The sequence below is a fragment of the Podarcis raffonei genome, chromosome 16 (genome assembly GCF_027172205.1).
Source record: "Podarcis raffonei isolate rPodRaf1 chromosome 16, rPodRaf1.pri, whole genome shotgun sequence".
In the NCBI taxonomy this organism is placed as follows: domain Eukaryota; kingdom Metazoa; phylum Chordata; class Lepidosauria; order Squamata; family Lacertidae; genus Podarcis; species Podarcis raffonei.
The window spans coordinates 26,775,968-27,233,682 of NC_070617.1; the positions used below are offsets into that span (position 1 = coordinate 26,775,968).

Below are 457,715 nucleotides of genomic sequence, written 5' to 3' on the forward strand. Positions count from 1 at the left end.
AATAAAACATAATAAAAGTAAAAACAACAAGCCAATCCCCCCAACACATTTTAAAAGGGCATAAGATACAGAAGCCCAGTCCCTAATTTCTGACAAGTGGATATGAAGGGCCATATGTTTAGAGTGGCAACAATTCCACTGCATGCTTAAAAATGCCCCAATGCAGCCTGGCTGTGAAAGGAGTTGTAGTCCACAACATATTGAGGGGGCCCAGTTGAGGAAGGCTTCCCAAAATTTTGGAAGCAAAGCTTTATTGGTTTAAAATGTTGAGTTACCATAAAAGGTCTGAGTCTGAAGCTCTCGGAACTGCATTTGGGCTGACTTGGGGAAAGGGCTGTAACTCTGTCATGGAGCACCTGCTCTGCACGTTTGTTGTTGTTTAGTCGTGTCCGATTCTTCGTGACCCCATGGACCAGAGCACGCCAGGCACTCCTGTCTACCACTGCCTCCTGCAGTTTGGTCAAACTCATGCTAGTAGCTTCGAGAACACTATTCAACCATCTCGTCCTCTGTCGTACCCTTCTCCTTGTGCCCTCCATCTTTCCCAACATCAGGGTCTTTTCCAGGGAGTCTTCTCTTCTCATGAGGTGGCCAAAGTATTGGAGCCTCAGCTTCAGGATTTGTCCTTCCAGTGAGCACTCAGGGCTGATTTCCTTCAGAATGGATAGGTTTGATCTTGCAGTCCATGGGACTCTCAAGAGTCTCCTCCAGCACCATAATTCAAAAGCATTGATTCTCGATTCTCAAAAGCATCCAGCTCTCACTTCCATACATCACTACTGGGAAAACCATGGCTTTGACTATACAGACCTTTGTCGGCAAGGTGATGTCTCTGCTTTTTAAGATGCTGTCTAGGTTTGCCATCGCCTTTCTCCCAAGGAGCAGGCGTCTTTTAATTTCATGAGTGATGCTGTCTAGGTTTGTCATGGTCCCACATCCAATCTGCAGACAGGGCTGGGAGAGAACCCATCTGAAACTTGGGTGATCTGCTGCCAGTCAGTGTAGACAATACCGAGGTAAATGGACCAAATATAAAGCAGCTTCCTGTGTTCCTAAGACTATGCTGTTGCTCAATAAATAGGAAACCTGCTTTTCATTTTCCATCTCTTTGGCCTGAGCAGAGCAGGAATCAGGAGTGGAATGTTAATTTCCTAGGAGAAAAACACTCGTCTTTAATGAAGGAAAAGCAAAACCTTCAGCAGAGGTTATTGATTGGTGTTAAATCTTTTACAACTGCTTGTTAGCTAAAATAAGTCAATGCTATCTCACCCTATTTTGAGGTTATTAAAGAAAATCTCAAGTAGTAACATAATTTTTGGGGGGTGAGGGGGATCCCTTTGCCACAACCAGAAAGGTTTTCATTGTTGTCTAAAGACAGAAAGGCAGGTATGTCTGGGACTTATGGTACTATGGATAGTCATGGGACATACCCAGGTTTTGGCCAGAGTTCATTGCACATGGAGCCAAATCATGTTCTTGATTTTAATGCTTCTGAATTCCACTCAGTGGCAAAGAAACTGTTCAGAGAGTCATGTTGCTGGTACGTAAGGATGAATGAATGCCCATAACTTTTTTCATTAGTTTGATGAGCACCCTAGGCAGGCAGTTAAAAATCCCTCCCAGAATGGGTGGGGTTATGTTTGCACCATTCCCCTGGGCATTAATGCACAGTCTTTTGAGTTCTGGTCAATGTCTGCAAGAGAAGCACAAGCACATATCAGCAGCTGGTCCTGAAGATCCTTCCTGGCCCCTAGAAGTAGAGGCAAAGTGGAATTGAGAGGGTTGGGGTCATTGGGTTAGAGTTCTGTGAAGATTGCCAAAGGAGGGAGTCAGGCTGTGCCCTGGCCAAAGGCTTGGCGGAACAGCTCTGTCTTGCAGGCCCTGTGGAAAGATGTCAAGTCCCGCAGGGCCCTAATCTCTTGTGGCAGAGCATTCCACCAGATCAGAGCCACAGCCGAAAAAGCTCTGGCTCTGGTTGAGGCCAGCCTAACCTCTCTGTGGCCTGGGACCTCCAGGATGTTTTTGTTTGAAGATCGTAAGTTCCTCTGTGGGACATACCAGGAGAGACGGTCCCGTAGGTACGAGGGTCCTAGGCCGTATAGGGCTTTAAAGGTTAAAACCAGCACCTTAAACCTGATCCTGTACTCCACCGGGAGCCAGTGCAGCTGGTATAGCACCGGGTGAATGTGATCTCGCAGCGGGTGAATGTGATTCTAGAGTTTTCATAGACCCCAGTCATGAGCATCTGACATAGATTGTGGTTTTGTTGGTGTGACCAAAAAATACTACCAGGCTAGTAACTACCCTGCTGGACTACGGAGGTTCTGGTGGGCGAGGAGTAGAAAGAACCTCTTGACTCTGCAGCCAAACACCTCATTCTAACAGTGCTCTTGCTTATGTGCTCAGCAGGTTCCCACAGGCTTCCAGTTGCCTCCCGGTGCTAATCAAAATTCATCCCTTAAGTTTTGCCCATTAATTTATGTATTAAACTTGTTTGGTATGTGAAGCATGTAATATATTCTTCTGGATGTTACTGAACCAGCTGTAGAGAAAACCAGCCTTCAGGGTGTGCTGCAAATGAGCAAGTATTCCCAAACACAATTGCTTAGAGAACAACAACAACAATTATGGAAATTACAGAGGGCAGGAAGAGGACATTTGTTTCAAAACCAAACAGGGCCGCACAATGATTAATTCTTCAGCCGGGCCAAGGGATATGTTAATTCCTCCTGGCAAAGATGCATGACGATCCTTCCCTCTTGATGCCTTACAAACCTTGTTTGTTAGCTCTTCCTCATCCTCCCTTTCCCTGTTTCCATCTCCACCCCCCCTCCACACCAGTCCCTATTTACTTTAGAGTATATTTTCCCCTTGACTTTCATGGAGCATCTCCATGGCAACACCATGATGTCATTGCACTAGCAACTGTTGCCTTGGAGACAGCATGACGTGGTTGCACTGAGGAGTGTTGCTAGGGTTACGGAGCCAGCTTGCTGAGGAAGTAATGATATCCAACCCGTGTCCGGAGATGTTCCTGTTCCACCGGGGGGGGGGGAGAGATGCACACAACAGAAATAAATCATTTGATGTGGGAGGGACCTGTCAAAAAAATTTAATTGCCTATTCTGTCTCCTTTAGACTGCTCACGCTATGTGTAGAAAAAGACTGGCTGTTCTAAAGCAGCAGCCATCCGCAGTGTTAGATAGCAGATTCTGTTTGAGATGAGATGGTTCCTTATGGTGGTGGCTTTCAAACCACCTTTCTTTGCCTAGTTTTTTCCATCAAGGATGAATCTCAAACTGGATTGTGTACATCTCTATTGGTGATAAATTAGGTGCCAGCTGGACATTCTACATGGAACATTGTACACTCTGCTCCATGTTACAGAGGCCTGGCTGGTCTCAGCTGGAAGCTGGGCATTGAGTGTCGCTGGTCCCATGCTATGGAACACTCTTGCAGCAGAGATGCAGCAGACATCCTCACTTTTAACTTTCAGGTGCCTCAAAGGCTATTTTAAAAGTCAACAGGCCTTTGCAGCAGTTTAATTTTTACTTTTGATTAGCCAATCACTTTAATGATTAACTGTATTTAATTGTTTTATAAAAGTGGTGCTTTATGTTTTAACATGGTACACTGCCCTGATATTATAGGATATGGTGGTACAAAATTATTTTTATTTAAGCAGCTTGGTGTCCTCCTGAACCCAAAATATTTACATCTTGCAATTCCCCAGTGACTCTGCTGGAGGCAGTAAACCCTTGCAGATGGAAGGTGCTCTTGCCTGTGGAGTTTCTAAAAGAAGCAACAAAGCGGTTTGCAATCTTAAGATCTTTCCCTGTGAAAGCATATCACTGCCTTGTCTTTGCTGGGGAGAGGGTGAGCTGCCGGCCAGTTTAATGCAACCTCTCTGTTTAAATCTTCCTTTTTCTTGCTTTAAACACTTCTAAACAATGCCAGGTAACATGTCATCATTCACCATGTCTTAAGAACTCCCAAAGAGCTTGGAGATAGGTGAAGCTGAAGAGTGTGGCCATTCTGTCCCGAACAGCGTTCTTGCTGTGGCCCAGATGCCACTTCTGCCAAGCCCACACAAACATGCCCTCTCCCACTTGTGATTCTCACCAGCTGGTATACCAGCTGCCTCTGAGGCAGAGGTAGAAAGTAGCCACTGTGGTTAGTAGCCAATGGCTAGTAGCCATTGATGAAGGTAAAGGGACCCCTGACCATTAGGTCCAGTCGTGGCCGACTCTGGGATTGCGGCGCTCATCTCGCTTTATTGGCTGAAGGAGCCGGCGTACAGTTTCCGGGTCATGTGGCCAGCATGACTAAGCCGCTTCTGGCAACCAGAGCAGCACACAGAAATGCTGTTTACCTTCCTGCTGGAGTGGTACCTATTTATCTACTTGTACTTTAACGTGCTTTCGAACTGCTAGGTTGGCAGGAGCAGGGACTGAGCAAAGGGAGCTCAGCCCATTGCGGGTATTCGAACTGCCGACCTTCTGATCGGCAAGTCCTAGGCTCTGTGGTTTAACCCACAGCGCCACCCGCATCCCGGGTAGCCAATGATAGCTAAGAGCAATTGTGCTGGATCAGGTCAGTGGCCCATCTAGTCCAGTATCCTGTTCTTACAGTGGCCAACCAGATGCACCCTCTCCTCCTGTGGCTTCCAGCAATCGGTACTGCCTCTGACCCGATGCCTTTCTCCCAATTGAAGTGCAGAGACATTCGCAGGGAAACCAAAATGCTTGTTTACAAAGCTATTGTCCTACCAACCTTACTGTATGCTTGTGAAACATGGACCACTTATAAACACCATTTCCTCCTCGAAAGATTCCATCAACGGTGTCTTCAAAAAATGTTACACATCACTTGGGAAGACAGGCGAACTAATACCAGTGTACTGGAAGAAGCAAAGATCACCAGTGCTGAAGCAATGATTCTTCAACATCAACTTCGTTGGTCTGGTCATGTTGTGCGGATGCCTGATTATCGTCTTCCAAAGCAACTACTCTATTCCAAACTTAAAAATGGAAAGCGTAATGCTGGTGGTCAACAAAAGAGGTTTAAAGACTGTCTCAAGGCAAATTTTTAAAAATGTAATATAAACACCAACAATTGGGAAACACTTGCCTGCGAGCACTCCAATTGGAGAACAGCCTTTACCAAAGGTGTCATGGGCTTTGAAGACACCCAAACGCAGGACGCAAGGGAGAAACGTGCTAAGAGGAAGGCACACTTGGCAAATCTACACCATGGTCAACTCCACCCAGAAACCAATGTCTCCATTGTGGAAGGATGTGTGGATCCAGAACTGGCCTCCACAGTCACTTACGGACTCATTGTTAAAATCGTGTTTATGGAAGACATTCTTACTCGGCTACGAGTGATCGCCAAAGAAGAAGAAGAAAGGTATATTGTGTACACAGCTTCAGCTCATTATTAGGACAAAGGTGAAAATAGCTAGAGGTGGAGAGTCTACTGCTGTGGTAGACACCTCTCCACATTTGGTTCCATAAACTCATCTCCAGTGCCCTCTACCGTAAAAAATCATTATTCAGAATAGTTGTTTGCACAACCTGCTAAGAAAGATAACACAATAAAATTCAGCAAAGGGTATTGCATGACAATTATTTTTACACATTCTTATTAATGAAAACGTAAGAGTGAAGAACTTATCTCTATCACTATTTACGAAACATGCACAAACCTTCACCTACCACAAATGTGCATCAACTAATTTATAAGAAAATCAATAGCTATTACTAATAATTGGCTATCTTGTGACAACTCAGAATTGTTAATTCAAACAGATATGACCAAAGGAAATAACTTTGAAAGAGATAAGAGCAATAAAACTATAAATAAAAGCAAGGAAGGTGGTTTTGCTCTAGGCTGTAGCCTGGTCAATTAAAAAAGAGCGATCCAACACTCTCGGAGGGCTCCGGTCTACTGATTGCTGTATAAGCTAGGATGGGGGGCATAAGAGGTTCAGCAGGGCCACAAGGGTGGTCTGAGATGCACCCGGGGGAATGCTTGGATGCAAGCAGGTGTGTGCATATTTATTTAAATAAATCTCCCAGTTACTTTGGTTACGGTATTTATTTTTTAATTTTTACAAACAGCAATAATGTTGTGGGTGGCTTCATATCTGTGGACTTGGAACTCATACCATTAAACTGATCAAAGTACTCTCAGAGTAGCACAGAATGTCCTGGCATTCCCCTCCTTTCAAGTCAACCTCATGATCTCTTTCCAGATTGTGGCCATTGCTGAACAGGAAGGGCAAGTTTATATGGGAAGCCTCCGACTTAAGGCGGCTACCAAATTTCTCCTTTGGGAGCAACATAGAAGCTGGGAAACGGTGGTGCCGGCCACAGCATCCTTCTGGCAAAAGCCTGGAGAGTCCGGGACAGGGTGCTCCCTTGCAGTGGTGGGGAACATCTGCGGCCAGTCTCCAGATGCTACTGGACTCCAGGCACCAGCAGCCAGCATGGCTAATGTCCAGGGATGAGGACGGGAATTGCAGACTAACAGCATCTAAAGAGCCAGAGCTTAGCCCCCCTGGTTCTATGGCAACAGAAAGTGGGAGAAAGTGAGCAGGCATCATGGATTTTTAAAACAGTCCCATCCCATAGTGCAGTTATGCACATGAGAGGTTCTTCACATGCCCATACCAGGTCAACCAGGGTGACAGCCTTGTTGCTTGCTTGCTTTCCTGGCAAGGCCCCAGGGCAATAGGGTGGGCATACATCAGCATATGCAAATCTGTGTCTGTCTCTTATTGGGGAAGGTGATGAATATCTCTTCCCTTCCTATTTTTGAGTGTGGTACAAGTTTTACACTTCATCCCCCCAAAAAAACAACAAGAAAAGGAAACAGATTCGCATAAAATTGGAGATGCTTATTTCTACACACGGATGCAAATTGGGACATAATTACCATAATTTTTTTAAAAAACACACACTCTGGTGGAAAGGAGTGTGACCAGGTGAGCTGTCTGTTCAGCCCAGGGGTCAATTCAAGGCCTTTCCTTATCCTCCTGCTTTACCTTCTTAGGGTTTTCATTATCGTTCAACCTAATTTGGTCTTGAGGGCCCTTCCAGAAGAAGAGAGGACTATCCTCTGTAAAGTAGGGCACATTGTTTGTTTGTTTGTTTGTTTGTTTGTTTATGCATAGATACATACATACATACATACATGCCCTGCCCATCTGCCTGGGTTTCCTCAGCCACTCTGGGCAGCTTACAATACATATAAAAACATAGTACAGTGGTACCTCAGGTTACAGATGCTTCAGGTTACATACGCTTCAAGTTATAGACTCTGCTAACCCAGAAATAGTACCTCAGGTTAAGAACTTTGCTTCAGGATGAGAACAGAAATCGAGCAGTGGTGGCGTGGCAGCAGCAGGAGGCCCCATTAGCTAAAGTGGTACCTCAGGTTAAGAACAGTTCCAGGTTAAGAACGGACCTCCGGAACGAAATAAGTTATTAACCCGAGGTACCACTGTAAAACCTCAAACATTAAAAACCTCCCAATATGGATGCATAAACCAGCAGGTGACAAGAAAAGTGGATTTTGTGAACCCTTATGGTTGTGCTAAGAGATACAGACTTTAAGGCTGGAAGGATAAACATCCACCGTCTATTGCCTAACGGTTTGAGGGCCTCCCTGCCCTGGCTGCATTGGAAGGTATTTCCCAATACATGTCAGTCTCATGTGGATACCAATTTGAAGATCTAAATGGCTTATCTTCCCTTAAATGTTTAATTTAAGATGGGTGCGTTGATGGTTCTTGTGTCCTTAATGTGAGCTGATGGAGGGGGTTTTTTTGGCTAGGGTTTTCCCCCACCTCTTCATTTTTCCCCTTTATCTTTTTAATTCTTTTGTTAAATTCGCTACTTTTTAAAAAAGTAAATCTGCACATGACATTTCACCCCTAGAAATGGCAATTCTGCAATGATGGGGAAAGTGTCACCGGCTGTTGGAGTCACCTCACTAATGCAAAAGGCTGGCTGTCCAGATTCCTGCATGTAGATGCGGAGCAGCCTTGTGTCTGCTCACGTGTGCAGGATCCGGCACACTGAGTGTCCAAACTTCAAAAAGCGGACAGAAAGCATCCTAGGCATTCGTGTCTGATGAAGATGCATTTGAAGGCTGAAGAGGATGACTCGTCTCATGCAGGAGATGGGAGGCCTGTTTTTGTCTGCCTGCATCTGTGCTGAAATCAGGGAAACTGAGACCCAAAGGTAGTTCCTTAATGAACGGCACTGGAACAGACTTCTGGGAATTGTGGTGCTTGGCCTGCACTTCAGCCTGTTGTTTAGTCGTTTAGTCGTGTCCGACTCTTCGTGACCCCCTGGACCAGAGCACGCCAGGCACTCCTGTCTTCCACTGCCTCCCACAGTTTGGTCAAACTCATGCTGGTAGCTTCGAGAACACTGTCCAACCATCTTGTCCTCTGTCGTCCCCTTCTCCTTGTGTCCTCCATCTTTCCCATCATCAGGGTCTTTTCCAGGGAGTCTTCTCTTCTCACGAGGTGGCCAAAGTATTGGAGCCTCAGCTTCAGAATCTGTCCTTCCAGTGAGCACTCAGGGCCGATTTCCTTAAGAATGGAGAGGTTTGATCTTCTTGCAGTCCATAGGACTCTCAAGAGTCTCCTCCAGCACCATAATTCAAAAGCATCAATTCTCCGGCGATCAGCCTTCTTTATGGTCCAGCTCTCACTTCCATACATCACTACTGGGAAAACCATAGCTTTAACTATACGGACTTCAGCCTAGAGACAGACATTCCTTGCCTTTGGATGTAATTATGTCCTCTCTGCAAGGCCTTGCTAATGGCTGGGTTTCTCCTCTGAGGTTCCCAGACCGGACCAGGAAAATGGCCTCCTTAGATCAGCCTTGGCAACGGGCACAACCCCTGGAGGTATTGTGGTTAATTACTGTAGCAATTTCCAAGTACTATGACAAGATTTACTGCCACGTACAAGGACTTTCGCTTATTTGCCTCTATTACTGGCACAACCCTCCTGTTTGTTTTGCTCTGCTTTATTTATCCATTTGTGAGCTTTCTTACCCGCCCTTTGCTGAAAGGTCTCGGGGCGAGTGATAGCCGTAGAATCATCGTAGTGGAAAACAAGTAAAACAGAAACAAAGCAGTTTCTGTACAAGTATGAAAACAATTCCAAGCAGCGGCAGATCAACCAAAGCAGAGGAGGCTGGTTTTAACTGTCCAAGGCCAGGTGGGTGAAAGGAGACACATGACAAAAGCTACAGAATGAAGAAACTCAACACACCTCTTGGTGCTTCGCCAGTGGCATTGAGTGTGTGTACACCACACATTTAAAGCACATGGCTCCCCCCGCCAAGAATCCTGGGAATTGTAGTTTGTTAAAGGGACTGGGAAGTGTAGCTCTGTGATGGGGAAACTGCATTTCCCAGAATTCTTGGGTGGGAAACAGTGTGCTTTAAACATATGTTGTGTATGCAACCGTAGAGGGACTCGGGTTGGCGCTGTGGGTTAAACCACAGAGCCTAGGGCTTGCCGATCAGAAGGTCAGCGGTTTGAATCCCCGCGACAGGGTGAGCTCCCGTTGCTTGGACCCTGCTCCTGCCAACCTACCAGTTCGAAAGCACCTCAAAGTGCAAGTAAATAAATAGGTACCGCTCTGGTGGGAAGGTAAATGGTGTTTCCATGCGCTGTTCTGGTTCGCCAGAAACGGCTTAGTCATGCTGGCCATGTCATAAGAGAATCAGGGTCAGAGAGGGGAATAAAGGAAAAATGATCCTAATGATATAATCCTACCCCAAAGTCCCACAACAATAATAAACTGTGCCTTAAAGAATGCATTGTTGGGAATATGCCATCTTACTGTGTCTTTTCACGTATCATTGAATGTAATATAATGTGTGCCTTTTAATGCATCATCTTAACGTAACGTGCCTGTTGCCATTCCTGTGTACCTCTTTCTCCATGAAGCTATCCTTTTAAAATGTATTCGTGGATGTATCTTTAATGAAATTCCGTACTGTGCTGTACTTTTCTGAATGTATCCAAAATGTAGCTTTTAAAGAATGTAACAATCTAAATATTTCAAAATGTATATACTTGACTCAATATTGTATCCAAAAGGCTGCCAAAACTCAATCCACCACACTGCCTCCTACTGGGTCTGCAAACCATACCATGAATACACACAGATATGAGCTCAAAATAAAGCAGTCTTATTTGTATGCAAACATCAGGCTATCACACCTGAATTGATAGCAATGCAGAATAGGATTTCACATTAACATTTAAGTCATTTCCTGGACATCTTCTCAAACATCCAACCTCACATCTGCATGCTGATTATCAGCAGTTGTGGAGGTTTTCCTGTAGATAAAGGAAAAGCCATTTTAAGCAGATCCAAAATTACGTAAATAACACGAAGATCGACACATACCACCTGAGCCCTTCAGCAAATTGACACCTCCAGAAAGTCTTTCAATATCCTGCTTACTTTATGTTAATCCACTCTTCACACCCCTCATATCGCTTCCCCCACCTGAATGAAAATCGAAAGGTATAAAAATCAAGGCAGTCCTTTTGTTCAGGGTCTCTGACTCCGTGTCATTACGTGAGCGGGGACCCTGTTGCAACAGTTTTTTTGTGTTGTTGGTTTTTTTCTGTTCTTTCAATAAAGATCAGGCTTTGCTTTTTCCAAATTTTGGTGTGGTCTCTGTCTTTTCCCGACCGGTACAGAGCCTTCATTTGCGCTCCTTCCAAGGTCCTGGTCCTCCTTCTGAGGCAGGGGCCCCTTGGGGGGGCAATTAAATATTTATTTCAGCCACATGACCTGGAAGTTGTCTGAGGCCTATAGAGCGAGATGAGCGCGCAACCCCAGAGTCGGCCACGACTGGACCTGATGGTCAGGGGTCCCTTTACCAATGCAACCGTAGTTTTCTTTTGAAAACACTCAAGAAGATTCTGCCCTTGAGATTCCAAGAATGAGCTACTCTCTCCCCTGTCAGAAGCAGCACGCACCTGAACCAGCTGTTGGAACCCACAGAGCACTGCTGTTTAGCTCAGGTCCTGTTTGCAGGCATCTTTGGGGGGCATCTTATTGGCCACTGTGAGAAGGGGATGCTGGACCAGATGGGCCATTGCCCTAATGTAGCAGGGCATTTACTACAATCTCAGATTGGATTTTTGGAGGAGAGGGCTATTGAAGGCTACTAGTCATGATGGCTAGGCTCTGGCTCTGCAGTTGGAGGTAACATGCTTCTGAATATACAGTTGCTGGAAGCCACAGGAGGCGAGAGGGCTCTTGCATTTTAATTCCTGCTCTCTGGTTTCCCACAGACATCTGGCTGGCCAAAGAGGATGCTAGACTAGATGGGCCATTTTGGCTTGATTCAGCAGCCAGACTCTCATGTTCTTCATATCTTTCATTCTTTCAGACCTAATGCAGCACTAAATCCTATTTCTGTGGCCTCCTGCCCCACTGTTGCCCTCCTGTCCTCCTCTTAGATAAATAAGGCAATGCCAACAGCAGAGGAGACAAAACTTTCCTAAGCCACCAAGAGAACTGCGGATCAAAGCACCAACTGATCCTTCCTAGACTGCCAAGTGCAGAGAGGAGTGGATGTGGGAAAGACAGGCTGTCTTTCTGCTGTGATAAGGATCCCTGAGTCGGAAGCAGCGCAACAAGCCCCCTCCCTCACTTCCCAGTTACTTATTGAGCCCAGTCTCAAGAGGGCACCAAGGCTGCCGACTGTTCCCTGGCTGGGCTCTTGTGCAAATAAAATTCTTTGGCTCCTGGGCTTAGCTCTAAACCAAGATTAGTTTGAATATTTACCTGGCAAGACCTCTTTGGCACGTCTCTCAGATACTGATTAGCAACATCCAACTTGTGGCTGCCCTGGGATCCGAAAGAGGATTTAAAAAGACGAACGTACAAGCAACTTTACAGGGTGAGTGTGATGGAAAGGTTTGCAGTGCTTGGCACCAAGGCTGCCCAGCCTCCATCCTGCCCCAGCGTGGGCCATGTCTTGTGATCTTACCTGCCCCCCACCCATATTTTATTCAAGCTGGCACCCCCACTTGGCAGTGACTGGGCCCTGCTTTCCTTTTCTCTTCACCTGGGCTGAAAATTGAGATTTTGTTTATTTAATCAACTGATTTATAGACTACTTAATTAAAAAAAAATATCTCTGAGTGGTTTGCAAAGTAAAAACTAAAATCAACACTAGAATGCAAAACAACAACAACAACAACAGTAATAATAATATCTAGACTAGAATGCAAAGAAAATTGGACAAGGGGCAGTCAATAAGACTGTTTGGCACTGCTGAGCTGTGTCTCCTTCTACAAGAAGGGCCAAGGCTCTGTGGTGCAGAGCAGCTGCTTGGCCCTTAAAAGGTCTCAGGTTCAGTCTCCATCGGCATTTGCCTATAGTGCTAGGAAATAAAGGTAAAGGGACTCCTGACCATTAGGTCCAGTTGCGGACGACCCTGGGGTTGCGGCGCTCATCTTGTTTTATTGGCTGAGGAAGCCAGCATACAGTTTCTGGTTCATGTGGCCAGAATGACTAAGCCGCTTCTGGTGGACCAGAGCAGCACACGGAAACGCTGTTTATCTTCCCGCTGGAGCAGTACCTATTTATCTACTTGCACTTTGACGTGCTTTCAAACTGCTAGGTTGGCAGGAGTTGGCTGGGAAATAACCTTGTCTAAAATCCTGGAGGGATGCTGCCAGGTAGTGCCAACAATATTTTTTACATAATATATGGGGCCTGACAATTGGCCAACGTAGATGGATTCTCTGTGCCTTCACATCTGCAAAAAGAGTGGTATTGATACATTGGAAGAACAAAAATATGCCCCCCCCTTCGATCAATGGATAGATGATAGATGACATGACAATTCTTGCAACCTATGAACGGATTGTTTTCAGATGAAGATTATGCATGGACAAATTTAACGATATTTGAAACATATTTATAGGGACACATGAATCAACATATACTTCAGGGAAACAATAAGTTTATCCATCTGCATATATACAATATAATTTTGTAACCTTAATTATATTTTATCGTTATTTTATTGGTGTTTTCCTCTGCTTTTTAAAAATTAATGTATCCTTTTTCTTTTTCCTTTTCTATTCTTTTTTTCTTATTTACTGGTACTTTAACTCACTACTGTATAATAATCTCAATAAAATATAAATAAATGAATAAACAAACTGAGCTAGCTGGGCCAATGGAAAGGAACTGCCAATCAGTGCAGACAATACTGAGTTATATGGATTTAGTGGTGCAAATATAAGGCAGCTTCCTATGTTCCCAGTAATGTGTGTGTGTGTGTGTGTGTGTGTGTGTGTGTGTGTGTGTGTGTGTATAAGTGTAACTGGCATCCAGATGCACGATGCCATTGAAAGCCTTCTCCTCCAAGACTCAAGTGTTGTTCAATATGGATTACCAGCCCATTTGGATTTCCTAATTCAGGTATGAAAAAAATGTCCCGACTTGGCCCTGGTTGCAAGGAGCTGCTACCTGCAGCAGGTGCTTCTGGTGTCAAGTCAGGGTCGCTTGAGCTACTAATTAATCTCAGATGGGCTTTTTCCTTTGGGTTCCACACTCCCCATTCTCCCCATTCGCCAGCCAGGTTAGAGTCCACTCCAGAGAGAGCTATCTCGCGAAACGTTTATCTGAGCAATTGCACCAAAGACGGTTCCAGGCACATGCGTGGCCTGCGTGAACATCAGGGATGCTCCTTCACCTCCCCGGTCCCATGTTTCCTCTCCAGACTTGGTGCTGCCTTTCCCCATCTCTGTGAGGGGTCTGGGGAGGACCCTAGTTCTCATTGCACTTCAGATATTTTGTAGAGGGTATATGCCCCAGGTGGGAGACAGTGTTCGGCTGGTCCAGGGTCAGGGCCATGCACACACACGCTCTGTGCCAGTCACTTAAAATTACTTGTTAGGAAGGAACATAGGAAGGTGTATTTACGCTAAATCAGATGACTGCCTGGGTAGCTCAGGTGTTCGAGGATGGTGCTGATAATGCAAAGGTTGCAGGTTTGATCCCTGTATGGGGCAGGCACATATTCCTCCATTGCACTAGATGATTCTCAGGGTCTCTTCCAACTCCACAATTCTATGATTTCTATGACTGGTCAATCTAGCTCAGTACTGTCCACACGGACTGGCAGCAGCTCTCCAGGGTTTCAGGCAGGGGAAATTTCCAGCTCTAACAGGAGATGCTGTCAGGGATCAAACCTGCATGCAAAGCAGGCACACTGTCGCCAAACTGCAGCTGGAAACACGGGAAACTTTGTTACACTGAGTTGGCCTCCTGGTCCATTTAGCTCACCATTATCTACACCAACCTGGTGCCCTCCAGATGTTTTGGGCTATAGGTAATGGTAAAGGGTCCCCTGACCATTAGGTCCAGTATTGGCCAAGGGAGCCAGCGTACAGCTTCCGGGTCATGTGGCCAGCATGACTAAGCCGCTTCTGGCGAACCAGAGCAGCGCATGGAAACGCCGTTTACCTTCCCGCCGGAGTGGTACCTATTTGTCTACTTGCACTTTGACGTGCTTTCGAACTGCTAGGTTGGCAGGAGCAGGGACCGAGCAACAGGAGCTCACCCCGTCGTGGGGATTCGAACCGCTGACCTTCTGATTGGCAAGTCCTAGGCTCTGTGGTTTAACCCACAGCGCCACCCGCATCTCTGTTTTTGGCTATGGCTCCCATCAAATACAGCTAGCGAGTTTGGTGGTCAGTGATTATGTGATTCTTAATCCAAAACATTTGGAGGACATGAGCTGGTGGAAGACTGGTCCTCAGATTCCGTCCCAACCCCAATCCGTATTTATTTCTATGTCACCACTTGCTGCCTGTACCAGTGGACAGAGTGGGCTGTTTCAGGGTTGCCTTTCATTGTCTGGAACTGCCCCAGGTTTGGGGCAGCTCATGTAGCAGCGGCGTCATGCCCAGCCCTGAGCTGGAACTAGGCCCTGCAGTCCTCAGAGGATGAACCAAACATCCCAGAAGCCAAAGACCTGGAGGATAGGGCAAATTCATGGAGATGAGGGCTGTCAATGGCTATGAGCCATGATGGCTATGCTCTGCCAGCAATGCTTCTGAATCCCAGTTGCTGGAAACCACGGAAAAGGGGAAATGATCTTGTGCTTGAGTCCTGCTTGCGAGTTTCCTGCAGGCATCCAGTTGGCCACTGTGAGAACAGGATGCTGGACTGGAGAGCCATTGGCCTGATCCAGCAGGCTCTCCTTGTGTTCTTACATGTGTACTGTTATAAGAATTTTAGGTCATATATATTTATATATGTTCATAAATGTACCAATGTCTGGAGCAGCACAGGAAGACCTTCCTGAAACCATTTTGACTCCCAAACTGACCAAATGTTTTCTCTGCAAGGAGGGAGGGGGTGGGGGAACTTTCCCATTGTCTCAGGAAGTGGGTGATCACTATTCCAGAGGAATAGGCAGACTACCAGGAGAGGCAATCATATAAGGCATTATCAGAAAACCTGCCAGACAGAAAAAACAACAACACTCAAATTTCTGTTGTAGACCGCCTTTTCTGTGATGTAGGTATGATGTTTGTGGAGGGTGGTCTTGGTTTACACCCCTGCTGTGATGTATGTATGATGTATGGAGGGCTGGTCTTGAGCTCCAGGGCAGGGAATTTAAAATGTCTATATAAGGGCAGGCACACCGTTGTTTTAGGTCCTCCTCCTTTCCTGCGTGTGAGGGGAGCACCCTGTTGCAATAGATCAATAAAGATCAGGCTTACTAGCTGCTTTGCTTCTCAATATTCTCTGGTTGGCCTCTGTTATTTTCTCCTACCAGTAGGGAACCCGCGTAAGGACTCTATATGGGCTCTTGGATACCCCATAAGGGAAGAAGGGCAGATTTTGTTTACAACAGTATGTGGCCTTGTGCAAACGAGTATCCATGAGGAACTATTTGCAACCCTTCCGCTTCAGCAGAATCCATCCAAGTTCTGCTGTGCGCTGCTCCAGCAGCAAAGAAAACAACTTTTGGTAAGGCTTTTCTGGCCCTGAGGGAGGATGACTAAAGATGATTGCTGGACCAGGAAGCTCACCAGCTGGAGCCCTGAGCTCCGCATTGCTCTGGCACCATGCAATAAGAACTTATAAAGTGAAGCGATGAATGGGTTGCCAAGGTATCGCATGAGCCATTAGGCTTCAGGAGCAGGAACTATCGTCCAGGCATGTAAACATCTAATTTCTCCAGGTGGAGAGAAACGCGTGGCAGAGAGTAAATCGACGAAGGAGCCTCAGGTTGTATCAAACAGCAACATCCTTTTATGGCACCCACAAGGCAACACGCAGGTTCTCCTCTTCATGCTGTGCTTTCATTGTGGTTGTCTAAGCTGCCTCACAGGCTTGTTGTGGGGGTAAAATGAAGGGGAGGGCAGCCATATACAGTATTTTTTGCTCTATAAGATTCACTTTTTCCCTCCTAAAAAGTAAGGGGAAATGTGTGTGCGTCTTCTGGAGCGAATGCAGGCTGCACAGCTATCCCAGAAGCCAGAACAGCAAGAGGGATTGCTGCTTTCACTGCGCAGCGATCCCTCTTGCTGTTCTGGCTTCTGAGATTCAGAATTTTTTTTTTTCTTGTTTTCCTCCTCCAAAAATTAGGTGCATCTTATGGTCTGGTGCATCTTATAGACCGAAAAATACGGTATGCTGTTTTGAGCTTCCCGGAGCACAGACAAGGGATGCAAACGTAGTAAATTAAAATACTTTCCCTGCAATCTCTTATCAATTGTTCAAAATGGGCCTGAAATGGCCGTCCGAGCACTACTTGGAACCCTGGAGAGCTGCTGCCAGTTATTGTGTACAATACAATCTAGATGAGCCTGTGGTCTGACTCAGCAGAAAGCAGCTTAATATGCAAATCACTGCTTCCTGCAAACCCTTGAAGCTCCCTTGGCGGACGGTTGCATTTCAGACGCTGCTGCTTTGAAGACGCTGACTCTCTTTCCCAGGAGCTGCTTCCTCTTTCGTAAGAGGTGCTGGGAACAAGTTCGTCCACACCGTGAATAAATGCACCGCCTAGTTTAATACCCAGATCTTTTGTTATTATAATCCCTTGGTTTGCAAAAGCGATTTCATGTTGGTGACCTCACCTGAATTCTTGAAAGGCTTTGTGGTTCGCCAGCCTTGGGGAACTCCTTCCGCAACGGGCAACTCCTTTAATCAGAGGGGCATGACTCCCTTTTTACTCATGCATTTCCAGAGCAGCCACAATACCTGAAGCTTACTTTCTCCAGAAATGTTGTTGTTGTTTAGTCATTTAGTCATGTCCGACTTTTCGTGACCCCCTGGACCAGACCACGCCAGGCACTCCTGTCTTCCACTGCCTCCTGCAGTTTGGTCAAACTCACGCTGGTAGCTTCGAGAACACTATCCAACCATCTCGCCCTCTGCCGTCCCCTTCTCCTTGTGCCCTCCATCTTTCCCAACATCAGGGTCTTTTCCAGGGAGTCTTCTCTTCTCATGAGGTGGCCAAAGTATTGGAGCCTCAGCTTCAGGATCTGTCCTTCCAGTGAGCACTCAGGGCTGATTTCCTTAAGAATGGATAGGTTTGATCTTCTTGCAGTCCATGGGACTCTCAAGAGTCTCCTCCAGCACTATAATTCAGAAGCATCAATTCTTCGGCGATCAGCCTTCTTTATGGTCCAGCTCTCACTTCCACACATCACTACTGGGAAAACCATAGCTTTAACTATACGAACCTTTGTTGGCAAGGTGATGTCTCTGCTTTTTAAGATGCTGTCTAGGTTTGTCATTGCTTTTCTCCCAAGAAGCAGGCGTCTTTTAATTTCCTGGCTGCTGTCACCATCTGCAGTGATCATGGAGCCCAAGAACACTGCCCAGCTTAACTCTCAGCTACAGAGTCCTTCAACAGAGGATCCCCGGATGTTGCTGAAGTGCCAGCTCCCATCACCCCTGACCATTGAGTGACCTGGCTTGGAGTTGTAGTCTAAAAACACCTGGGAATGCAAGGTTGAATAAGACTGCTGTAAGGGAACCTCACCCCACTGTTGCCCTGGCTCTCTATTTTGCTGGGGGAAAAGGCTGCTGTCAGTCTGGAAGAGGTGGTCGAACACTGGCATGTCCCCCCCCCCCAATGCACAGGGGCACAGTGTGGGTGATGTTAGGAACTTTATGAGTGCCCCCATAATGTACCTGGAAAGGTGTAGATTGGCTTAGAAGCACAAGAGCAGGAAAGGCTATCTTTTTAAAGTCAGTTGGCACCCTCCATCCAAGCCACCTTAATGCAGGTCTTACATTGGGAGAGTCAGTGTTGCTGCCATTTATTAAATTTATTGGTCACTTTTTCTTACCAATGGCAACTCAAAGCAACTCGCAACCAAATAGATACAACTCACAGGGATACATTAAAACGAAACCCCCCAAAAGACATTAGTGTAATGCTTAGAGCACTGGACTAGGGCCTCGGAGACCAAGGCTTGAATCCTCACTCAGCCATGAAGCTCACTGGGTAACCTTGAGGCCCAGTCACTGCCTCTCAGTCTACCTCACAAGGCTGTTGTGGAGATTAAATGAGGAGTGGGGAGAACCACTTTGACCTCATTGGAGTAAAAGGTTGTAAATAAATGCAACAGATTCCAAACTCCCTTGGGAGGTTGTGGACTGTTCTTCCTCTTTTTAAGCAGCGGTTGCATGGTCATCTATCATGGATGATTTAGTTGAAAGGCACGTATTCCAGGGGTTGGCAAATAGCCCTCAAGGTCTCTTCCAGCTCTACAATTTCTCGATTCTATGAAAATGGGCATTCCTCACTGCCCTGTGTTCAGATTCCTCTCTGGGCATGTTCCTGATGCTTTGCTGGCCACGTGCTGGAGGTGCTGAGCCGCAGAACGTCCTCTGTGGCCTGGAGTTGAGCCGTTCCCTAGAAAGAGGTCGGTGCACGTGACCTTCTTATGCAGCAGCAATCACAAGACGTGGCGTGAGCAATTAAAGCAGCCCCGCTAATCGGGAAACAGAAAGCCCTGTGGGTGAAAGTATAATATCATTAGGCAGTAATCCAACTCACCGTTCGGAAACGACCGAGAGATAAGTGTCAATTGGTCCTTGGATGATTGCAGCTCTGATGTGGATTAATAAGCCAAGCTGTTGCAGGGCTCTGTAGTTAAGTTACAGGTCTTCTGGTGCGGTTTCTCTTGGACAGAGTAAAAAAAAAATGGACAAAAACTCTTAAAGGGAGCATGGAGGGAGTCTGCTGCAATTCGTAACTCCCCCCTCCTCCATTTCCGGCAGGGCTCCTGTGCCTTTAAGAGCTCTGTGGGATGCAGCAACAGATCTTGACCAGCTGCAGCGGTTAAAGGCCTGGACAGGTGCCGGCCCTGCTATGAGGCAAAGGGAAGAAGTTGCCTCAGGTGGAAGAAGTTGATGAGGGGCAAAGAGGACAGAGCCGTGTGTGCTGGAGAGCTGCCACGCATCACTGTCACCAATAACAGGGTAGATGGGCCAGTGTTCTGTCTCATAAGAACATAAGAAGAGCCTCCTGGATCAGGCCAATTGCCCTTCTAGTCCAGCCTGCTATTCTCTCTGTGGCCATCCAGATGCCCCAGTGGGAAGCCCACGAGCAGGATTCAAGCACAAGAGCTCCCAGCAATTGGTATTCAGGAGGATTAGTGTCTATAACTGTGGAGAAGGAACATAGCCATGGTGGCTAGTAGCCATCGATAGCCCTTCCCCCCATGAATTTGTCCAATCCTCTTTTAAAAAAAAATTATTAAGAATTTCAACATAACAAAATATCAGAACATATCATATTCATTATTTTCCCCCTTTTTTCCCACCTCCCCATCAAACCTTCACCCCCAAAGACTTCCCTCAGCTCCTCTCTCTGATTTCTCAACACATATTATTCTCTGCATATTATAAAATTGTATAAATCCTTATTTATACAATGCTGTATTTATATAATGCTGTATTACTTTTACTGTTGTTAGTTGCTCTGAGCCCGGCTTCAGCTGGAGAGGGTGGGATATTATTATTATTATTATTATTATTATTATTATGACAGTGATACCTCAGGTTACATACGCTTCAGGTTACAGACTCCGCTAACCCAGAAATAGTGCTTCAGGTTAAGAACTTTGCTTCAGTGAATCAGGAAATTGAATAGAAAATTAAACAAATGAGACAAAGGACTTTTGAATCGGCTAATAAATGTGGGAAATTATTAGCTTGGCAAATGAAAAAAAGACAAAAGCTTAACACTATCACCAATCTGGAAGTGGAAGGAAAGAACATTCAGAATCCAGTAGAAATTAGAAAATGTTTCCAGAGGTACTTCGAACAGTTATATACACAAGGGCCACAGAAAGAGTTTGATATAGACCAATTCTTAAAAACAAATGGATTACAAAAAATCTCTCAAGAAAACAATATAATGTTGAACTACAAAATTACAGAACAGGAGGTAGAAGGTGCCATCCAGAATATGCAGTTGGGTAAATCTCCAGGGTTTAACCTCAAAATACTACAGAACTTTGAAGGAATGGACAATTAAACCACTAAAGGAGGTTTGTAATTAAATTTTGGAGGGGGGAAAAGTGCCAGAGTCGTGGAAAGAAGCATATATTACACTTATACCGAAAACTGAGTCTGAGAAGACACAACTTAAGAACTACCGCCCCATATCCCTGCTCAATGTGGATTACAAAATATTTGCTGACATTTTGGCCAAAAGATTAAAAAAAGTATTAGTGGAAGAGATTCACAAAGACCAGGCTGGCTTTCTCCCAGGCAGACACTTGTCTGATAATACGAGGAATATAATCAACATTTTGGAGAAGTTGCAAGTGGATATTAACACTAAAGCAGTTTTAATTTTTGTGGATGCGGAGAAAGCCTTTGATAATATTTCTTGGAGTTTCATGAAGAAAAAACTTCAGGGGATGGGGGTTGGTCAAGGGTTTGAAAATGGTATAAGTGCAATTTATTCAGAACAAAAGGCCAAATTAATAGTCAACAATGTGGTGACAGAGGAATTTAAGATAGAGAAAGGGACACGACAAGGCTGCCCAATTTCCCCATTACTCTTCATTTCGGTCCTGGAGGTTTTACTAAATATGATCAGAAGGGACAGTCTGATTAAAGGTATAAAGGTCGGAGCTAAACAATATAAATTGAAAGCTTTTGCAGATGATTTAGTATTGACATTACAGGAGCCAGAATCTAGTACAAAAAGAGTACTAGAAATGATTCAAGAATTTGGTCATGTGGCAGGGTTTAAGTTGAACAAGTCAAAAACTAAAGTTCTTGAGAAAAATTTAACACCAATTGAGAAAGAGAGGTTTCAGAATGAGACAGGTTTAACATTGGTTAAGAAAGTGAAATACCTGGGGATTAATATGACAGCTAAAAATGGGAATTTATTTAAAGACAACTATGAAAAATGTTGGTCAGAAGTGAAAAAGGACCTAGAAATATGGTCAAATTTGAAGCTTTCCTTGTTGGGGCGAATTGCCGCTATAAAGATGAATGTATTGCCAAGAATGTTATTTTTGTTTCAATCACTACAAATTTTGGACAAAATGGACTGTTTCAAGAAGTGGCAGAGAGACATTTCTAGATTTGTCAGGCAGGGCAAGAAGCCCAGAATAAAATTTAAAATACTAACTGATGCAAAGGAAAGAGGTGGATTTGCCCTGCCAGACCTTAAACTTTATTATGAATCAGCAGCATTCTGCTGGTTGAAAGAATGGCTGCTTCTTGAGAACACAGACATTTTGGATTTAGAAGGTTTTAATAATGTTTTTGGGTGGCATGCATACTTGTGGTACGACAAGGTTAAAGCACATAAAGTATTTAAAAACCATATTGTCAGGAAAGCATTGTTTAATGTCTGGTCAAGGTATAAAGACTTATTGGAGAACAAAACCCCAAGGTGGTTGTCACCGATGGAAGCAAAGGCTCAGAAAAAGCTCAATATGGAGGCCAAGTGGCCGAAATATTGGGAAATTTTGGAGCAAGAAGGAGACAAATTGAAACTGCAGAGTTTTGAGAAATTAAAAGATAAAGTGCGAGACTGGCTTCACTATTATCAAATAAGAGAGGCTTATAATCTGGACAAAAAAATTGGCTTCCAGGTGGAAAAATCAAAGTTGGAAACAGAATTGTTAGATCCCAAAACTAAGACACTTTCAAGAATGTATAACTTGCTGTTAAAATGGAACACTCAGGACGAGACTGTTAAATCAGCTATGATTAAATGGGCACAGGATCTTGGACATAACATTATGTTTGCTGACTGGGAACAGTTGTGGACCACAGGTATGAAGTTTACGGCATGTAATGCCTTAAGAGAGAATATTATGAAAATGATTTACAGGTGGTACATGACACCAGTCAAGCTTGCAAAAATTTACCATTTGCCCGATAATAAATGTTGGAAATGTAAAGAAAACGAAGGTACATTCTTTCACCTTTGGTGGACGTGCCCAAAGATTAAGGCTTTCTGGGAGATGATCTATAATGAAATGAAAAAGGTATTTAAGTATACCTTCCTGAAGAAACCAGAGGCCTTCCTCCTGGGCATAGTTGGCCAATTGGTGCCAAAGAAGGATAGAACTTTTTTTATGTATGCAACAACAGCAGCAAGAATATTGATCGCGAAGTATTGGAAGACGCAAGATCTACCCACTTTGGAAGAATGGCAGATGAAGGTGATGGACTACATGGAACTGGCAGAAATGACCGGCAGAATCCGGGACCAGGGAGAAGAGTCGGTGGAAGAAGATTGGAAGAAATTTAAAGATTACTTGCAGAAATACTGTAAAATTAATGAATGTTAAAATGATGTTGGATTGAAAATAAGCGGTATTGGTAATAAGTTTAATAAGAATATGTAAATATGGATTGATAATGGATGAAAATACATAGTTATAATAGGTTAAGATATTGAGTAAAGATAAATGAAAGTGGGTAAGGATTTGCTGAAATGATTTTCTAAACGGGGATACAAAAAGGGGAGGTGTGGGGAGGTCAAGAAAATAAGGAAATGAGTTTAAATATCTCGAAAAATGGATTTATCTTTAAACTTTATCTCTTTTTAGTTATTAGTTTTTTCTTTGTACTTTGTATCTTTTTTCTTTTTCTTTTTTATGTGTGCTTTTTAGTTTGCTAATTTCTGCTTCAACTCTTTTTATTTTGTAAACTTATGTTTTCTGTAAACTTTATTTTGTAAACTTATGTTTTTGGTAAAATCTTAATAAATATTTCATTTTAAAAAAAACTTTGCTTCAGAATGAGAACAGAAATTGTGCTCCGGCGGCGCGGCAGCAGGAGGCCCCATTAGCTAAAGTGGTGCTTCAGGTTAAGAACAGTTTCAGGTTAAGAACAGACCTCCGGAACAAATTAAGTACTTAACCTGAGGTACCACTGTATTATTATCTGTCTACCATGTTATCAATCAATAAATTTGTGTATGTTTATTCAAAACCTGCCAAGGAGTCCAATTCATTTTGTTGTCTTTTTAAATAATTTGTAAAAAGTTCCCATTCTTCTTTGAAATCACAGTTGTCCTTTGTCCATCTAGGCTGGTGGCCAGCACAGCCTCCTGCGGATGCAAGCTTCATAGTTTATCTATGTGCTTTGTGAAGAAGTACTTTCTTTTATTTGCTTCCAACATTCAGCCTTTTTAGATGCTCACAAGTTTTAGAGTTAGGAGGGCAAAAAAACTTCTCTCTCATCACTTTTCTCCATGCCATGCAGAATTGTGCAATCTCTTATTCTGTCGCTTCTTACCCCCTCTTTCTCCAAACTAAAAAGTCCCAAACGCTGCGACTCTTCCTCATAAGCAAGTCTCAATATCCCTTTGATCATTTTGGTTGCCCTTTTCTGAACTTTTTCCAACTCTAAAAGGTAAAGGTAAAGGGACCCCTGACCATTAGGTCCAGTTGTGACCGACTCTGGGGTTGCGCACTCATCTCGCTCTATAGGCCGAGGGAGCCGGCGTTTGTCCGCAGACAACTTCTGGGTCATGTGGCCAGCATGACTAAGCCGCTTCTGGCGAACCAGAGCAGTGCACGGAAATGCCATTTACCTTCCCTCTGGAGCGGTACCTATTTATCTACTTGGCACTTTGACGTGCTTTCGAACTGCTAGGTTGACAGGAGCTGAGACCGAGCATCAGGAGCTCACCCCGTCGCGGGGATTTGAACTGCTGACCTTCTGATCGGCAAGTCCTAGGCTCTGTGGTTTAACCCACAGCGCCAGCTGTGTCCCTTTCCAACTCTACAATCTCCTTTTTGAGGGGAGGCGACCAGAACTGCACACAGTATTCCGTATGCAGTCGCTTGTTAGAAAGACAGCAGGAAATGCAGAAAAAACCCAGTGCTGACTTGGGAACCAAGTCAAGAACTGTTAATCTGCTTGGAAGGAAACGTTTCACAGCAGTTGGCCATCGGACTCACTCTTCACCCCATTGTTTGGGCTCTTCCAAATAATGCCTTGGTTTGGTGGACGGCTATAAGTTTTTGCTGCACTTTTGCATTATTCTCCCTCCCCTGAAATAAATTTAAAGTCTAGAATAGTTTAGGTGCGAACCAGGCAGAAACTGTCTTGTAAATCCCATGCCATATACACTCACTAGTCCTTTGGACTTGATACAGTTCGAATGTTGTAATCAGATTCCATTTGCACGACCTTCTAGCATGGCTGCTATTATTATTTATACTGGTGTAACCTTTTGCATTTGACCCCACCCCCTTCAGGTATGCAGAGTCCCTGATTCACTTGTCCTTAATTTGCTTACTCATATATCCATCAAGGCCAGCTCTCTCTCACACATGCACTCACCCTGCTAGCCCATGACGAAGAAACTGAAAACAGCAAAATAATAATAACAGATTAAAGCAAGCCAGCCCATTAATGCAGTCTCACTATTGCCAAGGAAGAGCTTTGTTCGTGTCCTGAGATCTTCAGCTCAATCTTCCATCTCTCCAGACTTAGATCCATAGTTTTATGTGGGTGGCCCTCTTCCGATGGACAGGAGTATTTTACCTGTATTTCAATGTTGGGGTATAGAGGTGTTTCCCCCTCCCATTTCCATGTAAGGTAAACCGCCCTGGGAATTTCTCTTGAGAGGTGGTTGCAGACAATTCTGTGATAACTAAATAGCAAGCCAGTAAGTTTACTCTCTTCCTCTGTTTGAAAACTAGTTCCTTAGCAACGAGCCACTTCCCGACTCTCCGTCATGGATGTGAAGTATGAGGAAAACCTCAGCAAATTGGTTCACAGCTGTCGCAGAAACACCCAGCCAGGTTTAACTTGGGGATTAAGCAGTTTGAAGTAAGAGCATGTTCTTCAGAAAGTTGTCTGCTATGGGGGGGGGGGAGTGCCCTTGCAGGTTCAAAGGGAGGCTTGCACTTCCTTGAATGGTGTGGGAGAGTGGCACATTTGCCAGGGCAAATTACACTATGGAAATCTCAATGGGCCCCATCCATGGGGCTTTATGTAGTTACTCTGACATCCTCTGCTCTATTAGTTGTGATTCCTGCAATGAAGAGGGTTGGACTTCATGACTCTCTGGGTCCCTTGCAGCTCTACAATTCTGCGATTCATTCGCTGATTTATTTAGACAATTTATATACCGTGGTACATGTATGGAAGTGAGAGCTGGACCATAAAGAAGGCTGATTGCCGAAGAATTGATGCTTTTGAATTATGGTGCTGGAGGAGACTCTTGAGAGTCCCATGGACTGCAAGAAGATCAAACCTCTCCATTCTGAAGGAAATCAGCCCTGAGTGCTCACTGGAAGGACAGATCCTGAAGCTGAGACTCCAATACTTTGGCCACCTCATGAGAAGAGAAGACTCCCTGGAAAAGACCCTGATGTTGGGAAAGATTGAGGCCACAAGGAGAAGGGGACGACAGAGGACGAGATGGTTGGATAGTGTTCTCGAAGCTATCAACATGAGTTTGACCAAACTGCGGGAGGCAGTGGAAGACAGGAGTGCCTAGTGTGCTCTGGTCCATGGGGTCATGAAGAGTCGGACATGACTAAACGACTAAACAACAAGAACACCTGTCAGGAGTTCAGCCTACACTCAAGTATACACCTGACTGGCATGTTCTCTCCTTCCTGGTTGATCATTCAGGAGCTTCAAAAGCTTTCTTCAGCCCGAACATCACAGCAACCGATGCCAACCGACACCGCAACACTTAGGAATCCGCAGTCTTCGCAGCTTGCATAACAGACCTCAGCAACTCAGCATTTTGGCTAATCTACTTTATTTACATATAAACACAGACAGAGCACTGCAACATGGCTCCCTCTCTCTCTAGCATCAGGCAGCAAAGAGAAAAAGACAAAGGACAATAGTCCCACTTCACGGAACATAGTAACACAAACATCCTATCTCTGTCACTTCCCACTCTGTGGAGTCAAAACATATACCGTCATGTGAAAGATAACAATCCTATGACTGCAATCATGGGGCAGGAATTCTAACGGTACCTTGGTTCTCAAACTTAATCCATTCCAGGAATCTGTTCGACTCCCAAAACCATTTGAAAACCAAGGTGTGGTTTCCAATTGGCTGCTGGAGCTTCGTGCACTCAGTTGGAAGCCGCGGAAACTGTGTCAGACATTCGGCTTCCAAAAAACACTTACTTCTGGGTTTGCAGCATTCAGGAGCCGATTTGTTTGACAACTAAGTTGTTTGGGAACCAAGGTACCACTGTACTGCTTAACTATGTGTTTGGGGGAAGGGCTCTAAGTGTCTTACAAATAACATAAATGATTACCAGTGAACAGCATTGTGGGGAGTGATATAAATAGAAAGGAATGTAAGCTCTTTTTATATGCAATAACAGCAGCAAGAATATTACCAGCCCAAAAATGGAAGCAAGAAGAATTACTGACGATTGAAGAATGGAGAATGAAGTTAATGGACTATGCAGAATTAGATAAACTAACAGGAAGGATTCGAAACTGGCGGGACCGGAAATTCACGGAAGACTGGAGTAAATTTACGGACTACTTGAAAAGTATTTGTGAAGATCAGACAACGTTTGTAGGGTTGCAAGAAGTTTTGTGAGGAGTATTATTGGAAGTATTGCAAAATTGGAAAAGGGGAAGGATGATTTGTTAAGAGATGTAAAGGCAATATAAAGTTAAGAAATGCATAAGAAGTGGTTAAAACGGTGGATCATCAGAGGTGCTGATGGAAGTCTAAAAAGATTGTATAAGTGATAAGTTTTGTGGTACATTTTATAATTTATATGTTAAAATCAATTTAAAAAAAAGATTACCAGTGAAAATCAGACAATAGAAAATACATTACATATTTTAAAGCCCATCTGTTAAAAATGACACAGTCTGCTGCTGAATGGGACAGAGTCCTCTTGAGTGTCAGAAAAGTCTGGCGCCAACAAGCAGGTGCTTAAAACACCCAACTGCTGGCACTTCCGGATGCACCCAATTCCTGGAATATTTTGGTTCCTACAATCATTACCAACTGTTGGTCAAGGTGGAAAGCTGCCTGAACAGAATCGTTAACCATCCCAGGAGATCATTACATACAGTATCTGACACAACTAAAAAACAACCACCCCAAATACACACACAGAGAGATAAAACATATGAATCTCCCATTCATTCGAATGGGGCTGGTAGTCCAGTGTGTGTCCCGTGTTAATTAGTAATAGTCACTACAATTATCTGCAAACTGCAAACTATTTTCCCGGAATCTGTTCCCAGTAAGCCACTCATCCTATCCCAGTCTTCCCCAATGGCCTGGGTATGCCTGGGTCTGTGCACACACTATACTAGGGTTCCCAAACTGTGGTCCGTGAACCTCATTCAGGTGTTCTGCAGTATGTCTGTAAAAATACAATTAAAAATCATAAATCTATCACAGTGCATTTTAACTATAGCAACAGGCAGAAGGAAAAAAACACATTAAGTGGTCTGCCAAGACCCTCAAGTGATCCATGGGGGAAGAGGAATGTTTGGGGGAATGTTGCCCTAGACTTTGAAAGCACATCCAAAGCATGTTCTTTCCCTCAAAGAATTATGGGAACTGTAGTTTGTTAACTGTTGCTTGGAATGGTGACTCTGTGAGGGGGGATAATTTTATCTTCCTTAGGCGTCTCTGATAGGACGGTATCCAGCTGAGAGTAATAATTTTCTTTAATGTCTTCATCAGCATCCAGTGTTGGCGCATAATAGTAGCCTGTTGGTTTTTGGTGAGTTTTATTCAAAGGGTTGAGAGCCACTCATTAATGCAGGTAGGGACTTCTGACAGGAGCTTCACAATATCGTTTTTGATAGTGAAGCCTACCCCATGTATCCAAAGTTCTTGTTCAGATAGACCTTTCCAGAAGAATGTGTAGCCTCCTTTTTCTTCCTTCAGTTGTCCCTTGCCTGCTCTTCGAGTCTCTTGAAGCACTGCAATATCAATATTAAAACGTCGCAGCTCTCTTGCAATGATGGCCGTTCTGCGTTCAGGATGCTCGTTATCTGTGTTATCTGACAAAGTCCGTATATTCCATGTTCCAAAGTTCAATTGTCTTTTATGACCGCTGGGTGGTGACCCCACTGGGCGCGGTAACCCAATCAGGGAAAAGGGGGCCCTCCCCCTTTTCAGGATGAGCAGAGTGGATCCTAAAAAGGGCTGCTCAGTCATGGATACAGCTGCTGATCTGCTCAACTGCCTTGTTCCTTGAGTCAGAATGACTGAATCTGTATCCACCACCTATGTGCCAGTTCATGACTAGGGGCTTCCAGATTTCATGGTCCTGCCCCCGTTATCATTTGCCGATCACCATGGGACTTTAGGGGTTTGGGTTTGGGATGGGTTTTTGGAAGACGCCTGTGTGTGAACTAGTTTTATGTGTGTAGATCAGTGCATGCTGACCAACGCACATTCTTTGCAGTATGGCTCTGTTCTGATGGCATGAGCAGTCACGACGACTGGTAGATTCTTATCTGCTGCAGCCTTCATCCGCCTTCACAGCAGTTGTAACATACCACTTGTTACCATCCACCTGTTCTGCCGTTGAGGACTTCTTGGATCATCAGAGCCAGTGTGGTGTAGTGATTAAGAGCACAGGCTCGTAATCTGGTGAACTGGGTTCGTGTCTCCGCTCCTCCACATGCAGCTGCTGGGTGACCTTGGGCTAGTCACACTTCTCTGAAGTCTCTCAGCCCCACTCACCTCACAGAGTGTTTGTTGTGGGGGAGGAAGGGAAAGGAGAATGTTAGCCGCTTTGAGACTCCTTAGGGTAGTGATAAAGCAGGATATCAAATCCAAACTCCTCCTCCTCCTCCTCCTCTTCTTCTTCATTCTTTGTCTAGCTCCTTCCCTTTGACTTTACCTGCTGGGAGTACGAGATTCCCAACAGCTTCGCTCACAAGGGTAATAGGAAGCCTACTTACCACGACAAGCCTACTTACCACGACAAGGTGATGATCCAGCAAGTGAGATTTCTGAATAGCAGTTGCTGGTAACCATAGGAAGCAGAGAGGGCTCTTGTGCTCAGGCTTCTGCTTGCAGGCTCCCTATTGGGATATCACACACACACACACACACACACACTTTATTGTTGTTGTTTTTAACATATCATTTCCAACAATCATTTAACATAACTTCTTACCTTATACAATATTTTAGACTTCCGTCATCAACTTCTAAACATTTTCCGTTCTCTATCACTTGTTCTGCATTTCTTAATTTCTTTATTACTTTTAACTGTCTTTAACTAATAATTCTTATCATAGTCTTTCATGCAATGTTTCAAATAGTCCTCCTTACAGAACTTTTTGCAATCCTACTAGCGTAATCTGTTTATTACAGTTGCTTTTCAAATAGTTCAAATATTTACTCCATAGTCCATTAATTTCATTTGCCATTCTTCTTTTGTGGGTAATTCTTCTTGCTTCCATTTTTGTGCCAATAATATTCTTGCTGCCACCATTGCATATAAAAACAACTTACAATCCTGTCTATCAATATCATCCCCTACAATGCTAAGTAAAAATGCTTCTGGTTTTTTAATAAATGTATATTTCAACATCTTTTCCATCTCATTATATATCATTTCCCAGATGTTTTTCACTTTTTTACATTCCCACCACATATGATAAAAAGTTCCTTCCTTTTCTTTACATTTCCAACATTTATTACCGGTACTTGTTTTATACATTTTAGCTAGTTTCACAGGGGTAATATACCACCTATACATCATTTTCATCACATTTTCATTCAAAGCATTGCATGCTGTAAATTTTAGTCCTTCTTTCCACAGTTTTCCCCAGCCTTTTAATAGTATGTTATAACCAAATCTTTGGCCCATTGTATCCTAACCGACTTTACCTCTTCGTCTTTAAAATTCCATTCAAGCAGCAATTTATATATTTTAGACAAAATTTTGTAATCATTATTCAATAATTCTATTTCAAATTTTGATTTATTATCATCAAATCCTTTTACTTTCAAATCCTGTTTAAACATTTCATTGACTTGGCTATAGTGCAGTCAGTCATTCACATATCCTTTAACCTCTTCATAAGGTTTAATTTTCCATTTACTTCCTTCCTTTTGTATTAATTTTTCATATGTAACCCAATTTTACTCATATTTATGTTTTTCACACTTATTGCTTCTAATGGAGACACCCACCGTGGTGTTTTACGTTCTAATAGGTTTTTATACCTTTCCCATATTTCAAATAGAGATCTTTGGAATATATGGTTACCAAATCCTTTATGGACTTTTGTCTTGTTATACCATCAATATGCGTGCCAACCAAATCTATTATCATAACCCTCCAAATCCAACAAATCTGTATTTTCTAACAACATCCATTCCTTTAACCAACAGAGGCAAGACGCTTCATAGATTTCAAGTCTGGCAGGGCGAAGCCCCCTCTTTCTTTAACATCTGTTAACAACTTGTGTTGAATTCTTGGTCTCTTCCCCTGCCAGATGAAACCATCTTCTGCCATTCTTTAAAAATTGCTGCCCCCTTGATTATTGGAATTGATTTAAATAAAAATAACATCTTTGGTAGCACATTCAGTTTAATAACAGCAATCCTTCCCCAAAATGATACTTTCATCCTTCCCCATACTTCCAGTTCTCTTTTAATTCCCTTCCACACTGGAGTATAATTATTCTGAAAAAGATCTGTATTCTTTGACTTTAACCATATTCCTAAACATGGACCACTTCTATACCATTCTGTTGCTACAACATATCCACCAAGTCTTGTTTCATATTTCAAACTATCATTTGAGTTTTCTTTTTGTTCAATTTAAAACCTGCTACGTGTCCGAATTGTTCAATCTCATCTAGTACTTCCTTGGCACTGGTTAGTGGTTCTTCTATTGTTAATACCAAGTAATCCGCAAAGGCTTTATGTTCCTTCCGACCAATTGAAATCCCTTTTATTTTTTCATTTCCCCTTATTGTCCATAGGAAGATTTCCAGTACCGATATGAATAGTAATGGTGATAATGGACACCCTTGTCTTGTACCTTTCGTAATTTCAATATTTTCTGTCATTATGTTATTTACTATCAATTTTGCTTTTTGATAAGAACATATCGCTTTTATTCCTTTTATAAATGATTGTCTGATGTCCATTAGTTCCAAATTCTTTATCATAAATTCCCAAGATATATTATCCCCTATTGGGGTATCTGGTTGGCCCCTGTGAGAACAGGATCCTGGACTAGATGGGCCAATGTCAGGGCTCTTCTTATGACCCCATTCTCTCCTAGTCAGCTCTCTGAATGGGTGGTGTGTGCACCTTGCAGTTATCACTGGCACCTGTTGCCCCTCATGGCATATACAGGGGACTTAAAGCACCCCATGATGCCCAGCTTGCCGCTACTGACCCTGCAGCTATTGGCTGGGTGTATTTTGTTTTTGTTTTTTTAATAACTTTTTTATTCAAAATTGAAACAAAACATATTATCGAGAAACATACCATCCTTATTCCCACCATTTTTCCTCCCTCCCCCCTCCCCCCACAGAACCCACCCACTCCCCGACTTCCCTCAGTTCCAGTCTTTGGTTTCTCCAATAATGCTGTTTTCTGCATGTGACACAGTTGTATAGATCCTCAAACCATTTAGCTGATTATTATCAATAAAAAGTTTGTGAATGTTTATTCAAAACCAGCCAAGGAGTCCAGTTCGCTTTGTTGTGTCTTCAAATACTTTGTAAAGGGTTCCCATTCATCTTTAAAGTCACAGTTATCCTTGTCCTGTAGCTTGTATGTCAGTTTTGCCAGTTCTGCATAGTCCATCAATTTGTTTGTTCTGTCCATTAACTTTAGACATAATCTTTTTTAAAAGTATGTTTATTAGCAATTTCAATATAAAAACTTATCAAAACATATCATATTCATTATTTCCCCCCCCCAAAAAACCTCCCTCCCCTCCCCCAGAGACTTCCCTCAGCTCCTCTCTCTGATTTCTCAACACATATTATTCTCTGCATACTGTAAAATTGTCTATATCCTTATATTCTCTTTCTACTATGTTAGTGTTATGGAAAAATCTATGTGTGAGGCTGCTCAGTCACCCAGCTTGTCGGGCAGAGCCCGCGGGTCCCTGTGGAATAAAGAAGGAGTCCAGCCACCAACCAGAGCAAATTGCTGAAGACCTGAGTTTACTGTGTTACCGGAAAAATCCGAGGGCTCCCTTGGACAAAACAAAGACACCAACCAGGATAACTTAGAGCAAAACAGCAGCCTGTAGGCTTGGACTTTATTGAACTGTTGCAACAGGGTGTTCCCCTCACTTGCAGGAGAGAGGAAAGACCCAGAAAGATGGTGTGCAAGACATTATAAAAACTTTTGAAATTCCCATCCTCTAGGTCAAGCCCACCCCCAGAAACATCATGCATACATTACAGAAAGGAGGGGTTGAGGGAGGAGTTGTGGTGGTAACCTGAGTGTCCTGTCACCTGGCTGGTTCCTCCTTTCCCCCTCCCCATGAGTCACTTCCAGGAGACAAAGGGGAGTTGGCAGTTTCCTGCCCCCAGAGGGAAGATCTGATCATTGTCCTTTGTTTCAGTCCATGCTGAATCCACTCCCATATGCAAGTTCTTTGTGATCTTGATGGTCTTCTGCTTAGGACCATCAGGGTTGGCATAGCAACTGGCCAGGGCTCCTGTGGATGTGCTGGGATGGTGAAGGGATTATGGCTGACCAGAACCAAGCCACCACCCTATGATAGTCCTTGTCATATGGAGTAAAATAAAAATGGAACAGTGCAAATCTGATGTATGGTTGATTTTTCTATGAATTTATAACAGAAGTGTGGCGTATGTACTGTGTGAGTGTAATTGTGTGTGAAGTTTGTACAAACTGAATGATTGGGGTGGGGGGTTCCTGCTACAACTGCGCAACAGGTTCAAAAGGAGATTGAACCCAGAGGATGGGGTGACAAGGACTTTTAAAACTTTCCCACCATATCCCAGAATACAGTTCATACAGCATCATTGATACATCATTGCTACATCACTGGCATATCACAAAAGGGGAGGGTTACACATGATTAGCATAGACAGATGTGTCAGGGCAACACACAAGTATAAGATTAGCATAGACAAATATGTCTTAAGTACCCACCACCCAAAAGTACAATAGAAGTTCCTTTGCATGTCTGGAGCCTGAGGCGAGTCAGGTGATGAGATTTGGCTTCCCTTGGCTAACAATGAGCCCAGCAATTGTCACCTCTGTGAACTTCCTGGAGTCCTTTTTCAAGGGGAAAATAGCTTTGGAATGGAGGAAACTGGCAAAGGAGTTAGTTTTATATTATTTTTAAAGCTAGGTAACTTCCCTGAGGGGACGCGGGTGGCGCTGTGGATAAAAGCCTCAGCGCCTAGGGCTTGCCGATCGAAAGGTCGGCGGTTCGAATCCCCGCGGTGGGGTGCGCTCCCGCTGCTCGGTCCCAGTGCCTGCCAACCTAGCAGTTCGAAAGCACCCCCGGGTGCAAGTAGATAAATAGGGACCGCTTACCAGCGGGAAGGTAAACGGCGTTTCCGTGTGTGGCTCTGGCTTGCCAGAGCAGCGATGTCACGCTGGCCACGTGACCCGGAAGTGTCTCCGGACAGCGCTGGCCCCCGGCCTCTTGAGTGAGATGGGCGCACAACTCCAGAGTCTGTCAAGACTGGCCCGTACGGGCAGGGGTACCTTTACCTTTTAACTTCCCTGAGCTGTCAAGCTGAAAGGGTACATTCAGCCACAATATTTGTAACATTAAACAACTTTAAAGATGTGCCCCCCGTAATTTCCGCAACAGTTAGCAAACAATAAATTTGTGTATGTTTATTCAAAACCTGCCAAAGAGTCCAATTCATTTTGGTTTTTTTGTTTAAGTAATTTGTAAAAAGTTCCCATTCTTCTTTAAAGTCACAGTTGTCCTTATCTCGCAGATTGTATGTCAGTTTGGCCAGTTCTGCATGGTTCATCAATTTCTCTTGCCACTGTTCTTTTGTCGGGGTTTCCTCATTCTTCCATCCTTGTACAATCAAGACTCTTGAGACTTTAGATATAATCTTACACATTCAGTATTCAAACATATTACTTAACATAACCTCTCCACTGAGCAGTTGATATAACAAGGTCTTGATTTGGGTCATTAACACAGTTAAAGAAAGGGGTCCACGTTTCTTGGAAGGTATCTCTTTTCATTATGCCTTTAATTGCCCTCCTGTTGTCTGCTGAGATGCTCAGACAGTGCAGTATCCCATGTATTTTTTTTAAAAGATATTTATTGAGTTTTTCCACCTTTATACATTAAAAAATCCAAAAGGAAAAAACAAAAAAGTTAAAAACACATAAAGTTTACAATCCTTATTTTCAATAACATATTTCCCTGACTTCCCCACACCTCCCCTTCTTATATTCCAATTCAAATTGTTAATTCAACAAGTTCTTGTCCCCAATTTTTGACCTTTTTATATTTAATTCATTTTTTAAAAAAACCAATTTTAACTTATAAACATCAGTATTTAAACATCAGTGCTCATTCTTAAAACTTTTTTCTAAAGTCGACCCAAATTCCCTTCCACGAATTCCCCAATTTTCATACTAATAACAAAACAAAATAAAAAACAGATTATTATTCTGCACCCTTTGGATTCCCCAACCCCCCCCTTTCCCGGTTTCAATCCCCAACAAATGTCCATCAGTCTTAGTCTACTATCAGCCTGGAGACCTCACGTCCGAGGCTCTTAATTCTCTCTCAATTCCTCTCTGCCGGTTTTTTTGGTAGTCCTTAATATTAAACACCAGATCTCGGAGAAGCTCTGTCCCGATAGGGTCCATATTTCTTCCAGCCAGACCTCCATACTTAAAAGTGGAGCTTGAATCTTGTTTCTTACTCCTTTTAAGTCCAAATGTCCCAAAAGCTCCAACTTCCACCTTAATCAAATTTGTAATCCATAGGTCTTCAGATCTCCACATAAGGAGATCTCTCCATTCTTCAATCTTCAATTCAAAACAGATTTTCATCATCCAGTACTTATTTTCCTTTGTAGCCATCATGTCAGGCCTCTGGCTCTCCTTCGTCATCTGCAACATTACATCTCCTCCTTCCTTTTCCTCAGAAACAACATATATCTCTTTCTCCACACTCTCAAATCTTTCAAGTTTCTCTTCTTGTCCAGCTGCATGGACTTCATGAGTCAAGTCCTTATCAAATTCAATGGATTTGTTTACAGTTAAGTCCAGAGTTGCAACATCTGTAGCCAAAACATCAATTTGGCCTTGTAACTTTCCCAAGAGAAGAAACACTCTGTCCAATTTAGCTTGAATTTTTCCTCCTTCAGCCATTCTTGTAATGTCCCAAAATCCCCTCTAGAGGGATTTTGGTTACTTTATCTTCCTTCCAGTTCAAATCCAAAAATCAAGTTAGTTTGTATCAGTTCTTCCTTGTTTTCAACAAAATGTAACCAAATTGTAGCAAATATATCCAGCAGAGATAGCAGAAACAAAGTTCTCTTTTTCCTTCTTGACAGCTAATTTGACAGCTGTGAAACTCTTCTATATCTCCTCAACAGGCTCTCTCGCGGATCACTCCCGGGTCCGGGGGGGGGTGGGGGTGGCACTTCAGCTCTCAAAATTAGCTCTTATCCTCCAGTGAAATTACTTATACTGCCAAATCGTGAAATTAATGTCTTTTACCCAATAAAGAAGAAGAAATTCTCTCGACCTTAGTTAGCTAGTCCTTGCTTTAGATTATTTATAAGACGGGGAGACGGACTTCCTGTTTGCGCCTTCCCCGATCGTGCCTAATTCAAAAAAAATTTTTTCTTTACAAATCCAATTTCCGTATTACTCACGGGTTGTTACTTTTAGAGTCCAATTGTTCACAAGAAGAAGTCAGCGCTCTCCGACCATGGCATGCGGCTTCACTCCGCAGGAGAAGCAGTCGACTCTCAGCACCGCGCCGCTCACCCCGTCCCCCGTTCCGAAGCCTTTAAAAAGGCTCCTTCGCAGGTTGGGGGGCCGCAAATGGTGCCTGCCGAGTCACCAAGTTCACAGGCTTCAGCGCCTGTGATTTCTGAGGGTCCCCGTGTCGCCGCAGCGGCGGAGCTGATTCCCTCCGGAGCTCGGAGGGAATCCGCCATTAGCCGATGGCGCTAACCCGGAAGTCTGTATCCCATGTATTATTTCCCCATACTTTTAGGGGTGTATTTCAGACTGGTTCTTCTGTGGTTGAGCTATCGCTAATTGTGCTGCGGTCAGTAAGAAGCCTACTAGTTCTCTGTGGTGCAAGGTGGAGCCCAAGTCTATGTCTAAAGATAGTAGGGCTGAGGCAGGATTTGGAGAAAGAAGCTGGTTTGTAATTGTGGATATCATGGAGATTGCTTTCCACAGCCTTTCAACATAAAGGGGAAAAGGGAGGGATTAATCTTTGCCAGCTCAACTGGCATCCAGTGAAGAAGGCCTCCTATAAGCAAGCAGAGACGGTTTAAAGGGGAGATGGTGACCCAGATACCCTCCTGTTATGTACTGAAGTTCTCACCCTGGGCCAGCAGGGGGATACTGTAGATAGTTTTCACTCAGGTCCACATATGCAAATAAGGGATTGAAAGTGACGTTCAGTGATTGGATAGTTACAGAAAGTGGTTACTGTTGCGTTGTAGTGGAGCTCTATATAAGCAGGCTGGCTGAACCCTTCAGTTCAGTTCTGTTCTGGCCTGTGAATAAACAATAGCTGCTTGAAGAATCGCTGTGTTGTCTGATATGTTCACCCACAACTTAACACCTCCCATTAGGGATCTTTGTTTTGGTGGCCTATTTCTGATTCCCATACAATTCGGGGGCCTCCAACAGCCCCAGCTTCCTCATCTAATAGATAGCTTTATATTAGGGAAGCAGTGCTCTTCAGGTCATATGCTGGCCTGTTGCACAAGCATTCAAACAAGCTAAGTGTGTGTAGTAGGCCCTCTCTCCTGTGTTCCAAATGAAGCACAAAAGAATGAGTCTTTTAATTTACTTTGTATTTCCTCTTTGGAAATTGCTTTCCCTCTGGGAAGCAGGTCAAAAACAGTGTAAATTCGCATGGCTTCCCAGGCCTTGAATTGTTGATACTTGTCTGTGCGTCTGAAAGCTGGGTGATCCAGGATAGGGACCAATGGCAAAGGGTCAAGGCCAGTGTTTCACTCCATGTTCTCCCCACCAACAGTACTGATCTTGTCAATGGATTGTCTATTTTCCTTACCTGCTTCGAGGGTAAACGTTGGCCTCTCATTGAAAACATGTGGAAGGGACAATCTCAAGTTGGACCCAACGGTCCTCTGTTCTTCCCCTGACCAACAGGATCAAAGATTTGATGTGGAAAGCCGCATAATATACTGTAACATTAAGTTAGGCATTCAGGCATGCTTGTTACTGGTGCAGATCACCAAAATGTTTGTGAGGGGCAGAGAGGGGAGTTTTATGTAGCTAATGGACTCCCATGCCCTCCAACGTTTCTCCAATGAAAATAGGGACATCCCATTCCACAATGATAATTTTACTATTTATACCCAACACATCTTACTGGGTTGCCCCAGCTGCTCTGGGCAGCTTCCAACATATACAATATAAACATAATAAAACATTAAATGTTTAAAAAAACTTCCCTGTACAGGATTGCCTTCAGATGGCTCGGGGGTTGGATAACTCCATACTCTCCAACATTTCTCCTTTTTTAAAATAGATTTTTTATTAGTTTTTAACATACCATTTTCAACTAATTAAACATACTTTTACATCTTATACAATTTTTTGGACTTCCATCAATCACGTCTGAAAACTTTCCAATCTATTCACTTAATATACATTTCTTACTTTCACTATGACCTTTAAATTTCCTAACTAAAATCTCTCTCCTTTCTCTATTTTGCAATATTTCATATATTTCTCCTTACAAAACTTCCTGTAGTCCTACTAACATACGGTAATTTGTTGATTACAGTTGCTCTTCAAATAATTGCCCTCCAACATTTCTCCAGTGAAAATAGGGCATTCCTAACATACCCTCCAATATCTATCTAATGAAAATAGGGACATGCTAAGGAAAAGCGGGACGTTCCGGGATCAAATCAGAAACTGGGACGACTTCTCTAAATCAGGGATGTCCCTGGAAAATAGAGAGGAGAGTCTGGCCTCCTCTATCCAAGTTCCAAACCAGCTGCTCTCTGCATCCATAGCAGTGGCAAAGAGGCACCCCCCCCGGGGGGGGGATGGCTTGGCAGCATCCTGTCCATGCACAGCTGTCACTTCCTGTTCTCTGACCAACTGCCTCTAACTGTCACCCCAAACACCCAGAGCTTCCAGCTGCTCCCTGTTTGGCTGTCTATCTCTCTTGGAGGGCAGAATCACAGCATCTTGGAAACATTCTTCCCACTCTCAGGCCTTGGGGGTCCTCCAGTTGCTTCCTGTGAGGTGACAACAGATTGAGCCATCGGTGGCCAATTTAGCCAGCGAGACTCTGCAGGCTCCAAGTCTGTGAGCCTTAATCACGATTTTAAAAGGAAGTGTCAACTTGAAAGATCAGCAGGTCAGTAAATCCTTCCACACCAAATGTTAGTTTTGTGGTAGGAGTGGAAAGCTTTGGTTTTGTGGATTTGTCCAGAGAGGTAAAACAATTTTAATCTGACCCTTCAAAGAGATAAAGGAATCTTAATGTCAGGAATGTGTTGGTACCTAGACCGTATTGTAATGGTATTTGTTGACCAATGGCCAGGAAAACCCAGGCCAGACTGCACTTGTATCTTTAACAGCAGCTTCTCAAAAAACAAAACAAAACAAAGCAGAAAAAACACCCCAATGACTGCAGCAATCTGCAGCTAAGGAGATGTGAAAATAAACATTCTCATCCAATGTTGTCTGCATGTCCAGCTGAGGCTCCAATACTTTGGCCACCTCATGAGAAGAGAAAACTCCCTGGAAGAGACCCTGATGTTGGGAAAGATGGAGGGCACAAGGAGAATGGGACGACAGAGGACGAGATGGTTGGACAGTGTTCTCGAAGCTACCAGCATGAGTTTGACCGAACTGCGGGAGACAGTAGAAGACAGGAGTGGGCGCGCTCTGGTCCATGGGGTCACGAAGAGTTGGAGACAACTAAACAACAACAGGGTTGCCAACTGTTTTTCTCTGACCATGCTCTTGTGCCTTTGGCAGCTGTACCATTAAGCCAGCAGAAGACATTCTGTCAGGCATGGAGTTATATTCAGTGGTGGGAGAAGCTTCACTGGCTTGATCTTTCCCTGATCTGCAGCCTTTTAAAGGCACTGGAGCACTGTCAAGAAAAAAAGTGGCAACCCTTGTTCCAGTGGAAGACTATTGGATGTAAACAAAAAAACCAAACCCCCTGTCTTTTGGGTGGTGTGGATGAACAAAATGAATGGGGCTGGCATTTTGAAGCAAAGCATCAAACAGTGCCCCTCCCAGCCCAGCCCCAAATCAAGGTGCCACAGTACCAAGGGTCAGTCTAGTTATTTTGCCATCTGAGAAAATTATTCCATGAGGGCCCCTCCCACTCCCTGGCAGTAAAAATGCAGTAATAAAAAATTCAGTTAATGCAATAATTATGCATTAAGTGACTGGTGATTCGCTTCCTACCCCAAATCAGCTGTCTGAGGGGGCTTTCACACCTCCCTAAGGGTAGGGCCGGGATGTGGGTGGCGCTGTGGGTTCAACCACAGAGCCTAGGACTTGCTGATCAGAAGGTAGGCAGTTCAAATCCCAGTGACGGGGTGAGTTTCCGTTGCTCAATCCCTGCTCCTGCCAACCTAGCAGTTCAAAAGCACGTCAAAGTGCAAGTAGATAAATAGGTACCGCTCCGGCGGGAAGGGAAACGGTGTTTCCGTGAGCTGCTCTGGTTCGCCAGAAGCGGCTTAGTCATGCTGGCCACATGACCCGGAAGCTGTACGCCGGCTCCCTCGGCCAATAAAGCGAGATGAGCGCCGCAACCCCAGAGTTGGTCACAACTGGACCTAATGGACAGGGGTCCCTTTACCCTTTACCTTTAAGGGTAGGGCCAACCCTACCAACACACCATACATTTAAAGCGAATCCCGGGAACTGTAGTTTGCAAAGTGTGCTGGGAAATGTAGTTCTGCGGGGAATTCCTTGGGGAAAGCTGGGCGCTTTAAAACAAGGTTCTTGTGCAGAGTGCATACCACAAGCAAACACTTCTTCTCAAAGCACCATCCTGCGCATATTTACTCTGACGTAAGGGTGCGCTTATTGCTCAGGTGTTTGGGATTACAGTCTTGGTGAAGTGGGGGGAATTTTTCTGCATTTGGCATTCTGTTGTTAATCCAGCTGCTTCCCTGTTCAGCTGCCAGCTCAAATGTACCCTGGCCAAGGTAAGCAGTCTTTGGTAAGAACATCCAAAAGAATGGGGAAAACTTTTCCTCAAAACTAGCAGGGAGGAGAAAAAGCCTGTGCAATAGTAGCTAGACACGTTTTCTTTCCAATTCATAAATCTCCACAACAAAGTCACCTCCCTGGCAGGTGAGTCATTGAAGGATTTATTTCCGTAACTCTTTTTATTAAGAAAAACAACCACCACAGTTCTCCTCACCCCTTTCAATTTCACATTTCTGGAAAGTGTCTCCTTTAAAACAGACATAATCTATTAGATACGTCACAACCATTTCAATTCGTTTGCATGTGGGCTTCGTGTACAAGACCTGCTTAAAACACATCAAGGCTGTTGTTTTTCTCAGTTCGGATTCAAGCTGGTTTGGGGAGTAAATGCATCAACGCACAGAATTTCTGAAGAAGCAACAGATTTGGATTAGTGCGGATCATGCCCTGTTTACTCTGCTTCTCAAACCAGCAGTGGGAGAACTCTGGATGCAGAGTGGATGAGAGTGTGGACACAGCAGCACCATGGCTTTTTTAATGGATTATTTCCTAGGAATTGTTTCAAAGCCCCCTGCAGAGCCATAGACCTTTGACTCTCCCCCCCTCCTCCTGCCATGTGTTGCATCTAAGATGTGGCTCCCATGATCCCTTGCAAGGGCCGCAGAGGATTCTGGGGCGCAACTCTTGGGTCTTCCTTCCCATTTAAGACTTTTCATGCCGCCACAAATCATGGGAGCATTTGTGTATCTATCTTGCATATTCACCACCACACATTTTTGTGGTTTATTGGCAAACTTTACCCCTCTCCTATCTCAGACTTTTGAGAAGAATCAGTTTGGGGGTTTTGTCTGGAGTTTAAGGAACAGGGCGGGGCAAAATGGGGACGTCAAAAGTTTTTCCAAGTTGGCGAAGGACATGCTAAGTCAGACAATTGGTCCATCTAGTTCAGCATTGTCTGCACTGATGGGCAGAATTTAGGGTTTCTGGTAGGGAGTCTCTCCTTGTCTTACCTGGAGAGGCCATTGGGGATTGAACCTGCGACCTTCTGCACGCCAAGCAGATGCTTAGCCATTGAGCTAAGGCCCTTGGCAATACTGAGCCACACAATTGGTCCATCTAACTCAGCGTTGTCTATGCTAACTGGCAGGCAGCATCTGTCCAGGGTCCAGGCAGGGAGTTTTCCCCCAGCCCTACCTGGAGTGTCAGGGATTGACCTTGGCACCTTCTGCATGCCAAGCAGATGCTCTGACTCCTTCCCACCTTGTAAATGTTGCACTCTGTGGCTCTCTCCATCTCCTTAGAGGAATCAATTAACATGTCTTCCTCTTCTTTTTTCCTGCTTCCCTTGGGTGGTGCCAGGGTCTAGTCTCTCCTCCAGCTGGGAGCCATGAAGACTGACGACACATCGCAGCAGGAATGCCACTTCTAACTTCCTGGGGTGTCCCCGAATCTCACAGCCCTCCTTCTCCCCCTCTCCCAAATTCTGGGCGATTAGTGGGCGCTTCTGCACCAGGGTCGGACCAGCCAGTCTGGAAGAACCACTTCAGGCTGGGCTCTGGGTTCCTTGAGCAGGGCTGGAGTCAAACCCCTCCTTCTTCCGCTGCCTCCTGCCAAACCACCTGCTCCAGGGCTACAAAAGCCTTAAGCACCTCTTGCTGCAGGACCCAGGAAGACAGGGCTTGCTCCTGGCAGCCTTTAGAGAGGAGAGAAGCAGCCACCCTTGGTGATCATGCCAGGACGGAGCCACGCCTGTTAGGAGGACTTCAGGCATCCCAAGGAGAGACAGAGAGGGAGCAGAGATCTCAGTTACACATTAGACATCGTGGAAGCCCAGGGAGACCCACGCAAGCTTATCATTAACTTGGCGGCGCTGCCAGGCGATATAAAGCCAAGAGCAAGAGAAGGGCAAGAGGCACCCAAAGCGGCAGGATGGCAACCACACCAACAACCGCGGCCATGACCACGGCAGCCCCAGAGGAGGGGCTGGCCATCAACAACCCTGCAGACATCTCTGTCATTGTCCTTTACTTCTTGATAGTGCTGGCGGTGGGAGTATGGGTAGGTCTCGTTGACTTTTCTCGCGTGCGTTTTATTTGGTCATCCGACCTCTTGCTTAAGAGACCGCAGAGGAAGGAGAGCCCACAACCTTCTGAATTTCTACTGCATTTGCAATTATATGCCACCTTTTCCTCCAAGGAGCTCAAGAGGGTGTCCCACGGCTCTCCCCCTCCTCATTTTGTCCTCACAACAACCCTGTGAGGGAGGTTAGGCCGAGAGGCAGTGTGCGGCCCTCAAAGTCGGCTTCATGGCTAAGTGGGGATTCGAACCCTGGTCTCCCAGGTCCTGGTCTGACACTCTAACCACGACGCCACACAGGTGTAGTGCCACCAGCATCATTGCTGGACACCAGGAATCTCTGGGGCAGAAAGTGGAAGGTGGCAAGAAATTGCTTTTTTGTTTTGTTTTTTGGAGGGGTGGATTTGACATGTAAAATTAAAGGTGCTTCAAGGCTGCCACCTTGCATTCCTGGCAGGTGATTCCGGAAGGGTGTTTATTATGGAGTGGGTCTACATCATGGGTAGGCATACTAAGGCCCCGTGGCCGGATCCGGCCCAATCACCTTCTCAATCCGGCCAGTGGACGGTCCGGGAATCAGTGTGTTTCTTCATGAGTAGAATGTGTCCTTTTATTTAAAATGCATCTCTGGGTTATTTGTGGGGCCTGCCCGGTGTTTTTACATGAGTAGAATGTGTCCTTTTATTTAAAATGCATCTCTGGGTTATTTGTGGGGCCTGCCCGGTGTTTTTACATGAGTAGAATGTGTCCTTTTATTTAAAATGCATCTCTGGGTTATTTGTGGGGCCTGCCCGGTGTTTTTACATGAGTAGAATGTGTCCTTTTATTTAAAATGCATCTCTGGGTTATTTGTGGGGCCTGCCCGGTGTTTTTACATGAGTAGAATGTGTCCTTTTATTTAAAATGCATCTCTGGGTTATTTGTGGGGCCTGCCCGGTGTTTTTACATGAGTAGAATGTGTCCTTTTATTTAAAATGCACCTCTGGGTTATTTGTGGGGCATAGGAATTCATTCATTATTTGTTTTCAAAATATAGTCCGGGCCCCCACAAGGTCTGAGGGACAGCCCCCTGCTGAAAAAGTTTGCTGACCCCTGGTCTACATCGACCTCAGAATACCAGCCTGTGTTTCACATCTATTTAATCCAGATTTTCCTTTACTGGAGCAAACCTGATAAGTTAAAAAAAACAAGTCTCTGCTTGGTGTGTGTATGAAATCTCCTCTCCCTGCTTGTAGGGTTCACCCCTTCCTCACAGGGCAAGAGGTCAGGGTTGCCCGAGGCGGGGATGAAGGAAAGGGAGCCACCAGAAAGTGGCTCAGGGCCAAAATGTCTGAGAGAGGCCTCAGGAAAGAGCAGGGAGGCTGAGATGGGAGCCTGAGGACAGCGATAGGAACAGATGCAGGCAAGGGAGGCTGCTCAGAAGCGGCAATGCCAGCCGCTGGAGGCCACGGAGAGGAGAGGGCTCCTGTTCTCAGGCCCTGCTTTTGGGCTTTCCAGAGACACTTGTTTATTGCGTTTAAATCCCACCTTCTTCTCCAAGGAGCAGTAGGTGGCATGTATGATTCTTCCCCCATTCAGTCCCCTGGTTGGCAGGTTAGACTGAGAGGCTGTGACCGGCCCCCAAGGTCAGTGAGCCTCATGGCTGAATGGGAAGATTTGAACTCTCGTTTCCCAGCTCCTAGTCTGACGCTCTAACCACTACACCACACTGCCTCCCACATTGGCATCTGGCTGGCCACTGTGAGAACAGGATGCTGGCCTGACCCAGCAGCCTTTTCTTATTCCCAGATGGGGCACTGCCCCACTAGCCTCCTCCTGTCCTTAGCCAGCCCCCTCCCAGAACTGCCTTCCTCCTTCCTTACACCCAGGCTACAGCCTGTCAGTTTCCTCCTCTTCCTCAGCCTCAGTCTCAGAGTTGCCCTTTGTAGAGGAGGGAGGAGGAGGAGGAATCCTAGAATTGTAGAGTTGGAAGGGTCCCCGAGGGTCATCTAGTCCAACCCCCTGCAATGCAGGAAGCCCAACACGCAGTCCGCCACCCAGTTTGAAACCATACCGGACTCAGCTTAACTTTGCAAATGTGCTAGCAGTTTTATTGCTGCACCCTTCAGCTTAGGAAGAGAATGGGGCAAGACAAGAAGGAGCTGGCTTTGGCTTCTGCTGCCAGTCTCCTGTGCCCTAGCAGTCCAAAGGGATACACCAGCCGCCACTCGATAGAGCGATGTTGTTTGAGGTGATGGAAGAGAGCAGCCTGGCCTGGCCAGAGCTCCCAGGAAGGCTGTGGGTGCGCAACGTTTTTAAACTTTCTGGCCATTTGGAATCTGCACCCGAGGGAGAAGCAGCAAGTGTGATCTGTCCCAAGGTTCTGCACAAAGAGGTCCCCTGATACCTTTGCTGCCCTCCAGAGACTGCAGCATGCAGTGGTAGCTCCCTGGCAGTGCCTGCGCTTGGGCTTGGGTAGCTCAGCTGAACCCATTCAAAGTTTTCCCTAGCCAGGGCAAATGGAAGCATGTCTGCAGCCTAGGTTTCAGCGCTTCAGGGTGGCTGAGAGGTGTCACGGCCAAGGTGGGGGGAAAGGTGACTTGATGAGCTTTTTTATGGCAGCAGAAAGAGCGACAAAAAGGGGAACAGCTTGATTTTTGCCACAAAGGGTGCTGCTGCTGACTCCTTATTGCAGGCTCCTTATCCCCAATGCTTGCGGCTGTTGTAGCAGAGATGCAACAGGCACTCTGCACATGTTCAGCGGCGACACTCACCTTGATTATTTATTCATGGTGTGTGTGGATGACAAATGGAAGCTATTGCCACAGGCTTAAACAGAACAGATGTATAACTTTGCAATCAATTAATGTATTTGAACAGCCGCTCCCTCTCCCCAGAGAGCTGTAGTTCAGGGAGAACGATGAGCAGAGAGTTGACATCACCTTCCCAGACTAAAATTATCAGGATTCTTTGCTGGTGGTATTAAACTGATACTCATTTGTAATGTTGATGAATGGTGTATAGCAAGCTTTCAAGGACTGGGCAAATTCCCTTTTTTTTGGCAGGGGATGGGAGGACCAGTTCCTGACTGTTATTTGCAGTGGAGGGCCATTATTTCCCCGAGGATATTCCTCCTTTTATCCTCACAACATCCTGTGAAGTAGGTTAGGCTGAGAGGCAGGGCCAGGCCCAAAGCCACACTCAGTGAGCTTTCACAGCCAAGAGGGGATTTGAACCCTGTTCTCTCCCTGGTCTTAGTGCAGCACTTTAACTGCACTGCCTCTCAAAGTAGGGTTGCCAACTCTTTTCCTGCCTCTGCTCTTGTGCCTGGCAGAAGGTTTTACCACTTTTCTCCTTGCCCGACACACAGAAAATCTTCCATTCTTATGATTTGCAAATTAATAATAATATCACACCCTTGCACTGAGAAAGTCCCAGAGCAGCTGTGTAGTAATGCACCAGGTGGTGCCTTTCCTGGGCTGTAGAGAAATGAAAAGAGCTTCACCTGTGAAATGTCTGTCTGATGCGCAACCCTTAAAGTTTCAGAAGCAGAACCAGTGGAAGGAGGTGCAGGAGCCAAGCCGACTTGACCTGGGTGGGGCAGGTCAGGGTGTCTGATTCTGGCAGAGTGTGGCAATGACTCCCAGGGTGCTTGCACTGCCTGAACTCCTTCAGAGCTGTGCAGAAGTCCAGAAGGCCCTCGAAGAGCCCAGGACTCCCCTCTCTGAAGCAGCCTTCTCCAGTTCAGATGTTTTGGACTACAATTCCCATCAGCCTTAGCATCCCACGGCTATCCAGGCTGGGGCTGATGGGAGTTGTTTTTCAAAGCATCTGGGCAAGGCTGCTCTTAAGGAAGACGGGCAGGTGTCAGGAGGGATGGGCTAAGAGCATGAGGAGGGTTTTGAATACAAAACCACTGAGAAAATTGCAAGGCAAGACTGTGCTTGCTGGCTTGATTTTGTCTGAGGTCAAAGAGAGTCTCATTGTACCAGGAAGCTAGGATGCCTGTTCCCTTGCCCTGGCTGCCCCCACGCCACACTTAACATCTAACTAGTTATGCAGATGCCAGTGTGAGAGTAGGTTTCTTACATTCCAAAGCAGGAACAGGCAGAACATGCGGGTCAAGTTATATATATATATATCACCAGGAAATACGGAGTGCTAGAAAATCCCATTGCTCTTGCAAGGGGAATGGCTTGCCTTTTCTCTCTCTTCCAGAAACCATGAGGTCTAGAGGCATGCTTGCTCTTTTTAAAATGAAGAGAAAGTGAGGCTCTCCACAGGAGGTAGCTGCTTCTGAGGTGGAAAGCCACATTTCAGAACTCAGATCCAGCTGTTGCACAGGCTAGTGATTTATTTGGGTGTGTACTGCATTGTGTTTGCTGGTTTCTAGGACACGTGTGGTGCTGTGGTCTAAACCACTGAGCCTCTTGGGCCTGCTGATCAGAAGGTCGGCGGTTCAAACCCCCAAGACGGGGTGAGTTTCTGCGCACTCTAGCTTTTGTCACTGTGTTCCGTTGTGCCAGAAGTGGTTTAGTCCTGCTGGCCACAGGACCCGGAAAACTGTCTGTGGACAAACGCCAGCTCCCTCAGCCTGAAAGTGAGAGGAGCGTAACAACCCCATAGTTGCCTTTGAATGGACTTAACCATCCAGGGGTCCTTTACCTTTTTACCTTGCTGGTTTCTGTGGACACACAACGGCCGTGCCACAATTGTATGAGCAGCAGCAGCAGCAGCAGCAGCAGCAGCAGCAGCAGCAGCAAAAAAAGTCTTTCTGCTTGGTTGCTTTCTCTTTCCGGGAGGTGAACACTGATTCTCGTCTGCCATTTGCAGTGCAGAATGAGAGATGGGCTCAAGGCATGCTACGGGCCTGCCCAGGTGGGGCAGGGCACCCTATGCCAAAGAGCCACAGTGAGCACCAGGCTAGGTAGACCAGTTGCTCAGAATCTGTTGAAGGCATTTTCCCATGTGCATGGGCAAATGCCAACAGTCTCCTGAAGAATTTTGTGAAGATGTAGATGCATAAACACACACACACACATTTGTAACGAATATTATTATTTATTGAATTATTACTAGAATGTATGCCCTGTCCTTCCAGGGCACCAAGCAGACACACTATTTAAAAGCAAAAACAGTCTGAAATGCTGAAAGCATTCTAAAAACAATTACAATTAAGAACATTTCAAAGCAGTTTCAGTTCAAATGGAACGTATTACAATTTCTCCACTTTGGGGGCACGAAGCCATGACCATCATTTACGCCGGTGTTTCCCAAACTTGGGTCTCCAGCTGCTTTTGGACTACAATTCCCATCATCCCTGACCACTGGTCCTGCTAGCTAGGGATGATGGGATTTGTAGTCCAAAAACAGCTGGAGACCCAAGTTTGGGAAACCTGGTTTAGGTGATCGTCAGTGTTCCTTGGCGGATCTCTGAGTTTTGAGACATTTCAAGGCTACCGTCCAATAAACACACCTCTGGTCTGTAGGAAGTGCCATAATGTAGATGAGATGACTTTTTTATTTTAAAAACGCTGCAAAACATGGCCTTCCAGGAGTAGCCCCTTCCCTGCCCATATGACTATGTATTGTAAGGGGTTAGGCTAGATGACCCATGGGCCTCTTCCAACGCTTCAATTCTATGACTATGCCATGCCCTATAGTGCATGGTGGGTGTAAACAGAGAGACTGCTATGCTAACCTCTGCCAGCCTGGTGGTGCCCTCCAGATTCTTTGGACCACAACTCTCACCAGTCCCAGCCAGCATGGGCAAACGGCGCTGGGTCTGAGCACACCTGTGTTGGCTGAGGGCAGCTGTAGTCCAAAGCACTTGGAGGGAGCGCCACCAGGCCCCGGTGACGATTGCCCTCTGCCCCAACCAGCGGCATTTCTGTATGACACTTGGGTTGGACAGCCATGGAGGGTGGTGCCAGGAGGAACTGCCAGTCTGGACAAGCCTCAGGTGGCACGTTGCCCACAGACGACGTTCTCATTCATTTACCCCCATCATGGTTTCATTGGGAAAGGCTTGGCGAAAGGCCTGTTTGCCACCGAAACAATGGTGAGCCTTGATTGCGCCTAATAAATCTGTGCCACGAATGAACATGAATATAATCGCTGTCAAGCTGCCTGCAGTGCTTCCGGGATGGTGCTAAATAAACAGCAGCTCAGGGATGCCAGTTTTTTTTTTTTTGTTGTTGTAGCATCAGAGGGATAACTGCATGCCAGGCTTTCTCCTTCCGGATCTGACTCCATTCCGAATCCTGCTCCCAACATTTCTGTTCCATTGTTCATGCTTTTTTCCGGGGTGGGGGATTCAGGGGTACACATACCCCTAAACATTTTGTGAATATTTGTACTTTTCTCCATGTACACTGGTACCTCGGGTTAAGAACTTAATTTGTTCCGGAGCTGCTGCTGTGTGATTTCTGTTCTTATCCTGAAGCACCTGAGGCACTATTTCTGGGTTAGTGGAGTCTGTAACCTGAAGCATCTGTAACCTGAAGCGTCTGTAACCTGAAGTACCACTGTACTGTGTTTATTTCCCCTGATTTGAACTATAAAATGGTGATTTTCTTGAGTCAAAATGAGAGTACCCCTAAATATTTTTTTAAGAAAAAAATCACTGCATGAGAGGTCTCTTGCAAGCCGTTTCTGGGATGCGTCTCATGGGCTTAACACTTGGAACTCCAGAGAGATTATGAGGATAACCTGATAGTTTCATTTCCGGCAGGCTTAAGATAGAATCAACTTTTCGCGGTGGATTTGTACCCGCTGGGTCAATACTCCAAGCAGGCCCAATTTAATCAGTGGACAAGTTAAGGTCAAGGGGTTGCAGCCAACTGATGTTACTTCAGAGTAGACCCATTGAAATTAGGGGACCTAGATCAATCACATCCATTAATTTCAACAGGCATGCCCCGAGCATGACCAATATTGGACACAGCTCATAATCGACATAAGAGCCAATGTGGTGCAAGGGTTAGAGTGTTGGACTGTGACCTGGGAAACGGGTTCGAATCCACACTCAGCCATGTTTTCTGGGCCTGTCGCTGCCTCTTTCAGCCTAGCCTATCTCACAGTGTTGCTGTGAGGACAAGATGGGGAAGAGGAGAGCCATGAGCTCTTCGGAGGAAAACATGGTCCATAAACAAAATACGGTAAGCAATGTTTAGTCAATGATTTGATGCTCACTGACGTCAATGGATTTAAATTAGAATTAGGGTTCCTTAAACTCACTGATCTGAATGTGACCACTCACTGGATATCATCCTTTGGCCAGATGTCCTTTTCAATATATTATTAATTTATTACATTTATACCTTGACCTTCCTCCAATAGAAGCCCAGGGCAGAAAACAATACATGAGAAAACAATAATAAAAAAACCACCTTAAAGCCAATTCTAGCACAGAGGTGGACTGGGAAAGATCTCCACTTAAAAGGCTCTCATTGGAAGAGGAAAGTCTTTGGCAGGCACCAAAAAGACAACAGCGGAGGTGCCTGTCTAATATTCATGGGGAAGAGAGTTCCAAAGGACAGGTGCCACCACACAAAAGGCTCCATTCCTACATTGTGCAGAAGAGACCTCCCGATAAGATGGTATCTGCAGGAGGCCCTCACCTCGATTGGATATGTAAGCGGTGAGATGCTCTTTCAGGCATCTTGGTCCCACATCCTGGGCTCTATACACCAGAACCGGCATCTTGAATTTAGTAGGTTAATGTGTTGGCGATATCCTGCCCCAGTGAGCTGCCACATTTTGCAGAATCTGCTGCTTCCAGACAACCTCAAGGAGCACATTGCTGTAATGAGCTTATCAATGCATGGGGGATAGTGGTCAGGCTCTGTTATATGGTTGGTAACTCTAACTGCATCTCCTCTTCTGTCTTCCTTAGGCCATGTATTCAACAAACCGTGGGACGGTTGGGGGTTTCTTCTTAGCAGGCCGGAGCATGGTCTGGTGGCCGGTAAGTTGTGTCTAAAGAGCCAGCTCCCCTGAAAAACAGCCCCCTCCATTTTCCACCAAGAGGACCACAGGCTGAATCTACCCTATCTGCCCTTCCCGATTTTGCAAATTGCAGACTGAAACAGAGAACCATATCCTCTGAAAGGGACGCTCCTCTGAATTTTGCAATGCGGTTCTCCAGACAAGTAAATGTGTACAAAATTGCACCTGCTTGGGTAAAGCGTGCATAGAACGGTATATGTTCACGAAAAGAACATGAAAAAAGTATATTAGGGGGACATTGCTTTGCAAAAAATATGTAGATTAGGCAAAATGTTGGCCATTAGGAGAAATTTGCGTGAAAATGCTGGTGAGTTTTCATGAGGATTTTAAAAAAGCAAACTGATAGAGAAATGTGGAGAAGAGACTGGAAAAAAACAGGAAACCAAGAGAAACTGAAATTTTGCAGTCCAAAGTAGTGTGGGGAAGGGGGAAACCAGATTGGCAAAGGTTTGCCTATGCAAAGCTTTGCTGCTGCTGGCTATTGGTGGATGGTGGAGGGGCAAGACTGTCTCTGCTCCTTTGCCCATCCTTATTGCACCAGGGCTCCTGAGGATAGACCGTGGAGGAGCAGGGCAGCGGCTGGTCTGTTGCCTGGTGGATGACTCAGTGAGGTGCCCAGTGAGGTGAAGAGAAAGAGCTTGTTCCTTCAGAAAGCAGAAGCTGTCCTTCTTACCTGATACTCCCTTGGAGGGGGAAGATCTCAGGATCAAAGTAGAAAAAGGAACAGCTCATTCTTTGCCAGTGTGAGCAGGAAAGGGGGATGAAATAAACATCTTATATATATTTTCTTCTCATTCAACTTTTGGCCAAGTCTCATCAGTCTTATTTGTTTGCTGAAAAACATGTTTATCATGTGTTTGTTTGTGTTAGTGTGTGTGTGTGTGTTGCTCTAAGTGGCTTATGTGCGGAATACGTTGGTGTAAAACAGCACCTGCAAAGCAGGCAGAGTCATACAATACAAATACAAGAGTGACACAGTTTAAAAGAAGGATGAGTGGGGGGAAATTCGGGGGGTGGAGGTGCATTCGTGGTGGCCTGTCGACACACCATTCCTATGTTAGTTTTTCTGCGGTGTCTGCTATTATTTCTGTCCAGAGGGGCCCTCTTGTACAATGGTGCAACAAGGGCTGGACAAAAAAAATAAATTGAAAGTGGGATTGCATATAAATGTCCCCGACACCGTTTTGTGCAAAAACTGCCCTGAATGCACAACGAGAAGAGGTGTCTGGAGGGGCTCAAAGGCTTCACTCTGTCCCCTGTGTGACGCTGGCTCTTTTAAAATACAGTGGTACCTCGGGTTAAGTACTTAATTCATTCTGGAGGTCCGTTCTTAACCTGAAACTGTTCTTAACCTGAAGCACCACTTTAGCTAATGGGACCTCCCGCTGCTGCCGCGCGATTTATGTTCTCATCCTGAAGCAAAGTTCTTAACTTGAGGTACTATTTCTGGGTTAGTGGAGTCTGTAACCTGAAGCATATGTAACCTGAGGTACCATTGTATAGTGTTAAGGCAGTGGTTTTCAACCACTGTGGCACCCTGGGGTGCCTTCAATGGTGGTTAGGTGTTCTGTGGGCAGCACCAGCCTCCGTCCCTCCTTCCTTCTCTTCCTCCTCTGATGCTCCCTCATGTCTCTGCCTCCAGCGGCTCACACAGCTGTTTGTTGCAGCGGACCTGGCTACAAGTTCTCCAGGCGAATGGTGCCTCTGGGGCCAGCCAGGGGTTCTTGGATGCTGGGAGCTGAGGCAGCATTGGAGTAAGTAAGCAAGCAAGCAAGCAAGCAAGGATTTCTGAGGAAAGGAGAGAGAGGAGAAGGGGCTGAGGGAACCCTCCACAAGGGAGGGTGTCCATAAAAGGGGTGAGGGGTTGCCAGCTCTGCAGGTGAAGGGTGACATAACTGGGCACCTGGGCCCCACAGGGGAGCCACAGAAAGATGTAGTTGGTCAAGGGAACCATGGACTCAAACCTCTGGGTTTGAGTGAAAACTTCTGGGTTAAGGGAAGTGTGGGAGCAAGTCTGAGAAATGGTAAAAGCTCCCCTTTTGTGCAGATGCCAGGCTATCGTGTTGTGTCTGAATGCCTCAGCCTTCTCTTCGATGGAGATATCCATTTGCTAGAAGTCCGTTCCAAGCAGAATTGCAGAGACATGGAATCCATTGTGGTTAATCATTTTCTCGGGAAAGCGTTCCTAATTACCCGGCATTAGCCTTAATCATTAATTGAAGGGAAACTGAGAGAGAGAGAGAGAAGAAGCTGCCCTTGCCCTTCCCTATCCTGGAGGCTTAAAGATGGAGAACAAGACACTTTGCGGATTAAAACGACAGGGGAACTCCCCCACTGAATGAAGCCAGACAGGACAGTGCAGGCAAAGTGTTGCAAGCCAACTTACCCTCACACGAACGCTGGCTCTTAAAATGGTGACAGCAGCTGCCTTGTAAAGAAGCAACTCTGTCTAGGTCAACCAAGGAACAATTGCCAAATGGGTGTTGGCACAAGCTCTGCTTCCATTGCTTGTCCGCTGGGTGGTGAGGCTGTGAGAGGAAATAATAATAATAATAATAATAATTTATTATTTATTATTTATACCCCACCCATCTGGCTGGGTTTCCCCAGCCACTCTGGGCGTCTTCCCACACAATATTAAAATACAGCAATGCATCAAACATTAAAAGCTTTCCTAGACAGGGCTGCCTTCAGATGTCTTCTAAAAGTCTGGTAGTTGTTCTTCTCTTTGACATCTGGTGGGAGGGTGTTCCACATGGCAGGTGCCACTACCGAGAAGGCCCTCTGCCTGCTTCCCTGTAACTTGGCTTCTCGCAGTGAGGGAACCGCCAGAAGGCCCTCGGCACTGGACCTCAGTGTCCAGGCAGAACGATGGGGGTGGAGATGCTCCTTCAGATATACTGGACCAAGGCCTGCAGGAGGCAAACTCCCAGGACCATGGGAGCTCCCGTAGTCCATTTGTATTCAGATGCAGGGCCTGCCCTGACAGACCGCTTGTGGCGCTCGAGCCACGCTGTCTCACAGTTGGGCCGGCCGCTGGCCCTGGTTGTGGTCCAAGGACCCTGGGAGGTCCTCATGTTGCTTTCCCCTGGAAGAGGGCTAGACGTTGGGTCTAATTCTGCCTCTGGGGATGTGAGGCTGAGATCCAAAGGTGGTGCAAAAGCAGCATATCTATGCATATAAATTCAGATCTAGCTGCAATCATGTTCGATGTGTTCATGTTGCTGGAATCCATGTGGGGAACTCCAGGCTCCAACCCACAAAAGTTTACGATATGTGTCATATGGAGCCGCAAGGGATTTTGCATACCCTCCAACATTTCTCCGATGAAAATAGGGACGGCCTATTCCATAATAAATAATAATAATAGTAGTAATAATTTTATTATTTATACTCTGCCCATCTGACTGGGTTCTCCCCAGCCACTCTGGGCGGATTCCAACATATATATAACCATAATAAAACATGAAACATTAAAAAAACTTCCCTATACAGGGCTGTCTTCTAAAGGTTGTGCAGTTACTTATCTCCTTGGCTCAGGGGTCACGTAACTCCATACCCTCCAATGAAAATAGGGACGTCCTAAGGAAAAGTGGGACATTTTGGGATCAAATCGGAAACCAGGACGGCTTCTGTATATCCAGGGTTGTCCCTGGAAAATGGGGGCACTAGAAGGGTCTGGTTTTGTTGCCCCATACCTAGGTGACTCCCAGCCCACCCTCCTCCCTCAGGCTAAAGGACATCTCTCCTTTCTGCTTCCAGATTGGTGCCTCTCTGTTTGCCAGCAACATTGGGAGCGGCCATTTTGTAGGCCTGGCCGGGACGGGGGCAGCCGCCGGGATCGCGATCGGGGGCTTCGAGTGGAACGTAAGTACCTTTGATTCTGTGGCTTTGGAAAATGGCAGTTACCAGTTTATTTTTGGGTCCTTCACATTTTTAACCCTTCTTGCCCGGGGATGGTTTTTTCTTTTTCTTTTAAACCTGCTGATCAAAAGTGTTGCTCTTCAGGTGGGTGGGCAAGATAATCCCATCACATTCCTGGATTCCATGTTTTTGAGCACATGCCATGCTGGCTTGGGGTGATGGGAGCTGTGATCCAACAACGCCTCAGGGGCCATGTCATCATCCCTGGTTTTTGGAGAACCCAGATCAGGCCCTGATCAGGTGTGTGTGGTGTAACTAGGCTCCCCAGTGGCAAGATGTCTCCTGATGTGTTGGCATGTGGCTCAGCATCCTGCCAAGATGCACCCAACCTCAGTGGCAAAAAGATAACGCTCCATCTGTATCACTAGAGGCCCCAGTGATCTCTGTGGCTAGAAAAGATTTCCACTGGCTTTGGCTGCTACGCCTGATGCCACCATTCCTGGACCAGGGTAGCCTGATCAGAGTGGTCCATGCATTGGAGACCTCAAGCCTTGCTTACTGTGATGCACTTTTTGTGGGGCTGATGTTGGCAATGAGGGTAGAATGTGACAGCCGAGCACCCAGAGGTGGACTTAGCACAGCGCGATTGGTTCTCCCGCACAGGGCACCGAGCCAAGAGGGCACCTCCCCATCTCCTTCCCAATGCCTAGTAAGTGTTTGCTTTGGAAGGGTCCTAAATTCCCCCACCCTCCTTCCTAAAGCCTGGTTGGTGCTTGCCCAGCTTTGGGAAGGAGACAGGAGGGTTCTAGGACCCTCTCAGAGCCTTCACACCTCCTTTCCAAAGCCCAGTGCCTCACTTAACCAGCTTTGGGAAGGTGGCACGAGATCTGGGGTGTGTGTCAAGGTGCCATATTAGCAAGGCCCACCCCTGCAAGCACCACACAGCTCATAGGAGAGAGCTACACTGGCTGCCAATTTGCTACAAAGTTCAAGATCCTTTGTTAGGACTTCATGAGCCCAAAGTACCTATGGACTGCCTGATTCCTTACTCCCCACCACAGTCACTGAGATCCTCTGAAGGGCGCCGCTGGCAGTCCCCCAATCTTCCTGAGGTTCGGGTGGCCTATACTAGGGACTGAACCTTTAATGTGGTAGGGCCTGTCCTGTGGAACTCCTTGCCACCAGAACTCATCTGGCTGGAGTCGTTTTTGTTTTCCTTCAAAGTGCATTGCTCAGACAGGACTTTGGCCCATTACCACTCAGGTTTTATGGCTATGCTGCTAATGCTTTTCCTGCAAAAACCTTGTGCACCACTTTGCTACATTTTCTGTGTAAGTGCAGTCTGTAAATACTTGGATAAACAAATGCATCAACAAAAACTTTCCATGTGTTCCAGGCTCTGGTGATGGTGGTCATTCTGGGCTGGATGTTTGTCCCCATCTACATCAAGGCCGGAGTAAGTCCACAACGGGGGCAATTTGGCTTCCTCATTCGCGGCTCCTGTGCTTGTCTTATTTTCTGCATATCACTGGGGGTGGGACGCCCAGGCTAAGGGAAGAGGGAAGGGGTTTGCAGGAGATCTGCCTGGCAGCGCCTGGTGTTCTCAGCAAAAGGAGCTCTCACTGGGCTGCTGGGTAATTATTGACAGGTCTCCTTTCGTGCGTTCATCCACACATCCCCAATTGCCACTGCTTCCTTTTCATGGGTAATGGCTTTGTGCATAGTTCCTCAGCTGGGATTTGCACCTACAGTTTCTAGGGCCCACCTTTGCCAGCTTCCATATTTACTGGGAGGCTGGGCCGGGCCTGGCCAGGCCACGTACCCCTGCCCCAGTGCTCTTCTGCTTCCTCTAGCTGCTCCAAACGCCTTTTCTTCCTCCTCCTTGCAGGTGGTGACAATGCCAGAGTACCTGCGGAAACGGTTTGGGGGGAAGCGCATTCAAATCTACCTTTCCGTCCTCTCTCTCTTCCTCTACATCTTCACTAAGATCTCAGTAAGTGGAACCATGGATCCAGCACCCTTTCCCTCACCCAGACTAACTTTTTGCCTTTCAAGCTCTGTGTGCAAGGATGGTTTTGTTGTTGCTGTTGTCCTAGTGCTTTCCCCATGGAAAACTGCATTTTACAACTGAATCAGACGCGGGTGGCGCTGTGGGTTAAATCACAGAGCCTAGGGCTTGCTGATCAGAAGGTCGGCGGTTCGAATCCCCACAACAGGGTGAGCTCTTGTTGCTCGGTCCCAGCTCCTGCCAATCTAGCAGTTCGAAAGCACGTCAAAGTGCAAGTAGATAAATAGGTACCACTCCGGCGGGAAGGTAAACGTTGTTTCCGTGCGCTGCTCTGGTTCTCCAGAAGCAGCTTAGTCATGCTGGCCACATGACCTGGAAGCTGTACGCCGGTTCCCTCAACCAATAAAGCGAGATGAGTGCCGCAACCCCAGAGTCGTCTGCGACTGGACCTAATGGTCAGGGGTCCCTTTACCTTTACCCGAGCAAACAGTCATTGTGTTTTCTATGGATTGCATTTGTTTCAATTCAGAAGTAAAATGAGGGTTTTTCCAGGGAAAATGCCAGGGGAAAAACCACACTGGGACACAAAGATTTAAAGCGCAGACCTGTGTCTGGAAAGTGTGGTGCAAAAGGAAGTCTGGGTGAGCCCTAGGCGTGAAGGGAAAACAACATATACATCATATAATGTTAAACACACCCCCGTTACTGCTTCTGGTTGCCCTATAAGCTCCCCACTGGAAGATCGGCTCTAGGGCATGTCTGACATTTTGGACTACAAATCCCACCAGTCCCTGCTATCATAGTTGCATGGGCTGGGGCTGGTGGGATCTGTAGTCCAAAAGCTTCTGGAAGGGACCAGGCTGGGACAGGCTGCTGTGAAGCCAGAAGAAATAATGGGAATCATGGGAAATAATGGACATCATGGGAAATAACATATCATGAGGTAAAAACCTGGCAGCATCTCTTCCTGCTTGCTGTATGAAGCATTATTCAGCCTGCACACAGTAAAAATCCATTTAAAGCTCATCTCCCGTCCCCCACAAGTCCTGGGAACTGTTGTTTGTGAAGGCTTCTGAGAACTGTAGCTCCAGGAGGGGCAAGCTACAGTTCCCAGGATTCTTTGGGGGGAAGCTTTATGCTTTAAATGTATGGCATGTCTGCAGCCTCAATAGGAAAGAGGGGCTTTTGGGATTTTACAGCCCACCAGACTGGAGGTCACAGGGGACCTTCCTTCAATCCTGCCCCCTCCTTTGCAGCTGCTGCCTGGTGGGGTGGGGGCAACCGCTGGCCAGTTCTTTCCCCGCAGTTGCCATGCAAGGGTACTCTTTGCCCTCATGGGCAACAGCTGAGAGATAATCATACAAATTAGCCCGAAAGGCCAGGCCTTTTGCCCTCCGTCTCCGCCAAGGCGGCAATAATCCATCTCTATCAGGGTTACTAATTAATCTGGAATGGGGCAGGGAAAAGGTCTGCAGCAACCTGCCCCCCCCCCACTTCCTTGCACTTCAGCACCAGTGGCAATCTTGGCATCCTGGGACAGAAATGAACCGCTTTCTTTTAAAGTAGAAACTCATTGCAGAACCATTACTCAAGTTCTGTTTTAGAAGTTATAATTTGTCTAACGTACAGTGTCCAAAGGATTCTATTGATTGTCCTTGCACACCTGGTACGGTAGGTCTGTCTTATTATGATTTCCACTCATACTGCAGATGGCGAAACAGAGGCTGAGAGAGGGAGAGTGACTTGCCTAAAGCCATTTTGAGAGTTCATGGAAGACATGGCCTAGGAGCAGGGAACGTCTCCCTAACCCTTGTTTTTCAGCCTCACCTCTCCTCCATCTGCAGTCGGCAGCAATCATACCAACCTACCTCGCAAGGTCGTTGTAAGGGTGCTGGGTGGTAGAATATGTGTCGACCCACAAGCAAGTCCCACTGAGTCCAATGAGGGCTTACTCCCAAGTAAAGCAGCCTGATCAGAGAGCACATGAATGTCGGAGCTGCTTGCTGGTGGCATCAACGTGACCTTGCCGGCAGCCACTGTTTCCAGTTGATTAGCACGTGGCTCTGTGGAGGTGATTCCTGCCTAAGGTGAAGTTTAGTAGTCGGAGAGAGGCGATAAAGCCTTAATGGGGGCCGTAAAAGACACTTAATGAAGATATCAGATGCAGCCGGTTGAGCTGGATCTCCAGTGGGAAAGCCTTGGGGAGCCGCCTTCTTAAAGAGCTTCAATAATGAACAGCCTGCAGGATAGTTTTTATAGTTTATGTAAGATGCGGAAGCGACAGGCATCTCTTGTGCCTAAGGGTCATAAATGATCACTTGGTTTTGAGGAGGAACTCTTTCCCAGGGAGGAAACGGATAAAGCTTTGAGGCTAGAGGCAGAAAACTGAAACATTGCCGTGTGCTTGCCATGCTGGTTAATGTGGGGCCTGGCTTTGGGTGTTTCCAGGGGTGGGTGTTCATACCATCACTGCCAGGTGGCCCCCTAAGGCCCAGATTCCTAGCTTTCATTTCTTTGTTTTGAACTGCTCACTCCTATCTGACATTTTGCAACCGAAATGATTCCTCTCTCATCACTTTGACTATGTGGCACCTCTCCTCAAATCCACACCTGACATTCTTTGATTGATAAGATAGATTTTATTAAAATGTCCCCATGCTGCTGACTTTCTCTCTGCCCCTGGATCCACCCTTTCTCTCTTCTGAGTATAAATACTCAACATCAGGGGTGGATCTTCACACGGGGGGGGGGGAGGGAGGAGACACTATAAATAAGTCAGAAATTAAATTGTTATAACAAAAGGAAAAAAAACACTATGGAAAACCACTTGGATTTTTTTCTCTCTCTCTTGCGCCAACTGGTGTTGCATGTTTATAACACATTCAAAATGCTGTTTCTTGACTAATGTAGCTGAGTCCCAGGTTATGTTGATGCTAGTAGGCAACCAGCAGGTAATAGGGATTGCAGGACTGTAGCTCATGGTAACCCACTTCCAGGTGAGGAGGATGTTCAACAAACTCTCTGTGTTTGTTGGTGAAACTCCCGGGAGCACTTGCAACCTGGCCCTGTGGGCATAGTTAAACTATGGGACTCATTCCTACAGGAGGCAGTGATGGCCACCAACTTAGATGGCTTTAAGAGAATGCGACAAATTCATGGAGGAGAGATGTTGATGGCCACTAGCCTTGATGGCTATGTTCTGGATCCTTGTGGGTGCATGGTTACCCATTACCACCACTGCTTAAAAACACTGCTCCTCCTGTTCTGTTTCAGGCAGATATATTTTCTGGTGCGATCTTCATCAAGGAAGCCATGGGGCTGAATATTTATGTGGCCATCATTATCCTGCTCACCATTACAGCCCTTTATACCATCACAGGTGAGTCTTTGGGTTCAGAGGGTCTCCCTGCTTCCCTGTCCATTAAAGATAATAAGCTGCTGAAGTTGCAAATCCCATCCCGGGTGGGATTAGTGTCTGTGTGTGTGGTTTGGGAGCTGCACGGCCAGGGAAAAAACAATGCTATCCAGGGTTGTAAAGACTGCAGAGAGAATAATTGGGTGCACTCTTCCCACCTTAGATCAAATCTATGCTGCCAGGTGCCATAAGAAAGCAGCAGAGATAGCGCAGGATAGTACGCACCCAGGAAATGATCTCTTTCAGCTTCTGCCTTCTGGAAGAAGGTATAGGGTTATAAAGACCAGGACTAGCTGCCTGAGAAACAGTTTCTACGCAAATGCAATTCTGGTTCTAAACGCAGCATAAGGGGTCTCTATAGTATAGTGTATTTTAAAATGGGGTTTTAGAGTTTTTAGGGGTTTTTGAATGTTTTATGTAGTTTTGTTGTAGTTTTATATAGTTTTTATGTAGTTTTATGTAGTTTTTATGTAGTTTTATGTAGTTTTTCAATTTCATTGTTCTACATGGGACAATGACAATAAAGACATTGTATATCGTATATCATAGGGAGAGAGAAAGGCTGCCTGTAGCCTTGAGTCACATGTGACCATCTCCCTGTGTGTCCTGAGAGAGAGAGAGAGAGAGAGAGAGAGAGAGAGAGAGGTGTATTCTCTTGCCAAAGCAAGATGAGAAAAGCTTTAGCTTTGGCAAATAGGTAAAGGCAGTGATGCTGGGGAAGGGGTCCCTCTCCCTCAGAGGAATCAGGAGATGTTCTCCTCCTCACACTGCCCTATTGCTCTTTCTATCCTTTTGGCTCTTAGGAGGACTTGCGGCCGTCATCTACACGGACACATTGCAAACTTTAATCATGCTGGTGGGGTCCATTATCCTGACCGTCTTTGGTAAGCAGACAACACAAAGGAAAGGTTGAATGTGTCACTGAAAAGTCTACAGTGGTACCTCGCAAGACGAATGCCTCGCAAGACGGAAAACTCGCAAGAAGAAAGAGTTTTCCGTTTTTCGAGGTGCTTCTCCAGACGAATTTCCCTATGGGCTTCCTTCGCAAGACGAAAGCCCATAGGGAAATCTCCGGGGACAGCGGGGAAGCGCAGCGCGTCTTCCCCACTGTCCTCGGACCTCCTCCGAAGGCTGGCGGTGGGGCGGAGAGACCTCCTCCCCCCGCCAGGCTTCGGAAGGCTGCTCCGAAGGCTGGCGGTGGGGCGGAGAGCCCTTCTCCCCGCACCAGCCTTCGGATGGCTGTTCTGAAGGCTGGCGGTGGACCGCCAGCCTTCAGAACAGATCCGGGGACAGAGGAGAAGCGCAACGCGCCTTCCCCTCTGTTCCCGGACCTGTCCTGAAGACTTGCGGTGGGAGGAGGGTTTTCCTTCCCACCACCAACATTCAGAATGCTGTTCTGAATGTTGGCGGTGGGGAGGAAAGCCCTTCTCCTCACCGCAAGCCCCGCAAGCTCCGGGAACAGAGGAGAAGCGCAGCGCGCCTTCCCCTCTGTTCCCGGACCTGTCCTGAAGGCTTGCGGTGGGGAGAAAAGCCCTTCTCCGCACCGCCAGCCCGGCAAGCGGTTTCCATAGGAACGCATTAATTGATTTTCAATGCATTCCTATGGGAAACCGTGCTTCGCAAGACAAAAAACTCGCAAGAAGAAAAAACTCGCGGAACGAATTAATTTCGTCTTGCGAGGTACCACTGTACTCAGTATTGATCCAGAGTAGATTCTGGTGTATAGTTAGCAGAGTAAAAACTTACAACACGTTGCAGGATTCCCAAAAAATAGACTAGAGGCAATTAATATTACATCCAGCAGAGCTTTACTGCTACTGGAAGGCAAATGAGCATAACGGTCACAAATCCAATACATTCAGGACTGGCACTGTCCATTAGAAATCCAGTTGCAGCAGACTTAACTTAAACTTGCAACAGCTTATAATAAGTCTAAACCTTAACACTATATACAGAACACCACACCAGAAGGGAAAAAGACAGAAAGAGAAATTGAAACCCAGGCTCATTCTGGCCTCTTATTATATAGTCAGCATGACCTTGAGAGAAGAGATAAAAGAACCAGTTTAAACCAGCCGTACTCAGCTTCTCTGAAGGAATAACCCAAACATCATGAAGCTTCTTTCACACAGAGAAGCTTCCCGAACCCTCTTGAATTTAGTAGAATAGGAAAGATCTCTACACATCAGATCAATACTTTCTGTACTAAGAAATGCAAACTGACAGAAGCATCACCTGCCAGAGCCAAACTGACAGAAGCATCACCTGCCGGAGCCACCATTATTTTGCCGTGTGCGCTTGTGAGCAGTTAAACAAACCCCTCATCAGATGCTACAAGAAATTTCAGGTGACATAGCCTGGCTGTAACTCAGATGAGTGCCCTGCCTTAAATGAAAGGAGACCATTCGGTACTCGCCTGTAAAAGGGTTTTCTCACGCGTATGGGAGCTGATGGCAGGAATGGGCATTCAGACCCCACCTGGTGGTCACAGGCAAAATTGCACTAAAAACAAATCTCTTCAAATCTCTTGTAAAGCTTCTGAATTCAGTTTGGAATTCAGTTTTCATTATGACAAGCCGAAGAAGCAGTGCTGGATTAAACCCTGTGGAGGCCCCTAGGCAGTCAAAATCTCAGGGACACCACCCCACAACTCAAATTATCTCCTTATAGGTTTCTGATTTGACCCATCAACAATTTTAATACAGCAGTTTCATTACACAATATTATTTTGATCGATTGTCACAGGGCCCCTAAAAGGTGTGGGCCCATAGGTCGGTGCCTACTCTGCCTGTTTGGTAATCTGGCACTGCGAAAGAGGACAGGACCAACAACACAAAGGTAACCCATTAAGAGGTAAGAGACTCTCTGCAGCTAGACAAACAGACATGCTCAGAAAAAGGTATATAAGCAGCATCAAAAATAAGCCATGTATACCATCAGCCCGTATATGCCTGGGAAATCCCTTTTACAGGTGAGTTCCAAACAATCTTTCCCCCAGGCATATGGAGCTGGTGGCAACACCAGGGCTTACCAAAGCTCACTGATCTACAAAAGGTGGGCTCTGAAAAACTAAACAGGTGAACACAAATAAAATCAGCCTGGAAACAAAGTAGGAAAGAAGTAGAGACCCTGAGAGAGTAACAGAAGGCACGACTTTTGGTGCAGGCAAAACACAGAAACTGAATTCCAACGGAGGGAGGGGCTTGACAGGTGATTGATTTTGCTTGCAGTTTTGCCTGTGACCACTAGGTGGAGGCTGAACATCCATTCTTGCCATCAGTTCTACATGCCGGCTGGGGAGGGAATGCAGGTTACTTATCTGTGAACTTGAGAGAGTTCATCCCTCCGCCCCTCAGCTTCCCTGTACAATCAATTCAACAAGTGAAAATTCAAGTGGAGATTTATCATCAAGCGCATACAGCACACAAACACCGCGGTCATCACGAGGACTGGCAATTTCCTTTTCTCAGTGGCAACTGAGAATCTCTCAATGCCAGATCCACTATTTCTTACCCCCTGGAAATCAGCTGCGAATGTCTGGGGGGAGGGAGACCACATGCAGCATTAAAGAAGCCCAGCCTCCCCTGAACTGGGATGTGGATGTCTCTGTGCCTGCCTGGCACACATGTGTGTGAGTGAACTGGTACCTTACAAGGACTGTCAACTTTCCCCAGCATTTGAAGAAGTCGGAGGATATGAGGAATTTGTGCACAAGTACATGAATGCGATCCCGCAGGTTGGAAATTCCAGTATCCCCGAAAAATGCTACACACCCCGTCCAGATTCGTTCCAGATATTCCGGGATCCCATCAACGGTGATTTGCCATGGCCGGGACTCATCTTTGGCCTCAGCATCCTGGGCCTCTGGTACTGGTGCACAGATCAGGTATGGTGGGTCCTCAGGTCCACTCTGAAGGGGAGGGGTGATGGTGGCGCCTAGTTCCTGCTCAGATTCTGTCTGCGGAGGATATTTCTGCAGCAACGTGTGGTCAGCTCTTCCCTCCAGCACTTCCCAGAGAAGAGGGAGACAGTATAGATTTAGAACAGCGGTTTGCAGAAGGTCACAGTTCAGAGGCTGCAGAGGGGAGAAGCTGGGAAACATTGGGGGAGGAGCAGGAAGAAGACGCACCAGGGGAGAGACAGCTGACAGACTCAGTGTCTTTGGAAAGCATTCCAGATCCCCCATCTCCCAGGACCTGGCGGGCATTGAAAGGAAGAGAACAGAAAGCTCAGGGGCAGAAAACACAGATCAGTCAGCGCAGGGATGACGTAGAGTAGGAGAGACAGAGGGGATGGGGCTTTACTCAGAGCAACGCCATTATCCAAGAGAGACTGCATTTCTACATCTCTCTCTGTGAATATTGAATAAAAGACACTGGTAAGAGCTTCTTGTCTCTCCGTTACTGGCGGACTGCTGTGAGGGAGGGGGATCGGATTCCCTGAAGCATTACATGTGTGGCGCTTGGTTTTCCATAGGCTGAGTACTGAGACATTTGATTTCAGATGCAGAGATGCTAACTAGTAGTGAACAGAACTCTTAGGTAGTGGTGTAACGTAACAAGGGGGTGTCAGAGGGGCAGTGGCCCTGGGCACGGATTTTTGAGGGGGCATGAAGTAGGCGCGCCCCCCCCACAGGTGCCCGCAGCGCAGCCCGGCCCTCCTCTTCCAGCGTCAGAGGCACCAATACTCGCAAAGAGGAGCACACTAAAGGGTGTGTTTAAAATATTCACGTCTAAGTTGCTTCCAAAGTTTCCTACTTCCCTTAGCATAGAAAGAAACCACGTGTTTGGTAAGTAGGGTTCACATGGTGGAAAAGAACAAAGCGTTTAGTAGCCCTTTCTCCCAAGGTGAGGGGCTGTGACCTAGCTAAGCCTAGCAGGACAGCTTATTCTATGGTCTTAACCCCTTCATGCATTAATTAGAGTTAAGCATGTTGATTATATGAGCCTGGATATATCCTGCAGGCTGAACTGGGAACTTCTGCAAAGCAGATGCTCTACCTCTGAGCAGAAGTCCTCCTCTGAAGTAAAAATTCACCACACAAGCAACCGATAAGCCCACGCCACCCCAAGGAGCCTGCTCTGAAGTCAAGACTAGCCTGATTGGCTGCTCACTTTCCTCTCCATTCCTCTCCGGTAGGTCATTGTCCAGCGATGCCTCTCAGGCAAGAACATGTCCCATGTCAAGGCTGGCTGCATCATGTGTGGTTACCTGAAGCTGATGCCCATGTTCCTGATTGTCATGCCAGGCATGATCAGTCGAATTTTGTACACAGGTGAGATGAGACCTCCAGCCTCGTCCTCTCGTCTCCATCCGTGGCAGAGTCCATTCAGAGTGTGGCTCTTCCATCCATCCCCTCAAAGGGTGGTACCCACTGGGAATCCTGTTCATTTCTAGAATGGCGCACGCAGGATATCTCAGCCCACCCCACCCCCCAAGTAAGGTGCCCCTGTTTTTCTCTTTCCCGCAGATACGGTGGCTTGTGTCGTTCCTGAGACGTGTCTTGCGGCATGTGGGACGCCAGTTGGCTGCTCAAACATCGCCTACCCAAGGATGGTGGTCAAGCTGATGCCGAACGGTGAGATGCTTCACTTGTGCTCTGGCTGTTAGGAGGGGGCTGGGAAGTGGTGGACTGGAGGGAAAAACCCAACAAGACAGCAAAGCACAGGTGCAGGGTGGGTAATGACACCTGCATCGTTTTGTAAGAATACATCTGCATGGCTTTGGCTGCTGGGGGTTGCGTTTCCACAGAGTCAGGGCAAACAAGACTGTCAGGGCAAGAGTGGAGAAAGTGAGGGTGATTTAGGAAAGGTGGGAGCAAGCACTGCCCACCTTCGTGACTTAACTAAGCTAGAGCAATGAGCATCCCAGCCAATAAATCAGCTGGAGAAGTGCTGTGCTGAGTGCTGGGAAAGTCAAGCAGAACCCTGGGAAGGCAAGAGCCAGAACAGATCAGAGAGGTGCTTTGTTCTCCCCCCCCCAAAAAAAATAACTTTTATTCAAAATTAAAACAAAACATATCATCCAGAAACATATCATCCTTATTTCCCCCCCATTTTTCCTCCCTCCTCCTCCCTCCCACACAAAACCCACCCACCCCCCGACTTCCCTCAGTTCCAGTCTTTGATTTCTCTAAAAATGCTGTTTTCTGCATGTTACACAGTTGTATAAATCCTCAAACTATTTAGCTGATTATTATCAATAAAAAGTTTGTGAATGTTTATTCAAAACCAGCCAAGGAGTCCAGTTCGCTTTGTTGTAACTTCAAATACTTTGTAAAGGGTCCCTTTCATCTTTAAAGTCACAGTTATCCTTGTCCCGTAGCTTGTATGTCAGTTTTGCCAGTTCTGCATAGTCCATCATTTTTTCTTGCCATGATTCTTTAGTTGGGGTTTCTTCAGTCTTCTATCCTTGTGCTACCAGAACTCTCGCGGCCGTTGTCGCATACATGAAGATGTTTTTCAGCTTTTTTGGCAGATCTTTTCCTACAATCCCTAATAAAAATGCTTCGGGTTTTTAAACAAATGTTAAATGGAACATTTTCTTCAATTCCTTGTATATCATTTCCCAAATTTTTAAAATTACCTTACAATCCCACCACATATGATAAAATGTCCCCTCCTTTTCCTTACACTTCCAACAGATATTTGAACTAGTTTTGTACATTTTCCCTAACTGCACTGGTGTTGTGTACCATCTGTAGATCAGAGAGGTGCTTTGGCAGCAGCAGCAGCAGCATATAACTGGAAAGCACCGCACTCCTTGGCTCCGCCCTCCATCCGCTAACCTCTCCAGTTACCTGCTTCTCTTCCTCTTGTGTTTCAGGATTGCGAGGCCTGATGCTGTCTGTCATGCTGGCGTCTCTGATGAGCTCCCTCACCTCTATCTTCAACAGTGCCAGCACGCTCTTCACCATGGACATCTACACTAAAATACGTCCAGAAGCGAAAGAGCAGGAGCTCATGATAGTGGGCAGGTGATGATGACAAGTAGGAATGACTATTATGTGCTCACAGCTCTTTGCAACTTGAAACTTTGCCTGGGACCTGTGAGACCACCAAGGGGAACCTCACCCAGCCTTCCACCTGACCTGGAGGTTTTGAACTACAACTCCCATGAGCCCCCTTTTCATACGACCATGCTAGCCGGGGCTGGTGGGAGTCATAGTCTGAAACAGCTGCAAGGTGCACGAAATTGGGGAAGGTTGGCCTCATCTGATGGACAGCCCAGGCCCCAGCTTCTTTACCCAGATAGTGTTCATTGGGGCTGGCTCCCTAGAAAAGTGGTGCCTGCAGCTGCAGCCTTAGTCTGGTTCCTGCCCTCTGTCTGAAGACTCACAACCTAAGGATTTAAAGGTTTTTACAGGATGCCCAGCTTCTCTTTCCATATACATAGCATCCGGTTTGACGAAGAGTTCTGGAGGACGAGTTTGCTCGCTGCTTGGTGACATTTTTGTTGACCCTCCATGCAACACTTGGGTCAGCAACCAGGGCCAGGTTCAATGTCTAACTAACAGCAGTGAATCAGCAAGAGGTTAACCATACAGGGTGCAGTACGCAAGTAGATTTGAATCTCGAATGGCCCACCTTCTCCCAAGGATCTGTCCAACAGCTGCTTGGCAGCAGAACAGACTTCATCAGCAGGTTTTTAAACAGGGATTGGATGGCTGTCTGCCAGGGATTCTTGGTCCCTTCCAACTCTACAGTTCTAGGATTCTATGACAAGGAGGCAGAAGTGGTCCAGGCACCCTTCTGTTCATTAACATATTCCAGGAGTGACAATACGGCAAATTGTTTGTTTGTTTGTTTCATTTCCATCCCACCTTTTCCTCCAAGGATCTCAGAGTGGCATATATGGTTCCCCCCAACCTCCTTTAATCCTCACAATAAGTCATACACAGTGAGCTTCATGGCTAAGCAGGGATTCAAACTCTGGTCTCTTTCAGGTCCTAGTCTGGCACTCTAACCACTATGCAGCATTGCCTCTCAACCATAGATATAGAGCGCAACTCTCTCCAACTGGCCAACAAGCTTGGCTTGCTGAGTTCGGACACAGTATTTTCTCTGCGCTTTCTGCTTCTGCCACTTGGTGGGGTGCATTCTTTTCTCCACACATTTACATTTTTTTAAAAAATGGTTTTGCCTTACTGTGGCTTTTGGTTTTTTCTCTCTCTCTATAGGACCAATAGGGCAACTTAAGATTTTTCTTTGCTATGTGACACCTGTGGTGCTGAGGTGCCCCCCTGTGGACATTTGGACTTATTGCACATGTAGCATCCTGACAGGCTGAATACCAAGTCCTTCTCTCCAACAGAGCAGCCTCAGCTGACCTGGTGCCCTCCAACTATGTTGGACTACAACTCCCATCAGCCTCAGTGTCATATGACCCTGCTGGCTCTGACTGATGGGTGTTGTAGTCCAAAACAGCTGGAGGTTATTAGGTAATAGGGAAGGTTGAGATTCGACCACTCCCTGCCTATTTAAATTAATTCCCTTTATAACAGCTTAGTTGCCACCTAGACAAAATGGAAGGAACAGATGCTAGCTGTGCCATTTAATGGATCATGCTGTTTGCTAAAATATGGGATTAGTTTCTGCATTTGAACACTCGCTTAGGGATGTGATGTGAATGAACCCAGCATTTGCTCAATGAATTACTGTAATTGCCACTACAGTGGACGCTCGGGTTGCGAACGTGATCCATGCAGGATGCACATTCGCAACCCACAGTGTTTGCAACCCACAGTGGTGCATCTGCGCACTCACAGGTTGCAATTCGGCGCTTCTGCGCATGCGTAAAGCGCGATTTAGCGCTTCTGAGCATGCACAACTGCCGAAACCCAGAAGTAACCCATTCTGGTACTTCCAGGTTTCGGTGGTCCATAACCCAAAAAAACGCAACCTGAAGTGTCTGTAACCCAAGGTATGACTGTATACTGTTTTTCATGTGCAACAATAATAAAATGGTTCACAATGTACAAATAAAAACCGACAGTCAAAACCTCACCACGCTCAGGTGTGTCCAGGACCAGTGCTGGGGGCCAAGATGGACAGGTGGGGCTTCAGCTGTCAGCAAAAGCTGGAATGAGCAGGGCAATGGGAAAGACGTTCTGTTGTGCTTTGCTCTCAACCTGAGTTGGTTGGAAAGTGGCGGATGTGATTACAGTATCGCAGAATTGTAGAGTAGGGACTCCAAGAGTCATCTAGTCCAACCCCCTGCAATGCAGGAATTACAGCTAAAAAAATCCATGACAGATGGCCATCCAACCTCTGTTTCAAAACCTCCAAAGAAAGAGAGTCCGCCACCTTCTGAGGGAGTCCATTCCACTATCAAACAGCTCTCACTGTCCAAAAGTTCTTCCTAACATTTAGCTGGAATCTCCTTTCTTGTAACTTGAATCCGTTGGTTTCCTGGAGCAGCAGGAAATAAGCTTGCTCCATATTCCATGTGAGAGCCCTTCAGCTATTTGAAGGTAGCTATCCTATCACCTCTCAGCCTCTTCTTTTCCAAGCTAAACATACCTGCCTCCCTCAACCATTCCTCATAAGGCTTGGTTTCCAGGCCCTTGATCATCTCTGTCACTCTGCTCTGCATGGGTTCCATCTTGTCGATCTCCTTCTTACACTGTGGCGCCTAGAACTGGACACAGTGTAGTAAGCCCACAACTTATGCAGGCGTTATATTCCGGAAAGAACACCTAAAGCAAAAATCGCATATAGTCAAAATGCATTGGGTTCAGTGGCGGGTGGGAATGCCAAAGTCATTTTTCCTGGAACCCCACCCCCTTAAAAAAAATTCTTTTGCCACACACGTAAAGCTTGATGCACACAAATTAAATGTGCATTAAGTTGCAGGCTTACTATACTCTTGATGGGGTCTGACCAAGGCAGAATAGAGTCTCTTGATCTGGACGCTGTGCTTTTGTTGATGTCTCACTTGGAGGGGAAGAAGTCTCTGCCTACATCTTTAGGGTTTTTGAATGCTGGCATGATAGAGAGCTGTGATTAACATCTCCCTTCTGTTTCCAGGCTGTTCATGCTAATCTTGATTGCGGTCAGCATCGCCTGGGTCCCAATAGTGCAGTCGGCTCAAAACGGGCAGCTTTTTGACTACATTCAGTCCATCACCAGCTACTTGGGGCCCCCCATCGCAGCCGTCTTTTTCCTTGCCATTTTCTTCAAGAGGGTCAATGAGCAGGTAAGCTGGGGGGAGGGGTAGCACTCCCAGCAAGGCCTGGGAAGAGCAACTGCTGGGCTTGACCTCAATTCTCTGAGCGCCTGGGCAACTGTAGGAGGGGTATGCATGCGCAAAGGGCTATTAATGGCTACTAGCCGCAATAGTGATGCTCTGCCTCCATGGTAAAGGTAAAGGGACCCCTGACCATTAGGTCCAGTCATGGCCGACTCTGGGGTTAAAAGTCAATCCTTTATTAGGCATAGCAAACCACACATGATCAAACAAACACCGTAGACAACTTGTGCAAAATACGAATTCAGCATAACAAGGTTTGTCCCAGTCAGATCTTTAACTCCAGAGAAAATCAATTTGCATAAATAATACAATATAACACTACCACATCAATTAAGAACCACTAAATCTCTTTATAATGGCCCAGTCTTTCTGCATGGACAGCACTCAAAAATTCAGCCACTATTAAAGTAATTTGATCGTTCCTGTCCGAGAGCAGGTCCTGAACCATTGGTGGCATAGAATTGAGCCTGTTAAGTTGTAAGGCCTCTAATAATTGTCTTCTGGCATAAATGTCAAAATCACAAGAAAAGAAAATATGCTCCAAAGTATCAGGTTCTTGTTTACTACATTTGCAGAGACACTCTGCTTCTGGGAGAGCTAAATATCTTCCTCTTACTATCATTGAGGGAAACATATTAAATCTGGCTAATGACTCTGGGGTTACAGCGCTCATCTCGCTTTACTGGCTGAGGGAGCTGGCGTACAGCTTCCGGGTCATGTGGCCAGCATGACTAAGCTGCTTCTGGCGAACCAGAGCAGCGCACGGAAACGCCGTTCACCTTCTTGCCGGAGCGGTACCTATTTATCTACTTGCACTGGTGTGCTTTCGAACTGCTAGGTTGGTAGGAGCAGGGACCGAGCAATGGGAGCTCACCCCGTCGTGGGGAATCGAACCGCCGACCTTCTGATCGGCAAGTCCTAGGCTCTGTGGTTTAACCCACAATGCCACCAGCGTCCCCTGCCTCCATGGTAGGAGGTAGTAAATGCCTCTGATTTCCAGTTGCTAGAAACCACAGGGGGGGGGGAGTGCTCTTGTGCTCGGATCCTGCTTGCTGGCTTCCCAGAAAAGGCATCTGACTGGCTTGCGTGAGAGCAGGATGCTGGCTCTTCTGAAGGTTCTTATGTGTAAATAGAGGCAGCTCCAAGTGGGGCAGGAAGTGAGGACCACCTGTTAAGAGGGATGGAGCACTGTGCCTAGAAGCCATTGGGCTGAGTGCTGTTGCCCATGGTGTGACTCAGACTAAAGGGAAGAGGTGCAGGGCTGGATCCAAGCACCATTTGCGGAGCTGAGCTTTTTCTGCTGCTTCCTGCCAGGGGGCCTTCTGGGGCCTGATTCTGGGGCTGCTGATTGGACTGTCTCGAATGATCACCGAGTTTGCCTATGGAACTGGCAGCTGCGCTCAGCCCAGCAACTGCCCGGATATCATCTGCAAAGTCCACTACCTCTACTTTGCCATCATCCTGTTTGTCATCTCGGTCATCATCATTTTGACTGTCTCATACCTGACCAAGCCCATTGATGACGTCCATGTAAGCCATTCTCTCCCTCTTTGCTTTGATCTTTCTCCTCACTTCTCCTCTGCCCCTTCCCACCTCCGGATGGTGCTGCAAACATGGCACGTGCGTCTTTCAAAAGGAAGAACATCTGTGGGACACAGCACTGTCTCAGAACCTGTTTTGAACACCAAGGCTTGGTTCTGCAGCATGCAAAGGGATGAAGGCAAATGCCTTTGTCCACACTCAGATTTCTTCTGCCTTAACAGCTGTTGCATGCATCCACCCTGGATCAGAAGGAGCGTGGCTACCAGACAGGCTGGACACAATGTTTTCCTTTTAGAAATGAACCACAGATGGAAAGCCAGTGAAGGATGAGGCTAGGACCAAATCTTTGCTTAGTCAGTGAAGCTCCCCAGGGAATACCTATCTCTCTCTCTCAGCCTAGCCTACCTTGCAAGGATGTTCTGAAGGTATATGAGAGAAGTGCAGGGCCCAGGCAGTAGTGGAGCTTCATGCTCTGGGGTGTGGAGAGCAGGCGGGGGCAGGGCTGGCACGTGTCCTGAGGGCAGGGCTGGCACGCATCCAGGGGGCATGGCATGCCACCTGCAGGGGCGGGGCATGCTGCCTGCAGGGGCATGGCACCCAATGCGGGTGGGTGGGCAGCCGCAATGGCACCCTATCGGGATTGCGCTGCTGGGGGCGGTGTGCTCCCCCCGCACTCCTCTTCCTCCACCAGTGGGCCCAGGCCAGTACTATGGAAATGCTGAATAATTATGTCTCATATGCTCTAGTCTATCTTTGTACAGTGGTACCTCGGGTTACATACGCTTCAGGTTACAGACTCCGCTAACCCAGAAATATTACCTCGGGTTAAGAACTTTGCTTCAGGATGAGAACAGAAATTGTGCTCCGGTGGCACGGCAGCAGCGGCCCCATTAGCTAAAGTGGTGCTTCAGGTTAAGAACAATTTCAGGTTAAGAACGGACCTCCGGAACGAATTAAGTACGTAACCTGAGGTACCACTGTATTGTGCTAGATGACCTCGGTGTCCCTTCCAGTTCTACAATTATATGAGCACAGAGTGGGGCAGAACAGTAGAAGGGCATTTCTAGACTTGCTGCCCCCCAGTTTTCTGCTTCCGAGCTGTGAGCTGCCACGGCCTCTCCAGTTACTTCCACCACATGGGACACCCTCTCTGCACCGGACCCTTTCCCTCGCCCACGATGGTCTCAGCCCCCTCTCCCCAGGTTCATCTCTGTCTCCCTGTTCTGTGCCCACGGCAGCTCTATCGCCTCTGCTGGAGCCTGCGAAACAGAAAGGAGAAACGCATCGACCTGGATGCCGAGGAGATGGAGGAAGAGCCGGCCTACGAAGAAGAAGCTTGTAAGAGCTCTCCCCTTGGTTCTTATTTCTTCCTGGCACTAAATGAGGGTCAATGGCAGGGGGGCGCTGGAGAGGAAGAATCATCGTAGCTTGGTGGCGGTGCATCCACTTTGCCCATGGAAGGTGCCAGGATCAACCCCGGGCTGCATTTCCAGAGCAGACTCCTTGGAAATAATGGACCTAAGTGGGTCATGCCCATTGATATCAATGGGCTTCCCCTGAAATGGACCTGCATTTGATACCACCCACAGTACATGCCATTGAATGGTTTAAAACAGGGGTAGGCAAACTAAGGCCCGTGGGCCGGATGCGGCCCAATCACCTTCTCAAACCAGCCCACGGACGGTCTGGGAATCAGCGTGTTTTTACATGAGTAGAATGTGCCCTTTTATTTAAAATGCACCTCTGGGTTATTTGTGGGGCCTGCCTGGTGTTTTTACATGAGTAGAATGTGTGCTTTTATTTAAAATGCATCTCTGGGTTATTTGTGGGGCATAGGAATTTGTTCATTTTTTCCCCCAAAATATAGTCCGGCCCACCACATGGTCTGATGGACAGTGGACCGGCCCCCTGCTGAAAAAGGTTGCTGACCCCTGCTTTAAAACAATAAAACCAGTTCAGGCCAGAACAGGCTTCTAAGCGGTTTACAATGCATGCAAATCAGTCATGCAAACTTTACTTACTACCCACCCTTCGTCCATGGCTCTCACCCACTTGCCACTTGAGGCAAACAGAAAATGGCGCCACCACCTCCTCCGCCTGAGGGAAGCCCCGCAGAAAAACAGAATCTGGAGAGGAGCCGGTGGCGGCAGCGGTGACAAACGCAGGAGACGGCAAGCACTGTCCTCCTTAAGGGCTGGGATGTACTGCCTCTCCCAGCTGTCCCCAGCCTGCCACCTGAGGCAACTGCCCAATGGGTGGGCCGGCCCTAAGGTGCCACTATAGTACACAATAAAAGCACCCTATAGAAAAAACCTTTCTCAGCATCTTTTACAACACTCAGACTGACCTGTATGGTGGGAGTCTGGCACTGGGCTTCTACATTTTCAGCCTTGACCTTGACCTTTTTTTTCCTCTTGCAGTCCCGGACAAGGAGCAGGGTTGTTGCAGGAAGGCCTACAACTGGTTCTGTGGCTTGGAGACCATAGCAGCTCCCAAGCTCAGCAAAGAGGAGGAGGAAGCCTTGCGGGAGAAGATGATGGACACAACAGAGGACCCCTTCTGGAGGCGGGTGGTCAACACCAACGGCATCATCCTCCTGGCCGTGGCCATCTTCTGCCACGGCTTTTTTGCATAGACTCGTGTTTTTCTTCCCCCTTTCCCTTTGAAATGAAGGTCTCCCTCCCCCCCTGAGATTGCTTTGTGAAGCCATAATTTGTAAGTTCTGCCCTTACCAGGTCTGACACTTATTTGTGCCAATCAAGTTGATTAATTGTTTAATCAATTGAGTTAATTGGTGGGTGGGCTGCTTCTCCTCTGAAAGGGGGGGAAGGAGGAGCCCCACAGCTCAGAGATAAAGAGGAAGGGGTGAGGAGAACCACATCAGCAATGCTCAGGGTCCATTTTTGGACTCTATTTTTACAAAGTGTTTTTTATATATAAAAATGCTGCTTTTCTATGTTTAAAATGTTGTGCTATCCCATAAGTGATTCCTTGTAAATAATAATGATAGTAATAAGTACAAGTCCCTAAAATAGAGGCTGAGTTTCATATTCTGTGGATCTATCTGCTTGAATCCCTTTTAGGCAGAATCTCTAAATTGCTTCCCTCCCTTGCTTTTTCCTTTCCTGTTTCTCTTTTATCATCCCCCCCCCCCATTGAATTCCCACCCCCTTCCCATGAGCTCTTTTCTCTGGTCTTGGACTGCAAGTGGCTAGACTGGATTTTTATTACCACTGCGATTTGAGCAAGCTTGAAATTATTAGAAGGGTTGATACCTCCCCCTGCCAACCCCCTGAAACTTCAGTCTTTGACTTGACATGGCCTGCCGCTCTTTGTGCATTCTCAATGTATTATAAATTGTGCAAAAATAATAATACACGACTTATTTTTTAACAAACAGCAGCTTGCATTTTGTTTGAAAAGGGATCCCATGCTAAGGGGCAGGGCAGTTGCTTATGGTGCTGTGTGGTGTAGTGGTTACAGTGTCAGACTAGGACCTGGGAGATCTCCTAGCTCAGCTAAGAAGTTCAATGGGTGGCCTTGGGGGCCAGTCACTGCCTCTCAGCCTAACCCTACCTCATGGGGTTGTTGATGGGATTAAATAAGGAAGGGGAGAACCATGTATGCCACCTTGAGCTCCTTGGAGAAAAAGGTGGGATATGAATGCAATACATATATAAAAATAAACTGGATCTCCCACAGGCTCCGTACGACATGCAAGAGTTGGTGTAGCATTTGTGCAACCATCTTGGATGCTAAGGGGAGAGAGAGGGAGATTCCTTCATTGGTGAGATCATTTGCAGGACGGGTTGCTAAGAAGAATGAAAAGAGCAAATTGCCAGTGTGGCTTATGGACCGTTCTAGACCACAGTCCTGGATTCAGCCCTGTGGCTAGTATGTTCATTGTCTGGCTGTGGGCAAGTCCCCATTTCTCAGTCTTACCCACCTCACAGAATAAAGTGCATAACCGCTCCGTGTGTCTCTGTGGAGGAAGAACAGAATGTCAGCTTGAAATGGGATGCCTTCCTTGATCAAACTGCTCTGGCTTGTGACTAGGAGCCCACAGAGCATGCTGGATGCCTGAGGGTGGCTCAGGGAGCACCAGGCTGGATTTTGCAGGACCTTGGACAGCTCCAAGCAGCCAACTTGCTCATCAGGAGCTCCACTGAAATCTTTAAATGACTCCCTGGCCCCGCCCCCTTCCTGATGAGTGATGGCACACTGGGGGAGTCTGAGGCCCCCATTGCAAAGTGGGTGGGTTCCTTGAGGGAGTCTGGGGTGTGTTGGAGTTCATTTTGGGGGCAGGGTCCTGGCTCAGACCAAGTTGGGGGGGGCCTCTGCCACTTACCCCAGTTTTCTTCCTGAACCAGCTAAGTCCTTCCCACTCCCCTCCACCCATAAAGAGATCCAGCTTCTGCTCAGGATCAGGGTCATGACTGGACTAGAGCAGGGGTAGGCAATCTAAGGCCCGGAGGCTGGATCCGGCCCAATCGCCTTCTCAGTCTGGGCCACAGACGGTCCAGGAATCAGTGTGTTTTTACATGAGTAGAATGTGTGCTTTTATTTTAAATGCATCTCTGGGTTATTTGTGGGGCATAGGAATTTGTTCATTTTATTTTTTTCAAAATATAGTCCGGCCCACCACATGGTCTGAGGGACGGTGGACCGGCCCACAGCTGAAAAAGCTTTGCTGACCCCTGAACTAGAGGTATCATGAGGCATGTTCCCTCTACACACATACTTTGCCACCCTGGGCCACTTGGGAGGGGTTTCACACCTCCAGGGAACCTGAGGCAAGTTCACAAGACACTGGAGCCTCAGCTCCACAGACCTACAGAAGAAGAGGAGTTTGGACTTGATATCCTGCCTTACACTCCCCTTAAGGAGTCTCAAAGTGGCTTACAATCTCCTTTCCCTTCCTCCCCCACAACAAACACTCTGTGAGGTGAGTGAGGCTGAGAGACTTCAGAGAAGTGTGACTAGCCCAAGGTCACCCAGCAGCTGCAGGTGGAGGAGCGGGGAAGGGAACCCAGTTCACCAGATTACGAGTCCACTGCTCTTAACCACTACACCATGCTGGCTCCCATGAATATAAGAAGAGGCTGCTGGATCACACCAAAGGGCCCACCTAGTTTAGCATCCTGTTCTCACAGTGGCCAACCAGTTGTCTGTGGGAAACAAGCAGGATTTGAACACAAGCACAGTCTCCCCTCTTGTAACTTCTGGCAATTGGTATTTGAAGCATTGCTGCCTCCCAGAGCACAGCTAGCATCAATAGTCCTCTCCTCCATGAATCTGTCTGATCCTTTTTTAAAGCCATCCAAGTTGGTGGCCATCATTGCCTCTTGTGGGAGCTTCACAATTTTAACTGTGCACTGCATGAAGAAAGACTTTATTTTATCTGTCCTGAACCTAGACTGGGCTGTTTCTGTCATTAAAACCCCCCAAACCCCTTCTCTGAGCTGGCGGAGGTTGGAATCTTGCTCTCAGCTGGTGATTAAGTCCTGGCTACATTAATTAGAGCAGTGATCGGTGCTGACTTCAAGTGATGGAGAGAGGGGAAACAGGTGATTTGTTGATGCAGGCATCTTCTGGCGTCACCCGCAGCAGAGCATCGCTCCAGACCTCCCAGCACCACGCTCCGCGACTGCGGCAAACAGGCCCCGGCTGAGTCCGGCTCATTTTTAGAAATGTCAAGGCTTAATAGCAGGGCGGAGGGGAAGTGCCAGATGGTGACAGGCTAATTGTTGGATTTGCCATATGCAGGAGACAATGCAAAGGTTCCCCTCAATATTTCCGGGTGACTAAGTTGTTTGCAGCTGAATCCTCGGCTATGTTAAGCAGAAACCCGCCAGCGATTTCTCATCGAGCTGAAACCTTTTCTCTGCCTTTGGCAAGGAGAGGTTGGAGCAGGATGGGAAGCCATCACCTAGAGGCATTCCGTCAGGAATGTTGTTGGGTCTGTTCAGGTGATGTCAGAAGCCTGTGGTGGGGCTATAGGACCTGGAACGAAAGGGGGGGGGGCACCAGAGCCACTTCTCTCTTTCTGGGACATCCTGGTGGTATGGGAGCTTGAGGTGGTGAATGTGTCAAGGTTGCAACAACAACAACAACATATTATTTATACCCCACCCATCTAGCTGGGTTTCCCCAACCACTCTGGGCAGCTTCCAACAAAACACTAAAATACAATGACCTATTAAACATTAAAAGCTTCCCTAAACAGGGCTGCCTTCAGATGTCTTCTAAAAGTCTAGTAGAAGTTCTTCTCTTTGACGTCTGGTGGGAGGGCGTTCCACAGGGCAGGCGCCACTACCAAGAAGGCCCTCTGCCTGGTTCCCTGTAACTTGGCTTCTCGCAGCGAGGGAACTGCCAGAAGGCCCTCAGCGCTGGACCTCAGTGTCCAGGCAGAACGATGGGGGTGGAGACGCTCTTTCAGGCATTCTGAGGCCACAAACGCTTGAGGGTGGGGAGTGCACACAGTCAGAAGCATTCAATGCTAGTCTTACTCCGAGTAGGCCTATTGAAGTTAATGTATGTGATTAACTTAGGTTCATTCATTTCAATGGGTCTGAGTTGGATTTAGTTGACTCAATCTGACGGTGAGAGTTGTTTGACAGTGGAACAGACTCCCTCAGAAGGTGGTGGTCTCTCCTTCATTGTAAGTTTTTAAACAGAGGTTGGATGGCCACCTGCCAGGGTTCCTGCGTTGGAGGGGGTTGGACTAGGTGACCCTTGGGGTCCCTTTCAACTCTACAACAACAACCCAGGGAAAGAGACTAAAGTAAGCGAGAACCAGAGGTGCTTCTCCCACGAGACGAGGGGAAGTGCTGGTTTCTGAGTGGTGTTTAGAGCGGAGGGCAGGCAGGCAGACCTAACACACAAGGCACAGCCCAAGGAGTGCTCTTGCACAAGCTCCACCAGAACGTGCTAGTGAACTGTGCCTTATGTTAATGTGTGTGTGTGTGTGGTCATTTGGTATTTCCGCCAGTCCTGGACAGGAACTGTTGAATGCAAAGACTCTGAAGCAGCAACTGGAGGCAGAGACCGCTCCTGGCCCCTTTCCAGAAGACACCCCTTGCTCCTGCCTTGGCACCATCACAGCCCTTGGAGTCCACATTGATCAAATTGAGGCATTGCTCCAGAGTTCATCATTGCCAGGAATGGTTCCATTTCCCCCACCTGCTGACAGAGCTTGGGGAATCTTCATCTTTTGTCTCTGCGGCTTGTTCTGTGAGAGCTAGGGAAGGGTGATGGCAGCCTCCCCCAACCTGGTGCCCTCCAGATGTTGGACAACTCCCATCATCCCTGACTGTTGGCCGCCCTGGCTACCAGGGCTGCTGGGAGCTGTAGTTCAGCAGCACTTGGAGAGCCCCAGGTTGAAGGCCTTGGGTGGTGGCTGATTTTGAAGCTGTTGCTTCTTCGTAGGGCTATGAGAGGGAAGGGGCCAGTTGGCAAGATCAAGGACTGCATTTGTGACTGCATTCAAAGGGAGGGAGTCAGGCCAGGCCAGAGACATTTTGCAGGCTATAGCGAAGAAGTGCTGGCAGCCATGACATGTACAACAGAATTGGCGAAGGAATCATATTTCAGCACTAGTGATGGGATAGCTTCCTGCATGCCATCTGAGGCTACAGACACATTTAAAAGCTCCTGACTACCCCCAAAGAAGCCTGGGAACTGTAGTTTAAGGCTTATGGGAATTGTAGTTTTCTGAGGGCTAAACTACAGCTCCCAGGATTCTTTGGGGGAAGCCATGTGCTTTAAGTGTACAATGTGCACACAGCCTCATTGGCCGGCTAATTTGGGATGGGGGCAGGATACGCTCTGCCCTTCAACAGAGGTGGCTGCCTGAGGGGCTGAGGAGGAACAGCCTGAGGACATCTGCTGCTGCTATCTCCTGACACCTGAGGCAACTGCCACCCTTTGCCTATTGGTAGGGCTGGTTCTGGGGGGGGGTGTGGAAAGAGAAGAGACGCCTCTCACCGAGCTCTTCTAGGCTTGGAGTCTTTTTTCACAATTGCCCCACAGTACACCATATTATATCCTACAAAAAACACAGCACAATTCTCCCATGGGGCTTCCACGTGCAATAAAATAACCTGTCTGCCCCTCCCAGCAGGGGCCTGACACTGGGAGAGGCCTGCTCAGCTGGAGACAGTCGACCCCTGGACTCTGTAGCCCCTACAGAGGGACAGAGGTCAGCCTCTCCCTGGTGAATTCCCTTCCGCAGTCCTGTCTTGCCTTCCTAGCTTGCTGGCCTAGCAGCTGCCACTGAGTAGCAACAGGACCCACACCTGAGGTTTGGGGGGCAGGCCTTGTTCCTGAATCTATTCTGCCTGGCTTGCTCCGCAAAGGGTCTCACTCAGCCCACAGCGGCACACATCAGCAGAGAATCTACGAAGGGCAGCCATTTCAGTGGAGGTTGCACAGGAATTGAGCCCTGTGGGTCAGATCTCTTCGTCTCCCTACTGTCCAGAATGGTGCTAAGGGCCCTGGTTTCAGAGTTTGGTCACCAGCTCTGTCTACTCCCTCAGGGAAGAGTCTTGTGGATTAGATATTGTTACGAAACTTGAGTGCATTTTGTAATTTTACAAGCTATGTGACTCCGTTGCTCAGTTGGATTTTATACATTATGGTTACCAGATTTTTTTCAATGACTCTGGGAACACTTCTTCTTCTTCTTTTTTTTTTTTGGGGGGGGAAGCTGAGTAGCAACAGGGAGTCAGTAGTGGGGATGGTGAGGCAAAAGACCCTGAGTCCAAGCACACGTGCATATTGTATAAAGGTGCAAAGCCCTTCTTTCGCACCCTGTGAAACATAAATGCGCAAAGTTTTTTGAAAACTGGGCAACGGCCACCCACCTGTGACTCCTGAGGCCCCCCCCCCGATTAGTCAAAACAAAGGGGGAAGGGGGCAGGAGATCTGTACCACCGGACGTCCCCAGTTCCCCTTTGGTAGTGGCAGCGGCAGCCTCAGCAGCCCGGAGCCAGTCTGGTAGCGCAGTTGGCTCTGGCTGGCTTCCGGAGCTGCTCACTGCCCACTGCCATGGTGCCTGCCACTTTCCCTCTTGGAAGTCCTCATATGATGTGTTGCACACAAGACACATCATATGGGGACTTCCAGCGAGGGAAAATGGCAGGCGCCACGGAAGCGAACAGCTCCTGAAGCCAGGAGGCTGCCGCTGCCACATTTCCCAGGGACAGATTTGCAAATCGGGGGACTGTCCCCGGGAACTGGGGACATCTGGTAACCCTATTATACATGGTCTTTCATGAATCGTGACTTTGCTGTTATTTTTATTGGTTATAGTTCAGTCATGATTTATTGCAATGGCTGAGAGTGAATATCTGCTTAATTATTATTTGCTGATATTTTGAGAGTTAATCTGATTTTGTGATATGGTATTCCAAATGGAGCACTGAAGATCACTTGATTTGATATATGCTGTATGTTTTCTAGTCATTATTGGGTCAGATTGCTATAGGATGTGTGATCTTTGTTGTGTATTTTGCCGTTTCTGCAGCTTGTAATCTACCTTGTGTATACCAATATGGAAAGGTGGTATACAAGTTAAAAGAGAACTGAAACAAAGCTCCTCCACTAAACCAGTCATGCTAGTGCAGCCCACGCATGATGACAAGAGGCAGGCAGACATGGAGCTGTTGAAGCAGGAACTTTATTGTCAATTGCGTTGCTCTCCAAGGTCCCCGCCAGCCCGTTCCCTACGGCTTCCACTCAATGACTTCCACCGCAATCTGTGCCGCCCTCCTCACAGCCGGGCTGGAATCGCTCAGCCTCTTCCGGAATTCGGCCACGTGGCCCAGCAATATCTTCCGGCCCTCGGGGGCCTCTGACAACATGGTCAGGGCCTTGATGGAGTAAAGGCGGACTTTGCTCCTCTCATCGTGAATCAGGGGCAGCAGCGTGTCAATGGCGTCTGCATTGATGGCTGCGTATTTCCCTGAAGGTGACAGAAGGAAGGCCCTGTGAGATGCTAAAAGGAGAAGCCCTGCAGCAGCTGCTGGGGGTGGGTGGGGGTGTTTAAAGGTGGCCCCTGTCTAGCCCAGCCTCCTGGGCTTCCCGTGTCAGCCATCCAGGTGCCTCTTCTGGGAAGCCACAAACAGGTCACAAGCGCCATTTGTACTCCTTGGCATCCTGCCTCTGAGAGTGGAGGGAAGATATACCAGAGCGGGTTGCTTGTGTGAAGGCTGAGTGGCTTTTTCTGCAGCCCTTGGCAGGTCACATGTCAAGATTACAACTAGCAATGAAATGTGTGAGTGGCTGGAATTGGCTGGACCTTTGGCTATTCAGGTGTTTCTTGCCATCTGTACAACACAGGAATGGCCTCCACCACAGCTCGGAAGCCACCAAAGCTCTAGGCAGCCAGTGTGCTAGAGGTTGCCTGGGCAGCATCTTGGATCCTGCTGCTCAGTTGTGCATCAGCCACATGAGACAACAGGATTCCCCTCAGCTGACCCGACAGCTCTACACTTGGGGAGATCAGCCTTCTCCAAGCTGGTGCTCTGGAGAGGTTGCTAGATTCCAAATCCCAGAAGCCCTAGAAGCCAGCACAGCCAATGAGACGACGGGAGGGAGAAGCAAATGGAGGACAGCAAATTGTGAGGAGGCAGGGTCTAGCTAAAGCCTTGGGATAAGGCCAAAATGTTTCCAGGGACCCCATGGCTTCCCCTCAAAGCCTGGCTACATGCCCAGCTGCACTGTCCCGGTCTTTCTCTCTTGCGCCAGTGGCCTTGCCTTCTAACTTTCTGCTTTCCACAACTCAGCTGCCCTCCCCATTTCTCCTCAAAAGGAATTGGAAATCCAGAAGGTCCAGCCTGCCAGCTGCTCCCCTGCCTTCCTCTCCTCACCTTGGGTGGTGATGGCTGAATTCATCAGCGCCCCGGCAGCGTTGGCTCGGACCTCGGCGTCTTCATCTTCCAGAAGCATGACAAGGTCTGGGAAAACATCTTCCTCAAAGACCATGTTCTTCCCTTCCAGCGGGACACTGAGGGGAGCAAAGGGTGGGGATCAGCCAAAGAAACTCTAAGCCTCTCTGTGGGTCTGAGGTGTGTGTGTGTGTGTGCACACACGCTAAGAGCTGGTTGTCCTCTGGCCAACACGGGGGACCTGAGTTGTCCCTTATGTAAGAGAACGACCTCTGTCTTGGGACATTCTGATATTTGTAAAACGTAGGGCTACAAAAACAAAAAGGCCTTGTTGACCCATAGCTTAGCGCTACGTGTGAATCCTGCCCACAGATCTGCATCAATTTGTGATTTCTTTTTTTTAAAAAAAGACATGAAAATTTGTCAGCGTTTCAGAGCATGTGTCTCCTAAGACACACAACCTGGCAAGCAATTCCCTCCAACAGACCACAAAAATCTGGAGAAATTGTGTCTTGAAGGATTTTGGATTGTGTATCATTTTGGAACGGAAATTTGTGTATGTTTTTTGCCTCTCGCATTTTATCGGTTTTGTATTTTTCTCTGTCGGCCGCCTTGAGTGCAATATGAAAAAGGTGTGATATGAATAAACATGACAATAACAATGATAACTGAAATGGGGACTGGATTTCTCCTCCTCCCCGGGTGAGTCACTGGCCCTCACCTGATGGCCATCAAGGCCTGAGCTGCCCTGCTCCTGATGTTCACCCCTGAATGGCTGAGCAGCTCCTTCAGGATGTGGACGGCTCCTGTGGCCAAGGCCTCGAAGGCCTCCACCCGCAGGCAGCCTGTCAGCGTCTCCAAGATTAGCTCCTGGATATCCTCCAGCTCCGTCTTCAGCTTGAAGACCAGCGAGGGAACCAAGCCGCTCTCCACAATCCCGGTGGCTCCTGCAGGAGGAGGGAACAGAAGGAGGATCTGTGGTGGTGCCCCAAAAGCCCATGGCCTAGCCAAGCCCTCCCAGCCATGAGGATTGCCATTGCAAAACAGGAGGCAGCCGAGGAGAGAACAGGCTGTCTGCAAGGAGCCACTGGCAAACAAGCCTCAGCTGCCTGGTGACTGTTGCTAGGAGACAAGCAGCTCCATCGAAAGTGATTCACATGTGCGGTTGGGTGATGCGGAAGTTCGGTATACGAGGAGAACAGAAGGAGCCTTCCCCAACCTGTGCCCTCCAGGTACTTTGGACTACAACATCCATCAGCCCCAGCATCATAGGGCCGCACTGGCTGGAGCTGATGGGAGTTGTGGTCCCAAGTTGTTGGTGGTGTTTCTTCAAAGCAACCTTTCCTTTCCGAGATAACTGCTTAGGTTCCTTCTCCTTCATGGGGGTATGGGGTTTCCAAGGAAACACTTCTTTAGAAAGTATAGCACAGAATCGTCACCACCATCATTGTGGGGACCACAGTGCACACAGAGGGGGTGTTAATCCGTCCCTTCCTAGATATGACCTTGACAAAATGACACACACACCCCACTGTACTGGTATCAGCCTTACCCCGTTTCCCCACAAAACGTCTTCCCTTCCAGTATTGTAGTGGCTTTGATGACGCAAAGCGACTTCTCCTACAGGCTCCACTGCAATTTCATTGATGAAAAAGTGGAGCAATTTTCCACGGTGGCTTTATGGAAGATTATCAGTCGGCATTGTACTTGCCTGAGGGATAGCCAAGCAGGTGTTGTGTGGGGCTGTGCCATGGCAACAGGTTTGGGAGCATGAAATCTCTCCTCAGAGCCAAACAACCTTGAAAGCCTCATTGGAAAGCCTCTTGATTAGCCCCACAGATCTCTCGACTGCAGCATCACATGCGGTTCCTGTGCTACCGAGCAACTTGAGGAGTAGGGGTCTCAAGAGCAACACCTTCACCACCAGCAGCTGAAATCAGGGTGTGCGTGGTCTTAGGAAGCCAGAGTCCATAAGGCCTCTCTCTTGAGAGAGCTGCTGGAAGTAACACAGGTCCCTGGCTCAACCCTTGGTCTTGATCTTGGCCTGTTGATTGACCACACTTGTGAAGCATGTCTTGGGCTGCAGCTGATTACTTGTGCTCCCTCTTGGTTGTTTGGGGCACTGCTGTACCCTCATCCCAGCTCTCCTTGGTGAGGATATGAAGTAGGAGGCTCAGACCGCCCCCAGGACTGGCATCCCAGCCCCTAAGGGCGCCTGCTGGAGTTTGACAGAGGCTGAAGGTAAGCAGAGTCCCTGTAAATTTCCTTAGGAATGTAAAATGAGCCTGATGGGTCAGGCTAATGGCCCATCCAGTCTAGCATCCTGTTCACAATGTGGCCAACTAGATGCCCCCAAAGGGAATCCCACAAGCAGGACCTGAGCATAAGAGCAACTCTCCCCTCATGTGGGAGAGTCAGCCCCATATTGCATGGGACTGTTCTTGTTTTGCACAGGGAGGTGTGTGCTCTTGGAGCCATAGTCAATCCTGCTAGAGGTCCTGTGGATGGGAGTGTCTATGACAGGCATGGGAAAACTTGGCCCTCCAGATGTTTTGGGACTACAACTCCCATGATACCTAGCTAACAGGACCAGTGGTCGGGGATGATGGGAATTGTAGTCCCAAAACATCTGGAGGGCTGAGTTTGCCTGTGCGTGGTTTATGAGGAGCCTGGGCAGAATTCAGGGAGGACCAGGGTTAGGATCTCTGAAGCCCTCTAGAATGAGGCAAGGCAGAAATGGGGAAATGACTCCAGGGCGGCCTTGGGCTGAATGGATCTAGCATCCAAGTTTGGTGGGGAAGGCGTTAAATGAACCTGTTTTTGTTTGCTTGCTTGTTTGAAACGTTCTCCTGGCTTGGAAAGGCAGGTGTTGGAGCAGAGAAAGCCAACGTGTTGCCCTCACTGGATGTTCATAGAATCATAGAATTGCAGAGATGGAAAGGACCACGAGGGTCGTCTAGTCCAATTCCCTGGAATGCAGAAATCTTTTGCCCAACGTGGGGCTTGAATCCACGACCCTGGAATTAAGAGTATTGTGCTCTACCTAGTGAGCTATTTGTCTCAACTCCTAGCAGCCCTAGCTGCCAGCCTGCCTAATGGTCAAGGATAATGGGAGTTGTAGTCCAGCAAATCTGCAGGACACCATCTGGAGGGCTACCCCTGGACTGGGATAAATAACATTTACAAGAGTAATTGGCCGGAATAAGCACCAATGTTATAACTATGACAAGAATCAAGGAAAGGAGGTCTGGTTATATTTCAAACTAAGGGAGAAAAAGTGCAGACATAATTAAAAAATGCCCTGCTCAGAGCTTCATGTACCAAAAAAAAAAAAAAAAAAAAAAAGAGTCCATGCTGGTCTTTCTATATATAACTAACCTAGTTCTGCAGTTGATTTTAAAGAGAACTAGCTGGAAGATGAATGGAACCTGACTACTGTAAAGCTTGCCATGAAAGGTGAAAAATTAGGGGGAAAGCAGGTTTTCCATTGTGTTTGTGTCTCAATATCTGCATGTGCGCGGAAAAACCAGGTTATGGTACAATCATCACTGAAATGCTCCCTCAAGCAGGGCAATTTCATTTGGAGTTTTTGAGACAACTTTGCAAGGGAATGCATCTGCATTTGGGAACAACGGCCATTTTTTCAAACTTTTTTCTTCCCCAAACCAAGACACATAGGGTATAGGGCAGCACATAAATTTAATAAATAATCATAATCATAATTTTCTACCCTGTGTGAATTTGTAACCAATGTTATATTGGATTAATGATCATCACTTCCCCAAAGAATCCAGGGAGTTGTCGTTTATCGAGGGTGCTGAGAATGTCCTGCGGAAGAATATGCCAAGGGAGAAATGACTATTTAACCCATTTAAATCTTAAAAAGCAGAGACATAACCTTGCCAACAAAGGTCCGTATAGTGAAAGCTATGGTTTTCCCAGTAGTGATGTATGGAAGTGAGAGCTGGACCATAAAGAAGGCTGATCGCCGAAGAATGGATGCTTTTGAATTATGGTGCTGGAGGAGACTCTTGAGAGTCCCATGGACTGCAAGAAGATCAAACCTATCCATTCTGAAGGAAATCAGCCCTGAGTGCTCACTGGAAGGACAGATCCTGAAGCTGAGGCTCCAATACTTTGGCCACCTCATGAGAAGAAAAGACTCCCTGGAAAAGACCCTGATGTTGGGAAAGATTGAGGGCACAAGGAGAAGGGGACGAGATGGTTGGACAGTGTTCTCGAAGCTACCAGCATGAGTTTGACCAAACTGCGGGAGGCAGTGGAAGACAGGAGTGCCTGGTGTGCTCTGGTCCAGGGGGTCATGAAGAGTCGGACACGACTAAACGACTAAACAACAACAACAAACATCTATACTGTAGGGTTGCCCCTTAAGATTTACAAAAGGCATGGATCCACCTCTAGACAACAAATGGCAAGTTGCTAGCTAAAGGGCTTCCTGTGGGTGGAGTCAGGGTTCTAATTTTGTCTTGCTCTGTTGCTTGCTCTTACAGGGTGGTAATGTGAATTGAACATGTATATGGCCCCGGGGCAATTGTAAAATTAACGTTCTGGAATCTGAGCAGTCCCAGAGTTGTAAGGCCTGAGTTCAAGCCACCTGGCACTGGAGGAATGTGTGGGTGTGCCAGTTATATGACTTCAGCTTGCAGCGGAAGGAAAAGAATGTGATGCACACCCAGTCGGAAACCATCAAAACTGAGGGCTTCAGTTGACCTAACACAGGTGGTCAGCAGTCAAGATCTCCTGTGTTCGTTTGTTTAAAAGAAGAAGAAACAAGCACTTAGCAGCTGAAGATTGGAGCAGGTAGGACTAGATGGCACCGTTTTAAGTGGCATTGGGAGTGGGATAAAGGAAGGGAACTGATTCTCCGGCACCGTTTCTAAGAGCTAACTCCCACTCACTGCTATTAGCTTTGCAGGGAAAGTGTGTGGGTGCCTGTATGGTTCCCGTGTGTCTCCCCCAAAGAACTAATAGTACCAATGGGGTGGGGGTGGGGACACACGACTTAGATTGGGGGGTGTCAATTCTCTCTTCCCCAGTGTTACTCCCTGGTCTTCGAACCAGATGAGCGGGGCTGCTGCGGGTCTGATGATGCCTAGTTTGGCCCGTAAATACTTGAGAACTGTGCTTTGGCACAATTGACTTGCCTGTTCTTGGACTGTATTCTGCCATTTGTGGCTCAGGAGGAATGGCCTTGACTGGGGCACCATTTGGATAAGGCCCTTTTCTTGGGGCGGAACCTCAGCTTGGGAACTCTCTCCCCCTGAAAGCAGGAATGGCTTCAACATTAAAAGAAAACGATGGCTGGGAATCCAAGGACTAGGAATGTGGTGGGGTGGCCACTCCAGAGCAAAGCTAGGACACCCCGATTCTCCTTTCAGCCCCTGCAGCAGTGGAAATGCGGCCGACACCAAGTACAGAAGGTGGGTTTTGCTTGAGTTTCAAATGCTCCCCAGTGTGGGAATGTGGCCGATGGGCTCCAAAGACGTCAGCTACACAAAGGTGCCTGGACGGACACGCAGGCAGGCGCATGCTAGTCTCCCCTGTGAAAACGCAATGAAGGAAAACCTTTGCGCCTGCATCTTCCGCCCGCATTGCATGCCTCCCGGTCCCTCCACTGTTATTCTTGTAGCCAAAAAAAAAATCAGCTTTCACATGAGTGGATGAACAGCATGTTGATAAACAAACACACTGACAAGGAGTGCAGGGTTTCTATCTGCTGCTCTACAAAGGAAAAGGCGTTGCCATAGAAACTGTCTTAGCGCTTTACTTCTCAGCAAATGCCCCCTCCATTCCACATATTAACCACAGCCTGGGTAGGAATGATTGTGCCGGGTCCCGTGTTTCCAGCAGTCCCTTTTAGCCACGGACCTTTCTGTCAGGTGACCCTCGGGACCTGCCTTTGTAAGGAGACGCACTTCTGGTGCACAGGCAGGTAGGGAGGGATGTCACTGTCTTTCTGCTGCTCCGGAACTCCAGAGGGCAAAGTGAAAAGGGCAGAAGGCCTGATGCTGGCAGGTGGGGAGCAAGAAACAATGTACGGCACTGGCAAATGTTCCTGCTGGGCTGAGAAGGATGGAGGAAGAGGCCAGAGAAGGGAATCGGGCAGGAGGAAAGGAAGTGGGCACAGGATCCATCTACAAGGTGCCAGGGAGACCCTGGCACAAGTCCCTGTTGGGCCAGGGTTTGCCCTTGCAATACTTTTGAGGGTATGGGTAATTTCAGCCCTGCCTCAGCATCCTTAAATTGTCATGACAAACAGGCCCTAGATGAGAAAGGGCAACGAAAAAACGAGGCATGTGAGATTGTGAGGCTGTTCGGTTTAGAACAAAAATAGTAAAGATGATAAAATGATGAATGGCAAATTGCTAAAAGAACACAGAGAGGTTGCCAGGCTAATAACCGCTTGAGATTAGTCAGAGATACATATGCCACACTTGGAAGAGGAGGCATTGTGACAAATGAACAACAACCAGATTGAGGACGAAACATCCCTAAACCTCAGCTTTGGAAGAATAAGAAGACAGTGATGCCCTGATCTTAAACAATAGTATACCTATAATGTGGACTTGGCTCGGCAGGATCACAGCCACCCCAAAATTTAGCTTCCTCTCTGGAGTATTTCATATCCACCTTCTCAGCCCATTTTATTTCAAACGCTCCAAGTTATCACATCTTTGTTATAATTTTTAAAGGGGGAAGCTCTTGATTCAAATGTATATTCATATAACAAACACATAGAATCATTGAATTGTAGAGTTGGAAGGGACCCTCAGGATCATCTAGTCCAGAAATATGCAGCTGTCACGTATGGGGAAGCACGCCGTTGCACACCGAACTAACCCAAGAAGAGCCTGGCTGCTGCTGGATCAGACTGAAAGGGGGCTGATCTACTCCACCATCCCATTTCCCATCCCGATCCCCCAGTGGGGACAGGGTGCCACAGTCCTCTTCTGCTGTTATCCAGAGCCTGGTGTCTGAAGACGTGCTGCCTCTGAACCAGGAGGCAGCTTACAGCCATGGCCTGTATCCTCAATGAATTTTTCTAACTCCCTTTCCAAGCTGTTCAGTCTTATGGACATCACCATATCTTGTGGTAGCAAATTCCATAGCTTAAATTACGTGATGACGCTCTTCTTTTGGTCTTCTGTGAATGTCCTGCCATCGGATCCCACCGGTGTTTATGTGAATTTAGGGGGGTTGTGCTCCCAAAATGCATTGTTTCACACCAACACTGAAGTGGAATTGCAATTTTAATGCCCATTCACCCACTTCAGAGAATGTGTGCGTGAACAGGGGCACCAAAAAGAAAATACGATCAATTGCCCCTCAGAGCGTAGAGCATTCCTTAAACATGGTCCAGCTGCAGAGAAGCCCCTCCAGCCCAGTCACCCTTGTGATTGTCCAGCAGGCAGAAACTTTTCCTTACTAGCTGACTACTGATGGAATGGAATCATTTTGGTGTTATGGCCTTGGGAGCTGATTTCCCAATTTTAGTGAGTATCTTGGCTGCCTTTCTATGTGGGCATTGTTGCCATTGCAGTCCCCGATGGGTGGGCTGTGGTACGATTTGCAGGAATGCTACGGGCACGTCTGCTGTTTTTCTGGCATTTTTGCATGTTGGGCATTATCCTTCCTGGATTGGTGCTCTGAAGCAACCCCAATGCACCCACCAGAATTGGCCTCATGTACGAAAAGTTTGCTTGGCCCATCTTCCATTGAAATACTTAACATGTCAATACATAAACAACTGGCAGCTGTAAAGAGTTATTCCAAAGTCATATCAGACATTATTTCCGTACTCCTAAACATTTCACTGTCGTTCCAATTACAATATGGTGCCTATGTTTCATTTATAATTAAGGCACAGTGATTGTGGCAGCCATCTTGGATTTTTAAATTTCCATTTTCTCAGCAACCCAGAGGCATAAGCTGCTGGTTTATACACCAAGACATGCATCATTTAACGCTCTATGAACCTGATTTTGCACTGTTGCCTCAACTAGGTTTCAGTTGGCTGCTCGTTTTCAACTGAGGCTTCTAAATCCTTTGGGATAAGCGTTAATAAGCCTAACATTAGCTTGTCATTAAAATTTCATCAAAGTGGTTGAAGGGTAGGGTTGCAAGAGCAAGTTTATGCTGGTAATCGGCAGCACCAGATGAGTTTTTAAGACATCACTTTTAGACAGACTCCATGGCTCAGTGGCAGAGCATGCCAACTTGGCTTCCACCTTTAGTTTTAGAGTAAAAGCAAAAGCTTCTTGTTCGTTTTTTATTATGGATTTTGTGTTCTCATTTTGTGTTCATATGTTGTGAATTTTGGATGAAGGGCAGTAAACAAATTTAATAAACAACAACAAGAAGTGTACCCCAAGAACCAGGAAGATATGGATCCAGCAGACTGAAAAAAATTCCCCTGAAACAACACCCAAAATTGGGAAAACTCTCTTGTTGCATCTTATGCCCCTTGGCCAGTACTATTCTCAGTCCAACCTACCTTACAGGACTGTTGTTAGGGGGAAATAGGGCAACCATTGCACAGGTTGAGCTGAGGGCATTGGGGGCATGGTGCCAGAATGGGCTTACTGGTTGTAGGTTAAAGAGGATCCCCAAGAAGTCATACCTCGCCAGTAAGCCATCTGGCTACAAAACTGGGTTAGTCACAGGGATTAAGGACAATCTGCAAAGGAGCCCTTTGCCCTGAGGGGCAGCTGCTGCTCTGCCCACCTTGTCCTTGAGGTCAGTCTTCGATGATGGGGCCTCTGCGGTCAGCTGCCCCAGGGAAGCCATGCTCCCAGGAAACTGCACCCCCGATCCCACCCCAGGGAAGCCAGGGAGGCCAACCGAGCCTTTGCACCCCGTCGCGGCGGGGTTGCTTGGCGCCTATGACCCGGGCGAGGTGCCCCCTGGCTGCCAGCCAAGGGGGAGGCCCGTGGAGCCGCTGGAGGGGGGGGGGGTTGGCGGCTGGGAGAAGCGTGTCGCGCTTGGGGGCCTTTGAGCGATCCGGCCCCGTCCAGCCTCGCCGGGCCCCCACGTGGCAGCCCCGCTGCCTGGGCGCGCGAGTCTTCTGCGCGCACGGCGCCGGCGCGCTCCGCCATTGGCGAGGGCGCGCGCCAATCCGGGCGTCGGCCGGCCAATCGGGGCGCGCGGAGCCTCTGCGGCGCGCCAGCCCCTCCTGCGCCCGAGGCTCCCGAGCGTGGTGTGCTGTGGCGCGCGGCTGCGGGGAGCCACCGAGCAGCCCAGCGCCCGGCCCGCCGCCCGCCCCGCCCCGCTCCTCCTGCGGCACCGGTGCTAGTAGCAGCAGCAGCAGCAGCCAGACGAAGGCGAGGCACGCATCCCGCGCCGGTGCCCGTCCCGCGGGGAGGATGGGAGCCCTGGCGCTGACGAAGCCCGGCGGCGGCGGCAACGGCAGCAGCAGCAGCAGCCGCGGAGAAGGAGGCGGCTGCCTGCCCCGCCTCTGGCGCCTGTGAAGAGGTAGGTGCTGCTTGGCCGCGCTCCCGCCGGGGAACTAGGTCAGGGCGAAGCCGCGGCGAGGGCTGCTTGGGACGGGGATCCCCCCCCCCAGAGATGCCCTTTGCGCCGGAGCCGGGGTGGGGGTGGGCTAGTCGACCGCCGGGCTCTTGGCTTCCGCGTGGCCAAAGCGACGCCAACGCCTCCCGCGAGGCTCGGCCTCCGCAGCCCGGCAGGGCGGGGAAGGGGGCGCCTTGGGCAGGAAGGCAAAACGTCGGCTGCCCGCTTTCCCGGGCAGGCTCGGCCTCGCGCAAGCGGGATGGACAGCTCCTCTCGGGCAGGCGATTTGCGGGCGGGAGGCCTTTTGCGGGAGGAAGGCGCCTGCGGTGGCACCTGAGCGGGGAAGCCTCCCAGGCGACCGGGCTGGTCCCTGCTGCTGCTCATTTTGCGCGCGTCCTCCTGCCCTGCCTGCGCCAGACAGCGCTTGACCTCCCGATTTCGCGCTGTGCCATTGAGCACCCCCCCACGCCCTCTCCACGAGGATCGTTTGCTTGGGCGACAGGGAGAGAGACATGCCTGCATCCTCCTTTTGGGCCGGGCACCAGAGGCGGGTCGCCACACGCTCCGGGGGACTGTCTGGATCGATTTTGCTGCAAAGCATGGAAGCGGATCAGGCCAGCGGGGCCCAGCGACGTGAGGGTTGTGGATTTCACATCACCGAAGCTGACACACCTTTTCCTGTTTGGGGCAGGTGGTGCTTAACTGGGCTTAGGGGTGCATGGTTCTCTCTTCTCGCCTACTGTGTGCTGGCTGGGGCTGGGGTCTGTCTCCATCCCCTCTCCAGTTGGTGCTTGTGGCTGGACGGGATTCAGACTTACTGTGGCAGGAGACTGTATGCCACTGGCATGGCTGTCACCTCATTGGGTTGGGAAATGGTCCACCGAAAAAGGAAGGAGCCCTGCCCTTGGATGGAGGACACTCTGAGAGCAGAGGCCCAGAGAGGTGGCATGGGAGGGGGGTGTGGTTCTCAGGGAAGGGCCAGCACCTGGGCTGAGTAGACAGGAAAGGATGAGAGGGGCCTTCTTGGCAAGATGGTCTCAGGTGTAGGATTCTCCTCTCCTCCTGACTTACTGCCTCAGTAAGTCTATATGCTTGCACATCTTTTTAGAGAAGCCCTCCAAAAACAAGCAAATCATTGGATAGGACATGAAGAATCTTGCAAGAGAAGACCTGGTTTTTTGTGTGTTCTGTGTTCATCTTCAAGCAGTTGACATAAGTCAAGCAATTTAAGGCTGGCCTCTAATGGTGAAGCAAACCACTCTGTCTTTTGGCCTTCCAGGAGTAGGGCATGCCTTTTAATGTAGCCATGGTACCCTCCCTTCCAAAAATCGAAAAATAATTAGTCCAGAGGTGCTTCAGGTCTGAAATAGTTGGGTCTGGTGGCACTTTTTTTTTAAGTTATGGTTACATTTATTTATTTAATACATTTCTATATTGCCTTTCATCAAAGGATCACAGGGTGGTTTACAATGTAAAAACACAAAAATACATAATGCAATGAGAAACAAAAACAATACCCCTCCTAAAAGGGTAACACACTGCAGTAATCTAACTTAGAGGTTAACAGAGCCTAGACAACAGAAGTTAGGCTATCCCTGTCCAGATAGGGATGCAGCGGGGCCACCAGCCAAAGCTGATGGAAGGCCTTTACCACAGAGGCCACCTGAGCCTCAAGTGACAGCAATGGACCCCGAAGGACCCCCAAGCTGCGTACCCGCTCCTGCAGAGGGAGTGTAACCCCATCAAGAGCAGGCAACCTCCTAGCCATCTGGTCTAGGGAACCACCTACTAACAGTGCCTCAGTTATGCATGCATTATGTTAGCTTTGATTGGCTGGCCAGGTAGAATAAATAAATAAAGCTCTAGACACAAGTACAGGATGGGACTTTGCCCTCCTCATTTCAGGAAGTGTACCAGGTGTGGGAAATATTGGTGTCAGTTGCAATTTCTTCCTCTGTGGACACAGTCCATTTATATACCAGTTAGATACACGGTTTAAAGAGTGACTGAGCTGGCATCGGGAGGTAATAATGTACCACTTACACATTCAAGTGTGTTAATCAGCAGGGCAACAATGCAGTGTCTCCTCATTTTGCCATAATCTTATTAGCCGTTTTTGACTGGCTTGCTTTCCCATATTGAAGAAGCTTCTTTGCTCCAAGGAGCTCCCGGGAAGGCAGAATTAGCGTCTTCCAGGAAACAAAGCTTGATCCAGGCAGGTTTTTGTCACCAATCTTGATATAGACAGGCTGGCAGTGCTGAACAACTTCACAGGAGGCTTTTACAGACGTCACTGGCTCACTGACAAAATCCACTGATATCACTGGTGCCGATTTCCAAGCCATAAGATAGATTTTAATATTTTCGTTCTTGTAGAATATGTGGCCTAATTTCACAGTATTGGCGGTCACAAAATCATGCGGCTTCAAGTGCAACTGGGTGTCCTCTGCTATCCACCACAGGGCAAGGGACTCCAGAAAAATAAGGGCTGATTTCCTCCTGCTGCATGTGCAGTTCGCATTCCATGCCTCAGGTAATCATTGAGAGATCCAGGTAGTTGAAAGTCAGTTTCTATAAAGCTAAATAAAATAACCTCTGTTCAAGTCCTTGGCACTCTTCTGCTGTCAGATTCATTGAGCAAAGAGGCAAACAGTACAAGCCCATACATAACTACTCAGAAGTAAGCCCCATGGAGGTCTATTGGGCTTACTCACAGGTAAGTGGGCATGGGACTGCAGCCTAAGTCTGCAATCATATGTACACTTGCCTGGGAGTAGGCCCAGTTGAATTTAACTCTGACTAAAAGTGCATTGGCTCAGACTGTAGCATTTGATTTTAAGTGGTTAAACCTTTATATTCTGGTAAAATGGAAGGTTTAAGGCTGTAAAGTGGTGGTGAAACGGGCTAAGAGGCTTCAGTCCTGCACACAGTGAGTTTGCTTTAAATTTCTCAGATTAAATCTTCCCATATAACTTTTCAACCATATATTACAATGAATATTTCAATAAAAGGGGAATGGTTTCATCCAGTTCCACAGAAACATTTCCGTAATCAGTCAACATGTCCAGATCTTTAATTGGCATGAATGCAGCTTTCCAAAGATGAGCCCGTGCACTTTTCACAGCAACCAAAAGCTTTTGTATGAACAGTTTAGTTGCCCCTTGAAATCAAGAGAGTTCAAAATGACTTGATGCTTCGAATGTTAACACTTTCCCCATTATTCTCACCACTTGGGTTGAAGAGACTTGAACAAAAGGGCAACTCCAACAACTGTTGGTATGTCATTTCCAGAATCTAAAAGTGACAGTTCAGTAAAGGATTTTGTTCAGCTTTTCAGGAGTAATATAGGAGTAAGATTACTGTTTTGTACACCGGATATATATATATATAGTGGTTAAGCAACGTACAACAGGAATTGCTTGATGCATGGTTCTCTGCTGATGTCCTTTTTGATTGACATGTTGGCTACTTAATCCATCAGTCATAGATAAATACAATTTTCTCAATTTCATATTGCAGTTACCTTATAATTGAGAAATTGTTCTAGTTTCCTGAACTCCCCCCCCCCTAAATTCTTTGTGTGAGATAACCGAATATGTGTCATCAAATGCCCTAAAGGGTCTTAATTAAATGTATTCTCTCTCATGACAATGGCCAGTGGCAGTGTTTGCAGTCTTAGCTTGTTTCTCCCCTGATCCCCTAAAATCGGTTTTAAAAGCTGCGGTGGAATGAGTTGCTTCTGCCCAAGTGACCTTTCTCTCTTGTAGAATCTCGAAAGGAATTCATATTGATTAATTTTCCAGCCCAAAGCATGCACCTGATATCTCTTGAGGGATCCATACCCAGAGTCACTGAATTTGTGCTGCCTTATAGTATTAACAGAAGGGACGCGGGTGGCGCTGTGGGTTAAACCACAGAGCCTAGGACTTGCCGATCAGAAGATTGGCGGTTCGAATCCCCACGACGGGTTGAGCTCCCATTGCTCGGTCCCTGCTCCTGCCAACCTAGCAGTTCGAAAGCACATCAAAGTACAAGTAGATAAATAGGTACCGCTCCGGCGGGAAGGTAAACGGCGTTTCCGTGCGCTGCTCTGGTTTGCCAGAAGCGGCTTAGTCCTGCTGGTCACATGACCCAGAAGCTGTCTGCGGACAAACGCCGGCTCCCTCCGCCAGTAAAGCAAGATGAGCGCCGCAACCCCAGAGTCGGCCACGACTGGACCTGATGGTCAGGGGTCCCTTTACCTTTACCTTTATAGTATTAACAGAGGCTAGCGTGCACATGATCATCCTTTTCTGCAGGGTGGATAACAGACCTAGAATATTTTCCAGCATACAAAGATTCAGCATTTTCTTCCAGTAACAGTTCGCTTTTGATTGTAGAGGCATAATGAATAACAGCAAACACGTTGGATTCAAAGTATTGTTTACTATTCCAGGCCAAAGGTTACCAACCCATTCTTGACTTGAACCATGCTGAAGATTCAGCCACCTTTCCATGAGGGAGCTGTGCTTTGCTAATCTCTCGCACCTTCACCTGGGTTTTAGTCAGCTGGGCTGGACTTCTCCATAGTAACTAGAAGGTCAAATAGCCTAAGAACTTGCCGAGGTACAACTCTGAAAGGCTATGATCAGATAAAGCCTGTGATGGCCTGTGTTGACATGGCATTGCTTAGGAACCACTGAGAAGAAATCCCTTATGGTGAAGGAGTTCAGGAGTTCAGTTTTGTGAGCACAACACATGCATTTCAGTGTTTGGATGCCCCTACTTGACCAGGCTCTCTATGTGCAGCCTGGCATCCAGCAGTGTTCTGGTCCTCCTGTGAATAAGCCTCTCCTGTGCGAAGCCTTTGTGGATCAAGTTGTTCTGGGGCTGACCTGTCAGTCTAGCAAATGGTTGTTCATTCCAGAAGTTGGAGGTTATCTCATTGGTTCCATAAAACAGCAAGTGAAGAGTGGCAGGAAGGCGGTGATTCTGCCACTGGTGATGGTGGGAAGAGAGACTTTATTCTGGAAACTGGCTATTCTTGTGCCTATCTCCTGCTTCCCTGTGGTGCAGAAGAGTCTCTAGAATCTTGGAGCTCCCAACTAGTTCTGTGGTGCGCAGAAAGTTGAACATGGTGTTGTAGGAAAGGATTGTGTCAAAGCTTCCATTCTTTCCAAATAGAAAAGACTCAGCTGAGAAGATTTTCAAAAGCAGTATAAGAGGTGATGGAGTCTGCTACTTATCACACGGGGTACAGGTGGAGGGATGCTAAATAAACTTCTTGGACTTTAGCCATTGCTCCTGAGACTAGCCCGGTAAAAATGTCACCTCTAAATGGAACAAAAAAACCTTTTGAGTCACTTGTAACCTCTTCCCAAAGACTTTCCACCTGTAATCTGGCAAGGGGTCAATTCTTGCAGAGGATCCAGAGAAGGCACTTTGTGATAGGGGGAGAAATTCAATTTCAAGGAGAACCTACCTAATTTGCACTTTCTGGAAAAAAAAATGAACCGAATTTTGCAATGCAGTTCTCCAGCTAAGCAGTTTGTTAGCAAAAATGCATACACTGGAGCGAACTGTGTTGAAAAAAATGAATGTACTGGTGAAAATAACACAAATGTATTATATTGGGAAAACTGCTTTGTAAAAATGTGTATATTAACAAGATAGTATTAAAAATGTGTATCAGGAGAAACTCGCATTAAAATACAGGTGAATTTTCGTAATTTTTCATTGAAACTATTTCCTCCCACAAACTGATTTGGAATAATGGAGAACTGAAGTTAAGATCTGAAAAATGAGAAACTGAGAGGAAGCAAAATTGACTATTCCACCCCTCCCTACTCATCACTTCAATTTCCGAGTACCAGTGTGCTCTGTTATATGGCCAAGCATAACTGAACTGATTTTTGTATCAGCTGAAGTCTGTTGCAGTGGAATGGAAGGGCACAGAGGGGCATCAGGTCAGCTTAACTGGGTGACTGATGTTTCCAGCAGAGATTAACTTGATCAGGCCACTTATTGTTCCTCACACAGCTATAGAAAACCACACATGAGGAGGAGCCTGTTGCGTTCCCCTCGCCTTCAGCAGCAGCCTGAAGAGGTGCCTGCCTTTGCAATCTTGCTGACGTGGGAGCAAGTCCAAGTTTGCAAATGAAGCTGCTGATGGCATTACAGTGATGCTACGCCAGCAAATAAGTTGCTAAGAATATTTGGGAATGGGGTGTAAGATGGGCTGTCTTTTTTAGGAGCTGCCCTCAGCATCATCTTTTTGTTTTGTTTTGTTTTTCTTACATAATTCTAGCTAAATTAGATTTGTAGGCTTTGGGAGAAGCAGTAATTGGCTGATGTGAATTGCGTGCAGCAGTGATTACCTCACCCTGATTCATAAAGCCTAATATGGGGAATAAGAGCAAGCCTTCCAGTGACATCTTGGCAACTGAGGCGGAAAATCCAAACGGTGCCCTCCTTTACAGTTCTGTTTTTAAAAAGCCGGTAATTTAAGGGTGGCCCAAATCTGCCACTTCAGGTGGCTGCCGCTCTCCATCTGAGCCAGTCGAAAGAGAGTAATCATTGCTCTGATACCATTTATAGCCGAGCTGAGCATAAGAGGGGTGATGAAGATGTACCCCTGGTTTGCTGCTCTTCCTTCCCATGAGGTACATCTAATCCTAATGAGATGGTTCGGTTTTATTCCGACTTCTTGAGAAGGAAGTTAGTTGAAATCAGAGCAGGCTTTCTTTCTGGGAAGGGAGAAACGGAGGCAAGGCATCAGTATATATAACTAATTAACAGAGCCTGCCCTCACCTCACCTCTTTCTTTCGAAGCACTGCGGAACTAGCCAGGTACTCACTTGGACATATTCCAAGAACTATGGAACTCACAACAGCTATGTGCAAAGGTTGGTTCTCTTAAAATGATCATCTCCTCTGGGTGCCTTGCAGCCTAATCCTGCATGCAATTACTTGGAGGTGCCCCACTAAATCCAGTGGGAATTACTCTTGAGTGAGTGTGGTCAGGATTGCAGACGCAGTCTGGGATACTAGCATCACTCTAGGTGTCACGTGAAACCTTCCAAACATGCGGCACAAAGATAATCTCTCCCTTTTACAGTAGGTCCCCCCCCCTCCACAGAATTAGGCCATCTTCTCTTTTCCCTGCCCCCACCCCCAAATTTAGACCAAGTAAAAGACACTTGCAAAAAAATAACCATGTTTAAGCCCACGAGCTTAAGGTTGTACTGCTGTCAGAAGTATAGGACTGGGGTGCAGCTGTAAGATTTGTCAATTCCAGCGCTCTAAATTTTCTTATTTCACCAGTCTTAAACTCAGGTCTCCACATTTCTACAGCAATTTGCATTTAAATAAAAATAAAAATCCACACGAAAGCCCAGCATTTTGTGTAATTCCCCCCCCCCCAAGCAAACACATTTTGTATGCAATTTTGGCTAACACACATTTCTGTGAGCTGCTTCCCTAATATAATTCATTTGTTTCAGATCGCGTATTGGTTTGATAGGTGTGAATTTGGTAGTTTCTCATTAAAGTGCAAACCACGATGAGCTTCTTCTGAGGTGCTGAGGCCCCTTCTCAGCACCGCAGATGCTACACTGTGCTGCAAGCCTGGGGGGCCACATGGGAGGGGGTTCATGGTCGGTTCCACCCTTTCACACTTGCTTCCCTCCCCCCCACCCCCAGTTTCTGGGAGGGTGGTGCAGGTGCCTCTCATTACCTAGCAGGTGTCAGAAAGCAATGCCCTCCATTGGCCTCCCATGCTGGTGATGCCATGGGAGGAAGGGCCCAAAATGGTGTCAGAGCAGAGGAGTCATGGCTGCTGGAGGTATGACATTCAGCACAGCCTGGGTTTTCTTACAGTTATCGACTCATGCAGCTGACCTCCCTAGTTTCAGTTTGAGACTCTATTTGCTTTTCACAGACTTATTAACTAGCTCACAACCTTATGCAGAAGCCGTGAATTCTGAAAGCTGCTAGGGAGGGCTTTAAGAAGGTGGGGGAGGAAACACGTTGAACATTTGCAGCTGCAACCGAGAGAGCATGGTCTAGGTGGGGATTCACAGTTATCAGGCAGAATTGTTGGGTGACCCATCGTCTCAGGGTTACGTGAGGTACAAAAGCGGTCCAGCACGTTGTAATGGTGGCAGTTCATACCTGCAGGCCATATTTGTAGGAATAATTGGGGGGAGAGGGAGAAGAAAGGGGGTGGTGTATTCCAGTGGTTCAGTTGTACTGGTAGACTTTTCTTCCTGTTATTTGGGACACAGAATATGGTAAGAGGTAGAGAACCCAGAGGAACCTCTGACCGTTGAAAACAGCAGCAGGAATGGCTGCTTGCAGAGTCTCGTTCATGTTGACCAAATCTCTGCAGAGTGCTGTGTGGCCATGCAGTATGGAAATGATTCACTCCAGAGCAAATCTTCTGAGAGAGAGCAAACGGGATAAAATGTACCTTGTTACAGATGAATAAATTGAGAGATGGGGAGAAATGGTGCAGAACACACCCACTTGTATGAAAACAAGGGGGAAAGATGTATGAACAGACAAGGCAAGGCAGTGTGCAAATTAGAAATGAAATGAGAAATGTTATTGCAGTTTAAAACTGGCGATCACCAGAGCCCTTGGTTTTAAAATGTCCTTCCCACGTATTGGATTGCTCCAAACAACATGGCAACCGTGTCAATCCTTACTCCCTTCCATGGATCATGTAGCAGGCTGGAAGAATTGTGGTTGACCCAGAGCCATGTAGAAGAATGCTGAGCAAATCTGAAGCAGAACAGTACCTTAATTTGTTGGGTATCATTTGGCTCAACACAAAACAAAAACAAAACTAGTTTGGGATAGTTTAAGCTTGGATCCAGTTTGTTATAGCAATTACAGCATCCATCATTTCAAGCTTCTCTAGATTCACTAGGGTTGTGTCAAAGCATGCAAGGTCTTGCAGAAGCCTGAAGCCTCACTCGGCAAAAGGAGCCCTCCAGGTCACCACCACTCCTGCCTCTAGTGTATGTTTGTATTTATTTATTTCTTAAATTTATATCCCACCCTTCCTCCCGAAGGAGCCCACTCCAGTTTACTCTACATCCAGTGCATGTCCACTACTCATTTCTGATACTGTTTGTACATAATGTTAGTCACAACTTCCCTTTATTACATATATAGCTCAAGACATGACCTAACCCCTCCCCTGACAGCATATGAATCAATATGGCTAATTTGACCCAATAACACCCCCTCATCAAACACAGAGACAAAACTCACTGCAAGCAACCAAATGCAACCAGCCATGCTCTGGGCTCTCCAATCTCTCGCTTTGCAACAATGAATGAATAAATAAATGATCTATCCACATGGCGCTGACACAAAAACTCTGCACCTACGCTATGCAAAAGAACAGAATATCATTCTCCCCCCTTCTCTCTCCCCACAACCTCACAATGTCTATGACAACAATGTCTCACACCAAATGTAACTTATAGGAAGGACTCTGTGAGTTGAAACATTATATGTACCTTTGTTATTCATGAAAATCTTTTCATAAAATAAAACAATGTTAGCCACAAGCCACATCTATCCTGGAGTTTCTTGAGAAATACAACCGTGCCTTGGGTCTCAAACACCTTGACTCCTGAACAAATCAGCTCCCGAATGATCGAAACCCGGAAGTGAGTGTTCTGGTTTTCAAACGATTTTCGGAAGCCGAGTGTCCAGCGCTCCTGCAGCCAATCGGAAGCCACACCTTGGTTTTTGAATGGTTCTGGGAGCTGAACGGACTCCTGGTACGCATTCTGTTCATGAACCAAGGTACGACTGTAGTGCGTTTTGATGTGTTTCCTCCCAAACCAGCAATTGAAAACTTAAGCCATATGAAGACACCCAATGCCCCCTCTCCACGCACTGGAGTGGACAGATAGTGGGCAACTTGGAAATATGTCTAGCTGTCCGGATGTGAACAACGATGTGCAAATGTGATTTGAAGCACAAGTGGAGAAAACTGACCTTGCTGCGTTTTAAGTCAGTCTTGTGATGGGTTCCGTTTGTACTGTGCTGGCTACAATGAGTTCTGGCTACTTGGGTGAGAATAGCATTTGGGGAATGAGTGGAGTAGGGACATCCGACCTTGCGTGCTATCATTACAAAGGAGAAGTTTATCAGACTCGATGGTTTGCTCCACCTCTTCGTCCTACTTTGAGAAGCAGGTGGTATTTTATCACAGTCTGGGTGTTAACGCTATTTTTAAGCATGAGAACAAGGCCGGCTATCCATCATCCCATGTAGGGCGCTTGCTTTGTAAGACGGTAGGCAAGGGATAGAAATTATTCACAAGCTGGCTACCCAAAGCACCAGTGAGTGAAGAACTTTCTAATGGCAGGGCTGGTCAGCAGTGGAACAGAGGCTGCTTTAGAATGTGGTGGACTCGCCATTGTTGGAGATTTCTAAGCAGACGCTGGATGCTCAGGATACTTTAGTAGTGGATGTCCTGTTCGATGCATTTTCTAGTTCTGCGATTCTTTTCATACCACTACAGCCCAAGTTAGATCGCTTAAAGGATTTCATCCATTGCAGAGGTCTTTATTCACTGATGTTTGCTTGTTACACAAAATTCTGTTGATTTTTTTTTTATCATCCTTTATGCTTTGCTAAAAGCTGGGAGAGAGGGAAATAAAACAACCCTGCTTCCTTCTCTCTCCCTTTAATCTGTCAAATGGCAATGGGTCTACCCTGATTCTCCGTTAAAAGAGAGTGGAAGGAAGGGAGTTTGACCAGGCCGACATCTCAGTTCTGTTTCTTTTAATGGTTGGTTCTTTGTTTAGATTTCCAGCTCATTTATGCACTGCCCTATTTATGTGTCTGTCTGTGGGTAGATGACTCTTTGTAAAATAAGTCTTACACTGAACTATGGCTCTCCCTAACTGGTAATGTGAGGGGGCTTGGTGCCCAGTTAAGTGGAAAAGCTAAAGAGGGCTACACAAACCTGAGCAAAGGAGCATCCAGAGAAAACCATCTTGCAGGAGATTTATAAACCAAAAGGCAGAGAGAAGGCAGAACTGTTAAGTACCTGGGAGAAGTAGAACTTAAGGACTTGCAGCCCAGAATAGGTAGGGAGATAGAAAACACCTAGCTAAATTAGATTGTGCTCAAATCCTGTTTGCGGGTTTCCCACAGGCATCCATCTGGTTGGCCACAGTGAGAACACGATGCTGGGTTAGATGACCCATTGGCCTGATCCTGCATGCCCTTATGTTATCAAACAAGTTCAATTCTCGAGACTCTTATGAATTACAATCAGGGGTCAGCAAACTTTTTCAGCAGGGGGCCAGTCCACTGTCCCTCAGACCTTGTGGGGGGCCGGACTATATTTTTTGGGGGAAAGGGGGGGGGGGCGAACGAATTCCTATGCCCCACAAATAACCCAGAGATGCATTTTAAATAAAAGCACACATTCTACTCATGTAAAAACATGCTGATTCCTGGGCTGGATTGAGCAGGCGATCTGGCCCCCAGGCCTTAGTTTGCCTACCCATGAATTACATCTTGTGGTGTTGAAGGAGCAGAGATGCTGATCACAGTTTGAAACTTTTAAATAGATAAGAATCCATGGAGAACGCATGAGGAGCCAGAAGAGTGGAGATGGGCAAATGTTGTCCCTGTCTTCAAAAGGTGCGGTAAAGAGCGGGTCTCGAAAACGACAGACCATGCCAGTTTCACAATGATGCCTGGGAAAATTCTAGTGCACGCTATTAAAATTAGCATGTACAATGATTACTAGGAGTCAGCAGGGGTCATCAAGAATAAATCATACCAAACCAATCTCACCTTTTTTATATAGCTACTATTTGATAACCAAGTGGATTGTGGAAATGCCATGGACATATTATGCCTTGATTTCAGCTAAGCAGTTGACAGAAGCCTCCTGTGATATCCTTATTAACAATATGGTAAAATGTGGGCAGGATGATACTGCCATTGGGTGGAACTACAGCTGCCTGAACAAGTACACAATATGTGCTTGTTCATGGTCAGCATCAGCCTGCAAGGGAGATCTCAAGTGGAGTGCCCCAGAGCTCTGTTCTAGCCCCTGTACTCTGCAGCATTTTTATAAATGGCTTGGATGAGGGAGTAGAGGTGATGCCTATCAGATTTGCAGGTAATCAGTGGGGACACAGGGCTTGCTGCTTTGCTACACTACCCCAGATGTTCTTTATAACCACAGCTGACAACTAGGCCTTGCCTCTCCATCTACAAAGGTGTTGGAAGCACCTCTTGCTTTCTTGGTGCGTCTGCTGAGGCAATGATGTATAGTAAACTTCATCAACCTGCTGCTGTTCCCCATGTTCCGGACGAAATACTCATCAGCATGTGCCAGCTGGGGCTGATGGGAGTTGTAGTCAAAATATGTGGAAGGCACCAGATTGATGAAGAAGACTGCTGTACAGGATGCTTAATCAGCCTGCACTCCATGTTTAATAATGCATGATTAATAAAACCCCAGTTTATTTCACCACCATTCATGGTTGGCCCCTAAACCTTTAAGTAACTAATTCACTGTTGTCGCCTGGGAACCCTCTGCTGAAGCATATACATTCAACCATCTCATATGGCCCTCAGGCTTATTTACAGTGGCCGTCTGTTGTATTCATACTCCCGTTTTTAGTGTACGGAAGTGCCATTTGGAAAAGCAAGGGATGGCAGTGGGCGAGGTGGATTTGAGAGGCTTCGAATAGAACAATCTGGCACCTTTAAAGGTGGGGGAACTAGAACATGTGGTGGGCTGGTGAGACAGCCAAGGAATTGAGTGAAAACAGAGAGAGAGAGAGAGAGAGAGAGAGAGAGAGAGAGAGAGAGAGAGAGCGCCAGCAGCCAGGCAGAAAATCTGATAATTATGAAGACAATGTTGTATGGATGTTTCCCCTGGAAGGCTTGTGGCAAGGACGCTGCCTCTTGTGCTCTCGATTCACATCAAGAGGTGCACATTGGGGATCAACTTACAATGGGAGTCAAATACAAATGAGCTCAGAATATCCAGTGGACATGCTTCAAGAAATAACTTCTAGGAATGGGGCCAGAATAGAATATGTCCCGTGATCCGAGAACGATCCGAGATAGTTCAGGAACTGCATTTAGGGAACCCTGAGATGCCATAGAAGAATGTTCTTTAACCCAGCTTCCAAGGTTGTTTAGGAGTTCCAAATACATCATAAGGAGTGGGCAGATGACTAATAACAGATGTACCATGAAAGTCCTATCCACAAGGTTTCCAGTGGTGTGTGAGTGTGTGGCTTGTACATACCCCATCCTGTCTTTGCAGTGTGTAAGATGGAACATCTCGAAAAAGCAAGTGTATCCAGTGGTACCTCGGGTTACATATGCTTCAGGTTACATACACTTCAGGTTACAGACTCCGCTAACCCAGAAATATTACCTTGGGTTAAGAACTTTGCTTCAGGATGAGAACAGAAATTGCGGGGCGGCAGCGGGAGGCCCCATTAGCTAAAGTGGTGCTTCAGGTTAAGAACAGTTTCAGGTTAAGAACAGACCTCCGGAACGAATTAAGTACTTAACCTGAGGTACCACTGTATATAGAAAGAGATGCACTGAACCTGCGTAGCCAAATCAAAGCCCATGCTTAGCCTTGACTGCTTAACTGCTTATTTACTTAGCTTCTGTCCCTCCTTTCAATCTCCAAGGCAGCTTACATAAAACAATAAAATGCAATTAAGTTGAGGCTGCTTCTGTCACCTCAGGCATAGCATTGCTCTGGGGTGGCTGTTCGCCACTCCCAAAACCCCATTTGTCATCCAGCCATTCTGCCTTTTTCTATCCCTTTCCATCTAATCTGCCAGTTTCCTGGACGCACTTCCTTCTCCCATCTCCCACAACTGCAGGTGTTCTACCACTCAGGCTGAGAGAGGAACTAGGACATCGAGCGAAACAAAAATGAGTAAGAGTGGCAAGATTTCTCCCTCTGTTGTTTCCCCCCCGCTGCCTATTGTTTCCCCTATACCACTTTCCCATCTCTGGAAGGGAAAAAAGCATGTGTACTCCCATTTCTCCCACCCAAATGGTGAGGAAGCTTCTTTGGAGAATATAATTTTGAAGCCCACACCTTAAATAAATGACAGCTCAAGAGGGTATGCAGATTCTCCCGGGACTTGTTATTCAAGAGCAGAATGGAACCCACTTTTTCTCCTATTTTTGGCTGCATTTCTAGTTATCACATTACTTGCTGCCCAGGAAATTCACAATAATGTACTACAGAAGCACTAAGAATTAATGCATTTGCAGAGTAGATAGGCTGCAAAGTGAGCAGGCTTTTGGCTGGAGCACAGAGGATGCCTCTGAAAATGGCTTCCCTGATTAGAGTGAACCTTGCTCTGGCCATAACGTGCAGAGCTATTTTTTCTAGAAGTGCGCCTGGCTTTTGAGATAATGTGTCAATAATATCAGTTTTATCAGCAAAGCAATGTTCTGTACTCCTTGAAAACCATCCCAATAAGAGCAATTGGAGTGCCTTATTCTTGTTAAAGAGCTGCAGCATGCAGAGGTTTATTTAAGAGAGGAACGTTTAGGATGCTTCTGTCCTTCATGGCTGTATAGGTGCGTTTGAAAACATGCAGGCAGTGTCTTCAAAAGGCTCCAGGGGTGGCAGGTATCATTATACTTTGCTCCTGATTTGCATAATTTCTTTTGAATACAGAATCTCAAATGGATTCACTTGATGTAGAATTTGGGTTTCATCTCTGTGCAGACTCTTCTGTGCTTATCCTCGAGTTTAGTCATGATGACCAAAGGAGGACCTAGGGGTGTGTGACTGGTGCGGTCGCACTTGGTTGGGAGCTTCTGGGGTGCTGCAACTATGACACCCAATGGAAGGTGGGGGGCACCTGATTTTGGCACTGCACAGGGTGCCACTGAGATTTGAGGTGCCAAGTGAAATGGTGCACTGGTGCCAATTTGCTTTGCGAAGATAGCTTATATTCCAGTTATAATCCATATTTGGAGATTTTCAAAGCGGTACAAGCTTTACAGTTGTTTGCTTCCTCAAGTTCCTTTTCACCTTCGCAGGAGTCCCATTTTGAATTGTTTGTGCGCTACAATGCAAGCCTGGCTCCCATGTGTGGCCTTGAGGGCACTTCATGCAGTTCCCTCCCCACAGGTGGACAGACAGCTGTGAGCCTTGTCAGAACTTCCAGAGAGAGAGAGAGAGAACATACCCCACGTAAGGCATTCTGAGAGTCTGGGAGAAAAGTCTGAAGGGAGTGAACTGATGAATAAGCCTGTGAATGGGAGCTGGTTTTGTTGTGTTTCTTTGCCCTTTCTCCCTTTTCGTTTGTGTTCTTGAAAACTTCAATTTCACTGTGGGTTTCTAGTCATAACTCATGCCTGCCTTAAAATGTTTGCTGTCCTTGCTTGCATCCATCAGGGAGATAGTGGCCTTTTCAGGAGGGGCACGCTGGTTAATAATAATAATTAATAATAATAATAATAATAATAATAATAATAATAACAACAATAATAATTTCTTCTTCTTCTTCTTCTTCTTCTTCTTCTTCTTCTTCTTCTTCTTCTTCTTCTTCTTCTTCTTCGTACCCCACTTATCTGACTGGGTTGCCCCAGCCACTTTGGGCAGTTTCCTACATATATAGAAACATAATAAGACATTACACATTAAAAGGCTTCTCTATACAGGGCTGCCTTCAGATGTCTTTTAAAGGTTATATCATTACTCATCTCCTTGACAACTGATGGGAGGGAGTTCCACAGGGCGGGCGCCACTACCAAGAAGGCCCTCTGCCTGGTTGCCTGTAGCTTCACTTCTCGCAGTGAGGGAACCGCCAAAGGCCCTCAGAGCTGGACTTCAGTGTCTGGGCTGAACAATGCGGATGGAGACACTCCTTCAGGTATCAAGGCCGTTTAGGTGAGGAAACAGTCTTCCAAGAAAGGCTTACCTGGCACCAGTTGAAGACCTTTCTCTTCACCCAGGCCTTTTTGATAACTTATGTAGTTTTAAAATCTGTGTTTCGACTTTCGGGCTATAGTGACGCCCGGCCCAACTTTAGCTGTATCTATGTTGCTTTTGATTTTATGGCTTCCATATATTATTTTGCTTATTTTATTATTTTACTGATTTAATGTAAGTTTCCTACAGAACTTTATTTAACTTCTGTCTTATTTTATTGATTTTAACTTTGTGTTATGGTGTGGCTTGCTAATGCAAATAAATAAAGTAGCTAATATTTTATCATCAAGCTATTTGTTATAGCCATGTTCGGACTTACGTGGAACATATGATATAAATTCCTTAAGTAAAAGGCACTTTGTTGTAGTCAATTTATGCCCCACCTTTCCATCAGAAGATGTCCAAGGCAGCTAACAGAACAAAAATTAAAAACCAGTATCAGTATCAAAACAGGGTTAAAGGGCACAGCATCAACAAAATAAGCAGGAGTCAAACAGATGGCAGATAAAATTAATCTGCCAAGTTTTAAACCCCCTGCAGGAACGGATGTCTTCAAAAGGGTCATGTATACCAACCCACTCAATGCTAATGAACTGCTACCAGTCTGCTGTGCGTATAACAGCTCTAGAGCAGATTCTGTACAATTTATCTATGGGATTGAAAGGATTAAGCTCCTAATTGGTGCTGTTGACAGATCAGCTTCTACAGATTAAAGGCAGTGCTCTGATCTAATCCAGTTATCTGGGCTCTGTGGCTGCCTGGACCTCACTGCCTCCTCTGCAGAAGAGGAAGAGGAGGAGTGTCTCGAGGACTGGAGGAGCAGGAGTCTATGGGGAGAGACAGGGAAGCACCATGTTTGTGGAAGGAAATGCTGGAGGGTGGCTATGGCACTTGGACCAATATGCTAATCAGCTGGCAGCAACCGTTGCCCATGCAGAAAGTGCAACGTAAATTGGAAGATCATTTTGTAATTGAGATTGGTTGGGGGGACGGGACTGCTCCAAGTACCTCCATAGAGGTGTCAGTATTTGTTGTTGTTGTTGTTTAGTCGTTTAGTCATGTCCAACTCTTCATGACCCCCTGGACCAGAGCACGCCAGGCACTCCTGTCTTCCACTGCCTCCCACAGTTTGGTCAAACTCATGCTGGTAGCTTCGAGAACACTGTCCAACCATCTTGTCCTCTGTCGTCCCCTTTTCCTTGTGCCCTCCATCTTTCGCAACATCAGGGTCTTTTCCAGGGAGTCTTCTCTTCTTATGAGGGGGCCAAAGTATTGGAGCCTCAGCTTCAGGATCTGTCCTTCCAGTGAGCACTCAGGGCTGATTTCCTTCAGAATGGATAGGTTTGTTCTTCTTGCAGTCCATGGGACTCTCAAGAGTCTCCTCCAGCACCATAATTCAAAAGCATCAATTCTTCAGCGATCAGCCTTCTTTATGGTCCAGCTCTCACTTCCATACATCACTACTGGGAAAACCATGGCTTTAACTATACGGACCTTTGTTGGCAAGGTGACGTCTCTACTTCTCAAGATGCTGTCTAGGCCTGTCATTGCCCTTCTCCCAAGAAGCAGGCGTCTTTTAATTTCGTGGCTGCTGTCACCATCTGCAGTGATCATGGAGCCCAAGAAAGTAAAATCTCTCACTGCCTCCATTTCTTCCCCTTCTATTTGCCAGGAGGTGATGGGACCAGTGGCCATAATCTTCATTTTTTTGATGTTGAGCTTCAGACCATATTTTGCGCTCTCCTCTTTCACCCTCAATAAAAGGTTCTTTAATTCCTCCTCACTTTCTGCCATCAAGGTTGTGTCATCTGCATATCTGAGGTTGTCAGTAGTTATCACTGTGTTATCAGAAGAGCCTGCTGGCTTAGGCCAATGGCCCATCCAGTCCAGCATCCTGTTCTCACAGCAGCCAACTAGATGCTTATGGGAAACCAGCAAGCAGGATTCAAGCACAGGTATGCTCTCCCCTCCTGTGGTTTCCAGCAATTCGGAAGCACTGCTGCCTCTGACTGTGGAGGCAGAACACAGTCATTGTGGCTTATAGAAGGGTTGGGCATAAGGAGGGCTGGGTTCTCCCGGTAGACCTCTGTGCGATTTGCAGTCAATTGTATAGGCTGTCTGGCTCTTTAATGATAGCAACAGCATAGCTGTTTTTCCCACCTGAATTAAGCTGCTGAAATGAAGAAGGCTGGCCAGGAGTAGACTTCTGTGTGAAAGCAGTGTGCGCTCAGTCTAGCTCTGCTATGGGAAACAAACCCCCTGGTTCAGAATGTGCTCAGAAGGCCCCCTGTTCTTTAATTTTAAATATCTCTCTCATGCACCTGGCACTGGTTGGTAGATCTTGGGGTTTTAGTAAAATGAACACACACACGTGTCAATCTGACACACCTGGAGTCTGCCAACTCCGTTTCATAGCATGCCTTCCTCCAGGGATAATGCCTGCAGACGCCTAACCAAATTAGAGTTCAGGAAGAATGTAAGAAGAGTCCTTCTGCTAGAGGAAGGAAAAAACTCAGTTCAGCTTCCTGTTTCTGATGCTGGAGGGCCAGATTTTTTTGGCGTATGGTGAACAAATGCTGGAATGGATGAGCCTTTGGTCTTACTGTCCGAAGAGCTGATCTTCAGTTCATTTTTAACTGTAACTGGGCTAAGTATTTGAGGAACCTAAAACCTATCCCCCCTCTGAAGCTTTTAATATTTATTTTTGCAGTTGCTTGCTGCAAGTTTTAGAACAAAAATGACATTGACAGTTGCTTTTTGGTTCTTAAATTGCTAATTTTAAAGTCTTGTATGGTTAACCGCTTTGGGCGACATAAAAAAAAAAAAAGCTTTTTTGACCTGGTGGACCAGAACATTGTCTCCCCCCACTTCGCAGGCAGTTCACCTGCCAATCACCTGATGTCATGAGACGGATGAATGGGCACTCCTGTCAAAATTAACCTGTGGTGTGGTGGGAAGGTTCTGTGTTGGGATTGTACTGGCAAATTGGCACCTAGCAGGATTGAACTCTCCGCTTACCAGCTGATAAGTGAAGGCTTCAGTCCTGCTCTCCACAGGGATCTGCTTTGCCAGAACATTCCCTACAGGGAACGTGCTGGTGAGGCGGTACCCAGCAGGATTGAACCCTGCCCATCAGCTGATGTCACCCAGTGATGTCAGTTGACTGACAGGTGGCCGTGGTTACAGTGGAAATGGCCTCGCGGGTCAAATTGGACCACTGGCAGATGAAGATTGACCCATGGGCTGGAGATTCCACCCTCCCCTTTATAAAAACAGAAAATAATAATGTCAAGAAGTCTTAATATGACAGAAGCAACAAAGTAGTAAAGGCTAAGGCGTCCAGGATATTGATTAAAATGTTCAAATCAGATCATATATTTTTATTTATGTATGCCATTTAGTCAGCAAAGTTTCTAAGCACCATACAATAAAATTATGTCTGTTCTGGGAGTTGCAGTCCAAAATATGTGGAGGACACCAGGTTAGAGAAGGCTGTAAAGGAATCCTGGCTTTTTTGCTCAATTTAGAAAGTTGAGACAGACTGGATGTGTTCTACTGGTTCCTGCTGGGGTTCTGACAGGGAGGGACAGCTTAACTAACTGTAGGCTGAAGTGTGTTGGGAGAAATCAGCAGGAAATGTCATAATATACGGGAAGACATGAGGAAATAGCAGAGCACTTCAGATACAAAACAGGTATGCACATGCTAATTATGAGATCACTGGAGTAGGTGATTATGAATTGCTGAAGGGCAAATCTGTCAATTTAAGTTTCTCATTTTTCTCAACTTTAAATTCAGTTCTCTACACTTCCACATCATTTTACAAAGGTTCTCACTGAAATTTATCAGCATTTTAGTGTGAACTTCTTTTAAGAGACACGTTTTTGTATGGCATTTTGCCCAATAGACACATGTTTGCAAAGCAGTTTCCCAAATATAATGCATTACTGTATGCTATTTTCACATACATTTGCATTTTTGGGCACACTTAAACCCAGCAGAGGCATTTTTGTGCAAACATTACTTGGCTGGAGAACTGCACTACAAAATTCGCAGAAGTGTGAATTTTGAAGGCTGCCTGTGTTGCAGTCCTTATATTGTTTTGGAAAGTTCCAGTTAAGTGGGTTTACCTTTAAATGTGGACTGAATAAAATTTCTCTCTCGTCCCTAATCCAGGGTAGGGGAAGAAAGCTTAAGGGAAACAAGGGTGGGTGAGGCAGGAAGAACAAGGGGCAAATGTCATGCTATGGCTTCCCTCTTGTTTGAGTTGAGGAGTGAGGATCTATTTGGGTATTTGATGAGCCCACAAAGACCCTCTAAAACAGCCTCCCTCCCTCCTGGGCTGATATGAGTTGTAGTCCACAACATCTGTAGGGCATGAGGTTTGGGAAGGCTGCTCTAAAGGCAACAGAGTTTCTGCACTCATAGAATTGTAGAGTTAGAAGGCACCCCAAGGTTCATCTGGTCCAACCCCCTGCAATACAGGAATCACAGTTAAAGAATCCCTGGCAGATGGCCATTCAAACACTGTTTAAAAATTTCCAATGAAGGAGAGCCCATTTGAAAAGCTTTGCTTTAAGATCTTGATTTAAAAATTCACTTCATGAATTGCAGAAGAAAAAGTTCAATGCCAAAAAGAGAGAAAGGAAAGCAATGGTGTGTGTGTACCTGCACATGTGCATTCAATGGGTGTTGGACTCTGAGGCAACAGGGAAGGAAATGGTGGATCTGTCTCCCTTTCCCTCTTCTTTCCTTCATTTTGGGAAAAACTAGTCAGGACAGGGCTGTGCAGGAAGAGGAGGGTTGTCTTCTTCACGAGAAGAGCTTGTAAACAGCTCATGTGGGTTTGGGTAATAAAAACATCAGGCTGGAATGACAAAGGGATTAGGTTTGCTTTTGTGCCAAGCACACAATCTCCAGGGCTCCTCAGCCTTCAGCTCGCCGTGTTTTTGCTCCATTTCAAGATTTCCTGCTTTCTATTTGGGCTGCTTGCTTGGGGGAGGATAAGATGTTCAAGTTCCCCAGTTAAAGAAGTTCATTTAATGTTTCCCCCTCTGTCCCACTGTCTTAACAGGGGGAGACTGTGGCTTCATGTACCCAAACTTGATCAGCATAAAGAATCACGTCTGAAAGGGAAGCCGAATAAATGCAGCACAAGACTGGACAGGAGTTTTCACTGCACCTGATGGCATTGCTACAGCAACTGGAAACTACGAGTGAAACTTAGAAGTGCGGCAGGAGCCAGGGCACCTCCTCCTTGCCTTTGTGCAGGAGAGCTATGCAGGAGAGGAAAAGGGGACACTGGGCAGATTTTGACCACTCTGTGGGCAAGGAAAGCTTCCCTTCCATAAGGGGAACGTGCAAATGCTTCCTCAGAAAATGGGAGTGCTAATGAGGTCTGCTGAAGCTACTGTTTGTTTGTGGTTGTCTGTTATGACTTTGCAACCTTCCTGGGACTGAAGTACTTGGTCCTGGTCAATTGGAGGGCATCACAAATTGGACAGTACTCTCACCCTGCTCCTAGAAGATACACCAGATAAAAAGAATCGCTGCAGTTATTCCTGGGAAGCAGAGAGAGAGAGAGAGTGTGTGTGTCTACAGCTATCCCCTTCTGCTAGTCTCTGCTGTACCATGGGATGTAGGCAAAGCTCTGAGGAGAAAGAGGCAGCGCGGCGGTCCCGGAGAATTGACCGCCACCTGCGCTCTGAGAGTCAGCGGCAGCGGCGCGAGATCAAGCTCTTACTCCTTGGCACCAGCAACTCTGGCAAAAGCACCATTGTCAAGCAGATGAAAATCATCCACAGCGGTGGCTTCAACTTGGAGGCCTGCAAGGAGTACAAGCCTTTGATTATCTATAACGCCATCGACTCCCTCACTCGCATCATCCGCGCCCTGGCCACTCTGAAAATCGAGTTCCACAATCCCGACCGCGCCTACGATGCGGTGCAGCTTTTTGCTCTGACGGGCCCTGCGGAAAGCAAAGGGGAGATCACGCCCGAGCTGCTTGGGGTGATGAAGAGGCTCTGGGCTGACCCCGGGGTACAGGAGTGTTTCTGTCGCTCCAACGAGTACCATCTAGAGGATAATGCTGCCTACTACTTGAATGACCTAGAAAGGATTGCTGCATTAGATTACATCCCGACGGTCGAAGACATTCTGCGCTCTCGGGACATGACCACAGGGATTGTGGAAAACAAGTTTACTTTCAAAGAGCTGACTTTTAAAATGGTGGACGTTGGCGGGCAGAGGTCTGAGCGCAAAAAATGGATCCACTGTTTTGAGGGGGTTACAGCAATAATTTTCTGTGTGGAGCTGAGTGGATATGACTTGAAGCTGTATGAAGATAACCAAACGGTAAGTCCAAATGTAGCTTTTGTCCCATTCCCCATCCCCTCCAGTCTTCATTGTTTCATTATGTGTATTTTGATACTGCTTGTGGGTTCCAGGTATGATGCTCAGTTTCTTTTCCGAGTGCTCAAGGAGAAGGTATCCTGGAAACAGCTGCTGAGCATCGTAACTGCCCTTATATTTCCTATAAGGCTTTCATATGGGCTAGCTTCTGTGACCAAAACAGAGTGGTTTTTATCATAATGGAAAAGGGTAGGGCTTACTAATGCCCTCTGTCTGAAGTTTCATTGCTGCTCTACCTTCAAAGCTCAGGAGATATGATGACCCAGATGTTGGACCACGTGACTCTCTTTTTGTAAAGAGACATCATTGTCTTGGCAGCCACTTTTAGGTTGGATGTTGTGTTCCTCTTGCAGGTACTGTTGCCGTGTAAATACAGAAAACTCTGGGTAAAGTATTCTGGAGGGATGTACGTGACACAGTTTAAAAAAGGAGTTCCAGAAAGCCTTTGAAGCTTCAAAATTAAGTTGAATTAACCTTTTTGTGCTGTTTAAAATGGCACCCGCTGGTCTGAGACTTGCTATCTGCATGGGTTTTCACAGAGAATTTTATGGTGTTCACTAAACAGCTTCTGTCCATATCATAAAAACCGACTCCCTTTGCAGTCTCTTTATGGTGCTGGTACTGGCCTCCAGTTTGCTTGAACAAACAGATACAGTAACTATGGAAATGACTGTATATGCAGAAGTGTGCGTGGATCATTGCATTCACCCTCCTTGACTTGACCTTTGTTGCCAGTTTTGTTTGTGCTTTCCAGTGTCTTTCCTCAATATATAATTTAACTAAGATGGTAACATGCATAATTGTAGATGCTTCGTTTGCAGAAGGTTCTCTGTATGGAATTCCTGGTATCCAATCAATGGCTTTGTTATGAAATGTTCTTCATGCAGAAAAAGAGCGCTCATGGTCACTGCTGATAATGTGTGTGCTCAGCAGATGAAAATTCCATATTTATGTCTGGCTTTGATGGAGAATCTCAGGGCTTATCCCGCAAGCCATTTTGCAGATCCCCAATCTCAGTGTCACAGCTGAAGTCATAATTGTGCCTCCACATTGATGTTGTTGAAGATTTGCAGAGATTGGGGTGGGTGGGTGTAGGAACATAAGAACAGTCTGCTGGATCAGGTCAAAGGCCCATCTAATCTAGCACTCTGTTCTTACAGTAGCCAACCAGATGCCCCAGTGGGGAGCCCACACGCTTGCCCCACTTGCAATTCTCAGCAACTGCTATTCAGCTGTGTATAGCCTCTGAGAATAGAGGTAGAACAAATGTCAGAGAAAATGTCTCAGGAGCCTTGCACACTCTGCTTTGCCTTCCCCTATTCATCTGAAGCACTTCAGAAAGCTTGGGAGATCTTTCCAAACCTCTGATAATGTCACCCCCTCTGGGAAATAAAAGAAGGGCTCAGTATTCCTGGCAATATTCTCCTGAAACAGATAATTCAGCTTGGTGTCCATAGGAACTGAGGAAAACCTACAGGCCTATGAATTTTGAAACAAAGCACTTTTTTATATAATTGGGGAGAGGGGGGGATGCACCCTTTTCTGTAGGATGCAATTAAGTAGTAATCTCAGGCTCTATTTATAATTGATGTGCAATTATGGAGAATGACAAGCAGCTCGAGTCGGGGGTAAGAGCTGCTTCATTGAGAGATCCTTCTGTTCTAACAAATGGTGGGAGAGAGTGAAGGATCATTTCAAATGCTGTTATAATGGTTAATGTGGTTTAGGCAGGGAAGAGATCAGGCAACAATCTTGCCTGGATTGTTTGCAGAGTTGCAAAGCAGTCCTGAAAAGTCCTGCATACCTTGATACCACTCTGGGATTGTAGATATAGAGGTCAATGCAACTTTTTCAGATCAAGGTTAAACTTTGCCCCTAGAAGCTGAGCCATCTGGGCTTGATTCATCATTCGTCCGCTGGCCTGGTGGCCTCCTGATGTTTACTTCTTGTTTCCTTTTACACTGCTTTAATTTTATTCATTTTTGGATTGGGCTGTGTCTATTTTCATTCTAGGAGCTCCGGATGAAATGTAGATTATAAATGCTTTCCCTAAATAAAATAAATATGTTTACAACTCCCATCAGCCCCAGCCAGCAAGATTGACCTAGAACATTTAGATAATCAGACATGTTTGCCAAGGAAGGCTATTGAAATGAGGCTACAGAAAGAAAATTGTTAATTCAGGAGTACCAGGAAATGTAGCTAAGTTGGCTCTTGAACAGCGAGGCGTCTGCTCTTGTTCTCATTTCAGTTCTCTCACTGCATGCCTTCTAACAATCTTTAACATGGGGGGGGGAGCCTTCTATAAATTTAAATAATTACATAATTACAGCCCTCTCATCAGAAGTAAACGGGTGAAATGTACTCCAAGAAATTGTTCTCCCCTTGTAGCATAATGTTGTAACACCCAAACCCTGAACTTTATTGAATCTTACAAGTATGATAACTTGCCAACCTTCATTGTGATCGCCCTTCCCCAACCTGGTGCCCTCCTCATGTTTTGGACTACAACTCTCATCATCCACAGCATCACAAAGCCATGCCGTCTAGGTCTGATGGGAATTGTACCCCAAAACAGCTGGTGGGCACCAGATTGGGGGAGGCTGTTGTATGTCGCTTAGATTCAGCCTCAGTCTGGCAGGTAAGAATTTTTTTGTTTTGTTTTTTGAGAAGAGGCCTGACAGTTGTCTTCTCTTCATCTCTACGGGAAACTTTGGGGAGCCAAAGTCTCAGTCCCTCAAAAGCAGCTGTAATCATCCAGGATGGAGAAGAATCCAAGTTACTTGCACAAGTGGGGGTTGTTATTGTTTCTGTTTGTTACTCTGTTATGTATTTTTGTGGTTTTATATTGTACACCTCCCTATGGTCTTCTGACGAAGGGTATTATTAGTACAGTGGTACCTCGGTTTTCAAACGTCTCCATTGACGAACATTTCGGTTTACGAACTCCGTAAAACCAGAAGTAAATGATTTGGTTTTCGAACACGCCTCAGAAGTCGAACATGCCACGCGGCTTCCGCTGAGTGCAAGATCCTGAGGCCTAGCTGTCGGCTGTTGAGTTTTCGATTTTTGAACATTTCAGAACTCGAATGGTCTTCTGGAACGGATTACGTTTGAAAACCAAGGTACCACTGTAGTAGTAGCAGTAATAGTAGTAGTAGCACTCCACCCATCTGACTGGGTTGCCCAGCCATTCTGGGCAGCTTCTGACAGATTTTAAACATTAAAAACATTTCAGTCCCGTGATGGGGCCTGAATCCAAATTGGAAGGGATGCAAATGGTCCACACCCTCCAGACTGGCCTGGAGTTGTTCAGCAACCAACCGCTCAACGACCTTGCCCAGGAATGGAAGATTTGAAGCTGGGTGATAATAGACCATAATGGCCGTGTCCGAAGATGGTTTTTTAAAGAAGAAGTTTAATAACTGCCTCTTTAAGGGGTTCAGGGAAGACTCCCTTACAGAGTGAAGCATTCACCATCCCACACAGCCCATTGTCCAACCTGCTTGGCTCGCTTTTATGAGCCAGGATGGGCAAGGGTCAAGGAGATAGGTGGTCGGTTTCGCTCATCCAAGGAGCCTGTCCACATCCTCGGAGGCAATAGGTTGAAAATGATCCCATACAACCTGACTAGACAGAGCTCTGGCACTCTCCCACCTCAGCTCTGCTACCATGGTGGAGTCTACCTCCTTCTGTATTGAAATGGAATCCATCAATCAATGCCCTTTTAGAACCAAGGGCCCCTGCCCCAAAATGTTCATAGCATACAGGGCATGAATATGTCAGTGAGTGTGCAGGCATACTTGGCAACTACTGGGTGGATGTACAGGGCTGCCATGCTGGGTTCAAGCAATGTTGGACCTGAATTAGTATTAGACATTACTGGTTTTTATTAGAAATGGTTTGCTGCTCTGCCTGCTACCATGCTCATTCCACTGTTTCTTTCGCCGTTAGGGGAAATGTGCATGGCCTGCCTGGCCAATATCTGTTTCGTTTGCTTAGATGAGCAATCCTTGCAGAGGGGCTGCTGTAAGCGTTTGAACTCCAAAAGCCCCTGACTGTTCCAGCAATCTTCTATTGTCACTGAGAATGGAAAACTTGAGATGTACGTGACCCAAAGTGTCAATGGTCATAAATGTATTGGACAGTTCAGAGCCACTGCTTCCATCAGATACAGTTTCCACTGTTGCTGTTATCCTTGGTTTGGAATCAAATCTATTTCTGTTTAAGCTTTTTCTCCTTTGCAATCAAGCCGTTTCCTGATTAGGGAGTGTTAAGTCTGCAGTCCTAAAGGTTATTTGTATTGTAGCAAGGAGTAAATGCATTTAAATTGGTGATACTTCAGAGAAAACATCTTTTGATGGGACTGCAAGCCATCATGCTGAATTTAATATTTTCATTCGGCAACTGTCTATAAAGTCATAAATATCTCCTGAGGGATATGGTAGAAGATAGAAACTAGCAATCCTACAAAGTAATATGATTCTGCAATAGAAGAGGATCAGAGCACGGTTATGGTTCAGGTAATGGAACTATTGCATGTTCAACATTTAGTGGGCATGCAAAGATATGCGCACATTAGACCAGAAGAAAGCTGGAATATGATCATTCCTGACAAAGGAATGCACAACCCCGGTCTTTTAAGCTAGATAATCTGAGGAATATTATCAAGACAAGAATTTTACACAATTGCTCGGTGTGAAGGAGCCAAGAATAAATGGAGCATTGACCACTACGAAAAATAGTACAGGTTTTTTTTACATGTGCCCTTTAAAAAAAATGAAGATACTATTGGATGTCCAAAATGAGACTAATTCGGGAGGCATGGGCTTAATTGGCACACACAAGGGGTTGTATAAAAACACAGACAAAAAAACCAAGAGTTTGTATCAAGAATGACTATGGGCACCTTTTACCCTCTTTTCTGTGCTCCAGTGAGCACTCTTGGAGTGGTTGGGAGAACTCAGCCCTAGGCAGTGAGGGTACATATCGACCTTCCCCAACCCAGTGCCCTCTAGATGTTTTGGACTACAAATCCCAACAGCCCTAGCATCATGCAGCCTTGTTTGACAGAGTGTTCTGTTTCGTGTATTGAGGAACATGTTTTGGACATGCAACAGTCTGCTTATTTTGCTTGTAGGGTTTTGGTTTTTTTAACTGATGAAACTGGCAATTTTCTAAGACAAGATTTTATGAATATTTGTTAACTTTGTCAGCAAAGGGTCTTGTGGGAGCATTGTGACATAATCTGTCATGGACTACAGCCCACTTCATCAAATGCATAGAGTGTGATCCTCTTGTGTCTGCAAAAAGAGCCTGGTCACCTTTCACAGTAACAGTGGTTGGCGATAACAGAATCATCTTGGGACTGCTGTGTAAATTTTATGCATCTGTACTGAGAAAGTAGAACAAGGTCTCTATTTAGACACAAGTGACTAGAACTGAAAATTTTCATAAATTGCAATTTCCCCTTGGATGTTCCCCTTCAAAGCTGCTTAATTCCAGGATGGCCACGTTAAGATCAGTACAGTGGTACCTCAGTTTAAGAACAGTCCTCTTTAAGAATGATTTGGTTTACGAACTCCACAAAACCAGAAATAGTGTCCCGGTTTGAGAACTTTACCTTGGTCTAAGAACGGAATCAGAATGGTGGAAGGGCACTGGCGATGGGAGGCCTCATTAGGGAAAGCGCGCCTTGGTTTAAGAATGGTTTTGGTTTAAGAACGGACTTCTGGAACAGATTAAGTTCGTAAACCGAGGTACCACTGTAACAGAGAGGCCCAGTAGGCTGAAAAGTTATCCTACTGATTCCTGAATGATTGCCATTTCTGGTGTCAGATCTGTGTACAATTATTTAACCAGGCCAGTCCCTAAGCAAAAGAATAATTTTTTAATTTGTCAATTTGGGTACAAATAAGGCAGGCTTGCACAAGTTGTGACTCAGCAAGCTAAATGCTTGATAATCTGCTTGTCCACCCCCACCCCCACTTTTTCTTTTACTGCCTGCCAGGGGAGTTGTCAAGCAACCATCTGGCTGGCCACAGGACATAGCCAGTGGGCTGCATTTGGCTCAGTAGGTCATAATGTTGTGCTGGCATTTTCTACAAAAAGAGATTCAAAGACCTCTTTTAAATGTAGGTGCCTGAAAATACATCTGATGCTTGAGTCTGGCTTTGTTAGAAAATAAAATGTTTTAAGGCTCGCTTTTGGGTGGTGAGTGGCCTTTTCTTATTGACAAATGCTGGTAAACTCTATTTGAGGAGTTGGACTCATTCCGCATAGGACAGGTGGGATGTGCTGGAACCACCTTGACTGGGGTGCTGCTCCCGTGCTCAAGGAATTTCAGCTTGCAATATTAAGCCAGAAGCTTCCTCTATTTCAGCAACCCCAGTTCTTTTCCTCCCCTGTTTCCATAACAACGTGTCTGTAATGGAGCACATAAATGCATTCTGAGGTTTTCTGCCCTTCCATCGTTAGCTTGTAAATCCTAAATTCTCACAGCAGAACCTGGGGAGTCTGTAACACAGAGGGGGTTTCTTTAATGGTAACTGTCAGTCCAGCCCAGAGCTAGGCACTGGCATTCTCAAGGCCAGGCTCTGAAGGGAAGTAACTCGTACACAGCACTATCCAAATTTCATGTGCAGCAGCCCCAGCTGGAAAGGAAAGAAGGATGGCTCTTGTGCACTCATTCTTCCATCCTTGCATTTTCCTCTGTGCCTCTGCACAATTTCTATTATTCACGTCAACAGAGTTAGCTTGAGGGGTGAACGGCTGACTCATGTGGACTTGGCTGCTTCCACAGTGAGACCCCTCTGATTCAGACAGGGGAAACCAGACACATGTTTCAGATGATGTTGGTCCTGCTTCATGTAAGTTTGAGTACAACGTGTCAGATGATGTTTACAGGCTTATCTGCTTCAATATTATTTAGAGGACAAAAGCCATCCTAGCATGTTGAGATGTGTGTTTAATTGTAGAAAGTAAGTGATTTGGGGGCAAAGGGGGTGAGCAGGCGGATCCCCATACTTGCCAAGTAAAGGGGGCATATAGCAGGTGCAGCTGGATGGGCGCTTGCTAAAGTGCTCTTTGCTATAGAGCTGTTAAACGTATGGATTATTTATGCCTTCCCCCCTCCCTTGCATCTGGCCATTCTCCTTCGTCAGGCAGCTGCAATGATTTCAATGATTTGTTTAGGTAACATATGGATGCCTGTTCTGCTAAACCAGAGGTTTTCAACCTTTTTCAGTCCACGGCTCCCTTGCCCAACTACATTCTTTCTGTGGCACCCCTGTGGGGCTCAGGAACCTAGTTGTGTCACTGCTTTCCAGCAGAGCTGGCAGCCTCTCACCCTTTTTTCAAATACCCTCCCTTGTGGAGTGTTCCCTCAGCCTCCTCTCCCCTCTCCTTTGGAGTCCTCTGGGCAGCTGCTGCTGCCACCCCTGGTCTCTGAGCTGCCCACCCTGCCCCAAAGAGAGGTGCCTCCTCACACTGCCCCATAGAGGCCTGGGACTACAGCAAGGGTTGGCGGACTGGCTGGCTGGACTCCCTCGCCTGCTTGCTGGCCTACTCCAAGGCCACCTCAGCTCCTGGCAACCAGCACCTTCTGACCATCCCCAGAGACACCATTCACCGCAGAGCTTGTAGCCAGGGCTGCTGCAAGAAACAGCTGTGCAAGCCTTTGGGAGGCAGAGATGCAATAGAGCATCAGAGGAGGGAGGGAAGGAAACAGGGACGGAGACCAGAGTTGCCTGTGGCACCCCTGACTATCATTCAAGGCACCCAGGGTGCCATGGAACACTGGTTGAAAACCACTGTGCTAAACCATCACCTCCCCCTCTCCTTCTGAAGTTCCTGGATGGTGTGTCTTAATCTCTTTAGCAGATAGGCATGGCTCCATTCTCCAAATGCCTCACTAGGGCAAGGGTCACCCAGTCTTCTAGGCCAGCCATGCCTCGCATGCACAGCAGTCAGAGCAGTGGGAGATCCCAGAAGTCCAACTGTTTTATTCCCTTCAGACTTCACGAATAAAATTTATAAGTGCAAACAACTTCTGTTAGAGTGGAATAATAGGTTTTCTTTGGTTCTGGGCAGCGGGGATGCATTCTCCTTACCCTGATCCTCAGATCCCTACCACCACAAAAATGTGTGCTGAAAATTAAGATTTGTGCTTAGGAAGGCCCTGTTTAAAGACATCTTAACTGGAGTTAAGTTTTAAGGACAGGGCAATGTAATGTTACTTGACTTTCTGCCTTTTGCATTTTATTTTTGAAAGTGACAACATTATCATCTTGACATACTGGGGGGTGGTTATACACATGTGCTTGAATGCATTGTTAAAAATAGGCCTCCTTTAAAACACACACACACCCAACTCCTCCAGTTTCCTTAAACACAGATTGAGACTTCCTATATGATGCATATGCACACATACAAAAGTTGCCTTCTTCACAGAATCAAATTGAGTTGAGCAACATTACATTTCTTTCTCGACCAATGGTTCTGATTTTGTGGGAATAGCCTACCTACTTGAAATGGATTTGCAACATTTTGGCACTGATACTGTGCTTAATCCTCTTGGAATTGTAACTGGTTTAGAAGGCATCAGCAGGGGTCCCAATTTCTGCCTCCACCGGTGCCTTGCTCTGGGGAGATGTTGTGCATAGGTCGGAATATTGTGCCACAAGTCTGTTTGGTGAAATATCTCTCAGAGAAGAAGACCACTGTTCCATGCAGTGGCCTCCTCAAAGTCTTGAACAATAATGTGAACACTATGTTACAATATTCATAGAGAGAGAAGCCTCACAATTAAATGTGCAGTATACGTTGTTTCAAAGCCTGTACTGTAGCCAAGGTGAATCCCTAAGAGATTGCTATGCTGACATAGCAGCGTCAGCAGCATACAGGTCTTGCCTTGAGCAGAGCAGCCCATGGATCCTCAATCTCAGATTCCCAGAGCAGGCATTACTAGGGATGGACCATCCTCCTGCTTCCCCAGCATTCTCTTGAGGGTCATTAGGACCAGAGCAGAGAGACACGCCCTTTCCCGCTATCCAATGAACTATCAAGGGCAATACAATTCACTCTTGCCAGAAGCCTAAACTGACCGCTTGCATAGGGCTTTTGAAATCAGGGTTTGGCCTGCATGTCATTAGCCCAAGTGCTACAGGTTGTCCACCCTGGTATAGTGCTTGCCTTAAGGGTGCAACTAATTGTTACCAAACAAAAAACCTGGAGAATAATTTCCATATCTGGTTTTCCTTTCCCAGTGGCTTCCTGTGGGTCCTGGCACCCAGACATTGGGGGCAGATTTTGTGAAAAGGAGGAGGACTTGGCATGGTGGGGGTCACTGTCTGCAGCACCCCTCTCTCTTTTCATTGGCTGATTCTGCCCCCTGAGCTAAGATTTGAGCTGCAGCCCTGCAAACATGCTTATTATGGTGCTGCAGCTAAGGAGGCCTCTTAAGGCCAAGCTGTCCTCATCTCTAGACTGCAGAGCAAGTATTACTGTGACATGGCTGCAAAAGCAGGGCATAACAGACTTATTTTTTATATATATTTTTTTTGTCCCACTTTCCTCCTAAGCTGGCTCACAACATTGATTAAGACAGTTGCAGCTAAAAACACACCATCAATAAAGATATTTTTTAAAAAAACCAGTTAAATAAGTACAGCGGTACCTCGGGTTACATACGCTTCAGGTTACAGACTCCGCTAACCCAGAAATAGTGCTTCAGGTTAAGAACTTTGCTTCAGGATGAGAACAGAAATCGTGCTCCAGTGGCGTGGCAGCAGCAGGAGGCCCCATTAGCTAAAGTGGTGCTTCAGGTTAAGAACAGTTTCAGGTTAAGAACAGACCTCCGGAATGAATTAAGTACTTAACCCAAGGTACCACTGTAACCCTATTAAAAATTAGTTAAAACCAATTTAAAGTGCAAATGTACAAAGTGCAACACCCACCCTCAGAAGGACCTGTCGCAACAGACTTTAAGTGGCCAAAGGCCTGCTAGAACAAGGAAGTCTTTGCCTGCCAGCAAAAGGAAAGCAGAGAGGGAGTCAGGCAAAGCTCCCATGGAAGGGCATTCTACAGTCTGGTAGCAGACATCAAGAAGGCCTTCTCTCATGTCCTCAGCAAATGTGCCTGTGAAGGTGGTGGGACTGAGAGTAGCGTCTCCCCAGAAGATGTCAGAGCCCAGACAGGCTCATATAGGGAGATATGGTCCTTCAGGCAGCCTGGACCCAAGCCATATAGGGCTTTGGAGGTGGAATAGGAAAAATCCTTCACCCCTGAAAAGCAGACTGGTCTCTGTGTTAGGGAATCATTTTGCCAGAAACAAGTAGAAAGTTTCTAGAAGGCTACATAGTTTTTCCTTTATATATGGGAGTGGCACTCTGAGCTTAATTATCATCAGCTGGAAGTGCAAATAAGAAGAAGACATCTGTCCGAAGAGTATTGCCTGTAAAATATTCTGAAGGACTGCTCCTGTAATTTACGACGTGTAGGAGATGAAAGACTTTTGTTTGAAAGTGTACAGTTAATTGCTGTTTATGTTAACAGTCGAAAATATATTGGCTACCGTAATGCTTGTACCCGGTCTGGGAATAAAATCTCTTGACCGAGACTTCACAGAGTTTGTGTGAGTCATCTTTAGAACAACTTCGTCATTGTCCGCTGCTTCTGCGCAAGAGACAGAAAGAAGATAAACTCTGCTAAACAGTTTTAAAGAGGTTTTACCTAACCACCAGTATCTGCGCAGTTAAAGTGTGTGGTCGGTAATCTCTAATACTCTGCTGCCTTGTATGGATGAAGGCAAGAATGCAGCTTCCACAATTAAAAGTGGAAGCAGCAGCCAGGAAATATATTATCAAATCTGCCATTAGTTCTCTGATGCAAATTAAAGAAGAAAAGGCAAGAGACCCAGTTTATTTTTAAACAAATTCAGAAAGAGTTTAATAGGGAAATATATCCCTATTACAGTAAATGTTTAAAGGATTATGTGGAGGTGAATGTGGGAGTGGGAGGGACCGCAAGAATAATAGTATACAGTGGAAAATAATTACCCACTCCATTTGCAGACAGTTTTTAATGGAGAAATATTAGGGGCTTAAGCTACAGTTTCCCCCTCAGGCCGCCATCTTGGCAAAGTAGCCCTTGCTGTGATAAACTGCAGCTGGGTTTGGTGTAATTATGACCAAAGGGGGCGAATTGCCCCCTTTCTGTACCAGCAGTCAGGAGGGGAGCTGCAGGCAATGGGAAGGGTGCCTTTGGGGGCTGCCTAGCTAAGGCTGTGCTTGTACCCAGTCTGTCTGTGGAAGATGAGGTTGCCGTATACACATGCAAACAGGTTTGCTGCTTCGAGCTGCTCTTGGCTCCTGTGGAATAAAATAAGCACATAGGGTTGGCTGGTGGGTGGGGACAGACATACCTTTTCCTCAGCTGCATTTGTTGTGCTTCCTTAAAGATGGGGACCTCATGACACTGATCTGCGTTTCTGTAACCTCCAAAATGGACTGCTGCACAGTAGTGCAGAGGAGGCTGCAGCGAGTGCAGAGGGTTGTCACTTAGAGTCTTCTAATGACTGGGGTGAAAGGTGTGAGCATGTCCAGTCCAAATAGGCTTCTGGGCTTTAAGGCCCCTTCAGGCCTACGACCCATACAAGCCTCGGGGACCTTGGAAATACTACACAAGAGGCAGCAGAACTCTTTATGTCCTCACATCCTCTGCAGCGAGTCACTGTGAGAGGGAGGGAAGGAAACACCTTCCAACCCACCTCCTTGCTTTCTGATGGGGTGGGCTTGGGGTAGGTGGTGGGGAGGAAAAGCAGGAGGCCTTTTCCAGCCTGGATTCTGATCCCTGAGGGACAAGGGTTGGTGATGGGGGCTTAGCAGCTCAACTATGCTTTTGAACAGGCATTTAACAACTGCCAAAGCTGGTTTCTGAGGTCAGGCCCAGGAGAACTTTGCTGGCATCACTACAGCTTCTCTGCTTGCTGTAGCAACTGCTCCCTCTGTGGAGTACTAGGCCTGAAAGCCTTGCCAGGTCTGTGCCAGGAGCATCTACCTCACCCCATTTGTAAAGAGCATAAAGGGCTTCCTAAGAACCTGCAGCTCTATGAAACGATCCAAGTAACATCTGTGCTCCTGCCTGTGGGGCTCTGTACCACCCACCACCCTCTTTCGCATAGTTTCAGCTCACATATGCAGAAAACTTATGAAGAATCCTCTGCCATTGGGGGACACTTGGTGTGGACACTTTGAGAGCCTTTGCGCGGAATGCCTGTCTCTGCGCCTGCTTCAGCGCTACAGTACCTGATGCACACAAACACACACACAATCTTTCCCTGTGTTTCTGAATATATTTACACCTATAATATCACCATGCTTATTTGCTATTTCCATGGAAACCTGAGTAGGAACTTCAAGTGACTGCATTCAATTACAGTGGTTAGACAAAAGTGTGTTCCCTCGTTGTCTACCGTCAGGCCATTTTCTGGCAGAGCTGATCCAAGCTAAGTGCTGTTATAATGACTGATTGACTTTTATATGTATCACCTTATTTCACTAGTTCAGGGCTGGTTACCATCTGAAAAGATAACCATGTAAGACATACAAAGTGCAATGCTCAAGCTATTAACCCTGTTCTGAAATAGTCAATATGCAAGCTTGCAGCTGGAGCCCTTCTGGCTGGCTGCTTCATCCCTCTCCACTCCAAGTTCACAGCCCCCTTTGCAGATGGGGACTAACTTCCCCAAACCATTCTTTTCTCCCGCTTTGCCTTTGCTAATTTTACCTCATCTAATATTCCGTGAATCATCTTGATTTTCCCTCTGAGCTGAATTCCTTTTTCTGCTCTAGACAGAGAAGATTTCGGGGGGGGGGTAGGGGGAGCCTGGCTGCCAGTGGTTGATGATGATGGAAAGTAGAGGAGCCCTGGACTGCTCTGTAACACCAGAGATGTAAGATGAACTCATTGTGCTTTCAGGACGTAGGGGTGGAATGCGACACTGTGACAAAATCACACAAGTGGGGGAAATAAGTATTACAAGAGGGAACTTTGCTACTGTGGCTCAGAGTCCTTCAGTTTTGAAAAGAGGCAAGTGAGAGTGAGGCTTTATTCTGTCAAAGTCTGGATTCCATTTCAGAATCACAAAAGCTGGTGATCTGGCTGGAATTTCCTCTCTTCCCTCCAGCGTGATGCTGCTTCAGAGTGTGATTCAATCACAGAGCCATTAATGAAGAGCATCATTCACAAATGGCATTAATCTGCAGGGGCATTTGCAGTGGAGAGGACATGACTCAAAGGGAGGGTGTTGGGTGTAAGGTAAGAGCTCTTGAATTAGTCCCAGGAGTAGTATGTGGGATTCTAAAGCATGAACAAGCATGACCTTGGATGCTTATCCATCTTAAAATGATTTGCTTCCTTTATCTTGTGATTTTTCCAGAACCAAGGCTACTCTGCACATGGTTTGTTTCCTCTCTTGAAGGCCTTGACGTATAAACCAGGCCAGTGTTATTCCCTGCATGGTTTTCTGCAAATTTTCTCTGTTTGTTGTATTAAAGTTCCTGGAAGATACTGTTACAAGAATTCAGCCTTGTATAAGCATTTGACTTGTTCATAACATGAATGTTCTGCATTACTCAACTCTGAATATCTTTCCATATACTAAAAGCCTCCAAGGCACATTGATCTCTCTTTGTAACTGGCATCACCTTGGGTGCCTTGTGACCTGAGGTTCTCCTAAGAAAGGCCCATCCAGATGGCAGGTTTTGGAAATCGAGCCATTGTTTGGATTGACAACAGCTTGTAGAATTTATGTACTTTCTCCCTCTAAAGGCCTTGTTAATTGTCACTGGCTTACTGTGTTGCTGTTATTATTATTGTTGTTATTACTATATCAAGTAATACCTGGAAAGGGCTAAGGAAATCCAGGCTGCCCACACCCATGCTTTTCTGGTTCAAAACAGCACTACTTGCAGATCTGCTTGTACATATATAAATTTTGAAAACTATTTCTTGTGCAATCCAGGCAAAGCTAAGCAACTTTAAATCCCATCAAGTATGTGCTTAATCCCCTCAATGAAACAAATGAGATTAGAAGTACCTAGCCTCTGCTGGATGGAGTCCAGTGGTCTTGGGCTCTGCTTTCCACAAACAGCTTTTCTATCAGGAATTAGTGCCTGAATCTGCTAGTTTCCCATTCCCGTTCCCAGCCCCCTTTCCTTCTGTAATGTCTACTAGGCTGTAAGTCTGTGGTCTTAGCTTTCTGCAGCACCTAGGATAATGTAGGTGATTTCTAAACAATAAATAAGTGGGAGGAGGTTTTTGTTCTTTTGCTCTGCTGTGCTTGGCAAGAGGAGTAAAAGTTTCCTGCGGACACAAATGTAGAAGTGACCATCTGGCACCTGATGAAATGCTTGGCCTTGAACGGTCACAAATGGTGCTTGTGCGGTGGGCTCCCTCCTCTCTGGAAATGATTACTTCGTTTTTTAGTGGAGTTCAAAGTTATGTCTCCACTAAATAGGAAACAGTGTACCATGGACAGCTCCATGCGAAATCATCCTAGCAGCACGATGGCTATAAAAAATGTATGTTGTTAAATGATGTCTTGGACTTGCTTGACATGTGATGAAGTTCTCTAAACAGAAAGCGTTTCTCCTCTGCAAGGAAGCAGCACATAAATTTGCCTATGTGGCGCCAATGAGACTGAAGGAGAAGGGTTGTAACACTGTGGCCAAGTGGATGGTTTGCGTGCAGAAGGTTGTGGGAGTGTGGATGTGCACGTGTGAACATGAGAGTTTGGAAAACTGTTTTTCCGTTTTATAACTGGTGCTGTGAAAGCCTTATGTGTTTGTTTGGTTCCTCTACCAGAACGAGAGAGAAAGAGATCTGCTGTTTCCAAGTTTAAATTAACGAGTGTTTGCAAAGCCTGGCACTCTCCTGATATTTTGGACCTCAACTCCCATCAGCCCCAGACACCACAGCCATGTTGGGTGGAGCTGATGGAAGCTTTAATCCAACAATATCTGGAAGGCAGCAGACTACTCAAGGCTGGTACAAGCTAACACTTCTTTAAAAGAAAATCCATCTTTGGAGCAGCTTGGGTGAGAAGCACCTTAAGACTATTCACTGAGGAGGCTATGGCTGTTGAGGTTCCTGCGTAATTTTGTGTGCGATTCTCTTGCTGATGCTTCTGTCCTTTCCCACAGAGTCGGATGGCTGAGAGCCTTCGTCTTTTCGACTCCATTTGCAACAACAACTGGTTTATCAACACCTCCCTCATCCTCTTCTTGAATAAGAAGGATCTGCTGGCCGAAAAAATCCGCCGCATCCCTCTGACAGTCTGTTTTCCAGAGTACAAAGGCCAAAACACTTACGAGGAGGCAGCTGTCTACATCCAGCGTCAGTTTGAGGACTTGAATCGCAACAAGGAGACCAAGGAGATTTATTCACATTTCACTTGCGCCACTGACACCAGTAATATCCAGTTTGTGTTTGATGCGGTGACAGACGTCATCATTCAGAACAACCTCAAGTATATTGGTCTTTGCTGAGGATCTGTGCAGATGAATGTGGTTTCTTAAGGTGATGTGAAATAGGCGAGCCACAGCTGCTTGCCACAGTGGAAACAATGGCGCAGTGCTTGGAAGACCCAGTCACGGAAGGGAGAAATCTGAAGTATGTTCACAGATCCCTTCAACTGCCCACACACCTTTTTGCAAAAACAATGTTTTGGAGTGTGCAAGCCTCCCACCAAATGGCGAGGTTCTGAACTGTATGGAAGTGTTTTCACTACTATCACATCATCCACTGGCTCATTCCGTCTGTTTCATTCCCCCTCCCCCCCACGAGATAGCAAAGCTTACCATGTTCTATGTATAATGAGACAGATTGTTGTCCTTATTGTCCTAGAAACCATCATACTGTTGGAATGATGCAGAGCTGGTGAGTTGGGGAGAGGGCTGTGTTGCAACTCCCAACCCCCAAGAGGGAAGAGACCAGAGGCTAGAGAACAGGCATATCTGAGCAAAGGGTTCCTTTAACCTACAGTCTGGTACTTGACCTGTAGATCATGTACACATGGATCAAGCGTGCACAAGCACCTAACTTGCAACAAGTACAAAGTACATGCTAGATACACACATTGTCTTTGCACCATGGTTTATCATGAATAATCTCTCTGTGGAAGGAACTGATAGCGCAGAATCATCCCTGTGAGTCCCTGCCACCCTGACCAGTATAGCCCCTTCTGTTGTTCACAACGTCAACATGTGTGCAAAAAAATAAGAAATGAGTGGAAATGTTAAGTAATGACAAGGCCAAATTGTGGTCAGTGTTTCTTCTACCAGTGAGGAGTTTTATACATCAAAAGTCTTCTTTTACATCTTTTTTTGCCAAATCTTTGTGCTCTTTCACAAAAACTCTAAAAGTCGAATAAGTGGTTGAGTGTTGTTGGTTTTTTTTTTAATACAGATATATGAAGGTATACATTTTTTTTAATTATTGTTTTGTGTCTGGATTTTGAGTGTGCCAACGGACAATCCTGTTCCATTGCTCCAAGGAAATTCTGACAAGTATGGCAACATTTGCAACAGCCTTTCTAAACACAGGAGCCAATGAAACTGTGTACAATATAGCCTTTTAAGTCATTTTGTTTTGTTTTGGGAGGGGGGTGATTATTTTTTAAAAATGTGCTGTAATTATTAGGTGAACAGATGAGTGATATGAACAATACTTAAATGTCTTGATATTTAAATTTACAAAACTTAGTGGAATTTAAGGAATGGAAGTGATGCATTCCTCGGCTCCCTTTCATCCTGTATGCCAATAATACTGGATGGCATATTACTCTAGCAAATTTACAGCTAAGTTTGAATGCCTGAGAAGCTGTGTGTGAACTTACTGGATAATCTCACATGGATCCTAGGGCCAGTGCCCAGGCGGTTCCTTCTTCTCCCCCTTGTCCCTTGCAAAAGACTTCTTACAGACTTCAGTGTAAGCTAAGTGTGTAAATAAATATACATTCAAGAATCGTAAAGCACATAAATGCACACACATACACACACTTGCTCTTACACTTACACACACACACACACACACACACACACACACACACAATCTCCTTCTGCCTCCCTCCGTTCCCCAGTTGTATGAAGATTAGTGAGAATTCTCAGCCAAGGGCTCTAAGAAAAACCTAAAGAGAAAACAGTGAATGATAACAAAAATTACCGGCTGTCCACTTTTAAGAAAATAAATCTGAATGATCTTAACTGATTTATGGTGTGTGTATGTAATGTTTGTAGATCTTGTGATTCTAGATTCCACACAGCTGGGTTCTTATGTCATTTGCTGCAAGTATGCCTTCTTCTGACATTAAAAACCTGTTTAGTTCTAATTGCTTACGCGATGCGATAAAGCCAGTACAGCTACTGAATAGGAAATGGGGGACAATTCTGTTCAGAAAAAGCTGAAACAGGTGGAGGTTAAAGGGTTAATAGTTAAAGGTTAATAGTACTTTCTGGCAGAAGGGGATTCTCCTGCTGCTTAGCCCCAAGGGGCACTTCTCATGAACACCTATTGCTACAACCATCTTTAAAGGAAGAGGAACGTTTTTCAGAATTGCTGGTGCCAGTGGTAGCCAATACTTGTGAATCCTGTTGAATGTAAGGGACCAATTGCTGAGTAGAGTATCAATTTGAGGAGAGCAGCAATACGACAAAATGAGCTGTGACACTTTGGAAGAGGTGTCCTTTTACTCTGAAGTAAAAGGCCTCAGAGGTCAGTGGAAGTGCCTTTGTCTGCTCTCTTCTCCTGGAACTGCAATCTATGGATTCTTGTCATTATTTTAAAATGAAGTGCTGAGCTTGTACCTGCATGCCCCTTGATAAATTGGGGGGGGGGGGGACTGGAGCAGAAAAGAGGACAGAGAAAGAGCACTTGAAACAGGATTGTGAAATAGCCAAGTTCTGTTTCTACTAAAGGAAATTAGCAGGCAAGTTCTAGCTGAATTCATGATGTTTGTTTTCAATAAAAGGAGACTGCCAGTGGAGGTCAGCAGTGACTGCCGGGAAGGAAAAGATCAGTCCAAACCACGTCTCTAATAAGAGTAGAAGCTCTGGCACAATTTGTTATAGGAAGAAGACTTTACAGTGTTGCTCTTCAGTGGAGGCTTAGAGCAGAAGACCATGGCAGATTATCCTGGGAGGCAGCGAGGGTTCTCCCCACGCCACCCCCGGTACAAATATCAGTAGCAGATGGAGGAGAACTTGCTGATCTGCCCTGAATCCTAATGCTTTATTGTGGAATCACCTTTCATGGCGAAAGCTTCCTTCCTGAGATGTGTAAAGTAGATAGTGAATGAAGAATCTACAGAGATGGGCTATTGCTGCTTGAAGCTCATGCCAAAACGAACCATGTAGGAGAAGGGATTGATTGAAACCACTGAGGTGGGTAATGTTACATAGGACTGTATATTTGGCCTCTAAGGTTACAGCACTTTGGGGGGGGGGTATTCTTTGAGCCATGTTAAAAATCCCAGACACTCCAAAGCCAATTTTCAAGCACGCCAGGAGATAATTTAAACCATGGAATGATGTTTTAAAATGCTATGGTAGACAAACTGGGAGTGAATCCGACCTTTTTGCAACAGGGAATATCTCCTGCATCTTTGGGAGAGTTCAGCCAAGACTGGATGATGGAAACCATAGCCATGTCCAGCACACTTAATTAAGAAGGAGTTTTACTGAAGGCATCAGGAGTATGCTTAAGAGAGACGGTAGCACAGATGAAGCAGCACAGCTTCATGTAGCAATTTCTCATTTATTACATCCTTCCTTTCTGTCTCAGTTATAGGCACAAAAGGTCACTTGTGTCATAAATCAATAAAGACAATTATTCCCTCTATTTCCAAAGCTCAGTAGCAAATGCCAAAACGGCACCATGGAGCATAAGACTCTCAGGGTCATAAATTTGAGCCCCACATTGGGTGAAAGATTTCTGCATTGTAGCAGGTTGGACTAGATGATTCTCGTGGTCCCTTCCAACTCTACAATTCTGTGATTCAAGACACGCGAGGAGGCAACAGCAAGCTGGGTGGGGGTACCCCAACCAAGGTTTACAAAAAAGTGCAAAAAGAATTTTTGCAAAGCAGCTCAGTGAGGAGGACCGAACATGCTGGCTGGCTGGAAGAGTGGACAGCAGCACTCCAGACATCAACATTTTGTTGCAGAGTCCCCCTTGTTAAAAAAGAGACAGTAGAGAGTATAATAGGTATCAGCCAATCAAATATCCAGCAAGTCACAGGGCCGAAGAACATGGCAGCACATTCAAACATCTAGGCATGGCAACACAGCAAACCCCAATGTGCATTCCCACCACCAATCAAACTTCAGACAGTCTTGGGATGCACAGCAAGGCCTCATGTCGTTGGAGCTGGTCCTTTAGGTATTCCTGTCCCTACCCTGTTTAGTACAAGGCAGATAAATTCAGGACTTGTGGTTTGCATTTCATATTCTCCAGCAGTCTTATTTCAATGAATCCAATGAAAACATCTGCTTGGTGTTAATCTTGTACAATGTGCCTCCTTTTGTTAACAGGCTGCTCAGCCTCAACGTTGTTTTAAATAAACCCTTTAGCCCCTTGAAACTTAAAGCTTAACTCTGGACGCGGCTGTGCAAGGTAAGGGCTAATGCCAGTGTGACACAGGAAGTGAACAACTGGGGTGGGGGGACTGTGTATCTTTATGAACAGGAGGAGGGGAACTAACCCTCTTTGTGACATGCAGATGGCCTGCCACTTATGTGGGAGTTATGTTCTGGGGATCTCGCCTAAAGCCAAAATCACATATAGTTAAAACACATTGGGGTAAACACGCAGCGGGATCACAGAAGTCTTTTTTTCTCGTACATCCCTCCTCCTCCTGCCCTCCCCTTTTTTGCCACACGTATAAAGCTGAATGTGCACAAGTTAAATGTGCATACGTTGTGGGCTTACTGTATAAGCAAATGCTTGACTTTATACCTGGTTCCTTTTTGCATATGGGTAATCACAAAACTTCTATTGAACCATCTGCAATGCCTGGAGACAGTCAGGTTGGCACCCATAGTAGTGACCAGAAGAGGAATGACCACTGGGAGGAGCGCAGAGAGAAGAAACACAATGGTGCATCTACAGCAGCACAACCAGATGCTACCCCAGCTGCAGCAAAACATGTATCTCCTGTATTGGTCTCTACAGCCACAGCGGGCGCTGCAACCTTCCAATAGTTTGACTTCACCCGCCCCCCGCCCACAAGGTGCGCTCCCCCATTGTCTCCCAAGACATAGACGGATGCCAACAACAACTGAGAACAAAGCACCATTCTGAAAGGCACAGTCTCCTCTACTGGCCATGTCATCATCAACCACTGACATTAGCAAAGGTTTAGGAACTCCCTGCCTGGGGTCTGCACACACAACTCTGCTAATACAGTGGTACCTCGGGTTACATATGCTACATACATACACTTCAGATTACATACGCTTCAGGTTACAGACTCCGTTAACCCAGAAATATTACCTTGGGTTAAGAACTTTGCTTCAGGATGAGAACAGAAATCGTGCAGCAGCGGCACAGTGGCAGCAGGAGGCCCCATTAGCTAAAGTGGTGCTTCAGGTTAAGAACAGTTCTCCAGAAAAAATTAAGTTCTTAACCCGAGGTACCACTGTAAGCCTGAGCTTTTATTCAGTTTGGGATGTGCAAATACTTTTCCACTGCACTGGCAATCTCCTGAGAGGCGGGGGTAGTCACAAACACACACGACACAGAGCTGGTAAACACCTTTGAACACTGATACTTTTTCTGTCTTTAATTCAGGCTTGTAAATAGTCACTTGCCTGGTTGCCTGCAGCAAGAAAAAAATCTCCCCTAGGCGACAGAGTAGGTAAGCTATTGCCAGTCAGAAGAGGAAAGTGGGCTTGCTTTTATTCGGTAGCTCACTGAGTGTTCACTAGCAACAAGGAACCAGATCACATGCTGAATGAACTAGAAGTGTGAATCATTCTTTATGCAGAAGCTTAGAAGAGCAATGTGTGATGTTCTGGCACCACCAAGAGACAACTGAACTTTACTACTACATAAGATGCATTTCTTACATACTGCTGTTAGTCTACCTGGCTCTTTAGACAGTGGCAAAAGCAAGAAAGAGGCAAAAAGCCATCCCTGCTCTGAAGAACATCTGACCTATATTGAAATCCCACTGCAGGGCTGGTAGGGAATTGGGAACCATGAGAGGGAGAGAGGGAGGGAGGATGAAGTAACAAGGGATAATGTGGACAGGCAGCAATAAACAAATAAAATGGATCACAGACAATAGACAATTGGGTTTTTTTAATCTGTTACTGCATAACCTTACATAGTGTTTGTACAACAACCTTGTAAACATAAGCCAGTATTATTACCCTTATAATACAGTTGAGAGGCTAAAGCTGAGCACTTTGTCTAAAGACCACAGTGTGGACTTGATAATTCTAGCTGATCTCATCTTAAGTGACATACTACATCGGCTCAGCAAAGGCAAGGACGGTTCCTTTCACTCAAAGAATTTTAAGAGAAAGAAGCAAAGGCAAAACTGGTTTCTAACCTGAACTTCATTGCACTCTCAAAATGCTCTCCAGCACCACCAAATCACAAAACCACAGGACCATAGGGTATTTCTAAGCTACACATATGCAGAGCACTTTAAATGGCAAGGCTTTTGTCAAATTATCATGGGACAGCTGAAAATAAGACCCATGCCCCCAGACCCGCTCACAGAACCAAGATTCCCTGGAGAAAAGGAAATTGCCACTAAATGAGTTGAAGTAGCCTGTTCAATGGCTGTGGGAGGAGAAGTGACCCTCTCCTCCCAACCTTCCTTCAGACCATGGGGGGAATCTAAGGAAAGGTGGGGGGCAGCTGCCCCCCAAATCAAGTAAATAAATAAAAATAATTAACAGCTCAGTTCTGTCCCCCTAACATAAAGCCTGCTTCCCCAACATAAATCCTGGCTATGCTTCAAACATTCTCAATCCACGCCACATAGCATGTGGGCCACATACACAGACCATGGCTACAGAATAGTTAGCTCCAGTTGAGTCAAGCAAGAAAGCCAGGTCACAAGAGACAAGGGGGTTAGGTGAAATCCACATGAAATTCTAGCCTTTACTTGGTTATGAGCAGAGCAGTTCAGCAGTCAGCATTGTAAATCTTATGAAATTTAATCCACCTTACCTAGAGGCAATTCTGACACGAGTTTCAGTGCATAATGCATATTCCACCGGCAGATGTCAACAGGATCATCCAAAAGCTGTGCCAGAGCTGGAATGACTCCATTTTCTAGGAAGCCGGTCCTACATTCAGAAAATGTATTGGTAAGAAGTGGTTTGTATAAGCACAATATTAAACTCCCCTATTTGAACCTGGGAAAATATGTTGCAGAACAGAAGAAAATCCCTACTCTAAAACGCTTGCATTAAACTTCAGCAAATACCCACCTGCCAACAGAATGCGTTGCCATAATATAAAGAACCTCTGTTGTTTTCTGTCGCACGGTGCTGTCATCATCTAAAAGCAACATCTTCAAATTATCTAGAAATCCTGAAAGACACATTTTTTTATTATTTTTTTGCGCCACCCTTCAACAGACATCTAGGGCAAAGTTATAATACACTCATTAAACCACCACAATAGAAAAAAGAACATAGAAGGCAGTGGTAGAATTAAAAACAGCCACCAAGTAGCATGAAAGCAGTTGTCTCTGAAACTCATGAGAGATGACTAAATATTGATTATTTGGAGTGCCCAATGGGCAAATAATGGGACGCGGGTGGCGCTGTGGGTTAAAGCCTCAGCGCCTAGGACTTGCCGATCGAAAGGTCGGCAGTTCGAATCCCCGTGGTGGGGTGCGCTCCCGTCGTTCGGTCCCAGCGCCTGCCAACCTAGCAGTTCGAAAGCACCTTCGGGTGCAAGTAGATAAATAGGGACCGCTTACCAGTGGGAAGGTAAACGGCGTTCCATGTGCTGCGCTGGTTCGCCAGATGCAGCTTGTCACGCTGGCCACGTGACCCGGAAGTGTTTCCGGACAGCGCTGGCCCCCGGCCTCTTGAGTGAGATGGGCGCACAACCCCAGAGTCTGTCAAGACTGGCCCGTACGGGCAGGGGTACCTTTACCTTTACCTTTATGGGCAAATAATATTCACAACATGTGTATGGTTCTGTTCCTTTATTTCTGTTTTTGTTCTATTAGCAATTGTTATTTTGATCTTTGTAACAATGATGAAGATATATTAATTGAAACTGTTTAAAAAATATTTGCAACCTTTATAAGAATCATCTCCAGGTGAATGAAGTTTGGACACACAAATTTTCCTTAACCGTGTGCAAAATAAATAATGAAGTGGGTTGCCTGCTCATGTGCTCTGGAACAGTTTCCTGGGATGCCTTCTGGAATACTTTGGTATCTACTATCATTACAATGTCTTTTAGGTCCTATGATTTATGTACCATAAGCTCTCCTTTTCAGCTCAAAAGGTTTTTCAAAAGAACATTAAACATTGCTATGTGATTTCATGCTCTTTATTCAGCTCATAGTGGTGAGGAGGAATGAATGAAAGTCCCCTCAAAGTATCTGCTTTATATACATTATTTACACAATGGGCTGCACATGATTGGCTAATTCCGGAATTCTACTGTAAGCCAATCAGGTTGTGGATTCACTTCTATCTGGAGCATGATTGGGTAGTTCCTGCCAACCAATCATACTGCTGCATTGTTCTAGGACCAATCAGACTGCTGCATTCTGAATCCTATTGTTCTAGGACCAATCAGACTGCTGCCTTTTGGATCCTATTGTTCTAGGACCAATCAGACTGCTGCAGTTTGGATCCTATTCAACTCAGTACATAACATCCACCCAATCCAATGTAGCACTTCCCGCAGTGGGTGGGATCCGCCATCTGGTACTGCTAGAAACAGACTGCCTCTAAATTTGGACATCCTGTGCATTAATTGCACTTTCCATGTGTTCATCCTGAACCTACTTTTTGCAGCAGTACGGTACACATACATACTAACACAAAGGATGCAAAGACAAATAACATCTTGCTGGTATTTACCCACAGTAGGATGTCTCTGTGGGACGCAGGTGGCGCTGTGGGTAAAAGCCTCAGCGCCTAGGGCTTGCCGATCGAAAGGTCGGCGGTTCAAATCCCTGTGGCGGGGTGCGCTCCCGCTGCTCGGTCCCAGCGCCTGCCAACCTAGCAGTTCGAAAGCACCCCCGGGTGCAAGTAGATAAATAGGGACCGCTTACTGGCGGGAAGGTAAACGGCGTTTCCGTGTGCTGCGCTGGCTCGCCAGATGCAGCTTTGTCACGCTGCCCACGTGACCCGCAAGTGTTTCCGGACAGCGCTGGCCCCCGGCCTCTTGAGTGAGATGGGCGCACAACCCCAGAGTCTGTCAAGACTGGCCCGTACGGGCAGGGGTACCTTTACCTTTACCTTAGGATGTCTCTGTAGCTTTGTGATATCCTACTGGAAATGTAGGTATTCTCAACTCGGTCCCTTGTTCCATGAACTGAATTAAATAAGGGGCAGGCAAACACCCACCCTTGCAAATAACTAAATGACCCAACCCCAAACAACTGCTGCACCTTTTTCCTTTTCAAGAAAACCATTTTATAGCCTGATCTGAATGACTACTAAACCAAAGTTTGGAAAGATCCAGCGGTTTGCTGACCAACCACAGTGCACTGTGACAATGTGCTGCTAGCTTTGCGGTAGGGCAGGTGGTCCCCAGCATGTGACTGCAGAGGTCTGTCCTGCCCCCCACAGGTTCTGCCCCCTCCACATTGCTGCCTTTCACCCTTCTGAAAGTAGGCATGGGAGAAGCATTCTACCTACTGTAGCCTATAAAATAGGCTAAAGTGTGGACTTGGTTGTATGGCAATTTATCCAGTTTGCAAATGTACCCATAGACCCAAAGAGATTGGTGATCAAGCCTGTATGTTAGGGCCATTGTGTCATCCCTCCCCACTTCCACAGGAGCATGTATCATGAACTGCCCTGTGGGAGGGAAGGAGGCATATGAAGAAGCCACCCAGGCCTGCTATAGTTTGATTATCCCACCATTCTGAACTCTAATAGGGCCATTTTTATCACCCACTGCCCTGGTGCAAGGATCCTGATGGCTTTGTATATGTTGACATTATGGACTTTTTATCCCACCCCCCCCCCCAAAAGTTGAATGTTACCGGTACTTGTACTCCACCTTGGAAGGACTTGTATCCTGAAAGGTAGGATATAGATAAGAGTAAAAGGTAAAGGGACCCCTGACCATTAGGTCCAGTCGCGGACAACTCTGGGGTTGCGGCACTCATCTAGCTTTATTGGCCGAGGGAGCCAGCATACAGCTTCCGGGTTATGTGGCCAGCATGACTAAGCCGCTTCTGGTGAACCAGAGCAGCACACGGAAACGCCATTTACCATCCCGCTGGAGCGGTACCTATTGATCTACTTGCACTTTGATGTGCTTTCAAACTGCTAGGTGGGAAGGAGCAGGGACCGAACAGCAGCAGCTCACCCCATCACAGGGATCCAAACCGCCGACCTTCTACCAAATAAATAACCAACAAGGTGCAATCAGTAGAGCATGAGAATTTGGATCTCAAGGTTGTGGGTTCGAGCTCCAGAATGGGCAAAAGATTCCTGCATTGCAGGGGGTTGGACTAGATGACCCTTGCTGAGTAGTCCCTTCCAACTCTATGATTCTATAATTCTCATGTTCAGTCCACCAGGGAAGCAAAAGTGGCATCTCTTACCGAGTCTAATGGCTTCGTAGACATTCTCTGGGTCGTGCACCAGATCACACAGGGCCATCAGCGCCCGCTGCCGGGTCAGAAGGTCAGGGTCTTCCAGCTCCTCGTTCAGTTTTGGGAGACCCCTTCGGCCATAGGCAATGGGGGCTTTTGTGGGGTCGATATCAGGGGGCAGTTTGGAGGAGATACGGGGCAGGAGCGCCATCTCAAGTTCCTTCTGTACCACAGCAGCCCTAAGAAAGGAAAGGGGGGAAAGCTGCTTAGGGCAAAGGGAGGGAAAACAATTGCAGCAGTTCTATGTGTCTTTGCTTCAGTTCCAAGACACAGGCACCAACAGGACACGTGTCTTTTTTTGGAGCGGGGTGGAGGACACCTGTTGCAACTGAAAGCAAGACAGGATTTTAAAGGTAAGTATCTATCCTTCTCCCCTCCAACCCCCACCCGCGATTCAATAGGAACAAACAACAATAATTTTAACCCTGAAAGAGAAGCACGAATGAAAAACGTGGGAATTCTTGTTTAAAAATTTAAAATAATAATAATTTAACGTCGAAATGAACGACAGCAATTGGGGAAAATATATTACTTGGTGCACACACGCAAAATAGAAATGGCAGAGGGGGAACCCGATAAACCCAGTTTAGCAAAGTGGGGAGAAATGTCAGCTCCGAAAGCGGCCGATTCGCCGCCCTGCCTAGGCCTCTGGTTGCTAAGCGACCGCGACGCCCTCGCTCCCTACGTCCAGATCTGTGAATACGAAGCTACGCACGCGGGAAAAAACCCTCTACGAGGTGTTGCCGGAGTCCGACTGAGCGCAAATGTCGTAATTCCCGCAAGTGGCGGCTGGGCAGGATGTGTCGTGGTGGGGAGGCCAGGCGAGAGAGAGAGAGAGGTGGTGGCCCTCAAGTGCCAGTCTCTGCAGCCCGCGCTGCCCCTGCGGGAAACCCAGACAGCTTCCTCCCAACTGGCGTTTACCAGATTATTTGGACTACAATTCCCATCAGCCCCAGCAAGCACTGCGGTGGTCTCACCCGCCCTGTGCTCGCTGAGGCTGATGGGAGTTGTAGTCCAAAGACCTGCAGGGCGCCAGGTTGGGGAAATGCAGAAGGCTCTTAATTGGTTGCGTTGCGTTGCATCTATTGTTTCTTCCAAGGAGCTCAAGGTGGTGTACATGGTGCTCCTTGATTTGTTTCCAATGAAATACGGATGTTGCAAACATTTGTCCGGACATAAACCAGAGCCACTGTGGTGTAACAGGGTTTGGGGCGAAGACCTAGGAGAGATCAGGGTTCGAATCCCCCACTCTGCCATGAAACTCACTGGCTAACCCTGGGCGCCAGTCACCGTCTCTCAGCCTTAACCTACCTCACAGGCAAAACAAAAAATTTTTTTCCTTCCAGTAGCACCTTAAAGACCAACTAAGTTAGTTCTTGGTATGAGCTTTCGTGTGCATGCACACTTCTTCAGATACCTCACAGGGCTGTTGTGAGGATGAAATGGGAAGTTGGACAACCATGTAAACCTCCTTGAGCTCCCTGGATGAAAAGCTGGGTTATAAATGGAAGGAATAAAAACAACAATAATTTTAATAATGCTGGTGATTCAGTTCTTTTTCTTTTTCCTTTAAGAAAAGCTGTCCAGCTTTATACAAGCAGCAGGAGGCGTTGCTCAGCTGAGCATGCCAACATCTGGCATTCATTAACCAGGTTTTCTCCTTTCTTCTCAGTGGTTTTTAAGGTTTGCCATATCTCTCAGGTGGTTGGTTTCTCTGCATTTTAACTCCACCTTCTGAGAGGGAGGCGCTCTGGTTCCTATGGTGATGCGGCAGCCCCTTTCCAGACCTGGAAGCAGCTCTTGCATGGTGAGTCGTTTTTCCTCTCACTCTTTGCCAATATTGCCCCTTTTTTGTAAATGCCGAGGGGGGGCAGGGGGGAGCCCCTGGTCTGCTGGGGTGGTGGTGGTGGGGGATAGGATCAGCCCCCCACTGCCTTGATTTTGCAAATTATCCAAAGGCCAGCTTAGAGCAAGTGATTCTGCAAGCTGTTCATGGCCACCTTGCAGCTTCAGACTGGCTGAACTAGGGTGATTTCCCTCCTTACCATCCACATAAGGCTTAATTGGCTCCCCCTCCTCTTTTACCTGTTTGTAACAGAAATGCAAAACCCACATAGAGGAGATTGTACAGCAGTTTTCTCCACCATGCTCTTTCTAGAATTCACAAACAAATCGCCACACCTGGAAAAGAAAGCATGAGAGAGAGAGAGAGAGAGAGAGAGAGAGAGAGAGACTTACAGGTGCATTTTTACAGTGGCTGGCCACTTTTGGTGGTTGGTGGCACAACCACACACCCCATGCCGCCTTTGCCAACTTGGTGCCCTCCAAGTGTTTTATTTATTTGTTTATTTACACGACACCATATAAAGGTAAAAAAGGTAAAGGACCCCTGGACAGTTAAGTCCAGTCAAACTTCGTTATGGGGTACGGCACTCATCTCATTTCAGGCCGAGGGAGCTGGCGTTTGTCCACAGATTGCTTTCTGGAACTAAACCACTTCTTTTTTGGTTTTTTCTTTTATTTTAACAAAGTAATAATATTAAATAAATAAAAATAAAAATGTGCACCCCACACCCAAGACCATTCCACTGTAACTATCCAACCTCCCAAAATTTCAACACCTCTTGCCCCCAAAATTTCAACACCCCTTTCCGTTTTAACAGTACAACTTCTACAAATACCTTCCACATCTCCTTAAAATAATTTCTCCTGCATATTCCTCGTCTTACCTTAATAGCACATGTTAATTTATCATTAATTGCTATGTCCCACACCTCTTCTTCCATTTTATATTCACCTTGTCCCTTCCACTTCCTAGCTATAACAAGTCGTGCAGCTGTCAATAAATTTGTGAACAAGTCTTTCATAGCATGCGAACCTCCCACCCCATTGTAAATTGATAATAATTCTGCCTCTGGACCCAGTGATTTCTGTTATCTCCTTTAACACCCTTTGGCAAAAAATGTGTACATATTTACATCCTGACCACATGTGAACACAAGTCCCAGGACTGAACCGCTTCTGGTGCAACGGGACACCGTGACGAGTGCCAGAGTGCATGGAAACACTGGTTTGGTTGGCAGCAGCTTCAAGTGAGGCGTGTGTCCCACTGCTACCTAGAGATGCCATTGGGGATAGAACCTGGGACCTTCTGCATGCAAAGCACATGTTCTACCACTGAGCCACGAAGCCTTCCCCATATTCATAGAATCATAGAACTATAGAGCTGCAAGGGACCATGAGGGTCACCACGTCCAACCCCTTGCAATGCAGGAATCTATTGCCCAGCATGGGGCACGAACCCACGACCTTGAGATTAAGAGTCTTGTGCTCTACCAACTGAGCTATTCAGCTCCCCTCATCCACAAACCTTGGTCATGCTGGCTGGGGCTGATGGGAGTTGGGAGTCCATCAACATCTGGAGAGCCATGAATGTTCCCCAGCCCTAGTGTATGGCTTTTCTTGAGGAATGCCAAGTGAGAGCCATTAGGCCCTGACACTCGGTTCCCTCCAACATGGTGCCCTTCAGATGCTTTGGAACATGACTCCTGCAGGCTGGAGAAGACTGCTCTTCTCCTTAAGAGGTTTGCAAAACAAAGCTGTTCCGGAAAAGACTTTTGGCTGAATGCTCTTGGGTTAGTTTTGGTGTCATGCCACTATGCCCAGACTTTGTTCCTGGTGTTGGTTTCTAATCCTGATATTTTACGGCTGCTGGTGGGGTTGTTGTTTTTTAGGAATGGTGGGCATGACATAGGCTTTTAAATATTGTATGGCATTTCCTGCTTTGTTAGCCTCCTAAGTTCATTTTGGAAATCAGATGGATCATGAGTTTTAAATTAACATTATGACAGATGGGGGACTTGCATAATGACGGACAGGACCATTGCGGTTTGCTAACTGAAGTTGTTTTCCAGCTGAGCCTCTGGAGTGGCACGAGGCGGCTGGGGAGATGGCTAAAGTGAGTTAAAATATAATCCAAATGGATAAAGGCATGTTCACTGTGAAATGAGGCCCTCGCAAAGGGAGTCACCCTGTGCCTTCTTTCTGGGCTATTGTAAGCTCAGAATGCCACTCACCTCTACTATGGCAACATCCTGGCGATATCCTTTATCCATGAAAGGCCTTGCTGTTTTATTATTCAGGAAAATGCCAGGCTCACCAGCCAACAGGCTGCTAACTTCCTTAGCTTGCAATCAGACATGGAACTACTAGTCAGGGAAAACAGACACCCCCACAAGTTTTTAGTACAGTCCAGACTGGGAAATTACAGAATTGGAGAAATTCATGGAGGACGAGGCTATCCTTGGCTACCAGCCATGATGGCTCTGCTCTGCCTCAGAGGCAATAAACGTACCCAGTTCTAGGAATACCTTACAAAAAAACAACAACCAACTACTTTTGTCAGGACTGCAAAAACGCAAGCGTTAAGTGCTGGTGTTGTGTTTTGCTGTTGGCAAGTCCCCTGATATGACCCCGATATTGTTTTCTGGTGTGTATTGTCTTTTTCTTTTAAAAAAATGCTTTTAATTAAGTTTTAATTTCAAATACACCAACACCAACAAGATACACAAATATTTCAAATCTTTTAACATCTGTCTTACTTTACGCTCTGTAGAGCAGTTGACTTCCCTCCTTCCCTTCCGCAGGTTTTCTTATTCCAATCACTAATCCACAGTTCCTTAATAATAACTAAACCATGACATAAGATTTATTTCAGTCCTGCTAACGTCTTCAAATTTCTACAGTTCTAACTTATATAGACCATAAATTTACTCCATTCTTTTTGGTACTTTGTTTCCTCCTGTCTACGAATCCTATGGGTCAGTTTTGCTAATTCCGCGTACTCGACCAACTTTGTCTGCCACTCCTTCACAGTTGGTATCTCCTGTGTTTTCCATTTTTTGGCTATCAAAACTCTGGCAGCTGTCGTAGCATACATATATAATCTTTGGTCCATCTTCTTAATATCCTCTCCTATCAAACCTAGCAATAGTTCTTCAGGCTTTTTTGGGAATGTCTATTTAAGCATCTTTTTTAATTCATTATTGATCAATTCCCAAAACTCTTGCATTTTATCACATGTCCACCACATGTGGTAAAAATCACCATCCTTTTCTTTACATTTCCAACAGATTTTACTACTCGTCCTATACATTATTCCTGGTTTGACAGGTGTTAGATGCCAGCGATAGTTTTCTGGTTTGTATTGTCAGCACCCGCTGGATTTGGGCAATGAAGGCCAACTTCCTGCATGTGACGCCACCTGTGAGCAGAGACAGAACCATCTCCCACTTCCCCAAGGTAGGTAAACTGTCCTCCTGTGTCTGCTGGGTTCGTTCCCTGACAGCCTGAGGCAGTGGTTTTCAACCAGTATGCCGTGGCACCCTGACGTGCCTTGCATGGTGGTCAGGGGTGCCATGGACCACACCAGCCTCTGCCCCTCTTTCCCTCCCTCCCTCCCTCCCTCCCTCCCTCCCTCCCTCCCCTGATGCCCTCTCACGTTTCTGCCTCCCAGAGGCTTGCATGGCTGTTTTTTACAGCAGCAGCCTTGGCTACAAGCTCCCCAGGCAAATAGTGCCTTTGGGGCTGGCCGGGGGCGGGGGTGTGCCCTGTGGGGCAGTGTGAGGAAGCACCTCTTTTTTGTGGGGGGGGGGAGCTCAGAGACCAGGGGCAGCACCAGTGGCTGTCCAGTGGACTCCTAAGGAGAGGGCGAGAGGAGGCTGAGGGAACGGAAGATGTTTGAAAAGTCAGAGGGTCCGGCTCTGCAGGCAAGGGGTGATGTAACTGGGCTCCTGAGCCCCCCAGGGGTGCCGTGGAAAGAATGTAGTTGGTCAAGGGAGCCGTGAACCTGAAAAGGTTGAAACCCTCTGGCCTGAGGCATTCCCTAAAACAGAGCCTGTCATACATTTTGCCTTGGGCCTGGCAAAGCTGTCCTAGAGGACTGGCTAGGTGAAGTCCTGGCCCAGCTGATCTCATGCTCCTGCTTCCTGTGTGTCTGCAGTGGTACACACCTGAGGCCTGCCTCCAGCTCAAAGATCACTTCCACGCCCAGGTGAGGAGTGCCTGTCGGAGACAGAACACAGGCGCTGTTGGGTGAGTCGGCATCAAGGAGAAATGACGCTTTGTGCCGTAACAAGAGTTTCGGTCACAGGCAATGTTTCCTTATGTATTTTGGAATTGACCTGTAATCTTAAGAATATACGTTTTGCAATGTTTCAAAATTGCTGGGGTGTCAAATGCCTATATAACCTTAAAATCTAAAAAAATGATACCTGTTGACAATTTAGAAGGAACATTGCAGCACAAATAAGATCGCAAGAGGATGAAGAAAGGTTCACACACACGCTTATTTCAGGGATCTGGGGTATTGTCTAGTTTATTCAGATTATGGTAGAATAATTATTATTTAAGCATTTTTTGTGTTTTACTCTGCACTATTTGCATCTCATATACTGTATGTGTTCTTTGTAATGTTTTTATTGGTCCGAATAGAAGTATTAATCTGATATGGTTCTTCCATTTCAATGACACTGTGCAATGTGGAAAAAAACCAACATGTGTGTTTCAGGCTAAAAATATCAAAAGTGGTTGTGGTGGGAGACCTCTATGTTGGAAAAACAAGCCTCATCAACAGGTACAAATCTGTTTTGACATGTAGTTTTAGTGGTGTTTGTCAAAGACTGTCCAAAGTTCCAGCCTCAAAGTGCAGCCACTGACCTCAGTTTATAAGTCTTTTCTGGCTGACCAGTTTGCATCGTAGCTACCACCTGCCTGAAGCAGTGCTTGCGAAGCACTCCTTAAGGATGGTACCAAGAAGAGGAGACACCCCAGGTCACAGTTATGTGTCTCCTCCTGACCCATGCCTACGAACACAGCTGCCAGTCTCTGTTTTTGAGTTCCTCCCACTCGGAACTTGGAAAGGCTCTTAGATGCGTGTTTGACCACACAGCTTCCGCTCACATACAATGGTTACTAGGGTTTTCTCAGAGAGTTTATTTAGTACAAGAGAGCGGGCCTTTTCTGTGGTGGCTCCCCAATTGGGGATGCTCTTCCCAGAGAGGCTCACCTGGTGCCATCATTACATGTCTTTAGGCGCCAGGCAAAAACATTCCTCTTTACCCAGGCCTAGGGCTATCAAAGAATCTATGGCCTGTGAAAGTGTGGGGGAGAGGACTGTTACTATGATGACTATTTTATTATCTGGCTGATGGTATGCTTTTTATTATGTTTTTATCCTTGATGTTCTGTAATGTGTTTTTAATGTTGTTCACCACCCTGGGATCTAAGGGTGGTATATAAATTGAATAAATAATAATAGTGGAATATTTCTTAAATACTACTACTATGTGAAAACTTTTGATTTAAGGCAGAGGTAGCCAACATGTCTTCTTCCCTCGCCTTTTTTTCATTGCTCTTTCTTTCAAACATCCTCTTGTCAGCATTCCCACACCCTGATTTATTTTATTTCCTGCCCTTCACCTTAAGGTCCCAGAGCAGGTTACAGAATTAAAGCACAATATTAAAAACCATCTAAAGCAGCCAATAACAATAATAATAACAATAATAATAATAGCAACAACAATAATAACAATAAGGTGGGTACTCCCCATTTTTCCCTTGCAGGTTTTGTAAAGATGTTTTTGACCGGGATTACAAGGCAACCATTGGAGTGGATTTTGAAATTGAGCGTTTTGAGATAGCTGGAGTTCCATACAATCTTCAGATGTAAGTTGGAAATGAACACGCGGCTCACCATACGTGTGGGATGTTTTAACAGAGCCAGCCAGAATCAAAGAAACAGAGAACCATAGAGCTGGAAGGAACACAAAGGGTCATCTAGATCAACCCCCTGCAATGCAGGAATCTCAGCTAAGGCAAACATGACAGATGCCCATTCAACCTCTGTTTTAAAAACTCCAGCGAAGTTTTTAAAGTCCATTCCACTGTTGAACAGCTTTCATTCAGGGGACCAATAATGGCCGAGCAGCCATTATTCATTTTGAGAAACAGACTTTTTACTAGTTGTAAACCAAGGGGCAGGGGGATCTGTGGGGATCTTTCAGTTGTTGGCTGAGCTCCAACTCCCCCCAGCAGCCAGCAAGGCCAGTGGCCAAGATGGAAGTGTGATTAAAAGGGAAAAAGGGCATCTTCCAGATGACATTGACTCAAGCATCACAGTCTTCTTCAGCTTGTACTCCTAAGCCATTTGCTTAATCCCTGGGCTCACTTAGGCCCTCTCTCACCATGACTGATCAAACTTCCCTTATTCCACTCTTGCCCAGATGGGATACAGCCGGCCAGGAGAAGTTCAAGTGCATTGCCTCCGCCTACTACAGAGGAGCAGAAGGTGAGTCAAAAGCTTTTTGCTTCCTTGCTAGCAGGGCAAAAGCTGATTCCTGGGGGCTGGAGACATTCTCCCATTTACTCTGCCTCCAGGGCACTGCCACCGCTGGTTTGGGGAGCCGTGTAGACACGGCTTCGCCACAATCCATAGCTATCCTTTCATTTCTGATGAAATACTGCATATTGAAGCATCCCCCCCCCAAAAAAAATCTGACTTTGAGGAAGAGAACAACTCGGTTCCATTTTAAGCCAGCGCTGTGTCCCCAGCCTCTTTCCTTCTGGATGTCTGCTGAGTCAGAACTAAAACAACTCCTTTCTCCTGCCTTCTGGACCTAGAATGTCTCCTAATCCTCTTTTGGTTTCGTTGCAGTGATTATAACAGTCTTTGATTTGGCCGACATCCAGACTTTAGATCACACCAAGTAAGTCCTTGCCATTCTTTCTTGCAAAAACTTTCCTGAGGACTGGGGGGGATTAGACAGGCTTAAGCAGGGTGGGCCTGTCAGTGGGTGTGAGCAGGAAGGAGGATAGGGAGAAAACCAAAATGTGTTGGCTCTGGTTCCACTTCCTGTTCAGTCTCTCTGCCAGTCCCTTCCCACCACCACTGGCCACAGGTTTCCCACCCCGATAAATAGACAGGGTTGGTATTGAGGTTTCGCTTGCACTTGCTGAAAGAATGAGGTTCTTATTAGCTCATTGCCTTGTGACACAGAAATCGCTGCTCTTCATGTGAAATTGGTGGCACACAGTTTCCCTGTGAGTTCTCTCTCTCTCTCTCTCTCTCTCTCTCTCTCTCTCTCTCTCTCTCTCCTTCCTGCTGTCTTGTTTCTGTTTAGCCTTTGACATATTCCCTGGAGGTGTTTGTATTTCCCTGGTGCTGGCACCATTTATCCGTCCCATGGGGGCCTCCCTGCCCGGCTTCCCTCCAGGGTTTTCCATCTGCACTTGGTAAAGATGGCTAAGTTGCTCACCCCCTTTGGTGGGCCATACACGAGGCATCGCTCCAAGGGGACTGGCAGAGGAGGAGATATTATTTTTTCTCAAGAGGGAAGAACATATGGTGTGTGTTCCTCTTTCTCTGGTTTCCATTTCCTCTCCCCTCTGCCCCTTCCTCCTGTTCTCATCATGCTAATCCCCAGTTCCTCTCATTACTGCTTTCCTCCAATGGATCACTTTCTGTACTTTCATATACCACACAATCAGACCCAAGATCAGGGGTTCTGTTTCAGGATGAATGGAATCGGCCAACATGTGGCTGGTGGACAATGGAGCGTGTGTCAGTGAGTTTGCTCAGGGTGGGAGAATTGTGCAGGAGACGGGGCTGGCCTTCCCCAACTGTATCTCCTTCACATGTTTTGGACTACAACTCCCATCAGCCTCAGCCAGCACAGCCAAGGGTCTGATGGGAGTTGTAGTCCAAAGCCCGACCTAGGCTCTTGCTCACCTGTTTATGAGAGCCAGTGTGGTGTAGTGGTTAAGAGCAGCAGTCTCGTAATCTGGGGAACCGGGTTCGCGTCTCCGCTCCTCCACATGCAGCTGCTGGGTGACCTTGGGCCGGTCACACTTCTTTGAAGTCTCTCAGCCCCACTCACCTCACAGAGTGTTTGTTGTGGGGGAGGAAGGGAAAGGAGAATGTTAGCCGCTTTGAGACTCCTTCGGGAGTGATAAAGCAGGATATCAAATCCAAACTCCTCTTCTTCTTCTTATTCAAAGACCAATCCTAACATGGAGAACAATATCAGGTGGTCAGTTACGAGCAAGCAGTGCTGGCTTCCCACTTGAGAAATGCCTGATAAATCCTTATATCTAGCATGTCACTATCATAAGTTGCTTATTTATTCATCTTTTCAACTCTGAAAAGTATTAATACTGCCATGTGCAGTTGGCCCAAACTACTGCTGATGAGAGCAGAACTTTGTGGGGCTCCCCGTTCTATCAACATTGTATTTCTTCCTCTTCTAGGAGGCTTCCTGTGCACCATTCCTTTAAAACACATTTAATGCCCATTCTCCTTCTTTGCAAAATTCTGGAAATTGTAGTTTGTTTAAGGCAGTGATGGCCAAACTTGGCCCTCCAGCGGTTTTTGGACTACAACTCCCATCATCCCTAGATAACAGGACCAGTCGTCAGGGATGATCGGAATTGTAGTCCCAAAACAGCTGGAGGGCCAAGTTTGGCCATCACTGGTTTAAGAGTACTGTGAATAGTAGCCCTGTGATGGTTCCCAGGATTCTGTCTGAGTTTTGTGTGCTTTAAATGTATGGTGTGTATGCAGCCCCCATTCCCTCCAGAACTCTCCACACTGGGCTGATCCCTTGTCATTTTTCATCCTACGCAAACTGCCTGCATCATATCATTTATACCCTACCCATCTGGCTGTGTTGCCACAGCCACATCTGGGCAGCTTCCAGTACATATAAAAGCATAATAAAACATCAAACATTAAAGGCATTTACATGAAACTCAGCCATCTTGTGCATTCTAAATCCTTCAGACATTTCCTCTGTCCTCCTCCTCCTCCTTTTTCAGGCAGTGGCTGGAGGATGCATTGAGGGAGAATGAACCAGGCTCCAGCTTCATCTTTCTCGTTGGAACAAAAAAAGATTTAGTGGTAAGTGCATGGCAGCTCGCAAAATAAATGCTGCAGCTGCTCTACTCGGAACCTTGAGCAGTATTACGGAACTGCAGTTTCCATGCACAATTTATTTGTCCCGTCTGGATGGCAACTGTGTGATGATGGCTGGTTGCCGGGAGCTCAACTTGCCTAACAGCAGGGCTAGAAGAAGTTCTAGCCATCAGTAACTGCAGTGGAACTGCAACCAATAACCACAACTGGGGGAAACAGAATGTGTGGGTGCACAACAGTGACCTGTATCAGAACATCTGGCCTGCAATATGAAGCCTCCAGTTGGGAGCACTTGGGACAAGCCTGGCCGACACATGCAGGACACATAGATAAAAGGGGCCTGAAGCAGAGAGAGGGGCAATGTCCTTTGTGTGCAGAAGCTGGAGCAAGGGATCCCTGTGGTCTGTGGTTCCTTCCATAGCCAAGACCCGACAAGGATTCAGAATTCACTTTTCTTGCTGTTGAGTTGAGTTCTTCTTCTTCATCATCATCATCATCATCATCATCATAATCCTGAGCAGCCTCTAGCACAAACTCTTTCCTGGTGTCTTTTCAAACCATTTCTGCCCATCAGCTCCTTGCCCTGCTAAAGCAGGGGAAATGTGCCCCCAAAGGATTATGCACTTGTCAGTTCTGGACAGATTTCTTTGGTAAGGCAGCGGGAGGAAAATGCAGGTTTAAAACTCAGAAGACACCAGCAGCCTATCTAGGCTGACAACAGATGCTTAAAGGCAGCTTCTCCCCTTTACTGTAATAGCTGTACATGGGATGGATACAAGTTCTTTTTTATAATAAAGGTTTTTATCAATGTTAAGTCAAAAGTTAAAGTAAACAAACAAGAAAAAAAATAAAGTTATAAAACGTAGGAGAAGGACAGAATTTGTATTTTCCAATAACAGAGAGCAGATACCGTAGAAAAATTCAATCAGCAGAACACCACCATAAATGCTATTTTTTTCCTTTGGGGTTCAAATAATAATAAAAAATAATATTTTTTTTTTATTTATACCCTGCCCTCCCCGGCCACAATCAGGCTCAGGGTGGTTAACACTAATAAAATTACAATAAAACATAATAGAAAAAGAAAAAACAGTTAATTAAAATACGGGTTCAACTGTAAGGGCAGGTTCATGTGTTACATTTTCCATACACTGTGAAATAAGAATATAATAATTGCCCAGGTAGAAGGAAGCAAAATTTTCTTGTGCTGAACAGGTTCTCATCTTATGTATCCAACCACGTGTGGTCAGATGCTTTTTAGTGCCAGCAGGCAGAGCTTAAAAGGTGGCACAGTCTTCTACAGCTTCTGTTTGGCAGACTAATTCTTCAATGCATTGGTCTAATTCAGCCTTTGCCAACCTGGTGCCCTCCAGATGTTTTGGACAGCAGCTTCCATCATAGCCCACATAGCTGGACGATGCTGGGGCTGGTGGGAGTTGCCAACTGAAACATCTGGAGGGCACCTGGTTAGAGAGAGAGATGGGGGCAGGAATCCAATGTGGTTCACTTCTAAATGCAAATCTCATCTCAGTCACACTTCCTTTTTTAAAAAAATGCAGGAAAACTCAGCTTTTATCTTTAGAAATTTGCCTTTCTCTCCAAATGTTCCTATACAGTTCACCAGCCCCCAAAAGTGTATAAAAAGGCATAGTGGAAATGACTTGTAAGCATCTGTGTTTATCAAGCGAAACTGTATACAGGAAAAATGTGCCCTAAAACACTTAAGAATTTTTGCAAGGACCTGCTTTTTGGGGGGAGCAAACTAATGTGGAAATGCAGCAAACTGAATTGGGTGAGGCATTGGGGGCTGAAAAGGTGAGAGAAGTTGGGATTGACAGACTTGCCCATCCCAAGTTGGGAAAAGCTGGTCTAATCTCTTTCCAAAGCCAACTCATGGCCACATTTTGCAGAAGCAAATCCCTCTCTGTTCCTAAGAAGGAAAAACGGCTGTTAGGTAGGTCATACAGTGGTACCTCGGGTTACATACGCTTCAGGTTACAGACTCCGCTAACCCAAAAATAGTACCTCGGGTTAAGGACTTTGCTTCAGGATGAGAACAGAAATCGTGCTCGGGCGGCAGCAGGAGGCCCCATTAGCTAAAGTGGTGCTTCAGGTTAAGAACAGTTTCAGGTTAAGAACGGACCTCCAGAACGATTCAAGTACTTAACCCGAGGTACCGCTGTATTTGTGTTTTGGGGGTGAGGGGGAAGTTTACCCATCTGCAGCGCAACATAGAGATTGCTGCTCCTTGGCTGTGGTTCCTTTCTTTTTCAGTCCGACGCTGCCTGTGAGCGGACAGAACAGGACGCCATCCACCTGGCCAATGAAATGCAGGCAGAATATTGGTCCGTTTCAGCCAAGACAGGTGAGTTGAGCCTATTGAAGTGTTTGGGAGTGCCAGTGCTGCAGGGCTGACGGGCTGAGCATGCCAGCTGGTCTCCTTCAAGGAGTTAAGCTGCCAGCTTGCCCAGGGACTTACCGTATTTTGCGCTCTATAGGACGCACCTTTTCCCCTCCAAAAATTGAGGGGAAATGTGTGTGCATCCTATGGAGCAAATGCAGGCTCCTTGGCTTCAGCGAAAGCAACGCGAAGCCTCCGAAGCGCAGAGGGAGCACTCCCTCCGTGCTCCAAAGGCTTCGCGTTGCTTTCGCTGAAGCCTGGAGAGCGAGAGGCGTCGGTGCGCACCGACCCCTCTCGCTCTCCAGGCTTCAGGGATAGCTGCGCGCAGCCCCTCCAGCAGGGAGAGGCTGCACGTGGCTATGGCTTCTTTAGCCCCGTGCAGCCTCTCCCGGTAGGGAGAGGTTGTCTGGGGCTAAAGAGGAAGCCAAAACAGCTAGCGGGATCCATCCCGCTGGCTGCCTTGGCTTGTGCCTCTCTGGCAGGGTGAGGTTGCGCACATCCTGTATGCTGCTCTTTGGGGCTGGGGGGGGAATAATTTTTTTTCTTGATTTCCCCCCCTAAAAACTGGGTGCGCCCTATGGTCCGGTGCACCCTATGAAGCGAAAAATACGGTATGTGGGACAGTGTCTTTCATAGTGGTGCTCTGCTTGGGTGCAGAGTTTGATCCTTGTGAAATGCACCCTTCTGCTCTGGAACTCCACACAGGCTCATGCCAAGATGCCAAAGGTAGTCCCTTGAACACCCCCCCCCCTCAATTTTTGGGAGGGGGTGGGTAGGGATGTTGGAAGAGACATGAGCCATTTTGTTTATAGCAGCTGCCTACAGTACCACCCTGTGTTTAAAACGGGAGTGCTAACCCATGACCCTCCAGATTTTGATGAACTCCAGCTCCCATCATCCCCAGCCAGCAGTTAACTACAACTGCTGCAGTTTGAGAGCCACGGGTTAGCCATGCACACTTTAAAGCAGTGTTTCCCAAACTTGGGCCTCCAGCTGTTTTTGGACTACAACTCCCATCATCCCTAGCTAGCAAGACCAGTGGTCAGGGATGATGGGAATTGTAGTCCAAAAACAGCTGGAGACCCAAGTTTGGGAAACACTGCTTTAAATACTCGAGCCCCACTTGTTTTATGTTGCTATGGCAGTTGGCTAATGCGAATAAAGTTTATCTTATCTATCTACTCGAGCCCCTCAAAGGTTACAGCATTCCCTCTACCTCCCCACCCTCTCTTTCTCTCACCAGGGGAAAACGTCAAGGGCTTTTTTTCCCGAGTTGCTGCCTTGGCCTTTGAAAAATCGATGCTGATGGAGCTGGAGAAGAGCAACAGCCGAATGGCCCAAATTGGTGTGGGAAACCTCATCAGTAGGTTGAACTGAATTGTCTTTGTTTGATTAAAAACAAAACATTTGCAAGGGATGAGGATAGCTTTTCCTTCTGCTCAGAAAAGTCTTTGCTGACTGGTTGCTCTCCAACCATTTTGGGCTACGACTCCCATCTGCCCCAGAATCACAGGACCACTTGGAAACTTCAGCAGGCCTGAAAATGCAGAAGCAAAACGACTGACCAGGGTTCCACTTAGGACTTGCATAATCCATGTTTTAAAACTGGTTGCACTGGTTTCTGTTCTGTTCCCAGGCCCAATTCAAGTTGTTCACATTCATCTTCAAAGTATGAAATAGGTTATAGGCGGTCTTTCTGGTATCTGGCGCCCCTTTCCCTACTTCTCTGTGTTCTGTGCTGTAGCACGCACACCTTCCCTTGGGTAAGCTGATTCTGTCTTAAGTGGTATATACCGTATTTTTCGCTCTATAACACGCACCCGACCATAACACGCACGTAGTTTTTAGAGGAGGAAAATCCGTAGGCATGCCACCCGTAGGCATTCCCTCCATAACACGCACAGACATTTCCCCTTACTTTCTAGGAGGAAAAAAGTGAGTGTTATGGTGCAAAAAATACGGTAATCTTCTTATGAATAAATAATAAATATAAATGCATATAGCAGCCCCTCCCCTCCACAGTGACTAGGACTGATAGGACTTGCAGCCCCAAACCTCTGGAGGGCACCAGGTTGGGGAAGGGAGGCCAGTAGGACCCCAGCCTTCATGCCGACAAGCACAGGAAGGTTGCCTACCCATCTAAAGGTAAAGGGACCCCTGACCATTAGGTCCAGTAGTGGCTGACTCTGGGGTTGCGGCGCTCATCTCGCTTTATTGGCCAAGGGAGCCGGCGTACAGCTTCCGGGTCATGTGGCCAGCATGACTAAGCCGCTTCTGGTGAACCAGAGCAGCGGACAGAAGCGCCGTTTACCTTCCCGCTGGAGCGGTACCTATTTATCTACTTGCACTGGCGTGCTTTTGAACTGCTAGGTGGGTAGGAGCAGGGACCGAGCAACGGGATCTCACCCCGTCGTGGGGATTCGAACCGCTGACCTTCTGATCAGCAAGCCCTAGGCTCTTTGGTTTAACCCACAGCTCCACCCATGTCCCTTAGCCTACCCATCTAGCACCGTGCAAATGTTTATAAAGACTGGGATGAACACCGCTGTTGCCTGTTAACCATTTCTGGAAAGTGATGTTCCGAAAGGATTGATTTGGTCGTTTCTTTGTTCCCTTGTTGCAGAAATAGAAGGGGACTCACCGGAGACTTTGGAAGCCAACCCACAAGCCAGCCCAAGTTGTTGCTAGTAGTCAGCTGGGGGTATAACAAGTTCCTGGCCTCTTGGAGGATTCACCAAATTGCACTTCAGGAAAGCAGCTGAATATCTGAACAAGCAGCAGCAGGACGAGGAGGGGGGCAGGGAAATGGCGGTGCAGCCCCCCCTGCCCGCCAAAGCCCACTTTGCTTTGATCTGCCTTCAGGGGAATGGACAGCCTCTCTCCTCTCTTTGGAAAAATTCTATTTTCTGAGCTCACGTTATGGGAAATGATCTGCCTTTTCCAGGAGGGTGTGTTTGTTATCAGCACAATCTGTCTTTCTCTTTCTCTTTCTCTCTTTCCCTCTCCAGGAAACCCATCCTGTTCCAAACTTGCAAAGCCTGTTTCTGTGGAAACGACAGACCTTGGGAGTGGAGAGCACACGATGGACCTGCCCTATGAGAGAGACTGCAGATGTGAAGGAAGCTCAGATTTGGTGTCTCTCTGTGAATTCAGTTAGACCTGGCGCCCTCCAGGTGTTGGGGGCTAAAACTCCTTCTAGCCCAGCTAGGGAGCAAGTCAGTCTTCCCTAGATGCCTTGGACCTCTTGACTGTGGCTGGAGGGAAATGTAGTCCCAAAACAGCCTCTACCAGCAGGTGCTCCTGAGAGTTGTAGCCTTGGCAGCTTTGCATCCTTCTCAAGCTGAATTTCTCTAGTTCGTGATCACCGTGGTTAATCATAGTGCTGACTTAATCATGGTTAAGAGCAGCAGGAGGAATCTGTAGAATCTGAGGGGTGAGAAAATGAAGGAAGAGAAAGCACGTAGTCCTGTGGTCCTTCTCAGATGGTGGTTAAGGAATGAGCAGCATCATTCCATCTTAGCCAGTAGTGGGTGCTAGGTTGCCTCCCGAGTCTTCTGCATTGCTCCGAGGTGTGGAATGATCCCACTTCTCTAACTGCCTTAGATATTAGCAGCTGCAGTTGTACAAAACTGGTCTTTATTTTCATGTCAGTTGTGGAATTAAACGTACTTTCTGATGTCCTCTGAAGACTGATAACTTTGGAAGCCAGAACAATTTATGCTAAAACATCCCCCCACCCCAGGAGAAAGGGGAGAGCGGCTTAAAGCCCAGAATGTGCCTCTTGGCTAGTTTGGTGTGTGTGTTCCAGCCAGATTGGATGCTGATGGGCGAGTCCGTCATTTCTCTGCTGCTTTTAATCTTTCTGGCACCTTCCCCAGTCTCTGGGCGGGCACTGGGTGCCACGGACTTTTTGTTAGTGTAAATGTGGCATGTCTCCTCCCTGGTGGCCAGAAAACTGCTTGGCCCCCTGAATCCAATGAGAGCTGAACCTGTCAAAAGGCAAAGGCTGTGCACACATTATAGGCTTAAAAGCACAGCTAAGACGAGGTCGTCGTCCCCCCTTCCCAGTATGGATCAAAGCTAGTTTGTGGGGAAACACACCAAAGCGCAGTATTTCATCAGAAACAATAGGATAGATCTGGATTGTGGATAATTTGTGTGTACAGTGGTACGTCGGGTTACATACGCTTCAGGTTACATATGCTTCAGGTTACAGACTCCGCTAACCCAGAAATAGTACCTCGGGTTAAGAACTTTGCTTCAGGACGAGAACAGAACTCGCGAGGTGGTGGCGCGGCAGCAGCAGGAGGCCCCATTAGCCAAAGTGATGCTTCAGGCTAAGAACATTTTCAGGTTAAGAACAGACCTCCGGAACGAATTAAGTACATAACCAGAGGTACCACTGTATTCCTTTCCAAACCAGAAGTGGGAGTGAACTGAATGTGTACACAAGCTTAGATATGGTCCCTGAGGGAGGAGATTACCTCCTTTCCTATCTGAAGTGAGCTGATTGCTTTCACTCCCATAGGAAACTGTCCAGGGCAGCACTTGGGGATCACTGTGGCTCCCTGTCTCTGGCCAAAACAGGTAGAAGAGATAGGGGGAACTTTCCAGAATTCAAAGCAAGCCAAGGAAATGAACTGCCGATTTACCAACCTCTCTTCCTTCCTTCGGTGGGGAGTCAGAGCAGGGGTATCAAGAACCTTTGCCTTTGGCTCCCCCTTCTGTTCTCGGGCTCTCTCGGGGTCTGGCGTCCCCCTGGAAGCCACTCAGGTGCCCCCCGCTCCTTGCCTTTATGATGCCACCATTCACATTCCTCTGATTGCCAATGACAGTCATTGTTCCTTTTGGAACATGTAGGAGGCAGCGAGGGCTCTTTCCACCCGAGGCTGTGCTATTTCCTGCAACGTTATAACATTCAGTGCAGCTCCTCTTCCCTCAGAAATAGACTTCATATGGCGCTTCTGAGTTGCGTTTTGACTTTTGGTGGGGCGGCACACTCAGCCGAGCAGGCGGAGCAGAAAGGGGAAGGAGTCATTACGACAAGTACGAGCATCTGTGATGATGATGCACAGCTGAGTCCCAAGGACTGATGTGGGTTCTGTCCCAGCGTGCCAGCATCACGCATTTTGCAAACAAACATTACCTTTGAAAGATCAAACAAAATACAAAGGATATGTTGGGTTTGGTTCATAGGTCAACCAGGGAAGGGTCGCAGGCTTCTCCCTGCACTGCTGGCCTTGAGGCAGCTAGCCAGACACAGCTAGGAGCAGGATGAAAGGCCAGATTGACACACTTGGGTCTTCTCCAGAAAACCAATTATTCATGTCTTGATAAGATCAAGCACGGTGTGTGTGTGTGTGTGTGTGTGTGTGTGTGTGTGTGTTCGTTCCTTTTGAACTATGCATTCCTTCGCCACATACAGGATTCTCCTCTGCATCCTTCTGTTAGAGAAACAGAAGAGGATGATCGACAGAAAGGGCACAGCTCTTCATTTTAGCAACAGGACAAGAAACCACCTTGTCCTCTATTTGTGACAGGTACACGAAGGCCTGGCATTAGGGTGTGTGGCTATCACGATCAATCAGTCATTTTCACACATTCAAACACACACTAAAAAAACTTGCGTGACGTTACTGTTGACAGATAGCTTAGTCAGGATGTTCAAAGGGAAAATTCGCAAGCTCAGGCTGGATGAAAGCTGCTTCCCTCCCACCCCCTTCCATTTGCTTGTACAGTCATACCTTGGAAGTCAAACGGAATCTGTTCCGGAAGTCCGTTCCATTTCCAAAATGTTCAGAAACCAAACCGCGGCTTCTGATTGGCTGCAGGAAGCTCCTGCAGCCAATCAGAAGCCACGGAAGCCCGGGTTTCAAAAGAACATTCAAAAACCAGAACAATCACTTCTGGGTTTGCGGCGTTTGGGAGCCAAAGTGTCCCGAGTTCCAGGACGTTCGGGATCCAAGGTACGGCTGTAATTTCTTGATCCGATTCTAATTTCTCAGTGTAGCTTTTATATTTATTTGTTTTATAAGGGAAGGGTTCTGCAAGATGCACCTTCTGTTTGCTCATCTGGCAGAAGCTGTCAGGGGCACGGAAGTTGCTAGCAGCCAGGTAAATATTGGAGGACTCCTTGCTTTTGCACTGAGGCCTGCTAGCTGGCTGGCAGGCAGGCAAGTCCCTCCTCTCTTGATGCCTCCCAGAGGAAATTATTCTGAGAGGCTTAGGTGGGGGAACAAGATGCTCAGGGGCATATTATGTGAACAAATGGTGCATGTGTCCATTAGGAGGCAGATTGGGATCTACTGGGAGGTGTTTGGAGTGCTCTGCATTAGGAGGCCTGCCTTCGGAAAAGGAATGCTAAGAAAAATGCAATGCACCCTTTTGTAAAAATGGGTTACAACAGCTTTCTAGCCAAGGTATGTGTGTGAGGGAAACCAGCTACTTTTGTCCACAGGAGGGAGTGGCAAAAATGCCTGGCTGCTTGCATGGCTTCTTCAGAGTTACAGCAAGGGTTTCAGGCTCATTGTGGGAACACGAGAGGGCTTGTGTGGTGGTGAAGCTTGCTTGGGAGCTCTTGAAGACAAGCCTGCCTGCAGAGACTTTAGAATAATAGAATTGGACAGGACCATGGGGGTCATCTAGTCCAACCCCCTGCAATGCAGGAATCTTTTGTCCAATGTGGGTCTCGAACCTCGGATGACCTCAGCAAAGTGGTCCGAGTTCTTTAAAAGGGCCATTTTATTTAGAAAATAATAATATATAGGCTGCTTTGTCAGAAAACTCTGATAAGTGATGCTCATTATAAAAGATCTAGCAAAGGGGCATGGGATTTGTGCAGAAGGCTGACTCTTACATGCTTATGGTCACGCCAAGACATTTGGTCTGCTCTGCTCATTAACACGTGGGAGAAAGTTCTCCTGAGCCAGCGCCATTGAGAAGAAGCCCAATAATGGGAAGAGCAGACTGGGAGGTGGACAGATCTCAGTGGAAAGGCAGCCCCTCTGAAATGAAAGAGAGCAGTGTGAGATAGCATCAGTGTGTTTCAAGGGCTCTTGCTCAGGAGAACTGCCCAATTGTGGGAGGCAGATCTGAAGGAGTGCAAATCTCCTACCCTGTGCATCTTGAGGAAGAAGCAACCGCTTACTCTCCATCTGCCCCACAGCCAGCATGAATACGTAGCCTTAATGGTCTCTCAAGTGAAGCCCACCTGTCACGGCTGACCTCCACCTATCAGGAATCCTGAGCCCGGCTTCCTCAAGGGGGAAAGAAGTGGATAAAGCCAGCATTAACTTCTGCAGCATATGCTCCAGGCTAGATTAATGCAGAGTGTGGCCACCAGTCTACAGGGCATATAAGAGGCCTTAATGCCGAATCCCCTCCCAGCTCATTTGCTGACTCGAGGGTGATCTGCGGTGCTGAGCTCCTTTCGGAAAGCTCCTTGAGGAAAGAAGGGAATCCTACATCTCCCCACTATTTTAATTGGGTGTACATTTAAATGGGCGATACTAAGTTGTTGCTTGCTTGCTTTCTGTAATAATAATAATAAGAAGAAGAATAAAATTTATTATTTATAACCCACCCATGTGGCTGAACTTGCCCTATATGTATTTTAAATTTTAAGTGCTTCAAGACTCTGATATATAAAAATATTAACAAAAACAAATAAAACAGTTAAAACCATAATAGCATCAAAAAGCAACCGTCACAAAAAACGCCCTAAAGCATTTCCGAAGGGGTAGTTGTGCTGGTCTGGTGCAGCTAAAAGAAAGAGGCAATGGGAGGTAGGGGGAAGAGAAATTTATTATCCAGTCGAAAGATGGCAAGACAAATGCCTTCTGAAATAAAGCTGCAATCCTATATGTGTTTATTTGGAAGTTTGCCTGAGAACTGAGAACCCCCGCTTTGAACCATCTTGTGTGGCAGGGATTATTCTGTGTTAAGTGGAGGAATAATCTGAATGCTAGCAAACCATTTTCCCAAGAGCGGGTGGAAGGAAGTTGTCATAATTTGTCCTGATATGCTAGAAGCAAAAGTGGTTAAAAGGTTTGATGGATTATTGAGCAGCATTAAAAATGGAGCAGGCTTAATGCTTTGGCGTGAGCAGCAGCAACACCCTCCATCTATGGGTCCCAAAGCCCTCCCCAAACACCAGTTAATTGCCTGGCAGCTCCTACAGGCCAGCCTCCCACACAGATGGACATCATAATAACAACTCGCTTTCATTTGAAGCCTGTTTATTTTAGTCAGGAAGCCTCTCTGGGTTTCTGGGAAAGGAGGGCCACATGACTGGGGCTGAGCACATGAAAGACATCCCGCTCTCTGCAGACAATGGAATGGCTCAAGGTAGGCTGCCCAGGTGATGCTCTGCTCCACCCTTTGCCTAGGTCTCAGGAGAGGAGAAGAGAAAGGTTCTGGGTTGAGAACATATAAATAAGCAGAGTCATCCCATCCTTTGGAATAAAGGTAAAGGGACCCCTGACCATTAGGTCCAGTCATGGCCGACTCCAGGGTTGCGGCGCTCATCTCGCTTTATTGGCCGAGGGAGCCGGCGTACAGCTTCCGGGTCATGTGGCCAGCATGACTAAGCCGCTTCTGGCGAACCAGAGCAGCGCACGGAAACGCTGTTTACCTTCCCGCCAGAGCGGTACCTATTTATCTACTTGCACTTTGACGTGCTTTCGAACTGCTAGGTTGGCAGGAGCAGGGACCGAGCAACCGGAGCTCACCCCATCGCGGGGATTCGAACCGCTGACCTTCTGATCGGCAAGTCCTAGGCCCTGTGGTTTAACCCACAGCACCACCCACGTCCCATCCTTTGGAATAGCCACAGCCAAAAAGATCTCCAACTCCATATGATGGCGGGAGAGGGACTCTGACAAGCTTCTAAGCACATAAGCAGAGGCCTGGATCTTCATCAGACCCAAGGCCCTCTTCGCCAATCAGTTAAAAGAAAGTATTTCTTCCCACAGCGAACAGCTAAAACTATGAAACTGCAGGAGGCAGTGATGACCACCAACTTGGATGGCTTAAACAGAGGATTAGGCAAATTCATGGAGAGAGGGAAGGCTACGGGGGGGTGGGGGGTGCAAACTTGAATTAAATATTGGGTGGGGGCAGTTAAAATAAACCCTGTCCCAAATAATCACATAATGTGGCGCACGCACACACAACATTTGAATGGGAATCCCCCTCAACTTGGGGAAGGATGGCCCCCTCAAATATTTTATTGGAGGGGCTGAAGTGACCTCGGCTGGAGCAGTGGGCTCCTATGGGGCAGGGGTACCACCTTGTGTAAAATATTGGGGGAGGCCAGGTAAGCCCTGCCCTGCATAATCAGTCACAAGATGCATAATCAATCACACACCCCATTTGAATGGCAATGCCCATCAACTGGAGGGGAAGCTGCCCCCCTCAAATATTTTATTGGGGGCGGCGGCGAAGGGACTTCGGCCCCTAGGAGTTGGCTCCTAAGGGTGCGAGGGCTCTTGTGCTCGGATCCTGCATTTGGCTGTGAGAAAAGGATGCTGCCCTAGGCAGGTCAGCAACAAGGCTCTTCCGCTGCTCCATTCTCACAAGAGAAGCCCCCTACCCAGGAGGGGTGCCAACTTGATTTTTTTTTTAAATGGGGTGGGGCAGGTAAACCCAGCCCCGCATAATCGACCACATGACACGGTGCACGCGCACTATTTGAATGGCAATGCTCATCAACTTGGGGGTGAGGGTTGCAGCCCACCCCAAAAAAATATTTTATTGAGCGACTGAAAGCCCCTCGACCCCTTGGAGTTTGCTCCTCTGCCCCCAATAGCATTACCGGAAAGGGAAGCGTCCTCTCTCCTACCCTAAGCTGAGATCTGATCCTTTTGGCAGGCCTGGCCCAGCCAGCCGGATCCACGGCAGGCGGCGGTGGCGAGGCGCTCTGCACGTGCTCGGGGCTGTGGGCGGGGCGACGAGGCCCAGCCCGTCCCGCCCGCCCCCTCCTCCAATCCCGCCCCCTCGCGCCGCCCCGCCTGGCCTCCCGCCCCGCCCTCGCCGTCCCTGCGGCTGCCATCCCGAGCGCGAGCTGGGCCAGCCGGCGATGGGCAGCCGCGACGCGGAGCCGCCCGGAGAGCTGCAGCCCGACCCCGCCTGAGCCTGCCTGGATCAGTAGCCGCCGCCGCCGCAGGATGGGCTAAGGCTCGGGCCCTGCCGAGGCCAAGGAGGAAGCCAGCAGGCAGGCAGGCAGGCGGAGAGGAGAGGAGCCCGCCGCCCGGGCGCGTGAGGCAGGCTGCCGGCCGCGCTCGCCTCCGCCTCGACTCGCGCCTTTGTTCTTGCCCGCCCGCCCTCGCCGAGGGGGCGGCGGCGGCGGCGACGACTCCTCATGGGCAGCGCGGCCGGGGCGCCCGGGGCTGAAGCGCCGCTGCTGCCTCCGCGGACACCCTGCCTCCTCCGCCGGGGGATGAGCGCCCCCCGCCGCCTCCTCCTGCTCCGCCGCCCGGGCGCGCCGCTGCCGCCCTGACCGGCCCTCGGGCCGCCTCCGCCGCCGCGATGGTGGACCCGGTGGGCTTCGCCGAGGCGTGGCGCGCGCAGTTCGCCGACTCGGAGCCTCCCCAGATGGCGCTGCGCTCGGTGGGCGACATCGAGGCGGAGCTGGAGCGCTGCAAGGCGTCCATCCGCCGCCTGGAGCTGGAGGTGAACAAGGAGCGCTTCCGCATGATCTACCTGCAGACGCTGCTGGCCAAGGAGAAGAAGAGCTACGACCGGCAGCGCTGGGGCTTCGCCAGACCCGCCCGCGCCGGCCTCGACGACGACGACGAAGACGAGGGGACGGCCGCGGCCGACGACGGAGACGTCGGGGCGCAGACGACCGGCCAGGCCAGGCCGCCGCCAAGCGGCAAACCCCACCACCACCACCGGCCACGCCCGCCTGCCCTCCGCAAGCTCTCGGCGGCGCACAGCGACGGCTCCGAGGCGGACAGCCCGACGCAGCAGCCCGACGGCAACGGCGAGGCGGCGGAAGGGGGCTCCCCGGCCAGGGCCCGGGCAGCTCCCAGCAGCGGGAACAGCAGCAGTAGCCGCCGCCAGCGCCTTCTGAGCGTCTCCTCGGAGAAGGAGGCGGGCGCCTTCGAGCCGGTGGGCAGCCGGGAGCGCGGAGGGGGCGGCGGCGGCGGCGCGGCCAGCAACGTGGCGGCGCTGCGCTGTAACTTCGAGCGGGGGCTGAAGAAGTCGTTGACGACGGCAGCGGCGGATGGGAAGGAGCCGTTGTCCGCGCCGCCCTGCTCGTCGGACAAGCCCTTCTACGTGAACCTGGAGTACCACCACGAGAAGGGCCTGGTGAAGGTGAACGACAAGGAGGTCTCGGACCGGATCAGCTCGCTGGGCAGCCAAGCCATGCAGCTGGAGGCACGGAAGAAGCTCTTGCCGGGGCTGCGCGGCCGCTCGACCGAGGCCTGCTTCGGCGACGGCGACTACGACGACGCGGAGCTCAACGCCCGCTTCCTCAAGGACAACCTGCTGGACGGCAACGGCGCTGCCCGCTCGTCCTCTGCCTGGCAGGCCGCCCCCTCGGACTTCCAGCCCTACCAGAGCGTCTACGTCGGGGGCATGATGATGATGATGATGGCGGCGGGGGGCGAAGGCGCCGGGGAGCCCGGGGGCAAAGCCGCCCCGCCGACGCCGCTGCTGCGCGGCCACTCGGGCGCCGCCGTCGAGCCGGAGAAGCCGCTGACCTGGCCGCGCCGCTCCTACTCGCCGCGCAGCTTCGACGACATCGGCGGCGGCTACACGCCCGACTGCAGCTCCAACGAGAACCTCACGTCGAGCGAGGAGGACTTCTCGTCGGGCCAGTCCAGCCACGTCTCGCCCAGCCCCACCGCCTGCCGCCTCTATGGCCGCGACAAGAGCCGCTCGCCCTCCCAGAACTCCCAGCAGTCCTTCGACAGCAGCAGCAGCCCCCCGACGCCCCAGTCCCAGAAGCGGCACCGGCAGCAGCAGCAGGTCGTGGTCTCCGAGGCCACCATCGTGGGCGTCCGCAAGAGCGGGCAGATCTGGCCCAGCGAGGGCGACCTGCCGGCCGGCAGAGCCTCTCTGGACAGCTGCTACCACCTCGGAGAGGCAGGTGGGTGGGAATCTCCTTTTGTGTCCTTGTTCTTCTTCAAGAGGGAAGGGGTGTCTCCCTTTTCTATAGCATGCAGCAGTTTTGAAATTCGTGATAATGGTGTATGCGGGGAGTCCCTTTTGTTTTCTGATGGTTCCTTTGGAAGGGGTGGTGGTATGATTTAGCCATATAGCCGCATCTTGACTCTGTGCCTGGCTGGGTTGGGGGAGTTTCTGACCTCCCCCTTTGCACAGCTTTGTGATGCCTAGCCTGGCCCACTCAGGTGAGGTCCTCAGGTTGGGCCTTCTCCTCTGCTGCCTGCCCTTGGTTGGGTCAGGTGGTGCCATCCTGAGGCTCCTTCTCCTTCTATGGAAGCTGGGAAAACGCCATCTGGGGGCTTCACATGGTCCTTTATCTCTTGGTGGGAGGGAGGTGCCAGGATGCCCAAAGGATCCTTGGCTCTAGAATGCAGATGTTGGGGTGGCGGCAGTGGAGGAGGAGGTTGTCCAACTCAAGTGGCCCTTGGACCAGTGGATCCTGCCTCTTTAGCCTGGTTGGGGGGGTTCTGTTGTATTGCTCAGAATGACAGGAAAGCAGGGTACACCTGAGCCCCCTCCATCCTTTTGCCTCCTGATTTTGAAAGACTTCATGGACTAGCCCTGGGCTTTAATGGGCTGCTCAGGTGTCCTTGTGCTGCCTTTGAGATGTTACGGAGTGTGGCTTGGCTTGTGTGATCCACGGGTCACCTGCATGCCAAGCAGGTACTCTGCTGCTGAGCTGCTCCCTCCCCCCACTGTTAACAGGCATGTTGTGTTTTGAGTCAAGGACCAGATTCTACCTGTGATTCATTTTCTCCTGCAGTCATCACATGGTAGACATGCAGTCATCGCGTGATGGGCCTGGGTGTGTGGATGCACCTGGAAGTCATCTGGCTCAGCCTTTCCCCAACCTAGTGCCCTGCAGCTGTTTTGGACTACGGCTCCCAGCTGCCATGGCCATTGAGGGGAATTGTAGCTGCAGGGCACCCGGTTGGGAAAGGCTGATCCTAGCCCCTTGCGCTTTCATTTAGGAACCTGCCTGGGTGACCTTTCAGTGGGATGCTAGCTCATCACCTGCAAGGCTGGACATGCTACTTTCTTGGGCCTGAGACTGCTATGCTCCTCCTTGTTTAAGTGTCTTACTTTTAAGGAGTGTGTCTTCCTGGCATAAACACTGGCCAGGTGTGTATTGTGTGTCCAGGCAGATGCTGGACTTGATGAGAGCAAGGCCGCTTGGGAGCTGCATGTACCTTTCTAACAGACACTGGCTTCCCTTGTCCAGTTCTGAGATGATGGACAGTGGTTGCCGCTACTGGAACTTGCCCCTGCAGCTTGCCAGGCATTGTCAGTGGACTTCTGCTTAAAGAGCAGAGCGGGTTTAGCAAAGCTATAGCTGATTCTGTAGAACAGGTCTAGCAAAGGCCTGGGATAATAATTCATTATTGAGTTATTTCTCCTCATGCTTCCAGGAAGTGCCCTTCAGGTAGCCTACGGCCCCACAAATTCAGCCCAATACCAATTAAAAATCTACATTCGAAATCTTAACAAGTACATGGGTAATGGGGACAGCAAAGGACATGAAAGTTGGGGGGCGGGAACATTGCATGCTGACAATCATTCTAAAACAATAGGCATTTCTTTTTAATATTGATGGATGCTGGAGGTGCTGAGCTGGAAGAAGTTGTGGCCTCTGGAGTGAGGGTCCAGATTGCTATATATAGATCCTTCACCTTTGTCATTCCCAGAGTCAATATTGTAATAAGGAACAGCGCCTGACATTTGCAAACAGCTAAATTCCTGCCTGCTTGGCTGGGCTTCAAGAGGCTCTCAGAGTAGAGAGGTTTGGAAGCTCTCAAGGAGAGTTGGGATCCTTCGTCCTCCTAGTTTGGCATTTGTTAATATTTAAATGCAGGTAGAGTGTCTGAGTCTCCTTTTCCTGCCTCTCATTTATCTTCCCACCACCCCACATTATATCGGGAGGGGGATTGTTTGGGCTCTGAGCTGGCTTTGGCACATGGAAGGCGAAGGCTCCTTATCCTCAAAGTGACCTCTCCCCTCCCTCCCTCCCTCCCAGATTAGAGAGCCCTCAATTTCTTTTCTTCTCAAGACTTGTGGATCTTGTGCGAGAAGCAATGGGGGCGGGGATGGGAGAGGGAGGGGGCTCAACCACTGGTCTAATCTGAACTGCAGCCATCTGTCCTGTGATGATGCTCTTTAGATGTCTGCGAAGCCTCTCCTCCGGCTTGCAGTTTCCTGGGCAGGAACAATAGGAGGGGAGGAGAGGGTGCCCAGGCCAATGCCTCAGGGCCCTCTCTTCTCTTTCAGCTGCCTGGGCTGTCCTTGCAGAGAGGCAGGTGCCTTTTAAATGGGTATTCCCTCCTCCACACACACAAAGCTTTTGCTCTTCTAGCAGATGAAACCCTGAAACTGTGAGGCACCAGACCTGGTTCCCCAGCAAGCCCAGAATTTGTGTGTGTGCCTGCAAAGTCTCTCTATCCCACAGAAACAGCAGCGCAGTACCTTGAAGAGTAAGCCTGATGCAGAAAGAAAGGGCCCATTTCCATCATGGCATTAACCACATCCACTGTTTTATTTTGTCTATGCTTCCACTTGGTGGTGGTGGTTGTTATAGCCTACCTTTTTAGCAGACCGGGGCTGCTAAATTCAGCTTACACAAATTACAACAAGACAGATGACATACAAAAAAGGTATAAAAGATAACGATTAAGGATAATTTAGAATTACGGCAACGTTAAAAACCAATCTATTAAAATTCAGGTAATCAAAAACATGTGCTGCTCCTGGTGGTTAATAATACAGGAAAAAGACACCTTTGAAACAATTAAGGTGCAAAGCAGCTTAAATGTAAAAGGGAAGAGAAGCCAGAACTATGAAGAACAAAGTGGGTGGCCTCTCAAAATAACCTGAGCAGGAAAAGAGGCAAATCTGCCTCTGGGGTTTATTTTGACCTTTCTTTGCTTGAAGGTAGAAGGCAGCTGGTTGTGAGGGGGCAAAATGAAGTTCTGTAAGGCAAGATCTCAAAGCTGGATCTGCTACTGAGAAGGCCCCACTTTCCCTGGATCCCTAATGTAACAGCAGGACCAGCTGACATGGAAGGCAATATTCTGGACCCCGGTACGTTTAGGACTTTTACAGGGTTACAACCAGCGCTCTGAATTGTGCCCAGAATTGAAGCTGCGGTAAAGCAGGAGTGAGTTGCATACTCTCCACATCTGACTGTGATCAAGAACCTGGCTGAACCAAACTCCTTCAGAGGCAGCCTCACATCGAGTGCATTGCAGTAGTCCAGGCGACATGTAAATAAGGCCCACATTCCCACATCCTGATTGGACATCTCTGGGAATGGGTGTAGCGGGTGCATTGGCCTCATTTGTGCAAAGGTGTTCTTTGGTGCTGATGCAATCTGAGTATTTAGGCTCAGAAGATGAACCCCCAGAAAATGAACTTGGGTCTTCAAGCACAGCGCAGCCTTCATCCAATGCAGATTGAACCCTGTTCCCTATTGGCCTTTGACATGTCTGGATTAAGTTTCAATTTGTGCATTCTCCTGGCGCCATTTTGGATGGAGGGTGAAGTCTCAACGTCTTCAGGGAAACCTGGAGCTGAGATGCAACCATGTGCTCAAGTGCGCTGCCCAAAAATGCGCAGACACCAATGGGGGATATTCAAGGAGGTCTTTTCTAAAAAACCAAAAGCTTTCCCACCAACTCTTTCAGGTTCAGTGGACCGATGCTCTGTTGTAGAATGGCATTTGCCACCCCACCTTCCCCACTCAGTCGGACCCTCTCAGGCAACTTTTGTAAGCCAGGAAGGGTTAAGTGCATACGTGGCTGGGTTCCAAGATTCCTGTTCACACCTTCAGATTGCACAAACATCCTTCAGAACTGGGTGAGCAGGTGCCGAAGTGACCTGCTGCAAGGGTGCAAACCGTTTTATCTGCAGAATGCCTTGTAAACTGGTCATCGTGAGGGTTCTTCAGTATTGTCTTGCAGGAGATGTCAGAGGCCCTGGAAAAAGTTCTTCTGGACAACTCTGTCCCTCTGCAGTGGTGGCAGAGAAGCATGATCCTTTGCACCCCCTGTAATAATCCCTGAAAGGGTATAATTTCTGTGTTCCCTCAATACTTTTCTGTCCTCATGGCACCCTATTCATATTCTCAAGATTGGTTTTGCTGAGTGGGTCGCTTGAGAGCCATTTTGTCAGCTGCCCATCCAGAAAGTCGGACAGTCCCCAAGACCCATTGGAAAGTGGGAGGCACCCACCAGTCTCTTTATGGGAGCCTTCATAAAAAAGGTAAAGGACCCCTGGATGGTTAAGTGCATGCAAAGGTGACTATGGGGTGCAGCGCTCATCTCCACTTTCAAGTTGAGGAAGCCTGCGTTTGCTGCAGACAGCTTTCCAGGTCATGTGGCCAGCAGGACTAACCCGCTACTGGCACACGGAGGACCGTGACAATAGTCAGAACACATGGAAACGCTGTTTAACTTCCCGCTGCAGCAGTACCTATTTATCTACTTGCACTGGCATGCTTTTGAACTGCTAGCTGGGCAGGAGCTGAGACAGAGCAACGGGAGCTCACCCTGTTGTGGGGATTCGAACCACCAACCTTCCGATCAACAAGTCCAAGAGGCTCAGTGGTTTAGACCATAGCGCCACCTGCTCCCTAGGAACCTTCTTAATCGGTCTTCAATTTGACCCTGTAGGGGCAATAATCCTATTCCCCCTAACAGTGAGAATCTACTCCTGTGGCAGAGTTGTAGGGAACCCCCCCCATAATTGCTGGTTGGGGGTGAGCTACACAGTGGCATACATGGTTCTCACTCCACTCTTAATCCCTACAACAGCCCTGTGAGGTAGGTTAGACTGAGAGGCAGTGACTGGCTCACCCAGTGAGCTTCATGGCTGAGCGGGGATTCGAACCCAGTTCTCCCAGGTACTAGTCTGCCACCTTAGAATGCAAGGGTGGGGAGTCATTTGTTTGAAAGCCCCTGTCCATGTGCTTGGTTCTCCCTCCTTGTGTTTGGTTCTTCACTGCTTTGAAGGGTCTCCACTGCCATCCCACTGCTTGCGATTTCCTTTTCTGAGCTCTTGGGCTTGGCTGTTTGTGGGCAGGGGATGCCGCACCCCTTGAATGGTTGAAAAGGGGGAGCCAGCCCCCCTCCCGCAAGCTTTGATGATAAACCTTTGAGGAGAACTGAAGGGGGGCAGTGTTATTTTTCTCATTGTATTTTTAAAGCTGGTGTGTGCTTGCAGGGGCAGCGGCTTCAAGGTATTCAGAATGCAAATCCCTCCAGATCAAAGCTCGTCTCTGCATTTGGCTGGGGCCTCAGAATCTGCAATGTTCTCCCACTTTATTTTGTGTTATAGCGTTTCAGATGCCAAGCTGGGGGCAGTGTTAGGTGTTCTGACTGCGGGTTTTGTTATAGTGGGGGTTAGTAGCAAAGCTCCCCTCCTCCAGCTTTCCTCTTTCCCCTCCGTTAGGTCTGCGAAGAATATGGAGTAGCATAACTTCACAGAAAATATTTCACATCCTTCTCTTAAATGACACTTGGCTCTCCCCATATTTATTTACCTACTTAATTTATAGAACTGCCCCATAGCAAAAGAAGTCTAGGAAGCCAGTGTGGTGGTGTGGTTAGTGTCGGACTAGGACCTGGGAGATCAGGGTTCAGATCCCCACTCACTGGGTGACTTTGGGCCATAGCTGTCAACTTTTCCCTTTTCTTGCGTGGAATCCTGTTCAGAATAAGGGAATTTCCCTTTAAAAAAGGGGGAAAGTTGACAGCTATTCTTTGGGCAAGTCATAGCCTCTTAATCTACCTTGTAGGGTCATTGTAGAGATGAACAGAGGAGGGAGCTGTGTATTCCTTGGAGGAAAAAGGTGGGATATACTGTATTTTTTGCTCTGTAAGACTCACTTTTTCTCTCCTAAAAAGTAAGGGGACGTGTGCGTCTTATGGAGCGAATGCAGGCTGAGCAGCTATCCCAGAAGCCAGAACAGCAAGAGGGATTGCTGCTTTCACTGCGCAGCGATCCCTCTTGTTGTTCTGGCTTCTGAGATTCAGAATGTTTTTTTTCTTGTTTTCCTCCTCCAAAAACTAGGTGCGCCTTATGGTCTGGTGCGTCTTATAGAGCAAAAAATACGGTGAATGCGATAAACAAGCTCTTCTACTTCCCTACTTAGGAAAGCTGGAGGGGCCAGCCAGGTGGAGATGCCAGTCACGCAATCTCCATGCGGTCGCTGTTGGACTTGCACAATTTCTGGGCAATTTCTCACACTGCTTTAAAGTGCTATGGCAGGTGGTCATGGTCGGGATCGCTTTGCAGCCTCTTGCATATCAGGCAGTGGAGGGCCGTCACAGTTTAAGGAAGGATATTGAAAGCTGGAACATGTGCAGAGGAGGGTGACCGAGGTGCTGGAGGGTCTGGAAACCAAGCCATATGGGGAACGGTTGAGGGAGTTTGGTGTGTTTAGCCTGGAAAAGAGGAGACTGAGAGGTGATATGATTGTTGTTGTTTAGTCGTTTAGTCGCGTCCGACTCTTCGTGACCCCATGGACCAGAGCACGCCAGGCACTCCTGTCTTCCACTGCCTCCCGCAGTTTGGTCAGACTCATGTTTGTTGCTTCGAGAACACTGTCCAACCATCTCGTCCTCTGTCGTCCCCTTCTCCTTGTGCCCTTAATCTTTCCCAACATCAGGGTCTTTTCCAGGGAGTCTTCTCTTCTCATGAGGTGGCCAAAGTATTGGAGTCTCAGCTTCAGGACCTGTCCTTCCAGTGAGCACTCAGGGCTGATTTCCTTCAGAATGGATAGGTTTGATATTCTTGCAGTCCATGGGACTCTCAAGAGTCTCCTCCAGCACCATAATTCAAAAGCATCAATTCTTCGGCGACCAGCCTTCTTTATGGTCCAGCTCTCACTTCCATACATCACTACTGGGAAAACCATGGCTTTAACTATATGGATCTTTGTTGGCAAGGTTGATATGATAGCCACCTTCAAATACCTGTATGTCAGATGAAGCAGGCTTGTTTCCTGCTGCTCCAGAGGGTAGGACCGGAACCAGTGGATTCAGATAATGAGAAATGAGATTCTGGCTAAACGCTACAAAGAACTTTCTGACCGTAAGAGATTTTTGACAGTGGAACCGAGGTTGAGTGGCCACCTGTCAGGGATTCTTTAGCTGTGGTTCCTGCATTGCAGGGGGTTGGACTAGGTGACCCCCAAGTTTACAGTTTTGTGCTTCTCCACATACTGTGATTGAAGGCTGTGATGTTTCCTCCTCCCTGCGCTTCTCCACAGATGGGGGGAGAAAGTGGACTGAAGCAGCACTTATAGGGGGGCAGTTTCTGGTGCGGCTTAGTTGATTAACTAATTGTATCAGTTGTAATTGGTTTATTAACTGGTTAAATCTGCACCCATCGGCAAATGGATGAAGCCATTGTTTGAAAGAGGAACGCTCTTTGGAGAGGCAAAGAGAGAAAGGGAGGGGGCAGGGAGACCCAGCTAGATGGGTGGGGTATAAATAATAATAATAATAATAATAATAATAATAATAATAATAATAATTATTATTATTATTATTATTATTATTATTATTATTATTATTTATTTGGGCCATGGCCCAGTAGCGTGCACGGCCTTGCCTTGTGTGCCGAAGGTCCCATCGGGGCGTCTTGCCTCTTCCACCCCCACTCTCCAACCCCCTGCTTTACGTTCTGAAGAAGCCAAACCAGTTTCCCCTTGATGACAAACAGGCTGGAATTCAAACCAATTTTTCGGGCTGCCGGGTGGGTGGATTTCCAGTCCATCCGGCTTTGCTCCTTTTTCACGTGTCCCCCACACCTCCTCAGTGCGCCATTAGAATAACAGAATTGCAGAGCTGGGAGGGACTCCGAGGGTCATCCAGTCCAGCCCCCTGCGATGCAGGAATAAATAATCCCTGGCAGTCAGCCAACTGACCACTGTTCAGAAACCTCCAGTGAAGGACAGCCTGCCTCCTTCCAAGGTCGTCCGTTCTGCTGTTGAATAGCTCTGGCCCTCAGAAAGTTCTTTCTGACATTTAGTCGGGATCTCCTATCTTGCCATTTGAATCCATTGGTTCCAGAGCGGCAGAAAACAAGCTTCCTCCATGTGGCAACCCTTCAGGTAATTGTAGATGGCTTGCTCGCTTGGTCTTGCAGCTGTCTGGTGGCCACGGACTTCACTGGGTGAGACCCAAACTGTGGCTTGCTCTGTGCCAGGATGGGTAGCCACCACTGGGGCAAGAGGCGGCTGTCTGTGGCCTGGCTGGCTGGCTGTTTGTTCAGTCTATTCAGAAAAGCCAGTCCTGCGCAGAGAGAGGTCAAGAGTGGGGGAGGCCTCTTTTTTGGGGGGGAGGGGAAGCTGTGTTTTGCAGATAACCTGATGCAAGAATGAGTGTGTGCGAATGTGGAATGCTGCATAGTCTTCACAATTTGTTTATTTAATGCATTTTTACTCTGCCCTTTAGCCAAAACAAGGCTCCCAGGGCAGCTTGCGAGTCTCAGGAGGCGTCAGGGCAATCCCTGCTCTCGGGCTGAAATGTGGAGGCCGTTCTCATCATCCGCTGGCATTTGTGGAGCCCCTGGAGGGCCTCCCTCCTTTCTCTCTGCTGCCAGGGCTGGGCTCAGGGAGGGCCAAGATGTCAGGTGGGCAATAGGCAGGGCTTGTTGGAGGTACCTGGATTGCCAAGTTCTGCACCAAGCCAAGTCAGAATCTGTGACCTGGACAAATGATTGGTTTTGAATTTCAGGGGGTTGGGCTAGATGACCCTTGGGACCACTTCCAGCTCTACAGTTCTATGGTTCTATGACACTTTCAGTGATTTATCAGTTTGCCTGTGGTCCTGGTATTGCTAGCCAAAGCACTGACATGCCTCTCCCGACTGGTGGGAGTCTTGTTGAGCTCCTTGGCCATTAAAGCTAGTGATTTGCACACATGTGCTCTCTCTTTAAAAAGAAAGAAAGAAGGAAAGTTTACACCTGAGCTTTGATGGGGGACACTTTTTAAGGATAGACGCAAAGCAAGCAGAGAACTTGTGGTATGTAGTCCAGCTTTCTGTTGCTTCTCCATGGGATGCAAAAGCTAGACTCCTGTAATGCCACAGATGCCATCTTGAATACTGAGGCTTAGTCTTGGAGTACAGTGGTACCTCGGGTTACATATGCTTCAGGTTACAGACTCCGCTAACTCAGAAATAGTACCTTGGGTTAAGAACTTTGCTTCAGGATGAGAAGAGAAATCGCGTGGTGGTGGTGCGGCGGCAGTGGGAGGCCCCATTAGCTAAAGTGGTGCTTCAGGTTAAGAACAGTTTCAGGTTAAGGACGGGCCTCTGGAACGAATTAAGTACTTAACCCAAGGTACCACTGCACTGAAGAAATGTGGGTGCATGATTCTGAGCACCTGGTGAGGGCCTTTAGGTAACCCCAGGGTAAGGTAAAGGTAAAGGGACCCCTGACCATTAGGTCCAGTCATGGCCGACTTTGGGGTTGCGGCGCTTATCTCGCTTTATTGGCTGAGGGAGCCGGCGTACAGCTTCCAGGTCATGTGGCCAGCATCACTAAGCCACTTCTGGCGAACCAGAGCAGCGCACGGAAATGCCGTTTACCTTCCCGCCAGAGTGGTACCTATTTATCTACTTGCACTTTGATGTGCTTTCGAACTGCTAGGTTGGCAGGAGCAGGGACCGAGCAACGGGAGCTCCCCCCATCACGGAGATTCGAACCGCCGACCTTCTGATTAGCAAGTCCTAGGCTCTGTGGTTTAACCCACAGCTCCACCCGCGTCCCTCACCCCAGGGTAACTGCATCCAAATCCTGCATTTTTGGGATTGGGTGTCTGCATTTGCATTCCCTGGACAGGTGTGGCCAGCATTCTCTGGCATGGCTCAGCTCCCTCTTCCCTTTCACCTGGGCTGGCTCCGCAATCAAGTTTCTTTTGCTCCTCCCAGTTTGGCAGGAACCAGGCAGCTGCTGGACCCCTCGAGCCCCAGCCAAAAGGGGCTTTCCATGCCAGGCCCTGCTTTGCTCCTGATGGAACTGTTCACCCTGCCTCTTCTCCAACTGCCTTGCCTTTCCCCCTCCTGACCCTTCTCTGCTTTCAGTTTGCTTCTTTCCTGCTGGCTGCCCCTTCAGTTTCTTCGGAACCCAGTAAAGACCAGGCGGGCGAGCGGCTGATGGTCTGGGGGGGAGAGCGGAGATTGCTGACGGAGACTGGCGGATGGTGTCGCCTTTTGGAAGTGTGGCTGCCTCTTCCTCCTGCTGGCTTCCTTGCCATCTGGTGGCCAGCTCTGGGTTCTGGGATCTGGTTTCACTAATCCGCACAGAAGAGGAGACTTTTGGGATCTGCTTTCCTCCTTCCTCTTTTAGTCCTAAAAGACAATGGGGGGAAGTTAGGAGAAAGGCCATGATCAATCTCAGCAATTCGTTCCGGAGGTCCGTTCTTAACCTGAAACTGTTCTTAACCTGAAGCACCACTTTAGCTAATGGGGCCTCCCACTGCCGCCGTGCCACCACCACACGATTTCTGTTATCATCCTGAAGCAAAGTTCTTAACCCAAGGTACTATTTCTGAGTTAGCGGAGTCTGTAACCTGAAGCGTCTGTAACCCAAGGTACCACTGTATATCCTCAGAGCTCTGCAGAATCAGACCAAAACTTCACTTGAGGCTGTATCTTGTTGGGAGAGAAGGGATTTAGCTGAGCCTCCTGCTCGACGTGACACCTTCTACATATGAACAACGTTAGAAACTCAGATATATAAGCTAGGCGCCAAATGGCTCCTTAAACCAAGGTTGCAGCTGCCAAAACAGAATGTCTAGTTGTCATTTTTGGGCAAGACTAAAGTCTTTATTTTTCAAAGGACTGACAGTGATTGATTCCCAGTTAGACTTCTGGCTAGTTTAGATGACAGCCTTGAGCTAGGTTAAGAGCTTTGAGAACTTCAGAAGAAAAGTCACCTGGTTCCAAGTGGTTGAAAGCCAGGTGCAAAATGCGCCTGGCTAATTTCAAACACTGCATACGAAGTGTTTTATTTTATGCAAAGAAGCAAATTGCCTGCTGTGAGATACCACCTGAGGCCCCTGAAATGGTCCAGCCCAGGCACAGGTGAGCCTCCTTGGCCGCCATTTTGTGTGTGAAATTGCGGGAGAAACTGATTCAGTTCATGAAGCTGCTGGCCTCTTTGCTTGGCCACTGAGCCAGGATCCTTTCTGAAATGGTGTTTGCCTCCCAGTGACATGTTGGCTGCCATCAGTCCGGCTATTTGAGCAGGCAACTCTGGTTTGCCTTCGTTGGACCAAGGAGCTAAAATCTCTCTCTCTTTACCCCAATCCCTTACCATAAAGAGGAGGCCTTTGTAACCCAGCTGCTGCCTATGGGCTGCTGCTCTGCCTAGTAAGGGAAACCACTTTGCTCCCCCCTGGGGCCACTGCAATTCCAGTCTGGCAAATAACTCTTCTTTTATGACTCTTGCTGTCAGATGGGCTGTAATAGTGGCTGGTGATGGAATGGGGTCTGGCTGGTCCAGCAGGAGATGTCTCTGGCTTTTCATTTGCGCTTAACCACATCAGGTGGGGGATGTCTTCTGGGGCAATTGCCCTCTGAGCAGATGCAGTAGTGGGGGTGAAGTAGCTTTCCTTTGCCTCCATTGGTAGATGAGTCTAGACTGAGCTTGAGCCCAGTCTTCCTCATCCTGGTGCCTTCTAGGTGGTTTGGACCACAACTCCCATCAGCCCCAGCATCACATAGCTGTATTGGGCATCCTGTACTCAGACTGGCCAACCAGATGCCCCCAACGGGAAACCCCCCCCCCAGGCAGGATCCCAGCACAAGAGCCCTCTCTCTCCCTTCAGTTTCCAGCAACTAGAATCCAGAAGCATTGCTGCCTTCCAGCTGTGGAGGCAGAACATAGTCCAATGGTCAGTGGCCTCCCTTGATGGAGGCGAAAGCCCTTCATGCAGAGGCTGCATTGCTTGGGGGAATCCCTCCAGTTTTGGATTCTTTGCATCAAGCAAGAGTTGGATTGTGTGGCTTTCAGGGACCCTTCCAACTCTTGGGCAACTTGAGCAAAATTGAGTAGACTTGTCTACTTCTCAGGTTTCTGTGATGGGCCTGGGAAGCAGGATTAGAAAGAAGGCACTCTTCCATTGGCTACTAAGGACACGCAGTGCTTTTCTTTGGGCAAGGAAGGTGGGGGGGTGTTAAACGCTGTCCCCCTTCTCCATCATCATCACATTTATTTATTAAATGCAAATGGACAGCTTAGGGAAAAGGGTATTTGTTTTTAAAAATGGATGCTAATTGGAGATAAATTTGTAATGCAAGCAGCATGTAATAGGAAGAAAATGGAAATATCTGAGAAAGAGAGTAGGAAGCCAGTTTTGGGGGAAATCGTATTAAAATAGTTTTAATTTGGCACTGATGTGTTATAAATTTGGAAAATGAATAAAAAGCAATTGGCAATATATAGCCACTCATTGGAAGTGATGAGGCACACTGGGTGAGCATATTGCACGAAATTCCCAGGTAAGGTCTTTCTCAATGTTTGGTCCCCAGTTGGTGTTGGACTACAACTCCCATCATTCCTAGCCAGCATGGCCAGTGGTCAGGGATGATGGGAGTTGTAGTTCAAGAGCATCTGGGGACACAGGGTTGGTTGAGAAAAATCTGCCCTAGAGAGTCTCCTGTCTGAAATCCTGGAGAGCTGCCGCTGCCAGTCAGTGTAGTAGACAATACTGAGCTAATGGACCAGTGATCTGATCCAGTGTAAAATGGCTTCCTATGTTTCTACTAGCTGCATACAGAAAAAAATAAAATTCCAATTAAAATAGACCTGCAACTGTGCTTAAAAAAAAATTAACAGAGTACAATTTAAGCAACAGCATCAAAAGGTGTGAAATGGATTGTAAGGAGAAAATGTCTGTGTGTGTGTTTAGGGGGTGGGTGAGAAAATAATTTTCAAGAGCTATTCCTGTTATCTCTCCAACACTGACTGATAGGAGGGGCTTATCTCTCCTTTCCATGTGCCCCAGAGGAAGCTGGGATGGAAGAAGAGAATCTCCTCTCACCACCCGGACAACAGGGAATAAATCAAAACAGGATTGGGCACCAGAGAACAGTTGGCAGTTGAAAACAATGCCCCCTTCCTGCACACTGGCATCTCAAATCCCCCCTCCCCGTAATGTTTAATAAGCACGGTGGGGGCTGGACTGATCTGGGGCATCCTTTGAGCAAGCTGCTCATTTCAGCAAGCATCCCTTTTTCTTCAGCCAAAAGACCCCTCCTCTTCCATTTAAACAGGAGGTTGCAGCTCAGAGCTGCGTTTTGGAGGTGGAAAGTGCTTTTGAATGTGTTTTATGGGGTGGGGGAGAGAAACTAATGAATTTTAAAGCAATCCTGGTGTGGAGAATATTAGGAGAGGCACTTGCTTGGCTTTCCCCTCCTCCTTTTCAGGAACGCCTGGGAGGGTTGTTTTTTTTTAAATTCAAAATTATAACAAGACATATTATCCAAAAACATATCATCCTTGTTTCCCCCCCATTTTTCCTCCCTCCCCTCCACAAAACCCACCCACCCCATCCCCCGACTTCCCTCAGTTCCAGTCTTTGGTTTCTCTAAGAATGCTGTTTTCTGCATGTTACAAAGTTTTATAGATCCTCAAACTATTTAGCTGATTATTAGGGTTATCTTGTGCCCATTTAATCATAACTGATTTTACCTCTTCATCTTTCGTCTCCCATTCTAATAGTATGCTGTATGCGGCCTTTAGTAGTTTCACTCGCCTTGGAGGGTTTGATACGATCATGACTTTAATGGACATTCCTGTCTGTGTGTCTGTGTGTGTGTGTCTGTTTAGCAAGTGGGGAGGCGTCTGTCCACCTTGTCTCAGTGAAGAGAGCATGGGATGCAGTTCAGTCGAAGGGCAAATTTGCTTTCCATTGCAGTAATGAGCTAGCTCTCAGTCCTGCCCAGGGGCTGCTGGAATTAGGAGCCATGAAGGAGTGGAGGTCCTTGCTTCCAATAATGAAATTATAGTGTGCAGCAAGTCAAGCATGGGGTGGGTAACCTCGGGCCTGGGGGCCAATTGCAGCCCTCTGGACCTCTCTGTCTGTCCCTTGGGACTCTTCCCAGGCCACGCCCCCTCTCCCTAGGCCACACCCCTTGCTGCCTTGCTCCACACCCTCCTTGAGTGCCATGGCCTTAGTCTCTGTAGAAACGATTCTACCGTACAAAGGTGTTGTTGTGTAGTCGTTTAGTCGTGTCCGACTCTTCGTGACCCCATGGACCAGAGCACACCAGGCACTCCTGTCTTCCACCGTCTCCCGCAGTTTGGTCAAACTCATGCTGGTAGCTTCGAGAACACTATCCAACCATCTCATCCTCTGTCGTCCCCTTCTCCTTGTGCCCTCCATCTTTCCCAACATCAGGGTCTTTTCCAGGGAGTCTTCTCTTCTCATGAGGTGGCCAAAGTATTGGAGTCTCAGCTTCAGGATCTGTCCTTCCAGTGAGCACTCAGGGCTGATTTCCTTCAGAATGGATGCATTTGATCTTCTTGCAGTCCATGGGACTCTCAAGAGTCTTCTCCAGCACCATAATTCAAAAGCATCAATTCTTTGGCGATCAGCCTTCTTTATGGTCCAGCTCTCACTTCCATACATCACTACTGAGAAAACCATAGCTTTAACTATACGGGCCTTTGTTGGCAAGGTGATGCCTCTGCTTTTTTGCCTTTGGCCCCTCCCACCAGTGGCATGTGGCCCCCAGACGGTTGTCCAGAAGAGATTGACTGCAGGGGGTGGGGAGAGACTTGACTGTACATTTACCCAACCTGCACTGATTGAGCTGAACCGGTTGCCAGCTTGCCACTGAGCTCAGTTTAAGGTGTTATCGTTAACGCAGAAAGCTCTAAACACCTCAGGACCAGGTTACCTGAAGGAACGCTTTCCCTCCTGCCCTGTTAGATCACTATGACCTTTGGAGGGGGCTCTGCTGGCACCCCTGCAACCTGCAGAACTAGAGGGGGCATTTGTGGTGGCAGTGGCCACCTGGTTGAACAGAATGCCGCCCCCTCACCCCCCCCCCCCGGCCATCTGGCATGCACCAATGGTTTCTGCTGCCTGTTAAAAAATAAATAAATCCCTGGGCATTTGCAGACCAGGGGTTTTTAAAACTGCAATTTTGATGTTCTTGTGTTTTATTGTATTGCAGAAGCTTTGCGGTTTTTAGATCCCAAGCACGTTGTAATTTTTAAACTTCAAAATAAAATGAATACACTTGGAAGCACAATCCAGGGCTAATCTAACAGGAACACAGTCCAGTGTGGTTATTCTGCTCTGGAATCCTATACTAGGGAGTCCCATGCAGTCAAAAAGCTAGCACGTTTTAACCAGCCAGGGTTTTGATCTAGCAGCAGGTTATTATTCCCTTTTACTTATTTGGTGCGCCTGCAGAGGCAGATTTTTGTGGCCAACTGTTTACTGTGTTAACGGGGGCCATTTATTATCTGTCGCCCAGGCATGCATCAGTTCACTTAGGCCAGGGGAGAGTGTCTCTGCTAAATCAATTTGCAGCTGGTCCCTAAGGAGATCAATCTAGCACATCCCATATGGTGCCCAGGAAGACACACCAGCTCTCTGCTACACCAGGGAGCAGGAGAGAGGCATTAATGAAGGTAGTGTTAGCCCCCCACCCTGCGACACCCCCCCCTTTCGGTTGCCACCTCCCTCCTCTTAGGGTTCCACTAGCTGTTCTCTGTGGTCTTCTGGAATTACTACGAAGGATCACGCTCCTCTGGTCTAACGCTCGGTGGTTTCTTCAGTTTCTGAAGCTGTGTTTAAAGTCTCCAGATCTCATGAGAAAGGAGCTTCCTGGGTCGAAAGGTGCGTGTGGGGATAACCACCTCTGAGCATTGCCAAATGCCTCACGGGTTGGGGCTGCTCAGAGCCTCTGGGGACAAGTGCCCCATCTGTCCAAGAGACATGTTGGAAGGTGCCAACAACATTCTCTTTCAAACAGAGAGGTCTGTTTCTGGATGGGGTTGCTTCCCAAGTCAAGGCCGATGGAACAGTTAAGTGACATGGGGCTCCCCCAAGGTCACTGCAGACCCCAGTTGAAGTTGGACCGAGGGGGGGGCAGGGACTCCACTGGACAGACTTGAGAGATGCTTGTGAGTGAATCTCGATTCCTGCCTTTTAACAAATGGACTGGCAGGTGGTGACAGTCACTTATATTAACTGTGGGGACCGCTGTGCAGAGAGAGAGAATTTCGCCGCAGGACGCCAGGGAGTGCCTTGAAGAGTGAGCCCCCTCCCCCAATGAAACTCTGTGCCACAAAGCACAGTGATGAGGGGTTATGCTAATTTTTGGTGTTGTGCAGTAGAAATTAATTGGTGCCCCTTTTCCAGCCTCTAGAACAGATGGGAAGGGGAAGGCAACTTAACCCCAAGCTGGCAGCAGCTGCCTCCTTTGCTCATCCAAGCACTGGTTAACCACAGTCAGTGCTGGAAGACTTAAAATATCCCTTGACCACATGGGTGGAATCCTGGTTACGAGAGAAGCCAAGATGCCCCTGGATACATGCCCGTCTTCCATTGGCCAAACTCTTGGGGAAGATGTGCAAGGTCCTTTTCTGCCTGAGCCACAGGATGGGCTTTCAAGGTCAGGTAGAAATCCCTTTCCATGCAATTGAATCACGAGCTCCTGTGAGCTCTTGGCCCCTGAAAAGAGCTCTGTGAGTAGAAGCCAGCTCTGCAGCTCTCCAAAGCAGTCCAGGCAAGAGGATGGAGTTTGGGTTGGGGCAAAGTGGGGGATGACGCTGATGCACAGGGAGGCTGTCCTGCACAAGCCCCACAGGCACCCCAGTTTCCAGGGGGAATGGAATCGAGCAAGAAGAGTGTTTGGGGCTTCTCTGCTGCAGATCTGGAGGCTCCCTACAGGTAGAAAACTAGCTTGTCAAGGAAAAGAGGTCAGCAGCCAAGCTTTCTTCCTGCCCTGGAATGATCTCCCCCCATGTGGTACAGCCAGGGCCTTGCAGAGCCAGGCAGAGGCCCGGGCCAGGTAGATAATGTGCCCCCCCCCTTTCACCCTGGGGATAACTGAAGTCTTATAAAAAAGTAGTATATATAAATAATATGTATATAAATAATGCTGACCAAGGTCCCCTTTGGAATCGGAGGCCCGGGCCAAGTGGCCCATATGGCCCCCCCTCTGTCTGGGCCTGGGTACAGCCTGGAAGAGCTTTATTGCCCCAAAGTTTCCTAAGAACTGTTCCACATCCAGCTATCTTCCTCTTGTTTTCATATTATCTCATGTGATCCAGAACCACAAGAGTCCAGAAGCTTGATGAGCTCAATGCCATTCAGTTGGCCATTGCAAGAACAGGGAGCCTGGCAAGATGGAGCCCCGTTTGGTCTGATCCAGTGACCAAAAGGCTCTTATTGGGTGTTTTAATGATCCCTCCTTGGCTGAGGTTGAAGGCCGCTGAACAACAAATCATCCAGCTCTGTTTCCTTTAGCCCGGCCTCCCCCAACCTGGCACTCTCTGGGTGCTTTGGACTACAACTCCCATCTGCAAAGCTGCACTGCTGGGGCATCCAGTTGCTGAATGAATACCTTAGATGCTTTGTGTTAAGTTGTGGGTGAACATATCAGATGACACAGCGATTCTTCAAACAGCTCTTGTTTATTCACAGGCCAGAACAGAACTGAACTGAACTGAAGGGTTCAGCCAGCCTGCTTATATAGAGCTCCAGTACAATGTAACTGTAACAATTTTCTAAAACTATCCAATCACTGAACGTCACTTTCAATCCCTTATTTGCATAACTATCTACAGTATCCCCCTGCTGGCCCAGGGTGAGAACTTCAGTACATAACACTTTGGCAGCTCTCTCTGCCACCTTGCAAACTCGATATCATATTGCGGCCCATTCCTGTGGATAGGTTGTTTGCAGGTGCTCCCCTGGGGGACTGGGCACTAGTTCCCCCCCTCCATCTTCGCCTCTCCCTGAAGAGGTCTGGCCATGGAGGCTCAGACTTTGAAGGCTGCAGGCTCTGGAGGGAACCCCAACATTCTGTTTTCCTTTCTTTTTAAAGGACGGATTCTTGGTTAGAGTTTTGCTTGCAATGAGAGTGGCAAACCGAATGGGCTGCAAAGAGGCAGGTGTTCGTGCCATAGGAGGACCAACCTGGGTTGGGATTGCATTTTTGCCTTTTCTATGTTGGCATCACCTTCCATCTCATAAAACCCACCATGCCGCCCAGAGAGTTTTGTTGGTTCTGTACTGCTGCTTTCCAATGCAGCAGGCCGGATGGTGTATTTCGGGCAAGTGTTAAAGGGAAGGAAAACTTTCAGATCTGAAGAGTTAGCAAAGACTGTGCTGAGCATTTGGCAGAGCCTGCCTGGCAACTTTCTGCAAAAGTCTCAGCAAAAACAAGGTCTAAATTTAGCCCTGCAGCACAAGTGGCCTTTTATATTTTTCCGGCCTCGCTTGTTCACCAGCTTCTCGGCTTGTTCTGCTTTCACTTGGCTTAAAGACGGGCAGAGGCTTAAGTGGTTAGATGAAATGTTCCTCATCTAACCATCCTTGCTTGGCTGTCAGAGGGAATCCAAAAGAACTGACTGATGAGTTTAGGATGCTGCAGTGGTTCTGAATCCCAAGATCAGCGGTGCCTTGCGCAAGAGTCTTGCAACCACTTCTGGGGAGACTTTGCCCCCCCAAAATGTGTGTGTGGATGCCAAGGAGCAGCTGGCGCCATTTGTGGCTCTGTGTTTGGAGGCCTTTCCACAGCTGGGCAACATCCACCCTGCATCTGGGCATTACAGAGTGTTCTGGCACCGTCCCAGCTTCTTTCAACGTGTCTTTTAAAGAACCCAGTCCAGGAAGTGGCTTTGCTCAGACTGCAGTTTGTGTGAGGCTGAGCACAGCCTGTTCCATCTCATTCCTCCTGGTTGGAGCTTTGGACTGCAATTCGCAGTGGCAAACAAGGTGCTCTGTGCACAGCCCCATTGACTGTGGTTTTAACTAGAGTTAACATCTGGTCTGGATCAAAAGGGGTACTACTTTCTAAATGCAAAGTAACAATGCTATGTAGTTCATAAGAGAGTCCAAAGCACTTCAGACGGTCCTTTGAGGTAGGCCTCTTCACAGTGATGGGTTTGAGGCTGGGAGAGAGTTGAGAGTGCTGCTTCTTTTGTGCAAACTTTGTAATGATCTTCCCTGATTTCATAGTCTGCCTGGGGATGGGCAATCTTTAGTAATAGTAATAGTAATTTATTATTTGTACCCCGCCCATCTGGCTGGGTTTCCCCAGCCACTCTGGGCGGCTTCCAACAAAGATTAAAAATACATTAGTGTAGGGATGTGTATAGATGCCAGGAGAGGTTATATTTATTAGATTAGATATTATCCTTCCTTCCTCACATTTGTGAATTCAACAGAGTGCATCCCTTTTCAGCTTAAAAGGGAAGCTTAGGTAGGCTAGTCTTAGCCTTTTAGTTTAAGTAATCCAGAATGCTTTAAGGCAGACTGGATTCTCCTGGCATTTCCCCCTTTTCTCCCCTTAAAACAATAATCGCACAAACAGCCTTGTAAAAAATAACATTTATTCACTCAGAATACTTGTTGAGGAGTAACAGATACAGCAGCTTTGTTCAGGCAGGCTTAACATGGTAATTCAGTTAGAAAGACATGCTGAAGTCTAGCTTAAGATGGTGTCTGAGCAATGGAGCTCAGACATGCACATGTTCCCACATTTCTGGCTTGATGATGAGATGAAGAGTAAGAGTGAAGAGAAGCCAAAGAGCAAAGAGGAAGTGTCCAGCCAGGGTACAGGGGGAGTGGCTCTCAGAGTTCTCTCTAGCAAACCTACAGGAAAACTTGTGAGCTTCAGCGCCTATAATGTGCCTATCTAGCAAACATGCATTGTTGGTTTGTCTGCATCATAACTATCCCACATTTAGGGGCCCGGGGCCATGTGCCAGAGGAAGATAAATGGTAAGGTAAAGGACCCCTGGATGGTTAAATCCAGTCAAAGGCAGCTATGGAGTATGGCACTCATCTTGCTTTTCAGGCTGAGGGAGCCGGCGTTTGTCCACAGACAGCTTTCCGGATCATGTGGCTAGCAGGACTAAACCGCTTCTGGCGCAATGGAACACCGTGACGGAAACGCTGTTTACCTACCCGCCACAGCAGCACCTATTTATCTACTTGTACTGGTGTGCTTTCGAACTGCTAAGTTGGCAGGAGCTGGGACAGAGCAACGGGAGCTCACCCCATTGGGGGGATTCAAACAGCCGACCTTCCGATCAGCAAGTCCAAGAGGTTTAGACCACAGCGCCACTCTTAGTCAGAGCCAGCCACATTCTCTCTCTCTCTCTCTCTCTCTCACACACACACACACACACACAGGTTCTTCAGGGAAGGACCATCACTCAATGGTAGAGCGTCTGCCCTGCATACAGAAGGCCCCAAATTAAATCCCTGGCAGCATCTCTAGATTAAGACAGAGACCGCTTCCTTGAAACCCTGGAGAGCCGCTGCCAGCCAGTGTGGACAATACTGAGCTATATAGGCCCCAGGGCTCTGACTTGTTAGAAAGCAGCTTCCTATGTTCCTATTCCCAGACATGCATTAACAGCAACACTCATGGATAGACAGATGTGCAGGGGTGGCCTCATTCCTTGAGCTTTCCAATAAAATTATGTCCCTCTGCCACTAGCCTGCCAAGCAGCTGTCATCCCAGCCTCCCTATTTCCTCATTAAAGTGCAGATGATCACTTGGGGAGGAGGGACAGTGGTCTTCATTGGATCTGGACCGTGGAGGGGGGAGGGAGAACCTCCTCCCTGGTGCCCTTGATCTGTCCTTGATTGCTGCCCTCTTGGGACTCTTCCCTACTGCCCAGCTGGTGTCCGATTAGCAGGGCAGTGGGGAGAGGCAAAAGGGGGGCCACCAGGGGAATGGCCAAGGGCTGCATGTGGGTCACAGGTTGGCTCCTGGTCTAGCCATGATGCTAGGCTAGAAAGAACAGCCCCTTCTGGTTAAAGGATGGGGGTTGTATGTGAACATGATCAACGCCCCTTATTTCAGAGCATTAAAGGTTCACTGCATTCAGAAACCTTCTCTGCCACTTTTATTTTCAGCTTCCTGAGCATAGCTGTCAACTTTTTCCTTTTTTTAAGGGACATTCCCTTATTCCGAATAGGATTCCTCGCAAGAAAAGGGAAAAGTTGACAGCTATGTTCCTGAGTGCCTGAGGATGTTGCTTTGCCCAGTCTGTGAATGAGCGCATTCATTTTGGACTATAACTCCCATCAGCTTTAGCAGTGCTGCCTAGTGCAGATGGGACCTGTAGTCCAAAACACCCGGAGGGCACCAGGTTGGGGAAGCTTTTCCTGTTAGCCTGATGCTGGCAGACGGTGGTGTTTTTCCGTGGCCTTCAGGGAAGTTGGGCCCATTGAATGGATCAGCTGCTGATTGGCGACTTCTACAATGGGGCTGTGCAGAACAGGAAAGGCTGGATTGTTAGCAAAATGACCTTGGTTGGGTGCAAGAACCTTTTTTGTAACTTAATTTTACTTTTCAATTCCCAAAGCAGGATAAAACAACAATGCGCTGTGCATGCAAAAAGAAAAGAAAACCTTAAGGGAGTTAAAGGACTTTCTGTGCGGTAAGGAGGGTGGAATTGTAAATGTGTCCCACTCTCGCAACATGGAGAGGGCTCTTGGCTCTTAGCTTTACATTCATAACACCCTAGATTCAGCTCCCAGCACCCCCAGGTTGAGTTGTATGCTGCCAGTCAGTACAGTGGTACCTCGGGTTACATACACTTCAGGTTACATACGCTTCAGGTTACAGATTCCTCTAACCCAGAAATAGTACCTCGGGTTAAGAACTTTGCTTCAGGATGAGAACAGAAATCGTTCTCCGGTGGCAGCAGGAGGCCCCATTAGCTAAAATGGTGCTTCAGGTTAAGAACAGTTTCAGGTTAAGAACGGAGCTCCGGAATGAATTAAGTACTTAACCCGAGGTACCACTGTATAGCCAGTCAGATGAATCAATTGGTCTGACTCTGTATAAGATACCTCCCTGTATTCCTTCTTAACTTTTGTATATACCAGAATCCCATTCTAAAGGTTTTTTTAAACCCTCCTAAAAGACCAGGGAGATAGACTGACATTTATGGCACTGTGAAGAATTCCACAAGCACAGATCCAGAATGAAAAATACTTGGGCTAGATCAGTCGTTAAAGCATGAGGCTCTTAGAGTCGTGAGTTCAAGCCCGTGTTGGGCAAAAGATTCCTGCTTTAGCACGGGGTGGATGACTAGATTTACCCTGGTGGTTCGTTCCAACACTACTATTGTATGTTTTACTACTGTAGAAGTCACTGATGCATCAGAAGAGACCTACAGCAGCTGGGTCAGGCCAAAGGGAGCCCATATAGTCCAGTGGGCAACCAGGTGCCCCAAAGGGAAGCCCAGAAGCAGGACCTGAGTTGAACCAGCAGTGGTTTCCTCACTTGCGATTCCCATAACCATCATGGTAGCCATTGATAGCATTCTCATTTTCCATGCATTTAGTCTTATCCCTCTGCAGGGGCTTTACAGAGGCTCTTAGAATAGTCTGTCTTGCTGGTTGACAGATGCAGGTGGTTGCATGCAGAGCCAGTGTGGTATAGTGGTTAAGAGCGGTAGTCTCGTAATCTGGGGAACCGGGTTCGCGTCTCCGCTCCTCCACATGCAGCTGCTGGGTGACCTTGGGCCAGTGACACTTCTTTGAAGTCTCTCAGCCCCACTCACCTCACAGAGTGTTTGTTGTGGGGGAGGAAGGGAAAGGAGAATGTTAGCCGCTTTGAGACTCCTTAAAGGGAGTGAAAGGCAGGATATTAAATCCAAACTCTTCTTCTGCTGCTGGTGGTGGTCCCCTTTGGGACAGTTTCTCGCTGACACATCTGGCCACGGCTTCTCTCTGATACGACCTGAATTCTCAATAGCATCGCTCCTAAATGCCCTCGCTAGAATTGTAGAGGGTACATGGCTCCTCGCTTGGACTGAGAAGCCAAAGGCAATGAAATGGCTGACTAGATGGCGAGGAGTATAAATGGCAGAAGACTCAGGATTAATGCAAGTGAAAGTAGGGGGTGGGGAGTCCGTATTAGGCCCTCCAGGTGATGGCAGACAAAGCCTTTTCCTCTGCCAACATTGTGTCTGCCCTTTTCCCAGTGGTGAGAGATCTGTTGCATCCCAGGAGCTTCTGCTGAGCCCTCTGTAGCCTGCTGTGGCAAATTGTCAGTGCATTTTGCAGATAATTTCGCCTCCAACAGGAGGTGGATACAGCCACTGCAAAGGTTTTTAATGGAGACCTTTAAGCTTGTCAGGCCTGGGGATGGGGGGAGACTGCTTGGAGGTTGTCTCCAGATCCCTTGGCCCTTTCCTTTCCTGTCTTAGAAGAGAGCCAGGGCAACTGAGTCTCTTGATTGGAGGCAGTGGTACACCTCTGCCTATCCCCAGACTCTAGAGAAACCCACCATAGACTCTAATTTTTCATTTCATTTCACTTCACTTTTAAGTTGTATACTGCCTTTCTGTATTACTATATGCAAGGCGGTTTGCGGCAACAAAATATACAACAGAGAACACACACCTTATTATAATAATCTAATCCAGTACAAAAAGTCATAATAAAACATTCCTGTAAATGAAATGACTTATATCAAAGTAATATTCAATAATATGTTATAATAAAATAGTACACAACAAAACCAACTCTCAAAATTATTAATAATTAAACAGAAATTCATGCTTAACAATTACAATAATTAGTAAATGATGATCAATAAAAATACCTACAAGTCACAAATTGCATAAAATACCACAATACATACAAAACCTTGTAAAATGATCAATTGGAGAAACAAAAACATACAACCTATTAAACTTTTTTTTTTTAACCATCATTGTCCAGTGACAATTTTACCATTCTTGGCCAAGGTCTTGGAACATATGGGGGTTTCTCAGCTCAAAGTGATTTTGGAGGAATCTAGTTTACTCCCTGGTTTCGGGAATGAATGAGTCACAAGCAGGGAAAGTGCAACCCTGGATGTCTCAGTGGCTCTTGAGATAGTGGATTATGGGATCCTGCTGGCTCACCTTATCCTCCATCCTTTTTTAAACATTTCCACAAAGCCACCAATGGGGGAGGTTTGTTCTGAAACAGTCACGGCTCAGCTCTGCCTCCTTGTTTTCATCAGCCACTGCCAGTGAGGCAGCAGAAACCTTAAACCAGGTTCGATTTGAATGGGGGGCGAACCAACTGGAAATTAATCCAGATGAGGTGGAGGTACTGCAGAGAGCCTTTCCTTCTACTCTGGATGGAGAGGTACATCCTGTTCTGAAGGTGGCTGCCAGAGTCTTTGCAGTAGTGAGGTGGTGCGTCCATAGCACACCTATTTTTTCCCATCAGTTGCATTCACTAACAAATCACTTCTGGGCTCAATTTCAAGTACTGATCCTAAGCCATGCAGATCCTAAGTCATCATCTCAGGTACCATCAACATGCCCTCATGGGCCTATCCAACTCCTGCTGCTCTTGGTTCTCCCAGTACCTGGTAGCAGCAGACCCTTTTCCGTGGTGGCCCCCTGATTGTAGCACTCGCTCTCTGGGGAGATTAGCCAGGCCCCCTCCCTTCCTGCTTTCCAAGCGTGTTCTGAAAACCTTCCTGTTTTGATAATGGATTGTGGTGTTTTTCTCAGATGCCCGTTTTCAAGCTGCTGTTGCTCTCACGGCGTTAAGAGCTCTCTTGTTTTGAAACTGTGCTCGCACCGTGTCGGCTTTGTAGGAAACTGCTTTGTGCAGGCTTTTTAAAGCCTTGGAAATCTGGGCGTAAATAAATACCAGGGTTCTGCAGTTTCCTGCTCCACACAGCACTGCCTCCGCCCTGGCTGCGGAGCTGAGAGGCGAGAGCCAGCCTCCCCTTGCCCACGGCTGGCTGCCAGGCACTTGACCAGAGGTTTGGGGGCAAAGAGCTCAGGATCAGCCTGTCCTGGCCTTCCCTGCCTGGGGCTGCAGCCACAGCAGGGCTGGGTCTCCCGGGCTATTGCTCTCCTCCTGCTTCCGCTCCCTAGAGCTGTTTCCCCTGCAGGAGCGACCACTCATCCCTTCCCCCTCTGCAGAGCGTCATTCCAACCCATAGGCTTCCTTTCTGCTGGAGTGGTGGCTTTCTGCTTCTGCCACCTGAGCGCCAGGGCAGAATGGGCCTTTCAGCTGCAGAGGAGGACTTATGCCTTCTCTTGAATGCTGATGGAAGCAGGAAGGGCTACTAAAAGGGGAAGACTTCGACCACACCGTGTCTGCCAGCGACCGGATCTGTGCTGGGCCAGCGGGGGGAGGGGGGCGTTGCATTACAGGCGGCCAGCTGGAAGCAGCTTTGTACATTATTTATTCAGGCTGCCTCCTCTGCCCAGCCGCCCTATTAAATTCAGAGCTTGTCACCTGCAGGAGGTAGTACTTTACTACCTCCAGTTCATGGCCATGTCATCTCCCAGAGGCCGTGCCTAGGCCAAACAAACCTGTAGGAGGGACGCAAGTTAAGGTGCAAGATTTTAGTTAGTGCTGCTTGACTTTTGAAAAAGGAATCGACCGAAACTCAATTAAACCTGCTAAACACAGCGTTGAAAGTTTAGATCTGAGGTACGTGCAAGAGTTTGCGACCCTGTATTAAGCAGATTTTTAGTGGATGTCTTAATAATGTGATTTATTACTTATTTGGGGGGGAAATCTAAACTGTCCAGCCAAATATTGGGGGGGGGCGGGAATTGATGAAATGTCAAAACAAGCCATGAAAACAACAGTATTCCACTGATACTCAGAGTAGACCCATTGAAATCAATGGACCTAAATTATTGACACCCATTAATTTCAGCAGGTCTATACTTACTATCACTGTATACAACCCATCATAAATCAGAATTTGATGACAGATGAATTTTGAATACAGTGTCAGGATGGTTGGTTTTCTGCGAGGGTGATGTCTGCATTATTCCCTCCTCTGCCAATGGATTAATATCATGGGTATGTTTCTATCAGCAACATCAAACAGGATGGACCAATGTCCACTGACTGAGATGGCTTTAAAAGGAGGTTTAAGAGATTCATGGAGGAGGAGGAGGAGGAGCAGGGTGATGGAGGTCTCTCAGTAGGTCTAGCTCAGCCATCCCCAAACTAGTGCCACCCAGCTGCTTTGGACTACAGTACAGCTCCCATCAGCCCCTGCCAGCACAGCCATATGATGTCCTTCTAGTGGTGCAGCAGTAAAACTGCTAGCACACTTGCAAAGCTAAGCAGGGTCCAATATGATGGAGGGGCATGTGTTGAGATTCCTGCATTGCAAGAAGTTGGACTAGATGACCGTCAGGGTTCCCTTCCAACTCTACAATTTTATGGGTCTTTGTGGGGGCTGATGGGAGTCGTAGTCCAAAACATCTGGACAGCCCCAGACTAATGACTGCGGGCTTGCAGCAAGTTTGGTCCCTTGCCCACAGCGCCATGGGATGAGCCAGTCAAGTGAAGGTGACTGCCTGCATGTTGAGCTAAGCCTTGACCAGTTTCTTGCACTCAGGGCTCCTAAAAGTGCCTGTTGTGGGTTGCGTGCCAAATGCCAAGCTGTGCCAGGTTCATTGCGTGGTGTAGTTCATCTCAGGCTGACAAAAACAGATTTGGAGCTGTTATGGGTCAAAGGCAGATGGGAATGGACCCTGAGAGATTTCTGGTGATGGGGAGGAGGGGGAATGGAAAACTGAAAATGCTTAGAGTGAGAGGTGCAAAGGAACCACCCAAAATCTGGACCAGGTGGAAGACTGGAGCAGCTCAGCCGGGTGGGTCACGCTGTGCCCTTCTGCAAGAAGTACCTGAGGTGCTGATTTGGTGGGTTTCATTTTGCTGCTGTTTGTGCTGACAGGTTGGTGGAGAGGAGCTCTGCTCTTTCCTCAGGGAGAGAGTCATCCGGAGATGAGAACCGTGTCTCTCTCTAGTTGTTGGACGAAGGCAGCCAAATCAGTTCCTGGAGCGTGGGTGCAGCCAGCTGTCCATGAGGCATCCTGTGGATGCCTTATGCAATCTCCTGTGGGTGTGTTTTGGGGGGCGCTGGGCTAATGCCAGAGGGAGAGAGGGGAGATCATTCCAAGGTGGCCCATCCCAAAGGCTTACTTAAGCATGCTTTGGCAGGGAAAGATGATGAGCTGCTCTGATGCTTTGATTCCTGTATTTGAGTCCTGTGCTGCAGGGGGTTGGACTAGATCAGCCTTTCTCAACCTTGGGTCCCCAGATGTTGTTGAACTACAACTCCCATCATCCCTAGCTAGCAAGGCCAGAGCTCAGGGATGATAGGAGTTGTAGTCCAACAACATCTGGGGACCCAATGTTGATTAACACTGGACTAGATGATCCATTGGGTTTCTCCCAACTCTACATTTCTGTGATGCTCCTCATGTCATGCTCTTTCTGTATAGTCTGAGGACAGCCCATGCAAATCATCACATGCCAGTCTAGTCCCTGGGTCAGGACTGGGTGGGCGAACTCTCCCTTTGTCTTGCTGGCTCCTGTGCTAGCATGAGTTAACCATAGAATCGTAGCGTTGGAAGGGAACATGAGGGTCATCTGGTCCAACCCCCTACAATGTAGGAAACCTTTGCCCAAACTGGGGCTCAAACCCATGACTCTGAGAATAAGAGTCTTGTGCTCCACCAACTGAGCTTATCTGAGATCTTCACATCCTTCCAGATTTCAGGTCTGTGAGCCACTTTGGACAAACACTAACCTCTACCTATACTTTTGTAAGTACCTGGCACTCAAATAGGGACAAACAGTACGACTCAGTTGGGTTCCTTCTTTGCGATGGGGTTTCAAGCGTGGCGTTGCCAGCCCTTACATACAGCATAAGCATTGCTGTTGATGTGTCCCCACCTGATCCTGCCACTAACCCTGATCCACCTGCCCACTGCCTCATGCTGCCTCCCTCATAGATAAATAACAGCTTGACGGAGGCTAACAGCCCTGAGTGAGACCATCAGAGGCCCTGTTGTGCTGAGGAAAACAACAGCCTTTTTGTGAGGGCTAAACACCCACCACCAGTTGGGGAGTCAGTTTGCACGGTCAGAAGCATTTCACCGGGGCCTGTGAATAATTTGTTTTCACCATCTGATTTCGCATGCAGTCATCAAACATGTGCCGTCGCCAAACTTTTAAGAGGAGCATCCGAGGCCCCTTCTTTGTGGTCTACGTTAAGAACACAAGAAGAGCTTCCTGGGCCAGGCCAATGGCCCATCCAGTCCAACATCCTGTTCTCACAGTGGCCAACCAGATGCAACTTCTGGGAAACCTGCAAGCAGGATTCAAGCACGAGAGCACTCTCCCGCCCCGGAGTTTTCAGTGACTGGGATTTAGAAGCATTGCTGCCTCCGACTGTGGAGACAGAGTACAGTCACCATGGCTAGTATCTATTGATAGCCCTCTCCCCTATGAATTTGTCGAATCCTCTTTTAAAACCATCCAAGTTGGTGGCCATTGCTTCCTCCCGTGCGAGCGATTTCCACAGTTTTGCCACACACCGTGAGGAAGCGCTACCAGCGGTGTTTGAAATTAGCCAGGCGCATTTTTGCGACTGGTGCAAGTCCAGTTGCGTCCACATGGAGATCTCTGGGTGCCAGGCTGGCGACTGGAGAAAGCAAAATGTCACTTAGAGAAGGACCTGAGATATTTTCCCTGAGTGAATTTTATTCTGGATTGCTTTATTTGACATCTTAATGTGTTGTAAACCGCTTGGACATTTGTTCTTTAAAATATAAATTGGTATAGAAATGGAATGGAAGAAGGAATAACAGTAAAAATAAGAATAAATCCCATCGGGATGGTGGTGGTTCCTAGACATTCTATTGTGGCAGCCACAGCCTAGGTTTAAGGTGTCATTTGGTGATCACATTATATATCTAGGCTACGGCTGCCACAATAGAATTATTTAACGCTGACTACGAGTGAAAGCTGTTACATAAGTGAGTACCAGGAGGCCCTATTCATGTGTTACAGTTGTGTTTGTGTAGCGCATGGCCATGTGGGCAGTGGTGCAGGTCCAGCCTTCAGCCCCACCTCTGAGGTAATCTTCTTGCAATTCTTCTAGGCTTTCACTCCTCAGGTAGTTGGAACCCAGCCTTGTTACTCATGTAACTTGCGATAACCAGGTTGGAGCGTGCCAAAGTCCAGATGAGGGCAATGCCAAAACATCATAAAATAGTGTTCCCCACGACTCTCCCTCAGGCTGGATGATAAAAACTATGAAGGGAGTTGGGGGTGGGGAAGACTGTTGGTGTAAGCCAGGCTGTTTATCAAGGTCTATGTCAGATAAGTGTTTAAGATGGCTGAACTAACAGGTTTTTTCTTCTGTCTCTGCTCCCATCCCCTTTGGTTTTCTTGTTTTTAATAATTAGCCTGATGGAGAATTCTGAGGAATTTGAAAGCTGGCACACTGACCCACTTGAAAACATTTCTAAACTACTTACTATTTAAAGCCCTCTAAGCGGTATGCAAAAAACATGACATGTAAACAATAGAACAGTGTAATAAAAACAGCAAAGTAAAATCCAGTAAAGTAGTATTATAAAAAACAACAACACAAGGGTTTTGTTATGGCAGGGCCGGGTCTTGTGGGTCAGGGAAAGCCTGGGCAAAGAGATCATGCTTTTGTGAGACTGGTGGGTGATGCTACATGTCTGGTGAAGATTTGTTGAGATGACAGTAGTAGGGACTTTGGGGGGAAGTGATGGTGTGGTGTTAGAATTTGTGATCTTTCATAAAGTCAAAGGTGAGTGAAGCCTAAACTGCCCCTTTGCTTTTCAGGAAAGCTGCTTCTAATAAACTCAGACAAATGCTATGTAGGGTCCTATGGTGCAGAATTGTTGAAGATGGAGTTAAGGAAAAGTGCAGCTGCAAACCATTTCAGTGAGAAAGAAAAATGGTGGCAGTAGGGTCAACATCAAAAGCTCAGAACTGATGTTTAGAGCAGCAAAAAGTCCTTTGCAAGACTATTCAAAGCAACCGGCGGAAGGCCGTGGTGAGCCCCCCTGCTCAGGAAGGAGGGGGAAATGTTAATGGATGAACAAGTACAGAGGAGCGGAGTACAACCTACCTGCAGTAAGTTGCCCAACCGGTTTAGGGCCAGAATTGCTATTCTAGACTGATAATGAGTCGGTTAGGCAATACCTTTGAATGAACACTGGGCATGCTCTATTTTACCCCCGAGGAAGGCATCTGGGGACTGAGGCATCTGCGTAGCCTGCCTGCTGTGAAGCAGAGGAGGATCCGGGTGGCTGTCAATTATGCAGGGCGCCAAATTCTCTTTTTTGATGCTGATACAGGCAAAGCACAGTACGTTACAATGGCTGAATTCTCTGGAGAGCCCCTTCTGCCTATATTTTGGGTGGGGCCAGAAACCTGCCTTGAACTGCCTCCGGTGACACACTAGTCTGGCCACCCCTCCAGAAAAAAAAGAGAAATGTGTGGAAAAGTAGCTTCCAGATCGTTCCTTGATTATTATTTTTAAATCAAAGGATTGTGTGCGCTTCTGTGTGTAAACGACATTAAAGAGATGACAACAAGTGCTAAAAAAAACACACAAAAAACAACACTGGTCTTCAGGGCTAGGTGAACGGCATCCTATGGTATTAAAGAAACTGCTGGTGTACTCTTGAAGATCTCTGGGTCCTCTCTGAAAAGCATGGACTAAAGACCAGCAAGTGTTGTCTTCAGAAAGGATGAGCTGAGAAAGTGGTCAATCTGACTTCAATAATGGAGGGAGGGGGAGGCAGAACAGCTTATAAAGGTGTCCTCTTGATTAGCAATACAGAGATTAGGGAGAGATAAATGTGTCAGACTAATAATCTCTTTCTCTCACAAACTTTTCTTTTAAAAGAAATCAATTTACAGTGGTACCTCAGGTTAAGTACTTAATTCGTTCCGGAGGTCCGTACTTAACCTGAAACTGTTCTTAACCTGAAGCACCACTTTAGCTAATGGGGCCTCCTGCTGCTGCCGCACCGCCAGAGCACAATTTCTGTTCTCATCCTGAAGCAAAGTTCTTAACCTGAGGTAATATTTCTGGGTTAGCAGAGTCTGTAACCTGAAGCGTATGTAACCTGAAGCGTATGTAACCTGAGGTACCACTGTACTAGTTTAGTGGATTGTGGGAATGTTGTGAACATAAGTTATCTTGACTTCAGCCAAGAATTTGACAAAGTCTACCATGATATCTTGCTTAGCAAATTGGCTGAATGATACTAGATTGCCAAGTGGATTCGCAGCTGGATGCAGGGGTGGTGTGTTCTGTTTTGCCGCTTGAGGTGAAACAGGATGTGCCGCTTTGTCTTGCAGTTCCTACCACCACCTACCTTGCTGCTCCTGCTCCTACCACTGCCATGTGCCCTTCTGCATCTGCTGGTGGTGGTGAAGCACCACCACCACCATCAGCACCCATTTTGAAAAGATCAAACTGATTTGGGGTGAGATCTCACCCCAAACGGATGCGATCTTGCCCAGTATTGGCGCTGATGGTGGCAGTTCTCCTCCACCGTTGGTGGAGGTAATGGAGAACCCATGGGTGTGTTGCATGGGGAGCTTCTGCCACCTGAAGCAGCAGCCTCATGCTGCCTAATGGCTGGGCCGGCTCTGGATGGATGGAAAATAGTCCTCTGGGAGTGCTCATTAGTGGTTCCTCACCCAACCAGAGGGAGGTTAGGATGGGGGGGGGCAGGTGCTGGGCTCTGCCTTGAGTCAGGAACTGCTTGTGCACTTCCCATGGGGACACTTGGTTAGCTACTGTGAGAACAGGATACTGAGCTGGACGGAACCCCCATAACAGACTCTCCTTATGTTCAGTCTTTTATCATTGTGTTAGATGAATGGGTAGAGGGAATCTTTATGAGATTTGTGGATGACCCAAAACTGAGAGGGGTCACTAACCTCTAAGAAGGTGGGAACACAATGCAAACCGACCTTGTTGGAATGGAAAAGCTGGACTGAAACCAACAAAACGCATCAACAGAGATAAATGCAAACTTCTGTGCTAAGGTGGGGGGCTCAAATCTGCACACGGATGGGGGATGCCTGCCTTGAGAATCTTGGGATTGCTGTCAGTCACAAGTTGTGTATGAGCTGGCAGTGTGATGCCACTGCAAAAAAACCAGAGGCTAATGAGGTTTTAGGTAAAGGTAAAGGGACCTCTGACCGTTAGGTCCCGTCGCGGACAACTCTGGGGTTGCGGCGCTCATCTCGCTTTATTGGCCAAGGGAGCCGGTGTACAGCTTCCGGGTCATGTGGCCAGCATGACTAAGCCACTTCTGGCGAACCAGAGCAGCGCATGGAAACACTGTTTACCTTCCCACCGGAGTGGTACCTATTTATCTACTTGCACTTTGATGTGCTTTCGAACTGCTAGGTTGGCAGAAGCAGGGACCGAGCAACGGGAGCTCACCCCGTCACAGGGATTCGAACAGCCGACCTTCTGATCAGCAAGCCCTAGGCTCTGTGCTTTAGACAGCGCTGTTTTAGGCTTCATTAAAAGACCACATTTCCATGTCAGAGGAAGTAATAGTTGTGTGTCAGTTTGTGCAAATTAAAATGTAGTGCCCCAATCTAGCCTCTGCAGATGCATCCACAGCTGGATGGGGGCCTTAATGGGGCTGCTTCTCTCTCATTCCCAACTGGCCTTGGGCCAGGATATCTGAAGGGCCACCTCCTCTTGCATTCCATTTATTCATCTTCTCCTTCCTTCAAAGTGCTTACATCTATCTCATCAGCCAGAAGAGGGTAAGAGGCTGTTCCAGAACACTTAAGCAGAGGGAAGAGCCTTGTTCTGGCTGAAGCAGGGGAATTTCCCTTTTGTAGGTGCTGAGGCCCGAAAGCCATCCTAGGACTTGGTGCTGTGAAGCTGCTGCTTTCCAGCATGGCAGGGCAGGGAGATGGAGGTGTCTCAGTCCAGAGACAGCCCCATTGAGGGAGAAGCACACAGACATGTGTCCTCGGTAGCATAAGCTGAGCAACTGCTTGAAATCGCACTTGGTCCCATTGAAATGAATGGGAACTGCATTAGGACACTTTGCAATGGGGCAGGAGAGTTTTTCAGTGTGACCAGCAGTGCAGTTCGGATATCCTGTCTCAGGCACCACATACAGTTGCAATCGGAATTATTCAACCCCCATTGCAAAACAGGTTTATTATCCAAATTTTCAGTCTTTCAGCTGTTTGCAATGAGCAAATTACACAAAAGCAATGGAAATAGCTCCACACAACAGATACTTCAAGCAGTTTCCCCCAAATTCAGCTGAAAATGCAACTCAGTGAGACTGGAGAAGCCAGTATAAGTTGCTTTTTCAGCTGAATTTCACCTGATTTGCAATGGGGGTTGAATAATTTCGATTGCAGCTGTAGCATGGAACTGACACAAACCATATTGCTGTTAGCATAAATACAAAATATGGATTAATATATTGGACTATATGGAGATGGTAAAATTGACGGCAAAAATAAGAGACCAAAAGGACGAAATTGTTTGTGGAAGTGTCAAGATCCCTTTCAGATTATGTGAGAAAATATTACAGTCAAATGAAATCACAGGCAGGTCTGGAAATATAGGCAAAGGAATGAGAAAATGATAAAGGAATGTAATGTGAAATATATGTTATAGAAATAAGTATTATTTTTGAGGTAGTAGATAAAAGGATTTGAACAGAAACATCATGGAAGTAAGGAAGGGAACTTGGGAAGTCAAAAGGCTAAGGGAATATTGCATGGAAACTGAATTGAATTTGTTAAATTGTATGCAAAATCAATAAGAACTTATGACAAAAAGTAGTTAATCCGCAGGATCCCACCAGCCTACTTTCAGAAGGGCGGAAGGGGGAGGGGATAGAGCTACTTGGGAGTTTTCCTCTCCCCTCCTCGCAGTTTGAATTCTCACTCAGCAAAATCTCTCCCTAGAGCCAGGATCATACACCCAGTGCAGAAGGGGAAATGTGTTTGCTTCAGTGACTTGGTGACAAATCCTTTGAAGAAACATACCGTATTTTTCGCTCTATAAGACGCACCAGACCATAAAGCGCACCTAGTTTTTGGAGGAGGAAAACAAGAAAAAAAATATTCTGAATCTCAGAAGCCAGAACAGCAAGAGGGGTCGCTGCACAGTGAAAGCAGCAATCCCTCTTGCTGTTCTGGCTTCTGGGATAGCTGTGCAGCCTGCATTCGCTCCATAAGACGCACACACATTTCCCCTTTTTAGGAGGGAAAAAGTGAGTCTTATAGAGCAAAAAATACGGTAATTCCTTTATCGGAAACCTTCCCATTACGGAATTGATTTGCAAATCCACTCCTTGGGATGAGGAAGGAGGGGGGAGGTGGACTCAATAAACCCAGCCAGTGGCTGGTCCTCACACTCCTATCTGCAAACGCCAAGGTTTAACAGGAACAAAAAGATTAAACTTGGGAGGCCTTAAGGCTCAGCCAAACTGCAGTTCCTTACAACCTTGAGAGCCAATTCCCATACCACAATGTGACTTATCTTACAGCCCTCCTCCCTACAGATGCGGAGAGAGGGAGAGACGTGCCCCACTCAGAGCAATGATACACTGTTGTCTCCTGTAACCAAGACCAGGAACTCCAGAATTCCAGCCTCAAGGCTGATTCACATAGTTGCATTGGTTGTTTATTTCTTCTCACAAGAACTGTTGTCTTTGACAGCCAGGCCGTGGTTGGAATAACTTCAGCAAACATGTCTTCTGTGAGGGTCTGCATTTGGCTAAGCTCCAGGCACGAGAGAAGCCCCAAGAAACAAAATGAGAAGGGCATAGGATCTTGGGGGCTTCTCATTCTCCTAACATGTTATTTTTTAAAGGTACCATTTGCTGCTTTTTGTCTTGAGGTGGGGGGAAAGGAACATGCAAATTTTGCATTTTCTGATTGAGCACTGCATATGAACATAATGAGAGCCTACTGGAGCAGGGCAATGGCCCTTCTAGTCCAGTATCCTGTTCTCACATTGGCCAACTACCTGTGGGGAAAACCTGCAAGCAGGATTCAAGCAGAAGAGCACTTCCCTTCGGTTTCTAGCAAGATGTTCACAGACACACAGCCTCCAACCATGGGGGTACAGTAAGCCACTGATAGCCTAATTCTCCCCCATGAATTTGTCTAACCCTCTTTTAAAGCCCTCTAAATTGGTGGCCATCACTGCCTTTTATTGGAGCGAGTGCCGTAGTCTAACTATGTGCCATGTGGGGAAAGTCCATTCTTTTATCCGTCCTGAATCTTCCAGCATTCGTGTAGAGCTTTAGATCAGTTGCTAGAGCAGGAGATTCTAAATCTCAGGGTTGTGGGCTTGAACCCCATGTTGGGACAAAAAGATTCCTGCATTGTAGGGAATAGGACGAGATGGCTCTCGCTGTCCCTTCCAACTTGATAATTCTATGAGTTCTAGTGTTATAAAAGAGGGAGAACAACATTTCTCTGTCTGCTTTCTCCATGACATGCATCATTTTATAAACTTCTCCCATGTCACCATGTCACCTCTTCCTAACCTCGTCTCCAAACTAAGAAGTCCCAAACTCTGTGACTCTTCCTCATAAGGGAGTTGCCCCATCTCAATATGAAGAACAGAGGATCTGATGAACGGATTATTAAAAACGCGTGAGGCAAATGGTGGAAGTCTTTTTTTTAAAAAAACAACACTTTATTTAAGGTAGATAAGGACAAGATGAAATTATGCAATTGAATATAAATATAGATGGGAAACGGCTATGTATAGTGAATACTTATCTACTTTTAAAAATTTCCACCTATGATCTTTTTCTTTTACTTCTATATTTTTTCTTTGTTATTTTTTTCTTTTTTCTGATATCTTTCATTTCACTCATTTATTGTGAATAGCATTTTATAGCAGTATAAATAACTGTAAATATGAAAAGAGACAAAGTATTCTCTAATTTTTTTCCTTTGGTTATATGTATTTTCTTTTTCTTTTGTATTTTCTTTTGTTGTAAATATGTATGCTTTCTAATTTGTACTTAATAAAAATAAAAAATTAATTAAAAAGGGAGTTGCTCCATCCCTTTGATCATTCGAATTCCCTTTTTTCAAATTGTAAATTCTTTTGTAATGCAGTGTACATAAAATGGCAATACCTTTATGAGAGGGAGCAAGAGAACCAGCTGAGGCTTTCTCCTCCTTCTCTGCTAGACCTCTGTCTGGCACCATTAACTGCATCTCCTTCCATCTGGCTTCTGCCTCTTAGCTGTTTTCAGTGGTGGCCAGTGTCCCAGGTCTAATGGCCATATCTCCTCATGACATGCTGTAAGAAAACTTCAGGTGTGTTCACATCTGAAGGCAGCACCAGCAATGGGTGGCACATGAAATGGTTTGGGGCTGGCAGGTTAGGAGGGGAGCTGCCAGCCTCCCAGGTTGTCTTCTCTGTTGTCCATCTGCACATAAGGCAAAAAAGGGCATTTCCACAGAGCCTCTGTCCTTTCTGGATGTTTGGAAAGGACCAAAAGGTCACCCACACCCGGGCAGCACCATGAGAGATACAGGCATTCTATTCCGGTGGGCTACTTTGGACTAGACCAAAGTCCCACAAGTAGCTTCCCAGGGTCTTGGGCAGAAACCTTATCTCTTCCCTACTCCACAGCTCTGCATAGTTCATTATCTCTTGTCTTCTGAGTCAGGGATCCTCTGAAATAAAGCTGCAGTCCCAAACAAACGGACACTTGCTGGAAAGATTGTGATAATTTTCTGAACGCACTTTGGTGCTTGTTAGGGAGGACCCAGGATAGTCTTGCAGCAGACATGACTGCAGGAAAATCAGGAAGGGCAGGAACCTGGGACATTGCAGTCTGTGTGCAAAGCTGCTTTGAAGGATGAGGCTGCTTCTGCACTGGCCACACTTCCGTTCTCTCATTTTTCCAGCGCATCTGCACAACACTGAGCAAAATATTCCTTTCCTGTTTTCCTTCTGCAGCTTCATTCCACCTTTATGATGTGCTTATTTAGGCAGCTTATGTGGCAAGTAACTAGTACACCGAATGAATGACACTACACATAATAACTATTTGCTTTTCTTCACAGACTTGTCTTTTAGCGGGATGCCGCCCGGCTACGCCTATGACGTGGACAGGGCCGAAGAGCAGCGTCGCCACCATGACATGATGCCCTACATCGACGACTCGCCCTCCTCCTCTCCCCATCTCAGCTCCAAGAGCCGAGGCAGCCGTGACACCATTTCCTCGGGGTCTCTGGAATCCACAAAATCAGTAAGCCTCCTTTTGACTCTTGGAGCGGACTGTAGGAGCAAACCCACTCAGCTTCTCTCATTTGCACAGTTTATGTAAAGTAAAGGTAAAGGGACCCCTCACCATTAGGTCCAGTCGTAGCTGACTCGGGTTGCGGCGCTCATCTCGCTTTATTGGCCGAGAGAGCCGGCGTACAATTTCTGGGTCATGTGGCCAGCATGACTAAGCCACTTATGGCGAACCAGAGCATCGCACGGAAACGTCGTTTACCTTCCCGCCGGAGTGGTACCTATTTATCTACTTGCACTTTGACGTGCTTTCGAACTGCTAGGTTGGCACAATTTATGTACTAGTGGTTTTTCTCCCCTATTTCGTACAAACTATTGTTTTGTCAGTTGGAAGTGTGTGTCTGCGCACCACCTGGCCAAAGTACTGGACCCCAACTTCAGTTGCCCTCTCTGGCCAATGAGAGATCTCCACAGACGTTGTGTTCAGGTTCATTGTCCTAGAGATAAGGAAGGGATTGTGGCTTGCTTACGTTCCCAAATGAAAGCTGCAGTTGTCAGGAAGGGTGAGTCCTTCGCTGCACCTATTTGCCACATGTGGACTATCACATCCAGGCAGATCTGGCTGCCTTCTTTCTTCCTGCCCCCTGAGACCTGACCCGTGATGCTCAGCCCTTGGCCTCTTCTGGGTCGGCCTGCAAGTCTACATGTACATGCTCTGACCTCCCCAGAAGCCAACTCTGCCCTTTGCCTGCCAAGCTGCCAGTTAAGATCATATTTCCAGCGGAGGGGTTAAACTAAGCTGAAATTAACTCCTTGGTAGTTCAGGGATCCTGCTGTGTGTACATCAATCGTCACTACATGATTCATCCAGTATGACAGAAGCTTTCTCATTTTATATATAGCAGGTGGTGAACCTGGGCCGTGCAGGCGTTGCTGGACTACAACTCCCAGCAGCCTCAGCCAGCCTGGCCAGTGATCAGGGCCAGATCTGAAGGGCCACAGGATCACCATTCCTGAAGTATAAAATGACACTGTTGTCCCTGGGGTGTGCACTGCCTTGCCTTCCCTTTCAAGAGTTTGCTCTCGAAATAAATAAAGGGTTTGTATTCACCATAAGATTGTAGGGAAGGAGCAAGCCAATACTGTACAAGGACGTGAACAGTCCCTCTCTCCCTCCCTGCTTTTTTCCCACTGCAGAGAGCTTTTGGCATCTTTTGCGTGTGCTTTTAATTCCCAGAGCCACCCGCTGTCACTCATCTTTTTTTGTGGTTCCTTTTACGATTCCTCAGCCGTAGCAGCTGGAGCAAGTAGCAAGGCCTTTTAATTTCCCCAGAGTCTGCTTCCGCAGGAGGGGGCGAGGGGAGAATGCAGCATGCCTGGTTGCTGGCATCAATGTCTGCTTTCCCCAGCCTGGTGCCCTCCAGGAATTTGGGGCCAGCACCAGCATCCAATGGGCCTTGCTGGCTAGGGCTGATGGGAGATGTAGCCCAAAGTGTTTGGAGGGCATCAGCTTGGGGAAGGCTGCTCTAAAGTCACATGCCTCTGCACTGAGGCAGTGGTTGTAGCTTCTGATTGTGCCAACGGGGCTGATTTCTAGAATCAAAGTTGTGCCGGGAGCTGGCCCTTCCTCCTGGCCAGCGGCTGTGTGAGAAGCTCTTTGCTCTTCCGAGGAGCTTTTACGAGCAGCTCTGGCATAATATCCTGGCTGGTAGACATCAGAAAGGTGGCCTTGCCTAGTCAGCAGCTGGTTGGTACATCCTATCAGGGGTAGGATCAAAGGGTGGCCAAACTGGTTTGAGAAATACTTTCTCTTCTGGCCTTGGGCAGTTTGGCATTGAGGAGCAAAGAGTGCCTGTGGCACTTCCCAAAAAAGCTTTAACTCTTTGCTGATAGGGGAGGGAGATACTGCACCCGTCTGGTGATGTTGTTTTGACTCCCAACTTTTTCCTTTTAAGAAGTCTTTTCTCTGAAGTGTGACCCAGTCAATTTATGGTATGATAACTGCAAAGCTGTGGGAATGGAGTTTTTGTTTTTTGTTTGTTCAGTCTGTCTTTGTAGTTTTATCTTTTTTTTGCTCTCATTGTATACACTGCTTTGGTAGCTCCTGGCTAGGAAGTGGTGTATAAATCTGTGTTATTATGTATCATCATCATCATCATCAATGGAGAGAAGTATTGGAGGCACTTGTGGCCCAGCCTGGCTACTCCTCAGGAATCCCAGTTCATTAAGAAAAGCTCAATTGATCTATGATATCTCATTCAAAATGCTCAAGGCAGCGTAAAGTACCATAGGGCAGGAGTGGTCAACATGGTGCCCTCCAGATCATAGAATTGTAGAGTTGGAAGGGACCCTGAGGATCAATTAACCCCCTGCAATTCAGGAATATGCAGCCATCCCATATGGGGATCGATCTTGCAACCTTGGCATTATCAGCACCATGCTCTAACCAATGAGCTGTCTAGGCATTTGATGTTATTGAACTCAGAGGACTGTTGGCCAACCGGACCACTGGGGCTGATATTGGGAGTCCAGTATCCGGAGAAAACCACCACCATGTTGCTGGCTATCCATAACATGACAATAAATATACAAGTAATGGCAAGGCAGCTATGAAAGCACAGTGTTTTGTGCCCTCTGGGGCAGCTCTCTGGCCTGGTTTAGGCCTGCCTATGGTGAGAACCCCTGGGTTGTTCTGCAGCCTCTCTGATGTAGTGGGCTTAGCGTCAGCTGTGGCTTGGGGATGAATGCCTCTTCCCTTACAAGCAGTCCTCCCAGCAATGGCCAGAAGGAAAGGGAAATAATTTTTTGGGGTGGGCAATGGGTAGGCTGGGATTGTGGTCCACGGCAAGCCTCCAGAGGCCAGCTCTGGCTACATCTCCTCCTTCCAGGCTCCTTTCTGCTCCAGATCAGGGTCTTGGCTCCTGTGGTGCATGGCCTGGGAGGGGGCAGGGAGTGCCCAGCCAGTGCTTCGTCAGGCAATGCCCAAGGTCCTTGGCGTTGTCCTTGGCATCCCCCACCTTGCCGTTTGCTTGACTCCCAAGATCACCTGCTTGAGGCTGGTGTTGGCTTTCCCCCTCGCTCTCGCTCTCCTCCTCCTCTTCCTCCTGCTTGTTCTCTGCTGTTTTAATGGCTTTGCCTGAATGTACAAGCCCTTCCTGAGCAGAGGTTGGCATGAACACCATTGGGTGGTTATAAATAAATGTTGGCTTCTCTCCCTGCTCCTCCACCTCTCTCCACATGAAGCACAGCCGGCTGGTTCTGCAGAAAACATTCCCTGTTCAGCACCACTCAAGCAGTGAAACCTTCTCCAGCAGCTTATTAAACAGAAGCCCTGGAAGATAATGTACGTTATAAGGATCCTCATTAATATCTCTCTGTCTCTCTCCGCTCTTCATCCCCCGTTGGCCTCTCTCCCCCACCCCTCTTCCTTTTTTTACTGGAAGTCTCTGCTCTGAAAATGTTCATTGTGCTGCTTCCCACAAAGTCATGGGAAGATACTTGTTCTTTACAGCTCCCTCTTTAACACACCCACTGGAAAACAACATTTCCCTTGGTGGAGGCAGGTGCCAGTGGGGCCCGCTGTGCAGCATTGCTCATTCATTGTGTTTCCAGACCTTAATTCCTTATTCTCGCATTGTTATTAATTGAAGCGAAACAGGGGAAGGGCCTCAAGCCTTTTCAAAACAGGTTCCAGGATGGAGCTGACCCTCTCTGATCTTTGCGTTTCACGGAATCCACAGCCTGCCGCAACTGAATACACTCTGCAGAAGCATCCTGGTTCCTTCCCTGTGCTATAGTGGGGCAGGAACTGGGGGGGGGGAGCACAATGCCTGGACTTTCCAGATCAGGAGCAATTACATCACCTTCTGGGTAACTGATGGACCCTCCTTGTTCTTTCAAAGTGAAGGAAGTGATGATGAGACTTTCAGAGAATGAGGACAATAATCAGCTAGATAGAGGCTGGATGTTTCTCTCCCTTGTGCCAGCAGCCTAAATGATAACAGTTGTGGTGCTCATTCACGGCTTGCAGGCTTCCTGCAGGTATAAAGCTGGCCACTGTGAGAACAAGGATGTTGGACTAGATGAGACATTGACCTGATCTACCAGGCTTGTCTTACGTTCTTACATTCTAGTTCCTTGCATTTTTAGAAGCCGTGTTTCATCTGGCTGAAGAACACTTGTTGAAATCTCTGTGTTTTGCCAGCTGAACCTAGAGTGCAGGGGAGGCCAACAGAGATCACTCCCCAGAAACTATGCAGAGGATTATAGTCATGGCTGATGCATAGCTAGGCCTCCCCAGTCAAATTCCAGCTTGTTACGGTAACTATAATGACCGCACTTTGCCAGATCATTCATCAATGACTTTCAGTTGATCCAATTAAACTCTTGCATGCATGCATCTATTACTCTATGAATCTTTTTCCAGGGGTGCTTGGGAGGGGGCTGTCACGAGGGGCTCCTGCACTTGAAACTTCACTACAACACTGTTGGCTTCCTTGCAAAAGTACCGTATTTTTCGCTCTATAAGACGCACCAGACCACAAGATGCACCTAGTTTTTGGAGGAGGAAAACAAGAAAAAAAATATTCTGAATCTCAGAAGCCAGAACAGCAAGCAGGATCGCTGTGCAATGAAAGCAGCAATCCCTCTTGCTGTTCTGGCTTCTGTGATAGCTGTGCAGCCTGCATTCGCTCCATAAGACGCACACAACATTTCCCCTTACTTTTTAGGAGGGAAAAAGTGAGTCTTATAGAGCAAAAAATACGGTATTTTGGTAGACAAGCAGAAAAATTTGGGCCACCAGCATTTACAAACCCTTGACACCCAGGCTTCTTCAACCACTCAGATGATTTACAAATTTAATAACTTTGTCGGAGGAACAGCTCCCACCTATTTCTAAAATGTCTTCCCTGCTCTGTTTCCAACCACAGTTCAAAGTGTGAGACGTTTACCATGAGAACCCCAGTCGGACAACAGTGCTGGGAGATGCAGTTCAGCTAGCATTTTTAAAACTGCTGTCTTGCTTTGTAATTTGTTATTATCTTGTGAGATCTGTTGTATAGACAGCCCTGATATTTATGCTGAAGGGCAGCACAGCATTTTTTTGGAAGTGAAAAATAAGCAAGCACACTGGCTTGAAGTTTTCGGCTGGACGACTCCTGCCTCTGCTAAGGAGTGTGTCTGCAGGGATTGGTACGAAGGGGCTCACCATGGAGATTAGTAATCATAAAAGGGAAGGTGGGGGCAAAGGTAAGAGCAGTGAGAAAAGGGGTGGAGCTGCACAAAAGAGAGCATGTGAGCAACTGGCGACCACTGCAGTGCCAGTTTAGCAGCTTCCGTAAAACTGCTGATAGATTTGCATCTGTGACTTCACTCCAAGCACGTGAAAGAACCAAGCAACTTCCTGTAATGTGTGGACTGCGCTGTTGATGTTGAGCTGGTGACCACCTTTGTGCAAAACTGAGAACAAATTGCTCCTTGAACCCCAAGGGTTGAGTGCTGGTACAAAGAGCATCCAGGCCTCCGAGATGTTTGGGGCCTGCTTTAGAGATCCTAGGATGTGCTTGTCAGCTGGAGGACTTAAGTGCTCTTTGCACAGCAGCAGTGCCCAGTGGGGATATGGTGCTGTTCCTTGCAAATGGGCAGCAAGCACCAAAGAGCTGTAGAATGGCTAAGCTGCTAGCAAATAAACCTTTTACGCTGCTGGTTTGTATCTCATAATTCTTCCCCATTCCCACCCCCAATTTCTGATTTTTTCACAACATCTGAGTGATGGTGGGTCTGTCTGTCTCAGAACTGTACTCCAGGTATGCAGCACTGGAGTCTGCTAACTCAAATCAAGGTGTGAAAGCCTGCTTCCTTTCACCACCTCCCCTTCACACTTGATGTATCTCCTGTTTTGGGGTATGCTTGGTGCTCCCTGCCTAGCAAACTGACCTTTTTTTGCCTGCATGCCACCGTTTTAGTGCAGGCAAGTTTCCCCGCAGCACCCCTGTCAGAATGAGATTTATGAGTCTTTGAGGCATCACAGCTAGGGTTGGGTGGATCTGCCTATTTTCATTCCGAGTTAATTTCGCTGAGGCTCGTTCATAAGTCCCTGCTATTTTCTGCATTTAAAAGGAAGTGTGAAAATGTGTAGCTAAATGCATATTTTGTCACAATGTATTTCACCTCTGTGCATGCATTTCTAAACACAGCGTGCATTTTAATATGTCATTTGAACCGGGAAATGTGAAATGCAAAGGGATAAGTATGTGTTCTGGTATGCGCCTTGGTATTGGAGGTGGGAATTGAGTCATTTCACTTAAAATGCAGACTTAACAAAAATTCTCCCTTAATCCCCAATTCCACATCCAGCTTAGAGAGCTGCCTTCTGCACTGCCTTACCATTGTTTTTCTTGCGTCTTTCCTTTCTCTAGAGTGAGCCAGACTTGGAGAAGGGCTTGGAGATGAGGAAATGGGTCCTGTCTGGAATCCTGGCTAGTGAGGAAACCTACTTAGGCCACCTTGAAGCTCTGTTGCTGGTAAGAACACCCAGGAACATGTGGATGGGGAGGTGTGGGTTTTATTTCCAGAACTGGCTGAAGACACTGTGAACTTGCGGTGGAATAGCCAAAAGGGATTTCCCTTGTCCTAAATGACTGGGAAGCTCTCGAGTTCAGCCCCTCCCCTTCATTAAAAGTAATGGAAGCTGTGCAAGAGCATTGTCAGCCTTTTGAAAACTGTCCCTATTCATTTCAATGGGACTTCAGCAGGAGAATTCCCCAGTAGACTGTGCTTGGTGGTTGTGAGCAGAGGGTTCCTGAAGTGGCCACCGTGTCTTACGCTTCATGGGAGAACGGAATAGGTAAAGGTAAAGGGACCCCTGACCATTAGGTCCAGTCGTGACCGACTCTGGGGTTGCGGCGCTCATCTCGCTTTATTGGCCGAGGGAGCCAGTGTACAGCTTCCGGGTCATGTGGCTAGCATGACTAAGCCACTTCTGGCAAACCAGAGCAGCGCACAGAAATGCTGTTTACCTTCCCGCCGGAGCGGTACCTATTTATCTACTTGCACTGGTGTGCTTTCGAACTGCTAGGTTGGCAGGAGAACGGAATAGGATTGGACTTTTTCACAAAGATCTGGAACAGCCTTCCTCAACCTGGAGATGTTTTGGATTTTAGCACACCTCACTTCCAACCAGCATGGCTGTGTTGTAGTCCAAAATATTTGGAGGAGACCAGGTTGAGCAAGGCTGATTTGGAGCATGTCCAAATGAGGACATTCCGGCGCAATCAGACAGGAAGCCCAGCCATTCCGGCTGGTGGATGCCTTTGTTTTTTCACCTGCATGAAGGGTGGTCTCTTGTTTTCCAGCCCATGAAGCCTCTCAAAGCTGCTGCCACCACCTCACAGCCTGTGCTGACCAGTCAGCAGATCGAAACCATCTTCTTCAAAGTGCCTGAGCTCTACGAGATCCACAAGGACTTCTATGACGGGCTCTTCCCACGGGTGCAGCAGTGGAGCCACCAACAGAGGGTGGGGGACCTCTTCCAGAAGCTGGTGAGCCAAAGCCTGGGCTTCTCTCGTAGATGCTTTGCTGATGCTCTTGTGACCTGTGGAGCCCCTGCTCTCTCCCAGATGTTGCCTCTCTGCTTTCCCCTCCAGCTGTTTGCGCACATTGGGGGAAGAACGTGTCTCAAGGTGGCAAATAGGAGCAACCATGAGTGAGAAGCAGCTGTGTGGGATGGAAGGCCTGTAGGCTGGCAAGTTAGGGGTTGCATAGCCCTCTGGCTAGACTTGGTTTTGCTTTGTCAGGCCTCCAGCAACTCCTGGCAGATGCCTTTGTGACCTTCATCATGGCCTGGAGCATGTTTGTGTGCGTGTGTTTGCACACCTTGAGCTTTCTGGTTCATTCTTCAACCTAACAATTAAGTGTTTAGGCCAGAGATAAAAGCACTTTCCTTAGCCTGGTGTCCTTCAAGTAAACTGAACTCCAAATGGGGAGGACTGCAGTTCAATGACAAGAGCATGTGCTTAGCATATAGAAGGTCCCAGGTTCAATGTTGAATAGCATCTCCTGGTGAAGCTGGGGAAAGACTCACAGCCTGAAAGCCTAGAGAGCCCATGCTGGTCAGTGTGGACCACACCATACCAGATGGATCAGTGGTCTCATTCTGTATGGCAACGTCCTGTTCTCATCAGCCCCAGCCAACACAGTTGTATGACGCTGAGGCTCATGGGAATTAGGAGCCCATGTACTTCTCACTGTCAGTTTCCTGTGGAGTATGACATTGGGTCCCTTCTTGGATTTTACCGTAGCCCCTGAGAAACCCACAGGAATGCATTTTTCTTGCTGTATCTGCATGGGAAAAAGGTGAAATGGTTCCCCCATTGGCCTGTTGTAGCTCTGCCATTTTGTTGACTGGAACTGGGAGCAAATGCTGAGCGTTCAGATACCAGCATTGTGTCTGTCTTGCTGTCCCCACGTCCTTGTGCCTTGGGCGTAGTTTGCTGCCCTGCACCATCTCCCAGCAGCTGGACTTTCTTTTCCATGTTGCCTGCATATAATTTGGGCTGTGGTCAATTGACGAAGGGAGAAGCACACAGCAGGGACCCTCCCCACTTCCCTCCCTCCCCAGGACCAGCTTTTGTTTTTGATCCTGTTGGACCCAAAGCCTTTGCAGTCCTGCCTTGGGGAGTTGCCAAGTCCACTTTGAAGTGAGAGGAGAGGGAGAAACGAGGTTCAGATGTTTGCAAAGGGAAGCAAGGGCACTGTCTGTCTCTCCTTTCCCTGGGAGCTGCCAGGTTCTTCCCCCACCCCTCCCCCTGCTTCCCTCCCCCTCCCCCAGCTCTCTTTCTCTCTCCATCTGCACTCCTCCTTCCGGCTTTGATCTAGCCTTGCTTTTCTGCCTCCTCAGCCGCAGACTGTGGGGTAGACATATTTTCCCCTTGGATATCCTGAGCGTTCCTCGTACCCTGACCTTGGCCAAATACCTCTTGGGGGGCAGCACTGTGGAAGAGCTCTTTCCCCTAGCCAGTAAGCCCCAGGGATGCCTGCTTTGTTGCTGTCACACCTCTTCTCTGGCTGTGGAAGAGAGCACTTGGGCCCCCTCTTCCAGTTTGTTCTCTTTTAAAGAAAGGAAATGTCGCATTCTTGAGGTGCCTCTGGTTCTTCAGACCAGAGGAGAAATTCTGCAGTGTGTAGAAATGGTGAGCGCAACTCAGTAGGGTCATCCAAGTACTACTATGTGTCGGCACACCAGTCGTCTGCATGGGGAATGGGAGACTGGGCCCGGCTTGCACTGCCATCCACTCCAAGAAACAGGGACCAGGCAGGAGAAGCAAGGCTTTGTCGGCCACAACTAGTGTGCAAAACATAAGGATATCAGAAGAGCCCTGCGGCTAAAGTAAAGTAAAGGGACCCCTGACCAGTAGGTCCAGTCATGACCGACTCTGGGGTTGCGGCGCTCATCTCGCTTTATTGGCCGAGGGAGCTGGCGTACAGCTTCCGGGTCATGTGGCCAGCAGGACTAAGCCGCTTCTGGCGAACCAGAGCAGCGCAGGGAAATTCCATTTACCTTCCCACCGGAGCGGTACCTATTTATCTACTTGCACTTTGATGTGCTTTCGAACTGCTAGGTTGGCAGGAGCAGGGACAGAGCAACGGGAGCTCACCCTGTCGCGGGGATTCGAACCGCCGACCTTCTGATCAGCAAGTCCTAGGCTCTGTGGTTTAACCCACAGCGCCACCTGCATCCACAGCGCCACCCTGCGGCTAGATAAGGCCAAAGACTCATCAACGTTCTGTTCTCACAGAGGCCAACCCAGATGCCTTGCAAGCAGGAGCTGAGTGCAGCAGCAACACTTGTGCTGCTCAGCAACTGGTTTTCAGAGGTGTACTGCCCCTGACACTGGAGGGTCGTCTACAGCCATCCTGATAAGTAGCAATTGTTAGTCTAATCCTTCGTGAATTCATCTAATCTCCCTTCAGAGCTGTCTACATTCATGAACATTACTACCCATAGGGCAGTGGAAGAGAAGATGAGCCATCATTGTCTTCTCTCTCTCTGTGTGTCTTTAGCATGAATTACAATCCCCGAATACAATCAGGGAGCTGAACACCAAAAACCAAAGTGAACCTTTATTTTCTCCCTGGCCCAGAACAGAAGCTGAGGACTTGAGTTTGTGGAGTGAGAGCTGCTCCAGGCTGGGTTTATTTTTCACAACATGCCATTGACACATTAGCAGTACATTTGTGGAGGATGTATACTGGGCTGTCCCCACATCATTCTGTTTTAGTAGTTCTGCAATGTTCCCCCTGTGTTACTGAACTATTGTCGTCCGGAGGGGCGTACGATAGTGCAATAAAAGTGGAATGAAAAATAAACCAGAACATTTGTGGCATAAAAAGCTGCAGGATTTTGGATTGAAGTTGCTGAACATGCACTGTTTGGAAATGAAGCAGTATGTCTGCCTAGAACCATTGCAGAGGTGCAAGCAGTATTGAAAGTGGGATTGCTTATAACTACCCCAATACCTTCATGGGCACAAACAATCAGTGCTTGCTAGCTCAGTTGTTAGAGCACGAGACACTCAATCTCAGGGTAGTTGGTTTGAGCCCCACATTGAGCAAAAAGATTCCTGTATCACAAGTGGTTGGATTAGGTGATGCTTGTGGTCCCTTCCAACTCTATGATTCTATAAATGCCCAATGAAAAGTATGCTTGGAGGTACCCTGGATGAAAAGCTGGAAGATGAGCTCCTTGTCCCTCAGTGGAGCACAAATGAAATTAGTCACTTTGCTTTCCTGTGCCTTCTCCATGGGTGCTTGCTCTTTGCACTGTGAATGCTCCACACTGAGCAATGGGCAGCAAGCGCAGAGTTTACATTTACTTGAGAGTTCAGACCTGCTTGGGATTCGCCCAGCCTTTTCCTGAGCAGGCATGAACTATGGCTGCTATTTACAAGTCAGCAAACGAGATCAGTGCTAAGTCCCAGTGATTAAGAGGGGCTTATTCCAAGGCTTTTGGGTCTGCTGCTATTGCAGCACCACCAAACGGATGGAGAAATTCTTCCCAGTCTCTCTCTCTCTCTCTCTCTCTCTCTCTCTCTCTCTCTCTCTCACACACACACACACACACACACACCACCACCACCATCTTTTTCAGCCATCTTTGTTTTGCCCTCCTCCTGCCTCAATTCTCAACCATATAGTTCTCCCTGGGTGACTTGGGAGCCTGAGCTTCCTTGCAGGGCTGTTGAGATAATAAAATGAAGAGGGTTGTGAACAGAGCAACCACGTACAACATCCTCAACTCCCTAGGCAGGATAAAAAGTAGAATATATTTTTTGAACTGAAAATTATTTTAACTTGCCCACATCTATTTCTCCACTGAGCATGGGATGAGAAGGAAATGAAAACAAGCCATTAAAACAAAAAGCAGCTCCCCAAGAATTTTGCAGAGAAATGTCCAAGGCACTTTCTCTCTCCATCTGGGCGTCTCCAAATGCAAGAGAAACAGCAACTTAAACTGATCCAGGCTCTGTGTTCAGTGCTTTGCTCTTGCATTCATCCCTCTTGCACTTTTCTCTATGCTATAAAAGGGGCCTCTGCATGCGGCTGGTTTTGGGGCAGTGTGAACATCTGCTGTAACTGTGCAGTGAGCGGCAGGGATATCTCTGCTATAGGTGTGTGTCTTGTTTGTACTGCCCTACAGCTGAATCATCTCTGACTGGCAAAGTGGCTGACACAGCCCTACAGTGTTTAACCCGCTGGCCAGAATGCAGCGGAGAAAGTGGCCGCAGCAGGGGTGGGTCACTGGGTTAATCCAGATGTGGGTAGGCAGCTGACCACCCCCACCCCCCTGCACCCCCTCCCAGTCCTCTCTGGTAGCTGATGTGGGAGGGAGGCGCCTCTGTGCTTTGTGACAGCTCACCATCTTCTGTTCCTTTGGAATCCAGTGCAGCCAGCGGCCGTCTTCTCCCGCAGCCCCCCTTCCCCCCACCCCACCGGTGTTTGTTTCATTTTGCATTTGCTTTCTGCAGGCCAGCCAGCTGGGAGTGTACCGGGCCTTCGTGGATAACTATGAGGTTGCCATGGAGACGGCAGAGAAGTGTTGTCAGGCCAACGCTCAGTTCGCAGAAATCTCCGAGGTAACGTTATGATGTTCAGACACGTGCAGCGACTCGTTCTGACTAATTCGCTCAGATGGAGCCCTTGGGATGTCCCTGCAGCACTTGCCCTTCAAAGGTGGTGCGCTCTCTTCCTCTCTCTCTCTCTCAGCTCCTGTTCATTTCAGTGGGCGGCTTGCACAGGAGAAGCTTCCAGTCTTGTCAGTTCTGCCCGTCTCACGTGCTGCAGCCCTTAATGCGACCCAAGACCTCTCAAGGTCTTGAGGCCACCCCAACTGACCTTTGCGGCGATACGAAGTCTAATTAGGTGATCCCCCTTGCACACTCTGCTAGAGTGGCTTTGAGCTGCTTGGGCACCACCTCCGTGCCATGCAAGGGACAGGATGGGAGGGTCTGAACTCCTGCAGTGAAATTATCATTAGCAAAAGAGAGGTGAACAAGCCCACTTGAGTGGCAAGCATCACCCTCTGTCTGGGAAATGGCAGGCCTTCGTTAGCCTCAAGTGGAGTGACGTGGAGTGGCACTAGAAAGGTGGAGGGTTTCTCAAGTGGAATTGCAATGCTGCTGGGTGTCCTTTGGGAGAGAAGCCGTCTTGAGTAGGGTACCTTGTGCAATAGCTTCTTGAGGGTTCTTGCAAGTTGGGTCACTCCTGCCTGGCAGTCGAGCCTAGCCTGGTACTGATGAAAGGAAATCACAGCTTAAGTGGGTGATATCCTTGTTTTCAGGATCATGTCCAAACTGTGCCAGGACACCCCAAACCAGGTACTGCAAATCAAGTGTGGCAGAAGAGGGGCGGGGCTTGCCATGTCTTCAGGGGAACCATACAGCTGCCAAAGGTAGCAAAAAGCACTGTGCAAGGATGGAGTTGACCACTGGACTATGGCAAATGCTTGGGTGCCTACTTCGTGTCAACAGAGGGCTTGATTAAGCTAAGTAGGGGACAGCTGGCAGTTCCCTGCTGCACTCTGAAGAAAACTTAACACAGTTGATGTTTTCTTTCTCCCCTTTCATAGAATCTCAAGGCTAGAAGCACCAAGGATTCAAAAGAGCAGACGACGAAAAACTCCTTAGAAAGTGAGTAGTGCACCCATGGATTAGGTTGGCAGAATGCTTTCCTTTCTCTTGAGCTGGGCTTTCAGCCCTGCAGTTGTGTGGGTTATATTGGTCTACCAAGCAGTGCAGCTCATGTGGGACCTGTCGTCTTCCTTTCTCCACAGCTCTCCTTTACAAGCCAGTGGACCGAGTCACACGCAGCACCCTTGTGCTCCACGTAAGTTGCTTTGAACGTTGATGCTGCTGTCGCTATTGCAGTGGGCAGACGGGGAAGCCTTGAGGTTTATATACAATAGGACTCATAATAGTTGCAAAAATATGTAGCCAAACAGCCATCTTTTCCCCCCTTTCCCAATGTGTTGAGTGACACTGTGGTTTTTTAAAAAGATAAAGGTAAATCATCCTTTTCAAATCCTCTTTGGGGGTGTCTGTTTTCAGAGTGGTCCTTGTGTAGGGCTACTGCCTTTGCTCAGACCCTCCATGTAGTACAGGAGGGCCATGATCCAGTCTCCCAGCATTTCCACAGGCAGTCATGGAGGAAGTGGTTTTTCTTTAACCCTTGTCTCCATTTCACAACACTGTTGCTGCTTGTGCAAAACCACCTTTGATTGAAAGAAACAACATTGTGAGATTTGACGCTGGGTCTCCTGTACCATGGTGCAGTTTGTTCCCAAGACAAACTTCAGGAGAAGATGATGCTTTGCTGACCATTGAATATCGGGAAGCTTTATAAAGATAAATTCCCTTGGAAAAGAGTTGCTTGAAGTACCCTGGAAAATGCCCTTGCTGTGCCCCAGCTTCAGAACTGGGGTGGGGAACATTCAGCTGCTCCTTCATATCTGGGTTTAGCATGTTATCCGCTCAGGTTTCCAGCTGTGCTGTTGCTTACAGCTTAGACCCCCCCAACCCCCTTTGTTTGCCGTTAAAAAAACCAAAGGGGGTATGGGGGTAGAAATTGGCTGCCCTAAGGACTTGGCTTGGTTTCTTGATTCAAACAAACGTTCAGAGCAAATGTAACACAGTACACTACTGGATTATAATACTCAAGCAGCTTAAAATTACCCCATGCCTACATAAACATGGAAGCCAGACAAAACTGGGAGGTCTTTGTCGCTTTTCTGAAAAGTCCCTGGATTTTGTCAGGTTCTGCTGGGAAGGAAGGCACTCAGCCCCCATGAAAGTCTCTCCTCTTCCACATCTGCCACAAGCCGCTTGCTCCTCACAGCCCTTTCTGACCTTCCTACCCACCTGCTGCCTCAATCTCTCCAGTGCCCCATACACTCCCATGAGTTGTGTTCCTTCAGTTCCACCACCCCCAGCCTCCTTTCAAAGGTCTCTTGCTCCCCCAGATGACCCTAACCTTTGCTGCCGCTTAGTCCTGAAACAGCCTACCCTTTTTCTTCCTTCCTTCCTTCCTTCCTGATAAATGTTGAGTTGTTGCCTCCTTGGAACGGGGCCCTGTCTTCTTTTGCTTATGTTGCTTGGTAAAGAGCCATCTGCAGTAACAGGACTGTAACTAGTGGTGGTGGTGAAAGATAAAGTGGTGGCTGGAAGATAAAACTGCTGCAGCTAAGGTGAGCCTGTGTGGCTCTCCTGCTGGGGCCTAGGAAGGCCTGTTGATATGAAGCTCCTTGTATTTCCAGCTGCCAATCTCTGAACTTTTTCTTTTCCTCTTGGCGGTGCAGGATCTACTGAAGCATACTCCTTCGAGCCACCCTGACTACCCTCTTCTTCAGGATGCCCTCCGCATCTCCCAGAACTTCCTGTCTAGTATCAATGAGGAGATCACACCCAGGAGACAATCCATGACAGTCCAAAAGGGAGAGGTGAGTGCTCCAGTCCTGCTGGCACCTTTTGGGGTGCGGTGTTCTTATGTGGGGGTGGCACCCATGCACATCCACACACAACTGTTTTCTTTCTTTATGTCCACTGCAAGAGAATATGTGTCAGTGAGAGTGCGGGATGGGGGCTCAACCAGCATTTGGGAAGGGAATTGGACTAGTCCTGGTGACGGGAATGGAACCTTGAGGGCAGCCTTCCCTAACCTGGTGCCCTCCAGATGTTTTGGACCACACTTCCCACTGGCTGGAGCTGATGGGAGTTTCTCTAAGCCCTACCTGGAGATCCCAGGGATTGAACCTGGAACCTTCTGCATACAAAGGATGTGCTCTGCCACTGAGCTATCACTCTTCCTCATTGTCATCACATTGTCCCCTCTAAGAAGTAGTATGCTGAACTAAAATAATTCTCTTTTGTCTCACCTGGCAGGGTTCTTCTTAGGTTCTAATCTTAGGTGGCCTTTTTTGCTGCCTTCATCATCACCAGGCCTAAAATAATGTCCAGTGAAAATTCTCCCAGGTGCTTTCAGACAAACTCCCATTTTCAGAGTCATTTCTACACCCATCTTTTGGCTGATTTAGTTCTTGAGGGACCTCCGGGTGGGATCGGAGGGATGTCCAAAGTGTTTCCGTATTGAATGGGCTCTTGCTCATGCAAAATAACTATTGGAGCTTCATGTTTTGGACTGGATCTAGACTGAAGGGTACTTGGGTAGATGGGAGGTTCAGCCTTCAGAGCCTCTGGGTTGTGTTTGTGCAGTTAAACCCCAGAGATCCGGGTTCCAGTCTTGGCTCAGTTAGAGAGGCTCTAGGCAAGTCACTGTGTCTCCACTATCTGTGAAATCTTGTGTATTAATGACCCTACATCGTGCAAGCTGTATCCGTGTAAATAGTGATTAATAATGGAAAGCTAGAGGCCATAGAAGGTTGCATTAAATGGGATGCTAATTGAACTGCAGCTGAAAATGCTGGCTGGAAGGGCTCTCATGTGGGAGGAGAGGGAGCCTGTTTATCTGCTAGTGTCTCAGGGTAGCATACCAGCTTTGAAGGGAGCCCTGTAGCATCCTAATGAGGTGAGGGCCAAGGCTGACTGGGAGAGAAGGGGAGGTGTTTGTATTCTCTGTGGTGAGCTGCTTCTTTGTCATTATTTACAACACTAGTAACGTCGGTGTGCCTTGAAGGGTGTGCTCTCGCTCTCTTGCTCTCTCACGTATGGAGGGTGGGCACTAGTCCTCAAAATGAGATAATTTATTTCCATGTTGCTGCAAAGCCTTCCCCCCAATTTTGCTTCCCCATCTGACCCCCGGTGCTCCTCTTCCTTTTAATCTCTGCAACTGGAGCGCATTGCTCTGCTCAACCTTTCTGCGCTGCTGCTGAGCTACAATGGGGAGCAAGGCCCGCTTCCTTTCTCGCCAGCGCTGCTTTTGCTTTCCTCTCCTTGGGGCTTTTTGAGCGGAGGGAAGCAGCCCTTCTGGTGCTTAATCTCCCCAGTGATGGCCTGCTAATTGCGGCAAGGATGCGGGTGGGTGGCAGTGCAAGCCTACAGAGCTTGCTTTAGAGCCTCAGCCCCAGAGCTTGCCTGGCTTCTCTGCAACCATTGTGTCCACTCAGTGCCATCCAGTGGCGAGAGGCCTTTGTATGCAGAGGCCTTGTGGCTGAAACAGAGATAGAGAAGAAGCTCATTTACAGGTATAGAAAAATCTGCAGAAAAACCAAGGCAGCTGCCCAAGCAGAGGTGGCGCCCATTGCATTAGGACAGAATTCTTCATCATGGAAAATGCTTAAGGCTTCTTAGTAAAACCTGCTGGGGGAGGCTTTCCTCTGTGGATCATAGAATTGTAGAGTGCGAAGGGACCCTGAGGATCATCTGGTCCAACCACCTGCAATGCAGGAATCTCAACAAAAGCATCCATGACAGGTGGCCATCCAACCTCTGCTTAAAAACCTCCAACGAAGGAGAGTCCACCATGTTCCCGTTCCACTGTCGAAGTTCTTCCTGATGTATTGTGGGAATCTCCTTTCTCATAACTTGAATCTGTTGGTTCAGGTCCCAACCTCTGGAGCAGGAGAAAACAAACTTGACCCCCTCCATGTGACGGCCCTTTAGATATTTGAAGATGGCTACCATATCTCCTCTCAGTTCCTCTTTTCCAAGCTAATCATACCTAACTCCCTCATTAGGTTTTCACCCCGATAAGGTTTACTTGGAAGGCATTAGAAACCAATACTTATTGGTTTGTTTTTCTGAAATATCCTGGCCATGTTGGTAACAATTCATTTTATATCGTGAGAAGTTGATAGTCCAAGCAATCAGGCACATTAGGAAACCAGCAAAACTGATCTGGGCACCACACACAGTGCAATTAACTGCACACAGAACACTTCTGTCAAACCTAGGGAGCCCTTTGGAGACCAGAGAAAGACCTCTGTGGGCACATGTGTGCCCAAATTGGCAACTGCTAGCTTACATCAGGATTCTACAGCTGCAGGTAGTTGTGAAAGCACCCAGGCCGACTTGCATGGACACCTTTCCACTGGGTGCATGTGCTTTGCAGATGGGTCACTTCCGTGGTTCCTAGCCATGATAGCTTTGCTGTGTCTCCACAGTTGGAGGCAGCAATGCTTCTGAATCCCAGTTGCTGAAAACCACAGGAGAGGAGTGTGCTCTGGTACCCAGGTCCTGCTTGCAGGATTCCCCCTGGGGAATCTGGTTGGCCACTGTGAGAACAGGATGCTGAACTAAAAATGTGTCCTCTTTGGCTCAATCCAGCAGGCTTATGTTCCCTTGCACGTGCTGGAACTTGTGCAGTTGTCTTTTTCGGTGAGGTGATGGAGCGCTCCCTTGGAGGCCCACTGTGATCTGCCTGCTTTGTAGGTGGAGGCAAGAGGTAGGAGGTCTGATTGGGATGCTACAGCTGGGTTGGATATTGAACTGGCTTGTTGTTAGTGCTTCCTTTGGTCAGATTTACTTCGGTACTTTTTTAGTTTGTACCACCTGATTGCAATATATAAATTTAAAAATTGAGGCAACTTACAAAAGAACATTGAATATCTACATATACAACAAAGCAGGGCTTTTCTGAACCTGCTGAGTTTTCTGTGCAAAAGCAAGCTGGGGGGAGGCAGGGAGTGGCTGCACAGTCCATTTAAAAAATGCTAAGGAGCCCAAATATTTCCTTTTGAACTTTGAACTTCTCATTCTCTGCACTGCAAGCAGAATCAGGAAGGAATCTGACCTTCTCAGTGTGTTATCGGAACAGTCAGACCTCTCCTTTCCCAGTGCTACAGCAGCTTCATTTTTGGATCCTTCACTTCAAAATCCATTGTGCTCTCTCTGTCTCTGACAGCTTTTTGGCCCTGCTTTGGGAGCCCAGTATGAAAGCTGCACTCTGCATATGCTCATAAGTCTTCTTCATGATTTATGTTCAAAGACAAGGTCTTGGCCTTGAAAAGAGGCTTCCAGGCCCCGAAGGGAATCCCTGGAGGGTAGTCTGCTCTTGTGCTCGAATCCTGCTTGCTGGCATCTGGTTGGCTAGTGTGAGAACAGGAAGCTGGACTAGATGGGCCATTGGCCTGATCCAGCAGGCTTTTCTTACGTTCTTATGCAGCTGTCTTCTTTCAGTGAAAGGCTGCTCTTTGAGAGGCAGGAGGGATGGGCTTATTCATCTACATTTTGGAGGATATTTCATGTCAGACAGGGGACTTCAAGACATCCCCACCCTCGCTGCAGGTGGGACCCAGTGTTTATTTCCTTTCCCCAACCTTACTTTTTCTGGCTTCAAAGTCTCTCTTGGAAATGGGGCTTACTATTGTTCTTGTGTGAGTGGAAGGGCTAAATGCAGAGCCGCTGAGAACCGTGTTCAGGAGCACCGGACTGGCGATGAAACTGCACAGCCATGCCTATCAGTTTAAAATGCAGCACTTTAAAGAGGCCTGGTGTCTTGCCAGTACTTTCTAGATGGGGTGTGGCTTACAGTCAGCCTCCTGCAACCCTCGCTGCTGAGCAAGTGAAGGCTGCATCTTTGTGGGAGCTTGAATGGAACCTTGTTGTTTGCTGGCTGGCATTGTGGGCGCCCAGTAGGTCTCCTACGGATGTTCTGGGACTTACCAGGGAGTTTGCCTCTCCTCCCCCAGCGTCCCAGGAGCGTGTCAGCAAGGCCTTTCCCTTCCTCTCTGTGTGACGTGCTGAAACCCTCCCCTCCCTCCCTCCTGGCAAGATGAGTCATGCAGTCAAGAAGGCATGACCCCAACACTGCCTCACAGGCTGACCGTTTGCCAGGAGCGGGAAGTCTTGATTGTTCTGATACTGCTATCTCCTCCTCCTCGAGTCACCAGAGCATGCTTATTTCCTCACCCCAGTGCTCCAGGCCCTGCAAAGAAGCACAAATGGGAGATAGAGGCCGGCCTGAGGATAGCACTGAACCACAGAGGGGATATTCCCCTGGCTCATTCCCTTGCCCTCAAATTGGCCACAATCCAATGCAAGAATTGCTGTTACCAGGCTGTCTTCTGCTTCCATCTTGGCCTGAAAGTGATAGTTTCTGATTTGTGATTCAAGGACCCGCCACCCGCTTGGGGATAAGAAAGACACATGGACACAGTATATTAGGTTAATGGGCTAAAAAAGGCCACAACTTTATTGATTGCAGCATGTGAGAGGTATTGGCTTAGGCATTGGATAAAACAACAGAGTGTGACTCCACCCTCTCAGGGAGGGGTGAGTCTAACAAGGGTTAACCACCAGTGGGAGGAGCCTGTTGATGCAAATACAACGGAAAGCTCTCCCTGATGTCACCAGGGGTCGTGCCATGGCCCTAGCCACCAGCAAGGGCGTCGGACAGGATCCACAACCGCTGGATTCCTTTACCGGAATACCCATAAAGTGGAGGGGTAGACGATGGCCACACCCTGCCCTCCAATACACAAACATATTCCATTGCCTAACCGCCAATACCTAAAAGTTGTGACGATTTGCTACGAGGCAGGCGAAAAACCAAATGGCCGGTGCCAATTTGCCAGCTGGATAAAAATTCCTACCAGGCCCCTTGGACAACCAAGGCAACCAACCACAGGTCCATAGCAATATCAAGAACCAAGCAATGAACTAAAGGGAGGGTGGGTGGGTGATCCAATGAAAACCAGCAGTGGAATGAAAGGGAAGTGCTGCCGCGGCCACATGTGATTTGCAAAACCCCACCCCCAAGCCTCCACCTGATTGGTTGGCTACCTGGGGGCGTGGCATGGCATCCAGGCCAGCTGGGCAGGGACTGGAACGCCCCCTGCCAATGCAGGAAACGGCTTCTGCTCACAACTCCTCCCCTCTGTAAGGAGGAGAGGCTTTGCCTAATGAGGGAGTCGTCCTGGGTTGTTCCCCCTCACCTCTTTCACACTTACTCACAAACTTACTCAGCTTCCTACATGTAGGAGCCAACCTGAGTCCAGGTGGCCAGTTGTCTTGTGGCTGCATAGGTCCAAATCATGGCTTGCCGCATTCTGGAAAATATCTGCAAGGAGGGCTATGGAGAACAAGTGCCTGGAAACCTATGGAAGCATCCATGCATCCAGTCCTGCATGCTGTATTCCGCCAAAGTTTTCACCCTGCCCTAGATGTGTGAGTTGGCCCAGAGAATGACTGCGAATGCACAGCAGACCATTACTCTATTTGTCTTGCGTTGGTGATGGGCAGAAAGCACAACTGACCTTATTCTGTAGGCACCTGGCAACGCACCAAACCATCCCCTCCAAGGGCAACTCTCTTATTTCCAAGCAGCCACAATGGAAAGGGGCGGGAGCAGCTGGGGATTGTCAGCGTTGCTGCAGCGAGTGCCGTCGAAGCACAAGAACGCATTTGCACCTCAAGATGAAAATCTGGTTGGCAGCGTGGGCTCGCTTGCCATGCCCCAGAGGAGCAGAGCTTATTTGCTGTCTCCTCCATATTCATCTGCTCCTTAAAAATATTAAATGAGGGCTTTGGACTGCCAAAGAGGGGCCTTGCTTTATGGCCCTCTGCGACTGAATCCTCCCTTTCCTCAGAAGTTGACTGCAAAGCTCACCCGTGTGTATTCGTCTGGCATCTTTAGTTCTACAGTCCTTGGGGGAAAATGAGCGCACATGGATGGCAAAGACATTAATGCAGGCTGGCATCTCTGAAGCATCTGAGTAGCAAGGGAAGCAAGGAGGCTCCCTCCAAAATGGATTCTGCTTGTCCTTGCCAGGGATGGAGACTGGAATTGTTCGCTAGCAATCAGCTCCTAACCCTGACTGGACTCAGCCTTTTGCAAAAATACTTTAAGATGAGTCAGCCACAGGAGAGCCCAAGAAAGTTGTGGTAGCTTCAGTGCAAACTGTTATGTTGGAATAGACCCAGATTCAAAACATTTACTGTGGAAACTCTAGAGAAGAAGCTCCTGCATTATATCTTCTGACTTTGATACCTTAAGAATCTTTGTTCTGTGAGAATAATTCCCACTGAACCAAAAATAGTGGGGAATCTGCAACTTTTCACAAATAGGAGAGAATCTTAGAGGAAATCTGCATTACTGGCTCGAGAAAATATGTACAGATGGTGCTGTTTATATATTTGCTAATAAGGAGTGCGCTGTGAGTTGAGTTTGCAAACGACATCTGTTCTAAATGGATCTATACCCCCTTAGCAGTGATGTGTGCAATAATAAAGCCATGGAGAACCTTTTAGTTAGCATATCCTTCCCTCCAATGACTAGTCAGCATTCTGTACCAGATACCAATATTTACATTTGCTAATAATTTGCCATGTTTCTCTTTACCCAGCCTCTTCTGCTTTGTGTTGGTGGTAGATCTGGATACCTGCAATATTTATATTTGCCAATAAATGAGGGATCAGCTTCCTTATCTCTTCTTTGTCCTAATAGCACTTCATAGCATCCTGAAACCTTTATGTCCCTTAGAGAGGCTAACCCACTGACACTTGCAGAGCTCCCCCTGAGGACAGACTTTTGGAGGGCAGGCTTTTGGAGGAAAAAATTTCATGCTTTTTTTTGGCCTACCTTGACATCCAGCCTGGAAAAGAACTTTCTAGAGTACTCTAATGCTTGCTTATAGCCTTGTAATGTTCTTGTGCATCCTAATAAAATGTATTGCCCTACACTGGCTTTGAGCTGCTAGTATAGGCAAAGCCATTTGGTTAAAAAGGGTAAGAGTTTTTGCCAGTTTGTGAAGTTGGAGAACAGTTTTATGCTGCCCTCTGCTGGCCGTATAGTAAACTCATTGTAAAACAGCTGCAGATAATATTTGCTTTTATGAAGAAACTAAGAGTAGGTGCCCAGTTGTACCTCCTTTCTGGAAGAAAACAGAAATAACTTGGTTTTGGACAAATCCTTGGAGATAGTAGATGCTAACACTATAATTAGCCACATACCTATCCGATAAGTTTTTTCAGAAGGGCAGAAAATGTGGGCTTCATTAAACCACACTAGCAGCAAAATGAATAATCTCTGGACACTGGAATACCCAAGCCACACCGGGTATTGCAGGCTGCGTGTAGGAGCCCCTGCAGCTGGCAACACATGAGAAAGTAAGTCCTGTTCCAACAAGATACAAAAAGAAATAGGCTTTCAGGAAGTTTGGAGATCTTCCAGAAGGCCTGTCCACATATGTAGACACAAAATTTGCACAGAGACTATGACGGCTGCTGTTCATTGAGCATTCATTCTTAAAATGTTTGTACTGAGGTTATATGACATTATGTCAAGTGATTGTTGTACTGCTTGTTCCAATGCATTTTCCAGTTACTCTCCTTACTGCAAAAAGTCTGATTTTTTTTTAAAAAAACAACCCAACAACAACAGTTTTGTTGCATAAGGGTGCTGAACACAGTTTAATTGTGCAGCCTAAATTTGCTTATAATTTTTTTTAATTTTGTCAAATAGTGACTGTCTCAGTTCTTGGGACCCTTTGCCAAATGACACCTGGAGTCTGGAGACACAATGCAAAATCTAGAACCGTTCAAACCTGCCTTTTGCTTTCACTGTTAATGGCCCACCATATTCTCATGAGTCCCTTTTTGGAACTATTGGGTTGGTATTGAAGGCCAGCCATTGTAAACTCTTTAAACTAGCTGAGAGCTTTGGTCTATTATCCTGGTGCTGAGGTACCCCAAGGTTTATTTTATTTGCTGTTTTCTTTGTTGTTGTGTTTTATATTCTCTTCATCTTGTGTGACTTGAAATATCAGCAAAACACTTGCCTTCTATTCATTTGATCTTTTACCATTACTTACCTACTTAAATCCTTATTGGACTAATTAATTACTATATATTTTATCATTCACGTCTTGATAAATGGTTGAAAGGAAGATAGATATAAGGCTATCGCTATAAATGAGTTTAGTAGATCTGGGCAGGAACCATAGGGGGCAGTTAGGGAAGGGAATTGTTTAAAGCTTGTGAAAGCCATTAATAATAATAATAATAATAATAATAATAATAATAATAATAATAATAGTAGTAGTTGTTGTTGTTGTTGTTGTTGTTGTTATTACCTAAAGAGAAGGACAAAGCTAGCAATGCAAGGAAGTTGCAAGTTACAAGGCAGATTCCCTCCTGAAGTTGCCTGTCCTTGAATGAATTCTGATACAAACATTGTGGTTGCTACATGGAAATGCTTCAAAATAACAGTAACTGTACATGGGAACAGTATTCCTTGCCAGCTGCTTATCGTCATGTGGAGGGTCTGTGCAAGCCAGTATCTGCCAGCGAGGTGCCACCCTGGCATCAGAGGTTCTCACCATGTGACTGAGCTGGAAAACAAAAGCCGCCTTGCGCTTTGTCAGACCCACTCAACTGCATGGACCAGTTCCTCAATTACATCCCGTTGCCCCCAACTTCTACCCTGTGCTGAATCCCTCCTTGGTCTGATCCTGTAGCTCCCTATCACATCTTTTCTCCTCCAGTTCCCCAGCACCTTTCTATCATAGGAACCTAGGAAGCTGCCTTATGCATAGTCAGGCCATTGGTCCATTTAGCTTAGTATTGTATACACTGACTGGCAGTGCCTCTCCTGGGTTTCAGACGGGGCAATTCCCAGCCCTATGGTGAAATGTTGGGGATTGAACCTGGGACCTTCTGCATGCAAGGCACATGCTCTACCACTGAGCTATGGTCATTCCCATGCCCCATCACCCACACCAACTTTTGTCCATGGGCCTTCCTCATTACAGCAAGTCTAGGGAGCTTGTCAGTGGGCCCCTGCTGGGGTATTATGGGGAGAGCCTTCAACTGATGCCCAAACAGGCCAGCTCTTGATGCTGGCCTTGGCAGTGGCCAACGTCTGTCACTTATCCCAGTCTCCATTTCTGACCCTTGCCTCTCCCTTCCTTTTTTTTTGGCAGCACCGTCAGCTCATGAAGGACAGTTTCATGGTGGAGCTGGTCGAAGGAGCCCGTAAGCTGCGCCATGTTTTCCTCTTCACCGATCTGTTCCTGTGTGCCAAGCTCAAGAAGCAGATTGGAGGGTGAGGCTCTCCTGGGTGGGCTCCATGCGAAGGACCATGTGTATGCATTGCATAAGGGGGTGGGGAGGAACATATTTAAGAACAGCTGGGCAACTGCCAGGTGCAACAGAGGCAAAGCACCAAACTGGAGCAGAAGTGATCCTCCCAATGGACAGGCCAGCCCTTGTTCTTCTCCAGCTCAGATGCCTCTGAACATGTGCAGGGCGCCTTTCCATTACCTCTGAGAAACTGGAGACAACCAGATTAGGAGGGAGGACTTCCACTTAAGAGGGTGCAACTGCCAAGCATGTTTGAGCTCCTCTCTCTGGTTTGGAACGTCCCAGAGTGATTGCTGTCTGTGCTGCTGCATAGGGGCCTGCCCTTGGAAGCCGGAGCTGGCACAGAATCCAGCTTCTACGTATGGCAGTGCTGGTGGTAGTACACCATCTAGCAGAAAGAGCATACAGTCGTACCTTGGTTTTCAAACATCTTAGTTCGCGAACATGTTGGCTCCTGAATGCTGCAAACCTGGAAGTGACTGTTCCTGTTTGGGAACTATTTTTGAAAGCCGAATGTCCGACTGGCCTTCCACGGCTTCTGATTGACTGCAGGAGCTTCCTGCGGCCAATCCGAAGCCATGCTTTGGTTTTCGAATGTTTTGGAAGTCAAACGGACTTCCGGAACGGATTCTGTTCGACTTCCAAGGTACGACTGTATATGTCAGTCAGAGAGCCATGCACCTCCTCACACTGGCCGCTTCCATGGAAACCCAAGTTTATTTCCTTGCATTTCAACACATTTTTCCTGACTCGGGTGTTAGCATTCATCTCAGGAAAATGAACATGTGAAAGGCTTCCAAGGGCCAGATGGGTTTTGCAGCATTCTGGAAGGTGTTTAGGCAAGTTGTCAAAAGGAAAGATTCCTTTTGTAGTATGGGCCTGTAACGTTGGAATGCATAAGGCAGGGAACAGATTACCCTGGCTTAACTTTGGGGCTGCTTCAGGGAGGAGGACATCGTCCTGCAAGTCTGTGGAGGCTAAGCTGCTTAAGGGGAGCAGAGGGGCAAGCTGGCTAACACTCTGCTTTCCTACGTGCAGGAAAAGTCAGCAGTATGACTGCAAGTGGTACATTCCACTCTCAGACCTCAGCTTTCAAATGGTGGACGATTCAGAGGCAGTGCCCAACATCTCCCTTGTGCCAGATGAGGAGCTGGATGCTATGAAGATCAAGATTTCTCAACTGAAGAGTGACATCCAACGGGAAAAAGTAAAAGCAGAGGGGAGGAGGAGAATAAGAAATACAAATAGTGCTTGGCAGTTTTATCTGTTTTCAATGATATATTAACAACCTTTCCAACAGCCTCTGTAAGGGGCGTAGGATGAGAGGTACTGATTTGCCTCATTGTGTGGCTTTGTAGAGATTTGAACTGGGAACTTAGGTTTCATAGCCAGTGTGCTACTCATAGGCTCACATTTATGCCTCCCCCAACCCTTTTCAGGGAGCAGCTAGCAGTACTGCTACCCCACCACCAATTGCTCAGCTAAGCATTCCTGCAACAAAACAACCTTCCCAGTCCTGCTTGGGTTGTGCTCAGCCCAGTCAGCTGGTATGAAGAGCCCCATGCACATTCCTGAACTGTACCAAAGGCAATATAGTGTGAGAGGCTTTCTGCTGTAGGAAAGATTGGCTACACTTTGAGCCAAACTCAGAATTAGGGATGGTCCACTTCGAGCATCCAGAAGTGTGAACGCTGTTTAGCTGCTGCCTCGAGCTCACATTCTTCTCACCGAATGGCTGAGTGGTGGTGGTGCTAGTAGCAGTGGCAAGAGCAGGCAATGATGAGCGTGGAGCTCTCACTGGGGGTGTCCTTCACTCCTTCCCTAGCACCCATGTGAGTGAGGGATGCTATGGCTGCCAGGGGAGTCCCTTTCACATGTTTGCTGGGCTCCTCATTCCAGAAGCCCTGAGATGGGCAGTGTCCAGGCTGGGTTGTAGGAGCAGAGTTCTGGGTTAAGGATGTAGGTGAGGGTCACATGGGCAGGAAGCATAATGCCAGATAGAGCATGGTAAAGGTAAAGGGACCCCTGACCATTAGGTCCAGTCGCGGACGACTCTGGGGTTGTGGTGCTCATCTCGCTTTATTGGCTGAGGGAGCCAGCGTTCAGCCTCCAGGTCATGTGGCCAGCATGACTAAGCTGCTTCTGGCGAACCAGAGCAGCGCACGGAAACGCCGTTTACCTTCCCGCAGGAGCGGTTCCTATTTATCTACTTGCACTTTGACGTGCTTTCGAACTGCTGGGTTGGCAGGAGCAGGGACGAAGCAACGGGAGCTCACACCATCGCGGGGATTCGAACCGCCGACCTTCTGATCGGCAAGTCCTAGGCTCTGTGGTTTAACCCACAGCGCCACCCGAGTCCCAGATAGAGCATAGGCACCATTATTATTATTATTATTATTATTATTATTATTATTATTAAGCTTGTTAATTGCTTTATACAATTAACTCAGCAACTTACAAATGGCAAAAGGCGCAATAAAACATATGAAAAACAAAATAGTTAAAAGGTAATCAAGCCATGAAAACAATCTCTCCATCTCCTAAGAGAAGTCACACCACGCTAAAGAGCCCCCAAAGGAATACCACCAAGAGCTGCAAAGGAAAACGAACACTCAAATAGAAGAGACACATCTTTTCATGGTGCCGAAAATATGTCTGTGCCAGTGCTAGGCAAGCCTCCCTGGGAAGAGAATCTGATAGTTAGGGGGCTACTACTGAAAAGGCCCATTGCTTGGTTGGCATGGGAAAAGATATTCCTTGGGGTCCTGAACCATGTAAGGCTTCATAGGTTAAAACCAGTACCCCCACTTCTGGTTTAAGGAACCTAAATGTTGAGATTCTTGTGAACCTCATGTTCCTGCATCTGTTGAGTTGTAAAAGAACATGATCTCATTTCCTCTTGGGTTTTTTTCTTCCTCAGAGGGCTAATAAGGGCAGCAAGAATATGGAGAGGTTGAAAAAGAAGCTTTCGGAGCAGGAATCCTTGCTTCTACTGATGTCTCCTAACATGGCATTCCGAGTGCATAACCGCAATGGCAAGGTGAGAGGCTCACTGGCAAAGAATGGGGTCTGAATGGGGCTGAACAGAGGAACCATGAGAGGTGGAGTTTTGTTCATGGCGTCTTGCACATGCCCTATAAAAACCAAGTGAACAGAGCATGCCTGTTGCACACTTAGTGCTCACTACAGAAGGAGCAAAATGAATCAATGGCTGCTTTCATTTATTGTTGTTATTATTTATTAAATCTGTATACTGCCCTACATCCGAAGATCACAGGGTGGTTCACAACAGAAAATTTACTCCCATAGTATAATGAATGCAAAAAAGACCATTATCTCTGAAGCTGAAGGCTGGCAAATTAGAACATTAAGCCCAGCTGCTGGTTAATGGCGCAGGATCTTGTGATCTTTTGGGAGCTCTTTGTAATTGAATAGAATATGGGCAGAGCTGATGGCAGGCTGTGTAAACCCTTGCAAGGGAAGCAGACTCTGGATTAAATGCTCTGTGCACTTTGTACCCTCAAAGACAGATGGCTTTGTTGACGTCATGCAAGTCTTAGCTGTGAATGTTGACACTGTTGAGACCTTCACCAAGATTTTCCAAACACGGGGAACTATTTTCTTCACATGCCACGAAATATATACATTTATATAAAAAAACATTTCAACACTACCTGAAATGAACAACCTGGCAAAAAGGCAAGCGTGCAAATGGCTGGTTTCTTTTGTTTGGGAAAAAATGTTCATCAGCCCAAAAAAGGAAGAACAGAAAATTATAACCAGATTATTTTTTTAAGAAAAGACAAAAGACTGTGCAGCACTATGCATTTAACAGACCAACAGGTGAAAGGTTATTTTCACTGTACAACAAAGAGTACGGTGGTACCTCGGGTTAAGAACTTAACTAGTTCTGGAGGTCCGTTCTTAACCTGAGGTACCACTTTTAGCTAATGGGGCCTCCCGCTACTGCTGTGCTGGCACCATGCGATTTCTGTTCTCATTCTGAGGCAAAGTTCTTAATCCGAGGTACTATTTCTGGGTTAGCAGTCTGTAACCTGAAGTGTCTGTAACCCGAGGTACCACTGTACTGTTAGCATATACCCCTAAGACACCAAACCTCAGGACATCATTCCTAGATGGTACAACTCAATGGCTGCTTGAGCCAAAACTTGTAGAGTAAGACACATGAAGTTGGTTTTTACTGTTGCAGAAAATTAAATAAAAATTGAGTGGCAGGGATATATGTTGGCTGTATTATGAACTTTGTATAATCTTATTTTAACACTTTAGATTGTTCTTTTTGTACATAATTTAGCTGTTGGGTAAGGCAATATAAAATAAATAATCCTTGGGCCTCTTTTTCTCTGTCACTCAGAGTTACACATTCCTCATCTCATCTGACTACGAACGGGCAGAGTGGCGAGAGATCATCCGGGAGCAGCAGAAGAAATGTACGTGCCTATGCTCTGACTTCCCTAGGTGTGACCAACAGGCATCCTGGGCTTGGAGAAATCAGAGGGGGGATCTTGGGGCTGGCCCTTCTGCATGTCTAAGGCTGAACGTGCCACTCTTCTGTGAGAGGGTTGCCAAATGTCCCATGTGCAGATGTGTGGGCCTTTCTTGACTGTGGTCTGGGTCAGATACAGATGTGTTTCTGTGAATCAGCACCTTCCAGGTGCTTCCCCTCCACTCCAGTGAGACCCCAAGGATGGGGACTTCCAGCATGCTGTCCTTATGTAGGAAGAAACTTCTACAGTTCTGTGCTCAGTATTGTTGCAGTGATGCTACCTAGTCCAGCCATCATTCCCAGTAAGGAGCAGGTAACTTGTTGAGGGAGACCTCCAGGTTTATTAGAAGAGGGCCTTTCCTCTGTGAGAAAAGGCTTCTGCATGATTCCCACATGTGGCAAATTGTTTGGTAGGAGTTGGCTATCTGCTTGACCTTTTCTAGAATAACCGGGAATCGTAGTATTCTGTTCCCAGGATCATTCCTGAGGATCCCTTGTGGATGTCTTTGTGGCAATAATACTCAAAGCAAAGAGGTCAGCATTACCGGCCTACACCTTTCTTCCCAAGTTTGCAGGAGATTAAAAACCCATTCTCCTCTGTATTGTAGGTTTCAAAAGCTTCTCGCTGACTTCAGTGGAGCTCCAGATGCTGACAAATTCCTGTGTGAAACTTCAGACTGTGCATCACATCCCCCTCACGATAAACAAAGAAGGTGAGAACCCTGGAACCAATTGGCCTCATCTGCCATTGCTCTTGACTATCTTGCCTCCAACAGTGGGCAGCACTCAGAGGGACGATTTCCAAGTGGCTGCTAGTGTCTAATGTGTGTGTTGGATCTATACCATTGCATACCAATAAAAGTACACAGTCCCAGTTCACTTCCCAGACATAGCCATGGAGCCAGCCACCAGCTTTCGTCATCATAATGGTGAAAAACAGTGTCTTAAAAAGGCAGTGGCTCACTCTCAGTCCAGAAGCCTTTTTCATGCTCCCTGGATTTTGGGATGTTGCATAGTCTAATTTCTTATGCTCAGAGCTATGAACATTATGAAACTAAATTTCCATAGATTATGGAGCAGATCTTTTCCCCAAGCCACAATAACATACATAGAAGGTTGTTAAATCTGGGATAAATGCGCTTACAGGGTTTAAACACACACATTCACGCCACAGAAATTGAATTTAACAGATATAGGGGAATTTAATCTGTCTTTCCCACTGAACTCCCAGAGCCAGTTTAACTATCACATTTATGTTTTTGAACACAGATGATGAGTCCCCTGGTCTCTATGGGTTCCTGAACGTCATTGTCCATTCTGCCAGCGGCTTCAAGCAGAGCTCAAGTGAGTGGTAGTTGCATGGTAGCTGTGTGTGAATGCAAAGAGCTGGATTACCATCATGCTATGTATGATTTGGTGGTGCGGCTAGGGACGCGGGTGGCGCTGTGGGTAAAACCACAGTGCCTAGGACTTGCTGATCGTCTGGTCGGCGGTTCGAATCCCCGCGGCGGGGTGAGTTCCCATCTTTCGGTCCTAGCTCCTGCCCACCTAGCAGTTCGAAAGCACCCTTAAAAAGTGCAAGTAGATAAATAGGTACCGCTTTATAGCGGGAAGGTAAACGGCGTTCCGTGTGCTGCGCTGGTGCAGGCTCGCCAGAGCAGCGATGTCACACTGGCCACGTGACCCGGAAGTGTCTGCGGACTGCGTCGGCTCCCGGCCTATAGAGTGAGATGAGGGCACAACCCTAGAGTCTGACAAGACTGGCCCGTACGGGCAGGGGTACCTTTACCTTTATGTATGATTTGGTGGTGCGGCTAGCAACCAAATGAAAGCCTCACTCTGGATTCAAGCAGGCCTCTGGTTGCCCACAGGGAGACGCTGGTGCTGCTGCCATAACAATGGAATATAATGTTATGGAAGTGGATGGGAGACCCTGAAGAGTTGCAACCAGTCAGTGTAAACAGTCCTGAGCTAGATAGACCAAATGCTCTGTTTATGGCAGCTGCTTCCTATACTCCTTTGTTGTTTGGCTTCTTGCACAGCCCAATCAATGCACTTTCTCTCTGCAGCTGTATAGCTGGCACACATATGAAGGTGGTTGTCGCAGCACACCTAGTTGGCATTTTTGTGGCAGTAAGGAGAGTTGACCTTTGGAGGGCTCAAGGGATGGATGGCCAGCTGGCCTCCCATCTGGCCAATTCAGCCTATGCCGCTCTTTGCCAGGGGGGTGTTTCTGTGTGGGGAGTCTATCCTGGAAGCCTTTTAAAATGCACAGTGGTGATAGCTTGGTGACTGACGCCTGGCATGTTAGGAAGGTCTTCTACGACAGAATGAAATTTAATAAATTCTTCCATCATCTGAGGTTGGGTTTTACAAATCAACCTTGTGGGATAATTGTCAGGCATGAGAATGAGCTTGCAATATAATCTTTACCTTGGAGTGGTTCTGGAAACTGAGACACTTGAGAAGAGCAGCCCTCATGCTCCAAATATCAGGTGTCAGCAGAGACCACCATGGAACTGAAGGAAGCACCCTACTCTGGGAGGTGCTCCAAAGTGTAGATCACTGTTGCCTGGACCAACCAGCAGTCAGATTGAGTGCAAGCACATGGTCTGACCCAGCTGACCAAGGAAACTGCAAGAGATGCTGGTGACCCTAACTGAGCCATTGCTTCTTTGTCTTCCTCCTCCTAGACCTCTACTGCACTTTAGAAGTGGATTCCTTTGGGTACTTCGTGAACAAGGCAAAAACGAGAGTTTACAGAGACACAGCAGAGCCCAACTGGAATGAGGTAGGCTATAGTGGTGCTCTGGGCTTCCTCTGATACCACCTCTTTGACAAGAGGAGGACAGTGGTTCTGTTTGTACAGATTTAAAATGCTTTCTCCTTATGTGGTGCATCAGGGATGTTCCTGTATGTTCCTGTAGGAGATTTTTTGTCATGGCCTGCTAATAGGATGGGACCTTCATCTTACTGCCACTGTCTGTGTACAAATGGTTCCAAGACCCATTTGAAAAGTGGTCATAACGAAATTCAGCTGTCTAATTTGGGGGCCAAGTGTGGCAGTGCCCTTGTGGTCCCCTCCCATTTGTTTCAGTAAGGTGCGGGGAGAGAATTATCCTTTTGGATTTCTCCCTTTATAGGCATCAAACTGTTTTGATCTAAATCCACCTCTTTGAAAATTCAGCAGGAGAGCATATTGAGTTTTAGATGTGAATGCCACAGTTGCATCTTGTATGTGGAAAGAGTCCCATCAGAGGAAAAAGCAGGGTATAAATAAATAGTATAAAAACAACAACAACAACTGACCACCATCACAACTGACTTGCAGCATTAACTGAGTGGGGAAAGTTCAAGGCCAATGCTGTGACTTGCTTAGAGTGGTTAGTCTTGGGCTGTATCCCTGAGGGCTGCTTTTGAGTAACAGTGATTCAGGCAGCTCCATTGAATTTGCTTTGAATGACTTATGAAAGTGAAGGGGAAAGTAGCCAGAAGCAGAACAGTCTCTCTTTTGAGAACTGGGCAGTGGCACAGCTTGCAAGAGCAACTGCCTCTATTGCTGTTTTTTATTCTAGTACAGCCTTCCTCATCCTGGTTTCCTGTAGATATTACGGACTACAATTCTCATCAGCCCCAGCCACTATGGATGTTCTGTCCGGGGATGTTGGGAATTGCACTCCAAAACATTTGGATGGTGCCAAGATGGAGAAGGCTGCACTAGAGGGTTTCAGTGTTCTTATTTAGAGACCTATTACAATAGTTTAGCTCATCAAGATCTTTATTTTGTTAACGAAGTATACATGCCACTTACTCTGTAGAAAACCTCTAAGTGGTTTACAAAATATCTTTCCTCAGGAAATAGGGAAGTTGCAGTATCTTTCCTGGCAAAGCCAAGAATTTGTCTCCCTCTGGAACAGACCCAAGGGTGTGACAGTCGTCCTTCACATATGTCTTATGGTCTAGTCCTCTTAAAGGTTTTTTATGTCCATGCTTTAATTGTATTTTACAATTAATTGTATTTTTAAGTTTTTAATACCTTTCATTGTTTCATATTGCATTTTTTATTGCTTCCTTTCTTATGTTAGGGGGAGGCTCCATAAGTTTAGTTAATAAAAAGCCCACCTCCCGCTGCCAGCAAAGTGCACAACCCCCTCCTTGGGGAACTATCTTATAGATTTATAGATTATGCAGACAGAAAGCTGTTTTGATTGAGCAGAAGTTGTTAGTTCTAACTCCCCAGGTGGGAAACAGAATGAGACAAAATCTTCAGGGTGCCCTTTCATGATTTCCCAAGAAATCTCTGTGATGTTAGGACTTTGAGAGCTACAGCATGGGCAGCCAGTGTGGTGCCTGCCAGATGTTGTTGGACTACAGAATCTATCATCTTTGGCCATTGGCCATGCTGACTGGGGCTTATAGGAGTTGTCCAAAGCATCTAACTATCCTTGCTATGAAGAGTGAATCTCGACTAACTCAACTGCTGTTCTCCTGCTGCAGGAATTTGAGATAGAACTGGAGGGTTCACAGACACTGCGAATCTTGTGCTACGAGAAGTGTTACAACAAAACCAAGCTTACCAAAGAAGATGGAGAGACCACAGACCGAATCATGGGGAAAGGCCAAATCCAGGTGGGCTGTTGGAATATATACCTTTGTAAAGGCAAGATGGCCATGTTTCTTTAAAGCATAGGGTCAGGAACAGGTGGCCTTCCAGATGTTGGACTCCAATCCCCATTGACCCAGCCTAGAAAAGCCAATAGCCAGTGGTGATGGGAACATCTGGAGGGTTGCAACTTCCCCATCCCTAATTTAGAGCATCATATCTGTACAGGATATCTGGGCTCCATGTGCATTGATCCACAACCCATAAAAGGCAAAATGGGAGCAGCCATGGCCACACAGAAAGGTGGTGAGAAGCCCAATTTAGTAATGCTGGCTGGGGCTGATGGGAGTTGGAGTCCAAAACTTGTGGAGGGCACCAGCTTGGGAAAGAATGCAGTAAGAAGTAAACGGAGAGGAGTGACTGAAAGCAGGCTACCACCCCTGTTTGGAGGACATGCTCATCTGAATAAACTACTTACCGTATTTTTCACTCATAGGGCGCACCTAGTTTTTAGGGGGGGAAATAAAGAAAATTTACTCGCTGTTTTGGCTTCGTTTTTAGCCGTGGGGCTAGGGCGGGGGAAGCCCAAACTTCCCCTGACCCCAGCCCCCAGAACAGGTCCGGGAGCGGCAGCAAGGTTGCGCACAGCCTTGCTGCCGCTCCCGGAACTTGCGGGGCTGGGGGAGCGCTACGAAGGTTTGCAGATAGTTGGCACTGCGCTCCCCGGGCTGCAGGCTGCTATCCGCAAGCCTTTGGAGCCCGGCGGGAACTCCCGCCGCGCTCCGAAGGCTTGTGGATAGCTTCCTGAAGCCTGCATTCGCTCCATAGGACGCACATACATTTCCCCTTCATTTTGGGAGGGGGAAAAGTACGTCCTATAGAGTGAAAAATACAGTAGGTGCTTGATTAGCCTTTGGTCTTTTCAAAGCCTGCCCTTGAGAAAATCTAGTCTTCTTTCTTTGGAACTTGTAAGACCTCTAGATGATGTCAGACATGAAGTTTTCCATCCCTCTCTCTGCTAGAGCTGGATATAAATTATTCTTGCTTAACTATCCAATTGTGTGTTGCTAATCCGCTATTATCTTGACTGGAAATCTCACCCTCTCACTTCTGGGATTTGTGAATCATGCAGCTCTTTGTATCGTGGTGAATGCAGTGAGCCTTGGTGACTAGAGCTAGGACTGTTTATTAGCTTTACCTCTCTCTCTCTCTCTCTCTCTCTCTGTGTGTGTGTGTGTGTGTGTGTGTGTGTGTGTGAGAGAGAGAGAGAGAGAGAGAGAGAGAGAGAGAGAGAGAGAGAGAGAGAGAGGTGGCTGAATAGGAAGGAAAGCCATCAACTGACTGTGTTTGGAAAAGCACGGCTGTTTTCCACAGAAGCAACAGGCAGCAAATTAATGTTTCCTGTTCCATCATTTGGTCTCTCCGTCTCTGGAAAATGAGCAGCTCTTTTCTTTTGTTGGGGTTTACGGTTTCTTTCCTGGAGGTTTCCGTAGAATGTTTACATTGGAATTTGGAAAAGGTTTTGCTTGGAATGCAATTCTCTTAAAGACCTCCAGCTTTTCATTCATGCTACAAATTGAAGCTACTTGCTGTCACTCTGCATTTATTTTAGGTATGTCACTTCCTCTAGCATTTGATGTCACTGTTAAAGTGAAATCCAAGGTGTGTTCTATGTGTTCCGTCAGTTTTTAATCTCATTTTGCAGAATACAGTGGTACCTCTGGTTGTGAACTGGATCCGTTCTGGAGGCCCGTTCCCAACATGAAAAGCCCGCAACCTGAAGCACCGTATCTGCACAGGTGTGCGGCGCAATTTGGCACTTGTGTGCATGCGGCAAAACCCAGAAGTAACCCTTTCTGGTACTTCCGGGTCGCCATGGGACACAACCTGAAAAAACGTGTCACAGCAACAAATGCCGATTGCTTTACAAGAAATGAAGCCAGTCCCTTCCCACTGATAGTGAAGTGTTTTGCTGTCATGTCGTTAGGGCACTTTGAATGGATGAGTCCCTTTACCTTCTGGATGGGGACCAGCACTGATCAAAACAGCTCCCTTTTGTTTACTGCTCTATCATGGCATGGTTGCCTTGGGGGCGCTCTTAGGAATGGGTTTGATGTGCAAACTGTTTCTCTGTTCCCTGCCTCTGTTTCCCTGTGGCCATGGCTTCTTTCTTTTTCTAAGCACCCCAGACAAAATTTCCAGGGAAGGGGAAGCCAGGCGGAAACTCTAACATGGTACAGTCGTACCTTGGATCTTGAATGCCTTGGCTCCCGAACAAATCAGCTCCCGAATGACTGAAACCCAATTTTCGAACATTCTTTTGGAAGCCGAACATCTGATGGGGCTTTTGCAGCTTCTGATTGGCTGCAGGAGCTTCCTGAAGCTAATCAAAAGCCACGCTTTGCTTTCCGAATGTTTTGGAAGTTGAACGGACTTCCATAATGGATTCTGTTCAACTTCCAAGATAAGACTGTATTGTGATTATAGCAGAACACTGATGGGAGGAAGGGTGGTCATCCTGAGCATGCCTGCATCCCTAACCTCTCTTTGTGAGAGGCCTACTCAGCTTATCAGTCAAGAGCTGCTTCTGCAGGAGGAGACAAGCCTGGGGATGGATACCTGACAGCAGCAAGATACCTGACACAGAGAGGCAGTATGAAAATCTTGGAGAAGCCACTCCACAGACACTGCAGACATCATTGGGGACTTAATGGGTTGTGTAGACCACCAACACGGTGTCTTTCCTTGGTTGGTTATAGTGCCTTGCAGATTTCCTGGTCAAATTAAGAACTCTTTCCCACTAAAACAATCTTTGCCACCCTTCAGCTGCTTTGGCCTACAACTCCCATGTAGACTGTATGCTAGAGCTCATGGGAGCATTACTGTACTGCCTGACGCTGATGGGAGTTGTAATTCAAAACTGCTGGAGGGTACCAAATTGAAGAAGGCTGCACTAAATCAACAAGGCAGTAGCTTTGTAGAAAGTGTACATACTCCTCTTGCTGTTCAGCAGAACCCAGGTGGTGCAAAGTTGGTGATCTAGATGTGACACTAGCTCCTGGCTGCAAAATATTTATTTGTACTATGATAAAGTCTCTAACTGTAGGATTAGCAAGACCTCTATTCAGTAGTTCTACTTCAGCAAATTTTCTACTTGTCTTTCCAGTTCACACTGTGGTCTTCAGCCTCCAAAATATCTGCACTTCTTTGCCAAGATTTCTTCTGTCCAATGGCAAGGACACTCTAGCAGTGTCTTTCAAATCTCATTTTGCAGTTTAACATAAGCAAGTGAGCAGATTTTCTGGCATGTATAGATCTTTCTAGTATCTCTTTGGCGATTGTTGGTTTTTCAGAGTACATGCTGCGATAGAGTCTGAGAATGTCTGTGTGGGTAGAAACATAGCTATTTCAGCATTCCATAACTGGACTAAAAGTATCTTTGACTTGTTACTACCGAGATTAAATGGACATGTGCATTTTAATCCCATTTCTTCATGATTTTGGTAGCATCTGCAGGGTCCTCCTTTTTGAGAAAGAGCCAAATGTGCTTGGGGTTCCTTGGCTACAAGTTAACAATCTAGATACTTTTTATCTTCAATCCTGACAATGGCATTGTGGTCTGTGAGATGAAGAAGCCCTCCCACAAAGCCAGCTGGCATGCGGATTTCACTTTGGGGCAATTGCAAGACTTGCCATGTAGTAGCAGAAAAGTGAACATTTGAATTCACCCAAATGCATGGATGGTGTCAGTGGTGCACCATTGTGATTTTGCCACTGCTTTGTTGCAGGGAAATCATGTTGTCCAAAGTGTTCACCATGCAGAACAGTTGTTCTCCACACGGGTGATTCATATGGGATTTCTACTCAGTCACACTATAAACAGGATTAAAAGAGTGACATTTATGTCTGTTAAAACTGTTTGCTACCCACTTTTTTGTTTTTATTTCCAGACTGGCTGTCTGGTCTGCCTTTCCCCACTGCGCCACCCTTGTTGATCATGTAAGCAGCTTGTCTGGCCAGCTTGGAATGGCAAAGCTGCTGTTACGGAATGTAATTCATTTAAACATATCCTTCCTGTTGTATCTTTGTCATTCCTCTCAGTGGCCTTATCAGGGCTGATATTTCCTCCTCCAATGGGCCAGTTAAATATTTTTTTTCCAAATCTTCTTTTTTTAGCTGCTTATTGTTTAGGTTCTTTAATAGAAGCACAATACTGGACTGCTGGTAAATTACTCTACATTGGGTGATTATTTTTCAAAGGGGGAGGACCCATCACTCAATGGCATTAGAACATATACAGTGGTACCTCAGGATGTGAACGGGATCCGGAGCCCTGTTCACATCCTGAACAGAACGTGAGATGTGATTGCGCGTGAGCGGGTCACGTTTTGCCACTTCTGCGCATGCGTGTGACGTCATTTTGAGCGTATGTGCGAGCGGCGAAACCCGGAAGTAACACGCTCCATTACTTTCGGGTTGCCGCAGAGTGCAACCCAAAAGCGCTCAACCTGAAGCACATTCAACCCAAGGTATGACTGTACTTTTATTTATTTATTACATTTATATTCCACCTTTCCTCCATGGATCTGGCATGGATGCTTTAGTTGAAATTCCTGCATTGCAGGGGATTGGACTAGATAACCCTTGGGTAAATTCTAACTCTACAATTCTATGATTCCAAGGAGCCCAGGATGATGCACATGCTTTTCCCTCTCCTTTCTGCAACCTGGTGCCCTCCAGATGGCATTGGGGGGGTTGGACTAGATGACCCTTAGGTCCCTTTCAACTCTATGATTCTAAAGCACATTTAGATGGCATCTATGTGTATACACGAGCATTTTGAACTGGGAAAGACTTCTTCGAAAAGAGATGGACTTTTCCTGAGTGCTTGCTGGGAGAGCTCATAAATACCAAACTGATTTCAGAATGAATTGAATGAAACTCTCCCATCAGTAGTTAGAAAAACATTGAATCTTGCATTCTTGCATTGAGTCTTGTATTCGTGCTCTGCAAGAAGGTGGCACTTGTTGTGTAGAAGTACCATTTCCTTCCACAGGTGGCACTTCATGCCTAACTTTGGAATCTTTGCCCTCATCCCAGACAGCTTTTACCTGTTGAATCCCCAAAGAATACCTCGGGCAGCATTTTCACTTATTTATGTAGAAGATTCACCCCAGGTTTTTGTTTTTCATAAAAACTCAAAGTGACTTGTAGTAAACCATGCCTGTTTTAGACAAGAGTTGCATTTTAGGTTCTGCAACTTTATATGGCACAGAAGTACAGGGCATAAGCAGCAGATGAATTGCATCTTGAGTCTGGGTTGACTGTTCCCACTGTGAGAATGGTGTTGTGAAGGGCTATCCATGTCAGCTCCAGAAAGCAGTCGCATGGGGGTGGAGGTGAGCTCAGTAGTTCCACAAAGGAAACCAGATACTTCAGAAGCCATTTCCTCTCAATTCTGGGAAAATACAAAGCTTGTTGAGGGAAAATTCTGCCTCCCTTCCCATAAACTCTTTTGGGAAGGAAAAACAAACACCTCATTGGGACCTTGGCTGCCCACACTGAAGTGGGCAGGTCCTCCAGGAAGAATATTCTCATTATAAAGCCCCCTGGCAGAGCAAGAGTAGACTCAGAGGGACAACACTGGGCTTCAGAGCACAATAAGAGCACACGACACAGTAAGAGATGTGGGAGCTCCTGATGACCCACTCCACCACTCAGGGAGTCTTCAAGCATTTCTGCTACTGCTGTAGCTGCAGGACTCTGCTGGATTTACCGAAGAAATGTACACATAACAGAAGCCACACTCTGTGGCCCCGAGTCTGTGGCAGAGTGCTACAAGGAAAGGTTGGCTTTACTCTTACATTCATTCAGTCATTCATTCTCTCTCTCTCTTTCTCCCCACCCTCTGCCTTCCCATTGCTTTGTGCTGTATGTGTGGATAGAGAAACTGCTTCTACTTATTAGCAATAATAGTGGAGGTCTCAACATGTGGAGACAAAGAGCTAATTCTCACAAACAGCTAATGAAGTGGTGAACCTGTGCCTGGACTGTGCCACTTCAGGATTCAAGTGGGGCCTCAGGTTGTTGAATGCTCCTCCCTTTACAAATAAAATAAATTCCTTGCATATTGAAAACTTTCTAGCTGTTTTCCTGGCATGCTGGCCTATGAAATTTTTATGTGTGGAAGAGCATTATCATACAAACACACCCAACGAACCTGCAGTCATCTGAGTGGCATAATTCAGAGACAGGTTGACAACTTAACCTAGGCCCGAGAGAGGAGTTGGCCCTGAATCCCTAAAACTGATTCAGGGGCAGGCCAGAGGGAGGCTGATGAACAAGCCCAGCAAACCAGAATTGGTACCATGGACTCTGCTAGAAAACCTCCACTGGCTTGTCAGACAGACATGTATATTGTGTGCAAAAATAAAAGACACTTGTTTTGCAATTTTTGTGACAAGGATAAAGGTATGTGTTGAATGTATTTGCTTAACTTTGCAAAACTATGCTGCTTTCATGACTTTTGTTGTCAAACATTCTGGAATCTTTTTTTCTCATGCAGAAGAGGGTGACGGATGACAAATGGTCTGAAAGGGCACTGAGGAATTTCTAAATCAGCCTTCCCCAACCTGGTGCCCTCCAGCAGTTTTGGACTACGGGGGCAGTTTGGAGCTATAGCACAAAACAGCTCGAGGGCATCAGACTGGGGAAGACTGTTCTAGGGTATTCATGTTGAGAACTGTTGAGGTCTATAATTTTGCTATTTGTTTTAAAGGACAAGCTAGCAGGATTGTCCTGATATCTCTGATCCCACAAATATGTGACTTGCATGCCGGCCTAATTAAATTTGGCTCCCAGTACGTTTCCGAGCACAATTCAAAGTGTTGGTGCTGACCTTCAAAGCCCTAAATGGCCTTGGCCCAGTATACCCAAAGGAGTGTCTTCACCCCCATCGTTCAGCCCAGACACTGAGGTCCAGCTCTGAGGATCTTCTGGTGGTTTCCTCGCTGCGAGAAGTGAGGTTACAAGGAACCAGGCAGAAGGCCTTCTTGGTAGTGGCGCCCGACCTGTGGAACGCCCTACCATCAGATGTCAAGGAAATAAAACAACTTATCTGACTTTTAGAAGACAACTGAAGGCAGCCCTCTTTAGGGAAGTTTTTAATGTTTTAAGTTTTATTCTGTTTTTAGTCCTTTGTTGGGAGCTGCCCAGAGTGGCTGGGGAAACCCAGCCAGATGGATGGGGTATAAATATTACTATTATTATTATTATTATTATTATTATTATTATTATACTACTTTATGTAAGGCAATACAACCGCTTTGGTCTCTGCACCTGGTTGCTAACTCACTAATAACTCTCCATTTTTCAGCTGGATCCACAGACATTGCAAGATAAAGACTGGCAACGCACTGTCATATTGATGAATGGAGTAAGTACAGACAATTCTAAAATGCAAGCTGGCTGCTCCTGACTGTTCTGTTCTGGATTGGATTTTCAGGTCTTGTGCTCCTGGTGACTGAAGACCCATACTCAAATGTTGTTGTTCCACAGACATGGTGTAACATCTGCACACACATGCAGATGATGATATAAAACACTGACAGCAAGCTGCTTGCCAGGCCTGAGCAGCTGTTTACATGCCTGCTGAGGAGCCAGCTTTATAGATTGTTCCTTGCGTGGGTGCAGTCTCCATTAGCATACAGATACAGAGCAGCTTTGAGCATTCAATTGTTGCATAGGAACAGCATGTATAAATTTTCTATGTTGGAAATTCTGCCTTTGTATCGCCCATACTGCCAAAACACATAAGCTCTCTGTTAACAATCTGCACTTCTCCTGGATGGGGAAGATAGGAGAGTTTTATTTCTAATGCAATAATGTTACAGAGGATCTGGACGTATGCAGAATATGCACATCCTGTTCCTGGTGCAGCAACAGACCACCCTAGCTGTCTTTGTAGTCATGCAGGCTGCTTCTTGCACAACAAGGTCTTTCTCTGGAGCCTATTTGACCTTTCAGAGCACTCGGCCTTATTAAATTGGCACCTCAACTATTTGGTCCTATTGATGCCTGGTGTGGAAAATCAAAACAACACTCACAACTGTGTGCCCTTGCAGGCACTTATTTTTAACAAAGGGGACAATGCACTCTGGAATTCTCCTCTGCAATTTTCACTGAAATGAATGGGAATGGCAGTGGCTTGTATTGGAGGACTTCTCAGCAGATCAAATGCCCGCCAGCACTCAGAGCTGCCTGTTTGTAACCACTGAAGTCCTGTTCTCCCTTTAAAATATATGCAATTTTGGCATAGCTTTTTGACAAAGAACGGCACAAGGTGGAATCTATGTAGAACGGGCATCTGTGCACACTGTCTCTTCAATGAGCTGTATTAATAAGCTCCAGTTAACCAGATAAAAGTGGTTTAGTTGGGGGAAATAGTAATTATTTCAGACATAAGTAGTTTTGAAGAACATTAAAATCTCATGCATCATGTAAAATCTTCTTTGACCCTCAGTTACAAGTTGTTGCTCACTTTGGTGTTAATGCTACTGAATACAGAAGTCTCTCTGCTCATTGAATATCAAATGAGACTTGCTGTCTGAATATTGTCTCTTCCTAGTGAGCATGGATAAGCTGCACATTATGCATAGCTGCTATTATTTATATACTTTATATTCTGCTTTTCACATTGCCATGTACTTAGAGAAGCTAACACATTTTCTTTTAAGAAACAGTAAACTACATGTAAAATAAAACAAAAACAAACTGAGAAATCAGAATTTAAAGTAGTAATAAAAGCAGCTGTAAGAGGCCTTACCTTAAGAGATGTTACCGAAACAATTCTAACTGTAAACTCCAGAAACAAAATTTTGCAAGTGTAAGGCTAAAAACAGGGATGGCTAACCTGTGGATCTCAATATATTGAGCCTCAGTGATTGTGAGAGTTGTAGTCCAGCAACATCTGAAGACCCACTTTTTAGGCTGTCCTGGCCTAAAATCTTAGAAAAGTCTGGTTGACTTTCAGTTTGCATTAGTCTTCACATTTCTTTCCACATTAGCTTTGTTATTTCTAACCCCTTTTGACATTTTAGCTTGTTGTTTTGAAGTGTTAAAAGACTCTGTTTGTAATCAGAAGAGACTAATGTGGTATGTAGTTGAGCAGGGGGTGCATTGTTCTGTGTAGTTTTCCCAAGGGAAAGCAGTTTACATGGAGTATGAAAGTAACTCAGTCTGATTGCAGAGCTCAGAACAGAGCAGGTCACCCAGATGATGATCCAAGCCCCTGTACTATTTCATTGTTACTCCTTGTGACTGTTTTTGAATGAGAGAAATCCAACAAGAATTTCTGTTGTTGGGAAGAGTAGCTATGAATCTCCTTTTTCTTCAAGGTTGAAGTGAAGCTGTCTGTGAAGTTCACCAGTAGAGAGTTCAGCTTAAAGAGGATGCCCTCCCGCAAGCAAACAGGCGTATTTGGAGTAAAGATTGCAGTGGTCACCAAGTGAGTTATTTCATCATTTTTCTTTTTAATCCAGGGTTTTTCCTTAAAGCCTTTCCTCTGACCTGACAGTGAACAAAAGTTAACACGTATAATTTGCCTGTTCTCTAACAGATAGTTTTGAGGGGAGGGGGAAGTATCTGTTTTGCAAGCTGCATCATCTTCATTGAGAGCTGCATAAATCTGCTTGGAACCCAAGTTTGTTTACTTTGAACATCATGTGCTATGCTGTGCTCCGGAACTAACCCTTGGTCTCTTCCTATCCTGTGAGATGACTCACCCTGGGATTTTCCAAGCTACCAAGCAGCCATTATGCACCACACTCAAAAAAACATTCGCACCATCTGGATGGTGCTATATTAGTTTTAACCCCTGAACTTTAGTCATGATTCATTTGCCAGCAGAATGTTTACTGGCACTGGAGAACTTGGGAGGGAATCATTATTCTGTAGGCAAAAAACAGGATTACTAAAGCACACATATTAAAGTGACATCTTTAAAAGATAGAGAAGTTGAATGAGGATTTTTAGCTTCCTCTCAGGTATCATCAGCCTTACTTTGAAAAGAAAAGAAAAACACGCGATTCTCTGGAGTCAGGTGAATGGTTTGGCACCCATGGTATGAACTGATGACTGGAATTTTATGGTGTTGGAGTGGGAGAATGTAGCTGCCAGTTCTTTGAACTCTTACTTTTCTGCACATCAATAAACTTTGTACTTGTGAGCAGCATGGCATATTGGCTTCAATATGATACTCACAAGCTTAGGGGCAGATCAGAAATAGTACGTAACTTTGAAAACGATAAATAGCTGTACATCTTGAACAACAGTTTCATTGTTTTTATTTCTTGACATATTAATTCTGTAAATTTGTATTAGTATTACTTTTGAAAATAAATACAAAATGATACCGAAAAAAGAAATGCCTGCCTTCAAATGCAGGGAGCCTCCAGTTTTTCCACAGAATCGAAGGCAGTTTGAAATTGCTTTCTTGCTTGTGGTGTATGTACATTCACACATACTGTATTTTTAGCTCTATAAGACGCACCAGACCACAAGACGCAGCTAGTTTTTGGAGGAGGAAAACAAGAAAAAAATATTCTGAATCTCAGAAGCCAGAACAGCAAGAGGGATCGCTGCGCAGTGAAAGCAGCAATCCCTCTTGCTGTTCTGGCTTCTGGGATAGCTGCACAGCCTGCATTCACTCCATAAGACGCACACACATTTCCCCTTACTTTTTAGGAGGGAAAAAGTTAGTCTTATAGAGCAAAAAATACGGTAATTATTGCCTTTGCCTTTACTGAACTGGACCTCTTCTTGCAGGAGAGAGAGATCAAAGGTGCCTTACATTGTGCGCCAGTGTGTCGAGGAGATTGAGCGTCGTGGCATGGAGGAGGTGGGCATTTACCGAGTCTCTGGCGTTGCCACCGATATCCAGGCTCTGAAAGCTGCTTTTGACGTCAGTGAGTATCAGCTTCTAAGGTTTTCATTTCCACTAAAAATGAACAGAGTCAGTGCTCCACTCACTCTACAAACAGTTACTAGGGCCAGTCTCAATGGAAGTAGTTCAGAAAAGGAAGTGATCTGCAATGCAGTTGTTTCTAACGTACATGCTTTAGCTTAACTGCGAAATGAATGTTGTTTAGATTTTCAAATAGAAAAGAAGCTGGTTCAATGCATCAAGCAGAAGTATTTCACAAGAAACTGTGAGATAGGTATGCATTGTGGCTAACTGTCATGTGTGCACTGTTTCAAACACCAGTGGTGGCAGCGCACTGGAGCCAGGGTAAATGTTAATGAGTACACAGCCAGAGTGTGCAAGCCCATGGCATATTCCTGATCCTCCTAAAGCTCTACCATCGTTTTTGAATTGAGCAAACAATTTCAGCAGAGAGGAAGTTCAAAAGCAACACCCAAGTAGCTAAAAGCTCTGCTCCCCTCACATTTCCCTTCCCCTCCCTCTATTTCAGATAACAAAGATGTCTCCGTCATGATGAGCGAGATGGATGTGAATGCCATTGCAGGGACCTTAAAGCTCTACTTCAGAGAACTGCCTGAGCCCCTCTTCACAGATGAACTCTATCCCAACTTTGCTGAAGGCATTGGTGAGAATTTGATGACTAACAAACATACTACTTCAGGATTGCTGAATCAATTGGGAGGAAATGTGACTGAAGATATTTGGCAGAAACTCCTTCAGGGCATCCTCTTACCCAAAATAATGCAAGAATACTTAAAGCGTTAGAAATGTAACTGCTTTAGAATTGTTAACATTCCTAATGTTTTAAGTATTTTAAATTGCAACATTTTCTCATAGGGGAGTGTTTCCAGGCTGCTGATAATATTGTTGCATCTTCCAGACTTTCAGATCTGCAAATCCCCTTTTTTGAAAAGTGCCAGCCAGAACTGTACACTGTTTTCCATTTGTGCAGTAGACAACAATCCCTTTCCTGATAATATCTAGCATGCAATTGGGCCTCTTTTTTCATAGCTGAGGCTAATAACTGGGCCAGGTTTGGCTCTGCAGTCTGTGAGGCACAAGTTTGTAATGTATTAAGTTTCAGTCCTTCTTTAGGAGGCAGCTTCTAAACCAAAATTAGGTCAGTTCCTGGACCTGTGTGTAGCTTGATGCTGCAGAGGGAGGAAAAGATTCAGCTGCCCAAGAGAAGTTAGGGCAGCAGAGTTCAGGATGGATTGGGGGAGCAGTGAGGATGTGCCTGTATTGAGCTTGGTCTCTGGATTTTATTTTTTGTAACTTGAGTGAAACATATTATGTACTTTGGGCACTTCCAGACTGTTGCTATTTTTGATTGGGGGATTCAATCACATACTAGCAGATCAGGTTACACAGTTATAGATTATTGAGAGGACTTGCACAACACGCCTGTTTCCTCAGAACATTGAGTGACATGAATACGCACTGGAAAGTGTGGGATAACACTCGCTTTGGCACAGTTATCTAACTTCCCAGCAAACAAATCAGAATGATCAATAACAGACATAATCTAATCTCCCCACAGACAAATAAGAATAAATGCACAATAAACAAATTGTCTGGATGCAACCTTTAACTGTTATTTATATAAGATTGCTTAATAGCATAGGGTTTTGCTCAGAGCAGACCCATGGAAATGAATGAACTTGATTAAGTTATGTACATTAATTTCAGTGATGCTACTCTGAGCAAATAACATAAGGAAAGACTGTTGACAGCAATAATCTCGGGGGGGGGGGGTTGTTGTTATAGTTTAATACCACCCTTTGTTATTTCATTCAGAAATATGAAACGATAAAATACAATTAAAATCCAATATTATTTTTTAAAAATCACAAAATGGCCTTCAGCCTAAAGGCCTTGCAGAATTTAAAAAAAATCTTCACTCTAACGATCATAAAAGAGTGGGAGGAGCCAGGCTAGCCTCCCTTCCATGCCTTGTGAAACTGCATGGTGTGCTCCCATCCTGACACTTTCCCCCCTCTCCTCCTCTAGCACTTTCAGATCCAGTTGCTAAGGAAAGCTGTATGCTGAACCTACTGCTGTCTCTTCCAGAACCCAACCTTGTCACATTCCTTTTTCTCCTGGACCATTTGAAAAGGTAATGCTAGATGTCCTTTTTCAGCATTGACCATCTCTCAGTACTTACTATGGAACTCCTGGAATGCATTCCTAGGCATTGTTGGGAGTAATAACTGAACGCATATGGTTGATAGACCTGGTCAAGACACCTTTTCAGCTTGGCTCTAAGAGAGACTACTGCTCTGAGATGGCTCGTCTGCAGTGGTAGCTCATACGTAGAAGTGTTGGGGTGTCACTCCTTGTCCTCGTTCCTCTTGTACAAACCCCATGGATTGCTTGCCACTCTAGTGTTCTTATAAAATAACAACGTTCATACAAGTATTGGAGAACTGACTTAGGGCCCATCTCTGCCCCAGTTTCAAAATTCATATCAACCAGTACTTGAGGAACAATAACTTTTTTAAAAACTTCAAAGCTAACATTCATTGCGATGCAGATAACAGAATATAGTGAAAATCTGGCTTTCATAGAACTTTAGATGGACAGTCCTGTTCTTATCACCTTTGCATCTGCTGCTGCCACAATCTGTTATCACAAATAGCTTCTTACAGTGGCAAAGACCTTCAATGGAGCACCTCTTGTCTTTGTTATAAAAACTAAAACATAATTTGCTAGGATTTGAAGTCTTTGCAAGGGTGGTATAAATGAGAACCATCTTCTGAGCTGCAGAAGTGAAACTGTGTCTTTCTTTCCCTCCCTCTGCTGCCTCTACCCAATTGCTTCAGGGTTGCTGAGAAGGAGAACATCAACAAGATGTCACTTCACAATCTGGCAACTGTTTTTGGACCAACGCTGCTCAGGCCATCGGAAAAAGATAGTAAAATCCCTGCTAATCCAACTCAGCCAATAGCCATGACTGATAGCTGGTCACTAGAAGTCATGTCCCAGGTAAGGAAGTGGGATAGCCCAGGAAAAGTTTTGCAACTTAATGAATGCATAGTGTCCCCAAGGCAAGGCAAAGCCCAGTGGCTCACCTTGTGGGATTAAGCTTGCTCTAGCTATCAGCCAGTCACTAATGTTGCTGAAAGTTTTCTCTGTGTTTTGTTACATAACATAATAAAAACAGTAAACTGCCGTAGGAAAGTTATTGAAGAGTGGAAATGCATTCTTTAAATAAGTAAATGAACAGATAGCTTAATTTTCCCGTGGATTGTGCTCTAACCTGGATCTCCCGTATACAGCATCCAAAATCTGCTACATAAAGCAGTTGCCCTCATAGTTAGGTCACTTCACTACACTGGCTTTCATTGACCTGTTTTCTTCTTTGTTTTCCAGGTCCAAGTTCTTCTCTACTTCTTGCAGCTAGAGACTATCCCCACCCCTGATAGCAAGAGACAGAGTATCCTGTTCTCCACAGAAGTGTAGGAGCCTTGATCAGTCCGTGTGAAATTTGCCATGGGTGTGAACTGCCCCACTCTGGGAATGAGAGAAACACATTACTCCTTCAGACATTCCTGGTCTGTCCTTGCCTACCAGGAGGAAATAAGGCCTTCAGTCCCTCTGCTATTTGCCAGGCAATGATAGGCTGAAGACTTTTTTTAAAAGAAAAAGAAAGAAAGATTCCTTCCTCTTTTGACCACTAGAACAAGAAAGAACTGGGCCAGGCTGTGCTGTGAGTTTTCAACCAGCAGAGGGTAGCCCTGAGCAGCAAAAACTGTTTCTTGTGGGGTATGTGAAAGAACAGATTCCTCTGTGGGTTTTGTTTTTTTTAATGGAATTAATTTTATCTTTGGGAAGCTTCAAGATTTCTACTTGGACCTCTTGTGAAGAGCAAAAGGATATATCAAAACTGTAGCTTTAATAGCTGCTGTTTTGGTTTTTAATGGAATACTGCAAAGTATATGCATTTATGATGCCCTCTACATGGAAATTTAAATCTTGATTTCAACTAGTCTCTTTTTAATAAATTAATTAATGAATTAGAGGCTTCATATACAATCAGACCTCTTGGTTGGTTGTTGTTTTTGTCACAGACTTGCCTCTTTTCTTGGAAATGGAGAGAAGAAACCACATTTTCTTGCCTTTTGTCCCTTTTTGGGTAGGGGTTGATAAAGGAGGCACTTCCTGTTGCATCATATTAAGGCCAGTGTGGTAAAGGAGACTGGGGGAGGGTGTGATGATGGCAAGTATTTAGATGACCTTACTTTATGAACCAAAAAAATAATGGGCAATGCTAAAGTGAAAGATTTGCTAAATTCTTCAGGCATTCTAAATAGAATAGAAGATCACTTGCAAAATGAGGAGCTTCATCCCATTTCCCCATATAAAAAAGAAAAAAAAACTTTTATCCAGTTCTCCACCCAGATGATGAAGGCTGTGCCTACACATAAACACCATAACATTTCTTCAGAGATCTGGGGACAAATGTCAATGGCTGTCTCCCAGCTGCTTGACCTAAACTTTCATCAGAATCGCTTTTTCGATACTTGAATTTTTATGTTCTTTCTTGAGACTTTGTATGTTGCTTATGGAAATTGTCTTTTCCACCTCAACCCCTTTTTTGCTGGTAAATATAAATGTTTTGATAAGATGTTTGATAACCTACACAATGATGGTTGATTGAGCAGGGAGCATTTTGTATTTTTCAGAAATCCTAGACATTCATGGACTTCAGAGCAGCCGCATCTAGGCACCAGTGAATTATACCACTGGGAAAGGATCAGTGCTGGGAACTGGAAACATGAACTAATTGTAGAGTCCTCAAATGGACAGGGAGGTTTTTGCTTTTGCTCTGATTTTACATTATATTTGGGGAGATATTTTGCCTATCGCTTCCCACTTGGTCATCCAGCATAATTTTTAGTTATACCCATACATGCCACCAGTTTTACCAAGAAGACCAGAAACCGCTTGCAGGCAAGGGAGAAGAAGACAGAGCCCCTCCTTCCTTATTAAAAGTGTGATAAAGGGCTAAGATGTTAAACTAAATTGTTGGCTTGGTTCAGGAGAAGGATTGAAGTAGGGAATGAGACTCCCACAAAGGTTTGTCATGTTCCTAAGTTCTGATAAATAAAAGTGATTCTCCTTGTTAAACGAAACTAAAAGGTAGTGGAGAAATGTATGCTTTGACAGCCTTACTGATGGGTTTTTTTTTGGTACTGTTCCATAATGTCAGCTGCTTTGGGTATTATGAAATCACACATTCCGAAAGAGAGGAGAGGTTTTGTCATTTTCTATGTGTATTCCCATACCTTTCATGTTCCTTAAAATTATTCATATGGGAATCTGATATTGCTTAGCTCCTCTTCCTACCAAGGCTACGATACTGTCCCTGTTTAGACGTAACCTATTTCAGCTTATTATTTTATTGTTCTCACTTTATTTTATACTGTTATTGTTTTTCTAATTGTCATTATTGTATTTTAACAATTTTTCTGTAAGCCACTCACAGAACTTTGGTTACAGAGTGGCATAGAAATACCGTTAATTAATAAATTAAATTATTAAGCCAAGATATGCACGAGCCTTGCATTCGTGTGCTTCGTTCTGTCCTTCCTCCCTTCTCTTAAACAACAGAAATTGCTGCCAAAAAATGGTGTGATAGCCAGTAACATAAATGGCTTTCAAAAAGCAGATTAGGCAAATCTTATAGAGGATAAGCCCTTCAGTGGCTATTAGTTGTGTTGCCTACATGGTACCTGCAGTGTCAGAGGCACCAGGAAGAGGGTTGTGTGGTGCTTTGTGAGCTTCCCATAGGAAGCATGCTGGACTATGTCTTTGACCTGATCCAGCTGCAGGACTCCTGGTAAATAGTGTGCAGCAAGTGAAGTTGATCATTTACAGCTTTCACAGTTTCAGGCACTGATTAGAACATGGTAGCCATAGTCTCTTGGTTTGGATGTAACAAGAAACTATGGTAAAGTTACCCAGTACTGTATGTCTTCAGTCATGGGACACAGAGAAGAGAGAAAGGGACAGCATTTGCATGCACAAAGTTCATTCGTATTTTGGCTTAGTAAGCCAAGATATGTTATATCCAAATGGGGCTGCAGCATGTGTTCTTCTCTAGACTAATTTCACTATAATTTAAATTCTGCTTCTCCCATTTCCCTTGCTGTTCAATCAAGCCTTTAAAAAGAAGTGTGGATTGCAAAGTATTTGTGGAGGTGCTAAAAAAAAAAGTGAAGGTATCTAACATGCTATTAAATTTAGTATTATTATTATTATTAGAGGTAAAAAATAATGGGATAAGTCTGTTAACAGGAAGATATACTGTCTGAATTGCAGTTTTCTACCCTTCTACCATACAACCATTTCTCTTTCTGTCCTTCTAAGCCAGCTTTCCTCAATTGCTGTGCTGGCTGGGGTTGATGAGAGTTACAGTCCAAAACATCTGGAGAGCACTAGTATGAGGGAGGATGTTCTAGGCAATGGTTCTCCCCTATGGCTTTATAGGGGACGGACGCATGAGCTATGGGGCTGGGCAATGATTGACCAAGCTACTGTATTTACGCAAATCTAATGTGTCATCGAATCAAATACGCACCTCAATTTTCAAAACCTTGAAACCAAAAAAGTATTTGCTATATCAGCAGTGTTTTTCTAGCTTGCAATCAAATCTAATGCACCATCAAATCTAATGCTCACCCTAATTTTTGTGATGTAATTTGGCCAAAAAAGGTGCACATTACATTTGAGTAAATACGGTATCTCAGATTCCTTCCCACTTAGTAGAATGGCAGAATTGATTAATCCCACTCCATATTGATGATCAATGTACTGGACAAAACTCGATTGTTGAGGGATTTGGGGGTGGCCATGCAAGGCTAGGGGTGAAGGAAGACTTCAGATGTTGGGATCTTTCCATGGATTCAGGATACAAACAGATTCTAGGCTGAACTGAGCTTGCCTCCTTTGGCTCTCTTCAAAGATGGAAAAGCGGGAGGAGCATGGGTCATCCTGTCCAAATATCCCAAAGTATCTTGTTAGCAAAGGATCCCCCTATGATACAGTATCATAGCATCCCTGTTTGGTCAATTTTTGGTACGGCACTAAAAGTTTATATGCACACTTTCTTTGGATTTACACAAGCCTGTTCCTGGGAAGTTTGGGGCCACCCCAAGTATAAGAGATAGTCCTTCCTTGACATTCCAGATAGTCCTTCCTTGACATTCCAGTCATACTTGTATTGCAAGTTCAACTGGTCTCACAATCACAGTCTTTCATGTAGTTGTACTGGACTTGTATTACCTGAAGAACCAGCACAAGGGAGCTGCAGAGATTGGTGGTGCTTAAAGAGCTAATCAGATCCTCTACAATGACATGGAAGCCTTAGAGAGGCCTTAAATGTTTTTCTTGAGATGCGGGGGGCTGGGGGGAGGGTTGCTTTGACCCTGTTCTGAGAACTGTAATTTCTTAAGGGCTTCGTCTTTTTTTGTCTTATTATTTTGAATTTGCACCACTTCTCATTCAAAAGGGGCTGCTATTTTCCTTTGTGCAACATTGGTTGTTACTTATCTATAGCTGCGGCTTACAACTGGAAAAGCAATACTACAAAGACTACAAATGTGCCAATTCACCTTGCCTGACTTATTGGTTTTTAAAAATTTACATAAAACTGTAATTTTAATATTGAATTGATACTTTATACTGCATAGTTGTAGGGAGGATGCCTTTGCTTTGGAAACCTTGAGAGCTGCTTTGATGAGCAGGTGAATTCTTACATGGAGGGGAGGCATGTAGATGTGGGAGAGATTGGACAATTAATTTAGGCAATTAATTGTTTTTATTATTAGTATTAATAATTATGAATTATTTCCTGAATAATTGCAATTCTGAGCTGGGAAACAAGGGCACTCAATTTAAACTGATCTGAAAATTGAGAAAGGGCGTTTTTTTTGTTTTTTTAAAAAAATGATCTCTTAAGCATGCAACATACTGTAAAAATGATCCAGATTTTCAAGTGAAGGGGTTCTTATTTCCCCTGCTTGGAGTTTTCTTAAAACCACCAGGACTGCCTTTCAATATACTGGTCTCCACATCAGCATGGCTTTGCACCTGAGGATGAAACATAACTGGGGTGATGTGGGCAGGTGATAAGCAAGTCACTACTTCATAGGAAAGCCCCTCAAGACAAGGATTCCCTCCTTCTAGAGGGTGCCTCTGTCCCACTGCCTGCCTAAGCTGCTACTATAAGCAAGGGCTTCTACTCAGAGCTTAGGGTTGCCCTGCTCCCAAGCTCACAATTTCCAAACTGAAGTCCCTATCTGGGTATCAAGACTAGTGCTTCCTCCACCTCATTTGGGCAGAGGAGGCTTAGCCTTCCCCTGGCACTAATGCAGCACTCTGGCATCACATACTAGGTTGGGGAAGCGGCTTGCTCGTCTGTCAACACTGGCAAATGCATGTGTGATCTTAGTCCCCTCCATGCGCCTCTCAAAGACAAGCAACAGATTACCAGATTGGTTAGTCTTGGAGGTGGTTATTCCTCCAATCTTTTCAGAGATTTAAAGAATGGGAGTGGCAGGAGGGGAACAGTACCACTTGAGTGACTAAACTAAACCAAACCAAACCAAAGAAGTATGCAGCATTCTTCTAAAGCTCCCCACCCCAAAAGGGGGAAAGTCCTCTCTTTTGCAGTAGCCTAATAACTTTGCATCACATTTGACCAAGAATTGGTTGAGTGAATAAAGGGTTGTATCCAACATTAGTTACTGTATATTCAAAGGAAAACCATCAAAATTAATAAACATCACTAATTTATGTCCATTAATTTCAGTGGGTCTGCTCGGAGCAGCACTCAATTAGATACAACCCAAGGTGTTTTGACCATACTAGGTTGTTTGTGAATGCAAAAAAACTGATAACCTATAGTTTCAGGTTAGGCTTTCCCTCTACCTACCTTTAAAATACATATTCTGAAAGGATTTTCTCTTATTCTGCTCCACTGTGAATTCTGGAAGCTTGGGCAACTGATTTTTTTCACATTCAGGTGCCAACTATAGCAGGGAGCCCGGCCCTCCAATGGTGATCCCATTCTTCTGGGATGCATTTGGTGTATAGCTCGGAAATTTCAAATTAGTTATAAGTGGGTGGGCATATATTACAGGTTTTGCATATCACTGATAAACCAAGATGATAATCTTGGCAGATAATCTTATGGAATCTTTTGAAGATTAATTTCTATGCCTTAATGTTATAAAATACAACTTTAGAAGGCCTCTTCCTAATCGCTTCCAAGAAACCCAGGGTGTTTTTATTCTTCTTCTATGATTCCAAGTTCCTTATGTAGCTTTCTCAATGCTCTGGTTTTAAAACATCAAGTTACCTATATTCCATTTTACAGAATGTTATCCATAGCATAGATCCTTAATATTATTGGGTGTGAATGACTGAGTGAATGAATACGATATTGTGCCCTTCCAATATAACTTCCCTGTGTTTTGCTGTTATTGTTTAAGAACAACCAAGAGAGCCCTGTTGCCTATCAATTCACAGCAAGGGTTGAACCACAATGATAGAATTCCCATCCCGTGGTCACTCAAGGAAGATAGTTCTGAACAGCTTTAGGTTTGCTTTTGGAGCTTTGAGTTAGGGTGGTAACACTGGGATCAGCTGTTTTATTTGTGCTGTAACTGAATTATCATGGGATAGATTTGCTTTTTAATCTACCATTTCCTGCTTCAGCCCTTGTGGCTGTGGAAGTGGTGACTGAGGGGACTGGCTGTCCATTCTGCACATGTGCCCTGCTGAATGTGCTACATGGTTTAATATCTCACACATCATAATAAGGGCCACACAGATCTTGTGTCGGTTTTTTCAGCTCCTATCCCAAGAGCTTGTCAAGGGGCACAAAGACTAATGGAAGATTACTTGTCTAATCAGACCAGTTTCACACATACAGTAGTGAACATTCCAAAGCCTGTTATAGGCAGGGGGCGGGTTCCTGTTTTCTTCTAATAAACCTTCACAGACCAAACAATTCTGCACTTGTAGGTAGAGAAGAGGGAAACTCCTGGCCTCAGCAAAGCTCTGCATGTGCACTGTCATGGCTGGATTAACATTTAAGTATACTGCAGTCTAATGACTTATGGCTTCTCAGCACGCTTCTTAGCATGTGCCTGTTAACTCTACAAGAGTAAGCAAATGTAGAGGTTCTTCATTTCCTTGGCTCTGACCACAAGAGTCTCCACAGGAAGGATGCCTTTAGTATGCTTCGGGTTATAAAACAATTGCTAGTGTCATTTCAGTAGGAATGTATCACTCTTATTTTTCCATACTTCATCACTCCTTTTGTATTATAAGCATCACTCTCCAGATTAGTGTCAAGGAAGGTATTCCTCCAGAAAGTTTCTTACAACTGATTCATAAGAGAGAAAAAGAATCATCAGAATAAAGTGTACATATCCTCGGTCATCTCTTCGTCACCATTATGTTCTGGTCCTCTTTTCACTGACAACCCTTCTGGCAGTCTGTGCAAATATTTACCAGTACTTAAAAGTTAGCTCTGGGTTTCACTGCTTTGTGGCCTTTAGCATGATCAGGGAAGAATGCAGGGCTTACGAAGGGGCAGAACTGTAATTCAGGTAGAAGCTTGCTTACCGTATTTTTCGCTCTATAGGACGCACTTTTTCCCCTCCAAAAATGAAGGGGAAATGTGTGTGCGTCCTATGGAGCGAATGCAGGCTCCTTGGCTTCGCGGTGACGCGCCTGTCCTGGAAGCCGGAGGAGGAACAGAAGGGTCTCCTTCTGCTCCTTCTCCAGCTTCGCTGAAGCGTGCTGCGCCTTCTCCCTCTCTGCGCAGCGCCTCTCCTGTGAAGGAGAGGTGCTGCGCAGAGAGAGAGAGAAGGCGCAGCACCCCTTGAGCAACGCGCCTATCAAGCGAAGCCGGAGGAGGAACAGAAGGGTCTCCTGTTCCTCCTCCCGCTTCACAGCGATGCGCCCGTCCTGGAAGCTGGAGGAGGAACAGAAGGGTCTCCTTTTGTTCCTTCTCCAGCTTCGCTGAAGGGCGCTGCACCTTCTCCCTCTCTGCGCAGCGCCTCTCCTGTGAAGGAGGGGCGCTGCGCAGAGAGAAGGCGCACTGCCCCTTCAGCGACGCATCTGTCCTGGCTTCTGCTTTAGCCCTGCGCAGCCTCTTTGGGCAGGGGGAGCCTTCATCCCGCTGCCCTGAAGAGGCTTGGCGCGGTTACCCCAGAAGCCAGAACAGCCACATGTTATCCCAGAAGCCGGATCCCTCTTGCTGTTCTGGCTTCTGGGGTTCAGAATAATTTTTTCTTGTTTTCCGCCTCCCAAAACTAGGTGCGCCCTATGGTCTGGTGCGCCCTATGGTGCGAAAAATACGGTAGTTATCAGTGGTTCCTGCTCTGTTCCAAAAAGCTAAGTAAATCAGCCAGATTACTTGCAGGAAGCAAAACCTGCCACATCCAGAAAAACTCAGGTCACCAGGTGCAGGCTTACTTTCACTGGTGTACCTTCAGTTAACACCAATTTACGTTCTTTATATAACAGTGGGATTGCCATTCAGTCCTACATGTAAAAAGACAAGGTACTTGGGAATGGCAAAAACATGCCTTCAGCATCACATCCCTTCTCACCAGTCTGGAGATTAGGACTAAGGTTGATGCAGCACTAGCAATGTAATGTAATCCCGACCATAACAGAGGGTCTTAGACAAACTTTTGACAGGATTTGTTTATGTGAATTCAATTCCTGAGGCAGGATGATTTACAGGAGAATTCCTTCAAGTAATTTCCAGTCAATATCCAAGGTTAGCCATCACTTAGTGTTCAGCCAATTCTTTGAGAAGGATCACTCGAGTAGGATTCCTGATTCTGAATGAGAGTTGAATCTGGAAATGGCCTTCTGGGTAAAGATTATTCACCCAGATTAATCTGGATCTCCATGTAGCAGGAATGGTCACATAATATTTCCTGCAGGGAGTGCTAATGCACATGATCAGCCTTACATTGATAAACAATGAAAAAATATTTTAAGAGGGTAAACTTGCTGACAGTTACTCCCCTTTGATCATGTCCTATACAAGTCAGCATTTTTTATCATTGGTCAGGAAGAAACTACTCATAGTTTATAAATGTGTACAAAAGTGAATGCATATGTTCTGGTAATGTGATGGCATGTTTTGACCAAGAAGAGAGGTGACAGGCCTCCTGTGAGTAATTGCTTTCTATGATAAAAGGTAAGGATTCATGAAGGGATATCATGCAGTAGCTGCATTTATCACATGAATACCGTAGGAACTCTTGCCCTCACTGTGTTACAGTCAAAATAAGCTATAATGAATATAGATGAAATTATTAGTGATGGTTGTAAGTTACTGTGTGGAAAGGACAGCAAATAGGCTATTTTATTATAAACGGGTTTCTGTCTTAATCTTTCCTTCTGTTAAACTAACATTCTCACAACTTGAAAAGATCTTTTGGCATTAGCTTATTTGAGCAAGTTGGAAAAAATGAAGTTGATTTTGCACTGACATCCTGCTTTACAGGCCTTGTATCATTTTAACCATGACCCATCACCCACATGTATGAAATGCTGGCAGTAGATATGACTCAGTCCACGTTTGCTATTCTAGATCTCATTAATTTCAGTGGGAGAGTTAAGCCTGTACTGTATTGAATTTTCTACTGAAATGAGGGGAACCAAGAAGTTGCTAATTTTGGCTGGTGGTTTTCCCATGACACATGCCCTGCAATTAAAAAACAACAACAATCAGATAATACCCAAGGATAGCCCAAGGGTAAATTAGTATGTAAATATTAGGTTTGTTTAAATTTTGGAGTTATCTTGGATGAATGATCACAAAACTGAAGCCCACAAAAATGTATTAACAGCTGGAAATGCATCATTCAGCATCTTCAACGTAGAAGTGATTCTGTTAACTGCTTCTATGTCAGAATTAAATTTATACAAAGCAGTAGAAATACAGAATAAAAATACTGAGTTATACAGCTAAAGTAATCAAGCTGAAATAAGGTAAAAATTTATGAGTTCGACAATATGAAATATGCATCCTTTTTCTGTGGTTTTACTTGGACTTGCCTATGTAACTTCTGTAACTTCCTTCTGTTAATGATCCATGTTGAATTCAGAGGAAAGCAGATGAATAAACTATTTATTTAAGTATAAATGCAATTAAATTATATAAATGCTTGCGTTTTCAGCTTATAGAGAAGGGTTTTTTTTTGTTCACTGCTAGGTCACATTTCAGCCATGAAGCTAATATTTGTTGTCATTGTTTTTAAGACCGCCTTCGTGTTTTAAAAGCATTTTTGCATTGGCATTTTATACTGCTTCAATATTCCTTGCTTCAATATTCCAAAGAGTCCAACTCAGAAAAGTAAAACAGTAAAGTTGATTCTGAAGAGAGATGCTGAGCACTTGGAACTGCTGTGGAATATAATTGTTTTTCTAGTGCTTTTGTCTGTCTGGAACAGGTCCAAAAAAAACAGCAAAAAGTTAGAAAATTTAAAAGGTGTCATAAAAAAGAAGGGAATGAAAAGGGACTGAAAAACCTGTATTTGGGAAACAAGGAGATCCAAGGCATTTGTAGTCTTTGTTTGTACACAATGTTAAATAAATTTATTCCGTATCTGTTTAATGGACTCAGCTCGTCTTATTTCTCAGCAGGCTGTATCTGGAACAGAATGAATATGTGAAGCATTCCTTGAAGACAGGACTAACTGAATATCCTAGCACCATGGGGACAGAACTTAATTTGAACCAGGGCTCAGCTCCAGAGCCGGTGTCTAAATGCCCGGAAACAGCCATAGTATAGAAAATGTTTCAGAGCATCTACAGAATGTATTTCCCTTACCTCAGGAGACTGTTCCCCGTGGGGTTGTAACTGATAATCAACAGTTAGGTACATACAAAAGCACAATAAACTCCACAAAACAGTATTGTTGTTTACTACAAAAAAACAACAACTGAAATAGAAGCCACCCCACAGCTTCTTTCCAAACTTTTCAAGTTGGTGACACACTTTTTGGACATGCATCATTTCACAAAACAGCAATTCAGTTTTGCATCATTTCATGACACAGTAATTCAATTTTACAGTACAAGCAAACCGGAGTTTAAACTAAACCTTTCAAGCCCCAGGAGGAGCATGGGGTTCGTTCATGTGACACACCTACACACTGCAGCTGAAACACTAACGTGCCGTGACACACAGTTGGGAAAGCTCTGCTATAATTAACTTATACGCCAAAATGACTCCCCCAACTCCCAGATAGTAACCTCTCCCAAATACATCCTTAGCAGTCCTCCACATTCAAGCCTCACTCTCATAAATTCCCACCAACCATCCAGATATCTAGTCCCCAGCCAACCAGTTATTAAAGGGCAAATACAGGTGCAGGTATATTGTCAGTATGTCATGCTTTTGCTGCAGGTTTACTAATATACCTGCAAGGATCATGCCTGCTACATAAAAGCATGGGGCTGTCAGACGTGAGTGTCCACCCTTTAAAATGGTAGACTAATTCATATTTAAATTTGAACAGAGATATTAAATAAACTAAGATTATATCATACTGAATATGTATATGTCAGAAATGATGCAACTGGATTCCAGAAAGCTCTTGTAGTGCTATTTTCTGTGCCTTTTTTGTTCTTAAACAGAGCCACTGGGCATTTACCTGGCCAGACACTGCAGGTATATTATTATTATTAAGAGTATTGATCATGCACATTGCAGCTATTTGTACAAAAGAAGACTGCAGTTCAGCAAAATAAGAAATGTATGTGAGCTCCTGTACAAAGCCCCTGAGGCTGCACATAAAAATCAATACAGTGGTACCTCGGGTTAAGTACTTAATTCGTTCCGGAGGTCCGTTCTTAACCTGAAACTGTTCTTAACCTGAAGCACCACTTTAGCTAATGGGGCCTCCCACTGCCGCTGCGCGTTTTCTGTTCTCATCCTGAAGGAAAGTGCTTAACCCGAGGTATTATTTCTGGGTTAGCGGAGTCTATAACCTGAAGCGTATGTAACCTGAGGTACCACTGTATTGTGGTTGCATGTTCCCCAGGAAAATGTTGGTCAGTCACATCTTATAACAGGTGAAGCTTCCAAATTGCAGTAATCCAACCAGGATTTGTGACTATGATGTACACCTCCAACCTGGCTCAACAGCACCTTTACCCTGTTTGCTAGCCTGCCTCCAATCCATCATTATAGGCACCAATTAAAGACCTCCAAAGCTACTGTGGATGCTCATGAAATGGAGAGAACGAGCTGTGTATCATCAGCATATTGACAACGCCCCAGTCCAAATCCCTGGATAAATATTCCCTCTGGTTCCATATAGATGTTAAATATTTGCTTGCTGGTTTGCAATACTTATCAGCTGCACTTTAGCTGAACCTCTCACAGTAGCTTCAAAAGATAATAAAAACATGGATAGGAACAGCATAAAACAAAACCACAGCAGGACAGCGTAAAACAAAATTATAGATTAAAAACATTGGAAAATAAGGTTTTTACCTGGTGCTGGGAAGAATAAGATGGTGGGAGCAGATGAAGCTCCTTTGGGATGGAACTTCAAAGTCAGAGGCAACAATGGAAAAGCCCCTGTCGCTGCCAGCATTTCACTTCAAAAGTCAGGAGAATCAAGAGCAGGACTGTAGAGGATGATTTTTAGCACCTGAGCAGCCTCATGTGGAAATGGTTGGAGAAGGACCACAGCTGAGTGGTGGAGCATCTGCTTTGCATGCAGAAGGTCCCCGGTTCAATCCCTGGTCTCTTTGGGTAGGACCAGGAGACACCCCTGCTTGAAACCCTGGAGAGCCACTACCAGTCAGTGCATGCAATACTGAGCTAGATGGGATGGAGGTCTGACTCCATAGTAAGGCAGCCCCCAAGTTGTTCAGGGCTTTATAAGTAAAGGTAAAGGTACCCCTGCCCGTACGGGCCAGTCTTGACAGACTCTAGGGTTGTGCGCCCATCTCACTTAAGAGGCTGGGGGCCAGCGCTGTCTGGAGACACTTCCGGGTCACGTGGCCAGCGTGACAAAGCTGCATCTGACGAGCCAGCGCAGCACATGGAAACGCCATTTACCTTCCCGCCAGTAAGCGGTCCCTATTTATCTACTTGCACCCGGGGGTGCTTTCAAACTGCTAGGTTGGCAGGCGCTGGGACCGAGCAACGGGAGCGCACCCCGCCGCGGGGATTCGAACCGCCGACCTTTCGATCGGCAAGCCCTAGGCGCTGAGGCTTTTACCCACAGCGCCACCTGTGTCCCTTCAGGGCTTTATACAGTATATCAAAACCAGCACTCTGAATTCTGATGTTGGTGGACAGGCTCTATGTCCAGGAGAGGGTGCAGCTGGCACACAAGTCTATGCTACAGAGAGGTACTATGAACCAGATGAGGCAATTGGGCCTTCTAACAAAAAGGTCCATGTCCAGCAGCCCACCCAAATGTGAAGCGTGATCCCTCAGTCCAAAAAAAGAACAACCCAGCAGCGTGCAGCACCTCTGTTTGGTGTGGATTAAGCTAAATACAGTAGCAGAAGGGGGCAGCACATCCACCTTGCTGCCCTGGGCTCCTTTGGAAGAGCAGGATATACCGTATTTTTCGCTCTATAACACGCACCCGACCATAACACGCACGTAGTTTTTAGAGGGGGAAAATCCGTAGGCATGCCACCCATAGGTATTTCCTCCATAACACGCACAGACATTTCCCCTTACTTTCTAGGAGGAAAAAAGTGAGTGTTATGGTGCAAAAAATACGGTAATTGTGGTGTAGTGGTTACAGGCCTGGAAGACTAGGGTTCAAATCCCATCTCAGCCATGAAACCGGTTGGGTAGGCTTGAGCCAGTCACTGCCCCTCAGCATAACCTACCTCACAGGGTTGTGAGGATAAAATGGGGAACTACGTATTTCACCTTGAACTCTTTGGATATAAATAGAGTAGTTTATGACATGTTTCCCATCCCTTTTCATAATCTGAACCTGGAAGGAAACTTTGTTAAGGTAACCGGCACCATATATGGTCAAATTTGACCTTATCTATTTGTACCTCAAAATAGGCGTGCGTAAAAATTGGCCAGTGGCCCTTAAAAATAGAGCTCAACAGCTGAACAAAAAAAAGGCAGAGTTCAGGAATTTTTTTGTGGGGGGGGGGAGTTCAATAACGTGAATACTGTATAAGGTTAAGAATTCCCTATCATTAGTGGAAATATAGCAGGTATACATGACTGGGACCATGTTATAAAGACGTCTTTGCTTTATCGCGCATTTACATCTCTGAGGACCAGTTTGCTTTTCTCTTTTTGGTAGTTTTCCACCTCCCTCAGAGTGTCCCCTCGGGGGTTTCCCGCCTTTTTCAAACGCCCCCTCCTCGCTGTTCAGGAGCCCCCTCGCTCCCTCGCAGGTTCCCGCCCCGCGTCGCGCGCGGAGGGATGGGGCGGGGCGGGCGGGGGAATAAGCAGAGAGAGGGGGGAAGGCAACCGAAGCGGAGCCGCGCATGCCCCGCGTGACTCTTGGCTCGCTCGTCAGCCGCCGTGCCCGATGTGCCTCTCGGCGTTCCCGAAACTTTCACGCCTGCGCGGTGCTGTCTCCAGCTCGGCGCCTGCGCTGTACGGCGCTCTAGCACTCTGAGGGAAGAGGGGTAATTGCAGCCCCGGCGGTTGTTGTCGTCGCTGACGCCGACGCCGCTTGGAGAAGCGCGTCCTCTTCCCTCCTTACCGGGCCTGGCCTCCCCCCCCCCCCCCAGTGAGAAAGAAGGAGGAGTAAGCGGCGCTGTCCGGTAAGGACCGAACGGGGTTCAGAGTTGGGGGGCGGCGAAGGGAAAGGGAACGGAAACGCCCCCCCTCACCCCCCAAGAACGACCTCCCTCCTCTGAGGCGGGGCGGAGGGTCGCCGCCGTTGTCTTGGCCGCCCAGGCCTGGCGCGGGGTCCGCCCTCCGCTTCCTCAGGGGTCTTGTTTGTGCTCTTCCCCACCCCCGTGTTCCGCCTCTGGTCTTTCCTCACACGATGTCTCTCTCCCCCCCCCCTCCAGTTACTCCTATTTACATGTCATTTCTCCATCCTCAGTAAGCCGCCTCGACCCTCTGTAGAAAGGCGGGGTATGGTGACTGTGTTTATTATTGTTGTTGTTTGTTACATGTCTTTCCCACTTTTCTGCCAAGGAGCTCACGGTAGTGTATATGGGATTAGCATCAGCTCCCATCCCCAGTCCCTGGCTACGGGTACGAACATTTCCCTCTACTGTTCCTGCCCGAAACACCTACAGTGCTTTTTCCACATGCTTTCAGTAACGTTTGGAAAGCTGAGTAGGCTTTTATTATTATAACCACTGCACCACACTGGATCTCTTCTTATCCTCATCATAATTTACTCCCCCTTCACCCTAAGGCCTCGGGTTGGTTTACAGCAATTTAAAAATGTATGAAAGATAGTTTAAAACAACTTTTAAAGATTAGAGAACTAAGGTGACTTCTAAAATATCTCTCTCAAGTGTTAAAGGCCAAGGTAAAGAGGTGTGTCTTCAGTACCTATATAGAGCACTTGATATTGTTGTCCACAGAGCAGCTGCCTTCAGCCTCCTGGTGCTTTTTTCCATCTGTTGTAGGGCTGCCAGCATGGTCAGTGGTGATGGGAATTGGGAGCCCCAGGTTGGGGGAGGCTGAGCTAAGACTATATATAGCACAGGGGTTCCCTAGCTGTGATCTTTCAGCTATGTCTGGTTCTGTGGCAGATGGCTAGATACTGCACAGGACATCCATTACATTAAATAGTCATATTGATTTTATATATTGTAGGTTTTTTTGTATTAGTGTGAACTCTATGGAATTCAAGTTGTGATACAATAACTAAGAAATGAAAGAAGCAATTAAAAAACACTATAAAATCGATATTTTATTTTTGAAATTTATGAGCTGCTTTTACAGATTTGTGTGGAAAAGTTGAGTATAAATTATATAAATACAACTGACACTCCAAACCAGAAGAGGTTTGAGATATTGGATCCAGTTTGAGCAAGCACTAGAACTAAGATGACGAAATAAATAATATTTAACCACCACCTGCTCCTCTTTTACTGCTATGCTGTTTGGGGCAGTTTATTATGATATTAGAAAGACTAAACATAGTATTGAGCGCCATTTGGCTGAGAAGGTACTTAGGAAATATTAACTATAATTAATGAATAATATACATTATGGTACTACTTCTGGCTGTTCACTTCAAAGTGTTTTGTTTGTTTGTTTTGTTATAAATTTAAGCCTGTTATGCCACCTTTTATATGGTGTCACAAGGAGATGTACACACTAATACAAGAACTGTAAACAAATTAAAATATCGATTAACATCTACAACAATAAAAGTCATAATGCAGCAGTGATCCCAGTAATATGAAATCATAACCCTGATTTTCATAACTGAGCACCAGTGCTTTTTGCACCCTGTTTCAGTAATCTCTGCCTTGCAGTGTTGACAAATATTCCTGCATTGCAAAGGTGGAGATGAGTTTAAGAATGCCTTTCTTAATGTTACTCAGTGAGTTCATGTCTGAGTTTATATTATGAACAACATCTCTTAGGCAAAACAAAAGGTCTCTCTGGCTCAGCATTGCACTTGTCCCCAGTGTCTGATATTCAGACACTGCACACAAGGCTTCCCAAGCACCTGCAGTCAGCTGGTTGTTGGCACTTGGGAAGTGCTACACAGGGTGTTTTACAGGCACTGCCATTCAGCTACAAAGCTTCTTTGTCCAAGCCCCTCCTTTGCCTTCCCCACACTTGACATCACCATGAGGTGTACGGCAGGTGGGCATGGCTTGCAAGAAACAGCTTTATGGGCCAAATGAGGAGGTTTGATTGTCCTAATCAGGGCTGTGGCCTGGAGGTTCTGCCCCAGGTTATAGATTCAGTAGAAACCAAATTGAGTAGTTTTATGTCGTCATATTTCCACCCAGATAAAGTCCCACTGTTGAATGTTGCCGTGAAATACAACCTCCCCTATTTGTTTGCCATTGGTGGTCTAAAATAAAAATTTGAAAGCAACTTTTATGAAAGATCCATGCTTAATAATCTTACACAGGTTGGCAGACAAGTGGCTGTATATAAGTGAGCACAGTGCAACAAAACCAGTGCTAGGTGTTGGGAACCCGTCTTAATACCAGCCCACATCACAGCATTCAGATTCTTTCCCCATCCCCTAATTGAGCAGTGGCTGCAGTTTTTTCTTCTTATGATAGAATAGATAGAGACTGGCTAATGAAAATGGCTTCCCTAAGTGCACCACAGACGTAAAGTGTTTGCAAATTAAATAAACATTTCAGCTGTTGCTAACAGTTGGTTTCTGCATTTTAAAAATGGACTGTTTTATGCCTGTCTTGTATACTCTTTCCCCTAACACTTTAGTTAAGATGGAAACCTTTAGGTGATTTCATTGGAGGATTCCTGAAAGTTTGTGAGGAGTAGTCTGCTGAATGTTACACTTGTAACAATTACTCATGGTCAGCAAAGAGGCTAAACAGACAGGTTAACTAAATGTCCACAAACTCCTTCTGAGTAACGTTTTTCTTCTTTTCTGTACTTCAGTTCAGATAAGATTTAAAATAAATAAATAAAAGGGAAATATATTTCTTCTGCACTTTGCAGAAAGCAGCTTGAATGGATATTATAGATTCAAGGATACCTGTTGTGAATCCTTGCCTGAGGCATGAGTAGGGTGCTTTGGCTATGAGTTCTGAAACATGTGGTGTGCCCTGGATAGCAGCTTAGAGGCATATGACTCAGTGCTCTTCCAATATAAGGTAATTTTTTTGCACGGCTGGGACGCAGATTGCAATGCAGCATCCATAAAATGAACTGATCAAGTATCAGGTTAATGGAAAAGCCATTGATATCATGATGAGATTTAAGTGTCCCATTTTGTAAACTGTAATGATGAAGATGTAATTGATGTATTTCAGGTATTAAAAAGGTAAAAGGTAAAGGACCCCTGACAGTTAAGTCCAGTCACGAACGACTCTGGGGTTGCGGTGCTCATCTCGCTCTATAGGCTGAGGGAGCCAGCGTTTGTCCACAGACAGTTTTTCCGGGTCATGTGGCCAGCATGTCTAAGCCGCTTCTGGTGAAACCAGAGCAGCGCATGGAAATGTCGTTTACCTTCCTGCCGGAGCGATACCTATTTATCTACTTGCACTTTGGTGTGCTTTTGAACTGCTAGGTTGGCAGGAGCTGGGACCGAGCAACGGGAGCTCACCCCATCACAGGGATTAGAACCACCAACCAAGGTTTAATAGTTGCTGAGGAATAACTGTTCTAAGTCAACTGTGACTATGTGGGCACATTTTAGAGCTTTTTGAGCATCTATTGCACTTCTGTTGACCTGAAGATACGGACATTGAGAGAGCCAGATAGGTAGATAGGTTGTGTTGCTTTTGACAATCATATTTGTAACTGATTGAATGCAATCTGTGTGTTGGACCTGATGCATTCATGTTTGAAGACAATATTAACACAGAGAATCTTAATATTCTACCAATGCAATGTGAATTATGATCCTTTGTGGAATTATGGAAATGAAGTGGAATGATGGTCAAGTAGTACAGAGTACAAGGTTCATGCATTTGAGAACATGTATGCATTTTGCTTACTGATTCTGAGCTTGTTGTCTCAGATGATGAAGGAAATACTTTGGTGCTTGGGAAGCATAATTAAAAACAAACACCCTGATCTGATTTATTTGTAACTGCAGAAGCATGCTTTGTTTCTTTATGTAAAGGAAATTAAAATACTAAGAGTAATTAGTGCTTGAGTGAGAATAAAAGGAAATGTGCTTCCAGAATTAGTTACATTTATTACCTACTGCAAAACATTTATCATTCTCTTCTGGCATCATTAGTTCTGCTCTGTGCCATATTATTACATAAGAAACTAGTAATAAATACATAAAAAGCTATCCTTTACTTATGCACTCATTTACATGTCCCAGATACATTGATTCCATTATTTCCCTGTGAAAAGCATGTTAATCACTTTAAGAGTAGCACTTAATTATCAAAATCATTAGACGTCTATATATCTTTGTCTAGAACAAGGATTCTGAAGCTTTGTAACAGTAGGCTTCTCAACTATAGTATGTGAGCTTTCTGCAATGTGACTAAAGCCATAGCAACATGGATCGAACAAGGCCCGTGAGATGTCTTGAATCTAAGTGATTGACCTCAGAATGGAAAGAGAAGAACCTGAAAAATAGCAGTCACACCACAGACCCACATTGGGATTTAGGCTCATCTTTTTCTTTTTTACTTCTTAAAAATAAGTTTGTCTCACATTACTAAGGGCTAGAACAACTTTCAGAAATTTTCAAGTGGATTATGCATGTGACTTTCAAGAAAGCCCAGTAGCTAAAAGAGTTTTGCATTTAATAATTAAATGTTAAAAAGGAATACACATCTGCTTAACTAAAACACTGGTAATTTCATCTTTCTTTGTAAAGTCTTAAATTCTTCCTTGTAAAAGTCTGTCTTGAAGTTGCCTAGTTCAACACAATTCCCTACAAGACCCTCTGAGATCCTATGAACTAATGTCGGTCTGGTGTACTGGAATGCACCCGGTGGAGGTATAGGTATAGGTACACTTTCCCTTGGACATTCTCAGTAATACAAAACCAAAGAGCATTCTTGGGCATGTGAACTAGATGTTTATTTCTTTTGATTCTGGTCATTTTGCTCCTTTTTCCTAGAAGCATCATGCAAACATTGTGGGAATATGAGTATTGTGTTTGATTATTCATTATGATCATAAGCTCCCCGTGATTTCATTGATAAAACTCTTGATGTTGTAAAGCTGAATTGCGGCTATGTTTATTAGAATCTCAATATTTATGTTACAACTTTAAGTTCAAGAATAGTTATTTGCATTTTCTAGTTGAAGAGTATTCAACTCTTAGGCTGCAATCCTATACACTATTACCTGGGGTGTACTCTGCTGAGCTCAGTAAGTCTTGTTTCTGAGTAGACATGTATCAGATCGCACTATTAGCCACTGAAAAGCTATCTTACACAATGTTTTAGGCCTAGGAATTAGCATTCTTCAGATATCTTGGCTTGTATTTAAATACTAATGAAAAGCAGACTTATTGCTTAACCTAAACATTATTTAAAGGATGTGCTATATCTACTTGCAGATATTCAGTGACTATCCTACTAAAATTGTAACGCGTGATAGAATTAACATAAAGATAGTCTTTCACCTTTTAAAAGGTGTGCTGCTTTTAAACTCGGAACGCGGGTGGCGCTGTGGTCTAAACCACAGAGCCTAAGGGTTGTCGATCAGAAGGTTGGCGGTTCGAATCTTCGCGATGGGTTGAGCTCCCATTGTTCAGTCCAAGCTCCTGCCCACCTAGCAGTTCGAAAGCACATCAAGTGCAAGTAGATAAATAGGTACCACTCTGGCGGGAAGGTAAACGGAGTTTCCATGCGCTGCTCTGGTTTGCCAGAAGCGGCTTAGTCATGCTGGCCATGTGACCTGGAAGCTGTCTGCAGACAAACACTGGCTTCCTCGGCCTATAGAGGAAGATGAGAGCGCAACCCCAGAGTCGTCCCCGGCTGGACTTAATGGTCAGGGGTACCTTTACCTTTACTTTTAAACTCAGATATTGAAATCCTACATAGGAAGCTTATCCTACCTTACTTTTGTAGAAGAAACTATTCTTTTTTTAGATACTTATATATGTTATTGAGATGTTTATTTTATTTCTTCCATAAAAGTTATGCATTGCTTGATTGTTTTAAAAAAACCTTCAAAACAGTTTACAAAATCGATAAAACAATAAGATTATCAATAAGAAAAATTAACACAATAATTTGAAACTTTTGAAAAGCTAAAATAACAACAGACTAAAATTAAATTAAAACTCGCATCAACTTTCTAAACATCTGGGTAGGCTTGTCTAAACAAAAATGTTTTTAGTTAATCATGTTTAATTCAATGACATTTAATTCCAAGTACACATGCATATTTTTAGGTTGCTACCTGGTCATGAAATATTTGTGTCCTATTACACCATTTGCTTTAAATAACATGGGAAGACTTTAGATTTCAGACAATGAGATCCAGTAATTTCAAGTTATGCACAAAGAGGCAGAAGTGATATTTGATATTTAATTTGGAGTTGCAGTTGCTAAGAAGTCTTTGCTGTGGAGTTGGAAGGTGCAAGTTTCTCTCTCCAAATGTTGTAGAAATACTTCTGTTATGTGCCTTGGCTTTGTGGCTGCCATTTTTGGCATATAAAAAGTAACCATTTCATTGAAAGTTACTGTTTTTAATGTTTTTTTCAGATACTTTCCAAGTAAGAAAGGGCCGGGGTGCGGGGGAGCTTCTGACTACTGGTTATCATTCCGTAACACTAATAAGACTGTTGGTATTTCTGACCGTTGCTTTCCATCTCTGTTTGTTTGTTTTAAGAGATTTCTAGACTGCCTTTTAGGGCCATAGTGTCGCAAGGTGACTTCCAATATTAAAAAAACACACAATGGATATATGGAGAAGATTGAATGTTCCCATAGTGGAACTTTCCAGGCTCCTTCCCCCCCACGATACCCCCTTCTGCTGCTGCCCCCCCCCAATGTTCCTAACTGTTGAAGGATCCTCTGAAACTGTAGAATGGAGCAGGGAGGGCTTCAGAAACCAAGGGAATTTGGTGCTGCAGCCAGTGAAATCTGGGCAAACATGGGCATGGCCTGTGGGAAGTGCTGGACTTTCTACATGGCCTGGTGCAAATGACCTCAACCAGCACAGCTGAGGAGCAGGGAGAGGAAGGCAAGCAGCACAGAGTTGCTGTGGGGGCAAACTGCAAGGGAGCACATACCCAATCCAGATGAGAAGCTGCCAGGTTGGAGGCTAGAAGCAAGAAAGGGTTGTTGTTGTTTAGTCGTTTAGTTGTGTCCGACTCTTCGTGACCCCATGGACCAGAGCACGCCAGGCACCTCTGTCCTCCACTACTTCCCGCAGTTTGGTCAAACTCATGCTGGTAACCTCGAAAACACTATCCAACCATCTCATCCTCTGTCGCCCCCTTCTCCTTGTGCCCTCCATCTTTCCCAGCATCAGTGTCTTCTCCAGGGAGTCTTCTCTTCTCATGAGGTGGCCAAAGTACTGGAGCCTCAGCTTCAAGAAAGGGTTAGGCTTAGGTAAACAAGCTTGGGGAGCCGAACCTCCTCCCAGGGAGGGTGGTTGGGTGACCCCAGGATCTAGTAGTTACTCTAGTCAAGAGAGAGGAACATGTGACCAGCCAGCATTTCCCCTAGCTGCAACAGCCCTGTCACTGGACCAAACCCTGCTGTCTAGGAGACCTAGTAACCTTAAGGGGGGGGTTGTCACTTTGCTCCATCCCTGTGGCACTTGGGGGAAGAGACAGACCTTCAAAGAAAAGCATGAGCAAGAAAGAGCCAGTGGAGAAAGAGCTCAACCTTTAATCCTGAGGAGGACAATAAACTATAAGCCTTTGGCTAGACAGACCTGGAAGCAGGAGATTCTTTAACTAGAGAGGCCTCCAGCATTGTAAACTTAACCACTAAGGGCTTCTTCTTGGGGGAGAAATGGAGGTGAGGAGGTTGGCATGCTTTTGCCTGTGCAAATTCCATAATTGTTTCTCTCCTGTGTAAGTGGAAAACTGAAGTTGTCTGCGGCATCCTTCCATTGTGGGACACTGGTGACAATGACCCTTGGGTCATGCTGCCTGGAATTGAAAGGGGCAGAAATTCTGACAGCCCCTTTTGGGCTGGTTGGTTTAAGGCCATGTTCAATGTTTCCATGCCAGGGAATTCTAGATTATCTTTGCATGACTTCATTGAATGTGATCCTTCTTTTGGATAAAAATATTAGTGCGTGTAAGATTCCTATAAATAGTATAGAAGAAAGATATAACAGCTGAAGTCCCTATAATATTTTGCTGTTTTGTCCATATGTACTCACCCATTGCGTTATTGATGGGCAATATTCAAGTACAGTGGTGCCTCGCAAGACGAAATTAATTCGTTCTGCGAGTTTTTTCGTCTTGCGAAGCACGGTCAAGTCGCAACTGCACCTCTTCAAGCGGTTTTAAGAAAAAGGAAACAAACTTGCAAGACGTTTTCGTCTTGCGAAGCAAGCCCATAGGGAAATTCGTCTTGCGAAGCAACTCAAAAAACGAAAAACTCTTTCGTCTTGCGAGTTTTTCGTCTTCTGAGGCATTCGTCTTGCGAGGTAGCACTGTACCGGTAATTTAAATTCCCTTTTCTTTATTATATTTTATTCATGAACTTTTTTCAAGATTTACATCAAGCATTAAATATATCTTATGCATTAAATTATGTTATGGCCACTTAATTGAAGAACTGCCTACCATTTAAGTACCATTTTATTATTAATCCTTGGTTTTCATTCTATTCTCACTACTGTAAATGAAATACCTTCAGACTTGTCCTGTCCATGCTTTATTCCCAATGAATAAACTACAGTTTCTAGTTGAAAAAGTAAAAAATAATTGCTCATTTTGAGCTAATTGCATCCTTCAAGTTATTGCAAGTGTTATTGGGAAATTATGCAAAGATAGTTGTGCTGACAACCTCAGTTCATAAACTGTTAATGAAGCAAAAGTTTTATCTTGACAGTGGGCATTGGCAAGGTCCTTCTCTTGTAATGTTGTGGCTGTTAAACCTCCTCACTGGGGCTGATGGGAATTGTAGTCCAAAACATCTGGAGGGCATCAGGTTGGCAAAGGCAACTTTGAAACAGTATGAAACATGCTGTTAGAGATTGTATTTGTCCTTAATGTTATTACAATTATTTTCTGTTTCTAGATTTGTTTGTAAATGCATATCAAACAGGTAGCCAAGAATGAAGAAAGCTAGCCGGAGCGTTGGTTCAATGCCCAAGGTGCCTGGGATAAATAAAATACAAACGGTGGAAAAAGTCAAACCAGAAAACAGTTCCACGGTATCTGCGGTCACAAAACTTTCAAAAACTGGGACAGCATCATCATTATTGAAGGTATTTTCTTGTTAGTTTTCTTTATTTAGACTTAAGTAATTGAGCTGCTAGGTAATGTAGAGCAAAACGGTGGGGCGGGCGGAGACTGGAGGCATGGGATCCAAATGTTGCAACGTGTGCTTGTGTTCAAGACTGACCCAGCACAGTTCTAGAGCCAAGTCAAAATGCAGCTGCAGTACTCTGAAATCTTTTTGACAATTCAAGGCTCAGATACTACTTTATATTACATTATAATTAACTTAACAAGCATAATCAGGATGTTGTTGAGTTCTGTACAAGTCTCTTCTTTGCATATCATACCATTCTCTGTTGTCCCGAGTTAAGGAATGTGAAGGTGTGGGACCAAAACTAGAACCTAGACTATTTCCCAAGACTTGTGAACAGAAACAGACAGATCAGGAAATTATTGCTGTCAGCTGATGACACCTGAATACCCATGTTATGCTCATGTTGTTATGTTAGTGTTGCCTTAATTTGAGTGAGAAGCCTACTACTAGAATAAAAGAGTGAAAAGAGTGAAAAGACTTTGTCCAGTTGTGTTAAGTTTTAGGATGGTGGCAATATGTTTTCTTGCATGTGTTGTCACACGAATAAGTAAGACTGCTTATCTGTTTCTCACTCTTTCCACTCTGACAGATACCCATGAAAAAGGAGCATGTTGCACATAGGTTCAAAGCTAATGGCATCCCAGCCTTTGAATGCCCTCCTCAGGGCTAGCTGCCCGACACCTACTTTTAGCAGTTTCAGGTGCAGGTGAAAGGTAGTTTTCTTTTCCCAGGCCTTACTTTTAACCTCCCTGATGCTTTTTGAATATTGCACAGCGTTTCACTGTTTTAACATATGTTTTGTTGTTTGGCTGTAACCATGTATGATAAGGCAGGTTATAAATATATTAAATACGTTGCCTACTGCAAAAGCGCAGGGGTGAACATGAACTGATGTTGTATCATTAGTATCCCTCTGCTCACGACCTGACTTGAATCTTTGCAATGTTGATATAACACTTTCCATCTGCCTCACAGAAGGATAATGATGCATTACTGAGAAAGTAATAACCCCCCCTTTTTTTTAGATCAGCCAGTTATGGTCATCAGAATATTTTCCTCTTAAGAGTCAGTTTAAATAGTTTCTTTCTAAGATCATAATTTGGTTTGAAGTTACATCAACAGGTGATTCATTTTTGCTCTTTGTCATTATGATAGCTGAAGGATGACAATCCAATTAGGTGTTCCCACTGTAGGAGGATTTATACATTCAGATGCTATAGCAAAATAGGGGGAGGGGCAGAGAGAAGGGACACCAGTATTTGGTGTCCATTTCAAGTCATCATTTCTGATTTTGGTTTGCTGGATTTAACACAAATCCAGTTGTGATAATTGGAAGACTGACAATTCAGGCATTATACCAACCATAGTTAAGGTGTGATGTTTGACTCTTTAAAAGAAGAATAATTATTCAGTAGGCAGAATACTTCCCACTGTCAAAGTAATCATTCCACATTTCCTCATTTGAGCTTGTGTTTTCTTGACAGATGGGAATCTGTTGCTCTTAAGGAAGTCCTAATTACCAGACTTTGCATCATCTCATAGAAAATTATGAACCAGTGGTGCAAAAATGATGTTGATAAGTCCCACCGCGGTGTGAAAAAACCTCTCTTTTGCTTACTGATTCTATTTACATTACATTTCAGCCAGTTCTGCCTTTCCTGTGTGTTGAAAAAGCCCTGTGATGTTTCTTACGCTTAGTAGAATAGTAGCGTTTGCTCTTGACTGAAGGAACCTGTTCTGCTGGCTGTGGAGGTGGTAATCTAGACTAGACTAGAGGCAGTCTGTGGGCAAGGCAGGGAAAAATACTGTGTTTATGTACGGCAGAAGGAAAATGCTGCAAACCCCAAACAAGAGAGGCCTTAGTGTCCCAACCTGTCTGACTTTCCAGCTGTTGTCTTCTACCATACCCTTCAAGTATTTAGATCAGAAAAATATCCCTGTACACTAGTCTGCTTATGGGGAGGAGTACATCTCAGGAGGGAGGGAGAGACTGTAGTACAAAGCACTGGGAGAAAGATTCTTTAGTCCATTCAGTAGTTTCTGCATTTAGAAACCCAAAGCATGACTAATGTTGTTGAATTTTTTTCAGTGTAGATTTTTCCAGGCTGAATCATGCTCGAGTTTTTACAACTTGACCTATTTGGCTCAGTAATGCACAGTTGTTACCTACATAGCATGTCTATAATTAATCTACTTAACATACCTTTTTACTAGGTGTGGTAGAAATGCAAACTGGCAGGAAGTTTCAACCTGTATGGTCTTGCTGGCACAAGTTCTTGGTTATGCCAGATAAACCACAATAAGAAATTATCAAAGGATGTGCAATTTGCTCTATTGTATCTTTGTGAACCATTAATTTCTTGAGTACTTAAACATCATGAGGCCTTTCTGAATAGATTAGATGTGAGTGTTCTCAGCTGCTGGTAATGCAAAACCAAAGATTTTCTTAAACCTCTTCTTGCCGATAAAGGGTTGCAATAATAAAGATTGCAGTGCCTGAAGAAACATAATTACATGTGTAAGAATGAAAAATTGTGCTTATAGTGGAATTGGTTTAAACGTCTCCAATGAAAAACATTTTTAGTGACAAAATGTCTTCTTCCAGATTCAGAAACATGGCATTTAAAAATAAAACCTGACACAAACGTTGCAAACCAACTGTGGCATTAAAATAAGCATGAACCACAACCAAAACATTGCAGAACAACACCTCATATGTAATATTGACCAAATTGAATACTGAATTTGATACTTATTCCATGAATTCAGAATATTTTTATGTATATGTAAAGTTTTAATTATATCAATGTTTAATAGTTTTTAATTATTTTTCCATGTTTTTAGCTGTTATTATTTTTATTTGTAAGTTTAATAATAATAGTAGTAGTAGTAGTAATACAGTGGTACCTCTGGTTACATACTTAATTGGTTCCGGAGGCCCGTTCTTAACCTGAAACTGTTCTTAACCTGAGACACTACTTTAGCTAATGGGGCCTCCTCCTGCTGCTGCACCACTGGAGCATGATTTCTGTTCTCATCCTGAAGCAAAGTTCTTAACCCGAGTTACTATTTCTGGGTTAGCGGAGTCTGTAACGTGAAGCGTATGTAACCTGAAGCGTATGTAACCCGAGGTACTACTGTAATATAATCGAAGGGTTGGACTAAAGCAGATCTCAATGATTAGTTGGTTCCATGATGTTGGAGCTACTGCAGAGAAGGCCCTGCACCATGTCTCAACCAGTCCCACCTCTATTAATGACTGGACTCTGAACAAGGCTTGGTGTCCAGTTGCCAGAGGTGGGTGGTCCATGAAGAATAGGCAATACCTTGTCAAAATAGGCTGGATAAAATTGATTCCTTGATACAGCAGTTAGCGTAGGAATCCCGTAGTAATGCCACATCAAGGAGTAACCCCAGGCAGTGTACTTGGTCCTTCAGAGTTGGTAAGACACCTTTGGTTCACAGGCATTCCTACTTCTTTCAGACATTGGAAAGGAATTTGTTCCTGGTTTGTCTTACACGCAGTCATTCCAGGCTGCCCTAAGGCTCATGCTCGGATAACAGAAGCTGCTTTAGGAATCTTTTGTTCGTGGATACATTCAGCAGCAATTCCCATTCTCACAGTAGCTGGAGAAAGTGGTACCAGGGTGTCAAAAATTGATGCTGCTTTTCATGAATTGCTCATTTGCACTCAAGCTTTGCCATGCAATCATGGGGGCAGGTGTTGCCAAGGATGAGTCAGAATTGTTGCTGTATAGGAGTAATCCATATTCTGCTTTCTTAAAAATGAAAGTTCTGGAGTATTTTTAACAATTAAATTTTATATTGTGCCTATGCAAAAAATAAAACTATTTTCTCCCCTTTTAAATACATGGATTCATCATGTATTAAATGTGAATTTATTACTAGCTTTAAATGTGAATTTATTACTAGCTTTATATATGAAACTAGTCTTTTTTTTAAACAGTGACTTAATTTTGAGTTGCTTCTGACCTTTGTACCTTCTGTCAAACCACCCTTGAAATTTTATCCAGACAAAGAGCAATGATGATCTTTTAGCTGGGATGGCTGGAGGGGTTACTATGAGCAACGGTGTCAAGGGAAAAAAGAGCACTTGCACTTCGACAGCGCCTTCCACTGCAGGGACCACCATGAACAACCTGGAGAATAAATCCAAGTCTGTTACAGGTAAAGAAGCATTTGGCCTTGAAGATGTTCTCTCTGCCCTTTAGACGACAACCCCATTTGTCGAACCATGGTTTGTTTTACCATGAATTGTCCCACAGACAGTCCCACAAACCATGGCTTGTTTCCCCAAAGTTGGTTTTGTTTCCAGTTGCTTGTGCCTTTATAGCTTGATGAGTGCCTGGAGTAGGGTGGTCAAACAAACCATGGTTAAGGGAGGCCAAACCTTAGTTAAAACTAGCCAAGTTTGTAATCTATTAAGTGAAATTAAATTACCTTAGAAGTACATTTTTGGATCCCTGTTTACTGCCTCTGTTATGGAATGTATATACATGTCTGTTACTAATTGATTTCCAAGTATGTAGATGAGACTTCATTGTCATGTGATCCTGGATACCTCTTGACTTGTATAAAATCACATCCTTCCTTGCCAGCTTAATATTTTTTCTAACCTTTTAAAACAATACAGGTACAACTTCTGCAGCAAAGCGTAGCACTTCGGCTGGGAATAAGGAATCCAACTCTTCTCGAGAAAGAATTCGTGACCGTTCGCGGCTGACCCAAAGCAAAAAATTGCCACTAGCTGGGCAGACAAGCAATGATACAGTCCTTGCAAAACGCTCCCGTAGCCGTGCTAACCCGGACTCTGATATTCGCATGAGCAAGTCTAAATCAGACAATCAGATCAGTGACAAATCTGTTCTGGAAGCAAAAGTAAAAGATCTTTTGACTTTGGCCAAAACAAAAGATGTAGAGATCTTACACCTGAGGAATGAGCTCAGAGAAATGCGTGCTCAGCTTGGCCTAAATGAAGATCAGTTTGAGGGAGTTGAGAAATCTGAGGAGAAAGAAACCATCGTTGTCCACCAGCCAACTGACGTTGAGTCCACATTATTGCAGTTGCAAGAACAGAACACTGCCATCCGGGAGGAGCTCAACCAGTTGAAAAATGAGAATCGGATGTTGAAGGACAGGCTAAACGCATTGGGGTTTTCTCTGGAGCAAAGGCTGGACAACTCTGAAAAGCTGTTTGGCTACCAGTCTTTGAGCCCAGAAATGACAGCTGGAAGCCATAGTGATGGTGGGGGTACCCTCACTTCCTCAATAGAAGGTTCTGCCCCTGGTTCAATGGAAGATCTTCTGAGTCATGACGAGAACACCTTGATGGACAATCAGCACAGTAACTCCATGGATAACTTGGACAGTGAGTGCAGTGAAGTTTATCAGCCGCTCACTTCAAGTGATGATGCCTTGGACGCTCCATCCTCTTCAGAGTCTGAGGGTGTGCCAAGCATAGAAAGGTCAAGGAAAGGGAGCAGTGGCAATGCCAGTGAAGTATCTGTGGCTTGCTTGACGGAGCGGATACACCAGATGGAAGAGAACCATCATAGCACAGCTGAGGAACTTCAAGCCACTCTACAGGAACTTGCAGACTTGCAGCAGATTACACAAGAGTTGAACAGTGAGAACGAAAGGCTTGGTGAAGAAAAGGTTATTCTTATGGAGTCTTTGTGCCAGCAGAGTGATAAGTTGGAACATTTTAGCCGGCAGATTGAGTACTTTCGCTCCCTTTTAGACGAGCATCATATATCTTATGTTATTGATGAAGACATGAAAAGTGGGCGCTACATGGAGTTGGAGCAACGCTACATGGACCTTGCAGAGAATGCACGTTTTGAAAGAGAACAACTCCTTGGCGTCCAGCAGCATCTGAGCAACACTTTGAAGATGGCAGAACAAGATAACAAGGAAGCTCAGGAGATGATCGGGGCGCTAAAGGAACGGAATCACCATATGGAACGAATTATTGAGTCGGAACAGAAAAGCAAGACCGCTCTAGCAGCCACTTTGGATGAGTACAAAGCCACAGTCGCCAGTGACCAGATCGAGATGAACCGGCTGAAAGCCCAGCTAGAGCATGAGAAGCAGAAAGTTGCTGAGCTGTATTCCATACACAATTCTGGTGACAAATCGGACATACAAGACTTGCTAGAAAGTGTCAGGCTTGACAAGGAGAAAGCAGAGACGTTAGCCAGCAGCCTGCAAGAGGAGCTCGCTCATACGCGTAACGATGCCAACCGCCTGCAAGACGCCATTGCAAAGGTAATGTTTAAAAAATGTAATTAAAGAAGAGAACATTCCAAATCTCCTTGTGTTCCCTGCAGCCTTTGGGGGAGTATGTGAAGGCATGTGGGAGGGCGGGGGTGGGGGGACAATTCAAGCAGCTGATTTAGACATTAGCCAGATCATGTTGACTGCATGGTTACTTTCATGAGTCTTTTAGTTTTATTCCTGTTAATAAACTTAAATCCTGTGCTTAGAATTGAATTCATGACTCCTGGGCTGTGTTTTCTGTAGCATGAAACTGTTGCATGCTGGATGTTTAGTTTGCCCTTATATCTGCAGTGAGGGTGGGGTTGATTGTTGGTATGAGCAGACTGGTTGATACACAGCATTGAGGGTAGTTTTATGCTGATTTGTCACTTCATTTCTCATAATTCACAAGACAGTTGACTGTTCGTAGATTCAGATACAGCTCAAGTTTTACAGCTGTGAGGTTTGCTTAAGCTAGTATGAAGCCTTAACTCCATGCACTAACGCATCCTTACTGATTAACATTATAATAGATTACTTGGCACTGCCAAATATCAGAGTTGGTTTATTTAAACCTTTCCTGATTGAGTTTCTTTGCTACTTGTCCATCTTGTGGTATCATAAGGATTTTAGCAAAGCCTTGCAGCTGGATTGAACCAAAGGAGGCTGTTCTAGTTCAGCATCCTGTTTCCCACAGCCAACCTGATGCATCCTCTGGGACGCCTAATAGCAGAGCATGAGGGCAATAGCTCTCTTCCACAGTTGTTCTCCAGCAACTGGTGTCCGGAGGCATGTACTTCTGCTGATCCTGGAGGGGTAGCATATCCATTATATTACTTTTCTTTTTTTCTTCCTTTTCATGCCAAAGAGACCTTGGAGGTGCATAGCAGTCAATAGATTGTCAAATCATACTTGTAATGGATGGAAGTTCCACAGCCAGGGTACCACAAGGCAGAAGGCACTATTGCAGGTCACTGCATAGTGTGCCCCAATCATAGATGCTATCTTGAATAGGGCTACCCTGTCAATCTTAATACCTGGTTATCAAATATTGGGAGAGACATTCCTTCAAGTTCTTTCAAGTGTAGGGCTTTAAATATCAGAACCTTAAATTGGACTCAGTTGAAATAAAGCAGCTGGTTCAGTTCTTTAAGATCAGTGTAATAGGTTTCTCAGAGGCCTGGCAGCTGTGTCTTGCACCACCTGCAGCTCCTGAGCAATTTTCAAGGGCAGCCCCACATACAGCATATTGCTGTAGTTTAGTCAGGAAGCTACCAGAGCAGGCTTCAAATTCCTTGATGACTTTTCCCAATTGTCTTCATATAGATGTTAAAGAGCTGGAAGGTGAGATGGAACACTGCAGGTCTCCACAACACAAGTGCCAAGGGGGGCCATGCTGTTCTCTGGTAGCGGTCCTGCAGATAGAAGCAGAGCCACCATAACACAGTGCTCCAGAAGAGTAGCATGGTCGTTGGGAGTAAAAGCTGCTGAGAGGTCCAGAAGAACTAAGTCACATTCCTCCTCCTCCCAATCAGGGTTATCACTCAGGGCAACTGAGACTGTTGAAGTATGTAGATTGAATGAAAACTAGATAAACAGAGTTCACTGTAGCCAACATGACAATAATTGCATTGTGATAGCATTATCATCCATACATTTGTAGCATTCCAGGATGAGGGCCATCATTACACCTTAGGGCAGCAGATTCTGTAGATTAATTGTGCACTGTGAATAAGTACTTCCTTTTGTCTGCCTTGAATCTTCTGCCGTTCATTTTAACAAGATGACCCATTGGGTCCTAATATTATGAGAGAGGGAGGGAGAAAAAGGGCCCAGCATGAGGAAGCAGGACTCTGAGCTGGACTTAAGCCCCTGGCCCGAAACACAGACCAGCCCTGCTCAAAGTTACTTGAGTGGGTTTCTATGAATTGTGTTATTTGGGAAAGGCATTCACAGAAGTAAAATGAGAGTTTGTGTGCATGATGTGGTTTTTTTTAACCAGATAGAAGATGAATATAGAGCTTTCCAAGAAGAAGCAAAAAAGCAAATTGAGGACCTGAATATTACCTTGGAAAAACTTCGGACCGATCTGGATGAAAAAGAAACAGAAAGGAGTGATATGAAGGAAACCATATTTGAATTGGAAGATGAAGTAGAGCAGCATCGAGCGGTAAAACTCCACGACAATCTCATTATATCTGACCTGGAGAGTAAGTAGTTTTTGTTTCAGTTACACTTTTTGGTTGTAGTTTCTACCTATGTTTTTTTTTAAAAAAATGCATCAAAATAGCTTACAGCTGAGTAAAAAAATCAATCATGAAGAGAGGGGGAAATTAAGCATAATTTGTGTCATGCACTGCAGTTCCCAAAGGATGGTGCTGTGTGCTGAGGTCCGAAGGAGCAAATTGGTGGCTTTGGCCTCTTTCCCTTCATCTCGACTTTTGTCATCTGGATTTCAAAGACAGCCAGAGATGTGACAGCTGAAAGCTCCTAACCACACAGGCAATAGGCTTCCCACATTCCACTTTTTCCAGAAGGATGGTGGAGCCATCACACAGAGAGCTGCCCCTTCCATATGCTGTTTTCTTAAACTTGGAAAAGCATTCATCATCATCATCATCATCATCATCATTTTATTTGTATGCCGCCTTTTCACAGTTAAAAACAATGCTCAAGGCAGCTTACAACATGACAAGATTTACATAATTACAAAAGTCATAAACAATAAATAAACCACATTAAAAAAAATTACACAACAAATGGAAAACAATTTCCACATAAATCAAAATCTAAAACTAAGAATACAGCATTAATATCACAGTTTAAAATGACATAGATATGTTTTGTATGTTCCAGTCAGGTGCTGCTGATGAAATTTTCCCTGTTGGAAGAACTTTAATATCAAACAAATAAAAGGATTCTTTAGTTGTGATTTCTGCATTGCAGGGGGATGGACGGGATGTTCCTTGGGGTCCCTTCCAACTCTATAGTTCTATGACTCTATGGACACAGTTTTATATACACGTTTATATCAAAATACATAGTCCTCCTTTCTTTTCAGATGCAATGCTCAGGGAGTAACTAGCCTTTATCCAGAAGACTTTGATTTTATCATTAATCTGCTTGGCATCTGTGCCATCATGCAGTCTCACAAGAGTCCACTTTGTCCACTGTGCTGTTCAACATTTCTATGAGACCCAAGTGTTCAATGTTGCCTGGAGATGTGGAGTAGCATGTCAGTGGAATGCTGATGTTACTCAGCTCAGACCCCACTGGGTTGAACAGCCCTCCCCAAGCATCACTTTCTGGAAACAACCATCCATGTGGGATCGGAAGCACTGTGAAGCAGTGCCACCTACCCCTAACTCAGACAGCCTCTCCAGAAGGATATCGTGGACAATGGTATTGAAAGCTGCTGAGAGATAAAGGAGAATGAACTGGGACACATTTCCCCTGCCTGTCTCCCAACATAGGTCATCATATAGGGCAACCAAAGCAGTTTCTGTGTCAAAGCCAGGCTTATATCCTGATTGAAATGGATCTAGAAAATCGGTTTCTTCTCAAAATGCCTGGATCTGGTTCACAACTCCTACTCAAGAACCTTGTTCAACAAAGGGAGATTGGCAGCTCGCCAGTAATTACTTAGATTTTACAAATCCAGGGAGGGTTTCTTAAGGAGTGGTTTTACCACTGCCTCCTTCAAGCAGGCCGAGACCACCCCTTCCTGCAAAGAGGCATTTATCACTTCCCTGGCCCAACCAGCTGTTCCCTCCCTACTACTAGTACCAAGAAGGGCAAGGATCCAGAGCACAAGTGGTCGCCCTGACTGATCCAAGCATCTTGTCCACATCCTCAAGCCTTACATCTCTTTTGCCAGCCACAATTTCTGAAGAGGAATAATCTGGCCATTGTAATCTATGATAGTCCCCTGATTGAATTCCAGAAAATGATTTGAAAACTAGGATAAGTGCAGGATACAAACAGGGTTTTAACAGAGGCAGCTGTTTTAGACCATACCTCATCATTTGATTGCCTGTTTGCTTCCAAGCCTTATTTCCAGGGCCAGTACTTGCTTCAATAAAACCACTAATGACTTGAGGCCCAGAAACAGCTGCTCCCTTATCAACCAGCTTGTGCCATCTAAGGCCCTTCTCTCAGTACCACCCTTACTGGATATGAAGTGAGTGTCAATAAGGGAGACAGGGTTTTTTTTGGGGGGTGTCCTGTGATGCCCCTCCCCAAGAAAGCTCCCCTGGCCACACTGCTTGCTGTTAGAAAACAGATTAAAGAAACCAGCAACAATTGTTCACACAGACCTTTTAACTTGTTGAACTGTTTTACTGATTGTTTAAGCATTTTACTGTTTTTATATAATTGGCATGAAAAGCAACAACTGTAAACTGCACTGGAATCTTTTTACAGAATATAAAAATATTTCCAATAAATAAGATGAAACGGTGGATTGGCTCATTTTCTTTCCCCTTCTCAAAGCTCTGCTTTCAGGAGTGCTGCTTACAGCAAGGCCATATAAGGGCAATTACACAACAGGGTTTCAACTTCAGTGCTTTCATGAAATAAGCATGGGACCTGCTCTTACACTTTGACCCGTCTTATTTCTTTGGGAAAACAAATGTAATTGGTGCAGCATTTGGAGGTGAGGTGCCTTGTTCCCTGTAGATTTGGCACAAGCAGTGATATCAAGAGCCCCACTCCGTATTCTGCTCATGCAACAGGACTTTGTATCCTCGCCCCCCAACAATTGATTTTCAAAGGAGCACAGCTTGACCTATGAAGCTGCAATTTCTGCTTAACTCTGATTCTCCTGTGTTTTCAGTGGGAAGACTGCAGAACAGCTGCTAATTTGGTTGATCCTTTGCTGGTTCTCTGTAAACTCATAATGCAGACAAGCACTTCATTTGAAATGAAGTCAGTAATCCAGGAAGAAACTGAAAGCTGTATCAAGTGGCTGCTTGTATCCTGTAGTTATGGAAAAGGCAGAAGGATGACACCTTGTGGGACTACTAGCACAGTTTGTGCCCTGGAAAACATTGGAGCACAGAGAATAGGAAATGCAAACTATGGTCATTTTGTTAGTGAGTCTGGAGATTATTAAACTTCCATGCAGGAAATATTGGGGGAGAGGGCACATTTGCTCTCACCCTTCCTTGGTGTCTTGTTTCTCTCTCTGCCCCCTGCTTGGAAGGGAGATAGAGATGCACATTCTCATCCCCCCCCCCCCAAAAAAAGGTGGCAAAAGGGTATGACATACAAAAAGAAACTACTAACTTCTGTAAGGGCAGAATAAATTTGGTGGTGGTGATTTGCCATGCACTGGAGTTGTGTGGTTGCTTTTTAACTTCAGGCTTTGGTGCCCTAAGATTTTTTATCAGTGGAAGCTCAGTGGTGTAGATTAGATACTTCCCCGTCTCTCTTCCACAAGTAGTAGGGAAAAGCGAGTGCACCCCGACAAAGGATATTAGCTGGGAATTTATTTTAATAGTGTGTACATGAGTAGCCCAGACTGCACAGTGGTTCCCATGTTTGTTCCGGCCTAAGCACATAGTGCCATATTCAACCTTTGGCACATTGAAACATTTCTGCTTGGATGTCTGATGTAATAAGAATGTGTGAGCTCGTATCTTCATGGACAGCAATGGAGCAGAAGAGACTATTATCCAAACTGGGCCTTCGCTTTTTCATTCAACAGTACACTAGATGGCGTACTTGGGTTTTCAAAGCTGACACATGTGTTCTTGGAATTCTGAACTTTTGACAAACCATGGCAAGTTTTAAACAATTCTCCACTATTTGTAAAGCAAATCTTAAATGAGTATATTTTCTCCTTGTGACTAGCTGTGTTCTTTAATCTTCAAAATCAGCATTATATTTATATATTACCTAATTACCAGGGCTGCAGCATATGCAATATATTATTAATCATGCACTTTACATGCTTTTAATATGTATAATGGTGCAGCACACATTAATAACACCATGTGAAATGCAACCCTAAGCATTATCCCTTTCAGATTTAATGTGCTCATAGCATAACTGAAGTTGAACCTGGTGTGTGTTGCAAGTCAGTTGCTTGTTGTAAGGATTGCTGTGTTGGATCAGGCCAGTGGTCCATGTAGTCCAACATCCTTCTTTCACCTGTTGCCTCAATGGGAAGCTCGCAGGCAAGACTTGAGCACAAGAGCACTCTCCCCCTCCTGTGGCTTCCAGCAACCAGTATTCAGAAGCATTACTGCCTCTGGCACACAATTTAAGAAAATACTGCTTGGAATCAGATACCAATTTAAGATTCATCAAGGGCTTGTGGGGGTTCACTAGGATAACTTGAGACTTGTGTTGATGGTTTGAGAAAAACACTGCCAGCATAATGATCTATAAAGAGCCTGACCTGAACTGAACTGCATAATTTATTATGGTTTATGTTTCTACTACTTTGCATTTTTGCAACTTGCCTGTTCATATGCAGTTCTGTGGAAGGAATGTTTTCCCAAGCATCAGCAATATACCTTTCAGAAATTCTGTGTGCTCATATCAGATTCCTTCTTGAAAGTGCATCCGGTATTAAAAGGCTTGTGTTAACATCAGAGTTAGTGTAAGTTCAAAAACCTTTTAAGAAAAATCCTGAGGGGGTGTGGGAAATACCCCAAATGGCCCAGTGAGGACTGAGCATGCTTAGCGGCCAGGGATGTTGAGTGAAGTGGTGAGGTGCACAGAAAATCTCTCTCTGTGTGTGTAGAATGAAGTGCAGTATCATTTTCAGTAAAGAGGATGTAGCTGAGAAGAGCGCTCCACATGAGGACATGGAGCATTGCAAGGTGGTCCTACTTGTATCACCTGTATTCAGCTTCATCAGTATTTCTACTATAATGACACAGTTCTCAAATCTTCAAATATCCATGGAGCAAGTTTGTTTTCTTCTGCCCCTGCATTGCAGGGTAGGACTCAAACCAATGGCTTCAAGTTACAAGACAAGAGATTGCAACTGAACATCAGGAAGTGCTTTCTGACAGCAAGAGCTGTTCAACAATGGAACAGACTCTTATCGGGAGGTTGTGGACTCTCTTTCATTGGGAATCTTTAAGCAGAGATTGGATGGCTATCTGTCATGGATTCTTTAATTGAGATTCCTGCATTGCATGGGATTGGACTAATTGACCCTCAGGGTCCCTTCCAACTTTACAATTCTGTGATTCAAGCAATGAAGATATAAATGAAAACTAATCCTGGTACACAGCCAGTCAAATACTAAATCGGATGTTGGTCATGGTCAAATTGCATACTTTTTGTGTAGCTAATACAAGGCTACAGGGGCATTTTTAATGTGACAGGTTTCACTGTATTTGAAAAAGGCAACCTGATGCAGCTGCAAGGCAGCATTGACTCTGCAGTGCATCTCCCTTAAATAATTTGCTTGGGTCTAGTAATTGTTTCTGGTGATTGATAACATTCAAAAAAGAAAGCACTGTGGTGGGGAAGGTGGAGATACTTTTTTTCTATTGAAAGCACAAGCAAAGGAAATTCACCTGGGAGTAAGAACCATTGGACTCAGTGGGATTTACTTTTGAGTAGCCATTAATAAGATTCTGTTGGTAGTGCTTTTTTATGGACAGTACAGATAATAGTAAGAAAGTGTTAGTGGCATTATTTTTTTCACAGGAAAACCCTCTCTTGTCGTTGGCATTTTTTCCTATGCATACATACTTCATATTATGCGGTCCATGCTTGTTTTTTGTTTTTGTTTTTATAATTAATAGCTGTGAAATGTAGGAGAAAAACCTAGAGTTCTAGAACCAATTCGTTGAATTTCCCTTTGAATACATTAAAGGCAGTAAAAAATTCCTTTGGGCTTTGGTGAAGTGTTTGCCTGTAAATAACTTTTTTTAAAATTTCCACCTGATATATTTGGTTTTGTTTTGCCAGATACTGTTAAAAAGCTTCAAGACCAAAAGCATGATATGGAAAGAGAGATCAAGACTCTTCACAGACGGCTCAGGGTATATAAGCCAGTTCAATATATCGTGGTTTGGGGTGGAGGTGCATCGGGTGTGTTATAGCAGTGCCTTTGGACTCCATTGCTGCTAATTATATTTTATTTAAACTGTTTATATCCCACATATCATGGCCTTCCAAAGCTGTAAATTTCTTTTTCTGCTCCATTTTCAGGAGGAGTCTGCGGAATGGCGGCAGTTCCAAGCTGATTTGCAGACGGCTGTGGTCATAGCAAACGATATAAAATCTGAGGCTCAAGAAGAGATTGGAGACCTAAAGCGCAGGCTGCATGAAGCTCAAGAGAAGAACGAAAAACTCACAAAAGAGCTGGAGGAAATAAAATCACGCAAGTATGTGAATGACATTTTGGGTTCATTCATTATATTTTCCTAAAATTACTTTATTTAATCACTGAAAGTTATTCAGCAAGAAACTGTATAGTAAAATGTTCCTGTCAACAAAAATATTTGTTTATAAGTGTGTAAAACACACAAGCCACTCTACACGTAGGAAAAAGGACAACAGATATTTGCCCTTAAAGGTAAAGGGTAAGGGGACCCCTGACCATTAGGTCCAGTCGTGACCGACTCTGGGGTTGTGGCACTCATCTCACTTTGTTGGCCAAGGGAGCCTTCCGGGTCATGTGGCCAGCATGACTAAGCCACTTCTGGCAAACCAGAGCAGCGCACCGAAACACCGTTTACCTTCCCGCCAGAGCGGTACTTATTTATCTACTTGCACTTTGACGTGCTTTTGAACTGCTAGGTTGGCAGGAGCAGGGACCGAGCAACAGGAGCCCACCCCGTCGTGGGGATTCGAACTGCCGACCTTTTAATCAGCAAGTCCTAGGCTCTGTGGTTTAACCCACCGCGCCACCCGCGTCCCTATATTTGCCCTTAGACTGCACTTTTAAAATCTTTAAAACTTCTGCACATGCCTCTTGGAGATTTAGAAAAATGGCAACTCCATTCTCCCCACTGCCAAAGAAAAAACTCTCAGAGAAGACTGGCAGGTTCCAATAGGGTTACGGGGCAAGCTCTGTGCCACAGCTCTTCTAAATAGTGGGACATGGTGCCTTTTATGAGTGCCCGCCTTACCTCTAGTGAAACACTTCAGTATGGAGCAAAGTGGCAGGCAGCTTAATTAATTCCAGTGAGCAGCGTCTCTACCTCAGGTAAAGGTTCCATGTTGCTTTAGTATGTACCCTAATGTCTCACTTGGCAGAGTGAGGTACAGAAACACACATTATAGGGTCTGAGTTTCAAGGGTCTTCTGTTTAGTTAGCATGAGTACATTCAATTTCCTAATTGCAGTCCCTCTAGTCCAAATGAATTTGTGGCAAGGCAGGGGGGAAAGAGGAAAGCAGCTGCATCTTCACTGGCTGATGGATGGGGCCATGTTAGTCTCCCCCTTATGCACTGCCTGGGAGGCCGGGGTAGCAGCTTCTCAGTGGCTGTGGTTTCCTGGCCAATGGCCAAGATTAGAGAGTGCCTCCCTTCAGCTCTGCTGCCCCAGGTAATTTCAACCCAAGGCATAAAAATCCTTACTATATAAATACAATTGATGCCCTTCCCCATCCCTTTCTCCAAAAAGTAATACAGTGGTACCTCGGGTTAAGTACTTAATTCGTTCTGGAGGTCCGTTCTTAACCTGAAACTGTTCTTAACCTGAAGCACCACTTCAGCTAATGGGGCCTCCTGCTGCTGCCGCACCGCCGGAGCACGATTTCTGTTCTCATCCTGTAGCAAAGTTCTTAACCCGAGGTACTATTTCTGGGTTAGCTGAGTCTGTAACCTGAAGCATATGTAACCCGAGGTACCACTGTAATGAAACTCTTTCTCAAATGACTTTCAGTTTCAAACTTGCTCTCTGGCTTTGTAGCCTGTTGGAAGATTTGACCCACTCCAAGTAGGCTTCCCAGTGTAGCAGATGCCCTTCAGACATGTCCTCATGAATGAGTCCGTTGCTTAAGCACAGTATAGAGGGAGGAATTCAAGTTCCTTAGCAGTGTGCTTGCACTAGAGGATTGGTTTGTGCAAGAGAAGGCACATGAAGCTGGCATGGTTCTTGTGACTGGTTGTGTAGCACATTGCAAATACAAGTTTCTGCTAGAGCAACTTTTGTACTGGATTTCATATTGCACAACCGTTATTCTCACCCTTGTGTTAGCACAGCAGCCCTTGTGCTGGCGGTCAGAGCACTGAACCCATGCCAGATCATTTCATAGTATCTTGACAACTGCCTTCCCCTGATATTCAGGCAAGAAGAGGAACGTGGCCGCGTTTACAATTACATGAATGCTGTTGAAAGAGACTTAGCAGCTTTGAGGCAAGGAATGGGTTTGAGTCGCAGGTCATCCACTTCTTCAGAGCCAACGCCCACTGTAAAAACTCTCATCAAATCCTTTGACAGTGCCTCACAAGGTAATTTGTTTTTTTGTACCTGCATAAACTTAGTGCAATTTTGTTTGGAAGCACCACCATTGGTTCTGTTAGCTCAAAATTTTGAACAGAACAAGCACTCCATGCATACATCAGTAGAATGTAGCACATTTTTTTTCGAGGGAGCTCCAGCCGGGTGACGATACATGTGGAAATGTATTGGATAATATGTGCTGCAGTTTTGCAAGCCCAAAACCATGCACCTGAGTTTTAAAAGTTTCTTGTTGTTCTGGGGCTTTGAATATATGGCAATCCTTATTTATCTAAGTTTTCAACCTCCTTTTAAGTTGCTTCATCTTAGTCCACAATGGTCTGTCTTCAAAAACTAACTGTTGTTATTATAGTTGAATCTATGTATTTCATTGTTATGCTTCTGTGGCACTTAATGATGTTCAGATATAAAAATTCATCTGGGCTTATAAGTCATCAAGAATCTGTTTACAAAAAAAGGGCACATTTTAGCTTTAGATAAGGAAACTGCTTTTGGGGCAAGCTGCATAGGTTACTTCTCTTATATCTTTGCGTTCTTTGCATGTTATGAAAACAGAACTTGGCCAGATTGTGCAGGCCTCGCTACAGGAGGACATGGCCAAAATCTAGGATATGTGAAATTGGTAAATAGCTGCCAGTCACACTTGGGTCACTCACTTCAGATGAGAAGATGTCTTACTCTGCAATCTTGTGCCATAAGTGAAAAAGATGCAAAACTGTTGCTCTTAATTGATTTTTCTTTCCTTTTTCTATTGGGATATTTAAACTAGATGTTTTAGTGTTAATTGAATTTTTCCTGTTTTTTAAAGGAACTTGCTTGCTATTAATGTAAGCTGCCTTGGAATAGCACTGCTCTTGAAAGTCTGCTTAGAAATACTTGAAACCAACCATACTTACCCCCTGTTTATTTTGTTGTTTTTGGTAGTTCCTAGTCCAGCTGCAGCTACAATGCCTCGTACCCCCCTGAGCCCAAGTCCTCTTAAAACCCCTCCTGCAGCAGCAGTATCTCCAATGCAGGTAAATGTGTGTTTACTAACTGGAAGAGACTGTGAAGACTGATGTACAGTCGTACCTTGGTTTTCAAACAGCTTAGTTCTTAAATGTTTTGGCTCCCGAACGCCGCATACCCGGAAATGACTGTTCCAGTTTGGGAACTATTTTTGGAAGCTGAATGTCCAGCGGGGCTTCCACGGCTTCTGATAGGCTATAGGAGCTTCCTGCAGCCAGTCAGAAGCTGCACTTTGGTTTCCAAGCATTTTGGAAGTCAAACTGACTTCTGGAACGGATTCTGTTTGATGTCCAAGGTACAACTGTATTGGAATTTGTGATGGTGCTAGCATGATGCAAAATCAAGAGAAGGTTTTGCAGTAAAAATTGTGCATTAAATTTGTCATTCATAATTGCATCCTGACCTTCACAAATTTCAGAGTGACATACATGGATTTTCTCCTCTTTTTGATCCTCAACAACCATTAGAGGCAGGTTACACTGAGAAAGCGACTAGCACAGTTGACCTGGTGGCCAGATTCAGATGTAAGGTTTCCAAATCTCTGACATATGGTTTGGAGTGGCAATGAATTTGAATAGTCTTCCACCCATTCCCCTGTCCTCTCTTTAAGCCACTTAGTTTGTTTAGTCACAGATATCTGAACCTGCAAACTGAGACTTAAGCACTTCCTACAAATTGGTTTGATCATGGTGGACAGTCTTTGTTTGTAGAGAGTGCCTAAACAGTTTAAAGTAGCACAAGGAAGAAGGTTTAACAAACCAGGAAGTCACTGCTGCAACTGAGTGTGAGAAGAGAATGGAAGAGGAAAGAACATTCATGCTCTTGCTTGTTCCCAATCCACAAAACCATGGTTTGTAAGACCTGGGAATGTTGCATTTGAATCTGGCCAATGAGCTCCAGCGTGTCCCTAGTTCAAGTTCTTGTTCCCTACAACTGTTATGTCATTTAGCCTTCAAGCCAGTTGAGAGTACTTAGACCAGCAGTTCAGAAATGAGGACTATGATTATAGTTAATAGTTTATTATTATTCTGTAACTAAAATTCATTAAAATGCCCACCTGCTCTCTCACCAGACCTGCGAAGTAGGCCACCAAGTCACATTTTATAAGCAGAGAACTGCAGACTCTAGTACTGTTGTCTATACTGATTTTTTTAAATATAAATTCTGATTCATGTTTTAAAGATTAAACACTGTTGGTTGTACTTAGTTTTACTCAGGGTGTAAACCTGATGAAAAAAATAGTCCACATTGCTGGCTGTGCTGAATTTGAACCTACGTCCAGGGATCACAATAGTGCTTCTGTGTGGGTTTTGCTTGTCTTAATATCTCACCAATAATAGTTCTTGTTTTCCTTCAGAGGCATTCCATAAGTGGACCAATATCTGCTTCCAAGCCCCTCACAACTCTGTCAGACAAAAGGCCAAGTTATGCAGAAATCCCAGTGCAAGGTAGGTGTTTTTTCTCTGTTAACATTATTTCACTAAAGCTCCCCCAGAGTTCTCCTGAGGTTAAAAAGAAAAGAAAAGCACACAATAAGAGAGCGTAGAAGAGGCTCTTTTGACACATGAGCTCCTTTTCTTTTGAGTACAGCAAAGTATTGTTCATATAGAGGGCTTAATGTCCTTCATTACCTTACCCCTGCTCCTGCAAAAGGAAGATGCAAAGCATAAAAGCTCAATAACATACTGTTAATTAGGGCTATGTATTATTTCAATTTCCTTCTTTCCATGCTCACCTGATCTGTTTCCTTTTACTTTATGCCAGTTTGCACTGAGCTACACTGGGCAGAGGTGAGACAGGGAGGGCTAGACTGACTTTAAAAAAAGGAGAACCAAAAGAAATTATACTACCATATGGTCACAGTGGAATAATTGTTTGGGTAACAGGTGCATAGAAGTCATAAAGGCCGCAGTCTTTGCAGATAAGGGTATAGCACTTGAATATGCTAAAATCAATACTTAATCAGCGCTTGTATAATTAAAAAAGCAAAGAAATGTTTTATTGTTATGAAAGCCACCTTAGGAGCAGGAGGAATTATTTCCAAAGCAAAACAGTAAGCAAAGCTAAAAACGGGCCCATCCCATGTATTTGTAATCCAGTAGATTTTAGGAGCATTCACTAGCTGCCTTCCGAACATCTGGTTGTCAGTATGGTGTGCGGGGAAAATAGAGGGAGGAAGAGGATGAGAGAGAGCCTAAAATAGTACATTCCAGGTACTGTTCTATTATTTTTCTGTTTCTGAGAGTTTGGCCTCCAATGTAGGACAAAACAAAAAACCCCATAAAACTGCTGTTCTCCACTTCTTGATTGTGGCAGAGTCAGCTGGCCAATTATGCATTGCTAAGATCTGTCTGGGCATCCTAACTAACTTCAGGAGGAAGTGAATGATGGACTGGTGCCTGCATTTGTTGAGATGTCCTTTGCACGCTAGTGGAACTGCACTTGATAACTGCAGGAAAGTGTAGGAGCCTGTGCAGATTTGTCAAGACTCAAGGACAAAGCTTGCTGGGAGAGGACAGCAATTTGTTCTCTGCTGCCACAGATATCAAAGCTAGAGCTAACGACCTAAGTTATGGGAAGGTAGATTTTGGTTATTTGTTTAGATTATTTTTATACACCTGTGCTCAAGCCACAGGACAGTTTACAACAGTATCAGATAGGATAAGATCAAGTAGAATCCATAAAAACACACAGTCCATCATGTACATAATACAGTAAAGGTAAAAGGTAAAGGACCCCTGGGCGATTAAGTCTAGTCAAAGGCGACTATAGGGTTGCGGTGCTCTTCTCGCTTTCAGGCCTAGGAAGCTGGGGTTTGTCCACAGACAGCTTTCTGGGTCATGTGGCCAGCATGACTAAACCGCTTGTGGTGCAACAGGACACCGTGACAGAAACCAGAGCACACAGAAACGCTGTTTACCTTCCCACTGTAACGGTACCTATTTATCTACTTGCGTTGGTGTGCTTTCGAACTGCTAGGTTGGCAGGAGCTGGGACAGCAAGGGGAGCTCACTCTGCCATGGGGATTTGCACCACCAACCTTCAGATCGGCAAGCCCAAGAGGCTCAGTGGTTTAAACCACAGCGCCACCCGCATAAAGTAACTCACCGCAACTCGCTAAATAGCAATTTACCAATAGCAGAATCAACTAATCCATTTATCTTAACAATTCTGTGGCTGAAGAATGGTTCAAGAATGGCACCAATGCCTATGAGTGGGTGGTGATGTTATCAGAGGCCTTCAGGCAGAGGAAGGGATATACTCCCTCTGGAATTCCTTTGTTGTACAGGGGTTGGGATAGCTGGCCTATAACTACTTGTGTAGCTCTTCCATTTACTTTCAGTGCTATCAGGGCAGTATTTTAATAATGTCCATAACAAAAGGTAAGGCAATGTTGAAAAAGCCCTTTTTGTGTTGAAGAAACAAGGATTATATGTTCACTGTTTACTTCTCCATTTCCTGGTGCTGGTCAACTTGTTCTGCCTATAAACTTTTCCTTTCAAAGTGCCCTTCCTGTAAGAATGAATAGCTCTCGTGTAATGGGTGTAGTTCTTTGATTTATGTCTGGGGGCTTTTAAAATAGACATTTCTCAAGAATAGCTTTCTTAGGGCCAAGCAGTAGGCTTCCTTTTCTGCCTTGAGAAATGTCAGCTAAACACCTACAATGTAAAGATTTTTCCAGGGATGAAATAGTGTTTTGTGCTAAGTTTTTATTCAGTTATGCTTTGAATAGCATTGGGGTGATATTATACTCAGAGCAAAGTAAATTTTAAACACATTTGATGTTTAACAGAAACTAATAAGGCACTCCCTACACAGTGGGTGGCCAACCTGTGGCATAGCTGACACAGACTTGTAGCCGTTTGTGTCCATTTTGGACTAGGCTGAAAAGTGCTGTGGACTGTGCCATCGCGTAGCATCAGGCTTGAACTTCAGTTATTAAAATAACTTATAGCCTACCCTTCCACTGCAGCTCAGGGCAGATTGCAACAGTTAAAATTAAATAAATATAAGCAATTAAACAGCTGCAATATAGTAAAACAAAAGGAGAGACAGCAGATAAAACAGCTTTTAAAAAAAACAAACCTGGGATCAGTTTAAAAACCTTGTCCTAGCAGGTCAGATCCCTGCTGGAACAAAAATGTATTTGTTGGACCCAGAGGGTCATGACAGATGGAGCCAGCTGAATCTCCCATGACTGGAAGTTCAGCAGCCAAGGAGGGGGCCACTTGAAAGGCTCTATCCCACAGACAAGCCAAATGCCACCAGTACACAAAGAACAGCCTTCTTTCCTCCACCCCCCAAAAACCCATAAATGGATGGCCAGGCTTATACACAAGGAAGCAGCTCTTAAAATACTCTGCGCCCCAGGCTTTAAAGGGAATCGCTAACACCTTAAATTGTGACTGGAAACAAACTGCTAACCAGTACAACTGATGTAGTGTGCCAGTGCCAATCAACATCCTTGCTGCTGCATTCTGGGCCAAATACCTGATTTCCAGCCAATCAAAGGCATGAATGTTGTTGCATAGGTACTGTATTGGGCAGTGGACTGGGACACTTGTGATCTTTGGAATCTATTTGTGTTAATGATGTGGCCGCCACAGATCTACACAAACAGAGTAGCTTTTCACTATCAGCTCTGTAAACCCAAGCTGCCCTGGCCCCCTAAAGGCAATATGTATACAGATTTTCCTCTCCTTTGGCCATGCCATTGTATAAAAGTGTTGGATGACTTCTCCGGATTGGGTCCAGATGTAAAAAGACATTTCAGAATGGAGTGGCATGGGGGCAGGATTCAAGGGACAGAGCTGGGGGATGGGGGGCAGAGTCCTATCAGCATTTGCAAAAGCCCATCTGACTGGTGACCAATTAGTAAGGGAGTCGATCCATTGTGAGATTATTCTTAAGTCTTTGTTGCTTCTAAGCAATTGCACCTGTTGTTGAGCCTGGCCTACACTTGCAGCAGCAGAATATGAGTTGGCTAAAATGAACTTTACTCGAGGAAGAAGATACTATTTTTGAATGCATTGCCTATGTAAGAAAAAAACACCTCCCTTCAAGTCAAGAAGCAGGCTGTCTTAGAGCCTGTCACCCTGATATGCTAGCCTCTTTCTTGGAAGCAGTTTTTCTTTTTCTTTTTTAAAAATAAGAGAGCATACAAAATGGCATTGCTCTCCTGCTGTGGTGAAGTCCATTCTGTCTTCTCATTTTATAAGACCAGGCCTGAAGCTTGTGGTAATGAAATGCCTTTTCTTTATTCTCCCTCTGCACAGATCATTTGCTGAGAACTTCCTCAACCAGCAGACCAGCTTCCCTGCCAAGAGTTCCTGCTATGGAAAGTGCCAAATCTATTTCTGGTAATAATTATGCCATGCTAATAAGGTGGTGCTTCAGTCACAGAGTCTTGGTGTGCAATGCCACCAGCTTCTTTTGAAACAGTTTTGTTGGTCTTTTCTGACATCACAGCAGTAAGTAAAGTGGGTAGAGTTCCATATTGACACTGTAGGTGAATCTCGCCCACATTGCAGGGGGAAAGCCGCCTTAGTGACTGAGGGAGGGTTTCCTCTCTCAATTTAAAGGTAAACGCCCTTGCTATTCTTTATGTGCATTTGATGGAAATTAAGAGAATTAAAACTTGCAGACTGGATTTGTTCCTCATTGCAGCAGAGAGAAAGAGTGCTGTGTGCCTTCATGTTTGTCCTCTGTTACACAGTATGTGATTTTGAATAGAACATAGAACATTTTTGTGACTACCCGTGTTCTACAAAAACTAGAGAAAAATAGTTAGAAGGCTTCAAAATCTGCCTCTTCCAGAGAAGGAGTCCTGACATGTTAGGCCCTTAGAAGATATTCCAAAACTTTGGAATGGTTATATTTAAAAGCAAAAACTCAAGTCTTGCTTCTTCAGGAAAAATTAATGCCATCTTTATATTTAATAGGAGAGATTTCTATTGGTGTGATAGAGAACTTAAAAGTTTTGTACAATTCAGTAGAAAATTAGTTACTCATTATCTAGATTTTTGCAAAGGCTCTTAGTTTTCTTTTATGAGAAAGAGAAAGAAATGGTTTCTAAGGTGTTTTTCCATTTCAGTGTCTCGGCGAAGCAGTGAAGAAATCAAGCGGGACATCAGTGCCCCTGATGGAGCATCTCCAGCCTCTCTCATAGCAATGGGGACCACTTCACCACAGCTGTCTCTCTCGTCTTCACCTACAGCGTCCGTCACCCCTACGACACGCAATCGAATAAGGTACACCTCATTGCTACACAGCCTGTCCTATTTTTCACACAGGGATATTCTTGCAGCCTTGCCCTTTGGAAGACACCATTCACTTTTGCTAGATAATCAGTAAGCTTCTTCTGTAATGGAGAAGCAGTAGACTTCAGTGGGTTTGCTCTTCATTTTGGGTAGGTGCATCAGCTGTCCAGCATTCCTTTTGCACATCAGTCTCAGGAAAGTGATGCCATCTGATGGGACATGCAAGGAAACGGCCAAGTCAGTCCAGTCAAGTGGGTCCTTCTGGAAGGCAGGAACTCTCTGGCAGCTGAACAAACAAATTGATGCCCAAAGCTCACCAGGAAGTCTTCCTTCCTTACTTCCTTTCCTGGACAGATGTCTCTTTCTCCTCTCCCACTTACGGTGGTCTTGAGTTTGGGGCTGGTGCATGGCAGATTCTTGCACTTACTAGCAAGGCTGCTGACCAAGACCTTCCTTGCTGGAACTGCCTTTGACCACTTCCCTGGACATCATAGAAAAGTAGAGTTGGAAGGGACCCCAAGGGTAATCTAATCCAAATCCCTGCAATGCAGGAATCTGCAATGAGAGGAGCATGTTTGGACTGCAGTGAGAGCTGCTGCTTCTGTCTTCCTGCGTCTCCCTTTTCCCTGAGCTGGGCTGCAGATCAGCCTCCATGGACCCCTTTGCACTGTGTCACCTGAGCACTGGAGGCAGCTGGATGTGTTGGCGGAGCTGCCTAAGGAGCCCTTGTCTCCTCTTCCCTCCACCTTTTGGAACCCCTGCATGCATGCGTTGGGGGTGGCCAGACCTACTGCTTCAAACGGAAATACCAGTGAACACATCCGGTTTTGAGCAAGGTGTGCATGGAGAATAGAGGTTGCTGTAAAGAGCAACTCTGAATAAGAGCTGCATTGAAGGAGGAAAAGTTGCTTTGTTTATTTCCTCATACTTAAATCCCACCTTTCCCCCCAGTGGGAGAACAGCGTGGCTAACAGTCTGGCGGAACCATAAATAATAGCATGAGTAGCTGGGTTAGGAAGAGGGTGGATTACATTCCAAAGGGTTTCACCTTGCTAAGTGAGGGACATGGGAGAGGCAGAGAAGAGAGAACGAACACCGCTCATTGGCTCTATTGTGAACTGTTTGGTGACTGTGACAATATGATTTGTGTGAGGGGGGTGATTCAGTACTTCTCCCGCTTAACTCTGTGGTGTGTGTAGGAACTAGCAGTCAAATGACTGAGCTACTTTATTGGGGGGGCATGAAGAGGTGGGGAAGAGGTGTGTGCAAGCAGTTTAGGGAATTTTTTTGTTGGGCAGCTTCAGGTTAAGTTGGAGGCAATTTCTCTCCTCCCCTTCTCCTTTCACTGTTGCCTCTTATTCCCCTGCCAGATCTCTCCCCCCCCCCCTTCTGCACTTGGCTTCTTGGCATTTTCATAAATCTTTTAGATCTTTAATTGACCCTTTAATTGGTTGTCTGTCACTGCAGTTCCATAGGTCAGCTGAATAAAACTATTGTTTCAAATTATGTTATCAGACAGTTGCTAGTGGCTTTTTGTGGGGACATGTGCTGACTGTAAAATCTTAGTTGGGTGTCATTTAGGTGTAGAAGAACAGTATAGATGCAAAAGGAAACCTGTTTGATTTGTAATATTTGTTGGGCTTTAAACATTGAAACAAGAATATCCTGTGGATTAGAAGTGTAAATCTAAACAAGGCAGGGAAGGCTTCTAATGCCAATCTGTGAAACTTAATCAGGCATTGGGTTTGGAATTTAGTTGACCTAGCAGACGCATTTAAAAGATTAATATTTGTTGTAAACTCCTTCTCATTGTGTCCACACCGTTCATTTTATTTGTTTCCTGAAACGCTATTTTCAAAACAAAGAACTTGACATAAACTGTGTTCCTTACTGGAATTTAGAAACAAGCCGTACTGTCCTCTCACAGTGTTATGCATGTTTAGGTTTTTGTTTTCTTTTTTTAAAAGAAAATTCTGACTCGAGGTTCTTTTTTTGTTCTTACTTACAAAGAAGTCTAGTTTTTTTCTTTTTCCTAAATCGTATTTCTGTTGGTTCTGCTCTCTAGTCTGCTCTGGCTTAAAAGTGTTAGCATCTGGCTTATATAATATATAGTGTGAAGATAATCTGAAAGATTTCAGTTTTATGTTTCATTCAAGTCTGTATGGTTCCCAGTCCAGATTAGACTTTTTCCTGCTCACTTCATAGTTCATCCCACTTATACAATCTGCAAAATCCAAACCTTGCAATCATGGTCATTTTACCCTACTTCAGTGACCAACCATCTATATAGAGAAAGAATAGCAGAAATCATACAATTCTATAGCCATACAATTTCTATACCAACCTTTGGGAGGCTTTGAAAGCAGTGATAAGAGGTACTTGTATCAAAGAAAAATCATATACTGTATTAAAAAACAAACCTCTACAACAATAACCAAACTAGAAATGGAAATTTTTGGTCTGCTAACTAAATATAAAAGATCAGGTTCAAAACCCCTCCTCAAATTAATTGTACAAAGGAGAAAAAAAACTTTTAGAAATCAATAATGCACTAGTGTTGTCCTGTTATACATGAAACAATGTTTTTATGAGTATGGAGGTAAAAACTCTTAGACTTTTGGCAAACAGGTGTAAAAAAAACCTAAGTCAAAGGCACACAGTATTCAAAAAAGTGAAGGCACCAAACATTCTCTACTAAAGACATCTGCTCAGAATTTTCCTCTTTTTATTCTAAAATGTTTAAATTGCAATCATTAAATAAAAAAGATACCCACAGTTTCTTAGAAATCTTGCCTAGGCCGTCACTAACTCATTATGAGAAAACCTTTTTAGAAAGTCTCATCTCCCTAGAATGTTTCCCCTTTGTTTTCATTTAAACCAACTCGTGAACATTGACCACTAATAATGAACCATATGTTGTAGATATTACTGCAAGTTTATTATGCTTTTTTAATATATATAATTATCATGAGAAGACTTGGTCTATTTATTTGTATCATTTATTATTCCTATGATCCTTGTTTATAAAACCCAGTAAAAAGTTATTTACCAAAAAAATAAAAAAAATAGGAGTAGCATCTGCTTCAGACAAATCAGGCAACAGAATGATCAAATCGGAATCTGAGGTATGGCTGTGAAGAAAGCTTTTAAGGCTCTCGTACTGAAAGAAATACATAATTAGGAAAGTTGATGCATCCTTTAAAAAAAATCACTTTAATGCCCAGAGAAAGGCTTTATTTGAAAATGTAGCAGTGCAGAGTTAACATTGTGAAGATCCCCACCCCATGCAGTATGGAACCCCCCCTGCAATCTGAAATGGCAGGTTTCACTTCATTGTCTGCCGTGTTTGGCTTAGTTCTCAATGTCTTTCCTGCAACGAATGGGAGGTTTGAGAAAGCAGGACCATACTTATGCACAGACCCTGTTCATTTTTCTGTGGAATTATGTCCAGCAAACTAACTGAGGAAGTGTCAGGCTGCTTGAATGCATTGTTTAAACTTCGCTTAAATTGTGCTCCTGAAACCAGTTGTGATTCGTAGAAGCTTTAGGTTTATTTATTTATATTTACATGGTAAGGGCTTCCTCTTCTGGAAATGTGATGTTACAGGAAGCCCTTACCATGTAAGTTCAGTCATTGATAATTCTGCTTCTTTGCTGTATGCAGTCCTGGATCTAAAACAGCCTTTCCCAACCTAGTGCCCTCCAGGTGTTTAAGACTATAGTTTTCATCAGCCCCTGCCAGCAGAGCTGATGCTGCAGTAGAAAATTAATCTTTTGTGCTGGTTGTAGTAAATGGGAGTTCAGGTAAACATTTGGAGGGCACAAGGTTGGGGGAGGCTGGTCCCAGAGGGTTAGGGTAGATACACAGCTGCACCCAAAAACAGCAGCTCCTTCTGAGTCCCTCCCCCCAGATGGAAAGCATGTACCGTATTTTTCGCTCTATAGGACACACCAAACCACAAGACGCACCTAGTTTTTAGAGGGGGAAATCAAGAAAAAAAATTATTCCCCCCCCCCAGCCCCAAAGAGCAGTGGACAGGCTGCGCGCAGCCTTGGCTTCCTCTTTAGCCTTGCGCAGCCTCCCCCGGCTGGAGAGGCTGCGCAAGGCTAAAGAGGAAGTCAAGGCAGCGAGTGGGATGGATCGCGCTCGCTGCTTTGGCTTCTTTAGCCTTGTGCAGCCTCTCCCAGCTGGAGAGGCTTCGTGCGGCTATGGCAATTCCGCCACCTCCCGCAAAAGCCCATAGGAGCCGCGCACCCTTTAAGGAGCGCGTGGCTCCTACGGGCTTTTCTACGAGAAGGGAGAAGGGACTGACTGGCCACGTCAGTCCCTTCTCCCTCCTGGGGAAAAGCCCGCAAGAGCCACGCAAAGCTTGTGTGTGGCTCTTGGGGGCTTTTCCTGCCTGCCTCCCCCCTGCATTCACTCCATAGGATGCACAGACTTTCCCCCTTAGTTTTTAAGAGGGGGAAAGTGTGCCCTATGGAGCGAAAAATACGGTAATGGAAAGCATTATTCAGCATCATCACATGTCAAATGTCCCTGCCTTCATTTCTGTTCGTGGAGTGGAGGAGTAGAGCCCTACATGCGGGGATGTCACATCATGCTTTCCTTTACTACCCAGTATTTTTGGGGGGGTGTTGAACTAGGGCTGCTGCTTTCAATGGCAGCCGCATGTCTGCACTAGTTCTGCACTCCTAAATCTTGAAGAAGGTAGTCGGTTGACAGTTAATACTCTGGCTTTGCTTTCCCTTCAAGGTGACATTCCTAGTCGGTTATGGGTTGCAGGGAGATACCATCAGTTTATTTTCTAAATTCATACTAAAGTTCAGTGTGGCTTAATGTTCACATCGTTTGTTCTCGAAGCACCTCTAATTGTGGCTCTGAGGTATTAGAAAAAGGATTTATTTCCCAGCTGTCCTCCTCATGAAGTCTCAATCAAATTAATCTTTTCCCACCGCACAGAGAAGTGTCCGTGGGCTGCTATCCTTGCTTTGGTTATCTACCTGGGAGTTCAGGGCAAGGAAGCAAGCAGGCAGGCAGGCAGGGGGTTGCTGGGAAATTGATCACTTGTCTCTGTGGGGGTGGCTGAAGTGCTGCTGACATATGCCTGGGAGTTGCCTAGTCTCAGCCTAGCAATGGGAAGACAGAGGGAAGGCCAGAATGAATATAGAACATGGCGCTGCCCACAGAGCACAATGCAGTTTTGATAAGAGCGGAATGATATGGAAGGAACTTTCGCTGTTTTAAAAAAATGTTCTGAACATTCATTTGTATGAACGATGTGAATTTTCTCCTTCACTTCTAGAGAAGAGAGGAAGGACCCTTTGTCAGCTCTGGCCAGAGAATATGGAGGCTCCAAGAGAAATGCTTTGCTGAAGTGGTGTCAGAAGAAAACAGAAGGGTATCAGGTAATGGTTGCTTGTCCTTTCTATAGTGCAAACATGAGAGCATCTGCCAGGAGCACAAGCTGGGCTGCTCCACAGTTCACGGCATCGATCGTGAAGGAACTGGTATGTACTGTCCTGGCAGGAACACAATGCTGCAGGAGCCAGCTCAGCTGTTATTTATAGTCACTCAGTCACTTTGCACAATACAAACGTGTGTGTTCTTCACAGAACGGCTAATCCGCCCATTAAAGCGGGTTAACGGTGCTATCCTGCACATGTCTACTCAGACAGAAGTCCACACTGAGTTCAGTGGGATTTGCTCCCAAGTTAAATATGTATAGCAGGGACGTCCAACTCCCAAGAGACTGTGATCTACTCCCAGAATAAAAAACTGGCAGTGATCTACCCATTGGGGGGGACACACACCCAAAGTTGTTGACCTTTTTTTAGGGGGGCACGTCAAAGTTGTTGAGCTTTTTCTTAGGAGGGCAGGCAAAAGTCGCTCACCAAATGATCACTAACAGCGATAACTCCATCTTCTGCTTTTGCAATCGTGCACACATGAAGGACAGGGCAAGGGGACAGGGCCAGATGCTCTTTTTCCCTCGCGAAGGAAATTAAGACAGTGTTTGACTGCTAGCTCCCGGGCATCAACTGGTCAATCGTGGTCAACCGGTTGGAAATCCCTGATGTATAGGATTGCAGTCTAAAATTACTAGCTTCCATCTTGCACATTGATAATTCCAAATTAAGAGGAGGGTGTAGAGAAAATCTTTTTCTTCCTTTTTTCAAGTAAATTTTTATTGTTTTCCTTACATATTCTTTTTCAACAAACCATATTAATGCCATACATTCCCTTTGACTGCCGAGTTGCGACTCCCCTCCCTCCCTGCAGTTGGTATATTTGACCCCTTTCTATCGCTCACCTCATTCTCACAATAGTATTATTATACATTGAAGGTATTATGTCAATCCTGCTAGTGTCTTAACCTCTTTACAGTTCTCCTTTAAATATTCAATAAATTTGAATATTAGAGCAAAATCTTATTCTAGAGTTAAACCTATGGCAATAATAAATGGCGATAATATAGTACATTGGAAGAGGACATTTTATTTTAAAATGCTTTCATATTGCTTTTCATTTAAAAACCACAGGTCTGTGCAGCATAATGTAAAAATTACAATACAGTGGTACCTCTGGTTGCGGATGGGATCCGTTCCAGAGCTCCGGTCGGATCCTGAGGTTTCCGCAACTGGAGGGACCACTTCTGCGCATGTGCGCACGGTGAAACACTTCCGGGTTTGCAGCTTTTGCAACCTGAAGTTTACGTTACCCAAGGGTAACGTAAGCCAAGGTGCTACTGTAAAATCAACACCCATACAATAACTGAAAGGCCAAAGCAAACACACCAGCATTAATTGCCAGCAAAGGGGACTAGGCAGAGCATGATTCCTGCTTCTGTCCCCTGGTATTATATTGCTGGTGTTCTTACTCTGTGTGAGCTCATTCTCCTGCTTGCTGGTGATGATGCAAAAGCAGAGTTTGGCAAACCAATATGGCTGTCCCCTGGGGAAGGACCATAGTTTGGGGGCCCTTGCATGCAGAAGGTCCTAATGCCTGGGGGAAGTTCCTGCTTGAAACCTTGGAGAGCCACTGCCTGTTGGAAGAGACAGCCCTGAGCTCGATGAACCTAGTGGTCTGACTCTATGCAAGGCAGCTTTCTCTGGTCCTATCACATTTGGATGGGTGGCCCACTGCCGTGTCCCCTCATTTATCTGGGCTCCAGGCAGACCAGCCTCCTAAGGAGCAACATGCAATACAAGCATGGCCTCCTTTTAGGGGAAGGGGTGTCAGGCATGTGCTTTGCATGCAGAAGGTCACAGGTTCAATCCACTAAGGCATCTCCTGGTAGAGCTGGGAACGTCACCTTGCTGCCAGTCAGTGCAGGCAATACCGAGCTTCTTGGACCAATGGTCTGACTCTGTGTAAGGCTTCCAATGTACTTACTTAGCTTAATTGTATAGGAAATCTTTGGAATGCAAAGGGCAACCTCTCGGTTCTTAAGTATTACTTTGCTTTGTCAGGCTTGAGACTCACAATACAGAAGGAAGTTGGAAGGCTACGTAACAGGATGGTGGGGGGACATTAATAGAAAGGCTGTACAATGAGAGAAGCTTGTTTTTATGTAGGCAGAGGGGGGCCCCTCCCCTCTCTTGCTTCCTTGGCATCTCTGCATTGACCGAACGGTGCTATTTCTGAATGTAGACCCTCCACGTCCCCCCTTTCCTTCAAAGGCAGGATGTGGGATGCCGCTGAATGAATTGTAAAACTCTTCAAATGGGAAAGCATCTGAGACAGGGCAAGAAGCATGTGACAGTTTCCTTAATTTGTCACAAGAAAGCGCTCCATCCTTTCTATCTCAAGCAGCCTGTGCCAGAAAGATAGTCCTCTTGCTCACATTCCCGGATTCCCTGCATCGACTAAGTCTGGAGGAGAGAGACCTTTGGTCCGCTTGCAAGGAGGGGCAGCTGATACGTGACTTTCAGCATGTGCCGCTCCCCATGCAGGACCATCAGTTTTGGGAGGGGGCCAGAGATCTAGTCTTAGGACCAGTCTGCCCTTTCTGTGAACAGTCAAATGAGAAAGCTTTTCCTGCGCTCTGCTATTTCATGCCGCAAGTGATGGGGGTTGGCATTTTTGAATTCTCGCTCACAAAGAAACGGAAAGCTAGCACGTTGAGCAGGAGGGTTTAGCCCTAGCTTTACCCCTGATGTGTCACATTTCTGAATACAGGGAGCTAGTCATGTGAGAGTGCTTTCAAAAACCAGTTTCCCACAGGCAGCCTGAAGTGATACAGCCCTGAAAAAGCTTTCCTACTTGATTCTGCTGACTGTACAAAATGGTCCTTAAGCTCCCATTTTGTTGATGTTTGCACTCATCCGTGTAACTTGTTTATGTGAGTAATTTTTTTTATAAAAAAAAACTCCTATAATTCTATTAAAATCAATTAAAATAAAAAGAATATTTGCAACTGGTCCAGGGGCGGCCTTCTTTTGAAAACATTTTACAGCTGCTTAGAGCTGGTAGTGACATCACTGTCCATGCAGTAAACACATTTTTTAAAAGCTCCCAGTAATGACTATACACCATAACATGCAGTCCCTTATTGGGGAGTTATTGTACCTGGGATGGTAGCCATATTTTTATTTTTTAAAAAAATATTTTTATACCACTATGTCGTAAAAATATATATCAAAGTGGTTTACAACAGTAAAACTATGTCCTTGCAAGGCTACCAAGGATATTAATGGTATAAGGGGAAAGGTCCCCATTGTGAAGCAGACCACGATAATCCTCAGACTTCCCTGCTAGTTGACAACACAATCCCATTTTTAAGAAACTGCCCATGTGCATGGTAGTTGTTGCTTGCTTGCAGGTCTGTTTGCTCCCCACTTTAGCATAAGAACATAAAAACATCCGAAGAGCCTGTTGGATCGGGCCCAGTAGCCCATGTAGTCCAGCATCCTGTTCTCTCCGTGGCTGAAGAGTTGCCTTTAGGAAACCAGCAAGCAGGATTCGAACACAAGAGCACTATCCCCTCCTGTAGTTTCCAGCAACTGATATTCAGAAGCATTGCTACCACCAGCTGTGGAGGCAGAGCATAGCCATTGTGGCTAGTAGCCACAGGTAGTCCTCTCCTCCATGAATTTGTCCTGTCCTCTTTTAAAGCCATCCAAGTCGGTGGCCATCACTGCCTCATGTGGCAGTGAATTCCACAGTTGCTGTGTGAAGAAGTACTTTCTTTTACCTGCCCTGAATCTTCCGACATTCAGCTTCATTGGGCGTCCATGAGATCTAGTGTTACAAGAGAGGGAGAAAAAGTTTTCTCTATACACTTTCTCCATGCCACGCGCAATTTTATAAACTCCTGTCCTGTCACCTCCTAACTCATCACAACTGTGTCCTTTGTGAGTCCTAGAATCTTGGCCATCCCACATGTAATGTGTGAACTCTGCTGTCCTGAGCATGCCTGACTGTATCCGAACCAGGTCAAAAGGGCATGTGCTCCAGCTGATCTGTTACTCCCACGGCTAGTAGGATTTATAGCAGCGTGTGGAAGCCTGTTACAATAGAAGGACCAGCAAGAGGACATTTCCTGTCTGAAACAATTCCTTTCTGCAGCACTAAACATAGTAACTAGTTACACTTTCCCAGAATTTTCATTTGCAACATTTTAAGCAAAACTGGGAAGCAGATGTCATAACTTTGACTGTCACTCTTTTGCCATCTATTGAGAGGTGTATGTGCCTAGTGGAGGGTGCTCTTCCTCTGGATTTCCTGCACCGGGGGGTGGGAGTGGGGGGTGCTGACAAGTTGTCCTGCTTGTAACCCCCCCTTCCAACTCTAGGATTTGCTGCACATCGTTCTGTTTGTGATGGGAGCTAATCAATTTATTTTTGCCACTGATTTTTAGTGTGTCCTGTCATCTTAAAAATTTGCACCCAGCAAAGATGATGTCCATCAGCATGCACAATGCTTCTTTTCCAATACTCAAGGTTGTTGTTGTTTTTTTGTGAGGGAACCCTTGAAGATCTCTGGCAAATCGGAAAGGATTAATAGTGATGGCAGAAGGATATTTTACTTAAAAAGTTCTCTTCTTCTTCCCTTAAATTAAAATCAGATTTACAGCATAATGAATTTTCAGCCACATTCATAAAATACTATTTAATTAAACATCTTAAAAGTTGAAACCCAAGTTTATAATTTCTGCTGTACAAAGACTAGGATCGCCTCTGTCCTTTGCAGTTGGCCATTCACACTAAACCATGGTTTGACTTAGCATTATGTGGAAACAAAGGCAGCGTAGCATGAACTATACCACATAGTAAGATTTAGCATCTTAACTTTGTCCAAAAGTGGTTTGGTGCCATGAATTTATCCTAAGGTTGTCAAAGCTCATGGCGGACAGATTTTGAAAAATAGCAATCATTTATATCCTACTGCACTTATAGAAATGCCTGAGTCCTTCTAGAACAGGCATGTCCAAAGTCCATTCTGGGGGCCTAATCCGGCCTGCTGTTCAGTTTAATCTTGCCCCCGTGACAGTTTATTTCCTGGGGTAAAATACTAAAAAAAGCTCAACAACTGGCTATCATGCATGTTCACTTCATCAGATCTGGCCCTCTTTGAAAAAAGTTTGGACACCCCTGTTCTAGAATGATCCAACAGCTACTGGATCAATTTTTCCTGAAGCATTCATCTGTTTTTTTACATTGCATTGAAATTACATTTTCCCAGCACGCGGATCCCAGTTTGTCATTGCTGGTAAAACGCTGTTACTTCCCCAGCACAATAGCCCACAAAGTATTAATTTCTCAATCAAAATGGATGTATTTTATATACTTTGCTGACATAAGTGCTCAATTGAGAATGAAAACAACTTAGCAGCCTATTTAGTTGATCTCTTGAGAGGCCTCTCGGCAAAAAGTTAGATACCTCATGCCCTTGTGTTTGAGCATCGTTCAGAGGAAGATAAGACCTGAGCACTTAGTCATAGGTGACTTAGCAAATTGAGAAAACATTGCCGTGGACTGTGGCAAGTTTGTAGCTAGTCAGCATTCCTGCCATCAGCTTCTATTGATGTTGCAACCATCTCTTCAGGACTCCTACCTAAATATTAGTCATCTTTACTTACTTGCACTGTGCTTAGTGTCAAGTTTAATATTTACAGCTGATACCAAATGACAGAGATTTTTTTACTCTGGGAACTAAAAACCATGTGAAATAGCACCCTTCCCAACTACGTATCTCACAGATAGATCCAAGAATAGTAAATAACTGCTGAGAGTGTAATGTTACTGATTATTACATGGGCACAGAGTGTCCCAAAATTTTGCATCTGATGCATACGACAGTGTTAAGGGTCTGCAGAATGCTGTGCATTTTCAGTAACATCTATGAGAAAAATATATTCACAGAAGTGTTTGCACTTCATGTTCTTTCTTTCCCTCTGCACTCTTTAGCTACTGATCATTTGGCTGTTTTTACTTAGAAGTAAAACCTCTGTGGTAATTTTAAAACGCTTGTCATCCAACAGCGTTAATTTCTGAGTGCTCGTAAAACTAGGTATAGCACCCTCCCATATCCAGAGGTGGAAAGGAATCATTTCTGCTGACATGCCAGGAAGAGGTTTAACTTGGAAGCATGTGCAGTCAGAGCAGCATTACCGAGGGAAAATGTCTTGGGTAGGGAAGTAGCAAGTTGTTTTTGAGTTTCCTCCTGGGGGAAACAAAATAAGCTTTTATCTTAGGTTGCTAATGGATCTGCTGTCTTAATTCTTGCAGAATTCTGCTCATTCAAACCAATGCTTCTTAAAAAAATAATCAGGACTCAAAAATCTTTAATTTAGCCTGCTTCTCCTCTTGCAAGGAGGGAAGTTGCTATCTCTTTTCTCCTTCTACAAATGTCACTGAGTAATAGAATAAGTAAGCCTCACAGCAGGTTTCTCTCTTACATGTATACATATTTCCCTCCAATCTTAGAATATCGATATCACAAACTTCAGCAGCAGCTGGAATGACGGGTTGGCTTTCTGTGCTGTTCTTCACACTTACCTCCCAGCTCATATTCCCTATCAAGAGCTGAACAGTCAAGACAAGGTGAGTATTGTACTGAGCTTTGTTGAATGTCGTTAAAACCATGCTGGAGACCAGAGCCCCTCTCAGATCCTCTAATGGACCAGACTCGCACTTCTGCCACTATTCTGGTCACCAGCACTCACTGGCAATTGCAATTCCCCATTTGCAATCCTAGTCACAAGCACACCTTCCTCACACTTAGTCCATTGTATATTTGTTTAAATACTTTGTGTGATGTTTTGTTTTTTGCATTCATTCATTGTCTTTGTCCACACATTACTTTAAATGAGTTAAAAACAAACCCAGTAGAGGGGTGCTTAAAAGAGTTTTGCAAGCCTCTGATCAACTCCTTGGTTTTTTTAATTTAAAAAAAGTTGTTCAGTAGATTTATTTTTGACTCAATGTATTTTTCAGAAAAGAAATTTCACTCTGGCTTTCCAGGCAGCTGAAAGTGTTGGCATCAAATCCACTCTGGTAAGTGTGTGCAAAGTTTAGGGCGATCTGACTAACTTTTACCTGGGAGACTAATTGCTAAATAGGCACATGCAAGGATTGTGCTGTAGCTGTGTGTTTGAAATTACTGTACAAATAAATTTTGGGATAGAAATATCATAACTGAAAACTAGAAGGCTCCTTTAAAGAGAGGGTGTGTGTTTGTGTTTTTGAAAATAAGGCTGGTGTGATTAAATTGCAAAACAAGACTATAAATTAGTGCCCTGCAAGTGCTCTCACTCTCTTGGCCAGACGGGACTCAACACTATATGCATCATTAGACAGCGCACCCAGTTTTGTTTTCCTATTTGGGGAGAGTTCATCATGCAGACCACAGTGCACAGGGACATGAGTATTAGGTTAACCCTTCCCAGCTGTGATCTTTTCACTTTGGCATCCAATGGGGCAATCCCACAAGAAGGGATTTTGTCATGATTGCAGCTGGGTAAGGGAATGTTAAACCTGCCTACATACTGCAGTCCCGATGAAAATTGTAGGACCCTGTGCCAGTGCCGGATTTAGGTTTGATGAGGCCCTTAGCTACTGAAGGTAATGGGGCCCTTTATATATCCAGCTGTCCTTTGTCAACAACAAATTGTCACTGTTTTTTGTGTTGAATATATGCTATATGGTAATTTATGGACCTAATAGGTATCTAAAGCCATAATGGGATCAAAATAAATAAATTATGTATTGCGTGAAATCAAATCAGTAGGCATAAGACTCATATCCTTAGTCTATGCTGCCTGATCATCAGTCTACAAGCACTCTTTAATATTAGATAACAGGTACAAAGACATTCAGCTGTGCTGCACTGAAGTCTGCAGCTGCATGCTACATGCTGCCATGCAACCAGTCCATGCAGAATGTAGGCACCCTATATATAGAAATGCGGAAACCAGTGATATTTTAGGGAGCAGGCTAGCAGACAGGGCCCATTACTTAACATCGTAGGAGCCTACACAACACAAAACACTGTTGCTGTATGTAGGTTTTATTTTATTTGTTTTTTATCTTATATTTTGGAAATGTACATACAGTTTTTTTACCTTTAAATTTTTTGGAAGGCCCCAAGAGAGTGGGGCCCTAAGCTATAGCTTGTTTAGCTTGTACGTAAATCCGGCACTGCCCTGTGCCTCTTCTTAAGAAATCAGCTCATGATTGTTGGAAATCGGTTATAACCGGTGCCATTTTGTACTTGTCACGGAGGTCAAACCTCTATTCTGCTTGGTGGTTCAGAGGAGGCAAACCTATAAGGCAAATCTAAAAATAGCTCTCCTTGCTCATGGTCAAGTCTCTGCCAGCCATTGTCTGTGTGTTCACAATGGGGAATGCTACTGTGGTTAACACTTCTAAACTGTGCAGTAGCCAGTGAAGGTGGAACTGGCTTGGACCCAAGAGGGCCATGGATGGCAGCATTAGGGGCACTGTTGCTTTCCTTCTGCAGGTAAGGGCTGAAGGGCAGAGGCTCAGCTAACAAGTCCATGGGACCCACCAACAGACATGGACAGCCAGAGCTTAAAGCAGGGTGGGGTGCAGAATGGACAGCCTCCAATCCTGATCTCCTTTTCTTTTTAGACACCCTGATTCCCCCTCCTCGCAAAAAGCCAGCTATATGACTTTCCTCTTGCCTTTTCACACTCCCATTTATCATCTCTGTTGACCAGAGAACACAATGCAAGCAGGAGAGCAGCAGGTATGCAGCAAATTAGCATCCAGTAATGCACTTAATACCTAGGTATTCCGAAAGCAAGACAGGACTTGTACTTTAAGCTACACACAGACTGTTCACATGTGGAACTACAATTCCCAGGTATGCCTTGCTCCCCACCCACCCCCAGGATAAGCTGAGCACTACAGAATTAGAAGCAGAGCCTGCAAGCTTTTGCTTTTTAAATGTCTATCTTACAGATGACCAGTTATAGATGTGATTATGATTAACAGAGTACAAGAGTTATTGCAAGGTGGATATCTGTTTATATATATATTTTTCTCTCTCTCTCTTCCTTCCCTCTGGTAGGACATTAATGAGATGGTACGAACGGAACGCCCAGACTGGCAGAATGTCATGTTGTACGTTACAGCGATTTACAAATACTTTGAAACCTGAGAGCTGGAATAGCAATAGAAAATGTTGGGGAAGCACAATCCCAGCACCACACACTAAGCTCAACCAACACCTCTTGACTTTGGATGAAACTCTAAAACAGCATTCTGAGTGGCTTTGGTGAGCAAGGTTTCGTTAACCCAGCACTTGGGCAAACCCAAATAGCTAAATGAGCTGGATTAAATTATTAGCCTGTGAAGCCTGAACTTTACAAATGACCCTGTAAGGCCAAGTGTCAAAAAGCTTCCAAACTTCCGTTGGTGAAGAGCGAACTGAATGAGATGCCACTGAATCGACAAGGCTGAAACGTAAGGGAAGGAAGTCTCTAGGACTGTATTGCAAGACTTTTCTTCATGGAAAACACCTCTGGCGGTTGGGTGGATGTTCTGCTTGTTGCTCCTCACCTAAGTACAGGAAAAACTTTTAATCATCACCTAGTTATTGCCTTATTCTATCTCCAGCTCCTCAAAGTGCACAATTCTTATAGGAAGTACAAGGGTGTCTTCTCCCATTGAGTTCACCTGACTGAAGAATGGTGTCAAATCTTGGCCTACTCTCAGTGCACAAAACGAAGAGTCTGTGTTTAAGCCTACCTCTCTTCTCCATGGCTTCCAACTTTATTACTGGATGGATTCCAGCCTTGCACATTTGATTCCCAACTTTGAGGATATTACCATGTGCAGGTGATTGGACACACTGCAATTTGTTGTGCTTCCAAGAGAATTTAGCTTATATGGAATTTACTTTTATTTGGCAAAGTGTAACCTTTCCTTTGCAGGAGCTCAGATGATGCATCACCTGAGATTAAACTGGTTGAAATGATTGTTTTGATCGTTGGATAGGTTAAGCTCCTATTCAGAAGAGAACTTTCTGCAACTAGCAATAACTGCTTCTTGCCCCTACGGCCTGCAGGTAGCTTTGCGGTGTGTTCTGATCTGATTGTCTGCCAAAAGCAGCAGCAGTAGCTGCTGCCTGTTCCCAGGTTTGTCTAAAAGGGCCTTCCATGGGCTTCCCTTTCAGGAATGACTTAAATGAATGGAGCATACATAGGAGCAGCAGCCATGATTCGTAGATTGTGCCTGCGAGCTGAAAATTGACCTCCTATAAGCCTAGTTTAAAATGTGGGGTCAATGCTGGCAAGAGAAGAAAATGCAGAGTTCAGGACATTTGTACTGTGGTGTTGAGTCCACTTGGCACAACTCTCTGGGAGAAAAGCATTAAAGCAAGTGCCTTACTTGGCTCTGAGGTAAGAGGAGCTCTAATTGCAAGGCAGTGCACAAAAGACTTCAGACATTTGGTGGTAGCAGTGAGGCTTCTATTGTTCTGTCCTTCTCTAAGAAGGCCTCAGCACCTACCATCTTTTTCCTAGATGCAGAGCAACTGTTAGTCCCCCCCAAGTGGAGACCCAGTTACTGCTGAGGGATAGGGATCTTTTGAGTCCCCCATTTTGATGAACCCCATATCCCTGTTACTTATAGATGTATTTAGCTTTCATTTTTCCCCAACAGCTCAACTAGAAATAATCCTCTTTCTTTCTTTTTTTCAATCCTTTCTGTGTGCCTGGAACTCTTAAAGGACACTTTTTGAATGTCATAGGTATATGAATGGTCACGAATGTAGCCCCGGTCCAAGGTCTGCTGTGAAAGAGTCACTATGACAGGAGCAGGTGCCAAACTGAATTTTGGGACAAGTCGGAATAAACTTTGAACCTTTCATTGTGCCTCCAGTACCCCCTGCCTTGTACATGGTTTCATAGCTCAAGGAATACAAGCAAAACTTACATGTGGCTATAAAATGGCTGGTGAGCTCCCATTGCAAGTGTTTAAATTCAACTCCTACTTTCCAGTGGTTTTTCTCCTTCCTCTCAAATTGTGAGGCTAATATCAAAGGTTCCTGCAAATACCTAAATGACTTTGGCTTTTTGAGTGAACAGAGTTAGCATTTCCCAGTTAGGGACAAAGAGTTGCAGATTTTTTAGATGGAACTCACCCTTCAACCCCCCCCAAAGTCCCCCCCCCAACTTTTTGCTAGCCCTAAAATGAGGTACTAAAGATCATCCTCGCTGTGTTATGCTTTCTTACTGTTGTGGTACAAAGGAATTTGCTTCAGGTCCCTTGCTTGTGAACTTAAGATGTATTGCTCTACAGGTGCACCTCTCTTTATTTATTGCATTGCAATTGAAGAAGCATTTTTTTTCTAGTGAGCTGTCTTCCTCCTACACTTGACAGCATCTTATTTTATGGACTTTGCTTGAGTCCAGTGGTGACGAGACTCATCTTGAGCAGAATCCTGCTTCTAAACTCTTCCTCTACAGCCACAGGGGAGAGCTGATCAGGAGGGCATTGATGAAAAGAGGACTGAATTGTGCAAGGAAGTGAAGGGCAAAGGCAAAAGGACTGAAGAGTGGGAAACGTTCTGCAGATGGAGCACAAGGAAAAGAAAAAATGTGTTTCCTTGCATTGATTATCCAAAACCTTTTATGGGAAAGACTGAACTACCAAGAGAGATGATTTCATCAAGACAAGAAGCACTCAGAGGGATGAAGGAAATTAAGTTTTAAAAAACACACATCCCATTTTGCAAAAGAAGAAAATCTTTGCTCTTGGTTAGATAACAAGCTACATAAGTATTCTTCCATTCTTTATTCACTTTTTAAAGACTGATTAACATGTTACTGTAAAGTACATTTCTTGCTGGTTTTGTTTTTGTTCTATTAAATATTTTTAATATACCGTAAAAACAGCCAACAGTGTGCCTGGTTTTTTTTAATCACATTTCTTTAGATCCTGCAAATGTCCTCGCATTTTAATGTTTCTGCTTTATAAAAAGAAATTAAAAGGAGCTTTAAACACAAGCAAGTGAAAACAATACCTGGCAGTTTGGGGGATTCTCTTGCAGACACTTTAGTGAGGTCTTACCTGGGGTTTTGTCTTGGTCTTTGTGTTAGATGAGCAAAGGTGATTTGAAGGCATAGCTATCTCTAACCTCTGTCTCATAAACTACACAGGAGGCAGCAGCGTGAGGTGCTTTTGTTCAGGGTTCCAACCACACTCATCCCCAGCAGTCAGCATACTCAGTACTCATTTAGGCAGGAGGAGGGGTGTGGGCACACAGTCCCTGCTGACTACATTTTTTACTTCTCTGGACTCTTCCATCCCTGGGATCATTTTTTTAATTGCTTCTCTGTGCGAACCAGGAAATTGCCTATCCAGACCGTAAGTTGGTTCTTGCTTCCTTCCTTCTTTCAGTCTCTCTTCCTCTGGTCTCCTGTTCCAACCCCTCCATTCTTCCCACCTAGTTTCCAGATTTTTTTCCTCTCAACCATCATTCAGCATTCTGTAGGCGCTGAGCATGCTCACACCGCAGGATGATGTTCAAAGGGTACTCAAGGTTGTTCTCTTCCTCCAAGGCAGCGATGCTTCCAAATATCAATTTCTGGAAACCAGGGAAGGAAAAAGTGTTCTTGTGCTCATGTTCTGCTCCCTGGTTTCCTGCAGGCTTATGGGGTGGCCACTGTGAGAACAGGTTGCTGTACTAGGGCCATTGGCCTGATCCAGCAGGCTCTTCTTGTGCTCTTAAATCTCGGATTTCTGCCAAGCCTACTGGTGCCTCCTTCTTGTGAGTGCTATTTTGGCTCCGTGGCAAAAGGATTTAATTGGCATTCGACTCAAGGGTTGCTTATCACTCAAGGAAATATTCGCACACCCCACCAAGGGAATAGCCACTTCTGCAGTGCTTAGTATCAATATATATATATCCTGCCCTCCTAGTGCTTACACAACACTCGTGGCAGCTAGAAACAATTAAGACCAGCTGTAACAATAATATTACTCAAATATAGCAAAATGGAGACAGGTGCAGCAGGTTTTTAAATATCTAGAAAAGCCTACCTAAGCAGGAAAGGGGTTTGCCATACAGTGAAACGGTGGGCAAAGAGTCCTACTGGTTGGGTTTGTGCACAGAACAGGCTCCTTTCATCCCCATCAGCTGAGCCTCCACCATAGATCTTAGGGCATGGGCAGGAAATGGGTCTGTAAGCCATCCTGCACCTAAGCCAATTAGTTCCTTAGAGGTCATCACCAACACGATAGGTGCCTGGAAAGGAATTTATAACCAGTGCAACCCTTGCAGGAAAACTAGTGTGATCCCACCTGGTGGACTACGGGGCACTAGGTGTACTTCACATCCTTATTGGGCACTGATAAGCATATCTGTGTCTAGCAGACTCTGAACGCAGAAGCCGTTAACTTGTTTTTACATAGGAGATCCTAAATGTTCTAAAGGGAATCCACCCATAACCCATTCTCTTGTTGAGAACGTACAGGACTGAACCAGAGTGGCTTAAGTTCTCCCTCCCTTCATAACCAGAAAAGGCCCTCATGCAGAAGTCTAGTATTTTTCCAACTTCCCAATTTTCATCCTACATGTTTGCCAGCCAGGTGCCCATCAGCTATTTTGAACTACAACTCCCATCAGTCCCTGCCAGTGTCACCATGCTCCTATCAGCCCTAGCACACTGGGAGTTGTAGCCCCAGATAGTTGGAAGGTACCAAGTCGGCAAAGGCCATTTTAACAATATTCACATCACCACTCAAGTGCATGTGTGACATGGTTCCTCCTTGGGCCATGCTGTGTGACTTGAATAATTATTCCTCCAGTTCTTTGCTTGGGAAATGTATCTGTGGTTAAATAACATCTCTTCCCACAGCTTATCGCGGCTTATTGGGGAGGAAATAGGACTTCCTGCTGGGAGTTTACTAGCCAGACTCCATTATACCTGTGTGTAATAAATATTGAAAGTGCATTGAAGTTATTCTCTGGGAAACATCAGTGAGGCTGGAAGCCAACCAGCCCTTGATGGTGGGACAAGTTGGGTTTCCATCCAGACTGCGAAACAGCAACACTCACACCTTGGCACGTCCCCTTTCTTGCTTAATGTGAAGTGGTAAAGTTTTAAATTGCTCCTTACCTACAGCTACCTCCCCATTTGTGAAAATGAACCTTTTGCTGGGGTTTCATTTCCTTTCTGTTCAGCACATCTTCTCTTTTGCATATATTCATTTATTGTTTTAAAGTAAGATACAATTCAAAAATTGCCAAAATAATACCAAATCAGCAGGTAAGTTTTACAGTGGAAAAATAAGACCAAACACAAAAGCAATCCTTTTATGCCAGGACATCATAGTTAAAAGGCAAAGGAAAATATCAGAGTCACGCCAATTAAGACTAATTTGAAAATAAAACTGAATAGGTGACAAAGTAAAAGGAGACAACCACCACCAGCTATTTACATATATGTATGGGGGGGGGGAGTTCGTATTTTTTTGCATTATATACAGACTTAATGAAACATAAAAGATGATAAAGTTAAGTCTTCTGAATTTTTGTAATGTGAATGAGGATGCTGACTTGTTAGCATGTCCATTATTCTGAGGTCTAGATGTTTTCTTTATGAAATGAGGAGCGAGTCAGCCAGGACTCTCAAATGTGTGATTGCAATTAGATTTGAGTGGGTTTGGAATTGCTAGGCACCAGACAGGCATGTCCCATCCTTGCCGACAATGGCTTTATACTGTCTCCATGCAAGTGGCGTTCCAGGCACTCTGCCTTTGCCCCAGACTGGCCCGGAATACATAAACCGGAAAATGGGAGCAAACCACATTCGCATCAGTGAGAAGACCAGCATGTGAGGCTGTTGGTATGATGTGGCCCAGTGCCAGCTCTATTACTGGAAAAAGGTAAAGGTACCCCTGCCCGTACGGGCCAGTCTTGACAGACTAGGGTTGTGCGCCCATCTCACTCAAGAGGCCGGGGGCCAGTGCTGTCCGCAGACACTTCCGGGTCACGTGGCCAGCGTAACAAAGCTGCATCTGGCGAGCCAGCGCAGCACACGGAAATGCCGTTTACCTTCCCGCCAGTAAGCGGTCCCTATTTATCTACTTGCACCCGGGGGGGGGGCTTTCGAACTGCTAGGTTGGCAGGCGCTGGGACCGAGCAACGGGAGCGCACCCCGCCGCGGGGATTCGAACCGCCGACCTTTCGATCGGCAAGCCCTAGGCGCTGAGGCTTTTACCCACAGCGCCACCCGCGTCCCCTTACTGGAAAGCAATGTTCAAAAAACCTGAAACTGCTGCTTTTCATGAAGCCAGGGGTGGCTAACTAGTGGTTCTCCAGATGTTGTCACACAACTGGTCTTCATCAGCCTCAGCAAATGGAGCTAGCAGTCAAAGATTAAGGGAGTTGGTAGTCCACAAGAAAAAAAAAGAACTTCTGATTCTTCATCTGTCATTTATATATAGACAATTATTCAAAACATCCACTCCAAGATAACACCCAGCAATTCCACTTTCTATAAACCAATATTTTCTTCCAACCTCAGACCCAGATACCATCAGTTCATTTTCTTTCTCATGCAAAAAGTCCATTAGGGGCTTCCAATCTTTAGTAAATATCGAAGACGATTTTTCTATGATTAAACACATCAACATTTGTCAAGCTCAATCCTGTTAATGTTTGCTCAAATCAAAGTCCCCCTGTATTAAACGGAGCTTACTCCCAAATTTAAGTGTGTTTGTTACAATTATTTATATCCCGCCTTTCAGGATACAAATGTAGTTTACAAGAAACTTCATTTAAGAACAGCAACAGCATCAAACAATGGCCTGTTTTGCACATAACAGTAAGCCATGTTTAAGCTTCACTATAGTTAACGCTGAGATGCCTGGCAGATGGTCACTTAAACCTTGGTTTATTATTTTCCCCACGCGTCTCTCATTAAAAGAGACATTAACCAGGAAGAATTACTCTTCCATTGCAGCCCTGTAGCTTTGTGGCTCCTTAAATGACATTGAGGAAGAGATGCACGCTGGCACATAACACTAAGGTATGGTTGACGTTAACCAAGGTTTGTAAAGCAGTCACAAACCTTGGTTAACAACCTTTAAGAATAGCTAATAAACCATAGTTAAACTGCTGGGCTGGGTTCACACATAAAGCTAAGTCAGAGTTTAATAAACCATTGTTTGGTGTTATGTGCGACCCAGGTCAATATCGGCATATAAAAAGCCATCAGGATCCTTCCCAAGGAACCGTTGCTGGTATAAAGGTCCCTGTCGTTGGAAAAGGATAGTCCAGTTTAGAGCAGACCCTGAGGCTGTCTTTGCTCGTCTGTCCTCTTCCCCAATCTCATAATCCTCCCCCAAAGTCAGCTGTTGATGACAGATGGTGATGTGGGGAGGGAGAGGAAGGTTCAGTTGGAGCTGGCTCCTATTGCGTCTTTTGCTGCAGCCTTCTTTTTAGGATTGCAGCGTAAAAAGATATTTGCTCCATAGCAAGTAGGCCCTGCGAAGTCCAATGTATTGAACTATATCCCACAGTTCTGAAATGCCAAGAGTGAAATTAGGTGAAAGGCAACAGTCACAGCATTTGCCTGTGTTAAAAATAATTTTATAGCCCACATTTTTTTTTTGCTGAGTTCCTGTCATGATGCAACTCTTTTCCAGGTTAACAAAGGATGCCCTCTTGGTGCTTCCTTAGATAACAAATAGAAACATTGTCTTAGAGAAGTCAGATGATCCTGACTGCTGATGTCCTTCTCGTGGCTTTCAACAGTTCTGTCATTGTGTAAAGGTAAACTCTTAGGCATTGTTGAATGTGTATATATATATGCATATATCACATGAATATATGATAAAGCGGCCTATAAATCTTGTAAATAATGAAAAGAGCCGTGGCCGAGGTGAGCTTCTAACCGAGGATCCAACTTCGCTTCTCTGCTGAGCCAGCTGCAAAGGAGGCTTGAGGTGCGGCGAGACTCCGCTAGCACCAGGCTCCCCTCTGCTGCAGAGGAAAATCCCTGCAAGTAGAAAGCCAGCCCTACAGGCCACGTCCCTCCTCCTCTTCCCCGCGTGCCCCTTTTGCTTGCGCGGGATGGGGTGCTAGACTGCTAGAGTCGCTCTTCTGAGTCCCGGCCCGGTCGCGGCTGCTCCGCTACCCACGCCCCCCCCCCAGCCCCACAGAGAGCCAGGAGCGCGTCCCGGCAGAGTCCCCACCCCCGAAGCGCCGGGCTGCCTGCTGGGGGCGCCCTTGTCGGGAGGAGGCGCGCCCCTCCGAGGCGGACCAGGGGCCGCGTGGTGCGGCGGCGGGCCGGCAGGGGGCGCGGCGGCTGCGCCTCGGCGGAGCGAGTGGCGGGCTGGTCCCGGGCGGCGGCGAGGCGAGGCGAGGCGGGCGGAGTCGGCGCGGAGCAGCGAGCCGGGAGGAAGCGGCAGGTGAGCGGGCGTCGGGGCTTCGCGGGACTTTTTATGCCGGGGAGGGGGCGCCGTCTCCTGCCTTCCCAGGCGACGGCAGGACCATGCTCTCCATAGGGGGGGGGAGTTTGTGGGACCCCGGAGGCAAAGTTCCTCTGCCTCTGCCTCAGTTTCCCCTTTGGCGAGGCCAGCCCCAAGGCCGGGTCTCGCTGGGGAGAGGCTTCGCTGGTGTGTGTGTGGGGGGGGCCTGGATCTTCCCGCACAACAGCCCGGCGAGGGAGGCTAGGTTCAAGAGTAGCCCAAGGGGAGCTTGCCCCCCCTTTCCTGTCGATGTGGGGGCAAGAAAACCCAGGGCCCCCTGTTTGCCGACTGTTTCTGAAGGAGCCTCAATCCGGAGATCCGAGTAGGGCAAGAGCAATGGGGGGGGGGGGGCGATCGGTCCTCAGCACCAAGGGGCCCTATCCTGTGAGGGTCCAGAGATCTAATTCGAGAGGCGATGATGAGTAGGAAGCAGAGAGCATGTGAAGAGAAGTCTTCTTGGGGGGGGGTCGTCTAAGGATGCTCCAGGGCCGGGACCCCCGCATGGGCCGGGAAAGGGCTGCTGCTGCTGCTGCTGCTTGGTTTTGGCTCAGGGCAAGTTCCCGAGACCACCCAAGTTCTGGGTCTAGAAGGGGACCTACAGGGCAGACCCTGAGGGCGTCCCTCCTTGAGGAAACCGTGGGGTGGAGTGGGATAGAGGAACACCCCAGCAGGAGAGCCCCCCACTTGGCATGCAGAAGGGTGCAGGGTCTTCCCAGCTCGGAGGATAGCAGAGCCACAAGCGACAAGTGGAGCTGTTCTGGGGTCAGGATCCTGCAAAGCCACTTGCTAGGCCTGGATAGGAGGCTTCCTCAACCTGGGACCATCTAGATCATAGAATTGTAGAGTTGGAAGAGACCCTGAGGATTATCTACGTCCGACCCCCTTTCAATGGAAGAATTTGCAGCTGTCTAATACGGGAATCGAACCTGTAACCTTGGCATTGTCAGCACCACTCTCTAACCAACTGAGCTGTCCGGGCTGATCTGCTTTACTAGCCTTCACAACATATGGAGGCACCATTTTGATGTGTAGACAGTACTGATTTATATGGGCATCATGGGCTTGGCCAGGGGAAAGGCAGGGAGGGGCAGCTGACCCCCCCCCCATAATCAATAAGAATGCATAGCAAACTGAGCTTCTGTCCCACCTAACAAAAGGTCTGCCCCCCCCCAAATCCTGGCTACACCCATGGCAGCTTCTTGTGCTTCCAGCACCAAGAAGCAGCAACTGCACAATGGTCCCCATTTCAGGGTCCGATCCTGGGTTGCTCAAAGTTTAGGAGCCTTCCTAGCTCAGTGACAGAGCATACAGAGGGTCTCAGGGTTCAGTCCCCTGCGGCATCTCCACGTAGGGCTGGGATAGGCTCCCTGCCTGAGAGCTGCTGCCAGTCAGTGTAGGTAACAGTGAGATACGCAGAGCAAAGGTAGGAGGTGCCTTCCTGCGTTCCATTGTCCAGCACGTTGCTGCTTGAGTGTGGCAAGCATCAATGCCATTGCTCTCCATCTGTGAAATGGGCCCATTTGGGGACAAACCTGGCAGGGGGGTTGTGAGGGTGAAGCTTTGCAGAGGTTGCTGAAGTCCCATGCATCATGTTCATCATGGAGACATGCATGGATCCTTTAAGGGAGGAGGGAGTCCAGGTGGTACATTGCACTGAATTCATTACTCAGATTGAAGCATAAAGTGCCTGGGGTTCTAGTCTAGGGGGTTCTAGACAGTTACCTTCCAGTAGACACCCCCCCTTTCCTCATGGCTCTTCCTCATCATCCAGTTTCCTTGCAGAAAGTGGGTCCTCCCTCTGCACAGCGCTTAGCAAGCTAGAGGAGACCTGATATTCACCCAGCAGCTCACTCTCCTGTTTTAGTTTTTGCTGTACAGTGGTACCTCGGGCTACAGACGCTTCAGGTTACATACACTTCAGGTTACAGACTCCGCTAACCCAGAAATAGTGCTTCAGGTTAAGAACTTTGCTTCAGGATGAGAACAGAAATCGTGCTCTGGTGCTGCAGCAGCGGGAGGCCCCATTAGCTAAAGTGGTGCTTCAGGTTAAGAACTGTTTCAGGTTAAGAACGGACCTCCGGAACGAATTAAGTACTTAACTCGAGGTACCACTGTATTTTTGTAAAGTAAATTTCTGGGTAAAGTTGGCTTTTGCTTGTCTCCGTCCTCAGTAGCCTGAAAGTTTCCTAAAATGCTGGTGCGCAATGATGCCTTTTGCTGTTTGGTGAAGCTCTTGGCTTAAGGGAGGAAGAGGATTGATCCTGCAGAGAGGTGATCTGGTGGCCAGGGCCATTGGTTAAAGCAGGTGGATAGGAAGCCAGGGCTGTCACCACCCTTCCTGGCTGGTGTGTGTGTTTGTGTGTGTGTGTGTTTGTGTGTTTGTAGGAAGACCAGGAACCAGGGGGAGATGCGGACAGTAAGTAGAATGTATCTGGAGCACAAGGAGTTCTGTGCTTGTCCTGGGGAAGCTGGAGATAGGCAGAATGGATAAAGCAAAATCTTTTACTGGACCCGAACCAAAGAGTCTAGTGGCCCCTTGAAAGATTAATGTGTTTATTGTTCTCTGAACTTTTTCTCAGCAAAATCCTTCTGCCGAGAAGAGTTGGGGCGGTGTCAGAGGTGTGGGAGAGAGAAGATGCATTGTATAGTAAATCAATTAAATAGGGTTTTTTTGGGGGGGGTTGCAAATAGTCTGGGTTTTTTCATGAAAGAAGCCCCCTGCCCCCCACCAGCACCACGCTTGCCACCTCTTTCGGATCGTGTTCCGCAAATGGATTATGCCAGGCAGCTGCAGACAGCAGGAAATGGGGACGAGGCTGCAAAATTGGATTAGGGTGGTGGAAGAGCCTCTTGGATTGAATCTCCATTAAAAGATCAATGCGCTTAACTATCATTTTAATATAATTTGTTTAAGATTAAGAAACCCATTTTAATGTGGCAAATAGATTAGGCTGCAAGATGCCAAGCAGGCTGGATCTGGGCTGGGGTGAAAGCTTCTGGGCTGGGGGTGCCGCATAGGGGAGGAGAAGGTGCAGATGTTCGTTTATGGCAGGGGTGGAGAGGCTCAGGCCTGATGGGGAGAAGCAGTGTTGGCCCCCAGGCATCACTAACCTTCCCAAAGCACTCTTCCCAAGAACACACGGCCTCTTTGCCAGGCTACACCCTTCCCTGGCGGTGTTTTGCAGCCTCCTTGGGTGCTTGTGGCTGACTGTGCTGAGATGGAGAGAATATAGAATCATCTGACTCACACATGGGTGGAATGTTGTTGTTGTTGTTGTTGTTGTTGTTGTTAATTACCCATCCATCACCCTAAGGTCCCAAGGTGGGGTGCATAACCTAAAATACAGCAATAATTAAAAAAAACAATTTTTCAAAACTTACAGTTACTAGAAAAAGCCATCACAAAACATAGGGGGCAGGTCCTGAAAATACGCATCTTGGGTGTCAGAGGTGCACTGACTATACATCAGGATAGACCTTTCTGACAGCAAGAGCTGTTTGACAGTGGAACGGACAACCACAGAAGGTGGTGGACTCTCCTTCCTTGAAGGTTTTTAAACAGAGCTTGGGTGGCCATCTGTCAGGGATCCTTCTTTCGCTGTGATTCTTGCATGTCAAGGGGTTGGACTTGATGACCCTTGGGGTGCTTTCCAACACTACAATTCTCTGCTGCTGTGATTCTCCTCCGCCCCAGTGACTGATTTAGGGGAGTACGACTGGTTTGGTTTCACTGGGCACTGAGCCTTGGGGGTGCTGACGGGAGGGCCACAACTATGATGTAGAATGGAAAGTGAGTGGTGTTGATGGGGGGGGCACCGGATTTTGGCATCACACAGGGTGCTTCTGAAATAATAATAATATTAATAATAATTTATTATACCCCGCCCATCTGGCTGGGTTTCCCCAGCCACTCTGGGCGGCTTCCAATAGAATATTAAAATACAATAGTCTGATAAACGTGAAAAGCTTCCCTAAACAGGGCCTTCAGATGTCTTCTAAAAGTCTGGTAGTTGTTTTTCTCTTTGACATCTGGTGGGAGGGCGTTCCACAGGGCGGGTGCCACTACTGATAAGGCCCTCTGCCTGGTTCCCTGTAACTCTCACAGTGAGGGAACCACCAGAAGGCCCTCGGCACTGGACCTCAGTGTCCGGGTAGAACGACGGGGGTGGAGACGCTTCTGCAGGTGCATTTGAGACCCCAGGTGGCTTCATATGCAGAGTCATGAACATTGGCCCTCCTTCTCTGCCTCCACCTGTGGGCCGAAAGGCTTTTTTTTGACCCAAAGAGGGGCTGCTTGCCAGCAGTGAAAGTGGGCACGCCACACTCACCTTGAAAGCAGCAGATTAGCTGCTGGCCATGTTTGTTTGTGTGGTGGCCTTCTTCCTGCTCATCAAATGATCCACCTGATGATTGGGGAGTGGGCAGTTGTTGTTGTTGTGAATTGCATTTATATCTCACCTTTTCCTGCAAGGAGTTCAAGGTGACATACATGGTTCTCTCCCTCCCCACAAAAACCCCTGGGAAGAAGGTTAGGCTGAGAGGCAGTGACTGCCCAAGGTCACCACCCAGCGAGCTTCAAATGGCTGAGTGTCAGGATTTGAACCCTGCTCTCTCCCATGTCCTAGGCTGACACTCTAACCGCTACACCAGTTTGCATCTCCATCTGGGTGTTGAGCTAGGTGGAGAAGGTCTACTTCATTCCCCCCCCACTCCTCCCCAAATTTGTGGGGTCTTTCAGGGTGGAGGCAGAAGCATTTATTTGGGACCCCTGCACCAGAAGTTAGGCACCCCCATGTCCTAAAGCCCTGTGGATGTTCCTTTCATTGGAAACAATAAAAGCGGATTAAACTTTAAGCCCACAGGGTGGGGGCGGGAATTGACGAAGTTCTAATGTTCCTGAAGTCGTTCCAGTAGTTCTTTGGAAGGCTAAACTCAGGTGGAAAAAAACAATTAAAAAGGACAGTAAAAGTGTAAAGAATATTTAGGCAGCCTCAGGTAGCTAAGTGCCCACACTGCAGTTGAGAAGCTAATGGTGCAAGGGTGAGGCTTGTGCAGCCTGTTTACTCGGGTGTAAGCCCCTCTTCTTTTCTCGGAATTTACTCCTTGGCCCAGTGCAGGATTGCAGGGAAAACGCCTTGTGTGTTTCCTGCGGTCTCTGAAGAACCATCAGAGAGGATCAAAATTGTGGCTCTGCGGGGGGCCCTTTGGGAGAACATTCCTTCTCAGTGTCCAGTGATGAGGCCACCAGTTAGTCCCAGTATTGGCAGGTGGTGGTGAGAACGGGGAGAGTTTGAACCCAGGGAGGCCACATCTGCAGCTCGCTCTCCTGAGGAAGGCTTGGCTGCTTGTGTTTTTTACCCCCCAAACATATCCTCTCTCGTAATCCCATCTAATGGCTTCTCTGAGAAGCTCAGGCGGCCGGCCTGAACCACAGTGAAGGCTGGTGGGAAAGAGGGACAAAGCTGACCTCCTGATGGGGTGCTCAGCCCCTGGGGAAGGAGCAGGAACCCCCCTGCTGCAATGGCAAAGCGGTATGGGGGCTTGCTCAAGGCTGGGTGATGTATCTCAGCTGCTTCTTCCTCCCTTAAGATGGGGAGGAAGCAGCAGCAGCCGAGATACATTCCAGACATCATGATATACAGTGGTACCTTGGTTCCCGAACGGCTTGGCTCCCAAACAAATCGGTTCCTGAACACCGCAAACCCGGAAGCAAGTGTTCCGGTTTGCGAACATTTTTTGGAAGCTGAACGTCTGTTTCGGCTGTTGGCATTGTTTCCAGGGCTAATCAGCCAATCAGAAGCAGCGCCTTGGTTGGCGAACGTTTTGGAAGTCGAGCGGACTTCCAGAACGGATTGGGTTCGAGAACCAAGGTACCACTGTATCAGCATATTGTGGTATTTAGCTGCTGATATATCGCGATGTTAGGGACGTGAGTGGTGCTGTGGATTAAACCACAGAGCCTAGGAGTTGCCAATCAGAAGGTCGGCAGTTCGAATCCCCGCAACGGGGTGAGCTACTGTTGTTCAGTCCCTGCTCCTGCCAACCTAGCAGTTCGAAAGCATGTCTAAGTGCAAGTAGATAAATAGGTACCACCCCGGCGGGAAGGTAAACGGTGTTTCCATACACTGCTCTGGTTCACCAGAAGCGGCTTAGTCATGCTGGCCACATGACCCGGAAGCTGTACGCCGGCTCCCTTGGCCAATAAAGCAAGATGAGCGCCGCAACCCCAGAGTTGGTCACGACTGGACCTAATGGTCAGGGGTCCCTTTACTTTTACCTATATCACAATGTTGAAAACCAGATATCACCCAGCCCTACTTGAATCCTGCTTGTGGGTTTCCCAGTGGGGCACCTTGTTGGCCATTTAAGAGGATTCTGGACTAGATGGGCCATTGGCCTAATCATGTCGGCTGTTCTGATGAGATCGGAGCTACTTCTCTTGGGGATCCTGCCAACCTCAGAAAGCCAGTGAGGTTGGCACTCTCCTCCTGCTTCTCCCTTTCCTTGCATTGAAAGACTCAACAGAATATTCATCGTATGGGGCCACGCTTCAAAGTGTACATTCTGCTTCCCATCCATCATGGCTCCTGCATCCTGTTTCTGAAGGCTCAGCTCCTCTTGCTGTTATTCTAGATTTGTTGCAGCCACAGCCTTCACAAACCTGATACCGTCAGGATTTTTTGTACCACAAAGTCTGGAGGGCATCTGGTTGACAAAAGCCGAGCTAGAATGTAGGAGGCCGCCTTATACCTTAAACCTGTGCATGTAAAAAGGGGGTTTCCCTAAAAATAAGACGTTTCTAGCCCTCAAGGTTATGAATAAAGGAAGCTGCTTTATACTGAGGTCCATTTAACACAAGTGTTGTCTATAATGACTGGCAGCAGTGCCTCTCCAGGGTTTCAGCCAAAACCCTCATCCAGCCCTACCTGGGAGATGTCATTGGGGATTGAACCTGGGACCTTCTGCATGCCAAGCAGTTGCTCTGCCACTGAGCCACAGCATCCTTGTGCCTTGCTCTGCCCTGAGCTGTGGAGAGCTCCCCTTGCATTGCAGAACCCCCCAGGAAATGGGCACCACAGCAGAGTTTCGTCCAAGGACACAGGAAGGCACCAAGTCAGCGAAATTGTGGTAATCTGGACAGCTAAAACAAATCCTCTCATTTGTGCCTCCTCGTTTGCATCTGTTTCCCGAAGTGTTGCTGCCGTGAGGGTTAATTCCAGCACATGGCTGCTCTCTGTGTTAATTTGAGGGAGGATCCTTGCCAAAATAACCAGGCTGTACAAATCCCTGCCGCGACGTAGCATTTATAAGTGCTAAAGGGAAGTAGCAAAGGAGCGCAAATTGCAACAGAGCTTCGGGCGGCATCCAAATCGTCTGCAGGCTTCAGAAGCTGCGTTTCCGAAATGTGGTGTTTTAAAAGTCTCTGTCCAGGCTGAAGTTGGCAGTCAGCTGCAGGAGATTGCTGGGGCCATCAAGCCTGGCTCTGTCAATACATACAATGTGGGGAAGAGAGGGAGCAGGACATCCGGGGCCTGAATGCGGCCCTCGAGAGCTGGGGTGTACCTAGGGGTTGGCCAGGCTGGCTCCTGCCAAGGGCACAAGCCCCAGGTGTATGTGTGTGTACAAAATCATGTCTCCCCACTCTGGCTTGGAGTGGCTAGGAGCCTGTCCACATGCTCCCAGGTTGCTCCTTCCCTGCTCTGGGAGTTGCCTAGGGTTGCCACCTGTCCTGTATAATACAGGATTGTGCCTTATTTCAATGTAAAATGCTACTGTTTTGTCCCATGGTCTTCTCTCTCTCTCTCTCTCTCTCTCTCTCTCTCTCTCTCTCTCTCTCTGCCAAGTTAGGTATCCTCTCCAAATGCAAGTGTTATGCGAAACGTCATGAATTTAAGCTCTGGGTAGCCAAGTGCAGACAGATTTACAAATTCACGTGTATGTATGTGACAAATTCCAAAGGGGCCATCCTGTTAGGCTGTAATTACAGAATCGTAGAATTTGTAGAGCTGGAAAGGACCACGAGATGCCATCGAGTCTAACCCCCTGCAATGCGGAAATATTTTGCCCAACATAGGGCTTGAACCCACAACCTAGATATTAAGAGCCTTATACTCTGCCGACTGAGCTAGAGAGAGAACTTTGCAATGGATTGCTCTGAAGTCACTTCTGCACCATATAAAAATCATCCACCAACTGCCCTGCCTCGCCCTGTCCTGTATTTTGCCAGAACAAACGTGGCAACCCTAGAGCTGCCAGGCTTCAAGGGCACTAGGGATGGGGAGGGGGGCACCCATACAGCTCCTTGCCAAGCATGCAAGGGAGCCTAGGCACACTTCTGCTTGAGCATCTCTTGCCAGCCCTGCCCTCAAGGGCTGGAATGTGTCCTTGAACTATGATGGTGCCCCTGGCTTGCAGTGACAGAGGATGCGGAAAACGTGTGCAGAAACATCTTTCTTTTGTGTGTCCTATTGCCCCACCCACTTTTTCCCTGGCCTCGCCCACCACCTGCACATGGCCCCTGAAAGGTTCCATGCGAGGGACTGTGGCCCTCAGGCTGACGAAGATTTGTTTAGTAAGTTCACTCCAAGGTCAGCATTGCTTCCTAGGTCTTGTACCTGCCGGCAGCAAGCACCTTCCTGTAGGAACCTTGGTTTTTTGGGAAGAAACACCTGCAAGGGAAATGGCCTATGATTAATACTTTATTTCCTCTGATTACTGGAAACAGTCAGGTCTCCAAGATGCATCAGAAGTGCACCCAATGGGAGAGGCAGCCATAGGGTTTATGCTGTGCCTCAGCGACTGTGGTGATTAACAGCCACAGTTTCCAAAGCTATCAGTCAAGGCATGCTTGAAGTTTTGAAAGGGGGCTGCTAGGTCTGCGCCCTCCCAGCCACTCCGTGCTTCTCCTGACATCAGCCCTGCCCTTGCAACTTGTGTGAGTTGGTTGGTGCTTTGGAATGGTCTCTCTAAAAGCACATGGGGTCAAACGACAGAGGAACAGTTCGGCACCTGCTCTGAGCTCCTTTAGGGGACAACTCTCTGCAGCACCTGGGAAAAGTCCCGAATGTGTTTCATTTGCTTGATAGCCTCTTATAATAATGATAATAATAATTTATTATTTATACCCTGCCCATCTGGCTGGGTTTCCCCAGCCACTCTGGGCGGCTCCCAATCGAGTGCTAAAAACAATACAGTGGTATCTCGGGTTACAGGCGCTTCAGGTTACAGACTCCGCTAACCCAGAAATAGTTCCTCGGGTTAAAAACTTTGCTTCAGGATGAGACCAGAAATCGTGCTCTGGCAGCATGGTGGCAGTCGGAGGCCTCAGGTTAAGAACAGTTTCAGGTTAAGAACGGACCTCCAGAACGAATTAAGTTCTTAACCAGAGGTACCACTGTACAGCATTAAATGTTAAAAATTTCCCTAAACAGGGCTGCCTTCAGATGTCTTTTAAAGAGAAGATAGCTGCTTATTTTCTTCACATCTGAAGGGAGGGCATTCCACAGGGCGGGCGCCACTACCGAAAAGGCCCTCTGTCTGGTTCCCTGTAACCTCACTTCTCGCAGCAAGTGCACTCAGAGCAGAGGAGGGATAAAAGGAGCCAGATTTGAACACCTGACCCCATCCATTTGCCTTCAGGGGCTTGGGAGCACCCGTCTCTCATGGGAACGAAACGGAGAGCATTACTTAAGGATGGGGCCAAGCCTCCGAAAGCACTCTGACTGTGACACCTCAAGATCTCTTCCTGTATTCCAGGGAACCTTTTGAGGGTTTTTCCATAGAATCATAGAGTTGGAAGGGACACCAGGGTCATCTAGTCCAACCCCCTGCAATGCAGGAATCTCAGCTAAAGTATACATGGCAGACAGCCATCCAACCTCTGCTTAAAAACCTCCAAGGAAGGAGAGCCCACCACCTCCCGAGGGAGCCTGTTCCACTGTCAAACAGCTCTTACTGTCAGAAAGTTTTTCCGTATGTCTAGTCAGAATCTCATTTCCTGCAACTTGAAGCCCTTGGTTCCAGTCCTACTTTCCAGAGCAGGAGAAAACAAGCCTGCTCCACCCTCCACGTGACGGCCCTTGAGATATTTGAAGATGGCTATCATATCTCCCCTCAGTCTCCTCTTTCCCAGGCTAGACGTACCCAGCTCCTTCAACCGTTCCTCACCCGGCTTGGCTTCCAGAGCCTTGATCAACTTGGCCGCCCTCCTTTGCACATGTTCCAGCTTGTCAACATCCTTCTTAAATTGGGGTGCCCAGAACTGGACACAGTATTCCAGGTGTGGTCACCTGTTTTTTTGCAGAGTTGTTGCAAAGTTGGGGGAGAGCAAGATGGTTACTTGTAGGTTCCCCTCCCGCCTCTGCTCTTTTAAGTGTCCCAAATGCCTGGAGGGATATCTTTGTGGTCGGTGACTTGTTTCTTGTGAATGGTTCCCTGCCCCACAATGGTGCCTGTGAACGAGGTAATGAAGAATGAATTATCACCCATCTTCTGCTGCAAAACATGCGCCACTTTAGCATGCATTTCAACCTGACAGTCCTTGCTTTGCATCTCATGCCCATTCAGTTGCTCCTCCCCCCTTACACTTTACATACCTGCCTACCAAGATTGCCCTTGTGGATCTGATGAAGTAAAAGCCTGAGGGATGGCTGGCTCAGTAAGCAGAGCATGAGACTCTTAATCTCAGGGTTGTGGGTTCAAACCCCACATTAGATGGAAGATTCTTGCATTGCAGGGGATGGGACTGGATTCCACCCACCCCTTTAAAAATATATATTAAAATTTTATTAAAGGAATTTCAGTTATAAAAAATAGAGTGATGAAAGAGAAGGGAAAAGGTGCACAAAGTACATTAAGAAAGGAAGATATACTATAGTACACTAAGTATACTACGCTATATTTCTTTGGTACACTAAATATAATACACTACATTTATAGTATGCTATACTAAATATATAGTTTATTACACTGCTATAGTATATCACACTAGAGTTGGAAGGGACCCCAAGGGGCATCTAGTCCAACCCCCGGATGTGCATTTTAGGCGCATCCAGACTCCCTTTTTGTACTGTGTTCCTAGGCATATGTCCACATTTTAAAGTGTTGTTATTGGTTTTCCCCTTGGCACTTTCCCTATGAAAACTGCTCTTTACTGCTGCATCGGAGCAAAGAGAAATCCGCAGAAAACCCGAATTGCCATTTCCCCCCAATTCAGCAGTAAAGAGAGAGTTTTTGCAGATAAAACACTGGGGGGGGGGAGCACTTGGATACATTACTTTAAAGTGTGGACCCGTGCCTAGAAAGGACGGGGAGAGTGGGCGGTAAATCGAGAGCCCTGAGCATTTTTGTTTTTATGTTACAAAGCGACCCTGCTAGACTGCAGACACACCGTGCATCTAAAGCCCATAAAAAGGTAAAGGGACCCCTGACCATTAGGTCCAGTCATGACCGACTCTGGGGTTGTGGCGCTCATCTCGCTTTATTGGCCGAGGCAGCCAGCCTACAGCTTCCGGGTCATGTGGCCAGCATGACTAAGCCGCTTCTGGCGAACCAGAGCAGTGCACGGAAACGCCGTTTACCTTCCCGCTGGAGCGGTACCTATTTATCTACTTACACTTTGATGTGCTTTCGAACTGCTAGGTTGGCAGGAGCAGGGACCGAACAATGGGAGCTCACCCCGTCGCGGGGATTCGAACCGCCGACCTTCTGATCGGCAAGTCCTAGGCTCTGTGGTTTAACCCACAGCGCCACCTGTGTCCCTTTTTCTAAAGCCCATAGCTTCCCCCAAAGACACCTGGGAACTTTAGTTTGTTAGGTTGCTGGGAATTGCAGCTCTGTGGTGGGGGGCGGGATACAAATCCCAGGATTCTTTGGGGAAGAAGCTGTGTTCTTTAATGGCAATGTGTGTATGCAGAACCTCAGTAGGGCCATGCAAGGAGCTGGATCAGGCCAGAGGGCTATCTTAGAATCATAGGTGCCAACTCACTGGGGCCCTGGTTGCCCGAGCACTCACAAAATTCCCCACGAAGGGGCCGGGCACTCACGGTCGCCGGGCCAAATTGGCACTCCTCATTTCAGAGTTGGAAGAGACCCCAAGGGCCATCTAGTCTAACTTGCCCAGCATCCTGTTCTTGCAGTGCCCCCAGGGATCCTTCCAGCAGGGCCCAGATGCAACAGCAACACTCTCCCCACTTGCGATTCCCCAGATAACTGCCATGATTCAGATGCTGTCTGACCGCGGAAGCTAGAGAAGAGACATTGCATCTGGTAGCCCCTGGTCGCCTGATTCCCCACACACCTTGGCTGGGCTCCTTTGCCTCCTGTCCTCTGTCTCCAGAGGAGCTGCCTGCTGCCAGTTGCATTACCCAGTGGAGAGGAGACAGTTTTGTTCTCCAGGGCCCAGAGCAGCCATAGAACAGCCTGTTCTAACCGATGAAAAATGGGCAGGGCGGGGGCAGCGGCAACAGGTTTGTGAGGAGCACAGGAAATGGATTTTAATAATGAGAAGTAGGCAAGAACATTGCCCAGGGTAACAAGGAAGCCTTAACCGCATTAAGAAGGCTGGAAGAGGAACGCTCTTGCCAGCTGCTTTCTGGCCTGGGATGATAACAGGGTCATTCCCTCCCTTCACCTCCCTGTGTGAGAAATGTTGGGCCCTGTTGTCAAGTTGTTCTGAACTGAGCCACCGCACCATTTTGATGATAGCCACATGCCAGAAACCTCTCTTGCGTCTCTCTTCCCACCCTATGTCAAGCTTGGAGCAGCGTTAGAAACTCAGGTATATAAACTAATCGCCAAATGGCACCTTAAACCAGGGTTACGGTTGCCGCAATGGAATTGTCTAGGCGCCATTTCCCCCTTATGAAATTGTTTATTATAGTGGTACCTCGGGTTAAGAACTTAATTCGTTCTGGAGGTCCGTTCTTAACCTGAAACTGTTCTTAACCTGAGTTACCACTTTAGCTAATGGGGCCTCCCGCTGCCGCCGTGTGATTTCTGTTCTCATCCTGAGGTAAAGTTCTTAACCTGAGGTACTATTTCTGGGTCTGTAACCTGAAGCGTATGTAACCTGAAGAGTATGTTACCCAAGGTACCATATTATTATTATTATTATTATTATTATTATTATTATTATTAATATTTTAAAGGGGGAAAAATTCAGAGTGGTTTACAACAAATTCGAACATCAAATCAATAAAACAAATTCAAGCTTCGAGGGAAATGTTTCAGATCCTTCTTGAAGTGCCATTTTGCTCTCCCCGTATTTATTTACCTACTTAAGATATATACCGTATTTTTTGCACCATAACACTCACTTTTTTCCTCCTAAAAAGTAAGGGGAAATGTCTGTGCGTGTTATGGAGGGAATGCCTACGGGTGGCATGCCTACGGATTTTCCTCCTCTAAAAACTATGTGCGTGTTATGGTCGGGTGCGTGTTATAGAGCGAAAAATGCGGTAGCTGCCCCATGGCAGAAGTACTGTAGGAAGGCAGTATGATGTAGTGGTTAGAGTGTCAAACTAGGACCTGGGAGGGGCCAGCCAGGTGGAGATGTCAGTCGCGGGCCTGGCATCCGGAGATCTCCACGTGGTGGCAATTGGACCCACGCCAGTCACAAAATGTGCCTGGCCCCTGAACACTAGCTTGAAGGTGCCAGGTTTTTATTTTTAACTCACAAACTTATAGACATGGAGAATTGGTAGGTACCCTTGGGGTCATCCAGTCCAACCCCCTGCAATGCAGGAATCACAGCTCATGGATGTTAAGTTGTGGGTGAACATATCAGATGACACAGCGATTCTTCAAACAGCTCTTGTTTATTCACAGGCCAGGACAGAATTGAACTGAAGGGTTCAGTCAGCCTGCTTATATAGAACTCCAGTACAATGTAACTGTAACAATTTTCTAAAACTATCCAATCACTGAATGTCACTTTTGATCCCTTATTTGCATAACTATCTACAGTATCCCCCTGCTGGCCCAGGATGAGAACTTCAGTACATAACAATGGATATTGTGGAAATGGAGTCTGCCACTAACTAGAATCTTTCCGACTGGTTTTTCTGCAGTAGATATGAGATTCAAAGTAGATACGAGATTTAGCAGAGCATAAACGCCACAATGGAGCTTGCTCCTCCTTGACTTTTCTGTTGTGCTGAAATAGCAAGACTCAGCGGGTAGTATGACCTTGCTAGCCCTACTCGGAGTAGAGCCATCTGGGTCTGTTGATTTCAGTGGTTCTGCTGATGTCGGATGCAGCCCTAAACAGAGCTTATTTATGAACTCAAACAACTTTTTATATCCCACCTTTTTGCAGGGCTGGAAGTGGCTTGCAACATTGGCAAATGTGAAAAGGAAGAAAGAAAATCTAAGAGTAAAACAGTATGCAGGGGATAATATCTGTTCTAGTTAAGCAGCATTTGATCTGTGGAGCAGGGAGATGAGTCCCTCATGCAAATTAAGCACGTCTCCATATTCACAGATACTCTTGGATATACAGTAGTAACTCAGGTTACATATGCTTCAGGTTACATACACTTCAGGTTACAGACTCCGCTAACCCAGAAATAGTACCTCAGGTTAAGAACTTTGCTTCAGGATGAGTACAGAAATCGTGCAGTGGCGGCACGGCAGCAGCAGGAGGCCCCATTAGCTAAAGTGGTGCTTCAGGTTAAGAACAGTTTCAGGTTAAGAATGGACCTCCGGAACAAATTAAGTACTTAACCCGAGGTACCACTGTATTTTATGTCACCCTAAAAACTGAGGCCAGCCAGCAGAGTGTTTGAAGAGCCCCAAACCCTTGATATGCCTCGTGCTGTTTTTGCAACTTCTGCCCAATTTTCCACACGTACAGTGGTACCTCAGGTTAAGTACTTAATTCGTCCCGGAGGTCCGCTCGTAACCTGAAACTGTTCTTAACCTGAAGCACCACTTTAGCTAATGTGGCCTCCTGCTGCCGCCATGCTGCCGGAACACAATTTCTGTTCTCATCCTGAAGCAAAGTTCTTAACCTGAGGTACTATTTCTGGCAGTGGCGTAGCGTGGGTTGTCAACACCCAGGGCAAGGCAAGTAATTTGCGCCCCCTAACCCGTGGATTTGCGCCCCCTAACCCTAACCCCCAGATGTTGCGCCCGGTGCGGCCGGCCCCCCCTGCACCCCCCACACTACGCCACTGATTTCTGGGTTAGCGGAGTCTGTAACCTGAAGTGTATATAATCTGAGGTACCACTGTAAACAGAATAAGGAAGCAGTGCAGCTTCTGCAGTGGCAGCCATTCTCTGCTGTTGCCAGAGAGCACAATGATTAGGAGATCTTCTGTCTCCAAGAGGGATTAAACTTCAGGCCTAAATTCCAAGGACAGCCTCCCAATGAGTTGAGCTCCCAAAGATCATGACCAGGTCATGGTGATTTCTCTGTTTTCAGACAGCACAGACAAGTCTGCCATTGGCAAAGCCAGGATAAGCCTTAAATTGGCGAGATGATGGTGGTGGCATCATCATGATTTAAATATATTTGTCGCTTTTTACCCTCCAAAAAGCAACTTACAAAAATACCATAAAATATGCAAAAACGCTACAATATTGGATGCTTCCGGACTGTCGCTATGTTAGGGTGGGATTCAGTGACTTATCAGAAAATTCAAGTTGCACAGTTAATAGTTGAACTGGAGCTCCTGCGCAACAAACCCACTCTTCCTGCCCCACCCACCCCAAAGATCAGATTTTTATGATTTGTAAAGTGAAGGGGGAGCTGCCCTAGAAAGTGTGGGCTAGGGCTTGCTTGACGTGGCATTGTCTAACCTCCCTGCAAACAAATCAGGTATAAATCCTCAATAAGCTGGTTGTTTGTTAGTGAGCAGTGTTGATGGCAAAGAGCAAAGGATCATGGGTGAAGGGAGCTCCCCAGATTCCTGGATGCATGCTTGAGCAATGCCCTAGAAGTTCAAGGAAAGGCCCCTGGATAACTCAGATCACAGGAATGAAAGAGAGACAGGAAGGTGTGTGTGTGTGTGTGTGTGTGTGTGTGTGTGTGTGTGTGTGTGAATGGGCCCCTGTGTCAAAACTCACCCCACCACCACCATACACCACTGCAGGTGGTTGTGCTGATGGGGTGAACTGTGTTAGACACACCGTATTCTTCGCTCTATAAGATGCACCAGATCACAAGACGCACCTAGTTTTTGGAGGAGGAAAACAAGAAAAAAAATATTCTGAATCTCAGAAGCCAGAACAGCAAGAGGGATCGCTGCGCAGTGAAAGCAGCAATCCCTCTTGCTGTTCTGGCTTATGGGATAGCTGTGCAGCCTGCATCCGCTCCATAAGACGCACACACATTTCCCCTTACTTTTTAGGAGGGAAAAAGTGAGTCTTATAGAGCAAAAAATACGGTATTTGTGATCCCATTTTACCTGTTTTAAAAACTTTGCTTTTTTATTTAATGCAGCCGACATTCTTATAACCAACCACGGCAGCTCAGAAACTGTAGAAGTTTAAACACACCAACACTGTTGCCATATCGATAACAAGATTAACAAATAAGCGCTGATAAAAGCAGTAATTGGCAAACAAAATTAAGGGAACAATATTAATACAAGAGCAACGGAGGTAAAATGCTGGCAAGAACAGGAAAAGGTTGTCTGGAAGGATGTGGGGTCGGGCTGTTTGGCCCTGGGGTGAGAGAAGGGCAAGCCTAGTTTGAGCTCAGGTCTTGGCAGGGTAAATCAGATGCATCGAGTTTTCTTCCTAAAGGGGATTCTGGAGGGGCTGCGGAAACCTGGACTATCCTGCCATCTCTTTTGGGAGTCACTCTGCAATAAATTCCAAAGTGATGAGACTTAAACAGAGGTGCTTGACTCATTGATAGGTACAGCTGAACGACAGCAGGCTGTGTGTTGTGGCATTTGGCACAATTCTGCGCAAACCCACAGAGTCTTGTTCTGGGTGAAAATTCCATGCGCCTGAGAAGCTCCGCTTGGCTTTTCACAAAAGCAAGTTTCCAGCCCTCTTGGTGCACAAGGCCTTGGCTCGTGGCCAAGTGGTTTCCCCGCTGCCTTGCTCTTTTCCCAGGGGAAACCTGCTCTTTCGTTCTAAATCAGAGCAAACAGCAGTCTGCGGGGAACCCAATTGCTGTTTGCTCCAGTTGAGCACTAAAGAGCCTTTTCCCCCGGGGAAAGCAGTGGGACAAGAAGAGGTGTGGATAAACCCTCAGAATAGATGAAGTATTTCTTCACGTAGTGCGTAGTTTGTTTATTTATTTTTATTTAATAGATTTATATGCCAGCCTTCGTCATAAGATCTGAGAATAAAATACAGGATCAAAACGAGGAAACAAGGAAAACAAACCAGCAAAACAACCTTCCCACAGACACATTTAAAAAGCTGTAGAATATTAATCTTACGGAACTATGGAACTCCCTTCCACAGGAGGCAGAGATGACTTTAAAAGAGGACTGGACAAATTTATGGAGGAGGAGGGCTGTTGATGGCTATTCCCCATGATGCCTATGCTTCCTCCCTCCAGTGTTGAAGGTGGTAGTAATAATAATAATAATAATAATAATAATAATAATAATAATAATAATAATTTTATTTATACCCTGTCCTCCCCAGCCAAGACCGGGCTCAGGGCAGCTAACACCAGCTATAAAAACAATTGATTAAAATACAGCTTAAAAACAAGATTAAAGTACAACATTAAAATGCAGCCTCATTTCAGTAGAAACTCAAATCAAAAAGTTTTGGGGGATGAAAACGTCAAATCTTCACCAAGGCCAACTATCCAGACTGGTCCTATGTGGGCCAGAAAAAAGCCAGGGAAGTCCCCAAATAGGAGTTCCATCACAGAAGGAGAAAGGAAAGAGGAAAGAGGGGGAGTGGATCAAGTTGATTCCAAGCCAAAGGTCAGGTGGAACAACTCTGTCTTACAGGCCCTGCGGAAAGAAATCAGATCCTGCAGGGCCCTGGTCTCATGAGACAGAGTGTTCCACCAGGCCGGAGCCAGTGTTAAAAAGGCCCTGGCTCTGGCTGAGGCCAGAACTCCAGCTGCTGGGAATTGTAGGGGGGGCGAGTGCTGCTGTTGTGCCCACACCCTGCTTGTGAGTTTCCTTCCCATTGGGGGCATCTGGTTGGCCGCTGTGAGAACAGGAGTCCCCTTTGGCCCGATCCAGCTGATGGGGACTCTTCTCAAGTTCTGTTTTACTTTCTGTATTATTTGTGTCTCCACTAGAGAGAATATGACCTCAATGCGTTACTCCCTTTTCCAGCAGTCTCTTTCCTTTCCGATGTGGGAGGGGACATACCCCACCAGCTACCTAGAATAAGAGATAGCTGGCCCCCCCGGAGGTGTCGTTACATTGGCAGGAAACGACTGCGAGAGCCACAGCCTTTCGACAGGAAACTTAATTTTCACACAGATGTTCCGTTGTTGAGCTGCCCCCACAAAGAGAAAAGGCGTCCATCCCATTGGCTCTCTTGGAGACTTTTGCCCATGTCTTTTGGGGCCTGGGCTAGCTTTCCCAACTTCCCCGCCATGGGGATCTGAGCCAGCCCCAGCAAAGTCGAGAGCCGAGACCCTCTTCCTGGCACCCGGGCGACTTGAAGTCTGTGCCTGCTCGCTGTGATTCTGCAGATATGGACACTGGATTCCCCGGCACCCTCTTGCCCGGCTCTCACCATGCTAATTCGTGGGCATAAAGACTTCCTGGCAGATGTGGTCTACATTGTCTTGGAGCTACTCATCGCGGTTCTGGCCATCTTAGGCAACGTCCTGGTCTGCTGGGCCGTCTGCCTGAACAGCAACCTCCAGAACGTCACCAACTACTTTGTGGTGTCTCTGGCGGTGGCCGACATCGCGGTGGGCGTCCTCGCCATCCCCTTTGCCATCACCATCAGCACCGGTTTCTGCGCCTACTTCTATGGCTGCCTCTTCATCGCCTGCTTCGTCCTGGTCCTGACCCAGAGCTCCATCTTCAGCCTCCTGGCCATCGCGATCGACCGGATTATCGCCATCCGGATGCCTCTCAGGTAAATGTGCAGTTGATGACAATGACAACAAGCTGTGCTTTCTTTTCTAGGGGTAAAAGGTAAAGGACCCCTGGACAATTCAGTCCAGTCAAAGGCAACTGTGGGGTTGTGGGGCTCATCCCGCTTTCAGGCCGAGGGAGCCGGTGTTTTTTTTTATAAAAAAGATATTTATTAAAGTTTCAAAATGTTACAAAAAGAAAAAAAAGAAAAAAGAAAATACAAAGTACAGAAAAATAAAAACAGTTAAAAACAAATCAATCTTTCCATATCTTGTCTTTCGTTTGCTTGTTTCCCTGACCTCCTCACACCTCCCTTTTTTGTATTCCAGTTCGATTAGTTAATTCAGCAAATCCTTTCCCTCTTTGTTTTTATCTTAATCCTTTATCTTAATATATTATAAGTTTAGATTATCACCTGTTAACAATCCATTTTAACATATTCCTTTATAACATTGCTGCTAAAAACCACTTAACTTCATTCCAACATCATTCTAACATTCATTAATTTTGCAATATTTCTGTAAATAGTCTTTAAATTTCTTCCAATCTTCTTCCACCGACTCTTCTCCCTGGTCTCGGATTCTGCCGGTCATTTCCACCAGTTCCATATAGTCCATCACCTTCATCTGCCATTCTTCCAGGGTGGGTAGATCTTGTGTCTTCCAATACTTTGCAATAAGTATTCTTGCTGCTGTTGTAGCATACATAAAGAAAGTTCTATCCTTCTTTGGCACCAATAGGCCAACCATGCCCAGGAGAAAGGCCTCTGGTTTCTTCAGAAAGGTATATTTAAATACCTTTTTTTTAGAGGGAGCCGGTGTCTGTCCACAGACAGCTTTCCGGGTCATGTGGCCTGCAGGACTAAACCGCTACTGGTGCAACGGGACACCATGACGGAAACCTGAACGCACGGAAATGCGGTTTACCTTCCCGCCGCAGTGGTACCTGTTTATCTACTTGCACTGGCATGCTTTCAAACTGCTAGGTTGACAGGAGCTGGGACAGAGAAATGGGAGCTCACTCTATCATGCGGATTCGAACCACCGACCTTCTGATCGGCAAGCCCAAGAGGCTCAGTGGTTTAGACCACAGCGCCACCCGCGCCCCTTGTGATTCTAGGGGTACTCAATGGTACACAGTACTGGCACCTTTCCCCACCCCCAAATGTTAAAAGTGTGGCACTTGCTGTAAGAACTTCATCATGAATACCAGTGGTGCTAACTTCAATAAAATATGGGGGGCAGGTAGGCCCCACCCTTCATATTGGATCGCATGATGCGGCACATGCACACCATTTGAATGGCAATGCCCATCAATTGGGATGGGGGCAGCTCCCCATTTTATTGGGGTGGGAAAGAACGCTTGGCCCCTAGGAATTGGCTCCTAGGGTGAGTACCAGTACCATTTTTTTCCTTTGGAAAAAAAAGCACCGATGACGACAGACAGGGCTCAGGGAGCACAGCTTCAGTGCAGAGAGCTTATTTCCCTTCTCCAGAACTAGCAGAAGCAGAATAAATTTGCTGCTGCAGAAGTCTGAAGTCTGTCACCAACTTTTCATCCATTTTTAAAAGCCAGCGGGTGATGCTGGGATCTGCGGGACCGAAATCCCAGCTGGAGTTTTTGCTCCCTGCCACCCTGTCTGTTTGAGAGAAAAGTCCGTGTTTCATAATCTCGGCTTTTCCCAACCCTCTTCACTTGCTCTGAGCACGAGTCCCCTGAGAGCAGCGGCAGTCAGTCAGGGGGGCTGTTTGTAATGGCACGAAGCAGCCCCCTCCAGCGTGGGATAACAGCTGGCCAGCCTCAGAAGTCCACTTCACAGAGACTTAGCCCGCTCTGGGTCTTCTGTCCAAGTCTCTGAGTGCCGCGGGCTCAATCTCTTCCTCTCCCCCATTGTGTTTTTTTTAATTTGCAGTGAAAAGCTCAAGTGGAGTTTCCTGCCCTCTGAGTTTGGAGAGCAGCAGCAGTGGCTGGAAATGGATATACAGTTCCTAAGGGCCAGGGAGGGGAAAGGGAAGGTGCAGCCCTTTGCTGTCTGTCTGTCTCTCAGCTGGGTTGACTCTCACTTCTCATCCAAACCACCTGGGCGGGAGAAACTTCTTCAGCTGCAGGTTCAGGAAATCAGCTGCCAAAGGCTCCATCCTCACTATGGGTGTAGCAAGTATCTATGCTATGGGGGGGGGAGTGCAGGTGCGGCAATACTCACCTGTCACCATCCTCTGTCCGGCTCTGTCTAGCAGATTTGGAATGAAATGTCTCAACAACAGTTGTTTGAATTTACTTTCTTTAGACCCCAAGCGCTCAGAAAAATCTGTCAAAATCTTCAGCTGTTTGAAAACCAGGAAGGTTTTTTTAAAAAACCAAAACCAAAACACAACGCCAGGGAGACCTTTTGTGCGATTAACGAGTACGTTTTGCAAAATTACAAAGAGCACACATTTTTCCATATTATTTTTTTAAAAAAAATCTAAACTCAAAACAAGTTTTCCTGGATTTGCTGGAAACTTTTTCAGCACTTCCTTCTCAAGTTCCTCCTTTTCTTTTCCCCAAGGCAGCCCTGTTTAGGGAAGCTTTTAATCTTTGATGCATTACTGTATTTTAATATTTGGTTGGAAGCTGCCCAGAGTGGCTGGGGAAGCCCAGCCAGATGGGCGGGGTATAAATAATATATTATTATTATTATTATTATTATTATTATTATTATTATTATTATTCTGTTGAGAAGCTGCCCTGTCATTGTCGACTTTAGCCAGGTCTTCATTCTCCACAAGATATGATCTACAGTAGACGTAGCGCAAGGCTGAGCAAGAGAGATGACCAGTTAGACCCACTGCTGTAGTATCCTAAATTCTGATGTTCTGCAAAGAATGTCTCACACATTTCCACGAAAGAAGAAATGATATGCTACATTGTGTAGGTACAACAAATGCAAGCACTGACCTTTTCTAGGGAAATGCTCACTTGTAGGGAGATTGTGGTATCTCAGCAAACATTTCAATTTCAAATATTCTGATTATTTCTACTTTTAGTTAAGTATCTTTATTTATTTCCTTGATTTAGTGGGGGCAGCTGCCCCCCCTTGGCTGTGCCCATGATCCTCTCTGCAACTGACTAGGCAGAGGATAAACTGATCTGCTATGTTTCAACCTGCAGTTTTGTTTATAGCTCCTACACAGAGTCTAGGACTTGCCGATCAGAAGGTCGGCGGTTCAAATCCCCACGACGGGGTGAGCTCCCGTTGCTCGGTCCCTGCTCCTGCCCACCTAGCAGTTCGAAAGCACATCAAAGTGCAAGTAGATAAATAGGTACCACTCCTGTGGGAAGGTAAACGGCATTTCTGTGCACTGCTCTGGTTCGCCAGAAGCAGCTTTGTCATGCTGGCCACATGACCCGGAAGCTGTATGCCGGCTCCCTCGGCCAATAAAGCGAGATGAGCGCTGCAACCCCAGAGTCGGACACGACTGGACCTAATGGACAGGGGTCCCTTTACCTTTACCTTAAAACCCCAACAAATGCAACAGGGGTAAGAGAGGAATTGGGGGTGAGGATGGGGGCTCTGTGCTCAGAAAGTGGACGTTCCCATTACACACATGTGTGTGCATTACCGTAATTCATTCACCTTGTTCACGCGCCCCTGTCCTGCCTTTGCAGGTGGGATTAAAGCAGCCCTCTTTGCAGGGTCGTCGTGTAGGGAGGTGAAATCTCCACCCCCTAAAATTTATACACCATTTGATTGCGGGGAAACCTCAAAGCGGTTTACGAAAGATAGAACAATGAAATCAAGCCGGAATCATGAACCCTCTTTAAAACGCACAAAAGTGGAAATGCTAAAACAGATGAAAATGGCCTCAGCTTTATGAGCATCTGCTTAGGTTTGTCTGAACAGGGATGTTTTTAGCAGGAGCCAGCAAGAGTACAGTGAAGGCATCTTAAAGGTAAAGGTACATCTGACCGTTAGGTCCAGTCACGGACGACTCTGGGGTTGCACACTCTTCTCGCTCTATAGGCCGAGGGAGCCGGTGTTTGTCCGCAGACAGCTTCTGGGTCATGTGGCCAGCATGACTAAGCCGCTTCTGGCGAAACCAGAGCAGCGCACGGAAGCAGAAAGGCCCCTTACTGATCTCAATAGGCAGGGAGTTCCAAAGTGCAGGTGGTGCCACACTAGGTATTATGTGCCAATTCACAACCACAGCCTGTTATTTTGAGCCTTCAGAATGCTAATAATAATAGCTTCCCTCCCCTGCTGGGGCTTTAACTTGCCCTGGGAGAGAAGTCATCAGTGCAGAGAGAAAGAAGGAAATCCAGGAAGAGGGATGAGGATGATGACTGATGTTTTATTGGCTGCTTGTGAAAGGAATTTGGCCTGCAGAAGGGGCAGGGAAGGAGATGCAGGCCAGGCCTGTAACATCACGGAGACATCCTCTGTCTCCTCCCTTCCGTAGGCAAAGGATGGAGTGCATCTTGGTTGAAGCCCTGGTGGCTGCTGAAGAGCCTCCTTGAGAAATATAGCCAAACTGCCCTTTGCAAGCCCGTGCTTTGGGGCCGAAACAGTGACTCATACATTTATAAATAACAACTACAGCAATGGCGGTCCCAGGGCAGGGAAGTCTCTGCAGCGCCCCTCAAACGTGACCTGTTGATTTTTGGCACACCGGCAGATTTTGCTTCAGAGCCTCCCCACTGTGGCTTCTGCGTTGGCTTGTGTGGCTTTAGGCAAAGGCTCCCGCCCCCTCTCTCACACAAGCATCCTTCCTTGGGGTCATAGGCCGGGCTGCAGTGATGTCACAGAATGTTCATAAGTAGTCCAACTGCTGAGCTGAAGGGAGCTGTCTGTAGCAGGCGGGACTAACACCCTGTTCAGGGGCTTGGTCTGATTCCTTGCCCCACAGCCAAGAAGTCCCTCCCACTCCGCACAGCCCCATTGATTTTGGGGGTGCAGCAAAACCAAAACAAATTAAACACAGTTGTGGGATGGGCTGAGCCTAGCACTCTATGGGTGGATGCAAATCGCCCATACCTGGTCACCAGGTGGTCAATTGATAAGCGGAGCTGGGATACTGAACCCCTTGCTCTGGAGGAATCAGCCAGGGAGGGGGTGCTGTCTGCCTGTGGGTGGGTGCATATCACAGTGGACCAAAAAAGAGAGCTCGGGCACCCCATGAAGCCTAGCTGTATGGTGCAGGGGCTGATGGGATTTGTAGTCCAAAATAGCCAGGCAAGCCCAAAGCAACTGGAGGAAAGTAGGTGGAGGAATTTAGACTTTCCTTACCAGATATTTCCCTTCCTTTAGGGATGTTTCAGATGAGGAGGAAGAGGAAGAGGAGGGTTGGGTTGAGTGGACTTTGGATGCCCTCAGTAAACTGAGGGGCTCTGATGCCGTCACCTGTGTTTAAACTAAGAGGCAGGTCGATCCTGATAAATATTGGCAAATATTAGCTTGGATTGTGTCCCTCCTCTCCGGGTGCTCTCTTTCTCCTCCTCTTACCAAGTTATATAACTAATGCTATTAATTAAATAAACATTGTTCCTTAATGGATGGATTAAGTGCCGGCAGCTCTTGGCTGGGTCTGAATCGGAAGTTGCAGAGGACAAAGTCAAATGATTGGTTTTCAGCTCTACATTTCCCCCCACCACCACAAAAGGCATAAAGTGCTAATGGGATGTGGTCCCTTTACCCCACTTGTGCTCACCTGATGTCAAAGAGTTAAAAAAAACTATGTGGCTTTTTGTCAACGTCTGAAGGCAGCCCGGTCTTGGGAAGCTTTTAATGTTTGATGATGATGATGATGATGATGATTATTATTATTTCTTATACCCCAATCATCTGACCGGGTCGCCCCAGTAACTCTAGGCAGCTTCCAACAAAAATACACACACAGAGAAAAAAGTACATCAAACATTAAAAGCTTCCCAAAACTGGGCTGCCTTCAGATGTTTACAAAAAGTCACATAGTTTTTTAACTCTTTGACATTTGACAGGAAGAAGTTCCTCAGGGTGGGTGCAACTACCCAGAAGGTTTCCTGCCTGGTTCCCTATAACACACCCTCCGACATTTCTCCGATGAAAATAGGGACGTCCCATTCCATAATGACAATTTTACTGTTTATACCCCACACATCTTACTGGGTTGCCATTCTGGGCTGCTTCCAACATTTATAAAAACATAATCATTCAACATTTAAAAAACCACTTCCTTATACAGAATTGCCTTCAGGTGGCTCGGGGGTTAGATAACTCCGTACCCTCCAACATTTCTCCAATGAAAATAAGGAAAAGTGGGACATTCCAGGATCAAATCAGAAACCGGGGCAGCTTCTTTGAATCAGGGACGTCCCTGGAAAATAGAGACACTTTGAGGATCTGCTGTAGCCTCACTTCTCACAGTGAGGGAACCACCAGAAAGCCCTCAGAGATAGACCTCCATGTCTGGGCTGAATAACGGGGGTGGAGATGCTCCTTCAGGTAAACAGGACTGAGGCTGTTTAGGGCTTTAAAGGTCAACACCAACTATTTCAGTTGTCCTTGGAAATGTACTGAGAACCAATGCTGATCTTTCCCCCCCCCATTTTTTTCAATTAATTTTCCAAATTTGTAACAAAAATAACATACAAAACACACAAAAGAAAACACATTACAATACTAAAAAGAAAAAAGACAAAAAAACACTTGTTACTTCTAATCTGATTTATCTTTCATTGTTAATTCACACCCTCCCATCAGATGTCAAAGAGAAAAATAACTACCAAACTTTTAGAAGACATTATTATATTATTATTATTAATTGACTTCCTCAAATCCCCCCTAATTGAATTTTGTTGTATCACCTTGTAACAGTTCTCCAAAATCATAAAAGGTAAAGATAAAGGTACCCCTGCCCGTACGGGCCAGTCTTGACAGACTCTAGGGTTGTGCGCCCATCTCACTTAAGAGGCCGGGGGCCAGCGCTGTCCGGAGACACTTCCGGGTCACGTGGCCAGCGTGACAAAGCTGCATCTGGCGAGCCAGCGCAGCACACGGAAACGCCGTTTACCTTCCTGCCAGTAAGCGGTCCCTATTTATCTACTTGCACCCGGGGGTGCTTTCAAACTGCTAGGTTGGCAGGCGCTGGGATCGAGCAACGGGAGCGCACCGTGCCGCGGGGATTCGAACCGCCGACCTTTCGATCGGCAAGCCCTAGGCGCTGAGGCTTTTACCCACAGCGCCACCCGCGTCCCTCTCCAAAATCATATTTCTTATAAAATCAACTCCTTCAATTTACTACCCTCTTCTCTTTTATTGGTATTCTTACCGCCAATGTTGATCTTTTAGGACCAGTGTTACGTGGGTCATAGCCTATTTTGCAACTCGCAACATCACCAGGTCCTACCGTTGACTTTCCTTGGCTCTTCTCCTTCCAGGTATAATGCTTTGGTGACGGGCTCCCGGGCGAAAAGCATCATTGGCATCTGCTGGGTCTTGTCCTTCATCATCGGCCTGACGCCCATGCTGGGATGGCACAAGCCTGCCTTGGGCAACCAGGGTTCCTCTTCCTCTTTCTCCTCCTCCTCTGCTGGGGTGTGCACCAATGAGTCCTCTTCCTCCTTCTCATCCTCCTCCTCCACTACGCCCCCTTCCGGCAACTGCAGCAGCGACATGTTGGCCTGTCTCTTTGAGTCTGTGGTCACCATGGAATACATGGTCTACTACAACTTTTTCGCCTGCGTCCTCACCCCGCTGCTCCTGATGTTCGGCATCTACCTGAAGATCTTCATGGCCGCCCGGCGGCAGCTCAAGCAGATGGAGAACAAGGCGACGCCCGGGGAACGTTCCCGCTCCATCTTGCAGAAGGAAGTCCACGCGGCCAAGTCGCTGGCCATCATCGTCGGGCTGTTTGCCTTCTGCTGGCTGCCCATGCACACCGTCAACTGCTACATCCTCTTCCGACAGGGCTGCGGCCGCCCTCCCCTCTGGCTGATGTACCTCGCCATCATCCTCTCCCACGCCAACTCCGTGGTGAACCCTCTGATCTACGCCTACAGGATCCGGGAGTTCAGGCTGACTTTCCGCAAGATCATCGGGCAGCACATCCTGGGCAGAAAGCAACGCTTCAAGGGGACCACGGCCAGCCGGAGGTCCTCTGCTCACGCGGAGGAAGACGGCGAGAGTGCCGGCATGCAGATCACCAAGTACGCTCTGAACTTCTACGCCGGAGGGGACTTGGAGGGCATCCACAGGGACGGGGATTGGGGGAAAACCAAAGTGGGCTTGGAACTGCGCCAGAGCAAGAAGGTGCTGGCCGGGGAGGCAAATGGCCATGCAGCCCATCCCTGCAAAAATGGGGATCTCTCCAAAGCCTGCAGAGACATGGAGTTGCTGAGCCAAGAGCTGCTGGCCATTCGGGACTCTTACGCCACTGACCTGGAGACTTCGGCCGTAGAAGCCTCTGATGGGTCCTGAGGCCCCCTCAGGATGCAACGCGGCTGGAATGAAATCTTCCCTCTCCCCAGTGGTCTGCTTTCGTTGCAGCAAGAAGGGAGGGAAAGAAGGAGAGAAGGGGAGGGCAAAGGTTTGGGTCCTTGCGATGGAAGGGGAGGGGTCCCTGACACAACTGACAGAAAGACCTGAAGCGGCCTGGGGAGAAGGCAGGAAATGGCCAGGGGGCTTTTTCCCAGCCAAAGGTCAAAGGTGAAGATGGGCGGGACACAGAGACACCCTTCTTGTTGCCTTTGGAAGACTCTGCTGGGGGAGGGCCCGCGGCAACATCCGATGTTGCTTGGGACATCTGTGGCTGCCGGTGGCCAAAGCCCAGTTGTACCAGGAGAAAATGAAAGGGTCAATAGGAAGGAGCTTCATAGTGCTGAGGGGCTGTGGTTCCTGCATTTCAGGGGGTTGGACTAGATGACCCTTGGGGTGCCTTCCAACACTACAATTCTATGATTCTGTGAAGAGCAGAATGGGAAGTTTTTTGCTGGACACCCAGCTAGGGTGATACCAGGCTCATTCCTGGAGCTGGCGAGAGAGAGAGAGCGTGCGAGAGCGCATGGTTTAGAGGCATTAGAGACACATCCATTTGTGTAAAATCTTAAACAGGAAGCTTTATGATGCGATTTTGATTTTCCTCTGGCTGCCATAAGTCTCCTTGGGGACTTCTGCAGGGCAGGGCAGTTGCCTACTTAGCCTCTTCCACCAGGCCGTCTCCTAGGTAGGGTCTGGCATGATGGAAATCAGTAGGTGACTGTGCTCCAGTTTGCTCCCAGGGCACGGGTGCCTTTGAGATGATTAGGGGGGTGAACTTGCTCAGCAGAGAGGTAGCTTCCCAAGGGACCACCTGCCTACAGCTGGCAAGGAGTGCCTGCACGGGTCACCCACAAAGCTGGCCCAGCACAGATCTACACACTGAGAGAGTCCCTGGGACTCAGCCCTAGAACCACCTGGATTTGAACTCAGTGCCTATATGAGAAACAACCCAGAGGGCTACTGCTTTTAAGGCCCAATGCCAGATTTCTCCCCAGAGCTGTGTCTGCTAGCCAGAAACATCTTGGCAACCTTTCCAAACAGCTCCCAGATGCAAAACTCGTCTCTCTCCGTGCCCCCCTCCCCCCCTTGTGGTCTGGACCTAGCTGAAATCTGCCAGGCAAACCTGTTTTACAAGCGACTGCTGTTCTTCTTGGTGAAGGCGACAGCACCACGGACTGTTGAGCATCAGTCGAGCAGTTGTTGTTATGGCGGCCAAGCTCTAACATGACAAAATGGCAGCTTTGCATCGAGGAGGGCCGGCTGGGCTTGTCTTGGGGTTTTGTACACAGAGTCAGAACGGGCCTCTCATTTCAACCAAAATGGTCACCCATTGAAGAAATGTGACGGAGGACCTTCGGCAGGTAGGAGGAGGAGATGGCAGAGATGGAAGAGGGCGCTTGAGGGGGCAGGGTAGAGGCTTCTCCCTGTGACCACACAAGGAGGGCTATTCAGTCTGGTGCATCACCCATCCTTCTGAAACCGTCCATCTTCTAGTGTTCACTGAATGTTTGCCCTTTGTTATTGTCATAGATCATGCTCTGTCCCCCCCCCCATTTTAATAAGCTTTTGTTTCTGTTTTCAAGCGGCGTAAAACTGATTTTTAAAAAAATAAAGCTAAAACAAATGGTGACGTCTAAGTTTTGCAATTTCCATTAAAACCATCTCCCCTTGAATGCATTCTCTTGTTCTGGTTTCTCATGGCTGTGCCTGGGAACAACTGAGGCCTGTGGATAGAGGGTGGTATACAAATTTAATTGACAACAACAACAACAGATTCATAGCCTCTGCCATGGGACTTTACAAACTTCCTCAGTGTGGCTTGCCAGGCTGCCTTTGAGATCTTAACCACTTCCTCCGGTGGGCTGGAGAAGGAGCTGGTGTCTTGCTTGCGGATCGGGCCCTAGCCCAGCATCCTTTGCGAGAATCCCGGCAGATAAATGGTGGGCCATTGAAACTTGGGCAGTGCCCTGCCTCCCATCTCTCCCCCCCCCCGTCTCACCATGCTGGAGAGCTCACATGGTCACAGCAGCTGACCAGGCCCAAATCTGTCGCTTGTGATGTAAATAAACACACATCCAGCTAAAAATACCCCAGGGCTGATCTTAGGCATCTGAAAGCCAGTTTTCTGAAAGAGAGTTGGTTTGTTTTTGTGTGCCCATGTGTTTGTTGTACAGGAGGTGGTTGTTTGGGGCTAGGTGGTGCCCATTCAGTACCTGTGATGATGGTGATGCCATCAGCTACACCACGAAGTGACCAGGTGAGGAATCGCACTGTCAGGGATAGACTCAGGCATAGGTCAGCAACAAAACAATAAATCAACCGAGGCCACTGAAGTTAAGGAAACAAAGCACAGCTCAGACCTAGTAGTCTCAGCAACACACTCTATGTCTTGCCCCAATGAAGCAGTTGTGAGGACTGAAGCTCCCCACCTTCCCAATATCCACTAGGACTCCTCCTCTCCAGGGTCTTTCCCATTCAGTCTCAGGCTGTGTCTGCACACAAGCACCCTCTGTTCTTCCCTTTTTATTTATGCATGTGTTCTCGGAGACCAGTGGGGAGGGGAGATGGTTGCAGCAGGAGGGGGAAACTTCCTGGATTCTTCAGCGGCCTGCCTCATGTTCCCTCTCCTCTTCAGCCTCTGCTTCTGATTCCATTTCTGGAGTCCTCTCTGCCACAGCCTCTTCCTGCTCACTAAACCCTGTTGCCTTTTCAGCTTCCCACACCACCTTCTCCCAGTCTGCTCCTTCACTTTTTCCAGCCAGCTAGTACAAGATTTGCAGTAAACATCCTGGCCAGACAAGGAGCTGCCATCAGTCCCAAAAGAAGGAGGCAGGCTTGGGCACAAGGGATGAGATGGTTGCCTTGCCGTGTGGCTTGCTAGGTTGAGCTGCCTCTGGCAACTCCCTTCCCCTCAGAGGAGGGGATTATCCTCGGAGGCACCCTCAGCTCCCACCAGGCCTCAGCTGCCTGGGCCTCTCTGGCACTCTCTTCGTGAGGCTGTTTCTAATGCTTTTTTGTATGTTGCGTGGGGAAAGACGCCTTCACCACTTGGTTTTCTGCAGAGCAGGCCTGCCCAGCTGAAGAACACACCCAGAGCTGTGAGGCTTCTCCACTCACTCCAGAGCGCAGAAATCTCTGGGTCAGTCACCCACAGGACCACACGCAGCAGGAAGTGTGGGAAAATACCAGCAAAAGAACCTCGTCTGCTGACAGAAGACTCGTGCAAATAAGAGAGAGTCTCGTGGTGAGCTGCTGGAGGGCTCTGCCAAATACTGTCCCAAAATCAGGCTACAGGAGACCCTCAGTTCCTCAGTTGTCCCCATCACTTGTGTTGCCCACCTGCCACAACCCTCACTGAGGGGGGTGGGGAAATACCAGGGTAGTATTTTTGCAGAAATCTTTGCTGTTTCCAGACAATTTGTCCCATTCATCAGATTCTGACCTCCTCCAACCAGCCAGTTGACATAGAGCATCCCTCCTAATTGTTTTGCACAAAGTTCACTGGGAAGTTAGAGCATGTTACTCAGTTGCTGAGTAAGGAGTCTCCTCACGAGTAAGCAATCCCTGAAACACACCCATCACCAGCTCAGGGTGTGGTCTCTGCCTCCTTGCCCTTGGTTTCTGTTCCCCTGCCTTGCTGTGTTATATTTTGTCTGAACTCCCTGCGTTGACCATGGACTTCTCACCTAACCTGGACCCATCCTAGACGGAGTCTCTGTGGTAAACAAAATCTGCCCTTTTCCCCATATGGGATATCCAAGAGCCCATATAGAGTCCTTACGTGGGTTCCCTATCAGTAGGAGAAAATAACAGAGGCCAACCAGAGATTATTGAGAAGCAAAGCAGCTAGTAAGCCGGATCTTTATTAAAGCTGTTGCAACAGGGTGCTCCCCCATACGCAGGAGGACGGAGGAGGACCCACAACAAAGGTGTTCCTGCCCTTATACAGACATTTTAAATTCCCTGCCTTGGAGCTCAAGACCACCCCTCCATACATCATACATACAGTACATCACAGCAGGGGTGTAACCCAAGACCACCCCCCACAAACACCATACCTACATCACAGAAAAGGTGGTCTACAACAGAAATTTGAATGTTGTTGTTTTTCCTGTCCGCCAGGTTATTTGATAATGCCTTATCTGATTGCCTTTCCTGGTAGTCTGCCCATTCCTTTGAAATGGTGATTACTCAATTCCTGTAACAAGCAAGGTTTTTTTCACCTCCTCCCTCCTTGCAGAGAAACATTTGGTCAGCTTGGGAGTCAAAATGGTTTCAGGACGGTCTTCCTGTGCTGATCTATGTACATGCTTGGTTGGTACATTTATGAACATTTATTATATACCGTATTTTTTGCTCTATAAGACTCATTTTTCCCCCTCATAAAAAGTAAGGGGGAAATGTGTGTGCGTCTTATGGAGCGAATGCAGGCTGCGCAGCTATCACAGAAGCCAGAACAGCAAGAGGGATTGCTGCTTTCACTGCTCAGTGATCCTTCTTGCTAATCTGGCTTCTGAGATTCAGAATATTTTTTTTCTTCTTTTCCTCCTCCAAAAACTAGGTGCGTCTTATGGTCTGGTGCGTCTTATAGAGCGAAAAATACAGTATATAAGACCTTAAATTTTATTATTACATCTCCCTGCTGGACCTTGGATTTATTCGGGCTGCACTCCACTAGAAACCCTCTTGCTAAGGGTTTGTCTTGCCAAAGGGCAAGTGTCTTGCTAAGGAACTCCTGTCTCGTGAAATTGGGACCCTCGTTCCTGAGGGCACCCACCTTAGCAGGACAGGTATCCTGAAATGGAACTATGGAGGTTGTTACTCTTTACATTATCAGGAGGAAGAGGCACCTGGACATGCAACTGCAAGGCCCAAGGCTCCTGAACCTGCACTTCTTTGGCCTGGATTGGGAGAAGACACATCATTTAAAGCCAGAATCTCAGACCCTCCAAGTGTCCCTATTTTCCAGGGACGTCCCCGATTTAGATAAGCTGTCCTGGTTTCTGATTTGATCCCGGAAAGTCCCGCTTTTCCTTAGGATGTCCCTATTTTCATTGGAGAAATGTTGGAGGTGTCTGAAGGCAATCCTGTATAAGGAAGCTTTTTTTTAAAAAAAAAGTTTAATTATTTGTTATGTTTTTATATATGTTGGAAGCTGCTCAGAGTGGCTGGGGCAACCCAGTAAGATGTGTGGATTACAGTGGTACCTTGTGTTACAGATGCTTCAGGTTACAGACTCCGCTAACCCAGAAATAGTACCTCAGGTTAAGAACTTTGCTTCAGGATGAGAACAGAAATCGTGTGGCGGTGGCGGGAAGCCCCATTAGCTAAAGTGGTACCTCAGGTTAAGAACAGTTTCAGGTTAAAAACAGACCTCCTGAATGAATTAAGTTCTTAACCAGAGGTAATAAAAGGTAAAGGGACCCCTGACCATTAGGACCAGTTGTGGCCGACTCTGGGGTTGCGGCGCTCATCTCGCTTTATTGGCCGAGGGAGCCGGCGTACAGCTTCCGGGTCATGTGGCCAGCATGACTAAGCCACTTCTGGCGAACCAGAGCAGCGCACGGGAACGCCGTTTACCTTCCCGCCGGAGCGGTACCTATTTATCTACTTGCACTTTGACGTGCTTTCGAACTGCTAGGTTGGCAGGAGCTGGGACCGAGCAACGGGAGCTCACCCCGTCACAGGGATTCAAACTGCTGACCATCTGATCGGCAAGTCCTAGGCTCTGTGGTTTAACCCACAGCGCCACCCGTGTCCCAAAGGTACCACTGTATAAATAGTAAAATTATCCTGGAATGGAACGTCCTATTTTCACCGGAGAAATGTTGTAGGGTATGGAATCTCTAGGCTGAATCTGGGATCCTTCGTCATCCCTCCATTGTCCAGCCAAGTGTGAAGCTAGGAAACCTTCTGCGATACTGGATGTTTTTGTTCTGAAACATCAAAGAGGAGGCAGCACTGAGGAAACAATGGACCACCTGAAGCCCAAGGGCTGCCCACACCCATTCCCTCCTCAGGGAAACAATGCCTGGCAAGAAGAAAGGCCATCCAGCACCTTCACTGCAAGGACACTAGCCCTCACCTGCCTGGGAAATCCAAGCAAAGTCAGTCCAGCAGGTCATTTGGAGGAAGTGAGAGAAGCAATTCTGGCAGGAGAGAGTGAGCAAGGCTGACCATTTTTCTTCTTTGCCGGCTTCTTCCTTGTAAAGGAAGCTTTCTTTTGGAGAATGCTATGCAGGGGGACCCTCTCTAAAATAAGCTAGTGGAAAGCCAAGAGGGCAGCGAGGTCATTAAGCTATCGGGGGAATTATATATATATATATAAAACAAACTGTGATGTGGGTGGCAGCTGTTAAGTGTTCACTGCAGGAATGGTGCCTCTTGAACCCACATCCTGTTATTGAAGGAGACGAGGAAGCCCCAGCCAATGGCAGTGAAGGGGGCAGGAGGATGCTGCAAGCCGTTCCAGGCTCAAAGGGCTTCCATGCTGCATCCCCTTGAGCCATGCCATGCTGGAATAATAATAATAATAATAATAATAATAATAATAATAACAATAACAATAATAATAATAATAATTTATTATTTGTACCCCACCCATCTGGCTGGGTCTAAAATACATTAAAATGTCACACATTAAAAACTTCCCTAAACAGGGCTGCCTTCAGATGTCTTCTAAATGTCAGGTACAGTGGTACCTCAGGTTAAGAACTTAATTTGTTCTGGAGGTCTGTTCTTAACCTGAAACTGTTCTTAACCTGAAGCACCACTTTAGCTTATGGGGCCTCCCGCTGCTGCCGCGCCGCCGGAGCATGATTTCTGTTTTCATCCTGAAGCAAAGTTCTTAACCTGAGGTACTATTTCTGGGTTAGCGGAGTCTGTAACCTGAAGCGTATGTAACCTGAAGTTTCTTTAACCTGAGGTACTAATGTAGTTGTTTATCTCTTTGACATCTGGTGGGAGGGCGTTCCACAGGGCGGGTGCCACTACCGAGAAGGCCCTCTGCCTGGTTCACTGCAACTTTGCTTTTCACAACGAGGGAACCGCCAGAAGGCCCTCGACACTGGACCTCAGCGTCCGGGCAGAACGATGGGGGTGGAGACTCTCCTTCAGGTATACTGGGCCGAGGAATGTGCACCTGTTAATTGGTACAATCCATGGGCACATAACTGCGCTTATGGACTGTTACTCTGTTATTACCGTTATTTTTATTTATTAGGTTTATATACTGCCCTTTGTCACAAGATCTCAGGGCAGTTCACGAGATAAAAACACAAGGCAAAAGCACAAATGAATAACTAAGAAAGAAACAATCACAATACCCCCCCCCATTTCCACAAACATATTTAAAATGCCGTACCATACTAATCAGCCAAAGGCCTGGTTGAAGAATGTTTTCGCCTGGCGCCTAAAGAAAGGTAATGAACCTCCCTGGGAAAGAGCATTCCAAAAACGGAGCCACCACAGAAAAGGCCTGTTCTTGGGTCACCACTCTCTGGCCCTCATGTGGAGGAGGCACACAAAGAAGGGCATCAGATGATGAACGCAGAGTCCGGGTTGCTTTCTATGGGGAGAGGTGGTCCTTGAGGTATTTGTGTGCACTGATTGAATGTCATGTGTGAGCATTCCTTCTGCCAAGGACAGTTCTGAGCCCCAAAGCCCATCACAAGCCCAGGCCAGTCTTGCTGCCCCTCCTGCTTTCCAGCCACCAGCTCCTCTGAGCTATGCTCAGTTCTGGCCGCAGAGACATTCCTGCACCTGAAGCAAATAGTCAAATTGCCACCTGCTCATAAACAAATAAAAAGGATGCTTCGTTGAAGGCAGGGAAATCACAACTTTGTCAATTCTGTCACCCAAGCCGACTGCTTTGCCTCATTTCCTGACCCGGGGGGTGGCCCTTGGCTAGGCGGAAGTTTCACTGCCAAGTTGCATGTGGCAAGGGTGGTACCCTGGGCAGAGAGAGAGAGAGAGAGACACGCAAATCTGATAGCTTAAATTTCAGAGTCTGATGGATATGGCTGGTTCTTCATATTTCCATATATTGCAGTTGGAACTTTGTTCATCTGTCTCTGGCAACAGACCAGTTCAATAGGCTCCTTTGTTATGGAGAACAATATCAAAGGATTCTTTAGTGATTGTTTCTGGTTCTTTGGGGGGGGGGTCCATGTTTATAGCCAGCAAAATGTTTGATTAAAAGTGTGAAAAGTTGGCGGGCTGTCATCCCCTTTGTTTTCTGTTGTTCCCATTTTACAGGTGAGGCTGACTGAGAGTAATTTGCCCAGGCTCCCAAGTAATTCCATCACTGAGTCTGGATTTGAACACAGCTCTCACAAAGGGCAGAAGGAGCTGCCTCATACCAGGCCAGACTCTCTCTCTGTCTATTCTAACTGGCTGGGGCTTTCCAGGAACTCTGGCAGAAATTATTCCCATGACCTATCCGGTCCTTTTAAGTAGAGAGGCAGTCTTCTGGATGCAAGCTCTGCTGCTGGGGCCCTCCCCCAAAGTTGCCTGCTGTCTGTCTTTAGGGGATGGAAAACACACACACACACACACTCCCAAGGGTGCAATCGAAAAGGAAAGTCTCCTGCATGGCCCTGATGGAAATTACATTAAGCAGCACTCTGTACAAGTGCACAGCTCCCACCAGGGCTCGATTTTGGTGTGGGTGGAGCAGGTCTCTCTTGAAGAAAGTTATGAAGATTCCAACAGTGAGATTAACAACAGAACTGGCCTCTGATGGCTTCTAATGGCTAATGACAGGTCCTAAGAAATTGGCTCTTTACTGTTCCTAAATTTGCCAAGAAACCATGGGCAAGGATGCCCCCTGGTGTCTGCAAAACTAACAAGTTTATTAGCCGTTATTAATAGTGCCCTGATGAATCCACGCAGAACTATTCCAGCGAAGAAGAAAGGGACAAAGAGATTTGAGCTCATTTAAAAAATATTGTTTTGCTTTTATGATTTCTGTTGTAAGCCGCTTTGACTGTAGGATAGGGTGGGGGAACCCTATGCATTTGAGGAGGCTTGCAAGCCCCAAAGGAGCCCTGTGTTCTTTTATTTCGCCAATCCCAATCAGCTCACTCTTCCAATGCAGGGCAGATGTGGAGTTGTGGGGAGCTCAAAATGGTGAGCCAGGAGGTCCTTCCAGGTGGCCCTGTCTACCGAGCAGTCATCTGAATCTGTTTGCGCGCAAAGCCTGTGAGGGGTGTGTTGTGTATTGAGTCAAAGGATTTTATATCTGTATTATTATTGTCTGTATTTGCATTAGGGTAAAGTAACTGCCTTTTGGTTCCAGAGGGTACAGCTACTATTGGTTCATTTAAGCTGCTGTATTTGGATCCTCTGTCTTATTGGTTTCCTCCAAAAGGCAGGACTGTGATTGTCTGATATTGTTCCCTCCAAAATGTATCCTTTCTAGCTAGTTCCCTGTCCCTATAAATGTAGCTCTCCCCTCCTCAGTTCTCAGTCTTGTTTGCTTTAATAAAGAAGTGTTACTACAGAACTGTCTCCAGCATATTATGTCAAGAGAGCTGAAATCACAAACCCCACGTCACAACAGGGTGAGATAATGTAGCATGAAGCCAACGTTATGCCATGACGCTTTCTATGGCATTTCCCCATCATCGGCACAAAATGTGCAGGGTGCTTTGGGGGCAGAGAGATAGAAGCTGATTTCTTGCATCGGAGCTCCAGATCAACTGTATTTGCATAACTGGAGCTGGACGGGATGGGGCCGCGTCCCACAGGAATCACGAGACTGCTGTGTCTTTGAGCAGAGGCCTGCACTCTGCAAGGAAGGAAGCCTTTCCTGCTGGAGACCTTTCTGTGGCCAGACCCTCCGTTGCTGCCTCTTTCCAGTCGAGGCTGACATGTTAACGGCACTCTGGGGAGGGAGGGGGCAGGTTTGGTGTAATGGGATAATAATATCGGCCTCCCATGCAGAGTGCTTCATCGCTGAGGCAGGCCAGCTGCTAGGGCAGCACGCTTGTTGGCAAAGGGGAACGCATCGGTCATTTTGATGGCAGGAGGATGGGGGAAAGTGGAAATGATTTATAGCATAACAAGGAGAAAAGACACTGGGCCATGTCAGGGTGTCAGGCTCCTGCCTAAGGCAGAGTGGTTGGGGGGGGGGCAGAGTGGGAGAGATGGAGTCCTGGCCTCTGGATTAAACACTTCTCCATTAACTCTTGCCAGGGTCTTAAACGTAAAACGACTGTATTTTCTTATTTCTTTATTTATTAAATTTGTTTACCACCCTTCATTTCTAGATCTCAGGGCAGTTCACAGCATAAAAATACAAGATAAAAACACAAGATACATAATAAGAACAAGAACAAAAACATAACCAACCCATTGTGTGAAATGAATGTTGTCGTCCTCCCCCTTTTTTAAAAAAAGAAAAAAAGATCTGCCTCCTTCTGACCCACAGGATATTCTTTTCAGATTATTCATTTTAATTGCATGGACTCTGCAGCTCCTCCTGCACGTACTACAATTTGGACAAGGCCACTCTGCAAACAAACAAGCCATCAGAGGAGACGCTGCTGAAAGTTCATGCTAAGAATAGACAAGCGACTTGAAGAGAAGAGTTCAGCTATGTGACCCCTCCGCCCCCCGTTCGGAAGTTGGACACCAGAGCCAGACCTGCAGCCTGCTGCCTTTCCTTTCTTCCTGCCCCCGAGTGTGCAGTTTGTACAGGGGGCGGGATGACCCCCCAGAGCACAGAAAGATTCTCAAGGTCTGTTCCCAGCCTGAGAATCACGCTTGGAAATGATCGGATGCTGGAAACGCCCCTGGGGACAAGATCGGCGAAACAGTCAAACTTGAGCTCAGTAACTAGATAACTAAGACTGCAATCCCATCCACACTTACCTGGGAGAAAGTCCCGCTGAAATCAGTGTGACTTAATACCTTGAGATCATAAGGAGTTTTGCTTGGGCAAAAATGCTGGGCCACTTTTATAAAGCCCTGAATTCACTCCTCTACTAACGGCAAGTTAGGGTTCATCCACATTTTCGCTTGACGCATATTGTATTGTGTACCAATTGATGCCCCAGGGTCTGAGACCTTTTCTCGTTGTTCTTCAGCTGTGCCTTGCAAAAATCTGATCTTACCCGCCGAATAGAAACTTGGTTAAGCAAAATCTCTCTTTGAATTTTCTGTGTATCAGCAGGTGACATACGATTTTCACAAGGCACAGCCACAGAACAACGAGAAAAGCTCTCAAACCTGGGGGAGAATTAATTGGTAGACAATAATGATCAAAATGACAAACCTAGACAGCATCTTAAAAAGTAGAGACATCACCTTGCCAACAAAGGTCCGTATAGTTAAAGCTATGGTTTTGCCAGTAGTGATGTATGGAAGTGAAAGCTGGACCATAAAGAAAGCTGATCACCGAAGAATTGGTGCTTTTGAATTTTGAACTTTTGAGGAGTCTCTTGAGAGTCCCATGGACTACAAGAAGATCAAACCTCTCCATTCTTAAGGAAATCAGCCCTGAGTGCTCACTGGAAGGACAGATCCTGAAGCTGAGGCTCCAATACTTTGGCCACCTCATGAGAAGAGAAGACTCCCTGGAAAAGACCCTGATGTTGGGAAAGATGGAGGGCACAAGGAGAAGGGGACGACCAGACAGAGGACGAGATGGTTGGACAGTGTTCTCGAAGCTACCAGCATGAGTTTGACCAAACTGCGGGAGGCAGTGGAAGACAGGAGTGCCTGGCGTGCTCTGGTCCATGGGGTCACGAAGAGTCGGACACGACTAAACAATAACAACAATGATCAAAATACGGGTGAAGCGAAAGTGTGGATGACCCCTTAGTGAGGATGGACAAGGGCAGGGAGAGTTAACGCAGTGCCCTCCAGATGTTGCTGGCATACAACTGCCACCCGCTCTAGTAGCCAATGTGGCCTATGGCCGGGGATGGATGAGACTTGTTGTCCACCACGTTGGCTACCCCGGACTTGAGGGCCACAACTCTCCCCACCCCCCTGCTCCTGAGCCGCTTGTACATGAGAAGGTTTCTCTCTTCATCCTTTTCCAGGGTGTGCCTGCCTTCCACAGAAGCCATCAGTGCTGTTTGAAAAGCAACTCCCTCTGTGAGAGCTGATCCCATGAGGGCTTGTAGGGAACAACAGGAACACAATGAGAAGCTGCCTTGCTGCCTCTCCTGATTTGCAGAGGAGTCTGTGGGTCTCTTTCAGGGGTTAGAATGCTAATAGCTGTTTTCCCCTTAGTCTGCTTAAGAGGATGAACAGGAGTGAGCTTCTCTCCAGAGCCGGCCCTACTACTGGACAAAGTAAGGTGACTGCTTCAGGTGGCAGGTGCTGGGGGCGGGCAGCAGCCCCCTTGCTTTTCCTCCTTGCTCTTCTGGCCATTTCCCTCTGTTGGAGGAGAGAGCTGTGTTAGATCAAATGACTTTCCTCTCCTGAAAGCTTAGGAACCTTCTCATGGTTACCCCATCAAACTCTTTTTATGCTTTATACTGTGGCAACAGAGGAACTAAAGCTTCCATTTCAAAGTCTTGCTAGAAGAGGAGATTACTCGCAGAATTTTTTTTAAAAAAACTTCAATTAAAGTTAAATATTACTCATTCTTCCTCCGACACAGTTTTATTCAGGAGGCTTAATATTTAACTTGAAGAGCTTGTCAATAGCAGGCCCGAAGTTGTACTGTCCACCATGTAAAGAAAACAGGAAATCCTATACATAGAAACATCCTATATTTTACCTTGTCAAACAAATAAAATACATGTGTTTATTTAATAACCTTCTCCACAAACAGAAGTAGTTACTGGCACGTGGGAATAGCAAGGTTTGGATTAGCCATTGCAAACCGGGGTCCTTTGAGATGTTTAGAACTACGATTCCCAGCAGGTATGGGCTGATGGGAGTTGTAGTCCTAAACATCTGGAGGGCACCCAGTTGGCATAGGGTGGTTTAAATGGTAGCTTCTCCTTGTACTTACTACAGGGACTACCCTTTATTCACAGCCAATGTTCCTGTCTAAGATCCGTGTCTAAAAGGGAGACTGCTTTTGTACAATGGCTCTTCGCTGTGTTTGATCGGTCCCTTTGTTTGGAAGATTGATTCCTGTTCGCTCTAGGATGATTTTCCAGTGATAACCGGGCACTCAAAATCCAACTTCTGAAAGCATGGTTAATCATTATGGCTGCTGGCGCTTGTAACGTGTCATAGCGCCGTTAAAGATAAGGTTCACGTAATGGCAAACATGACCTTGTATGGAAAACTTGTCTTGTTTTCACCCTGATTTGCCTTGGTAAAAATGTTATTAAAAAGGACCTTTCCCGTCAGCATCAGAGATATTTTGAAGTGGGGGTTATGACATAAAAAAATACCACCAAGTTAGAGTAGATCTACTAAAGGTAACAGAGTTTTACTTCAACTCCCGTCAAACACAGCATTGTACAACCATATTGATATGTTGTTGCCCGAGGAGACCATTGTAAATAAATCAAAACATAGGTTGGACTCTAAGAATCACTTGTAAAGTAAAGAAGTATATGGATAATTAAGAAAAATTGGAATTATGGAAAATGTACTGATATGTAGATTTGGAGAGAAATTGCTAATAGGATCCATGTGAAGGATGGGGGGGGAGTCAAGAGATTCAGAGAATCTCATGAAATGATTATAATTGGTTGTAAAAGTTTATTTGTAAAAACCAATAAAAATATTTCCCCCAAAAAAGGTATGTCGTCGCCCAAAATATCTGAGATGCACCAGGTTGTGGGTAGATGGCTCTGAACAAAGCATCACGCTGCCCCTCCCAAAACACTGTCCAAATGGCAATTTGGGTTTTCTACAGATTGCCAGTTGCTCCAAATTAGTGGTAAAGAGTAGGTTTTTGCGGGGATGGCACTGGAGTAAAGAAAAGGCACTCGGATGCTGCACTTTAAAGCGCAGATCTGACCTTAGAACTGTGCTACAAAAGGAAGTCTGGATAATCCCCAAGGCAATCAAGCAGAAATAAGAGCCAAAAAGCTTAGGAGTACGTCATAGGAGTGTGTCATCGGAGTACCAGACACTTAAAGCACTTTTAAAGCTCATGGCATCCTTAGCAAACTACAGTTCCCAGGATTATTTGGGGTGAATCCATGTGCTTTAAATCAGTGTTTCCCAACCTTGGGCTTCCAGCTGTTTTCAGACTACAATTCCCATCATCCCTGACCACTGGTCTTGCTAGCTAAGGATGATGGGAGTTGTAGTCCAAAAACAGCTGGAGGCCCAAGGTTGGGAAACGCTGCTTTAAATGAATGCTGAATGCATGGTGTGAATGTGACCTTAGGAGGGAGGGAGGCAGGCAGGCCACACATTCACATCATATTTAAAGCACTATGACAACACTTTAAACAGTCATGGCTCCCCGCAGAGAATCCTGGGAGCTGCAGTTTCTTAAGGGTGCTGAGAGTAGTTATGAGATCTTTTCTTCCCCTTGCAGAGGTGCAGTTTCCAGAGTGGTTTAACAATCAATCCCCAGGGAACTCTGGGAGTTTTGGGATCTGGGCGGAGATTGGAGAGTCTCCTAACAACTCACAGCACCCTTAACAAACTACAGCTCCCAGGATTCTTTGGAGGGGGAGCCATGATAGTTTGAAGTAGAATGTATTTTATTAAATTATTTCATAAAAATTATACACCGTTTGATTGTAGAAAAACCTCCAAGTTTACAAAAAAGATAAAACAGGGAAATCAGGGAAATTTTACGATACATGCAGAAGTCCTTAACTCACAGAGGATTTGAGACCCATCGGTTACCCTCACCTGGTTTAGCCAGCTGGTCAAAGCTGTCTCCCAGAGCATGGCTTCTGTTGCATGCTGACAGCTTCTCGGAGCCACAGATGAGAGCTGAGTGCAGGGTGGAGACCAAAGATGGTCAAACAGCCCCAGGAGGGTTTTTTTGCTCAATTTTTGTATCCCAAAATTGGGGGTTGTCTTATACGCAGATGCTGAACTCACAGGAGCGATTTGCAGTTTGTTCACCCCCAAAAAACTTTGAGGTCATTTGCTGCACCAAAAAACTGATTTCTAAATTTTGGGTTTAAAAAAGTAGGGGTCGTCTTATACATGGGGTCGTCTTATACACTGGAAAATACAGTACTATCCCCTCCCCCTAACACCTCACTTTAACATAGGCGTAGCCAGGATTTATGTTGGGCGGGGGCGGGCAAGACACCCACCTTGGCTCTGTCTAGCAGATTTGGAATGAAAACAGTTGCTTTAAATTACCTTCTTTTAACCCCAGGTGCTCAGGAAAAAAAATCTGTCAACATCTTTCTACGATTTCTACTTTTAGTTAAGTATTTTTTATCTATTTGCCTAATTTAGGGGGTGGAAGCTACACACAGATACACACTGTGTCCGTCACCCCCGGCTTCGCCCATGCACCTTATATATATAGTGTCAATCAGACACAATCTCCCCTCTTTCCTCTTAGCCGGCCGCACATGTTTATTTCAATTTTAAACTTGACGGAGGGTGGGAAGACCCAAGCCCGACTCTGATTGGAGAGCCGCGTCGCCTTTCCACCAATCACGACCGAGCGCGCGCGCCCGGGGGGTCCTCCTGCCCCTCCCCCTCAGAGGCGGAGTCCAGCTGTTCGGACGGGCCAACGGTCACTCCGTGTCCGACGGACTGACCGCTTGCCGTCCGGAGTCCCTCCGTCTTCCCTCGTCCCAGCGCGGAGTCTCTTCGCGAGGATGGCGGCCGGCCTGGACTCTCTGGAGGAGTGCCTGGAGCGGCACCTGCCACCCGCCGAGCTGGCCGAAGCGAAGCGGATTCTTTACGGGGAGGCTGTCAGGTGCGCCGGGACTACAAATCCCAGCAGGCTCTGCGTCAGCTCGGGAGTGGAGGGGGAGAATGAGCCCCCCCTCCCGTCTCAGCCTTCTTCCACCTGGCGCCCTCCAACTGTTTTGGATGCGGGACTGCTGGGAGTTGTAGTTCAAAACATAAGGAGGGCACCTGGTTGAACCCTATTGGGGGGGCGCGCAGATTTATTCTCCTCTTAGCAAGTGTGTGGCAGGCAGAAATGAAACAGGTTAAGCTTTCCCCCTGCAGTTGTTGGGAGGGGGAAAGTTTGTGGGTTCCTGCTTGTTGCACAGGTGGAGAAGGCATATTCACACACCCCAAATTATAAGGTCGACCCCCCCTTCTCTACTGCCTCTTGGGACTTGGCAGCAGTCAGTTGGATGGTTGGCCATTTCAGGATTTGACATCAGAGCAGGGAAAGGATGGGCAAGTGTGGCCAAACTTCCAAAAGCCTCTGATTCTTTTCAAGGCAGCTGGACTCCCTGCTCCCATCAACCACAGGATCTTCATTGTAGGCCAGCCCTGTTGGCTGGAGCTGATGGGAGTTGCAGCCGAAAACAGCTATCAGGAACCAGGTTGAGGGGCAGGGGCTGCTGATCTAGCATTTGGAGGAGGAGGGTGCTCATGGGTGAATGAGCTTCCCTCAGGATGATCTGTTTTGGTTTTTTAAAGGTGACATGACAAAGGCAACCCCATTTTTAAAAATGATTAAATTGGAATGCTTTCCGCACGCTGAAAAGGGCTGAGAGGCTATCAAGTCTAGCTCCCCATTGTAAGGCCCATACGTGAACCCACATGCAGCCCCCCTCAGCCAGAGGCTTCAACAGAGTCAGCTGCCTGCAGAGCAAAGGACTTGCAGAAGTGGCCTTAGAAATTTATCCAGTAATATACGATATCCTTAGAACAGCAATTCCAAATGTTGGTTCAGGAGTCCACAAGCCGATTACCAAGCCTCTGCCTCTAGGTTCTGTCATGATGTGTTGCATAAGGAATGTATGTGTATGTGATGTCCAGATCAAGAGAGAGGCCCATCAGAAGGATATCATGGCAGAGTAGAAATGCTGTACTGCATTTAAGTTCCCATGAGATGAAATATTTGAGGTTAGTTTGATGAGGATGGCTTGCTTGTCATACAGAGAACCTGCCCACGACAGTTTGCATCTAATGGCATTTGAGTAAACCAGCCTGTCCAGATCGTTGTTCTAAAACAGTTTTGTGTGACCCCACTAATTGGTGAACAGAGTGACTTGTTCAAGATTATATAAGAAGTGTGGGATGGCCAAGGTCTTAACCTTTAACCTTCCTTTTCCTCCACCCCTAAATATTTCTTCGCTGTCAAGGTGCATTGACCTGATATAAATAGCAGATATATAAACCTGCCATATTGCTGTTTGTTATTTTGTACAGGACTGGAGGAAGATTGTTGTATTTTTGTGTTCTTACTTTTCCAGGCAACTGGATTTGCCGTCTGCTGCTTTGTCCGCTGCTACAGAAAGGGAGTTTGACCTACAGGGTTATGGATTTGGAGCTGAACCAGAGCAGTTGAGGTCCCCGCGTATTGTCAGGGTGGGGCTGATTCAGAATAAGATCCAACTTCCTACAGATGCACCGGTTGCTGAGCAGGTACAACTGAAGCTTGTAAAGGAAGTTCCTGCATGTTTCCAATTGCTGGCTCTTGTCTTTCCAAAGGGAGAGCAGCCCCAGCTTCTTTGTACCATTATGCTTTGTCAGAGACTCAAATCTTTTGTGTTGGCCATATTGTGGGGTAGGAGAGCTGGGGGTGGGGGAATCACATGTAGCAAGCAATGTGCCCTTTTAGTTTCAGATAGTACATGGGTAAACAAGTCTAAAAATCCCAGGACACAAATGTTAATGGCCCTCTAACAGCTATGGTGGCTCATTTACCAGAAGTAATGTTTTTGCGTTAACTCTGGAAGTGTATACAGTCAAACATTGGTTCCTGAACACCTTAGTTGCTGAACAAATCGGCTCCTGAATTCTGCAAACCCGGAAGTAAGTGTTCCAGTTTGTGAATGTTTTCCAGAAGCCGAACGTCTGACACGGCTTCTGCTTGGGTGCCAGGAGTTCCTGCAGCCAATTCGAAGCCGTGCCTTGGTTTTTGAACAGTTTTGGCAGTCGAATGGATTCCTGGAATGGATTAAGTTCGATAACCAAGGCACCACTGTACTTGATTCTGACCAAACTAAGACTCCTAGAGGGCCATGAAAATTTGTGTCTCTGGTTTTTAAGGCTCATCTATCCATGTACTATGTACTAAGGGACGCGGGTGGCGCTGTGGGTTAAACCACAGAGCCTAGGGCTTGCTGATCAGAAGGTCAGTGATTCAAATCCTTGTGACGGGGTGAGCTCCCGTTGCTCGGTCCCTGCTCCTGCCAACCTAGCAGTTTGAAAGCACGAAGTGCAAGTAGATAAATAAGTACCACTCCAGTGGGAAGGTAAACGGCGTTTCCGTACGCTGCTCTGGTTCGCCAGAAGCGGCTTAGTCATGCTGCCACATGACCCAGAAGCTGTAGGCTCCCTCGGCCAATAAAGTGAGATGAGCGCCGCAACCCCAGAGTCGTCCGCAACTGGACCTAATGGTCAGGGGTCCCTTTACCTTTTTTACCCATATACTATCTGAAACCCAAGGGGTGCATTGTTTACCAGATGTGAAATATATTGGCATTATTTTCAGCTCTCCTACCCCACTAATAAACCCATTTAATTGGCAAAGTTTATTCACTCATCATTGTTAAAGCTGCTGCTTCCTACAGGCAGGGTTTCTTGTCAGCCCTTTTTCTCTCTCAGTATTTTGTACATGGTTGAGCTTGGGAGGCAAAATGAGAGTAAAGGTAGGCTATTTAAATGATCTTTACAGCTGACCTTCTCCCTAGGTAACTGCACTACACAAGCGCATAGAAGAAATTGTGGAGGTTGCAGCAATGTGCGGGGTCAATGTCATCTGCTTCCAAGAGGTCTGGAGTGAGTAGTGTTTCGTTCTGCCTATTTAAATCCTCTCTGCTGCTATAAAAGTCAATCTCAGTTGCGTGCGACTCTTGAATAAAGTCAGAGCAGAAACCAGATTCAAACAGAAAGGTGTTGGTGAGCAAGCTGTATTCTCTGGGCACAACCCAGGACATCTTTTGTTTCTGTAAAATATTTATGCACGATTCCCACTAAATATCCACTGTGGCTAACAACATCTCCATTAAAAACCATCAAAACATTAAAAATTCAGTTATGAAACCTAAAAAGTGAGATTAAACGATCTGTAAAAGTAGCAACAGAAGATAAAAGTACAGTGGTACCTCGGGTTACAGATGCTTCAGGTTACAGATGCTTCAGGTTACAGACTCCGCTAACCCAGAAATAGTACCTCGGGTTAAGAACTTTGCTTCAGGATGAGAACAGAAATTGCAGCGCAGCAGCAGCGGGAGGCGTCATTAGCTAAAGTGGTGCTTCAGGTTAAGAACAGTTTCAGGTTAAGAACGGACCTCCAGAACGAATTAAGTTCTTAACCCGAGGTACCACTGTATTACAGTTAGGACCTCATATCAATAGCACAAAATAGTATGAGAAAGGCAAGCCCACCTCAAAACCAGATCTCTGTCACATGCGGAAGTATCTTATGGGAGTGACAGGGTGAGCGTCTCACATTTCTTATGATGCTCTTTTTGTAGCGATGCCTTTTGCTTTCTGTACACGAGAGAGGCTTCCTTGGACAGAATTTGCGGAATCAGCGGAGAGCGGCCCAACGGCAAGGTTTTGCCAAGAGGTAAAGAGCCAGATTCCTGTCCTGCCTTTTTACACACCTCCTCTGCACCGCTGTGTCAAAACAGCCTGTGTGCATTTGGACTGCCCTTTCCACCCTGCATGCAAACTTCCAAGAGTGTGGGCATTTTTCTAGACCTGGGCCCGGCAACCACATCTGTAACCCAGGGCTGCAACCCTGAGCAGTGAGGCTGCTTCAGTCGCATTTACCCTGCAATCCTGTGTACATGTTTATTCAGAAGTAATAATAATAATAATAATAATAATAAATTTTATTTATATCCCGCCCTCCCCAGCCGAAGCTGGGCTCAGGGCGGCTAACAACAATAAAACAATACAAAAGTACAACACAAACAACACTCTAAAATCATTCATTATAAAATTAATTAAATTCAAGCCACTGGCCACCATTGGGCCAGAGCTCCGCGAAGATTGCCGAGGGAGGGAGTCAGGCTGTGCCCTGGCCAAAGGCCTGGCGGAACAGCTCTGTCTTGCAGGCCCTGCGGAAAGATGTCAAGTCCCGCAGGGCCCTAGTCTCTTGTGACAGAGTGTTCCACCAGGTCGGAGCCACAGCCGAAAAAGCCCTGGCTCTAGTTGAGGCCAGCCTAACTTCTCTGTGGCCTGGGACCTTCAAGATATTTTTATTTGAAGACCGTAAGTTTCTCTGTGGGGCATACCAGGAGAGGCGGTCCCGTAGGTAGCTGTTATTCATTTATTAATTACATGTTGCACAATCATCTCAAGGCAATGTACAATAAAATGGCAAAAAAGTTACAAACATGAACAACAGAGATATTTAAAATGTAAACAATACAGAATGGACACTCAGGACACAGACATTGTGAAGCAGCCTAACCACCCCTGTGGTTTTGCTTTTGTGTGGCTCCTGGTCATTTCAAGGAGGCTTGCCTTGCAGAACATCTTAGTGGATTGGGCCCCGCTGATAAGTAGTGAGTGAGCTGTGCCATTGGTAGGGATTGCAGGTAGATGTGTCTACAGAGGACATACAGGGAAGTACAACTTCAGTTATTTTGCTTTTCAGCAAATGCCTGACTTTCTCCTTTTTTTGGCAAAGAGACGAGTGTTTGTTGTTTTCCCCCTTGTCTGAAATGATTTCCCAACCGTCTGTTTCTTGTTGATCCTGAAGGGACCGGAGTGGCTTGCTGTGCATCCCTTCCCATCCTGCTGCCTTCAGTTTAGCACAGGTCAAGCACGAAGTGATTGTAAATGCCAGATTAATTGCATCTTGGTGGATGTTGTTGTGGTTAACATTCAAGCATATGGGAAAGTAAAATGCCATAAGGGGAAGGAAGAGAAAACATAATTGGATTAAAGGAGACATGACTTATCAGTACTGAGACATAATGCAAAATACACTCTTCAGGGACCAAGGGTAATAGGAGACAAGCTGTTATATCTTTGTTCTAACTTCTCTGGGCAAGACAGTTCCCAGATTCCTTTTTAATGATCTTATGGGACACGTTTCCCAGGAAAGGCCAAGGCTTGGATCTGGAAAAGGTCAAGAGGAGTTTGCGGTTCCCCCCAAAATGCTGGCACTGAAGGGTAGTCCGTCGAGGCCTCTAGAACAGCCTGGGGTGGGGTGGGGGATGCTCTCGTCAAGACCAGAGGTTGTTTCCTCAAGGTAGTTGGAGCATGGATTTGGGAAGGAAGCAGCACTTATGAGTCAAAACCTCCACTGTTATGGACAGAAGTGGCATTGCAGGGAATTCAGTGGTTTCTGGCATTATTGAGGAATCATTTCATCCTTCTTTATGAATAATATTGTTATTAAGGTAAAGGTAAAGGGACCCCTGACCATTAGGTCCAGTCGTGACCGACTCTGGGGTTGCGCGCTCATCTCGCTCTATAGGCCGAGGGAGCCGGCGTTTGTCCGCAGACAGCTTCCGGGTCATGTGGCCAGCATGACTAAGCCGCTTCTGGCGAACCAGAGCAGCACACGGAAACGGCGTTTACCTTCCCACCGGAGCGGTACCTATTTATCTACTTGCACTTTGACGTGCTTTCGAACTGCTAGGTTGGCAGGAGCAGGGACCGAACAACGGGAGCTCACCCCCTCGCGGGGATTCGAACTGCCGACCTTCTGATCCGCAAGTCCTAGGCTCTGTGGTTTAACCCACAGCACCACCCGCGTCCCTTAATATTGTTATTAGATTGGGCATAAATAGGATCTGGTACAGAGAGTGCTCCACATTGCCACCTATGACAGTAGGAAGAAGTTTCTGACAGTAAGAGCCATTTGACAGTGAAATAGACTACCTCGGAAGATGGTGGATGCTTCTTCATTGGAGGTGTTTAAGCAGAGGTTGGATGGCTACCTTTTAGGGATATTTCAGCTTGATCATTGCAGGGGATTGGATCAGATGACCGTTCCAACTCCATAATCCTTTGATTCTTTGACCTCACTCTGTTTTAGCTATTCAGTCAGAGTCTTCTGTGGGCATTTTTTTCTTTTCTCTTGGTCTTGCAAGCCTCCTGCCAACTGGCAGATCTCTTGTGAAAACCTAATCAAAAGTCTTTTTATACTGTTCTGCTGTTTCATCCTGCTTTTCTGATATTTGGTGTTACTATTTATTTTTTATTGTCTCAACTGTTCTGATTCGGTAAGTTGTTCCAAGATTGTCTGCTGAAACGCTGCTAGTACATTTAATAAAATGTGGCATCATTTCCATCACGGCTGCAGCTGGCCAGGAAGCACAACATGGTGGTGGTGTCTCCGATCCTGGAAAGAGATACTGCGCATGGGGAGACCTTGTGGAACACAGCGGTGGTGATTTCGAACACGGGTGCTGTGCTGGGCAAGTCTAGGAAGAATCACATCCCAAGGATTGGAGACTTCAATGAGGTGAGTGGCTTTTGCATATGGGGAAACAGAGCACTCTTGCTAATTCAGGAACAAATTCCTCCAGGAGCAGCTTTTGCAGGGGGGTGGGGTTGCCATGCACACATCCAAATCGAGCGAGCATACAAAAAATATGAGTGTCCTTGTACTTCTGCTTTCACTTTGAGAGTCCCTGGCTCCGTGTGTCTGGTTTTCAGGCTGAGGCTCCCAAACTGTTTGTTTCCTGGCACCAAGGAGCAACTTATAGGAAAGAAATCCTGTCTGAAGCCCTGGCAAGCTGTTGCTGTCCGTCAGTGTAGACATTATTGAGCTAGATGGATCAAGGGTCTGACTTGGAAGAAGGGAGCTTCCTAGGTTCTCCTTGTATCTAATATTGCTTAAACCTGTTTGGTATTTGGGGATACTTCCTTTAGCTTGATCGCCACAGATATGCCCAGCTCTCGTCATGTCTGCTGCTGTGAGATTTCTATTAAGGCAGCTGGTGTTTTGGACTCCAGGAATCTCATTCAAGTGTAAGTCTGTGTGTTTTGCAGTCAACATACTACATGGAGGGGGACATGGGGCACCCGGTGTTCCAGACTCAGTTTGGGAAGATTGCCGTAAACATTTGCTATGGGCGACATCATCCCCTCAACTGGCTCATATACAGTCTGAATGGAGCAGAGATCATCTTTAATCCTTCTGCCACTATTGGGAAACTCAGGTACCATTTGGAATCTTGCTTATTTGCTGGAGAAAGTGAGAGCCAGTGTGGTGTAGTGGTTAAGAGTGGTAGTCTCGTAATCTGGGGAACTGGGTTTGTGTCTCCGCTCCTCCACATGCAGCTGCTGGGTGACCTTGGGCTAGTCACACTTCTTTGAAGTCTCTCAGCCCCACTCACCTCACAGAGTGCTTGTTGTGGGGGAGGAAGGGAAAGGAGAATGTTGGCTGCTTTGAGACTCCTTAAAGAGAGTGAAAGGCGGGATATCAAATCCAAACTCTTCTTCTTCTTCTTAATTATGACCTGGTGTATGTGCAAGGTCACTACCTTTGATGAAACCCTCAGAAAATGTGGAAAGCTAAATTGCGGTCTTCTGGAGGAGTTCTCTGTTGTAGCCCTGCCTTATCTCTATGCAGGGGCCAAATTGAGAGGGTCCAAGCAAAGCACATGAAGCTCATGAGCTCTCCTAGCCGAAGGGTTGGCAACAAGGAAGACTACCTTGGAAGTCAGTACAGTGGTACCTCGGGTTACATCCACTTCAGGTTACATCCGCTTCAGGTTACAGACTCCGCTAACCCAGAAATAGTACCTCAAGTTAAGAACTTTGCTTCAGGATGAGAACAGAAATTGTGCTCCGGTGGCACGGCAGCAGCAGGAGGCCCCATTAGCTAAAGTGGTGCTTCAGGTTAAGAACAGTTTCAGGTTAAGAACAGACCTCCGGAACGAATTAAGTACTTAACCCGAGGTACCACTGTAATTTGAAGTCTCAGGTAGCTGATGTAAGACAGTGTGAGAGGTAACAAGGGAGAAATAGGAGAGGACCATTCCTCCAAAGCCTTCAATGCCCAATAGCCTTGTCCTGTCACTCCATTGGGCACAGAAGGTTAAAGTCAGGTAGCTGCCGCCGCCACCCCAGAGTGACTGTAAATATTTTACGCTAAGAGCTCCAAGGGTTTAGCCATTAACTGAGCTGAGACAACAGACAGGCTCTGAAAGGGCGGGGGAGCTTTGGCGGGAGGGTAGAGGTTCAGCAAACCCTGCATAAAACGCCTCGCTAATGGGTGAGGAAAGAAAACAGCGGGAAATAAGAGACAGCTTCCAAAAAGAAGAAAACAAGAAAGAGCCAGGAAAGAAAACAAGGCATATGGGTATCGGGTGTGTCTGGGCATTGAATCCTCTGTGGGATTGAAGCTGAACAGACAATGTGTGCACCACTCTCAGGACCTAGACTACTCCATTAGGAACGCTGGCATTTGTGATCTAACCTGGCTTGAGAGCTTTGTTCCTCTTTGCAGCCAGAGCTGGACTGGCTATGGGCACTGCTGCCAGCAAAAAAGAAGGTGGCCCCTGCCTGGGATGCCGGCCAGGTTCCAAGGTCCTCTTACAGCCAGAGTTGCCATTTGCCAATGCAGGAGCCTGGGTCCCCTTGCCTGCCAAATGGAGGAGAAGGCTGTCTTGTCGGGAACACTGACTTGGTCAAGCAAGCCTGGCAGCTCTGCCCTTCTCTGTGGCCAGGCCTGGTGGTCTCTGTGGGGCAGATGCTTCTCTCCTCAGGGCCACATAAAGAGTTGAATAAAACATGCAATCTGGCTGCTCCTACATTAAAACAAAAGGTTCAGGGAGCTAGAGCTCTGTGAAGGCCCAGTTGCATAGGCCTCCTGCAGGACAGGAACTGGGGAGGAGTTGCATAGTCCTGCCTCTGAAACAAGACTCACCCCTCCCTGGATAACTTTCATTAGGAAGAAGGACTTTCTAAGTGATGGAGTGCAGCTGCAAGTTGGAGGCGTTTTGTTACAGGAGCTGTTCACTGTTCACTGTTCACTTGGATTGTGTCATGCCCAAAAGAGCATCACGAGGGAAAAGGGCTCGCAAACATCTCCTCCTTTGTAAGGGGTTATTAGATTGTCATCCAATGGCGTCGGCTTAGCTTGGAGGCAAAGTTCAGGATATTCCTCATAATGTATGACTTTCTGCCCGAGCTAATGGAGAGGCTGAGAACGGGGTGTCCTGTTTGTTTAGCTGTTCTGTGTCTGTCGGAGGGTCATGATAATTGGGTGGATGTGAAACATTTAATTTTTACCAGGCAAAGAAAATAAGTGGGTGGCTTACAAAACTCACCACTTAAGGGTTGGCCAAAACATGCTGAACGATTTCTGGGACTCTTGTTTGTGATTGCTGCATGAGGGCCATTGTGACCATGCTTTTATTTCCAAAACTTATTTCTTTGCCCCACAGTTTTGTTTGTTTAAATATTTCTGTAACCCCATTCATATGTGATAAAAAGGTGTGGGGTGGTGGAATAAAATGATTATTCAGAAGAAAATGGCAGATAAGAAACCAGTGGCTAACAGGTGGGTTTTCAGCAAAGACCAGAATTCATGTGGTCCTAGGGCAGCACTTGCCTCACAACAGAGCAGAGGTAGTTCCACCAAGAGAGCACTACAAATACATCTCTTTTATTTGTATTTTGTGTAGGTTTGTTGTGGCCCTCTTATAATCAAAGTGAAGCAAGTTTGAAGCCTGATTTTAAGGTAGTCCAGGTTTTTCTCAGTTAATCTGAGGAGAGCTTTGGAGAGCTTGCCCAACAGCCACCCCTAGTTGATAGTTATTTCAAAATCCACCTTGGGAGAGGATGGACTTTGCTTGGATTGTGCCCCATGTTATTTTAAAGGGCATGCTTAGGGCCATTAGAGAGGCAGGCGGCAGGTGAGTGTGTGACCTTTTGGAGGCATTTCCTGCTTTCTCAGGGTGGTTTTAGTGAGGCGGCATTATTGACTCTTTCCTTGGTTGCTTTATTGCTTTGTGAGAGTATAAACTAACTGGCAGGAAGAGATTTCTTAGATCCCCTACAGCAGACAATTTCTGCAAATGATACAAGCAAGCACTTGCTGCCCTCCCTTCACCTTCCCCACAACATGTCTGCATTTCCTGTTTCTCTTCCCTCTGCCCCCTGGTATCATTCGAATCAGGGCCTGTCCCCAGAAGCTGCTTATTGCCAAACTGGTCATTTTAGTGATTGCGCTACACCTTTAGAACTCCCTGCTGGAGATCTCCATTACCACCCTCCCCCCGCAGCCCGCTAGGAGTCCTTTACATCTTCGTCTTTCTTTCTTGCTACACATCCACTACAGAAGAGGACAGCGCAATCTGTTATCATATTTGTCAGGTGGAGAGATGTAAGGTATCATAAACAACATTAGCTTGAATCTCCAGACACTTGAATTGTTTTTCCAAATTGCCTCATGTTGGGCTGGAAATGTCCTTCTGCAGTCAGTCTTATTCCTGTGAAAAATAAAGCTGTTCTATTCTACAAAAAAAAAAATGTAGCTTTTTTAAAAGTAGGAATGAAAAGCAATACAATAAAATATGCAACAATACAAATTAAAACATAGAATCATGGAATTGTAGAGTTGGAGGCGACCCAAATGGTCATCTAGTCCAACCTCCTGCAATGCAGCATTGGTTAAAACAGATAAACAGATGGAGTGAAGGGAGAGTCTTGACAAAATAAGAAACTTCTTTAGAATCCATTTATATACACTAAAGGATTTGTGGCGTGGAAAGCACAGCAATGTAAATGAATCCCAAAGAGGTTCCCCGTCTCCCCCCCCCCATAGGTATATTAAATAATTCACCCTTCTACGATAGTGCAAAATGGAAGACAATTTAGGGACTTGGAAGGGGAAAGGCTGTGCAGGAGTCGGGGAGCTGTGGAGGTGAGAGCTGCAGTTGCTGGTGAGAGCTGCAGTTGCCAAAGCAGTTGCTGGTGAGAGCTGCAGTTGCAGGTGAGAGCTGCAGTTGCCAAAGCTGGGAAGCAGCCCCTGAGCGCTTCCTTTGAGGATGTCACATTTGAGGATGTCACATTTGAGGATGTCACATTTGAGGATGTCACATAGAGGAGGGAGAAAGGTTGTTTTCTGCTGCTCCAGAGAAGTGGACACAGAGCAATGGATCCAAACTACAAGAAAGAAGATTCCACCTAAACATTAGGAAGAACTTCCTGACAGTAAGAGCTGTTCGACAGTGGAATTTGCTGCCAAGGAGTGTGGTGGAGTCTCCTTCTTTGGAGGTCTTTAAGCAGAAGCTTGACAACCATATGTCAGGAGCTGCCTGTCACAAGACGACATTGTGAAGAAGGTGGCCTGTTAAAAAGTGGTATTTCAGGTGATGTAAGAAAGGCTCTGAGTTCTGCATTCATGCCTCTTCCTTTATTATTTCCAGTGAATCCATGTGGCCCATTGAAGCGAGGAATGCAGCCATTGCGAACCACTGTTTCACCTGTGCCGTCAACCGGGTGGGAACGGTGAGGCCTTTCAGCTCTCTGTGCTTTGAGATGCCACCAGTTAGGCTCCTGCTCGCTAAAAACAGAGCCCTGTGTGGAACTGTAGGGTGTAGCTTCAAAATCCCCTTTTCAGCCATCTGCCCTGCCCCTCTAAGTGGCTTTTTAATGCTACTCTCCCCCGTTCTGCATCTTCTCAGCTGTCCTGCTGGCTTTTCTTCCCCACAGCAAAGAAAGTGAGTAGGTTTGTGAAGGTGTTGCTGCTTTGGGATAGCCCAGAGTTGTCAGAAGGTTCTGAGTAGCCAGGAGATGTTGTCTGGAACTGTTCTCCCTCCCTACGTCTCTGGTGGGCCTTTGGCCACCTTGCTCTGGGAGCCAGCTCCTTGAAGGTGGTGAGGACATGCACACTTGCTTCAGTAGAAGGTGAGGCTGCCAAAAGCCCTTCCTTCCCTGTTTCGTAAGGAGCGAAATAACCCCCATTCACAGATGGGATTTGCCTTTCATCCATCAAGGAAATTAATAGACTGAATGTGGAGACAGACCGCTCTAGAGGATGCAAGCAATACTTTGCTTGAAAGCCAGACACAGCTGATTAGATTTAGAATGATAACAATGGCTTCTGTGTCTTGCATTGTTCATTTCGAGTTTTTCAGGGTGGGTGGGGAAGTGGAAGAGGCTGCCTGGTGTGAAGCAACAGTGCCATCTTCCTTTCATTTTGCACTCTTCTGCTGCCGTGAGGGTGGCTTGATGAATAATTCCTTCTGGGTGATGACTCTTCTGCTTCTTGCAGGAAGTTTATCCAAATCCTTTTACATCAGGAGATGGTGGAGAGGGTAGGTGCCTTTGTTTTCTTTCGTATGGAGAGTGATGCTTGTGGGGAGTCTCTTTAGCGTGGGCTGGTGATAGCATGCCAACTCCTTCCAATCTGGTTGTTCTTTTCTGTGGTGGGAAGAGGTTTGTCCAGCACCCTGGGAAACTCTGAAATGGTTTGTGGTATTGGGCAAAAGGGCTGAAAAATTAACTCCTTTAATATTGAATTCTGCATTTATATCTAATAATGTGTTTGTTCTGAGGTCACTGAAGACAAGAATCAGAATAGACAAATAACAGATTCATTAGACAGTTGTCTTGAACATTGTGAAACTGTTTGTGAGCAAAAGGGTACATTTTAGGTACCTTTTGCTCATACAGCAACTTGGTGCCCCACTTTCCCCTTCAACTCAACAGGACATCAAGCAGCTTTTGAAAGCTAAGGCCATTTGAGATGGCACAGAATGGGGAGGGAGCGGAGGGCAAGCCTCTTGGAGTCCCTGCAGCACCTCAAAGCCACCCATAGTTTCCAGCCAGCCACACTGGAAGTAATTGGGAAGCCAAAGGATGGGAGAGGCCAGTGCAGCCTCTCCTTCCTGCTGGCCAACCTTTACCGCTCCTGGGAAATGTTTCCTTATCTGGCCTCCTCCTGCCACCCTCTGGCTTTAACAAAAGGGATTTATGTTGTAATAAATTTGTTGGCCATCTTTTTGTTGCTTTTCTTTGCAAAGGGGGATCATAGGAAATCAGGGTGCAAATGTCAGATTGGTCTAGTGACCATTTTTTTTTAAGGGGGGGCAGGCATTTTGTTAGAGGGGAACAGAACCTCAGTTTGCTATGTATTTTTTGTTGTTATTGATTTAGGAGAGCAACTGCCCCTCCCTGCCCCCACTTTACACCCATGTTAAGGACACAAGAAGTGGTCTGCTACGGAATAAAGATCTTGGTCTATGTCGTTCAGTAATGTCTTCACTGCAGGGAGCTCCCTAGCACACCCCAACACAGCAGAATCACTTTCCCTTCACATCAGCCAAAGCCAGGGGTGGTAGTGGTCCTGCCTAATGCTGGGTTTGGTTGCTATGCATTTAAGCCCAGCACCAAGCGAGACCAGTCTCCCTTTTCGTTGGCTGATGTGAAGGGAGAGTGATCCTACATAGCTCTGGGTTCTTGCTTTGCGTGGTCCTTCAAAGGCTCCTGACAACCAGCTGGTTGGAAGCTGCACAAAGCAGGCTTTGGGCAAGTTTTGTCCTTTCTGTCAAGGTCCGCCCTTACCTGTATGTTGCAGGTGTAGGGCAGGTGGGTATGGTTTGCCCCAAACAGTCAAGCTAGAGTAGGGCGGGGGGAACCTCTGGCCCACAAGCCTAACTGTTCCATCACCCTGGTTCCCATTTTGCTATATTCATTTTGTTTCTCTTGCTTCTTTGCTATTTATAAAGCCCATCGTGACTTTGGTCACTTTTATGGTTCAAGTTATGTGGCTGCTCCAGATGGGAGTCGGACCCCTGGCCTCTCCTGCACCCAGGATGGGCTTTTGGTGACGGAGATGGATCTAAATCTTTGCAGGCAGGTTGGGGACAAATGGAATTTTAAGGTAAGTCTTTTTTCACTAAGCAAACCCTCCTGTTTCTATCTCATTTCCAGTGAGGCTGAACTCTGCTGGCGTTCAGTTGAAATGCCAATTGGCTTCTACCTCTAAGTATATTCTGGAGGAGAGAGACTGTTCTGGAATGGTTTAAGATTTTTCTGGATCTGGGGCTGTGCAGTCAACAGCCCCTGAATTATACCAGGCTGCTGCATCTGACCCAAGGGTACCAGAAAGTTACCTTTAAAGTCTACACACTCTTTTGACATTAATGAAATGACCTCCTTTGGGGAGGGGTGTTGCGGGAGAGGGATAGTGCAGTATGTATATTTTACAGCATCTTTTATTTGCACGTTTTAAACTCTCCCATTGAAAGTAGTAGGTGAAATTGCATAATGGACACCTACCGGCAATGTCTCTTGCATTTCACTAGCTTTCCTTGTTGGCGCAGTGAATGCCACACCCTGGGGAGCCAGTAACCACAAAAACGGCAGGTGTCTCTTGAAACAATGATGGTCTTTATGCTCACATTAGCAAGGAAGTCTAGATTTCTTTGACAGGAATGTGACAATCTTGAAGCTCCTTAAGTGAAGATCTTGTTCCCTCTCTCCATCTTCAATTCTGTACCCACTCACCTCAAAGTATGCCCCGTCCATCTCAGTGGGGCTTGCCTCTGAGTAAATATTTTAAGATTCACTAGTTGCAAGCTTGGAGATCTCAAATAGTTTTCTGTAGCAGCTACCCTAATTGCTTAGGATTATTATTATTATTCCTCCCATCAAATGACAAACAGATATGGCTTTTAGAAGACATCTGAAGGCAGGCCCGTATAGAGAGGTTTTAAAAGTTTGATGTTTTATTGTATTTTTATATTTTGCTAGAAGCCACCCAGAGTGGCTGGGCAACCCAGTCAGATGGCCAGCATATAAATAATAAAATTATTATTATTACGAATCAGAATTTCATCCTAGCAGGCAAAGATAGCTTTTCTTTTCAGCCATGAATGCAGGCTAGATAATATTACTAACATTTTTGGCTTTATTTGCAAAACTAGAAATTTATTCATTTATTTAAAAATGGGGCTTATGTTTGACTTGCCATTCTGAAGGTCTTTTGCAAGTGGCAGTGGCAGGGTATACTGAAGTCCCTTTACGTTTTTTTTCCAGATGACCGGGAGATACAAGATGTATGCCGAGGAACTGGCTGCATTTGTCCAGCCTGACTTTGTTCCCAATGTCATCAAAGAGTAGCTTGCCTCTGCTGCTGCTCAGGAAGGTTGGGAGAGAAACATATTGTCCTTCTCATGTGACATGGCAGTCGTGTCCCCCCCCCCCACGCCACCGCCAGATATAGTGCCTCAAAACACATGGTCTGCCTTTGTAGGAGTACTTTGGGTGGGATTCAAATAATTCCTTTGGGCCTGCCCACTGGGACTTTGGGCTTTCTTTGAACCAGATTCATTCCTTCTCTGCCTCTCTTATAGCAGAAGTTACTTGAGGAATGCACAACTGTTTGGCTCTGAACCACTTAAATATATATATATAGCTTCAACTTTTTTTAAAAAAAAGCTTCAACTACACACTGTGCACTTGGCCCAGGCATGAGGAAATGCTTTGATTCAGGACTGTTTTAAGCCAGGTGTTTATGAGGGGGTGTGTTTCATACAGGTGGACAGATATGCAACAAAATTATACACCTTTCCTGTAAACGAATCAGAGGAGTGAATCATAATGAAACCATGTTTTGTATTCCATGGCTGTAAAAAGGCCCAAGAGCCAAGACCACAAGAAGAGCCCTGAAGCTGGAGCAGGCCAGAGGACCACCTAGTCTAGCCTTCTGTTCTCACAGCAGCCAAGTGAGAGAGTCACTTAATCTTCAGCTGCCCTGTTGCGTCAGTTGCAACAACAAAAAATCACCCCTTGTTTTCCCCTGCTAGAAACTAAGTTTACTCTTAAAAGGGAATTTTAGATTGTGAGGTCTTCTGGGCAGAGATCTGTGCTTTTCTACTTTAAAGCGCCTGGCCCGTTGATGGAGCTGCTGTAATAATAATAAAAAACAGTAGATGGGGAAACCTTGAAAATGTGGTTCCTTGCTTTTCCTCGCCTCCAGATGCTTGGGGCTGAAGTGTGTGCTTCCAGTTCTCAGAGGTGAAACTGTAATTACTTATTCAGCATTTCCTTTTCAAAAATTATCAGCTTGCAATGGTCAGCAAAGAAAGTTGGCACACACTGTGCACTTGCATTAACCGCTTAAAACCTTTATTGAGAGTGACTCAATTACAAGCAAAATATATTTTGCATATAAAATTTCTCTGCAAGTAAAATATCCCTTTTGTTGTTATGGACAAGAATTATGAAGGCTGTTCTTCTGGATCAACTGGGTGAACCAGAAGAGGATGAGATTTGGGCCCATTTACTTGACTGGACCTGTTTCTACCCATCTGTAGCTTCCTTGGTTCTCATGGCTTTGGGCACCAAGAGAAAGGCTCCCTCTCTCACACACAGGGCCATGTGCCCTCTGCCAGCAAGGCTGCCTTGCATCACCTTTCTCTGCTTGGGATGTTCAGCTGCTCAGCCACAGCCAACCATCATTCACATCTTCAGAGGAAAAGCTAAAACAGGTCTCTTAATGAAAGGGGAGTTGCCTGGGCTCTTCTGCTGTGGGAATCTGCAGAGAATCCATTGCTTGCTCTTTGCTTAGCTCTTTCTCTTGCTCTGCACATGGCAAGGCACTCAATGGACTAAAGATACTGCACTGCAAGGGACTGTTTGCATCCCAGATAAATACACAAGGCAAGCAGCTGCTTGCATGACACCAGCTAGCAACCACCACATTCTTTGATTGCGTCCCCCTCCTTTACAGTAGTTACCTGTAAGATTTTGTGAGAGCTTAATCTGGGGGCAAGGACAAAGCTCATCCATGTGCCAGCACCACCATTCCTGGGCACGTGCCTGTTTCAGATTGTCCTATTCAAGGTGGAAAAGTCAGGGAGGATTGTGTGTTTGTGCCTGCCTCCTCTGCACTTTAAGCCCCTGTGCGTTCTTTTGAATGCCCCTGCACTCACACAGCCCTCCCATCGCAAGCCCACCTGTTACAGAGGTGATAGATTTAACCCTACAAATCCTCTGTCTAAAATCCGAATACGTTAAGAATCCACAGTAGCTGTACTGGCATATTTGGACAGGCGTATTTAAGTTCCTACAGCATTACAATCATGTGGCTTAAAATATTACAGTGCCCTTATTTTTGACACTAATAGGTTTGTTTTTTGCAGGATGGGCTTAGTCCACTTTATGATGACAGTTGTGACCTACAGGGCAGCATAGCTCTCAGCTGTCCCATTGCAAAAATGAGGGAGAGGGGGATCAGCTCTCCAAAGTCAGAATCATACAGTCATCTGTGATGGCGGTGCTGCACAAAATCCCTAAGTAGCATAGAGAACTCTGGGTCCTGCCATAAGGAAAAGCCATTAACGCACAAACAGAAATGTCATGTTAATCTCTACTTCTGGTGCAACAGGATACTTGCTTTTGCAATAATTCAGAGGTGTGGGGAGCCTGTGGCCCTCTAGATGTTGGACCACAGTCCCCAGAACATCTGGCCACAGTGGCTGGGCCTGATGGGAGCTGGAGGGCAACATCTGGAAGGCTGCAAGTCCTTTTGAGTGCTGCTCATCTCACCTTCAGCTCCTATTTAATGTATTTTAATGTATCCTATTTTAATGTAACTTCACCAATACCTAACACAACTCCTTTTAAATGTTCTTGCTGGAGTTGAGAAATGGCAGTCTCCCTCTCTGGCACATCTTTAACACATCACTCATAACTTTCTGCCCCACAATAGGACCTCACAGTACTTTAAATGAAACACAAAGTGGATATTACAATATCAAAGTTTATTTTTGACCAGCAGGGAAGCCATGTACATCCCTGAGTTGAATCCAAAAACATGAGTGCAGTGTGATGAGGTAGAACAGTCTGGACTCCGGCTAGAATCGTCCTGAACTGCAGCCAAGAGAAATTTCCCTGCCTCCAATTATATAAACAACAGTTCTGAGCCAAGCTGCTGGGTTGTCTTGGAAGTCCTCAAGCAATCTTCTTATCAACACAATCCCGGCCTCAAATTACAGCTTTCGAACATGTAACAAAGTTTCCCTCCCTACCCAGACTTTGGAGTCATGCTGCTGCCAGTTGCACTTGCTTTAGCAAGTAGTTCAGGTCTGCTTTCTAGGGCCAAATGGATCTGACCCAAACATAGGTTTTTATCTTAAAACGCTAGCCTTAAGCCTGAGGCTGTGAAGAGTTGTCACCAGTTCTCACTAGAGAGCACTGGTAATGGAGGATACTCTGTGTTCAGAGCGTCTCCAGGCTGACAGCTGTTTGCAACTGATGTGTTAAACAAAGGTTAATTGTGCTGGATTGGGGCCAAAGTTATCAAGAGATTCTAATCAATCTTGTATTTTAAAACCTTTAATTTCTTTAGAGAGGACCTAGTACAATCACGATTTGGCAGCCCCTCACTAAAAAAGAACGCTCAACATGACAGCAATTAAACTGAGATTATCTGAAAACAAACCGATGGTATGCAAAGAACTGATTCATTCAACCACTTTGGAGGGTCTGCAGTTACAACTGCAATGCTTTTTAATTCCCTGCTTTCAGAAAGAACCACCTGACCTCATGAAAAAGGCCCTGACTACCAGAAACCCTTTATGCGGCAAAAGCAGCTGTGAGAATCCACACATTGTGGTTTGCAGGTGATGCTGGTATACGTATGTGGACTACTTCCTCTTGTTGCTCCTTCCCCCAATATCCAATAATCCTAGGCTGTTTATGTTATTCTGTTCCCTGATATTAGACGCCCAAACTGGGTGAAAGATCAGCCCTTACAGTATAGAAAGGAGGACTGACTTTTGTCCCTTTCTGTGTTGAGCTTCTCTTGGGCGGGGGGAATTCATGAACTTGGCGTGGAAGTGAATACTAAGACTTTTGTTCCTGTCAAAAGGGGCCAACAGGAAAAGAAGTCCAAGTCCGCATTTGAAAACTTCTCAAAATGTGCAAATTTTTAAAATACACACATACATTTAAATATTACACTCGCTATACACAAGCTATTTTCATCTTCATTATCATCATCAAAACTAAAAAGATGGCAACAGGACCGCCATGCTGCTCTCTGTAGGTTTAGAGACAGGACAGGGCAGATTTCAGGCTTGCAGGATCTACTTTTTAATTCCAGATAGAGCCTGGAGGCCCACCAACTGGAGCCAGATGTAAAAACCCACTCCTGGCCTTCTGGGTCTTTCACATTGCTGCAATTACAAAATTGGGAGTCTGACATCCTTCTTGATCTACTGCAACACACCCAGAGATCTAGGAGTAGATCCCAATCTAAAATGTATTTATTTCAGCCAATTTGGAGCCTGCCTTTCTGGATACATTCCCCCCCCCCCGCCAAGGTGGCTCACAACAAAACAATTTAATACCAGTTTAGATCCTAGTCTAAAGCATCCCTTCTTTGTGGTCCTGCTGCAGTGTGGGAGCAAAGTCTCTTGCAGTCCTGAGACAAGGCTGCTGCTGCTGCTGCTGTTGCAAGCTGGCCAGTGATGGACGAGGAAGCCCTGGCAGCTCCAATAGGTCAGCTGTCTCTGTAAACAAACAGGATGTCCTCATCGGTGCCATAACTGGTTCTGGCTTCCTCAAAGTTATTGATGCTGGTTCGGCATGTTCCTGTGGGGCAGGACCAAAATGGGCTCAGAGGGGGCCAAGGGGTTAAGGCTCTGTTGAAAGGAAGGCAGGGCCACTGACTCAACAGCCCTAACGCGCCCATCTCCACCCCCCCCACGCAATCATGGCCTTGGTGCAGAGACAAAAGACAAGACAGACCCACCTGGTATGGCTCATGCTCCTGAGGCACGAGCCAGGAAATGGCTAGGACAACATCAACCCAGAATATTGTACAATGTTGCAGAGAGGAATGAGCTAACATGCCAGAGTTGTCCGGTTACCACACTTCCCCTATTTGAAATAAAGGGTGGTGGCTACTCACGGTCAGCATAGGCAGGATTGTTGTAATAAATACTCCCTGAGGCCTTGCTGTAGCCACACAAGACAACGAAATGGCCCTGGTAGTCAGGACTTCTGCAGAAGCACTTCTGGCCGGTTGGGAGAAAGCAACAATATTTGACCGGGTTGGAGCAGAGGTCACAGAGCAGCAGGACGGCGTTGACCAGCACAATGGCCACATGGCCTTGGGCAAGGTGATCCTGGATGTCCCGGACAGTCACTGTGCTGTGGAGGAGAACAGATGGAGAAGTCAGTCCACTGGGGTCTCTTAGAGATATCTTAACAAGGAAGACACTATCAGGACTGGACGTTTGGAACAGGTCACTAGGTCCACAGTCCATTTGGACAGGATGACTGCTTGCAGCAGTCTCCCCCAACCTGCTGCTCTCCAGATGTGTTGGATCCCATCATCCTACGACTGGAGCTGACGCGAGTTGTAGCCCAAAGCATCTGGACGAGACCCGGTTGGCGAAGGCCTCTGCATTAAAACAGCTGCGGCATCTGTAAAGAAGTCCATGTGATGGGGAGATAAACCTCGACTGAGAGAGAGAGAGAGAACTCACCGTTTCTCTACCAGCACTTTACAGGCTTTGGATTGTGCAAACAGCTGGTTGACTCTGTTCTCCTCTGTGTCAAAGTGTTTCCTGTAGAACGACTGAAGGAGGAAGAGGACAAGCCTGGTCACAACAGATTCCGCTCGGGGTAAGAAACCTAAGAACATAAGAGCATAAGAAGAGGCCAGCTGGATCAGGCCAATGGCCCATCTGGTCCAGCATTCTGTTCTCACAGTGGCCAACCAGGTGCCTGTAGGAAACCCACTAGCAGGGCCTGAACACAAGAGCACTCCTGTGATTTCTAGCAACGGATTCAGAGTAATGCTGCCTGCCACACTGGAACAAAAGTACAGCCATCATGGCTATTAGCCATGGATAACCCTCCTCACTGGATTTGTTGAATCCTCTTCTAAAGTCATCTAGATTGGTGGCCACCAGGTTAACTATATGCTGCATGGATAAGTTCTTTTTTTCTTTTCTCAGTCCTGAATCTTCCAACACTGGATGTCCACAAATTCTAGTGTTAGAGAGAGAACCTTTCTCCATGCTATGCATAATTTTATAAAACTTCCATGGTTTTATAAACTAAAATGCTCCCAAAATGGCAATGTTCCTTCACTGGGTGGGTGGGGGGTGGGTGTCGCTCCACCTCATTGCTTGCCCTCTTCTGGACCTTTTCCAACTCTACAATATCCTTTTTGAGGTAAGTCGGCCAAAACTGTACACAGCAACCTAGAGAAAGGGCTACCCAGGTCCCAGGTACAGCTTGCAAGAGAGTCCCCCTTGGACTGAAGAAGCAGGGCAAAGTTCACGGCCAGAGAGCAACACAAAAGAACATCTGAAACATCATCTGGAAAATCAACATGGATCCTGTCCCATTTAAAAAATAAAAAAACAATCTAGCGCTTGCCTTTCCCAGACACGAACAAAGCACCAAATAAAAACAGTGAGTAAAAACAATTAAACAAAAACCACAATCTAATTAAAAGGCCCAAGTTATCATAAAATGTCATTGAGAAGCCTGTATGTCAAGCTCCAAAAATCAAACGTGCTGGAAAGGTTCATGAGTGCCAAAACAAACCAATCATCATCATCATCATCCTTAGAGAAGGAAAGAATTCCTGCCCTCCAGACTTGGCCAAAGCACCAACATTTGAGTGAACCAGGAAGCTGACCTGGTTCTTGTAGCCCTTGTCCACCCCCAGGGTCTGTGTGCAGAAACGATGCTTCACCCCAAAATGACGCATCAGGTAGGCCAAATCGATGGTCCAGATGCTCTCCGTCATCTGGAGGTCCTGAATGGCTTTCTGGAATTCATCGTCATTCAGGAGGTTCAGGTACCTGGGACGAAACCAGAGGAAATGGTGATGGTGAAGAAGAGGGATCAGGAGAGAACAGAGCGCAGCTTATAACGTGTTACCTGACAGAAGGGAATCTGGATGCTACAGGGTCTGCCTGCACAATGGACAAACTTCAGAGCAAGATAAAGGGGTGGAGAATGTCCCCCTGGATTCTATTTCAGAGATGAAACAATGGTTTCCTTTTGTGAGTTGGCTCATATCAGCATATTGGGGAAAAGACCCTCTTCTAGCTGTTTCAAGCAGATTTGTTAATGCCAGTGGTGGGGTCAGAGATGATGCAAGCTGCAGTTAAGCAACCTCTGGAGGGCCACAGAATCCCCCTCCATCCCCATTAATGCAAATACAGCGGGTCCCACATAAGAAGGCATGGCATCTACAGTTTGAATGTTCTCGCAACAGGCCAGAATTTGAAAGGAAGGGAAGGAACTTGATAGGTGTCCAATGGAAAGTCCCTTGGACACCAGCGATGTGGTCTGGTCCAGGCATAAGGTGATAGGAGGGAAGGTTTTGTGGGCTTGCCTACTCTCTCCCACCCCCTTCCTAAGATTTGCTTTGCCCTTTACATCTGTTTTGGGACTAACTCCAACTTCAGGTAACTAAGACTGCATTGTAAAGTTTGCAAACTCTGGTTCCTGGCAATCCTGGCTAGCTCTCAACACAGCTCTAATAAGGGTGTTATACTAAGTTTTGGTTAAACAATGAAGGCATTCATGCACAACACAGGGAAAGGAAGAGGAGATGAGCTGACAGCACATTCCCAATCTCCAAACCAGGGTTATGCCTGAGGCAGGTAGCGCAGACACAGAAAAAGAAGGTGTTTTGGGGAGAGAGGCAACTCATTCATGGGATGATGGGAAGGGGCCACAATAGAGGAGAAATCACTGACATTCCATCATGAACAGGGGAGTGGGGGGAGAGAAAGGCTTGGATCCACAGGGCAAGAAGTTCACTCTTGGAAATTCAGCTTGGTACAGGAAGGAGGGAGGGAGGGGGAGTTACAATAGTCAAGATGGGAAATTACCAGCGGGCAGGCTAGCGTCTTGGCAGAAGGGATGGAGAGAAATGAAAATCTTCTGCTTCATATCTACTAAGTGGCCCTCTAAAGAGGCATTTCACTCTCCTGCACCTAAAGCTCGTGTTCCTCTGTGGAAGGAAAGACGAGTTCAGCAGGAAAAGGAAAAGGGGGGAAAAAAGACCGAGAGCCAGCAGGCAGCACAGCAGAGGCAGATGGAAAATCGTAGTGGCCGTTATTCATGGAACACAAAAGGCAGGGTGGCTTCTACGGGAGTCACACAAGAGCAACAGTCTCAAAACACCCAAAGAGGAAAAACCCGCCAGTTGCTGGCAATTACCGTATTTTTCGCTCTATAAGACGCACCAGACCATAACACGCACCTAGTTTCTGGAGGAGGAAAACAAGAAAAAAAATATTCTGAATCCCAGAAGCCAGAACAGCAAGAGGGATCACTGCGCAGCGAAAGCAGCGATCCGTCTTGCTGTTCTGGCTTCTGGGATAGCTGTGCAGCCTGCATTCGCTCCATAAGACACACAGACATTTCCCCTTACTTTTTAGAAGGGAAAAAGTGAGTCTTATAGAGCAAAAAATACAGTACTTGAAAAGGAAGTCAGCTGAGTGCCCCAGTCAAGAGTGTCTTCTATTGGGCCAACCAGAGTTCTTACATTATGAATATAACAACCTTTGTACCCATTCTTTGTCACTGTCAGATATAAATGCTGTTTCCTCCATAGTTCCTTTTCTTGTGCTTGAGAAGCTGCTGCTGTGATCAGTTGTGCTGCACTCACTGGAGGGCCAAGGCACTTGGGTGAGGTCTAGGGACCTTCCCACCTTGGAAGCAACTTGTTGCAAAGTGCCACCAGCCACCTCGCCTCCTTCCCCACCCCCAATAAGCCCCAACCAAAATGGACTTACTGCAGAACCATCCTGGAGCAAGCCAGCCCACAGTCCCAGTGGTACAGCTGCTGAAGGATTGGCACGTCCAGCTGCACATTGTCCACTGCAGAAAAAGAGGACACCACCGTCAGGAAGACAGTTTTTGGCACAACTAAGGTTCTTCTCTACATTCACACCCATCCTTTAACGGAAAAAAATATATTATTTTGTTCCATGCCAAAGACATCAGTTTGCAACATTTTAAAGCAACTCCAGGGGGTGTAGTTTCATCTAACCCAAGAACTTGGTCTCACAGTAATAGACCATGGGATCATAACTGCCCCTGGATATATTGGACTAATTTATCAGTTCTGCACCCACACCATCTGCCAAAACCACCTCCCGGTGGTGTAAACCAAAGATGGGAAACGTGTGGCCTTGCAGATGTTTGTCGTACCTAGTCCTGAACTGGTACAGGCCATGGAGCTCTTGGAAGGATGAACCAGGCACCCCCACAGGATGAGGGCCTTGAGGAGCAGGCAGGGGGCCTGAAACCCAGTCTGAGGATCCACTTGAAGGGGCCCTCTGGGTTGATACATGATGAAGAACCCCAGGAAGGTGCCTGCCCCCCAGCCTTTGAGAGAGAGACAGCACCGAAAGCTTGACCTCTAGGCTGAAGAGGAACAGCACAGTAAGCACCTATGGGCCCAGGGTCTCCTTGTGAGTAGGCAATGCCTGATGCTCCTTCACTGGCAGCAGCTGGGGCCAGAGTAGATAAGGCTCCCCCTCTTGAGCCTTCCAGTTGCTGGAAACAACACAGGTCTCTGGGTCCTTTTTCCTATGTTGTACCTGGCCTGAACTTCCTGAGATCCTGACCTTGGACTGCTGCCTAATTTCATTTCTGGACTGCGTTTGGACCTAGGTTGATTCTCTATGCATGACCTTGGTTTGTTTGGATTGTGCTGTGCCTGAACTCATGGGAAGTGCTTTAGTGAAGGTCTGTCTCTTCGGTAACTGGGACCCCTTCCCCCAACCCACAGAACGCATCTCCTGGAAGTGACAGCGTTGTGGACTACACCTCCCATAATCCCTGGCCAGTGGCTATGCTGCTTGAGATGGATGGGAGATGGAGTCTAAAAAAATATGAAGCGCCACAGCTAGTCACCCCTGATGACTAGGTTGGCTGCTCTGTTAGGGGAGAAATGCAGGGTATTGTGAACAGCAAAGGATGTCACAGAGGTGCTGATGAAAGACTTGGATGTTTCTGGTTTGTACAGAGGCCAATAGCTCAGCACAATAATTTCTAAATCTTCCTGGCAATGAGCCCATCATTTCCTGGGTAAAAAAGCATCAACAGAGCCACCCACTTTTTGTGTTTGTAAACTCCTTGCCAGTTATGCCCTTAGCAATGTCTAGTCATCGGGACTCTTGCTCAATTGAGTCGTTGCTCTTTGGGGACAAAAGTCTGTGTTGACAGGTTACCAGGACTAAAGGTACAGGAAAGACCAGAGCCCCAGGACAGGGAGGGGACAGTTCTGGCCCTCTGGCTCTGGACATGCAGCGCATTCTTCAAGGGTAGCCTGGTGTATTTAGGAAATAATAATAATACTGTATTTCAAAAGGACCAGGGGCAACACAAAGACATTTCAGCTGATCCAGTTTGAACAAAGAAGCCTCCCCAGCCCTCTTTGCCTGATCTTCAGCCAGACTCCGTTAGCAGCGAGAGACCAGTGACACTTGCCAGCCGGCGGGATCAAGGCCCAAACTGCTTTGAGGGCTCTTTTTTAAAAAACAGTCAAGTAGTGTATTAATTTAATGAAGCATATAGTAAGTAAATTGCAACAGAGCCCAAAGCAATGGGGGGGGGGGTTGTCCAGGGGAAGATGTCATCGCTTGTCTCATGGTCCTATGGAGGAATCTTTAGCGCTTCTGTAACTCTGCTTTCGGTCATACAAAACGTGCTGGAAAATATGACAGCCAATGTGTGTTTCTAACGGAATGCTGCGATGGAGGCAACTGGAATCCTGAACTCTTGAAAGTGGCCTAAACGCCATAAACATGTAAGTTTGCAGGAGCACTTTGGGCGGGCCCACTCCTCTCTGCCTGGAAGCCAAGTATGAGATCCTTGCTCTAAAGGCCACTTTCCCACGGGGGTCCACTGAGATTTCAGAAGCCCCGACATTAGCTGGAAATGGTCCAGAGAGCCACAAACACCAATAGCACTAGTAGCTGCTGCTGCTTTAGGGCGGCTGTCACTGTACCCAGTGCAGCCCGACCTGGGAGCGTCCGGCGGGGCGGTAAGCCAGCTCCGGACTGCGCAGCCCGACGCTAACCCCACACCCTGGATCAGGCTGCGCGGCGGCAGAGGGACCCCTTTCTACTGGGCTCCGACGTGTTTCCTCGGAAGCTAGCCAGCCAGCCCCCCACTCCCCCGCGCTCTGCACATGCTCGGGCGCCCCTTCCCAAGGCGCCCCACCCCACGACTTGACGGACCTGCGGGCGACTCGTGCGCGTCTTCCTTGGGGCTCTTCATGGCGGCGAGGCGGGCGACGGGGAGCGGCTCACGGGCCAAGGGCGGCCGCGGGGCTCGGCAGGACGCGGGCCGGCATGGTTCCCCCGGTGGCGGCGGCGGCAGCGGCGGCTCCTCTTCCTCCTCCTCCCGTCCCTCTCGGCCCGGCTGAGGCGGAGCCCGCAGCGGAGGCCTAGCGCCTGCCTCCCTCCGGGCCCGCCTCGCTCCTTCTGCGGTGTTCGCCGAACAGCCTTCCCGCCGGCTCCAGCGGGGCCAGGGGTGAGGCCCGGAAGGCACCGGGACGGGAGGACGTACGGGGGGGGGCTCCCTTTCCCACCCCGCAAGGAGCGACCAGGGGCGGCGGCGGAGGAGGAGGCCGGGCCTGCCAGGGGCTGCTGGACTACAACTCCCGGCAGCCTCAGCCAGGCCGGCCAAGGCTCAGCGCTGATGGGAGTCGGAGTCGCTGACAGGAACCCATAGAGGTGGCCCCCCTCTCGCCTCTCAGCAAGCGCCCAGGAAATGGGAAGGGAAAGGAGGGCGGCGACGACGAGGCTTCAAGCGTGGCGGGGTGTCGCCTGTGGTGTACTCCCCCCCTCTCACGGGCAGGGCAAGCGGAACTGTCGAGCAGGGGTCTCGTTTCCCGGGCGACTCCTCAAGCGTGTAACACAAGAGGCCCAGACGGGCTCGGGGCGACTTCCTTTATCCGCGGCGCGCTGCATGCTGGGACACCGGCGGGCGAGGAAACGGAGGCACGCCGTTGCGGAGAGCGGGAGCGCCTGACGGTGAGTTGCGAAGGGAGGCCGGCCTGGCTCGGCCTAGCTTAGTCCAGCCCGGCCCGCGAAGCGAGGCTCCCTCCTTCCATCCCTCGCGGTTTCCTCCGGGGGGTGCCTCGGTTGAGCTGCCCTCGCTCGACCCGCGGAACTCCCAGGCCCCACTTAGGACTGCTGCATTCCTACTCAGAGTAGACCCCTCCCCCTAATCTCCCGTTGGAATTTAGTCGCTCACGTCTGTTTCCGCGAGTTTACTACGTGGGACTTAGCTGGATGCAGCCCAGTAGAGGCAGGTCACTGGAGTGCGTTGATTTCAGTGGCCTACTCCTGAGTAGTACCGACTAGAGAGCCACGTTGGTTGGGCATTGGGTAGGGGAACGTATTCCCCATCCCCTAAGGAAGCGGGCTTAACGCGGGGCTGTCAATTTCCCTCCCTCAAATGCCTTCAAGCGGAAGGAGGGGGCGAGGGCACGATCCAAAAGCACCCCACTGATTTCACAGTGTTAGTGTATGGGGGGGCGGGGATATTTTTGCGTGTGCTTAACCGAGACCCTTTGGTGCATTTCGTCGAAGGTACGGGCTCCTGGCTTGGCCAGGCCCACCAAGTACATAGGCCCGATTCATTCTCAGCCTTCCCTAGCTTGGTGTCATGCAGCTGTATTGGACTACGACTTCCATCGGCCACAGAATTAGCCTGGCATACCAGGCTGGGTCTGATGGGAGCTGTAGTCCTAGACACCTCGAGGCAGGGGGAGGATATAATAACTGCTTTATAATCCCCCTGATCTCTGGAATGCTCCTCCATCTCAGGTGAAGCTAGCACCAACATTTCCCCCCTTTGGACGGCAATTGAAGGTGAGTCTTTTTAGCCAGACTCTGGGCAGTGGGTGAGCTGAGTTCCAGTGGCTCTGTTCTGAACACCAGCTGTTTGTCAATGTTTATTGGTGTCTGTGTTAATGTTTAGCTGTCTTTAATGTTTCATATGCAGCTATATTATTAGTATTTAACCTGCCTTCACATTGAATGGAGAGAAGGATTGTAAACTGAATAAACAGCAGCAACAATGATAATATTTGGTGCTTACATGAAGCATGCCTTGCTCTTCTGAGGAGCACAATATAGCCTGACAGGCAGATTTGCACCTAATTCCCCCTGCCAAACTTCCTATTATACCTCTTGTTTTGGAGAAATTTACCACCTAGCTCCCTGCTGTGGGTTTGTTTTCTGCTTCAGTCACACTGGATTTGACTCTATTCTGATGATCCTCAATGTTGCTTGAAGAGTTTTGTGATGCTTCCTCAGGTGCTCTATAGATGTCATTACCCTTGTACCTTACTTCCTGGGAGTACAAGACACTCTTAAGAAGGGGCAGCCATGGAACAAAAGCTGTTAACACGATGTTGCATTTCCCCCTTCCTCTCTCAGGTTTGAACACACCAAGCTTCAGTCATGTCTATCGGAGTGCCAATTAAAGTCCTGCATGAAGCAGAGGGTCATATTGTGACCTGTGAGACGAATACAGGAGAAGTATATCGCGGAAAGCTCATTGAGGCTGAGGACAACATGAATTGTCAGGTAGGTTGTGTTTTGAAAAGTGATGATGGGTGGCTAGGAGGATGTGGCCAGAACAAAATGTTCCACTTTGGGTCTTCATCTGTTGTGGGAGGTCTTAGCTTTGTCTTTAAAAAAATCAAGAAAACCATAATTGGGGCTCCCCTGATAGAGAGAGAATGCAAAAACATGACTTGGCCACCAAAGTGATTGAGTGATTGGTCATTCCCCCTTCACCCTGGGTTCCCAGAGCAGGTTGTGACAATTAAAAATACAGCATAAAAAAGAAATTCTAAAAACCTACCATTACAAAAATATATGATCACAAAAAATAGAGTTCGTCCTGAAAATATACACCTCAGGTATTGAAGGCAAGGGTCAAGAGTTGTGTCTTCAACATTCACAGAAAACTGTATAATGAAGTTGCCAAGTGCACCTCTACAGGGAAGGCGTGACACAGATTAAGGGCTAAGTTCGTAGGCTCCTCCTTTGTGAATTAGTCCTTTTTTCAAAGCCATCCAAATTGGTGGTGATTGCTGCCTCCTGTGGTAGCAAGTGCCATAATTTAACTCTGTGCTGCATGGATAAGTCCTTCCTTTTTCAGTCCTGAATCTCCCAACATTTGGCTTTGTTGGATGCCCCCAAATTTCTTGTGCTTTGAGAGAGACAAACTTTCCTCTGCCCACTTTCTCCATGGCATGCTACATTCTTCTATAAAGTTTTTTTATAGAAAAACCTCTTACCCTGCCCACGCGTCCCAACTATTCTTATTTAAATTTCCTACCTTGCATAAGTGGAGCTAGAGGACCCTTGGGGTTCCCTCCACAATTATGTGATTCTGTGGCTGCCGAGATCATACCCTCTGCCACCTACCCCTGGGCTTATCTCTCCCTGGAGCCTCCCAATGTTCTGAACTACAGCATCCTTGACCATTGACCATGTTGGCTGGGACTGATGGGAGTCATAGTTTATCAACATCTGGTGGGTACCACATTGGTTACCTCTTTTAAGGTCTCATGGGCTTCAGTCGCCCTCAACACCAGTTGAGTTGATGCAGAAGACATTTTAGGAGTGGGCGAGGACTATCTGCTGAGGTGGGCACAAGCGCTCTTAAGAGTAAAATGAAAGCCCTGAGCCTAGGTTGCTACTCCAGAAAAACTCCCGAAACAAAGCAGAGCTCTCCTGGTATATCCTTTTTGGCAGTCTTCTCCAACCTGGTGCCCTCCAGCAGTTTTGGACCACAGCTGCCTTCAGCCCCAGCCAGCACCGCCATATGATGCTGCCGCTGATGGGAGTTGCAGTACAAAACAACTGAAAGGCATTAGATTGGCAAAGGCTGCTCTTTAGTATAATACTTTGGAACATCTGCTTCATTTACTCCCCAGGCTGTTAAACATTGAGGATTTCTTAACGCTTTAAAAATAATAATAATTGCTGTGACTTCTTTGTCCTGTGTCATCACATCTGTATTTTTAAAAAACATTTTCGTAATTGCCCTAGGAATTTTGATTAGCTATTAAAGGGTGGGGATAAAATTTAAGAAATAAGGCTTGGAGAACTGAGATCAACATACAGGTGCTGGCAACTTTGCTGCTTCATCTGTTCCTGCACCTATCCTGCTGTTCTCAAGCTAATCTGAAAACAAGGGCAGTTCCTTGCTGCTTTAAAGACACATCCACAGAAATGGGAAAGCAAAATGCTTTTCACTTGTCTTAACTCGCCAATATGACATACTTGGCCAGGCAGCCTTTCCGTTTTAGGAACCAGCTGGCCGTTTTTGCCGTTGCGCTTCTTTTCTCAAAGGCTCTGTCCTGTTCAGCTACTCATTCTCTCTTTCCAGATGTCCAACATCACAGTGACCTACAGAGATGGGCGTGTGGCGCAACTAGAGCAGGTGTACATTCGGGGGAGCAAAATCAGATTCCTCATCTTGCCCGATATGCTGAAAAATGCACCAATGCTGAAAAGTATGAAGAACAAAAACCAGGGCTCTGGGGCCGGAAGGGGCAAAGCTGCTATCCTGAAAGCCCAGGGTAAGTAGTGGGGCAGGCTGCGTGCTGCATAGGAAGCCAACTTACGCTGTGTCAGATCATTGGGGTCCATCATGCTCAGTATTGCCTATACTGACTGGCAGCAGTGGGTCACCAGACCAGAATTTCTCTTGCCCATACTGAGAGATGGGACGCAGGTGGCGCTGTGGGTTAAACCACAGAGCCTAGGACTTGCCGATCAGAAGGTCGGGGTTCGAATCCCCGTGACGGGGTGAGCTCGTGTTGCTCGGTCCCTGCTCCTGCCAACCTAGCAGTTCAAAAGCACGTCAAAGTGCAAGTAGATAAATACGTACCGCTGCGGCGGGAAGGTGAACGGCGTTTCCGTGCACTGCTCTGGTTCGCCAGAAGCGGCTTAGTCATGCTGACCACATGACCCGGAAGCTGTACGCCGGCTCCCTCAGCCAATAAAGCGAGATGAGCGCCGCAACCCAGAGTCTGTCACGACTGGACTTAATGGTCAGGGGTCCCTTTACCTTTATACTGAGAGATGCTTCCAAGGATTGAATCTGGGACCTTCTGCTCTCCATTGCTGACTAGGGCTGGGTTTTCAACATCATGGTATATCACCAGCTAAACATCGTGTTATAACGAAACAGTCAAACCTTGGTTCTGGAATGGCTTAGTTGCCGAACAAATCGGCTCCTGAATGCCGCAAACCCAGAATTAAATGTTCTGGTTTGCAAAAGTTTTTTGGAAGCCGAACTTCCAATGCGGCTTCCGCTTGAGTGCAGGAAGCTCCTGCAGCCAATCGGAAGCCGCGCCTTGGTTTTCGAATGGTTTAGGGAGTCAAGTGGACTCCCGGAACAGATTTAAGTTCGAGAACCAAGGTACCACTGTATATCACAATGTCTGAAATAAGGATGGAGCTATGCAGAGGCATAAGCTACCTTTGCGGTTTCCCCCGCTTTATGATTTTTGCATAACATGCACATCCATCATGATTCACAATATATTGCCAGGTCAAAAATTGTGAAGCCGCTATCTTGCTATGGACTACAGTCAGTTTTGGATGATATACCACCCAGCCCTATTGCTGACTTACAGCCCTTCTCAGATTGGAAGGCCTGGCTCTTGGCAGCAGATGCTGCAGGCTGAGCTGACCCCTTTGGAAGGTTCCAAGTTGATTCAGGATAGTCGAAAGGTAGTATTCCATACAGTGCACAAGCAGCTATGAAATGTGCTGCCACGGACGTGGCCCGTGGCTTAGATGCCTTTTAAAAGTGGGGTGGGTTTGTCAGTGGCTTTTGGTCCTGATGGCTGAAGGGAAACTGCATCTAGATCCTGTTTGCTTCAGAGAAGCAGCAGAGGTGTGTTTATGTGATGGCCATGTTTTTCTCCTTGAGATCATCTCAGAAGCAGCAGTTTGCAGTCAATGGGCCTTTGGTCTGACTCAGCAGGGAATCTCTCTTGGATGTTCTTACAGGGTTTGCGCTTCCCCTGTTCAGTTTATGGCATTGTTTGCTGTTGTTTCCCTTGCAGTGGCCGCCAGAGGAAGAGGGCGTGGCATGGGGCGTGGCAACATTTTCCAGAAGCGGCGGTAACTTCGGACGCAGCCTTTTCTCAATGAATTGAAAACTGTAGTTGTAAAATGTGGTGGTGATGGGCTTTTGTGTTATTCAATAAATGTGTTTCTTACAAAATGGAGGGACAGCTTCCGTTGTGTGGCATGAACTTTGTTGTGGGGGGTACTGCTTTGCTGTTGCCACACCCACAAGGTGAATAAGCCTGGCCCAGGGGATGGGGGCAAGCAGACAGACAGAAAGGCTACCATCATGCTGTCCCTGTTGCTCCTGTACCGGCTCCAGACTGACTTTCAGCAGCCAATTCTACTGGTCAGTTGAGGCGACTTCTTTTTTTTACCTTCGCCTGTGAGTCAGCTATGAGCCTGTTGATTTTCAGTTCAGATTTTTCACCCACCATTTATAACAGCAACTTGGGAGATGGTGGTGTTTTCTCCCAGGGCTCAGCAGATGGGTTGTTCCAAGAACTGGATGGTAGATGATCTTAGAAAATGTCCTTCTTCCTCATAACGTTTTCAGCACTGGGGGGTAGACATCATTTTAAAACCAAGACCAACAACATAGTAAGAAATAAAACATTGTAAGGTGAAACCATACTTTACCTTGATTATTTATTTAGGTTCGAAGCAGCGTCCTTTGCAAAAGTTTGCACATTCAGCGAGTACTGTTTGTAAAAGCTTGCATCTGCAGACTGAATTCGGGCTGTTCATTTTGCCAGAACATTGTTCTGGGTGGGGTCTTTGGAGGGGATTTTTTCAGGCACAGAGGAGAGGTAGATGAGCAACAGCTTTGCCAGTGCAGATGAGGCCAGTGTGCTGCATATTTGATGTTAGAGGTATCTCCTTTTAACCTGTAATGTGACCCCTGAGCATATTCATTGGCAGCCTTCTGAGTCATCCCAGTGGCCCAGCGAGGGAGGCAGCAGCTCTGGAAGTTCAAAGGCAGAGACCATTCCCAGCTAGGCTACCCGACATCCTCTCCAAGGGAAATCACAGGCAACACATGCCTTCTGCTAGCGCAATGCCACTTGCTAGAGGTGGGATCTTGGCTCCTGATAAAACCCAAAGATTTTTGGAGCAGGTATTCTCTGCGAGCTGCCTGGAGGCTTTGCAGCATCATTATGTGGCTGGGGAATGCACCAGTCATAATTCTGCCATCACACAGTGCCTGGAGAGGGGTGGTGCTCCAGGAAGGGAAACGTGACTGGAGCGAAACCAGAAGACGAAAAATCTGCTGCTTTGGGAGAGAGAAACGTTGCAGCCCAACTTTGCATGAGTTTGTTCAGATCAGGAAGTGGAATCCAGTCCCACCTCCCAGCCTGCCCAAAAATTGCCTGACCCAGTTCCTTGGAGGGCTTTTAAGGCACCTCCCAGCCCTGAGACAGTGCCATCACCACAGTAACATTCAGGGTGGGGGGTTCCTATTACTAATGTGGAAAGACACAAGATGGGAGAGGGCATCTCCAAGTAAAAGTTCGCTTCAGGGCAACTGTTGCTGCTTCCAAGTGGGTTAGGCTGCAGGTGTTTTCTGTGCTGCAGATGTTGGGAGGACATCATTTTAAATCTCTGGATTTTTAGCAAAATTACAAGTAGCTCAGAAAGCAAAACGACTAGTAGGGACAAACATGGGGTTTGCTACTTTAATTGTAGCAGATGGAGTTCGGTTTCAGTGTAGCAAGCTTTTTAACTTTTCTGGGATGTCTCCCTCTGCTTTCTCTTTCTCTCGCCCTCCCTGCATCATACGGTTTGTGCGTGAGCCCTTTCATTTGTCTGCATGCAACCTCCCTCCTTCCCAACGCAACGCTTTTGCCTCTTATTCCAAGAAGACCATTTATTATCATTCGCCACATACAGCAATGGTCAACACTGAAAAATGCACAGGGGAGGTTTTCCAACTCTCCCTTCAGTTTCCTTGCTGGCATCGGAAGCGGGGCCTTGTCAACACTGCTTCGAAAATTGTCAGGTGATCCTTTACAAGCAGCAAGCGATGCAGAACTTTTGCATGTTGTTTTTGTTTTTTAAAAAAATACATGCACATTTGTATCTCCATCTCAAACAGCCCATGCAGCAGAGATGCTCCCATCAGACTCCTCCCCCTGCTCCAGTTTGGTCCATAACTGAATCTGCAAAGGGACATCTTCTCTGCCTTTGCTACAACTCACAGTCCCCTACCCCACATATTCCTAGCCTTGAAATATCCTGACGCTGCAACAGTCACATGTCCTTGGCTTGCACACTCTGTAGAACGTTGCATTCCATTGCCCTTTTGTCTGGAGACTGGAACAAAAAAAAAACCAAAACAAAATACCAGGCTTGCAGCAGTGCCACCGCCTCTCCTCTCTAAGGTCTGCAAGCCATGGCCGCTCAGCTTTTAGATGCAGCCTCCATCCCACCACCACTTGGGGGTACAGGCCCCCACCTGCAAGCTGAGGGAGGGGGCAGGAGCTGCTGCTTTGTCCCAACAACTTGTGGTGCTGCTCATTTTAAGTTATCTACCTTGCCCACTGCCTCCTGATGGCTCGCTCTTCCTAGGTCTGCATTCATGGCCACGGTAAGTGACTAGTCCCAGTTGAGGGGGGGGCGTGTCTCTGTAATGCAAACAGTGGTTAGGAGGAAGCTGCTCTGGGGAGCAGACGGCAGCAACGGGCCCTGGCTGGAAATTTTCCAAGCTGGGCAGGGTTGCGGCTAAAGGCAAGAGGACCTCTTGCGGTCAGGACTCTCGCTGCCAGGGCTTCAATCTTGCAGAGAAGGCCTCACACGCCCAATCACCTTTCGCAGGACTGCGGAGGGAAGTCGTGGGACTTGCTTCCAGGCGTCGCCCCTTCCTCTTCCTCCGTCTGGCTGGCCTCTCCTCCGCTGGAGAGTTCGGCCTCACAGTCGAGGACCTCGTAAATGGTGGGCAGCGTGGTGTGCTGGCCCAGGCGCTTCCGCAAGCCCACGAGCAGCGGCTGGGGCATGGACGAGATATCCACGTTGTTGCCGAGGTCAATCCACGCCAAGGAAGGGAACTTGCTCGCCTCCTTCATGGCGTCGGTGAGGTCCTTCACAGTGGCGCGGGTCAGGCGGTTCCCGTTGAGGGAGAGGTGAGTGAGATTGGGCAGTGGCCACAGGAAAGGCAACAAGAGGTGCATCATTTCGTCCGTCAGGTCGGTGAAGCTCAGGTCCACAGTGCTCAAGTCCTGACCTTTGTTTTGCAGGTAGTAAGCCAGGCGGTGGATGTCTCTCATGGAAAGGGGAATCCCTGACAGATCCATCGTGTCCGGGCTCAGCTTCTTTTGCAAACTGTTTTTCAGACTAAAAGAGAGAGAAAGAAAAAGACAGTTTTTAGGAGGAGGCGAGCTTCAAAACAGAGTCTAAAGCAGCAGTTCTCAACCTGTGGGTCCCAATATGTTGTTGGACTACAACTCCCATCGTCCCTGAGCTCTGGCCTTGCTAGCTAGACATGATGGGAATTGTAGTTCAACAACATCTGAGGACCCACGGGTTGAGAAAGGCTGGTCTAAAGACAATCACCTAATGGCAAATAGAAGGGGAAGAAATGGAGGCAGTGAGAGATTTTACTTTCTTGGGCTCCATGATCACTGCAGATGGTGACAGCAGCCACGAAATTAAAAGACACCTGCTTCTTGGGAGAAAAGCAATGACAAACCTAGACAGCATCTTAAAAAGCAGAGACATCACCTTGCCAACAAAGGTCCATATAGTAAAAGCTATGGTTTTGCCAGTAGTGATGTATGGAAGTGAGAGCTGGACCATAAAGAAGGCTGATCGCCGAAGAATTGGTGCTTTTGAATTATGGTGCTGGAGGAGACTCTTGAGAGTCCCATGGACTGCAAGAAGATCAAACCTCTCCATTCTGAAGGAAATCAGCCCTGAGTGCTCACTGAAAGGACAGATCCTGAAGCTGAGGCTTCAATACTTTGGCCACCTCACGAGAAGAGAAGACTCCCTGGAAAAGACCCTGATGTTGGGAAAGATGGAGGGCACAAGGAGAAGGGGACGACACAGGACGAGATAGTTGGACAGTGTTCTCGAGGCTACCAGCATGAGTTTGACCAAACTGCGGGAGGCAGTGAGGACAGGAGTGCCTGGCGTGCTCTGGTCCAGGGGGTCACGAAGAGTTGGACACGACTAAACAACTAAACAACGAATACCTTCAAAACATGGGTTGGTCATGCAGTGCCTGACAAGTCTGGTCCTTAAGGGGACACTCCTTTCATGAGCAAACTTAGGGGATATTTGCAGACCAGGAATTCATGAGGGATGGGAGTTCATGGGGTCATAGCTAAGTGGTGAGGCATCTGCTTGGCCTACAAAAGGTCCCAGGTTTAATCCCCAGAAGCATCTTCAGGAAGAGATTCCTTGCCTGAAATCTGTACCCAGACTCCCCACCCCCGGCTCCGGCCCAATCCTCATCCCTCACCTGGCCTGGGACCTCCGCCGGGGCAGGCCTTGCCGGTGCCACTTGGAATGAGGAGTCAAGTGGTAAATCAGCTGCCGGCAGATCCGGTCTGAGGACTTCCAGGGGTCGTATTCCTGAAAGCAGAAGACCTGAAGTCATTGGCAGGGACTCAGGCACTGGTCTCCTCCGGTTGTGCAGTGCCCACCCCCTCCTGCGCTGCAGCTCTAGAGTTTCCTGCAGATCAATGCAGATCCATTTCACCCAAAACATCCTGTCCTGGTGCTCAGGCGTCAGCAGAGCCAGCTCAAAGGGGAAGAGCCTGGCGGAATAAGACCGCTGTGAGATAATAAAAAGCAAAAGCAGCCGTGTTGTTATTCTGCAAACCAGACCTCCAAAAGCCACAGCTGGGCACTTTCTTTCCAAAAGTCCCAGAATTGTGGCAAGCTTTGCGTCCCTTCGCTCAATCCTTATTAAGACTGGGTTTTGGAGTCTTTTCATGGGCCTACATGGCTTCCTCAGCTTTTCATGTCCCTGGAAGAATACCGGATCTGGCCGTCCAGGGTAGATGCTGCAACCGCAGCTCACCATGTGAGGGCTGCTCTGAAGAGAGGGGAGCTGGAACCCAGAGGAATTTTATGAATGCTGGTTTACCTCATCTTAGCAGAGAAGCTGGACTATCAGCCAGGCTAGAGAGGCTCACCTGGTGCCATCCTTACATGTATTTAGGCGCCAAGCAAAAACATCCCTTTTTACCCAGGCCTTCGGCCAATAAACAATCTATGGCCTTATAAAATTGTGGCAAACTGCTGTTATGGTTTTTCTTCCCGTGGTGGTTTTATTTTGTTATTATTATTACTCTATGTAAATTATGTTTTTAATGTTGTACACCATGCTGGGATGTTCGGACAAAGGATGTAATAATCATACAGTGGTACCTCGGGTTAAGAACTTAATTCGTTCTGGAGGTCCATTCTTAACCTGAAACTGTTCTTAACCTGAGGTACCACTTTAGCTAATGGGGCCTCCTGCTGCCACCGTGCCGCCAGAGCACGATTTCTGTTCTCATCCTGAAGCAAAGTTCTTAACCTGAAGCACTATTTCTGGGTTAGCGGCGTCTGTAACCTGAAGCATCTGTAACCCGAGGTACCACTGTAATAATAATAATAATAATAATAATAATAATAATAATACCCTGCCCATCTGGCTGGGTTGCTCCAACAACTCTGGACAGCTTCCAACACATATAAAAACATAATGAAACATCAAACATTTAAAACTTCCAAATAAAGGAAGGAAGGAAGGAAGGAAGGAAGGAAGGAAGGAAGGAAGGAAGGAAGGAAGGAAGGAAGGCAGGCAGGCACAAATCTGCAAAGGCCCTGAAGCGATGTTGAGGCAGAATAATCTCTGAGGCTGGCTGGCCTTTTCCTCTCCCGTTCCCCCACCCCCATGACAACAGCTTCTCCCTGCACAAGCCTAGCTCAGCTGCATCAGATGTGGCCCTGTTTCCTCTGAAAAGGCAAGGGAGTGGCTGCCTGCAACTTCAGAATGCTTACTCTTTGTGTTTGTGTGCATTGTTCTTTCTTCTGCATTTTTGGGGTTCTTCAGTGCCAAGGAACTGGACATGGAGCCTCCCCCTAGGGAGCCCCCTCCCCAATTCCAAACCCCCCCCCCACCCTGCAGTGCTTGACTCAACACATTAGATCCTGAGCTGATGCAAATGCCCAGAGGAGACTCTCCGTCATGATAGCTTCTTTTTTTTAAAGCCTCCAAGTTCAGGAGCAGTCTACCTCCGAGTACCAACTGCAATAAGGACAGATCAGGAGGGGAGGGGCAGGATAGCTTCTTCTTTTTTTAAAGCCTCCAAGTTCAGGGGCAGTCTACCTCTGAGTAAGTAAAGGTAAAGGGACCCCTGACCATTAGGTCCAGTCGTGGCCGACTCTGGGATTGCGGCGCTCATCTCGCTTTATTGGCTGAGGGAACCGGCGTACAGCTTCCGGGTCATGTGGCCGGCATGACTAAGCCGCTTCTGGCGAACCAGAGCAGCAAACGGAAACGCCGTTTACCTTCCCACCAGAGTGGTACCTATTTATCTACTTGCATTTTGACGTGCTTTTGAACTGCTAGGTTGGCAGGTGCAGGGACCGAGCAACGGGAGCTCACCCTGTCATGGGGATTTGAACCGCCGACCTTCTGATAGGCAAGTCATAGGCTCTGTGGTTTAACCCACAGCGCCACCCGCGTCCCTCCTCTGAGTACCAACTGCAATAAGGACAGATCAGGAGGGGAGAGGCTACCAACATCTCCAAAGATACCTGGACAGCCACAGAATGATGGTTGGCGGCGGCCCCATTATGGGGCTTGAGCCAAAGAGCCATGGCACAGCATGTGCCTGCAGATACAGAGGCATCACGCCGCTTGTGAGTGAGGGACCTCCTTGTGAGTAAGCAACCCCAGAAACACCTTTATCACCAGCAGCTGTGGCCTATATAAAGCCTCCCTCTTCTTCCTCCCAGTTGCTGGAAACAACACAGGTCTCTGGCTCCTCGCTTCTTCCTTGCCTGAACTTCTATGATATCAGCTTTGGATGGCAGCCTGTCCTTGTTTGATTCCCTGCATTTGACCTTGGCTGGTTTAGACTGCGTTGCCCCGGAAACCCTGCCGACATCTGTGAGTGCTTTGGGGAGAGGCTAGTATTTCCTGAGAGAGGGACCCTAGGAGAAGAAACTTCCAGGCACCTACTGCCCAACTAGCAAAACATAAAAGGTAAAGGTAAAGGGACCCCTGACCATTAGGTCCAGTCATGACCGACTCTGGGGTTGCGGCGCTCATCTCGCTTTATTGGCCGAGGGAGCCGGTGTACAGCTGGTCATGTGGCCAGCATGACTAAGCCGCTTCTGGCAAACCAGAGCAGCACACGGAAACACCGTTTACCTTCCCGCCGGAGTGGTACCTATTTATCTAGCACACCCCATAATGGGCTCACCTTTTTGGGGCACTGAAGGTCTCGGGCAAGGCTCATCAGGAGATCGTGGGAGATGGGATCCACAAGGTTGAGGAAGGCTGCGTTCTTGTAGAGAACTTCACTGAGGAATGTCCCTTCTAAACCAAGGTCCTGCAGGGAAAAGCCAGAAGATGGCATTGGGGGATCAGAATCTGGGAAAGGCTGTGGAGGGGGGGTGAGATGCTGCAGCAGGGGGGCTTCTACAGAGGAAGGGAGGGGAATCACAGCCTCCTGGGCTAAATACTCTGCTCCTTTCTCAAGGAAGGGTTTCCTGGCAAAATCAGTCCCTGACGGAGCATTTGAAGGATAGCTGGCGACTTCCCTTAAAAATAAACATGGGGACCCAAGACCAACAACTGAGACAGACAACCATCCATTTACCGTATTTTTTGCTCTATAAGACTCACTTTTTCCCTCCTAAAAAGTAAGGGGAAATGTGCAGCAATCCCTCTTGCTGTTCTGGCTTCTGAGATTCAGAATAATTTTTTTCTTGTTTTCCTCCTCCAAAAACTAGGTGCGTGTTATGGTCTGGTGCGTCCTATAGAGCAAAAAATACGGTAAGTGGAATTTGGTTCCGTTTCAATATGAGGTAGGAATTGATTGGATGCTGAAAGGCTGGATGAAGCTTAAGCGCTGCAATGGGAAAGGAGCCTTCAGCCACCAAGTCAGGTTAAAACTGGGAGAAGGATGACCTCCATCTTTTGGTAGAACAACTCCCAGGTACCCAACCTCAGGGTGTTTGCACCCCCACATTTTAGCCACAATTGCCCACCCAAAGGTGGATGCAGAACCCGGCTGGAGCTACATCTCAGCCTGTCCCCCCACCCCCTTAAAAATACTGGATGGACCTCTAAATTTGGACTCAGTCTGACCCTTATGTCCCCCCCCCTTTATGGTTTTGATCTATGGGCTACTTTTAAAATGAGGCTGCATTTTAAATTGCATTTTAACCTGTATTTTAAATTGGTCCCCCCCTATTATGTGTTTACTGTGATTTTACTGGTGTTAGCCACCCTGAGCCTGGCTCTGGCCGGGGAGGGCGGGCTATAGATAAAATTTATTATTATTATTAATCTGCCTGCCCACTACTGATTGGCTGGCAGCCAGCTGGGCCCCTCCCTACCTCCATCCAGCGGAATCCCCCCCAAAAAAACCCTCCCCAAAATGCTTCTCTTTCAAACAGCAGGGGAGTCCACCAAACCTGGAAGGATCCCTCCCTCACATTGAAGAGGGGTGGGGAAAAGAGGGAAAAAATTCAGGCGAAAGGTAAAGGATTCCAAATTCTGAAACACAATTCAAGCATTGCCTTAATTTTACCACAGATAGGATAAAATGCCGGGTATTTTACTTTTTTATTCCTTTGCAAAGAGTAAAGCTGACATGTATGAAAGACTTACATCTCCTCCTCTGCCTTTTTTTTTTAAAAAAAGGGAATGATGGGTTCTGTCTTTCCCCTTGCCCTGTGTTTATGTTGCACAAGCTACTTGGGTTTACTTTGGAAGAAAGGCATAAATCCATCCTTCATAGGCTAATGATAATTATCATCAGTAATAATTGACTTCTCTGGTCAAAGGAGCGCTAGGTTCGGGGCAAAGGGGTTCCGAGGGTGTCACTGCAAATTGCGCTTGAGGTATTTGAAGTTTCTTCTGTTAAATATATGACCTTTCTCTTGTTATTTCCAAGAAGTACAATAAGATGGTCTTGCTAGGTTTGCAAAGTGGACTTAACGGTCAGAGGTCCCTTTACCTTTGCCTGTAGAGCATTGGAGGTGGAGGAGACAAGGAAGCCCAGCTGAGTTAAGGGTTAAGAGTATATACCGTATTTTTTGCACCATAACACTCACTTTTTTCCTCCTAGAAAGTAAGGGGAAATGTCTGTGCGTGTTATGGAGGGAATGCCTACGGGTGGCATGCCTACGGATTTTCCTCCTCTAAAAACTACGTGCGTGTTATGGTCGGGTGCGTGTTATAGAGCAAAAAATACGGTACTTCCTTCCAAGTATATAACCAGAACTGCAGTCTTGATCAACTACAATGATTTGTATATATTTAATGAAGTAATGGTGCTTTCATTTTTAAAAATTGTATATTTTATTGTTTGCTGGCCAGGGGTTTATTGGGAAGAGGGAATATACCGTATTTTTTGGTGTATAAGACTAGGGTTTTTTCCTAAAAATAATGTCAAAAATTAGGGGGCGTCTTATACGTGGGAGAGTCTTATAGACGGAAAAATACGGTAAATTTAATACTGATGAGGCTAATGACGATAGTACGGGCAATTCCCCATTTACGTGGGTTCGAAGTACACACAACCATGCGAGCATGGAACTGAGAACCCAGCAGTGGCACGAAAAGGAGAAAAAATGGCCCTAAAAAGCGCAAAAACGGCATGAAAATAGTGTCTAGCCTTTGCATTGACCTTTGAGGCCTGTGCAGAGTTGGAGTTTGAGCAAGGAGATTTGGAGGGAGGGATTTTGGTTGTGTGTGGGGTTTTTTTGGGGGGGGGGGGGTTTCCAGAGATTTAGAGGGTGTTGCAGACTTTTTAAATGGTGTTCCCAATATATGCATTTTCCCTTAAACACAAGGTGCCTCAGAATGCAACCCCCCTGTAAATGGAGAGAGGAGTGTGAAAATGACACGTATCCTCTTAGGATCTCTTGCTCTCCTCAAATGAAGCGCTTTCTTGCAACTCACCCTGGGTGTAGGATCTAAAACACTTATTCCCCACAACCTGGTGCTTTCCAGGATTTTTGGAGTACAACTCCCTTCAGCCCCCAGCCAGAACCACTCTGCGATTGCTGCTTGGATATTTCCCACTTTTAAAAATTCTGTTTTTATTTCAAAACGTCCTTAGTTTCAGCGGAGAGCGTACAGCGCCAGCCAGCTATAAAAGACTCATAAAGGGGCGGGCGGGGCACGGAGATGACTCGCGGCAGCGACTTACACCGCCCGGAATCCCCGACGGCGTCGCGCACCCTCCTCGCCTCTCTCCACCGAGGACCCTCGGGCGACCTTGGAGGCCGCGGCAAGGGCAGGAGGCACCTCGGACAACTCGCGCCTGCGACGATGCCCGCTGGGCGAGGCTTCTGCCCCGCGCCGGGCACCAGGTCGGCGCTCGGACGCGCCGTCTGATCCCAGCCAGGGACACCCGGCGGGGCGTCGCGTCCCTGCGGGGCTCGCCTGGCCCCAAGCCCGGCACGCCCCCTTGCCAGCCCCGCCCTGAGCAGGGAACAAAGCCTTGCACGTCGGTGCGGCCGCCCCTTAGCCAACCAGCCCCAAGCATGACGGCGCCGAGTCCGTCGAGCTTCCCCGGCCCGGTGCCCCTCGAGCAGCCGTCTGTCGGCAAGTCTAGCGGCTTGAAAAGAGCAAACGGCGGCCACGGGAGCTCCGTCGAGGGCGCGGCCCCGTCCCGCCCCGTCGGGCCGTGTTTACCTTGCGGAGAAGGCGGAGTGCGCGCGTCGCCTGGTCGCGGCGGCGCTGGCGGAGGGCCGCCTGGATGTCGCGGATCCAGCCCACCCGGCGAACATAGGGGGGCGCCGGGCTGCTCTTCCGCAGCACCCCCGGCAGCTTCTCGGAGCTCAGCAGCCGCGAGGCCAGCGGGAAGCCCGGGCGGCGCCGCGGCAGCGGGGGCTCCTTCGGGCCCCGGCAGCCCTGCTTTTCCTGCTTTTTCTTGGGCCGGGGCGGCTCCTCTGCAGCCGCCGCCTCTTCCTCCAGGCTGCTCTGCCGCCCCAGCCGCGAGCCCATCGCCGGCCGGGGCTCGGCTCCGCGGGCAGGGCCTGGCCAACCGGGGTCCCGGCGTGATCGAGGGGTGCCTGTTGGTTTGGGGGGGTCTCTTTACATGCCGGCTGCTGCTGCTGCTGCCGGCGCCGCAGTGCCGGGCGGGCGGCGGCGGCGTCTCTCCAGCCCGGCGCGGTCCCTCTGGAGCTCCGGCGCGCTCTGGCCCCGCCCGCGAGATGCGGCTCTCTTTCGGCGGCACGTGCGCGCGGCGGGGAGGGAGCCGAGGCTAAGTGGCGTCCGGCAAGGCGGGCGAGCGGGAGGGAGCCTCTGGTTGGGACACCCCCCTTCCTTCCTCCCTCCCCCGCCGGGCTCCGGGCGTTTGCTACCTGCCCGGTCCCCCGCTTGTTCCGTCGGGACTTTGCCTTCCGCTTCTGCCTAGTCTTTTGGAACCCCTTTCTGGGGAGGGGGACCGTTCCATCTCCCACCCCCGTTTCTCGGTCTGCTTCTCCAGCGCAGATAACGCGCCCTTCCACCCGCCTGAAACCTCGCCTTGGGCCCCGATCCCAAGGCCGACGATCATCATCGCCCCTTCCTTTTTCCATGCCCGATTTGGGAACTTTTCACGTAGCAAAACAACAACAACACTGTGTGATGATGGATTTTTTTGGAGCTAGCCGACCTAACCGGAGGAGTCTGCGACCAGAAGGAGGAGGAGTATCAGGAAGAATGGACAAAATTTAACGATTACTTAGCTAAATCTGTTAAGTTAAACTAATTGGAAATAGCTTACAGGCAACAGATTGGCTTAGGAATTTATATAAGTTAAGTGATGCTTAACATGTACAATTTCGAATTGAAAAGATATAAGGATGTTAGTGGACTAAGTTAAGTTTATAAGAATTATGATTTGGAAAGCCATTATAAGGATATGCGTGGAAATTCAACCAAGGGGAAGCGAGGAAGTCACTTAACAATGTCAATAAGTGTAATTTTAATAAGGATATGATTTATGTTTGTGTATAATTTTGTGAAACTTACTAAAAAAATTGATGAAACAACAACAACACTGTGTTAAAGTCAGCGCCTTCCGTTTCCCATCTGATCCTGGAGGGCTTCCAGAAGGGGGATCTATGTTGTCAACAGTCGCAAACAAGCCTGCTGTGGTTTTCAGTATTGGGTCCTCTCTCTGCAAAAGAGGTGTGAGCACTCAGACCCTGATAAATAGTTGAGAAGTGACGATATTTTGCACTTCCTTCTTTCTTACAGAACTGTAGAGTTGGAAGGGTCCCAAGGGTCATCTAGACCAACCCCCTGTGATGCAGGGATCACAACTAAATCTACCCTGGTGGATGGCCATCCCATCTCTGTTTAACAGGACATCCAATGAAGGAGAGAGTCAGTCCACTACATTCTGAGGTAGTCTGTTCCTCTGTTAAACAGATCTTACTGTCAGAAAGTCCTTCCTAACGTTTAGTTGGACTCTCCTTTCGTGTAACTTGAATCCGTCGGTTTCGGTCCTACCCTCCGGAGCAGTAGGAAACAAGTTTGCTCCATCTTCCATGTGACAGCCCTTTTGATATTAACATCAGAAGAGCCTTCGGGATCAGGCCAAAGGGGTCCTATCTAGTTCAGCATCCTGCACTCTCCCCTCCAGAGGTTTCCAAGATCAAGTATTCAGAAGCATTGCTACCTCTAGCTCCCTCGTAGTATTGAAATGTTTGTGCCGTTTTTTAAATACCCATTCAGCCAGTTTGGAGAGTTGCTTTTCCGGGCATCTTCGGGCCTTTTCTCTTTTCACCACCCTGAACGTTTGGGCTTCATTTGCAAACTTGGCCAGCTCATTCCAAACTCCAGGACACTTCTGGACAAGTTAGCAAGCACCAGGTCTGCACCCAACACAGTTTTGTGGGGGACCCTCACTTCTCAAATCTCTCTATTTTGACAATGGTCCAGCTTTCAATTGCTGCCTAGGGTGCTCTGAGCCCCTCCTCCCAACAACAGTTTTTAGCTTTGAGGCTTAGAAGAAGAAGAAGAAGAAAGAAAAGAAAAAGAAAAAGAAAAAGAAAAAGAAAAAGAAAAGAGCTGGCGGGGAGCGGTCTAAGAAAGCTGAGCTGCCTGTTGAGTCAGCCCCTTTAATCCCAGCACAATGTCCTCTTTCTCTCTGGCAAACGGGGGTCTTTAAAGCGGGAGACATTGGGGACTGACCCTCAGACCTTCCACGCGCTAAGGCTAAGCACACACTCTGCTTCTGAGCCCTCTAATTGCACCAAGCCCTGGAGGCCAGAGGGTGTCTCCACATGCTCAAGAAACCTGGGCTGGCTTTGGTTTCCTTCCTGACTGCCTGCTTCTCCCCTGCAGCGGAGGCAGGGCTGCAGATCTGCTATTGTTGTGTAGGAGGATCTAGCCAGAGACGCTTACTTCTCCTGTTAGTGGTGCTAGTCCACATGGAACTTGCCTGTGATGCTATTATGAAGCACCTTCAAGGGTTCTGCTGCTGCAAATGCCTTGAGTTCAGTCCACACCCTTCAGGTTATGAATCCACCTCCAGCTCCTGTTTTTTTGCTCGGCTGCTGTCTGGCACTACCGGAAGGCGCAGAGGTGTCACTTGTTCTGCAAAAGCAGATCGCGAAGTCGTATTGTCAGTGAGAGGGCTGTGGTGTCAGAGGAGGGCTGAGGTGATGGCGCCTGGGCGGTTGGAAGAGCAGTGCTCCTGAATATCAGTTTCAGGAAACTGCAGGAATGCAGATGGCTGTAGGGCGTGAATCCTGCCTGAAGGCCCCTTTTTGGGCCTGATCTGGTTTCAGGCTATTCTGTTTTTAGTCAGGTGTGGGTGGGTGGAAAAACACCTTCATATGCTGGGAAAGAGCCAAAGTGTGTCATTCAAAGAGCCATTCAAGTGCTGGTCAATTTGGAGGGCCAGCATCTTAAAAAGTAGAGACATCACCTTGCCAACAAAGGTCCGTATAGTAAAAGCTATGGTTTTCCCAGTAGTGATGTATGGAAGTGAAAGCTGGACTATAAAGAAGGCTGATCGCTGAAGAATTAATGAATTAATTAATGAATGAATTAATGGTGCTGGAGGAGACTCTTGAGAGTCCCATGGACTGCAAGAAGATCAAACCTATCCATTCTGAAGGAAATCAGCCCTGAGCGCTCACTGAAAGGACAGATCGTGAAGCTGAGGCTCCAATACTTTGGCCACCTCATGAGAAGAGAAGACTCCCTGGAAAAGACCCTGATGTTGGGAAAGATGGAGGGCACAAGGAGAAGGGGACGACAGAGGACGAGATGCTTGGACAGTGTTGTCGAAGCTACCAGCATGAGTCTGACCAAACTGTGGGAGGCAGTGGGAGACTGGAGTGCCTGGCATGCTCTGGTCTATGGGGTCACGAAGAGTCAGACACAACCAAACAACAACAACAGGAACCAACTCCACGAAGAAGAGGAGTCTGGATTTGATATCCCGCTTTATCACTACCCGAAGGAATCTCAAAGCGGCTCCTTTCCCTTCCTCCCCCACAACAAACACTCTGTGAGGTGAGTGGGGCTGAGAGACTTCAGAGAAGTGTGACTAGCCCAAGGTCACCCAGCAGTTGCATGTGGAGGAAGCAGGGAAGCGAACCTGGTTCACCAGATTACAAGTCCACTGCTCTTAACCACTATACCACACTGGCTCCCTTCGCCACTGCCCCAATAAAATATTTGAGGAGAAAGGGGTGGGGTAGGAGGGAAACACCATAGAAAATGGGGTGGGCAGTCAATAGAACAAGGGAAAAAATTGTGATGTATTGGAATTTTATGTGAAATTTGGAAATTGACAGGAACTTGCTTCGTGGTTTACTTTTGAAAGAAAAGATGGGACATTAAGACAGAAAATAAGAACTGGTTGATACTTATCCTCTGATCTGAATAAATGCATAAGCATTAAAGCAATGGTAAAGGGCATAACCCAGCCCTCAATTGCAGCGCCCTGAGACCTTTTGTACAGTGGTACCTTGGGTTAAGAACTTAATTCGTTCTGGAGGTCCGTTCTTAACCTGAAACTGTTCTTAACCTGAAGCACCACTTTAGCCAATGGGGCCTCCCGCTGCTGCCACGCTGCCACCATGCAATTTCTGTTCTCATCCTGAAGCAAAGTTCTTAACCCAAGGTACTATTTCTGGGTTAGCGGAGTCTGTAACCTGAAGTGTCTGTAACCTGAGGTAAAAGGTAAAGGGACCCCTGACCATTAGGTCCAGTCGTGGCCGACTGGAGTTGCAGCGGTCATCTCGCTTTACTGGCTGAGGGAGCCGGCGTACAGCTTCCGGGTCATGTGGCGAGCATGACAAAGCCGCTTCTGGCAAACCAGAGCAGCGCATGGAAACGGCATTTACCTTCCTGCCGGAGCGGTACCTATTTATCTACTTGCACTTTGACGTGCTTTCGAACTGCTAGGTTGGCAGGAGCAGGGACCGAGCAGCGGGAGCTCACCCCGTTGCGGGGATTCGAACCACCGACCTTCTGATCAGCAAGTCCTAGGCTCTGTGGTTTAACCCACAGCGCCACCCGCGTCCCTTTAACCTGAGGTACCACTGTATATATATATATAAATAAATTAATTAAATAAATATCAACAGTGGCCAGCCAGGCTGCAGGGGAAGGGGGTCTGTGAAGCTGGTAGGCGGGGTGTTCTTCCATCAACCTACTTCTGTGTTTTAAGTTGCCTTTAGTTTTTGCTCCTTGGTTTTTTCTCTTGAGAGAAATAAAGGGGTGGGGTCTGAATATAATTGGTGAAATTGGTTCATGGTGCAAGCTGGCCATCCTTCATCTCTAGCACGTGGGCGGCCCTGCCCTTGAAAGCATTTCTTGCAGCCCCCTCTGCATCCTTGATGGAGTGCTCATCAAGAGGCGCTTTGAGCAAAAGGAACCGGACATCTCATCCTAATCACAGGATACCATGCAATCAGCCAGCTGGTGAGTCTTGGCTGTCCAAGTGTCGGCCTTGCCTTAGAGGCGAATGCCAGCTCCGGCAAGCTCCACAGTGTCTTCACATTCTGTCCTAGTTCCAGCTTCAGAGGAATGTTGCATCCCCTCCATAATGATAACGTTGCGCTGGCATGACTGTAATTAGTGGTTGAGAAAAACACTAATAAGTCACTTAATTGGCTCTTCTTACAGTAGAGGCTTCCTGAAAAGGAAAACTGTAATTAATGCTCCCCGCTGGAGCAAAAGCCAGAAGTGGGATGCATTTCTGGGACATGTGAGATGAAGGCATTTACACACACGACACGGAATTGACGGCGGCTTGTTCAAAGAGCTTGACACCGAAGCTTGACATCCTGGTTCACACCTCAGTTTTGTGTTGAGGATTCATTGCAGAGCAAGCAAACTGTTTGTACCAACGTGTCTAGAAACCAAAGTTTCACGGACACATTCATTGTTTCTGACAAAGAATTTGGATGTCATCTGACATTCTTAAGGTGGAGACCACCACAAATGGGATCAACTTAAGCTGGTGAGCGGGTGAAACACAGACACATTGCATTTTTATCATGTTGGTCGCCAGATTATTATTTTTTGTCTAACCACCTTGTTTCGATGCAGGTGGAGCTTAGACGGTGATTCATGCTTTTGTTGTTTTTTCTTTCCACCACACAGACGACGGCATCATTTTAAAGGTGTTTCAGCTGGGAAGCTTTCTTCCCAGCACTTTAGAAAGTTTCCCCATTTCCTTGCCTAGTCTAGAGTTTCTCTTCCCACACATTCTTGAGGACTGGGAAACCGCGGCAGGCAGGCAGGCAGACAGGTCTATCCCCACTCACCCAGCAAATGAAATGGGAGCTGCCTTTTAGCCCTGTGCTTGTTTGCTGCTTTTCAGAGAGTGGTTGCTTCCCAAAGCAAGGTAAAAGTACCCATGACCATTAGGTCCAGTCGTGGCCGACTCTGGGGTTGCGGCGCTCATCTTGCTTTATTGGCCGAGGGAGCCGGCATACAGCTTCCGGGTCATGTGGCCAGCATGACAAAGCCGCTTCTGGCGAACCAGAGCAGCACACAGAAACACTGTTTACCTTCCCACTGGAGCGGTACCTATTTATCTACTTGCACTTTGACGTGCTTTTGAACTGCTAGGTTGGCAGGAGCAGGGACCGAGCAACAGGAGCTCACCCCGTCACGGGGATTCAAACCGCCAACCTTCTGATCAGCAAGTCCTAGGCTCTGTGGTTTAACCCACAGCGCCACCCGCGTCCATACTCTTCCCAAAGTAGCTCACATCAATTAAAAGAGGAGAGAGAGAATTGCAAACTAAAGAAATCCACAAGGCATTGGGAGGGTGGAGGGCAGGGCAGAGGGGTGGGGTTTTAAGGAGAAGGGAGGAGGAGATCATGTCTTCAAGGCCAGACCAGAAGTGGTGAGCAGGTGATTTTTAACCAGTGAAAGCCAGGCTGATTGTGCCTTGCTGGCATTCTTGGCTGAAGAAAGGCTGGTGGTGTGGGTTGATGGAGGGGGTAGGCAGCGCCCTGCTTGCTCCTGCATTCCCTAGGACAGCTGGCTGTTGGAGCTCAGCCTTTTTTCTGGTGGGACAGGAGAGGGGAGGGAGGAGGGAAGAGAAATTCCCTAGAGCTCCTTCTCCTCCAGCCAGGCTGGACTTCCCCTTCTGCCATGATGGTTGGCAGGAAGGCAAGTGTAACCTACACATGTCTGTGGGTCATTCCCCCCACCCCCAGTCAGTGACAGGTACCCTTCACCTCTGCCATCATGAAACCACTGGCATGTGGCGTTTGACTACAATGAGTCAGCACCAGGGACGAACTTTGGTAATCGTTGGCAGTCTGGAACCATGAGCGAGCCCAAAACTTGGCTCCCCCAAATGAATCTTCTCAGTTATGGATCTTCTCAATTCTGTGCCCCCTCGGCTCAGCACCCCGTGCAGGGGAACTGCCCTAAATCCGACACTGGATAGCACTCTGGGTAGGGCACTCTGCACGCTACTGGGGGCACTCTCGCCTCACAGCAGTTCCCTTGTTTATAGATGTGAAATCAGAGACTCAAGTTTAGAAGTCTCCACCAGCACCCATCTCCAACGCAGATTTTGGCTGCCAAATGTTGGCTGGCTTAGCTCAAACACTAGCCTGACTCTTGCTTGGCCGCTCTCTCCAAAATGGAGTAGCCAACGTCAATATATTAAGGATTTTAAAGGTGGGGGAAGTGTTCAACCGAAGAGTTTCATGTTCTCCCCCGCCCACCGATTTTATTTTTCTTTGTGTTTATAAAACCACACTGTTGATTCGGATCCCATGGTGACAAAACAGAAGAGTGGTATAAAATGTTACTGGGGAGAATGAAACAATAGCCTGTTAATCAGATCGAAAAGCCAAGAAGCTGCCATTGCCCAAATGCTCTCAGGCATCTCCTGCAAAGGCTAGCAGAAAGAGATGGTGCTTCGTTTGCCCTTTGAAAGACGGAAGGGGCATCCCAGCCGACAGAACTCGGGGGCCACAGTAAAGAGGGCTGTATCCTGGCTCACTGCACAATGAGCCGTGCGCATTTACAGGACCATCACAAGGGTTCCCGTCAGCAGTTTTCAAGAGTCTGGGCTGTCGTCATAAAAACAAAACTACAAGCAATTATGTTTTGACATCTGTTGAAAACCTGTTTATTCAACCCACCACTTGCTGATTTTTAACACCTACCTTCAAGTGATAATGTTTTTTTTATTGAAATGTTTCCTGCTATGGATTGCTGTGCTTATGGCTTTAATTTATTCTTTTAATGTAGCAATTCCTGGTGGGCTGAAACAGGACATGCTCATAACTGGTGGGTGCACATTGCCTCGGATCAAAGCTCAAATGCAGGTGGGAAGATGAGAGATCAAAGTCAGGTTCCTCAGTGAGAAGTGGGCTATCAGTCTTTCAGGCTCTGCCTTGTGACTCCTTCAGAAGGATGACTCTGCTCCTCACAGCATCACCTTGAACCTGCCCCATCCCCAGTAGCAACATGTGGACAGCCCAGGGTAAATCCTTGGGCTTTGGGGGGCTGCTCTGACCAGCAACGGAGCCCCAGAGCCCTGGTCAGCCTTGAAGGAAGCTCATGCAGAGCACATGGTAGTACAGTGGTACCTCGGGTTACATACGCATCAGGTTACAGACCCTTCAAGTTACAGACTCCGCTAACCCAGAAATATTACCTCGGCTTAAGAACTTTGCTTCAGGATGAGAACAGAAATTGTGCTCCTGTGGCGCAGCAGCAGTGGGAGGCCCCATTAGCTAAAGTGGTGCTTCAGGTTAAGAACAGTTTCAGGTTAAGAACGAACCTCCGGAACAAATTAAGTACTTAACCCAGGGTACTACTGTAATCCAATCTCAAGGGTGATCCGATGTGTGAGTCATTCATTGTGGCAAAACTATCCCTGTCCTGTCCTGGCCAGAGCAAGAATCTAGCAACAGTGGCCTCTTGGGTCATCAGCAACAACAGTTCAAGAATGGTCCGTGGATGTATGTGGGTTAGGGTTAGGCCTCCTCCAGAATAATCTGCCTAATTCCTCTGGCTATGAACCACCCGCCCACAGAACCTCAAGCTCTCCAGGGTTCAGACCCGGCTTATTAGCTTCCAGGATGTGCACATCCAGCCCTGAGTCGGACGTCGCAGAGACACAGAGCTTAGGATCCTGTGTGTTGTGTTGCCACTGTGCTCCGAAATCCCTTCAGGGCTGCCCCCCAACAGCTTTGCACAGCACCAGGGAGAAGATGGCACAAGCCGCAGCAGGTGAAGATACCTCTGCCCGATGCCACTCTCTGAAACTGGCCCTGCAGACAGGAGGGGAACCACTTAAACATGGCGCCTCCCAATCCCAGCCTTCAAAGATGGACTGGGGAGATGCTTTCGGCCGATGCGTTTTCTGCAAAGGATTGCTGTGCTTCCTTTGCTATTTCTGTTTGTTTGTTTAAAAAAAGAAAATGGTGGATGTTGGCGCCACCGTCTCAAGCGGGTTTGTGTTCTGCTGAAGGGAAGGGCCACCCCACCCCCACCCCACATGTGACCTTTGATTCTGCTCTGGGAGGAATCAGTCACCCATCAACTGGCCTGGTGAGCTTTCTATTAAACTCTGGTTCCCTTTAGTGGTTTCCGTATTTTGGTCTTTCTTTCCAATTGAAAGCAATGTGTCTGGGTACTCAATGGGCAAATCGTTTCTCCCCATCGCATTTTACACCATCATCTGATTAGAAACCTGTCAGGAGAAGGAGGAAGAATGGACTCCTCACCCTGGTAGGAAGGTCTCTATATTCCAGGAAATGGCCAGAGGTTTTAAAAGCAGATCCTTCTCAGCATGGCCCCAATGGGAACATCAGGAGAACCATATTGTAGCAGAAGAAGCAAGTTAGGGGGACGAGACCCTTTGGAGTTCAGATGTCCTGATTGGCCAATTCTTCTGCTTCTGGGGCAGAATAGGTGAAAAGAAAAAGCTAAAATCAGCTTTAAAAACAAAACAACAACAACAACAAAACTTCCAGAAAACGTTAGAAGAGTCTGAAAGATTACTGCTCTTGGATTGTTGTTGTTCTGTCTTTTAAAATTAGCCCTACAGATTTCTTACAAGAAATAATAATAATGTAGCTCCAAGGCAACTTACAAAGTTCAGAAGGTTACCAAAGCACATAAAACACAAACCGTAGCAACAGTATAAACAAATGTAAGATTAAAAAATACATCATAAGCCTCTAAAAGAAAAACATGGGCATCGGTCATGGATGCTTTAGTTGAGATTCCTGCATTGCAGGGGGTTGGACTGGATGACCCTTGGGGTCCCTTCCGACTCTACAATACTATGATTCTGTGACGTCACTCTATAAAAACCCACCATAAAACCTGTTTGGCCTTTGCAGCCCAAACAGAAGAGAGCTGGCCAGTAAGCCACCATCCAATGCCTAGAAATGAAGGTGGGTATTGGCCTGGCACCCAAAAGATGGTCCTTTGGGTGACCTTTGTGCCTCCCTGGCGACCTAACTGTTGGGGCAGATTCTCTTGGTGCATCTTGTTTCCTGGCACATGTATTTCCCCGCCTCCTCCTGCACTTTCCTAAACACATAAGCAGACCAGGTGTTCTGGCAACCTGGGCACTTTAGAAATGGAACAGGAGGGACAATTAATTCCATTTGCAGTGCGCCTAATTTACACAAACAGAAACAGAGAACCAGCCTTCAAAATTTGCACTTCTCTGAATTTTGCAGTGTAGGTCTCCAGCCCAGTTGTTTATTATTATTATTATTATTATTATTATTATTATTATTATTATTAATGATACCCCGCCCATCTGACTGGGTTTCCCTAGCCACTCTTTTACCCAGGCTTTCACTGACCTGTAATGTTTTATCTGTGGGATTTCTGTTCTCATTTCCATTTTTTTAGGGTGACTTCCTGCACCATCCCTGCTTGCCTGGGGCACCGGGCATCAAGAAAGGCTTTCCTGATAAGAGATGGGTAAAACGGGCAGCATTGGTTTCTTGTTTTTCAGTTGAGTTCTCTACATTTCCACATCAGTTTTTTAAAAAATGAATATACTGTTTCTAGTCCTCATGAAAATTCAGCAGCCATTCAGAGCATTTCCCCCCAATATATATATATATATATATATATAGAGAGAGAGAGAGAGAGAGAGCGCGCGCAAAGCCACTTTCCCCTAGTAATACATTTCTGTATTTAAAACAAATGAATCCATACCTTTTTATACACCCCTTACCTTAGAACCCACATGTTTGAACATGCGGGTGTGGAGGACTCCCTGGTCCTGAATGGGGTAACACTGCCCCTGAAGGACCAGGTGCGCAGCCTGGGAGTCATTCTGGACTCACAGCTGCCCATGGAGGTGTAGGTCAATTCTGTGTCCAGGGCAGTTGTCTACCAGCTCAATCTGCTACGCAGGCTGAGACTCTACCTGCCCACAGTCTCATCAGCATGGTGCATGCTCTAGTTATCTCTCGCTTGGACTACTGCAATGCGCTCTACGTGGGGCTACCTTTGAAGGTGACCCAGAAACTACAACTAATCCAGAATGCGGCAGCTAGACTGGTGACTGGGAGCGGCCGCCAAGACCATATAACACCGGTCTTGAAAGACCTATACTGGCTCCCAGTACGTTTCCGAGCACAATTCAAAATGTTGGTGCTGACCTTTCAAGCCCTAAGCGGCCTCGGCCCAGTATATCTGAAGGAGCATCTCCACCCCCATCGTTCTGCCAGGACACTGAGGTCCAGCGCCGAGGGCCTTCTGGCAGTTCCCTCACTGAGAGAAACCAAGTTACAAGGAACCATGCAGAGGGCCTTCTCGGTAGTGGCGTCCACCCTGTGGAACGCCCTTCCACCAGATGTCAAAGAGAAGAACAACTACCAGACTTTTAGAAGACATCTGAAGGCAGCCCTGTTTAGGGAAGCTTTAATGTTTAACAGACCACTGTATTTTAATACTTTGTTGGAAGCTGCCCAGAGTGGCTGGGGAAACCCAGCCAGATGGACAGGGTATGAATAATAAATTATTATTATTATTATTATTATTATTATTATTATTATTATTATTAGCCTAAGCTGATAACGGGCCAGCTTTGCCACAGAGCTTACCACCAGTGACAGAGATGGAGGTGGGAGAATCCCCAAACTGCATCCCTGTTTTTCCAGATGGAGTGCAGCCCCCCTCCAGAAGTAAACTCCCCAGCCTGGGAACAGCTCACCCACGAAGTCTCCATCTCACCCTGATTTGGTCTCTGTTTGTCCACCCTCCATCCAGCTCTCCGCCACATCCAGGTGCCTGTCTGGAACAGTTGCAGCCTCCCCTGGTTAAGAAACAGAAGGACAGAGGAAGAGATCCATTTGCAATTCTAATGAGCAATTTAACAGAGGAAGAATGCAGTGGAGTGATTTGTGAGCACAAAGAGAGGAAGAGAGGGCAGCCCTTCCAAATGCAACCCTGGGCACCCTGGTAGGATCTCTCCCCCCCCCCCCCCGCCATTGGCTCCCTGTCTGGCTCGCTCTCTGGCCACTCCCCTTTATAAAGTCCACCTGCTGTTGCTCAGCCTCACCTAACGGACCGAAATCCCTGCAGGAGAAGATCCGAAGAGCAGGCAAACATCCCTCTGTGGATTCCAAAGCCAGCCCCAGCTAGTGCCTCAGTTTCCCCAAAGGTATGTAACACGACTGCCTCGTTGGCCAGGGGAAAGAGTGGCTTAGGCGGCCTCTGTCTCTCCCTTGAGCCAGAGAGAGACCTGTCTCCCTTTCAGGTACATAAAACTTGCTTTATTTAATGACGCTGAAATATCCTGATAAGCAGGCTCAGGGACGCTGCCTTCTCTGGCTCCTTCAAAGCCAGGTCATTATTTATCCGCGCACACCATGATTTCTTCTAGGGAGCCAAAGGATCTGCATAAACATTTCTCGTTTCGTATGCGAAGTTCCTCTTGGCTGGGCTCCAGGGCTCCACACCAAGGGTGTTCTTGTGTGTCCTGAGGACTTTGAGCTTGTCTTTCTCAAGCAGTCATCCGATGGCACCTTTCACAAGGGTGGGGTGAGGAGGTTCTGCCTCTCCAAGGAGCTGGGGAAGGTCCCCAGTCTGCCTGGCCAGACCCTTGAGAGTGCTGAAAGTGACTGTTTGGACCTTGGGCAGTTGAAAACAAAGGCTGCTTCCGAGATCAGGAGGAGCCTTTGCCCTTTCTAGGGCTCTGGGTGCCACAAGCATGCCAGTTCTTCCCTGTGTTCAGAAAGGATGAAGGAGGATGGAGCAAATTGACCCCCTCAGGTGGTCCTACCTGGGCAGGTAGTCCTCGTCTTCTCCACAGCCAGCCAGACACCCAAACATGCCGATGTTGGCTCCAATGGGGCGAAGCTGATGTCTGAGCTGCTCCGAGGATCCCTGAGTCATAATTGCTGCCTTGCCTGCCTTCCCTGAATGATCAACGCCTTTAATGTAAATCTCAGAAATGCCTTCCTGTCAGTCAGGCTCAGGAGTGGCCATGCATGCTTTGAAACCAAACCCCACGAGTATTCCAGGGGTCCTGCAAACCCCTTCAGAAGAAGATTCCCTTTTCCATGTCGTCCTCAAAGCACTGCAGCCCATGTAGGGTATATGCCTTGGGGAGAGAGACAAAGTGTTACCCTACTTGCAGGGCGCCTTCATTCCCACTGCTTTTGTTGGGAGACAAGAAGAAGAAGAAGAGTTTGGATTTGATATCCCGCTTTATCACTACCCGAAGGAGTCTCAAAGCGGCTAAAATTCTCCTTTCCCTTCCTCCCCCACAACAAACACTCTGTGAGGTGAGTGGGGCTGAGAGACTTCAGAGAAGTGTGACTAGCCCAAGGTCACCCAGCAGCTGCATGTGGAGGAGCGGGGAATCGAACCCAGTTCACCAGATTACGAGTCCACCACTCCTAACCACTACACCACACTGGCTCACAAGGGGTCCTGGTAGGCTCAGACTCCTGGGAACGTCTCTCGCCCTTCACTGGGGTCCCACAGAAAGAAAGAGTGCTGCGTCTGAGAGCAGAGATGAGGGTTAGTGCCCTGGAGGCATCTGCTGCCCACAGAGTCAAGGCCTGCACTTGTGCCCACACGTCAGGTGAAGGCAGGTGGGGTGCTCTGTCCCTTCCCAGGACTTCTGTCCTCTGACAGCCTCTTCACTGGGAAGCCAGGTTTACTGGCAGGAAACCGTTTCAATCTTCCCCTTTTCCTTGTCCGCTGTGCATGCGGCAAGTTTGGAGGGTGCTGGTTAAGCCAGGATTAGCTGCTGTGATCACAGGCTCTGATGCCAAGCTGAGTCAATGGATAATGCCAATCACTGTATCATGCCAAGAAGCATTTGTTCCCTAAGACAGACAGACAATGGCATTCGGAACCGAAACCCACCTGTGGCTCCTCCTGATTCTCAGATGCTTGCGAGCCGCATCAGATGATGTGATTTCACCTCCACTGTTTGCAGAAAGGGAGATGCCCCTCTGACAAACACACAGAGGCTGCCCAATCAGTGTGGAGCCAGACTGGGGCCCCCAACTCTTGCATGTGAAGGAAGCAAGCTTTTTGCAAGGCCTGCCTTGAGGTAAAAAGGTAAAGGTAAACGGACCCCTGACCATTAGGTCCAGTCGTGGCCGACTCTGGGGTTGCGGCGCTCATCTCACTTTACTGGCCAAGGGAGCCAACGTACAGCTTCCGGGTCATGTGGCCAGCATGACTAAGCCGCTTCTGGCGAATCAGAGCAGTGCACAGAAATGCTGTTTACCTTCCCGCCAGAGTGGTACCTATTTATCTACTTGCACTGGTATGCTTTCAAACTGCTAGGTTGGCAGGAGCAGGGACCGCGCAACGGGAGCTCACCCCATCACGGGGATTCGAACCGCCGACCTTCTGATCGGCAAGTCCTAGGCTCTGTGGATTAGTCGCCAGGAAAGAGCTTCCCTTGGCATGGGTGGGTCAAACCCTGCCCAGAAGAAGCCTTGGATTGCCAATGCTGCCGCCACCACTGGACTCAGATGGCCTAGCCAGTGTCAGGAGGAAGCTCTAGAAGAGATCAAACCATCCATTATGCAGAGTGTGGTGCCATGACAAACAAGGTGCCCCAAGACCTTTGCAATCCTCTGGAGCCCCAGGCATATTGCAGGCCAAAGGTGGGTCCCCTGCAGCCATCCAGCAATAAGTGGACTACAGCTCCCATGTTTCCTGACCACTGGCCATCCTGGCAGGGGCTGATGGGAGCTGGAGCCCTACAACATATTGGTGAAGGGGGCAAAGAAGCTTGAAGCACTGGCTTCATTCACAGGCAGGCAATGCTCCTGATGCAACCTCTGGCTGTGGCATCCCATTAGAAAGGGGAATTGCATGGCGTAGCTGAGACCTAACCCTGTGCAAGCCCTGACAGAACAATCCAAAGCTGCACAAGAGTAAGAGACACCTGCTCAGTCCCACTGGAGATCTAGACCAGTGTTAGGCAGACAGAATAGGGCCTAAGCTGGACAGGCAGGTGCTGGCTTAGAGTCGGGTGCGTCTCAGGCGCAGGCCAATCTCGCCCCAGCAATGGCATAATGGAACTCCAGCATGAGAGTTTGGGCACCTCTCCCACTGGAGCAGTCAAGGGAGAACAGCATAGCACCCCCTCAGGCAAGAATGAGAGCCAGCCATTTCTCACTACCAGCAGCCTGGAAGCCTCAGGTAAGGGACCCCACAAAACCATGAGTCCATCTTGGAGCATGCAAAGTGATGGGGGCTCTGGTGCTAGAATTAAGTCCATCAAATGCTCACCACCACCACCGCAAGGGACAAGCACCACCTTGCTGAGAGGTGCATTTTGGCCCTGGTTGCCCCCAGCATCATGGACTATGGTTACCAGATTTTTTTCAGTGAATCTGGGCCCCCCCTTTTTTTAAGCTGAGTAGGAACAGGGAGTCAGTAGTGGGGATGGTGAGGCAAAAGATCCTGGGCCCAAGCACACATGCATATTGTATAAAGGTGCAAAGCCCTTCTTTCGCACCCTGGGAAACATAAAGGCTCAGAGTTTTAAAAAACTAGGCAATGGCCAGCTGGCCGTGACTCCTGAGCCTCCCCCGATTAGTCAAAACAAAGGGGGAAGAGGGCAGGAGATCTGTACCACTGGATGTCCCCAGTTCTCCTTTAGCAGTGGCAGCAGCAGTCTCAGCAGCCCGGAGCCAGGCTGGTAACGCAGGTGACTCTGGCTGGCTTCAGGAACTGGTCGCTGCCATGGTGCCCGCCATTTTCCTCTCTGGAAGTCCTCATATGATTGTGCACAATCTTGTGCACAACACATCATATAGGGACTTCCAGCAAGCAGCTCCTGAAGCCAGCCAGAGCCAACAGCGCTACAAGGCTGGCTCCGGGCTGCTGAGACTGCTGCTGCCACATTTCCCGGGGACAGATTTGCAAATCCGGGGACTGTCCCCAGGAACCGGGGATGTCCGGTAACCCTACCATGGACCCTGTTTTATTTATTATTACAGTGGTACCTCGGGTTAAGTACTTAATTCGTTCCGGAGGTCCGTTCTTAACCTGAAACTGTTCTTAACCTAAAACACCATTTTAGCTAATGGTGCCTCCTGCTGCTGCTGTGTCGCCGCTGCGCAATTTCTGTTCTCATCCTGAAGCAAAGTTCTTAACCCGAGGTACTATTTCTGGGTTAGCGGAGCCTGTAACCTGAAGCGTATGTAACCAGAGGTACCACTGTACTTTGTTTATTGCATTTATCTCCCACCTCTCCCTCCAAGAAGCTCCATACATGCTTCTCCTCCCACCCTCCACCCCCCACCCCACATCTTATTTAAGCCCCACAACAATCCCGTGAGGTAGGTCCAGCTGAGAGGCAGTGACTGGCCCAAGGTCACCCAGTGAGCTTCTTCACGGCCGAGTGGGGATTTGAACCCTGGTCTCCCAGGTCCTAGTCCAGCACTCTAACCAGCACACCACACTGGCTCTGTCTTCCATGTGTGTTATGTTTTTGTCCAATCCACTTGTCTGCTAGAGCAAGCCTAATTAAAAACCTCATATGTGATATATTTACACTCACCAATAAGTAACAGATTTTCTTTGTTACTGTTTGGGGGGGGGGAGAGAGCTGTGTGAAGAAACTCTTTCCAAAGCCTTCTATATTAAGATCACCTGCCACCACTCCTTGGCCACAAATGCATATAAGCAACCCTTTCCAGGTATTCCATCTCCCCTCTAAAGATGCCCTTTACACGTGGCCAAATGGCAAAGAGCCTCTCTGCCCCTCTCCCTGCATGGTTTTCTGTTTATCTCCCCAAAGTTGCTGCTCCACGGCCAAGGAAACTTATTTAGATTATTTAAGAGGTTTCTGACCCTAACCTTTCGCCACAAGGTCCTGGGGTGTGTGCAGTGGAGGGTTACAAACATATGATTGTACAACATAAAAAAATCTAATAGAACAATTTAAAACAAACCAAAGAACACGCACAAACAAATGTGGATTGTCTGCTTGACAAGGCTGGGTTATTTGCCAACAGATCAAGCGCAGAGATGGGCAGGAAATCACAGTCAAGGAAGGCAGGTTTAATTCCTGGTGTGTGCCAAAGGTTGCCTTTGTCTGCTTTCAAGGGTCCTTGTGCTCTGCCCAGTTGCCCGAGAGCAGAAGAACTTTACTTGCCAGGGAGTGAAAGGATCTGCTCAGGTTACCCACAAGTCTGGGCCCAGAAGCGGAGACTCTCTGCTCATTTGGACTGCGTGCATATTTCAAAAATAATTCTGGAAATACCAGTTTGGGGGCAGGGGGTGGAGAAAGCTGCCTTATCCCGTCAGACAATTGGTCCATTGTTTACACTGACTGGCGATGACTTTCCAGGGTTTCAGACAGGTGGTTCTCCAGGCTCTACCTAGGGATGCCACTGGGAACTGAAGTTGGGACCTCCTGATGTGGAGCTATGCCACTTCCCCCAGTTAATGCAATTAATTGGCTCCATTCCACAGTCTGGAAGAGACTGCGGCTGGCAAAGAGTGGCTTGTGGTATCCGGCATCCTTAAGATCATCCCTGAATCCTGCAGGACAGATTCCAACTGGTTGTCCAGAGTTGTCAGACACCTAATGCAGGTTGGGAGTTGGGCTGAATCAGAGAAAGAGAGAGAGAACAGCTTACAACAGCCCTGCAATGTAGTCCACTGTTAATATTTCAGGCAAGAGGGAGGCTGAAGATGGTTTGGACTCCCTGTCGGAAAATAAGTTCTAGTCTGATGAGAGAAGGAGAAAAAAAAATTCTCTAGCCACTTTCTCCATTGCTGGGCATAACTTGATGATGAACTTCTGCTATGTTTCCTCTTACTCATCTATTCTCTAATCTTTTTCCTTATACGGTTCAGGACCACAATACCTAAAGGACCGCCTCTCCCAATATAAACCAACCTGGATTCTGTGTTCATCTTCTGAGACCCTTCTTCATGTGCCTCCTCCATGAGAGCCTGGAGGGTGGCAACATGAGAACGGGCCTTTTCTGCAGTGGCTCCCCGTTTGGGGAATGCTCTCCCCAGGGAGACTTGCCTGGCGCCTTCATTATACACCTTTAGTTAGGCGCCAGGGGGAAACTTTCCTCTTCAACCAGGCCTTGGACTGATTGGCACCCAATGCCCTTTTAAATGTGTTTGTGGAAGGGAGGATTATTGGTTTCTTTCTACTGTATTATGCGTTTTGTCTTTTTATATTGTAATTTTATGTTGTGAACTGCCCTGAGATCTACAAGTAGAGGGGCAGTATTCAAACCTAATAGTTAATAAGATGGAGTCGCTCCATCCCCTTGACAATTCTGCTTGCCCTATTCTGAGCTCCCCTCGTTTTCTCCTCAGAAACGGCCAAAATGAAGATGCTGGTGCTGAACTCGAAACGCCTGCAGATCGGGGCCCTGACTGGGCTGCTCCTCCTCCTCGCGGCTCTTGTTGGCCTTTTCTTTGGGCTCCGCTCTAAGCCATCCTTTGCTCCCCTAGAAGATGGACACATCTACAAGAGTGCCGCCGTGGCCACAGACGCAGGGCCCTGCTCTGTCGTGGGCAGGTAGGCAGGTCCCTCCCTCCCCCCCCCCAAGGTGGCAGGAAGCCTAGTGAGGAGGAACGCTGCCCCTGCCTGCTGGGCTGTGACAAGGCTTTGTCTTCCACAGCGATATCCTTCAAAAGGGCGGCTCGGCCGTGGATTCTGCCATTGCGGCTCTCCTCTGCGTGGGCCTGATGAACCCCCACAGCATGGGCATCGGAGGGGGGCTCGTCTTCACCATTTCTACAGCGGATGGTAAGGATGGGCAGAGGGAGCTCTTTCTGCCATGGGGGGTGGCAAGACATGCCTGCCTGCCTGGGGCAGCTGCTAAGGCTGCCTTTTCCAATTGGGTGCATCCAGATGTTTTGGACTACAACTCCCATCAGCCCCAGGCAACTGGTTGGGGTTGATGGGGATTGTAGTCTGGAAACTGGAGGGGCACCAGCTCTGGGGGAGGCCACCAGAGACCCCCCAGGCTTCGGTATATTTTTCTTGAAAATATGTTGCACACCACCCAAATCTCTGAAATTCCAGGGGTTCTAGGTGTGCTCACCTAAGGTCTGAGTTTCCTTCTGGGAATGAGGCACAGGGGAGACTGTGGTGTCTTTATGATATATGGTTTATTTACATATCTATACAACCTGAGCTTATGATGGAGGGATTTGTGGCATTCACACCTCAAGAGGTTCTGGCTTCTCCTATAACCACAGCACCCTTGGACTTAAGTAGACACCAACCATTGCTCTCAAATGATGCTCTTTGACTGTCACTCCGCCTGCTGCTTATTATGTCCATTTTATAACTCCTAACTGCAATCCTAAAACACATAAAAGCTAAGTCTCATTTGAGGAAAGGGGGGAGAGAACCTACTCATTTGCAAATGAAATTTCCCCTTGATCTTTTGTTGTTCTAATCACTCCTTATCTCCAGGCTATTGCCTCCTGCAGAAGGCTAAAGGTAAAGGTAAAGGTACCCCGACCGTTGGGTCCAGTTGCGGACGACTCTGGGGTTGCGCTCTATAGGCTGAGGGAGCCGCCGTTTGTCTGCAGACAGCTTCTGGGTCATGTGGCAAGCATGACTAAGCTGCTTCTGCTGAACCAGAGCAGCACACAGAAACAGTTTACCTTCCCACTGGAGCGGTACCTATTTATCTACTTGCACTTTGACGTGCTTTCGAACTGCTAGGTTGGCAGGAGCTGGGACTGAGCAATGGGAGCTCACCTTCCGATCGGCAAGCCCTAGGCTCAGTGGTTTAGACCACAGCACCACCTGCGTCCCACCACCCACAGAAAGCTAGTCCTGGCTTAATTCGCTTTTGACACACCACAGGAAGCATCAGCTTGGCTTAATTAGCTATTGACACATGTTGATTCCCTAGGGTTAGAAGCCCTTAGAACACAGCTCAAATACACACACAGGTCTAGCAGCCAGTTTTAACATACAAAGCTTAATTAAATTCTAACACTTACTTGATCCGGAATTTAGGGCGTCTTGCACCCACCCTGATTACAAAGTAAATATAGCTTTACCAAGCAGTCCTAATAATGAGGAATGGGATAACAAAGCTTGCTGAGTGTGGGTTACTCTAGATATAAGGTAACATTGAGACTGACAATCAGCATGGATATCCCTGCAGTGTAAAGGTAAAGGGATCCCTGACCATTAGGTCCAGTCGTGACCGACTCTGGGGTTGCGGCGCTCATCTCGCTTTACTGGCTGAGGGAGCCGGCGTATAGCTTCCGGATCATGTGGCCAGCATGACTAATCCGCTTCTGGCGAACCAGAGCAGCGCACGGAAACGTCGTTTACCTTCCCGCCGGAGCGGTACCTATTTATCTACTTGCACTTTGATGTGCTTTTGAACTGCTAGGTTGGCAGGAGCAGGGACCGAGCAACGGGAGCTCACCCCGTCGCGGGGATTCGAACCGCCGACCTTCTGATCGGCAAGCCCTAGGCTCAGTGGTTTAGACCACAGCGCCATCCATGTTCCGAAGGTAACATTTCCAAAGTACAATACCAGTGGTAGGCAGCTTTCAACACAAAGAGCTGAGTTGTCCACTCCTGCTGTTGAATTGTTCACCTGTAAAGTTCAACAAGTGTATTGTCAGTGTGTACACAATGATTGAGCTGTACAAATCAGCAACTGGGCACTTCCACACCTACTCTTGTACATGCTTGGAGAAACAGCTTGCCCCTCCCTGTGTTTCAACGTAATGTGCGAACCAGCCAGCAGCACTGCAGAGATGTGATCCTAGAGCGTGCCAGTTTCTGACTTGGCCAGATCCATCACTGTGTTGACTCCCCCGACAATCTGTGGACAAGATGCTGAGACAGATTTTTTGCCTCTCGACAGGGAAAGTGGAAGTCATCAATGCCAGGGAAACGGCGCCAAGAAATGCATTCCGGGATATGTTTGGCAATGACACACAGCTGTCCAAGAAAGGTAAAGGGATGGGAAGTCCTTCATTGGTGTTATTGGCAGGCTGGGATCCAGGTAGGTTGGCACCTCTAGAGTATTGTGGTGTAGGTAAAGGTGTCCCTGAAGTTGTCCTAAATGCTCCTCATCTACCTCCATTCCTGAGTCCAAAAAAATTGACCTTCCTGCTCAGGCTGTGCCATGTCTTTTTAAAAATATGTATATAATTTTTATTAAATTTTCTCTTTTACAATTTCATATAAACATTTTACAGCCTTAAGATGTCAATGACTTCCCTTCTCTTTCCAAGATTCATTTTATGTATCTTAAATCACTGCGTATTTTACAAAAACTATACCAATCTGTTTTCCACTATTGCATCTATCCAAACTTATTTACACTGTTGAATTTATCTTAAGGCTGCCAGCGTTTTCAGGTGTATACAATTCTTTTCCAGCTATTCAGTGAACATTTTCCAATCTTCTTTAAACATGTGTTCTTCTTGTTTTCTTACTCCATATGTTAAGTCTGCAAGTTGTGCATATTCTGTCAACTTAAGTTGCCATCCTTCTTTAGTTGGGACCTCAGTGTTTTGGGCTAACAAAACACCGGCCGCAGTTGTTGCATACATAAATAAGTTTTTCTGTCACCTGGGAATTTCAGACTGAATTATCTGGGCTGTGCCATGTTTTTTTCTCCAAAGAAGAGTATGAGTAAGAAGCTCCATCTTACAGTTATTTTAAAAAGTCTCCCACTAATCTATTGAATCATAGAATCATAAAATTTGTAGAGCTGGAAGGGATCCCATGGTCATCTAGCCCATACCCTGCAGTACAGCAATCTCAACTAAAGCATCCACGACAGAAGGCCACCCTGTCTCTGCTTAGAAAACTCCAATGAAGCAGAGTCCACAACTACCTAAAATCACTACCTTGCCTGGGAAACTTGTGCAAAGCACGATGGCACCAAGGGCAAGAAATCAATCTGTTTGTTTATTTAGAGTATTTGTGCCCCACTCTTCATCCTGAAAGGCTCTCAGAGTGGCTTGCATGCAATCAAAACAAGACAGTCCTTACAACCGGGTTGGGGGGAGATACCACACGCAAGGAAAAGGTGACAGGGAGGGAAGAGGAAAACCAAAACTCAAGAGCCTATTTCTAAAAGTTGTTCCTATAACGACCAGCTGGCACGGTTCAGGAGCAGGAGATGCCTGATGAACCTAATACTGTACACACTTAGCATTTTGCTAGCCTTGATTTAAATTGGTTCATGGGGTGCCCTTGTCTGGTTTGCATCCCACCAGGCCTTACTCCGTTGCCTGGGCTCTAACCTAATTAATACATCCCAAACACTTTCTAGACTGGTGACTGGGAGCGGCCGCCGAGACCACATAACACCGGTCTTGAAAGACCTACATTGGCTCCCAGTACGTTTCCGAGCACAAGTCAAAGTGTTGGTGCTGACCTTTAAAGCCCTAAACGGCCTCGGCCCAGTAGACCTGAAGGAGCGTCTCCACCCCCATTGTTCTGCCCGGACACTGAGGTCCAGCTCTGAGGGCCTTCTGGTGGTTCCCTTGCTGTGAGAAGCGAATTTGCAGTGAACCAGGCAGAGGGTCTTCTCAGTAGTGGCGCCCACCCTGTGGAACGCCCTCCCACCAGATGTCAAGGAAATAAACAACTATCTGACGTTTAGAAGGCAGCCCTGTTTAGGGAAGTTTCTAATGACTGATGTTTTAATGTATTTTTAATCTCTTGTTGGAAGCTGCCCACAGTGGCTGGGGAAAACCAGCCAGATGGGCGGGGTAAAAATAGCATATTCTTATTCTTATTCTTATTCTTATTCTTATTCTTATTCTTATTCTTATTCTTATTCTTATTCTTATTCTTTTGGCCACCTTAAAGAGGTCTGCAGGAGTACCCCCAAGTCCTTTTATGAAGGCTAATCTTTACCAGCCCCCTGAATGCCACTCAGAAGTTTGCTGGGGTCCCCAGCACTGACCCAAGGGCCCAGACTGCCGCCTTCTCCTCCTCTCATGAGCCAGCGATTTAGGGGAGCCCATCTTGGCCCCCAGGTGCCCCTCTCCTCACCTCACCTCCTTCTCCCTGAGGTGCAAAGAGGGAGTTGTGCGCAGCCCTTTGAATGTGGGCTGCCCTGAGGCAAAGCTTCCACAAAGGTCCCTGCCCCTCAGATACTGGAATTTTGATCTGCTTGCTCTCTGCTCTCCAATTATGGTGTATTGATCTGCTTGCTCTGTCTGCCCGTTCCAGGAGGGTTGTCCATTGCAATTCCGGGAGAGATCCGTGGCTATGAAATGGCTCACAAACGGCACGGCAAGTTGGCGTGGAAGGAGCTGTTTCTGCCCAGCATCGAACTGGCACGGAAGGGTTTCCCAGTTGGGAAAGGCCTGGCAGGAGCCCTGGCATATAGAAAGGAAGCGATTGAGAGCAACCCGTCCATGTGGTAGGTTTGGGGGGTAAGGCACTCTGTGGCACGGGGAGGTCAAAAGCACAATGGGAGCTCAACTGAGGGAGCAGTGATGGGGTTGGCTCCCTCACAGGGAGATCAGAGCCAAAGGAGGCCACCAAACTGTCAGCAAACCTTTTGGCCGTACCTTGGCTGGAATTTGGCACGGCTGCCAAGTGCCTGATGAAATGGCTTCAGGGGCCAAATCTGCTCCACAGGCTGCCAGCTCACTCTGTTCTCATTTAGGTCATCAGAGTTATTCATTGCAGTTTAATAAACGCCACAGAAAACAACCCTTGAAGAGATGTAGCCTCTCAACAAAGCATGTCTCATGTTTTAGGCTCAAAGGCCTTTCTATGGAAGTCTGACTGACCAGACATTTTGCTTCCTCAGGCAGATCAACAAGTGGTGCCATTGCTCACCCCACCTACTCCCAAGTCAACGTGCAGAGTTCACCTGAACATGTGCAGAGTTGGGCCCTCTTTAGGTGTTCAGTATCTGTATTGAAGAAAGGGTACACTAGCCTTCCCCAGCCTGATCCATTCCAAATATTTTGGACTACAACTCCCATCAGTCCCAGCATAATATGGCTGCCCACGGTGCTGCCTTCTGCCTCAACATGCTTCCATTGACAGGGTTCCCTAGCAGGTTTTGGACTACAATTCACATCATCCCTGACCATGGTCCCGCTAGCCAGGGATGATGGCAATTGTAGTCCAAAGACATATGGAGACCCAGGTGTGAGAAACGCTGATCTAGGAGGTTACTGTGCTGCCATGTGAGCTAGCACCCAAGCACCCATGTGGCCAACTCTCCTTTTTTAAAAAAGTTTTTTATTTATACTTTTCAAATTTATACATTTCATTCATTTTACAATCCATTTAACATTTCAAAATTTGTCTTCCTTCCCTCTCTTTCTGCTGTTCCTCACATTTATTTTGTAATATCTTCTGCATATCCAAGTTCATTTAACTTGCTCATTTATTCATCTACTGTAAATATTTACTCTTATAAAACTGCAGGTTATTACAATAATCCTGCTAATGTTTTTATCTGTTTACAATTTATCTTTAAATACTCAATAAACCATTTCCATTCTTTTATAAAAAGTTTGTTATCTTGATTTCTTATTCTTCTGGTAAGTTTCGCCATTTCTGCATATTCCGTAAGTTTTTGTACCTATTCTTCCTTTCCTGCGACTTCTGCTTCTTTCCACTTTTGGGCAAGTAACATTCTTGCTGCTGTAGTAGCATACATCAATAAATTTCTATACAATTTAGGTAGTTCTGTCCCTATAATTCCCAAAAGAAAAGCTTCTGGGTTGTTGTTTTTTATAAAAGTTATTTTGAACATCCTTTTCAATTCATTATATATCATTTCTCAGTAAGCTTTAACCTTACTACAAGACATAGCTGTCAACTTACAGATTTGAAAATATGGGACCTGCAGCCTCGAAAATAAGGGATCAGCAGCCAAAATAAGGGATCAACAATTACTTTCATAAAATATATATTTTGTTGCGTGCAAATGGCTTTAGATACCTATTAGGTCCATAAATTACCATATAGCATATATTCAACACAAAAAAACAGCAACAATTTGTTGTTGACAAAGGACAGCTGGACATAGAAAGGGCCCAATTACCTTCAGTAGCTTATTTAAGGGACATCATCAATAAGGGACAGCAGCGGGACATGGTGGTGGGATAAGGGGCTGTCCCGCCAAATAAGGGACGCTTGACAGCTATGCTACAAGACCACCATGTGGCCAATTCTCCTTGTCTTTCCTCTCCCTCTCCCCCACCAGTGCGGTCTTCTGCAAAGACGGGAAAGTTCTCCAGGAGAATGAGATTCTCACCCTCCCCAACCTGGCCCGCACCTACGAGATCTTAGCCGAGGAGGGTCCAGATGCCTTTTATACCGGGAGCTTAGCTCAGCAAATTATAGCCGACATCGCAGCAGCAGGTGAGAAATCTGGATGTGGCAGAGGGCTTATATGGGAAAGGTCCACTGCCATTTCTAAACCCCATGAAAAGCTCACTGGCAGCTTGGCAGTCCTATGGACTAGCCACCTCTCCTTTATACACACCGATTGTTTTTGCCACCCATGGCAGGGGTGTAGCCTTTAAAATCCATGCCAAGGCATCCTGGGAGCTCTGGTTCAGTCCAGATCACAGGAGCCAACTCCTTGGGTCTGAGATTCCTTTGCCCCACCCAAAAGTTGATGGGCATTGCCGTTCAAATGGCATGCGTGCCCCGCGTCCAGTTGTCAATTATGTGGGGCGGGGCTTATCTGGCTGGGTCCCCCAAATATTTTATTCAATTGGGACCCCTGTCCCCATCTTCTCTTCCAGGAGGGAACATCACTCTGGACGACTTGAGAGACTACACGCCGATTCTAGATGAAAATCCTTTAAAGGTCCACATAGGAGAGCTCACCATGTTTGCACCCAATGCCCCCTTTAGTGGTGCTGTGCTGGCCCTGGCACTCAACATCATGAAAGGTAAGCTTTCTCCATCTCTTTAGGCATGAGAGGCTTAAAAATGCCTACTTGTTTGTCATATTTATATCCCACCTTTCCTCCCCAAGGAGCTGAAGGTGGCATACATGGTTCTCCCACCCACCCCATCTCAAATTAATCTCCTCAACAACCCTGTGAGGTAGGCTAGTGTCAGATGCTGATGGTGGTTGCTCGTGAGTCACCAGGCAGGACTCCAACCTGTCTTTTACAGGTTTTTGTTAAGTTGTGGGTGAACATATCAGACAACACAGCGATTCTTCAAACAGCTCTTGTTTATTCACAGGCCAGAACAGAACTGAACTGAAGGGTTCAGTCAGCCTGCTTATATAGAGTTCCAGTACAACGTAACTGTAACAATTTTCTAAAACTATCCAATCACTGAAAGTCACTTTCGATCCCTTATTTGCATAACTATCTACAGTATCCCCCTGCTGGCCCAGGGTGAGAACTTCAGTACATAACAGTTTTATTGTGCAAACTATTTACAGCGCAGATCTACAAAGTTCATGTCCGTCTCAGTCACTTGCAGAATCCGGGAGTGGCCCCTTCCGGCTTCTCCCCGAACATAAGAACTTCGGCACCCCAAGCCTCCTCCTCCCCTTCTTGCGTTTCACCCCTCTGCGCAAGCTGGGCGACGGAAGTGGCGTGCGTCTCTCCTGGCCAGCCAGCCGGGCAAGGTGAGGCGCTGGGCCTCTCAGCTGCATCCTTGAGCCTTTTCCTCACTTGGCTGGCTCCTTCCCTCTCTTCTCCACTGGAGGTATGGCTTTTCCCACCGCTGGAAGAGGAACTGCTCCTCAGGAGTTTCGGAGGCTTTCTATATTGCAACGGCCCCCCTGCCTCTCTCCCCTGTTCCGATGGCAGTCCCCTGACAGCTAGGTTTGCCCAAGGTCACCCAGAGAACTGCATGTGGCCAAGTGAGGATATGCTGACTGGCTGCCATGCCCCCTCCCTCAAGGACTCTCTCCCCAACACCCCAACTGTTAGGTTGTGGGTGAACATATCAGACGACACAGCGATTCTTCAAACAGCTCTTGTTTATTCACAGGCCAGAACTGAACTGAACTGAAGAGCTCAGTCAGCCTGCTTATATAGAGCTCCAGTACAACGTAACTGTAACAATTTTCTAAAACTATCCAGTCACTGAACGTCACTTTCGATCCCTTATTTGCATTACTATCCACAGTATCCCCCTGCTGGCCCAGGGTGAGAACTTCAGTACATAACAGTTTGGCTCAAATTGCGCCCTTGCCAGCTTCAGCTGTGGCAGGGGCTCTGCTCACCTGTCTGATGCCGAACCTTTGCTTCTCTCTGGCAGAATTTAATTTCGCCCGCAGCGACGTGGAGACTCTGGAGAAAAAGGTCTTGACTTACCACCGCATTGTTGAGGCCTTCCGCTTTGCTTACGCCAAGAGGACTTTACTGGGGGACCCTGCATTTGTCAACATTGCCGGGGTAAGTCCATTGCTGTTCTGTAATATCCGAGGAATAAAAGAGCTTATTTAGCTGAGTGGCAGAGGGCAGCTTTCAATCGTTTTGCCTGTTGGGATGTGACTCAAAGCTAGGAGAGGATATATTTATGAGCTGTTATCCTTCCTTCCTCACGTTTGTGAGTTCAGCAGCGTGCGATCCCTTAAAACAGTAACCACACAAACAAGTCTTGTAAAAAAACAACATCATTTACTCAGAATACTTGCTGAAACGTAACTGGCACAGCAGCTTTGTTCAGGCGGGCTTAAAGCGGTTATTTGATTACAAAGACATACTTAAGTCTAGCTGATGGGTAGGCAAACTAAGGCTCGGCGGCCGAATCTGGCCCAATTGCCTTCTAAATCCAGCCCGTGGATGGTCCAGGAATCAGTGTGTTTTTACATGAGTAGAATGTGTCCTTTCATTTAAAATGCATCTCTGGGTTATTTGTGGGGCATAGGAATTTGTTCATTTCCCCCCAAAATATAGTCCGGCCCCCCACAAGGTCTGAGGGACAGTGGACCGGCCCCCTGCTGAAAAAGTTTGCTGACCCCTGGTCTAGCTTAAAACGTGGTCTGAGTTTGGAGCTCTGACTGAGTGGGCATTCTCACATTGCTGGCATGGTGGGGAAAGATGGAAAGAGCGGTTGTGCCCAGGCAGGTAGGAGAAAATAAAGATATGCCCTCTCCATGTCAGGGGGGCACAGTCTCTCACAGAGTTCTCTCCAGCGAACTTACAGGAAAACTCTGCAACCTTCAGCTCCTGTCATGTGCCCATCTAGCAAAACATGAATGGTTGGTTTGACTGCATTTTAAATATCCCACACTGCCAAGTCAGGTCCCGCCACTGCCTTTGCTTTCTCTCCTTCCATCCAGATCATCGAAAACATAACCTCGGAGCACTTTTCGAAGAAGCTGTGGGCCAAAATCACTGATGAGACCCATGAAGTCAGCTACTACGAGCCAGAATATTACACTCCGGACGACTCTGGGACATCCCATCTCTCTGTGGTGTCCGCAGATGGGAGCGCTGTGGCTGCTACCAGCACCATCAACCAATTGTAGGAGCTCTGAGCATTGCTTCCCATGTAGGGGACTCTGCCAACGGTGGCTGGGATGGGAACTTGCAGTGGAGAATTGGCTTCTGCTGAAACGGGCTGTGGGGGAAGGATTAATTCAGAGGAGCCTGGATAGCTCAGCTGGGTAGACCACGGTGCTGATGATGCCAAGGTTGCAGGTTCGATTCCCGTATGGGACAGCTGAATATTCCTACATTGCAAGGGGGTTGGACTAGATCACGGGTGTCAAACACAAGGCCCACGGGCCGAATCCGGCCCGCCAGACCTCATCATGTGGCCCCTGTAGCCGCCGGCTGCCAGCCTTCACCTTTTATTCTCACTTTTTTTTTTGACACAAGAAAGCCGCCTCTTCAGCGCATGCGCGGCAGCCTACAAGCCAGAGAACGTCTGCCCTCTAGCGGCGCCGGCCGTTCTACACAGGAAACCTCCACTTTACATGCATTCAGGAAACCTCCACTTGTTTTTATATTGAGCGCATATTGAGTCCTATAGATACAACCGGCCCTTTGAGGGTGACCAAACTGCTGATGCGGCCCCCGATGAATTTGCGTTTGACACCCCTGGACTAGATGATTCTCAAGGTCCCTTCCAACTCTACAATTCTGTGATTCTATGACAGTCTTTCCCCACCCATTGATGGATTACACTACTTTCCCAGGGTACGGACAGACCCTCACCACAGGATCCAAGGGGAACAAAGCTTTTTTATGTCTGGATATGGACTGAACCAGATCTAAATCATGAAGGGACGTGGGTGGCACTGTGGGTTAAACCACAGAGCCTAGGACTTGCTGATCAGAAGGTCAGCGGTTCGAATCCCCGCGACGGGGTGAGCTCCCGTTGCTTGGTCCCTGCTCCTGCCAACCTAGCAGTTCGAAAGCACGTCAAAGTGCAAGTAGATAAATAGGTACCGCTCCGGCGGGAAGGTAAACGGCGTTTCTGTGCGCTGCTCTGGTTTGCCAGAAGTGGCTTAGTCATGCTGGCCACATGACCCGGAAGCTGTACGCCGGCTCCCTCGGCCAATAAAGTGAGATGAGCGCCGCAACCCCAGAGTTGGTCACGACTGGACCTAATGGTCAGGGGTCCCTTTACCTTTACCTAGATCTAAATCAGGGGTTCCCAAATTCCCCCCAATCCCCCAAAACCACTTAGCATTGCTGAGGGCCTAGGCGGACCACAGAACGATTTTTTCTGCCTGCTATTGTAATAATAGAATCATACAATTGTAGAGTTGGAAGGGTTATCTATGAATGACAGGGATGACAGCTAAAGATTCCCTAGCAGATGGGCCATCCAACCTTTGTTTCAACCTCTGTTTAAAAACAATGTGTTGTCCTAGATACTGCACAATTTAAAATGGCACCTTAATTGCTTCTTTTATTTCTTGTACAGTGTATTTTGTTGTATTCCGCGTAATACGGTAAGAGAAGCAATTAAAACACTGTTAAAAAATCAATATAAATATTTAGTGCAATGGATTCAGGGCCATCTCCTGCCTTTATCCACAAATCCACAGACAACTTGAATGAAGCTTGTGGACTCCTGGAAACCCCTGATCTAGTTAATCCACATTATCCAGAAAAACCTCAATCTGATATGTACCTTAGACAGTGATACAGTATGGAGACTAGCCCTATATTGTCCTGGAGAAGGTTTTTTTTTCCTAAGCAAAGAGTTGCCCACTGCCTCCTTTAGGCTAGAATTGGCTGTCACTGCAGCCAGGGCCAGATTTAGGTTTGATGAGGCCCTAAGCTACTGAAGGTAATGGGACCCTTTATACGTCCAGCTGTCCTTTGTCAACAACAAATTGCTGCTGTTTTTTGTGTTGAATATATGCTACATGGTAATTTATGGACCTAACAGGTCCATACACAACACAAAACACTGTTGCTGTATGTAGGTTTTATTTTATTTGTTTTTTTATCTTATATTTTGGAAATGTACATCCAATTTTTTCCCCTCTAATTTTTTGGGGGGCTCCCAAGTGAATGGGGCCCGAAGCTATAGTTTGATTAGGTTATACGTAAATCCTTAAGGAAATCAGCCCTGAGTGCTCACTGGAAGGACAGATCCTGAAGCTGAGGCTCCAATACTTTGGCCACCTCATGAGAAGAGAAGACTCCCCGGAAAGATGGAGGGCACAAGGAGAAGGGGACGACAGAGGACAAGATGGTTGGACAGTGTTCTCGAAGCTACCAGCATGAGTTTGACCAAACTGTGGGAGGCAGTGGAAGACAGGAGTGCCTGGCGTGCTCTGGTCCATGGGGTCACAAAGAGTCAGACACGACTAAACGACTAAACAACAACAAAATCCAGCACTGACTGCAGCTCCATGTCTGGGAGAAAATACTTCACCTGGAAGAATTCTGATCTTCACAGAATTGTTAAAGACGCAGGAGCTCTCTTTGGGTCAGGAGCAGTGAGGAGGAGAACTGATCTGCTTACTGGGACCCGAAGACCCTTTGGGTTCCACCCTTTCCAACTGTTACAATTCCACGATTCTATGGTTTTGGAGGAAAAACTTGCCCGTTACATCTTTCACCAACAGCAGTTGCAGATGGAACATTTTCCACATGGTGTCAGCACTGGGTTATATTGGTGGTGGAGAAATCAAACCCAACCTAACCCAGCCAAACAAACACAAACCATTTGTACTTTCCTGAAGAATCAGACCCTCTAGGTACTCGGATCAAAGCCAGATTTCTCTCCCCTCTCTGCAAACCTGCTTCCAAGGACAGAGGCGCTTCTGTTCATTTTGTAAAACTTATCACGGGCTCTTGAGTGTTTGCAGGTGCACATAGGAGCCTCTTTTTCTAAGCATCCAATCCTTTCCCACGCAGGAGGAATGTTTGTAGCACACAAAACAGGAAGCATCCAATGATGTAAAGAAGAAGGAATAGTTTATCTTAGAGATGCTGGAAAGGATGAATGTTTACAGACTCTCAAAGTGTCTCTATTTTCCAGGGATGGTCGCAGATTTACAGAAGCCGTTCCAGTTTCTGATTTAATCCCAGAATGTCCAGCTTTCCCTTAGGCCATCCCTATTTTAATCAGAGAAATGTTGGAGGGTATGGTAGGCCGTCCCTATTTTTATTGGTCATGGAGTTATGTGACCCCCAAGCTAAGGAGCTAAGTAACTATACAACCTTTAGAAGACCTCTGAAGGCAGCCCTATACAGTGGTACCTTGGTTTACGAACTTAATCCGTTCCAGAAGTCCGTTCTTAAACCAAAGCGTTCTTAAACCAAGGTGTGCTTTCCCATAGCAGTGGGTGACTCAATTTACAAATGGAACACACTCAACAGGAAGTGACACATGTTCTGCTTCCAAGGCAAAGTTCACAAACCTAAACACCTACTTCCAGGTTTGCAGCGTTCTTAATCCAAGTTGTTCATAAACTAAGCTGTACTTAAACCAAGGTACCACTGTATAGTGAAGTTTTTTTAATATTTTATGTTTTATTATATTTTATATGTGTTGGAAGCTGCCCAGTGTGGCTGGGGCAACCCAGTCAGATGAGCGGGGTATAAATAATAAAATTCTTATTATGGAATAGGACGTCCCTATTTTCATTGGAGAAATCAGTATAACCTGATAATGAACGTTAAACTTTCCCAGCATTTCTGAGATACTAATGTCTTCCTTTTCTCATATATATATATATATATATATATATATATATATATATATATATGAGCCTTAGCTTTGGACTTACATTCGTAACTACAAAAGGATGGGAGCAAGAGCTGTTTTTAAGGCCCAGGCATGAACGGTAGCTAAGGAGTCCTCCTTGCCATGGGCTGTTCCTCCATCATCTAGAGCAGTGGTTCCCAAATTGTGTCATGCTGCTCCCCGGGGTGGGGGGTGAATACCTGGGGAGAGGGACTAAGAGGCAAGAGGGCAGCAGTGGAGTGCAGGAGGGTAGGGGGCACAGGGGATGAGTTTATGGAACCAAAGGGACAGTGGCCTGAAAAGGTTTGGGAAGCACCATCCTACAGGTTTGGTGACTCTGCCAAAGAGCCCAGAGGAGGGACCAGACGCAGGCCCGGTTCCCTGGCACATGGACCTCTTTGGCGCATGGGCTGCTCAGAAGCACACATTTTGTGCGCAGGTGTCCCAAACTGCTGTGTGTGAGGTGGTGATGCTGGTAAGGTAAAAAGGACCCCATGGCGGTTAAGTCCAGTCACAGGCGACTATGGAGTTGCGGCACTCATCTCGCTTTTAGGCCAAGGGAGCCGGCTTTGTCCACAGACAGCTTTCCGGGTCATGTGGCCAGCATGACTAAACCGCTTCTGGTGCAACAGAACACTGTGATGGAAACCAGAGCGCACAGAAACACTGTTTACCTTCCCGCCGCAGTGGTACCTATTTAACTACTTGCACTGGCATGCTTTTGAACTGCTAGGTTGGCAAAAGCTGAGGCAGAGCAAAGGGAGCTCACCCCGTCGCGCAGATTCGAACCGCCGAATTTCTGATCGGCAAGCCCAAGAGGCTCAGTGGTTTAGACCACATGTGTCTCTTTAGGCTCTCCTTGGCCACAAGCTTCTGTCTGAGGTAGCTCTCTTTCTGGAGCCCATGTTTCCTGCTTCCACCACCATTGGACCTGACGTCGTCTTTCTTGTCCGGCTCAGCTTTGGCTCAGACGTCCTTTCTCCGGTGAGCGGCATCCTGTTCAATGACGAGATGGATGACTTCAGCTCCCCACACATCGTCAACGGCTTTGGGGTCCACCCGTCTGTGGCGAACTTCATCGCCCCAGGTAAGGCCTCTTGGGTGTCTCTCTTGGGGGCTTTGCATTCTGGCCAACTCTCTAGGCAAGAGCTTGGCTGGTGGTCCTGCCCAAGGGGCAGGCCGCTTCTTCTCTGCCTCCCCTCTTCCTTGGCCGAAGGACACTGCAAACCCCCTCTGGCCCACACCAGCCCCAAGTCTCCTTCACCTCTGGATTTCCTACTAAGGTCTGGTGGGTAAGCGGGCTTTTTAGCAAGGCTGAGGCCTGGGAATACCCATCTAACTGCTCACCTCCCTGACAGGGAAGCGTCCTTTTTCTTCCATGTGTCCGTCTATCCTAGTGGATAAGGAGAACAAGGTCCGGATGGTGGTCGGTGCTTCTGGAGGAACAAAGATCACCACAGCGACAGCATTGGTAGGTTGTTGGTGGGCTGAGGAGAAGCCAAACAGGTTTAGGAGCAAGGGGAGGACCCTGGGCGGTCCATCGCAGCCACAAGGCCTGCAGCAGAGGAGACCCTGCTGCCCCAGAACTATGGGTGAGAGGAAGAAGAGGCCTAGTCTGGAAGCCAAGGGGACTGAGACATGGGGTGGTGGTGGAGTCATGTCTCTCATGGTGGTGCAAGGCATTAGCGATTAAAATCACCTCTTTGGGAGGGCTCTGGGAGTTGGTGAGGTCCCAGTTCCAGCCCCCAGCTGGCCATGTTGTTCTCTGAGTGACTTGGGGGCCATTCCCCCTCAAGGGAGAAGGTGGTGCGCCATTTTGAGCTCTTTGGAGTAAAACAAAATGGAGGGTGGAAAAGCAAATAGCCAGGTCAGCCTGGTTGGGGCTATCTTGAAGTGCCTTTGCTGGGCGTGTTGTGGAGGTGGATGAGGGGAGGGTCTCCCACACAGGGCAGAGAGCTGCTTTGAGTCTACATTCTAGGAACGGTTGTGTGTTTGCGTGTCTACATGGGGTGCCTTGTTTTTTCTCCTCATCCAGACCATTCTCCGCTCCCTCTGGTTCGGCTACAACATTAAGGAGGCGGTGGAGGAGCCTCGCATCCATAACCAGCTCTTCCCTTCCCTCACTGTCCTGGAGAATGAGGTGGAGCAGGTCGGTCTGCCTCGAAGAGGGGAAGGGTGGGAATGAAGAACTGAGAACATCAGGTCTGCTCAGGGAGCTGCCTTGGGCCGTTGAGTCCAGCCATTGGGGTTCATCCTCCTCAGCACTGTCCACACTGATAGGCAGGAGATAGTCTCAGCCCTTACCTGGAGATGCTGCGACGGCAGATTGAAATGGGGACCTTCTGCATTCAAAGCAGCTGCTCCACCATGAAGCAGCTACGACGGCCCTTGCCTGCTTCTGCTTTCAGGGCTGACCAGATATTGCTCACTTTAAGAAAATTCACAGACTATAGCAGTGTAGTTAAAGGTTTAAGGTAGGAGGTAAAGGTTGCCATTCGACATCCCAGTTCTGGCCTGCCCATTTGCCGGCGTGCATTTGCTCACACCATGCACAGTGAATGAACAGTATAGATCCGGAGGTGGCCACCATCTTAGATGATTCTAGGTTTTTTCGAGAGGCCATGGAACCTCCATAGGCCAAGGCACTCTACCTTTACCAGATGCCCAGGAAGATGGGTGCAGGGGAGGAGGCTATTTCACATGCACAAATATACAATTTTACTATGTATCTATATCTATATTGCTGGTTTTATTTTGATACATTTTGTGTCAAAAACATATTGACAGAAAAGGTATCAAAATAAAATCAGCAATATATATATATATAGTCTGATTTTATTGATATTTTAATTAATATTTTATTGTGTATTATTATTATTATTATTATTATTATTATTATTATTATTATTATTATCCACTCTTCACTATAAGGTCCTAAAGCAGACAACAGTATTAAAGACAATATTTAAAACAATTTAAAACAACTTGCAACCATAAAAACAAAGCAGGGCCTAAAAACACACACCTCAAGTGTCAAGAGCTTTATATGTGAACCACTTAGAGGTTTTTGTTGATTAAATATATAAATTATTATCATTATTATTATACAAAATATATTGAATTACATTATAGCTTGTTGAATAAATAGATGACGTATGTGCATTGCACAGAAGTCAAAAAGTGCCAGCCCAGCACTGCCTGGCTGGCGCTCTCCAAGGTCCAAAGCAGACCACCCCTCACCCCTGCCCCCCCACCCCACTTGAGACCCTCTTGACAGGAGCTGAGGGAGATCCTCTTGCACACCTAGGATGAGAGAGAGGGCTCTCTGACCACAGAGGCACCTGCTAGCCTTGCATTCCGCAACCTGGTGCCCTTCAGGTGTTTCTGATTACAACTCCCATCATCCCCTGCTGGCCAGCATGGCCTTGTGATTCCGAGTTGTAGTCCAGAACATCTGGAGGCTGCCATCTTGAGGAAGGCAAGGCTCAGCCACTGCCGGCAACAGAGAGGACCGCTGGGCGGGGAAGGGGGAGAGGAGTCAAATCAGATTCTTGGTGAGTGTGTTTATCTGCTTTCTGTGTCCAGGAAATAGAAGATGGATTGAAGAAGAGAGGACATGAGATTCAGAGGACCAGCAGGGGAGCTGTGGTCCAGGCCATCCTGCGGACAGAAGAAGGCTGGTCAGCTGCCTCAGACTCTCGGAAGGGGGGAGTCCCTGCAGGATACTAAACTGGCTCCAAGTTTGGACGGATCACAGACATAATTGCAGATCGATCAGTTTCTTCCGGCGACCCACTGAAACAAGTCCACCTGTACTGTGCTGTGGTGGATCACACATCAGCAGCAAATCCCATGCCTCTGAGATGTTTCAGAAACCAGGAAGTACCTCCAACCATTGATCTATACTGCCCGAGTCATCATGGCATTAAAGGAAATTCAGGAAATTCATATATTGGTTATGACGAATGGAGAAAGCCACCACGAAAGGGCCTGCTTGCATGAGGATGATGTTCTGAGAATTGCCCTGGTCTGAAATGGTTCACTTGAGGAAAGATCTATGAGAGGCAGCGAGGGTTATCTTCTTCTTCATTCTCATCACCACAATTAAACCATTTTCTGGCCTGTCAGATATCTTCACCAAATAAATAGGATGGATTTGAGGGTCTTCCTGATTAACTTAGGAGCAAAGGGGGGAAAGGATTGCAATGAGAACAGTCACCTCAGCTGCAATGTCTCACATCTTACAAAAAACAGCATTTAAACTGGTCTGCCTGAGTTGACTGAGCGGTCGTTGAACTGTGGTGGATTTTGATGCGTTCAGAAACTGAAAAGCATTAACAGAAGTGGAGAGAATCTTCAGCTGCTGGTTCAGGAAGTAAACACTCTGCCAAACATCAGGGGTTTTTAAAAATTAGGATAATTAAAAAATTTTTTAACTGGTTCTCAGGTATAATCTTAGTCCACCACATTTAGTAAAATGTTGTTTTGTTCTTAGTGTTGGACGGTTACAGCTTTCAGACCAAAATGCCTTTATATGTGGATTTCCCCCCCAGTGGGAATATCTGGGGATGTTGACAATGCCAAAGGGTTAGATCCTGCCCCCTTGCAAAGTCATCTGGAGGAGGATGACAAGTTGTCTTTGGCCAAACTTCTAACAATAAAAATGAATATTTTACTTGGAATTTTCTTTTCTTTAGTCCCAAGCGTCTGTTCTCCTTCTACTGTTCTATAAAAAAATAAGACTGCAGAAACAGCAGCAGCTGTTTCATTTGGGAAAACTTAAAGAGGCCCATCAAAGCCAAGAGCATTGTGAAGAAGGTTTTGGTTTTTAGTGGGACTGGGGCTGTCAACTAGAGAGCTGGAGCACTGTGGGCAACTCAGCTGAAAACCATTTTTTGACTTTAATAATGAAGAAGGTTTGTGTAAAGATGGCAAAAGCTTTTAAGGTTAGCCAGGTCTCAGTTTAACGCCTGAAGAAAGAATGGCGTCATTACACCTGGGGTGGCTCACAGTTAATGGTGGCCTCCCCCAAATGTTTTTGTACATATTTTGCTGCATCGGAAGGTGTATGCACCTGTCAGAGCTGCCCGAGGTCCCAGCTCACAAAGGACCAACGCCGCTTCGTTGTTAAGTATAAAAGTCTTTATTGAAGTTCAGTTTCACTTCCACAGCCGCAGCGTGCAGCTCTACGTCTCACACTCTAGACCGCTGAAGCTCCGTCTGAATCTCCTCCCCCCTGACACCAGTTTAAGACTCCAGCCTTGCTCCACCTCTTCCTCTGCTCTTTCCTCCTCTGGTTCCGCCTGTCCGTCGGGGTCTCGCCCTTCCTAGACTCTTCTGACACTGAGTCCCCTGAATCTTCCCCCTCCCTCCGGCGGGCTTTAGGACCTGGTTCCCAATCCGGGTTTCCTGCTGTCTCGTGCGCCTGTACATTTGAACTTGGCGCGTGCGCCCAGCCTGCAACCTTCCTCCTGACCTTTGCACTGCTGCTGTCACTGCTCCCCCCTTCGGGGAGGCTAGCTGGAACTGACCTCTCCTCCGTTCCCCCACTTTCCGATGGAGGCGTGGTCAGCCCTGACTCATCTTCTCTCCCCGCTGGAGGAGACGCTGGTCCTGACACATGTGACTCTTCCCCCCCACTACGCTCTGGTGGGGAAGCTGGTCCTGATCCCCCGCTGCTGCTTTGGGAGTCCCCGCTGGCCCCTTGTTTCTGGTGCGTCCCCCCTGGGACCCCCCTTGCCCAGACCATCGGCGCCCCCTTCTGGGAATCTTCTGATTCGCTGGAGAAGCTCATGGAATCTCTCGGGTCACTGTCATACTCCCCTACGCTGCCCTCAGATTCCTCCCCTTCGCTCTCCATTTCCTCTCTCCCCTGTGCTTCTGCTCCTGAGCCCCTGACAGCATCAAAGCCAGAAGAAATGGCCTGTGATGCCCTGCCCCCCAAAGTTTGAGAAACCCCACTCTCTCCATCCTTGTCAGGGACCGTGCGGCCCTGAGGAGAAATGGTGGGAGCCTATCCCTCCCCCTGCTCCTAATCAGGATCCTGAATCTTCCCAGGAGCAGTGGGATAGTATAGATTTGGAGCAGTGGTTGGCAGAGGGACATAGTTCAGAAGACAGAAGTTGGGAAGAACTGGGGGGGTGAACAGTTAGGAGAGGAAGAACTGGGAAAGAGAGAGTTAAAAGACTCAGTGTTGCTGGAAAGCGTCCATCTGATCAGCCCAAGGTCAAGGAGGCCAGATAAGGTGGCCGCACATAAGGCACAGTGGTTGCGAGATCAGGTTGCAGGACGCGGAAGTGACATGGATAATCAGGGGAGAAGTGGGTGGAAACCTTAATGGGGAGCACCTTCATTCTGAAGAATAGATGTGTTGTTCTCTCGCTGTGTTCATTAAAATCTCTAACTGGTAAGAGACTCCTTTCTCTTTGTTCTGCTTATCTACTGCCAAAGGGGGGCAGGGGAGGGAGTCCCTGAAGCCTGACACCTTATCAGGGGCAGTTTCAGAAACAGCAAAATTGAACCCAAGTCAGGAGGGTGCCCTCCCACTCCAGTCCCTCTTGGATCCACAGTAAGTCCGGATGTGGGGGTGTTAAAATTGGGGCAGGGGGCAGCTAAGAGCTTGAGTGAGGAACCCAGAGATTTGGACTATATATAAAAGGAGACAATTCATTTATTAAAAAATATAGAACTCTGCACGTCAAACTTGCACGAAGAAGAAAACACAATTCCTGCGCAGCTGTCCTTTTGCTGAATGAAGCTCCTGGCTTGGCATCAACAATGCCCTCTGCACACACACTCCTAAACACAAACACAATTTGGAGCTGCTAATCTTGACTGCTCTAGGAGCCACTACCTGGTGCAGGTGTTGCATCGAGCGGCTTTCTCTTCACCCGGAGCACTTGTGATCCCACACAGGGAAAGAGTCTACCAAGTGTCTGCTCTTGAGGGTTTGCTGCCAAAGGGTCAAAGAGGTGTTTTTCATTTTCTGGCTGTGGGCCGATGAGGCAAGCTTCGTCCCAAGCACTTTGCAGCCTCTGGCATCATGAAATCTGCAGGCTGGCTCCTCCTCTGAGGAGCCAGAACCATCGCATTATCCGGGGAGGAGACTCACTGCCTGCCTGCTTGCAGAAAATATCCTCAGGCAGGTCCTTTGCCACCAGCTGCTGCTGCTGCCACCACAACCCAGATCTTTCACAGAGCGGCAAATGCTGGCAAATGGTTTTCTCTTGTCTGCCACACACTCATGCCAGCTTCTCTTCCCTGCGAGGCTGCCCATCTTCCTTGGATCTCGACACATAGCCTGGACAGAAGGTGCTAGGAGCTGGCAAGGGAGACGAAGATCCGTCCTGCACTCTCAGGATGCAGCAAAAGCAAGGGCTGCTTTTTGGCTCAGTTCTTCCACAGTATAGCACTGCTCTTGTAAACACCTCTCACTCTCTGTCTGTCTGTCTGTCTGTCTGTCTGTCTCTCTCCCCGAGAAAAAGAAATATGTGATGGAGGGATCCAGCTGCAACAAGTTCGTGTTTTTTTCAGACCCAGAAGTGGCTGCAAAGCTGCAGCAGCTGCTCTGAGAGAGTGCAGAGGGGCAGGCAGGCAGGCAGACGGGTCCTCCAGGCCCTCTGGCTTTGCCTCAGGCCAAATAGCCGCTGGGCTACTAATAGCCAGAGGCTTGGCCATTTTTCCTTACATCCGAGTAGGGGAAGAGGCAGGGGCCGTCCTTAGAAACAGCTTGCACCACGTTCAGGCTCCATTGTATCGTCTTCACTGCGTGGCCCTTTTGCTTCAGTGCCGCCTCAACACTCTGCAAGGAAAAGAAGAGGAGGAGGGTAGAGGAAATACAGGCATCACTTTGAACATAGGAAGCTTCCTTAGGCAAAGCTGAATTAGTGGTCTGTCTGTCAGGAGCTCGTCCTACACTCGAGTAGGACCCTGGCAGAGACACATGCCCAACTGGCATGTTCTCTCCTTCCTGGTCAATCATTCGGGAGCTTCAAAAGCTTTATTCAGCCCGAACATCACAGCGACCGATGCCAACAGACACCAGCACACTTAGGGATCTGCAGAGTCTTCGCAGCTTGCGTGACAGACTTCAGCATTTTGGCTAATCTACTTCATTTACATATAAACACACACGGAGCACTGCAACATGGCTCCCTCTCTCTCTAGCATCAGACAGCAAAGAGAACGAACAAAGGACAATAGTCCCACTTCACGGAACACAGTAACACAAACATCCTGTCTCCGTCATTTATGGAGTCAAAACATATACCGTATTTTTCGCTCTATAGGACGCACTTTTTCCCTTCCAAAAATTAAAGGGAAATGTGTGTGCATCCTATGGAGTGAATGCAGGCTCCTTGGCTTCAGTGATAGCAACGCAAAGCCTCCGAAGTGCAGAGGGAGCGCTCCCTCGGCGCTCCGGAGGCTTCGCGTTGCTTTCGCTGAAGCCTGGAGAGCAAAACCGACCCCTCTCGTTCTCCAGGCTTCAGGGATAGCCGCCTGAAGCCTTTGGAGCGCAGCGGGACCTCGTGCTGTGCTCCAAAGGCTACAGGTTCCTTTTGCTGAAGCCAGGAGAGTCTTGCAGAGAGGGAGAGCTGTGCGGTAGGAGAAATGGAAGGGGCTCCGTTTCTCCTGCCGCTTCGCTGAAAGGGCGCTGAGCAGAGAGGGGGAGAATTTTTTTCCCCCTGTTCTCCCCCTCCTATGGTCCGGTGCGTCCTATGGTCCGGTGCGTCCTATAGAGCGAAAAATACAGTACCGTCATGTGATAGACAAAAATCCCATGACTGCAATCATGGAGCAGGAATTCTAACACCACCTAGCTCAATATTGTTGCTGCCAACTGGAAGCAGTGACTCTCCCAAGATTTCATGCCCAGGAGCCATTCCCAACCTTTCCTGGAGATGCTGCTGTCAGGGATTGACCCTGGGATCTGTACAGCAGGCTCCCCCAGGAACTAGAACTCCCATCAGCCCCAGCCAGACTGGTCATATGACACGGGAGGTGATGAGAGCCCAGTTGTGCTTGCTGGGGCTGATGGGAGTTGTAGTCCGCAGCGCAGAGCTAAAAACTGACACAGGGCTTTCGCTTTATGTTTTGCACGCTGCAGGACTTGTGACAATCACTGACATACGCCTCAACTGTCCCGATTTAATAGGGATGCCCCATTTTTTTGGGGGGGGGAACATGCTCTCTTGTGAGATCACAGCCCCCAGAGACCTGTGTGCCAGTTTTCTTCTGGGACATGTTGGAGGTAGGCCTCTGTCTCATGGCTCCCCTTGAGACCCCAGAGAGCTGCTCACACGTCTCACCTTGTCAAAGTCATTCTCTACTTCAATGCCGCCGCCGCTGTTCGCACAGAGAATCGGTGCCTTTATAGCTTTGTCCACATCATACCCAAACCACAGCTTGTTAGCGATGGTCTGCAAGAGAAGGAGCAGCCTGGCTTTAGACATGTTCATGGAAGAGAAGTCTCGCAGCAGGCAGACAGTGTGGTGTAGTGGTGTAGTTATCTCCCGCTTGGACTACTGCAACGCACTCTACGTGGGGCTACCTTTGAAGGTGACCCAGAAACTGCAATTAATCCAGAATGCGGCAGCTAGACTGGTGACTGGGAGTGGCCGCCATGACCACATAACACCGGTCCTGAGAGATCTGCATTGGCTCCCAGTACGTTTCCGAGCACAAGTCAAAGTGTTGGTGCTGACCTTTAAAGCCCTAAACGGCCTCGGTCCTGTATACCTGAAGGAGCGTCTCCGCCCCCATCGTTCAGCCCAGACACTGAGATCCAGCGCCGAGGGCCTTCTGGCGGTTCCCTCATTGCGAGAAATGAGGTTACAGGGAACCAGACAGAGGGCCTTCTCGGTAGTGGCACCCGCCCTGTGGAACACCCTCCCTTCAGATGTGAAGGAAATAAGTAGCTATCCTATCTTTAAAAGACATCTGAAGGCAGCCCTGTTCAGGGAAGTTTTGTAATATTTAACGCTGTATTGTTTTTAATACTTGATTGGGAGCCGCCCAGAGTGGCTTGGGAAACTCAGCCAGATGGGCGGGGTATAAATAATGAATTATTATTATTATTATTATTATTATTATTATTATTATTATTATTATTAAAGTGTGGCACCAGCACCTGGGAGAGACCAGGTTTCAAATCCCGACTCGGCCATGAAGCTCACTAGGGTGACCTTGGGACAGTAACTGCCTCTCTCAGCCCATCCTACTTCACTGGGTTGTTGTGTGGATAAAATGGCAGGGTGTGTGTGTGTGTGGTGAACCATGTATGCCACCTTCAGCTCCTTGGAGAAAAGGGTGCGCTATAAATGCAATAAACAAATAAATGAACAAATAAATAGCAACAGATGCTGACCACGAGAGTTCAATCAAGCCTCCAAGTCCAGAGGCAGTCTACCTTTTCAAAACAAAACTTAAGCCATTTCCCCCAGGACAAATCAGAAAGCAAAAGGACAGATTTCACAGGTGTTAACTCTGCAGCTTCAGCTTTCCATGCTAAAGCCAGGAATCCAGTGTTTTTGTCAACTTACCAGCGCGACAGCAGGGATAATGAGTTGCCCGCCTGACCCTCCGACCACCAGCTTTGACTGCCCATTGCGGGAAATGAGGATGGATGGGGTCATGGAAGAAGGGGGCATCTCTCCTATAGTTGGGGGCAGCAAGAAATGGGGGGGGGGGTGAGCAACCTATACAGTCACTTTTAAAACAAAGAGGAAAAACCTCACCTTGTGCATTTGGATATTCTTATTTCTCTCTCTCTTTAAATTTATGCTTTTCAGATATATACATTTCACTGATTTTACAATCATTTTAACATTTCAAAACTTGACTTCCTTCCCCCGCTTTCTGCAGTTCCTTATATTTATTTTTAATATCTTCTGCATATCCAAATTAAGTTAACTTATTTATTTATTTATCTTCTTTAAATATACAGTGGTACCTCGGGTTACATACGCTTCAGGTTACAGACTCCGCTAAGCCAGAAATAGTACCTCGGGTTAAGAACTTTGCTTCAGGATGAGAACAGAAATCATGCTCCGGCGGCACGGCGGCAGCAGGAGGCCCCATTAGCTAAAGTGGTGCTTCAGGTTAAGAACAGTTTCAGGTTAAGATCGGACCTCCGGAACGAATTAAGCACTTAGCCCGAGGTACCACTGTATACTCTTACATAACTGCAGGTTATTACAATAACCCTGCCAGTGTTTTTATCTGTTTACAATTTATCTGTAAATATTCAACGAACCATTTCCATTCTTTTATTTAAAAAAGTTTGCTATCTTGATTTATTATTCTCCTGGTAAGTTTCGCCATTTCTGCATATTCCATAAGTTTTTGTATGCTTTCTTTCTTTGCTGGGACTTCGACGTCTTCTTTCCATTTTTGGGCAAGTAGCATTCTTGCCGCTGTAGTTGCATACATGAAAAGGTTTCTATACAATTTAGGTAGTTCTGTCCCTATAATTCCCAATAATTATTTTTCTCTCTCTCTCCTTATTGTTGGAGAGAAATATTTGCGCCTTTAGGTTAATGAGCCGAAAGAAGACCCACAGCCAATTTGATCTCCTTTTTCTTCAGGGTGTGGGTGAACTGTCCTGGAATCCAATCAACCCCCATTGAGACTCTTCTATCATCCATTCATCTATCCATCCATCCATCCATCCTGCAATTAATCCAGAATGCGGCAGCTAGACTGGTGACTGGGAGTGGCCGCCAGGACCACATAACACCGGTCCTGAGAGATCTGCATTGGCTCCCAGTACGTTTCCGAGCACAATTCAAAGTGTTGGTGCTGACCTTTAAAGCCCTAAACGGCCTTGGCCCAGTATACCTAAAGGAGCGTCTCCAACCCCATCGTTCTGCCCGGACACTGAGGTCCAGCGCCGAGGGCCTTCTGGCAGTTCCCTCATTGCAAGAAGTGAGGTTACAGGAAACCAGACAGAGGGCCTTCTCAGTAGTGGCGCCCGCCCTGTGGAACGCCCTCCCAGCAGACGTGAAGGAAATAAGCAGCTATCCTATTTTTAAAAGACATCTGAAGGCAGCCCGGTTTAGGGAAGTTTTTAATATTTAACGCTGTATTGTTTTTAACACTCGATTGGGAGCTGCCCAGAGTGGCTGGGGAAACTCAGCCAGATGGGCGGGGTATAAATAATAATAAATAATAATAATAATAATAATAATAATAATAATAATAATAATAATTATTATTATTATTATTATTATTATTATTATTATCATTATCATTATTATCATCATCCATTCATTCCCTCCTGCCCAGCATTTGTGCTTATAATGGGCTTTCCCAGCGGAGGTGGAGCTCACCTGGTGAGATACTGCTATTCAACTTCTTCATGCAAAAGTCAGCGAGTTCATTGTTTAAGATGATCCCAGTCTGTGGCGAATACACCATGGACCCAAACCTGAGCATGAGGAGAGAAGAGGTTTGAGGGCACCATCAGAAGGGACACAGTTCTCAGTGGCAAGAAAAATTGATGAGTTATGAAGAACTGGCTAAACTCACATACAAACTGCGGGACAAGGACAATTGTGACTTTAAGGAAGAACGGGAGCCTTTTACAAATTATCTAAAAAGACAACAAAATGAACTGGACTCCTTGGCAGGTTTTGAATAAACATACACAAATTTATTGGTTGATAACATGACAGATAGATAACGTAAGGATATGTATAATTTTATAACATGCAGAGAACAATATGTGCTGAGAAATCAGAGAGGAGCTGAGGGAAGACGGGCGGGGGGACGGAGGGTTTGAAGCATAATTATCAACTTTTTCCTTTTCTTGTGAGGAATCCTATTTGGAATAAAGGAATTTCCCTTAAAAAAAGGGAAATGTTGACAGCTATGGTTTGAAGGGGGAAGGGAAAAATAAGAATGAATACAATATGTTTTGATAGTTTGTATGTTGAAATTGTTAATGAAAATATATTTTTTTAAAAAAAGAAAGGAAGGGACACAGTTCTCCTCCCTACTCTTTTTTCCCCTGGTGGGGTGGCGGTGCCCAGAACAGGGGACACAAACAGGTGGCAGGGAAGGAGAGGGTTAAGCAACTCCTGTGTGGCCAGCCCAGAGCAGGGATGCCATTGTTCCTGGCCTCTCCAAGTGGGCCTTTCCAGTGTGCCTTTGCAGTGGAAGTGAGCAGATGGGATTTCTTATCCTTCAGTAGGAAAGGAAACAGGAAAATGCCAGACCTCTATCCCTGCAAGAGGGCCAGGAACCATGGAGACGGCGTCCCACTCTCTGCCTCCCACAGCCCAGCAGTTTGAATGTAGGACGGTGCCAGTGTGGTGTAGTGGTTAAGAGTGATAGACTCGTAATCTGGGGAACCGGGTTCGCGTCTCGGCTCCTCCACATGCAGCTGCTGGGTGACCTTGGGCCAGTCACACTTCTCTGAAGTCTCTCAGCCCCACTCACCCCACAGAGTGTTTGTTGTGGGGGAGGAAGGGAAAGGAGAATGTTAGCTGCTTTGAGACTCCGTCGGGTAGTGATAAAGCGGGATATCAAATCCAAACTCCTCCTCCTCCTCCTCCTCCTCCTCTTCTTCTTCTTCTTCTTCTTCTTCTTCTTCTTCTTCTTCTTCTTCTTCTTCTTCCTTCTTCTTCTTCTTTGTCAGACCATTGGTCCATCTAACTCCATATTCCCAACACTGACCGGCAGCAATGGTTATTCAGCATTCCAGAGAGGGGGTCTCTCCCCAGCCCTGCCTGGAAATATGGCTGGGGATTGGACCTGAGGCCTTTTTGTGCACATGCTCTACCGCTATGGCCCTTCCCCTAAAATTAAAACAAGATTCTAGTCCTCAGGGCACACGGAGAGCTTGCCTGAAGGATCAAGCCAAAGGCCCATCTAGTCCAGCATGGGCATAAGCAAGGGGGGCCTGCCCCCTATATCAATACAAATTTAAGGTTCTGCCCCCTAAAAAAAATCCTGCCCCCCAAAAGAATCCTGGCTACACTCATGTAGTCTAGCATCTTCTTCTTACAGTGGCCAACCAGGTGGCTCTGAATTAAGGTCTGATTTAAATAGGAAGCACAGAGTCAAACCGTTGGTCCATGTAGCTCCATGTTTTCTGCACAGACTGGCAGCAATGGATCTCCAGAGTTTCAGACGGGGAAACTCCCAGCGCATGAAATTATTGCAATAAAGGGGGCTGTCTGGAGGCCCTGCTTTGGCATAGCTGTCAACTTACAGATTTGAAAATAAGGGACCAGCAGCCTCGAAAATAAGGGATCAGCAGCCAAAATAAGAGATTTTCGGAGCACAGGTATGTTCAACCTCTGAGCCCCTCTGAGCCAAAGGCAGAAAGCCCAGCCAGCAGCCAAACGAAGCCTCAAGCGGTGGTTCCCACAGCGCAGCAACCCAGCAAAGGGGATGCAGCAAGGAAAACCACTGTCACCTCTCCGCTGGGAAGCGCTGAGCAAAGGCGAGTCCCCAGGCAACGCAGCCGATTTGATCGGCACAAGGCATGCAAGCTCCACCCCCCAGTCGTTCTTAGACTCCTTATTGGGTGAGCAATGCAGCCAAGCAACACAGTTGGAGCCTCCCTCCTCCCTGGCCGGCAGGGAGGGAGCGAGAGGAACTGCTTCCTTTGAAACCCGGGAAATTTAAGGGACATCATCAATAAGGGACAGCAGCGGGACACAGCGCTGGGATAAGGGACTTTCCCGCCAAATAAGGGGCGGTTGACAGCTATGTGCTTTGGGAGAAAGCACAGAAGAAGCTTCTGTCCCGCCTTTGCCCTTGGGGCTCACCCGCTCCTACTTACGGGTAGTTAATGGTGCTGGTGGCTGACACAGCACTCCCATCTTCAGCCAGGACGGAAACGTGGGAGGTGCCAAATGAGGTCTTTCCCACCTGGACAGCGTGGTAGTGGGATGCTGGGTGGTCTCCCCGCTCATCGATCTGCTGCCTGACTTGGCTAGCAAAGGAGTCCGAGATCAGCTCACTCAAGACACCCTAAAAAACACAGCGCATCTCAGTGAGGCAGGTCCCGATAACCACAGCTGCAAAGGAGGAATGGTGCCCTCTGGAAAAGTCAAAGCTGGGCTCAGTGGGATAGGAATGTAAACTGCAGGGAGCAACATCTTGCAGTGCTTATCTTCAACTGCAGAGGGCAGCTATTTACCTGTCTCGCCCACTGGCTCCCAAACATTTTCAAACCATTGCCTCCCATCTTCCATAAACTCATCCCCAGCACCCTATGCCAGGGGTCAGCAAACTTTTTCAGCAGGGGGCCAGTCCCTCATATTTGGGGAAAAATATGAACAAATTCCTATGCCTCACAAATAACCCAGAGATGCATTTTAAATAAAAACACACATTCTACTCATGTAAAAACATGCTGATTCCCGGACCGTCTGCGGGCCAGATTTAGAAGGCAATTGGGCTGGATTTGGCACCCGAGCCTTAGTCTGCCAACCCATGAGCTAGACTTAAGTATGCCTTTGTAATCAAATGACCACTTTAAGCCCGCCTGAACAAAGCTGCTGTGCCAGTTAATTTTTAGCAAGTATTCTGAGTGAGTAAATGGTGGGTTTTTTTAACAAGACTTGTTTGTGTGGTTATTGTTCTAAGGGTGAGGAAAGAGGAAAATAACAGGAGAATCCAGTCTGCCTCAAAGCAACCTGTATTGGATGAAACTAGCCTATGTAAGCTTTCTGTTTTAAGCTGTAAAGGGATGGCACGATGCTGAACTCACAAACGTGAGGAAGGAAGGATAACAGCTCATAAATATATCCTCTCCTAGCTTCGATTCACATCCCAACAGGCAAAACGATTGAAAGCTATTCTATATCAGAAATCAGATTGTGAAATTGAATTGCTGAAACGGAAAATGTCTTGATTCTATTATTATATATACTGTACGTACACACGGCTTGATTGTAAAAACGATAGTTAAAATGCTAAAACAGGTTAACATTACCTCAACTTTCCAAGCCTCTGGGTAGGCTCACCTAAACAAGAACGTTGTTGCCAGGTGCCAGAAAGAGTACAATGAAGGCACCTGCCTGATCTCAATTTTATGATAACTAGAATATTTGGGCTTCATGATGACAGAATGCTGAGGCGTCAGCTGCCTGAACAGCTCTGCAATTATGAGCAAGGAAGAGAGTTTCCCCCTCTTGTCTTCTCTCCGCAGCGGCTGCCCCTCAACTCTGTCCAAATTTGCAGAACTCCCTCCCCTTTCGGTCCAGGCAAAACCAAAGCCCCAGACCCTGTCTTTTTGGAAACATGAAGAGACTCATTTAGCCATGCTAGATGAGGGTGGCATGAAGCTCCAGAGTTCCTTACATTCTTATCCAGTGCTTTTTTCTAGAAGAAAGATGTGCTAGGACTCTCCATGAACTCTTTCCTTGTCCTCTTACAATGGCAATGGAGCCCCCCTGAGGGGTGCCGTCACTGAGTTCCGGTAAATTCCGGCTGAAAAATATCCCTGTTCTTATCTGATTCCTTTCAGACTACAACCCTCATCAACCATCAGCAGATGGGAGTTGTAGTCCAAAACATCTGGGGGGCACCAGGTTGACCAAGGCAGCTCTAGATGTACATATATATAGATATATAGATATATAGATATATAGATATATAGATATATAGATATATAGATATATATTAATGA

At 46.8% G+C, this 457,715-nt stretch overlaps 13 protein-coding genes and 2 long non-coding RNA genes across 28 annotated transcripts in view; 9 read left to right on the top strand and 6 right to left on the bottom strand.

Moving 5' to 3' along the window:
* The first annotated feature begins 38,950 nt into the window (after positions 1 to 38,950).
* Positions 38,951 to 75,454, top strand: LOC128403762 (sodium/glucose cotransporter 1-like). The gene is made up of 16 exons (XM_053368827.1): positions 38,951 to 39,092; positions 42,272 to 42,970; positions 50,865 to 50,936; positions 54,740 to 54,844; positions 56,238 to 56,297; positions 56,730 to 56,834; positions 60,123 to 60,228; positions 61,068 to 61,148; positions 63,939 to 64,150; positions 65,404 to 65,539; positions 65,735 to 65,842; positions 67,090 to 67,240; positions 70,293 to 70,461; positions 71,830 to 72,045; positions 73,296 to 73,395; positions 74,478 to 75,454. Exons 2-16 carry the CDS (start codon positions 42,842 to 42,844, stop codon positions 74,690 to 74,692), a joined length of 1,965 nt encoding a protein of 654 aa, XP_053224802.1. The 5' UTR covers positions 38,951 to 39,092; positions 42,272 to 42,841; the 3' UTR covers positions 74,693 to 75,454.
* A 6,266-nt stretch (positions 75,455 to 81,720) lies between these two features.
* On the bottom strand, positions 81,721 to 141,603 carry RSPH14 (radial spoke head 14 homolog). 4 transcript variants are annotated; one of them, XM_053370238.1, is made up of 7 exons: positions 141,435 to 141,603; positions 140,669 to 140,898; positions 137,349 to 137,451; positions 137,086 to 137,204; positions 83,668 to 83,893; positions 82,929 to 83,065; positions 81,721 to 82,021 (listed from the first exon to the last, which is right to left on the bottom strand). In XM_053370238.1, the coding sequence occupies exons 2-7, from the start codon at positions 140,868 to 140,870 to the stop codon at positions 81,783 to 81,785; spliced, it is 1,026 nt and encodes a 341-aa protein (XP_053226213.1). In that variant the 5' UTR covers positions 140,871 to 140,898; positions 141,435 to 141,603; the 3' UTR covers positions 81,721 to 81,782. The 4 variants fall into 4 exon arrangements, with proteins under 4 accessions (XP_053226213.1, XP_053226211.1, XP_053226212.1 ...); XM_053370236.1 differs by lacking the exon at positions 141,435 to 141,603 and adding an exon at positions 141,252 to 141,385; XM_053370237.1 differs by lacking the exon at positions 141,435 to 141,603 and adding an exon at positions 141,265 to 141,383.
* GNAZ (G protein subunit alpha z) lies at positions 92,169 to 132,111 on the top strand. Its single transcript, XM_053370235.1, has 3 exons — positions 92,169 to 92,438; positions 113,507 to 114,786; positions 130,047 to 132,111. The coding sequence occupies exons 2-3, from the start codon at positions 114,064 to 114,066 to the stop codon at positions 130,389 to 130,391; spliced, it is 1,068 nt and encodes a 355-aa protein (XP_053226210.1). The 5' UTR covers positions 92,169 to 92,438; positions 113,507 to 114,063; the 3' UTR covers positions 130,392 to 132,111.
* RAB36 (RAB36, member RAS oncogene family) lies at positions 140,926 to 157,769 on the top strand. 3 transcript variants are annotated; one of them, XM_053370240.1, is made up of 13 exons: positions 140,926 to 141,072; positions 142,392 to 142,526; positions 144,571 to 144,677; positions 145,933 to 146,020; positions 146,721 to 146,812; positions 147,288 to 147,353; positions 148,343 to 148,444; positions 149,002 to 149,066; positions 149,433 to 149,484; positions 151,592 to 151,673; positions 153,963 to 154,053; positions 155,333 to 155,452; positions 156,713 to 157,769. In XM_053370240.1, the coding sequence occupies exons 2-13, from the start codon at positions 142,479 to 142,481 to the stop codon at positions 156,775 to 156,777; spliced, it is 978 nt and encodes a 325-aa protein (XP_053226215.1). In that variant the 5' UTR covers positions 140,926 to 141,072; positions 142,392 to 142,478; the 3' UTR covers positions 156,778 to 157,769. The 3 variants fall into 3 exon arrangements, with proteins under 3 accessions (XP_053226215.1, XP_053226216.1, XP_053226217.1); XM_053370241.1 differs by lacking the exon at positions 140,926 to 141,072 and having other exon boundaries at positions 142,370 to 142,526; positions 144,634 to 144,677; XM_053370242.1 differs by lacking the exons at positions 140,926 to 141,072; positions 144,571 to 144,677 and having other exon boundaries at positions 142,370 to 142,526.
* A 6,346-nt stretch (positions 157,770 to 164,115) lies between these two features.
* On the top strand, positions 164,116 to 253,740 carry BCR (BCR activator of RhoGEF and GTPase). The gene is made up of 23 exons (XM_053369192.1): positions 164,116 to 166,186; positions 203,399 to 203,583; positions 209,990 to 210,094; positions 210,926 to 211,111; positions 215,597 to 215,704; positions 216,697 to 216,757; positions 216,901 to 216,953; positions 218,422 to 218,562; positions 227,941 to 228,062; positions 229,139 to 229,307; positions 231,021 to 231,140; positions 232,476 to 232,551; positions 233,216 to 233,320; positions 233,877 to 233,951; positions 235,301 to 235,398; positions 237,105 to 237,236; positions 244,586 to 244,645; positions 246,606 to 246,715; positions 248,035 to 248,174; positions 248,682 to 248,816; positions 250,202 to 250,307; positions 251,014 to 251,176; positions 251,564 to 253,740. Exons 1-23 carry the CDS (start codon positions 164,617 to 164,619, stop codon positions 251,651 to 251,653), a joined length of 4,110 nt encoding a protein of 1,369 aa, XP_053225167.1. The 5' UTR covers positions 164,116 to 164,616; the 3' UTR covers positions 251,654 to 253,740.
* Positions 253,741 to 256,139: 2,399 nt separating this feature from the next.
* On the bottom strand, positions 256,140 to 259,861 carry LOC128403981 (uncharacterized). Its single transcript, XR_008328031.1, has 2 exons — positions 259,568 to 259,861; positions 256,140 to 258,824 (listed from the first exon to the last, which is right to left on the bottom strand). It is a non-coding gene; the product is annotated as an uncharacterized LOC128403981 (long non-coding RNA).
* A 5,930-nt stretch (positions 259,862 to 265,791) lies between these two features.
* On the top strand, positions 265,792 to 315,890 carry SPECC1L (sperm antigen with calponin homology and coiled-coil domains 1 like). Of its 3 annotated transcripts, none has more exons than XM_053369195.1 (16): positions 265,792 to 266,002; positions 275,051 to 275,240; positions 279,322 to 279,475; positions 279,942 to 281,575; positions 283,569 to 283,776; positions 289,502 to 289,575; positions 289,745 to 289,920; positions 291,830 to 291,993; positions 292,928 to 293,019; positions 294,369 to 294,459; positions 298,288 to 298,371; positions 299,106 to 299,262; positions 304,575 to 304,677; positions 311,200 to 311,316; positions 311,710 to 311,769; positions 313,366 to 313,658. In XM_053369195.1, the coding sequence occupies exons 2-16, from the start codon at positions 275,088 to 275,090 to the stop codon at positions 313,372 to 313,374; spliced, it is 3,276 nt and encodes a 1,091-aa protein (XP_053225170.1). In that variant the 5' UTR covers positions 265,792 to 266,002; positions 275,051 to 275,087; the 3' UTR covers positions 313,375 to 313,658. The 3 variants fall into 3 exon arrangements, with proteins under 3 accessions (XP_053225170.1, XP_053225169.1, XP_053225171.1); XM_053369194.1 differs by lacking the exon at positions 313,366 to 313,658 and adding an exon at positions 313,808 to 315,890 and having other exon boundaries at positions 265,794 to 266,002; XM_053369196.1 differs by lacking the exons at positions 265,792 to 266,002; positions 313,366 to 313,658 and adding exons at positions 275,877 to 276,000; positions 313,808 to 315,890 and having other exon boundaries at positions 275,133 to 275,240.
* Positions 315,891 to 322,100: 6,210 nt separating this feature from the next.
* On the top strand, positions 322,101 to 351,374 carry ADORA2A (adenosine A2a receptor). Of its 3 annotated transcripts, none has more exons than XM_053369197.1 (3): positions 322,101 to 322,161; positions 340,448 to 341,244; positions 348,639 to 351,374. In XM_053369197.1, the coding sequence occupies exons 2-3, from the start codon at positions 340,895 to 340,897 to the stop codon at positions 349,675 to 349,677; spliced, it is 1,389 nt and encodes a 462-aa protein (XP_053225172.1). In that variant the 5' UTR covers positions 322,101 to 322,161; positions 340,448 to 340,894; the 3' UTR covers positions 349,678 to 351,374. The 3 variants fall into 3 exon arrangements, with proteins under 3 accessions (XP_053225172.1, XP_053225173.1, XP_053225174.1); XM_053369198.1 differs by having other exon boundaries at positions 322,110 to 322,161; positions 340,485 to 341,244; XM_053369199.1 differs by having other exon boundaries at positions 322,116 to 322,161; positions 340,488 to 341,244.
* A 7,296-nt stretch (positions 351,375 to 358,670) lies between these two features.
* Positions 358,671 to 365,103, bottom strand: LOC128404158 (uncharacterized). Its single transcript, XR_008328072.1, has 3 exons — positions 364,528 to 365,103; positions 360,091 to 360,251; positions 358,671 to 358,936 (listed from the first exon to the last, which is right to left on the bottom strand). It is a non-coding gene; the product is annotated as an uncharacterized LOC128404158 (long non-coding RNA).
* A 232-nt stretch (positions 365,104 to 365,335) lies between these two features.
* Positions 365,336 to 381,120, top strand: UPB1 (beta-ureidopropionase 1). 3 transcript variants are annotated; one of them, XM_053368000.1, is made up of 10 exons: positions 365,337 to 365,563; positions 367,023 to 367,194; positions 368,466 to 368,553; positions 369,252 to 369,346; positions 372,044 to 372,205; positions 372,736 to 372,905; positions 377,124 to 377,205; positions 377,972 to 378,014; positions 379,428 to 379,582; positions 380,740 to 381,120. In XM_053368000.1, the coding sequence occupies exons 1-10, from the start codon at positions 365,463 to 365,465 to the stop codon at positions 380,821 to 380,823; spliced, it is 1,152 nt and encodes a 383-aa protein (XP_053223975.1). In that variant the 5' UTR covers positions 365,337 to 365,462; the 3' UTR covers positions 380,824 to 381,120. The 3 variants fall into 3 exon arrangements, 1 of the variants encoding a protein (XP_053223975.1); XR_008327931.1 differs by lacking the exon at positions 377,972 to 378,014 and having other exon boundaries at positions 365,336 to 365,563; XR_008327933.1 differs by lacking the exon at positions 377,124 to 377,205 and having other exon boundaries at positions 365,336 to 365,563.
* Positions 381,121 to 383,449: 2,329 nt separating this feature from the next.
* GUCD1 (guanylyl cyclase domain containing 1) lies at positions 383,450 to 392,509 on the bottom strand. 3 transcript variants are annotated; one of them, XM_053368003.1, is made up of 6 exons: positions 391,938 to 392,509; positions 389,484 to 389,568; positions 387,425 to 387,533; positions 386,202 to 386,293; positions 385,622 to 385,863; positions 383,450 to 385,302 (listed from the first exon to the last, which is right to left on the bottom strand). In XM_053368003.1, the coding sequence occupies exons 1-6, from the start codon at positions 391,975 to 391,977 to the stop codon at positions 385,211 to 385,213; spliced, it is 660 nt and encodes a 219-aa protein (XP_053223978.1). In that variant the 5' UTR covers positions 391,978 to 392,509; the 3' UTR covers positions 383,450 to 385,210. The 3 variants fall into 3 exon arrangements, with proteins under 3 accessions (XP_053223978.1, XP_053223977.1, XP_053223979.1); XM_053368002.1 differs by having other exon boundaries at positions 387,368 to 387,533; positions 391,938 to 392,499; XM_053368004.1 differs by having other exon boundaries at positions 387,368 to 387,533; positions 389,484 to 389,646; positions 391,938 to 392,282.
* Positions 392,510 to 392,630: 121 nt separating this feature from the next.
* SNRPD3 (small nuclear ribonucleoprotein D3 polypeptide) lies at positions 392,631 to 397,978 on the top strand. The gene is made up of 4 exons (XM_053368005.1): positions 392,631 to 392,735; positions 394,149 to 394,298; positions 396,115 to 396,307; positions 397,805 to 397,978. The coding sequence occupies exons 2-4, from the start codon at positions 394,173 to 394,175 to the stop codon at positions 397,864 to 397,866; spliced, it is 381 nt and encodes a 126-aa protein (XP_053223980.1). The 5' UTR covers positions 392,631 to 392,735; positions 394,149 to 394,172; the 3' UTR covers positions 397,867 to 397,978.
* Positions 397,979 to 399,657: 1,679 nt separating this feature from the next.
* Positions 399,658 to 409,263, bottom strand: LRRC75B (leucine rich repeat containing 75B). Its single transcript, XM_053368001.1, has 4 exons — positions 408,679 to 409,263; positions 405,230 to 405,358; positions 402,268 to 402,380; positions 399,658 to 401,138 (listed from the first exon to the last, which is right to left on the bottom strand). Exons 1-4 carry the CDS (start codon positions 408,988 to 408,990, stop codon positions 400,610 to 400,612), a joined length of 1,083 nt encoding a protein of 360 aa, XP_053223976.1. The 5' UTR covers positions 408,991 to 409,263; the 3' UTR covers positions 399,658 to 400,609.
* An 11,719-nt stretch (positions 409,264 to 420,982) lies between these two features.
* GGT1 (gamma-glutamyltransferase 1) lies at positions 420,983 to 445,752 on the top strand. The gene is made up of 13 exons (XM_053369015.1): positions 420,983 to 421,111; positions 427,273 to 427,477; positions 427,581 to 427,708; positions 429,807 to 429,896; positions 432,137 to 432,329; positions 434,139 to 434,296; positions 434,686 to 434,835; positions 436,169 to 436,305; positions 437,196 to 437,380; positions 442,030 to 442,157; positions 442,429 to 442,541; positions 443,106 to 443,219; positions 444,656 to 445,752. Exons 2-13 carry the CDS (start codon positions 427,284 to 427,286, stop codon positions 444,797 to 444,799), a joined length of 1,734 nt encoding a protein of 577 aa, XP_053224990.1. The 5' UTR covers positions 420,983 to 421,111; positions 427,273 to 427,283; the 3' UTR covers positions 444,800 to 445,752.
* A 1,970-nt stretch (positions 445,753 to 447,722) lies between these two features.
* GGT5 (gamma-glutamyltransferase 5) overlaps positions 447,723 to 457,715 on the bottom strand; it is a 29,944-nt gene continuing 19,951 nt past the window's right edge. Inside the window, exons 8-12 of the mRNA XM_053369013.1 lie at positions 455,862 to 456,052; positions 453,400 to 453,497; positions 451,612 to 451,724; positions 450,379 to 450,489; positions 447,723 to 448,871 (exon numbers count right to left, since the gene is read on the bottom strand). Of these exons, the coding sequence (XP_053224988.1) occupies positions 448,725 to 448,871; positions 450,379 to 450,489; positions 451,612 to 451,724; positions 453,400 to 453,497; positions 455,862 to 456,052 (660 nt within the window). The 3' untranslated portion in view covers positions 447,723 to 448,724. The remainder of the gene's footprint in view (positions 448,872 to 450,378; positions 450,490 to 451,611; positions 451,725 to 453,399; positions 453,498 to 455,861; positions 456,053 to 457,715) is intronic.

What these genes read in the sequence shown, in the direction of transcription:
- RAB36 (XM_053370240.1), top strand. Translation starts at nt 142,479, where the DNA reads ATGGTGATGCGGCAGCCCCTTTCCAGACCTGGAAGCAGCTCTTGCATG. An exon ending in CTGGAAGCAGCTCTTGCATG is followed by an intron (nt 142,527 to 144,570) that starts GTGAGTCGTTTT and finishes ACATTATGACAG; the next exon opens with ATGGGGGACTTGCATAATGA. An exon ending in CAGAACACAGGCGCTGTTGG is followed by an intron (nt 146,813 to 147,287) that starts GTGAGTCGGCAT and finishes TGTGTGTTTCAG; the next exon opens with GCTAAAAATATCAAAAGTGG.
- LOC128403762 (XM_053368827.1), top strand. Translation starts at nt 42,842, where the DNA reads ATGGCAACCACACCAACAACCGCGGCCATGACCACGGCAGCCCCAGAG. An exon ending in ACATCTTCACTAAGATCTCA is followed by an intron (nt 56,835 to 60,122) that starts GTAAGTGGAACC and finishes GTTCTGTTTCAG; the next exon opens with GCAGATATATTTTCTGGTGC. An exon ending in GGTCAAGCTGATGCCGAACG is followed by an intron (nt 65,843 to 67,089) that starts GTGAGATGCTTC and finishes CTTGTGTTTCAG; the next exon opens with GATTGCGAGGCCTGATGCTG.
- BCR (XM_053369192.1), top strand. Translation starts at nt 164,617, where the DNA reads ATGGTGGACCCGGTGGGCTTCGCCGAGGCGTGGCGCGCGCAGTTCGCC. An exon ending in CTCAAGAAGCAGATTGGAGG is followed by an intron (nt 228,063 to 229,138) that starts GTGAGGCTCTCC and finishes TCCTACGTGCAG; the next exon opens with GAAAAGTCAGCAGTATGACT. An exon ending in CTCCTGGACCATTTGAAAAG is followed by an intron (nt 250,308 to 251,013) that starts GTAATGCTAGAT and finishes CAATTGCTTCAG; the next exon opens with GGTTGCTGAGAAGGAGAACA.
- GUCD1 (XM_053368002.1), bottom strand. Translation starts at nt 391,977, where the DNA reads ATGAAGAGCCCCAAGGAAGACGCGCACGAGTCGCCCGCAG. An exon ending in TGCTCCAGGATGGTTCTGCA is followed by an intron (nt 387,534 to 389,483) that starts GTAAGTCCATTT and finishes GTTTCGTCCCAG; the next exon opens with GTACCTGAACCTCCTGAATG. An exon ending in CAATCCTGCCTATGCTGACC is followed by an intron (nt 385,303 to 385,621) that starts GTGAGTAGCCAC and finishes CCTGCCCCACAG; the next exon opens with GAACATGCCGAACCAGCATC.
- GNAZ (XM_053370235.1), top strand. Translation starts at nt 114,064, where the DNA reads ATGGGATGTAGGCAAAGCTCTGAGGAGAAAGAGGCAGCGCGGCGGTCC. An exon ending in TGTATGAAGATAACCAAACG is followed by an intron (nt 114,787 to 130,046) that starts GTAAGTCCAAAT and finishes CCTTTCCCACAG; the next exon opens with AGTCGGATGGCTGAGAGCCT.
- LRRC75B (XM_053368001.1), bottom strand. Translation starts at nt 408,990, where the DNA reads ATGGGCTCGCGGCTGGGGCGGCAGAGCAGCCTGGAGGAAGAGGCGGCG. An exon ending in CACTCCGCCTTCTCCGCAAG is followed by an intron (nt 405,359 to 408,678) that starts GTAAACACGGCC and finishes TTTTCCCTGCAG; the next exon opens with GACCTTGGTTTAGAAGGGAC. An exon ending in CGGCGGAGGTCCCAGGCCAG is followed by an intron (nt 401,139 to 402,267) that starts GTGAGGGATGAG and finishes TCTCTCTTTTAG; the next exon opens with TCTGAAAAACAGTTTGCAAA.
- ADORA2A (XM_053369197.1), top strand. Translation starts at nt 340,895, where the DNA reads ATGCTAATTCGTGGGCATAAAGACTTCCTGGCAGATGTGGTCTACATT. An exon ending in GCCATCCGGATGCCTCTCAG is followed by an intron (nt 341,245 to 348,638) that starts GTAAATGTGCAG and finishes TTCTCCTTCCAG; the next exon opens with GTATAATGCTTTGGTGACGG.
- SPECC1L (XM_053369194.1), top strand. Translation starts at nt 275,088, where the DNA reads ATGAAGAAAGCTAGCCGGAGCGTTGGTTCAATGCCCAAGGTGCCTGGG. An exon ending in CAGCAGTATCTCCAATGCAG is followed by an intron (nt 293,020 to 294,368) that starts GTAAATGTGTGT and finishes GTTTTCCTTCAG; the next exon opens with AGGCATTCCATAAGTGGACC. An exon ending in AAGTGCCAAATCTATTTCTG is followed by an intron (nt 298,372 to 299,105) that starts GTAATAATTATG and finishes TTTCCATTTCAG; the next exon opens with TGTCTCGGCGAAGCAGTGAA.
- GGT1 (XM_053369015.1), top strand. Translation starts at nt 427,284, where the DNA reads ATGAAGATGCTGGTGCTGAACTCGAAACGCCTGCAGATCGGGGCCCTG. An exon ending in GGCACTCAACATCATGAAAG is followed by an intron (nt 434,836 to 436,168) that starts GTAAGCTTTCTC and finishes TCTCTCTGGCAG; the next exon opens with AATTTAATTTCGCCCGCAGC. An exon ending in TGGAGAATGAGGTGGAGCAG is followed by an intron (nt 443,220 to 444,655) that starts GTCGGTCTGCCT and finishes TTCTGTGTCCAG; the next exon opens with GAAATAGAAGATGGATTGAA.
- UPB1 (XM_053368000.1), top strand. Translation starts at nt 365,463, where the DNA reads ATGGCGGCCGGCCTGGACTCTCTGGAGGAGTGCCTGGAGCGGCACCTG. An exon ending in CTGCTTCCAAGAGGTCTGGA is followed by an intron (nt 368,554 to 369,251) that starts GTGAGTAGTGTT and finishes CTCTTTTTGTAG; the next exon opens with CGATGCCTTTTGCTTTCTGT. An exon ending in GCCACTATTGGGAAACTCAG is followed by an intron (nt 372,906 to 377,123) that starts GTACCATTTGGA and finishes TATTATTTCCAG; the next exon opens with TGAATCCATGTGGCCCATTG.
- RSPH14 (XM_053370238.1), bottom strand. Translation starts at nt 140,870, where the DNA reads ATGGCGCTCCTGCCCCGTATCTCCTCCAAACTGCCCCCTGATATCGAC. An exon ending in CTACGAAGCCATTAGACTCG is followed by an intron (nt 137,452 to 140,668) that starts GTAAGAGATGCC and finishes TGTGTCTTTCAG; the next exon opens with GATTTCTAGATAATTTGAAG. An exon ending in CGTGTCAGAATTGCCTCTAG is followed by an intron (nt 83,894 to 137,085) that starts GTAAGGTGGATT and finishes CTCCTCCTGCAG; the next exon opens with GAGCCACCGGGATTGTGGAG.
- SNRPD3 (XM_053368005.1), top strand. Translation starts at nt 394,173, where the DNA reads ATGTCTATCGGAGTGCCAATTAAAGTCCTGCATGAAGCAGAGGGTCAT. An exon ending in AGGACAACATGAATTGTCAG is followed by an intron (nt 394,299 to 396,114) that starts GTAGGTTGTGTT and finishes CTCTCTTTCCAG; the next exon opens with ATGTCCAACATCACAGTGAC. An exon ending in TGCTATCCTGAAAGCCCAGG is followed by an intron (nt 396,308 to 397,804) that starts GTAAGTAGTGGG and finishes TTTCCCTTGCAG; the next exon opens with TGGCCGCCAGAGGAAGAGGG.